At 34.6% G+C, this 535,237-nt stretch overlaps 64 protein-coding genes, 31 long non-coding RNA genes and 2 other non-coding genes across 118 annotated transcripts; 41 read left to right on the top strand and 56 right to left on the bottom strand.

Moving 5' to 3' along the window:
- Positions 1-8,635: 8,635 nt before the first annotated feature.
- On the bottom strand, positions 8,636-13,756 carry LOC124436147 (ribonuclease inhibitor-like; the record flags this gene model as incomplete). The annotated part of the gene is made up of 8 exons (XM_046986070.1): positions 13,235-13,756; positions 12,733-12,883; positions 12,115-12,558; positions 11,737-11,862; positions 10,810-10,817; positions 10,181-10,366; positions 9,244-9,256; positions 8,636-9,165 (listed from the first exon to the last, which is right to left on the bottom strand). Coding segments are annotated over exons 1-8 (1,959 nt in total), but the record flags the coding sequence as incomplete, so codon positions are not given.
- Positions 13,757-14,033: 277 nt separating this feature from the next.
- On the bottom strand, positions 14,034-15,160 carry LOC124436145 (NLR family CARD domain-containing protein 3-like). The gene is made up of 2 exons (XM_046986069.1): positions 14,148-15,160; positions 14,034-14,037 (listed from the first exon to the last, which is right to left on the bottom strand). The coding sequence occupies exons 1-2, from the start codon at positions 15,125-15,127 to the stop codon at positions 14,034-14,036; spliced, it is 984 nt and encodes a 327-aa protein (XP_046842025.1). The 5' UTR covers positions 15,128-15,160.
- Positions 15,161-15,831: 671 nt separating this feature from the next.
- LOC124436502 lies at positions 15,832-16,259 on the bottom strand. Of its 2 annotated transcripts, none has more exons than XR_006945376.1 (2): positions 16,040-16,259; positions 15,832-15,865 (listed from the first exon to the last, which is right to left on the bottom strand). It is a non-coding gene; the product is annotated as an uncharacterized LOC124436502 (long non-coding RNA). The 2 variants fall into 2 exon arrangements; XR_006945377.1 differs by having other exon boundaries at positions 16,214-16,258.
- A 12-nt stretch (positions 16,260-16,271) lies between these two features.
- On the bottom strand, positions 16,272-33,382 carry LOC124436144 (protein NLRC3-like; the record flags this gene model as incomplete). The annotated part of the gene is made up of 3 exons (XM_046986068.1): positions 32,215-33,382; positions 17,175-18,204; positions 16,272-17,063 (listed from the first exon to the last, which is right to left on the bottom strand). Coding segments are annotated over exons 1-3 (2,895 nt in total), but the record flags the coding sequence as incomplete, so codon positions are not given.
- Positions 33,383-33,680: 298 nt separating this feature from the next.
- LOC124436498 lies at positions 33,681-36,895 on the bottom strand. Its single transcript, XR_006945371.1, has 3 exons — positions 36,830-36,895; positions 34,459-34,526; positions 33,681-34,351 (listed from the first exon to the last, which is right to left on the bottom strand). It is a non-coding gene; the product is annotated as an uncharacterized LOC124436498 (long non-coding RNA).
- Positions 36,896-48,439: 11,544 nt separating this feature from the next.
- On the top strand, positions 48,440-49,690 carry LOC124436850. Its single transcript, XM_046986825.1, has 2 exons — positions 48,440-48,630; positions 49,091-49,690. Exons 1-2 carry the CDS (start codon positions 48,519-48,521, stop codon positions 49,501-49,503), a joined length of 525 nt encoding a protein of 174 aa, XP_046842781.1. The 5' UTR covers positions 48,440-48,518; the 3' UTR covers positions 49,504-49,690.
- On the bottom strand, positions 48,743-54,689 carry LOC124436849 (calcium-dependent protein kinase-like). The gene is made up of 4 exons (XM_046986824.1): positions 54,424-54,689; positions 52,238-52,280; positions 51,338-51,753; positions 48,743-49,973 (listed from the first exon to the last, which is right to left on the bottom strand). The coding sequence occupies exons 1-4, from the start codon at positions 54,522-54,524 to the stop codon at positions 49,646-49,648; spliced, it is 888 nt and encodes a 295-aa protein (XP_046842780.1). The 5' UTR covers positions 54,525-54,689; the 3' UTR covers positions 48,743-49,645.
- Positions 54,690-57,135: 2,446 nt separating this feature from the next.
- Positions 57,136-58,296, bottom strand: LOC124436784. 2 transcript variants are annotated; one of them, XR_006945485.1, is made up of 3 exons: positions 58,161-58,296; positions 57,513-57,662; positions 57,136-57,419 (listed from the first exon to the last, which is right to left on the bottom strand). It is a non-coding gene; the product is annotated as an uncharacterized LOC124436784 (long non-coding RNA). The 2 variants fall into 2 exon arrangements; XR_006945484.1 differs by having other exon boundaries at positions 58,152-58,175.
- Positions 58,297-58,358: 62 nt separating this feature from the next.
- On the top strand, positions 58,359-65,958 carry LOC124436671. The gene is made up of 13 exons (XM_046986640.1): positions 58,359-58,490; positions 58,571-58,674; positions 58,732-58,774; positions 59,415-59,578; positions 61,013-61,111; positions 62,180-62,250; positions 62,319-62,425; positions 62,756-62,826; positions 62,937-62,970; positions 63,221-63,275; positions 64,749-64,938; positions 65,719-65,784; positions 65,914-65,958. The coding sequence occupies exons 1-13, from the start codon at positions 58,448-58,450 to the stop codon at positions 65,947-65,949; spliced, it is 1,083 nt and encodes a 360-aa protein (XP_046842596.1). The 5' UTR covers positions 58,359-58,447; the 3' UTR covers positions 65,950-65,958.
- Positions 65,959-75,284: 9,326 nt separating this feature from the next.
- On the top strand, positions 75,285-84,819 carry LOC124436143 (Fanconi anemia group A protein-like). The gene is made up of 25 exons (XM_046986067.1): positions 75,285-75,454; positions 75,614-75,730; positions 76,178-76,273; positions 76,645-76,707; positions 77,076-77,164; positions 77,782-77,842; positions 78,005-78,048; positions 78,118-78,179; positions 78,633-78,743; positions 79,016-79,146; positions 79,219-79,298; positions 79,373-79,481; positions 79,555-79,659; positions 79,728-79,828; positions 80,030-80,124; positions 80,230-80,264; positions 80,897-80,963; positions 81,263-81,398; positions 81,504-81,629; positions 83,018-83,090; positions 83,201-83,296; positions 83,684-83,748; positions 83,915-84,029; positions 84,659-84,721; positions 84,781-84,819. Exons 1-25 carry the CDS (start codon positions 75,383-75,385, stop codon positions 84,817-84,819), a joined length of 2,151 nt encoding a protein of 716 aa, XP_046842023.1. The 5' UTR covers positions 75,285-75,382.
- A 699-nt stretch (positions 84,820-85,518) lies between these two features.
- Positions 85,519-88,319, top strand: LOC124437319. Its single transcript, XM_046987303.1, has 10 exons — positions 85,519-85,701; positions 85,789-85,830; positions 85,998-86,046; positions 86,157-86,225; positions 86,593-86,680; positions 86,775-86,865; positions 86,937-86,973; positions 87,090-87,182; positions 87,755-87,850; positions 88,179-88,319. The coding sequence occupies exons 1-10, from the start codon at positions 85,661-85,663 to the stop codon at positions 88,230-88,232; spliced, it is 660 nt and encodes a 219-aa protein (XP_046843259.1). The 5' UTR covers positions 85,519-85,660; the 3' UTR covers positions 88,233-88,319.
- Positions 88,320-89,272: 953 nt separating this feature from the next.
- On the top strand, positions 89,273-104,571 carry LOC124436466 (membrane-bound transcription factor site-1 protease-like). The gene is given in 28 exon segments (XM_046986394.1): positions 89,273-89,588; positions 89,665-89,816; positions 91,372-91,477; positions 91,570-91,676; positions 91,826-91,888; positions 93,559-93,718; positions 94,110-94,216; positions 94,508-94,624; positions 94,724-94,791; positions 95,251-95,353; positions 95,780-95,856; positions 96,098-96,172; positions 96,482-96,582; positions 96,941-97,101; positions 97,930-97,977; positions 98,969-99,013; positions 99,119-99,256; positions 99,871-99,945; positions 100,044-100,135; positions 100,541-100,620; positions 101,271-101,306; positions 101,382-101,453; positions 101,456-101,506; positions 101,509-101,664; positions 102,235-102,453; positions 102,984-103,112; positions 103,282-103,448; positions 104,231-104,571. Coding segments are annotated over 28 exon segments (3,114 nt in total). The 5' UTR covers positions 89,273-89,419; the 3' UTR covers positions 104,471-104,571.
- A 732-nt stretch (positions 104,572-105,303) lies between these two features.
- Positions 105,304-106,186, bottom strand: LOC124436465 (peptide deformylase, mitochondrial-like). Its single transcript, XM_046986393.1, is given in 2 exon segments — positions 105,304-105,610; positions 105,613-106,186. Coding segments are annotated over 2 exon segments (726 nt in total). The 5' UTR covers positions 106,154-106,186; the 3' UTR covers positions 105,304-105,425.
- On the top strand, positions 106,165-110,641 carry LOC124436464 (serine/threonine-protein kinase Aurora-2-like). The gene is given in 12 exon segments (XM_046986392.1): positions 106,165-106,638; positions 106,718-106,877; positions 106,971-107,032; positions 107,118-107,197; positions 107,274-107,412; positions 107,955-108,050; positions 108,595-108,647; positions 108,832-108,904; positions 109,392-109,432; positions 109,434-109,491; positions 109,666-109,722; positions 110,244-110,641. Coding segments are annotated over 12 exon segments (969 nt in total). The 5' UTR covers positions 106,165-106,602; the 3' UTR covers positions 110,358-110,641.
- A 397-nt stretch (positions 110,642-111,038) lies between these two features.
- On the top strand, positions 111,039-114,123 carry LOC124436142 (3-ketodihydrosphingosine reductase-like). Its single transcript, XM_046986066.1, is given in 12 exon segments — positions 111,039-111,050; positions 111,179-111,270; positions 111,532-111,619; positions 111,868-111,987; positions 112,271-112,351; positions 112,422-112,535; positions 112,602-112,679; positions 112,828-112,911; positions 113,072-113,155; positions 113,437-113,476; positions 113,479-113,537; positions 114,091-114,123. Coding segments are annotated over 12 exon segments (885 nt in total).
- Positions 114,124-114,734: 611 nt separating this feature from the next.
- On the bottom strand, positions 114,735-118,202 carry LOC124436777. Of its 2 annotated transcripts, XR_006945480.1 has the most exons (5): positions 118,188-118,202; positions 117,907-118,023; positions 116,389-116,529; positions 115,270-115,424; positions 114,735-114,931 (listed from the first exon to the last, which is right to left on the bottom strand). It is a non-coding gene; the product is annotated as an uncharacterized LOC124436777 (long non-coding RNA). The 2 variants fall into 2 exon arrangements; XR_006945479.1 differs by lacking the exon at positions 118,188-118,202 and having other exon boundaries at positions 117,907-118,031.
- A 3,968-nt stretch (positions 118,203-122,170) lies between these two features.
- Positions 122,171-123,752, bottom strand: LOC124436971. The gene is made up of 4 exons (XM_046986963.1): positions 123,518-123,752; positions 123,145-123,282; positions 122,499-122,655; positions 122,171-122,345 (listed from the first exon to the last, which is right to left on the bottom strand). Exons 1-4 carry the CDS (start codon positions 123,606-123,608, stop codon positions 122,249-122,251), a joined length of 483 nt encoding a protein of 160 aa, XP_046842919.1. The 5' UTR covers positions 123,609-123,752; the 3' UTR covers positions 122,171-122,248.
- Positions 123,753-128,283: 4,531 nt separating this feature from the next.
- Positions 128,284-129,876, bottom strand: LOC124437199. The gene is made up of 4 exons (XM_046987208.1): positions 129,645-129,876; positions 129,290-129,427; positions 128,609-128,765; positions 128,284-128,455 (listed from the first exon to the last, which is right to left on the bottom strand). The coding sequence occupies exons 1-4, from the start codon at positions 129,733-129,735 to the stop codon at positions 128,362-128,364; spliced, it is 480 nt and encodes a 159-aa protein (XP_046843164.1). The 5' UTR covers positions 129,736-129,876; the 3' UTR covers positions 128,284-128,361.
- Positions 129,877-132,580: 2,704 nt separating this feature from the next.
- LOC124437189 lies at positions 132,581-137,168 on the top strand. 2 transcript variants are annotated; one of them, XM_046987198.1, is made up of 12 exons: positions 132,581-132,766; positions 132,892-133,029; positions 133,121-133,271; positions 133,541-134,280; positions 134,515-134,827; positions 134,936-135,016; positions 135,137-135,241; positions 135,307-135,502; positions 135,610-135,711; positions 136,016-136,254; positions 136,564-136,742; positions 136,948-137,168. In XM_046987198.1, exons 5-12 carry the CDS (start codon positions 134,765-134,767, stop codon positions 136,967-136,969), a joined length of 987 nt encoding a protein of 328 aa, XP_046843154.1. In that variant the 5' UTR covers positions 132,581-132,766; positions 132,892-133,029; positions 133,121-133,271; positions 133,541-134,280; positions 134,515-134,764; the 3' UTR covers positions 136,970-137,168. The 2 variants fall into 2 exon arrangements, 1 of the variants encoding a protein (XP_046843154.1); XR_006945597.1 differs by lacking the exons at positions 132,581-132,766; positions 132,892-133,029; positions 133,121-133,271; ... (1 more) ...; positions 134,515-134,827; positions 134,936-135,016 and having other exon boundaries at positions 135,162-135,502; positions 136,948-137,041; positions 137,107-137,168.
- A 5,252-nt stretch (positions 137,169-142,420) lies between these two features.
- Positions 142,421-143,636, top strand: LOC124437203. Its single transcript, XM_046987213.1, has 4 exons — positions 142,421-142,615; positions 142,741-142,881; positions 142,972-143,128; positions 143,399-143,636. Exons 1-4 carry the CDS (start codon positions 142,534-142,536, stop codon positions 143,484-143,486), a joined length of 468 nt encoding a protein of 155 aa, XP_046843169.1. The 5' UTR covers positions 142,421-142,533; the 3' UTR covers positions 143,487-143,636.
- A 5,574-nt stretch (positions 143,637-149,210) lies between these two features.
- On the top strand, positions 149,211-150,009 carry LOC124437197. Its single transcript, XM_046987205.1, has 2 exons — positions 149,211-149,510; positions 149,606-150,009. Exons 1-2 carry the CDS (start codon positions 149,260-149,262, stop codon positions 149,880-149,882), a joined length of 528 nt encoding a protein of 175 aa, XP_046843161.1. The 5' UTR covers positions 149,211-149,259; the 3' UTR covers positions 149,883-150,009.
- A 3,065-nt stretch (positions 150,010-153,074) lies between these two features.
- On the top strand, positions 153,075-153,756 carry LOC124437215. Its single transcript, XR_006945603.1, has 3 exons — positions 153,075-153,254; positions 153,379-153,518; positions 153,609-153,756. It is a non-coding gene; the product is annotated as an uncharacterized LOC124437215 (long non-coding RNA).
- Positions 153,757-156,509: 2,753 nt separating this feature from the next.
- On the bottom strand, positions 156,510-174,045 carry LOC124437200. 2 transcript variants are annotated; one of them, XM_046987209.1, is made up of 4 exons: positions 157,621-157,796; positions 157,241-157,381; positions 156,994-157,150; positions 156,510-156,723 (listed from the first exon to the last, which is right to left on the bottom strand). In XM_046987209.1, exons 1-4 carry the CDS (start codon positions 157,709-157,711, stop codon positions 156,636-156,638), a joined length of 477 nt encoding a protein of 158 aa, XP_046843165.1. In that variant the 5' UTR covers positions 157,712-157,796; the 3' UTR covers positions 156,510-156,635. The 2 variants fall into 2 exon arrangements, 1 of the variants encoding a protein (XP_046843165.1); XR_006945598.1 differs by lacking the exons at positions 157,241-157,381; positions 157,621-157,796 and adding an exon at positions 174,019-174,045.
- LOC124437196 lies at positions 159,796-160,596 on the top strand. Its single transcript, XM_046987204.1, has 2 exons — positions 159,796-160,095; positions 160,191-160,596. The coding sequence occupies exons 1-2, from the start codon at positions 159,845-159,847 to the stop codon at positions 160,465-160,467; spliced, it is 528 nt and encodes a 175-aa protein (XP_046843160.1). The 5' UTR covers positions 159,796-159,844; the 3' UTR covers positions 160,468-160,596.
- Positions 163,256-164,612, top strand: LOC124437195. The gene is made up of 4 exons (XM_046987203.1): positions 163,256-163,472; positions 163,710-163,847; positions 163,940-164,090; positions 164,362-164,612. The coding sequence occupies exons 1-4, from the start codon at positions 163,382-163,384 to the stop codon at positions 164,525-164,527; spliced, it is 546 nt and encodes a 181-aa protein (XP_046843159.1). The 5' UTR covers positions 163,256-163,381; the 3' UTR covers positions 164,528-164,612.
- Positions 166,829-171,703, bottom strand: LOC124437209. The gene is made up of 4 exons (XM_046987219.1): positions 171,574-171,703; positions 168,332-168,472; positions 167,738-167,894; positions 166,829-166,986 (listed from the first exon to the last, which is right to left on the bottom strand). The coding sequence occupies exons 1-4, from the start codon at positions 171,593-171,595 to the stop codon at positions 166,914-166,916; spliced, it is 393 nt and encodes a 130-aa protein (XP_046843175.1). The 5' UTR covers positions 171,596-171,703; the 3' UTR covers positions 166,829-166,913.
- An 8,607-nt stretch (positions 174,046-182,652) lies between the features above and the next one.
- LOC124437228 lies at positions 182,653-183,252 on the top strand. Its single transcript, XR_006945622.1, has 2 exons — positions 182,653-182,899; positions 183,025-183,252. It is a non-coding gene; the product is annotated as an uncharacterized LOC124437228 (long non-coding RNA).
- A 2,755-nt stretch (positions 183,253-186,007) lies between these two features.
- Positions 186,008-187,148, bottom strand: LOC124437212. The gene is made up of 3 exons (XR_006945600.1): positions 187,050-187,148; positions 186,462-186,811; positions 186,008-186,221 (listed from the first exon to the last, which is right to left on the bottom strand). It is a non-coding gene; the product is annotated as an uncharacterized LOC124437212 (long non-coding RNA).
- A 3,622-nt stretch (positions 187,149-190,770) lies between these two features.
- LOC124437219 lies at positions 190,771-193,307 on the bottom strand. Its single transcript, XR_006945611.1, has 4 exons — positions 192,063-193,307; positions 191,687-191,824; positions 191,093-191,249; positions 190,771-190,939 (listed from the first exon to the last, which is right to left on the bottom strand). It is a non-coding gene; the product is annotated as an uncharacterized LOC124437219 (long non-coding RNA).
- A 701-nt stretch (positions 193,308-194,008) lies between these two features.
- LOC124436141 lies at positions 194,009-199,312 on the top strand. The gene is made up of 2 exons (XM_046986065.1): positions 194,009-194,025; positions 198,463-199,312. The coding sequence occupies exon 2, from the start codon at positions 198,515-198,517 to the stop codon at positions 199,310-199,312; it is 798 nt and encodes a 265-aa protein (XP_046842021.1). The 5' UTR covers positions 194,009-194,025; positions 198,463-198,514.
- Positions 194,582-195,612, bottom strand: LOC124437217. The gene is made up of 2 exons (XR_006945609.1): positions 195,169-195,612; positions 194,582-195,062 (listed from the first exon to the last, which is right to left on the bottom strand). It is a non-coding gene; the product is annotated as an uncharacterized LOC124437217 (long non-coding RNA).
- A 55-nt stretch (positions 199,313-199,367) lies between the features above and the next one.
- LOC124436140 (kelch-like protein 1) lies at positions 199,368-200,291 on the top strand. The gene has a single exon (XM_046986064.1). It carries the CDS (start codon positions 199,368-199,370, stop codon positions 200,289-200,291), a length of 924 nt encoding a protein of 307 aa, XP_046842020.1.
- A 969-nt stretch (positions 200,292-201,260) lies between these two features.
- On the top strand, positions 201,261-205,480 carry LOC124437216. 5 transcript variants are annotated; one of them, XR_006945606.1, is made up of 6 exons: positions 201,261-201,527; positions 203,087-203,225; positions 203,308-203,464; positions 204,024-204,102; positions 205,063-205,191; positions 205,364-205,480. It is a non-coding gene; the product is annotated as an uncharacterized LOC124437216 (long non-coding RNA). The 5 variants fall into 5 exon arrangements; XR_006945607.1 differs by lacking the exon at positions 205,364-205,480 and having other exon boundaries at positions 201,263-201,527; positions 205,063-205,329; XR_006945605.1 differs by lacking the exons at positions 205,063-205,191; positions 205,364-205,480 and adding an exon at positions 204,203-204,579 and having other exon boundaries at positions 201,263-201,527.
- LOC124437221 lies at positions 201,531-203,419 on the bottom strand. Its single transcript, XR_006945613.1, has 6 exons — positions 203,332-203,419; positions 203,019-203,259; positions 202,703-202,888; positions 202,418-202,524; positions 202,214-202,322; positions 201,531-202,132 (listed from the first exon to the last, which is right to left on the bottom strand). It is a non-coding gene; the product is annotated as an uncharacterized LOC124437221 (long non-coding RNA).
- Positions 205,481-206,241: 761 nt separating the features above from the next.
- LOC124437220 lies at positions 206,242-212,658 on the bottom strand. The gene is made up of 3 exons (XR_006945612.1): positions 212,648-212,658; positions 206,809-206,982; positions 206,242-206,702 (listed from the first exon to the last, which is right to left on the bottom strand). It is a non-coding gene; the product is annotated as an uncharacterized LOC124437220 (long non-coding RNA).
- An 828-nt stretch (positions 212,659-213,486) lies between these two features.
- On the bottom strand, positions 213,487-213,680 carry LOC124437225. Its single transcript, XR_006945619.1, has 2 exons — positions 213,651-213,680; positions 213,487-213,584 (listed from the first exon to the last, which is right to left on the bottom strand). It is a non-coding gene; the product is annotated as an uncharacterized LOC124437225 (long non-coding RNA).
- An 880-nt stretch (positions 213,681-214,560) lies between these two features.
- Positions 214,561-220,936, top strand: LOC124437190 (kelch-like protein 35). The gene is made up of 3 exons (XM_046987199.1): positions 214,561-214,631; positions 218,917-219,178; positions 219,541-220,936. Exon 3 carries the CDS (start codon positions 219,548-219,550, stop codon positions 220,670-220,672), a length of 1,125 nt encoding a protein of 374 aa, XP_046843155.1. The 5' UTR covers positions 214,561-214,631; positions 218,917-219,178; positions 219,541-219,547; the 3' UTR covers positions 220,673-220,936.
- LOC124437227 lies at positions 216,254-216,950 on the bottom strand. The gene is made up of 2 exons (XR_006945621.1): positions 216,803-216,950; positions 216,254-216,557 (listed from the first exon to the last, which is right to left on the bottom strand). It is a non-coding gene; the product is annotated as an uncharacterized LOC124437227 (long non-coding RNA).
- A 914-nt stretch (positions 220,937-221,850) lies between the features above and the next one.
- Positions 221,851-222,652, bottom strand: LOC124437226. Its single transcript, XR_006945620.1, has 2 exons — positions 222,533-222,652; positions 221,851-222,451 (listed from the first exon to the last, which is right to left on the bottom strand). It is a non-coding gene; the product is annotated as an uncharacterized LOC124437226 (long non-coding RNA).
- A 7,034-nt stretch (positions 222,653-229,686) lies between these two features.
- Positions 229,687-230,846, bottom strand: LOC124437192. The gene is made up of 2 exons (XM_046987201.1): positions 230,410-230,846; positions 229,687-230,333 (listed from the first exon to the last, which is right to left on the bottom strand). Exons 1-2 carry the CDS (start codon positions 230,472-230,474, stop codon positions 229,742-229,744), a joined length of 657 nt encoding a protein of 218 aa, XP_046843157.1. The 5' UTR covers positions 230,475-230,846; the 3' UTR covers positions 229,687-229,741.
- Positions 230,847-235,734: 4,888 nt separating this feature from the next.
- Positions 235,735-240,054, top strand: LOC124437188 (ring canal kelch homolog). The gene is made up of 3 exons (XM_046987197.1): positions 235,735-236,026; positions 237,945-238,310; positions 238,674-240,054. Exons 2-3 carry the CDS (start codon positions 237,997-237,999, stop codon positions 239,788-239,790), a joined length of 1,431 nt encoding a protein of 476 aa, XP_046843153.1. The 5' UTR covers positions 235,735-236,026; positions 237,945-237,996; the 3' UTR covers positions 239,791-240,054.
- Positions 240,055-255,596: 15,542 nt separating this feature from the next.
- LOC124437210 lies at positions 255,597-258,018 on the bottom strand. Its single transcript, XM_046987220.1, has 4 exons — positions 257,897-258,018; positions 256,704-256,841; positions 256,444-256,600; positions 255,597-255,799 (listed from the first exon to the last, which is right to left on the bottom strand). Exons 1-4 carry the CDS (start codon positions 257,901-257,903, stop codon positions 255,727-255,729), a joined length of 375 nt encoding a protein of 124 aa, XP_046843176.1. The 5' UTR covers positions 257,904-258,018; the 3' UTR covers positions 255,597-255,726.
- A 610-nt stretch (positions 258,019-258,628) lies between these two features.
- LOC124437198 lies at positions 258,629-260,142 on the bottom strand. The gene is made up of 4 exons (XM_046987207.1): positions 259,967-260,142; positions 259,592-259,780; positions 259,327-259,483; positions 258,629-258,841 (listed from the first exon to the last, which is right to left on the bottom strand). The coding sequence occupies exons 1-4, from the start codon at positions 260,049-260,051 to the stop codon at positions 258,748-258,750; spliced, it is 525 nt and encodes a 174-aa protein (XP_046843163.1). The 5' UTR covers positions 260,052-260,142; the 3' UTR covers positions 258,629-258,747.
- A 2,479-nt stretch (positions 260,143-262,621) lies between these two features.
- Positions 262,622-267,305, top strand: LOC124436139. The gene is made up of 3 exons (XM_046986062.1): positions 262,622-263,095; positions 263,502-263,781; positions 266,941-267,305. The coding sequence occupies exons 1-3, from the start codon at positions 262,649-262,651 to the stop codon at positions 267,303-267,305; spliced, it is 1,092 nt and encodes a 363-aa protein (XP_046842018.1). The 5' UTR covers positions 262,622-262,648.
- A 306-nt stretch (positions 267,306-267,611) lies between these two features.
- On the bottom strand, positions 267,612-271,119 carry LOC124437223. Of its 2 annotated transcripts, none has more exons than XR_006945616.1 (2): positions 270,838-271,119; positions 267,612-267,899 (listed from the first exon to the last, which is right to left on the bottom strand). It is a non-coding gene; the product is annotated as an uncharacterized LOC124437223 (long non-coding RNA). The 2 variants fall into 2 exon arrangements; XR_006945615.1 differs by lacking the exon at positions 270,838-271,119 and adding an exon at positions 268,420-268,639.
- On the top strand, positions 268,721-272,376 carry LOC124437207. Of its 2 annotated transcripts, none has more exons than XM_046987216.1 (4): positions 268,721-268,937; positions 271,480-271,617; positions 271,707-271,857; positions 272,132-272,376. In XM_046987216.1, the coding sequence occupies exons 1-4, from the start codon at positions 268,856-268,858 to the stop codon at positions 272,223-272,225; spliced, it is 465 nt and encodes a 154-aa protein (XP_046843172.1). In that variant the 5' UTR covers positions 268,721-268,855; the 3' UTR covers positions 272,226-272,376. The 2 variants fall into 2 exon arrangements, with proteins under 2 accessions (XP_046843172.1, XP_046843171.1); XM_046987215.1 differs by lacking the exon at positions 268,721-268,937 and adding an exon at positions 271,179-271,353.
- Positions 269,345-269,946, top strand: LOC124437218. The gene is made up of 2 exons (XR_006945610.1): positions 269,345-269,447; positions 269,717-269,946. It is a non-coding gene; the product is annotated as an uncharacterized LOC124437218 (long non-coding RNA).
- A 1,804-nt stretch (positions 272,377-274,180) lies between the features above and the next one.
- LOC124437213 lies at positions 274,181-274,788 on the top strand. The gene is made up of 2 exons (XR_006945601.1): positions 274,181-274,273; positions 274,544-274,788. It is a non-coding gene; the product is annotated as an uncharacterized LOC124437213 (long non-coding RNA).
- Positions 274,789-276,082: 1,294 nt separating this feature from the next.
- On the top strand, positions 276,083-277,186 carry LOC124437206. The gene is made up of 4 exons (XM_046987214.1): positions 276,083-276,179; positions 276,306-276,443; positions 276,534-276,684; positions 276,957-277,186. Exons 1-4 carry the CDS (start codon positions 276,098-276,100, stop codon positions 277,048-277,050), a joined length of 465 nt encoding a protein of 154 aa, XP_046843170.1. The 5' UTR covers positions 276,083-276,097; the 3' UTR covers positions 277,051-277,186.
- Positions 277,187-282,677: 5,491 nt separating this feature from the next.
- LOC124437191 (proteasome subunit beta type-4-like) lies at positions 282,678-320,589 on the top strand. Its single transcript, XM_046987200.1, is given in 10 exon segments — positions 282,678-282,801; positions 283,366-283,442; positions 283,508-283,637; positions 283,710-283,759; positions 283,762-283,792; positions 285,752-285,814; positions 317,859-317,940; positions 318,860-318,976; positions 319,242-319,333; positions 320,389-320,589. Coding segments are annotated over 10 exon segments (759 nt in total). The 5' UTR covers positions 282,678-282,697; the 3' UTR covers positions 320,402-320,589.
- On the top strand, positions 290,882-293,281 carry LOC124437202. The gene is made up of 4 exons (XM_046987212.1): positions 290,882-291,053; positions 291,290-291,427; positions 291,517-291,667; positions 292,578-293,281. Exons 1-4 carry the CDS (start codon positions 290,966-290,968, stop codon positions 292,669-292,671), a joined length of 471 nt encoding a protein of 156 aa, XP_046843168.1. The 5' UTR covers positions 290,882-290,965; the 3' UTR covers positions 292,672-293,281.
- LOC124437214 lies at positions 298,404-299,254 on the top strand. Its single transcript, XR_006945602.1, has 3 exons — positions 298,404-298,490; positions 298,581-298,735; positions 299,005-299,254. It is a non-coding gene; the product is annotated as an uncharacterized LOC124437214 (long non-coding RNA).
- On the top strand, positions 303,258-305,725 carry LOC124437211. The gene is made up of 4 exons (XR_006945599.1): positions 303,258-303,496; positions 303,732-303,869; positions 303,959-304,107; positions 305,020-305,725. It is a non-coding gene; the product is annotated as an uncharacterized LOC124437211 (long non-coding RNA).
- On the bottom strand, positions 305,588-307,119 carry LOC124437222. The gene is made up of 2 exons (XR_006945614.1): positions 306,448-307,119; positions 305,588-306,240 (listed from the first exon to the last, which is right to left on the bottom strand). It is a non-coding gene; the product is annotated as an uncharacterized LOC124437222 (long non-coding RNA).
- LOC124437201 lies at positions 310,172-311,703 on the top strand. 2 transcript variants are annotated; one of them, XM_046987211.1, is made up of 5 exons: positions 310,194-310,330; positions 310,659-310,675; positions 310,801-310,941; positions 311,032-311,188; positions 311,454-311,703. In XM_046987211.1, exons 1-5 carry the CDS (start codon positions 310,266-310,268, stop codon positions 311,539-311,541), a joined length of 468 nt encoding a protein of 155 aa, XP_046843167.1. In that variant the 5' UTR covers positions 310,194-310,265; the 3' UTR covers positions 311,542-311,703. The 2 variants fall into 2 exon arrangements, with proteins under 2 accessions (XP_046843166.1, XP_046843167.1); XM_046987210.1 differs by lacking the exon at positions 310,659-310,675 and having other exon boundaries at positions 310,172-310,353.
- On the bottom strand, positions 312,142-313,649 carry LOC124437224. 2 transcript variants are annotated; one of them, XR_006945618.1, is made up of 3 exons: positions 313,255-313,649; positions 312,864-313,047; positions 312,142-312,786 (listed from the first exon to the last, which is right to left on the bottom strand). It is a non-coding gene; the product is annotated as an uncharacterized LOC124437224 (long non-coding RNA). The 2 variants fall into 2 exon arrangements; XR_006945617.1 differs by having other exon boundaries at positions 312,142-312,759.
- On the bottom strand, positions 315,291-316,576 carry LOC124437229. Its single transcript, XR_006945623.1, has 2 exons — positions 316,499-316,576; positions 315,291-316,303 (listed from the first exon to the last, which is right to left on the bottom strand). It is a non-coding gene; the product is annotated as an uncharacterized LOC124437229 (long non-coding RNA).
- A 408-nt stretch (positions 320,590-320,997) lies between the features above and the next one.
- On the top strand, positions 320,998-326,883 carry LOC124437193. Its single transcript, XM_046987202.1, has 5 exons — positions 320,998-321,329; positions 322,580-322,636; positions 322,714-322,864; positions 324,311-324,465; positions 326,277-326,883. The coding sequence occupies exons 1-5, from the start codon at positions 321,138-321,140 to the stop codon at positions 326,361-326,363; spliced, it is 642 nt and encodes a 213-aa protein (XP_046843158.1). The 5' UTR covers positions 320,998-321,137; the 3' UTR covers positions 326,364-326,883.
- A 1,207-nt stretch (positions 326,884-328,090) lies between these two features.
- Positions 328,091-330,203, top strand: LOC124437208 (NADH dehydrogenase [ubiquinone] 1 beta subcomplex subunit 9-like). The gene is made up of 3 exons (XM_046987217.1): positions 328,091-328,337; positions 329,205-329,260; positions 329,971-330,203. The coding sequence occupies exons 1-3, from the start codon at positions 328,112-328,114 to the stop codon at positions 330,031-330,033; spliced, it is 345 nt and encodes a 114-aa protein (XP_046843173.1). The 5' UTR covers positions 328,091-328,111; the 3' UTR covers positions 330,034-330,203.
- A 20,402-nt stretch (positions 330,204-350,605) lies between these two features.
- On the bottom strand, positions 350,606-362,003 carry LOC124436840 (RAB11-binding protein RELCH homolog). The gene is made up of 31 exons (XM_046986815.1): positions 361,755-362,003; positions 361,093-361,188; positions 360,733-360,804; positions 360,492-360,544; positions 360,303-360,416; positions 359,804-359,944; positions 359,631-359,719; positions 359,204-359,524; positions 358,452-358,527; positions 358,017-358,112; positions 357,827-357,939; positions 357,277-357,367; positions 357,139-357,210; positions 356,714-356,854; positions 356,390-356,554; positions 356,015-356,159; positions 355,744-355,794; positions 355,427-355,586; positions 354,999-355,024; positions 354,718-354,815; positions 354,408-354,462; positions 354,210-354,295; positions 353,929-354,035; positions 353,737-353,836; positions 352,733-352,815; positions 352,561-352,624; positions 352,341-352,479; positions 352,047-352,163; positions 351,794-351,882; positions 351,654-351,715; positions 350,606-351,216 (listed from the first exon to the last, which is right to left on the bottom strand). The coding sequence occupies exons 1-31, from the start codon at positions 361,993-361,995 to the stop codon at positions 351,063-351,065; spliced, it is 3,417 nt and encodes a 1,138-aa protein (XP_046842771.1). The 5' UTR covers positions 361,996-362,003; the 3' UTR covers positions 350,606-351,062.
- Positions 362,004-362,085: 82 nt separating this feature from the next.
- On the top strand, positions 362,086-366,460 carry LOC124437030 (tRNA-specific adenosine deaminase 1-like). Its single transcript, XM_046987040.1, has 9 exons — positions 362,086-362,463; positions 362,568-362,639; positions 362,959-363,013; positions 363,081-363,211; positions 363,331-363,729; positions 363,808-364,077; positions 364,898-364,994; positions 365,073-365,144; positions 365,705-366,460. The coding sequence occupies exons 1-9, from the start codon at positions 362,280-362,282 to the stop codon at positions 365,832-365,834; spliced, it is 1,410 nt and encodes a 469-aa protein (XP_046842996.1). The 5' UTR covers positions 362,086-362,279; the 3' UTR covers positions 365,835-366,460.
- Positions 366,355-369,470, bottom strand: LOC124437031 (phosphatidylglycerol/phosphatidylinositol transfer protein-like). Its single transcript, XM_046987041.1, has 5 exons — positions 369,100-369,470; positions 367,849-367,950; positions 367,270-367,395; positions 367,005-367,057; positions 366,355-366,623 (listed from the first exon to the last, which is right to left on the bottom strand). The coding sequence occupies exons 1-5, from the start codon at positions 369,341-369,343 to the stop codon at positions 366,543-366,545; spliced, it is 606 nt and encodes a 201-aa protein (XP_046842997.1). The 5' UTR covers positions 369,344-369,470; the 3' UTR covers positions 366,355-366,542.
- A 398-nt stretch (positions 369,471-369,868) lies between these two features.
- Trnad-guc lies at positions 369,869-369,940 on the bottom strand. Its single transcript has one exon. It is a non-coding gene; the product is annotated as a tRNA-Asp (tRNA).
- Positions 369,941-370,236: 296 nt separating this feature from the next.
- Positions 370,237-370,308, top strand: Trnad-guc. Its single transcript has one exon. It is a non-coding gene; the product is annotated as a tRNA-Asp (tRNA).
- A 205-nt stretch (positions 370,309-370,513) lies between these two features.
- LOC124436628 (probable tubulin polyglutamylase TTLL9) lies at positions 370,514-377,310 on the bottom strand. Of its 2 annotated transcripts, XM_046986593.1 has the most exons (19): positions 377,194-377,310; positions 377,080-377,126; positions 376,765-376,857; positions 375,643-375,754; positions 374,672-374,757; positions 374,499-374,532; positions 374,355-374,420; positions 374,205-374,273; positions 374,097-374,126; positions 373,720-373,789; positions 373,389-373,429; positions 373,200-373,287; positions 372,959-373,017; positions 372,830-372,892; positions 372,656-372,750; positions 372,218-372,256; positions 371,628-371,741; positions 371,206-371,333; positions 370,514-370,744 (listed from the first exon to the last, which is right to left on the bottom strand). In XM_046986593.1, exons 1-19 carry the CDS (start codon positions 377,221-377,223, stop codon positions 370,662-370,664), a joined length of 1,347 nt encoding a protein of 448 aa, XP_046842549.1. In that variant the 5' UTR covers positions 377,224-377,310; the 3' UTR covers positions 370,514-370,661. The 2 variants fall into 2 exon arrangements, with proteins under 2 accessions (XP_046842549.1, XP_046842551.1); XM_046986595.1 differs by lacking the exon at positions 371,628-371,741.
- A 651-nt stretch (positions 377,311-377,961) lies between these two features.
- Positions 377,962-380,087, bottom strand: LOC124436631 (ras-related protein Rab-22A-like). Its single transcript, XM_046986599.1, has 7 exons — positions 379,799-380,087; positions 379,629-379,708; positions 379,362-379,443; positions 379,222-379,293; positions 378,771-378,881; positions 378,530-378,635; positions 377,962-378,455 (listed from the first exon to the last, which is right to left on the bottom strand). The coding sequence occupies exons 1-7, from the start codon at positions 379,865-379,867 to the stop codon at positions 378,361-378,363; spliced, it is 615 nt and encodes a 204-aa protein (XP_046842555.1). The 5' UTR covers positions 379,868-380,087; the 3' UTR covers positions 377,962-378,360.
- A 116-nt stretch (positions 380,088-380,203) lies between these two features.
- Positions 380,204-382,362, top strand: LOC124436629 (mitochondrial import inner membrane translocase subunit Tim21-like). 2 transcript variants are annotated; one of them, XM_046986597.1, is made up of 6 exons: positions 380,204-380,575; positions 380,693-380,755; positions 381,164-381,261; positions 381,505-381,578; positions 381,723-381,818; positions 381,916-382,362. In XM_046986597.1, exons 1-6 carry the CDS (start codon positions 380,230-380,232, stop codon positions 381,959-381,961), a joined length of 723 nt encoding a protein of 240 aa, XP_046842553.1. In that variant the 5' UTR covers positions 380,204-380,229; the 3' UTR covers positions 381,962-382,362. The 2 variants fall into 2 exon arrangements, with proteins under 2 accessions (XP_046842553.1, XP_046842552.1); XM_046986596.1 differs by having other exon boundaries at positions 381,723-381,822.
- Position 382,363: 1 nt separating this feature from the next.
- Positions 382,364-385,229, bottom strand: LOC124436630 (TNF receptor-associated factor 3-like). The gene is made up of 7 exons (XM_046986598.1): positions 384,907-385,229; positions 384,705-384,749; positions 384,533-384,591; positions 384,275-384,433; positions 383,715-384,066; positions 383,217-383,585; positions 382,364-382,764 (listed from the first exon to the last, which is right to left on the bottom strand). Exons 5-7 carry the CDS (start codon positions 383,781-383,783, stop codon positions 382,477-382,479), a joined length of 726 nt encoding a protein of 241 aa, XP_046842554.1. The 5' UTR covers positions 383,784-384,066; positions 384,275-384,433; positions 384,533-384,591; positions 384,705-384,749; positions 384,907-385,229; the 3' UTR covers positions 382,364-382,476.
- A 719-nt stretch (positions 385,230-385,948) lies between these two features.
- LOC124436569 (transmembrane protein 231-like) lies at positions 385,949-388,832 on the bottom strand. Its single transcript, XM_046986519.1, has 7 exons — positions 388,612-388,832; positions 387,962-388,128; positions 387,757-387,885; positions 387,125-387,268; positions 386,813-386,894; positions 386,620-386,725; positions 385,949-386,394 (listed from the first exon to the last, which is right to left on the bottom strand). The coding sequence occupies exons 1-7, from the start codon at positions 388,748-388,750 to the stop codon at positions 386,232-386,234; spliced, it is 930 nt and encodes a 309-aa protein (XP_046842475.1). The 5' UTR covers positions 388,751-388,832; the 3' UTR covers positions 385,949-386,231.
- A 48-nt stretch (positions 388,833-388,880) lies between these two features.
- Positions 388,881-392,003, top strand: LOC124436902 (NADH dehydrogenase [ubiquinone] flavoprotein 2, mitochondrial-like). Its single transcript, XM_046986873.1, has 9 exons — positions 388,881-388,992; positions 389,102-389,176; positions 389,294-389,356; positions 389,442-389,529; positions 389,706-389,805; positions 390,115-390,212; positions 390,997-391,106; positions 391,266-391,342; positions 391,703-392,003. The coding sequence occupies exons 1-9, from the start codon at positions 388,936-388,938 to the stop codon at positions 391,794-391,796; spliced, it is 762 nt and encodes a 253-aa protein (XP_046842829.1). The 5' UTR covers positions 388,881-388,935; the 3' UTR covers positions 391,797-392,003.
- On the bottom strand, positions 391,846-395,818 carry LOC124436901 (mismatch repair endonuclease PMS2-like). Its single transcript, XM_046986872.1, has 4 exons — positions 395,378-395,818; positions 394,956-395,307; positions 394,226-394,511; positions 391,846-393,710 (listed from the first exon to the last, which is right to left on the bottom strand). Exons 1-4 carry the CDS (start codon positions 395,701-395,703, stop codon positions 392,074-392,076), a joined length of 2,601 nt encoding a protein of 866 aa, XP_046842828.1. The 5' UTR covers positions 395,704-395,818; the 3' UTR covers positions 391,846-392,073.
- Positions 395,819-395,887: 69 nt separating this feature from the next.
- On the top strand, positions 395,888-399,573 carry LOC124436652 (N-terminal EF-hand calcium-binding protein 1-like). Its single transcript, XM_046986628.1, has 14 exons — positions 395,888-396,058; positions 396,184-396,208; positions 396,401-396,509; positions 396,729-396,754; positions 396,833-396,930; positions 397,187-397,243; positions 397,442-397,521; positions 397,611-397,705; positions 397,853-397,923; positions 398,004-398,054; positions 398,121-398,230; positions 398,473-398,550; positions 398,713-398,804; positions 399,162-399,573. Exons 1-14 carry the CDS (start codon positions 396,005-396,007, stop codon positions 399,203-399,205), a joined length of 990 nt encoding a protein of 329 aa, XP_046842584.1. The 5' UTR covers positions 395,888-396,004; the 3' UTR covers positions 399,206-399,573.
- Positions 399,574-399,760: 187 nt separating this feature from the next.
- LOC124436651 lies at positions 399,761-402,006 on the top strand. Its single transcript, XM_046986627.1, has 5 exons — positions 399,761-400,280; positions 400,361-400,662; positions 400,906-400,986; positions 401,233-401,340; positions 401,570-402,006. The coding sequence occupies exons 1-5, from the start codon at positions 399,849-399,851 to the stop codon at positions 401,727-401,729; spliced, it is 1,083 nt and encodes a 360-aa protein (XP_046842583.1). The 5' UTR covers positions 399,761-399,848; the 3' UTR covers positions 401,730-402,006.
- Positions 401,828-408,581, bottom strand: LOC124436650 (Bardet-Biedl syndrome 4 protein-like). The gene is made up of 16 exons (XM_046986626.1): positions 408,286-408,581; positions 408,055-408,134; positions 407,918-407,981; positions 407,473-407,584; positions 407,302-407,374; positions 405,483-405,501; positions 405,359-405,393; positions 404,964-405,091; positions 404,798-404,852; positions 404,644-404,712; positions 404,124-404,276; positions 403,735-403,826; positions 403,342-403,421; positions 403,191-403,260; positions 402,633-402,777; positions 401,828-402,216 (listed from the first exon to the last, which is right to left on the bottom strand). Exons 1-16 carry the CDS (start codon positions 408,488-408,490, stop codon positions 402,067-402,069), a joined length of 1,530 nt encoding a protein of 509 aa, XP_046842582.1. The 5' UTR covers positions 408,491-408,581; the 3' UTR covers positions 401,828-402,066.
- A 130-nt stretch (positions 408,582-408,711) lies between these two features.
- On the bottom strand, positions 408,712-413,554 carry LOC124436196 (poly [ADP-ribose] polymerase 2-like). Its single transcript, XM_046986147.1, has 17 exons — positions 413,439-413,554; positions 413,292-413,342; positions 412,891-412,987; positions 412,665-412,740; positions 412,423-412,519; positions 411,785-411,871; positions 411,603-411,687; positions 411,046-411,184; positions 410,888-410,951; positions 410,621-410,749; positions 410,319-410,440; positions 410,021-410,120; positions 409,668-409,766; positions 409,356-409,480; positions 409,136-409,218; positions 409,005-409,030; positions 408,712-408,909 (listed from the first exon to the last, which is right to left on the bottom strand). The coding sequence occupies exons 1-17, from the start codon at positions 413,487-413,489 to the stop codon at positions 408,865-408,867; spliced, it is 1,476 nt and encodes a 491-aa protein (XP_046842103.1). The 5' UTR covers positions 413,490-413,554; the 3' UTR covers positions 408,712-408,864.
- A 3,170-nt stretch (positions 413,555-416,724) lies between these two features.
- On the bottom strand, positions 416,725-417,198 carry LOC124436200. The gene is made up of 2 exons (XR_006945223.1): positions 417,164-417,198; positions 416,725-416,939 (listed from the first exon to the last, which is right to left on the bottom strand). It is a non-coding gene; the product is annotated as an uncharacterized LOC124436200 (long non-coding RNA).
- Positions 417,199-417,272: 74 nt separating this feature from the next.
- On the bottom strand, positions 417,273-418,489 carry LOC124436198. Its single transcript, XR_006945222.1, has 3 exons — positions 418,227-418,489; positions 417,377-417,907; positions 417,273-417,306 (listed from the first exon to the last, which is right to left on the bottom strand). It is a non-coding gene; the product is annotated as an uncharacterized LOC124436198 (long non-coding RNA).
- Positions 418,490-419,379: 890 nt separating this feature from the next.
- On the bottom strand, positions 419,380-427,263 carry LOC124436195 (poly [ADP-ribose] polymerase 2-like). Its single transcript, XM_046986146.1, has 21 exons — positions 427,188-427,263; positions 426,809-427,092; positions 425,943-426,233; positions 424,830-425,042; positions 424,560-424,738; positions 424,413-424,463; positions 423,997-424,093; positions 423,403-423,478; positions 423,145-423,241; positions 422,458-422,544; positions 422,276-422,360; positions 421,867-422,005; positions 421,713-421,776; positions 421,446-421,574; positions 421,137-421,258; positions 420,839-420,938; positions 420,483-420,581; positions 419,988-420,112; positions 419,744-419,826; positions 419,607-419,632; positions 419,380-419,512 (listed from the first exon to the last, which is right to left on the bottom strand). The coding sequence occupies exons 2-21, from the start codon at positions 426,837-426,839 to the stop codon at positions 419,468-419,470; spliced, it is 2,139 nt and encodes a 712-aa protein (XP_046842102.1). The 5' UTR covers positions 426,840-427,092; positions 427,188-427,263; the 3' UTR covers positions 419,380-419,467.
- LOC124436194 (serine/threonine-protein kinase PRP4 homolog) lies at positions 427,173-440,656 on the top strand. Of its 2 annotated transcripts, XM_046986144.1 has the most exons (13): positions 427,173-427,394; positions 430,042-431,538; positions 432,118-432,460; positions 432,922-433,006; positions 433,611-433,758; positions 433,922-434,059; positions 434,252-434,405; positions 434,822-434,936; positions 435,527-435,765; positions 436,515-436,726; positions 437,795-437,877; positions 438,295-438,487; positions 438,646-440,656. In XM_046986144.1, exons 1-11 carry the CDS (start codon positions 427,330-427,332, stop codon positions 437,847-437,849), a joined length of 3,051 nt encoding a protein of 1,016 aa, XP_046842100.1. In that variant the 5' UTR covers positions 427,173-427,329; the 3' UTR covers positions 437,850-437,877; positions 438,295-438,487; positions 438,646-440,656. The 2 variants fall into 2 exon arrangements, with proteins under 2 accessions (XP_046842100.1, XP_046842101.1); XM_046986145.1 differs by lacking the exons at positions 437,795-437,877; positions 438,295-438,487; positions 438,646-440,656 and having other exon boundaries at positions 436,515-437,621.
- LOC124436197 lies at positions 440,230-442,929 on the bottom strand. Of its 2 annotated transcripts, none has more exons than XR_006945221.1 (5): positions 442,518-442,929; positions 442,122-442,213; positions 440,997-441,157; positions 440,655-440,807; positions 440,230-440,513 (listed from the first exon to the last, which is right to left on the bottom strand). XR_006945221.1 is itself a non-coding variant. In XM_046986148.1 (5 exons), exons 2-5 carry the CDS (start codon positions 442,194-442,196, stop codon positions 440,442-440,444), a joined length of 492 nt encoding a protein of 163 aa, XP_046842104.1. In that variant the 5' UTR covers positions 442,197-442,213; positions 442,518-442,927; the 3' UTR covers positions 440,230-440,441. The 2 variants fall into 2 exon arrangements, 1 of the variants encoding a protein (XP_046842104.1); XM_046986148.1 differs by having other exon boundaries at positions 440,997-441,188; positions 442,518-442,927.
- Positions 442,930-443,990: 1,061 nt separating this feature from the next.
- On the bottom strand, positions 443,991-445,208 carry LOC124436787. The gene is made up of 2 exons (XR_006945487.1): positions 445,086-445,208; positions 443,991-444,318 (listed from the first exon to the last, which is right to left on the bottom strand). It is a non-coding gene; the product is annotated as an uncharacterized LOC124436787 (long non-coding RNA).
- Positions 445,209-446,605: 1,397 nt separating this feature from the next.
- On the bottom strand, positions 446,606-452,125 carry LOC124436642. 4 transcript variants are annotated; one of them, XM_046986614.1, is made up of 7 exons: positions 451,594-452,125; positions 450,748-450,836; positions 449,101-449,277; positions 448,950-448,997; positions 447,545-447,721; positions 447,268-447,438; positions 446,606-447,015 (listed from the first exon to the last, which is right to left on the bottom strand). In XM_046986614.1, exons 2-7 carry the CDS (start codon positions 450,790-450,792, stop codon positions 446,953-446,955), a joined length of 681 nt encoding a protein of 226 aa, XP_046842570.1. In that variant the 5' UTR covers positions 450,793-450,836; positions 451,594-452,125; the 3' UTR covers positions 446,606-446,952. The 4 variants fall into 4 exon arrangements, with proteins under 4 accessions (XP_046842570.1, XP_046842571.1, XP_046842572.1 ...); XM_046986615.1 differs by lacking the exon at positions 451,594-452,125 and adding an exon at positions 451,441-451,518; XM_046986616.1 differs by lacking the exons at positions 450,748-450,836; positions 451,594-452,125 and adding an exon at positions 450,368-450,536.
- Positions 452,126-452,540: 415 nt separating this feature from the next.
- LOC124436632 lies at positions 452,541-456,453 on the bottom strand. 2 transcript variants are annotated; one of them, XM_046986600.1, is made up of 7 exons: positions 456,238-456,447; positions 454,321-454,420; positions 453,932-454,108; positions 453,523-453,702; positions 453,381-453,428; positions 453,093-453,128; positions 452,541-453,001 (listed from the first exon to the last, which is right to left on the bottom strand). In XM_046986600.1, the coding sequence occupies exons 2-7, from the start codon at positions 454,372-454,374 to the stop codon at positions 452,981-452,983; spliced, it is 516 nt and encodes a 171-aa protein (XP_046842556.1). In that variant the 5' UTR covers positions 454,375-454,420; positions 456,238-456,447; the 3' UTR covers positions 452,541-452,980. The 2 variants fall into 2 exon arrangements, with proteins under 2 accessions (XP_046842556.1, XP_046842557.1); XM_046986601.1 differs by lacking the exon at positions 453,523-453,702 and having other exon boundaries at positions 456,238-456,453.
- Positions 456,454-457,271: 818 nt separating this feature from the next.
- LOC124436745 lies at positions 457,272-460,996 on the bottom strand. The gene is made up of 7 exons (XM_046986709.1): positions 460,896-460,996; positions 459,515-459,605; positions 459,181-459,357; positions 458,664-458,843; positions 458,517-458,564; positions 457,701-457,733; positions 457,272-457,604 (listed from the first exon to the last, which is right to left on the bottom strand). Exons 2-7 carry the CDS (start codon positions 459,560-459,562, stop codon positions 457,587-457,589), a joined length of 504 nt encoding a protein of 167 aa, XP_046842665.1. The 5' UTR covers positions 459,563-459,605; positions 460,896-460,996; the 3' UTR covers positions 457,272-457,586.
- A 617-nt stretch (positions 460,997-461,613) lies between these two features.
- On the bottom strand, positions 461,614-462,975 carry LOC124436773. The gene is made up of 2 exons (XR_006945477.1): positions 462,941-462,975; positions 461,614-462,018 (listed from the first exon to the last, which is right to left on the bottom strand). It is a non-coding gene; the product is annotated as an uncharacterized LOC124436773 (long non-coding RNA).
- An 86-nt stretch (positions 462,976-463,061) lies between these two features.
- Positions 463,062-464,049, bottom strand: LOC124436138. Its single transcript, XM_046986061.1, has 3 exons — positions 463,980-464,049; positions 463,404-463,589; positions 463,062-463,280 (listed from the first exon to the last, which is right to left on the bottom strand). Exons 1-3 carry the CDS (start codon positions 464,028-464,030, stop codon positions 463,062-463,064), a joined length of 456 nt encoding a protein of 151 aa, XP_046842017.1. The 5' UTR covers positions 464,031-464,049.
- A 5,982-nt stretch (positions 464,050-470,031) lies between these two features.
- On the bottom strand, positions 470,032-472,892 carry LOC124437254. The gene is made up of 6 exons (XM_046987247.1): positions 472,761-472,892; positions 472,079-472,149; positions 471,617-471,793; positions 470,986-471,165; positions 470,835-470,882; positions 470,032-470,459 (listed from the first exon to the last, which is right to left on the bottom strand). Exons 2-6 carry the CDS (start codon positions 472,127-472,129, stop codon positions 470,397-470,399), a joined length of 519 nt encoding a protein of 172 aa, XP_046843203.1. The 5' UTR covers positions 472,130-472,149; positions 472,761-472,892; the 3' UTR covers positions 470,032-470,396.
- A 3,535-nt stretch (positions 472,893-476,427) lies between these two features.
- On the bottom strand, positions 476,428-478,956 carry LOC124437296. Its single transcript, XM_046987285.1, has 5 exons — positions 478,835-478,956; positions 478,131-478,201; positions 477,465-477,665; positions 476,898-477,077; positions 476,428-476,803 (listed from the first exon to the last, which is right to left on the bottom strand). The coding sequence occupies exons 2-5, from the start codon at positions 478,179-478,181 to the stop codon at positions 476,708-476,710; spliced, it is 528 nt and encodes a 175-aa protein (XP_046843241.1). The 5' UTR covers positions 478,182-478,201; positions 478,835-478,956; the 3' UTR covers positions 476,428-476,707.
- Positions 478,957-479,721: 765 nt separating this feature from the next.
- LOC124437343 lies at positions 479,722-483,501 on the bottom strand. The gene is made up of 5 exons (XM_046987316.1): positions 483,248-483,501; positions 482,712-482,801; positions 481,103-481,309; positions 480,598-480,780; positions 479,722-480,146 (listed from the first exon to the last, which is right to left on the bottom strand). Exons 2-5 carry the CDS (start codon positions 482,778-482,780, stop codon positions 480,048-480,050), a joined length of 558 nt encoding a protein of 185 aa, XP_046843272.1. The 5' UTR covers positions 482,781-482,801; positions 483,248-483,501; the 3' UTR covers positions 479,722-480,047.
- Positions 483,502-490,088: 6,587 nt separating this feature from the next.
- On the bottom strand, positions 490,089-490,677 carry LOC124437590. Its single transcript, XR_006945771.1, has 2 exons — positions 490,530-490,677; positions 490,089-490,405 (listed from the first exon to the last, which is right to left on the bottom strand). It is a non-coding gene; the product is annotated as an uncharacterized LOC124437590 (long non-coding RNA).
- A 4,670-nt stretch (positions 490,678-495,347) lies between these two features.
- Positions 495,348-511,929, bottom strand: LOC124437587. Its single transcript, XR_006945768.1, has 3 exons — positions 511,654-511,929; positions 508,715-508,797; positions 495,348-495,364 (listed from the first exon to the last, which is right to left on the bottom strand). It is a non-coding gene; the product is annotated as an uncharacterized LOC124437587 (long non-coding RNA).
- On the top strand, positions 498,997-514,126 carry LOC124437588. The gene is made up of 3 exons (XR_006945769.1): positions 498,997-499,072; positions 504,546-504,550; positions 514,113-514,126. It is a non-coding gene; the product is annotated as an uncharacterized LOC124437588 (long non-coding RNA).
- Positions 500,014-501,901, bottom strand: LOC124437585. The gene is made up of 5 exons (XM_046987552.1): positions 501,817-501,901; positions 501,413-501,495; positions 501,074-501,274; positions 500,750-500,914; positions 500,014-500,129 (listed from the first exon to the last, which is right to left on the bottom strand). Exons 2-5 carry the CDS (start codon positions 501,479-501,481, stop codon positions 500,022-500,024), a joined length of 543 nt encoding a protein of 180 aa, XP_046843508.1. The 5' UTR covers positions 501,482-501,495; positions 501,817-501,901; the 3' UTR covers positions 500,014-500,021.
- On the bottom strand, positions 507,250-507,888 carry LOC124437586. The gene is made up of 2 exons (XR_006945767.1): positions 507,729-507,888; positions 507,250-507,606 (listed from the first exon to the last, which is right to left on the bottom strand). It is a non-coding gene; the product is annotated as an uncharacterized LOC124437586 (long non-coding RNA).
- A 2,868-nt stretch (positions 514,127-516,994) lies between the features above and the next one.
- LOC124436137 (NACHT, LRR and PYD domains-containing protein 12-like) lies at positions 516,995-525,778 on the bottom strand. Its single transcript, XM_046986060.1, has 6 exons — positions 525,757-525,778; positions 524,907-525,654; positions 519,305-519,413; positions 518,509-518,643; positions 517,330-517,819; positions 516,995-516,999 (listed from the first exon to the last, which is right to left on the bottom strand). Exons 1-6 carry the CDS (start codon positions 525,776-525,778, stop codon positions 516,995-516,997), a joined length of 1,509 nt encoding a protein of 502 aa, XP_046842016.1.
- Positions 525,779-531,284: 5,506 nt separating this feature from the next.
- LOC124436135 lies at positions 531,285-532,139 on the top strand. Its single transcript, XM_046986059.1, has 4 exons — positions 531,285-531,638; positions 531,745-531,850; positions 531,935-532,045; positions 532,102-532,139. Exons 1-4 carry the CDS (start codon positions 531,285-531,287, stop codon positions 532,137-532,139), a joined length of 609 nt encoding a protein of 202 aa, XP_046842015.1.
- Positions 532,140-532,785: 646 nt separating this feature from the next.
- LOC124436134 lies at positions 532,786-534,009 on the top strand. Its single transcript, XM_046986058.1, has 3 exons — positions 532,786-533,371; positions 533,545-533,949; positions 533,993-534,009. The coding sequence occupies exons 1-3, from the start codon at positions 532,858-532,860 to the stop codon at positions 534,007-534,009; spliced, it is 936 nt and encodes a 311-aa protein (XP_046842014.1). The 5' UTR covers positions 532,786-532,857.
- Positions 534,010-535,237: the final 1,228 nt, after the last annotated feature.

The following is a 535,237-nucleotide window of genomic DNA, read 5'->3' as shown; positions in this document are numbered from 1 at the left end:
ATGATACTGCAGTGTTGCATTCAACAAAAATGGAGAGCAGTTAACCCCAAACACTACTCTAGAAAATCAACATTCTTAAGGTCTCACTCTCTCATTGTTTATGTCATCAACCATAAAATCTAAAGCAATCCTCGTCCAAAGTATCAACTTCTATATTCAAAAATATCTTTTCAATATCTGCCACTAGAGCGACTCTTCAATATCTGCCACTAAAGTGACCTTATCAAATTTGAAAAAGCAATGGTGCTAATTTGGGTCGCACATGCAAGCAGTCATTGAGTGAGGAAGCCTTGCGTGACTCTTTACACGACGTATTATAAGCAACTCTAACCATAGTTGTTTTTGCTTCCCTGCGAATAACCGCAAGATGTGGTAAATAATGTATTTTGTCAGCTTTCTCTAGTTTTATCACTGGTTCTACAATACCCCTCCTCAATTGACCTTTGATTGTCTTATCATACTCTTCTAAAATTTCTGGTTCCCTTTTCAGCCGTAATAACTGACCCTTTAATCTTTTTAAGCTTATGCTGTAATTTGTATAGTCTAAGCTATGTCCTTCTTTCCAAGGCAATTTGACACTGTATCTGTTACCATTAAACACAATAGAATCCCTTAACAATTCATGAACTTCATCTTCCTCTGCTATTCCTAAAGTCTCAAAATCCTACAAATGATCGACATTCTTATCTAAATTTAAATTTTCTGAACGTTCATGTGCAATGAAGTTTACTTAAGTGTGCATGTTATCCAAATCATTTTTCGCTTTCATGTGGCCGGACAACACCCAACCTAATTTAGTAGACACAGAAACTGGTTCATCTACCTGTTCCTGAACAACATTGCCTTCCTGAAACCACCAAAGATAATCTGCTCCACTCCAAACTTCAATGTTTAAAACTTCCTTATCCATGCAAACATCTGAAAACCACAGACCATTAAATGTGAATACTCCATCTTTCTTAATTCTACATGTTCATTCCTAATTTGAAATATGCAGTCTACACTGTATGCCTTGATGCTTACACTCTCTCCTCCCGTAACTGACAACAACTCTAATTGAAATACCTCTCGCAACCTACCTTTAGCCTTCTCTTAACCAAACAACTTGATTTCTGTCCATTCCTTTTTACTAACCTGAATACCTTCTCCCTGTATAATCTTTCTATTCACAAATGACTTGTGAATTCCTGAATCAAACAACACTCTGACTCTAACATGTCTCTTATCTTCCTTAATAAAAGCCTGTGCTGTCTTTAATGCTATCTTACAATGAGATCCCAGAATAGAATGGTTGGTTTGAACGTCGCCTGTGAGAATCCCATTGGCTTCACAAATTGATCTATGGTGTGTCTTCCCACATGCATTAAATTTATCATTACTATTACAATTCTTACTGACATGTCCTTTCTTCAAACAAATAGAACATCTTCCGTACTTACGAATGAGTTGTTTTTTCTCAGTTACATTGGTTATTTTCTTACATTCCTCTGGATTGTGTTCCCCGAGACAATAAACGAATTTTCTATTTGGTTTACTGTTCGTTGACTCCTCTTTGCAACTCTCGTGCTTCGCGTGCAGTGATGATGCTGACTCTATATGTCTTTGTCGTGGCGTTTCTCGTTGTTTCTCCCCATTTTGTCTCTTGGTTTTCTCGCCGATCGATGTGCGACCTTCTCGAAGCTCTAACTCTTTAAGAATTGAGTTCAAAGCGTCTTTCATTGACCATTCCGTGAAATCCACGTATGCTGGAAGAAGGAGAGCAAGAAAGTCGTGATATGTTGTATCCGCGGAGAGTTCCATTGTTGCATACCGGTGAGATCGGACTACCTAATTTATAGCTCATTGCAAGACAATCAGAGCTAAGGTTCCTGCATGAAGATGTAGGTTTCCGCTGGGTAGATATTGCACGATGCTTCGGCATCTGTGAGAGAACTTTAAGAGGGTAGCTCACTGTCAACAGAATTTTTTCAAATTTGAGCAATGAGAAACTAGATTCAAATATTCGACATATTCTGCAGAACACCCCTAATGTTGGCTTAAGACGTTTACTCAACGTTGGTCCTCGACGTTGAGTTAACGTTCGACGAACGTAGTTACAACGTTGAGACAACGTGATTTTGCTTGCTGTGTCAATATTGAATAGTATTTAACGAGAATGCTATTTTACTAATAATTCACGTTTAAAGCAAAAGTTTGCCGAAATTTTTACAAAGCGTTATCATCTTCCGAGGAAGATAAGGTTTAAAGTTTTTGTAGTGCAAAACGATATATTTGTAAAAACATCTATATTTTCTATTGTTATCTAGCGGAAGTATCTTGCTGGAAGGCGTGTCTGCTTGAAATTTGCTTAAGAAAGGTGGGGACACAAACATCAAAGCTTCTGACACGAGTGGGCCTTCTGTTTAAGATATCTTTCTGTGGTTTCAGTTGCGCAACTAATCATAACCTCTCGCTTAGATTCAAGGTCTGCAGCAGGTTATTCAAACACTATGATGCTATAGCACGTACAACATAATATGAATATTTGGACAAGTATACGGTTGTTTCATTTTGCACAACACATTCATTTAAAATTGGTTGTACAGGTGATAAAATAATGTTTCTAAAGAAATCCAAATTCAATAGTCAGAATGTTACTTTGAATCTTTTTCTTAAATTTTTTTTGCATCGTAAACACGACCATAGTAAGCATTATTTTAAGGTTACTACAGAAGGTGAGCGATTTTTTATTTCATCGTCGTTTTTTCGTTGTTATTTGCATTCACTTGCAAAAAAATTCGTTAAACGTTATGCAATTTTATGTAAAAAAACTCTCCACCCATTTTCCACGCAAGTTACCTACGCAGTTAGTTAATAATTTGACTGACTACGTTTCGTGCAATGCAGTTGAATTTAGGAGTTATGTACGTACAGTTAAAAAAGTAAACTACGATAGTGCTAACCGTGATTAAATAACTGCTGTTAACACAGTCGGTTAACATCGAAAAATTTACATTGAAAGACCAAACATGCAGGCCAGCCAGCCTCATACCCAGGCGCTTCACATGGCATGCGTGGGCATCGCGCATTAGCGTGGCTGTAACAAACCGATTACGTGTGGAAGCTCCCATGTGATTTTCCCATATTTTTTCGCGTGTCATCCCGCGCAAGCATGCACGCCGTATTGCATTCAATTATTCCATTTATAAAATATGAAGTACCTCAAAGCAAAACAAGCCAAGAGCCTGGTTACGATGCTGCAGGCCAGCTACGCCACTGGAGTGGAGGTAATTGAATAAACATGGACTAAAATATTGTCAAGGCTCATTCCAAAAAGTACTTACATAGGTATGTAAGATGCAATTTCATTTTCATTCAGTATTGGGCTGAAGATAGATTTGTCATTCAAAGTCTTCCCTAATCAAAGAGTCAACTACAAAAAATAAACAAAAGCTCTTTAATAACTAATCATTTCATTCATACCAGTTCAATCATGACCCATAACACTTTAGATTTTGTGATGTAGTGAGTTTTAAAAACATACTTTTCGTCTTTAGTTTGAATGACGTCAACTTTTCAAGGAGATGTTCATACTGTCGAAAAATGCTGAAAATAGAAGATTTTTCTTGAGAAAGTGAGAACTGAGAAAAACAAACTATTGTTTTAAGGTTTCGGAGGTAGTGAGTTAGCAAATGAATGATCACGGGAATGTGTAAATGAACAAAGGAATGAGAAGAGAGGAAGAAAAAATTGTGTGAATGAACAAGGGATTCTGTTAAAGAATATGGGAGTTTGTTATTGAACAAGGAAATTGAGTATCATGAGTCAACACTGCATTATATTATGAACAAGGGCAGTATCTTTATAGAAAATTGTGTAGTAACTACATTTAGTCCATCGGTATAATTTATAATCTACAACGTTAACCAAGTGTATATCCCACTATGAAAAACAAACGAAATTCACCTGATTATGGAAGACTGCATGTCCGACATGCAACACAGTCTATTCATAATGGTTCGGAATTCGACAGAGTTTTTTCGTGGTACGATTAAAATTTGCCCGAGATCAAACTTTTGAATGATCAAGGAAATGTAAAAGTTAACAAAGGAATAAGAAGGGAGGAAGAGAAAAGTGTGTGAGTGAACAAGGGATTATGCTAAAGAAAGTTGGAGTTTATTATTGAACAAGGGAAAGAATAGAGGAAGAAATTGAAGGAGAGAGGGAGGATTCATAACTTCAAGAAAATGAATATCATGAGTCAACACTGCATTATAAATGACATGCGGAGATTTTAATAATGCTTTGAGTGCGTGAGTGAATGAGGGAGTGTATGAGTGAATGAGGGAGTGTATGAGTGAATGAGGAGTGATGGAATGGGGAGGAGTGGAATGGAGAGAGGAGTGGAATGAGGAGTGGAATGGAGTGGGAATGGAGAAGGAAGGGAGTGGATGAGACAAAGGAAAATGAGAAAGAAATGATGAAAACAGGGAGATATTTAATGGAGGGGGGTGGAATGAGATTGTGGAGGGGAATGGATGAAGTAATTTATCTAACTCTAACTCTGTCTCCATGCTAGACGATTGTTTTTCAACATCAACAATGCGTTCAGCAACATTGCTGTCAAATGATACGGCCATGATCTTCTTTTTATTGCATGATGAAAGCGAAACACAATAGTCAAAAATGCAATGGTCATTCATTTGTGTTAATTAAACACACGGAAAAAATTGTGAGTCACACTGAGGGAGTAAGACATAGTTAATATGAAATACTTTCTCACCTTTCTTGCTGGCTTAACCTCTAATGTGTTCGATAAGGATAAAAATAAATCTTAGGAAGGTTTGGATGTGTAGAAATGGCAGAAATTTTTGAAAAACATTTTTGAAAGCTTGTTATAAATATGGTAGTATACGTGTATACGACACATCAGGAATCAGAATGCCTGTGTTGTTTTTGGCAATATTGATACAGACTGTATAATCATCGATATGAATGGATACAAGCTTTTTCTTAAATGCTATAAAGACCTGCATTCTCATTAAAGAAAAAAAATTTCACCAACTTTAGTATTTTCTGGTCTTTATGTAATGTTGCTGTCGTCTGAAACTTTTACTTTACGCAGATATAAGGACGAAATGGACGAAATGTAACTAAAAGAACGGTAAAATAATTTTGTGACTATGTAGAGGTCACGTGGGTAGGCAACAGCCAGTTTGTAGACTAATAAACTCTCGGGATAGTTTCTTACATTGGCATCTCAAAGCAAGAAAAAATACGACCTAAGCACCAATACATCATAAGCACTGCTCTGACATAGACTGGACGTTGCATCTCATTGCAAAATATGACCTATTGCGTATATGAGGTTAGACTGGTAATTATATGATCACAATATAAAGTCAATTACCTGCATTTGCCGATAGTCTTTGCAAATGTTAACGTTAAATTCATTTACATTCTCACAAACATCAAGTTGCCTGAAAATCAGTGACAGTTAAATAGTGGTGCACTTGTTTTTCGAACTGACCAACCGTTTCTTGTCTTCTGGAGACATTCTGTATCTCTAAAATTCGGTCATTCCTGCGGAATGCATTGAATTCAACAATTGCAGAATCAAATTCTAATTACGCAACGTTTGGTTTTTACATTTTTCTCAAAGCATGGATTTCGAACAAATGATAGTTATAGCTAAGCTTCAAAATTACTATATTTTATTAAGGGCGACATGTTTTCAAAACAAGCTTATCATTCCGCAATCTTTGACCAATACGCAGACCAGTGCGTCCTTACAACGAACTGTTGACCTTATATGTGGGCATGATATCGGTTAGTGTTTGGACGAGACAAAGACACATGTTTATAAAGCCTAGGGGACGGCCAACTTTGTTGCTATACATATCCAATGATTATCAAACTAATGTTAATCGGTTCTGCGCAGCAGATTTTTATACGATACAAATTTATGTGAAATTATTTAAAATAAATAACTTTACAGACAAAGACTTTTGTAATACATCAAAGGTTTTGTCGATCGGAAAAAATTATAATTATATTTTTCAAACCATTTATGTGCAAAAAAAATTAGTATCTCAAATGCTATTATAAACCAACACGTTCTTTAAGGAGAAATAAACATAATTGAACTTTGCCTGATTTTACCACAAAATTTATAGTGATTTAAGCATGAAGTAAACAGATGAAGTCATGATTACAATGCTAAAGTACTCTTGTTGAAATACTGAAAAACTCGTTGAATGTGCCACATATATCTTGTAGTTCTTTGTCAAAATTGAGCACATGCTGATTTGGCGGAAATAAGAATTCCAGAAATATAGGTTAAACGCTGTAAATCTTGCGTGATGAGTCTGTCCATTCAGATTAATAAATATTCAATATGAGTGACAACAAGCAAACTGGCACGTGACCAAGTTGCAAAATATGTTTGTACATAGAGTGAGTCGTTTGAATTTTAAAAACTGTAGTGATAATTTTTGTGAAAGGTTGAAGTTTGGTCTGCAAACAGAAAAAAGAAAATCGAATGACTTTAGTAAAGACTTTGTTTTATGATAACTAAAACAATACAAATCTTGTTAATAAAATTGATATGCAGATGCTGTAGGGTCGCATAATAATTGTCTTTGTCTTCGTTTACAAAGAAAAAAACGTCCAAGCAATGAAATTTATGTGCCATTAAAATATGTTATATTTTATTAAATAATTCAATGGGGTTATTACTTTATTTTAATTTCTGAAGTTAATTGCAAGATATTTAAGAATAAAAACACTTCAGGAACACTTTTTGGGCACGCAAAATATCTCCACTGTTATAATCAATAAATTTAAGAAACAGTTTTACTCACCTATGCCGTATGACTCTTCCCCATAATACTTTTAGAAAAAAACAAGCTTCTTTAGTGACAAAGGCAGAAAAGTGTCAAGACGATTGAGTGGTTGATATGGCATGTGATCATAAGTAATGTGAAGAAAAGATGAAACCTGTACTCAATAATTATGAAATTTTATTCATAACTTTATTTATGAACATTATTAATTGTTTGTTAACTTCCCGTGGTTTGCAGCAACTATCGTAGTTTTGACAACTTATAGAAATTTACTATTTTTCAACACTACAAATACTTGAGATTTGCAATAAAATACATTGCTACATACACTTCAAAATGCTTTAATTCAGTTAATCATTTCTATAGTATATTGAAATGAGTTTTTTTATGATCAATGTTTACTGGCAAAAACGTAACACAAAGGTCAATGCATATAATGTTTTTACTACCTTTTCAAGGATTACTATGTTACCGATTGTCGCTTGCCAACCTTCAGGTAAAATAAAACCTGATGTCTCATTGGAATAACAAGCATGATTATTTAGTTTTGCCAAAAAACACGTTCTTTTAAACATCCTGCTAACCAGAAGATTTCCAAAGTGAACAGATTTTAGAATCAACATTGCAAAAATAAACTTGCATGCTAGCCACGTCTCTGAGGAAAACACGTTCGGTATGATATTGAGTTAATTATGATTGAAAACATCTATTTATTTAACATGTATCTATATGTCCTGGTGGACATTTGCTTCTGCAAAAAATCTTAAAAAGAAACTTCAGAAACATTATCAGTAGTTTTTAAATTTGTTTTCATACTTGTAGAGCAGGGGTCTCCAACCTAAGGCCCACGGGACAGATGCGGCTGGTTGGGCCTCTCAATCCGGACAGGAGAGGCACTTAAGAAAAAATAATAATATTATTAAACAAAATAAACTTTGTGCAGAAAGTTTACGTTATGTCGGAAGCCAACTAGCAAGAGTGGCTTACGTCAATTTTTGTCTCAACTTCCTACATACGTTCCAAGCACATTGCGAAATTTAAAAAGCTGAAGGATAACGTGGAAATTTTTCATATTCTTCGGCCCTCAACATGCTGGATGAAAGTTCATGTGGCCCTCTGGCTGTAAAGTTTGGAGACCCCTGTTGTAGAGCACTAATTCTGCAAAGACAGCATGCCGGCCAAAAGACAGCAAATTGATACAAACAAACAAAAACAAAGAACACATTTCCGTCGCTGTAACAATGTGTCAAATAATTTGATTAAAATGTTCTTTAGGTAGTACTATGATTCAGTATTAAAAGCATACTAGCAAAACAGCATAAATTGATAAGAAGAAAGGTGCTTTTTACACGCAAAAAAACAGGAAAATTAAATTAATTTTATCAAAACATGACTACTGGCTGTTTACACTATAAGGTCAAATATATATTCTTTAAGCATGTTTAATGTAATTAGCAAATTAATTTATATTATATAAGGTTAAAGTTAATACCAATGTCAGTAAGTTTACAATTCTCACTTTGCAAAGCTTCACTAAGAAATTTTGCACCTCCATCACCTATATTGTTATTATAATGAGACAATTCAGTAAGTTTACAATTCTCACTTTTCAAAGCTTCACTAAGATATTTTGCACCTTTATCACCTACTTTGTTATAAGAAAGATCTAATTCAGTAAGTTTACAATTCTCACTATTCAAAGCTTCACTAAAAGATTTTGCACCTACATCACCTATATTGTTATGAGAAAGATCCAATTCAGTAAGTTTACAATTCTCAATTTTCAAAGCTTCACTAAACGATTTTGCACCTCCATCACCTATATTGTTATTAGAAAGATCCAATTCAGTAAGTTTACAATTCTCAATTTTCAAAGATTCACTAAGAGATTTTGAACCTCCATCACCTATCTTGTTATGAGAAAGATCCAATTCAGTAAGTTTACAATTCTCACTATTGAAAGCTTCAGTAAGATATTTTGCACCTTCGTCACCTATATTGTTATATTTAAGAGACAATTCAGTAAGTTTACAATTCTCACTTTTCAAAGCTTCACTAAAAGATTTTGCACCTACATCACCTATATTGTTATGAGAAAGATCCAATTCAGTAAGTTTACAATTATCAATTTTCAAAGCTTCACTAAACGATTTTGCACCTCCATCACCTATATTGTTATTAGAAAGATCCAATTCAGTAAGTTTACAATTCTCAATTTTCAAAGATTCACTAAGAGATTTTGAACCTCCATCACCTATCTTGTTATGAGAAAGATCCAATTCAGTAAGTTTACAATTCTCACTATTGAAAGCTTCAGTAAGATATTTTGCACCTTCATCACCTATATTGTTATGAGAAAGATGAAATTCAATAAGCTTACAATTCTCACTTTTCAAAGCCTCACTAAGAGATTTTGCACCTCCATAACATATCTTGTTATTAACAAGAGACAATTCCGTAAGTTTACAATTCTCACTTTTCAAATCTTCACTAAGAGATTTTGCGCCTTCATCACCTATCTTGTTACTATCAAGAGACAATTCAGTAAGTTTACAATTCATATTTTTCAAAGCTTCACTAAGAGATTTTGCACCTTCATCACCTATATTGTTATGAGAAAGATCCAATTCAGTAAGCTTACAATTCTTACTTTTCAAAGCTTCACTAAGAGATTTTGCACCTCCATTACCTATGTTGTAATAAGAAAGATGAAATTCAGTAAGCTTACAGTTCTCACTTTTCAAAGCATCACAAAGAGATTTTGCACCTTCATCACCTATCTTGTTACTATCAAGAGACAATTCAGTAAGTTTACAATTCTTACTTTTCAAAGCTTCACTAAGAGATTTTGCACCTTTATCACCTATCTTGTTATGAAAAAGAGACAATTCAGTAAGTTTACAATTCTCACTTTTCAAAGCTTCACTAAGAGATTTTGCACCTTCATCACCTACATTGTTAAGAAAAAGAGACAATTTACTAAGTTTACAATTGTCACTTTTCAAAGCTTCACTAAGAGATTTTGCACCTTTATCACCTATCTTGTTACTATCAAGAGACAATTCAGTAAGTTTACAATTCTTACTTTTCAAAGCTTCACTAAGAGATTTTGCACCTTCATCACCTACATTGTTAAGAGAAAGAGACAATTTACTAAGTTTACAATTCTCACTTTTCAAAGCTTCAGTAAGAGATTTTGCACCTTCATCACCTATATTGTTATGAGAAAGATCAAATTCAGTAAGCTTACAATTCTTACTTTTCAAAGCTTCACTAAGAGATTTTGCACCTCCATTACCTATGTTAAAAAAAGAAAGATCCAATTCAGTAAGCTTACAGTTCTCACTTTTCAAAGCATCACAAAGAGATTTTGCACCTTCATCACCTATCTTGTTACTATCAAGAGACAATTCAGTAAGTTTACAATTCTTACTTTTCAAAGCTTCACTAAGAGATTTTGCACCTCCATCACCTATATTGTTATGAGAAAGTGACAATTCAGTAAGTTTACAATTCTCACTTTTCAAAGCTTCACTAAGATATTTTGCAGCTTTATCACCTATCTTGTTACTATCAAGAGACAATTCAGTAAGTTTACATATTTTTCTTTTCAAAAGTTCACCAAGAGATTTTGCACCTTCGTCTTCTATATTGTTACTATCAAGAGACAATTCAGTAAGTTTACAATTCTCACTTTTCAAAGCTTCACAAAGAGATTTTGCACCTTCGCCACCTATATTGTTATATTTAAGAGACAATTCAGTAAGTTTACAATTCTCACTTTTCAAAGCTTCACTAAGAGATTTTGCACCTCCATCACCCATCTTGTTGTCAGAAAGAGACAATTCGGTAAGTTTACAATTCTCACTTTTCAAAGCTTCACTAAGAGATTTTGCACCTCCATCACCTATCTTGTTATTATAAAGAGACAATTCAGTAAGTTTACAATTCTCCCTTTCCAAAGCTTCACTAAGAGATTTTGCACCTTCGTCCCTTATATTGTTACATTTAAGAGACAATTCAGTAAGTTTACAATTCTCACTTTTCAAAGCTTCACTAAGAGATTTTGCACCTCCATCACCTATCTTGTTGCTATCAAGAGACAATTCCGTAAGTTTACAACTCTCACTTTTCAAAGCTTCACTAAGAGATTTTGCACCTTCATCACCTATTTTATTACTATCAAGAGACAATTCAGTGAGTTTACAATTCTTACATTTGAAAGCTTCACTAAGAGATTTTGCACCTCCATCACCTATCTTGTTATGATAATAGGACAATTCCGTAAGTTTACAATTCTCACTTTTCAAAGCTTTACTAAGAGATTTTGCACCTTCGTCACCTATATTGTTATATTTAAGAGACAATTCAGTAAGTTTACAATTCTCACTATTTAAAGCTTCACAAAGTGATTTTGCACCTCCATCACCTATCTTGTTCCTATCAAGAAACAATTCAGTAAGTTTATAATTCTCACTTTTCAAAGCTTCACTAAGAGATTTTGCACCTCCATCACCTATCTTGTTACTAACAAGAGACAATTCCGTAAGTTTACAATTCTCACTTTTCAAAGCTTCACTAAGAGAGTTTGCACCTTCATCACCTATCTTGTTATGAGAAAGAGACAATTCAGTAAGTTTACAATTCTCACTTTTCAAAGCTTCACTAAGAGATTTTGCACCTCCATCACCTATCTTGTTATGAGAAAGAGACAATTCAGTAAGTTTACAATTCTCACTTTTTAAAGCTTCACTAAGAGATTTTGCACCTCCATCACCTATCTTGTTACTATCAAGAGACAATTTAGTAAGTTTATAATTCTCACTTTTCAAAGCTTCACTAAGAGATTTTGCACCTCCAACACCTATCTTGTTGTGAGAAAGAGACAATTCAGTAAGTTTACAATTCTCACTTTTCAAAGCTTCACTAAGTGATTTTGCACCTTCGTCACCTATCTTGTTAGAAGAAAGTTCCAATTCAGTAAGGATACAATTCTCACTTTTTAAAGCTTCACTAAGAGATTTTGCACCTTCGTCACCTATCTTGTTAGAAGAAAGATGCAATTCAGTAAGGATGCAATTCTCACTTTTCAAAGCTTCACTAAGGGATTTTGCACCTCCATCAACTATCTTGTTACTATCAAGAGACAATTCAGTAAGTTTACAATTCATATTTTTCAAAGCTTCACTAAGAGATTTTGCACCTCCATCACCTATCTTGTTATGAGAAAGAGACAATTCAGTAATTTTACAATTCTCACTTTTCAAAGCTTCACTAAGAGATTTTGCACCTCCATCACCTATCTTGTTACTATCAAGAGACAATTCCGTAAGTTTACAATTCTCACTTTTAAAAGCTTCACTAAGAGATTTTGCACCTTCATCACCTATCTTGTTACTATCAAGAGACAATTCAGTGAGTTTACAATTCTTACTTTTCAAAGCTTCATTAAGAGATTTTGCACCTTCATCACCTATCTTGTTATGAGAAAGAGACAATTCAGTAAGTTTACAAATCTCACTTTTCAAAGCTTCACTAAGTGATTTTGCACCTTCGTCACCTATCTTGTTAGAAGAAAGTTTCAATTCAGTAAGGATACAATTCTCACTTTTTAAAGCTTCACTAAGAGATTTTGCACCTTCGTCACCTATCTTGTTATGAGAAAGAGACAATTCAGTAAGTTTACAATTCTCACTTTTCAAAGCTTCACTAAGATATTTTGCACCTTCGTCACCTATATTGTTATATTTAAGAGACAATTCAGTAAGTTTACAATTTTCACTTTTCAAAGCTCCACTAAGATATTTTGCTCCTTTATCACCTATCTTGATACTATCAAGAGACAATTCAGTAAGTTTACAATTCTCACTTTTCAAAGCTTCACTAAGAGATTTTGCACCTTCGTCACCTATCTTATTAGAAGAAAGATCCAATTCAGTAAGGATACAATTCTCACTTTTCAAAGCTTCACTAAGGGATTTTGCACCTGCATCAACTATCTTGTTACTATCAAGAGACAATTCAGTAAGTTTACAAATCATATTTTTCAAAGCTTCACTAAGAGATTTTGCACCTTCGTCACCTATATTGTTATATTTAAGAGACAATTCAGTAAGTTTACAATTCTCACTTTTCAAGGCTTCACTAAGAGATTTTGCACCTCCATCACCTATCTTGTTATTAGAAAGAGACAATTCAGTAAGTTTACAATTCTCACTTTTCAAAGCTTCACTAAGATATTTTGCACCTTTATCACCTACTCTGTTATAAAAAAGATCCAATTCAGTAAGTTTACAATTCTCACTTTTCAAAGCTTCACTAAGAGATTTTGCACCTCCATCACCTATCTTGTTATGATAAAGAGAAAATTTAGTAAGTTTACAATTCTTAATTTTCAAAGCTTTACTAACAGATTTTGCACCTTCGTCACCTATTTTGTTATAATTAAGAGACAATTCACTAAGTTTACAATTCTCACTTTTCAAAGCTTCACTAAGATATTTTGCACCTTTATCACCTACTTTGTTATAAGAAAGATCCAATTTAGTAAGTTTACAATTCTCACTTTTCAAAGCTTCACTAAGAGATTTTGCACCTTCGTCACCTATCTTATTAGAAGAAAGATCCAATTCAGTAAGGATACAATTCTCACTTTTCAAAGCTTCACTAAGGGATTTTGCACCTGCATCAACTATCTTGTTACTATCAAGAGACAATTCAGTAAGTTTACAATTCTCACTTTTCAAAGCTTCACTAAGAGATTTTGCACCTTCGTCACCTATCTTATTAGAAGAAAGATCCAATTCAGTAAGGATACAATTCTCACTTTTCAAAGCTTCACTAAGGGATTTTGCACCTGCATCAACTATCTTGTTACTATCAAGAGACAATTCAGTAAGTTTACAATTCATATTTTTCAAAGCTTCACTAAGAGATTTTGCACCTTCGTCACCTATATTGTTATATTTAAGAGACAATTCAGTAAGTTTACAATTCTCACTTTTCAAGGCTTCACTAAGAGATTTTGCACCTCCATCACCTATCTTGTTATTAGAAAGAGACAATTCAGTAAGTTTACAATTCTCACTTTTCAAAGCTTCACTAAGATATTTTGCACCTTTATCACCTACTTTGTTATAAAAAAGATCCAATTCAGTAAGTTTACAATTCTCACTTTTCAAAGCTTCACTAAGAGATTTTACACCTTCATCACCTATTTTGTTACTATCAAGAGACAATTCAGTAAGTTTACATTTCTCACATTTCAAAGCTTCACTAAGAGATTTTGCACCCTCACCACCTATCTTGTTATGAGAAAGAGACAATTCAGTAAGCTTACAATTCTCACTTTTCAAAGCTTTACTAAGAGATTTTGCACCTCCATCCCCTATCTTGTTGCTATTAAGAGACAATTCCGTAATTTTACAACTCTCACTTTTCAAAGCTTCACTAAGAGATTTTGCACCTCCATCACCTATTTTGTTACTATCAAGAGACAATTCAGTAAGTTTACAATTCTCACTTTTTAAATCTTCACTAAGAGATTTTGCACCTCCATCACCTATGCTGTTCCCATCAAGAGACAATTCCGTAAGTTTACAACTCTCACTTTTCAAAGCTTCACTAAGAGATTTTGCACCTTCATCACCTATTTTGTTACTATCAAGAGACAGTTCAGTGAGTTTACAATTCTTACTTTTCAAAGCTTCACTAAGAGATTTTGCACCTCCATCACCTATCTTGTTATGATAAAGAGAAAATTTAGTAAGTTTACAATTCTTAATTTTCAAAGCTTTACTAAGAGATTTTGCACCTTCGTCACCTATTTTGTTATAATTAAGAGACAATTCACTAAGTTTACAATTCTCACTTTTCAAAGCTTCACTAAGATATTTTGCACCTTTATCACCTACTTTGTTATAAGAAAGATCCAATTTAGTAAGTTTACAATTCTCACTTTTCAAAGCTTCACTAAGAGATTTTGCACCTTCGTCACCTATCTTATTAGAAGAAAGATCCAATTCAGTAAGGATACAATTCTCACTTTTCAAAGCTTCACTAAGAGATTTTGCACCTGCATCAACTATCTTGTTACTATCAAGAGACAATTCAGTAAGTTTACAATTCTCACTTTTCAAAGCTTCACTAAGAGATTTTGCACCTTCGTCACCTATCTTATTAGAAGAAAGATCCAATTCAGTAAGGATACAATTCTCACTTTTCAAAGCTTCACTAAGAGATTTTGCACCTGCATCACCTATCTTGTTACTATCAAGAGACAATTCAGTAAGTTTACAATTCATATTTTTCAAAGCTTCACTAAGAGATTTTGCACCTTCGTCACCTATATTGTTATATTTAAGAGACAATTCAGTAAGTTTACAATTCTCACTTTTCAAGGCTTCACTAAGAGATTTTGCACCTCCATCACCTATCTTGTTATTAGAAAGAGACAATTCAGTAAGTTTACAATTCTCACTTTTCAAAGCTTCACTAAGATATTTTGCACCTTTATCACCTACTTTGTTATAAAAAAGATCCAATTCAGTAAGTTTACAATTCTCACTTTTCAAAGCTTCACTAAGAGATTTTACACCTTCATCACCTATTTTGTTACTATCAAGAGACAATTCAGTAAGTTTACATTTCTCACATTTCAAAGCTTCACTAAGAGATTTTGCACCCTCACCACCTATCTTGTTATGAGAAAGAGACAATTCAGTAAGCTTACAATTCTCACTTTTCAAAGCTTTACTAAGAGATTTTGCACCTCCATCCCCTATCTTGTTGCTATTAAGAGACAATTCCGTAATTTTACAACTCTCACTTTTCAAAGCTTCACTAAGAGATTTTGCACCTCCATCACCTATTTTGTTACTATCAAGAGACAATTCAGTAAGTTTACAATTCTCACTTTTTAAATCTTCACTAAGAGATTTTGCACCTCCATCACCTATGCTGTTCCCATCAAGAGACAATTCCAGTAAGTTTACAACTCTCACTTTTCAAAGCTTCACTAAGAGATTTTGCACCTTCATCACCTATTTTGTTACTATCAAGAGACAGTTCAGTGAGTTTAAAATTCTTACTTTTCAAAGCTTCACTAAGAGATTTTGCACCTCCATCACCTATCTTGTTATGATAAAGAGAAAATTTAGTAAGTTTACAATTCTTAATTTTCAAAGCTTTACTAAGAGATTTTGCACCTTCGTCACCTATTTTGTTATAATTAAGAGACAATTCACTAAGTTTACAATTCTCACTTTTCAAAGCTTCACTAAGATATTTTGCACCTTTATCACCTACTTTGTTATAAGAAAGATCCAATTTAGTAAGTTTACAATTCTCACTTTTCAAAGCTTCACGAAGAGATTTTGCACCTCCATCACCTATCTTGTTACTATCAAGAGACAATTCCGTAAGTTTACAATTCTCACTTTTCAAAGCTTCACTAAGAGATTTTGCACCTTCATCACCTATCTTGTTACTATCAAGAGATAATTCAGTAAGTTTACAATTCTCACTTTTCAAAGCTTCACTAAGAGATTTTGCACCTTTATCACCTATCTTGTTACTATCAAGAGACAATTCAGTAAGTTTACAGTTCTTACTTTTCAAAGCTTCACTAAGAGATTTTGCACCTCCATCACCAATCTTGTTTTGAGAAAGAGATAATTTAGTAAGTTTACAATTCTCACTTTTCAAAGCTTCAGTAAGATATTTTGCACCTTCATCACCTATCGTGTTATTAGAAAGATCTAATTCAGTAAGCTTACAATTCTTACTTTTCAAAGCTTCACTAAGATATTTTGCAACTCCATCACCTATGTTGGTTTGAGAAAGATCCAATTCAGTAAGTTTACAGTTCTCACTCTTCAAAGCTTTACTAAGAGATTTTGCACCTTCATCACCTATCTTGTTAATATAAAGAGACAATTCAGTGAGCTTACATTTCTCACATTTCAAAGCTTCACTAAGAGATTTTGCACCCTTACCACCTATCTTGTTATGAGAAAGAGACAATTCAGTAAGCTTACAATTCTCACTTTTCAAAGCTTTACTAAGAGATTTTGTACCTCCATCACCTATCTTGTTATAAGAAAGATCCAGTTCAGTAAGCTTACACTTCTCACTTTTAAAAGCTTTACTAAGAGATTTTGCACCTCCATCACCTATATTGTTGTCAGAAAGATCCAATTCTGTAAGTTTACAATTCCCACTTTTCAAAGCTTCACTAAGAGATTTTGCACCTTTATCACCTATCTTGTTATTTTCAAGAGACCATTTAGTAAGTTTACAATTCTCACTTTTCAAAGCTTCACTGAGATATTTTGCACCTCCATCACCTATATTGTTATGAGAAAGATCCAATTCAGTAAGTTTACAATTCTCACTTTTCAAAGCTTCACTAAGAGATTTTGCACCTCCATCACCTATCTTGTTACTATCAAGAGACAATTCAGTAAGTTTACAATTCTTACTTTTTAAAGCGTCACTAAGATAGTTTGCACCCTCATCATCTATTTTGTTACCATTGATAATTAATATAGTAAGTTTACAATTCTTACAATTTAAAGCTTCACTAAGAGATTTTGCACCTTCTTCACCTATATTGTTATAATCAAGAGACAATTTAGTAAGTTTACAAGTCTCACTTTTTAAAGCTTCACTAAGATACTTAGCACCTCCAGCTGCTATTTCGTTACGACTAAGAGACAATTCAGTAAGTTTACAATTCTCACTTGTCAAAGCTTCACTAAGAGATTTTGCACCTCCATCACCTATCTTGTTACTATCAAGAGACAATTCAGTAAGTTTACAATTCTCACTTGTCAAAGCTTCGCTAAAATATTTTGCACATTTATCTCCCATGTTGTTGCTATTAATAAACAAATTAGTAAGTTTAGAATTTTTACTTTTTAAAGCTTTACTAAGATATTTAGCACCTTCTTCACCTATATAGTTTTTTTTAATTTCCAATTCACTAAGTTTACAATTTTCACTTTTTAAAGCTTTACTAAGATGGTTTGATATATCATTAACAGAACAGGAGTTGATTTTTAAAGAAAATACATTGCATGCTGTTGCATTTGTCAAATATTTTGACAATCTAATGACGCTATGATTATCAGGAAATTGGCATGAAGAAAACGCGAGTTCTCTTAATTGTCGGCATTCAGAGAGAAATTCAAAGAAGGCGTTTGAATCAAGAGGCGTGAAAGAAACGTTATCAATGGATATTGTTTCTGAAAAATTATTTGACTCGCAAATTGATCTCATCTCATCGTCGTCTTGTAATTCGTATAAGCACTTCATTCCAAGAAAACCAAGTGCTTTATTACCCTCTGAGAAAAATAAATGTGAGATCCAACTTTCCAACCTGTAATTATAAAAATATCGTATTGTGAAACTTTTAAAAGTTTGGTTTAGTTTATTCAAAATGATAAAGCCCTTCAGAAAAGCATCTTAAAATAAGAAATTCTTGTAAAACAACTATGGTAACAATAGCTAGCTACAATCTTTTGGTAGCAAATTAAAATAAGTCAGACAATGCACACAACGTTTACCAAAGCCGAGTGCAAATTAATATTACATGAAAATAAAAACTCCTTGCTGCTTGTCAGAACAACAGATCAGTAGCGTTGGCAGCGTGATAGTTGACTGGAAGAGGTTAGATAGGCCAAAATTCATTTAGGCATGTTTTAATTAGTTAATTCGCCAAAAACTTTCATTAAAAAAACAAATTATATCTGTATGTCATATATGTAGTAAAATGGGCCTTACAGCGCCACGGAGCAAGTTTATAAGAAGCAAAATATTTGTAATTTTACTTTAACAGTAGAACCTGTATTAGCGGCACCGTATTAAGCTGTCACCCTGTGTTAAGCGGTTATATGGCAAACTTTCCTGGTGCAAATACTATTAAAGTGACCTTTATTAAACGGTCATCTCTATTAAACGGACGCGGTCACCTTTTCCAATGTGCCAAGCTTAATTTTTTGTTCTTTTGCACTTGTATTATACGGTCAGGTTAATTAGGTACACCCCATAATAAAATACATTATTAAATATTTTTGTTGGAGCGCATCACTTATATTGTATACATTTCTTTATATTGTATTTATCTTCCATAAAATGACTCAAAAGTTCCAACAATATTTTCTGTTTGTGCGGACAAATACACAAGCAATTTAATGCTTCTTACGTCCCTTCAGCCATTGACAAGAAAACCTATCTCCTCAAAAGGGACATGCGCACGGAATATATAAGTTATAAACACCTTCTCTGTTGACGCGATTGCCAATGATTAATATTTTTTAGCAATTTGAGCCGTGAAATTTTTGTGTATACTATTTTTAATTTCTAGTTAAAACCAAGAAAAAAAGTGCTTTATATAGTGTTGTTAATTGGCATGTTAAAGAACAATACCGATTGGTCAACTTTAGTTTGTTAAATGTTACACGTAGCCCGTTTGGTGACTTTCCTTAAGAACTATAATAAACGGTCAACTTGTAATAAGTGGTAAACCTGTATTAAACGGTCACACGAGAAATCTCCATTTGTGACTGCTTAAAACAGGTTCTACTGTATATAGATGTAAAAGAGATTATTTGTCATGTAAAATTATAGCTACTTTTTATCTGGATCGTTTTTGCAGAAATCTCTATACACACAAAACTTTTTACGACGTTTGCCTCTCTTTCAAAAGCCTTTTTGTGTTTAGAACTCATTTTCGAAATACCTTACTTGTATTAAAATTCGAGTCGTACTCATTTTCGCTCAGCTTTAAATTCGCGCGATTTAATTTCGCGCACTTTGTTGACAACTATTCGCGCAGCTTTAAATTCGCGCAAGTAGTTTTATGTGCTCGTTCTTTTTGGTTTGTTCAAAAGAACTATTAATAATTAACGCATTTATATTGAGCTTTCTTTATTAAGAAATACCTCAATATTCATCAAAAAAGCGATTGGGTGGCCTTAAAAATGGCTTCAAAATAAAGCGTGAGTTCACTATCCCAACAAGAACTAAAAAATTTAATAAATGATATTGCCTAACAATATACTTTATGAGTCAAACAAAAGTTTAGCTACAGTTCAAATGGATCCTCTGTTCATTGTGGTTCCTCCAATGCGGCGCTCACACCTGATCGTTGCCAACCTTTGACGACAATGTCCTTGTTCGATTGCATGTAATCATAGAACTGCACTATCCATTTTGCGTGAAGTGGTTTGAGCACGCTAATTCTCAAATCAACAGAAACTTTATCAGGTTGAATACCTTTCTCTATTTGGGCTTGGACTTGCTCTGAGTGCCATGTTTGCGCCTGGTTTCGAAGGAAAGCTTTGCAAGAGCGATTGACCGTTAAATCTAAGGGCTGCAGGTATGATGTCATATTATTGGGAACAGGTATCATCTTCCCATTATTGTCGGAAATGATCTTCTTTACGGCATCCGTCCAATGTGCTTTAAAAACATCGGCGATCAAAACCCATTGTTTGGTTGCGCGAAAACCAAGCTCTTCTCTAATTTGCTTAACATAGGGGATAAGAATGCGATTGACTAATTCAATTGCTTTCGTTTCATTTGACCAATGATTTTCCGTGTGGGTAACGTGGAATTCTTTTGGAAATCTGAATTTAGGGTGACACCGGTCAGTTTTCCACTGGATGATTAGCTGAATTGGCAGAAACTTTCCCGACGCAGTGACTGAGAATCTTCCAGTAATTTGGCGATAATCGGCGCTATCACTGATCGGCGCAAACTTCTCGTTAGTTTTGTCCATTGTATACTTGCTGATGAGGACAAACGGGAGAGGGGTCTGGTCAATGTTTATAATGAGATCGTCGGGAACGTCATAAGCGGGAACCACTTCCTTAATAGAACGATGAAACGTGAAGCGAATTTCTTTTAAGAAGCCAGGTAATACTGGTTGTTTTGCAGTTGTTGCTCTACGTGTACTGAAACCCAATCTTCTGAAAATTGACTGGCACCATGTATAGTGGAATTTTAGGGTTCCTCCGTTTTCTTTCAACAAAGACCGATCATTGGCCAGTACTATCCCCTTCGCTATGGAAATAGCAATGTTGTAATTGACAACACAATCGGCCGTTCTCATGCTCTTGATCATGGCGATAACTTTCTTATCGATGTTCTCGGGTAACAAAGTTTTTGCTCCACGATGTTTTCTTGGCAATTGTTCGAGTTCAGTGCGCTCTTTTCGTTCCTTATTGTACGATTTGACAAGTCCACGAACAGTTGACTCTGGTACAGAATACTTTCTTGCCGCCGGTCTTATTCCATGCACAATTCCCCATTTTGCAATTTCTGCTCGTTGAAAAGCATCATATGCTCCATATTTGCCCCTCCTTTTCTTTGGTTCTGGGCGTCAAGAAATAATTGCTGTTTTACTGCATTTTCTTCGGCAGCATTTAATTTGCTGTCAGACGACGCGACCGAAATATCGTCTTGGGAAACCTTTTTGAAATATTTTAACAGAGCCATGTGCGTTGATTTCCCGCACAATGTTTTCTGTTGGCAATACTTGAACGGTAGAATATGTGTTGCGGAAACGTTTGACGTATTCGGCAATTAGTTAATAATGAAGTAAAATCAGTCAGTAAAATAATAATAGAACATCATATCTAACACCTAAAGAAACGTGACTCATCATTGACTATTGTGTTGGAGAAATGGAAAGCATTTGCATCGTGTGCAATGATTTGACAAAATACACTTGTCTAAAATGCAAATCATTTGTTTGTAACCGAGGAATCAAGTGTTCAATCCCTGCATCTGAAAACTATTCTGGATGGAAAACTGGTTCGAGTGTTGCTTTATGTGAAGCGTGCGACGCGAAAGAAAATTACGTATCTGATTGCTTGCTTCAGGAAACCCACGATTCAGGAACGGATGATTCTAATTCAGTGAAACTGAGCCCCGAGGGGACATCGTTTTCTCTGGCTTGCGCATCACGAGGTTTTCATGAATACAGAAAAATCTGGGCTCCAAGAATCAACCAGCAGTTAATAATAAAACCAGAATCAGGAAACCTATTCGACCCATATGCTATTGGTCTGTTTACCAAAATCAGAGGCAAGATTGAACCATTGTCACTGGTCGGACATTTGCCTCGAGAGATTTCCCGATTTTACAAGTTTTTTTTTTGAATATGGGGGAAATATAGAAGCATGTGTGTGTGACATCAAATTTCGTCGATCCCCATTACTACAAGGAGGCTTGGAGATTCCTATTACCCTAACAGTCATGCAGAACAATGCAAGTTTTAGGATATACAGCAAAATGCAGGCATTCGTGACGGAATACTACGTAGAACCTGAGAATATCCTGACTGAAATTGTACAGGATGAAAATGAAGACATTTTTGATTTTTAATGTTACCAGGACAACTAAAAACATATGTCAATATGTATATGCGTTAATAAAACAACTGATTTGCATAACCAACAGTGAATGTCTCATATTACACTAGAAAGCTTTTCGCGCGGATTATATTTCGCGCAGTACTAAAATTCGCGCACTCAGCGCTGCGCGAATTCTAGTACTGCGCGAATTTTAATACAAGTAAGGTATGTGCCTTTAACCTACAGATTTGGCAAAAGTACCCCACCCCCTGTATATGAAATTATCGTTTTTGGGTTTGTGTTTGGGCCTCTTTCTTCTTAGAGAAATGATGACGAATATATGAGCAAAAACGTACTGTTAAAAGTCGTGAACAATAAGCTTAATCTCACATTCAAACTAAACTGAAAGAGCAATAACATGATAACATAATAGCAACCATATTGTTGATGTCATGGTATTGTTGATCCGGAAGTTTGTAAATTGCAATTACGATGTTGAATGTTCAGCATATTGGCAGCATGCCCAATATCTTTTCACAAAAGATAAATGCTACCATAATGCATAAGCCTAGTTTGCATAAAGTTGTAATTGTTGTAATAAAATGTGATATCTACCCATAAGTCCAAAGAAACTTCCCTGTTCTCAACGCCGATATTTCAAAAAAACATACATGCGTTAGCCTACCTTAGTGTGTTTAATGGCAATATTTAGTCGACGACTTTTCTTCATGCACAAAGACGGCCTATTATGCTTTGGTGCAAACGCGTATAATATCGATTGAAATAAAAAGGGAGAATGAGCTTTGGGTCCGGCTAATTTTTTAAGTGTGCGAAAATTTTGTTCAGTGAATTTTTTTCGAAAATTTTGTGCATGCTTCTACCTTGACTATCAACTCAAACTTAACAAAATAACATGAGCCCCAAGGCAGCCAATGGGCATAATGGTGAAAATTCTGAGCCTATAAGCAACTTTTTAAAAATTGCTCAATTTGTCTATTATTTAGATCATTATTTGTTTTAAAATACAATTATCCACCACTAACATAATGATTTTGTTGACTAAAAATTCTGATAATTTTTTCTTTTTTTAAAGCTTAAGTTTCGTAACTTCACATTGCCAGGGTTTTAGCAAAATGTGTTTCCTAGGCATGCTGCGTAGCCCCAAATTTAAGAAAAACAGCCAATTAAGTAAGTATCGTTCACCATTTCAATTAAAAATGCTACTAAACTGTTAGTTTTATGCACATACATGCCGGAAATTGAGCTTCCGAGACGTTGAAAATCAAAATTTTCCCTGTGAGTATGTTCCCAGAACCTACAAGATGGCTAAAGCTTCTGGCGTTTCTTGAATTACGTTCCAAAAGTCCTAGATCAGTCCCTGCTGCGTAGCAAGTAATTTCTATCTGTTGATTAGAATATTTAAATTTGTTGTCGATTGCTATCGCCGATTAGCGTTCCCATATCGATGGTTTTACGTCAGTGATTGCTTTTTCTGCGATTAACTTACAATTACAACTGTATGGGAACAACGCTTTACAAACAGAAAAACCGGTGTTTTTTTGTGAATATATATGAGATGCTCAATAACATGCTAGGTTTAAAGAAAGAGTTATTGACATACTCATTAATATACGAGGTTTGAGTAAAACGTTTGTGAATTAAAATTGTCCAGGTTAGTAGAGTTCTGAGAAGGACTGTTGGTGTTGGTGTTGCTGTAGACCGACGTTTCGACAACCTTAGTGGTAGTCATTTTCAGAGTCAAGTGAGGAGTAAACGTCAGGATAGCCGTTTTTGTTATCTTGTTCTTACGTCATCGTATTGTGTGTACAGAAATTGTGTTGCAGTGTGGTATTCAATTGTGTATTGTTAACGTGGATTAGTCTAAAGTTATGAGTTAGTTTTTTGTTTTTGTATTGTGAATGAGCCGTTTGTAAGGAGCCGGTAGTTATTATGATCTGTTCAGGGGTTTTTGTTTTAAGTTGGTCTACCAACTTTCTAATGTAGCCATTGCCTATAGTCAGTGCTGCAAGTAATACATTTAGATCACAACAATTACCGGCACCTTAGAAATGACTCATTCACAAAACAAACAAACAAGCAACTAACTCATTACTTCAGACTAATCCACAAAAACAGAACACAATTGAAACCCACACACCCACACATTTCCTGTGCACAAATTACGACGCTGTAAAAACCAGATAATAAATACGCCTAACCTGACGTTTACTCCTCAATTGACGACCGTAATATCAACACCAGCATTCCTTCTCATGACTCTACTGACCTGGACGATCTTTAGCCACAAACATGTAACGATACCACAGTAAGTTAATATACAGTAGAGCCACTCCATTGAATTTTTTCGTGCCGCGCATATCTTCTTACGCATGTGATTACCATAGTGACAGCTAGTAAATTGCTTTTTTGACCAATAGGAATGATGAAATGGCTAACGGCAGCAAGTAATCTAATTAAATATACAGCAGCTAATTGCACACGAAGTGCACCTACTGTATATCCCTATACAGTGACGACACTCCCGGGTTCAAAACATCTACTTTAGTTTGATTTAATCAGGGGCGGATCCAGACTATGTCAAGTACGTTGCATGAACAACTACGTCGTTGCCATTGAGTTCTATAAGACCTGGAGGGGAAACGTCAACAAAATTACTATAAATTATTAGCGCGCGGCTGCGTGGTCAAAAACATGGGGCGGATTTTGGTGGTCAAAATCAGCGGAGAGACGCAGGCTCATGAAATAAAATTTCTGTCGCCCACCCTGATTTGACCACCACGATTGGGTGTATAGAAAATATCAAAACTATTTTCCTAACATAAACACTTTTTAAAATTATATTTATCAAATAATTTGCAAGCTTCCGTGATTTGCGGATGATGAAATAGCGACAGAAAAGGAAACATTTCATGACTCCGGTAAGTAGCACAGTAGTAGTTTTACTATTTTGTTTTTAACACGATACTTGAAGAGTATTTCTACAACTAAATTTTAATTTAAAGTTATTTTTGTCCAGTCTTGTTTGTTCTTCACTTTATCACTCGTCAGACGTGTGGTAAAGCTGCCAATTTTTATCGAGTTTTGCAACCATCTTGTATCATGATCAAGCTAAACTCTCCTCATTTGAATCGAGTTTACCTCCCAAAAGTTGGGCAGAATTTGTTCTTATTTATTTTTTAAAGATGAAGGGAAAGTTTACAACAGAGTTGTGTTAAAATTGAATGCCATGCAAAGTTAATGAGAACTATTGTATATGCAAACAGTTGTAAAGTATTACTTCGCGTTTCTGTAAGTGAAGTATTTATTGTTATAAAAAACAGGTTACTACTTCAAAAGCAAGATAAAAGAAGTGTGTTGAACAATATACTAAGATTTGCTCCTACCTTGAAATTTTTGTTCAACAATAGCTTATGATTATATCATTAATATGCATGAAAAATTAAACATATTGTTGTCTTATCTCACCAAATCCATACTTCGTATGATTCCAGGTGATCCACAAATTCACATCGGATACATTGGTTACAATGAAGTTGAATGTAGTGGAAGCAAAAATAGTTGGCTTAGAAATTCTTTGTGTCTTATGAAGAATTAGTACAAATCAATAAAAGAATTCTCTAAACAAATTTAAATTGCTCATGGTCAAGCAACCTAGTCAGAGAAGCAAAGTCTGTCTTCAACATGTGACCTTTCCAATTATGTTTAGTTCTTTGTACAAAATACTATTTTTAAAACTTGATTTGTAAGTCTTTCATTAATATTTTTTTAGCAAGAGATAAAAGAAACAAATTCAAAGGCGTGATGGAAAATACAAAGCTTTATCAAGTTGTTTATCATTTAATTCCCAATTGTTAGTTTGTACATATAAATAATTAGTATTCGTAGCTGTAAGTTGTTCAAGCAAACAGATGAGTAGTAGTGCTTAAAAGGGTTAGCATTTTTGAAAAATTATATCTTGTTTTTGACATACATTACACAATTCCAAAAGACTGTAAGTAATACACAATAATATCTATAGAACTTGATAAATTTCTTCGCCTACACTGTCAATTAATTATTTTGCCTTCATGCAGCAATAGACAGAGTGTTTTTGTCAGAGAAACCAATGCACTTCAGTTTCCAAATTTGTAATTTCAATGGAAAATTAGTGTAGTTCTGTTCAGTAATAGACCCAAGATTATGCCAAGCAGTTTACAAAATACAAATTTCCAACCAACATATAATGGTGTTTTGAATTTTTTTCTTTTTTGTAGCTCTTCTAGTTCAACATACTTTCTATGAGTTTTCAGTAGATTTATCAGGTAATGACAATACACTTATGATACTTATCCATGGTAAATTTCAGTTGGCTTATGTCGTAGGACAGAAGCAAACATTTTCTTGCTTCCTTAGGAGCATTTTAACACAGATTTATCCATTTTTAGCAAGAAAAATAGTTGCACCAAACTGTTTACAAACAGTCAAACGCATGCACAGAAGCATGAAATAAAGTATAAGTTTGACGAGATTGACAGGTCTACTAATGAATGCCGTTTGATTTTCACTTTTAAAAGGTTAAAATGTCATAAAATAACTTAAATGTTACTGCCAAAATATGCGTTTCTCTACCGTCGATTTTCTTTATTGTGATGTGTGTACTGTAATGATAGTTTCTCCTTATGGGACACCCCGAAGCGGGCAACACCACGAAGCGGGCAGTCGTTAGTTGATAGTTCAATAAACAAGTTTACACGACAGCACTCGTGCTATTTGTATTACTTTACTACATGGTGTCAGAAAATAATTTATCATGGACCACTTAAAACCTCTAGAGCCTCTCATCTTAGATGAAAACACCGCAGAAAGATGGCGGAAATGGCGACAAAGATGGAACTTTTACTCGAAAGCAAGCGGTGCCACTTCAAAAGATCAAGACACGCAGTGTGCAATCTTTCTCCACATGATTGGCGAAGATGCCCTCGAGATTTACGATACATTCACATTCACCGAAGAAGAAGAAGGTAAAATCGACCCACATATCGAGAAATTCGAAGAACACTGCTCCCCTAAGAAAAATGTCACATACGAAAGGTACAAGCTCAACACATGCTCACAAAATGGCCGATCGCTCGACGTCTTCCTCGTGGACCTACGAAATAAAGCAAAAACCTGCGAGTTCGGAGAGCTGCAAAACAGTCTGATAAGGGATCGAATCGTATGTGGAATCGACAATAATTCCGTAAGAGAAAGACTCCTACGAGATAACACTCTAACCCTCGACAAAGCCATCAACACCGTCCGAGCAGCCGAGACAAGCCACGCACAAGTCAAAAACCTAGCAACACAACCACTCGAAGCAGCTGCCATCCAAACTACGAGAGCTAGCTACCAAAAGCGAAGCCCTCAACAAAAAGGAAAACCTTGTAGACGTTGTGGTACACATCACCTGATTAACCAATGTCCAGCTTACGGCGAAAAGTGGTCAAAGTGTCAAGGCAAAAACCACTACGCCAAAATGTGCTTCGCTAACACTTCCAAACATAAACTCCACGAAATCACTCAAGAAACCCCTCAAGAAACTCAAGACGGTGTTGAAAACTACGACGAAATTTTCCTCCGTGAAATAAACAAGCCTAACGGAAACGAACTACTCACTAGCATTAAAGTAAACAACAAAGTCATCAGCTTCAAAATCGACACTGGCGCTCAGTGCAATATAATGCCACTCAGCGTGTTCACCTCACTAAACGACAAACCAACTCTTCACCAGACAAACACCAAAATAAAGGCCTACGGAGGAACCCAAGTACCAATTCGTTGTAAATGCTACATGAACATCGAACACAACAACAAGAAAATATATAGCGAATTCTACGTCGTTGAAATCGACAACTCGAAGCCACTGATTGGTCTACAAACATGCCGTGACCTCGACCTCATTAGCATAAATGATGTCTGTGAAATTCACCAAACCGAACAAAACATTTTCGTAGAGTATCAAGATGTTTTCAAAGGTATTGGCCTCGTCAATGGTGAATACCACATCGAAATTAAAAGTGATGCTAAACCTACAATTCATCCACCAAGAAAAGTCCCACTGAGTTTAATGCCACGCTTGAAATCAACACTAGAAAATCTCACGGAGACAGGAATTATCGGCAAAGTTGACCGAGCTACAGACTGGGTAAACAGCCTGGTCATAGTAGAAAAAAGAAATGGAATGCTACGACTGTGCCTAGATCCCAAACATCTAAATCAAGCCATTAAAAGAGAGTACTACAACCCACCGTCAGCCGAAGAAATCTCAAATAAACTCAGTGGCACTGAGTTGTTCACTGTAATTGACATGACAAGCTGCTACTGGCACAAGAAACTTGACGAAGAATCTTCTTACCTTTGTACATTCAACACTCCATTTGGGAGATATAAATTTAACCGGATGCCATTTGGAATCTGTTCAGCATCTGACGTCGCGCAGAAAATGGTTGACGATAATTTTTCAGATATCCCTGGTGTACTTGCAGTCTATGATGACATCATCATCGCTGCTAAAGACAAAGAAGAACTTGACAAAGCACTCATCAAAGTCCTCGATCGTGCCAGAGATGGAAACATCAAGTTCAACAAAGAGAAAATTCAACTACGCGTCAAAGAAGTAAAATATCTGGGCAACATCATAAACGCCAAAGGGTTCCACCCAGATCCAGAAAAATCAATGCAATCCTAGAGATGCCCAAACCACAGAACAAGCAAGATCTACAACGTTTATTAGGTATGGTCAATTTCCTGTCACAATACATACCCAACATGTCTGAAATTACAGCCCCATTAAGATCATTGCTTAAGAAAGATATTGCATGGATCTGGCTCGCAGAACATGATGAAGCTGTTACCAAGATAAAGGAAGCACTAACCAGCAGACCTGTCCTTAAGTTCTTTGACAACGACCAGCCAATAACTCTGCATGTTGATGCATCACAAGGGGGCCCTGGAGCTTGTCTGATTCAAAACGAACACCCTGTCATCTATGCATCTAGATCTCTTAACGATGCAGAAACACAGTATGCACAAATCGAGAAAGAACTTCTCGCCATAGTATTTGCATGCGAACGCTTCAACCAATATGTTTATGGACGAGAGATCATAGTAGAAAGCGACCACAAACCACTGGAAGCAATAATGGCTAAGCCACTATGCCAAGCTCCACCCCGGATTCAACGCCTCTTAATAAGACTACAGAAGTATCAAGTAACAATGAAATATGTTCCTGGAAAATACATGTTCATAGCTGACACTCTCTCTAGAGCCTATCTCAAGACCGACGGTGAACAACTAGACCTCAATGATGACATCGAAGTCATGGTTCACAGTTTAGTCACCAATATCCCGGCGACATCAGAGAAAATAGCTGAACTCAAAGCTGCTACCAAAGAAGATGAAACCCTTCAAACTCTAAAAGAGACAATCAAGCAAGGTTGGCCAAAACACCGACAATCAGTACCAACATGCATCACACCCTACTGGAATGTAAGATATGAACTGAGTGAAGCCGAAGGACTCCTATTTAAAGACAACAGACTCATCATCCCATTATCCATGAGGAAAGATATGCTACAATTAATCCATGAAAGCCATCAAGGCATAGAAAAGTGCAAGAATAGAGCTAGATCAGTGATATACTGGCCAGGTATGAATAATGACATTATTACTGTTGTATCTAATTGTACCGTTTGTGCCACCTTTAGAAGCCAGAACCAAAAGGAACCCATGATACCACATGAGATACCTGAGCTCCCCTGGCAGAAAGTAGCATCTGATCTATGCGAATACCAAGGTAAAACCTACCTCGTGATTGTAGATTATTTCTCAAAGTACATCGAAGTCAGTCTGTTACCAAATAAAACTGCAAAAACTGTCATCACACACACAAAGTCAATTTTTGCACGTCATGGTATACCACAAGAGCTCATATCAGACAACATGCCATTCAACAGCAGAAAATTTAGAGGGTTTGCAGAAAACTGGGGATTCAAAGTCACCACATCTAGTCCCTCATACCCACAATCCAATGGGCTTAGTGAAAAAGCTGTGCAGACTGTCAAGAGGATCCTAAAAAAACCTCAGACCCATATATTGGTCTCCTCGAGTACAGGAACACCCCTGTCACCGGTATGTCATATACACCATCACAACTACTAATGAGTAGAGCAACCAGGTCCAAACTACCTGTATCAAAAGAATTGCTACAACCCAAGGTAACAACAGATGTTACAAAAGAATTGAAACGATGCCAACAGACACAAAAACACTATTATGACCAGAACTGTAGACCATTGTCACCACTCACGGAGAATGAAGGTATAAGGCTACGTCAGAACAACACTTGGGTCTCAGCCCAAGTACTATATCCCGCAACAACACCTCGCTCTTACATAGTTGCAACACCGAATGGCCAAAAGTATCGACGCAACAGACGACATCTCTTGAAGACTGAGGCAACAGCCGATTTCACCACAACAGCCTTACTGAGCACAGATGATGATAACCAGGCTGAAGCAGAAACCACTGTTGACGAACCTGGAGCATCTTCACCCACTCCTCCACTTAGAAGGTCCACAACAACCCGAACAATACCTACTAAATACAATGACTATGTAACGTTGATTACAAATATTAACACTTTATAGACTGTTAAAAAAATCTCTTATCTTCCTGGTATTCCATTGAGAGCCAAGTTATGTTTATAATTTTGTCCTATTGAAAGAAGGGGGATGTAATGATAGTTGCCCCTTATGGGACACCCTGAAGCGGGCAACACCCCGAAGCGGGCATTCGTTAGTTGATAGTTAAATAAACAAGTATACACGACAGCACTCGTGCTTTTTGTATTACTTTACTACATGTACTGTGTTTTTCACGCAATGCTGAAGCATTATTTTCAAATGGTATGCTGTCGGTATCGTAATTGTTTTTTTTTCTCACTTGTTTTCGTTCATATAAACAGTATTGGAAATCAGGAGGGAGTGAATATTGAAAAAAAATTTTAAAGTGACCAACAAAATCCGCCATTACCGCCATGTTTTTGACCACGGGGTCCAGGCCCCTTTCCCCCTCCAGGTCTTATAGAACTCAATGGTCGTTGCTTGCAAATTTTGAGTAAGTTGAAGGCACGGGTAAGCTTTAACTCAGCCCATTGAAGTAAATATATCTGGAATGCTAACTCCACTGAGTTCTATAATAACTGAAGCGGCTATCTCAAGAGCGGCTTTAAATATTGTATGACGCCAAACAAATGGAGGATTTTGTCCTATGCCGCTGAGATTTACCGAAATTGACAGCTTATTTGAAAATTCCGCAATTTTCCACTCCCAAATACACAAAATGTATATTTGTATTTCGGATTCGGCAAGCAATTTTTCGATGAAAATCAAGGTAAAAACCTTAAATTCAAAATTTGTGTTTTAAATTATAGCTTACAGCTGTTTGCTTGTTGCTGTTGCTCATTTTGAAACTATTTCAAAAATAGTCCTACACTTTTGAAACGTAGTGTTTGGAGAATCCACTAGATTTGTTTTCTCATTAGCAGATTTTTTCACTTAATGCTTGAACGTAAGGTTTATTTTATGGGCTTTATATGTATTTATCTTAGTGTGCATTATGCTGAAGTCTTTTATTTGCTGATTAAATAACTTCCCAGTGCATCCAAATACTCTAATGAAGTGCAACAACTCAGTGATCTACAGTGGTCTACATCCGCAAACATGTAAAAACCATGTTCTGAAGTATATAGCAAACGATCAAAAGAAATCGATCACCAAATTATTTCTTCGAAACTCTACGCGACACTTTAGTTTAAAACTTATCGAGGAGGCATTACTTTAATATTTGCTCATCTGGCTGGCAAAATTAATGTTAAGAATTTGGTGATGATAAATTAACTTAGAAAAATACATCTAGTCACATACAATATGAAGATACAATCAAACATTTTCAATGATACAAATGCTCATTGATCATAAATTTAATACCTCTCCAGAATAACGCTGATATCTTTTCCCTTCTCTTTCTTTTCATTTCCAACCAAACCAGCAGCAAATTCGATTACCAAATGCCATTTAGGATCTTCAACATGATCATCCAAAAACTTTCCAATGTTTTGCCAATCGTCAACAATATACCACGCTGCAAAAAACTCTTGAAGAGTCAAATGAAGAAAACAGTAAAGATGGCGTTTATCATCATAAATCTTATTGAAAATGCCACAGTTTTCCAGATTTTTAAAGTTACTGTTACTTTTTCTTTCAAAAATCAGGCGTCCGTCTTTAAGCCCTTCCATGGCAACATATTTTATTTCTTGTAGATCTTTATCAAGCTCAGATGGTAAAGGAATTCTCAAGTAATCCTTTTCTGTAGTCTTGCCCCTGAGAAGGGGATGGCTTTTCCATAGTAAAACTTTAATTGCTCTATCGTACAATTCAGTGATAGTCTTTGGACTATAGTTTTCATCATCTGCAAAACATTCCTTTAAGGTCATACAAACAATTTTAGTGTTAATAGGGATGTAACAAAAGCTGCGAAGTTCAAGAGAAATTTCAATCTTATTTAGAATACGGTCAGCAATATTTCTATCTTCATGACAAAACTTTTCCACGAATTCTTTTATCTCATCCTCAAAAAAGCCCAAGATTTCAACTGTCCTTGCGAATTCCATATCTCGAAATTTATGTTCAGCTGTGGGTCGTGATGTAATAAGAACAGTAACATCAGGCAATAGTTTACCTTCAACTAGCATACTTAAGTGTGTAATGACGTGCCTTTTATCATTAGGGGACCCTGAGTCGTCAGTTCGAAGATCTCCATTATCTAAAGGCAATTCATCAAGACCGTCGACGATAAGAACAGTTCTTTCAGGATTTAACATTATAAATTCGTAAATATCTGAAAACAGTTCAAATGAAAATCCAACGCAACTCTTTAACATTTTTTCAAAAGTAATGTACTTCTCTTTAATCGCACGACATTGCAATAAAATGACCAGCTTATCGCGCCAAAAGTCGTCTTCATTTGTCTTCCATTCATGAATAAGTTTTTTCGTCAACATAGTTTTACCAATTCCTGGCCTTCCGATGACTAAAATGGAGCTAGGATACGACTTGCTATTTGGAATTGACTTAAAAATGTCAGTTGCTCTTGTGAGTTTTTCGCACTTTCATTAGGTTTGAAATGACAATGAAGGATCTCGTGTCTTTCATGCGTTTCTGGGTAAGCTTTACTTAATTGTCTTTCTGCTTGCATTATGACGTTGACATAAATATCTTCAAGATTTTGGACAGACATTTGTGCATTGCCTACGTTATCGTGGATATTAAATAATTTGTTCAAGTGAAGTTTATTTTTATTTCTTTTATCCATTTTCGAAATTCTGCACGTTTTGGAGTATGTATACCGTGAAAACTCCTTATCTGATGTGAAAAAATTGTCATTACTGGCCTTATTTAATAGGTATATTAGCTGACATATCGTCATTATTATCGATAAAACATCAACAGCTACAACAAATTTAATCCACCATTCACTGTTACCATCGCGAATTTCACAATTAAGGAAAGTTTCGTTATATGGAGGAAGAATTATACTGTTGAACGAAGAGTTTTCGTTTGTTGTTGGACGCCACGAACAAGAATATGCAATGGGAAACATGGATGGAAACAGTACTGTAACAAATATAGACAACCCGATCACGCGTACAGTCAAATAAATGATGTAATAATAGAATGCCCAAGAACTAGATGCAACCTTTCTGACTTCACTGCTTCTTTCTGACAAGAACTTATCAAAGTTTTTAAGTCGATTGCTCACAGACTGTCCATAGATCATACCCCAAAAAAAGAGAAAAAAGAAATTGAAGGACACCACATATATATTATCCCAAGTTTCATTTTGGTATTGTCTCAAACAACTTGATTCAATGTTCTTTATAAGAGAAGTTTCTTGGAATTTTGAAATCATCTTGTCATTACAAGTAAAAGAAGTTTGACGATCGAATGTTTTTGAAATTCCAGGAGCGATGATTGTAAATGTCAAATAGATAGACAGCAGTATTTTTTCAAACAAGGGAAAACAATTCAGTGGTATGACTCTGAAAATAGCATCCATTTTCGTATCCTTTAAAAAGTAATGAAATAGACATGACCAATTTAGTTTAAACAATCCCCGTATAGACATAGACCACATTTGTAAGAGCATAAACTGCAGTATAAAATAATACAGACCATTATTTGTGGCTTCAGTTAGCTCCACACAGTTTGTCTTCCAGATTGTATATATGAACAATTTCAGCCTATATTGTAGTAAAAAGGTATAATTTGGTTGCAATATTTAGTAGCTATGAAAAAAAAAATCCAGTACATGCAATAACAAAAATAGTAATAATACTATAATAATGATAATTTTAAATTTTAGCAGGTCAATCTTGTAAGTTTAAAACGTACAGCTGTTTTCATTAGGATACCTGCATTCAAATTATTTCAGTAAAATAAAAAAATTACTAGAATTTATGCGATAGAGTTCCATAATAAAAAACATTTAAAATGTCCAAAAGGTTAAAAGATAAAAAATACGATAGTATACACTAAAAAATTACAAATTAGTTTAGATTATAATATAAATGATACTTAAAATATAATATACGCTCGTCCTTCAATCTTAGTAAAGGTATTTCTCTTTTATAGCTCTATGGAAGTTAAATACTTTAGCAGTTTCGCAATATAAATGTTCCGGAAGATATTGGGATTATTTTGAAGAATTTTCAAAATCAGTTCGATTAGGGTAACTAATGGGTTTTGTTTTCCATAGCACGATTTTTAACAAATTTTGTAAAATCTTGAAAAGCTTAAGCACATAACGTACATTGATTTAGTTATACGATATCCTAAAATACCTATCATTTCTTTCTAAAATACCTATTTTAGAATATTGTGAATTCAAGCAAATAATTAAAAAATAACGCGTTATAAAATAGGGCGTTATAAAAAATCTGTAGCTTGCAAACCAAACGTCACTGAATATGGAATATACAAAAGGTTACTCGTGTCGGACCCTTTGATGTTTTTGTCCTCGCGTATGTTAGGCCGCGCATTTCGGCAGCCATTATTCCAGTAAGATGTTTAGGACTTTTCACTTGTTCCAAACCACTGAAATGACACGACATCATTTCTTATATTGAAATTATTTCCATTTCATTGTGAAAAAATGACGTCATGTAATTACAGTGGTTGAAAACAAGTGAAAACCCGAAGTATCTTGCTAGAATGATGGCGGCCGTGAGGACCCAGTGCTCACTTGAGTGGCCCTTCTGTATAATTTTTATTCTGTGAAAACGTGTTTTACTGATGACGTCACAAGTTATTAACATGGCCACTTGAAAAGTTCACACATTAGGTCCGTATTCAGCAATAAAATTAACTAACTTCTAGCGAACTGAAAATATTTATTTATATATCAAATTAAATCTAGCATTGTGGATTTTTAGTTACAGAGAAAAAAAGAGGCGATCAAAAACTTTAAACAAGGCAGATGGTCAATCCGTTTGTACTCCTGATGATGACCTCGTGTACCTGTGGATTTACCTGAGAAACGTCACGATGATAAACACCATGTTCCTGAGAGTGAAAAGCTCACAACACAATTGTCTGAATGTTCATTTGAGTCCATGCCTTCATTGTTTATTAACATCATTTACCTTGATGTTGCCACCTCTTTCTGACTGGCTGATAATGAGGATGAAACAAGTACTGAATGCGTAATTACTGTGCATATGTGTAGATTATCACACAAATCTACACTTTGTGCAGATTTAATATACTGTTTATCTAGAAGAGGACCGATTTTAAGCAACTGAACTGCTAACATTTCTCAATAAATTCCCTGAAGAATTCTAACAAAGGGTCTTTTTTGACAGCTTCGCTACCCCAAGTGGAAGGAGCATGCTACAAATATCTACGCTATTCTTGAATGATTTTGAACAGACTCCCACTGCGTATAATTTTATAAATCTTAAAGTCACAAATTGAAAATAACATGAAATGCCGTAGAATTATTAAACTTTCATAACTTTTCAGTAACATTAGAAGTAGTGTACAGAATGCAAGAAGTTCTGATAAATTTGTCTTCAGAATCATGTGTTTAATTAGCTATAATTATTCATCATCCACAAAATGTATTAGTTTCAGCAATTAAAAGTGAACATACAACAAATATCTATGCTATTAAATTACTATGAAAAGAATCTTACTGTTAAATGATTTGATATCCTTCATAAAATAGTTGCAAACATCGTGATTTTAGATGTATTTATGAGCTTTCACCTATATTTATTACGCCACGTGTAAATTCAAAATGTGATTTAAATAAAGTCGTGGCAAAGCAACGTCACCATGAAAATGTGAAGATGTGAAACAAGAGTTTACGCTGACAACATGTATGGAAATATTTATCGAATTACGTGCAAGGTTCACACTCTTTGCTTCATTTATTGCTCATTTTAGTATCCCAATATTTGGTAAATATTTTTGTTTTATTTAGTAAATTTCATAAAAGCACAAGTACAAATCAAGAAAATAAGAAACAATTTCTCTCACTTACGTCCGATCCTTTTTGTCTGTACGTTAAGGAATAGGTGGGACTTGAAATTCTTTACCAAATACAGGCTTCTTTACATCTCACTATGTAACGGAAATGATAAAAGCAAAGAAAACAGGATCTTGTTATACTCTATCATCAGAAAATTCCACGCGTGTTGGCAACGCCAAGTCCAAAAACCAATAAAATACTTGCTATTACGGTTTCTCGCGCGTGCGTCACGAAATAATGAAATGCGTGATTATGTAACTACTGCGTCACACAATGATAGTATTGCATTTATGGTAATTTCAAAACTAATGTGGTCTATATTCTTGTGTAATTTCATTTGTACTGTGATATCAAACTATGCAAATAATTAGCGATTTATTAACTCTGCGTATAATAAATTTTAAGCAATGACGACAAAGTTAACAAAACACTATCATTAAAGTTGTGACAGGACTTTCAAAATTTTAACAATACATGTAAATATAAAAATTATTCATCATGTGAACATATCGTGATTCATTATAATTAAATCATAATATTATGTAAAATTACATATTGTATACTATCAAATCCTTTTGTAATTATTTACATAAGGTATTGTTATGAATATTGTCAGCTCCATATTAATCCTTATTAATGTCACATTATAGGAATATACAGTAGGGCCACTTCGCTGTGCAACTGGCTGCTGTATATTTAATTCGTTTACAGGCTGCCGTTTTTCATATCGTCGATGGTATTGGTCATACAATGCAATTTACTGGCTGCCAATATGGTAATCACATGCGTAATAAGATATACGTGGCACGTAAAAATAAATGGACTGGTCCTACTGTATGTTCTCTATAATATGACACTGTCGATGAATGTTCGTTCAAGCCACTTTCCCTCAAGAAATCTTTTTTTGTCACACGCTTTTTTAATCTGTAGGTTAAAGTGTATGGTTTAATGACGTTAAGGTTTTGTACTAGAGCCTTCTTTGTAAATTTCTTATCGGCAAACGTAAAGCAATAAAGTCAGCATGAACGTTTTTCTCTCAGCAGCCGTTCTAATTATCAAACATGTTGTATAGAAACTCATTGTGGTCAAAGTCAATGAAGCTTTGAGTATATCCATAGTCTATATAGACAGTAAACATTCAATTTATTTTATGAAGTATGCAGCTTAAAAAACTAATGTTTAAAGCTGAAAAAATTCTGAAAGTTTACCTCCTTACTTTCTTTATTTGTTGCAGTAGCGGATCTAGGGGTAGTCACAGCGAGCAGCAGCAAGCCAAAATAAAATAAAGCTGCTTAATTTTAAATTCTAAGAACGCAGATTATGTCATTTTTCAAAATTTTAAGTACAAAGAACTGTAATACTGGTTTCTATGAGTCATTATCATAGTAAATATTTTTCCAACAGTTAAAAATAATACGTGAAAACGTTTACTGCCCTTATCAACAGGCGAATTCCTAGAAGTGTACCTCCCCGCAAATACACTTTCAAAATAAATCAGTCAGGGACGCCTGAATTTACGAACAAAGAACTTCCAACGTTCAACGTTCTAGATACGCAACTGATCATAACCTCTCGCTTAATTTCAAGGTCTGCAGCAGGCTATTCAAACACTATGATGTCAAATCATAATATTATGTAAAATTACATATTGTATACTGTCAAATTCTTTTGTAATTATTTACAAAAGGTATTATTATGAATATTGTCAGCTCCATATTAACCGTTTATACTGTCACAATATAGGAATATACAGTAGGGCTATTTCGCTGTGCAACTGGCTGCTGTATATTTATTTAATTTACTGGCTACCGTTTGCAGTATCATCAATTCTATGGGTCACACAATGCAATTTACTGGCTGCCAATATGGTAATCACATGCGTAATAAGATATACGTGGCACGAAAAATTTAAAGAGCTGGCCCTACTGTATGTTCTCTATTCTGTGATACTGTCGATGAATGTTCGTTCACGCCACTGTTGTAGTAGCGGATCTTGGGGTAGTCACAGCGAGCAGCATCAAGCAAAATAAATTAAAGCTGCTTAATTTTAAATTTTAAGTACAAAGAACTGTAATACTGGTTTCTATGAGTCATTATCATAGTAAAGGTTTTTCCAACAGTTAAAAATAATACGTGAAAATGTTTAATGCCCTTATCAATAGGCAAATGCCCTTAAAGTGTGTAGCAAATTTATCCTTTGTGCGTTAGCACAAAGCAGTTAGGCTTCTGCCGTTTCGTTTTTGGGACTGTATAGTCTCCTACTGTACGCGCAGTCGACACACAATTCATAATTTTACTCAATATAACTATTCCAATATAACTATTTCACATCACAGATAACCTTAAACATTTCAAGCTTTTACATTCACAGACAGCGACAAAAGAGCCCTGACTTTTAACGTGTCACAACTAATAAAATATTAACATAAGTTCCTAGTATTAAAGAATAATTATCCATTACTTATTTACATAAGTTCCGACACACCCCTTTGAGCCTTTAGGGTCAAACAAAACTTTGTTCGCCAGCATGCATCCACAGCTGCCACCCTTCTAGGTCTCCTATGACTTTCTACACTACTACCCTTTTCTGAAACTTCTCTCTCTCACTTCTTTCTATTTCTGCACAACTGTCTTTACTTTACCCTTGCATCCATCTCCAGCGGGTACAGTTTCTAAAGAGGCCTGCCTATGTGCATTAGCCTTCCTTTGCTAACAGCTTTGACTTCCGCTCCTCTGATTATATTATCTTTTCCCTTGATCAATCTCTCGATTCTTTTCAAACTTTCCTCAGACACAAGAACTACATAACCCACTTTCGGACACAAACTACCCTTTACTTTGCTAACCTTATGACACGCCCTTAAACTTGTTTAGTATTCCTTCCCCAATCTGGACCAAAAATGCTTTCTCAATCTCGCTAAATATCTAAACCTACGCTTGACTCTCTAAATCTTCTATCCACTTCTTTTCACCTCTTCCTACGTTCTTTCTTGTCACTTTCCAGCTCATTATCCCATTCAGCTTTCTCAATACACAGCTCCTGAAACAATAACTTGGCACAAACTACAACTGGACTTATAATACCTAAGGGATTGAATAATCCTGCAAGTATACTTAGTATATTTCGTTTACTTAGAATGAGTGCCTTTGCTGTTTCAGCCAATTTCCAGAGGCGAAATACAAAGCGATCTGACTTACACATTCCCATCGCAATCCTAGTACTTTCTCATAACTTCCACTGATACCTTTTCCCCAACTGATGCTTTGGCATAAGTTTGCTCATGAACCACTTTCGAATTGCTAAATTCTGCCTTTCTTTCTTCTAAAATGCTTCTTTCCCTCTTTTCTGTTTCTTTCAAGACATTCTCATCACTACTTAGCCACTCCCAAAGCCTAAATCCTTCCGCAGCCAATCACTCACTTGTTGACTCATAAAACCTCATTACTTTCTTCTTGGACTTTTCACCTGACATTAGATCAGTGACATAAAAGCTATCTTTGAGTTTTTTTTAACAAACTCCTTGTCTATCTCTATTAATGAGTCTAAATGATACTGCAGTGTTGCATTCAACAAAAATGGAGAGCAGTTAACCCCAAACACTACTCTAGAAAATCAACATTCTTAAGGTCTCACTCTCTCATTGTTTATGTCATCAACCATAAAAATCTTAAGCAATCCTCGTCCAAAGTATCAACTTCTATATTCAAAAATATCTTTTCAATATCTGCCACTAAAGCGACTCTTCAATATCTGCCACTAAAGCGACTCTTCAATATCTGCCACTAAAGCGACCTTATCAAATTTGAAAAAGCAATGGTGCTAATTTGGGTCCCACATGCAAGCAGTCATTGAGTGAGGAAGCCTTGCGTGACTCTTTACACGACGTATTATAAGCAACTCTAACCATAGTTGTTTTTGCTTCCCTGCGAATAACCGCATGATGTGGTAAATAATGTATTTTGTCAGCTTTCTCTAGTTCTATCACTGGTTCTACAATATCCCTCCTCAATTGACCTTTGATTGTCTTATCATACTCTTCTAAAATTTCTGGTTCCCTTTTCAGCCGTGCTAACTAACCCTTTATTCTTCTCAAGCTTATGCTGTAATTTGTATAGTCTAAACTATGTCCTTCTTTCCAAGGCAATTTGACACTGTATCTGTTACCATTAAACACAATAGAATCCCTTAACAATTCATGAACTTCATTTTCCTCTGCTATTCCTAAAGTCTCAAAATCCTACAAATGATTGACATTCTTATCTAAACTTAAATTTTCTGAACGTTCATGTGCAATGAAGTTTACTTGAGTGTGCATGTTATCCAAATCATTTTTCGCTTTCATGGGGCCGGACAACACCCAATCTAACTTAGTAGACACAGCAACTGGTTCATCTACCTATCCCTCAACAGCATTGCCTTCCTGAAACCACCAAAGATAATCTGCTCCATTCCAAACTTCAATATTTAAAACTTCCTTATCCATGCAAACATCTGAAAACCACAGACCATTAAATGTGAATAGTCCATCTTTCTTAATTCTACATGTTCATTCCTAATTTGAAATATACAGTCTACACTGTATGCCTTGATGCTTACACTCTCTCCTCCCGTATTTCTAATTGAAATACCTCTCGCAACTTACCTTTAGCCTTCTCTTAACCAAACAACTTGATTTCTGTCCATTCCTTTTTACTAACCTGAATACCTGCTCCCTGTATAATCTTTCTATTCACACATGACTTGTGAATTCCTGAATCAAACAACACTCTGACCCTGACATGTCTCTTATCTTCCTAAATAAAAGCCTGTGCTGTCTTTAATGCTATCTTACAATGAGATCCCAGAATAGAATGGTTGGTTTGAACGTCGCCTGTGAGAATCCCATTGGCTTCACAAATTGATCTATGGTGTGTCTTCCCTCATGCATTAAATTTATCATTAATATTACAATTCTTACTGACATGTCCTTTCTTCAAACAAATACAACATCTTCCGTACTTACGAATGAGTTGTTTTTTCTCAGTACATTGGTTATTTTCTTACATTCCTCTGGATGTGTTCTCCGAGACAATAAACGAATTTTCTTTTTGGTTTACTGTTCGTTGACTCCTCTTTGCAACTATTGTGCTTCGCGTGCAGTGCTGATGCTGACTCTATATGTCTTTGTCGTGACGTTTCTCGTTGTTTCTCCCCATTTTCTCTCTTGGTTTTCTCGCCGATCGATGTGTGAGCTTCTCGAAGCTCTAACTCTTTAAGAATTGAGTTCAAAGCGTCTTTCATTGACCATTCCGTGAAGTCTACAAACGGTGGAAGAAGGAGAGCAAGAAAGTCGTGATATGTTGTATCCGCGGAGAGTTCCATTGTTGCATACCGGTGAGATCGGACGACCTAATTTACAGCTCATTGCAAGACAATCAGAGCTAAGGTTCCTGCATGAAGATGTAGGTTTCCGCTGGGTAGATATTGCACGATGCTTCGGCATCTGTGAGAGAACTTTAAGAGAGTAGCTCACTGTCAACAGAATTTTTTCAAATTTGAGCAATGAGAAACTAGATTCAAATATTCGACATATTCTGCAGAACACCCCAAATGTTGGTTTAAGTTTGGCAAGAGGAGCACTGAGAGCCAGAGGATTGAATGTTCAAAGGGAACGAATGAGAGAAGCCATGAATAGAGTTGATCCTTTGTCCAGGACTGTGCATCACAGTAACTTTATTACACGAAAAGTTTATAATGTTCGATCTCCTAATTCACTTTTGTATAGTTAGACTTTTTTATTTTTTAGCATAATATTATTTAAGGGTAAAACTGCTAAGTTAGATATTTTTTGTCTTATTGCTAAGCAATTAATATGTAACACTTTAAAAAATTGGGGTATAAGTAAAGGAATGACAGCTTGATTATCTCCATCTTGATTATATTATTTTTAATTATTTCTCTGCAATTTACTAAGGCACATCGATGGCAACCACAAGTTGATACAGCCATACAGATTGGTAATACATGGTGGTATTGATGGATATTCCAGAATGACTGTTTATGTTGGTGTTGCTGGAGATAACAAAGCAGACACAATTTTGAAACCTTTTCTTGAAGCAATTCACAAATATAATGTACCATCTCCAGTACGTAGTGACCTTGGTTTGGAAAATATTCAAGTTGCAAGGCTTATGCTAAATGTATATGAGTTGAATCGAGGAAGTATTATAACGGGTGCATCAGTGCATAATCAGCAAATAGAGCTGTTATGGAGAGATATCAATAGAGTAATTGTCAGTCGCTTTTTGAACATTTTTCTTTACTTGGAGCATGTGCAGTTACTTGATGTTGACAATGAAATAGACATAATGGCTCTTCATTTAACATACATTCCAATTATAATTGAAGTAATAGGGCAGTTTGTAGGGGAAAGGAACAATCATCCAATATTCACACAATCAAACTACAGCCCTCGGCAACTCTGGTTTTTAGGAATGGCTCATGATGTAGATTCTCCAAGTTGTGCTGTTCAAGACATATTATTGGGACAGAACGAATTATACTTTTTTGCTGTTGAGGAAGAAGTTCATGTAAATGAAGAAGAAGCTCAAAGAGTTGTTGTACCAACATGCCCTTATGAATTAAATGAGCAACAAAGTGAAATTGTTGATAACATTAGACATGCTGCCCAAATTTATTGCAATGGAATTGAAGCGTATTTCGCAATTCAAGAGCATTTAATGAATAATTTGCCGCAACAATATGTTTGTAACAAATTTATGTATTACCTCTTTGACTTATATTTCTGCAGTAGCTAATTTTTATCACGAAAGTAGAAAATGAATTTATAATCAATAAATGCAAGCTATCATTGCTTTTGAATATTATATTACCTTGTAGAGTGTATCATAACTGCTATTTGCTTCTATAGATACTAAAATGTAATTTTTTAATTTTAGTCTGCAACAGAACAATTAAAACTGGTCAACAAAACTAAAACAAAATTTACTTCAAAAGTTTGTCAGTAAAACTGTGAATGAAACTGTGAAAAATAACGAAGTTTCAAGTACAAAGTATATTCAGATGATAAAGCGTATTTTCAGTGTCACTCCATAATGTCCTTTTATAACTTGAGTAATATGTGATTTACCAAATAACAAATTAAATATATCACTTTGCAAATGAAAATGATTGCAATGTCAAACAACGGTCTAACCTTATCTGTATTTCCTAGACGTAATGTAATGAAAAGAGTACAGCATATTTGCTATAGTCGAGGGATGAGTTAATTTAGGTTTTAATCGAAAAAGATACCTTTGAACACTGGTAGTATATGAACTATAAAATACAAATTCATAATTTTGCATTGTACAATTATTCAACCACATGGTTTCAGAACACTGCGAATGTCAAAAGCTACTACAATATTAGCTTTTACAAAGTAAAAAAATAGTAAAGGGCAAAGCAAAAGTCAGCAAAACCAGCGTGTTTTGGTGAAAGGTATGGTTAAAAAATGAGGCTCTTATCATTTAGAAGAACCCAGAGTAAAAAAGTAAGCAAGGGAAGGCAAAAAGTTGGCAAAAATAACTTGGTTTGGTAGAAGCCATTGCAGTAAGAAGTTGATGTAAAAATATAAATCAGTTCAATTGTTTAGTCAAATAATCCGGACGCCATTAAATAAGAAAAATTGACTAAGGACATGCGCATCATTGCCCTGGTTTACCACATGCAATGTGTGACGTTGTGCCTACTTTATTCGTCTTCTTTCAACTTCTTCGCAAGCATTAATGTTTTGTAATGCGAAGTTTCGACATGAAAACTTCAAAAAGACAAAACCTTTGCCTTTATACTTCTTTCATCGCAATGTTTTGGTGGAAAACTTTGTGAAACATATAGCAAGTAGCATAACGTTAAACGCCTTTTTCGTAAAAGCACGGAAGAAAAAGTTTAAACACAAGTTTTAAAGACGCCTTAGTATCTGAAAAGTATGGCGCCAACAAGACTATTCGATATCGGCGCACATGTAAACGGGTCCAAGACCTACATGGTATTATTGTGTATCAGCAATTTCTCTTTATTAAGATGCATAAAACAAAACGATTAAATAGAAGTTCCAAAACTTTTTAGTGTCGGGAAGATTTAACACAAGCGAAATGCCCTTGCCTTCGGCGCACTTGACTGCAGGTTCAAAGTGCACTGCCTAAATTTTTCGTGAAAATTTGTGAAGAAAAAGTTAAAAAGAATTTTAATTATATGGTTTCTTCACATGTTATCTTTATCTCTCGTCTGAACATCTTTCGTTTACCTCTCTTCACATCTCTCCTTCATCCACCATATTCAACTATTGTTTAGACTTCTATCTAACTTGCACACTGACATTTGTAGATTTTGTTAGGTGATGCAACTTTCAAGGTAACAGGCTGGCTTCGAACCGGGATGTCAAGTGGAGAAGGCATGGACGGTAGCCACCATACTTTTGCTGCTGGTTGATGATGCATAACAAAAATTAGGACTTTTTACATATTTTTTGTCACGTAACAGTACAAAAGTTATGAGATACTTCATGTAAGAAACATAAACCATGTACACATAAGGTATAAGTCTATTGCAATATAAAAAAATCATGAGATTTTATTTTATTCTACTAACAACACGGTGGGCAAGTAAAATAGATCTTTTTATTTTACTTTCTCTTACCACGAATTTCTATATAAAAAAGTGTATTTATAGAAATCCATGCTAAGATATCTCACAATTGACCTTCGCATCTGATTGTCTGCTTACACCACAAACATCATTTACAAATGATCAACGAACTTTGTTGCCAGTTGTTCACTAAACGCACATTATTATTTGTAGCTACTCTCACGAAGCCGCCACTGTTCGTACTATTTCACCATTTCTAACTTTCAATAACCATCTTCAAGTTCATAATGATAAACAATCGTTTCCAACACGACTCAACGCAAATAAAAAGTGCCAAAACTTTAAGTCACCAACATCTTAATGCTTCAAACTCATAGAATGCATGGCTAAGCGATAAAGATAACACATGCTTTATTTGATATGGTGAATAAATTTCATTGAATGATTTGCATAATACCATAGAATAATGAGGAAACATAGCTCTTTTGTTTAAGAAAAACTATTGTTTTCCGAATTAAATTTATTAAACATCGCTTAAATTGTTCTAATGCTAACAATGAATATTATAAACAATCATGTCACGAATGCCTAAAGATATTATTCATCACAGGTTTTACGCCAATCATGATGCATTGATTGTACACCATTGTTCAATCTTCATTCTTTGTACTTGAACTAATTGCCTGATATCTCTCGAAAATAATGCTCATAGGTGGTATTACTAAACAAAAAACTATGTTCTCCCTTAAGTAGATATACTTAAATGCAAACGAAAATTATCATTATTCTATGGTATTACAAAAATCATTAAACAATAAAATTTATTCAGCCTGTATCGAATAAAGCAAGCATTATCTTTGTCGCTTGCTTCGTTACTCATTCCACGAGTTCGAAGATCGTTCATAGAAAATTCGAGCCAAGAATCAATATGGACGCTTTTAAATGGAAACTATTGACCATAAGGTTTTGCGTGTGATTGCCCAGATTCATCAATGACAGCAAATGCTTTATTCATCTTCTTTCGTCGTGTGAGAAACATGAATTGCTTCGAATGAAATGTTAACATAAGACAGCGCATCATGAAGTCCATGAAACTATAGTTTTATTATCACTACGATGCCTTTGAAGGCATTTTTCAAACATTTTTAAACTGAAAGCCGTAAGTGTAAAGAAGGTTAATAAATGCTTTTCCATTTCAAAGACTTAATTGATATGTTATCGTATGGTTTACATGTCTTTCCACTAAAAATATGGAAAATTATAGTTCTATTATCACTATGATGCCAGCGAAGGCATTTGCCAAACATTTTTAAAGCCATAAATAATGAAGGCTATTAAATGCTGTTCTATTTGAAAGTTTTAATTGATATATGTTATCGACAAGTTTTTATATGTCTTTCTATTACGGAAAAGGGGCAAATGTTCCAAAAAGTCTGTAGTATTCGTTGTTGAGCTCCTGGCTCAACGGGCTTTGTCTGACCTCCAATGCACGAGGTTCTTGGTTCGTCCCTGTGTCGTTGCTGGTATGGGTTGTAGCTTAAGGATTGAGTGCAAGGTGTGAGGTTAGGAGAGAGTTTAAGGGCGATCTGTTTGCCCTGAGGTTCTTGACTATTAAAATATGACTCCCTACTTTCGTGGGGAGTCATAGAGAATTTTGAGCAAAAGACTTAGTTTTTTTAGGCCAAAAAATTGTGTGGCTGCTTGATTTTTTTCTGAAATTATACGAAGTGTCGCATTCCATTCTCGAAAAACGTAACAAGAGAAATGCCATTTGCGCACAGTGTGCAGAACATTACATTCCTCAACTTATCCACCTTCGTCACCCTCACACTTTCGTCTCTCGTTCGTTGCAAGCCTAACGTTTAACACACCATGCCCATCATCAACTGACCCTCGAAGGATTCGAACCTCACACCTCAACCTGAGAAACCTGTATCACACCACTCGACCACGCTGATCGACGGAGACTTAACCAAAATTTATTGTATTTACTATAGTGCATTTTAATACAGCAAATAAAGGAATATGTATTCTGTTACTAAAAATTATAATACGATAAATGTATAAATTTTAAGGTAAACATAAAGGTAGACATAAAGGTAGACATAAAGGTAGACATAAAGCTGAGACACAAAGATACACATAAAGGTACACATAAAGGTACACATAAAGGTACACATAAAGGCAGATATAAAGATAGACACAAAGGTAGACATAAATGTAGACATAATTGTAAACATAAAGGAAACATAAAGGTAGACATAAAGGTAAACATGAAGGTAGACTGAAAGCTGGAAATAAAGGTACACATAAAGGCAGACATGAAGATAGACACAAAGGTAGACATAAAGCTAGACATAAAGATACACATAAATGTACACATAAAGGTACACATAAAGGCAGACATGAAGATAGACACAAAGGTAGACATAAAGCTAGACATAAAGATACACATAAATGTACACATAAAGGTACACATAAAGGTACACATAAAGGCAGACATAAAGATAGACACAAAGGTAGACATAAATGTAGACATAATTGTAAACATAAAGGAAACATAAAGGTAGACATAAAGGTAAACATGAAGGTAGACTGAAAGCTAGACATAAGGTACACATAAAGGCAGACATGAAGATAGACATAAAGGTGGACATAAAGGTAGACATAAATGTAGACATAAAGATATACATAAAGGAAGATATAAAAGAACAAAGTTTCCATGTGCGGCTGAAAGAACAATGCTTAATAACGTTTTCCAAACGTTTCATAGCGACCGTTTTAAAAACATGAAGTCATCCTATTCAGTTGCAAAATTCCAATTGATTTCAAATTATTAAGTAACCGTTTACGCTCTATATCAAAACCCTGATATTGGCTCCGAAGACCAGGTATCTGTTTCTGTCATTCAATATCTTAAACCTTTCGCAATGATTTGATATTTGAATATTGAAGCAAGAGAAGCAATATTTGTTGTTATATGCGTATGTGCAAAACACAATACATTAAAACGAATTGGCACAGTACTTTTTTGTTTGCAGCTTCTACAAAGCTGTTCCTTCACAGAGGAGAGAAATGGGGATTTTTCAAATATTAACTTCCCTTGTATTGGCAAGTCATGGTGTGAGCTCGTTGTTGCCTGAGGACCGCTGTCCCTATCCTTTGCCTGCTCAAGGAAATTTGACGGGTAAGATTTATCGACCTCTTCACAGAAGTCAATCAAAGCCAATCTTGTCGATAGCAGTTAGAACTTAGAAGGACTATTATCGTTCTCTGTTGTTCATTCATCACTACCTACATTCATACAGGTTATCTTAGTTTATATTTTAAGTGGTGTAAATTCTGTTATCGTTCTCTGTTTTTCATTCATCACTACCTAAACTGACACGTTATCTCAGTTAATATTTTAGGTATTATAAAGACTGTTCTCGTTCTGTTCTTCATTCATCTCTACCTACACTGACACACGTTATCTTAGCTTATATTGTAGGTGTGTATTATAAAGACTGTTTTTGTTCTCTGTTCTTCATTCATCGCTATCTAAACTGACAAACGTTGTTTTGGTCACATTTCAAATATTGTAAAAACTATTCTTGGTCTTTTTTTCTTTCAATCAAAACAAATCGACATCTTTCTATGTTTTTCAGCCGACTATAATGACTACTTTTATGGCTCATTATCACTCTGGCCAGGTCTAAAAAAGCGTGATATCGTGAAGACATTCCGACTAACACACAGCGTGCTTTTATTCCGAGGAAAAGTTTTCGAATGGGGCAGCGAAAAATACAAATGGCCGGAGATGGGACGGCCATCTTCATCTTGCAAATTGAAATGGAATTACGAAAAGAAAGGTCGGAGTCGATGCTCACTGGATGAGATAGAGGTTTGGAATTCGCAATATGAAGCGAAATACTCACGATATAGGCTCATCACCAACAACTGCCATCATTATGTAAATCGTCTAGCGGATAAACTGAAGACAAATTGTCTAAGCCCTTCCATCCAAGATGAAGAGGAAGCAATGGAACCTGACAAGTTCGAGCAAAATCTAGCAAAGTAAAACATCGAAATTTTATCTCATATGTCATTTTGGGAGTATATTGGCGACGATACATGACTTTATCCTACAATTGTAGTTCAACTAAACAGTAAACAAATATATAGTAAGATTTTCTATTATTGTATGTACCTTGTGAAAAAAATTACATAAAGTAATGGTCCGTATTCAAAATAGGACAGTCTTTAAATTCAGTCGTAAAATCATACATTAGTTCCACTTCTTGTGGGGCGTTTTTCGGTCCCCCTTGGTATCCAGTGTCCTGTAGGGTATGATGGGGATCAAGCGGGATCATGGTTTCTCCAGAATCGTTTCTGTACACAGTAAGTTTTTGGGTCGTCTCGCCCAACCTTTGGTTGATCAACTCCATCAATGAATACACAGTGGTATGAGCATGAACGAGTATTTGAAAATTCCCAGGATAATTTTTCACGTTCGCAAATGTTAGCAGTCTTAAACTGAGTTGGATGAACCTTGGGAGAAAATGAGTAGGAAATGTCAGCGGCTTTATTAGCGCCATTATATTTCGTGAGGGGGGTATTTATATACGAGCTGTCTGTTTTATTACTCAAGCTAAATTAAAAATAAACGCAATGAAACGCGTGCGCTGATTGGTTTAGAGCTGTGTTTGCATTAGCCTGTGCAAAACGCATCTGAGCTCAACCAATCAAATCAATCAGAACAATCAATCAGTCAAGAGAATTTGCAAATTGATCATGAATACACTTTAGAGGACGAATTAAAATGTTTACTTTAAATTTGTCTGTTTCGTATTATTATTGTTTTGTAAAAGAAATAAAAGATGTTTTTCGTGTTTACACTGGCTTATGCAAACCTCGGAGACGTTTATAAGAACTCTCGAGCATGTGTAACCCTCGACTTTCGGTCTCGGGCTTACACTGATCTGCTCTCAAGTTCTCCCAAAGTTCTCCCCGGTTTTCATAAGCCTGTGCAAACAGAGTAAACATCTTTTATTTCTTAAATGAAATTCCAAGCGTGGTGTGCAAAGTTAATGTATGTGGTGTTACTGAAAATAGCATGGTCATGTTTGTTTAACACTCAAGTTATATGGAATGTAGGCGAGACAACGAAAGCTTCATAAAAATATACATAGCACATTTTAATTTGTCCGGATAACCTTCTATGGAAAGGTTTTTAATCTTTAAAGTGTGGTCGCATAGCGGTTTTACATTGAATGAAAATTCTGTCGGAATTATTTTTTACCAGAATTTTGCTAAAACCCAGCGCATTTTAAAGAGAACAATAAACAATATCATTTACCAAAGTTTGTCATATACGTAAATCTTCATTATAAACAGAGCTGACGTTGCGGAGATAATTTTTAGTATCAAGAACGTCCCCCCCCGACTATAGCCATTTTAAAGAGAACAATAAACAATATCATTTACCAAAGTTTGTCATACACGTAAATCTTCATTATAAACTGAGCTCACGTTGCGGAGATAATTTTTAGTATCAAGAACGTCCCCGACTATAGCCATTTAGAAAAAAAGATCAATAAAATATAGACTTCGTCGTTTGACAAATCTCAAAATAGCTTTAAAAATACCATCGTTAACGGCAAAAATAATAAATTAAGAAATCTTTAAAGAACTATTTGAAACCAGAACACTAACCCAATACTTCTAAAAGAATTGCTTTAAAGCTGGAAGACACTATTCATTTCGGCATTTCTGAGGGGCAGTCTACCGAAATGCATCGTGTCTTCAGTAGCTTTGAAACAGTTCTTTTAAAAGTATTGGGTTATTGTTTTGGTTTTAACGATGGTATTTGCAATTTTCGAAACAATTTTTTTAACGATTATATGTCAGCCTACCTTGGATAGGCGACTTTGCGTGGTTCCCACAAACCCAGATTACAGCAAGGGCAGGATTCGAGTTTCTCGCGTGAAATAACCAAGTTCGGAAGATCATCGTTAGAAACGACCTCATGTTTACGATAATACTTCATACCGGAGGAAAACTCCAAGTAATCGATTAAACCATTACCGTCTTCATCCAATTTCTTTGCCAGAAGATATAGCTCAACTTTGTTACACGGTGCTTCCAGATCTCGCATACCGGCATAAAATTCCTCGTATGTTAGGCAGCCATCACCATTGAGATCGAACCGTCGGAACAAGTCGACGGCCCGAGCATAATTACGTAACATCCATTCGTCAACGCGATTGACAAATGAACGATGTAGTTCTTCTGTTGCTTCGAATGCCTCTGCCGATTTCTCAAGCTTTTCCTAAACAAGCAAAACGGTAATTGACGATTTTAGGAGGCTACTGAGAGGCCATTAACTTCAAAAGGCACGTGAAGCGTCAGCCATGAAGCCGAGGGTCCAGAAATACGTTTTCCCAGTGAAATTTAAAAAACTGCAATTTAATAACAACGTAATACACCTGCTATGAAATAAGCATTCTTACTTCCACCCAAAAATATATTTTAGCCAGTAAGAGGACCAGGGAGGCCAAATGCCCCTTCAGTATATAAGTTAAAATGTACGTTGTTCTTAATGTCATGTTCAGAGATTTTTTATGCAAGCTCTATATTGTGACAGATAAAAGCAACCCCCCTGGATACGTATAAACTGACAGCAATTCAGGAGTGAATGTCCTCTGTATCTTTAAATTATGTGCTTATACGCAATCTGGTTTGAGTAAAAATCAAATTTTCGTTCCCAGGACTCCGCTCTTGTTTCAATAATTGAACCGTAATTTTGTACATACTTTAGCAACCTCCTCTTTAGATTTCTTCGCACGTTTCTTTGTCCTTTATCAAACAAAAAATACATATGTCGTTAGTCGTTAAGTTGAACAGAAAATGTGGCATGCAAACAGACAGATGAGACGAAACTGAAGCTATATGAATAAAGTCGAAGCTATATATTTGCACAGAATCAAACCCAATAAATAAACTGAAAGGTAGTTTTATGAATGTCGACACCTATAAAATGATAACTTTATAAAAAGTCGATGCAGTTTAGAGAAACTGGAAGCATCGTCTCATAATCAAATTTTAGGACCCTTTATCGGTGACCCATGGACACTCTTTTTGAAATGTCGACATCCACCGTTTAAAGATACTGGGGGGCACCGTGCATAATTTTAGGACCCTTTCTCAGTGATCCATGGACACACTTTTTGAAATGTCGACATCCACCGTTTAAAGATACTGGGGGGGAGGGCACCATGGCATAATTTTAGGGCCCTTTCTCAGTGATCCATAGACACATTTTTTGAAATGTCGACATCCACCGTTTAAAGATACTGGGGGGCACCATGGCATAATTTCAGGGCCCTTACTCAGTGATCCATGGACACATTTTATAGTTTATCATTCTCATATCTTTACCTCCATTTTTTTATTCGGGGTCGCGGGCTCAATGGACAAACGTAATTTTTCGATACCATTGTAACAAGTATAGCAACTACGTAATCATATTTTCACATTGCAAGTAGTTACAATTGTAAGTTTGTATTAATTCAAGCAACTACGTAGATACCATTGTAAAATTGGCCCATCAATTATTATCTTTTGGTAGGGCCTAAAAGTTACCATTGAAAAATTCTCTAAAGTTCTAGCCACGAATTACCATTGCTAAATTGCCTAAAAAACTGTTATCTTTTGGTATAAACTACGAGTTACCATTGAAAAATTCCCCCTAAAAATCTAGCCACGAGTTATCATTGTTAAATTGCCTAAAAAATTGATTAATTTTGATAAAGGCTACAAATAACTTTGTGAAAAGTCTGTCCATAAATTAAAGTTGTGCGGTTAATCAAAAAAATTTGCTGCCATACTCTGTCAGAGAGCAATCGGTCCTAGTATCCAACCCCAGAGTCAATTTTGTGGCACCAGGTCGGTCCTTCATTCCCAAAGTTAAAAAACGTGATTTTGAGGGTGATTCTTTAATGTCCTCACATTCAATGGCAGGGTAAGAACTTCTTAAGGGGGGAGGGGGAGGTAGGTGCTTTTCACTGAAAATGCGCCATTAAAGTATATCACTCTAGAAAGAAGTGTCAAAGTCCTGAGCCAAGAACCGAAGGTGCAAGTCATGCTTGGGGGATCTGTGGGCAGGCTTCCATGCCATTTCATGGACTTTGGTGAGTGAAATAAAACTGTATGGTTTGAAATTCTTTTTTCAGACAAAAATCCAAAATTTGATACCTCTTATTCATTTCTGCACCCCACCCACCCACCCCCAAAAAAATAAAAAGCTGAGTAACCATGGCCACCTGCCACAGCATGCCACTGCTGATATTTGTTTATTTTTCGAATTGATTATAGAATACCAGTCCATTTTTGAAGGCAACCATACAAATTCAAGAATACCACATACATAGTAAAAATAATAGTAAAGTTAAAGCAAAGTATCATTTCGTTCTCAATTATAATTTATTAGGCATCATTTAGCATCATTAAGTGGTCAATATAAAAAACGATGTATAAAGAACAAGGCATATTTTAAAGCAGTGGATAGTGACTAGTGAGTGGACGGGGATCCTAAAATCTAGCCTATTTTCCTTCTAAAGAATGGTCATTACATATTAAATCTTTTCATTCATCAGGATAGAGCTCAATTCTACCGATTTGGGTTCCCAAAATCGACCGAAATGACTGTGAAGACTATGTCAGTCAGAAACAGCTTCAATTGCTACAAACAACATGACATTTCATAGATAGAACTCTGGTCCTTCATAATATTTCAAAAATGCAGTCACTTCATCGATAATTTGCACTCATTAGCGCGTTGAATTTGGATTTACCTTTCTGAGACACACGATATATTACATTAAATTCTTCTATAGACTACAAACTTTCTTACGAAGCGGTATTTCATATATAAAGGTAACAAACCAAATAAATCAGTATAAAGCTATATATATTTAACTGTATAGACTTTTGTACGTACTTTCCTTTCTTTTTCGTCGGCATTTCGCTCAGTAACTGTTTGTTATTTTCTTGGCACGGTCTCCATGGTTCACTATCGCCACGCTTATTTCGCATTTTCATTGTTTTTCATATTATTTCACGCGACATAAATTTCTCGACTGCCTCGCGAATTATGAAAAATGCCAGAAATTAAAGTCGCGTAAGCAAAAAATCCCGCGACGTTTTCATAATATTAAATTTTTATGGTAAACTTGTTTCTTTGTTCTAAAGGGTCGCCAACACAACGACCTCCTGATTTTGGAGCCGTTAGGCTTGGCATAAACGTTGCTCGCATCCAGAGATGCTACGTAGATGACATATTTTGTATTTTCAATAACGAGGATGGCGCTCTCCCTTTTTTTAATTATTTAAACATACAACACAAGAACATCGACTTTACCATAGAAAAAGAAAATGACAACAAGTTACCATTTCTAGACATGTACTCATTACTAAAGACACAGCCACGAACACATACACGACATCTACTTTTCATAAGAAAACCTACACTGGACTATTACTTAACTTTTTTAGCTTCACCTCGCAAGAGTACATAACAGGACTGATTAAAACTCTCATTGACCGCAAACGGAAAATCAACAACACATCGACTGGCTATTATCATGACTTGAACGCTCTCATAGACAATACCTTGCCCATATAACAAATAACAACCAGATAACAAATACGGCTAATCTGACGTTTACTCCTCATTTGACTCTGAAGATGACTACCTTAAACATGTTTTATACAATTTTTATTGGTTTATATCTTTCTGCTTTAACTCTCTCATTTACTGTTTCTCAAGTATCACGAGCAAACCATCCATGGACTTTATGGCAAACAAGGATTATCTGGTTCCCTTAACTAACATGCGACGCTCTAGTGCTAAACTATCTCGGGGTATCAGGAGGCATGGACCGAACACGGGATTTTTTGTTTTCAAAATTTGTCTTTTTTCTTTACAAGAATTCTTCTCAAAAATTCTTCGCAAATAACATTCCTTAGAGTACTCTCTCGCAATACAACATCTGCATACGCAAAATTTGCAGAGTACACTTTGAATCTTATTGCAAATCTCTTGTGATGATTGCTTCTTTTTCACTTTCGAAATCGGATTTCTCGTCCTAAAGGAACGGACACTGGTAATAATTTTTACATATCTTCAGCAATATCATGAGAGGTTCACACACCTATATATCACGTGAGCCAACGAGCTTCCAAAATGTATATGTGATTCATAGATATTTCTTTTGGAATCATTTGTGTTTTCATTGGTCATCGAGTCCTCATCAACTCTCTAGTGTACGCTAGGTGCTTTAACTACGTTGAATTTCATCAAGCTATCTTAAACCTGGCGTCGTTGTTTATCCTCTGTCATGATTCGATTTTGTTTCGCTGTTGGAGGTTTCATTTTCAAGTATTTCTTCTACCTCAATCCACAAATTATAATATCTGTCGCAAAAAATTAGAGGATTGTTTATGCACAAAATATGTAGATACAAAGTTACGGAGAAAAATAAAAACAACTCTAACATTGTAACGGATATTACGAGTGGCGTAACAAACTGTTGATGAGTTTGATATGCATTTGTCAAAACAAGCTTAAAAAGACAAAGAATAAAAAATATATGATTGAAAATTTCCTAAGGGCATACACACAAGGAGTAAATTCAGCTCTCGCTCCGTTACAAATTAATTGAGAATCAATCTGAGAATGCGTAATCAACTCCACCTTATCTCCAAATTTACGGTCATGGCAACGACCAAATGTATGTACTAGTACCGAATATAGACTAATTAGCTCGCTCAGTCACAAATTTTCAGATAAATCATTCGCGCATGCGCAGTATGCTCGAGCATGCACAGTCGACTGGACGAGCTGCCGAAGTTCATGGTCATGGCAACGACCAACTGCATCTATTGGCACCGATTTTAAAGTAAATAGCATGTTTAATACCAATTTTACAGAGAAATCATCTGCGCATGCGCTCGATCATGCGCAGTCCACTCGACCAATTGTTCGTAGTCATGGTAACGACTAACTATAAGTACTTGCACTACATTTGTGGCAATTAGCTCACTTAGTCGCAAAATATCAAAGAAATAATCTGAGCATGCGCACTAGAGACTTTGCTAATACCACAACTTTCGTAAGCCTTTGAATTTTTGTATATATATATAAAGCTAAAACTTCATATAGTAGATGTCAACTAGCAGTGGAAGCTGGGTGCGATATGTATGCAGTGGCTTAGGGGTCCAGACGTTTCGGGTCGCGACCGCACTCTCCCTGCGTACCCCGAGCAAAGCCTATCGCAGGTGATCTCGGGGTCTGATGGGCGGAAGCTTGCTATTGCATCTCCCAAGTAGGATAGCGTGGAGGGGCCGAAATCTCCTACCGAAACGTTAACATGCGGCGTTCTAGTGCCTCGGCTTAAGAAGGTATCGGGAAGCATGGACCGAAAACGGGGTTTTTTGCTTTTGAATTTAATCTTTTTTTTTGTATAAAAAGAAACTAGAACATTCAAGGATACTGCAAAAGTTAAAAAAAATTCCGCCTTAATGACTTATAATTTAAACCAACTGTAAATATGTTTATACGCTTTTTACATGTTAACTTTTACAATGTAACTTTCTCATAACTCTCTCGTGATGAACGCGAGCCTCCTTATACAATACAACTCTCATATCATGAACAAAAGTATCCATGAGCTTCATGGAAAAATGGATTATCTAATTTTTATAATAGATTTTACAAAGTTAGCATTTAATAAGCCAAGCCATTCGTGTCGTTTAAATTATACCCTTATGTCATAAATTCATTTTGAAAAATAACTTTCTTTTTACATTATTTTCACGGTTCAATCTAGAAAGTAACTTCACATTTCGAGTGATTTTACGATTAAACAGTTAACTTTTCGGATTCATATGACTTCTTTTGATCGCATAGAGACAGCCGTCCAATTTATTACGCACCTAAACGTACATAAAGCATTTCCAAATCACATACAAAATTTCCTTCACATGACCAAATTACCGTCTATTTAAACGACGGTAATAAAAAATTACCTTGACAAATGAAGCAAACCCTTCTTTTTCCAAACATTTTCAATACCCCAAATTCATACCGAACTGCACGACATGGGATTTGGAGAGATAAAAGGATGTCCAAGAGACTGCTTTGATGACCATTTATTACCGTTCTTCCGATACAGACATCTATACAAAGCACGTATATAACATTAAATAATTGTTTTGTCACTTTAATGCTTGTGGACAGTTGTACCAATGTTAAAACACAGGGCAGTTATACCAACGATTTATACTGAGTTACACCAATGATAGAGTATTGAACAATTACACTAATGTTAGAATACAGGGTAGTTTCACCAACTTTAGAATACATGACAGACTGGAAAGTTACATCATGTCAACCACAGAATACTGCGCAGTTATACCAGTGTTAGAATACAAGGAGTAATTTAAACGTTTCAGTATGGGATACATACTTGAACTATAAAGTAGGAATGTTTTTGTCCACTAAAATTCTTTGCCTCGTCTAGCAAGCGATTAAGTAATTAATAAATAAGACTGGACAAACATAACTTAAATTATAACTTAGTAGTAAAAACATTCACAAAATATATACCGTCACACTTCAAGTAAACAAAATACTGAACGCTTTAAATGATTTACAATATTACGTACATTGCTTACCGGTATCATGAAATGTTTCGTTTTCTTACAGTACTTCAGCATCCGTATTCCACACAAGTTTGCAGTATATTTTATAAATAAAATTTTTAAAAAGTGTTTGTGCAAGGAAGAGTATCATTTATACTTTATATATCATGTTTATCGTCTTTATAAATCCGGGTGGGAAAAAAATATTTTATTTCATGAGCCCGCGTCTATCCGCTGACTTTGACAAATTGCTTTTCATTGGAAAGTAAAAGTTTGCTAAAAAACGAGGTTTTTTTGACTGAAAAGTAAAAACAACAGAAATGGAAGAAGATGTCAATGAAATGTTCGAACAAATATTACGAGGCAGAGTATATTTTCTATTTTGGTGTAATGTCGTGATGCCTTGAGATGTTTTTGCCATATTCATGTATATGAATTTTTAGACTCATCAAAAGATGATGAAATTATCACTGATGTTGAAGATTTAGAGCAAGAAGTGTTGGATTTTATCATAGATAATGTCGATATCGGCAAAGTTTTGGAAGAGGTCAAAAATAAGCAATATATTGCATGATGATCATATTCTAATTTTAAAATTTTACAGACTTCACAAGATGCCCCTGAAATGGATTTCAACATAATGACAGGTGATCTGTTGATCAATGATAACATTTGACATCTTATTCCTTTCAGTCAAACATCTTCGTCAAACATGAACACAGGAGTGATCTGATGTTGAAACTTGAGTTCTTATATACTCTAGTCTAGTGTTTTCATCAGAAGTGATCTGATGTTAAAACTTTAGTCTTTATATACTCTAGTCTAGTGTCTTCATCAAAAGTGATCTGACGTTGAAACTTGAGTTCTTACATACTCCAGTCTAATGTCGTCATCTGGAGTGATCTGATGTTGAAACTTGAGTCCTTATATACTCCAGTCTAATGTCTTCATCTGGAGTGATCTGATGTTGAAACTTGAGTCCTTATATACTCCAGTCTAATGTCTTCATCTGGAGTGATCTGATGTTGAAACTTGAGTCCCTATATACTCCAGTCTAAGGTCTTCATCATGAGTGATCTGATGTTGAAACTTGAGTCCTTATATACTCTAGTCTAATGTTTTCATCTAATGTCCTTATATACTCCTGTCTAATGTCCTTTTCAGGAATGATCTTATGTTTAAACCTGAGTCTTTACATACTCCTGTCTAGTGTCTTCATCAGGAGTGATCTTATGTTAAAACATAAATCAAAATTAATTTTATTATTGTATGTTTTGTTTCCAACAGAAGAGTCATGTGTTGAGTATTTCGACGCCATTGCACAGCAAACCAAAATGCCCATAAGCATAGTTTCTTCCCAAACACTGGCCAGACAAGTCATGAATGTTGTAAATACTAAAATCAATGAAAGTGCTGGAGAGATTTCCCCATTACTACATCCAACTGTGAAGGTATGACCGAAATATACCCTGTTGAAATTTCTGAGTATGATTTTGTAAGTTTTTGCAAATTCTACCAAGATCCTGAAAGGCTCTTCTTGATCCTAGATAAGATAAATTTTACATGATTGTATGATGACAGGATCCTAGATAAGATAAATTTTACATGATTGTAGGATGACAGGATCCTAGATAAGATAAATTTTACAAGATTGTAGGATGACAGGATCCTAGATAAGATAAATTATACATGATTGTAGGATGACAGGATCCTAGATAAGATAAATTTTACATGATTGTAGGATGACAGGATCCTAGATAAGATAAATTTTACATGATTGTAGGATGACAGGATCCTAGATAAGATAAATTTTACATGATTGTAGGATGACAGGATCCTAGATAAGATAAATTTTACATGATTGTAGGATGACAGGATCCTAGATAAGATAAATTTTACATGATTGTAGGATGACAGGATCCTAGATAAGATAAATTTTACATGATTGTAAGATGACAGGATCCTAGATAAGATAAATTTTACATGATTGTAGGATGACAGGACCCTAGATAAGATAAATTTTACATGATTGTAGGATGACAGGATCCTAGATAAGATAAATTTTACATGATTGTAGGATGACAGGATCCTAGATAAGATAAATTTTACATGATTGTAGGATGACAGGATCCTAGATAAGATAAATTTTACATGATTGTAGGATGACAGGATCCTAGATAAGATAAATTTTACATGATTGTAGGATGACAGGATCCTAGATAAGATAAATTTTACATGATTGTAGGATGACAGGATCCTAGATAAGATAAATTTTACATGATTGTAGGATGACAGGATCCTAGATAAGATAAATTTTACATGATTGTAGGATGACAGGATCCTAGATAAGATAAATTTTACAAGATTGTAGGATGACAGGATCCTAGATAAGATAAATTTTACATGATTGTAGGATGACAGGATCCTAGATAAGATAAATTTTACATGATTATAGGATGACAGGATCCTAGATAAGATAAATTTTACATGATTGTAGGATGACAGGATCCTAGATAAGATAAATTTTACATGATTGTCGGATGACAGGATCCTAGATAAGATAAATTTTACATGATTGTAGGATGACAGGACCCTAGATAAGATAAATTTTACATGATTATAGGATGACAGGATCCTAGATAAGATAAATTTTATATGATTATAGGATGACAGGATCCTAGATAAGATAAATTTTACATGATTATAGGATGACAGGATCCTAGATAAGATAAATTTTACATGATTGTAGGATGACAGGATCAAAGATAACATTGATGCCGGGATCCAAATATGATCTTATACTGGATTTTTACTGAGATATCTTTATGTGACTATTCTTGATTTTCTTTCATACATTGCTTGAACACATATAAAACATTTTACAGGAAAGGGTAAAGACATTACTCAGCTTTATAAAGCAATTCAAGATGAAAAGACAAAACTACTTTGATAGCTTACATTTTATCCACAATTTATCAAGAAAGGTACGCAGCAATTCTTGTTGTATAACCATTGTCATATCCAATGTATGGTCATGTTCTGCATACAAAGGTGCAAATGTGTTTTGATAAGTGGTGTTGGACAGGATTTTTCAGTGTTTAATGTGAAATCGTATATTTTTGTTAAAAAGGGGGATATGTCAACCCCTCGGGCCCTTCAAGGATTTATGCCCATTTATGTATGTATTTCTGTGTTTGCTTTCAGGAAAAACAAGCACATTAAAATATGATTATATTTTAGATTAAATGGTTTTGAACCCCGAGAGTATTGTTTTAAACACGTTTGTACATGTAAATGGCCCTGGATAGTTTGGTCCTGAGAAGGACTGCTGGTGCTGTCATCAGTGACGTAGCTGGCTCGCAAGTTTGGTCGTGATATGTAAATTTTTCTGTGTTCACTTACTGTAAAAGCAATAGATTTCTAAAGAAATGAATAATGTTAATGATCTGAAATTTACATAGTACGACCAAATTTGCTGTCTGGCTACGCTTGTGGGCTGGCTACCAGTCGTTGAGGGGGATCACTGGAGGTTTTCCAAGTACAACTGGTGATGTTTTTTCAATGGATACATTACGCTGAGAGGGACTGTTTGTGTTGACTGGCGTTTGAACATTCTTACCAACGTAAAACCATCTTTTTTTCGACTACTTCTACTTTGCACTAACCTGTTATCTGGACGATAATCATTTACGTACAAACACGTTACATATAGTTGTATTTTCTTCATTGAAACGAAGCTCTGTTAACATTTATTCTATTGATTATCAAGATTTCATAGTAGCTTTTTGCCTTGTGAAAATATTTGAAACATTTGAAAACATCACCGTACCTTTACCCAGACTACAAGAACCTGGCCTCGGCACTACAGTTTGCCGGAATGCTCAAGCCACTTGTGGCATTTCAATAAAGAATAAAACATGTTCAAAACGTTGGTCTAAACTTTTTTTAGTAACTGAAAATGTTTCCTAATGATGACTACTAGCCTACTCGCATGTGTGCCTTCGTCTTTTTTGCTAGTTACTTGTTGTTTATATAAGAGTTCGTATTTCTAGGAAATTCCTTTGGAATTAATGTTCCTGCTGGATGAAACTTCTGTCGTAAACTTTCAGACGTGCTTCGCAAGGTGAAGTTGTTTTCACGACATTTCAGTAAAATGTAAATCTAAGTTTCTTATATGATAAAATTATACAGTTGGCTTGCAGACGAAGAATGGCTTGCCGATTTTCAAAGCAGCGTCGTCAGTCTCTGTTGTCATGGAGATAAAGAGGACGTGAATGTTCGTCGTAGGATCCTCGAAGGTCAGAAAGGATATTACAGGATTGATGTTGTGTAGTAAAGCAGAAAAATTGATAGCAATGTCCACTAGATAAAAGACTTTCAACGCTCAAGCGTAATACAGAAGTTATGTTGTTTTCACTAGAATAAAAACGTCATGCTTAAGCTTAATTTGATAATATTTTGATTTTAAGTTAAATTGGTAATAATTTACTTTTAAGAGATTTTCGACACATTCAAAACCACTATCCTGTGGTCGTAGTAATCCAGAATTTTCGCAGCCGTTACTTTAACTTTATTTAATGGTGACTACGTATATCTTCTTTAACAGCAAATATTCGTCTTTCTTTTAGTCGTTACGAGTAATTTGTTACGGTTAAGTTATCATGGCGAATCAAACGAGATCACGGAGCAAGTGAAAAAAGTAATAAAGAAATTTTTGTGAACCGCGTTCTCGGCAAAATTCAAACTATTATCTAGAATAAGAGATATTTCGCAATGTTTCTCTCATTTCAATTGATTTTTTTCATTTAGAGTTCTCGAAAAATCCTTTCTAACATAATAAGATGTAAGTACGAACTCGAAACATCTTACAAACTTTCCATCCAATGTTTTAATAAAATTTAAAAGATTTCAATGGTTGTACAACTTGAGATAACAAGTTAGTCCTTTTCATTGTCTTTTGTTTCTATTACGCTGGTCAAATGAAAAGTTCGACTTTTGAAAAAGACTTTGGTCGAAGTTTAATGTTATGTTTGATTTGGATTAGCTATTCTTGTAAAAATACCACGTTTGATTTTGGTTTTGACATTATATAGTGTTGGAAAAACAGATTGAAACTTTCAAAAATGATGAGAAAATTGAGCAATGGTGGTAAGGTTGTACAAATTTCTCGTTGTTGTTGGTAAAACTCAAATTTCATTCCTAACAAATGGTCATAGTCAGAACATTTTTGATTTGACATTCCAAATTTTTTTCTCACTTTTTCTTGTTCATACCTGTTGGAGTTTTACCTGTTCATACCGGTTGTAGTTTTACCTGTTCATACCTGTTGTAGTTTTACCTGTTCATACCTGTTGTAGTTTTACCTGTTCATACTTGTTGTAGTTTTACCTGCTCATACCTGTTGTAGTTTTACCTGTTCATACCGGTTGTAGTTTTACCTGTTCATACTTGTTGTAGTTTTACCTGTTCATACCTGTTGTAGTTTTACCTTTTCATACCTGTTGTAGTTTTACCTGTTCATACTTGTTGTAGTTTTACCTGTTCATACCTGTTGTAGTTTACCTGTTCATACGGTTGTAGTTTTACCTGTTCATACTTGTTGTAGTTTTAACCTGTTCATACCTGTTGTAGTTTTAATTGTTCATACCGGTTGTAGTTTTACCTGTTCATACTTGTTGTAGTTTTACCTGTTCATACCTGTTGTAATTTTACCTGTACATACCTGTTGTAGTTTTACCTGTTCATACCTGTTGTAGTTTTACCTGTTCATACCTGTTGTAGTTTTACCTGTACATACCTGTTGTAGTTTTACCTGTTCATACCTGTTGTAGTTTTACCTGTTCATACTTGTTGTAGTTTTACCTGTTCATACCTGTTGTAATTTTACCTGTTGATGCCTGTTGTAGTTTTACCTGTTCATACTTGTAGTTTTAACTGTTCATACCTGTTGTAGTTTTACCTGTTCATACTTGTAGTTTTACCTGTTCATACCTGTTGTAGTTTTACCTGTTCATACTTGTTGTAGTTTTACCTGTTCATACCTGTTGTAGTTTTACCTGTTGATGCCTGTTGTAGTTTTACCTGTTCATACTTGTAGTTTTACCTGTTCATACCTGTTGTAGTTTTACCTGTTCATACCTGTTGTAGTTTTACCTGTTGATGCCTGTTGTGTTTTTACCTGTTCATTTTGTAGTTTTACCTGTTCATACCTGTTGTAGTTTTACCTGTTCATACCTTTTGTAGTTTTACCTCTTCATACCTTTTGTAGTTTTACCTGTTCATACCTGTTGTAGTTTTACCTGTTCATACCTTTGTAGTTTTACCTGTTCATACCTGTTGTAGTTTTACCTGTTCATACCTGTTGTAGTTTTACCTGTTCATACCTGTTGTAGTTTTACCTGTTGATGCCTGTTGTAGTTTTACCTGTTCATACTTGTAGTTTTACCTGTTCATACCTGTTGTAGTTTTACCTCTTCATACTTGTTGTAGTTTTACCTGTTCTCGTATTATTTGTTCTTCTTTTATCATTTCATTTTTAACCTGTATCAGTTTTACCTGTTCTTTTATATACCCGATTACATGTTCTTGTACAACCTGTTTTTTGCTTCACATGTTTTGCAGGATTTGTTTCCTTGAATTGGTGCGTAAATGCAATGAGATTCCCAGGGAAACTCGACATGATTTTCTTCAAGAAGTCTTGACTGACTGGGTCATGGGATCCAACACTTCCACGTTGGAAAACGCTTTTATTTCACAACACAAATGGACTTTCGAACTTCTTCTTTCGTCGATAAAAACAAATTTTGCTCAGGTACATACCTTCCTTGCTTCGATATTTCATAAAGGAAATATGACTTTAAGTACCTTTTTAATACGCTTGAAAAAGTCACCATCCATCCGGGGTATTATAAACTGGCCACGTGACATTTTGCCTTAGCCGGAACAAATCCCATATTTGAGACAAAGAAGAATTAGAACTGGGCACTGGATTCGGACCGCTGGAGTTTTGATGTACTTTGCCGGCGCAGGATTTGAGGTCAAAACTCCGGCAATAACATTTTCGTAAACGACTGAGTAAATGTCCAAACTCAACAAACAATCAGCAAAAATACGAAGTTTTTGCTGATGAAAAAGTAAAAACTTCCACAGAAACAGAGTATTTTATGTACGACAGATAATATGACGCCTTATTGTATCGATCGACTACTATACAGTCCGAGATTGACAATTATTTTACAATACATGTCTTGCATCATCTATGATGTCATTTTACAATACATCTCTTACATCATCGATGATGTCTAAGCGTGGTTTTTCCCCTGACGTGGGCTATACGTATTCATCGAGAAACGGCTTGCTCTTCTTTCAAATTTCATAAATTTTTTGAGAATATAAACTTTTTCCGGAGACGAAGCTTGTTTCAACAGAAGCTGGAGCTTTATAGCAGAACCCGAAGTTTTTTTTTTACCCGGAGCCGAAGTAGAGTAGAATCGTTCTATAGAGCCTTGTTTGTTTGTATATATTACAAAGTACATGCAAGTCATTTTTTGATAGAACAGACGCACAAATTTACTCTTTGATTCATTTGCAGTTCGTGATGGCATTGCAAGATAATGAAATCATTCAAACGATTGATCATGCTGTAGAGGCGAGTAAGGTGATTGATAGCTACTTAATGATGTTTTGGTGTTGTGACGTACAGATAAAAAACCTATGGCCTTCGCGTATTTGATTCCACATAAATATATTTATTCAACATAATACGTATCTCTATCTTTGTTTATAGTCTGACTTTATAAACATGAACATTGTGTCATCTTGACTACAGTATAACATACACTTCTCTATGACTGACTACAGTATAACATTACTTCTGATGACTGATACAGTATAACTTCACTTTTATGACTGACTACAGTATAACATACACTTCTCTATGACTGACTACAGTATAACATACACTTCTCTATGACTGACTACAGTATAACATACACTTCTCTATGACTGACTACAGTATAACATACACTTCTCTATGACTGACTACAGTATAACATACACTTCTATGACTGACTACAGTATAACATACACTTCTCTATGACTGACTACAGTATAACATACACTTCTATGACTGACTACAGTATAACATACACTTCTCTATGACTGACTACAGTATAACATACACTTCTCTATGACTGACTACAGTATAACATACACTTCTCTATGACTGACTACAGTATAACATACACTTCTCTATGACTGACTACAGTATAACATACACTTCTCTATGACTGACTACAGTATAACATACACTTCTCTATGACTGACTACAGTATAACATACACTTCTCTATGACTGACTACAGTATAACATACACTTCTCTATGACTGACTACAGTATAACATACACTTCTCTATGACTGACTACAGTATAACATACACTTCTCTATGACTGACTACAGTATAACATACACTTCTCTATGACTGACTACAGTATAACATACACTTCTCTATGACTGACTACAGTATAACATACACTTCTCTATGACTGACTACAGTATAACATACACTTCTCTATGACTGACTACAGTATAACATACACTTCTCTATGACTGACTACAGTATAACATACACTTCTATGACTGACTACAGTATAACATACACTTCTCTATGACTGACTACAGTATAACATACATTCTCTATGACTGACTACAGTATAACATACACTTCTCTATGACTGACTACAGTATAACATACACTTCTCTATGACTGACTACAGTATAACATACACTTTCTATGACTGACTACAGTATAACATACACTTCTCTATGACTGACTACAGTATAACATACACTTCTCTATGACTGACTACAGTATAACATACACTTCTCTATGACTGACTACAGTATAACATACACTTCTCTATGACTGACTACAGTATAACATACACTTCTCTATGACTGACTACAGTATAACATACATTCTCTATGACTGACTACAGTATAACATACACTTCTCTATGACTGACTACAGTATAACATACACTTCTCTATGACTGACTACAGTATAACATACACTTCTCTATGACTGACTACAGTATAACATACACTTCTCTATGACTGACTACAGTATAACATACACTTCTCTATGACTGACTACAGTATAACATACACTTCTCTATGACTGACTACAGTATAACATACACTTCTCTATGACTGACTACAGTATAACATACACTTCTCTATGACTGACTACAGTATAACATACACTTCTCTATGACTGACTACAGTATAACATACACTTCTCTATGACTGACTACAGTATAACATACACTTCTCTATGACTGACTACAGTATAACATACACTTCTCTATGACTGACTACAGTATAACATACACTTCTCTATGACTGACTACAGTATAACATACACTTCTCTATGACTGACTACAGTATAACATACACTTCTATGACTGACTACAGTATAACATACACTTCTCTATGACTGACTACAGTATAACATACACTTCTCTATGACTGACTACAGTATAACATACACTTCTCTATGACTGACTACAGTATAACATACACTTCTCTATGACTGACTACAGTATAACATACACTTCTCTATGACTGACTACAGTATAACATACACTTTCTATGACTGACTACAGTATAACATACACTTCTCTATGACTGACTACAGTATAACATACACTTCTCTATGACTGACTACAGTATAACATACACTTCTCTATGACTGACTACAGTATAACATACACTTCTCTATGACTGACTACAGTATAACATACACTTCTCTATGACTGACTACAGTATAACATACACTTTCTATGACTGACTACAGTATAACATACACTTCTCTATGACTGACTACAGTATAACATACACTTCTATGACTGACTACAGTATAACATACACTTCTCTATGACTGACTACAGTATAACATACACTCTCTATGACTGACTACAGTATAACATACACTTTCTATGACTGACTACAGTATAACATACACTCTCTATGACTGACTACAGTATAACATACACTCTCTATGACTGACTACAGTATAACATACACTTCTCTATGACTGACTACAGTATAACATACACTTCTCTATGACTGACTACAGTATAACATACACTTCTCTATGACTGACTACAGTATAACATACACTTCTCTATGACTGACTACAGTATAACATACACTTTCTATGACTGACTACAGTATAACATACACTTCTCTATGACTGACTACAGTATAACATACACTTCTCTATGACTGACTACAGTATAACATACACTTCTCTATGACTGACTACAGTATAACATACACTTCTCTATGACTGACTACAGTATAACATACACTTCTCTATGACTGACTACAGTATAACATACACTTCTATGACTGACTACAGTATAACATACACTTCTCTATGACTGACTACAGTATAACATACACTCTCTATGACTGACTACAGTATAACATACACTTCTCTATGACTGACTACAGTATAACATACACTTTCTATGACTGACTACAGTATAACATACACTTCTCTATGACTGACTACAGTATAACATACACTTCTCTATGACTGACTACAGTATAACATACACTTCTCTATGACTGACTACAGTATAACATACACTTCTCTATGACTGACTACAGTATAACATACACTTTCTATGACTGACTACAGTATAACATACACTTCTCTATGACTGACTACAGTATAACATACACTTCTATGACTGACTACAGTATAACATACACTTCTCTATGACTGACTACAGTATAACATACACTTCTATGACTGACTACAGTATAACACATTTCTCTATGACTGACTACAGTATAACATACACTTCTCTATGACTGACTACAGTATAACATACACTTCTCTATGACTGACTACAGTATAACATACACTTCTCTATGACTGACTACAGTATAACATACACTTCTCTATGACTGACTACAGTATAACATACACTTCTCTATGACTGACTACAGTATAACATACACTTCTCTATGACTGACTACAGTATAACATACACTTCTCTATGACTGACTACAGTATAACATACACTTTCTATGACTGACTACAGTATAACATACATTCTCTATGACTGACTACAGTATAACATACACTTCTATGACTGACTACAGTATAACATACACTTCTCTATGACTGACTACAGTATAACATACACTTCCTATGACTGACTACAGTATAACATACACTTCTCTATGACTGACTACAGTATAACATACACTTCTCTATGACTGACTACAGTATAACATACACTTCTATGACTGACTACAGTATAACATACACTTCTCTATGACTGACTACAGTATAACATACACTTCTCTATGACTGACAACAGTATAACATACACTTCTCTATGACTGACTACAGTATAACATACACTTCTCTATGACTGACTACAGTATAACATACACTTCTCTATGACTGAATACAGTATAACATACACTTCTCTATGACTGACTACAGTATAACATACACTTCTTTATGACTGACTACAGTATAACATACACTTCCCTATGACTGACTACAGTATAACATACACTTCTCTATGACTGAATACAGTATAACATACACTTCTCTATGACTGACTACAGTATAACATACACTTTCTATGACTGACTACAGTATAACATACACTTCTCTATGACTGAATACAGTATAACATACACTTCTATGACTGACTACAGTATAACATACACTTCTTTATGACTGACTACAGTATAACATACACTTCTCTATGACTGACTACAGTATAACATACACTTCTCTATGACTGACTACAGTATAACATACACTTCTCTATGACTGACTACAGTATAACATACACTTCTCTATGACTGACTACAGTATAACATACACTTCTCTATGACTGACTACAGTATAACATACACTTCTCTATGACTGACTACAGTATAACATACACTTCTCTATGACTGACTACAGTATAACATACACTTCTCTATGACTGACTACAGTATAGCATACATTTCTCTATGACTGACTACAGTATAACATAAACTTCTCTATGACTGACTACAGTATAACATACACTTCTCTATGACTGACTACAGTATAACATACACTTCTCTATGACTGACTATAGTATAACATACACTTCTCTATGACTGACAACAGTATAGCACACATTTCTCTATGACTAACTACAGTATAACATACACTTCTCTATGACTGACTACAGTATAACATACACTTCTCTATGACTGACTACAGTATAACATACACTTTCTATGACTGACTACAGTATAACATACACTTCTCTATGACTGACTACAGTATAACATACACTTCTCTATGACTGACTACAGTATAACATACACTTCTCTATGACTGACTACAGTATAACATACTCTTGACTGATTCTCTATGATACATTAACATCTCTATGACAACACATAACATACACTTCTTCTATGTGACTACAGTATACATACACTTCTATGACTTGACTACAGTATAACATACTACTTTTCTGACTGACTAAAGTATAACATACACTCTTATGACTGAATACAGTATAACATACACTTCTCTATACTGAACAAAGATAACATACACTTCTCTATGACTGCTGGAGTATAACATACTTTCTCTGACTGAATATATAACATACATTTTCTAAACGACTACAGTAAACATAAACTCTATGACTACTACAGTATAACATACACTTTTCTATGACTGAGTAAAACTTACATAACATACCTTTGACTGACTGACAGATAATATACACTTCTTATGACTGAGTATACAGTACTTGACTATTATTTTACAATACTTTAACAATCTATGAACATACATACATCTCTTACTGACTACAGTATAACATACATTTCTCTATGACTGACTACAGTATAACATACACTTCTCTACTACAAATAACATACATTTTTATGAACTGACTACCATACTTCTCTATGACTGACTATAGTATAACATTTTTTCTATGACTGAAGTACAGTATAACTTCATATTCTGTTCTGATATAACATACATTTCTTTGATGAATGATGTATACATACATTCTTTGATGATTTAAGTTCTGATACATTACAGTATGAACATACAGTATAACATACAGACTACAGTGACTGAACTACAACATTTTTCTGACTGACTACAGTATAACATACTTCTCTATGACTAACATACACTATAACATACACTATCTCTATCTATGACTGACTACATAAACATACATGACTTGACTACAGTATTGACTTAATATAGCATACAATTCTTTATGACTGACTACAGTATAACTTAAACTTCTCTATGACTGACTACAGTATAACATACACTTTCTATGACTGACTACAGTATAACATACACTTCTCTATGACTGACTACTACAGTATAACATACACTTCTCTATGACTGACTACAGTATAACATACATTTCTCTATGACTGACTACAGTATAACATACACTTCTCTATGACTGACTACAGTATAACATACACTTCTCTATGACTGACTACAGTATAACATACACTTCTCTATGACTGACTACAGTATAACATACACTTCTCTATGACTGACTACAGTATAACATACACTTCTCTATGACTGACTACAGTATAACATACACTTCTCTATGACTGACTACAGTATAACATACACTTCTCTATGACTGAATACAGTATAACATACACTTCTCTATGACTGACTACAGTATAACATACATTCTCTATGACTGACTACAGTATAACATACACTTCTCTATGACTGACTACAGTATAACATACACTTCTCTATGACTGACTACAGTATAACATACACTCTCTATGACTGACTATAGTATAACATACACTTCTATGACTGACTACAGTATAACATACACTTCTCTATGACTGACTACAGGATAACATACACTTCTCTATGACTGACTATAGTATAACATACACTTCTCTATGACTGAATACAGTATAACATACACTTCTCTATGACTGACTACAGTATAACATACACTTCTCTATGACTGACTACAGTATAACATACACTTCTCTATGACTGACTACAGTATAACATACACTTCTATGACTGACTACAGTATAACATACACTTCTCTGTGACTTACTACAGTATAACATACACTTCTCTATGACTGACTACACTATAACATACACTTCTCTATGACTGACTACAGTATAACATACACTTCTCTATGACTGACTACAGTATAACATACACTTCTCTATGACTGACTACAGTATAACATACACTTCTCTATGACTGACTACAGTATAACATACATTTCTCTATGACTGACTACAGTATAACATACACTTCTCTATGACTGACTACAGTATAACATACACTTCTCTATGACTGACTACAGTATAACATACACTTCTCTATGACTGACTACAGTATAACATACACTTTCTCTATGACTGACTACAGTATACATACATTTCTATGACTGACTACAGTATAACATACACTTCTCTATGACTGACTACAGTATAACATACACTTCTCTATGACTGACTACAGGATAACATACACTCTCTATGACTGACTACAGTATAACATACACTTCTCTATGACTGACTACAGTATAACATACACTTCTCTATGACTGACTACAGTATAACATACACTTCTATGACTGACAACAGTATAACATACACTTCTCTATGACTGACTACAGTATAACATACACTTCTCTATGACTGACTACAGTATAACATACACTTCTCTATGACTGAATACAGTATAACATACACTTCTCTATGACTGACTACAGTATAACATACACTTCTCTATGACTGACTACAGTATAACATACACTTCTCTATGACTGACTATAGTATAACATACACTTCTCTATGACTGACTACAGTATAACATACACTTCTCTATGACTGACTACAGGATAACATACACTTCTCTATGACTGACTAAAGTATAACATACACTTCTCTATGACTGACTACAGTATAACATACACTTTCTATGACTGACTACAGTATAACATACACTTCTCTATGACTGACTACAGTATAACATACACTTCTCTATGACTGACTACAGTATAACATACACTTCTCTATGACTGAATACAGTATAACATACACTTCTCTATGACTGACTACAGTATAACATACACTTCTCTATGACTGACTACAGTATAACATACACTTCTCTATGACTGACTATAGTATAACATACACTTCTCTATGACTGACTACAGTATAACATACACTTCTCTATGACTGACTACAGTATAACATACACTTCTCTATGACTGACTACAGTATAACATACACTTCTCTATGACTGACTACAGTATAACATACACTTCTCTATGACTGACTACAGTATAACATACACTTTCTATGACTGACTACAGTATAACATACACTTCCTATGACTGACTACAGTATAACATACACTTCTCTATGACTGACTACAGTATAACATACACTTCTCTATGACTGACTACAGTATAACATACACTTCTCTATGACTGACTACAGTATAACATACACTTCTCTATGACTGACTACAGTATAACATACACTTCTATGACTGACTACAGTATAACATACACTTCTATGACTGACTACAGTATAACATACACTTCTCTATGACTGACTACAGTATAACATACACTTCTCTATGACTGACTACAGTATAACATACACTTCTATGACTGACTACAGTATAACATACACTTCTCTATGACTGACTACAGTATAACATACACTTCTCTATGACTGACTACAGTATAACATACACTTCTCTATGACTGACTACAGTATAACATACACTTCTCTATGACTGACTACAGTATAACATACACTTCTCTATGACTGACTACAGTATAACATACACTTCTCTATGACTGACTACAGTATAACATACACTTCTCTATGACTGACTACAGTATAACATACACTTCTCTATGACTGACTACAGTATAACATACACTTCTCTATGACTGACTACAGTATAACATACACTTCTCTATGACTGACTACAGTATAACATACACTTCTCTATGACTGACTACAGTATAACATACACTTCTCTATGACTGACTACAGTATAACATACATTTCTCTATGACTGACTACAGTATAACATACACTTCTCTATGACTGACTACAGTATAACATACACTTCTATGACTGACTACAGTATAACATACACTTCTCTATGACTGACTATAGTATAACATACACTTCTCTATGACTGACTACAGTATAACATACACTCTCTATGACTGACTACAGTATAACATACACTTCTCTATGACTGACTACAGTATAACATACACTTCTCTATGACTGACTACAGTATAACATACACTTCTCTATGACTGACTACAGTATAACATACACTTCTCTATGACTGACTACAGTATAACATACACTTCTCTATGACTGACTACAGTATAACATATACACCTCTATGACTGACTACAGTATAACATACATTTCTATGACTGACTACAGTATAACATACACTTCTATGACTGACTACAGTATAACATACACTTTCTATGACTGACTACAGTATAACATACACTTCTTTATGACTGACTACAGTATAACATACACTTCTCTATGACTGACTACAGTATAACATACACTTCTATGACTGACTACAGTATAACATACATTTCTTATGACTGACTACAGTATAACATACACTTCTATGACTGACTACAGTATAACATACATTCTCTATGACTGACTACAGTATAACATACACTTCTCTATGACTGACTACAGTATAACATACATTTCTTTATGACTGACTACAGTATAACATACACTTCTATGACTGACTACAGTATAACATACATTTCTTTATGACTGACTACAGTATAACATACACTTCTCTATGACTGACTACAGTATAACATACACTTCTCTATGACTGACTACAGTATAACATACACTTCTCTATGACTGACTACAGGATAACATACACTTCTCTATGACTGACTACAGTTCTCACACTACATACACTTCTCTTTGTAAACAAACATTTCTCTATCTGTATTTAAGCGTGGCATGTACCTTACGCGTCACAAAATACGTCACAAACTACGTATACCGTGAAGTTAGAAGCGTTCCTGAGCAATCTTCTTTGTTTGCAGACTTCCTACAACAATGCCTTAGGGAAAGTTTTGAAAACAATTCCACGCGACAATTTCATATGGTCATTCTTCTGAGAAGACAGCTCTCTCAAGAAGGTCACATTTCTCTACCTTACTCCTCTTGGTTCGAGGTACAGTTATGTTTAGACAACGCTTTTATCTTGACAAACAAAGAAATTCTTGATACATCTTAAGAGAATAGCACTCTTTTCTCGTTTGATCTTAAAGTTTATTGCATTTGCTTTAAACGATGTTAATAATGTCGAATAAGTTATACTTTGTTTGTGTAGCAAACGTTTGTAAGAAAAGGTCCATCTTTCTTGGAGATGAACACAAAGAAATCTATCCATTTCATTTTCAAAAGTCTGACAGAACTCGTGCCACATGATCAACCGGAGTTTTTAAAGGTGAATGACGTTTCAGTTGAACCCTGAGCAAGTATTGTAATTTTAATCATTCGTCCTATTCACATAATTTTTGCGACTAAACCTGTAAAAATAGTCATGAGCTATGACAGTACATGCAGACAAAAAACGGGATAAATTCTTTTTTACAAGAACTGGTAAAAATTTACCTAGGAAAGCCAGAAACCCTAGCGTTTTATGGTGTTTTTACGAACATTAATGTTTGAAAGTTAAGTTACGTTAATTACACTCATCAAGATTGTTCTTTGTGCATTTTTTCGTAAGCCTCAATTTGTTCTTATCTCGTTTTAAATTTTGGAAAAACTCAGCTTAAATGTTCACGTTAACTTGGTTTTTATAAAAGAAACTAAGTGTACTTAATAAAAACAAGTGGATGTAGTTCAAACCGAAAAAATCTAAATGCTTATTTTGTTAATCAAACAATCACAGATTCACGTCACCAAAAGCGCTCAGATTTCTTCAAAGTTCAGAGAGAATATTGATGACTATATTTCTTTGGCGAAAACGCGATTACGAGAGCTGAACGTAAGACATAACATGATTGAATTTACATGGTTTATCTTGTTCGTTTGTACTATAACAATTGATTATGTTTACTTATTTTATGTTTGGCATGTTTTAAACACATCATATGCATTCTTTAAAATGGAGCAATTCTTATTGTTTAAAATGCAGCAATTCTTTTTTTTTGTCGCAATTTAATCATCCGCATTTAACATTTAGCACGAAACTTTAAGTTGTAACATTGAAAGGATTGCTGTATATTCAATAGTTAAATAAAATTCGCTCTACTTTTATGTTGAGCAAGGATTTGTGAAAGAAAGAATTATATTTGTGTGTTACATATGTTTCACGTGTATTATAATAATTATTGTTTTCGTGTTTTGTTTACACAGATCCCCATGGAGGAAAATACAGGATTATTCTCTCAATGCTCAACAACAAATGAGGAAATGAAGGTTTACGATATCAATGTTATTTTAACTCTCCTAAATTCTTATATTGATACATTTACGTCAGATTCTAACATTACTTATATCATTACGTATATCGTTATTTTACGTCAAAGACCATGTATAAAAGTATTTTTCTGCCACACATATATATTATTTTGTTTGAAACACATGAAAATGTGATAGAAACAGCGATAAATTCCTGAAAAAAACCTAGCTTGTTGTAAAATATCTTTTTCGGTGATTAAAGACTACGGAAGAACGAACTGAACTGTTTTGTTGCTTGTATTTGTGTTGTTTGGAATGTGTTTAATTTGCAGTTATTATTAAATTGTCATTTTGTGAAAGATCCGCGTCTGTGTTTTATTTCCCAGGTAATGGAGCAAGCGATGGAAGACGTTGAAAGATGTCTTGCCATCTACGACGAATCAGGAAAAATACCGATAACAGTCATGGAAGCAAGGTCTGCGCTACACATTATAAAATGTAGATGTTCTTGGTGTGTTGCAGAAGTATGCATGACATTAAGGAAATGGTTTGGAGCACGCGAGTATCGTTGGATGTTTGTAGATGTACATCTTGATCTCAAGATTTGACTGTGAAGATGACTACAGCTAAGGTTGCCGAAACGTTAGTCAGAATCAACAACAACAGTCCTTCTCATGACTCTACTTACCTTGACGATCTACATCTACAAACAAATACCTTATTACAATATAAAGCAAATTCAGAAAAAGCAAGACATCTTGGGATTGCAAAATATGCATCCAAACAAGACGGAATTCTGTCTGAGTATGACTTTGAAATAAAGTCGAAAATTTTCAGTTCACTTCTCGTCTTGTTTTGATGCATATTTTGCAATCTCAAGATGTCTTGCTTTTTCGGAATTTGCTTCATACTATATTTCTTTAAATTGTTAGCTGGTCATGGTTTTTGGTGTGTACCTTATTTTTGTTGTCAAAGTTTTATAAAAACTATTATTTGAGCTTAAGTTCAAGGAAACGCATCTGGCTAATTTAGCATTTAATATTTCGTGAATCTTAATACTATGCGTATCTTACATGTCTTTTTGCTTTGCAGCATTTTTAGAAAGCCGTATTTTATTGGACGCTTTCTTCCCTCTCTGCTGACACCTAGGAAGGTAATCATTTGTGATTTGAAGTCTTTCAAAAAATGTGTTTTATTGCAATCACAACATGTACATTTGTAGACTAATCTTGCATATAAATACGAATTTAAAATACAATTGCAATGAAGAGTCCATACAGTCTTGAATAACAACATTATTTTCCTATATACCCAGCCAACTAATGACGTTCGAAGCCGCTTCATTGATGACTTGAACAGGTAAAGAATTAAACTAATAATGGTTGTTTACAAATGCCGTACATAACCAAGGTATTACGTCATGTTTAGAGCGGGAAAAATTCCCGCGCCCATGTTCAAATCTTACGAGAGAAAGTGCGAAAATTGGGAAGGTATAAATCGGGTATTTGTATTGTGGTGACACGAGAGTACATATATATATATATATATGGTAGCTGAAGGATACATATGTACAGTTTAATGAGAGTGAAGAAGAACTGTTTGTGTTGGTATTGACTGATGTTTTGAAATCCTTAAAGGCAGTCCATCTGATTACGAAGATGCGTTACACTAACGTTGTCAGTCAACACTATCACCAACAGTCCTTCTCAGGACTCTACCAACCTGGACGATCAACATCTACAAACATTTGTAACGATACTCCCGGGTGTAAACCATTTACTTTTTGTTCATCTGGGGCTAAGCATAGACAATTGGAGGTGGCAAGCCTTAGAAATTGGAGATAAGCATGAAATGTTTGAAGTGTGGTGAACGTTTCATTGTTATCATATCCAAAACTCTCTCGATAATGACTCATTAGATTATGACGTTGAATTACTCATTAGATTATGCAAAAGACGTTGAATTACTCGATAATGTACAAAAACTCTCAAAGTTCTTGACGAAGTTACCTAATATATTGATTGCTATGTTGAATACATCCGAAATCAATCAAGGTGAGATGAAGATTATTTTAGTTTCCACTAGACATTTCGTTCCACCTTCAAAGTATCATAGTTACTTTGCTCGTGTCAACTAACGTCTTTTGCACGTGAAACACACGTGGTCTGCAACTACTCTTTTGGCTGATAAAGCTTCTAACAATATAGTGTTAAGAACGATTTCATCAAGAGTGGCGATGTCCATTTAACCTTATATCGTTTTTTTTGCGATCACATTTCTTGCCTGCTTACCAATACAGTGATTTATCTACATATAATCTTTAAAGTTGATCTAAAATCCTGGTTATCTGGATTATCACGAAAACTGAAGGCATTCTTTGGCCATCAGGAGTTTACGAACATCGGAACTGTTGATGTTACTGTCGTCACATCCAAAATGGAAAAAGAACATTTTGAAGTACAATATCAGAAATGTATTTTGTCTGGCGCTATGTCTCTATATTTAGGAGTTCTTATTTCTCCGCCCCAGGTCTCCCACGCTGTCATGAATGTTTTTTGCCGCGCTTGTGCCGCTGTGCAGAGTTCTCGTTCGGAAAACGAAGATCAAAGGTATTTTAGTAGGATTTCCTTGAACCTTTTGGATCAACGAGTTGTACATCAATATTTGTTATTTTCTTCTTTAGTATAAAGTACAAATTTGACTGGGTGTTGAAATTCCTCTCCATTATCCTCACATTTCCGTCTCTAGTTCAATGTTTATTTGTTCATCTTTGGAGTTCAATTTGCGTCGAGGTGCTACCCATGAACGAAAGCATAACCGTACGCCATTTTGCCTTGACGAATCTTTTTCTTCTTCCCAATGTAGTCTCATTTGCTGAGTGCTGAGCATACTCATGGACTTGCCATTCTTGTTTGCCATCTTTCAACCATTAAAACTCCTTGCAAGATTCATTTTCAGGGAAATTTCAAGGTATTTATAGAACTCGTACTATTTGCTATTATTTCTCATAGTTCTGATGTTTATTTCATCATTCCTAGCTTGATGTTGCTCCTGAGCCCACGATTCATCAAACGCTTGTCGATCTTATTTACGCAGAACTTAGCGTGAAGTCGAAAACTTTGCTTCAGTTTTATTTAAGGTGCTCGCCCTTTTCATATTTTCACGTTTGCCTACATCCTTTGACACTCAAAAACCGCTGACATTTGCTTTAGATTCAGTTTTCAATATTTGCGCTTACATCCTTCGACACTCAAAAACCGCTGACATTTGCTTTAGATTCAGTTTTCAATATTTGCGCCTACATCCTTCGACACTCAAAAACCGCTGACATTTGCTTTAGATTCAGTTTTCAATATTTGCAATACGCATTGGTCCTGTTTGAAGATGTTACAACAGACACAGGGAAACTTCTCCCGGAAAATCATCGAACTTTTGGTGAGTAAAATCTCTCGTAATCCACACTGCTTAGTTTTATCGTTTTAGCTGCGTAATTTCTTGCTACTGTAGTCTTATAACTGTCGCATTTTTATTTTTAAATAGGCTGTGCTTATGTTCCCTTAGGAATGTGCAAAAAAGTATGTTAATTTATATTTGTAAAAGGCTTCTACTCTCTCAAGTTCACCTCATGGCACATTCATAATATCAATATTCCTGATGAGAAGAAAAATGGCGGCAACTCCGAGTATTTTCTCCGCTTGTTTCAAACGTAAAAGAGTGAAAACCTTTAAAAACTTCTCTTTTGAGGGTAGTTGTAACTTATCAATTTGTGTCTTGATGGTGGACCATACAGAGATTTTGATAAGACAAACAACCTTCAAAAAAGTTTGCAACAATTTCTTTCCGAAAGAGTTTGGTTGAAATCCACATGCCGCCATATTAATGATAAATGGTACAACTTTTATAACTACAGCATACGAATATAAAAATGTTAACTAAAATCAATGTTTAAAATATCCATGATAGTTTTCAAATTACTAGCTTGAAAAAGATAAAGAAAGGAAAAAAAGAAAAGGGAAAGTCAGGTGTAAAGACAACTTTCCCAATAACCTAGGTCAATATTTAAAGTGTGTTCGCGAGTTGAGGCAGATCGACTTCCTCGTATCGCAGCATGCCGCCATATTGTTTCTTATGTCAAAATTTCTCCAGTTTAGTACGTTGTACTATTCAAAAATGTGATATTTTGTTTCACCTTTTATTCAATTTCCAGATGGATTATTTATTCAACAAGTTGAAATTCAGAACAGGAGAATGCGAAGAGAACGACTTATTGAAATGTTGGTTGAGTTACATTGTTGATGATAGTATTTTTACCGCTGGCTTAAAGGATAGCAGAACAAGTTTGCTCGAAATCCATCAAAATGGCCACCATCGAGATTATAAGTGAAACTTATTTGTACTATTAGTATTATTTGTTATCTCTATGATGGTCACACCAAATAATCAAACCTTTTTATTTGTCTCCCAACACGATTAAATCAACAATCTGTTCAATTAGTGCTGTCTGTTTTAGCAAACCGAGTTCATGTCAACATTTACGGTAACTGAACAGTATTTCATTCATTTTCCCATGTAGCCGATGAAGCAAAGTTGTTTGAAGTTCTTATGAAAACCATTAAAGACAAAGGATTTTTGAATCAAAGTTACACGATGAAGCAATGGCTGATCTGGGAATTGCAGATAACAGAAGATACTCTTCACGATAATGAAAGGCATGTCACAACATCTCATGCAATTCCTGTTTTCCCACAGTGTTATTGAATGCGGTTAAATTGAATACGATGATTTCCTTTTTAGACTATTTTATCATTTGATAGGTTGCAGTATTATTACTGGATAATTTATGAGAAGTTCATAGTCGCTTTAGGAGACGAAAACACTTACATGGTGTATCGAAAGATTGCTCAAGAAATTATACTGAGCTTATTTCAATGTTGGACAAGGTCCGTGTTTGAAAGAAACTTGTTTTATCTCATTGCATGTAGGAACCATTCCGAAACCTTTATTTTACTCGTTTTTATCTTTTATATTATTTGCTTGTGTATAGCGAAAATTGAACGGGCTGGAATACTTAGTATCGTAAACAAAATAGTCGGTATCTTCATATATGATCAAGCATGATTGGTTCTAAGTATAATGATTGGTTCTAAGTATAATGATTGGTTCTAAGTATAATGATTGGTTCTAAGTATAATGATTGGTTCTAAGTATAATGATTGGTTCTAAGTATAATGATTGGTTCTAAGTACAATGATTGGTTCTAAGTACAATGATTGGTTCTAAGTACAATGATTGGTTCTAAGTACAATGATTGGTTCTAAGTATAATGATTGGTTCTAAGTATAATGATTGGTTCTAAGTATAATGATTGGTTCTAAGTACAATGATTGGTTCTAAGTATAATAATTGGTTCTAAGTATAATGATTGGTTCTAAGTATAATGATTGGTTCTAAGTACAATGATTGGTTCTAAGTATAATGATTGGTTCTAAGTACAATGATTGGTTCTAAGTATAATGATTGGTTCTAAGTACAACGATTGGTTCTAAGTATAATGATTGGTTCTAAGTACAATGATTGGTTCTAAGTATAATGATTGGTTCTAAGTATAATGATTGGTTCTTAGTACAATGATTGGTTCTAAGTATAATGATTGGTTCTAAGTATAATGATTGGTTCTAAGTATAATGATTGGTTCTAAGTATAATGATTGGTTCTAAGTACAATGATTGGTTCTAAGTATAATGATTGGTTCAAAGTACAATGATTGGTTCTAAGTATAATACGCTTTTTAAATATAAAAATCTTAAAAATAGAATAGTTAATATTCATCGCTACAGTCTGATGCAACCAATCAGTAATATTAAGCATAGGTAATTATTGAAACCAAAAGTTTTCCTAAAATATCTTGTGCCATTCTTAGCTATTGCAAAATACTTTACCTTTGAACATTCATACTCGGGAACTTTTACGACTTATTCTTCAGAAGCTTATTTTTGCTATCTTTTCCTCATCACGATAAGCCCAGGATACATCATATATTAATTATGTATATCATTTCCATGTTTGTAGAAGTAGATCGTCCAGGTTAGTAGAGTCATGAAAAAGACTGTTGGTGTTGATGTTGACTGACGTTTCGACAATCTTAGCGGTAGTGGGCTTTCGAAACGTCAGTCAACATCAACATCAACAGTCCTTCTCAGGACTCTACTAACCTGGACGATCTACATTTACAAACATGTAACGATACTCCCGGGTTCAAACCATTTACTTTATATCATTTCCAGTATTCCGTCATTTCTAAAATACTTTCCTTGCTTCTTTTATGAAGCTCTGACTCGGCGAACGACGAAAGAACCAACCGAAGTTTACCAACGGAAAAACATCTTCTTAAAATATTACAGGTTAGAAGCAGTGTTGAAAAACAAACATTTTGAGTGATCACAAACAAAAACAGTTTTAACAATAAACGTGGTCTTTATTCTCCATAACTTTGTCCATGTCGCCAATGTAGGACATTTTGAACATCTCTGGATCAAGTCATACTCAGTCAAATGTCGCTGAAACCCAATCGTGGTTTTTAGTTTTTATGGAAACAATTTTTGATGAGGTGAGTAGCGTGTACAGTGATGGATCTTAGAGGATAGTGTGGAGAGGTGCGCACCCCTCTACGTCGTTTGTGGAGGGGTGCAAATTTCCATACAAAATGCTAAGTTGAGCAATTTCATTGGTCGAAAAACTATGATCTATACGAGAACAACTGCTTGGAATTGACTTCACAGAAATACATATATACCTTTCACATAAAGCATGTATATGATTCGTTATCAGTTATCAGACAGCAATTTTCTTTTGTTAATTTGTTTCTTTGCTTTATAATTGTGTTATTTTAGTTATATATCTGCGAAATCGAAGTTCTGGCAGAATTTTCTATCATCAATAGCGTTGTTTATTTTGTTTTCTTCTCTTCAAATTGATCGACTTTTTTCTTATGCAGATTGAAACCGATGACGAATCATCGAAGGAACTGAGCCTGCGATCCAAAGTGATGGCGTTTGTCAGGTGACCAGTGAAAATATGCTATTTGATAGGACCGCGTGTAGAAGTTGGCAAAAAAATTTCATGTCCACATTCATCCAATGAAAACTTTTCGCAAATAGTTTTAGTCCTTCTTTGTCAATGTCAGTGGTTAGGTTGAATGATTCATATTTTCTTTAACTTTTGTCAGGATATCAACTCAACTTCCACCGTCGCTTCTACTTTCGTCTTTTGAAATAGGATCGGAGAATCCTTTACAGCGAGAAACCATTTTGTCGCTTTCGCAATTTCTCAACAAATACTTGGTATGTATTGTATCTTGTTGTCCTCCCCCTCTCCCCACGTCTTTCTCAATGACAAGTTTACCAGGAAAGATGAAGCTCTTAAAACTTCATCTTATTTGAGCGACCTGTGTTTCTTAATTCTTTATACATTACAAATGATACTACATGTTCGAGGCATTCATTTGCGTCAGATAGTTAACCTTTACATGTTTTTAAATGTAGATTGTCCAGGTTGGTATAGTCGTTGAAGTTTTGTAAGCATTGTTTTTGATGAGTCAAATGAGGTAGGAAACTAGTCATAGAATTTGTTTAGCCAGTTTTGTTGTTGCGATGGTGTAATTGTATATGTGTTACAGACGAACATCGATGTGTGATCATGGTAGTGTGTAGAAGTGAAATATTACACAACAACTAAACGTAAGACAGTCCAGTATCAACATTTAATCGAGATAACAGCTGACGTTTGAACCCATTTGACTCTGAAGATGACTACCGCTAAGGTTGTCGAAACGTCAGTCAACAACAACAAAACAGTCCTTCTCAAGACTATACCAACCTGGACGATCTACATTTACAAACATGTAGCAGCGTTAGCGGGTTCAACACCATTTATAGTTTATAAATTTGTTTAAGCAGTTTTTTATGAAGAAAAACCATTTCTTTTCGACAGACGTTCTTCCCTTCGATTTTACAGTGTATATCTTAAAAGTATGGTAACTCAGTTTTCGCTAAATTTTGGTTTTCGTGTTTTGAAGTTTGTGTCTTCTTTCAGTGTTTTCCTTTCAAAGTTAATGCGATGCGTTCAAGGTAGGAAAACGGCTAGTCATATTTTTCTTGAATTTGTTTGCAATGGCAAGCAGAATTTAACATAATTTTGTGTGTTGCGATGAATTTTTTTCGTGAATAATTACAAGCAGATCAACAGAGACAAAGTTCCGAACAGTTCCTCTGTAAGTTTTGGTCAAGTCAATGTTGGTTAATTTGGTTGTTTTCGTTATTTGATTCGAAATGAACTTTAAAAGTGAAAGACAGTCAACGTGAAAGATCAATGTCACAACATTTAATCGAGATAACAGCAATTAAGTAAATGGTTTGAACCCGGGAGTATCGTTACTCTGACAAATGACTCTGAAGATGACTACCGCTAAGGTTGTCGAAACGTCAGTGAACAACAACAAAAACAGTCCTTCTCAGGACTATACCAACCTGGACGATCTACATTTACAAACATGTAGCGAGATAACAGCGTTAGCAAAGTTCCATTTTTCAATGTAACTTTCAACTAATACATTCAGAGTGGGCAGTTGATTAGGTAATAGTTTAATAAATTTGTTTAAGTCAGTTTGGTATTAAAAATGAATGAAAGTTTCATACCATAGGCTTGAAAGAACGGTTCAATTCAGATTCCTTTGACAACATAAAATATTACAGACTAAGTTCACCGTCACCAGTGATGTATAAATGCTCATAATTTACTTCTTTGTCTTTCTCTTCCCTTGATATAGTTTTACTGGAATCAATTGAAACCGTTGTGTTGGTCATATCTTTCAAGAAGTTCAACTCTTCTACAGTTCAGTCGATGTCAAGATTTTTTGAGTACCGTCGACAACGCAACATCGTGGAAGAATATATTCAACGAAAGTTGCGACGAAATGGGACTAGCTTATGCCATCCTTCTGTTCCTTACAAAAAAGTACATTGTTCGTTATTTGATATAAAGTAAACAGCCATTTAAGGAGGTTTATTCTGATAGTCTTGTTTCATCTCTTCAATTTTGTAGACTGAAGAGTCATTCTTTTGATGTAGATGTTTTTACAAAGAGGCTAGTTTGTACATATATCTATGTTTTGATGAATTAACCACAGAGCAAACAACTTGCTAACGACTAAAACCAGTTACTTTATTAATCATGTATTGATGGGAAAACTTCGCCCAAAAATTACGACTCTAAATTATAAAATAAAAACTTTACAACTTTTCATTATTTAGCTTTAATTCAATATTAGAGAGTTTGTTGGCACATAAGTCTGGGAAGAAAGTATGTTTTTAACTTCAATCGGCAATTTCTATATTCTAAAATTTACGTTTTCTCGTCCTTTCTTTGTGCATTCGCTAAATATATTTATTTACAGGCAATTTTCTTTGCAGGTAATCGTCTATCTGTTTGATATGATGCTGGAGTATTTATCCAAGGAATTCCTCCACTTCACAAAAAAGGTGAAACTGTAAATTTCCACTTTTATTTCTACTAACTGAGAGCGTAAATGAATGATTGAAATCGTAGTTTGTCAAATATATGATGAAACATCAAACATGCTCCGATAAAAGAAGGCAGAAATTTAGCTGCCTAGTGGTCTATTTATCTTACATTAGTCAAAATGTCTGTTGAAAAGGATTAAACGTTAAGTTCGGCTATCTCTCATATGTTGTGTTACATGACGTTCTCAAATGTGCTCAGTTTTAGCGAGAAAATAACCATTACCTTGATGCATAACATAGATAAAGAAAGATATCGCCAAACCTTGATGACATTTATCCCTAAATGTTTTGAAAAGAATTCTCGCTTAATCTTCGTTTCAAATAGCCGCAACAGAACATGGTTGAAGAATTTTTTTACAAATTGACTTCTGTGATTCTCGTACGCTCCCCCGGTGTTTTGTGTATCTTTAACGGTTTGTAATCTGTCATTTTTAACTTCTTTATCGATGACGACTTTCATAAGGAAACCTCCGAATAAGATAAACTTTTATCTTTTAATCATTTCAGAGGAGCTTGACCCAAGCGCGGAGGTGCTTCGTCTGAGGACGTCGTTCTTTGGAAAAACCATAAAATGGTTGATGCCAGTTGTTTTCTTCAAGTTGGTGAAGTCGTTTTCATTTAGGTTGTCAATATTGACTGATGTGCTAATTAAGTTTTTTTTTCATTTAGGATCGTTACAAAGTTGGACAGCTGTAGTCTATATAAAGTACGTGGATTGTACACGCTAGTTTGTGGTGTAGCCGTCTCGAATGTTTGATCGTTCTATGTAAATATATCGGTTTTCATTCGCTGTAAAAACTGTGTCTTAACATCACGTGACAGGAATCGGCAACCAATGAATTTACACATACGATTTTACTGATGTACTTATCTTGCGTGGATCTCTACAAGAATTGGTCAGAACCGGAAACGGAGGTAGTTTTTACAATATGGTTTTCAACCTTGTGAATAGCGGGACCAATGATTTAGAGCCCAGTCCTCTAGATGTCTAACAACCGTGTCAAGGTAAGGCAAGGACGCCATCTTGAAAGGTAGCAAAACTCAAAATGAAAAATAATTTAGAACAAAGTTTAAAAAACCCATCTTATCAAACATTTTAAAAATGAAACCTAGACTATCAACTTTGCGATTCCAAATCAACTCAGCAAAAGTAGATATTAGTCGTAAATTTCAAGATGGCGGCTTGCTTCACTCATTACTATACAATTTTGGCGGAGTCAGATATCTAGTAGACTGGGTTCCAGGTCATTGGGCGGGACTCATTTGCCTCATACGTTGCTTCAACGACGCACGTAAAAAACGGTCGAGTTTTGGACACAGAATAGGGAACAAGGCTTTTGTGTCATATGCCACTAAAACAGTGAAGTAGGACTACTGTTTATTTCGTATACTGTTCTTTAGAATATTTTTTGTGATATTTAACTTAAATTTTACTGTTCTTGTGAAATAAAATAGGACAATAGCCGTTTTTTTCTTCTTTCACATAGGCACCTTTGACGTTGGAGACATTTATGACTTTCTCACGGTATACGAAAGATTTCCTTCTGTTCTCGGAATCAACTGTACTGCAGAAAGTTGACAAAGTACGACTATTAGTCGATATTCGCCCGCTTTGAGATCACGAAGGTTGAGCGGTGATATCATAGCGATTATTTTCATCTTTGAAAAATTTGCTGAAAACTGTTGACGACTCTTAAATGTCGATGATAAGCGCGTCTTATGTAGATAAACGAAAGATTAATGAAAGTACTGATATTTTTGATGTTTAAATCAAGTTCAAATGTTTCTGTACTTTCATTTACTGACAGGGCTGTTCAACCAACATTGGTTTCCTTCCTACCAACATTGGTTTTAAAAAGTATTGTTTACATAGTAAAGTTCTTCGACTAAATAATTTATTTCTTTTTCAAGGGCATCTTGATGCGATTACCAAATGATATCAAACGATATTTTCCAGAGTTATAAACAAAGAGTTCTTATGTCAAATAAGGTTTCTGAAAAGAGAAAATGAATCCTTTCAAGACTCAAAATAGAAAAAACTTTATTTCCTTATATGTGTCTTAATTTTGATTTTCAATCTCCTTTCTGTCGGTCTTCTTATTTGGCCTTTTCTAATTCTATCCTGTAATTTATTTGTCTTCTTTTTCTTCTTCTGTATCAAATGGAAAATTTCCTTTAAGACTCAAAACTCCCTTGGCTTCTTTTAAGCAAAACCTTATTTTCATTGGCTATGTGGCCTTCAGCCCCCTTGAGAAAACTGAAAAGTTTTGGCCAGTTGCAAGATGGAAGCCGAGACGAACCTTGTTTTTTTAGATAGTGAATTTGCCAGCGTTTTTTTAGGAAGTGGTTTGAAATTTGAATACAGTTTTATGTTAACAATTATCCCTACTTAATTGCGGCTTTTTTCCTAAAGAAAATCATTATTGCAATCAAAATTACTATTTTGTGGAGGATAGCCCCATTCTTGCTTCATGTAGACTAATTTACTTAATACTGCTTGCCTGTTGACGCTCTTATGTTTTCGTCAACTTTTAACTATTTCTGCTAAGTAAAAACAATGTTAAAGCATTCTGCAGTTAATTTTATGTTAAATTTTTTAACATTATCGATTGTGAAATTTTCTTTGTGAGACGTTCTAATTTTCCTATCAAAGTCATACACATTTATCCAATCAATAATTTTTGTATCTGAGTACAATATGATTGAACAATATCTTAATATATTGAAACATTTCTCAAATCTTTGTTCGATATTTTTGTCTTTGCTTTCCCAATTTTTTTTGTGTTTATAATATTACGAACAGAAATGCCTGGTGGTTTTTGCGTCAACAATAAAATGTCGTCCAATGAGATGTGCAAGAACTAATTTGAAGTCGGACAATGTGCAATTATTACAATGACCGATGATTTTATGTGAAATATTTCTTTTAAGTCTCATGTTTCCACGGAGACGACCTATTAACCAATGAAATCGAGGTGTTTGTGCCACATGCTAGATATCATCTTTCAAGATGGCGAACAGAATGACGTTCTATACTGCATGAAATACCGTCAGAATTTCAACATCAAGCTTCAAAAGATACTTCGAACCAAATGAAAATGTAGAGATATGGATGGAAAGAATTATTTGGTGTTTCCTCTCGTAATTTGGCTATGGTTTTTGTCTCAGATATTGCAAAATGGTGGCGTGAAAAACATAGATTGTTAGTGTTTGTTATTTTGGTTTGTGTTTTGACACGAGCCAGTCACGTACCACTTGGTTGCATCAAAAATAAAACCGAAGGATTATGGTTTGATTTTAAAACTTCTGTTGTGGAAAATGGTGTGTATGTTTGAATTTCTTTGCTTTGTATTTCAATCTTCAGCATGTCAACGTGTCTGGCGTTTCGTTGTAATAGAATACATTGTGCTGTTCGACGGATACTATACTGAACCAAAGCGAATTGTGTTTGTGAGCGAAGCTTTAAGTATCGTCCATGTACCTTCGTGGGAGTTGATTCCTCGTAACAATCCTGCCAGACAGTTTCCCAGTGACTTCTCGTTGATAAGGGTGAGTGTATATATTGTGAACTCCTACCCCTCTGCAACACTCTATACAACTACCCTGGAACACTCTGTATAGCCCCCCTCCACATCAGCAATTCTGTTTACAACCTCCATCCTCACTATCAACACTCTGTACTACCCCCCTTTCCAATAGCAATACTGGTGTACAATGTCCACCCAATGAGTACCCACTAACACTTCTCCGTACAAGCCCACTTCCCAAAAACAATGCCCTGTGCAACCCTTCCCCTTTTGGAGTCCTGTGTACAATTTTTATCACCTCGCCATCAATTCTGTGTGCCCCCATCCCCTCGAAAGGCTTGGCCAAAGGAATAGGTGCTGGTTAACCTCTTTACGTTTGGTCTTCTGTTGAACCGTCTTTTGTTTAAGTGATATTTTTTCATGAATCATTAAGAAAAAGTAGAGTAATTTACATTTCGTAGTATGTTAGCACTCCAACTTCATCACAGATGCATTTAGAAAAGCATAGCAATGGATAAAGTGATGTAAACATGGATAAATGATATACTCATTGGAGTGTAATAATAATAGATAATGTAGTATAATATAGTATAAACTAACAGTGGTTTAAATGGATGAATGACTTAACTGTGGGTACTGGAGGTACATAATGATGGATAATGTAGTATAATATAGTATAAACTAACTGTGGTTTAAATGGATGAATGATTTAACTGTGGGTACTTAACTGTGGGTACTGGGGGTATATAATGATGGATAATTTAGTATAATATAGTATAAACTAACAGTGGTTTAAATGGATGAATGGTTTAACTGTGGGTACTGGAGGTATATACTGATGGATAAGTATATATAGTATAAATAACAATGGTTTAAATGGATGAATGATTTAACTGTGGTACTGGAGGTATAATGATGGATAATGTAGTATAATATAGTATAAACTAACAGTGGTTTAAATGGATGAATGGTTTAACTGTGGGTACTGAAGGTATATAATGATGGATAATGTAGTATAATATAGTATAAACTAACAGTGGTTTAAATGGATGAATGGTTTAAACTGGGTATATAATGATGGATAATGTAGTATAATATAGTATAAACTAACAGTGTTTAAATGGATGAATGGTTTAACTGTGGTAAGGTATATAATGATGGATAATGTAGTATAATATAGTATAAACTAACAGTGGTTTAAATGGATGAATGGTTTAACTGTGGGTACTGGAGGTATATAATGATGGATAATGTAGTATAATATAGTATAAACTAACAGTGGTTTAAATGGATGAATGGTTTAACTGTGGGTACTGGAGGTATATAATGATGGATAATGTAGTATAATATAGTATAAACTAACAGTTGTTTAAATGGATGAATGGTTTAACTGTGGGTACTGGAGGTATATAATGATGGATAATGTAGTATAATATAGTATAAACTAACAGTGGTTTAAATGGATGAATGATTTAACTGCGGGTACTGGGGGTATATAATGATGGATAATTTAGTGTAGTAGTTAGAATTTGAGACATGTAACACTTGTTAAAATGTTATTTTTTTTATTTGTTTAGATAAGTCAGAGTGAAGAAGAAGGGCTCGAAGCTCTTCTATTACATCCCAAGATACGGAAAGTAACTCCTCAAAGAAAAGTTCAAAGATTTCTTCATTACGCTGAAGGTAAACTTTGCATTCCCTCTAAGAGAAGTTTTCTAAATTGTAATTTGTGTGATGATCAAGTTCCACTAAATTATGTTGATATTTCTTTGCAGAAGTTGATGATGACCAAGATGGTAATAGTTCTGGTGGTTGCCATGACAACTGCTGGACTGTTGATGACTGGAGTGCTCGAAAGGGGACTCGTTCTAGCCTTTCCATGGTTAGTAGAAGCTGTGGGTTTTATTGTGTTGCATTGGCAATCAAACAGTAAAAGGTTTCATTGTAATGTACCAGAGCATAGTAATTATATGTTTATTTTTAAACTTGGATTTTATCATTAAATCAATCAACGTTTTTCCACTTTTGAAGCTTCAAATGTCAAATATTGAGGATCCTGCAAAAAGAAGGCTACTGAGGGCCATACCACGTCAGGTTTATATTTTTCATACTTTCGTATATGCACTTTGATACCAGTCCAGAAAGATGCAATCTTACTAAGCAGGCGTTGTAATCTTTGTTATCTGGAGTGATTATATTATATTGAATTTACTATACTGGTGTACTCTTTGTTATCTGGAGTGATAGTATTATATTGAATTTACTATACTGGTGTACTCTTTGATATCTGGAGTGATAGAATTATATTGAATTTACTATACTGGTGTACTCTTTGTTATCTGGAGTGATAGTATTATATTGAATTTACTATACTGGTGTACTCTTTGATATCTGGAGTGATAGTATTATATTGAATTTACTATACTGGTGTACTCTTTGTTATCTGGAGTGATAGTATTATATTGAATTTACTATACTGGTGTACTCATTGATATCTGGAGTGATAAGATTATATTGAATTTACTATACTGGTGTACTCTTTGATATCTGGAGTGATAAGATTATATTGAATTTACTATACTGGTGTACTCTTTGATATCTGGAGTGATAAAATTATATTGAATTTACTATACTGGTGTACTCTTTGTTATCTGGAGTGATAGAATTATATTGAATTTACTATACTGGTGTACTCTTTGATATCTGGAGTGATAAGATTATATTGAATTTACTATACTGGTGTACTCATTGATATCTGGAGTGATAGAATTATATTGAATTTACTATACTGGTGTACTCTTTGATATCTGGAGTAATAGAATTATATTGAATTTACTATACTGGTGTACTCTTTGATACCTGGAGTGATAGAATTATATTGAATTTACTATACTGGTGTACTCTTTGATACCTGGAGTGATAGAAATATATTGAATTTACTATACTGGTGTACTCATTGATACCTGGAGTGATAGAATTATATTGAATTTACTATACTGGTGTACTCATTGATATCTGGAGTGATAAAATTATATTGAATTTACTATACTGGTGTACTCTTTGATATCTGGAGTGATCGAATTATATTGAATTTACTATACTGGTGTACTCTTTGATACCTGGAGTGATAGAATTATATTGAATTTACTATACTGGTGTACTCTTTGATATCTGGAGTGATAGAATTATATTGAATTTACTATACTGGTGTACTCTTTGATATCTGGAGTGATAGAATTATATTGAATTTACTATACTGGTGTACTCTTTGATATCTGGAGTGATAGAATTATATTGAATTTACTATACTGGTGTACTCATTGATATCTGGAGTGATAAAATTATATTGAATTTACTATACTGGTGTACTCTTTGATATCTGGAGTGATAGAATTTTATTATTTATTTACTATGTACTCTTGTGATACCTGATTGATAGAATTTATTGAATTTACTATACTGGTGACTCTTTGATACCTGGAGTGATAGAATTATATTGAATTTACTATACTGGTGTACTCTTTGATATCTGGAGTGATAGGATTATATTGAATTTACTATACTGGTGTACTCAATGATACCTGGAGTGATTAATAAACACCCCCCCCCCCATATCTTCCAGCCCTGGATATTACCATGCAGCAAACAGCTTTAACCCTCCATGTTGACGCCATGATTTTGTCGATGGCTCTTGATTGAATATTCTACAACAAAAACTCTTAAAAAGTAATTTTAATGTTTCCTTTTCTTGTTGATTCTTTAAGATCACACAGACGTTACAAGCAGATATATTGTGGAGCATGGGTTACACTGGACAAGGTGTGAAAGTGGCAGTGTTTGATACAGGATTACATCAACAACATCCACATTTCAAGAATATCAAAGATAGAACGAACTGGACAAATGAAAAATCAATGGATGATGGTAAATTGAACCATGCAATTAATTCTCTAATGAGTCAACCTACGTACCAGGAAATTTAAACTATCATTGCCATAACTGTTTCGTAAAATTTTTTTTATTTTGTTCTTTTGCTTATTCTACTGACTTTTTGGTTTCTCTATACCAGCTCTTCGCTTCGTCTTCTGACCCTTTGCTTACCCTATTAACCCTTTTCTTCCTTTTCTAGCCCTCTGCTTCCTCTTCCTACCCTCTACTTACTCTGTTGACCCTCCTCTTTTTCCACGGACGCTATCCTTTCACTGCTGACCCTCCTCTTTTTCCACTGACCCTACTCTTTCACTGCTGACCCTCTACCCTTTGCTAACTCTACAGACCGTTTGCTTTCTTTGCTGACCTTCTGCTTATTTTTAAGGTCTTGGACATGGTACGTTTGTAGCTGGTGTCATCGCTTCCAAAGAATGTTTAGGTTTCGCTCCTGATGCGGACCTCCATATTTACAGAGTTTTTACAAATAACCAGGTTTGTTTACAAATCAGTGTTTGTTTGCTGGGTTTATGTGTGTAGAAGCCGCTGTACAATCTGTTCGATCTTGTTTTGCACCTACGTATCGCCTGTACTATTTTGTTTACAGCAGTCGGCGAATGAATTTCCTTGTAATTTAAGAAACCAGCACTTGATAACCGTCTGAATATCATGAAAACTCGTCCGAGACTGTAACATAATTATAACTTACGGATGTTAGAGGATATTATGGGTTATATTAAGGATATTTAAGGATATCATGGGTGTATTTGTAATGTTTGATTTCAGATTTCCTATACATCTTGGTTTTTGGACGCGTTTAACTACGCGATATTAAAGAAAGTTGACGTTCTTAATTTAAGTATTGGTGGTCCAGACTTCATGGATCAACCTTTCGTTGACAAGGTCCGTATTGAGATATCGTTTTGAGGACTAGAAAGACTGTAAATCGTTTCGATGGTCTGAAACTACTCTTAATTATGTTAACTTTATCTACCGTGCTAGGTATGGGAACTGACGGCTAATGGTGTTATAATGGTGTCGGCCATTGGAAATGACGGTCCACTTTACGGGTATTTATGCATTTGCTTCTTGCTTTGATACGGATTTTTGAAAATTGTAATCTCCTCCCTCTGCAATACTCTGTACAACCCCTGAAACACTCTGTATAACCCCTTCCACATCAATGATCCTGTATATAACCTCCTTTCTCACTCTCAACATTTTGTACAACCCCCCTTTCCACTAGTAATGCTGTGCACACCCTCTTCCACTGTGAGTGCCCTCTAATACTTATCTGTACAATCCCCCTCCCCAAGAGCAATGCTGTGCGCAAACCCCTCCTCATTTGGAGTCCTGTGTACAATTTTCCCCATCATCAATTCCGTGCCCCCTCCCCCCCTCTACCCTAAGTGGAAACGACCGTCCACTTTACGGGTATTTATGTATAAGCTTTAGTACGGATTATTAAAACTTGTAATAACAATGGCAATATTTTTCTTACCGAATCGTGATATTCTCCACCTGTGTAGAACGTTGAACAACCCTGCGGATCAGATGGACGTTATTGGTGTCGGAGGAATCAACTTTGAAGATCAAATTGCGCGCTTTTCATCCCGTGGAATGACTACCTGGGTACGTATGATATTTGTCAGTTCAAATATCAATGATTCTAAGTCCAATTTAGCTTTACCAAGTTTGAGCTCGAGGCGTTCATACTTTCTGAATTCTATAAGCGTTTTATTGTCATATCGATCTATCAATATTGTTGGCAATCCATTTTCCAACTGGCACTTCATTGGCAACAATATTGATAGATCGATATGACAATAAAACTCTTAAAGAATTCAGAAAGTATCAATGATTCTGATTGGTTTCTCGAAATTTCTTTGAAACTATTTTTGTTGATAAGTATTCTACTTGATATAATTTAAAAAGCCAATTCCGTTGATTCTGATGTACGTAAATCTCCTGGAAGCCATGCTATTTTTTTCTTATACCCTCGTATGCTATTAGATGTATGTATTATGATTTTAAAGTCAAGCTTTCCTCCGTTGTCAGGAGCTACCCGGTGGTTATGGCCGTGTCAAACCTGATCTTGTTACCTATGGTTCTGGAGTGAGGAGTTCTAAATTGAGGTTTGTGATTCAACTGACTTGATCAATGGATGAGTTTTTATTGCTATTTCTTGCGGAAGAAGACTTTCAATTTATTTCCAGAATTAGATTAGGACTATAGTAAACGGATTAGAGGTTAGAGCTGTTGCGAAAAGTAAGGAAAGTACCGATTTTTTTGGCTGACCGCAGTGCTCTATTCGAGGTGATTTCGTATGCTAGTTCATTCTAGAAAAGCCTCTAATTTCTTCATTTGTATTTCCAGAGGTGGTTGTCGATCGCTATCCGGTACAAGCGTTGCATCTCCTGTTGTTGCTGGCGCTGTCACCTTACTACTGAGGTAGCTCAAAATTTCCGCTATGAAAATAGAAAGATTTTTAAAGCAACTCGCTTAGTTTTGAGTTCACGTAGATTCAGAGTTTGTAACGTTTCTAAAACTCTTCGAATTTTCGAACTTTTCTTGCAAATGTTGATAAAGCATTATGTATTACATAGCACAATAACTTCCGTATTTCTTTCATCAAAAACAGCGTCATAGAATTTGTAATATATTGCACAAGGTACCAAAGACTTAAAAAAAGTCTTGCAACATCGTGCATTTACGTAATCTAGAACAGTTCTTTAAATTTACATGTACGTATATTTATAGTTCAGTGCGTCATCGTGGTGACGTCATTAACCCAGCCAGCATGAAGCAGGCGTTATTGGCATCAGCCAGACGGATACCCTTGGCAAATATCTTTGAACAAGGTGAGATGAATCTTGTCGACGTAATTCATCTGAAAGAATGAATTCTCGTCTGAGCGGAATTTTTATCTTGAAATGTCGTTAGGCGCTCTGTATAAAGTGAAGAATTTGTCATCTCTATCGTTTTCTCATATGACCGGGGGGGCATAAACGAATTTTTTCAGCCAGTTCAGGATGCCTTGTCCTATACATGAGCCTTTCTACTATAATTCGATCTCATATGACGGGGGGGGGATAAACAAATTTTTCAGCCAGTTCAAGATGCCTTGTCCTATACATGAGCCTTTCTACTATAATTTGATCTCGTTTTGCCTAAATAAACTGCAAATATTTCAAGAGATTTGTAATCTTTTTATTGTAGGTCATGGTAAGCTCGATCTTATCAAGGCATATCAAGTATTATCCAGTTATAAACCTCAAGCCAGTCTGAGTCCGAGTTACGTGGATCTGACGGAATGTCCATATATGTGGCCATATTGTGAACAACCTCTCTACGCGTTTAGTGTTCCTGTCATTGTGAATGTAAGTTGATATGGAAACGTTATGTTAATGCGGAATCTTGGTAGTGGTTGTGTTTTAGTTTAGAGAAGTTGTTTGTTACTTTCGATCTTTGAATTAATCTATGTGGAACAATTATCGTAGTCAGTAGTGGTAATGTGTTAGTTTAGAGAAGTTGTTGGCTACTTTCGATATTTTAATTGATGTGGAACATTTATCTTAGTGGTAATGTTTTAGTTAAGACAATTTGTAGGTTATTTTAGATATTTGAATTAATCTATGTGGGACATTTATCTTAGTGGTAATGTTTTAGTTAAGAGAATTTATAGGTTATTGAGATATTAATGTTAATGGGACATTTATCTTAGTGGTAATGTTTTAGTTAAGAGAATTTGTATGTTATTTCAGATATTTGAATTAATCTATGTGGGACATTTATCTTAGTGGTAATGTTTTAGTTAAGAGAATTTGTAGGTTATTTCAGATATTTGAATTAATGTGGGACATTTATCTTAGTGGTAATGTTTTAGTTAAGAGAATTTGTAGGTTATTTTAGAGATTTGAATTAAACTATGTGGAACATTTATCTTAGTGGTAATGTTTTAGTTAAGAGAATTTGTTGGCTATTTCAGATATTTCAATGAGATAATATGGAATCTTTATCTTCGCTTCTCTCAAGTTTTACACCTTAGCTTTTGCCTGTTCTCAATGTTACAGGTCCCTGAATTTAAGTTAGTAAAGTCACTACTGATCGTAGATGAAAGAGTTAAATAATCTTGACGTTTGTTTTAGCGTAAATATGTATTTCTTAAACTGTTTCAATTTATCGTTTTCATTCATTTTTCATTCAAGGTTACTGTATTGAATGGTATGGCCGTTACTGGTGCCATTGTCGGCGAGGTAGCTTTATGAACTGCATGTTATAATTACTTTTACAACATTTGTTATTATTATCAAATATTTAATTATTCTAATTTATATTTATTACATATGCGAGCAATGTAACCTCCGCCGCTTCTTGCTTCCACCATAATGACTTTCAATGACAATTGCTAAACTTTAGGAAACAGGATCGACGGTTAACAATGAATCTCGCGGTAATGCTTTTCTCGCTTAGCTAGCCGTAAACGGCCAATTGCGTGGCATTCAAATAAATGTTTACATGTACGTATGACCAAGCCTGCTCCATGCACAACACCCTATTGTGGTAGGTCCAAGAATGAGAAATAACGAGAATCAAGTCAAAGAAAGACATTATCTCACATTTGTCATATCAGAAAACAATCCCTGAACTTTGCACTTTACGACCAGAAGTTCGATAACAGAAGTGAAACCATTGAACTAAAATACATGGAACGCTACCTGAAGGAGATAATTGATGCCAAATTTCACCCCAGACACGCGAGATTTTGCCCCAGACACGCGTGTTTAGTGTTCGAGATTCTCTCGCGGAGTTATAATTGATTGACTACATAGGCGTGTCTGGGGTAAAATCACGGCTTCAAAAATTATTACGGTTTTGTATTACAGGTAGCGTTCAATGTATTTTAGTTTAATGTGTAAACCCGAGCTCGCAAAGCATTACTGTGAAATTCATTACATTGTGGAAACACCGAAATTCTCCAGCTGTTAATAATGCTACAAAAACATCCCAAATCAACTCTCCTCATTCATACTCTCGTGCGCAACATCGATGTGCGATAGCAATAACGTAGCCAGCATGCAGATTGAATCATCTCCATAATTCATTTTTTATGAAATGAACTGTTTTACACACTGTGAACACAAAATATTTACATAGCAAGAGTGAAAAGTCACCTGTTGTGCTATTCATCGCTACTATGTGTTTCACGGGTATTTTAAATTAATGTATATATATATTTTTCTTCAGCCTGTTTGGCATCCATATTTACCTCAAAATGGAGATAGGATTGATGTAAGTGTAATAAAATACGACACAACCTGTAGAAGTCAATTCAATAACCGTGTACTTATTTGAATTTTATTTATCCATGTGTGGCAAGCTTCCGTTTTTTCTTAGATTTCCTTTGCGTATTCTCGAGTTTTGTGGCCTTGGTCGGGTTATCTTGCTTTGTTCATCCGGGTTAATCCAGCGTCGTCCACGTGGTCAGGTATTGCTGAAGGTCACGTGTCAATCAACATTTCCTCCCCACCTCAGGTGAGTTGAGTTGTCGAGTGAAAGAAAAATTCACTTCAACTCTTCGCTTTTATTGTAAAGAAGTGGGAGAGAACATATCTCTCCTTCCATGATGGTGATTGACGACTGAATCACTATTACCTGACCATTACCTTAATGACCATTACCTGAATGACCATTACCTTAATGACCATTACCTTAATGACCATTACCTTAATGACATTACCCATTACCTGTGACATTACCTTAATGACCATTACCTTAATGACCATTACCTTAATGACTATTACCTTAATGACCATTACCTTAATGACCATTACCTTAATGACCATTACCCATTTAATGACCATTACCTTAATGACCATTACCTTAATGACCATTACCATTACCTAATGACCATTACCTTAATGACCATTACATGAATAACATTACATGAATGTTACCATGTTAACCATGTTTCACCTTAGCCAGTTTCACCATCACCTGAATCAGCATCATTTAAATCACCATCATCTAAATCACATTAGCCAGAACCACCATTGCCAGTTTCACCATCACCTAAATCACTACTACCTAAATCACCATTTGCGTTATCTATTGTTTTGACAATTGATATTTTTTCTATTTAAAACTAGGGTGACGAAATGAATCGAAGTACCTCAACAATTAAGTTACCAGTAAGAGCCAGAATAATGCCAACACCAGAGAAGGTTGTTCTTGCATATTTGTTCTTGACACGAAGAGAAAAAGTATATTCTAAAACCTTGATCACTTTGTAACTTTGTAACACTCTCTTTCGTTTAGGAAGAGAATCCTGTGGGATCAGTATCACAATTTACGATATCCTCCTGGTTATTTTCCTCGAGACAATCTAAAAATGAAAAATAGTCCATTAGATTGGTAAGCAGTTGCATTTTCTTTGTGTGATACATATAATGAAAACCGGACAACATTTTAAAGAAATATTATAGAAAACTTAATGAAAAATCGATCATCTTATGAACTCAAAATTCGCGACATTGAAAATCTTGCCTCTTGTCAACATAACTCGCATCTTGAGTTTACAAGTCGATGCTTTTCGAGTTTGTTTTATAATATATATCGGGTGAAGCAAACTACAAGTATTATAGTATTGTAAACTGAAGATTTGAATCGTGTAAAACAAGGGAAAGATATTTTACAGTAAAGCTTATGTTCTTTCTTTTATAAATACCAACCCTCCTTATCTTTTATTTATATTTGCTGTCCGAGTCATTTGATTTCTAAGAAATCCCCTTTTCCTGTAATACTGTTTTATTTTTACAGGAATGGAGACCATATACACACAAATTTTCGAGATATGTTCAATTATATCACAAAGCAAGGACATTTCATCGAAGTACTTGGTGAGAGTTAAATATAAGGAACCACCTTTCTAGGAAGCATGCGGCATGACGTTCAAATCACTTCCGGTAGCATACAGGCAATCAAAAGGCGCTACCGTGTGCTCACATTTGAGGTTTTTGTTAATCGCGGACTTCATGAGAAGTTCTACAGACCTGGTTTTTCGTCATTACATCTGTAGCCTTAAAGTAAATGGTTTGAATCCGGGAGTATTGTTACATGTTGTAAATGTAGATCGTCCAGGTTAGTATAGTCCTGAGAAGAACTGTTTTTGTTGTTGTTGACAGACGTTTCGACAACCTTAGCGGTAGTCTTCTTCAGAGTCAAAAATTATGACCTTTTTGACTTTGAAGATGACTACCGCTAAAGTTGTCGAAACTCAGTCAACAACAACAAAACAGTCCTTCTCAGGTCTATACCAACCTGGACGATCTACATTTACAAACATGTAACATCTGTAGCCTTGTCGACACAGTACCATGAGATTTTTATGTCATTCAATAACGAATTTATGTTATTTTATTTATGTCAACATGTATGCGACAAAACTTCGATTTGATTATGGACGACTTATGGAAAACATGTTTTTTGCTACTGAAGGACATCTTCCGAATTCCCAAGTTCTAAATTTTGCATTTTCTCAACACTTTAGGGTTGCCTTTGACTTGTTTTAATGCATCACAGTATGGTAAGTCAACATGCAATGCAATAGCCCTTACCCCATAAAATTCACTGTGTTAGATACACCTGATTCTCGCCCCAGGGACTCTGATGATAGTCGATGCCGAGGAAGAGTATTTTCCCGAAGAAATCACGAAACTACGCGAAGATGTAGAAAACACGGATTATCCTTAATCGTCGTTGCCGATTGGTACAATGTAGAAGTTATGAAAAAGTGAAATTCTACGACGAAAATACTCGACAGTGGTGGATGCCAGATACGGGGGGAGCGAATGTGCCAGCTCTCAATGAACTGTTAGCCCCGTGGAATATGGCGTTTAGTGATGAAGTGTATGAAGGAGATTATACGCTTGCCGATAACTCGGGTAAGTTAGTCCAAGAGGCGAAGAGTTGGTTTGGTTTAAAATTTACATTAGGATCTCGGTTTGTAGATGAGACTTTTGTCTGTTCAACTAGAAGTTTGGTCTGTATTATAACTAGTAAACTTGCTCTGCACAACTAGAAATTGCTCTGCACAACTAGAACTTGCTCTACACAACTAGAATTTGCTCTGCACAACTAAAACTTTCTTTACACAACTAGAATTTGCTCTACACAACTAAAACTTGCTCTGAACAACTAGAAATTGCTCTACACAACTAGAACTTGCTCTACACAACTAGAACTTGCTCTACACAACTAGAATTTGCTCTGCACAACTAAAACTTGCTCTGCACAACTAGAATTTGCTCTGCACAACTAGAATTTGCTCTGCACAACTAGGACTTGGTCAGCTCAACTAGAACTTGCTCTGTAGAAAGAGACATCAGTCTATGCAAAGAGACCTTAGTACAACCAAACTTTGGTCTTAACAACAGACCTCGTCCGACACTCACGTATCTTTTAAGATCTCAACATGAAGATATATATGCGCTTTTGCTTCTCTTCTTTCCTAGTTTATTACGCATCTGGTACAAGCATTTTGAAATTTCCCTCCCATGGCATCGTAATAAAGACAAAGTTGAACGATCAAAGCTACGAAGTTACATCGGGCAAAAGTAGGACAGCTCTTAATGTTCCAGTATTGGGACTTTATCAAACCATGCCAGAAGACGGCGGACGGATTGTTCTGTATGGAGATTCCAATTGTCTTGATAGCGCGCTCTTACAGCGAGGTAAGTGCTTTTATGAAACAGGAGTAAGCTACAGTGAAGTGCTTTATAGTATTAGAGATTAATTTTCTTAGAAATGAGTTTCTGTTTTGGGAATGATAAGTTTTTCAATGATGGCATTTTAAACTACATTTATGTTAGATATCTTAATCATTGGATCAAAATCGAAACGTTTCTCGTTGCAACACAATGCATTTTATTTTTGAACATAACAGCTTGAGGCTCGACAGTCAGCGATGATGAGCTACATGCTTAGCTCCTCGTATTCAAAATTCAATACCATTGTTTATTTCTATATATATCTATTGTTTTTATATTCATTGAATATCAAAATCTTTACATAACACAAGCAAACCTGCGGGCTGGCTAAACCACTGTCTTATAATGATGTGCTTTTACCGTAAAAAGATTTGGTGATACGTATAAAATTTCTTTAACGATATACACTGTATGTAATACTTTACAAATAGATGATTCTGTTGTGAAGAAGACTTCTTCGACTTGATAAGGATTGCCCTCTTCTCTTTCATTAGATTGTTTTTGGTTGTTAAGCGACATGTTGAAGTTCACATCAAGTAATGAGCTATCTTCAACGTTTGCCGAATTTAAGGGAAATACGATTGAAGACGGCGAGCTGCAGGTTCAACCTCAAAGAATGGAAGGTAGGAAAAGCTATTTATATTCAATTGCACATCAATTACGCCACGGTTGCACCGCAGTTGGAAGACAGATGCATCAATTGGGGGATAACATGGATATTTGGGGGACATATGAGGTGTTATGTTTCATTTACCACCGAGAACATCTATGTCACTGTTCAATTTTTCTTAGGTAATAATTTAAATCGATACTCAAAAGTATTGGATTCACGGTTGGGACCAGCCAAGGCGAAAGATTTGCCTGTATGCCATAAATACACTTGGTCGGAAGCACAACCTTTAAATGTTTCATCTTCCGGCGATCTTTATAATCAACCTAAACTGTTATGGATTGGTCAGGTATGTTACTAAGATATGTCAGTAAAATATCAGTTGAGAGTTTGTTGTCTTTAACAGTTCGGTGTCTTTGTATTATCCCAAACCTTCGGTGAGTAAAAATAAGAGAAAAATGGTTATGTTTCAGCCAGTTCGACAAAAAAACTGAAATATAGAATCTTTATCAAAGATATGTCGATGTTTGATCCTGAATGATGGAACTTTTGACGCACTATAAGGGATAAACAGTAGAACTACTTCGCTTCTTTAAATATAATTAGACCGCTGGCTGCGGTTATTCTGCTCAGTGTTCCTATTGGTCAGAAAATACAACTGACCTGCTACCTACCAGGCAAGTGTACTGAGGCGTGAAATGATTTCGAGGCATTGAAGAAAGGCAAAACTTTAAGCGTATAAATTACAACTGTTTGTTAAGCGCCACAAGTCATTCCTGCTGAAATTCATAAATTAAGCCATATTGGTTATTGTAATTTTAAATTTTTGCGTAGTTATTGAATCAGAATATTGTGAAATTTCTCGGGAAGATTTATCTGATGACGAGTATTGAATCACTTCCATTTGCCAAAATCATTTAACGCTTTGCTGAATCCCGGCTACCGGGATCATGTAAACAGACCCTTAAATGCAATAGCGTGACTGTTTATTCCCTATATTGGGTGTCTGGGGCGTTGTTTCACTGTTTCGTAACTGCTACACGTCTATTTTGTTTCTTTATTACTTTAATTAAAGAAATGGGTTGTCATTAGTTCGCAAAACGAAATCATCTACTTTTCTCCCCTGTTTAGCCTGCATTGATAGACCTATCACGACAAAACAAAGTCAACTTTCCCGTTCCAAACGACTGGGACTCAAGTGACGATGAACCTTTGATGGATATATGGTACACTTTCCCTATCTACGTCCTTCTAATATCCTCCATTATCCTAGTGTACTTTGCTTTGCTGACGTGTCGATCACGTGGGAAGGTGATTAGACCAAGGAGAGCTTTCAAATTTCGCATTCCGACCACAAAATTATTTGTTTAATCAAACTTGCTGCATTTCCTCATATATTCATGGAAGATAGCTCAATATCTGTTGACTTGGTCCATTTCTTCACTTAAAGTACAAATCTTTGCCATGACAAGGAAAGTAATTCATCCATTAACCAATCAGGCTTTCATCATTATGCAGGTGACCAGATTCACCTTTATCCAATTACTTTCATCAATTGCCTTCATTTCACTTTTTCCATCCATATTTCACTCTATCCATCCATATTTCACTTTTTCCATCCATATTTCACTCTATCCATCCATATTTCACTTTTTCCATCCATATTTCACTCTATCCATCCATATTTCACTTTTTCCATCCATATTTCACTCTATCCATCCATATTTCACTCTATCCATCCATATTTCACTCTATCCATCCATATTTCACTTTTTCCATCCATATTTCACTCTATCCATCCATATTTCAATCTATCCATCCATATTTCACTCTATCCATCCATATTTCACACTTATCTATCCATATTTGGTATTTCACTCCATCCATCCATGTTTTACTCCACGATCCTCATCTATCTACATTTCCCTCATCTATCCATATTTCACTTCCTTTGGCTTGCCTAATTTACTATACTTGATATTTCCATTCACCTGCCAAAGACATTAACTTTAAGTAGAAAAAAAATTGAATGTTTTCAAAAAGTTCCAAATCAATGCAAGGTTTTTTAACGAAATCAATGAATAAATAGAAAGGTCTTTGTAGAATTATGAATACATTGTGTCGCAGATGAAAGTAACACAAATTATTTTAAACTCGCTGTTTGATCATGACCAGTCAAATTTTAGAACAACATGATACCATAGTCTACTTCAACAACAATTTAATGATTTTCTAACTTACTTGTAATTATTAAATAAGATCGACATACATTGATAAAAGTTCCTACTTCATTGATGAAATACAAAGTTATCTATCCAGGAGTCATCTAATCAATGTAATCTCTCCAGTTAACATTCATAAATGATTTGTAAGTCATTGAATCAATAAAAATGTTTCCACGTAGATGATCTACTTCATGTTGTGCAATTCGAGCGGCCCACCCAGAAGCTTGCCATGTTATGGGAGCTCCATTCTCATCCAACCCAGATACTTCAACCTCAAGGGCACGGGCACCAAACCTGAGAACCCCTCTAGGCTAAGACACCCTTCCCTAAATACAACCATTTTTGGGTTAGTTATTTTAATCTCTGGATTGATAAAAATCTTCAAAGGTACAACGTCCATTTGCTTCTGACGGAGGTCGTCTAAAGTGGCACCATTCTTTTCTAAAAGATTCATGTCTTCCTTAGTGAATTCCATAGCAAAGACTTGCAAACTCACACCAATTTGTGGCGCTGCGATCCCGACCGCTTTTTTCGCGCGCATTGTTCTTATCATCATTTGAAGCAGCTCTTTAAACTCTTCGGTGTGAATTGCCAACGGATCGACGGGCTGAGCTTTCTGTCGTAGGACAGGATCACCAACTTGGCGAACCTGTGGAATGTTATTGTTGTTGGAATTCCCTGCAATTAGGGATTTCAAACTGTCCATCCAACTAGACCGGCGCCTTGTGTGGTTAAGTAATACAGACGCAGTATATTTAGGAAGTTTTAGTAACATTTTCAAGCGCGTTGGTGATCTTATGAGAGTTGTGGAGATGTTGGATTGATGCATTACATACTATGGGGATTCTCGTTTTGTTGTTCATTACGTCATGTAGGAAGTAAACACGGACAGAACCGAAAGTCGCCGATTGTAAAGATTCCGAGAATGGGCTGTTGTTCATCAAAGACGAACTAAATACTTATTCTTAATTGTCTGCTATCACTTTCCTCACCAAGGACTTAGCGGACGTTTAACTTAATGATTATACACATATATATTATACTTTCCAGTGTCCAAAAAATTGGTAGACATGTATTCAGGTACTTTTTTACTGGATTTTAGCTAAATTCTCCTCAATCGTCTCAGCCAATGAGTGCATAGGGTTTATATAACGCCAAATTCAAATTATCAATCCATTGAATGTTATTGTAGCGATTCATACCTGTGTAAATTAGATATTTGTTGGTTTTCCTTGCTTTAATTCCGAAATACTTCATACCCGAAATTCGGATTGGAAAATGTCAGAGAAGAAGGTCGAGTCGTCCTTTGGGAAGGTATTTTCTTTTTATCAATAGATATACTCACCATGTATCTTTAAAAAGAAACATCGGTGAATATATTTCATTTCATTAGGATGTAGGGAACATACGAAAAGATGAACAAAAGCCGGTTGAAAAGACTGATAAAGATGGCAGCAATAGTTCACAACGAAGCGAGAAAGAAAACAGTCAGGCAGGCAAGGAAAAACGTTGGACCTTAAACGACTTTGACATAGGAAAACCTCTCGGCAAAGGTAGGCATACGACACACTCATACAGCGTTCACTCAAAGCCAAACCTTGTTTGAATTTTGGCAGAAAATTCTATAAAATATTTCCATATTTCAGGAAAGTTTGGTAACGTGTATTTAGCCCGAGAAAAAGTTTCGAAATACATTGTTGCTTTGAAGGTGAAGTATCTTTCTACAAATCCTTTGTGGCCACGCTCCACCGTATTTTTTCTGCCTTGACAGCATGCTTATTTTCCATATTTAGGTGCTTTTTAAAAGCCAACTTCAAAAATCGCATGTTGAGCATCAACTGCGAAGAGAGATTGAGATACAATCCCATTTAAGGCATGTACATAGACAAAACAACCACACACATTTAATCTTGTTCATCTTCATTGCTTATTCTTCATTTATCCTCTAGACATCCACATATCCTACGAATGTATGGATACTTTTACGACAGCAGTCGTGTTTATCTCATACTTGAATATGCCCCACGTGGCGAGTTGTACAAAGAACTGACCAAATGTGAACACTTTGATGAAAAGAGGGCAGCTAATGTGAGCTATTCCCTTATCTTTGATGTATATTACATTACATCACATCTTAGACTTTGTATGTTTATGCTTCTCTGAAGCAAAAAAGTGACCACGGAAGTGTTACCATATTTAGAAAGTGTGGTCGTGTTGCTTTGACAATAGTGACAGGTTTTTGAAAGTGACTAGTACTTTTGTCACAACAAGTCAAATTTTTCAGCAAAATTATCATTCATTTCTTTAGAAAATTAAATGGACTGATTGATTTTTCCATTGATTGAATACAAAAATATTTGCATTTTAGAAATAAAAAAACAAGCTGACTTTGCTGCTGAATTTAACGCAGCTCTGTTCATTCTCATCAATTGATAAATCGACTTCATAAAATGGTGTCCAACATTTAATCAAACGCATATTTCATTTAAGAAAGATGAGAAAGTCAACAGAACTATGTGAAATTACAAATATAAATGTCCTCAGTGGCCAAGCCTGCTCTTTAAGTCCACTGAGCTTATAACACAACTGTACTATATATTGAAACCCAATAACTATATTCTTTCTTTCAGTACATAGCACAATTAGCTGATGCTTTGATTTATTGTCATGCAAAAAAAGTCATTCACCGAGACATCAAACCAGAAAATCTTTTACTTGGAATGAAGGTACTACAGCCGGACATGGACAGTTTAGCCAGGTTTGCACAAGTGAAATGAGCACAAACATCAGCATAAATGAAAATATTCACTACAAGCATAAGCAAGGAAAAAAGGAACATTTCATTTGTTTTAATGCACAAAGCTGATTTTTATGATCATTTACCATGTGAACCAGGCTGGAATGATGGTTTTGTGATCATTTACCATGTGAACCAGGCATAAATGATGGTCATGGCTTACCAAATGATGGTCATGTGATCATTTACCATGTGAACCAGGCCTAAATGATGGTCATGTGATCATTTACCATGTGAACCAGGCCTAAATGATGGTCATGTAAAATGATTATTGTAACCATGTATAAAATACCATGCAATACTATACATGAAGGTGGTAGTGCAACCATCCAATACACACTCTAGTGTTTGACCATCAACAAAGGTCCATAACCATGTTACTGTTAATTAAATTTAACCTTGATTAATAAGTTAATAAGTCAGGCATTAAATTTTACCAGACATACTTTATGCTTTTTGTCGTGTTACCTTAGGGTGAATTGAAAATAGCAGATTTTGGTTGGTCCGTTCATGCGCCATCCTCAAGGTAGGACATAAAGGAGTGCATCTTTTAAAACCCGACCAGGCTGGTAGATTTACGAACACTAAATAGGAGCATCCACAAACAAGCCACCGTTTCTTCATTCGTCATGCTGTAGTGTATTCATATCTTTGCATTTGTTACTAGAAATTGTTGAACATAACTGCATATTGTGTTTGTCTCAATGTAGACGAACGACGTTATGCGGTACCCTAGATTATCTTCCACCAGAAATGATTGAAGGACACGAACACGACGAGAAAGTATGTATGCATTCATTGCCTTTCAGTGGTAGATTCAGCGAGGATTTTTCGGGCGTAGTGATCAGCTAAAATTCAGCGGTTACAAACCAATGATTTGTAAACCTACATTGTACTCATCAAAAATGGATAATAGTTGCCGTTTTGATCAACAAAATAAACACGTCATTGACGCCTTTAATCAAAGTAAATATCGTTTACAGTCAATAAACTTTATTGATTTAGTCAATAAAGGCATTTTCCGTTAAAAGTAGGTTTCATTTTCATAGTGTTGCTTCCACAAATGAAAGAGAGGAGAGACCCATGCTCTCCTCTCGTCCCCCTCCCTCCCAAACAGACAAATTGCAGTTTCTAAATTTTCTTTGATGTCGTAAAATCGTCTTACAAACTTCTCATAACTTTTTAAATCAAGCTCGTTTCTAAAAATCTCTCGACGCTCGTCCCCAGTCCACTTTACTACGCACATATCTTCAAGTCGTCATTTCTTTAGGTCGATCTTTGGAGCCTGGGTGTTTTGTGTTACGAGTTTTGGTGGTAAACCACCATTTGAGGCTGAAGGTCATGCCGAAACATATAAACGTATATCGAGGGTAAGTTGACCCTTCTTCTTCCTTACCCTCCCTCCCTTCGTCAATAAACAAATGTTTCTCCTCAAATTTGAACACAATGACGAATCCCAGTTTTCCATGAACGAAGGCATTGGCCATTATTTGCTCCAGTTATTTCAGTTTTGTCAACTTCGTCAACTTTCATTTGATGTTCAGGTTGATCTACGTTTTCCACAGTACGTTTCCCCGATGGCTCGTGATCTTGTTGGAAAGGTAACGCTAAGTTTTAGACTTCACCTTAAGACCAAGTACGGTCAACAAATACGTCGATGGATTTTCATGTTTTTGACAGTGGGTGACGTAATTTTTGAGGGGAGTGAATTAGTAAGGAAGCTTATATCAAATTAATCTTACGTACATTAATGGATTTTCATACTTTAATGGATTTTCATGTTTTACTTATGGGTGACGTAAGTTTTGAAGGGAGTGAATTAGTAAGGATACTACACAGCACGAATCGTATACCAAATCAAGCTTAGATGTAGGTTGTTGAGGTGTGTTCGAATGGAGCTGCCTTGAGAGAGTGTACTGAAAGAAGAGTTTACAACTAACATAATTCCTTAAATCCTCTAAGCATTGCAAAGCGCGACTTTGCCCGAAAGTTGACGGAGTGTTTACTACGTTAGGCTAGAATTTAAAGGTGAATATTTTTGGAAGGGAGATGAGCGAGCTAATTGTTGCACCTGAAAGTCATCAAGCATTAAGTTTTTTATTCAATATTTCATGTTTCACAGTTACTGCAGAAGAAACCGGGTGATCGTTTGGCTTTACGCGACGTGTTGAAACATCCATGGATAACGAAACATATTGATGCTGAGAAAATTACCAAGCAAAACAAAGGAACCTAAGGCAATCATTTTCTTCCCGAACTGGAAGGTAGTTGAAGAATTAATTCAAACGAGTGAAGCAACTATGTACGTATGAGATGAAACGATTTTCGCTGCATGTTTTTGTTCTTTTCTCTTCAAACACAGTTAGAACGTAATAATACAACATTACGAAGACGAAATGTCCAATAACTCTTCTAAAACAATTCATAAATAAATATCTGTGAGAAAGCCTAGGCCTTTCCTCGGAAAATGTAAATAGACTAATTGATACGTTCTTGTATAAAATGCTTTATTCAATGGTTTCACTCGCATTCATAACTGATTCTCATTCATTTACCTTGAGTATCACCGACTTTGTGCCAGATTGTCAGGGAGAGCCACACCCAGACATGAGCTTTAGCCCCCCCCAAATAAATTGTTTGCCTCTAGAAAACATTTACTTCCTCCCCACCCCACCCCAATTTTCCGCCAAACAAATCAATAGTACAGTTGAACTGAGTTTTTGGGTAATGTTTCAACTTTCTACACTACATAATACCTTCTATGGCTGGACTACCAAACCTTTCTATGTCAGCTTGCTCCCTAAACGTTTTAGCACCTTCCCTGAAAATTACATTTCTGAAGAATCTTTGTTTCTTGAGTACCTTCTTTGATCATGGACCTAACCATCGAATAATTTTGTATGGTAATTTCTTAATTATGCAAGCTAATGTATGTAATTAATTTGTTCTTACCACATATATTTCTCATGTGTACTTTTACTATACGACTGTATGACTTGAATTGTGTGCGTTTGTCATAAGGTTAGCCATTTTGTATTATGATTTTTGAGGCGTTAGTTTTATTGGCGTGTTCGCCTATCTTGCTACTATTTTTTTGTTGGTATCCTCCGAGCAAAAGAATCAGAAGTCTTTTCGGCTTACATATTGTTGTAAGTAAAAAATTGTGCGTTTAATTGTAACAGTGTTAGATAACAGAGACGGAATTTGTTGCAGAAAATTGTTTGAATTTAGTTACTTGTGGGAGAAAGGGACAGTGAATAGTATTGCTTTATGGAAGGGTGGAAGTAACTGTGTACATTTTATCAACTAATATCCTTCACTCCCTTCCCTATCTTTCTTCAATTTAGGATATTTTCTTGAAGTTTGTATATGTTGCAGTTTTTCAATCAATACAATGGGTGCATTTGTAGATCACCGGAGGATCAAGTGGGATTGGCAAAGAACTTGCATCAAGCAGTACGAAGAAAAGCTAATGTGACTATTATCGCAAGAAATCAGGTTTAGATGTGGTGATTATTCCCATGCCATGTCCACAATTTTTCATCAAATTATATCTTCAATTTTGATCATGTCTATGCCAATTGTTGCTGAAAACTTTAACCACTAAGGTTTGGTTTCTGACTGTAAAATTGATATGGTTTTGAAGATATTAGTCATACATAGGGCATACACCAGACAAAATGTTGCAGGTCCAAGGAAAATTGCTGTTGGAAACAGGTTTATGACATAGTTTGTTGTGTTTTTAGGCAAAATTAGAAAAAGCCAGAGTAGAAATTGAAGCATGCAGACAGCTTGAAGAACAAAGGATCCAAGTCTTTAGTGCAGATGTGACAAACTATGAGCAAGTAGACAATGTTTTAAAGCAGGTATTGAGTATGTGTATTTGAAGTATATAAGTTATTTTTTAGGTAGCTGAATATGCATGTTTTCTTTTGGATTCTACTGAAGTGATTCTTAGTGATTTATGCATATAATGTATTAGCTGCAAATCAAATACAAATATAGCATCTAGAGATGTTCTTGTCTAAGCACATCACAAAGCTACATAGGACTACATTCAAGGGTAAAACTAGAAAGTTGAAGATGTGACATAACAATCTTTAAAGTATGCTCTCCTGAAATTCATCTCAATCCAATTTTAAATTTAAGATTGGACCTATTGATATTCTTGTCAATTGTGCTGGCATGGCGAAATCTGAGTTATTTGAGAAAAATTTATCTACATTTAAGGTAAGATTGTATACATGTTTCAATGAGAGAAAGCTTGATGTTATGTAAGGTAATTTTTTATTGACATTAGAAACTCATGGACTTGAACTATTTTGGCTCTGTCAATGCAACTTTTTCTGTTATACCGAACATGAAACTCAGATGTTCTGGTCACATTGTTTTTGTCTCATCTATGGCCGGTCAGGTAATATGAAGCAACAGTCAAACCTCAGTATAATTAATGTTTAATTATTTCAATCTTGTACTTAAGCTGGGTGTGTTTGGCTTAGCCGGTTACTCTGCATCAAAATTTGCCCTTCGCGGTCTGGCTGAGTCTCTTCTAATGGAGGTGAGGTGCAGCAAGCTAACTCCAGTAATTTCTTCATGCAAGAAAAGAACATCATTAGCTCATCTGTATTGATTGTCAAGATACTTGATATGAATGAAGTATCTCTGACATCATGTGTTAAATTCATTCATATTTTGTGTCCCTTAAGGTCCGACCTTATGGTATTGGAGTATCAGTGGCGTGTCCACCAGACACTGACACTCCTGGGCTTGAAGAGGAGAATAAAGACAAGGTAATAGATGTCTGGAACCGATTTCGTATTTACATAACTGTTAGCTTACTGTATTGCTTAGTCATGCTAGCATAAGTCTTTCCACAACTCTTATATTCGCTTAATTGTTGTAACTACTATAAACATGGCTATATACATATGAAAAAGTCTGTCTTTTTAGCTGGAAGAAACTAGTTTAATTAGTGAAGCTGCCGGAGTGTTTTCGCCGTCCATTGTTGCTAAAGATATTCTCGATGGTGTTCAGGTAATATTGCATTTTCTCGTACTGTATCTTCCTATTTTACTGCAAACGTACATTTTGACGGTAATTGTGAGCAGCGGAAGTGAGTTTTTGTTCCTCCGACAGTAAAAACGCTGTAGTTTTAGTTTCCAGTTTCAAAGGTTTTGAATTCTTCTCTAGTCACGAAATGGCGCGAAAATGTTAACACTCTGTTTTGGTTGCTTTTTCAAAATACTCAAAACGAACTCTATCTGAGCAGTAAAACTCGTACTGAGATGATTTTAGGTACGTTACCTTATTTTTAGAAAGGGAAATTTCTCATTTCAAGCGGATTTGATGGTTTTGTCTTAACATATTGACATGTGGGGCAAGTCCGGCTTCCTCGCGAATTGAACTTTTCATTCAGGTAAGAGTTGAAAATTCTTTACTTCCTTTGAATTTCCATCTAAGTTGAGCATTTCTTGATGAAAGCCATTGACTGTAACAATCGCGCTCAAAAGTCTCCATTCAATCGTTTTGACAAGTTGAATTTTGAAGAGAAACGGGAATTTAATTTAAAAGCATGATGCAGTCATTTATAAAGTTTGGTATACTAAATATAAACAGGCTTGCAAAGTTTGCGAATTTCAAAAGTATCTTAGTATCTTGATCAGGGTGTCAACAAGACAGTTATCAGGCTATCCAACAGTCTTTCCTTTATAAAACTTTGAAGATATTGTTGGTTGAGGATATAATGGTTTGGAAAACTTTAAGTGTTTTGATGCAATCCTAACAAATGGTATAAATGCTGTTAGAGTGAACAAAAGCGCGTGACTTTGTTTTGCAACCTTGAGCTATTGACAAAGCTTCAAAATTCTTGTAATGTCAGTGCTGTCTGTTCGTGCTGTGTTTTTCGATGAAATTTTAAATCCTATGCAAGAATCGTCCATTATTTCACCGTGAAGTTTCATTCTTTTCAGGCATGCTTGATTGACTCATTCGTCTTGTTATGACCTACTATACCAGTACCCATCATCGGATCGCTAAGGAAGGCCTGGAAAACGAATGAGATTGGTTGAAGAAGCAAAGAAAGAGAAAGACCATTGATTTATGCTCGAAGAATAAAAGGAGCGAGTTTTAGGTATATATGCAATAGTGAGTTGCGATTTAAAGTCTTTTATGATATATATAGATTAGCAAGGGAGGTCTTTCATACTTCAGTCAAATAATTTCATTTTTCGTCCCAGTTCCCTACAATCAGTTTATGTTCTCGCTTGAACAATTGCTTTTGAATTGAATTGTTCATGCGCAGAAAGCAATGAACTCAGTCATTCTTTGGGCGAAGATCTTCAAAAAGAGATTTTCGAATAAGTGCTTACCGCACCTAGATTGATAATTGGGATGATATATGTATTCATATATAAATATATATAATACCTGTGTGCCATGATGCATTGAAAACAATTCAAAAAGAATGTAACGCGGCCAAACATTTCGGCTCGCGGTACAAAATGTGCCAAAGTATAAACTAAGCTTGATATGTATAGCCTAAGACTTGACCAGCGTTTTGTTTCATTAACTTTCTCTTTCATTTATGAGAGTCGATTTGGAAAGAAACCAGAAATTATCGTTCAAAATTTATTCTCTTAGCGACATGCTCAAATTTATTTTTAAGAATTTACCAACAGCTCTGACAAATTATGCAGAAAACAACTCAATTTGCTTCTCAAATACAGACTGTTCTACATAGATTTTGTTGCATTCCAGATTTTGTTGTGCATTAAATATTTGCCGCCGACTTTTTTCCAAATCGTCATTGACCTACAATAAAAAATGGTAAAATGTAACGAAATGCCTGAACGACTATATACGTTTATTAAACGTTGGGCAAAACTGTCGGAAACATTTTTCGTAATATGAAAGCTAATCTAATCTCTGCTAAATCCAATCCAATCCAAACCAATTTGTCAGTGATAGCATAGCTCTATGAGATTCAAGGTTATTAGGGATTAATTTAGTGTATTTACAGAACACCGAATTATTACTATTTTATCTTCCGATTACAAAAATGGCGGATGAAACGTCGATCCTTCTGTTCACCATTGTTTCAACGCGCCGTCCAGGCACGTCCTTCAAAATTATCAGGAATAAAATCATACCTTGTTTCTAGAAGCAAGGAGCCATCTTTCCCATACCCTTTGCGTTACTTGTTGACGTCACCAGATCGCCTTCTCCAAAACCGTCTCGTCTTCCCTTTCAGTCTTACCCATCTGATCTCTGAAGGCAGCCATTGCTTCAAAATACTTGCCTATAGCTGGATGACATGAAGTATTACATATAAATAATACAAAGTTTATAAAAGTAATATGATAGTAACATAAATATAGAAATGTAGATAAACGATAGTAATAATAGGAAATGAGATAAATAAATGGGAGCGTGTTACAAATTATAAATATTGTGTTAAATATTTAGTTTGCAACATGCTCCCCATTAATTTATCTCATTTCCTTATTACTGTTATAATTTATCCATATTTATATATTTATGTCACTGTGTCATATTACTTTTATATAAACTTTGAATTATTTATGCAATTACTCACTTATACTGAGGATGGCATCATGTGATGTCGAAACATGTCTATTTTCAAAAAAATTTGTGGTCTACATTAAATGCGTATTAGCGATAGGGCTTTTATGAAAATGAAAAGAAGAATTCTTTCAATATCTAAAATCGTGGCCAGAGATTTGCTAAGCGGAAAGGGAATTTTCAATATGAACATAATAGCCCAACATAAGACTTTTAAAAAGACTTTTTGAAAGAAAAAATTCTTTCAATATCAATGGCCTAGAACCCAATCTACTAGACATGTGACTCGGCCAAAATTTTATAGGTACAAGGGAGGCAAGTCGGTGACGAGTGAGGCAAACAAACTGACGATATTTACGACTAATATCTGCTTTTCCTGAGTTGATATACAGTTTGAAAGTTAATAGTCTACATTTGATTTTAAAATGTTTGATAGGATTAGTTTTTGAACTTTCTTTTAGCTTATTTTTCATTTTGAGTTTGCTTTTGCCACCTATCAAGAAGGCGCTCTTAACGCGGTACTTTGACAGCTCGGGATTGGGTTCTAAATCATTGTGTAATACAAACAAAGCAATAATCTGTAAAGTTCATTTCATATCAACGTTTGCGGTAATTAGACAGCTATTGGGTTCTAAATCATTGTGTAATACAAACATAGCAATAATCTGTAAAAGTTCATTTCTTACCATCCTTGCCTTTTAACGTTTCGCCGCCTGAAGGCATTTCAATGCAGTCATCCGTGTAGTAGCTCAACGCTTCCTCGCTCTTTCCCTGCGATAGTAGCTCGTAAAATTTTGCAGTAGTAGCTGTGATTTCATCCTTTATTCCTGTGTTGATTATATGTGCTATTACTCTTTTAGTGAAATGTACAATGAGTTTTCAAGGAAATATGCAAAGTTATCGGAACGACGGTTCTATGACAAATTTACATGAACGAAGAAAACGGCGAACACTTTGCTTTTCACAGAACTAAAACTCGGTGTTATAAATTGCTGGCAGATGGAGTCTGGCCTCACAAACTCATACGAAATCGGCATAACCCTATCGGCGCCTGTCATTACGAAACATGAAATTTTATGATAATGAAAGTACATATGTACAAATTTCATGTTTGTATGAAGTCATGTTTTCCCAGACTTTTGATAAAAAAATTTGAATCGAGAATTTCTTTTGCTGTTTAAATTTGCCCGTGTATGTCCGAAGAGGTTTAGCACGAGTAGCTCGTGACGTCATTTTGAGCATTGCCAAGAAGCCACACGGCCATTGATATTTACATTACACTTCAAACACATCAGTTCACGTGAACTATGGCTTGTATGGCTTCAAATTCCAAATTTGTTAAAATTCCATAAGGTAAATTGACATTCGTAGAAATATTAGTTTCTATCGTGCAGTTTTCGTGAAATTAAATGAATCGATTATTATTTGAAGTTGCGCATATCGAGTTACACCAATTAAAGTGGTGTAAACAGACTTTCCTTCGTCTGTACAGTATCAAAATAAAAATGTGATAATCGCTATGTATTTGTGTGGGCAATTTTGTATACGTAATCTTGATGAATTTCTTCATTAATGCATTTAGGGCTGTTGTGTAATGTAGATTGGATGACTGGGAAAGAAGTGTGTTTATTAGAACCATTTTAATGAACAGCTTTACATGCAGGATATTTTGGTGTCGTTTCCGGTTCCCTTACTTAAAGTACGGATACTAGTGAAAGCAAAAGAATGGCTTTACGAAAATAAAGCAAGCGAAATTAGACTTTCAATGCGTTTATGATTGAGTGTGGCTAGTGATGAGGTCAAACCAAATTTTAAGCCTTTTTTTATCTTTTTTACCGCTCATTTTCTTACAATCCAACAAGGGCAGGATCATTGAATCAAACACATTGAAATGTTTCTCCGTATTCATAAATAATATGTGAACCTAGTGCTTTTCATTTTATTACTGCACAAATTTGTTATCAATGAACGCTATGATTAAGTATGGATGATATTGTCCTATCCTCTAAATCATATCATCTTTTGCAGTTGCATGTTGGCTTGCGCTGTAGGCACTATGGTCTATGTTAGGTATTTCACGGCTTGCATACTAGGCACGTGCGTTCTAACATTTTCCCGATACTAAACCTAGTATGAAACCTAAACAAATCTAATCTAAGAAACGCTTTTTCGGTAATCATACAAAACAGTTACTTTTAACTAACCTCCCATCGTCCAACTTCTTTTGCAAAACCGATAAAAACACTAAAGAAGCAGGTCCAAGCTCGCAAACTAATGCAGCAACTGTGCCAAGTCCACAAGCTGGCTTTGAAAATATACTCCTTATGAAAATATACAAGTGATCATACTTCCGGCGTCCGTTTTCCTATCACGCTATTTACCAATAGCATTTGAGAAAGACGAATGAGCTCTGCGTTTCGTACACGCTTGTGTTTGGTGTGTGATAAAGGGCACAAACAGAAAAATGACAAAATATGAGACTAACCCGAAGGGGAACTCCTTTGAAGTTTATGGTCTCGCCGACAATTACTTGAAGTCAGTGTCGCCATGTTCTTAGGTAGTAAAGGAGAATTTTACTATAAACCATACGGCGAAAATTGGACTCTCGAGTTCAAAAATGCTTTTTTTCGAGTTTGACTGGACTATCTTAGCTATTTTATGTGCGATATTTTGGGAGTATACTCGGCTACTTGTAGTAGGTTTCAATAGTAAGTTCTTTTAGCAATTCGTCTAAACTGTTTCCTGGGCATATTATGTACTGTTTGTACATAACCGTATAGAATCAATAATGCTAAATACTTTATGAATGACGCGTGATTTAAAACACGTGTATTGTACAAATAACCAGTGTTTAAATCAAAGTGCTATGTTATTGAACGATACAAGCAATATTTCTTTGTCTTAAATAATGGAATGGGATGATAATAAACATAAGCAGTTTCAAGAGTGAAAACCTACACCAATTTGGTTTGTTCACTTCTTTGTACACTCGAACACCCTCAGGGCACGATATGGTGTACAGAAAAAAATACAATGTACTTGTCTGTGCTAAACTATCTAGCTATAGCACAAAAGAGATATCGTAAAAGTTATCTGCTCTGTGGGTAGTTTATAGTTTCGTGGTCAAGCTATATTGCCTTCAAGACAAGTAGACAAAGACTTTTTATACTTTTGAGATAACACGTTGGCAAGGTTTACTTCAATGTATGTCGATCATGTCGATCAATACTTATCCATATTTCACCATAAATCGAAAGCATAGCCAAATGGTTCGGCGATTTGCTATGTGTGAGGCTTTCTTTCCATTCAAAACCGTGCCACATGCGCTGTTGTGTGGGTTAGTTCGGGGAAACTAAGTCACGCGCTCAGAAAGCCGACGACCAAATATAATATATCCGGTGCTTAAGATCCCACGATTCTTGCCTCCTAACTGCATGAACTTCGCAAATTTCAACATTAAATCACCATTTTGAATCAAATCCATGCGTTTTAGATCAATGCTGTATCTTCATTTCTCACTCTCGGGCGCTTTGTGAAGAATAGCATTTTTCACTCAACCAATAAATCGAACAAATGTTTACTTCAGTCGAGTCGACAGACAATGTTCACATACACAGGATAGTATAGAACTATATCACATATTTTGGGCCGACAACAGACCGTGTAGTTTTGGTGTTAGAATATTTTTTGCTACGACTATAAAGGGTGGCCCAAAAAAACAGAACCCGCAAAAATTAGTTATGTATTTGATAAAATTATTTCGCACAGTAATGTAATTAGCATTCACACACATGTGGTTTGTACTGTTTTAATAAGAGCAAAACAAGTTAAAACTACTTGCATACACTGATTTTCATTTTAAATCTATAACGCAAAAGCCTTGTTAAGTCAACGCGACATTAACTGACTAATGACAACAATAAAAATGTAAACATCGTATAATTTCTATTATTTACAAACGTCGCTGTTGGCGTAATGGCGTACTCTGAATTCTTTGCTTGTGGCGCAAAGCAGCGCATGACAAACTAGCAATGCATCGTGGTATTATAAATACCGATTTCAGACCTGCCAATTCTCCCGGTTTCGCAGGGAGACTCCCGCTTTTGCTGCATTTTTCCCGACCTCCCGACAAAGATACTAAATCTCCCGGTTTTTTTAAAGCTTAGGCTTTTAGAAGTTTGTTGGCATTTTTATTCATCGCATGGAAAGAAATACTCGATGAATAGCATTTAAAACACAACGTATTGTAGCCGCGGTGCGCCGGGAACTGGGCATGACATTGATTCTCGTTTTTTCGTATAATTATGTAACACAAAATGGCTGCCAGTTAAAATTTTGTGCATAACACTTGAGGTAATCATTGCCATTTGCCTAATAAATCAATCTAAATATATGCCGTATACAAGAATAGAAATCTCCAGTATTTTTGCCAGATCTCCCGGTTTTCTGCATTAATCCCAAGGTTTTGTATTCCTTGGGGTTGGCAGGTCTGCGATTTTCTGTTCAATTTTTTAAACATCGTTTATATCAGGGACGAAATTTTCAAAATTGCTTACATGGATACTGTCCCAGCACCGCTGTATAGTGTACACGGCGACCGACATGGGCAAGTCAGCCCCAAATAAAATGGGCAATATTGATGTTGGCGTAATCAAGTAATTTCCTCGGCGCACATTCGGCGCAGCGTTGACATGGAATGCACCCTGGTATTTTCACTATTATTTGAACTTATTTTCAACATTAAACGAGACGAACTTGTATAAACAGTCTGAGGAAAACAAATTAGCGAAGCTTTGAAAAATGTTTTACATTGAAGTCTACATTCCATTAGTTCAAGTGATAATAAAAGAATTGTTGAAATCGGCTTTCGCATGATATCAAGAATTATTTAGACCTCGGTCAATGTTACCTCCACAGCGTAGCTTCGGCAGATAACGTTGACCTCGGTCTAAATAATTCTTGATAACCTGCTCAACCTCATCCAATAATTGTTTATTAGTTGCAAAAAATGGATGCAAGCGTCTAATTAAATTAACCAGGTGAAACAAATAAGCTGTATTTCAGACTCAATTATTCCAAGGTGACATCATATAAATGCATACATAATTAATTTTGTGGGTTTTGTGTAACCTATACTAAATTCGTGAACGGAAAGGCTTCGTAGGGTGCAAGTATTTCAAGGCTTTACCCGTGCTTGTCATTCATATGTTCAAATTCGTTGTCTTTTAATATTCTGTTAAATCCACACTTACATTATTCGTAATTGTATTAACTCGAAAGAAAAATACGTTTATTTTGTTTGCACTGTTGTACAGAGCGAGAGATAAACGTTTATTTTGTTTGCACTGTTGTACAGAGTAAACGTTTATTTTGTTTGCACTGTTGTACAGAGTAAACGTTTATTTTGTTTGCACTGTTGTACAGAGTAAACGTTTATTTTGTTTGCACTGTTGTACAGAGTAAACGTTTATTTTGTTTGCACTGTTGTACAGAGTAAACGTTTATTTTGTTTGCACTGTTGTACAGAGCGAGAGATAAACGTTTATTTCGTTTGCACTGTTGTACAGAGTAAACGTTTATTTTGTTTGCACTGTTGTACAGAGCGGGAGATAAACGTTTATTCGGTGTTTGCATCGGATACAGTGCTGGTGGGTGGCATGAGTTGTGAAAAGAATTCATGTTAATTACCTTGCCCTGTTGAGCATAGGCACTTTAATGTAACTTTCGCTTCAACGTGGCCTTTTGACGTCACATTAAAATTATTCATTCACCATTCACATAAGCCATAAAGTGCACGAAATACAATCGCAATGCATCAAGTTTCTTATATTATACGCACAAACGAGATGTAGGTAATTTTAGTGATAACCTGCGTAGTGTACACCTGACCTATATAATATCTGAGCTGTTTAGTTTTAACTTCTAAGGAATATTTATACTTTTATAAAATCAAATTCATTGAATCATGGTACACCCAGTCAAAAAACAGAGATCAGTTTTGCTCGACGTCTCTCTCTCTCTCAATGTGTAAAAATCTCCACCGAAATTTGACTATGTTAATTTTGCCTATTTTTTTGACTTAAACTGATTTCCCCTTCACTCAGCTACAAGACTCTTTGTCTCCCAAATATGTGCCATTAATTTCCGTTAATATTGCTGATGTTGAATACTTTAAAGCCAGATTTAGCATCACGGCGATTAGTATTCAAAATTAATTTTGGCTTTGATGTTGTTTGGAATTTTAGCACATTTCCCCTACGCTCAGCTTTTAGACTCTGTTTTCTAGTCAAGCTTATATTGGACATAAAATTAATAAATACGATCATTCAGCTTATTTCTAAAGGGTAAAGGACGGAGGGAAGGAAGAATCGCTATTTGACTAATGAGAAGCATTTATTCTGAACATTTTGTTAATAAGATATTTAAAAATGGAATTCAAATTGAATGTCAAAAACATTTACGGACACATTTTATTACAATGGCTCATTTTATTTCGACATTCTGGCTACATATTAAGATATACATGTTATATCTTCTCTACTCCAATCATGACGTCGACGGACAGAGGTTCTCTTGCACATTTGAAATAAGATTGTGAATCAAGTATTTGCCACTCTTGGTCTTTTTCCAAACGATGATTACTCTGCAAGAAATTTTATTTATTATAGTTATATTATATCAACACAGTGTTCGAAAGGAAGTGCTTAAATTGGGCTGTCTAAGGTTTGTTTGCTGTTTTAATAGGTGTTCCTTCATCATATTAATAACAGTTTAAGTTTCTTTGAAAGCTACTTACCGAGAATGAAAAAGGACTCTACAATCTTTTGCATGTGGTGTCAGAGTGTATCTAAGAGTCACGATGTTTCCTTTATCAAAAATTTCATCAATGTAAACGCTGTTCCTGCTAACAGTTCGTGGCCCCGATGTTGCGGCTTTGAAATACTTAAATAATGCTGAAATATAACATGAAGACATTAAATTCAGCTGTTACAACTTACATAACGTTTTGGAGTGTGCAGGCAAGTTTTGACTTGGGATTCATTGCTAACAGTCTACAATTAACCAGCCTGCTTTGCGCGCTCGATAAACGCCAAGCAGGGCTCTGTATTAGGAGAGTTGGGTGTACTAAATCTGGTTTTATGTTTTGTCTCATATTCTTTTTCACTATAGAAATCATTCTTAATTCATAACGTAAAAGTTGATCTTCCCGGACTTGCCATGATTACGTTAAACACACGCTGTCCCGTAGGTCGACTGTCAACAAATTTGAATGGCGATATTGTTATGCAAACCGTTCTCTTTGCTTCCATGGTGATCAAGTATAGGGTGGAAATAATCACTCGAAATAACTGAGCAACCCAAGAATTAAAACATTAAAGCCCTTTGTGAGTCCGTTTGTCATCTCATTGAGCCTGATTAGAAATAAAAAATGTCTCATTTACCCGCTTTGCCTACAATTGGCGCTGCACCTTGCCCAATCAATACACAGTCACTAGTATAGAATTTCAACACCTTTTTAGGCTCTCCAGCAAGGAGGTAAGCGTAATTTTGGTCAAGTATGCTTTTGAGTTTGTCCTTCACTATAAAAAAGAAGAGCACGATGAGTATTTTGTCTTTAAAAACACAAACGTTTAATTCCTTCATTATTCCAAAAAATAAGTCGTTGATTTACACCAAACCTAAAGACAACTTATTTAACTAAATTTAATTTCTCCGTATAAAAATCTGTTAAAATTGATCATGCTTCAAGTGAACAAAAATTTTGTACAATTTTATACTTTGTAACTTCTCGGTGGAAATGTTTCAGCACGATACCTGATGAAGATTTATCACTAAACCAAGTTGATGAATCAACAACCAAAGGATAAAATATCAACAAGAACGATGCCAGTAGCGGTGTATTCATCTCAAATTGTTCGTGTTAGTTTTCCCAACGTTTTCCTCACGAACTGATCAGTGCTAGACTTCTTGACGGTGTGTACCTTTTGGTAACATATCACTTCATTTATGTACTCAGACACCCATCAACATCTTCTTTCCTCCCATTGGCTAAACCAAAATGAAATTATGTATTCAATTTCATGTAGTTTGCGTGCAGTGTTTGTGTCGTTCTTTGTTCTCAAAGAGTCTTCTTTACTATACAATGAACAGGCGATTTCTTAAGAGGACTCTTGTAGATAAACTGAGGCTATATAGAAATTTTCACTTATCTTTTATTCTAAAAACATGCATTCAATAGTGTGAACACACATTTGTTAGATCTTTGAATCGTTTATTTAAGTCAATGGAGAATGATTAGAGCCAATTTGTATATATCCATTGTGAAAAACATACTTGTAACTATGCAAATGATTGTTATATTTCCTTTAATGATTCTCGATTGACGTAAGTAACTATTCAGCAGTTTTAACGGTTGTTGTATGTCTATTTTTAGAGCAATTCAATACTTATGTAACGAACGTGCAAAATTTGTAAATGAATGTGTGTTTCGTTTAAATGCGCGTCGCTTTGTGAAATTGAAGATATTTCAGCTCTTTTGATTGCGTCTACACTTAAATGGGGGAACGTTTTGTCTTAATGACCGGGGAAACGCGTAGTTTCCAGGCCTAAGACGGCAACCGGACGTGCGCGTGTAAAAAGTTCAATGTGATTTGTAAACACGATGCATGTAAATTAACTTAAAGGAACATTCCTTTGAAGTTGTTGGTGACGCCGACTTTTGCTGTAAGTGAACGCCCCCAAGTCCCATGTTTTTAGGTCGTAAAGTGAGTAAATGAACATGGTGGCGCTTACTTACGGCAATTGTGGGCGTGACAAAAAACTTCAAAGGAGTATCCCTTGACTAGGAGACAAAGAATCTTATAGCTAAATGTAGAGGAAATGAGTTAAAGCCCAAAAAAACATCAAACACAAAATTAACATCGAATAATAATTATTGTGGTGCTATAAATCTGTCTGCCAAGTTTTCAAGGAGCAGCACCCACAAACGGAATTTTTGTCTACTTGTAATAAATAACACATAATTAAAAGTACTTTTGTCCACAATTCGGTCAATGAAGTATTCGTGCTGTTAAGCGCTGTTTATAATATGGAAGCAAATTGCTTTGTCGCCTAGTTCATCGCCTAGATGCAAATCAGCAATCGTTAATAAAGCCATATTACTGCTACTACTATTAAAATGTACTTTACCATGAGTGATGCGGTCAATGAAATACTCTTGGCGTTAAAAGCGCCGATAATAACATTAAAGCACATTGCTTTTCTGTCCAAGTGGATTGTCTTTATGCAAATCAGCAGCCGTTAATAAAGTTATGCTACTGCTCAGGGGCGTAACTGTTGGGGGGTGTGGGGGGTGTAACACCCCCCCAATTGCTAAAAACAGTGTTTTTGCAGGGCATATTGCCGTCAAGTGGCAAGGCAGTGTTCGGGAAGTAGAAAAATTACCATACCATTGAAAACAACTAAATGATTACTAAGTGGAAATAACATCTCACAGACACAACGCAATGTGTCTGTGAGATGTGTAAGATGAAGTAATTATAAACACAGATACACATTCCGCTGGATACAATGATGAACCATTGCAAAATGGTGATAGCAGGGAGGTTACATTGTATATGCACTTTGTGTATACACACTTGTTTATATATGATTTATAAAAACACGTGGATACAGAAGAAAACAAACAAACTACAATGACAACAACTCATTAACCAGAACCAAAGCAATTTCGCTCCGTAAGAAAATGGTCAAATTTAAGTTTGTTTTTGCAGTTATGTTTACGAGGTTTATCATGAGAAAGACCAAGATCCTGACAGTACAGATGCAGAAGCCAGAGCTCAATATCCTTGATGGTCTTCAACTGATTGATGAAACTGTTAGATCACTGGAAAGAATTGAATCCGAATTGAATGATCAAATAAATGCGAGTGTTGAGTTTGCGAAGACTCTAGGCTCCAATCCCGAGGAAGAGTTTGCTAGAAAGAGTAACAAAAGATCAAGCAGACGTTTGGATGACAACCCTGAGACTTTGGCAATTATGTTACTAAAAAGTAACTATCGAAAATGCATGATTGGGGTCCTCGATTCCCTCATCAGAGAATATAGAGATAACATAAAAAGTTGTTTGCAAAAAATAAAACCCTTAGCTGTTATCCTTCAGCCTCCACTGACTAAACCAAATTTTGAACAAGTTGAAAAGGTCACCGAACTTTTTCTTCCATCAATTAGCGTAGATTGTATGTCACTGTATGCAGAACTTGAGATTTTTGTTAACTTTGTAAATGAGACAGAAGAAGAATGTAAAACAGTCCACGACGCCGGAGACACTGCTTTCAAAAATAAAGAAATTTTCCCTAACGTTTATAAATGCTACAAACTTCTGTTTACTGCTCCAGTAAGTGTGGCTGATATTGAAAGATCATTCAGCAAAATGAAAATTGTCAAGAACTACTTGCGCTCAACAATGAAAGGTGAAAGGCTGGAAGAACTCATTGTCTTCTCAACCGAGAAGGATTTAACAGATACAATTCATCTGGATGTAGTACTAAAATCTTGGGCAGCCAGAAAAAACCGTAAATTCAGAATAAATTTAAGTAAAAAGCAACACCTCAATAGTACGTTGAGATGATTCTCACTTAAGACTCTTGATATGAGAACAAATATACATTGCTTTACTGTTATGTCCGAAACGGTTAAGGTTTATATTTCAAAAACAGGTTTTGTAATAATTTACGTGTTAGAAACCTAGTCTTCAATAAGGTTTACTAATAAACCACACATGCAACAATAGAAATGATTATAATTTGCTAGCCATAATGATTGAAGGGGTTTTTGTGGGCAACGCCCTTTTGCAGGGCAAATTTCTCCACACCCCCATTACTTCAAGTCTAGTTACGCCCCTGCTACTGCTAGTACTAGGTATTCTTCGCAAATTGTCTTTCTGTTCGTCAAATGAAAGCTACAGATTAAGGCCTGTTTCAAACGTCGTATTTTGCATGTGTGGAATAAAATAGTTTGAATTAAGTGCATGCGAAATTTGACATATGAAACAATTAAATTTGACTCCTTTAACTTAGGTCGACCTTAACTTTAAATTCGACCGGACGGACGCCAAATCCAAATGTTGACCAGTACATTGGTCGCGTAAAAAGACTGGGTCTAGTAAAATGGAAGTCAGGAATAGTGTGCTGCCTCGCCGACGCTCGTCAGCATGTAGAACAAAAATATTTTGAAGTTCTTGTTTTATGTATACATTGATTTTCTTTTTAAATCTCTTACGAAAAGGCCTTGTAAAGTCAAAGCGACGCTAACTGATTAATAACAGCCATAAAAATTTAATCATCTTATAATTTCTATTAGTAGCAAAAAAATGATTCTAGAGTCTGACTAAATTATCCTGGCGGAACAAATAGCTGTATTTTAGACTCAATTATTTAAAGCAGTTATCATATAAATGCATACGTAATTATTTGTGAGATTCCGTTAATCTTGGGATACGATTGTGTTACGATAACCCAAGCTTAACCTATATTGAATTCTTGAACGGAAAGGCTTCGTAGGGTGCAAGCATTTCAAGGCTTTACCCGTGCTTGTCATTCATATGTTCAAATTCATTGTCTATTGATGTACTGTTAAATCCACATTAATATGATTAGTTATTGTAATAACTCGAAAGAAAAATACATTTATTCTGCTTCACATTATCTTCACCACAGCGCTGTGAACATTGTGCGAGATAAACGTTTATTGGGTGTTTGCTTCGGTTGCCGTGCTGGTGGGAAATGACATGAGTTGTGAAAAGTATGCATGTTATTTACATGCCCAGTTGAGCATAGGCACTATGATAAAACCCTCCAACATGGCCGTTTTGACGTCACATAAGCTACGAAATGCGCTACGTAATACAATCACAATGCATCAAGTTTCTTATGTTATTCGTACAACATGAGATATATAAGTAATGTTAGTGATCTAACCTGAGTAGTGTACACATGACCTGTATAATATCTTGAGCTGTTTAGTTTTAGATTTTAGTTAAATAAAATCTCATTGTTCATTGAATCATGCTACATCCAGCGAAAAAAAGAGATCGGCAATATGAAAGGTTTAACTCCAATGGGTAAAAATCTCCACCGGTATTTGACTATGTTAATTTAGACTTTGATTTTTTTTTGACTTAAGCTAATTTCCCCTTCGCTCAGCTACAAAACTCTTCCCTAATATGTGTAATTAATCTCCGTTAATGGTACTGATGCTGAATACTTTAAAGCCAGATTTCGCATCACGGCGATTAGTATTTAAAATTAATTTTGGCTTTGATGTTGTTTGGAATTTTAGCATATTTCCCCTACACTCAGCCACTGAATCAGCTATAAAACTCTTTATCTTCTGGTCAAGCTAATATTGGATAATAAAATTAATAAATAGGATCATTAAGCCATTTCTAAACGAGTAAGGATGGAGGGAGGGAACAATTGCTAATGGCTGATGAAAGGCATTTTTCTGAACAGCTTGTAATAATGTATATAAAAATGGAATTCAAATTGAAAGTCAACTGCAGTTACGGCCACACGACAGTCTTGTGGTTTTCATGGCTCATTTTATTTTCGAAATTCTGACATAATAGATATATACATGTAGTATCTTCTCTACTCCAATCATGACGTCGACGGACAGAGGTTCTCTCGCACATTTGAAATAAGATTGTGAATCAAGTATTTACCCTTGATCTTTTTCCAAACGATGATTGCTCTGCAAGAAATTTTATTTATTACGGTTATATTATGCCAACACAATGTTCGAAAGGAAGTGCTTAAATTGGGCTGTCCAAGGTGTGTTTGCCGTTTTAATAGGTGTTCCTTCATCATATCAATAACAGTTTACGTTTCTTTGAAAGCTAACTACCGAGAATGAAGAAGGACTCCACGATCTTTTGCATGTGGTGTCAGAGTGTATCTAAGAGTCACGATGTTTCCTTTATCAAAAATTTCATCAATGTAAACGCTGTTCCTGCTAACAGTTCGTGGCCCTGATGTTGCGGCTTTGAAATACTTTAATAATGCTGAAATATAACATGAAGACATAAAATTCAGCAGTTACAACTTATATAACGTTTTGGAGTGTGCAGGCAAGTTTTTGACTTCGTAGTCATTGCTAACAGTTACAATCAACCAACCTACGCGCTCGATAAATAACAAGCAGTGATGCCAAGCTGTTCATTTTGCTTTTAAAGTGAGTCGAATTAATTTGTGAATTTTAACTTGTTTCACCGCATATAGTATACCGAATCTGGTTTTTAGTTTTGTTTCATATTTTTTCTCAATAGAAATCATTCTTAAAAAGTTGATTTTCCTGAATTTGCAATGATTACAGTAAACGCACGCTGTCCCGTAGGTCGACTGTGAACTAATTTGAATGGTGACATTGTTATTCAAACCGTTCTCTTTGTTTCCATGGTGATCAAGTAAGGGTGGAAATAATCACTCGAAATAACTGAACAATCCAAGCAGTAAAACATCAAAGCCCTTTGTGAGTCCGTTTGTCATCTCATTGAACCTGATTAGAAATAAAAAATGTCTCATTTACTCGCTTTGCCTACAATTGGCGCTGCACCTTGCCCAATCAATACGCAGTCACTAGTGTAGAATTTCAACGCCTTTTGAGGCTCTCCAGCAAGGAGGAAAGCGTAATTTTTGTCAAGTATTCTTTTGAGTTTGCCCTTCACTATGCAAAAGAAGAGCACGATGAGTATTTTGTCTTTAAAAACACAAACGTTTAATTCCTTCATTATTCCAAAAAATAAGTCGTTGATTTACACCAAACCTAAAGACAACTTCTATTACTAAATTTAATTTCTCCATATAAAAATCTGTTTAAATTGATCATGCTTCAAGTGAACAAAAATTTTGTGCAATTTTGTACTTTGTAACTTCAACGATACCTGATGAAGATTTATCACTAAACCAAGTTGATGAATCAACAACTAAAGGATAAAATATCAACAAGAACGATGCCAGTAGCAGTGTATTCATTTCGAATTGTTCGTGTTAGTTTTCCTAACGTTTTTTTCACTTTCTAATCAGTGCTAGACTTCTTGATGGTGTGTACCTTTTGGTAACATATCACTTCATTCATGTACTCTTACAGCCACAACATCTTCTTTCCTCTCATTAGCTAAACCAAAATGAAATTATGTATTCAATTTCATGTAGTTTGCATGCAGTGTTTGTGTCGTTCTTTGTTCTCAAAGAGTCTTCTTTACTATACAATGAACAGGCGATTTCTTAAGAGGACTCTTGTAGATAAATTTTGACTTATCTTTTATTCTAAAAACATGCATTCAATAGTGTGAACACACATTTGTTAGATCTTTGAATCGTTTATTTAAGTCAATGGAGAATGATTAGAGCCATTTGTATTTATCCATTGTAAAAAACATACTTGTAACTATGCAAATGATTGTTATATTTCCTTTAATGATTCTCGATTGACGTAAGTAACTATTCAGCAGTTTTAACGGTTGTTGTATGTTTATTTTTAGAGCAATTCAATACTTATGTAACGAACATGCAAAATTTGTAAATGATTATGTGTTTCGTTTAAATGCGCGTCGCTTAGTCAAATTGAAGATATTTCAGTTCTTTTGATTGCGTCTACACTTAAATGGGAGAAAATTTTGCCTTAATGACCGGGGAAATGGGTAGTTTCCAGACCTAAGACGGGAACCGGACGCGCTCGTGTAATTCGCCTACGTGTAACAGCACTGATTGTTAATTTTGTGTTTGATGTTTTTTGGACAAATTCATTTCCACTATAACTATTTTTTAGCCTCAGTCATTTCTCCTATACTCATCTACAACCTTCTTTGTCTCTCCTTGTCAGTCCTTTGTTTGGATTTTATTTCCGTTTGTGGCTACTGCCACTTATAAACTTGGCAGACAGATTTAAAGTGCCTATATCACCTCTGGTTTTGAAAAAGCATAAAAAGTTACTTAATAAGTTTCAAAAGATTTCTGTCGTGTTAGGGGACTGGGCTCAGGAACGCATCTTGTCATTTACAATGAATTTTAATTCCGGTAACTAATTGGGAAAATTGCATTTTCTTGCAAAATGATCGCTATTTAGAGCTCAAAATCTCTTTCTAGCTTTAACAAGGGCTCGTACGTTTGTCCTGAATGTGAAATAGAAAATGAAACATTTGAAACGACATCAAAATGTTGTCAGGAAAATTAGGTTATTGTTTGCGCATACGCTCGTACGTCACGCACTCAAGTTGCAATTTTAGGACTACTTGTTGAATGCACTTTGGTATCTCATTACAGCAGCGATATTCTCTTGCATCAACCAAGAATTTGTTATTGCAATTCAAACATGTGCACCAGAAACCAGTAGTCTTGATGTTTAGTTATTGTTGTTTAGTTATTGCAGTAATGTTGATGTCGTTTCAAATGTTTAATCTTCCTTTTCATAATCAGGACAACCGCACGAACCCTAAAGCTAGAAACCGATTCTGAACTTGGCATAACGACTGATACGTAAAAAAATGCAATTTTCCCAACTAGTTACCGGGAATTGTAATTCTTTTTGTAGTAAATGACAAAGGACGCGTTCCTGAGTCCCAGTCCCCCCAAAACGATTGAGTTTTTTGAAACTAGCCGAAATTGCAATCTTTAAAGCTTGATTTTTCAAAAACTATTCAAGCAAATAAAATAAAGTTTTGAAACTTATTTACTAACTTTTTATGCTCTATTCATAAAAATTCTAAAGGTGATATAGGCACTTTATAGCACCACAATAATTATTCAATGTTAACTTTGTGTTTGATGTTTTTTAGGCTTGAACTCATTTCCCCTACATTTAGCTAAAAGATTCTTTATCTCCTAGTCAAGGGATACTCGGCGCTTAACGGCACGAATACTTCACTGACCGCATGATGGACAAACGTACTTTTAATTAATGTGTCATTACATGTAGACAAAAATTCCGTTTGTGGGTTCTGCCCCTTGAAAACTTGGCAGACAGATTTATAGCACCATAATAATTATTCGATGTTAATTTTGTGTTTGATGTTTTTTGGGCTTTAACTCATTTCCCCACATTTAGCTATAAGATTCTTTGTCTCCTAGTCAAGGGATACTCCTTTGAAGTTTTTTGTCAGGCACACAATTGCCGTAAGTAAGCGCCACCATGTTCATTTACTCACTTTACTCACAGTGCTGTTACACGTAGGCGAATTACACGAGCGCGTCCGGTTCCCGTCTTAGGTCTGGAAACTACCCATTTCCCCGGTCATTAAGGCAAAATTTTCTCCCATTTAAGTGTAGACGCAATCAAAAGAACTGAAATATCTTCAATTTGACTAAGCGACGCGCATTTAAACGAAACACACATTCATTTACAAATTTTGCACGTTCGTTACATAAGTATTGAATTGCTCTAAAAATAGACATACAACAACCGTTAAAACTGCTGAATAGTTACTTACGTCAATCGAGAATCATTAAAGGAAGTATAACAATCATTTGCATAGTACAAGTATGTTTTTCACAATGGATAAATACAAATGTGGTTTTTAAATTGACTCTAATCATTTTCCATTGACTTAAATAAACGATTCCAAAAGTTCTAAGAAATGTATGTTCACACTGTTGAATGCATGTTTTTAGAATAAAAGATAAGTCAAAATTTCTTCATAACCTCAGGTTATCTACAAGAGTCCTCTTAAGAAATCGCCTGTTCATTGTATAGTAAGGAAGACTCTTTGAAAACAAAGAAGAACGACAGAAACACTGCACGCAAACTACATGAAATTGAATACATAATTTCATTTTGGTTTAGCCAATGGGAGGAAAGAAGATGTTGATGGGTGTGAGAGTACATAAATGAAGTGATATGTTACCAGAAGGTTCACACCATCAAGAAGTCTAGCACTGATCAGTTCGCGAGGAAAACGTTGGGAAAACTAACACCAACAATTTGAGATGAATACACCGCTACTGGCATCGTTCTTGTTGATGTTTTATCCTTTGGTTGTTGATTCAGCAACATCGAAAGAAATTAAATGTAGTTATAGAAGTTGTCATTTGTGTTTCGCGTGTATCGATGACTTATCTTTTAGGAATAGTCATGGAATTAGTCGTTGGTGTTTTGAAAATGAAAATACTTATCGTACTCTTTGTTTTGTCTAGTGGAAAAAACACTCAAAGACATACTTGACAAAATTTACACACTCGCTCTAGAGGGAAAGAGCTATGAAGTGGGGCCATACTATACTGAAAACTGTATAATAATTAATCAAGGTGTACCACCATTAATTGGCAGAAGAGGTAAGCGAGGCATTTTTCATTTTAAAAAACTTGCCTGAACACTCGCAGATTTTGCAAAAGTTTCATTTTGTATTTTCACGAAATCGTTTAGAGGTGGTAGATCACTACCGAAGCGAGAATTCGACAACTGTTAAAAAGATGAACGTTTTTATGGACAAAATTTATGACAAGGGAGACCTTGTGGTTCTTCTATACCACGTGACGGCGCATGCAGCAGATTGCAGTCTCCTTTTCACTACCCGGTGAGAACTTTTAACAGCAAATCTTAATTTTCATTCTTATGATGAATGAACACATTTTAAAGTGAATTTTGACATAACATAAAAAAATTTGGCTGTCATCTATAACCGAGAGCAAAAGCTCACCTTTTGACCTTTTGCGTTCGTGAAATAGATATTTTGGAGATGATTAGATCTTTAAAATGCAAAAACACACAACGGGCAGCCAAATTTAAGCATTTCATTTCCAATTCGATGATGGCAAATAAACTAAATGAATAAATTTCTTGCAGATTAAACATGGTTTGGTTGAAGATCAAGGGCAAATACTTGATTCACAATCTTGTTTCAAATTATCGAGAGAGCCTCTGTCCGTCGACGTCATGATTGTTGAACTAAACATTGGAGGAAACAAGACACTACATTTATTTGTCATATTATGTAGCCTGATTTTCTAGATAAAATGAGCTTTGTAGACCATAACCGTTGTAGACTTTCATTTTAAAACATCTTTATTACAAAATTTTCTTGTCTCCGTTTAAATAAAGTTTTTCGTAGTCATTCAACTGTTATATAACAAACGCAGTTACAGTGATTGCTTATTTTAAGGTGCCTCCCTTTAGTCAAGTAGCAAATGGTGCCCCTCCCCTCTCCCCCTCCTTAACTCCACTAGAACTGGGTTTAATTTATATTTCTGAAAATCACGACTTGTGTTTCATTACATAAAGTATTTTTCAATTTACGTGTTTGGTTATAGAATAATCTATATTAATTTGTTTTACTATTTCGCTATTTCTGTTGTTTTTATCGCCAGAGAACTCCAACTAAATAAAGCCAAAGGCATTCCTACATCTTTGAGTAATGGCAGATCATACTATGGCACGACTATAGAAGTATGCTTAGACTTTCTCCTGGAATCGATCGTTTTATCTTTATGACCGGGGAATGCGTATTTCCAGACCTAAGAAGGGGACTGGAAGCGCGCGAGTAAAAAAATCAGATCGTGGCTAAAACACCACACGAGTACATACAAGTACGTAGGATTGACATACGACAACATACTGATCACAAGTATAAAAAATACAACCCAGTATCTTCCTTAAATTAACTTAATACGCTAATTGTGAAAATACCCTCAAATTGACTGTATAAGTCAATTTGAAACGTCCATTCAAACAATAGGCCTGGTGTCACGAGTGGCTCCTTTGCCAGTTACCGAAATGAAAAAACCAAAAAATTTAGCGCGCGCCATTTTGTTTTGTTATAGGGGCGAAGATATTTTACAGTACCCTGTATCAGTATTTTTATGAAATATTAAACACATCGGGGTTTCACCTCTTATTTATGCAAACACATGTCTCATAAACGCAGTAGGCCGAGTAAACCAACGATTGATGAGCAGCTGCTGTCTGCAATAAGCAATGTTAATGCTATTACAAATCAAGGTGTTCGAAGTAGAAGTAAAACTATTAAGAAGAAAAATGCCAGTAGAGATATAGTTCTTCAGAGAAACGAAGATGGCGAACGGATTATTCATAAGCCGAGGCAAAGCACTTCGAGCAATAGAAATACACAAAGAGGTGTGTGCTGGGGAAATAATACTTTTATCAAAGAAATAGCAGCATTTAAGATTTTTGTGTAACTTGTATGTTACATTTTTATGTTACTTGTTGTTATTACTATCATAGATGAGGAAATGCCTACAACATCGTCAGATTTACATGATGTTCCACAGGAAATGTTATGTGAGGACAGTGTTACTGAAAGAGGTTATTGATAGCACTTCTTACATCTCAACTTTACATAACAGAAGCAAAACTTTTTATAATTGTGTCATATTTTGGAAAAAAAAAAGTAGAAAAGGAAACAGCTTTATGTTTTCATTTTAGATCTTGAAGCTATTCTTGAAAGCTGTCAGTTGGTTATTGGAAAAGTGGATACTGGGCCATCTGCTTGGCAATAAAGAATGGAAAATCGAGAAGAAAATTGGGAAAGTATGAGGGAAAAAATATTCGATGTCACTGTGTCATCATTTGCTCCTCCTTTACCTGCTATGAAGTGTTGTAGATGCAATGAAAATGAAGCTGTACTGAGATGCAGACAATGTGGTGTGTTGAGATATATTTGTCGAGAATGCGATGATGATGTCCATGAGAATAATCCTCTCCATGATCGAGAGGTGTGGTTGGATGGTTATTTTCAATATATCAAGCCAACACAATCCATTTCATCTGATGGAATGATTTGCAGCATTGGTAAGTATAATGTACATACTATTGAATTTTATATAAATATTCATTTTTTTTTGTTGTGCTCGATGTGAGAGAAATGTTTTTCTGTGATGATGCTGTTATCTTTGTAGATCGATCATGCCCCATCCTTTACCCATCATCATGTCAGTTGTGTAATGAACCTATCATCAAAACTACCAACAGCTCTCTTGTGATTATGATCACTTGTGAAGGTGAAAGTGTCCTTATGCAATTTTTTACAGAGTCCAAATAACAATTTTTGTTATATGGATGTACATATAATGCATCTTATTAAAATCAAATTTGTTAGGGGCTCATTATGTTAGTCACATTTAGAAAAGTACATAGGCAGCAGGTTGGATTGTACTCTAATTTATAAACTTTAGATTGAAACTAAAAACTTCAAGTCATTGATGAAGTTGTTGGCTTCTTATGAAACCCCAGGATTTGATTTCTTTGAAGTGCATATTTTCAGCACTGTACTGGTTATTTTTGATTATATTTTGTCTTCAACAGGACGATTCGATCTTAATTGGTTCACTGTACATTTCTCATCTTGTCAATGGAAGTGGTCACCAATTTCTGTTGACAGTATAATTGAGAATGGCTGGTGGCCTGGTAGCCCTGAAAATTTTCATTACATATTTAGTCAAGATGTCTTTAATTTGTGGGATGCATTTAGAAAGAGGATGCCTGGGTCATCACAATCTGCTTTTGTAAGAAGTTTGGAAGATATTTCCAGCTCTAGAGGAAGGGTGATTATTGTTCATGCTATCTACATATCTTTGTGTATATTTTTTGTCTCGCAAACCAAAAGCTACAAGACATAAATCTTGGTTTCAAAATAATCCTTGATGATCATTTCTTTCTGTGAATTTTGGTAAATTCTGGAAAGTCAAGGAAAATTTGTTTAAAATTTGTAACAAGCACATGTCAATTTTTGTAGGCTTCATATAATGTGTATGTTTGAAGTATGAGAACTATATTATAGTACAGTGGGGTTTTGCATAATCAACAAATAGTGTATAATTGTGCTATGTTTTATGTGGAACTGGTTTCACTAGGAAAATGTTATCAATCCAGTCACATTCAGAAAATCGTTTGCTGAATGGAGCTATTGCCAACATGAAATTGACCTTCTTCATGAGCAGACATGGAAAAATTGCCCTCCTTCTAGTATTGATCAACATTCATGTCATGTTGATGGAAATCAAAAAGTGTACAGATTCAGCAAAGTACCAAGGTTTGTGATTTTGGATGGCGAATTCTCAAACTTGCAAAAATAGAATTACCCTTTGTAAACAATTCAGATATTTTTATGTTTTAATAAATTGAACCAATTTTAACAAATCCAAGAACAAGACCTACTGCTCATGTTTGATTCTTTACCTACATTGTTGGGTTTATGAGTGCTTGTGTTCTAAATTGATAACTTACTTTTACCACAGGGGTCCAGTCCAGTGTTATTAACGTGATGTATTGATTGCAAACAATAGTTTTGTGGACTCTCATTTAAAAAGTCTTGGTTCAAAGTCGATTCAGGTAATGTGTTATGAAATAGGATTGAAAGGTAGCAATCTATTATTAGGTTAAAGCATTTTTTATAGAATGAAGACAATTCTTGTGGCGACACCCATTGGAAAGCTGCAAAAATGGTCTCCAAATCAAAGAAAAACCAAAACAAGACTGGACTTGAAGTTGCTGGATGCAGGCACTCGATTGCTCAAGCTACTTTGAACATGTTCAGAGGAGAAATTTATGGCTATGCTCACTACTTGCATATGAATTTTTTACAACACCAATTTTAACAAATCCAAGAACAAGACCTACTGCTCATGTTTGATTCTTTACCTACATTGTTGGGTTTATGAGTGCTTGTGTTCTAAATTGATAACTTACTTTTACCACAGGGGTCCAGTCCAGTGTTATTAACGTGATGTATTGATTGCAAACAATAGTTTTGTGGACTCTCATTTAAAAAGTCTTGGTTCAAAGTCGATTCAGGTAATGTGTTATGAAATAGGATTGAAAGGTAGCAATCTATTATTAGGTTAAAGCATTTTTTATAGAATGAAGATAATTCTTGTGGCGACACCCATTGAAAGCTGCAAAATGGTCTCAAATCAAAGAAAACCAAGACGAGACTGGACTTGAAGTTGCTGGATGCAGGCACTCGATTGCTCAAGCTACTTTGAACATGTTCAGAGGAGAAATTTATGGCTATGCTCACTACTTGCATATGAATTTTTTACAACCACACAAAGTTAAATATATGTGGGAAGATATTATATGCAAATATTGGCCGTGGGCTCTACGTGTTACATCGGAAGAAAATTAAAATGCTTTAAGAAATATTGCACCAGCACTGTCTATAATGCATGGGAAATCACACTGTTGGTCATGTCAGGTACGTTACATACGTAGGTTATGATTGTTTACCCAATAACTCTTAAGTTAAATACCACATACGCCGACGATAAGGCTCTATTAAATGAGGGAACATTTTTCCTTAATGATCGAGGAAATGGGTAGTTTGCAGACGTAAGACGGGAACCGGACGCGCTCGTTCAATGTGATAGGTTAAGAAGATGCATGGGAAATGAAGATGTAAATTCGAAACATTCAATTCATTCATCGATCACGAATTGTAGGGCCAGTATATCAGTTTCATTCTTCGTGCTAAGGTGAAACGGCAGATTAAATAGCAAATGAATTTCATAGCTTTCGTTATATCGGAATCTTAAGTTCTTACATTTTGAAAAGAATGTTCCTGAAATTTGATATTGATCTGACATTGAAAGTGAACATTTGTACATTGTTGAAGATGAAACATACAGACAGTTGAAACAAAAATAACTATGCTACAGCTAGTATTAGGTATTCTTCGCAAATGTTCTTTCTGTTCGTTCGTCAAATGAAAGTTACAGATTAAGGCCTGTTTCAAACGTCGTATTTTGCATGTGTGGAATAAAATAGTTTGGATTAAGTGCATGCGGAATTTGACATATGAAACAATTAAATTTGACTCCTTTAACTGAGGTCGACCTCACTTTAAATTCGATCGGACGGACGCCATATGCAAATGTTGACCAGTACATTGGTCGCGTAAAAAGACTAAATCTAGTAAAATAAGTGTCAGGAATAGTGTGCTGCCTCGCCGACGCTCGGCAGCATGTAGAACAAAAATATTTAGAAGCTCTTGTTTAATGTATACATTGATTTTCTTTTTAAATCTCTTACGAAAAGGCCTTGTAAAGTCAAAGCGACGCTAACTGATTAATAACAGCCATAAAAATTTAATCATCTTATAATTTCTATTAGTAGCAAAAAATGATACTAGCGTCTAACTAAATTATCCTGGCGGAACAAATAGCTGTATTTTAGACTCAATTATTTAAAGCAGTTATCATATAAATGCATACGTAATTATTTGTGAGGTTCCGTTAATCTTGGGATACGATTGTGTTGCGATAACCCAAGCTTAACCTATATTGAATTCTTGAACGGAAAGGCTTCGTAGGGTGCAAGCATTTCAAGGCATTACCCGTGCTTGTCATTCATATGTTCAAATTCATTGTCTATTGATGTACTGTTAAATCCACATTAATATGATTAGTTATGGTAATAACTCGAAAGAAAAATACATTTATTCTGCTTCACATTATCTTCACCACAGCGCTGTGAACAGAGTGCGAGATAAACGTTTATTGGGCCCCCGCAGTAAATTAGCAATCGGTACACCCCCTCCCTCCTTCCTTTACTCTAATAGAAATACGCTGAAAGGATCGTATTTGTTATTATTTACTCTTTATTTACGTCTATAAGGTCACAGAATTTGTAACAAACCTGAAGGAACATTCCTTTGAAGTTGTTGGTGACGCCGACTTTTGATGTAAGTTAACGCCCCCATTTCAAAAGAGTGTCCCTTGACCAGGAGACAAAGAGTCTTATAGCTAAATGTAGGGGAAATGAGGTAAAGTCCAACAAACATCAACACAAAATTAACTTGAGTAATAATTAAGCACCTTACAGACGAACAAATTTTCTATTAAAAATACTCGTTAGCCCGTGTGTACGGGCAAAAAACGTTTTACGACAATATTTTATGAGGCAAATTTTCTTTGATTGCCTGTACGTATCAACATATCAGATGTGGTTAAATTGTCATAATATCTTTGTAGACCTTACAGACGAACAAAATTAGTCATGTGGCAAATTTTCTATGACAAATGCATTTGTTCAAAAGCTGACATGCTAGCTTTTGAACAAATGCATTTGTCAAAGGAAACTTTGCTAAAAAGTCCCATACAGACGGGCAAATGACATTTGCCACATAAAAATTTGTCAAAAAATATTTGCTCGTCTGTAAGCGGCTTTATTGTGGTCACAGAATATATAGATAGTGTTAAGATGTTGTATTTGTTTGTTGAGGTTAGGTTTACGTTTCTTGATATAAAGGGCTTCTTTGAGTTTAAGGGCGAAAGAAGTGTGAGCGGTATCTAAGATACGGAAACAGGATTGTGTAATTGTTTTTGCAGTGTGGTGACGAGAGTAAGTGTCTGAAAATGTGTGAGTTTTTGTCCGTGGTTGTGTGTTCTTTAATCCGTGTGGAAAGGTGGCGGGTGGTCTCCCCAATGTTGTATTTAAAATTTTTAACACTATCTTTGACCTGTAAATAGCAATTATTACTTTATCAGATATTATTCATTTTCTTTGTGATTTTTTTTTCTTTGATAAAACCTAACACAAACATTCTATAACACCTTATTCAACTGTAAATAATTATTCATAACTATTCGATATTTCCGCTTTATCACTGTAACATATTATCATGTAAACTTCGTATATTGACTCACTTCGCACTGAAGATGGCACAAAGTACGCCGAAACATGTTTGCTATAATGATATTTGTCGTCTATTTTAAATGTTTTAGTTTATCTTTACCACGATGTCCTAAGCAGTTACAAATATGTTATGACTTGTCATGTATTTAAAAGGTACTATGGAAATGATTTTAACTAGGCTCCATTGTTTTGGAGATTATTTTTGGTGTTTGAACGCTTCAAATAAACTACCACTAGGACATACAAAATAGCAAATATAAGTTCATGTACAGTTTATAATTGGGCTGATTACTCATACTTACGCGTAGACATGATTGAATTGGGCTTATGGAACAATAAAATAACTAGCCCTGTTTTCAGAGTATATATCACATACAAGCAATTAAGTATTTAGCATTATTGATTATACATTGTATACATACAAGTACTATATATTATGTCCACGGAATACTTTAGACGAATTGCTAAAACAACAAAGATAAACTAAAACCTACGAGTCGAAGCCGCCGAATAAGCGAGTAATAATAATATAATATAATAATAATAATACTCCCAAAAAATCGCAGACAAATTCTATTGTAAAATTAGATTTTAACGTCAAAAAAGTCGACGAAAAAAGCGTATATTTCCTTCTTTTAATATAATCGTAAAAGTGTAAAAGATTGTCCAGTTAAACTACATAAAAAGCATTTTTAAACTCGACAATCCAATTTTCGCCATATTGTTTATAGTAAAATTCTCTCACTTTACTACCCAAGAACATGGCAACGCGCACTTCCGGCAATTGTCGGCGTGATCAAAAACGTCAAAGGAGTGACCCTCCTGGTTAGTTACATATTCTGTGTTATGAGCTATAAAGTGCCTATATTCCCTAAAGGATTTTTATGACTTTGAATAAAGCATAAAAAGTTAGTAAATAAGTTTCAAAACATTTTTTATTTACTTGAATAGTTTTTGAAAAATTGAGCTTTAAAGATTGCAATTTCGGCTTGTTTCAAAAAATTTCCATCGTCTTGGGGGACTGGGACTCAGGAACGCGTCCTTTGTCATTTACTATAAAATGAATTACAATTCCCAGTAACTAGTTGGGAAAATTGCATTTTTTACGTATCAGTCGCTATGCCAAGTTTAGAATCGGTTTCTAGCTTTAACGAGGGTTCGTACGGTTGTCCTGATTATGAAAAGGAAGATGAAACATTTGAAACGACATCAACATTACTGCAATAATTAAACAATAATAACTAAACAATAACTAAACATCAAGACTACTGGTTTCTGGTGCACATGTTTGAATTGCAATAACAAATTCTTGGTTGATGCAAGAGAATATCGCTGCTGTAATGAGATACCAAAGTGTATTCACAAGTCCTAAATTTACAACTTGAGTGCCTGACAACGTACAAGCACCTTTAAAGGTAGAAAGAGATTTTGAGCTCTAAATAGCGATCATTTTGTAAGAAAATGCAATTTTCCCAATTAGTTACCGGAATTGAAATTTATTGTAAATGACAAGATGCGTTCCTGAGCCCAGTCCCCTAACACGACAGAAATCTTTACTATTTTCCATCTTAAAGCTTTAATTTTCAAAACTATTAAAAAATCAAAATATGTTTTGAAACTTATTAAGTAACTTTTTATGCTTTTTCAAAACCATCAAAATCCAGAGGTGATATAGGCACTTTAAAACTGTCTGCTAAGTTTACAAGTGGCAGTTGCTACAAACGGAAATAAATTTCAAATAAAAAACCGACAAGGAGACAAAGAAGGTTGTAGATGAATGTAGGGGAAATGACTGATGCTAAAATAATACTTATGAAATATGAAATGAATTTGTGCAAAAAACATCAAACACAAAATTAACAATCAGTGCTGCCACACGTAGGCGAATTGCTCTAAAGTTGGGAGAATTAATTATTTGTAGGTGAAAGGGGAAAGTTTTGGGGGAAAACTGTTAAATGTTGGGAGATTGTAGAGGAAACAAAATATTTTTAAAGTGATAGCTATACTCTACATGAATATTTAATACATAATTTAATGTTGGTTTAGCCAATGGAAGGAAAGAAGATGTTGATGGGTGTCTGAGTTCATAAATGAAGTGATATGTTACCAGAAGGTACACACCATCACGAGGTCTAGCATTGATCAGTTTGCGAGGAAAACGTTGGGAAAATTAACACGAACAATTTAAGATGAATACACCGCTACTGGCATCGTTCTTGTTGATATTTTATCCTTTGGTTTGTGATTCGGCAACATCGAAAGAAATTAAATGTAGTTATAGAAGTTGTCATTTGTGTTTCGCGTGTATCAATGACTTATCTTTTAGGAATAATCATGGAATTAGTCGTTGGTGTTTTGGAAATCAAAATACTTATCGTACTCTTTGTTTTGTCTAGTGGAAAAAACACTCAAAGGCATACTTGACAAAATTTACACACTTGGTATGGAGGTGGGAAAGGGTGAAGAAATTGTGAAATTCTATACAGAGAACTGTGTATTGATTAATCAAGGTGTTCCGGCAATAAATGGCAAAGCAGGTAAGTGAGGCATTTTTCATTGTAAAAACTTGCCTGCACACTTGCAGACGTTGCAAAAGTTTTATTTTGTATTTTCACGATATCGTTTAGAGTTGTTACATCTCTACAAAACCGTTTTTAATAGAACAACAATTATTAAAAAGGTTAACGTTTTTATGGACGACGTTTATGACATGGGAGACATTGTTACTCTTAGATACCACGCGACCAACCATATAGCAGATTGCAGTGCCCTTTACACTACTCGGTGAGAACTTTTAACAGCAAATCCAATTTTTCATTGTTATGATGAATGAACTCATTTTAAAGTGAATTTTGACATAACATAAAAAATTTGGCTGTCATCTTATAACCGAGAGCAAAAGCTCACCTTTTGACCTTTTGCGTTCGTGAAAGAGATATTTTTGGAGATGATTAGATCTTTACAATGCTAAAACACGCAATGGGCAGCCAAATTTAAGCATTTCATTTCTAAATCGATGATGGCAAATAAACTAAATGAATAAATTTCTTGCAGACTAATCATCGTTTGGAAAAAGATCAAGGGCAAATACTTGATTCACAATCAAGTTTCAAATGAGCGAGAGAACATGTGTCCTAAATGATTGTTAAACTCAGCATTGGAGGAAACAAGACACTACTTTTATTTGTCTTATTACTAAATTTCTAGATAAAATGAGCTTTGAAGACCATAACCGTTGTAGACTTTCATTTTGAAACATATTTATTACAAAATTTTCTTGTCTCCGTCTAAAGTTTTACGTAGTCATTCATCTGTTACTTACCAAACATAGTATCAGTGATAGCTTTTATTAAGGTGCGATCTTTTAGTCAAGTAGCAAATGGTACCTCTACCCTCTCCCCCTTCCTTAACTCCTAGAATTGGGTTTAATTTATATTTCTGTAAATCATCACTTGTCTTTCAGTACATAAAGCATTTTTCAATTTGCATGTTTGGTTAGAGAATATTCTTTATTAATTTGTTTCATTATTTTGCTATTTCTTTGTCGTTTTTCTCGCCAAAGAATTCTTTTTAGTTAAACCCAAAGGCATTCCTACATGTTTGAGTAATGGCAGATCATATACTATGGCAAATTTTATGGAAATATGCTTAGATACAAGACTCTCTCCTACATACAAACAAAGAAAATTTTATCGTGAAGAAAATTATACAGTTTTTGCATTTCGTGCAAGACTGGCTTTTCAGTGACAATTTGCACTTTTTGAAGTCACACAACGCTTTTTCGTTTGTAAATAATCTTAAGTAAAAATCCAAGTTGATCCAGTATAACCTTTCGATCGCTTGAAAAGATCAATTTGACATGAACATTTCTATATAAATTCATCAATATTTCCTTTGTGAATTTGTTCATTTTCACTTGCAAAAAGAAAATTTAAAGCAATTTGTGTAAATAAATGAAAGGAAGTAAGTCGTTTGAACGGAAGTAAGTCGTCACAACAACTGACGTTACTTTTTAATGCAATTCCTTTCATTTACATGTTTGTAGATGTAGATCGTCCAGGTTAGTATATCCTGAGGACTGTTTTGTTGTTGTCGACTGACGTTTCAACCCTTAGCGGTAGTCATCTTCAGAGTCTCTGGTTGAGACTACCGGTCTACCGCTAAGGTTGTCGAAACGTCAGTCGACAACAACAAAAACAGTCCTCAGGAGTATACTAACCTGGACGATCTACATCTACAAACATGTAAATGAAAGGAATTGCATTAAAACCAGTAACGTCAGTCCAACGTTGATTAAAGGGACTATGTTGATTTCTTCGGACCACATTCTGCTGTTTCTAAGCAATAAAGAAATCTGGCTGGCATAATAATATAAATGAACGCTTGGTTGACGCCAATGTTGTGAGCTGATTGAAGTGTGTTAGTCTGGTAGTTTCCCCAGATAAAATACTCTAATTATCAAACGAAAAACCTAAAAACATTGTTAATAGGCAGTGCTCTCTTCCAATGGAAAAATTACTTTTCTTCAAGCTACTGTTGTTATATTTTAGAAAAATTCGTTGTGCATTTTATTATCATCATAAGTAAATTAATGCTTTGCATGTGGTGGTTGTATGCACAATGTTACCTAAAAGCACTCAACTATAAGATGCGCTTATACGCATCTGATACGCATCAGACTACCAGTTGCGATAAAAAGTGTGCTGAGGTAAAACATTCCTAAAGTCACTAAAATCACTATTTCCGATGCAAATTTCGCTTTGCCAGAAAAATTTAAAGAAGACAATTTGAAATTCTGTATTAATGTGTTAATGCAAATTTATGTTTGTTAAAGGACTAAGGGTGCAGTCTTGTGTTTAATTCATTCATATGAAACAGCAATAACATTCGTATGCTTTTATTTAAAGAGTCAATGCTGTGTTCATTGCTTATCACAAACAACGTTAAAAATATTCACAGCAGGAAACATTTATAAGGTTATCAGAATAGTTCATCTATGACTTCTGATGAACCTGAAAACTTAAGGGATCTTAGATTGTTGTAAAAAAAACAATGTATGGTGCTTGTTCTAACAGAACTGTGTACATTTCATATTTAATGTATAAAACGCAGCTTCACAACACGCAAAGAACAGAGAAATAGAGAAATGACGAAACAAAGTTGCATAGATTATTCTCTAATTAAACATGCAAATGAATAATTCTTTGTGTCGAGAGTTGTAGAAGTATAACTATAAATGAACTGAAACGTACTGTCGTTTTATTTTTTAAGTGTTATAAAATATGATCTTGATGGTTTGCATTTAGTTATGGGAAGCAAATTTATGTAAAACGTAAAAGAAATATCAATCTTTAATGGCACTAATGATGGCATTTCTATACCGAAACATGTACACGTGGACTTAAAAAAATCAAAACAAATTTAGTTTATGTTGAATGAAACTTAATAAAAACGATCATTCAGCTTATTTTTACTAGAGAAGATGGGAAACACCAATTGCCAATTGACTGAGGGGCTGCAGTGTTCACTAATAATGTGTTTCTTATATATAAATAACTTATGAAGATATTCTATAGTAAAATTTAAATAGAGACAAGAACATTTTGTAATAAAGATGTTTCAAAATGGAATTCAAATTGAAAGTCTACAAAGCTCATTTTATCTAGAAATTTAGTAATAAGACAAATAAATGTAGTGTCTTGTTTCCTCCAATGCTGAGCTTAACAATCATTTAGGACAGAGGTTCTCTCGCTCATTTGAAACTTGATTGTGAATCAAGTATTTGCCCTTGATCTTTTTCCAAACGATGATTAGACTGCAAGAAATTTATTCATTTAGTTTATTTACCATTATCGAATTGGAAATGAAATGCTTAAATTTGGCTGCCCGTGGTGTGTTTTGCATTTTAAAGATCCTAATCATCTCCAAAATATCTCTTTCACGAACGCCAAAGGTCAAAAGGTGAGCTTTTGCTCTTTGTTATAAGATGACAGCCAAATTTTCTATGTTATGTCAAAATTCACTTTAAAAGTGTTCATTCATCATAACAATGAAAAATTAGATTTGCTGTTAAAAGTTCTCAGTAGTCGTAAAGACACTGCAATCTGCTAAATGGTTGGTCGCGTGGTATCTAAGAGTAACAATGTCTCCCATGTCATAAACGTCGTCCATATAAACGTTAATCTTTTAACAATTGTTGGTTTATTAAAACGGTTTTGTAGAGATGTAACAACTCTAAACGATATCGTGAAAATACAAAATAAAACTTTTGCAACATCTACGAGTGTACAGGCAAGTTTTCAAAATGAAAAATGCCTCACTTACCTGCTTTGCCATTTATTGCCGGAACACCTTGATTAATCAATACACAGTCTTCTGTATAGAATTTCACAATTTCTTCACCCTTTCCCACCTCGACATCGAGTTCGTAAATTTTGTCAAGTATGCCTTTGAGTGTTTTTTCCACTAGACAAAACAAAGGAGTAGATGAGTATTTTGATTGTAGAAACACAAATGATTATGGTCATTATTATTCTAAAAAGATAAGTCATTGATTCACACGAAACCTAAAGACAATTTCTATAACTAAATTTATTTTCTCCGTATAAAAATCTGTTAAAATTGATTCATGCTTAAAGTGAACAAAAATTTTGTGTAGTTTTATACTTTGTAACTTCTCCATGGAAATGTTTCAGCCCTATACCTGATGAAGGTTCGTCTTTCGACGAAGATGCTGAATCAACAGACAAAGGATAAAATATCAACAAGAACGATAACAGAAGCAGTGAATTCATCTTAAATTGCTCTTGTTAATTTTCCCAACGTTTTCTTCACTTACAAATCAGTGCTAGACTTCGCGATGGTTGAACCTTTTGGTAACATATCACTTCATTTATGTACTCTCACACCCATCAACCTCTTTCTTCCCATTGGCTAAGCAAAATTAATTTCTACATTCAATATTTATTTAGTTTGCCTGAGGTCTGTGACGTGTCACTCATTTTCAAAGAGTCGTATTTACGAGTCTTCTTTGAAGAGATGTTTGATCAAAAACGCGTATAGCGACATCATTAACAATGGACAGACGATTTCTAAAGACGTCTACCCTAGTTTGTTGAAAAAATTTTGGCTTTTCTCCTGAAATTTTGGCTTTTTCTCACTACACTGCAAAATATATTCTACTGCAAAAATAATGTCCAGCTTTATTTTATTCCTTGTTAGTCTTGAGTCAGTTCACATGACTACAAATAACAGTTCTGCGTTTCGTGCAAGGCTGGCTTTATGAGTGACAATTTTCATTCTTTCACACGACTCCTTCTCGTTTGTAAATAATCTCAAGTAAAAATGCAAGTTGATCCAGCAGAAACTTTGAATCGCTTGAAAACATCAGTTGGACCTTTTTCTTATGAGATGGTTTGTAGTGTACTTTCTACTTAAAGGAGAAATTGAGAACTGGGATGTGAAATTGACTTTTCAGACAAATACATCGATATTTCCTTTGTGAATTTGTTCATTTTAACTTGCAAAAAAAAAAGTTAAAGCAATTTGTGTAAATAAATAAAAGAACTTACTTTAAAACCACTAACGTCAATCCAAAGGTATTTGAAAGGACCGTATTCTGGTATTAATATATTTTGCTATGCCAGCCAGATTTTTTTAAAAGTCACGTCATTTTCAAAAGAAATTAGCCAGACATAACAGAAGATATGAATATATTTCTCTAAAATAAACATTGGATTGACGCCATTTCTTTGAGCTAATTAAATTTTTAGACAATGATGGTAAACATTTATTGTCAACAAAAAAACATTGATCTTGAACATTTACAAATTTTCTCATAACATGAAACTTATAGAACACAAGATTTTGTCACTATTTTGTCACGGATTTCGCTTTCGCAAAGATAATAGCTGCAGTTGGAAATTTCATCGTTTACAAATGGTCAACAAATAGCACTTTTCACTTGACGCACTGCCATTATGGTAATCACATGTGTAATAAGATATCCGTGACACAAAAATCATTCAATGTAGCGGCTCTTTGCTGTGGTCCTTGTTTTATGCCTACACTCCGTTGACTGCAGGCTAACAGCATTCAAGAGACGATGGGTGCGTTCTTTATAGATGAATGGATTTATTAGTAGACAAACACCACATGTGAAGACTAAAGCCATATTTTACTTATGATGATAATAAAATTGTCTTAAATTTTGTTGTCAAAATGTACTCATCTATAAAGATACGCTCCCTACATTATCTTTTGAATGCTAGACACAAAGTAGACACAAAATAAGGACCATAACAAACAGCCGTTCCATTGAAAATTTTTGTGTCACGGATCTCTTATTACACATGTGATTACCATCATGGCAGTTAGTCAAGTGAAAAGCGTCATTTTTCACAACTAAGATGGCTGAAATTGCTAATTGCTTCCATTTTCTTTACCAAAGCATAGTCCTAATAGTAAAGGAGATAGAAAAAATCTTATATTCTGAAAGTGTAAGACAAACTTATTAGACATAAACATTTGTTGAAAATAAGCTTTTGTTGAAAATTTGTATCGTACTCGAATATGGCTCCTACCAGACTACCACTTGTTAAAGATTTACAAAACGAATTTAAAGAAGACAGTTTTGAAGTTCTGTGTTAACGTGTTGATGTAAATTTGTGTTTATTAAAGTGGTTCTATGACGAAAACTTAACGTTAAAAAAGCATCGATTTTAGCATTCAATAGTTTAAACACGTATCAATTATTGCTTTCGTAAATGTAAGCAAAATAATAATATAACGAGGGAGTTATGAACATTCCTCGTTATATTATTACAATCAGCAAAGGTCTGTGACGTCATAGTCTTAACACGGCAAGAAGCGCACATGGGAAAGTATACAAAGTAATACATAAATAGAGCAAAAAAATGTCAAATTCATCGAGATCTAGCTCGCTTTCTGAGTCTTCGATCGAGACAAACGCATCGATTTCTTCATCGCAATTTATGACGGCAAATTCGGACGAATCTAATTCGGAAATTTTGCCATCTGCCGATAATATTGAACCGCTTGCTTCGCCCGATGAAATTGCTGAGTACGAAGCTGCAGTTGCAGAAGAACGGCGGGTTGAAGACATGCTGCAAGATCGTTTTGATGCCCGTGTTGATGTTACTTCATGGTAAGATGTCATTCTTAGTGTGTTACTTTGATCTGAATCGTCTGCCGTTAGCTATGATAACTTTATGGAAACATACAATTTGGCCAATATTAAAGGTGTGAATGTGGCCATTGTTCGTTGGATCTTGTTGTCAACCCCCAAGAGTGCCGATGCTGCATGGAAATAGAGCAATGCCGTGGTAAAATGTATCATAACGAAATCGATGAAAAGAAATGCATTTTGGATCACCCTGGCTTTAACGAAGTTTGCCTGAACGAATTTGTTCTTCAAATAGCAGCTTCGTTATGTTCAAAGCCAGCTAGGTTTAATTCTTCTTTGCTCATGCTGAATACAGACACTTTATTTTGTATTTCCTTTAAAACCTTAGTATAAATGTATATTATATAATGGAAGTTTGCCTGGATGTATTATTGCTTCTCAAATTGTGTAAATTTATCATCTGCAATATATGTAAGTGTATAAGAGTTGAAACTTGTGCTAACGTCGCTCTCTTGACGTAGTTGGTGTTTGTGATTTCTTCCAAATAGTAGGTACGGCACCAGGTTTGTGCCGTCTAATCATACCACCCAAATGGAATAAACGCTCAAAACAATCTTCCTAGGAGTGATGCGAACAAATTATAAATAGAATTTCGTGCGAAATCGGATTAAAATTTGCGCGCTTCGTCTGAACAAATTTAACCCAAATTCTTCTCAAAGATTCGTCGTTTGGGCTTTTATGTAATGAAATGCCTGTACTTCTATCAGACTTATTACTACAATCTTGAACGACACATCGTGTTGAAGGCATGTTAAAAAAATTGAGTTATACAACCTTTTAAATCTCTATTTCTATATAGTGTTATATTGTAAACAGCCGCGAGTTAAGACTATGACGTCACAAGCACTTTCCTACATGACAATTCAAATATGGCGCATTTTAATGGCGGCTCTTAAAGTTCAAGTTTTATCGCTACGTAACTCGAGCAGCATGAAATACATTGCGCCAAAATTTCGCCAGAAGACATTTCTTTACATACACTATTAATCTATGAAAAAAACGAGAGGGAAAATTTTCGTCATAGTACCACTTTAAAGTACTAAGGGTGCAGTGCTGTGTTACATCAAGTACTGTCATTCGTATGCTTTTTGTTTACAGAGTCAATGCTGTGTTCATCGCTTATCACAAACAGCGATAACAATATTCACAGCAGGAAACATTTATACGATTATCACAGTTTCTAAATCTACGACTTCTGATAAACCTGAAAACTTACAAGATCCTAGATTGCTGTAACAAACACTGTGTGTTTTAATTTACAATTTTGCCTCGTTTATTTTGCACTCACTTATTTGGTTTGCTTACGTTGTTTTTCCAGAGATCGGTTAAGTGATCTACCAGAACTGTGTACATTTAACATTTAATGTATAAAACGTAGCTTCACAACACGCAAAGAACAAAGAAATAGAAAATAGCGAAACAAACGGTAGTAAAGATTATACTCTCATTAAACATGCGAGTGAAAATGCTTTATGTGTCGAGAGTTGTAAAAGTATAAATGAATAAATACATAATGTAGTGTTATGTTAAATGAAATGAAATACTCTAATAATGAAACGAAAACTTAAAACATAATGTTAATAAGCAGTGCATTGCAAAATTACTTTTCTTCAGGCAACTGGTTTATATTTTAGACAAATCGTTGTGCATTATATTATCATCACAAGTAAAATAATGCTTTGCATGTGGTGGTTGTCTGCACAATGTTACCACTATTAAAATGCACTCATCTATAAAGATAAGCATTTTACATTGTCTCTTGAATGCTATTTGCATGCAGTCAACGAAGTGTAGACATAAATATGGACCATAGGAAAGAGCCACTAACAGAAAATTCTAGTGTCACAGATATCTTATTACACATGTATTACCATAATCGCAGTTAGTCAAGTAAAAGTGCCATTTTTGACATTTAGAACAATGAAATTGCTAACTGCAGTACATTATATTTACTAGAGCAAAATCCGTTTGAAGTATTTGTTAGATAGTAAAAATGAAGTTTTCTGAAAGTGAGAGGTTAACATATTGCATTATGATGGAATTTGTAAATGTTCAACATCTTGATTTTTGTTCTTCAAAGCATTTGACCAGATGCACTCATCTTCTCCTGCAGCCAGGTAACAGAACAAGGGTTCACACCATTAGCCAAAGCAACAGCATTTGCCACAGCAAAAAGACCACAATCTGATGATCCTTTTTGATGTTGTTGGAGAATCACTTTGACGTTTAAAGAACCATCCTGTTTTTGAAGGTTTTTGTAAACATTCTGGAGTTGCCTTTTTAATGATGAATTCAGGTTGGTACTCATAGATTCAAAGACTACTATTTCACCAGTTATGGATGTAGAAACCACCCAGTGGTTACCAATATTATGACATTGAATTGCTTGGGTGATATTTTCAGGAATATTTATGAGTTTCTTACTGTATGTGACTAGACTGTGTTCAGACCTCCCTCGGTACCAAGATCACCTATTAATTTCTGTGCTGCATCAATATGGTCATCTGAAAGCCATCCATTTAGATTTAAGCACGCTTTCTGAGCATATGACAACTTTATTCCTTGAATATCCCAACACTCAGAATTTTCAATTTTCTCATTGTTGTTCATTTTCATCTTTTGCAACTTGCTCTTCAATTACTTGTAATTTGTTTCTCATGCTTCTTCTTTTTCAAGCTTCTTCAAATACTTCAATCTTTTCACTTCTTAAATCAGCTGCTCTTCCCACTCGTTTACCTGGACACCTCTTGCATTTTCGTTTTGCAAAGCAGATTGTGACCTACACTTTGAAATTTGTTTCTTTGTTGGAGATAAGGACTTGTTTTTCAATGAAATTCCATTTTCCTCAGAACGATTTTTCTTGTGTATTGTATTACCTCTTGTAACATCTCCAGGGTTTTGTCCAAAACTTTCATCATCCAAAATGTAAAGCTCATCCTGAATTTGTTTGACTTTTGAACACACTTATTTCTAACATTTTGGATTGAGTTGCAATAATCTGTTGTGGTAAGAAAACAGTCAGAAGAATGAGCTTTTCATAATCAGGACATTAAAGTTTCCTGGCAGTGTCTTGTGTATGATATCAGTCTGAGTTGGGCTTATATTGGCTTTGGTTGAATTATATGGGGATCTAAAGTAAATAGGGATGATTGGAAAACTTCTCCAATTGATTCCCACCCAACATTTGGTTGTTGAACAACAGCACAGATGTGTTTACAATGCATCTTCCTACTCCTGTAATCAAGACATTGGCAGGAAGGCATTTGGTCGTTTGATCCCAAAAAAACTTGATATGTGGATGATGAGCTTGTGACAGTGAAATGTTTTGTCGTTTCCATCTTGATGTTTTACTTGGAATGTCAGATTCCATCCGTTGAATAATATGAGAAACAACATACTTTGGTCTATTGTGCAGGAACTTTGGGATTTGTTTGCTGTAGGACTTGTATGAATCGGATGATTTGATATTCTGTTCCTTATATCTATAAAGAGAAAATTTAAGTACACTTATACTTTTTGATTATCGTTAAAGCTCACTGATTGCAACCAACACACCATCACGAGGTCTAGCATTGATCAGTTTGCGAGGAAAACGTTGGGAAAATTAGCACGAACAATTTAAGATGAATACATCGCTACTGTTATCGTTCTTGTTGATATTTTATCCTTTGGTTTGTGATTCAGCAACATCGAAAGAAATTAAATGTAGTTATAGAAGTTGTCATTTGTGTTTCGCGTGTATCAATGACTTATCTTTTAGGAATAATAATGAATTAATCATTTGTGTTTCTAAAATCAAAATACTTATCTACTCCTTTGTTTTGTCTAGTGGAAAAACACTCAAAGGCATACTTGACAAAATTTACACACTTGGTATCGAGGTGGGAAAGGGTGAAGAAATTGTGAAATTCTATACAGAGAACTGTGTATTGATTAATTAAGGTGTTCCGGCAATAAATGGCAAAGCAGGTAAGTGAGGCATTTTTCATTTTAAAAACTTGCCTGCACACTTGCAGACGTTGCAAAAGTTTTATTTTGTATTTTCACGATATCGTTTAGAGTTGTTACATCTCTACAAAACCGTTTTTAATAGAACAACAATTATTAAAAAGGTTAACGTTTTTATGGACGACGTATATGACATGGGAGACATTGTTACTCTTAGATACCACGCGACCAACCATTTAGCAGATTGCAGTGTCCTTACACTACTGGTGAGAACTTTTAACAGCAAATCCAATTTTTCATTGTTATGATGAATGAACACATTTTAAAGTGAATTTTGACATAACATAAAAATTTGGCTGTCATCTTATAACCGAGAGCAAAAGCTCACCTTTTGACCTTTGCGTTCGTGAAAGAGATATTTTGGAGATGATTAGGATCTTTAAAATGCTAAAACACACAATGGGCAGCCAAATTTAAGCATTTCATTTCTAATTCGATGATGGCAAATAAACTAAATGAATAAATTTCTTGCAGACTAATCATCGTTTGGAAAAAGATCAAGGGCAAATACTTGATTCACAATCAAGTTTCAAATGAGCGAGAGAACATGTGTCCTAAATGATTGTTAAACTCAGCATTGGAGGAAACAAGACACTACATTTATTTGTCTTATTACTAAATTTCTAGATAAAATGAGCTTTGAAGACCATAACCGTTGTAGACTTTCATTTTGAAACATCTTTATTACAAAATGTTCTTGTCTCCGTTTGAAGTTTTACGTAGTCATTCATCTGTTACTTACCAAACGTAGTATCAGTGATAGCTTATTTTAAGGTGCGATCTTTTAGTCAAGTAGCAAATGGTGTTTCTCCCCTCCTTAACTCCACTAAAATTAGGTTAATTTATATTTCTGTAAATCATGACTTGTCTTTCAGTACATAAAGCATTTTTCAATTTGCATGTTTGGTTAGAGAATATTCTTTATTAATTTGTTTTATTATTTTGCCATTTCTTTGTCGTTTTTCTCGCCAAAGAATTCTTTTTAGTTAAACCCAAAGGCATTCCTACATGTTTGAGTAATGGCAGATCATACTATGGCAAAATTATAGAAATATGCTTAGATACAAGACTCTCCTACATACAAACAAAGAAAATTTTATCGTGAAGAAAATTATACAGTTTTGCATTTCGTGCAAGACTGGCTTTTCAGTGACAATTTGCACTTTTGAAGTCACACAACGCTTTTTCGTTTGTAAATAATCTTAAGTAAAAATCCAAGTTGATCCAGTATAACCTTTCGATCGCTTGAAAAGATCAATTTGACATGAACATTTCTATATAAATTCATCAATATTTCCTTTGTGAATTTGTTCATTTTCACTTGCAAAAGGAAAATTTAAAGCAATTTGTGTAAATAAATGAAAGGAAGTAAATCGTTTGAACGGAGTAAAGTTTAGATGGATCGTCTTAGATAGTCCTGATTGTTGTTGACTGACGTTTCGACAACCTTAGCGGTAGTCATCTTCAGAGTCTCTGGTTGAGACTACCGGTCTACCGCTAAGGTTGTCGAAACGTCAGTCGACAACAACAAAAACAGTACTTCTCAGGACTATACTAACCTGGACGATCTACATCTACAAACATGTAAATGAAAGGAATTGCATTAAAACCAGTAACGTCAGTCCAACGTTGATTAAAGGGACTATGTTGATTTCTTCGGACCATATTCTGCTGTTTCTAAGCAATAAAGAAATCTGGCTGGTATAATAATATAAATGAACGCTTGGTTGACGCCAATGTTGTGAGCTGATTGAAGTGTGTTAGTCTGGTAGTTTCCCCAGATAAAATACTCTAATTATCAAACGAAAAACCTAAAAACATTGTTAATAGGCAGTGCTCTCTTCCAATGGAAAAATTACTTTTCTTCAAGCTACTGTTGTTATATTTTAGAAAAATTCGTTGTGCATTTTATTATCATCATAAGTAAATTAATGCTTTGCATGTGGTGGTTGTATGCACAATGTTACCTCAAAAAGAAACTGCACTCAACTATAAGATGCGCTATTATACGCATCTGATACGCAGCAGACTACCAGTTGCGATAAAAAGTGTGCTGAGGTAAAACATTCCTAAAGTCACTAAAATCACTATTTCCGATGCAAATTTCGCTTTGCCAGAAAAATTTAAAGAAGACAATTTGAAATTCTGTATTAATGTGTTAATGCAAATTTATGTTTGTTAAAGGACTAAGGGTGCAGTCTTGTGTTTAATTCATTCATATGAAACAGCAATAACATTCGTATGCTTTTTATTTAAAGAGTCAATGCTGTGTTCATTGCTTATCACAAACAACGTTAAAAATATTCACAGCAGGAAACATTTATAAGGTTATCAGAATAGTTCATCTATGACTTCTGATGAACCTGAAAACTTAAGGGATCTTAGATTGTTGTAAAAAAAACAATGTATGGTGCTTGTTCTAACAGAACTGTGTACATTTCATATTTAATGTATAAAACGCAGCTTCACAACACGCAAAGAACAGAGAAATAGAGAAATGACGAAACAAAGTTGCATAGATTATTCTCTAATTAAACATGCAAATGAATAATTCTTTGTGTCGAGAGTTGTAGAAGTATAACTATAAATGAACTGAAACGTACTGTCGTTTTATTTTTTAAGTGTTATAAAATATGATCTTGATGGTTTGCATTTAGTTATGGGAAGCAAATTTATGTAAAACGTAAAAGAAATATCAATCTTTAATGGCACTAATGATGGCATTTCTATACCGAAACATGTACACGTGGACTTAAAAAAATCAAAACAAATTTAGTTTATGTTGAATGAAACTTAATAAAAACGATCATTCAGCTTATTTTTACTAGAGAAGATGGGAAACACCAATTGCCAATTGACTGAGGGGCTGCAGTGTTCACTAATAATGTGTTTCTTATATATAAATAACTTATGAAGATATTCTATAGTAAAATTTAAATAGAGACAAGAACATTTTGTAATAAAGATGTTTCAAAATGGAATTCAAATTGAAAGTCTACAAAGCTCATTTTATCTAGAAATTTAGTAATAAGACAAATAAATGTAGTGTCTTGTTTCCTCCAATGCTGAGCTTAACAATCATTTAGGACAGAGGTTCTCTCGCTCATTTGAAACTTGATTGTGAATCAAGTATTTGCCCTTGATCTTTTTCCAAACGATGATTAGACTGCAAGAAATTTATTCATTTAGTTTATTTACCATTATCGAATTGGAAATGAAATGCTTAAATTTGGCTGCCCGTGGTGTGTTTTTGCATTTTAAAGATCCTAATCATCTCCAAAAATATCTCTTTCACGAACGCCAAAGGTCAAAAGGTGAGCTTTTGCTCTTTGTTATAAGATGACAGCCAAATTTTCTATGTTATGTCAAAATTCACTTTAAAAGTGTTCATTCATCATAACAATGAAAAATTAGATTTGCTGTTAAAAGTTCTCACCGGGTAGTCGTAAAGACACTGCAATCTGCTAAATGGTTGGTCGCGTGGTATCTAAGAGTAACAATGTCTCCCATGTCATAAACGTCGTCCATATAAACGTTAATCTTTTTAACAATTGTTGGTTTATTAAAAACGGTTTTGTAGAGATGTAACAACTCTAAACGATATCGTGAAAATACAAAATAAAACTTTTGCAACATCTACGAGTGTACAGGCAAGTTTTCAAAATGAAAAATGCCTCACTTACCTGCTTTGCCATTTATTGCCGGAACACCTTGATTAATCAATACACAGTCTTCTGTATAGAATTTCACAATTTCTTCACCCTTTCCCACCTCGACATCGAGTTCGTAAATTTTGTCAAGTATGCCTTTGAGTGTTTTTTCCACTAGACAAAACAAAGGAGTAGATGAGTATTTTGATTGTAGAAACACAAATGATTATGGTCATTATTATTCTAAAAAGATAAGTCATTGATTCACACGAAACCTAAAGACAATTTCTATAACTAAATTTATTTTCTCCGTATAAAAAATCTGTTAAAATTGATTCATGCTTAAAGTGAACAAAAATTTTGTGTAGTTTTATACTTTGTAACTTCTCCATGGAAATGTTTCAGCCCTATACCTGATGAAGGTTCGTCTTTCGACGAAGATGCTGAATCAACAGACAAAGGATAAAATATCAACAAGAACGATAACAGAAGCAGTGAATTCATCTTAAATTGCTCTTGTTAATTTTCCCAACGTTTTCTTCACTTACAAATCAGTGCTAGACTTCGCGATGGTTGAACCTTTTGGTAACATATCACTTCATTTATGTACTCTCACACCCATCAACCTCTTTCTTCCCATTGGCTAAGCAAAATTAATTTCTACATTCAATATTTATTTAGTTTGCCTGAGGTCTGTGACGTGTCACTCATTTTCAAAGAGTCGTATTTACGAGTCTTCTTTGAAGAGATGTTTGATCAAAAACGCGTATAGCGACATCATTAACAATGGACAGACGATTTCTAAAGACGTCTACCCTAGTTTGTTGAAAAAAATTTTGGCTTTTCTCCTGAAATTTTGGCTTTTTCTCACTACACTGCAAAATATATTCTACTGCAAAAATAATGTCCAGCTTTATTTTATTCCTTGTTAGTCTTGAGTCAGTTCACATGACTACAAATAACAGTTCTGCGTTTCGTGCAAGGCTGGCTTTATGAGTGACAATTTTCATTCTTTGAACTCACACGACTCCTTCTCGTTTGTAAATAATCTCAAGTAAAAATGCAAGTTGATCCAGCAGAAACTTTGAATCGCTTGAAAACATCAGTTGGACCTTTTTCTTATGAGATGGTTTGTAGTGTACTTTCTACTTAAAGGAGAAATTGAGAACTGGGATGTGAAATTGACTTTTCAGACAAATACATCGATATTTCCTTTGTGAATTTGTTCATTTTAACTTGCAAAAAAAAAAGTTAAAGCAATTTGTGTAAATAAATAAAAGAACTTACTTTAAAACCACTAACGTCAATCCAAAGGTATTTGAAAGGACCGTATTCTGGTATTAATATATTTTGCTATGCCAGCCAGATTTTTAAAAGTCACGTCATTTTCAAAAGAAATTAGCCAGACATAACAGAAGATATGAATATATTTCTCTAAAATAAACATTGGATTGACGCCATTTCTTTGAGCTAATTAAATTTTTAGACAATGATGGTAAACATTTATTGTCAACAAAAAAACATTGATCTTGAACATTTACAAATTTTCTCATAACATGAAACTTATAGAACACAAGATTTTGTCACTATTTTGTCACGGATTTCGCTTTCGCAAAGATAATAGCTGCAGTTGGAAATTTCATCGTTTACAAATGGTCAACAAATAGCACTTTTCACTTGACGCACTGCCATTATGGTAATCACATGTGTAATAAGATATCCGTGACACAAAAATCATTCAATGTAGCGGCTCTTTGCTGTGGTCCTTGTTTTATGCCTACACTCCGTTGACTGCAGGCTAACAGCATTCAAGAGACGATGTGGGGTGCGTTCTTTATAGATGAATGGATTTATTAGTAGACAAACACCACATGTGAAGACTAAAGCCATATTTTACTTATGATGATAATAAAAATTGTCTTAAATTTTGTTGTCAAAATGTACTCATCTATAAAGATACGCTCCCTACATTATCTTTTGAATGCTAGACACAAAGTAGACACAAAATAAGGACCATAACAAACAGCCGTTCCATTGAAAATTTTTGTGTCACGGATCTCTTATTACACATGTGATTACCATCATGGCAGTTAGTCAAGTGAAAAGCGTCATTTTCACAACTAAGATGGCTGAAATTGCTAATTGCTTCCATTTTCTTTACCAAAGCATAGTCCTAATAGTAAAGGAGATAGAAAAATCTTATATTCTGAAAGTGTAAGACAAACTTATTAGACATAAACATTTGTTGAAAATAAGCTTTTGTTGAAAATTTGTATCGTACTCGAATATGGCTCCTACCAGACTACCACTTGTTAAAGATTTACAAAACGAATTTAAAGAAGACAGTTTTGAAGTTCTGTGTTAACGTGTTGATGTAAATTTGTGTTTATTAAAGTGGTTCTATGACGAAAACTTAACGTTAAAAAAGCATCGATTTTAGCATTCAATAGTTTAAACACGTATCAATTATTGCTTTCGTAAAATGTAAGCAAAAATAATAATATAACGAGGGAGTTATGAACATTCCTCGTTATATTATTATTTGCAATCAGCAAAGGTCTGTGACGTCATAGTCTTAACACGGCAAGAAGCGCACATGGGAAAGTATACAAAGTAATACATAAATAGAGCAAAAAAATGTCAAATTCATCGAGATCTAGCTCGCTTTCTGAGTCTTCGATCGAGACAAACGCATCGATTTCTTCATCGCAATTTATGACGGCAAATTCGGACGAATCTAATTCGGAAATTTTGCCATCTGCCGATAATATTGAACCGCTTGCTTCGCCCGATGAAATTGCTGAGTACGAAGCTGCAGTTGCAGAAGAACGGCGGGTTGAAGACATGCTGCAAGATCGTTTTGATGCCCGTGTTGATGTTACTTCATGGTAAGATGTCATTCTTAGTGTGTTACTTTGATCTGAATCGTCTGCCGTTAGCTATGATAACTTTATGGAAACATACAATTTGGCCAATATTAAAGGTGTGAATGTGGCCATTGTTCGTTGGATCTTGTTGTCAACCCCCAAGAGTGCCGATGCTGCATGGAAATAGAGCAATGCCGTGGTAAAATGTATCATAACGAAATCGATGAAAAGAAATGCATTTTGGATCACCCTGGCTTTAACGAAGTTTGCCTGAACGAATTTGTTCTTCAAATAGCAGCTTCGTTATGTTCAAAGCCAGCTAGGTTTAATTCTTCTTTGCTCATGCTGAATACAGACACTTTATTTTGTATTTCCTTTAAAACCTTAGTATAAATGTATATTATATAATGGAAGTTTGCCTGGATGTATTATTGCTTCTCACAAATTGTGTAAATTTATCATCTGCAATATATGTAAGTGTATAAGAGTTGAAACTTGTGCTAACGTCGCTCTCTTGACGTAGTTGGTGTTTGTGATTTCTTCCAAATAGTAGGTACGGCACCAGGTTTGTGCCGTCTAATCATACCACCCAAATGGAATAAACGCTCAAAACAATCTTCCTAGGAGTGATGCGAACAAATTATAAATAGAATTTCGTGCGAAATCGGATTAAAATTTGCGCGCTTCGTCTGAACAAATTTAACCCAAATTCTTCTCAAAGATTCGTCGTTTGGGCTTTTATGTAATGAAATGCCTGTACTTCTATCAGACTTATTACTACAATCTTGAACGACACATCGTGTTGAAGGCATGTTAAAAAAATTGAGTTATACAACCTTTTAAATCTCTATTTCTATATAGTGTTATATTGTAAACAGCCGCGAGTTAAGACTATGACGTCACAAGCACTTTCCTACATGACAATTCAAATATGGCGCATTTTAATGGCGGCTCTTAAAGTTCAAGTTTTATCGCTACGTAACTCGAGCAGCATGAAATACATTGCGCCAAAATTTCGCCAGAAGACATTTCTTTACATACACTATTAATCTATGAAAAAAACGAGAGGGAAAATTTTCGTCATAGTACCACTTTAAAGTACTAAGGGTGCAGTGCTGTGTTACATCAAGTACTGTCATTCGTATGCTTTTTGTTTACAGAGTCAATGCTGTGTTCATCGCTTATCACAAACAGCGATAACAATATTCACAGCAGGAAACATTTATACGATTATCACAGTTGCTAAATCTACGACTTCTGATAACCCTGAAAACTTAAGAGATCCTAGATTGTTGTGGCAAACACTGTGTGTTTTAATTTACAATTTTGCCTCGTTTATTTTGCACTCACTTATTTGGTTTGCTTACGTTGTTTTTCCAGAGATCGGTTAAGTGATCTACCAGAACTGTGTACATTTAACATTTAATGTATAAAACGTAGCTTCACAACACGCAAAGAACAAAGAAATAGAAAAATAGCGAAACAAACGGTAGTAAAGATTATACTCTCTCATTAAACATGCGAGTGAAAATGCTTTATGTGTCGAGAGTTGTAAAAGTATAAATGAATAAATACATAATGTAGTGTTATGTTAAATGAAATGAAATACTCTAATAATGAAACGAAAAACTTAAAAACATAATGTTAATAAGCAGTGCTCTCTTCCATTGCAAAAATTACTTTTCTTCAGGCAACTGGTTTATATTTTAGACAAATTCGTTGTGCATTATATTATCATCACAAGTAAAATAATGCTTTGCATGTGGTGGTTGTCTGCACAATGTTACCACTATTAAAATGCACTCATCTATAAAGATAAGCACTTTACATTGTCTCTTGAATGCTATTTGCATGCAGTCAACGAAGTGTAGACATAAAATATGGACCATAGGAAAGAGCCACTCAACAGAAAATTCTAGTGTCACAGATATCTTATTACACATGTTATTACCATAATCGCAGTTAGTCAAGTGAAAAGTGCCATTTTTTGACCATTTAGAACAATGAAATTGCTAACTGCAGTCATTATATTTACTAGAGCAAAATCCGTTTGTAGTATTCTTATATAGTGAAAAAATCTTGTTTTCTGAAAGTGAGAGGTTAACACATTGCATGTTATGAGGAAATTTGTAAATGTTCAAGATCAATGTTTTGTTAACAACAAATGTTTACTATCATTGTCTAAAAACTTTATTAGCTCAATGCAATGGCGTCAATCCAACGTTAATTTTACGGAATTGTTTTCATATATTCTGTTATGTCTGGCGAATTTCTTTTGAAAATGATGTGCTTTTCAAAAAAATCCTGCTGGCATAGCAGAAAATATTAATACCAGAATACGGTCCCTTCAAATACCGTTGGAGTGACGTCAGTTTCTTTCATCTATTTACACAAATTTCTTTTTGCAAGTTAAAATGAACAAATTTACAGAGGAATATCGATGTATTTGTCTGAAAAGTCCAATTTCACATACCAGTATTCCTCCTTTAAGTAGAAAGTACAATATAAACCATCTCAGAAGGAAAAGGTCCAACTGATGTTTTCAAGCGATCGAAAGTTTCTGCTGGATCAACTTGCATTTTTACTTGAGATTATTTACAAACAAGAAGGAGTCCTGTGACTTCAAAGAGTGCAAATTGTCACTCATAAAGCCAGCCTTGCACGAAATGAAAAAACTGTACTTTGTCTTCTGATAGAACTCACTAAGGGGTAAACGAAAGATTGTCATTATCTTGAAGTATAATATATTTTGCAGTGTCGTGAAATAGTGTCCCGAAAGACTGAAAAAGAAATATGTATTTGCAATTTTACTTTGGTTGTGTAAAATCTTTCCAGAAAAATCAAAATTGTTTGCTTCAATGATGAGATAGAAGATGAAAAAGAATTTGTGTGCTCACCTCCTATCTATGTAAATAAATAAGCAAAATCGTATCGGTACTAAATTAGATGTTTTTGAAAAAGGCCAAAATTTTGTTCAACAAACTTGGGTAGACTTGTCTTTAGAAATCGTCTGTCCATTGTTAATGATGTCGCTATACGCGTTTTTGATCAAACATCTCTTCAAAGAAGACTCGTAAACAAGACTCTTAGAAAATAAGTGACACGTCACAGACCTCATGCAAACCACATGAATATTTAATACATAATTTAATGTTGGTTTAGCCAATGGGAGGAAAGAAGATGTTGAAGGGTGTGAGAGAGTACATAAATAAAGTGATATGTCACCAAAAGGTACATACCATCACGAAGTCTAGCACTGATTTGTAAGTGAAGAAAACGTTGGGAAAATTAACACGAACAATTCGAAATGAATTCACCGCTACTGGCATCATTCTTGTTGATGTTTTATCCTTTGTTTATTGATTCAGCATCATTGTTGAAAGATGAATCTTCATCAGGTATAGGGCTGAAACATTTCCATGGAGAAGTTACAAAGTATAAAACTGCACGAAATTTTTGTTCACTTGAAGCAAGATCAATTTCAACAGATTTTTATACAGAGAAATTAAATTTAGTTATAGAAGTTGTCTTTAGGTTTGGTGTGAATCAACGACTTATCTTTTTAGAATAATAATGAAATTAATCATTTGTGTTTCTAAAATCAAAATACTCATCTACTCTTTTGTTTTGTGTAGTGGAAGAAACACTTAAAAGCATACTTGACCAAAATTACGAATTCGTTCTCGCGGGAAAGGGTGAAGACGCGCTGAAATTCTACACTGAAGACTGTGTATTAATTAATCAAGGTTTACCGGCAATAATTGGCAAAACTGGTAAGGGAGGCATTTTTCATTTTAGAAAACTTGCCGGCACACTCGCAGATGCTGCAAGATGTTTCATTTTGCATTTTCACATTATCGTTTAGATTTGTTAGAGCACTTCCAAGGCGAGGATTTGTCAATTATTAAAAAGATGAACGTTTTTATTGACAACGTTTATGACAAGGGAGACATTGTTACTCTTAGATACCACGTGACGTCGCATGGTGAAGATTGCAGTGTCCTTTCAACTGTCCGGTGAGAACTTTTAACAGCAAATCCAATTTTTCATTGTCATGATGAATGAACACATTTTAAAGTGAATTTTGACATAACATAAAAAATTCCCTGTCATCCTATAACCGAGAGCAAAAGCTCACCTTTGGACCTTTTGCGTTCGTGAAAGAGATATTTTTGTAGATGATTAGGATCTTTAAAATGCAAAAACACACCACGGGCAGCCAAATTTAAGCATTTCATTTCCAATTCGATGATGGCAAATAAACTAAATGAATAAAATTTCTTTCAGAGTAATCATCGTTTGGAAAAAAGATCGAAGGCACATACTTGATTCACAATCTTGTTTCAAATGTGCGAGAGAACCTCTGTCCGCCGACGTCATGATTGTTGAACTAAACATTGGAGAAAACAAGATCCTACAATTATTTGTCATATTTTGTAGCCTGATTTTCTAGATAAAATGAGCTTTGTAGACCATAACCGTTGTAGTCTTTCATTTTGAAACATCTTTATTACAAAATGTTCTTGTCTCCGTTTAAAGTTTTTCGTAGTCATTCAACTGTTATATAACAAACGCAGTTACAGTGATTGCTTATTTTAAGGTGCCTCCCTTTAGTCAAGTAGTAAATGGTGCCCCTCCCCTCTCTCCCTCCTTAACTCCACTAGAAATGGGTTTAATTTACATTTCCGAAAATCATGACTTGTGTTTCAGTACATAAAGTATTTTTCAATTTACGTGTTTGGTTATAGAATAATCTATATTAATTTGTTTTATTATTTCGCTATATCTTTGTCGTTTTTCTCGCCAAAGAATTCCTTTTGATTAAACCCAAAGGCCTTCCTACATCTTTGAGTAAGGGCAGATCATACTATGACAAGATTATAGAAAAATGCTTAGATACAAGACTTTCTCATACATACAAACAGAGAAAAGTATGTCACGAAGAAAACATACAGATTAAATCAGGAAGACCATCTTCATAATACTAGACAGGAAATATGAGAAAATATTTTTTTCACTGGCTGTTTCTAGCATCATCCCTCTTCTCAGTTCCATAACTTGAAGAATAAGACGTCACAAGTGATGAGAATAGTAAGGACTTTTGTATTTTCATCAACTGACAAACATTATTTGCAAAAAAAAATTTCATAGCTTTGTGTGTTGTGAAGCTACTTTGCATATATGAAGTAAAATGTACACAGTTCTTGTAGAGAACTCAACCATACCCTAAAATATCGCCCATGCAGCAACATTCGCTCTCATGCAGACAAAGATTAATGCACATATACCTATTTCGATATACTAATGCTTTCTTCAGTGAAGTAAAGATTGTCATTTACTTTCAAGAGTTACCTAAATTTATTAGCTTCCCATTTCTAAATGTAATCTACCAAGATTATATTTCATAACAAGTTAACCTAATTTCAATCGTGCTGCAACGAAATTATGTATTTTTTAATTTATACCGCACTTGACACATAAAGCATTTTTCACTTACATGTTTGATTAGAATAGTCTGTTTTATTATTTCTTTATTCTCTGTTCTTTGCGTTGACGCTACTTTGCATACATTAAGTAAAATGTACACAGTTCTGCTAGAGCACAAAACCATTCTCAAAAAATACTCCCATTCAGACAAAGATGTGTTGATTGCCTTCTATAAAAATCGTAGTACATAAATTTATTAAAGCAAACGATGCCATCTATACTATCTTAATGCCTGCTCTTCTGATGAAAATAAAAACTTCGAGAAAGATTTTCCTTCAGTCAATCAACGTTTAAAAGCTTATTCTAACAATTTGAATTTCGCCTTAATGATATCCATGTTGCATGCCAATCTTGATTCAAATTTTTGCTTTGTTTCACCTCAGCCATAATGCAGGTCCTATGCACTCGAATTTTATTATTTGGTAAATTCCAAATGACTTGCAAGAAGCTGCGAGTCAAGAATGTGTTTTCTGTCATTAAAATGGATTTAGAACTAAAAATGAAAATATCTATACTGGCTCTCGAAGTTTTAACTTTCTGCAGAAGTGGTAAATAAAATGTGTAAAGGTGTCATCGTTTATTTCGATGATTTTACACATTAAAAGGCAAAAGCAATGAATGTGTAGTTAACTGTTGGCAAAAAGTTCCTACACTGTAGTTTTCATTATAGAGAATGCATCTCTGAATTGAATTACTTAAATATTGTGCATTTACTGCATTGTAATGTATGCAAACAAACACTACAGGCAAACTTGTTTTGCTAATCAAGTTTGTCAAATCATAATTTTAATGAGAAAGGAAGCTTTGGGCGTATAAAATATTACATTGAATTGTTTTTATTTAATCAATTATCAGCTCTAATCATGACTATTAGTAGACTACACCTCTATTCTTTGATTGTAATATTCTTCGCATTCTCTTCTGGTTTGCTTAATTGAAATGGTTTGGCCTGTTATTGCCGTCTACGGCAGTGGGTATCATATAACACGATTAAAGTAAATGGTTTGAACCCATCATATAATACCATATAATACCATATACTATATAATGGTGTCATATAATACGATTACTGAGGAAGGTTAGAATAAACGAAGGAGATTGGCTAGGAAAAACCATGGAGATATTACATATACTTATTATTTAAAGAAGATAAGAAAAGAAAGTATCGGATGACTGTCATTTCTTGTTGAAATATGAAGGCGAAGTAAGTTTGTAAGAAAGATAATCATTTCAAAGATTAATTTCATGTTGAAATTTAACAGCAATATTTAGATATCGGCTCATTTTTTAATCACGTGGAGTGTGGCTTGCAATCGCTTTGACAAACATTTGTTTTACAATTACCAACTGTTCTATTTCAGTCTGTTGGAAACTCCATTATCAACAAAGTAGTCCCCGTCAATCTTTTTCCACACAAAGATCGCTCTGCAAGAAATTTATTAAGTTAAGATGATGAAAGAAGTGAATTTTTGTATGTTAAGTTACAACCATTTTTAAGCTCCCGTTAACTGTGCAACCGAAAGTTATTACTTCGTGCTGTCAAACTTGTCACTTTCGAAGGCGTAAGTTAAAGGAGTCAAAAAAACCTTTGTTTTAACTTGTCACTTTCGAAGGCGTAAGTTAAAGGAGTCAAAAAAACCTTTGTTTTAACTTGTCACTTTCGAAGGCGTAAGTTAAAGGAGTCAAAACCTTTGTTTTAACTTGTCACTTTCGAAGGCGTAAGTTAAAGGAGTCAAAAAAACCTTTGTTTTAACTTGTCACTTTCGAAGGCGTAAGTTAAAGGAGTCAAAAAAACCTTTGTTTTAACTTATCACTTTGAAGGCGTAAGTTAAAGGAGTCAAAACCTTTGTTTTAACTTGTCACTTTGAAGGCGTAAGTTAAAGGAGTCAAAACCTTTGTTTTAACTTGTCACTTTCGAAGGCGTAAGTTAAAGGAGTCAAAACCTTTGTTTTAACTTGTCACTTTCGAAGGCGTAAGTTAAAGGAGTCAAAAAAACCTTTGTTTTAACTTGTCACTTTTGAAGGCGTAAGTTAAAGGAGTCAAAAAAACCTTTGTTTTAACTTGTCACTTTCGAAGGCGTAAGTTAAAAGAGTCAAAAAAACCTTTGTTTTAAGACTTCGTCGTAAGTTAATAGCCGAATTATCTTTTCTATAAAAAAGAAAGATTAAAAGCTTACCGAGATGTTGGAAGCAAGGAGTCGTCTAGTCCATAACCTTCCACATTAAATCTCGTAACCGCCACGTCTCCCTGGTCATATAACTGCTCAACGCTAACGGATACACGTTTTACTTGTTGTAGGGAATCGGACTCTGCTTTTAAATGCTCAAGTAATCCTAAATAATAAGATTACAGGAGGATGTGATTGATCGTTTCATTGAAATGTGGCGCATCCAGGAAACTTTTTTAGTTTTATCATTGGGAAACTAGGGAAGATAGTCCTGCTATGAATTTGAGGGTAGTTAATTTCTATAGAAATCCAAAATGTATTTCGAAGTTAGCTAACACCAAGACAAACACCAACAGCATCATAGCAGGACCTGCACGAGCGCACATCTAATAAAAATATTAGAATGGTGTTCTACGTTCCGTGACTTGGGATCGAGTTTTTAGTGTGTAAACAAGATAGAAAAAGCCCAAAAATTTAGCTGGACTGATTGTTCTCTAGAAGTTTATGGAACGAATTTTACACGTATTTCACTAAAGATGAGAAGTGAAACCCTGTGAAATTTATAAGTAGATGTGATTACTAAAACAAAAATGCTCCGCAAACCTTTCTTTCCTTTCGCCTCCGCTTGACCTGGCGCACAATACACGCAGTCATCAGAGTAATATTTTAATGCCTCCTCGACATTTCCTTTCATGAGAAATGAAAGAACTGCTTTAATTTTTTCTTCTAACATGTCCTTTAAATCTTCAAGAAACATAAAATCCAGTTTTGAGTTTGAATTGAGAATAGTTGTCTTGTTAATTAGCGATTTCTTCAAATATGGACAAATATTATCTGTCAGGGAACAAATACCGTATGCCAGGTAATCACTATTACTATTTATTAAGTTGTGTTTGGTTCAAACCGTTTAATGATGAAAAAATATAAATTTGCGATTAGTTTTTATAAATATATTGCAATGATATTTAAGTGAGCTTCACAAAATTAAATTTCATCGTTGGTTCATATATTTTAAAATATTAATTGACGAAATGGCGACGCAAACGGCGAAGGGATTTCATGTCCAAATATCAAACACGTTCGGATATGTATTACATGAGGATGGCATTGTAAATGTTATACGAGACTGGGAAATGAAAACAATGTCCTCCTTCTCAATATGGAAAAACACCAAAAACTTTGGGAAAATAGGTAACTTTAATAGACCATTTATTTATCAATACTAATGGACATAATATAGTGAGGGACTTTTGACTTTAATATGGGTTACTTCATGGTTGGTGAGATAATAAAAATCGTACAAACGAACCAGACGTAAAGTAATCCTTTTACCATACGAGTACGGAGTTTTTGATTATAGTGAAACTTGTCGCTGAAATGATAGACACACTTTAAAACAATCACCTAATTTGCATAAAATTTGTGAGTAAGTGTCTTGAAATTCTTTTAAAAATATGCAACATAGTACTGTATATTATTCTAAATTATCTCATGATGAACTCCATCTTTTGTATGTTGCAGAACAATTTCTGCATTGGCATGTATATGTATATGTATATGTATAGGAAGTTTATAATTTATGATTTTCCGTATAAAACAGTGCTCGATGCCCGAGAGCAGAGCGTAAATATGTGTAGTGGTGTAGAGAAAAATCACAGAACTACAGATTCATCCCGACAAGCCTGTTTCGTGATTGCTCAAGAGTGAGCAATCACGAAACAGGCTTGTCGGGATGAATCTGTATATGTATATGTATATGTATATATAAAAGATAAACGTTTCTCCGGATTTTTAAATGACTTTTATTGAGCTTTCGACTCGTTGCTTCGAGCCTTCATCAGAATGATGATTTTTATCCTCATTCTGATGAAGGCTCGAAGCAACGAGTCGAAAGCTCAATAAAAATCATTTAAAAATCCGGAGAAACGTTTATCTTTTATGTATTCAATGCCTGGATTACAAATTTTCAAACGTATATGTATATGTATATGTATATGTATATGTGTAGTGGTGTTGAGAAAAATCACAAAACTACTAAGAGTGAGCAAAACTACTAAGATTCTCACTAAGAGTGAGCAATCACGAAACAGGCTTGTCGGGATGAATCTGTAGTTTTGTGATTTTTCTCAACATCACTACACATATTTACGCTCTGCTCTCGGGCATCGAGCACTGTTTTATCGGGAAAATCATCAAGTATAAACTTCCTATGTATATGTATATGTATATGTATATGTATATGTATATTAATTCACTTATATTATAGTTATATATTATGTAATATAAGCAAGCACAAGAAAAATCATAATATTGATTTAAAATTACTCACAAAAATAGATTGCTCAATATCTAATTAGATAGAGCTACGTATATGCACAAATTTAGGAAATTAGAACTTTTTAAAATATGTATACTAAAAATTTTTTATTCTGTGAAGTGTTTCATGCTGTTCGGCTGTAGTAGTTAATGATAATGAATGTATTTTTTGAATAAGTGTCTTTTGATTTACCAGATGATGAGGTTAAAAAGTGAAACACAGTTTAGCAAATATACTGCAATTACATTATTGTATTGATGTAAACAAATATAAATACCAAAATCAACTTAAAAATTACTTGAAAAAGTGCTCAATACTAGAATTGAGCTAATACTACTATTAATATAAAAATATTAAATTTCAAATGTTATGAAACAAGAAAAAATTCATAATAAAAATATAGGTCATTAATGTTAATGTGAAATCTGAGATAGTACATTTATTGTTTTACATATTGTATAACATATTTATGGTTTATTATTGGCATGGCATGCCTAAACCTTAACATCATAATTACTGTCTCATCATTATAATGACAATTGATAAAAGATTTTTGTATGGTGTAACATAAAGAGTTGTAAATCTATTTTGACAAATCTCTTTCTAAGTTTGCTTAAATATTGCTATGGATTAGTGTACATATGTGAATACATTATAGACTTTTCATTGCATATTCCAACATTTACCAGCCAATTAAAAAGGTACACCACTTATCTTTATTAATTATGGTGGTCTTCATTGCTCCCATGAAATATTGACAAATATACACTAACAAAAACAAATTTAACTTGATAAGTTAATGGTTACAACTATGCTTCCTTTTTGAACTCATCACCTGCATACAGCTCATAAAATTTATAAGTTTTGCGATGTTTACTTCGTCAGAGAGTCCAGTGATATTAAGTCACAGATAAAACAGCAAATAGTGTATTTGACTCTATTATAAGTTTATAACTTAAGGTGGGTGCATGAAAGTTTATACTGCAACATTTATCTGTAAATATTTTCATATTTTGATATTAAAAACTGTATTATAAAAATATAAAATTACTCGCCATCTCAAAACGACCTAGCACCAGTGCATGCATGGTTTCCTTTTAGCTTTTGGTTCTTTCCCATTAGCCGCCATCTTTAATTTATTCCCGATTGTGTAAAATATTATATTTCAAAGTAAAGGGCGGTTTGCTGGGTGGAAAATAGTGCTAACCTTGAGACTTACAATCAAGGTTTTATTCCCGATTGTGTAAAATATTATATTTCAAAGTAAAGGGCGGTTTGCTGGGTGGAAAATAGTGCTAACCTTGAGACTCCCTCGGTTTTCGTAAGTACGTTTAATCACTAACATGGTTTTACTTATAAGAATATTTTACATATAGCTGTAGTCGAACATAATCGTTTTTATTGTTTTTATCCATGCGAAAATCACGCAATTTGTCGTGGTGAATTTGCCTCCCACATCAGACTCGTGTCTCCGGCTGAAAATAGTCTAATCTTGGGTAATTTCGGCCTAAAATTTATGATATATTACCTTCCGTGCAGCCTGAAGCCATGACGCAAAACAATTTAAAGCGCTGAAATTAAAATAGCTCAAATTTTCAAAGAAAGCTTTCAAACAGTATCACCTTATGTAAATACCATAAATGCGACTATCGATTATTGAGTATTTGACACCACTCGATACCAGGCTCCTACCCAAAGTAATCGACACCATTGTGCTATCGAAATATTTTCGATTGCTCACTGCAAAAAAGAAAACACAAAATGAAAAATGAGTTAAAAGAAAGCTTAAAAACCTATCATATAAGTGCAGCGCTGACAGTTTAGGTTTGATTTTTAAATTGGTTATATCATATAACCAATTTAAAAATCAAACCTAAACTGTCAGCGCTGCAGCTCTATATAAACTAGGAAAATTAGATTTTAGTCGTAAATATCGGCCATCTTGCCACCTTTCAAGATGGCGGCTTACCTCACTCGTAACTATTTAATTTTGGCAGAGTCAGATATCTAGTAGATGGGGTTCTTTGTCATTGGTGAGTTTTCATTATGGATGAATGCATCAGCTGAAAGGATCGATTGTGCATTTAACGTATGCTGCCAGGCTCGGCACGCAAGCTGCGAAATTTATTTTGTAAATAACGTTTGCTAAAATAGTTGAGAGAATTCAAGCTTAAAGCATATAAACTGTCTTTATTCAACCAATTTTCAGCTCAAATTTTGACCAGTCGTAGCAGGCTATATACCTCTATTCTTTGATAGTGAATTTTGATTGGAAAAATTCTATTTCCAATGTTTTCAATTTCCATATCTTCAACTTCCCATCTTTTTCACCTTTCTCCTCTGCTTTTTGCTCTTCCAGATGTCAAGCACTACCAGTCTGTATTGACTCACAATTTCAATTTGCAGTCCTTTAAATTCTTTGTATCTCTTTGTTTCACTGAGATAGAATCCAAATGACTGTTTCTTCCAGCACTGCCATAAGTAAACAGATGCTCAATTCTTTTTTGATACCATGTAATACACAGTAGCAATTCTTTCCTTTTGGCGATTCTTGTATTTTCTCGCCTTCCTCATTCCTTCTTCCTTCATTCCTTTTCACCCACATTCCTTTCTCCCCTCATTCCTTCTTCCCTCATTCCTTTTTTCCCACATTCCTTTCTTCCCTCATTCCTTTCTTCCCTCATTAACTTTGCCGTGTGGGTTCCGGCATCTTAGAATAGACCCAACGTAACCTCTGCGTGTCGTAAAAGGCGACTAAAAGGGGTTGGTGTGTTTAGGAAGCGCATCCGACCTTGAAACTTATGCTACATATTATGCTTCATTTTACATATTATGATCCCAAGATTAAAACATTTCGTTAAATGTAATGATTTTTTTTCTTACAATACAATTTTTTTCGTATTTATGGCTCATATGTAACTAAAAATTCAGCAATGACTTTGATCAGTTATTTTAATCCCACAAAAAAAGAGTGTTTATTTTGGCATATTAACAATGACATTGTGTATCAAGAAGTTGCCGTTGATCTTCTTCCAAACCATCATCGTCCTGCAATTTATCATTTTAAATTTGGTTTAGTTGTGATTGCTAAATTCATGTTGCGTTTCTCAAATTTTAAGCAATGCTAACAATTTTAAGTCAAGTCACACTATTGTTTCTAGACCTTTTCAACAATGCATCATGGGTAATCATGATTACGTTGCAAACATTACATCATGGATAATCATTGTCAGATTGTTGACCTGATTAGAGCTAAATAGCAATAAAATTATTAAATGCTGAAATCAATTCTACTTAAGATTGAAGAAACTTATTCAGTTCTGCTTGAAAAATTGACTCACATCTTAATATTTATCTCCATATTTTTGGCTTCCCTGGAAATTTCGCCATACAACACCATACACTACCTCTTCAACATGCTATGTTTGCTCGTTTTGCGAACAAAGTGCTTACAAATTGATCGAATTGATGGATTTTGGGCTGGTTTAATCTAAAGAAATGTTTTGTTTATTTTGGCTTGAAAATTGGTGTAAACTTTTCGATTTTTGACGATAACTTCACGATTTTATTGGACGTTTACTCGATATTCGAAATAAGTACAGGCTGCCTCCTTTTTACAAAAATTGTTACTTCATTGATCGAATATAATGTATTTGTGCAAATATGCATTTATCAACACATGTGGCCCCCATTCTAAAATTCTTTTATCTTACCGAAACTGAACAAGAACAGAGTCATCTTGTGCAATCGCCTTTCCCGTATATCGCAGAGTCACAATGTTCCCTCCATCGAACACCTCTTTAATTTGAACATCCACTCTAATCACTAACTTTAGCAAAGCCAACTCTGTTTTGAAGTGCTCTAATAACTCTGTACCATAGCAAGATGAAAGATTGTAGTTTAGAAATTATTTCGGCAAACTTTTTGTTGTTATGAATGAAATCGACAGTGCAAAAGAAAATTCTTCGTTCACCTTTTTTGCCTTTTACCTCTGAAGCACCTTGGGGGATGAAAATGCAGTCATCTGTAAAGAAGTCCAGTACTTCCTCAACTTTTTGCTCAAGAAGGAGTGCGTAGACAGTATTAAGTTTTTCTTCGATTATTTTCTTCACTAAAAACACGCAAATTCCTGCTTTGAATGTGACTTGTTACTATGTTTATCAAACATTCCTGATAGCAGCAAGTATCATCTCGATGTCCTGGAACAAATTCCGGGCAACAGAACGAGGAAAATATGTAGACTGGAAAAGCGGCATACATAGTGCCTCGTGGAACAAAGTTGCGTTTGAATAAAAGCATTTCAAGTTTCATAACATAGATATTCATATAATCATGTCACACACGTAATCACAGAACAAATAATACAAGGATCAGTCAGGGGGGCAACGTGTTCTCACATCCGTCATTTTTCCTGACAGTCAATCGCTTGTTTCCCACGACTAAAATGATATAACTTCATTTCTGACTTCTGAGTAATGAATTTGAAAATATTTATACGTAAGAAATCATGACTTCAGGTAATTTTAACGGTTCGAAAAAATTAAAAATCCTTATCAACTGGCTGGAATAATTGCGGTTAATACGCTCAGCAAGATATGTACGAGGACAAAACACTAAGGTTCCGACTGGGGTGACCTTTCATATAACCTTTCTATGCACAATATACAAGGTGGTCGGCACCAGAGCCCTCTATAGTATAAGAGTTGGGACAAACGGTCTGGGGCGAGCGCGGAGCCGCCATTTTGGTTCCTACTTGCAAAGTGAAACTATAATAATACTATTGGAAATTGGGTTTATATGCAAAAGAAGAAAGCAATTTAAGCTTATTCCATGGTAGTATCAAATATATTAGGAATAATAGCAAGCTCTTTGCGTTTTTTTAACGATTTGCGGCAGACCTGATTTAATTTCATTGGTTTGAGCTTCGTTTGCGGTTTACTAGTTCGTGCTTCAAATTGATCGTGACCCATTGTAAGAAGTATTTTTCGTACGTGAACGTGTTTTCTCGGCTTATGTTCCGACTCTGTAACACGTTTTCAAGATCTTTAAGCTTGGTGGCAAGCGGCAATGTCATCCTGGCATCAGTGTTATCAAATACTTGGACAAGACTTTGTTCGAAACTTCGAATCATAGTCATCATGCATATTTTGTCCGGAGAGATTTGTGTTCAAGATTTGTAACAATTTAATGGTAGTGAGTGATTTATGCCCCTCCCCAATTTAATCCAAGCATGATATTTTTTATTCTGAAAGATCACAAAATTTTCTTGCTCAGCAGAAAATGACAGACTTTTTTACTTTTTAGTTATTGAAATATGCAATGATTTGACCAAGATGCATTTGACCTTAAACGTTTTATTCCTTTATATGAAGTTATTTCGCCTTTATCACTTTATAAAGTATTAAAGTTTATTTCTAATAAAGTTTGTTAGGGATTCTGCTGAAAATTTTGGTGAAGCATTTCTTTAAATTGAATATATTATTTCTATAATATGAAACATTTCTGTTGTTGAAGAACAGTCTGTTTGCTATAAATGCTACTGTTTGTAGTCGTTTATACAGCACATGAGTCTGATCCAATCTTTAATTTAGCAAAGAGTTAAATTTATTGGTTGAGGAATGACAAAACTTCTATATGTGTTTAATGATCAAACAGGGGTGTGTTGGAGGGAGCTCAGCCCCATTTGTTCAAATTCTATGCCTTGTATTGCCAGTGAAATATATATATCAAAAAGCTAGCAGCACCTAAATATATATCAGAAAGCCGGCAATATTTTAATATATATTAGAAAGGCAGCAACAGTTGTAATATACATTAAAAAGCCCAAATAGCTGAAATTATGGAGATATGCCTCTGTGATCTTATAAACCAAAACCTACAATTAAAATATCATCGACAAGTCTAGAAGAGAAGTAATGTTCTACTTTGAGCTACAGAAGTAGGGTACATTTGTACAATTCAATACCAAAAATATATTGTACTCAGCTGTTTCAGTGAATATCCTAATTATAATTACTTCATTTTTAAATGATGAACTAAAAATACAAAATACAACATGGAAAATCATAAGAGTTTCTGTGATTTGGTGTAGTTGTTTTAGTATGGAAGTGGCTGAGAATTGAGAGGTTTGTAGATTGACCAATTTCAGAACATAATGAGAAATCATCTTCGATTAAAAAAACAAGCTTTGGAGTAAGAAAACTATTGAAACTGCATCAGCACGAACTTTGCAATGTTATTTGGCCCAAAAATGTTTCTCTACTTGAGTCAGTTAATTGAACCTTATATCAAAAGCAGTTCAGCACAACAATCACCATACGCAATCAAATTTCGTAAGTTCGACGTAAAGGCATTTCTTTCATTTTTTTCGTAATCCTCGATTTATGCGATATGTAATGACATTTAGTAGCCTTCAACAATCAGTTATTACACACTTATCCATAAAAAAACGCAATATTATCTCAAAATACTGTATTACTAGCAGCAATTGCTATATAAACACAAGTTAAAATTTCAAAACTAGGAACCAAAATGGCGGAAATTGATCAGGTGATCAATATTGCCCAATCAACGTAAGCTAAACGGATAACAATAGATGTCCCAACTCTTATACTATAGAGGGCTCTGGTCGGCACTAGATCATGGTCAACTAACGTACGCGCCCACATATTATTCTTAATATGTCAGCGGTAAGTAACAATTGACGAATATTCATGTATATGTAATTACCATTGGTAATTACCTATAAGCTGTGACAAACCACTAAAATATAGAATAACCATTGAGAATAACAAGTTTCATATGCGTATTTAACCGATATACGGCTAAATGACGAGAAGAATTCTTTTTTCGATTTCAGGTTTGGACAGTTTTACTTTTTTACACATTTATTGTTTTGTATTCTTTGTATTTTACATATATTGTCATATGCTCAACGATTTTAAATCATCATAACGATACTCGATGAAGCAATGAACAATATACAATGAACGTAACAGTGGCGTATCCAGCCCGTTTTATTTAGCTCTGCTATACAATTATTTCTTTGTTCACTAACTGTAAAAACAACAGATTTCTAAAGAAATGTTTAATGATAATAATATCAAATTTACATACCACGACCAAATGATCTTCCGGGCTCGCTACACAACTGTGTAAAATTTATAAGGTAAATTTATTATTTCTACATTATCTAGACTGTATTAGTTATATGTCCCCAGTTAGTTGTAAGAATAAATACTATGTCCATGATTCACAAATAGAAAATGTTAATTATGTTTAATACTATTTACAGATATATACATACATGATTTGTCAAGGGGCTCCAATTTGAACAATTACAGTGTAGATGTTTGCAAGCAAAAGTGAAGCGATACATGATTATTATGTTAGATGCTTACAATTACTATATTCTCACAGAATATAATTTTTTGAATGGCAGGTTTGCATTGCATTCTCAATGTGGGGAAACATCTTGATTTTTTGTTCTTCAAAGCATTTGACCAGATGCACTCGCATCTTCTCCTGCAGCCAGGTAACAGAACAAGGGTTCACACCATTAGCCAAAGCAACAGCATTTGCCACAGCAAAAAGACCACAATCTGATGATCCTTTTTGATGTTGTTGGAGAATCACTTTGACGTTTAAAGAACCATCCTGTTTTTGAAGGTTTTTGTAAACATTCTGGAGTTGCCTTTTTAATGATGAATTCAGGTTGGTACTCATAGATTCAAAGACTACTATTTCACCAGTTATGGATGTAGAAACCACCCAGTGGTTACCAATATTATGACATTGAATTGCTTGGGTGATATTTTCAGGAATATTTATGAGTTTCTTACTGTATGTGACTGCTACGACTGTGTTCAGACCTCCCACTCCGGTACCAAGATCACCTATTAATTTCTGTGCTGCATCAATATGGTCATCTGAAAGCCATCCATTTAGATTTAGAAGCACGTCTTTCTGAGCATATGACAACTTTATTCCTTGAATATCTACCCAACACTCCTCAGAATTTTCAATTTTCTCATTGTTGTTCATTTTCATCTTTTTTGCAACTTGCTCTTCAATTACTTGTAATTTGCGTTTCTCATGCTTCTCTTCTTTTTCAAGCTTCTCTTCAAATACTTCAATCTTTTCACTTCTTAAATCAGCTGCTCTTCCCACTCGTTTACCTGGACACCTCTTGCATTTTCGTTTTGGCAAAGCAGATTGTGACCTACACTTTGAAATTTGTTTCTTTGTTGGAGATAAGGACTTGTTTTTCAATGAAATTCCATTTTCCTCAGAACGATTTTTTCTTGTGTATTGTATTACCTCTTGTAACATCTCCAGGGTTTTGTCCAAAACTTTCTCATCATCCAAAATGTAAAGCTCATCCTGAATTTGTTTGACTTTTTGAACACACTTATTTCTAACATTTTGGATTGAGTTGGAGCAATAATCTGTTGTGGTAAGAAAACAGTCAGAAGAATGAGCTTTTTCATAATCAGGACATTGCGCAAAGTTTCCTGGCAGTGTCTTGTGTATGATATCAGTCTGAGTTGGGCTTATATTGGCTTTTGGTTGAATTATATGGGGATCTAAAGTAAATAGGGGATGATTGGAAAACTTCACTCCAATTGATTCCCACCCAACATTTGGTTGTTGAACAACAGCACAGATGTGTTTACAATGCATCTTCCTACTCCTGTAATCAAGACATTGGCAGGAAGGCATTTGGTCGTTTGATCCCAAAAAAACTTGATATGTGGATGATGAGCTTGTGACAGTGAAATGTTTTGTCGTTTCCATCTTGATGTTTTTACTTGGAATGTCAGATTCCATCCGTTGAATAATATGAGAAACAACATACTTTGGTCTATTGTGCAGGAACTTTGGGATTTGTTTGCTGTAGGACTTGTATGAATCGGATGATTTGATATTCTGTTCCTTATATCTATAAAGAGAAAATTGTAAGTACACTTATACTTTTTTGATTATCGTTAAAGCTCACTGATTGCAACCAACACACCATCACGAGGTCTAGCATTGATCAGTTTGCGAGGAAAACGTTGGGAAAATTAGCACGAACAATTTAAGATGAATACATCGCTACTGTTATCGTTCTTGTTGATATTTTATCCTTTGGTTTGTGATTCAGCAACATCGAAAGAAATTAAATGTAGTTATAGAAGTTGTCATTTGTGTTTCGCGTGTATCAATGACTTATCTTTTAGGAATAATAATGACCATAATCATTTGTGTTTCTAAAATCAAAATACTCATCTACTCCTTTGTTTTGTCTAGTGGAAAAAACACTCAAAGGCATACTTGACAAAATTTACACACTTGGTATCGAGGTGGGAAAGGGTGAAGAAATTGTGAAATTCTATACAGAGAACTGTGTATTGATTAATTAAGGTGTTCCGGCAATAAATGGCAAAGCAGGTAAGTGAGGCATTTTTCATTTTAAAAACTTGCCTGCACACTTGCAGACGTTGCAAAAGTTTTATTTTGTATTTTCACGATATCGTTTAGAGTTGTTACATCTCTACAAAACCGTTTTTAATAGAACAACAATTATTAAAAAGGTTAACGTTTTTATGGACGACGTATATGACATGGGAGACATTGTTACTCTTAGATACCACGCGACCAACCATTTAGCAGATTGCAGTGTCCTTACGACTACCTGGTGAGAACTTTTAACAGCAAATCCAATTTTTCATTGTTATGATGAATGAGCACATTTTAAAGTGAATTTTGACATAACATAGAAAATTTGGCTGTCATCTTATAACCGAGAGCAAAAGTTCACCTTTTGACCTTTTGCGTTCGTGAAAGAGATATTTTTGGAGATGATTAGGATCTTTAAAATGCTAAAACACACAACGGGCAGCCAAATTTAAGCATTTCATTTCTAATTCGATGATGGCAAATAAACTAAATGAATAAATTTCTTGCAGACTAATCATCGTTTGGAAAAAGATCAAGGGCAAATACTTGATTCACAATCAAGTTTCAAATGAGCGAGAGAACATGTGTCCTAAATGATTGTTAAACTCAGCATTGGAGGAAACAAGACACTACATTTATTTGTCTTATTAATAAATTTCTAGATAAAATGAGCTTTGAAGACCATAACCGTTGTGGACTTTCAATTTAAATTCTATTTTGAAACATCTTTATTACAAAATGTTCTTGTCTCCGTTTGAATTTTTACGTAGTCATTCATCTGTTACTTAGCAAACGTAGTATCAGTGATAGCTTATTTTAAGGTGCGATCTTTTAGTCAAGTAGCAAATGGTGTTTCCCCACCCCCCCTCCTTAACTCCACTAAAACTAGGTTAATTTATATTTCTGTAAATCATGACTTGTCTTTCAGTACATAAAGCATTTTTCAATTTGCATGTTTGGTTAGAGAATATTCTTTATTAATTTGTTTTATTATTTTGCCATTTCTTTGTCGTTTTTCTCGCCAAGAATTCTTTTTAGTTAAACCCAAAGGCATTCCTACATGTTTGAGTAATGGCAGATCATACTATGGCAAAATTATAGAAATATGTTTAGATACAAGACTCTCTCCTACATACAAACAAAGAAAATTTTATCGTGAAGAAAATTATACAGTTTTTGCATTTCGTGCAAGACTGGCTTTTTCAGTGACAATTTGCACTCTTTGAAGTCACACAACGCTTTTTCGTTTGTAAATAATCTTAAGTAAAAATCCAAGTTGATCCAGTATAACCTTTCGATCGCTTGAAAAGATCAATTTGACATGAACATTTCTATATAAATTCATCAATATTTCCTTTGTGAATTTGTTCATTTTCACTTGCAAAAGGAAAATTTAAAGCAATTTGTGTAAATAAATGAAAGGAAGTAAATCGTTTGAACCCGGGAGTATCGTTACATGTTTGTAGATGTAGATCGTCCAGGTTAGTATAGTCCTGAGAAGGACTGTTTTTGTTGTTGTTGACTGACGTTTCGACAACCTTAGCGGTAGTCATCTTCAGAGTCTCTGGTTGAGACTACCGGTCTACCGCTAAGGTTGTCGAAACGTCAGTCGACAACAACAAAAGTTCTCAGGACTATACTAACCTGGACGATCTACATCTAAACATGTAAATGAAAGGAATTGCATTAAAACCAGTAACGTCAGTCCAACGTTGATTAAAGGGACTATGTTGATTTCTTCGGACCATATTCTGCTGTTTCTAAGCAATAAAGAAATCTGGCTGGTATAATAATATAAATGAACGCTTGGTTGACGCCAAAGTTGTGAGCTGATTGAAGTGTGTTAGTCTGGTAGTTTCCCCCAGATAAAATACTCTAATTATCAAACGAAAAACCTAAAAACATTGTTAATAAGCAGTGCTCTCTTCCAATGGAAAAATTACTTTTCTTCAAGCTACTGTTGTTATATTTTAGAAAAATTCGTTGTGCATTTTATTATCATCATAAGTAAAATAATGCTTTGCATGTGGTGGTTGTCTGCACAATGTTACCACTATAAGAAACTGCACTCAACTATAAGATGCGCTCTTATACGCATCTGATACGCAGCAGACTACCAGTTGCGATAAAAAGTGTGCTGAGGTAAATCATTCCTAAAATCACTATTTCCGATGCAAATTTCGCTTTGCCAGAAAATTTTAAAGAAGACAATTTGAAGTTCTGTGTTAATGTGTTAATGCAAATTTATGTTTGTTAAAGGACTAAGGGTGCAGTCTTGTGTTTAATTCATTCATATGAAACAGCAATAACATTCGTATGCTTTTTATTTAAAGGCCACATGCAAGCTAGAAAACAACTTTATTTTATTGTAATGCCTATAGCGTGAAAATAAGACTTACCAAATTTCAAAGTCGTCCGCAAAATATTTCAAAAGATATTTAGGATTATAATCGGTAAAAACAAGATATTCGATGACCATTGCTAAAACGCCGTGAGATTGTTTAAGTCTGGGAACTGGGAAAGAGTGACGTATTAGTTGACATAAACAAGCATCGTTCTTATATCGTTCTACGACTTGCATGCAGTGCTTGCACGGCTTTCGGTAGTTTGCTATTACTGTTTTTTATTTATCAAAGATTAATGATTCTTCTTCTGAAGAAGCCGATTATGATATTATCATCAATAACAATAAGGTACAACCTTACATGTTTGAGCCTTTGGCAAACGCGTAAGGTGGTCATAATGATGACAATTCTCCGTCATCGGAAAGCGAAGATAAATACATTCACAGAATTGGAAATGTTGAATGGTTAGTTGCATTTTATTGATGCTTCATTGTTTTTCCCAAAGTATAAACAATGTTTTTATCTTTTAGGTGTGAGTGTGGCTTTTGTGTGGTCATGAGTACAGGACGGGAAAGTATATGTTGCCAAGAGGTAAACAATACTGATCCTCTGTTACATGGCGATCATATTTGCATCACACAAGAGGAAGAGTTTGCCACAGTGTGTACAAACGAAGCTGTCGTAAAAACAGCTATGGTCGTGTACACACATGACATTGGAGCTATGCCTGAGAGTGAAGAAAACGAGTGAGAGTCTGATCCATTGTAGCTATTGCTCATCGTCGACGTGCTTTCTTGTATCAGACCATACAGCGCTATCCTCAAAAAGTTCAATTTCACATGACGTCGTCTGTGTGCTGTGATTTTTTGTTGAAATTAACTCAACCTCCGTACCTTAGCATAAAATTATCGTATTGCTGGATTTTTCACAAAAATCAAAACGGCCGAAATGGAAAGTCTATACCTCTACTTATCATATTTGGCACTTTTGTTTGAGTGGTTCTTGACCTTGCGTGTTTTTGCGGACGGATTGTTATGTCTGCTTGGCATTTCACATTGCGCTTCTAAGGTATAAAGAATTTTCTATGAGTTAAAATAACAAAGAAAAAATCAAATGACATTAGTCTGAATTAGTTACCACTGTATATGTTTGTGTTTCGCTGTCTACATATATTTTGACATCTTTTATCTTAGACTAACTTCCTTTGACTTAAAACGCACAAACATTTCGAGCCGATGTCGACACATTGTGGTCGTCGCCTTCAAGAAAGTCGTCATGTTCTGCAAGAACGTCGTCAATAATCTAAAATTATAAAATTGGACTCAATTTGGTAATGCTAATAGCTTAGTTGTTGATAAATGTAAACAAATATTACTAACTATAAGTATAATAATCACCTCTTGCCTTCGTCTCTTCTCAAATGCAGTTCTAACATTTGTTGGCTGCTTCCTTTTAGATGCTACACTTGTGGGTTCCACAGAGTATTCAAAAATCGTGGGTACAGCATCCTTCTTAAGGCGAAGCCGTCCTGCTGTCCATCCTACTGATTGCATCGCTTCAAAATTTTGCACGAAGCACGAACTCTCGAAATGTTGCGAGCACAATTTTGAGCTCTTTGTTGGCTTCCAATTTTTGCGTCGGATTTTTTCAATCCAAATATCTCGCATGCGCTTGTTTTCGGGAAACGAAAAAAAAGAAACCTTTTGCTGCGTTTGGTGGCTCTTAGAAGAACCGTTTTTACAATTAAATGCGGCACAATAAACCAAATTTTCAATGCTAAATTGTCGTGTTGTTAAGAAGTTACCAATATATTTTGAACGAAGCGCGCAATTGACCGCGTTTAGCGAATGTCAACTATTACGTCACAACGACCTTTTTCCAATCGGTAGCCGTCGTTAGCTCGTCGGGCATTTTCAATACGTTATCAGTAAAGCATCAACTTTAAACCTCCATATCTTCTAAAATATTTATCCTTTGAGTCTCAAACTTTGGTGAACTATTAGTTGGAGCTATACCTTTATGTAAAGTACAAAAATAACAATCCGAATTTTATGTTGCATGTGTCCTTTAAAGAGTCAAAGTTGTGTTCATCGCTTATCACAAACAACGTTAAAAATATTCACAGCATGAAACATTTATAAGGTTATCAGAATAGTTCATCTATGACTTCTGATGAACCTGAAAACTTAAGGGATCTTAGATTGTTGTAAAAAAATAATGTATGTTGCTTGTTCTAACAGAACTGTGCACATTCCACATTTAATGTATACAACGCAGCTTCACAACACGCAAAGAACAGAGAAATAGAGAAATGACGAAACAAAGTAGCATAGATTATTCTCTAATTAAACATGCAAATGAATAACTCTTTGTGTCGAGAGTTGTAGAAGTATAAATGAATAAATACATAATGAAAATAATAATTTTTTGTGTCGAGAGTTGTAGAAGTATAAATGAACTAAAACGTTATGTCGTGTTATTTTTTAAGTGTTAGGAAATATGATCTTGATGGTTTGCATTTAGTTATGGGAAGCAAATTTATGTAAAACGTAAAAGAAATGACAATGTTTACTGCACTAATGATGCCATTTCTATACCGAAACATGTACACGTGGACTTAAAAAAATCAAAAAAAATTTAGTTAATGTTGAATGAAACTTAATAAAAACGATCATTCAGCTTATTTTTACTAGAGAAAATGGGAAACACCAATTGCCAATTGACTGAGGGGCTGCAGTGTTCACTAATAATGTGTTTCTTATATATAAATAACTTATGGAGATATTCTATAGTAAAATTTAAATAGAGACAAGAACATTTTGTAATAAAGATAATTCAAAATGGAAATCAAATTAAAATTGCCAAAATGCACTCGCCACTCATCTATAAAGATACTCACCCTACATCATCTTTTGAATGCTAGACACAAAGAAGACACAAAATAAAAACCATAACAAAGAGCCGTTCGATTGAATATTTTTGTGTCACGGATATCTTATTATTACACATGTGATTACAATAATGGCAGTTAGTCAAGTGAAAAGTGCCATTTTTTGACAGTTAAGATGGCTGAAATTGCTAACTGCTGCCATTTTCTTTACCAAAGCATAATCCTAATAGTAAATGAGAAAGAAAAAATCTTATGTTCTGAAAGCGAAAGGGAAACTTATTAGACATAAATATTTTGTTGAAAATAATTGTTATCTATTTCTATCTTGAGTTTTTATGAATTCGTATCGTACTCGAATATGGTTCCTACGGTACCAGACTATCAGTTGTTAAAGATTTACAAAACGAATTTAAAGAGGACAATTCTGAAAATCTGTGTTAACGTGTTGACGCAAATTTGTGTTTATTAAAGCACTAAGAGTGCAGTGCTGTGTTTCATCAAGTACTGTCATTTGCATGCTTTTTGTTTACAGAGTCAATGTTGTCTTCATCGCTTATCACAAACAGCGATAAAAATATTCACAGCAGGGAGCATTCATACGATTATCAGAGTTGCTAAATCTACGACTTCTGATAACCGTATAAAGATTCTTGTAGCAAACACTGTGTCTTTTAATTTACAATTTTGCCTCGTTTCTTTTGCACTCACTTATTTGGTTTGCTTACGTTGTTTTTCCAGAGAATGGTTAAGTGATCTATCAGAACTGTGTACGTTTTACACATTTAATGTATACAACGTATGTTCACAACACGCAAAGAACAAAGAAATAGAGAAATAATGAAACAAACGGTAGTATAGATTGTTCTCTCAATAAACATGCAAGTAAAAAATGCTTTATGTATCGAGAGTTGTAGAAGTATAAATGAACTAAAACGTTATGTCGTGTTATTTTTTAAGTGTTATGAAATATGATCTTGATGGTTTGCATTTAGTTATGGGAAGCAAATTTATGTAAAACGTAAAAGAAATGACAATGTTTACTGCACTAATGATGCCATTTCTATACCGAAACATGTACTCGTGGACTTAAAAAAATCAAAACAAATTTAGTTAATGTTGAATGAAACTTAATAAAAACGATCATTCAGCTTATTTTTACTAGAGAAAATGGGAAACACCAATTGCCAATTGACTGAGGGGCTGCAGTGTTCACTAATAATGTGTTTCTTATATATAAATAACTTATGGAGATATTCTATAGTAAAGTTTAAATAGAGACAAGAACATTTTGTAATAAAGATGTTTCAAAATGGAATTCAAATTGAAAGTCTACAAAGCTCATTTTATCTAGAAATTTAGTAATAAGACAAATAAATGTAGTGTCTTGTTTCCTCCAATGCTGAGTTTAACAATCATTTAGGACACATGTTCTCTCGCTCATTTGAAACTTGATTGTGAATCAAGTATTTGCCCTTGATCTTTTTCCAAACGATGATTAGTCTGCAAGAAATTTATTCATTTAGTTTATTTGCCATCATCGAATTAGAAATGAAATGCTTAAATTTGGCTGCCCAATTAATGCTAAAATTTGGCTACCCGAACGCAAAGGGTCAAAAGGTCAGCTTTTGCTCTCGGTTATAAGATGACAGCCAAATTTTCTATGTTATGTCAAAATTCACTTTAAAATTTGCTCATTCATCATAACAATGAAAAATTGGATTTGCTGTTAAAAGTTCTCACCGGGTAGTGTAAAGGGCACTGCAATCTGCTATATGGTTGGTCGCGTGGTATCTAAGAGTAACAATGTCTCCCATGTCATAAACGTCGTCCATAAAAACGTTAACCTTTTTAATAATTGTTGTTCTATTAAAAACGGTTTTGTAGAGATGTAACAACTCTAAACGATATCGTGAAAATACAAAATAAAACTTTTGCAACGTCTGCAAGTGTGCATTTGCCATTTATTGCCGGAACACCTTGATTAATCAATACACAGTTCTCTGTATAGAATTTCACAATTTCTTCACCCTTTCCCACCTCCATACCAAGTGTGTAAATTTTGTCAAGTATGCCTTTGAGTGTTTTTTCCACTAGACAAAACAAAGGAGTAGATGAGTATTTTGATTTTAGAAACACAAATGATTATGGTCATTATTATTCTAAAAAGATAAGTCGTTGATTCACACGAAACCTAAAGACAACTTCTATAACTAAATTTATTTTCTGCGTATAAAAATCTGTTAAAATTGATTCATGCTTAAAGTGAACAAAAATTTTGTGTAGTTTTATACTTTGTAACTTCTCCATGGAAATGTTTCAGCCCCATACCTGATGAACGTTCATCTTTCGAAGAAGATGCTGAATCAACAGACAAAGGATAAAATATCAACAAGAACGATACCAGAAGCAGTGAATTCATCTTAAATTGTTCTTTGGTAACATATCACTTCATTTATGTACTCTCTCACACCCATCAACTTCTTTCTTCCCATTGGCTAAGCAAAATTAATTTCTACATTCAATATTTATTTAGTTTGCATGAGTCTGTGACGTGCACTCATTTTCAAAGAGTCTTGTTTACGAGTCTTCTTTGAAGAGATGTTTGATCAAAAACGCGTATAGCGACATCATTGACAATGGACAGACGATTTCTAAAGAGTAGCGAGAGACTTGCCGAGCGGAAATCGAATTCGTGTGATAAAAATTAATGCCCAACATAAAGTTCTGATTAGAGCCATAGAAATATACAAAAAAAAACAAATTGTAAAATTAAATTTATTGTAACGTTTCGTCTTTACTCAAGACATCTTCAGACAAATGGTGAATAGGATGTTAAGACAAGATATTATATTTACAAAAAGGTGTTAAATTACTACTAAAGGAAGCGGTGTCGAATGGATATATGATAAGGAAGTTAGGAAGTAAAATAAAGAGAAATTAAAAGAGGTTAAGTGGAATGGAGTTTCCTTGCACATTAAGTGAAGGCTTGTATTTATTGATTAGAAGGCTTTCATGAATGGAGAGTTCATAAGTATCGTTAGACAAGGAGATTATTTTAAAGTCGTCAAAGTTGGGGGTGTGTCCAGTTGCGTTAATGTGAGCAAGAATGCTTGATGATGCAGGATGGGAAACTTGGTTGCCTGTAAGGGGGGATATTCCCAAGTGCTCCGAAAATATGGTGTGTAGATGACGCGTGGTTTGACCCACATACGAGGCGCTGCAGCTTCGAGCCTTGAATAAATAGACTACACCAGATCTCAGAGGTTTGGGAATTTTGTCCTTAAAGGGGAAGAAAGAAGAGATACGTTGAGAAGGGCGGAAAACAAATTTAATGGATATATGTGGGAAGGCTGCAGCACAAAGGCTATTGATTTGTGTGCGAATTTGAAGGAGTGTATGCCGGTGAAAGGAAGACAGAAATAGATGGGCATTTTGGGAGCAGTCAAGACAGGTGGTTTAAGGGCAAAGGTGTTGTTAAGGAAGCGACGTGTGATTTGGTCAATTATACGTGAAGGAAAACCGTTTTTGGTGAGTGACGTTCTGGTAAATTGAGTTGTGTATGAAAATTTTCGTAGAGCAAAGATTGAAGATGCGGTGAAGTAAGCAGGAGACTAGTGAAAGTAAGGTGGGATGAAGCTGTGGAAGTTGGTGAAGAGGCCAGTGAAAGTAGATTTGCGGTAGACGGAAGTGGTGAATTTTCCATTAGTACGAGAGATATCAATGTCAAGAAATGAGAGCTTTCTGTTTTGTTCGACTTCAGCTGTGAATGTGATGTTAGGTGTTGTCGGTTCAGATAGTCAAGAAAGAGAGGGACGTGATCGGAGGAATGAAAAGTAAAAAACAGTCGTCAACGTAACGTCGGTAAAGTAGTGGTTTGAATGAAGAAGGACATTTATTAAGCAAGGATTTTTCGTGAAAGGACATGAATATATCAGCAAAGAGAGGGCCCAATGGACTGCCCATAGCCACACCATCAATTTGCTGGTACATTTTCCCGTTAAAGATAAAGTGACAGTTCTTAACAGCTAGAGAGAGCAGTTTTTCAAATTCTGTTGCAGTGAGTCCGTTGAAGTACTGGTGGTTGTTAAAAATGCTTTTGGATATTATGTGGATGGTTTCGTCAACAGGTATGTTAGTAAATAGGGATACGACATCAAAACTAGCAAGGACAACATTACTGGAGTTGATATCGCAATTTAGGATTTCTTCAACAAAGGAGAATGAGTCTTTGATGATGAGGTTGCTTATAGTGAAGGGTTTTAGGAGTGGGATGAAAAACTTGGCTAGTTTATACGAATAGTGATTAATGGAGGAAAGAATGGGTCTGAGAGGGATGTTACATTTATGTATTCCCAAGTTTCCCATCCTGCATCATCAAGCATTCTTGCTCACATTAACGCAACTGGACACACCCCCAACTTTGACGACTTTAAAATAATCTCCTTGTCTAACCATACTTATGAACTCTCCATTCATGAAAGCCTTCTAATCAATAAATACAAGCCTTCACTTAATGTGCAAGGAAACTCCATTCCACTTAACCTTTTTTAATTTCTCTTTATTTTACTTCCTAACTTCCTTATCATGTATCCATTCGACACCGCTTCCTTAGTAGTAATTTAACACCTTTTTGTAAATATTATATCTTGTCTTAACATCCTATTCATCATTTGTCTGAAGATGTCTTGAGTAAAGACGAAACGTTACAATAAATTTAATTTTACAATTTGTTTTTTTTTATCTATTTCTATGGCTCTAATCAGCGTAGCTTCGGCAGATAACGTTGACCACGGTCTAAATAATTCTTGATAACATGCTCAACCTCATCCAATAATTGATTTTTAGTGGCAAAAAATGGATGCAAGCGTCTAACTAAATTAACCAGGTGAAACAAATAAGCTGTATTTCAGACTCAATTATTCAAAGGTGACATCATATAAATGCATACATAATTAATTTTGTTGGTTTTGTGTGACCCCATACTAAATTCGTGAACGGAAAGGCTTCGTCGGGTGCAAGTATTTCAAGGCTTTACCCGTGTTTGTCATTCATATGTTCAAATTCGTTGTCTTTTTATATTCTGTGAAATCCACACTTACATTATTAGTAATTGTAATAACTCTAAAGAAAAATACGTTTATTTTGTTTGCACCGTTGAACAGAGCGGGAGATAAACGTTTAGTCGGTGTTTGCATCGGATACATTACTGGTGGGAACTGGCATGAGTTGTGAAAAGAATTCATGGTAATTACTTTGCCCTGTTGAGCATAGGCACTTTAATGTAACTTTCGCTTCGACGTGGCCTTTTGACGTCACATTAAAATTATTCGTCATTCACATAAGCCATGAAGTGTACGAAATACAATCGCGATGCATCAAGTTTCTTATATTATTCGCACAAACGAGATGTAGGTAATTTTAGTGATAACCTGCGCAGTGTACACCTAACCTGTATAATATCGTGAGCTGTTTAGTTTTAACTTCTAAGGAATATTTATACTTTTATAAAATCACATTCATTGAATCATGCTACATCCAGCTAAAAAACAGAGATCAGTTTTGTTCGACGCCCCTATCTCTCTCTCTCTCAATGTGTAAAAATCTCCACCAAAATTTGACTATGTTAATTTCGCCTATTTTTTTGACTTAAGCCGATTTCCCCTTCACTCAGCTACAAGACTCTTTGTCTCCCAAATATGTGCCATTAATTTCCGTTAATGGTGCTGATGCTGAATACTTTAAAGTCAGATTTAGCATCACGGCGATTTGTATTCAAAATGAATTTTGGCTTTGATGTTGTTTGGAATTTTAGCAGATTTCCCCTACGCTCAACTTTTACACTCATTGTTTTCTAGTCAAGCTTATATTGGACATAAAATTAAGAAATACGATCATTCAGCCTATTTCTAAAGGGGTAAAGGACGGAGGGAAGGAAGAATCGCTAATTGACTAATGAGAAACATTTTTTCTGAACATTTTGTCATTAAGATATTTAAAAATGGAATTCAAATTGAATGTCAAAAACAGTTACGGACACACAACAGTCTAGTTGTTTTTATGGCTCATTTTATTTGCGAAATTCTGACATAATAGATATATACATGTAGTATCTTCTCTACTCCAATCATGACGTCGAAGGACAGAGGTTCTCTAGCACATTTGAAATAAGATTGTGAATCAAGTATTTACCCTTGATCTTTTTCCAAACGATGATTTCTCTGCAAGAAATTTTATTTATTACGGTTATATTATGTCAACACAGTGTTCGAAAGGAAGTGCTTAAATTGGGCTGTCCAAGGTGTGTTTGCCGTTTTAATAGATGTTCGTTCATCATATCAACAACAGTTTAAGTTTCTGTGAAAGCTACTTACCGAGAATGAAGAAAGACTCCACCATCCTTTGCATGTGGTGTCAGAGTGTATCTAAGAGTCACGATGTTTTCTTTATCAAAAATTTCATCAATGTGAACGCCGTTCCAGCTAACAGTTTGTGGCCCTGATGTTGTTGCTTTGAAATACTTTCATAATGCTGAAATATAACATGAAGACATAAAATTCAGCTGTTACAACTTACATAACGTTTTCGAGTGTGCGGGCAAGTTTTCGACTTGGGATTCATTGCTAACAGTCTACAATCAACCAACCTGCGCGCTCGATAAATACCAAGCAGTGATGCCAACCTGTTCATTTTGCTTTTAAAGTGAGTCAAATTAATTTTTGAATTTTAACTTGTTTCACCGCATATGGTATACCGAATCTGGTTTTTAGTTTGTCTCATACTTTTTCACAGTAGAAATCATTCTTAAAAAAGTTGATTTTCCTGAATTTGAACAGTGATCAAGTATAGGGTGGAAATAATCACTCGAGATAACTGAACAACCCCCAAGCACTTACACATTAAAGCCCTTTGTGAGTCCGTTTGTCATCTCATTAAGCCTGATAAGAAATGAAAAATATCTCATTTACCCGCTTTGCCTACAACTGGCTCTGCACCTTGCCCAATCAATACACAGTCACGAGTGTAGAATTTCAACGCCTTTTGAGGCTGTCCAGCAAGGAGGAAAGCGTAATTTTGGTCAATTATTCTTTTGAGTGTTTCTTCCACTAGACAAAACAAAAGAGTAGATAAGTATTTTGATTTTAGAAACACAAATGATTATGGTCATTATTATTCTAAAAAGATAAGTCATTGATTCACACGAAACCTAAAGACAACTTCTATAGCTAAATTTAATTTCTCCGTATAAAAATCAGTTGAAATTGATTCATGCTTAAAGTGAACAAAAATTTTGTGCAGTTTTATACTTTGTAACTTCTCGATGGAAATGTTTCAGCCCCATACCTGATGAAGGTTCATCTTTGAATCAAGATGCTGAATCAACAGACAAAGGATAAAATATCAACAAGAACGATGCCAGTAGCGATGTATTCATCTCGAATTGTTCGTGTTAGTTTTCCTAACGTTTTCCTCGCGAACTGATGAGTGCTAGGCTTCTTGATGGTGTACCTTTTGGTAACATATACTTCATTTATGTACTCTCACACCCATCAACATCTTCTTTCCTCCCAATGGCTACTCCAAAATGAAATTATGTATTCAATATTCATGTGTTTCATATAACTCTCAATGGGTAAAAATCTCCACCGGTATTTGACTATGTTAATTTAGACTTTGATTCTTTTGTTGACTTAAGCTAATTTCCCCTTCGCTCAGCTACAAAACTCTTCCCAAATATGTGTAATTAATCTCCGTTAATTGTGCTGATGCTGAATACTTTAAAGCCAGATTAAATGAATGTGTGTTTCGTTTAAATGTGCGTCGCTTAGTGAAATTGAAGATATTTCAGCTCTTTTGATTGCGTCTAGACTTAAAGAGGGAACGTTTTGTCTCAATGACCGGGGAAATACGTAGTTTCCAGGCCTAAGAAGGGAACTGGACGCGCGCGTGTAAAAAGTTAAATGTGATTTGTTAACAAAAGGCATGGGAAATGAACAGAAGTAAATTGGAATTATGCAATTCTTTCATCATCGATCACGACTTGTAGTGCCTGTATATCAGTTTCATTCTTCGTGCAAAGGTGAAACGGAACATTTTATTTCATAGCTTTCATTTTATCGAAATCTTTAGTTTTTACATTTTGAAAAGAATGTCCCTGAAATTTGATATTGATCTGACATTGAAAATGAACATTTGTACATTGTTGAAGAGGAAACATATAGATAGTTGAAACAAAAATAACTTGGAGTAGTTCGCCTACATGTGGCAGCACTCATTGTTAATTTTGTGTTTGATGTTTTTTGGACAAATTCATTTCCCCTATAACTATTTTTTAGCCTCAGCATTTCCCCTACACTCATCTACAACCTTATCTGCACCGTTTAGTTGTTGATCTTACCATTTATGTTATTTTCAACGGAGAGAGGCTTGGTGACGAGTACCTCTGTTAAACGGACACCTCCATTAAGCGGACGCTAGTCCGTTCGCCGAGGGTGTCCGCTTAATACAAGTTTGACTGTATAATTTTCTTAAAAAAATAGAATTGCAGAAGTAAAAGTTAAGGTGTTGCTTCGCCATTACTCCAGACGTTCAGGGAGAATAAACATTCTAGAAACGCATTTTACCTCATCTTCAAACGATGGCTGTTGGTGATTGATGTTAGAGTGCAATTGTTTTATTTTAACTGTTTTTAGATAAGACAAGCCTTACGACGTCTCTGTCAGGTTATTGTTGGTCTATGTTCGGTGATACAAGCTGCACTACCGACGATTCTTTCCGATTGTCCAGCTCAGTTCTTTGAAAAAACACTCAATCTTATGAAGGTAAAGTACTTACTTTTCAAGAACAATGGTGGACTTCCTAGTGGTGGGGGGGGAGGGGGGTCCTTCAAATACAAGTTAAAAAACTTCAGGTCCGTCAATGTATATAGAACTTAACCAACTCATCACTGATTAAAAAATTTAAAACAAAGAATTTTGTCACATCTTATCATTATGTCATATAGAAAACATCAAATATATTCTACGAAAGTCTTTCGTTGCTACCAGAACATTAAAAAAAACTAACCCTGACCTCAATGTTCAAGTTTTTAAATTCAATACAATATTTAGTTTATAATACGCTCGGACGCTCCCCATCAATTTATTATATTTCCTTTTTATTGTTGTAATTTATGTATCATATTACTTTTATATAAACCCTGTATCACCTATTATTTCACTCATACTGAAGATGGCATCATGAGATGTTGAAACATGCCTATTCTCAAAAAACTTGTCGTTTATATTAAATGTGCATTTAAACAAAGGTTAGTGAAATCGTCTCGCATTTTTAATTCTTGTGTCGTCATACAAACCTTTCATCAATAAAGTAGATTCCCTGTTCACCATACCTAAAAACCAACATTATTAAGAAAAAATGTAGTTAACTAAGAAAATACTAACAGTTTTAGGTAAATTTTGACGGGAACTTGTCTTATAAGAAACTTGTGGTCTAGATTGAGCTTAATTACTTCCACACACTTGGTCAGCCTAAATTGTCGTTTCTTTTCCTTTTACACATTCATGATGTTATATGAGATTATCATTACTTTATTATAACCACATTTTGTAGACATTGAAAATCTTTTCATGCATTCAAGTATCAATGATTTACACAATTTACACTGTCTGATTTCATTTCCATAAAAGTTGAAGTATGTTTAGTATGCTCGCGTGACCAAAACAAATATATATTTTATGATGCAAATGTTGCATAAATATACTCATCAGACAACTCTACGAGATGCTTTAATAGGTCTGGTTGACTTTATAAAATGTTGATTAGAAATCGCTACTTTTATCGCTTTTATAACCTTCAAGTTCTTTTCAATGTGAGATTTTCATTTGTGGTGAATACATTGCACATAGTTGAAATTTTCATAACAATAACTCGACTTTAGCATCGACATTTGAAGTATGTTTACAATATACACATATAATTAAAAATTCTATGACAATCTTTAGTATAATTCAATTTGATCACGCTATATTTTCATTGAAAATACTAAGCCCGCTCAGAATTGGTTTCTGTTGAATGAAATGCAAATAAATGTTTTCACTATTCTATCTTCATTGTTAACTTTTTACACAAGAGAAATAACCTAATATACAGCTAAAACAACAAGAAATTATTTACCCCCCGGGGTTTGTTTGAATTTTAAATATTTCTTCAGAAATTCACATTGTTGTCAATATGTCGCAATTTCTATGTAATTGTATCATATGATATGTAAATAATGGCATTCCAGATTTGAGATATACTGAATACCCAGCCAAGGTCTCTCGACTAAACAAAGCTTCCATTCTAAAAGCACATTCGCTGAGTGGGTCTTCAAAATCATCTCATGACTATTCCAAGACCATATTTTCACTCCACTACCTGATTTGAAATATTTTAGCAAAAATCTTACCGTCGATAGACGAGTCTGCCTTTGATACGTAAGAGCACAATTTCTGATTCACACTCGATGAGCACGTATGAATGAGAAACCTCCCCCCTCACTTCCAACCTTCTTTGGAGTAATTTGTGTCAGGAACTTGTCTTAGATTGAGTGCAACTTAGTTCCTCCATGCATTCGATCTGCTGAATTCTCGTTTCTCTTCCTAAGGCTTTCTTATGCCGTTTTTCTATTGTCACCACTCACCAGAAGGACAAAAAGTAATAAAAATAGCAAGGCAAAAGATTGATGTCACAAATATATTGATGTTTATTTTAAATGCTAGTTTTATATCATAATTTGTACGCAAAAAGGTTCCTTTCAATAGAGACATTCTTGGTATGTTTGGTATGTTCTTCTCCCCTTCTACCTACGCACGCCTTCGCATTTTGCCAATATGCATACAAACGAATTAGTGAAGAAAATAACGTTAAATCCAAAGAATTCTTTGAAATTTGAATGATGTGCTATAGAAGTTTAAACATTTAAGATTCTGTCGTGGTCTTTTCTAGAATACTGCTTTAGTAAAAGTGACTTATTAATATCTCACATAGTGAACTAAATTGAACCTATTGCACATTCTTAGACGCAGCATGAACATTCAAATTTTTGGTGATAGTTTTAATTATGTTACCGTCAATGACTGAGAAAGCCATTTTAAGGTTTTTGTATATCGTAATATTCTAGTTTGGAAATCTTCGCACCGTATGATTTTGTTACTATAAAACAGATGACCATCTATCTTGTAAAAATTTACTCACTATTTTGTAAAAAAAAGGTTGTCAAAAATGAGTAATGGCAAGGTTATACTCAGTCCATTATGAAGTTCAATAAACCACAATCCCCAGCCTTATTTGCGCACTCTTTAGTCATAATAAAATTAGCTAACACATGGCCATAATTTTTCTACTTCAAGCATTTTGATCACAATTTTGTAATGTTGAAAAATACAAAACCGATTTCTTCAAGAAACACTGTCAAAACAAGTGCTCATTTTCTTTCTTTCTTTAGAAAAGCCGTTTATTACTTAGCCATATTAATTAGCTATGTCGAGCGTTTATATCCTTTTTAATTTACTTAGTCACGTGTTTTTCTTTCGTGACGCCCGCGCGTAAGACGTATAGAAGAGATTTTATTCGTTCTTGACTAGGCGTTTCATTATCATACGTGTGAATTTCTGCCAATTCGCTTAAAAACCGTTTTCCGCTGTCGTACTATTTCAATGATTCAATCTGTAATTGCAAAGAAGGGCGATTTTGGTTTTTTCACTTTCATTATTTCTGTTACAACAAGAAGATTGAAAGAGGTCTGTGTTTGGCGAGCAACTTCAGACACCAATAATCCATAAATACAAAGACAAACAGACATTTGAGGAAGGTGAATAAAATAGTTTCTTATGACTTAATTCTTATGTCGTCATATAAATTTTCAATCAATAATATTGATTGCCATTTTTCCTTTTGTGAAAACCAACATTATAAAGACAAACGCAATGTACGAAGTATATAGCAAAGCAAATTTGTGACACGAAATTGTCTTTGATTGAGCAATTTTTAATTACTTAACGCATTTGGTCAGGGCAAATTCTTGTTTCTCTTCCTTATTCGTTAATTATGACTTTTTTATCAACATTATTAGTTTAAAATGAATGTTTAAACCCAGAAGTATCGTTGCATGTTTGTAGATGTACATTGTTTAGGTCAGTACAGTCCTGAGAAAGACTGCTGGTGTTGATGTTGAATGATGTTTCGACAACATTAGCGGTAGTCATCTTCAGAACGAGTCAAGTAAGCAGTCTGGTTAGCGGTATTTGTAGTCTTGTTCATACGTCATCGTATTGTCTGTAAATGAAATGTGTGGGTGTCAATTGTGTATTGTCATCATGAAAGTAATGTTTGAGGTTGTGAATAAGTCGTTTTCGTAAAGTGCAGGTAATTGTTGTATCTGTTCAGTGGATTTTGTTCTAAGTTGGTATGTACCAAACTTCTAACGTAAGCCCTCCGTCTGTAGTCAGTGTTGTAAGTAATGCATTTTTAGTGTCCCAATGAATGTTTTGTCAGTTGGTGATGTTCTGCACTGTGATTAGTTTTGTCTTGTTTCTTTGTTCCTCGTTTGTGTTCAGTAAGTCTTATGTTTAAGTTCCTGTCAGTCACACCGATGTAGAAGACGTGGCAGTCGGAGGAGTTTATTTTGTAAACTGCACCTTAGCGCTCGTTTGATTGAAGATGGATGAACAACAGTCTACAACGCAGAATAAATTGCTTTTTAAAACATAGAAAATTTCCCAAACATTGCAAAGGTCATTCGACAAACTGAAGATTGTCAACGTTATCAATAAAACGTAAGCACTAAGGCACTAAATATCATTGAATGAATCTGTTTAAAAGTCAAAGTGAGTTTAGTCTTATAAATTAAAGCACGACGTACTGATCGACACAAACTATTGTAACAAATACAATATATAATATAGATGCAAAATTAAAAACTAAAGCAGAATCAGCCAGAAAATGGTTACGGTTTCCACGCAGAATTTTCCTCATTATGTTATTTATCCTAATTTGAATAAACTTCCTTCTTTCAAAAGCTCTCACTTGATGTATTTCCCTCGTTGTCGCTTTTTACTTTCGTCACTTGACAATGTAGACTTTGAGCCATATTTAATGTTAGCTAATAAATATCTTTACAAGTCGCTACACACATCAATTTTCATGTCTTCAAACACACACAAACGATACAGAATCGATGAAATAACGGGACTAAATAGTGGACTATAATATCGTCTACTCTTTGTAAAACTTTACTGCAGAGAGAGATCTAGGATAATTTGTAGAATGGTGCTCTAGTTTTTATAAGATCTCGTTCGGTCAGTTTAGTTTCACGCTTGTCAAAAATGCAGTACGCGCGTTCAGCGGTTTTCTCAAGAAAATAGTCATTTAATGTCATGTAAAGTGTTGTAAAGTAACTCTTGAATATTTGCCGGTAAACTATCATTAAATCAACAACATAGCAGGAGCATTAAGTTTTATTTGGATTTTGTTAGTATTTTAAAATTCCCTTCATTTTTCTCTCATTATCGATTTCTTCTTTTTCCCTCGTAATTTGCAAAATTTTCTTGCAAAGGTAAAATCTTGTCAGTTGAAAATGCTGTAAACATATTAATATATATTAATACGATTGGTTGAAATTTTAAAAGAAATAAAGCATTTTATTTGAATGGAGTATTCATACAAACACAGCTAATTTTGCTAATGTTTTTGGTTTTGACAGAGACGCAGTAGATTTATACACAAGCTTTACGAGTACAAATCATCAAAACGCCATGCCTCTTGATAGCTTAGTGGTCTCTATATTTCAATTTTTTGCGAACAAAGCCCGAGATGCTGCAGCAGACAGGCTAGAAAACGGTGACGTTGGTAATGAAGGATTTCGCGAACTTATCAAGCGAGATTTACACGACATCAAAACAAAGCTAGATAATCTTTCGAAAATAGACCTTTGCTCCAGTTTGAACTACTTGGAGGAAGGATTTCTTCTACTTTTTAATTGCATTGACGAAGTAGAAAATGATAGAGAATGTGAAGAAGCAAGTAATAATGATGAGTCTCAGGCAACTTGTACTGCCATCACCACCAGGTATGATGTTTCCCGTGCAATACAACATTCAAAGGATTTTAAAATGGCAAAAAAACGATTTGAAAAATCCCGTGAGAAAGCAACGGATGTTTTCAACAACAAAAATTTAAGCTTGGAGGACAAAATATTTGCCGTAATTGTTAAGATCATGGCACAAATTTTTGAATGTCCGGAGCATCAGGAGACTGTGATTGATTTATGTTTATCTTATATAAAAGGCTGCATGAATTGGACGGTGTTCGTAAATGTTCTCTGTTTCTATCGGTGGTGGCATGAGAGCGATGTTCAAAAATCCCAAAGAATGGAAAACATGAAGTCTGTCATTCTTCTCAACCATCATTTATATCAGTTCATTTTAAGGATCAACAACAATCATGATCATTTATCAACTTGGCCAAGTATTGAACTTGGAGACGGAAAAATTTTTAATCCAATACAGGACTGGCGCAAGGAATTCGATGTCGAGTCTTGGGATAAAAATTGATTGAATCTTCAAGAAATGGAAAAATGAAACCATGATGTTTGAACTTTTGGACAAGATGACTATAAATGAACATTTTGCTCCAATATTGACATCACCAGTTGAATTAGTTATGGATTTATTAAGAAGTGATATTTTGGTTGCTGGAGACTACACAAAACGTGTTGAAATATTTTCATGGAAGGAGGAGAAATGGTTTGAGATTGCATCAATGGAAGATTATCACAGGGATGCTTCATCATTTATTTATAATGATAATTTATTTGTCGTTGGAGGAGTGGGCAGCAAGTCAATGGAGACATTGAATATAAAACAGTTTCCTTTAACATGGAGAAAATTTCCTGCGGAGCTTCCTTATGAATGTTGGGGTCATCAAACTGTTGTTTATAAACAACAAATCTTTCACATTGGAGAATACATTGATGGTAAAGGAAGATCAGATTTGATCAGTGAAATAAACATCACTGGTACAACATCTCATGTTTTGAAAGAGTTGTGTCATATGCCTGAACCACGTTATGGCCATGGAGCTGTTGTTGTTGATGATAAAGTTCTTATTTTTGGAGGAGAGGAAATATATAGGAAAGCTTTGTCCAGTGTTTTGGAATTTGATCCAAGGACTCTTACATTTAAGGAAATGCCTCCATTACCTCATCCAATGTATGGAATGGCAACAGTTCAATGGAGAGATCAAGTTGTTCTTCTTGGAGGTTCTGATGGAAGAGAAACATTGAACAGTGTTATCATGTATGACTGCAAAACAGGAAAGATTACAGTCTTACCATCCATGTTGGAAAAGAGGTTTGGGTGTTGTGCAGTTATAACTGGTGATACAATTGTTGTCATGGGAGGTAATTATCTTTATTCAGTGGAGTGTTTCCAAATGGGAAGTAGTTCTTTATGGACATACCTTCCTTCAACGAATGAATCACGACGGGTAGCCATTGCTGAAGTTTTACCTTTTGGACAAAAGTATGTCTAAGACACGAAATTTCATTAAGTTTTGTAACGTTATAACTCATCAATGTTCGTTTGGACTACATTGGATGATAAATTTGTAAAATTTAAAATGTATAGTTCAAAAGTTCATATAATCATTAAATATTTTGATAAATTTCTGAAATAGGTGAAAGGCTTTTTTATCTTAATAAGTTTGAGTTTTTAGAGCATAGTTTATACCTTTTTTCTTGTCCTTGTTTCATTGCAGTTTATTGAACAATAAAATACAAGTTTTCCATGGTAAAAATTACTTTACTTAAAAAATTTTTCCTAGTGGTAAAATACTTTATTTCCCAGTTTACAATCCACCACATTTACAAAAATCTACTAATTATCTTACACATTTGAAATGTTGTGAAGAAAATCAGTTTGTAATTAACTTCTCATTCGTGAACACAATCACTTTCTGCATTACTGAAGTAATAATATTTAAGCCTGGTTCACACGAGTAAAATAAGCACAAACGTCGAGACTTTTGTTTTTTTTTGCTCTAGAGATTAATAAAGACAAACGCATTGGGATTTTCTTTAAATCTTTTTTTGTTCTTCTTTTGTTCTTCTCTTAGCTTATGCTTGAATTTTTTAATGAGATTTCAACACCATTTTAAAAGAAAGCAAAAGAAACAGTGGATTTTACCCTGTATCCTACCACGTTTGGTAATCTTCAATAAATGTAGGTCCATTTGAGAAATAGCAGTTGAGTAAGATTTCCAATCTTTTTCGTGGATAAAACTTTTAAGATCAAATTTTCATACCTTATGCACTGCTTGTGCATGTTTAACCATTACGTCCAGTGATGCATTTTTTATGCCATGCTTTCGGTCGGAAGATGAGTAGAAATTTCCAAATAAATAGTAAATATTCTATTTGGAGATGAGATAAATATTATATCACAAACAATTTGCAATATTATGTTTTATTCGTTCATTTTTACGCTTTTATTCGGTGGTTCGTAATCGTAATTCTGCAAAATCTCAAGATTTGTCTTGTAACCTAGCAACCGCCTTTTCTCGCACATTTCAATGCATACTCACGTGATTTCTCCACGTATTCCGCCTATCTTCAGAGGACGGAACCATTGAGTTCTATAATAACTGGAGCGGCTAGATCTCAAAAGATGATTCAAGTTTGTTTTTGCGTTTGAATTTCGTATCAGAGTAATCATGTAGACGTATTTACATGACTTGTGAAAATTTTTAGCCAGAAGAATCATCGCAAAGGTAAGAAATAAGAATAAGCCATTTTATTTCAGATATATTTGTAAAACTTGTAGTTTATGGTAACATTTCATCAACAGTTTCAAACTATTCATAGCATGTCTGAGATTCAATTAGTGGCAAGCACAATCGTGACGAATCAATTTAATTTTCCAGCTGATTTTATCTTGAATTAAAGTATTTTTCATTCACACATTACTATATTTTGAAGCACTCATTTTAATTGCACAATTTGCATTGATACCATAACAATGATTTTGTTGCATGTCAAATAATATTGATAATAATTTTATCTGCATCTATAATGTGTTGACAAGGTTATGGCAAAGTCAACATTAAGGCAATTTGAATGAAAAACTTGACCATATTGATCACAACTCAGCCAGTCTTCATTGTCATCCTCTCTGCATATTTTGCAAACAGCCACATTTCGCTTCCTAAGATATTCATAATGAATTCCATATAAAAATATTCAACCAAATGTTATTTATGCCTTATCGTGTGATATCATCATAGCAAGACCCAAGTAATGTTGAAAGGATTTGTTTTCTCTCAGTCTCCATGTTTGCTGGTTTTTGATCCAAGTCAAGGGCTAGACATCGAGCAAACTGATGCGAAATGAGGAGTTATTGAATAATCCTGTTTGTAAAAATAGCTCTTCAAGTAAAGTTAGGCTATTTTAAGCTTACCAAGCATATGTACACTCCACAGTTATACATATCTTCCTGTTTACAATGGAGTGGCTCAAAACATTGCCATGAGCTTGAGTTCCAACCTGTTTTTACATCTACCAAAGCACTAAAGCAGTGACAAACAATGACCACATGAATGATAATATTGATTGTTGAAAATGATTTTTGGGCAAATCTTTTAAGATCAAGTTTGATAATTACCTTAGTTTGTTTATATGATACATCATCTGTGTATTAGGTGTCTTTTTGTCTGCACTTCCTCCAAGTGAGTCAAAGTAGAGTCTTGTTTTTGTGAACTTATCTATAGTCTATATTACACAAAATTACTGTTGCATTTAGTTAAATATTTTCTCTTTGTTAATTAAGGAGTTATATGAGTTAATGTTTCTATAGATACTAATTTTTGCATGTAAATCTGTGGACTCATGTGGGCTAAGTATGTGTATAATGCATGTCTATATTTTATTATTTAGCTCAAATACTTACCAGTAGTGTCCAATGAATGCCATGAATGTTGATTGGAAAAATGATAATTTTGGTTTGGTGAAAAGATATATTAGCCTATGTGCATCTTGTGCTTGAGTTGTTTTTAATAATCTCTGAAATAAATGATTCTGCTGCAAGAACAGTAGTGTAGTTTTCAGTCAAACTCCACAAAAAAGCGTCAATTACCTAAAATCAAAAGAAAGCATAGTTTGAAGAGATTTCCTCTCCAGTTTTACATGTACATAACACTCATGGTTATAAACAATTACTTATAATGATAAATAAGAAGACTATATTAGACGCTTTTTTCTCTTACAGAGTCAGTCAGCCAACCAGGTTTGAATGTGGTGACTTCTTTTTCAATAATTTTTAATTCTTTTTCAGTTATGTCTTTTGGACTGACAAGTGACCAAAGATCTACTGTTGGTACATTCACAGGACCAAATTCCGGCACAGTACCCCCAAGACACTGTCTTTCTGTAAATGCATTTATTCGTTGTCTTGGAGTCAGAAACAATGAATTGTATGTCGACTGTTTGCAAGTATCAGTGTAGGTGCTATATTATTTAAAAACATAGTGCATCAAGATACATTCACTATTTCAGCTCGTTTTGCAATGAATCACTGACCTTTCTTGTTGTTCCAAGTTGTTGATTGGCGGTACTTCAGTTCTTTCTTGTGATGCCTGGATTTCTTCTGTTTCACTCTCATACAACAATTCTTGCTCAACTGGCTCTTCAAGTGCATTCTGGGACGTAAATTGTGAGTGAAAATTATAATTTGTAAAAAAGAGCTCGTCAGTCGAGGTTGCCAAAATGAAAATTATCTCACCTTGTTTGATGATACAGCGCACTTTTTACTTATTTCTGGGATCATTGTTGTGATATAGTTATAAGCATGCTTCTTTTTGCGACGGAGAGGCAATTTTTTATGAAATACTTGATGATACTCCACACTTGTTACTTTCAAACGCTTTTTTGTTGGACTATTTCTAATTGGCAAACCTTCACTGACTGGGCAATTTCCATTTAAGATTTCGTGCATTTTATTTGCGTAGTCAAGCGCTTCTTGCAAAGGTTTTAGCTCGTTGACGGTGAATGCCTGATTTCGAACAAGGCTCAACTTCTCCAGCAATAAATTTCGCGTTTGTGTAGTTTCCTTTAGTTCGCAAGATTTTTCTGTCTTAAGTTTCTTTTCCTTTGTTTCACGTCTTCTTTCATCCTCTTGCACTATTACGTCATAAGTATGCACGACAATCTCTGCATTGTTCTTGTTTTCATTATCAGTCTCCTCGCGTTTTCTCATTTTCATTTTCTTCTAGATTCAAGCCATTGTCCAATGTTATAAAAACGATGTTTCCATAGTGTTGTGGGAGGGCTGTGAAATGCCATTCTTCAAAGGTATTGAAAATTGCGTACATGTGTTTACAGGAAAATTGCGTTTTTCTCCATGAATCACAGCTACACTTTGAAACGCTGAGATTGATTTCATACCATTTAGTTTTGTCTGATGAGCTTTTAACGCAGAAATCACCGTTGCTATTGTCGATGCAATCAACATCATTATCGCGAAATTCGCGCGATGCGAATGAACTTTTCATACAGTGCTTGATAAAGTGGTTTGGACGATTATGCAAATAGTATGGAACATTCTCGTTGCATTTTCTGTATTGGCTGCTTTGTTTGAAGTTGATGTCTTTGTAGTGCTGATAAGAGTCTGGAAGAAATGACTCTACCATTGTTGTAACTACACCATATCTTGATTTTTCTCAACAATTACGAAGATATTTTTCATAATGCAAGTGCATTGAAGATGAAATACTCATATCAAACATGAAATTGTTTACCAATTATTATTAAACATAACTTGTCAATGTCAAATGTAGCTTGTCGTTGTCTAAAAAAGATGACATTACAGCAAAATCTTCGTTCAGCCACTTTATATTTACTGAATATTACTAAATATTACCAAAAATATTTCTCAGTTTCTTTATTATTAACTGAAGTCATTTCTAAATATATCTGCACCGTTTAGTTGTTGATTTTACCATTTATGTTATTTTCAACGGAGAGAGGACTGGTGACAAGTACCTCTGTTAAACGGACACCTCCATTAAGCGGACGCTAGTCCGTTCGCCGAGGGTATCCGCTTAATACAAGTTTGACTGTATAATTTTCTTAAAAAAATAGAATTGCAGAAGTAAACGTTAAGGTGTTGCTTCGCCATTACTCCAGACGTTCAGGGAGAATAAACATTTTAGAGAAACGCATTTACCTCTTCCTCAAACGATGGCTGTTGGTGATTGATGTTAGGAGTGCAATAATTGCAAAATACTTAATTATTTTTTAACTGTGTTTTAGATAAGACAAGCCTTACGACGTCTCTGTCAGGTTATTGTTGGCCTATTTTCGGTGATACAAGCTGCACTACCGACGATTCTTTCCGATTGTCCAGCTCAGTAATTTGAAAAAACACTCAATCTTATGAAGGTAAAGTACTTACTTTTCAAGCACAATGGCGGACTTCCTGGTGGTGGGGGTCCTTCAAATACAAGTTAAAAAACTTCAGGTCCGTCAATGTATATAGAACTTAACCAACTCATCACTGATTAAAAAATTTAAAACCAAGAATTTTGTCACATCTTATCATTATGTCATTTAGAAAACATCAAATATATTCTACGAAAGTCTTTCGTTGCTGCCAGAACATTAAAAAAAACTAACCCTGACCTCAATGTTCAAGTTTTTAAATTTAATACAATATTTAGTTTATAATACGCTCGGACGCTCCCCATCAATTTATTATATTTCCTTTTTATTGTTGTAATTTATGTATCATATTACTTTTACATAAACCTTGTATCACCTATTATTTCACTCATACTGAAGATGGCATCATGAGATGTTGAAACATGCCTATTCTCAAAAAACTTGTCGTTTATATTAAATGTGCATTTAAACAAAGGTTAGTGAAATCGTCTCGCATTTTTAATTCTTGTGTCGTCATACAAAGCTTTCATCAATAAAGTAGATTCCCTGTTCACCATACCAAAAAACCAACATTATTAAGAAAAAATGTAGTTAACTAAGAAAATACTAACAGTTTTAGGTAAATTTGACGGGAACTTGTCTTATAAGAAACTTGTGAATATAGATTGAGCTTAATTACTCCCACACACTTGGTCAGCCTAAATTGTCGTTTCTCTTCCTTTTACACATTCATGATGTTATATAAGCTTATCATTACTTTATTATAACCACATTTTGTAGACATTGAAAATCTTTTCATGCATTCAAGTATCAATGATTTACACAATTTACACTGTCTGATTCATATCCATAAAAGTTGAAGTATGTTTAGTATGCTCGCGTGACCAAAACAAATATATATTTTATTATGTAAATATTGCATAAATATACTCATCAGACAACTCTACGAGATGCTTTAATAGGTCTGGTTGACTTTATAAAATGTTGATTAGAAATCGCTACTTTTATCGCTTTTATAACCTTCAAGTTCCTTTTAATGTGAGATTATCATTTGTGGTGAATACATTGCACATAGTTGAAATTTTCATAACAATAACTCGACTTTAGCATCGACATTTGAAGTATGTTTACATTATACACATATAATTAAAAATTCTATGACAATCTTTAGTATAATTCAATTTGATCACGCTATATTTTCATTGAAAATACTAAGCCCGCTCAGAATTGGTTTCTGTTGAATGAAATGCAAATAAATGTTTTCACTGTTCTATCTTCATTGTTAACTTTTTACATAAGAGAATTAACCTAATATACAGCTAAAACAACAAGAAATTATTTACCCCCCGGGGTTTGTTTGAATTTTAAATATTTCTTCAGAAATTCACATTGTTGTCAATATGTCGCGATTTCTATGTAATTGTATCATATGATATGTAAATAATGGCATTCCAGATTCGAGATATACTGAATACCCAACCAAGGTCTCTCGACTAAACAAAGCTTCCATTCTAAAAGCACATTCGCTGAGTGGGTCTTCAAAATCATCTCATGACTATTCCAAGACCATATTTTCACTCCACTACTTGATTTGAAATATTTTAGCAAAAATCTTACCGTCGATAGACGAGTCTGCCGTTGATACGTAAGAGCACAATTTCTGATTCACACTTGATGAGCACGTATGAGTGAGAAGCCCTTCCCCCTCACTTCCAACCTTCTTTGGAGTAATTTGTGTCAGGAACTTGTCTTAGATTGAGTGCAACTTAGTTCCTCCATGCATTCTGCTTGCTGAATTCTCGTTTCTCTTTCTAAGGCGTTCTTATGCCGTTTTTCTATTGTCACCACTCACCAGAAGGACAAAAAGTAATAAAAATAGCAAGGCAAAAGATTGATGTCACAAATATATTGATGTTTATTTTAAATGCAAGTTTTATATCATAATTTGTACGCAAAAAGGTTCCTTTAAATAGAGACATTCTTGGTATGTTTGGTATGTTCTTCTCCCCTTCTACCCACGCACGCCTTCGCATTTTGCCAATATGCATACAAACGAATTAGTGAAGAAAATAACGTTAAATCCAAAGAATTCTTTAAAATTTGAATGATGTGCTATAGAAGTTTAAACATTTAAGATTCTGTCGTGGTCTTTTCTAGAATACTGCTTTAGTAAAAGTGACTTATTAATATCTCACATAGTGAATTAAATTGAACCTATTGCACATTTTTAGACGCAGCACGAACATTCAAATTTTTGGTGATAGTTTTAATTATGTTACCGTCAATGACTGAGAAAACCATTTTAAGGTTTTTGTATATCGTAATATTCTAGTTTGAAAATCTTCGCACCGCATGATTTTGTTACTATAAAACAGATGACCATCTATCTTGTAAAAATTTACTCACTATTTTGTAAAAAAAAGGTTGTCAAAAATGAGTACGGCAAGGTTAGTACTCCAGTCCATTATGAAGTTCAATAAACCACAATCCCCAGCCTCATTTGCGCACTCTTTTAGTCATAATAAAAATTAGCTAACACATGGCCATAATTTTTCTACTGCCAGGCAATTTTGATCACAATTTTGTAATGCTGAAAAATACAAAAACCGATTTCTTCAAGAAAACACTGTCCAAAACAAGTGCTCATTTCTTTTCTTTCTTTAGAAAGCCAGCTTATTACTTAGCCATAATTAGCTATGCACCGAGTTTATATCCTTTTAATTCTACTTAGTCACGTGTTTTCCTTTCGTGACGCCCGCGCGTGTAAGAAGTATAGATCTGATTGCACTAACGCATTTTGCGACGTCAGCGCCGGAAGTTATGTTCTGGGGTCAATGGCATTGTATTCTATTCAATGTATTCTCTATTCTATGATTATGGCAAGCCAATGATTTATTCTATAAGCAATACTGTGTGAAAGGTCCAATTGAGTAAAATGCCTCCAAAAAAACCAACTCATAAAGGTTTCCTGCCCGGTTACTACGCTAGTATAAGGTCAAAAGAATGTAGGGAGAGATATGAGGCAAAAATTTCATCGATACATTCTGTTGACCCATACAAGATACCAAAAAACGACTGGGAAGATTGTATGGAATTATGGCCGAATATTTCTTACATAAACGTGAGCATGTATTTATTGTTTTCGTAAGCTCATGCACACAGGACGAGCTTATGAACTACAAGTCTTTTAGTGTACCAGAACTTCGCGAATGGCTGGGTTCGAGAAGTTTTGTAAAAGAATTTGCGATAATCGGCTGATGATTGCGAAGGTATGTGTTCATTAATTATCTCTGCTTTTCATAAGCGATATCGCTTCTTTCTAATAGATAAATGTGAAACGCTAAATTCATTACATTTAAAAATTAGCAATGATTTGTTCAAACACCCTCCATATTTCTTATCAATCATTTGTTGCTATCTAGGTAAATCACCGCAAAAATGTCAGAGAAGCCACTGACTCCATGGGTTATCTGTGAGAAGGAAGGAAGATTTTATTTGGTCACTGTGATTGTATGGCTGGTTTAGGGAAAGCTGCCCCATGTAATCATCAGTGTCAGCTGAGTCAACACATAAAATATATATTGCATACATGTACTGAAACAGTAATGTTATAATGTCATTTTATTTCAGGTCCAAGCTCAATTGTTTTAGAAAAATGCAGCTATTGTGATTTTGTTGTGTGGAGGAGAAAATGCTCTACATAGAAAGAATTTTGCCCATGAGAAGTTTTGGAAAGAAAATGTATCTCTCGGTAGAGAAATTATTATCAAAGGATCCTTCCCAAGCTGCTTGGGAAATTTTACCGCACACATCAGGAAAAAAGAATACGACTCAATGTATAAAGTTACATACATTAGCAGATCCAGGGTAGGTCAGAATACATTATAGTAGCTAATTTTAAATTCAAAATATTTAACAGCAATGTTGCTGGTTAGAAATTTCAAAAAATATTTAAGAACCAGAACATCATCAATAATGTGTTATTGTAAAGTATTTTAAATCGAAATATATTTTATATCAACGTATTCTGACCTACGCTTTTTAGATCCACTAAATAATAAACATTCATCCGTCGGGACTACTGTTATTCAAAGCACAGCTGTTACTATTTTGTCAAGTGTGGTCTTTTCCTCCTTTGAAACAACAAAGCTCATTGGTTGAGTTGCAGAAAGGATTCCATATTTTTTCTATTGCCAATTACACGCTCCACATCGATTCTTACATTAGCAATCTCCTAGCTTGTTCCACCTCAATCCGCTTTAATTGCTTTTTCCCTTTTGTGCTGGTATCTTACACGGTAGCACAATATAATCCAACAGATTCTTGTATGTCAAACCTCTGTCAGATGTAGAATTACATCCTGGGGTAAGCTTTTCTAGAAGACCACACTCTTCTGTTATGTTTGTTACTGACACATACCACCCCATCCATCAGATATGAAGCTTAAAACTACCTTTGGGGAGTAATTCTATCAAATACTTACAGTGTTATGGTGTTTGTATGATGAGTATGTCTGTGCCCTGGCTAAAGGATTAGATGCATGGTCGATGAAAATCTCAAAACAATCAATTATCACAGCACCACAGTTTCTACCCCCCCTAAATTTAGGGGGGGGTCTTGGAATTTTCAAAAATGCCTTCTAGGGGTGGGTCGAAAAAATTTTGAATTTCTAGGGGTGGGTATGTCTATGTAGGGTGGTTCCTAGATTTTCCTATTAGAAAAATTAAAAATAGGATGAAATGCATCTATATGATAAAAAAAGGTTAATAACTTCAGTTCAACATCACCAATTTTTGCCTCCCCATGTTATTGCATCATCTATCTTCATATTACCCTATAAGGGACCAAAAATATCTCCCTAATTTGACACCATGTTATTGCATCAGCCATTGATTGCATCAGCCATTGATTGCATTAGCCATTGATTGCATCAGCTATTGATTGCATCAGCCATTAATTGCATCAGTGAATACATAGACTTTATCAGTGTTGTATATAGTATGCATAGAGAGACCATAAATAAGTCTAAAATCAGTTTCCCCCGTGAGAAAAACGTAATTTTTCGCCTCGTATGGGGTGGGTAAGGAAATTTTGGACCCAAATGTAGGTGGGTTACCAATTTGGGGTGAAGGTCTATGTAGGGGTGGGTTCCAACCTCTAGAAACTACATGAGCACATGCTGGGCAGTTCTTGCTAAAAATCCATGCATTGTTTGTAATAAGGCTTCATCAGGCCAATGGATATGGACAAAGCCTGCTATGTAGAATATCCATCATTTGAATAAAAATTCTGGAACAGTTGCCTCATGAATTCCACTAAACCTATAGGCTAAGTCTACTAGAAAGGTTGAGTCTCATCTCATTAATGTAAGAATGAGTCTCTGGAAAGGCTGTTTCTACACCTGGATGATTGTGACAAGAAGCCAGACATAAAGTTGTAAAGGCACAAAAGAAGCTTCCAGGTAGGTAAACCTGTATAGAAGAGTACCTTTTCATCATCATCTTTAAATGCATCCTCATTTATTTCCTTTTGCAATAATTTTTCTTTAAATCAGAATTTTCTTCCTAGAAAATCCACTCATCTTCAAGTAACCTCAGCTCATTGACAGTTTAATCAGTCTGTGTTGACATTTCATTTGCCTTTTGGTTCAGAGGTGTCCATTTTATCAACAACCTCATTGGGCTGCTCGCTTGACATTATATAAGGGTTAGCAGTTTCAGATCTTCTCTCGTCTTTCAATTGTCCCTTGGTAGCGAGACGATCGTTCTGTGTTTATCTTTTCACATTGTTGTGGCCAAGATTTTGACTTGGTGCCCAGTCTGGGTCATCTTCTTTGTAGGTCTGCTGGTTCGCCCAGGAATTAATTCATTCTACTATATGACATTTACAAGAAAGGATGATCGAAACTAAGGCAAAATCCCATTTGCTGACTGCTTCCGCATGGAATACAAAATGCCATACAAAAATATAATACAAAATATATGCAGATAATACAAAGATAATTATCAAAAATAACACATCACTTATTTAGCTAACCATTTAGCTGAACACTAGTATCTTGGTACTGATAAAGACAAGTGTTTTTAACCTGATATGAAGTGGTCGCTACACAACATCGAGCATTCGCAAACTTTTCTGGCGTAAGATCTTCCCGCGAATCTGTCGAAGCCATTCCTTTGCCTTTCAAGTTGTGTTGCTTCTTGTTCACATTCACATTAATTTTTTGACAGCAGGTAGGCGAAAACCGCTATTCTTTTCTCTATTAGATCGATTCGAGCATGTAAAACAGCGCAAAAGTGAACCATGATGACCGAAAGCCATTTCCTAATACTTATTTATAAATGGCGGCACCTTACTTGACCCCCAGAAGAAGCTGAACATCAGATGTGACGTCATGTGCAAAGGGTCAATTCTTTGTTTGCAATCACGTGATTTATTGCTTCAAAATGTTATTACGGCTTTCAAGTGAGGGGCTAAAGAACTAAGATGGCGGCCAATGCTACTATAACTAAGCCAACAGCAACAACGAAAAATTTACTATCCGAGTACTTTTTATCTCTTCAACCAAAGGCAAAGTCAAGATACCAAGAGAAGCTTTCCTTATGTGATGGACTGGATCCATATTCTCTAAAAAAGAGTGACTTTTTAACCGATCATTTTCCCTAACTTGCAGTTTCCTGACATTTCAAATTATTTGGTCGTTCAAACTTCATTTTATACGAAGAAACAAATGAAAGCATATAAAAGTCTTGAAGCTTACAACTTTTGTTTGTGGTTGGGTCCATGAAGTAAATCAAGACGTGTAATGGACAACAATTGCCTTGTTTTTGAGAGAGTAAGTAGATTTTGTTCCATTACAAGTAAACGATTGCTTGTTGTTGTTGATTTGAGTTAGTTCTTATTACTTTAATATATCTAGCATTTGTTTTAAGACAAATTTAGGACTCTATTCTTTTTACTAAGATCAACCATCACAAAGATCAACAGCAAGTCCTTTAAAAGTCTTGGGTCATTCTCAAAGATGACGGCGAAGTTCTTACAGCTCACTGTAATTGCATGGCTGGGTTATTGTTTGGAATAAGAGTGATATTTTCATTGAAAGAATTGTTCCAGACAAAGAATTGTGGGATACTATTGTGGTTAAGGCAGAATATTTTTTAGGAATTGCATACCACCAAGTCCTTGGGCAGCATTTTCAAAGCCTCTACTCACTTCCCACCTTCCAATTTTATATGATATATCTAAACTTAAAGATGGCATTATATTTATAACAAACATTGCTCTAGCCATCAAGTAGCAATAAATATATCAAAAGTTTTAGTTAAACAGATGAAGATGTTATTAATAAAATAGATGGAGATGTTTCTTACATGTTGCTCTCAAAGTTTTAAATTTTAGGGACTATTGTTTTACTCCACAGGGACTACAGATTGAGATAAATTAGTTAAAGCACAACATACGACTGCTATCTTATCAATTACTGATTGTACTTCGCCAGGTTTTTTGTACATGTACTCTACATGTTTTCGGGTCTCTTCCACTTCATATGGTGATAACTGTGTTTTCCCTTTTGTAAATGCTGGTGTTTTCAATGAAGCACAATAAAGCCCAACACTCTCCACAATGTTAAAACCTCTATCAGCAAGAACAACATCTCCAGGTAATAAATTGTCCAAAATACCACTAGCTTCAGTTAATTGTTTGTCACTCACTCTTCCTCCCCAAGCACTTGAGATGAAGGTCACAACCTCTTGGAGCAATCTCGATCAAAAATTTTACAGTATTATGATGTTTATAATTAGACCATGTTTGGGCACGAAGCTAATAAATTTGATGGTCGCCAATGAAAACTTCAAAGCAGTCTAGTACAACAGCAACTTTGCATCCAAAGGACTTTCTAAAATCCATAGGCATAGTTGCCCACACTGTTTCTCTGCTTGCCACCACAAGAAACTGGAGTCTTTGATGCATGATGGTAACAATTTTGTGAAAAATTCTTGATGCTGTGGAGCATGATACTCCAAACCTGTAAGCTAAATCCTGTAGTGGAAGATTTAATTTCAATCTCATCAGAAGCAAAAGTATTTGCTCGAACTTTCCCAAAGAAGATCTCTTCGTATGTGTTATAAAGGGTTCACAAAGGTTGAAAACTTGTAATAGTGCCAAGAAGTTTGGCAGCCCAGTGTAAAACTTGGTCTTGTCATTATCCTTTTCAAAGCTTTTTCTACTGATTAGTGCTTCAAGGGCTTTCTCTTTAAGTGTGCATAGTTCCTCATTGCATCTCTTTTATGTCTCTTCCATTGACTTTAAATAGTTGACTGTTAGGTCTGTTTGGCACTCTACATGTTGAACCTGTCTTTCAGTCTGGCATTCAGCATGGTTGATATTTGACTCTATTGAAGCAAAACTATGAATAAGTACAAAGTTTTTCGAAAAGCAAATATAAAAAATACTTTTACCTTGTTGTAAATATAAGTTATTTTCTCCTGCGTTCATGTTCTTGATGGACGTTAGACTCAGTCGAGCCAGCTTTTGTGAATCAAGGAGGGCAACGGCTGCTTCGGAATGGCGTCGTTTAAGGTCTCGCTTTTTGGTCCGATTGTTTCTTTTAATGGCACTTTCACGAATAGGTTTTAATTTCTGGTGACCCAATTTAAGTGTTGGAGCCCAATCAACGTCGTTCGTCGTAGACATTGCTTGACGACCTTGGAAACAAGAAAATTATGAATGTAAACAATTATATTCATAGAATCAATAGACATTTTGCAAGGCGCTTCAGTTCAAACTCTTTCCCAATTGCTTTTAATATTGAATTACAAAGTTCGTCTACGCACCTTTAACAAAATGTTCACCACATACGCGAGCATGGGGGCTTTCGATACCTTTCGAGGACAATGAAAGGTTTCTGAGCCACTTTTCACGACGTCTTTTTGTTAGTTTTTTTAATGTTTCCCATTTATGGAGAATTTCTTTCGGTATCCTATAATAACCTTTATCCTTTTCTCGATTAGCTCGATTAGAGCAAGTAAAAACTGAACAGCAATCCGGCATATTTGAATGAAGAACACATAAAGGGCAATCACGCTTATGATATAATCTATTTACCTGCCCTTCAGCTGGAAATATGAATACGTAATGACGGTGGAAATACAGGAAGTGACGTCTATTGCAAACAACCTATAGAAGAGATTTTATTCGTTCTTGGACTAGGCGTTGCTCATTATCATACGTGTGAATTTCGCTAATTCGCTTAAAACCGTTTTCCGCTGTCGTACTCATTTCAATGATTCAATCTGTAATTGCAAAGAAGGGCGATTTTGGTTTTTTTCACTTTTCATTATTTCTGTTACAACAAGAAGATTGAAAGAGGTCTGTGTTTGGCGAGCAACTTCAGACACCAATAATCCATAAATACAAAGACAAACAGATATTTGAGGAAGGTGAATAAAATAGTTTCTTATGACTTAATTCTTATGTCATCATATAAATTTTCAATCAATAATATTGATTCGCCATTTTTCCTTTTTGTGAAAAGCCAACATTATAAAGACAAACGCAATGTACGAAGTATATAGCAAAGCAAATTTGTGACACGAAATTGTCTTTGATTGAGCAATTTTTAATTACTTAACGCATTTGGTCGGGGCAAATTGTTGTTTCTCTTCCTTATTCGTTAATTATGACTTTTTTATCAACATTATTAGTTTAAAATGAATGTTTAAACCCAGAAGTATCGTTGCATGTTTGTAGATGTACATTGTTTAGGTCAGTACAGCCCTGAGAAAGACTGCTGGTGTTGATGTTGAATGACGTTTCGACAACATTAGCGGTAGTCATCTTCAGAATGAGTCAAGTAAGCAGTAAGGTTAGCGGTATTTGTTGTCTTGTTCATAAGTATCGTATTGTCTGTAAATGAAATGTGTGGGTATCAATTGTGTATTGTCATCATGAAAGTAATGTTTGAGGTTGTGAATAAGTCGTTTTCGTAAAGTGCAGGTAATTGTTGTGATCTGTTCTGTAGATTTGTTCTAAGTTGGTACACATACTTTCTAACGTAAGCCCTCCATTGTCTGTAGTCAGTGTTGTAAGTAATGCATTTTACCGAGTCCCAATGAATGCTGTGTTTTGTCAGTGGGTGATGTTCTGCACTGTGATTAGTTTTGTCTTGTTTCTTTGTTCCTCGTTTGTGTTCAGTAAGTCTTATGTTTAAGTTCCTGTCAGTCACACCTTTGTAGAAGACGTGGCAGTCGGAAGAGTATATTTTGTAAACTGCACCTTAGCGCTCGTTTGATTGAAGATTGATGAACAACAGTCTACAACGCAGAATAAATTGCTTTTTAAAACATAGAAAATTTCCCAAACATTGCAAAGGTTATTCGACAAACTGAAGATTGTCAACGTTATCAATAAAACGTAAGCACTAGCTGCACTAAATATCATTGAATGAATTCTGTTGAAAAGGTCAAAGTGAGTTTAGTCTTATAAATTAAAGCACGACGTACTGATCGACACAAACTATTGTAACAACAAATACAATATATAATATAGATGCAAAATTAATAAACTAAAGCAGAATCAGCCAGAAAAATGGTTACGGTTTCCACACAGAATTTCCCTCATTATGTTATTTATCGTAATTTGAATAAACTTCCCTTCTCTTTCAAAAGCTCTCACTTCGACGTATTTCCCTCGTTGTCGCTTTTTTACTTTCGTCACTTGACAATGTAGACTTCAAGCCATATTTAATGTTAGCTAATAAATATCTTTACAAGTCGCTACACCATGGCCTACTTAAATTACACGGCCTGATATCTTGCCACAGCAAGGTCAAAAATGCAAGGCCATTGAATTTTCCGGCGGTGCTCTTCGAAATTTTGATCTTCTTCCTTCAAAATTGTTCGTTGGCCTTACTTTATGGTATAATCTTGTAGCTAAAAGTCTAGCGATCATTTCAAGAGTTTATTGGCTGAAATTGGTCCTTTTTTCGCCGAGAAATCAAAGTTTATAAATTGGTGCGATCGGCGGTTGTTTTGTTTATCACGCGCTCGTCTTCGTTCGAAAATTTTAGCTCTTAAATCTATCGTGGATTATCTATATTTGGTATCTACGTGTTCCTGGTACTCTCCTCTACATTTCTACAAGATTTTTGGAGTCGAATTGTATACATTTTTTCTTTTATTTACGAAAATCTTCAAACCCATAATTATAGCGATGGTGCTTCCTATTTTCAACGGTGTTCTTCCTACTCCAACTATGCCTAAGAAAATTTCATCAAATCCAAACGATTTCATTGGTAAATCATACTATCCCTTACCTTTTCAAGCTTCCTCATTAATTGGAAATCTTGGTATTGGTTCTTCTCCATCCTGGCACATAAATATAAACAATAAATCGATCAAACTTAAAATAGAATGGTATGTTGAAAAGAACAATAACAGTTCTCATGAATTCCCCAAATCTCTACTTAACAGACTATCAGCCTACAACCTTGTACAACCTACCTGGTCCTCCTCCTTTGCTGAAGAGAAACTGTCTTTCAAGTTTGAATGGAAACTACTCTCTGATGCTACTAACCAACCTGAACAAGTTTAAACTCCATCTACTAACTTACCTTTCCATACTCCTGACTCTGGCTATACATCAACATCTAAATCGTATGTATATTCACCACCTGTGAGATGAAGTCTTTTTGTTAGTTGAGTCAGGAACATGTATTGTGTTGTGTTTAGGTTTGTCCTTGGATTTAGTTTGTGTAGATGGAGTATTTTTCCTGTTATGAGGAAAAGTACCTTAAAGTAAATGGTTTGAACCGGGAGTATCGTTATATGTTTGTAAATGATGATCGTCCAGGTTAGAGTCCTGAGAAGGACTGATTTTGTTGTTGACTGATAGCCGACACCTTAGTATTTTAGAGTCAAATGAGGAATAAATGTCAGGTTAGGAGCTAACCTGACGTTTACTCCTCATTTGACTCTGAAGATGACTACCGCTAAGGTTGTCGAAACGTCAGTCAACAACAACAAAAACAGTCCTTCTCAGGACTTTATTAACCTGAAAAGTACCTTGATGGTAAGGGGTGTATGGAGGAGTGAGAGGATTTAGAAAAGCAGCAGCATGATTGTGGAAGAGTTTGGTAGGAGTTGTAAGATTGGGTGGTGAATACATATGATTTAGATGTTGATGTATAGCCAAAGTCAGGAGTATGGAAAGGTAAGTTAGTAGATGAAGTTTTAACTTGTTCAGGTTGGTTAGTAGCATCAGAGAGTAGTTTCCATTCAAACTTGAAAGACAGTTTCTCTTCAGCAAAGGAGGATGACCAGGTAGGTTGTACAAGGTTGTAGGCTGATAGTCTGTTTAGTGGAGATTTGGGGAATTCATGAGAACTGTTATTGTTCTTTTCAACATACCATTCTATTTTAAGTTTGATCGATTTATTGTTTATATTTATGTGCCAGGATGGAGAAGAACCAATACCAAGATTTCCAATTAATGAGGAAGCTTGAAAAGGTAAGGGATAGTATGATTTACCAATGAAATCGTTTGGATTTGATGAAATTTTCTAAGGCATAGTTGGAGTAGGAAGGACACCGTTAAAAATAGGAAGCACCATCGCTATAATTATGGGTTTGAAGATTTTCGTAAATAAAAGAAAAAATGTATACAATTCGACTCCAAAAATCTTGTAGAAATGTAGAGGAGAGTACCAGGAACACGTAGATACCAAATATAGATAATCCACGATAGATTTAAGAGCTAAAATTTTCGAACGAAGACGAGCGCGTGATAAACAAAACAACCGCCGATCGCACCAATTTATAAACTTTGATTTCTCGGCGAAAAAAGGACCAATTTCAGCCAATAAACTCTTGAAATGATCGCTAGACTTTTAGCTACAAGATTATACCATAAAGTAAGGCCAACGAACAATTTTGAAGGAAGAAGATCAAAATTTCGAAGAGCACCGCCGGAAAATTCAATGGCCTTGCATTTTTGACCTTGCTGTGGCAAGATATCAGGCCGTGTAATTTAAGTAGGCCATGGCTACACACATCAATTTTCATGTCTTCAAACACACACAAACGATACAGAATCGATGAAATAACGGGACTAAATAGTGGACTATAAATATCGTCTACTCTTTGTAAAACTTTACTGCAGAGAGAGATCTAGGATAGTTTTGTAGGAATGGTGTTCTAGTTTTTATAAGATCTCGTTCGGTCAGTTTAGTTTCACGCTTGTCAAAAATGCAGTACGCGCGTTCAGCGGTTTTCTCAAGAAAATAGTCATTTAATGTCATGTAAAGTGTTGTAAAGTAACTCTTGAATATTTGCCGGTAAACTATCATTAAATCAACAACATAGCAGGAGCATTAAGTTTTATTTGGATTTTGTTTGTATTTTAAAATTCCCTTCATTTTTCTCTCATTATCGATTTCTTCTTTTTCCCTCGTAATTTGCAAAATTTTCTTGCGAAGGTAAAATCTTGTCAGTTGAAAATGCTGTAAACATATTAATATATATTAATACGATTGGTTGAAGTTTTAAAAGAAATAAAGCATTTTATTTGAATGGAGTATTCATACAAACACAGCTAATTTTGCTAATGTTTTTGGTTTTGACAGAGACGCAGTAGATTTATACACAAGCTTTACGAGTACAAATCATCAAAACGCCATGTCTCTTGATAGCTTAGTGGTCTCTATATTTCAATTTTTTACGAACAAAGCCCGAGATGCTGCAGCAGACAGGCTAGAAAACGGTGACGTTGGTAATGAAAGATTTCGCGAACTTATCAAGCGAGATTTACACGACATCAAAACAAAGCTAGATAATCTTTCCAAAATAGACCTTTGCTCCAGTTTGAACTACTTGGAGGAAGGATTTATTCTACTTTTTAATTGTATTGACGAAGTAGAAAATGATAGAGAATGTGAAGAAGCAAGTAATAATGATGAGTCTCAGGCAACTTGTACTGCCATCACCACCAGGTATGATCTTTCCACTGCAATACAACATTCAAAGGATTTTGAATCGGCAAAAAAACGATTTGAAGAATCCCGTAAGAAAGCAACGGATGTTTTCAACAACAAAAATTTAAGCTTGGAGGACAAAATATTTGCCGTAATTGTTAAGATCATGGCACAAATTTTTGAATGTCCGGAGAATCGAAAGAATCTCATTGATTTATGTTTATCTTATATAAAAAGGCTGCATGAATTGGACGGTGTTCGTAAAATGTTCTCTGTTTCTATTGGTGGTGGCATGAGAGCGTTGTTCAAAAATCCCAAAGAATGGAAAACATGAAGTCTGTCATTCTTCTCAACCATTATTTATATAAGTTTATTTTAAGGATCAACATGAATCATGATCATTTATCAACTTGGCCAAGTATTGAACTTGGAGACGGAAAAATTTTTAATCCAATACAGGACTGGCGCAAGGAATTCGCTGTCGAGTCTTGGGATAAAAATTCGATTGACTCTTTTCGAGAAATGAAAAAAATGAAAACTATGATGTTTGAACTTTTGGACAAGATGACTATAAATGAACATTTTGCTCCAATATTGACATCACCAAGTGAATTAGTTATGGATTTATTAAGAAGTGATATTTTGATTGCTGGAGGTGACTCAGATGACTCCTTAAAGAGTGTTGAAATATTTTCATGGAAGGAGGAGAAATGGTTTAAGATTGCATCAATGGAAAAAGGACACTGGTGGGCTTCATCATTTATTTATAATGATGATATATTTGTCGTTGGAGGATTGGGCGGCAAGTCAATGGAGACTTTGAATATAAAACAGTTTCCTTTAACATGGAGAAAATTTCCCACAAAGCTTCCTTATTACTGTCAGTATCATCAAACTGTTGTTTATAAACAACAAATCCTTTTCATTGGAGGAGACATTTTTGGTAAAGGACCATCAGATTTGATCAGTGAAATAAAGATTACAGGTACAACATCTTATGTTTTAAAAGAGTTGTGTCACATGCCTGAACCACGTTGTTACCATGTAGCTGTTGTTGTTGATGATAAAGTTCTTATTTTTGGAGGAGAGGGAAAAGATAGGAAAGATTTGTCCAGTGTTTTGGAGTTTGATCCAAGGACTCTTACATTCAAGGAAATGCCTCCATTACCTCATCCATTGACTCAAATGGCAACAGTTCAATGGAGAGATCAAGTTGTTCTTCTTGGAGGTTCTGGTGGAGAAAAGTTGAACAGTGTTATCATGTATGACAGCAAAACAGGTAAGATTACAGTCTTACCATCCATGTTGGAAAAGAGATCCTTTTGTTGTGCAGTTATAACAGGTGATACAATTGTTGTCATGGGAGGTATGAATGATAAATATGTAGATCTTAAATCAGTGGAGTGTTTCGAAATGGGAAGTAGTTCTTCATGGACATATCTTCCTTCAATGAATGAACCAAGACGTGCAGCCATTGCTGAAGTTTTACCTTTTGGACAAAAGTATGTCTAAGACACGAAATTTCATTAAGTTATGGAACGTTATAACTCATCAATGTTTGTTTGAACTACATTGGATGATAAATTTGTAAAATTTAAAATGTATAGTTCAAAAGTTCATATAATCATTGACTATTTTGATAAATTTCTGAAATAGGTGAAAGGCTTTTTTATCTAAATAAGTTTGAGTTTTTAGAGGATAGTTTATACCTTTTTTCTTGTCTTTGTTTCATTGCAGTTTATTGAACAATAAAATACAAGTTTTCCATGGTAAAAATTACTTTACTTAAAATATTTTTCCTAGTGGCAAAATACTTTATTTCCCAGTTTACCATCCACTACATTTACAAAAATCTACTAATTATCTTACACATTTGAAATGTTGTGAAGACAATCAGTTTGTAATTAACTTCTCATTCGTGAACACAATCACTTTCTGCAATACTGAAGTAATAATATTTAAGCCTGGTTCACACGAGTAAAATAAGCACAAACGTCGAGACTTTTGTTTTTTTTGCTCTAGAGAATAATAAAGACAAACGCATTGGGATTTTCTTTAAATCTTTTTTTGTTCTTCTCTTAGCTTATGCTTGAATTTTTTAATGAGATTTCACCACCATTTTAAAAGAAAGCAAAAGAAACAGTGGATTTTAACCTGTATCCTACCACGTTTGGTAATCTTCAATAAATGTAAGTCCATTTGAGAAATAGCAGTTGAGTAAAATTTCCAATATTTTTCGTGGATAAAACTTTTAAGATCAAATTTTCATACCTTATGCACTGCTTGTGCTTGTTCAACCATTACGTCTAGTGATGTATTTTTTATGCCATGCTTTCGGTCGGAAGATGAGTAGAAATTTCCAAATAATTTGCAATATTATGTTTTATTCGTTCATTTTTACGCTTTTATTCGGTGGTTCGTAATCGTAATAACGCAAAATCTCAAGATTTGTCTTGTAACCTAGCAACTGCCTTTTCTTGCACATTTCAATGCATACTCACGTGACTTCTCCACGTATTCCGCCTATCTTCAGAGGACGGAACCATTGAGTTCTATAAAAACTGGAGCGGCTATCTCTCAAAAGTTGATTCAAGTTTGTTTTTGCGTTTGAATTTCGTATCAGAGTAATCATGTAGACGTATTTACATGACTTGTGAAAATTTTTAGCCAGAAGAATCATCGCAAAGGTAAGAAATAAGAATAAGCCATTTTATTTCAGATATATTTGTAAAACTTGTAGTTTATGGTAACATTTCATCAACAGTTTCAAACTATTCATAGCATGTCTGAGATTCAATTAGTGGCAAGCACAATCGTGACGAATCAATTTAATTTTCCAGTTCATTTTATCTTGAATTAAAGTATTTATCATTCACACATTACTATATTTTGAAGCACTCATTTTAATTACACAATTTGCACTGATACCATAACAATGATTTTGTTGCATGTCAAATAATATTGATAAAATTTTATCTGCATCTATAATGTGTTGACAAGGTTATGGCAAAGTCAACATTAAGGCAACTTGAATGAAAAAATTGACCATATTGATCACAACTCAGCCAGTCTTCATTGTCATCCTCTCTGCATATTTTGCAAACAGCCACATTTTGCTTCCTAAGATATTCATAATGAATTCCATATAAAAATATTCAGCCAAATGTTATTTATGCCTTATTGTGTGATATCATCATAGCAAGACCCAAGTAATGTTGAAAGGATTCGTTTTCTCTCAGTCTCCATGTTTGCTGGTTTTTGATCCAAGCCAAGGGCTAGACATCGAGCAAACTGATGCGAAATGAGCAGTTATTGAATAATCCTGTTTGTAAAAATAGCTCTTCAAGTAAAGTTAGGCTATTTTAAGCTTACCAAGCATATGTACACTCCACAGTTATACATATCTTCCTGTTTACAATGGAGTGGCTCAAAACATTGCCATGAGCTTGAGTTCCAACCTGTTTTTACATCTACCAAAGCACTAAAGCAGTGACAAACAATGACCACATGAGTGATAATATTGATTGTTGAAAATGATTTTTGGGCAAATCTTTTAAGATCAAGTTTGATAATTACCTTAGTTTGTTTATATGATTCATCATCTGTGTATTTGGTGTCTTTTTGTCTGCACTTCCTCCAAGTGAGTCAAAGTAGAGTCTTGTTTTTGTGAACTTATCTATAGTCTATATTACACAAAATTACTGTTGCATTTATTTAAAAATTTTCTCTTTGTTAATTAAGGAGTTATATGAGTTAATGTTTCTATGGATACTAATTTTTGCATGTAAATCTGTGGACTCATGTGGGCTAAGTATGTGTATAATGCATGTCTATATTTTATTATTGCCTTCATTGATTAGCTCAAATACTTGCCAGTAGTGTCCAGTGAATGCCATGGATGTTGATTGGAAAAATGATAATTTTGGTTTGGTGAAAAGATATATTAGCCTATGTGCATCTTGTGCTTGAGTTGTTTTTAATAATCTCTGAAAAAATGATTCTGCTGCAAGAACAGTAGTGTAGTTTTCAGTCAAACTCCACAAAAAAGCTTCAATTATCTAAAATCAAAAGAAATCATAGTTTGAAGAGATTTCCTCTCCAGTTTTACGTGTACATAGCACTCATGGTTATAAACAATTACTTATAATGATAAATAAGAAGACTGTATTAGACGCTTTTTTCTCTTACAGAGTCAGTCAGCCAACCAGGTTTGAATGTGGTGACTTCTTTTTCAATAATTTTTAATTCTTTTTCAGTTATGTCTTTTGGACTGACAAGTGACCAAAGATCTACCGTTGATACATTCACAGGACCAAATTCCAGCACAGTATCCCCAAGACACTGTCTTTCTGTAAATGCATTTATTCGTTGTCTTGGAGTCAGAAACAATAAATTGTATATCGACTGTTTGCAAGTATCAGTGTAGGTGCTATATTATTTAAAAACATAGTGCATCAAGATACATTCACAATTTCAGCTCGTTTTGCAATGAATCACTGACCTTTCTTGATGTTGCAAGTTGTTGATTGGCGTTACTTCAGTTCTTTCTTGTGATGCCTGGATTTCCTCTGTTTCACTCTCATACAACAATTGTTGCTCAACTGGCTCTTCAAGTGCATTCTGGGACGTAAATTGTGAGTGAAAATTATAATTTGTAAAAAGGAGCTCGTCAGTCGAGGTTGCCAAAATGAAAATTATCTCACCTTGTTTGATGATACAGCGCTCTTTTTACTTATGTCTGGGATCATTGTTGTGATATAGTTATAAGCATGCTTCTTTTTGCGACGAAGAGGCAATTTTTTATGAAATACTTGATGATACTCCACACTTGCTACTTTCAAACGCTTTTTTGTTGGACTATTTCTAATTGGCAAACCTTCACTGACTGGGCAATTTTGATTTAAGATTTCGTGCATTTTATTTGCGTAGTCACGCGCTTCTTACAAAGGTTTTAGGTCGTTGACGGTGAATGCCTGATTTCGAACAAGGCTCAACTTCTCCAGCAATAAATTTCGCGTTTGTGCAGTTTCCTTTAGTTCGCAAATTTTTCTGTGTTAATTTTGTTTTCCTTTGTTTCACGTCTTCTTTCATCCTCTTGCACTATTACGTCATAAGTATGCTCGACAATCTCTGCATTGTTCTTGTCTCCTCGTGTTTTCTCTTTTTTTCATTTTCTTCTAGATTCAAGCCATTGTCCAATGTTATGAAAACACTGTTTCCATAGTGTTGTGGGAGGGCTGTGAAATTCCATTCTTCAAAGGTATTGAAAATTGTGTACATGTGTTTACCGGAAAATTGCGTTTTTCTCCATGAATCACAGCTACACTTTGAAACGCTGAGATTGATTTCCTACCATTTAGTTTTGTCTGATGAGCTTTTAACGCAGAAATCACCGTTGCTATTGTCGATGCAATCAACATCATTATCGCGAAATTCGCGCAATGCGAATGAACTTTTCATACAGTGCTTGATAAAGTGGTTTGGACGATTATGCAAATAGTATGGAACATTCTCGTTGCATTTTCTGTATTGGCTGCTTTGTTTGAAGTTGGTGTCTTTGTAGTGCTGATAAGAGTCTGGAAGAAATGACTCTACCATTGTTGTAACTACACCATGTATTGATTTTTCGATAGCTCTTCGAAGATAATTGTACTTAAAGTGCCTGTTCTGCGATTCGACGCCGTTAATGGTGTTCACTATGTTAACAACTTGTTGTTTTCTGAAAATTTGAGCCCACTGTTCTTTGCAAGTCATCCATGTGTTTCCAACGTAGCTTTTGATATGGGCTTTCTCATAAACTGAAGAGCTTCGAAGTGCTTCCAATGCATCGTCGAACAGATTTTGATATGTTGATCTTGCCACTTGCTGTAAAAGGTGGTGAAAGGTGGTAGCAGCTTCAACTTCAGTAAGTGAGTTTCCTGCTGCTGTTAAATTTGGATCATCAGCAAACAATCTAGGTTTTGTCTTTTGTAAGCATTGAGGTAGATCATTAATGTATAATAAAAACAGTAGTGGTCCTAGAATAGAACCTTGTGGTACACCACACTTGACCAACTGTTCAGATGAAATTGTTCCATTTATCTGACATAACTGAGTACGGTTGGTCAAGTAACATGTTAATAAAGACAAAGCGTCTTCTTTTATGCCATAGAGTTCAAGCTTGCTTAATAAAATTTTATGATCTACAGTATCAAAAACCTTTTATAAGTCAATAAATACCACTAGGTTGAATAATTTTTTGTCAATATTCATATACCAGCTATTGGTACAGTCCAGTAAGGCGGTAGCTGTTGATTGATGTTTTCGGAAGCCAAACTGACAGTCACTTAATGGGTGAAATTTATTCAAATATTCATAAAGTTGGTTGTATAAAATCCTTTCCATAATTTTGCTGATTGCTGGTAAAACAGAGATTGGTCTGTAGTTGGTAGGCAAATTCTTTTGCCCATTTTTAAATGAAGGAATTAGTCTTGCAATTTTCCATTCATTAGGGAAAGTGCATAATGTAATAGTCTGATTAAAGATATAGGTCATATATCTGCTTTGCGAAGATTAAAGAACTATACAAGAAGTACTATGGCTGCTGACAGGTTAAATGGTCTTGCTTTATTGTATATTCATAAGGACATTAATCTAGATATAGAAAAAATTATAGATCTTTTTGCAAAAGACAAAAGAAGAATTGAACTAGCTTTCTAGTTCGGAGTGAAAGTTCTTCATGCCTTTTTTAAACTCTTGACTGTAAAGATGACTGCCTCTAACCTCAGTCAATATAAACACAAACAATCGTTCTCAGGACTTTACTTACCTGGACGATCGAAATCTACAGACATTTTTTTGCTTTTTTTTTATTGACAACTTCATTTGATAAATTGACATAAAATCGTTTGCATAATAATCAGCATATAGGTATGACTAGACCATTATAAAATGAAATTCCATATTGATGAAGCGTAAAGAATTTTTTTAGGCTAAGTTTGTAATGAAACAGGCCGTCCATGTCGGAAACCCTCAAAGCATATTTTTCTGCGAGTTTCCTAGGCATGCTGATGAGCTCTGATATTGAGCGAAACGGTCAAAAATCGATAATTTATGAGCAAGAATGTTAGCTCATTCCAGTAATAAATATTTTAGAAGACCAACTTCAAAAACGCAGGAAATAGCGTTTTTCGCAATACAATTTTAAAATTTTCCCGGGCGGGACATGTTCCTGGACCCCCCCTAAAAAAGTCGCGCTAACGGTGGGACGTTGTGCCTAAGTTCATATACGAAGCTGGATCCGCCCCTGCTTTAGGATGTTTATATTACGAGTAATATCTGCTTTTCCGGAGTTGATATAGAGTTGAAGCGATGATGTAGTCTAGATTTCATTTTTAATTGTTTGTTAGGATTGGTTTGTTAAGACATCTTTCAAGATGGCGTCCTTGCCTCACGTCGACACGGTTGTTAGACATGCAGGGGTTGGGTTCTAAATTTTATTGGTACTGCCCAAGAAGGTGATCAGGCTTGGCAACACTGAATAAGGTTTGAACTAAATTAACTTTTTCTCACATTTCCTGCAGACATTCGGCAAAGAGCCTTTCCATAGCATGGGAAGTTTAACAAAGAATGTTCCGGTTCTAGTTGTCAGGGGCATCGCCAAGAGGTGAGCATGCGCATTTCTATTGCATTACGTCATTTTGAGGAAACCATATGAACATTGTGTGTCAAAGACAGGTTCTTGATGCCAGGCTGGCGTATCGGATGGATTGTAATTCACGACAGAAATGATTCCTTTGGTTTTAAGGTATGAATATATCGCTTGTAGTTATGGACTAAGCTCCATTAATACCAGCAAGAATTTTTATCTTTGCTTTGCTTTGGTTGTTTGAGGTCAAAGTTGAAAGAAAAGTTTTTTCGGTATCCCTTAAAATCAACGGTACAATCATTGTTTTTTGTTGTCATGTTAATCGCTCTAGTATTAAGGTAGTTATGACTCCAGATCAATAGCTAAGTCAGCCTGTTTTTACTACAACGCAAAAATTTTTGTGTTTATCTCCTGGAAAAAATTAGGAAAAAATAAATTTTCAAACGATATGAACTACAGTCAAACCTGTATTAAGCGGCCCTGTATTGAACGGACACTTTGTAAAGTCCAGAATTAAATCATGTATAATTCGTAGTAATGAAACCTCTATTGAGCGGACGCGGACAACACAAAAACCTGTGTTTAACGAACAATTTTTCAAATTATTTTATGTTATTTACAGACATAATATTAGTCACAAACATACTGTCTCAACAATTACGAAGATATTTTTCATAATGCAAGTGCATTGAAGATGAAATACTTATATCAAACATGAAATTGTTTACCAATTATTATTAAACATAACTTGTCAATGTCAAATGTAGTTTGTCGTTGTCGAAAAAAGATGACATTACAGCAAAATCTTCGTTCAGCCACTTACTACTTACTGAATATTACTAAATATTACCAAAAATATTTCTCAGTTCCTTTATTATTAACTGAAGTCATTTCTAAATATATCTGCACCGTTTAGTTGTTGATTTTACCATTTATGTTATTTTCAACGGAGAGAGGCTTGGTGACGAGTACCTCTGTTAAACGGACACCTCCATTAAGCGGACGCTAGTCCGTTCGCCGAGGGTGTCCGCTTAATACAAGTTTGACTGTATAATTTTCTTAAAAAAATAGAATTGCAGAAGTAAAAGTTAAGGTGTTGCTTCGCCATTACTCCAGACGTTCAGGGAGAATAAACATTCTAGAGAAACGCATTTACCTCATCTTCAAACGATGGCTGTTGGTGATTGATGTTAGGAGTGCAATAATTGCAAAATACTTAATTATTTTTTTAACTGTGTTTTAGATAAGACAAGCCTTACGACGTCTCTTTCAGGTTTTTGTTGGCCTATGTTCGGTGATACAAGCTGCACTACCGACGATTCTTTCCGATTGTCCAGCTCAGTAATTTGAAAAAACACTCAATCTTATGAAGGTAAAGTACTTACTTTTCAAGAACAATGGCGGACTTCCTGGTGTCCTTGAAATACAAGTTAAAAAACTTCAGGTCCGTCAATGTATATAGAACTTAACCAACTCATCACTGATTAAAAAATTTAAAACCAAGAATTTTGTCACATCTTATCATTATGTCATTTAGAAAACATCAAATATATTCTACGAAAGTCTTTCGTTGCTACCAGAACATTAAAAAAAACTAACCCTGACCTCAATGTTCAAGTTTTTAAATTCAATACAATATTTAGTTTATAATACGCTCGGACGCTCCCCATCAATTTATTATATTTCCTTTTTATTGTTGTAATTTATGTATCATATTACTTTTATATAAACCTTGTATCACCTATTATTTCACTCATACTGAAGATGGCATCATGAGATGTTGAAACATGCCTATTCTCAAAAAACTTGTCGTTTATATTAAATGTGCATTTAAACAAAGGTTAGTGAAATCGTCTCGCATTTTTAATTCTTGTGTCGTCATACAAACCTTTCATCAATAAAGTAGATTCCCCGTTCACCATACCAAAAAACCAACATTATTAAGAAAAAATGTAGTTAACTAAGAAAATACTAACAGTTTTAGGTAAATTTTCACGGGAACTTGTCTTATAAGAAACTTGTGAATCTAGATTGAGCTTAATTACTCCCACACACTTGGTCAGCCTAAATTGTCGTTTCATTTCCTTTTACACATTCATGATGTTATATAAGATTATCATTACTTTATTATAACCACATTTTGTAGACATTGAAAATATTTTCATGCATTCAAGTATCAATGATTTATACAATTTACACTGTCTGATTCATATCCATAAAAGTTGAAGTATGTTTAGTATGCTCGCGTGACCAAAACAAATATATATTTTATTATGTAAATATTGCATAAATATACTCATCACACAACTCTACGAGATGCTTTAATAGGTCTGGTTGACTTTATAAAATATGATTAGAAATCGCTACTTTTATCGCTTTTATAACCTTCAAGTTCTTTTCAATGTGAGATTTTCATTTGTGGTGAATACATTGCACATAGTTGAAATTTTCATAACAATAACTCGACTTTAGCATCGACATTTGAAGTATGTTTACGTTATACACATATAATTTAAAAATTAAACGAAACTTACCTTAAGTTGAAGTTTGATTTGAATTCTACAAGTCATCAGCGGGGAGTGGAAGAGTTGTACGAGCCCGATTTCAAAGCCAGCCGGAATCCATTGCAAGAGTGGAAGAGTTTGAGGTGGGTAAAATTCAATTTGGGAATGGGCGTACAACTCTTCCACTCCCCGCTGATGACTTGTAGAATTCAAATCAAACTTCAACTTAAGGTAAGTTTCGTTTAATTTTTAAATTCTACTACGTCATCAGCTATGGTCGTGTCAGAGTTGTACGAGATTTCACAGCAAGCAATGGAGTCAGGATGTAATGTGTCTATTAACAAAGTAGTTTGCCTGCAAAAAAGGTTAACCACAGAAAAAGAGATGGTGGCAAATTTTACATACATTGATTATATTTAAAATTTAAATTTTTCCACAAAAGATAACGATTTAGCTAATTTCGTTTTGCCGTAAAATGGTGGAACCTAGATTAAAAGTTTTCTTAATAGGTTTATTGTAAAATGTCTGAAAAGTGGTTGCATTCGACCAGCCAATCGATTCAACAATTTTCGTCATATCCCCTACTTGTGTTGCAGCAAATGAAGCGGATGCAGCTCGAGTGCTGTGACTGCCAAACTCTTTGGTGTCAATACCTGCAGCGTTTAATAATGTTTTACACCAACGTGAGATAGTATTCCGGGAGACCGCTTGATGCGGTTTTATAAAGCTTATTAAAAGTTTTTTACAATTAGAACTGCGCAATTCGTTAGTTCGTTCAATGTATTCCTTCAGGTGCCGTACAATGCAGAGTTCTGGTTCATGAGGGTAGGCTTCATATGTAATAGGAGCAATGTGATGACCAAGTCTAGTTGTTTTGATTTTTTCTCGGATTGAAAATACACATTTCGATTCAGATAGATCCATGTCGGTTAAATTTAGCAGGTGGATAGTTTGCCCTCGTTTTCCACTTAGTATTAGAAGAAGGAACGTTAATCGAATAGTAAGATCTTTTAATGTTAACTCATGTATAGGGGGTTGTTTCCTTAAGTAATTAAACACAATATTAACATCCCAAATAGAATTGTAGCGAGGGAATGTAGGTCTTAATTCAAATATACCCTTCATGAATCTTTTCACTAAAGGATGTTGCCCAAATGGAATAGTGTGATTGTTGGTCTGGCATATGGCAGATAATGCACTGCGTGCAGAATTTATAGCAGAGTAAGATAGCCCTGAATGAAAAAGGTTAGTTAAAAATTGAATGATTGTGGTAATAGAGGGATTAAAAAATTCACATTTTGTAGCAACACAAAATTGACTCCATTTAGTTATATAAGTTTGGTATTGGGTTTTTGTTCCCTTTCTCCAAGAGGCCATGATTATCTCTGCTGAACTTGGAGAGACACCTATTGACGTAAGTTGTTGCCTGACACAAGACATATTTTCAACTCTAGCTTTTTTACTAGTGGATGCACTTCTGTTGGTGCAGCTGGTAGTTTGAGCAGGTTTTGCGACGGTGGACAAACATGAGGAGGTTGTAAAAGTATTGGTTCGATTAGGGATACCAAGGTTGTGTTGGCCAATTTGGTATTACCAAAATGCCTGTGGCTTTTTCCTGTAGAATTTTTGAACAGTTTGTAAGATGCAGCTGAAAGGAGGGAAACAATAAAAGTTTAAGTTTTCCACGGGATGGAGAACGCATCAATATATGTTGCCTCAGGGTCTGGTCGATAAGAGCAGTATTGATTAAACTGTTTGTTTAGTCGTGAAGCGAATAAGTCAATTTCAGGCTGGAAATTAAACTTGCTCATGGCAATCTTGATACAAACGGGATTTAACCTCCATTCACCTTCACGGTACAATTTTCTTGACTCTTTATCCGCAATTACATTTTTTGACCCTGGTAAATGTGCGGCAGATATTTTGATTTTGTGCATTATGCAAAATTCCCAGATTTCCAATGCTGTAGTATTTAACATGACACTATGACTAGTGCCCATATTGTTTATGACAAACACTGCAGTACTATTGTCTACCATCATTTTAACATGTTTATTTCTTAGATTAGAAAGAAACGATTTTAGCGCAAATAGTACGGCTTTCATTTCTAGAATATTGATGTGATATTCAGTTTCATGTTTGCACCAGTTTCCTCCAGTGTACTCTTTCCCTAGGGCGGCCCCCCAACCAGTCAGAGATGCATATGAATAGAGGACGATGTCAACTGGTATAGATAGAATGTATTTAAAAGAGTCCTTTAAATTTTTTAGCCACCATTTCAATTCTGCTTTGGATTCATCGGAAATAATCATAAACGATTCAAAATTGCCTTTGTTTTGTGACAATGCTAAAGTTTTATCTTTCTCAAGCTTTCGATAGTAAAGCGGTCCAAATTCCACTGCTGGAAGGCTTGATACTATATGACCAATTACCTGAGCCACTTCTCTAATCCGAACTTTAGCGGGCGCTAGAATTGCTTTAATAAGGGAGAGCAATTTTTCTTTTTTACTATTGGTAAGTTGAATTGTCATGGTTCGTGAATTTATTAAAAAACCAAGAAAAGTTATTTCTTGTACTGGAATAAATGCAGATTTCAATGGGTGAATGACAAAACCGAGCTTCTCTAATAAAATTAAGGTTTGTATAATTGTGTCAAGGCACTTTTCATAGGAACAGCCTACCAGGAGTAAATCATCGATGTATATAATGACAATGTGACCTTTTACACGTAATGTGGCCAGAACTGGTTTAAGTAGCTTAGTAAATTTCCTCGGGCAAGAGGAGAGGCCATTAGGAAATGCTGTATATTGGTAAAATTTTCCTTTGTAAAGGAATTTTAAGAACTTTTGAGATTCTGGATGGACAGGTACGCTATAGTAGGCATCTTTTAAATCTAAAGAGGCCATCCAGCAATCTTTTGTGATAAGTTTAAGTACAGTGTGGATATTTTCCATCTTAAAATGAAAGTTTTCGACCGATTCATTTAGTTTCTTTAAATTTAAAATCAGGCGGACACCACCATCCTTTTTAGGAGTGGTAAAGATAGGTGATACAAATTCAGTAGAATCAAATTTACTAGGAATAATTACTCCTTTATCTCTCAATGCCTGAATAGCTTCATCGATTTCGCTTCTTCCTTGTTTAGGAAGAGAGTTAGGAGGAGACTGGTGCTGAACTGGTTTAAGACCTTTAAAAGAAATTTTTGCCCCTGAAACCATCTCAAGAATATCGGGGTCTGTAGTAAGCTTTGCCCATTCATTGTGGCATAGTTTAATTTGACCAGCCTGAAATGAATTAACTTTTCTGGTCAAATAAGGTTTAAGTACATGCTCAACAAATTCTGAAAATTGTGTTACCTGATTTTTTAATAACTCTAGTTCTTTGTGAATGTTTTCCGGTTCTGGAAGTTTTGGGGTTTTCTGGGAGGGAACTGTGCCCTCCCTTGTTGGTATAAAAAAGGCTTGCGTGCCTGTGATTGGGTTGATGAAAACCGTTTTGAAAAATTAATTTGTGCCCGTTGGCCTGGATTGGGTATAAGATTCATTACTGTCTTACTAGAGCTTCGAATATCTTGAGCACATTTTGCTAGGTCTTCCCCAAACAAAAGAGGGCCCACTTTGTGAGTCCTTGCACAGAGCGGTTTAAAATCAGGATGAAGTATGGGCCGAATTGCCTCTTTGCGCTTGTATGAAAGTTCTTTGCATACATGGCCAAATAAAGCAGTTACATCAAGCAGTGTTGGTATAAGAGCTCTATAATTTGGAATTGTCTTATTTTCCCGGCATTTTAAAAGGTTGTCAATGCTACTAGCAAGCCCTGATAAACCTTTGATGGTGGAATCTTGTAGATTCGCCATTTTGATATCCCCTTTTTTAGTAAATGGCTTCATTTTTTGCCATATTTCTTGATTTATTCTCGGCACATACATTTGCTCGCAATTTTTAGGCCGAGGGTACTTATTAAGAATTTCTTTTAATTTGGTAGCGTCAAAATCTTCGCTAAGCTTGGCGTTTATGATTTTTGCCAATTTTTCTGAAATGGGGGGCCCGGTTTGCTCCTTAGAAGACAGTGTTTGAGCAATTTCAGAAAGAAGATCATCGTTATCGACCGCGTTTTCAATTTCTGAATCAATTTCTGGTCCTCCGAATAAACTCAAAGTATCGTCTGATTGTTCATGCACAATCTCAGGGTTTTCCTCAGTACTTTCAGACTCAGGACTTTGCTGGTCAAATGAGCGGTCATTGCCGTCAGAATTGTGCCCAGACTTTGTGGTAATTTTTGCCCTCTTTGGGGCCGAGTGCTCATGCTGTTCGCCTTGTTCGGCTTCGTCTATGATCAATAATTCATTGTTTTCAATAGACGCACGTGATCGCTTTTTGGCGGCATAATGCTCGTCAAATATACCTTTCAGATATTTATTCGTTTCTCACATGTTAGCCTCCATAGCCAAAAACAATGAGTATAAACGTGAGTCACCGCTAATGGGAGCACTATCATGCCGTTGCGGCGCGCTGATTTCATAAAATTCAGACACGGCGTGCTCGTCATCGGTTAATGATTTGGATGACATACTTTAATTGTTTCTATATAAATGGAACAAAAGTTATGAACAATAACGTTAGGAAAACGATAAACTTATCTGTAATTAGCAATTGTATCCTTTTTAGAAGATCCTGTGAGAAATTGTATTATGGATGGAAGGATTATAATGAATAAATATCCTTCCTAAATTTTTCCGTAGCTTCGCTTGCGACAAGACGTACACAACTGGCTAACTTGCGCATGCGTATGCTCTCTCGTACAACTCTGACACGACCATAGCTGATGACGTAGTAGAATTAAAAATTCTATGACAATCTTTAGTATAATTCAATTTGATCACGCTATATTTTCATTGAAAATACTAAGCCCCCTCAGAATTGGTTTCTGTTGAATGAAATGCAAATAAATGTTTTCACTGTTCTATCTTCATTGTTAACTTTTTACATAAGAGAAATAACATAATATGCAGCTAAAACAACAAGAAATTATTTACCCCCCGGGGTTTGTTTGAATTTTAAATATTTCTTCAGAAATTCACATTGTTGTCAATATGTCGCAATTTCTATGTAATTGTATCATATGATATGTAAATAATGGCATTCCAGATTTGAGATATACTGAATACCCAGCCAAGGTTTCTCGACTAAACAAAGTTTCCATTCTAAAAGCATATTCGCTGAGTGGGTCTTCAAAATCATCTCATGACTATTCCAAGACCATATTTTCACTCCACTACTTGATTTGAAATATTTTAGCAAAAATCTTACCGTCGATAGACGAGTCTGCTGTTGATACGTAAGAGCACAATTTCTGATTCACACTCGATGAGCACGTATGAGTGAGAAGCCTCAGTCCCCCCTCACTTCCAACCTTCTTTGGAGTAATTTGTGTCAGGAACTTGTCTTAGATTGAGTGCAACTTAGTTCCTCCATGCATTCGATCTGCTGAATTCTCGTTTCTCTTCCTAAGGCTTTCTTATGCCGTTTTTCTATTGTCACCACTCACCAGAAGGACAAAAAGTAATAAAAATAGCAAGGCAAAAGATTGATGTCACAAATATATTGATGTTTATTTTAAATGCTAGTTTTATATCATAATTTGTACTCAAAAAGGTTCCTTTGGATAGAGACATTTTTGGTATGTTTGGTATGTTCTTCTCCCCTTCTCCCCACGCACGCCTTCACATTTTGGCAATATGCATACAAACGAATTAGTGAAGAAAATAACGTTAAATCCAAAGAATTCTTTGAAATTTGAATGATGTGCTATAGAAGTTTAAACATTTAAGATTCTGTCGTGGTCTTTTCTAGAATACTGCTTTAGTAAAATTGACTTATTAATATCTCACATAGTGAATTAAATTGAACCTATTGTACATTTTTAGACGCAGCACGAACATTCATATTTTTGGTGATAGTTTTAATTATTCTACCGTCAATGACTGAGAAAGCCATTTTAAGGTTTTTGTATATCCTAATATTCTAGTTTGGAAATCTTCGCACCGTATGATTTTGTTACTAAAAAACAGATGACCATCTATCTTGTAAAAATTTACTCACTATTTTGTAAAAAAAAGGTTGTCAAAAATGAGTACGGCAAGGTTAGTAGCTACTCCAGTCCATTATGAAGTTCAATAAACCACAATCCCCAGCCTTATTTGCGCACTCTTTTAGTCATAATAAAAATTAGCTAACACATTGCCATAATTTTTCTACTGCCAAGCAATTTTGATCACAATTTTGTAATGCTGAAAAATACAAAAACCGATTTCTTCAAGAAAACACTGTCCAAAACAAGTGCTCATTTTCTTTTCTTTAGAAAAAGCCAAGTTTATTACTTAGCCATATTAATTAGCTATGTCGAGAGTTTATATCCTTTAACTTACTTAGTCACGTGTTTCTTCCTTTCGTGACGCCCGCGCGTGTAAGAAGTATAGAAGAGATTTTATTCGTTCTTGGACTAGGCGTTGCTCATTATCATACGTGTGAATTTCGCTAATTCGCTTAAATCCGTTTTCCGCTGTCGTACTCATTTCAATGATTCAATCTGTAATTGCAAAGAAGGGCGATTTTGGTTTTTTTCACTTTTCATTATTTCTGTTACAACAAGAAGATTGAAAGAGGTCTGTGTTTGGCGAGCAACTTCAGACACCAATAATCCATAAATACAAAGACAAACAGACATTTGAGGAAGGTGAATAAAATAGTTTGTTATGACTTAATTCTTATGTCGTCATATAAATTTTCAATCAATAATATTGATTCGCCATTTTTCCTTTTTGTGAAAAACCAACATTATAAAGACAAACGCAATGTAAGAAGTATATAGCAAAGCAAATTTGTGACACGAAATTGTCTTTGATTGAGCAATTTTTAATTACTTAACGCATTTGGTCAGGGCAAATTGTTGTTTCTCTTCCTTATTCGTTCATTATGACTTTATTTTATCAACATTATTAGTTTAAAATGAATGTTTAAGCCCAGAAGTATCGTTGCATGTTTGTAGATGTACATTGTTTAGGTCAGTACAGTCCTGAGAAAGACTGCTGGTGTTGATGTTAAATGACGTTTCGACAACATTAGCGGTAGTCATCTTCAGAACGAGTCAAGTAAGGAGTCAGGTTAGCGGTATTTGTTGTCTTGTTCATACGTCATCGTATTGTCTGTAAGTGAAATGTGTGGGTGTCAATTGTGTATTGTCATCATGAAAGTAATGTTTGAGGTTGTGAATAAGTCGTTTTCGTAAAGTGCAGGTAATTGTTGTGATCTGTTCAGTGGATTTGTTCTAAGTTGGTATACCAACTTTCTAACGTAAGCCCTCCATTGTCTGTAGTCAGTGTTGTAAGTAATGCATTTTACCAAGTCCCAATGAATGCTGTGTTTTGTCAGTTGGTGATGTTCTGCACTGTGATTAGTTTTGTCTTGTTTCTTTGTTCCTCGTTTGTGTTCAGTAAGTCTTATGTTTAAGTTCCTGTCAGTCACACCTTTGTAGACGACGTGGCAGTCGGAGGTGTATATTTTGTAAACTGCACCTTAGCGCTCGTTTGATGGAAGATGGATGAACAACAGTTTACAACGCAGAATAAATTGCTTTTTAAAACATAGAAAATTTCCCAAACATTGCAAAGGTCATTCGACAAACTGAAGATTGTCAACGTTATCAATAAAACGTAAGCACTAGCTGCACTAAATATCATTGAATGAATTCTGTTGAAAAGGTCAAAGTGAGTTTAGTCTTATAAATTAAAGCACGACGTACTGATCGACACAAACTATTGTAACAACAAATACAATATATAATATAGATGCAAAATTAATAAACTAAAGCAGAATCAGCCAGAAAAATGGTTACGGTTTCCACACAGAATTTCCCTCATTATGTTATTTATCCTAATTTGAATAAACTTCCCTTCTCTTTCAAAAGCTCTCACTTCGACGTATTTCCCTCGTTGTCGCTTTTTTACTTTCGTCACTTGACAATGTAGACTTTGAGCCATATTTAATGTTAGCTAATAAATATCTTTACAAGTCGCTACACACATCAATTTTCATGTCTTCAAACACACACAAACGATACAGAATCGATGAAATAACGGGACTAAATAGTGGACTATAAATATCGTCTACTCTTTGTAAAACTTTACTGCAGAGAGAGATCTAGGATAATTTTGTAGGAATGGTGCTCTAGTTTTTATAAGATCTCGTTCGGTCAGTTTAGTTTCACGCTTGTCAAAAATGCAGTACGCGCGTTCAGCGGTTTTCTCAAGAAAATAGTCATTTAATGTCATGTAAAGTGTTGTAAAGTAACTCTTGAATATTTGCCGGTAAACTATCATTAAATCAACAACATAGCAGGAGCATTAAGTTTTATTTGGATTTTGTTGGTATTTTAAAATTCCCTTCATTTTTCTCTCATTATCGATTTCTTCTTTTTCCCTCCTAATTTGCAAAATTTTCTTGCGAAGGTAAAATCTTGTCAGTTGAAAATGCTGTAAACATATTAATATATATTAATACGATTGGTTGAAATTTGAAAAGAAATAAAGCATTTTATTTGAATGGAGTATTCATACAAACACAGCTAATTTTGCTAATATTTTTGCTTTTGACAGAGACGCAGTAGATTTATATACAAGCTCTACGAGTACAAATCATCAAAACGCCATGCCTCTTTATAGCTTAGTGGTCTCTATATTTCAATGTTTTGCGAACAAAGCCCGAGATGCTGCAGCAGACAGGCTAGAAAACGGTGACGTTGGTAATGAAGCATTTCGCAAACTTATCAAGCGAGATTTACACGACATCAAAACAAAGCTAGATAATCTTTTGAAAATAGACCTTCACTCCAGTTTGAACTACTTGGAGGAAGGATTTATTCAATTTTTTAATTGCATTGACGAAGTTAAAAGTGATAGAGAAGGTGAAGAAGCAAGTAATAATGATGAGTCTCAGGCAACTTGTACTGCCATCACCACCAGGTATGATCTTTCCCGTGCAATACAACATTCAAAGGATTTTGAATCCGCAAAGAATCGATTTATAAAATGTCGTGAAGAAGCAACAAGAGCTTTCAACAACAAAAATTTAAGCTTGGAGGACAGAATATTTGCCGTTATTGTTCAGATCATGGCACAAATTTTTGAATGTCCGAAGAATCGAAAGAATGTCATTGATTTATGTTTAACTTATATAGAAAGGCTGCATGAATTGGACGGTGTTCGTCAAATGTTCTCTGTTTTTATCGGTGGTGGCATGAGAGCGATGTTCAAGAAATCCCAAAGAATGGAAAACATGAAGTCTGTCATTCTTCTCAACCATTATTTATATAAGTTGATTTTAAGGATCAACATGAATCATGATCATTTATCAACTTGGCCAAGTATTGAACTTGGAGACGGAAAAATTTTTAATCCAATACAGGACAGGCGCAAGGAATTCGCTGTCGAGCCTTGGGATAAAAATTCGATTAACTCTTTTCGAGAGATGAAAAAAATGAAAACTATGATGTTTGAACTTTTGGACAAGATGACTATAAATGAACATTTTGCTCCAATATTCACCTCACCAAGTGAATTAGATATGGATTTATTAAGAAGTGATATTTTGGTTGCTGGAGGCGACATAAAGAGTGTTGAAATTTTTTCATGGAAGGAGAAGAAATGGCTTAAGATTGCATCAATGGAAAAAAAACACTGGTCGGCTTCATCATTTATTTATAATAATAATTTATTTGTTGTTGGAGGATATCTCTGCAAGTCAATGGAGACATTGAATATAAAAGAGTTTCCTTTAACATGGAAGACACTTCCCACAAAGCTTCCTTATGAATGTAAATTTCATCAAACTGTTTTTTATAAACAACAAATCCTTTTCATTGGAGGACTTATTGTTTGTAATAGATCAGATTTGATCAGTGAAATAAAGATAACTGGTACAACATCTTATGTTTTAAAAGAGCTGTGTCATATGCCTGAACCACGTTCGCACCATGGAGCTGTTGTTGTTGATGATAAAGTTTTTATTTTTGGAGGAGTGGGAAAAGGTTTCGAAGTTTTGTCCAGTGTTTTGGAACTTGATCCAAGGACATTTACATTTAAGGAAATGCCTCCATTACCTCATCCATTGGCTGATATGGCAACAGTTCAATGGAGAGATCAAGTTGTTCTTCTTGGAGGTTTTGATGGAAGAGAAAGATTGAACAGTGTTATTATGTATGACAGCAAAACAGGTAAGATTACAGTCTTACCATCCATGTTGGAAAAGAGATCCTGTTTTTGTGCAGTTATAACTGGTGATACAATTGTTGTCATGGGAGGTCTGACTGATAAAAGACAACTTAAATCAGTAGAGTGTTTCGAAATGGGAAGTAGTTCTTCATGGACATATCTTCCTTCAATGAATGAAACACGAAGTGGAGCTATTGCTGAAGTTTTACCTTTTGGACAAAAGTATGTCTAAGAGACGAAATTTTATTAAGTTATGTAACGTTATAACTCATCAATGTTCGTTTGAACTACATTGGATGATAAATTTGTAAAATTTAAAATGTATAGTTCAAAAGTTCATATAATCATTAACTATTTTGATAAATTTCTGAAATAGGTGAATGGCTTTTGTATCTTAATAAGTTTGAGTTTTTGGAGCATAGTTTATACCTTTTTTCTTGTCCTTGTTTCATTGCAGTTTATTGAACAATAAAATACAAGTTTTCCATGGTAAAAATTACTTTACTTAAATATTTTTCGTAGTTGCCAAAATACTTCCCAGTTTACCATCGACCACATTTACAAAAATCTACTAATTATCTTACACATTTGAAATGTTGTGAAGACAATCAGTTTGTAATTAACTTCTCATTCGCGAACACAATGACTTTCTGCATTACTGAAGTAATAATATTTAAGCCTGGTTCACACGAGTAAAATAAGCACAAACGTCGAGACTTTTGTTTTTTTTTGCTCTAGAGATTAATAAAGACAAACGCATTGGGATTTTCTTTAAATCTTTTTTTGTTCTTCTTTTGTTCTTCTCTTAGCTTATGCTTGAATTTTTTAATGAGATTTCACCGCCATTTTAAAAGAAAGCAAAAGAAACAGTAGATTTTAACCTGTATCCTACCACGTTTGGTAATCTTCAATAAATGTAGGTCCATTTGAGAAATAGCAGTTGAGTAAGATTTCCAATTTTTTTTGTGGATAAAACTTTTAAGATCAAATTTTCATAGCTTATGCACTGCTTGTGCTTGTTCAACCACTACGTCTAGTGATGTGTTTTTTATGCCATGTTTTCGGTCGGAAGATGAGTAGAAATTTCCAAATAAATAGTAAATATTCTATTTAGAGATGAGATAAATATTATTTCACAAATAATTTGCAATATTATGTTTTATTCGTTCATTTTAACGCTTTTATTCGGAGGTTCGTAATTGTAATAACGCAAAATCTCAAGATTTGTCTTGTAACCTAGCAACTGCCTTTTCTCGCACATTTCAATGCATACTCACGTGATTTCTTCACGTTTTCCGCCTGTCTTCAGAGGACGGAACCATTGAGTTTTATAATAACTGGAGCGGCTATCTCTCAAATGTTGATTCAAGTTTGTTTTTGCCTTTGAATTTCGTATCAGAGTAATCATGTAGACGTATTTACATGAATTTTGAAAATTTTTGGCCAGAAGAATCATCGCAAAGGTAAGAAATAAAAATAAGCCATTATATTTCAGATATATTTGTAAAACTTGTTGTTTATGGTAACATTTCATCAACAGTTTCAAACTATTCATAGCATGTCTGTGATTCAATTAGTGGCAAGCACAATCGTGACGAATCAATTTAATTTTCCAGCTCATTTTATCTTGAATTAAAGTATTTATCATTCACACATTACTATATTTTGAAGCACTCATTTTAATTGCACAATTTGCACTGATACCATAACAATGATTTTGTTGCATGTCAAATAATATTGATAATAATTTTATCTGCATCTAAAATGTGTTGACAAGGTTATGGCAAAGTCAACATTAAGGCAACTTGCATGAAAAAATTGACCACATTGATCACAACCCAGCCAGTCTTCATTGTCATCCTCTCTGCATATTTTGCAAACAGCCACATTTCGCTTCCTAAGATATTCATAATGAATTCCATATAAAAATATTCAACCAAATGTTATTTATGCCTTACCGTGTGATATCATCATAGCAAGACCCAAGTAATGTTGAAAGGATTCGTTTTCTCTCAGTCTCCATGTTTGCTGGTTTTTGATCCAAGCCAAGGGCTAGACATCGAGCAAACTGATGCGAAATGAGCAGTTATTGAATAATCATGTTTGTAAAAATAGCTATTCAAGTAAAGTTAGGCTATTTTAAGCTTACCAAGCATATGTACACTCCACAGTTATACATATCTTCCTGTTTACAATGGAGTGGCTCAAAACATTGCCATGAGCTTGAGTTCCAACCTGTTTTTACATCTACCAAAGCACTAAAGCAGTGACAAACAATGACCACATGAATGATAATATTGATTGTTGAAAATGATTTTTGGGCAAATCTTTTAAGATCAAGTTTGATAATTACCTTAGTTTGTTTATATGATTCATCATCTGTGTATTAGGTGTCTTTTTGTCTGCACTTCCTCCAAGTGAGTCAAAGTAGAGTCTTGTTTTTGTGAACTTATCTATAGTCTATATTACACAAAATTACTATTGCATTTAGTTAAAAATTTTCTCTTTGTTAATTAAGGAATTATATGAGTTAATGTTTCTATGGATACTAATTTTTGCATGTAAATCTGTGTACTCATGTGGGCTAAGTATGTGTATAATTCATGTCTATATTTTATTATTTAGCTCAAATACTTACCAGTAGTGTCCAATGAATGCCATGGATGTTGATTGGAAAAATAATAATTTTAGTTTGGTGAAAAGATATATTAGCCTATGTGCATCTTGTGCTTTAGTTGTTTTTAATAATCTCTGAAAAAATGATTCTGCTGCAAGAACAGTAGTGTAGTTTTCAGTCAAACTCCACAAAAAAGCGTCAATTATCTAAAATCAAAAGAAAGCATAGTTTGAAGAGATTTCCTCTCCAGTTTTACATGTACATAGCACTCATGGTTATAAACAATGACTTATAATGATAAATAAGAAGACTGTATTAGACGCTTTTCTCTCTTACAGAGTCAGCCAACCAGGTTTGAATGTGGTGACTTCTTTTTCAATAATTTTTAATTCTTTTTCAGTTATGTCTTTTGGACTGACAAGTGACTAAAGATCTACTGTTGATACATTCACAGGACCAAATTCCAGCACAGTATCCCCAAGACGCTGTCTTTCTGTAAATGCATTTATTCGTTGTCTTGGAGTCAGAAAGAATGAATTGTATGTCGACTGTTTGCAAGTATCAGTGTAGGTGCTGTATTATTTAAAAACATAGTGCATCAAGATACATTCACAATTTCAGCTCGTTTTGCAATGAATCACAGACCTTTCTTGTTGTTCCAAGTTGTTGATTGGCGGTACTTCAGTTCTTTCTTGTGATGCCTGGATTTCTTCTGTTTCACCCTCATAAAACAATTCTTGCTCAACTGGATCTTCAAGTGCATTCTGGGACGTAAATTGTGAGTAAAAATTATAATTTGTAAAAAAGAGCTCGTCAGTCGAGGTTGCCAAAATGAAAATTATCTCAACTTGTTTGATGATACAGCGCTCTTTTTACTTATGTCTGGGATCATTGTTGTGATATAGTTATAAGCATGCTTCTTTTTGCGACGAAAAGGCAATTTTTTATGAAATACTTGATGATACTCCACACTTGTTACTTTCAAACGCTTTTTTGTTGGACTATTTCTAATTGGCAAACCTTCACTGACTGGGCAGTTTCCATTTAAGATTTCGTGCATTTTATTTGCGTAGTCACGCGCTTCTTACAAAGGTTTTAGGTCGTTGACGGTGAATGCCTGATTTCGAACAAGGCTCAACTTCTCCAGCAATAAATTTCACGTTTGTGTAGTTTCCTTTAGTTCGCAAGATTTTTCTGTCTTAATTTTGTTTTCCTTTGTTTCACGTCTTCTTTCATCCTCTTGCACTATTACGTCATAGGTATGCTCGACAATCTCTGCATTGTTCTTGTTTTCATTATCAGTCTCCTCGTGTTTTCTCTTTTTTTCATATTCTTCTAGATTCAAGCCATTGTCCAATGTTATGAAAACGCTGTTTCCATAGTGTTGTGGGAGGGCTGTGAAATTCCATTCTTCAAAGGTATTGAAAATTGTGTACATGTGTTTACAGGAAAATTGCGTTTTTCTCCATGAATTACAGCTACACTTTGAAACGCTGAGATTGATTTCATACCATTTAGTTTTGTCTGATGAGCTTTTAACGCAGAAATCACCGTTGCTATTGTCGATGCAATCAACATCATTATCGCGAAACTCGCGCGATGCGAATGAACTTTTCATACAGTGCTTGATAAAGTGGTTTGGACGATTATGCAAATAGTATGGAACATTCTCGTTGCATTTTCTGTATTGGCTGCTTTGTTTGAAGTTGGTGTCTTTGTAGTGCTGATAAGAGTCTGGAAGAAATGACTCTACCATTGTTGTAACTACACCATATCTTGATTTTTCGATAGCTCTTCGAAGATAATTGTACTTAAAGTGCCTGTTTTGCGATTCGACGTCGTTGTTGGTGTTCATTATATTAACAGCTTGTCGTTTTCTAAAAGTTTTAGCCCACTGTTCTTTGCAAGTCATCCATGTGTTTTCAACCTAGCTTTTGATATGGGCTTTCTCATAAACAGATGAGCTTCGAAGTGCTTCCAATGCATCGTCGAACAGATTTTGATGTGTTGATCTTGCCACTTGCTGTAAAAGGTGGTGAAATTCTTTCTGTTCTGATGAGCTGAGACCGTTTTTGGCCAACCGTGGCCATCTTTGCCAAGCCTGAATACGATGAAAGTCACATATATAAACATGCGCGTCTGAAAATAGCTTTACTAAGGCGTTTTTTCTGCCGTTCAAAAGTCTACCATGAAGTAAGATGTGTTCCAGTTCTTGACTACATCTAAAGCTTCACAGATAGATTCACTGTCCTCGTTCTGACAAATGAATTCAGCCACAAATTTATACCCAACACTAGTATGAACGCAAATGAAAAATAATGGCAACGCGTATTTTGTGGTTTTGTACGTTACATCCATCAGAGCCAATTCGGATAACAATGATAACAGTAGTTAGACTTTATTTTAACCTTTTGAAACAAATAAGTCCAGTTAAAGAACACTTTTTCAAAAAGATTGATTCTCTTTGTAATACAAAGGGTGTATAAAATTCTTCAACATTTAGACATCACAAAATATTCCAATTTTCTGACAATGACTTTGGAATGAATTCAAAATCACAAGATTTTTACAACTTACACTATTCAGCAGTAAATTATCCCCTAGGAGGCTGAACACGATTTAAAGGAGTTTTGTGTTCGGGATTTGCATTGGACAGTAGCTGAAATTTGTGTAGTCTTCAAAGACTTTTTCGATATAGTCGACTAGTAAACAGTGTAAGCTCCCTTACTGTAACCAAACACCATTAATATTCGTTGCTCTGTGGCTACTTGAACCATTCGTAATGGAACTGATTGATAGTACTACGTAAAGTGGAATTTCGCTGCATTGTTCTAGCTTACATGACGTACAAATTTAGAATTTGTATTATGATTTGAGGAGTGTGGAAAGAATGGTATGATAATTGTCAGTGTTTGCTTCACGAATGAAAGGATTGCTGTTGTTTTGATACACACTCTGTGTGTTCCACTATTCCAGTCATATACAATCATCTATATTTGTTTTTGTAGGATGCAAAGAGGCACGAAATGCCGTTGCAAAATACAGTTCAACACCTGAATACATCGTGGATGCTGAGGTATATATTCCTGCTCCATAACTATGGGGACACTTGTTGATAATGATATACAAGAGTACTTGGGAGAAATTCATGTTAGCATGTTCGTTTTCCTAAAGCCATCGTCTTGAATTTTACTTCAAGCAGCTTTATTGATGTCTACTTTAACATGAAGGACTCCTTCTTAGGAAGGCAGAAAAATTTAACTTTTTATCCTCTCCTACCCCCTTTATGCCCCTCCAAGTTTTGGCATTCCATTGTATATTTCTTTAAAATATAACTCATTGACAACGGTTAACCAAAATGTGGCTGTTTTCTTGCGTTTCATCTCGTTATATCATTTGCATTGAGTAATATTCTTAAGCAACGATTTTTAATTTACACAGGGTTATAGCATTCTTGTTGAATACACTTCTCTCACCACCCCAGTCCCCCTCCTCTCAATAAGGAACAAAGCTCATTTAAGATTTAAGTGTTTCCGTCTAACCATTTAAATTACCGGGGGGTGAATGCAAGTAACGTATGCACCTACATAAAATGTGCTATGTCTTTCAAGCGGCAGGACACCTGAGAAAGCAACAGCCATAACCCGATTTTAACAAAATGAGAGATTCCGGGCTTTTTACACAAATAAACTAACAAACAAACAAACAACATTTGTATACCGGCCAGTATTAATCCCCGCCAGGGGGTTTGACCGGTCCATGAATTTTTCCCCGCCAAACGTCTCTATCTCTCGCCATATCTCTCGTTATACCCATCGCCTTCATATCACTGTTCACAGCATCCATCCATCTCTTTCTCGGTCTACCTCGTTTGCGGACTCCATCAACATTCATATGCAACGTTCTACGAATTTCAGCACTTTCTTCCCTCCTTTCCACATGCCCAAACCACCTCAAACGCTGGCGCCTTACCCAATTCTCGATACACTCAACACCAACTCTTTCTCTAATCTCTTCACTTCGAATCCTATCCATCAACGTTACACCACACATCATCCTAAGCATTCTCCTTTCCGTCGACGCCAATCTTCTCAGGTCCTCTGCTTTCGGCGCCCAACACTCTGCTCCATATCCCAAAACACTTCTAACACATGCCTTATACAATTCTCCCTTCTGCTTCAACGAAGTCGACTTTCCGCACAACATTCCCGACAACTCTCTAAAACTTCACCACGCTGCTTGAACTCTGTTCCTCACCGCTTGCTCGCACCCTCCACCATACACCTTAAACTCCGATACACCTTCCAAACTCACGTCACCCAGTTCAAACCGTTCAATCGTGACTCGCCCACCACTTCGACACGTCCCGCACTCAAAATCAGTTACTCTTGTCAATGCACCACGGACACCTGAACATCTTCCATGAACCCACTTACTGCATTTCCCACACATTATCGAATTCACTCCAACTCTTTTTCCACACACACCACATGGCCATTTATCACTGTCCTTCACCTCCACCTGCCTCGAGCATCTCATGCCCTTCGTCTTTGCCTCATTCACTTTCAGTCCCTTGACTTCTATTGCCGTTTTCCATTCTCGGTACCATTCCATGACTTTCTGCTTCGACTCCGCCACCAAGACACTGTCATCTGCATACAACAAACACCAGCATCCTTCTTTTCTTCTCACTTCCTCTGTCAGTACATCCATCACACAAGCAAACAGTAACGGCGACAAGACTGAACCTTGATGACCACCAACTTTTACCTCAAAAACACCAGATCTAACACCTTCCTCCGTAACCACCGCCTCTACACCTTCATAAGTCTCCATAACTGCCCGAACCATATTCTCTGTCACACCTTTCTTACGCAGCGCGTACTCGATCACCTTTCGAACTCTATCAAACGCCTTCTCCAAATCTACAAACACCATATACAATTCTCTGTCCTTCTCCAAAATTTCTCCTGCATCTGCCTCAACACAAAACACGCATCCGTCGTTCCTCTCCCCGGTATGAATCCATACTGCTCTTCCCCATCCGAACAACTTCCTCAACCTTCTTTCAAACACTCTCTACTATCTTCAACGCATGCTCCATCAGCTTAATAGTCCTGTAATTCCCACATACCGTCGCTGCTCCTTTTCCTTTGTACAGCGGGACCACTAGACTCTTTCTCCATGTACTCGGCATCTTTGAGCCCCTCAAAACCTCGTTCGCTACATTACACAACTCTCTCACGCATAGTTCATTGTCCAACATTTTGCAACCCACTTCACTCGGTCCCGTCGCCTTTCCTTTCTTCATCTTGCGCAGAGCCGCCGCCACCTCATCAACAGTCACTATTTCCCACGACCCCAAAACTTCATCCGCTTCAACTTCTCCATTCCACTCATTCTCTACATTACAGGTCACAGTACGCCCTCCACACTTCTAACCTGTCTTCCAATAACACCTTCAACTCCCCATCGTGGTTCTGCACGCCGGGAGCACCCAAAATATCGTTCCTCTCCTTCTTGCTCCTTCTAGCAGTTCTAAACAACGCTTTTCGTCCATTCTCCTGCATTTTTACGAGAAGCTCTTTCTGATGCCTTTCTATCGCTTTAGCCACCTCCTTTCGCGCCTTTTTCTTGAACCGGATGTAATCGATCCTATCTGCTTCAGTCCGCGACTTTCTCCACCTTTGCCAACTTCTTCGCGCCAATCACTTCGCTGACTCGTTGATCCCACCACCATGCCTGTTCTTCTACTGCACCGCCTTTACTTCACAACATACCTTCTCCGCTGCCTTTAAACACCTTCTCCAGCACGTCCATCGCTCCTCCACCGTCACAATTTCGTCACGGAAACACTGCTTCCTTCATTCGATCGTAACTTCCATAGCTTGCCTGCCTTTACCCTCAACCTTTCTCTTTCACCTTCCTGATTCTCCAGTCCATGACCAGCAGCTTGTGCTGGTCACACATTCTTCTCCTGCAATCACTTTTGCATCCTTCACGTTTTTCTCTTCTTCATTCACCAGTATATAATCCACCACCGTCCTACTGTCACCAGATTCATACGTCTTTCTTCCTTTATAAACCACGTATTCACTACCACCATCCCACAACTCGCTGCTCCAATATCGCCTCGCCTTCAGCATTCATATCACCAACTCCAAAACCTCCATGCGCACAGTATCCTTTTCTTACGCTTCCCACATGACCGTTCCAATCACCAAGCATCACACATTGCCCTCTAATGTCTGCTCACTGCATACACGCTGTCGTAGAACTTTTCCTTTTCCTCCGCACTTCGTCCAACCTGCGGAGCATACACCACAACGAAACTCACAACTTCGGCCTCATAACTACATCAACTCTCAGGACTCTGTCCGAAACTCTTCACTGCTACAACCGACTTCGCCCAATCCTCTTATCTCAAAGCCAACACTATTCGTGCCACTTCCGTTTCCCTTCCAAAACCACTTAAATCTCGCTCCATTATCTTCACCCTTTATGACTCTCGTACCTTCACCTTTAAACCTTACCTCCTGAAACCCACACACATCAACTTTCCTTCTCTTCAACATGTCCGCCACTTCTGCACTCTTTCCCTTCATTGTCCCAACGTTCACTGTGCCTACCCGAAGGGTGACACTTCCACCAACATTCGATCCGGAGATTCTTCGCACCCCCTGCCCACTGAAGGGCTGCCGGGAACTGGGGGCCATGTCTTCTTTTCCAAAGTTCATGAGTTTTGTTGGAGCAAAAGTTTTACGGTAGGATGCCCTTCCTTACACCAACCCCTTTTAGTCGTCTTTTACGACACGCAGAGGATACGTGTATCCTCACCACACGTGTCAACCACACGGCTTAATGTATTTGACTGAAGTTGAATGAAATTAAAAAGTTGTAAAGATCAAAAAAATCCATTGAGAGAGTTGAAAATTTTTTGAAGTCGTTTCATTATCTTCAATTTTTCTAGACAAGGAATATCTTCTAATAGTCATTCAAAATCCGTCTGTTTGAAGAAAGGATCTAAAACCGTTTACAAAAAAGATATTTTCTTGCACTTAGATTGCAATGTCTTCCACTCCATATAAGCGATTATGTTTTTCCTTTGTATAGATATATAAATATGTTTACAATAAAGTTATGTAGTGAATGGTTATAAAAAATGTGGTATCGTTATATGTTTGAAGATATTGCATAGGTTAGTACAATCCTGAGAAGGACTGTTGGTGTTTGTGTTGACTGACATTTTGATAACAGTGGCGGTAGCAATCTTAGGAGTTGAGAATGTCAAAAAATCTGTCAGCACTAACACCAACAGTCTTTCTCCAAGACTGCACTAACCTGAATAACCAATGTGTACAAACCAGTCTGCGAATTAATGGTGTGCAATGTGCAATTTGCACATCGTTTTAGCTAAAATGAAAACAATTGCACATCACTTTTTCAAACGATGTGCAAAAATCAGCGGTTTTAACGAAAAACACTGTCGTAAATCATATCAATTTGTTCACGTTTAAAAATATTAATTTAGCAATTAGCGCTATATAATAAATAACGTAATATCAATTTGATTATGCCTCTAAAGAAACGCTTTTGTCAAAAAAATTGCACTTCGTTTTTTCTGAACTAATTCGCACACTGGTACAAACACATAAAAGTTATATTCAAATATTTTTTATCGCTGATGAATGCACGTACTATTTTAAAATTGTGACATGCAAATAGATTTGTGAGGTTACTGTTTCTAAAATAACTTCAATTTGTTGCGGGCAACTTCATTACATTTTGAAAAGCATAGTACATTTCAGTCCTTAGAGAAAAAGTCTGTTGTTTGGAACTGTTTTTTTAAAAACTCTATCGTTTACCATTGACCCATGTCTAATGTTCTTTTCAAAAGCAACTGTGCGTAAAATGTGGAATTTGGAATGGCCACAGCCTTCTCATTACCACGATTTTCAATTAAAGTCGATCCCACCCTAAGAATCGTTTCGTCAGATTTCACCACACAACTAATGCTATCCGTTACCATTATACTTAAAGTGCTGTCTGAGAGTTGTTGACTACATCCAGATGGAAACGTATTCACTGCCAACAACAATCTTCCAGCATGCTGCAGTTTTTTCGACTTCATTTGTTTTTTCGACTGAAAGGGCATTGTGGACAATGACGATAAAAGTCTTTTTTCTGGAAAAAACCATGGCAAAACTGGCAGGGTAAATAGTTTGAAGGATTGTTGACATCATTTTGACCAGGCCTTCTCATGACTTTAAGCTCTCCTTCGCCCAACTCTTGCACTTTTAAATTGTGATTGAAGTTACCAATTCGACACAACTTTTCAAGGGCCAACTGCCTTTCTTTGCTGCTTTTTTCCAATTTGATAATAGTGTCTGTTTTTAAGAGAACACCTAGGTTCTAGCTCTTTTTCAGTTACGATAGCTTATATAATTGCAACGTCCATTGATTTCTTTTTATAAATAAAATATCATTGGTTCACCTTCGTCTTCATCTACGACTCTTTCATCATTTTTTTCAAAATCTAAAAGTAATAAAACAAAAACAAGCTTTGTTTGCGTCAATTCCAACACCTGCAAAATTTAAAGCATTCTTGAAACTTTTACTGTACCTTGAAGCGTAAGGTCACGTAAGTTTTTTCTTTTGAACTTATGCGCTCTTCCTTCATCGATCGCCATCAGAAGATTACCAACTACAGCCATTTCTAAGGTGCTTTCCTGTAATCGGTAAAACTCCTTGTGGACATCAATGTCATCTTGAAATCACCTCTGACGTCTCTTGTCTTATAACCTATAGTAGTATTTCCTCATGCTTGTTCTTGAACCCCAAGTCTCTTGTCGTATAACCCATAGTAGTATTTCCTCATGCTTGTTCTTGAAGCCCTAGTCTCTTGTCTTATAACCTATAGTAGTATTTCCTCATACTTGTTCTTGAACCCCAAGTCTCTTATCTTATAACCCATAGTAGTATTTCCTCATGCTTGTTCTTGAACCCCAAGTCTCTTGTCGTATAACCCATAGTAATGTTTCCTGAAGGCTGTAGCTTAGATCAGTGGTGGATCCAGGTAGGGTTGTTTTGTGGGGGGAGGGGGGGTGCTTGGCTGGGTGAACAGCTAAAGTACAGTGGTTAGAGACCAATTATTAATTAATGTACTCATTAATAAAAATGGATACTAGTTCCCATTTTGGTCAACAAAATAAATATTATTGACGCCTTTTGATAAAAATAAATAACATTGACAGTCAATAAACTTTAATGATATCATCAATAAATGCTTTTCCATTAAAGTGCTTATATTACGAATTTTAGCCCCCCTTTTTCATGAGCTTAATTGAAAATTTGGATTATTTGAAGAACTATGACATGTCGCTGGACTTAAACAGATAAATATAAGTTCCTTAATTTTGCCTCCAAAGTCGGGTACTATTTGCGAATTTTTTACGACGCCATATTGATACTTGTGACGTAGATAGTTGAACACGTCTGTTTCCGTCAATATAATATTATATTATAGAAGGTGATTTAGTTGTCGTTTTTCTTGTCTTAAAAACAAATAATGACAGTATTTTCAATAAAATATTAAAAAACCAGTTTTCCGGAAAGTATGGCCTCAAATCAGTGCTCAGATAATTCGAATTCGATGTCTGAATCACTCGTTGGTGTTTTGAAAATCAAAATTCTTATCGGACTCTTTGTTTTATCTAGTGGAAAAAACACTCAAAGCCATACTTGACAAAATTTACACACTCGGTATCGAGGGTGAAGAAATTGTGAAATTCTATACAGAGAACTGTGTATTGATTAATCAAGGTGCACCGGCAATAAATGGCAAAGGGAGGCATTTTTCATTTTAAAAAACTTGCCTGAACACTCGCAGATGTTGCAAAAATTTCATTTTTTATTTTCACGATATCGTTTAGAGTTGTTACATCTCTACCAAACCGTTTTTAATAATTCAACAATTATGAAAAAGGTTAACGCTTTTATGGACAACGTTTATGACAAGGGAGACATTGTTACTCTTAGATACCACGCGACCAACCATTTCGCAGATTGCAGTGTCCTTACGACTACCCGGTAAGAACTTTTAACAGCAAATCTAATTTTTCATTCTTACGATGAATGAACATATTTTAAAGTGAATTTTGACATAACATAGAATATTTGGCTGTCATCTTATAACCGAGAGCAAAAGTTCACCTTTTGACCTTTTGCGTTCGTGAAAGAAATATTTTTTGAAGATGATTAGGATCTTTAAAATGCAAAAACACACCACGGGCAGCCAAATTTTAGCATTTCATTTCCAATTCGATAATGGCAAATAAACTAAATGAATAAATTTTTTGCAGTCTAATCATCGTTTGGAAAAAGATCAAGGGCAAATACTTGATTCACAATCAAGTTTCAAATGAGCGAGAGAACCTCTGTACGCCATGATTGCTGAACTAAACATTGGAGGAAACAACACCCTACATTTATTTGTTTTATTACTTAAATTTCTAGAAGAAATGAGCTTTGAAGACCATAACCGTTGTGGACTTTGAATTTAAATTCTATCTTGAGACATCTCTATTACAAAATGTTCTTGTCTCCGTTTGAATTTTTTCGTAGTCATTCATCTGTTACTTGACATAGTATCAGTGATAGCTTATTTTAAGGTGCGATCTTTTAGTCAAGTAGCAAATGATGTTTCCCCACTCCTCAACTTCACTAGAACTAGGTTTAATTTAGAGAATATTCTTTGATAATTTGTTTCATTATTTCGCTATTTCATGGTCGTTTTTCTCGCCAAAGAGCTCTTTTTAATTAAGCACAAAGGCATTCCTACATCTTTGAGTAATGGCAGATCATACTATGGCAAAATTATAGAAATATGCTTAGATACAAGACCCTCCTACATACAAACGGAGAAAATTTTATCGTGAAGAAAAATATACAGTTTTTGCATTTCGTGCAAGACTGGCTTTTTCAGTGACAATTTGCACTCTTTGAAGACACACAACGCTTTTTCGTTTGTAAATAATCTTAAGTAAAAATCCAAGTTGATCCAGTATAACCTTTCGATCGCTTGAAAAGATCAGTTTGACATGAACATTTCTATATAAATTCATCAATATTTCCTTTGTGAATTTGTTCATTTTCACTTGCAAAAGGAAAATTTAAAGCAATTTGTGTAAATAAATGAAAGGAAGTAAATCGTTTGAACCCGGAAGTATCGTTACATGTTTGTAGATGTGGATCGTCCAGGTTGGTATAGTCCTGAGAAGGATTGTTTTTGTTGTTGTTGACTGACGTGTCGACAACCTTAGTGGTAGACCGGTGGTCTCAATCAGAGACTCTGAAGATGACTACTGCTACAACACAATAAGGAAAAGGTCCAACTGTTCTTTTCAAACGATCGAAAGTGTCTGCTTGATCAACTTAGATTTTTACTTAAGATTATTCATATAACGAGAAGGCGTCGTGTGACTTCAAAGAGTGAAAATTGTCACTCAAAAAGCCAGTCTTGCACGAAATGCGAAAACTGTACTTTGCCTTCTCAGTATGGGGTAAACTAAAGATTAAATGAATATACGATCTTCGCACTTTTGCTGGACAATTTAAGCAATTGTCTCATGAAACTGAAAAATTCAGGTGACTCAACGGGATCAAATCTTCATTTAATTTCAACACCGCACTGCATATAACATTCTTTCATAAAACTAAAGATTGTCATTATCTTAAAGTATAATATATTTTGCAGTGTCGTGAAATAATGTCCCGAAAGACTAAAAACGAAATATGTATTTGCAACTTCGGTTGTGTAAAATCTTTCTAGAAAAATCAAAATTGTTTTCTTCAATGATCAGATAGAAGACGAAAAAGAATTTGTGTGCTTACCTCACTTCAATGTAAATAAATCAGCAAAATCTTATTGGTACTCAACTAGGTGTTTCTTAAAAAGGCCAAAATTTTGTTCAACAAACTAGGGTAGATTCGTCTTTAGAAATCGTCTGTCCATTGTTAATGATGTCGCAACACGCGTTTTTGATCGAACATCTCTTCAAAGAAGATTCGTAAATAAGACTCTTTGAAAATAAGTGACACGTAACAGACCTCATGCAAACTACATGACTATTAAATACATAATTTAATGCTGGTTTAGCCAATGGGAGGAAAGATGTTGATGGGTGTGAGAGTTCATAAATGAAGTGATATGTTACCAAAAGCTTCACACCAACACGATTGATTTAAATTTTTTTCCTTTTTTTTCACCTCAGCCATAATGCAGTCCTATGAACTCGAATTTTTATAATTGGTAAATTCCAAACGACTTGCAAGAAGCTGCGAGTCAGGCATGTATTTTCTGTCATTCGAATGGATTACGAACTAAAAATGAAAACAGCTATACTGTCTCTCGAAGTTTTAACATTCTTTAGAAGTGGTAGATAAAATGTGTAAGGGTGCCATCGTTTATATCGATGATTTCACACATGAAAAGGCAAAAGCAATGAATTATAATTAACTGATGGGAAAAAGTTTCTACACTGCGGTTTTCATAATGGATGAATGCATCTCTGAATTGAATTACTAAAATATTGTGCATTCACTGCACTGTAATGTATGCAAAATAGCACGACAGGTAAACTTGTTGTGCAAATCAAGTTTGTCAAATCATAATTTTGATGAGAAAGGAAGCATTGGGCGTATAAAATAATACATTGAATTGTTTTTATTTAATCAATTTTCAGCTCGAATCACGACTATTAGTAGACTACACCTCTATTCTTTTATTGTAATATTCTTCGCATTCTCTTCTGGTTTGCTTAATGGTAATGGTTTGGCAAGTTATTGCCCTCTACGGCAGTGGGTATCATATAATACTATTGCCAAGGAAGATTAAGTATAACAGGCTATATACCTTTATGCTTTGACAGTAAATTTTGATAGGAAAAATTCTATTTCCAATGTTTCAATTCCATATCTTCAATCTTCCCATCTTTCTCACCTTCCTACTCTGCCTTTTGCTTTTCAAGATTTCAAGCACTACCAGTCTGTATTGACTCACAATTTCACTTTGCAGTTCTTTAAATTCTTTGTATCTCTTTGTTTCTCTGAGATAGTATCCAAATGACTGTTTTTTCCAGCACTGCCATAAGTAATCAGATGCTCAATTTATTTATGATACCATGTAATACACAGTAGCAATTCTTTCGTTTTGCCCATTCTTGTATTTTCTCGCCTTCCTCATTCCTTCTTCTCACATTCCTTTCTTCCCTCATTATCTTTGCCGTGTGGGTTCCGGCATCTTAGAATAGACCCAACGTAACCTCTGCGTGTCGTAAAAGGCGACTAAAAGGGGTTGATGTGGTTAGGAAGCGCATCCCACCTTGAAATCTATGTTTCCTTTACTCATTATGATCCCAAGATTAAAACCATTTCGTTAAATGTAATGATTTTTTTCTTACAATACAAGTTTTTCGTATTTATGGCTCATATTTAACTAAAAATTCAGCAATGACTTTGATCAGTTATCTTATTCTCACAAAAAGAGAGTGTTTACTTTGGCCTATTTACTATGACATTGTGTATGAAGAAGTTGCCGTCGATCTTCTTCCAAACCGTCATCGCCCTGCAATTTTTCATTTGAAATTTGGTTTAGTTGTGATTGCTACAGTCATGTTGCGTTTCTCAAATTACTAGAAACAACACTATTGTTTCTAGACCTTTTCAACAATGCATCATGGGTAATCATGAATACGTAGCAAACATTACATCATGGATAATCATTGTCAGATTGTTGACCTGATTAGAGCATAAATAGCAATAAAATTATTAAAAGTCGAAATCAACTCTACTTAAGATTGAAGAAACTTATTCAGTTCTGCTTGACAAATTGACTCACATCTTAATATTTATCTCCATATTTTTGGCTTCTCTGGCAATTTCATCATACAATACCATACACTATTTCTTCAACATGCTATGTTTGCTCGTTTTGTGAACAAAGTGCTTACAAAATGATGGAATTAATGGTTTTGGGCTGGCTTAATCTAAAGAAATGTTTCGTTTATTTTGGCTTGAAAATTGGTTTAAACTTTTCGATTTTTGACGGTAACTTAACGATTTTATTGGACGTTTAGTCGAAATTTGAAATAAGTACAGATTGCCTCCTTTTTACAAAAATTGTTACTTCATTGATCGAATATAATGTATTTGTGCAAATATGCATTTATCAACATATGTGGCCCTCATTCTAACATTCTTTTATCTTACCGATACTGAATAAGAACAGAGTCATCTTGTGCAATCGCCTTTCCCGTATATCGCAGAGTCACAATGTTCCCTCCGTCGAACACCTCTTTAATTTGAACATCCACTCTAGTCACTAACTTTAGCAAAGCCAACTGTGTTTTGTAGTGCTCTAATAACTCTGTATCATAGCAAGATGAAAGATTGTAGTTTTAAAATTACGTAGGCAAACTTTTTGTTGTTATGAATGAAATCGACAGTACAAACAAAAATTCTTCGTTCACCTTTTTTGCCTTTTACCTCTGAAGCACCTTGGGGGATGAGAATGCAGTCATCTGTATAGAAGTCCAGTGTTTCCTCAATTTTTTGCTCAACAAGGAGTGCGTAGACTGTATTAAGTTTTTCTTCGATTATTTTCTTCACTAAAAACATGCAAATTCCTGCTTAGAACGTGACTTGTTACTATATTTATTAAACATTCCTGATAGCAGCAAGTATCATCTTGATGTCCTGAAACAAATTCCGGAGAACAGAACGAGGAAAATATGAAAACTGGAAAAGCGGCATACATAGTGCCTCGTGGAACAAAGTTGCGTTTGAATAAAAGCATTTCAAATTTCACAACAAAGATATTCATATAATCATGTCGCACACGTTATCACAGAGCAAATAATACAAGGATCAGTCAGGGGGGCAACGTGTTCTCACATTCGTCATTTTTCCTGACAGTCAATCGCTTGTTTCCCATGACTAAAGTGGTATAACGTCATTTCTGAGTAATGAATTTGAAAATATTTATACGTAAGAAATCATGACTTCAGGTAATTTTAATGGTTCGAAAAAGTTAAAAATCCTTATCAACTGGCTGGAATAATTGCGGTTAATACGCACAGCAAGATATGTACGAGGACAAAACACAAAGGTTCCGACTGGGGTGACCTTTCATATAACCTTTCTATGCACAATATACAAGGCGCTTCAGTGTCTAAAAATCATTCAAATGTGTAATCAAATCGTAATTTGCCATCTGCGCCTCGCGTGATAAATCTGTTCAAAACATTTATCAAGCTCAAACTCTTAAAAGCTCCTCGCTATAGATATTGTAAAGAACGTATTTTAGACATCTTACCAAATGATTCAGCACACTGTTTAGTAAACGATGATTTATATTCAAATTCAAACACTTGATAATAATCTATTTCTAGCACTATACACTTTATATGTTGTCAAGTTTTACTTAATGGTATCATTTTTTATATGTTTTCACTTTCATGCACTTGCTTGAGGGTTTCTTCAACGCGGTTTCATCGCGTCTTCAGATGGTATAAACCATTTCCAATCAAACTGCACATGCTCCAAAACTGGGGATCAGATCGTAAGTCAGAGAATGTTTGGAGAGCAGCTCAAACACAATCACTATACATGAAATGCCACTTCTGTTTTCAGACTTTCAACAAGAAATTTATGCCCAACATACCTTCCATTCTTTGAGAACCCTTGCTCTTAGCTTTAGCCAGAATCAATCAAAACAATAGCATCAACCAAGCTTGCTAAATATATATAGTTCATGGCGAGCAGGAATTTCATTCAAAATACACACGGCACAATTGCATAATATCATAGTTCCGGTCCGCGTGTCTCTCATGATTTCACTTTAGCATTTGAGAAAGACCGTTGACAGGGCTGTGGTAGTCTCCTTAGGCCGTCTATTTGCTAATATCTTGATGTCCTCAAACAAGAAGTTGTGATTGACTTTACCACATAAGTTACCCTTCTGCTTGGATCACACACCTCTTTCTTAACAATCACAACCAACAAAAATTCTTACATTTCTTTTTATTCAAACTTGTCAAATACTTCAGCACGCTTCCTTTATTTCAAGTCAAAATATGTTGTTCGTACCACAATTTCTTATTGCTCTCTCAAGTTAATCAATTTTCATAGCTTCATTTCCTTTCAATATAAGCGCTCTTTATTTCCTAACATCACAAAATCTTCAAACATTGTTCTATCTATATAAAAACTCCATGCTCATGTAGGAAACTTTTCTACTGAAATGACTTCTTTAACATGCATGCGACAATCGTGCTAATCGTTTCCTCAACAGTATCGATGAATTCTTAAAAAATCAAACACTTCCATCTGCCTCCCTTCACTAACTTACTACTCAGTCATTCGTCTATGGATGAAATATACAATGAGACGAAAATGTTTTGCAATAGAGATTTTTATTGAAAAAATTGTAGCTTTAACTATGTCTTTATACTGACCAACTTCATTCTTGCTGTTGAGAAATCGTACAGAAACTAACATATAATTTTACGTTCTTCACGGCGGCGAAATCGGACATGGATTCTCAAAATTCGCCATTCCCACGTGAGCGAGGTAGTCACCGTTGATCTTCTTGAACACCAACATTTCCCTATAAGAAAGTTTGAAATATTTGATTAAAGAAAAAAGGCTTTTCTATTTAACTAACAGTTAAACATGAAAAGGGGCTTCTGGAGGATTTACATGCGTATTTATTTACATTATTTATAAAGACCACGATACAAATTTTTTGTTTTTATTTTTCACATGCTGTAATATTTTGTTATGAATATACAAAAAAACTCGACGAATAATCCTAAGCTGCCATTACAATGGTGACGTATAGACCAATCAAATTACTTTTCAGTGTACAATTTTCTCGTACTCTCATTGGTCAAAATCCTGCAGATAATTAATTATTCACATCTCTGCGCAGACAAATTTCGTATTCATAATTGAAAAAAGACAAATAAATAGTATATGTCTGTAAAGGTTAATTCACCACAAAAAGTCAAAAGTTATCCTTTTATGTTGAATTTTATGCCTTGAGTTCTCTTCACCTACGCTTCCTTTTATGTATGAGCATAGCATGCTTACCGGAATGTCACTAACACTTCGTTGTTCTTTCCGTAAGAATGTCCTCGATATCTTAATATTGCTACATTTCCCCTTTTTATCATCTGTTCAACTTTAAAGTCTATGTTGGTGGTGATATTTCCTAACGGTCCTCCCCTAATGAAGTGATTAAATATTCCTAAAGGAAAAAACGAATGCAGAATTAAAGACTCCAGTCTACCAGACGTGCGTGCGAGGTTCAGTTTTTATGCATGTAATCAACTTTCAAACAAACAGTCTTTTTTACCTTTCCTGCCTATTGCCTCCGGTGCACTTTGCGGCAGAAACACGCTATCCTTCGCATATACGCTGTTGACAGCTTGCTGAACCTTTCCTTCCAAGAACAACTTGAAAAATAATTCAACTTTTTTGCTCAGATAACCCGTCAATCTTTTATGAAAAAATTTTGGCTTGAAATAGAAGCGCTTTAAATTCCCTGAACAAAAGAGCAAACGATTTTGGTTCATCTGTGAAAGATGTAAATTCCTTTAACTATTTCGTCCAATAAATTCATGACTCAAATCATAGGTTCTTGCTTTAGACAAACGTCGATGTCTTTTCTTAGTAAATAATAGTAAAACATTCTAGACTAAACTGTTTGTGATAATGTTCAGCACTTTACCTTTTGAATATTCACGACCAGCAACCGAATCGACGATGGAAGTACAAAATATCAGCATGACTGATGCCAGTAGTGGTAAATTCATCTTGAATGTTTTGTGATAGATTTTCAAACGACTGCTTGAGAGATAGTAAGCCTCGTTTTAGTATGGACCTTGGCATACGACAGACGAATATGGTTATAAATTATAACGTATGGTCAAGTTAGATTTAGATAATGCCACTTATTACCCATGTCTCAAGAATTTTACATTCTCATTGGTTAAAAGCAAAATAAGAAGTATGCATGATCAATATATAACATCAGAGGAAATAAACTAGTAGATTACCATATAAAAACTTTTTTGTGACAAATATATCTAATTACGGGGTGTTAGACTTATAAAAAGCAACGATGCATTCATGAATCCCTCCCATCAACGTCATCTCCTCTCCAAGTTTCTAAAGTCTGTAAGTTCACAAACCTTAAACTCTAACTTAGACGATCAAATTGCCTTACAATTTTTTTCAATGCAATGTAATTTGGAGAATCCCTGAACAAAATGTTCATGTTCCAAAATTTGTTCTTAAAATGTAATCTTTACACTTCGCATTGGGGGGAACGATGGGTCGGTTTGCGGAATGAAAGAGTGCAAAGTACTTCATTATAAGTCTTTTATGACGTACAATGTTGATTGATTCGTGAGGATCTTTCTTTCTATCTATTAAAGGTTTTGCAGGGTTAATCATTTAAGAAATAAAAGATGTTTACTGCATGTGTTTGCACAAGCTTATGCAAACCGAGGAGACCTTTGGGAGAACTCGAGAGCAGACAGTGCAAGCCCAAAACCGAAGATCGAGGGTTGCACATGCTCGAGAGTGATCAACACGAAAAACATCTCTTATTTCTTTTATAAAATAACAATAATGCAAAAAAGACAGACATTTTAATTTTTCCTCTAAGTAATGTTCATGATCGATTTGCAAATTCTCTTGACTGATTGATTGTTTTGATTGATTTGATTGGTTGAGCTCAGATGTGTTTTGCACAGGCTAATACAAACACAGCTCTAGACCAATCAGCGCACGCCTTTCATTGTGTTTATTTTATAATTAAATATATCTCTTTACCGTTATTATCTAGTCATTATTTACTTTGATGACTGCATGTATTAGTTTTTGTCACAAACAATAAGCATATCGTCAACAACCGCACGCAAACCCAAACATTTTGTGCTGTAACATGGGGGAAATCAAATTTGATACACATAAGAGAAGGCAGTACTGTGCACTTATAACTTATCACTATAAACAAAAAACGTTTGTCCAAATTATCAATTTTCCAAAAGAAACTTGATAATATATCAATCATAATTTGAATATATGCAAAACAAATGCAAATTTGCTATATTTCACATCTTGAACAAATTTTATTCTTCAAATCTCTAAAATTACATCTTTCGTTCGAAGCCATCTTAGATTATACAATCTTCAGAGGGTAAGCGTTATGGTTATAGCGTGAAAAACGTCTTCAGAGGGTAAGCGCTCAGGTTAAAGGGTGAATTCTGATCCCTTTGATTTGATAATATCTAAAATATTTTTATTTGTCTATTTAAATGCATTACGTAAAAATCTACATAAAAGAGGTTTGCCAAAATTTTCGTTCCCCCTGGCGCGATCAACTCATTGCATGCACACTAGAAGAGAGAAGATGATCAAATTGTGATTGTCTTTGGAGAAGTGCTTGGTTTAGGATCTTGCGTTTAAAAACTGTTCTGTTGTTATAGCAATACTGGAATGATGATTAGGAAATGAAGTTTTCGGCAAAACTTTTGAAATTGACTTCGATCATTGTTTTCATTCAAATGTAATTTGCTCATATTAAAAGCTCTACAAAAAGAATCTCTTTATGTAGATATATATTACATATATATTAGGTATATATTATTGATAAGAAGAAGAAAATACACAAAAACTACAATTTCATCCCGACAAGCCTGTTTCGTGATTTCTCACTCTTCAGAGGTTGTCGGAATGAAATTGTAATTTTTGTGTATTTCCTTCTTCTTATCTATATTTATGCTCTGCTCTAACGCATCGAGCACTGTAATTACGGAAATTCAAATAAACAAAACTTCCTTAGTTATATATTAGATATATATTACTTGCATGTTATGAAGAAACGTCACCAAGGAACAATTGATGAACGGTTTTGCTTCATTTAAAACAACTCTTTAGGAACAAGCATAAAGCTCAGCAAAAGCCCATTATTAAAATGAAATATTATTTTTTCACTTTCTCTTTCAAATACTTTCGTTTGTATTTTGGTAAAATTATAATAGTATTTGTATTGTTCTTTTTCTCGATTGATGTTGCACATTTTAGTTTAGTAGTCGATTTTTTCATTTCATCTCAACGACATATTGACAAATCATTAGCTTTGTGGATGAAAGACCAAAAACAGACGCACATGCTTAAACCATGTTAGTTATCCAGCCTGAAAAGTGGTTTATGCTGTGCATATATTTAGATGTTCACAGTTCACTCACTGCAAAAACAATAGATCTCTAAAAAAATAAATAATGATATGTGTTCAAGAAGAAAACGAAATTTCAAACTGCGATATGATTAATTGGAAGTCTGTTTTAAGATCAAGCATAACAATGTGCATGTATAGACACAACAATTTTTGAATCATTCTGCCATGAGTTCTTCCAAACATAATACGGAGAAAATTTGGCAAGAGATTTCCAAAAAAAGCGAGAAAGAACAGCGACATATATTGGAATGGCAAATACAAGCAAGAGAAGCAATATATGAATTCTCCGATATAAAACCTGGGGATCACTTGATAAAAAAATTTCAGATGTTCGGGGAAATCTGGTATTACCATCATTTTTTGTGCATTGACTCAAATGAGGGAAATCCGATAATTATCCACTACACAAATACAGGCAAGAATGCAACAAAGCAGTTGTTTAAAACCGGATCCTTTTCATCTGGTTCAACACTCGGTCAAGTCGGTATTGTACAAGAAATGACTTTACCCCACAAAGATTTCCTTTCAAAAGAAGAGCTGTTGCAAGAGAAAGGTCGTGAAGTCGAAAGAGTCGTTTGGCCAGAAGAATTGAAACGATTTTCAGTGGAAGAGGTGAGAGACATCTTTTGGAGAAGCTGTGTAGACGATGACTTACATGACATTTTTAAGGGTAATACCCGTTCACATCATAGAGAAATTTACCAAACAAAATGTCTATAAGACGTCGTGTAAATGGCGTAAAAATGACATGTCTCATATTTGAGCAAATGACATCATTTTCATGACGCTCTAGATCATTTATATATCCATATGGTGTATGATACCATGGAATACATCCTGTTTTACTGGCGTAGGGTGGGAAGCATTGTAATTATCTCCTAATATTCTTTAATAATCGCCTTTCTCGGCAAAAATGCTTGCTCGTTTACAATACTATCATAATGAAAACACTTCGTTGTCTTTAAACAAATCTTCTCTATGTACTGTCAAATAATAAGAAACAATTTTTTGTTGATAGGTGGCAAAGCGAGCAAGAAAAAGAAAAGACGAAAAATTCTACGATGTGGCGAAAAACAACTGTGAAAGTTTTGTGATGTGGTGTTTATGTGATTTAAACATCAGTCTTCAAGCAACCAGCCTAGTTTCATTTTTTATTGATTACTGTAAAAGCATGGTACGAGCTGGCTACCAAACTGTGCAGCAAATCCCCAAAATAGCTATTGAAGTTGTTGAAAAGGTTTTAGGTCTTTCTACATTTGGAAACAACATTGAATTTGTTGGAAAAGGTGGACTTTCAGGTTTGTATCAATTTCAACGTTACGTCAAATGAGACTTTAGACTGAAGTATGCAACAACTCATGTTTCAAAACAGTGACCTCTGATGAAAACACAAAGTTAGAGTATATAAGGACTCAAATTTTAGACTGGAGTATATATTAATCGAGTTTCAACATTAGTTCACTCCAGGAAAGTTAATACTCTAGAATCATAGATATAGTAGCATTGAGTTCTATAAGACCTGGAGGGGAAACGTCAGCAAAATTACTATAAATTAATAGCGCGCGGCCGCGTGGTCAAAAACATGGCGGATTTTGGTGGTCAAAGTCAGCGGAAAGACGCGGGCTCATGAAATAAAAATTTTTTTGCCCACCCTGATTTGACCACCACGATTGGGAGTATAGAAAATATCAAAACTATTTTCCTAACATAAACACTTTTTAAAATTATATTTATTAAACAATCTGCAAGCTTCCGTGGTTTGCGGATGCTGAAATATCGACAGAAAAGGAACATTTCATGACTCCGGTAAGTAGCACAGTAGTAGTTTAACTATTTTGTTTTTAACACGATACTTGAAAAGTGTTTCTACTACTAGGTTTTAATTTAAAGTTATTTTGGTCCATTCTTGTTTGTTCTTCAGTTTATCGCTCGCCAGACGAGGCGAAGCTGCCAATTTTTATCGAGTTTTACATCCATCTTGTATCATGATCAAGCTAAAATCTCCTGATTTGAATTGAGTTTACCTCCCAAAAATGGAGCAGAATTTGTTCATATTGTTTTTTGAAAATATTTAGGAAAAGTTTACAGCAAAGTTGTGTTGAAATTGAATGCAATGCAATGCAAAATTAATGTGAACTATTGTATATGCCATATAATAACAATAACCATTAAACTGCCTGCCTGCTCAATTTGACTGACTGTATAGTGTAGACAATTATAATGGGATCGTAAAGTTGGATTTATGCAAACAGTTTTAAAGTACTACTTAGCGTTTCTATAAGTGAAGTATTTATTGTTATAGTAAACAGGTTAGTACTTCAAAACCAAGATAAAAGAAGTGTGTTGAACAATGTGCTAAGATTTGTTTCTACCTTGAAATTTTTGTTCAATAGTAGCTTGTGATTATATCATTAATATTCATGAAAAATTAAACATATTATTGTCTCATCTCACCAAATCCATACTTGGTATGATTCCAGGTGATCCACAAATTCACATCGAATGCATTGGTTGCAATGAAGTTGAATGAAGAAGAAGCAAAAATAGATGGCAAAGAACTTCTTTGTGTCTTATGAAGAATTAGTAGAAATCAATAAAAAGAATTCTTTAAACAAATTGTAAACAAATTTAAATTGCTCATGGTCAAGCAACCTAGTCAAAGAAGCAAAGTCTGTCTTCAACATGTGACCTTTCCAATTATGTTTAGTTTCTTTGTACAAAATACTATTTTCGAGAAACTTGATTTGTAAGTCTTTCATTAATATTTTTTTTTACCAAGACATAAAAGGAACAAATTCAAAGGCTTGATGTAAAATACAAAGATTTATGAAGTTATTATCACTTAATTCCCAATTGTTAGTTTGTACATATAAATAATTAGTATTGGTAGCTGTAAGTTGTTCAAGCAATACAGAATAGTAGTGCATAAAAGGGGTTAGCATTTTTGAAAAATTATACCTTGCTCTTGACATACACTACACAATTCCAAAAGACTGTAAGTATTGCACAATAATATCTATAGAACTTGCTAAATTTCTTCACCTACACTGTCAATTAACTATTTTGCCTTCATGCAGCAATAGACAGAGTGTTTTTGTCAGAGAAACCAATGCACTTTCCTAGTTTCCAAACTAGTTTCCAAGTTTGTTATTTCAATGGAAAATTAATGTAGTTTTGTTCAGTAATAGATCCAAGGTTCTGCCAAGCAGTTTACAAAATACTAATTTCCAACCAACAGTATCATCATGGTGTTTTGAATTTTTTTCTTTTTGTAGCTCTTCTAGCTCAACATGCTTTCTTTATGAGTTTTCAGTAGATTTATCAGGTAATGACAATACACTCATGATACTTATCCATGGTAAATTTTCAGTTGACTTATGTCGTAGGACATTTTCTCGCTTCCTTAGGAGCATTTTAACACAGATTTATCCATTTGAGCAAGGAAAATAGTTGCACCAAACTGTTTAAAGACAGTCAAACACACAGAAGCATGAAATAATGTACAAGTTTGACGAGATTGACAGGTCTACTAAAGAATGCCGTTTGATTTTCACGGTTAAAATGTCATAAAATAACTTAAATGTTGCAGTCAAAATATGTGTTTTTCTACCGTCGATTTTCTTTATTTTGATGTGTGTGTGTAATGTGTTTTTCACGCAATTCTGAAGCATTATTTTCACATGATATGCTGTCGGTATCGTAATTGTTTTTTTCTCATTTGTCATCGTTCGTATAAGAAATCAGGAGGGAGTGAATATTGAAAAAAATTTTTAAAGTGGAAGTTTTGACCACCAAAATCCGCCATTATCGCCATGTTTTTGACCACGGGGTCCAGGCCCCTTTTCCCCTCCAGGTCTTATATAACTCAATGTATAGTAGGTCTAGATTGCTGACGAGCCGCCATATTGCGTGACATCCATAATAAATCCAAGATGGCGTGGGAACCGGGCAAAAACATGAAGTTACTATAGGGCAATTGACGTTTTTAGCAATTTACTTCTTCGTTGATTTTAGTGGACAAACAAAACGCCACGGGACAACCAAACGACCAATTTACACAACACTTCGCAAGCGATATTTTTTGCCCGTATTTTAATAATAATAGTCAAATGTGACTTCAAAACGTTATTCATAACGCTTTGTTTCCAATAGAACTTGATTGGAGGAGTTTGAAAACACTGAAACGAAGTAAACTGCAAAAAACAACAATTGCATAATAGTAGCCCCAAGTTTTTTGCCCGGTTTCCGCGCCATCTTGGATTTATCAAGAATGTCACGCTGCCGTCTTAATAAGTCTTATATTACGTCACACTCGTCAGCAATCTAGTTCTATTATATCCATGTCTAGAATGTATGTAGAGAGAGGAACAGATGAACAATATTCACTTTATATTTGCATGAAAGCTATAATCAAGTCGACCATTTCAACGAACAACAAATTTTGTTCACACAAACAGGTCTTGGATCCATCTTTGGTATTGGAATAACAGCACTGGTAGAAGCAATAATGCTATGTATAAGAATAAAAGAGTCAAAGAAGAAATGGGACGAAGGACTTTTGATCACAAAGAGAGAAGAGTTTATCAAAGAAATTGTGGATGCATCAATAGGTTTTTCTTGTCGTGTGGGAGGAAGTATTGGAGGAATGTTCATTGGTCAGTTTTTCATACCAATTCCAATTCTTGGTGCTGTTGTAGGCATGCTTGTTGGTACATTTGCTGGCGATTTCTTTGCAAAACAAATATCAAAAAGAAGTTCGGAATGTGTTGCTTCTTTTCTCGAAAAACTCATTAAAGAAATGGAAAACATAAAACAGGACTAACACATTACTTTTTTATAAAATAAAGCAAATTCTATGCACTTACTGATTCAGAAAATACTCGGTTGCTTGTTAAACTACTATATCTCGCACTATACTATCTATTACAGTTTTCTCAATTATTAGCCTGTTTAACCTCATGTACCTTGATCTTTTATAGTTTAGTCTAGGTCGACTTATTAATGTTCCACCAGCATTGTAATTAACCTAACTTTATGATTTCACTAATGTATTAACATACATGCGACAATCATGTTAGCAGTTTCCTCGAATGTATCCATGAATTCCTATAAAAAATCAAACACTCCATTTGCCTCCTTTTATTGCCTTTATTACTACTCAGTCATTCGTCTATACATGAAATATACAACGAGAAGAGAATATTTTGCAATAAAACGTTTTATTGAAAAATTGTAGCACGAACTATATGTCTTTATATACTGACCAACTTTATTCTTGCTGTTGACAATTCATGCATAAACTCACATATAATTTTACGTTATTCACGGCGGCGAAATTGGACATGGATTTTCTAAATTCACCATTCCCACGTGAGCGAGGTAGTCACCGTTGATTTTTTTGAACACCAACATTTCTCTACAGGAAAGATAGAAAAAAGGCTTTTCCCTTTGACGAACAATTAAACATAAATGTAAGTGCTTTTGGAGGATTATATGCGAATTTGTTTATATTGTTATTTATATGTGACCTTGATGAAAAACTCGACGAATAATTTTATAAAGCCATTACAATGGTGACGTTGGAGTTAGACCAATCAAATTACTTTTCAATGTACTATTTTTCTCGTACTCTCATTGGTCAAAATCCTGCTGATAATAATTATTGGTTGAGCATGATATCAAGAATTATTCAGAACAAGGTCGATGTTATCTACCGAAGCGTAGCCTAGGCGGATATTATTGACAAAGTCTGACATCATGCGGAAAACGAATTCATTAATTGTTTTATTGTTCACTGAAGTATGATCAAAACATATTCACATCTCTGCGCAGACAAATTTTGTATTCATAGTTGAATACGACAGATAAATTTTACATGTTTACAAAGGCTAATTTACCACAAAAGGTCAAGTTTTTTATAATGTTCAGCAATTTACCTTGTATGTTTACGTCCAGCAGCCGAATCGACGATGGAAGTACAAAATATCAGCATGACTGATGCCAGTAGTGGCAAATACATCTTGAAAAAGGCCGAAATTTTGTTCAACAAACTAGGGTAGACTTGTCTTTAGAAATCGTCTGTCCATTGTTAATGATGTCGCTATACGCGTTTTTGATCAAACATCTCTTCAAAGAAGTCTCGTAAACAAGACTCTTTGAAAATGAGTGCACGTCACAGACCTCATATAAACTGCAATGAATATTGAATGTAGATTTTAATTTTGCTTAGCCAATGGGAGGACAGAAGATGTTGATGGGTGTCTGAGTACATAAATGAAGTGATATGTTACCGGAAGGTACACACCATCACGAGGTCTAGCATTGATCAGTTTGCGAGGAAAACGTTTGGAAAACTAACACCAACAATTTGAGATGAATACACCGCTACTGGCATCGTTCTTGTTGATGTTTTATCCTTTGGTTTGTGATTCAGCAACATCGAAAGAAATTAAATGTAGTTATAGAAGTTGTCATTTGTGTTTCGCGTGTATCAATGACTTATCTTTTAGGAATAATCATGTAATTAGTCGTTGGTGTTTTGAAAATCAAAATACTTATCGTACTCTTTGTTTTGTCTAGTGGAAAAAACACTTAAAGGCATACTTGACAAAATTTACACACTTGGTATCGAGGGGGGAAAGGGTAAAGAAATTGTAAAATTCTATACAGAGAACTGTGTATTGATTAATCAAGGTGTTCCGGCAATAAATGGCAAAGCAGGTAAGTGAGGCATTTTTCATTTTAAAAACTTGCCTGCACACTCGCAGATGTTGCAAAAGTTTTATTTTGTATTTTCACGATATCGTTTAGAGTTGTTACATCTCTACCAAACCGTTTTTAATAAAACAACAATTATTAAAAGGTTAACGTTTTATGGACGACGTTTATGACATGGGAGACATTGTTACTGTTAGATACCACGGACCAACCATTTAGCAGATTGCAGTGTCCTTTACACTATCCGGTGAGAACTTTTAACAGCAAATCCAATTTTTCATTGTTATGATGAATGAGCACATTTTAAAGTGAATTTTGACATAACATAAAAATTTGGCTGTCATCTTATAACCGAGAGCAAAAGTTGACCTTTTGACCTTTTGCGTTCGTGAAAGAGATATTTTTGGAGATGATTAGATCTTTAAAATGCTAAAACACACAATGGGCAGCCAAATTTAAGCATTTCATTTCTAAATCGATGATGGCAAATAAACTAAATGAATAAATTTCTTGCAGACTAATCATCGTTTGGAAAAAGATCAAGGGCAAATACTTGATTCACAATCAAGTTTCAAATGAGCGAGAGAACCTCTGTCCTAAATGATTGTTAAACTCAGCATTGGAGGAAAATAGACACTACTTTTATTTGTCTTATTACTAAATTTCTAGATAAAATGAGCTTTGAAGACCATAACCGTTGTAGACTTTTAATTTAAATTCTATTTTGAAACATCTTTATTCCAAAATGTTCTTGTCTTCGTTTGAATTTTTACGTAGTCATTCATCTGTTACTTAGCAAACATAGTATCAGTGATAGCTTATTTTAAGGTGCGATCTTTTAGTCAAGTAGCAAATGGTGTTTCCCCCCTCCTTAACTCCACTAGAACTAGGTTTGATTTATATTTCTGTAAATCGTGACTTGTCTTTCAGTACATAAAGCATTTTTCAATTTGTATGTTTGGCAAGAGAATTTTTCTCGAAATCCTGCTGATAATAAGCAATTATTGGATGAGGTTGAGCATGATATCAAGAATTATTCAGACCAAGGTCAATGTTATCTACCGATGCGATGCAGAGGCGGATATTATTGACGTTGGTTTGAATAACTCTTGACATCATGCGTAAAACGAATTCATTAATTGTTTTATTATTCACTGAAGTATGATCGAAACATATCAATATAAAACATTTTTCAAACCTTCGCTAAGTTGTTTTTTGTCAGACAATTTATTCAAATTCGTTTCGTTTAATTATGTTGCAAATATGTTCAAAGCCAGCTTGGCCGCTTTTTTAGTGTTTTCCGCATCCTTTTCGTCTAAAAGATTTCACAATGTTTTTAGAAACTGTGGCAAACATCGCTGATGTTTGATTTGTTTTCAAAACATGCTTTTAATGGCGTCCATAATTTTAGAAATATTATCTGTAGATATGACGTCATAATTGCAGATATCGAGAATTATCTGCAGGTAGTTGACCAATCACAGCTTGCTTACATAGTGAATAATAATGATTCTTCACGTCTCTGCGCAGACAAATTTCGTATTCATAGTTGAATACGACAGAGGAATGTTACATGTTTACAAAGGCTAATTTATTACAAAAGGTCAAAGTTTTTTTTATAATGTTCAGCACTTTACCTTGTATGTTTACGTGCAGCAGCCGAATCGACGATGGAAGTACAAAATATCAGCATGACTGATGCCAGTAGTGGTAAATACATCTTGAAAAAGGTCGAAATTTTGTTCAACAAACTAGGGTAAACTTGTCTTTAGAAATCGTCTGTCCATTGTTAATGATGTCGCTATACGCGTTTTTGATCAAACATCTCTTCAAAGAAGTCTCGTAAACAAGACTCTTTGAAAATGAGTGCACGTCACAGACCTCATGCAAACTACATAAATATTGAATGTAGAAATTAATTTTGCCTAGCCAATGGGAGGAAAGAAGATGTTGATGGGTGTGAGAGTACATAAATGAAGTGATATGTTACCAAAAGTTCACACCATCACGAAGTCTAGCACTGATCAGTTCGCGAGGAAAACGTTGGGAAAATTAACACGAACAATTCGAAATGAATACACCGCTACTGGCATCGTTCTTGTTGATGTTTTATCCTTTGGTTGTTGATACAGCAACATCGAAAGAAATTAAATGTAGTTATAGAAGTTGTCATTTGTGTTTCGCGTGTATCAATGACTTATCTTTTTAGAATAATAATGACATTAATCATTTGTGTTTCTAAAATCAAAATACTTATCGCACTCTTTTGTTTTGTTTAGTGGAAGAAACACTTAAAAGCATACTTGACCAAAATTACGCACTCGTTCTCGCGGGAAAGGGTAAAGACGTGTTGAAATTCTATACAGATGACTGTGTATTAATTAATCAAGGTTTACCGGCAATAATTGGCAAAAGTGGTAAGGGAGGCATTTTTCATTTTTAAAACTTGCCTGCACATTCCAGATGTTGCAAGAGTTTCATTTTGTATTTTCACATTATCGTTTAGATTTGTTAAAGCACTTCCAAGGCGAGAATTTGTCAGCTATTAAAAAGATGAACGTTTTTATCGACAACGTTTATGACAAGGGAGACATTGTGACTCTTAGATACCACTTGACGTCGCATGGAAAAGATTGCAGTGTCCTTGCAACTGTCCGGTGAGAACTTTTAACAGCAAATCTAATTTTTCATTGTTATGATGAATGAACACTTTTAAAGTGAATTTTGACATAACATAGAAAAATTTGGCTGTCATCTTATAACCGAGAGCAAAAGCCGACCTTTTGACCTTTTGCGTACGTGATAGAGATATTTTTGGAGATGATTAGAATCTTTAAAATGCAAAAAACACACAACGGGCAGCCAAATTTAAGCATTTCGTTTCCTATTCGGTGATGGCAAATGAACTAAATGAATAAAATTTCTTTGCAGAGCAATCATCGTTTGGAAAAAGATCAAGGGCAAATACTTGATTCACAATCTTGTTTCAAATGTGCGAGAGAACCTCTGTCCGTCGACGTCATGATTGTTGAACTAAACATTGGAGAAGACAAGACCCTACATTTATTTGTCATATTATGTAGCCTGATTTTCTAGATAAAATGAGCTTTGTAGACCATAACCGTTGTAGACTTTCATTTTAAAACATCTTTATTACAAAATTTTCTTGTCTCCGTCTAAAGTTTTTCGTAGTCATTCAACTGTTATTTAACAAACGCAGTTACAGTGATTGCTTATTTTAAGGTGCCTCCTTTAGTCAAGTAGCAAATGGTGCCCTCCCTCTCCCCTCCTTAACTCCACTAGAACTGGGTTTAATTTATATTTCTGTAAATCGTGACTTGTGTTTCAGTACATAAAGCATTTTTCAATTTGCATGTTTGGCTAGAGAATTTTTCTCGAAATCCTGCTGATAATAAGCAATTATTGGATGAGGTTGAGCATGATATCAAGAATTATTCAGACCAAGGTCAATGTTATCTACCGATGCGAAGCAGAGGCGGATATTATTGACGTTGGTTTGAATAACTCTTGACATCATGCGTAAAACGAATTCATTAATTGTTTTATTATTCACTGAAGTATTATCAAAACATATCAATATAAAACATTTTTCAAACCTTCGCTAAGTTGTTTTTGTCAGACAATTTATTCAAATTCGTTTCGTTTAATTATGTTGTAAATATGTTCAAAGCCAGCTTCGCCGCTTTTTTAGTGTCTTCCGCACCCTTTTCGTCTAAAAGATTTCACAATGTTTTTAGAAACTGTGACAAACATCGCTGATGGTTGATTTGTTTTCAAAACATGCTTTTAATGGCGTCCATAATTTTAGAAATATTATCTGTAGATATGACGTCATAATTGCAGATATCGAGAATTATCTGCAGGTAGTTGACCAATCACAGCTTGCTTACATAGTGAATAATAATGATTCTTCACGTCTCTGCGCAGACAAATTTCGTATTCATAGTTGAATACGACAGAGGAATGTTACATGTTTACAAAGGCTAATTTATTACAAAAGGTCAAAGTTTTTTTTATAATGTTCAGCACTTTACCTTGTATGTTTACGTGCAGCAGCCGAATCGACGATGGAAGTACAAAATATCAGCATGACTGATGCCAGTAGTGGTAAATACATCTTGAAAAAGGCCAAAATTTTGTTCAACAAACTAGGGTAAACTTGTCTTTAGAAATCGTCTGTCCATTGTTAATGATGTCGCTATACGCGTTTTTGATCAAACATCTCTTCAAAGAAGTCTCGTAAAAAGACTCTTTGAAAATGAGTGCACGTCACAGACCTCATGCAAACTACATCAATATTGAATGTAGATTATAATTTTGCCTAGCCAATGGGAGGAAAGAAGATGTTGATGGGTGTGAGAGTACATAAATGAAGTGATATGTTACCAGAAGGTACACACCATCACGAGGTCTAGCACTGATCAGTTCGCGAGGAAAACGTTGGGAAAATTAACACGAACAATTCGAAATGAATACACCGCTACTGGCATCGTTCTTGTTGATGTTTTATCCTTTGGTTGTTGATACAGCAACATCGAAAGAAATTAAATGTAGTTATAGAAGTTGTCATTTGTGTTTCGCGTGTATCAATGACTTATCTTTTTAGAATAATAATGACATTAATCATTTGTGTTTCTAAAATCAAAATACTTATCGCACTCTTTTCTTTTGTTTAGTGGAAGAAACACTTAAAAGCATACTTGACCAAAATTACGCACTCGTTCTCGCGGGAAAGGGTAAAGACGTGTTGAAATTCTATACAGATGACTGTGTATTAATTAATCAAGGTTTACCGGCAATAATTGGCAAAACTGGTAAGGGAGGCATTTTTCATTTTAAAACTTGCCTGCACACTCGCAGATGTTGCAAGAGTTTCATTTTGTATTTTCACATTATCGTTTAGATTTGTTAAAGCACTTCCAAGGCGAGAATTTGTCAGCTATTAAAAGATGAACGTTTTATCGACAACGTTTATGACAAGGGAGACATTGTGACTCTTAGATACCACTTGACGTCGCATGGAAAAGATTGCAGTGTCCTTGCAACTGTCCGGTGAGAACTTTTAACAGCAAATCTAATTTTTCATTGTATGATGAATGAGCACATTTTAAAGTGAATTTTGACATAACATAGAAAATTTGGCTGTCATCTTATAACCGAGAGCAAAAGCCGACCTTTTGACCTTTTGCGTACGTGATAGAGATATTTTGGAGATGATTAGAATCTTTAAAATGCAAAACACACCACGGGCAGCCAAATTTAAGCATTTCGTTTCCTATTCGGTGATGGCAAATGAACTAAATGAATAAAATTTCTTTGCAGAGCAATCATCGTTTGGAAAAAGATCAAGGGCAAATACTTGATTCACAATCTTGTTTCAAATGTGCGAGAGAACCTCTGTCCGCCGACGTCATGATTGTTGAACTAAACATTGGAGAAGACAAGACACTACATTTATTTGTCATATTATGTAGCCTGATTTTCTAGATAAAATGAGCTTTGGAGACCATAACCGTTGTAGACTTTCATTTTGAAACATCTTTATTACAAAATTTTCTTGTCTCCGTCTAAAGTTTTTCGTAGTCATTCAACTGTTATTTAACAAACGCAGTTACAGTGATTGCTTATTTTAAGGTGCCTCCCTTTAGTCAAGTAGCAAATGGTGCCCCTCCCCTCTCCCCCTTCTTAACTCCACTAGAACTGGGTTTAATTTATATTTCTGTAAATCGTGACTTGTGTTTCAGTACATAAAGCATTTTTCAATTTGCATGTTTGGCTAGAGAATTTTTTTCGAAATCCTGCTGATAATAAGCAATTATTGGATGAGGTTGAGCATGATATCAAGAATTATTCAGACCAAGGTCAATGTTATCTACCGATGCGAAGCAGAGGCGGATATTATTGACGTTGGTTTGAATAACTCTTGACATCATGCGTAAAACGAATTCATTAATTGTTTTATTATTCACTGAAGTATTATCAAAACATATCAATATAAAACATTTTTCAAACCTTCGCTAAGTTGTTTTGTCAGACAATTTATTCAAATTCGTTTCGTTTAATTATGTTGTAAATATGTTCAAAGCCAGCTTCGCCGCTTTTTAGTGTCTTCCGCACCCTTTTCGTCTAAAAGATTTCACAATGTTTTTAGAAACTGTGACAAACATCGCTGATGGTTGATTTGTTTTCAAAACATGCTTTTAATGGCGTCCATAATTTTAGAAATATTATCTGTAGATATGACGTCATAATTGCAGATATCGAGAATTATCTGCAGGTAGTTGACCAATCACAGCTTGCTTACATAGTGAATAATAATGATTCTTCACGTCTCTGCGCAGACAAATTTCGTATTCATAGTTGAATACGACAGAGGAATGTTACATGTTTACAAAGGCTAATTTATTACAAAAGGTCAAAGTTTTTTATAATGTTCAGCACTTTACCTTGTATGTTTACGTGCAGCAGCCGAATCGACGATGGAAGTACAAAATATCAGCATGACTGATGCCAGTAGTGGTAAATACATCTTGAAAAGGCCAAAATTTTGTTCAACAAACTAGGGTAAACTTGTCTTTAGAAATCGTCTGTCCATTGTTAATGATGTCGCTATACGCGTTTTGATCAAACATCTCTTCAAAGAAGTCTCGTAAACAAGACTCTTTGAAAATGAGTGCACGTCACAGACCTCATGCAAACTACATAAATATTGAATGTAGAAATTAATTTTGCCTAGCCAATGGGAGGAAAGAAGATGTTGATGGGTGAGAGTACATAAATGAAGTGATATGTTACCAAAAGTTCACACCATCACGAAGTCTAGCACTGATCAGTTCGCGAGGAAAACGTTGGGAAAATTAACACGAACAATTCGAAATGAATACAGCGCTACTGGCATCGTTCTTGTTGATGTTTTATCCTTTGGTTGTTGATACAGCAACATCGAAAGAAATTAAATGTAGTTATAGAAGTTGTCATTTGTGTTTCGCGTGTATCAATGACTTATCTTTTTAGAATAATAATGACATTAATCATTTGTGTTTCTAAAATCAAAATACTTATCGCACTCCTTTGTTTTGTTTAGTGGAAGAAACACTTAAAAGCATACTTGACCAAAATTACGCACTCGTTCTCGCGGGAAAGGGTAAAGACGTGTTGAAATTCTACACTGATGACTGTGTATTAATTAATCAAGGTTTACCGGCAATAATTGGCAAAACTGGTAAGGGAGGCATTTTTCATTTTTAAAACTTGCCTGCACACTCGCAGATGTTGCAAGAGTTTCATTTTGTATTTTCACATTATCGTTTAGATTTGTTAAAGCACTTCCAAGGCGAGAATTTGTCAGCTATTAAAAAGATGAACGTTTTTATCGACAACGTTTATGACAAGGGAGACATTGTGACTCTTAGATACCACTTGACGTCGCATGGAAAAGATTGCAGTGTCCTTGCAACTGTCCGGTGAGAAGTTATAACAGCAAATCTAATTTTTCATTCGTATGATGAATGAACACTTTTAAAGTGAATTTTGACATAACATAGAAAATTTGGCTGTCATCTTATAACCGAGAGCAAAAGCCGACCTTTTGACCTTTTGCGTACGTGATAGAGATATTTTTGGAGATGATTAGAATCTTTAAAATGCAAAAACACACCACGGGCAGCCAAATTTAAGCATTTCGTTTCCTATTCGGTGATGGCAAATGAACTAAATGAATAAAATTTCTTTGCAGAGCAATCATCGTTTGGAAAAAGATCAAGGGCAAATACTTGATTCACAATCTTGTTTCAAATGTGCGAGAGAACCTCTGTCCGCCGACGTCATGATTGTTGAACTAAACATTGGAGAAACAAGACCTACATTTATTTGTCATATTATGTAGCCTGATTTTCTAGATAAAATGAGTTTGGAGACCATAACCGTTGTAGACTTTCATTTTGAAACATGTTTATTACAAAATTTTCTTGTCTCCGTCTAAAGTTTTTCGTAGTCATTCAACTGTTATTTAGGAAACGCAGTTACAGTGATTGCTTATTTTAAGGTGCGATGCTTTAGTCAAGTAGCAAATGGTGCCCCTCCCCTATCCCCCCCCTTCTTAACTCCACTAGAAATGGGTTTAATTTATATTTCTGTAAATCGTGACTTGTGTTTCAGTACATAAAGCATTTTTCAATTTGCATGTTTGGCTAGAGAATTTTTTCGAAATCCTGCTGATAATAAGCAATTATTGATGAGGTTGAGCATGATATCAAGAATTATTCAGACCAAGGTCAATGTTATCTACCGATGCGAAGCAGAGGCGGATATTATTGACGTTGGTTTGAATAACTCTTGACATCATGCGTAAAACGAATTCATTAATTGTTTTATTATTCACTGAAGTATTATCAAAACATATCAATATAAAACATTTTTTAAACCTTCGCTAAGTTGTTTTTGTCAGACAATTTATTCAAATTCGTTTCGTTTAATTGTGTTGTAAATGTGTTCAAAGCCAGCTTCGCCGCTTTTTTAGTGTCTTCCGCACCCTTTTCGTCTAAAAGATTTCACAATGTTTTTAGAAACTGTGACAAACATCGCTGATGGTTGATTTGTTTTCAAAACAGGCTTTTAATGGCGTCCATAATTTTAGAAATATTATCTGTAGATATGACGTCATAATTGCAGATATCAAGAATTATCTGCAGGTAGTTGACCAATCACAGCTTGCTTACATATTGAATAATAATGATTATTCACATCTCTACGCAGACAAATTTCGTATTCATAGTTCAATACGACAGATGAATGTTACATGTCAACAAAGGCTAAATTACCACAAAAAGTAAAGTTTTTTTTATAATCACTTTTTGACTTAGGTTCGCTTTAATTTTGCTTCTTTTTATATATGAGCTATAACAAACTTACCGGAATGTTAATAACATTTCGTTGTTCTTTCCATAAGTATGTCTTCGGTATCTTCATACTGCTACATTTCCCCTTTTTATCATCTGTTCAACTTTAAAGTCTATGTTGGTGGTGATATTTGCCAATGGTATTCCTTCAATCAAGTGATTAAATATTCCTGAAACATAAGACGAAAGCATTATTTTAAGTCTCCAGTCTACCAGACGTGCGTGCGAGGTTCAGTTTTTATGCATGTAATCAACTTTCGAACAAACAGTCTTTTTTACCTTTCCTTTTTTACCTTTCCTTTGATAATGTTCAGCACTTTACCTTTTGAATATTCACGACCTGCAACCGAATCGATGATGGAAGAACAAAATATCAGCATGACTGATGCCAGTAGTGGTAAATACATCTTGAATGTTTTGTGATAGATTTTCAAACGACTGCTTGAGAGATAGTAAACCTCGTTTTAGTATGGACCTTGGCATACGACAGACGAGTATGGCTATAAATTATAACGTATGGTCAAGTTAGATTTACATAATGCCACTTATTAGCCATGTCTCAAGTAGTTTACACTCGGTAAATTATAAAACATGGAATCTGGAATTTGGAATCTTGTAATCTTGGAGCCTTGGAATTCTGGAATCTTGAAATCTTGGAATCTTTGAATCTTTTGATTTTTGTAATATAACTTGATAGTTCATAAGTTTATATACGCCGAGTTATTGTTGGACTAGCACCAGTATTATAATTACCCTAACATTATAATTTTGGTAATGTAATGTAATTTCATCGTTTAAATTGCCTGGCTGATTGCCTGATTAAGTATTTCATAAGCATATGGAATTAATATAATTTTATTAAATTTCTTGTTGTTGAGCATGGGAATATCGTAACATGTTTTGCAAACGTACATCGCCAGGTTAGTGTAGTCCTTAAGAAGACTGTTGATTGAAGTTCCAATACTCCCAGTCATCTTTCGAGAAAAGGTCGCTCGATCACTTGTAACTAAATTTGATCAATTAGAACAAAATGATCAAATGAAGCTGTTTTCAGTGAATAATTACCTAAATAATGTTCTGGTTTGTTGAATTAGAACAAAAATGATAATTGACAAGCGGTTTTTCTTGTGAAAACTTGCCCATACGAATAACCTTTTTCATTGCGTCAAACAAATAGTTGTGATGACGGCAAACTCGTCGCGCTTTAGATTTATCCTTTCTACGATATAGTTGATTTTAAATTTGTTATTCATTGTACTTTGAACTAATTATCAGTCAAATGATGCTGTAACTGCAAATTTTTCGAGCAGGCACAACCCTCGACCTTCGGTTTCGGGCTTGCACTGATCATTTCTCAAGTTCTCCCAAATGCCTCCTCGTTTTCGTAAGCCTGTGCAAACACAGTAAACATCTTTTATTTCTTAAATCTAGCTTCTTTGACATTCCGAAGAAAAGATTGTTGCTACAACTCTCAAGAATAAGACAAATTTCGATGTAAGATTAAACTGTTATAACGTAACCCAAGATGTTTTTCAGTCAATGCATCGACTTTCAAAACGAAAAATCTTCATTTACTTTACATGCTTTTGGCCTCTTTTTTTGCCTTTCAAAGTTAACACATAGTCATTAGTGTACATATTTGCCACTTTCTGAGTCTCACTATAGCCATGAAGAATGACCAAGCTTTGTCCATAAAGAATACTCTTCACTGTTTAGACTAGGAAAGCTTCCTCATGAAATGTAGTTTCTTTGGTGTCTTTAAAGTTCCCAGCAGCACAAAACATTGATTTTGGTTTTCTAAATATCCAAGCATTCTCCCAAAATAATTTGACATTTACTCAATATTGATGACCACCAACCTTCTTTTGCTATGTTCTCAGATTGTCGTGTTTCGTTCCTTTTTATGGTTACGTCATGAAAAGGAGTTTCATTATGGGTAATATTCTGCTCTCTCCTGTTTGAATTTTGCAATGCAATGCATGCCAAAGTCGGATAAATGATTGAAGAAAAAGCCTTGAATTGTCAATTCGCCAATTTTTTTAAACAGAATCGAAAAATCAATTTTGAATTTAAAAAGTTTGCGCTGATCATGTGGATCATGCGCAAACAGAATATTTTTTCGGCTGTCGCCGTAAACTTTTGGGTTTGCTAATCGGGTGAAATTGCGAGAACTTTTCAAAATGGCGTCTTCAGAGAAAGCCATTGAGCTCTATAAAACCTGGAGGGGCAAAGGGGCCTGGACCCCGTGATCAAAAACATGGCGGTAATGGCGGATTTTGGTGGTCAAAATTTCCACTTTAAAAATTTTTTTCAATATTCACTTCCTCCTGATTTCTAACACTGTTTGTATGAACGAAAACAAGTGAGCAAAAAAACAATTACGATACCGACAGCATATCATGTGAAAATAATGCTTCAGCATTGCGTGAAAAACACAGTACAGACACACATCAAAATAAAGAAGATCGACGGTAGAGAAACGCATATTTTGGATGTAACATTTAAGTTATTTTATGACATTTTAGCCTTTTAAAAGTGAAAATCAAACGGCATTCTTTACTAGTCCTGTCAATCTCGTCAAACTTATACATTATTTCATGCTTTTGTGTGTTTGACTGTTTGTAAACAGTTTGGTGCAACTATTTTTCTTGCTCAAATGGATAAATCTGTGTAAAAATGCTCCTAAGGAAGCAATAAAATGTTTGCTTCAGTCCTACGACATAAGTCAACTGAAAATTTACCATGGATAAGTATCATAAGTGTATTGTCATTACCTGATAAATCTACTGAAAACTCATAAAGAAAGCATGTTGAACTAGTAGAGCTACAAAAAAGAAAAAAATTCAAAACACCATGATACTTTTGCCATGTAATTTGTATTTTGTAAACAGCTTGGCAGAATCTTGGATCTATTACTGAACAGAACTACATTAATTTTCCATTGAAATTACAAACTTGGAAACTAAAGTGCACTGGTTTCTCTGACAAAAACACTGTCTATTGCTGCATGAAGGCAAAATAGTTATTTGACAGTGTAGGTGAAGAAATTTATCAAGTTCTATAGATATTATTGTGCATTACTTACAGTTTTGGAATTGTGTAATATATGTCATGAACAAGATATAATTTTTCAAAATGCTAACCCCTTCGAGCACTACTACTCTTCTGTTTTGCTTAAACAACTTACAGCTACCAATACTAATTATTTATATGTACAAACTAACATTTGGGAATTAAATGATAAACAACTTGTTAAATCTTTGTATTTTACATCAAGCCTTTGAATTAGTTCCTTTTATCTCTTGGTAAAAAAATATTAATGAAAGACTTACAAATCAAGTTTCTCGAAAATAGTATTTTGTACAAAGAAACTAAATAATTGGAAAGGTTGCATGTTGAAGACAGACTTTGTTTCTTTGACTAGGTTCCTTGACCATGAGCAATTTAAATTTGTTTACAATTTGTTTAAAGAATTCTTTTTATTGATTTCTACTAATTCTTCATAAGACAGAAAGAATTTCTTTGCCATCTATTTTTGCTTCTTCTACATTCAACTTCATTGTAACTAGTGCATCCGATGTGAATTTGTGGATTACCTGGAATCATACCAAGTATGGATTTAATGAGTTGAGACAATATGTTTAATTTTTCATGCATATTAATGATATAATCATAAGCTACTGTTGAACAAAAATTTCAAGGTAGAAACAAATCTTAGCACATTGTTCAACACACTACTTTCATCTTGGTTTTGAAGTATTAACCTGTTTACTATAACAATAAATACTTCATTTACAGAAACGCTAAGTAGTACTTTAAAATTGTTTGCATAAATCCAACTTTCCAATCTCATTATAATTGTCTACACCATACAGTCAGTCAAATTGAGCAGGCAAACAATTTAATAGTTATTTTTATTATACAACATATACCATAGTTCTCATTAATTTTGCATGGCACTGCATTCACTTTCAACACAACTCTGTTGTAAACTTTCCCTTCATCTTTTCAAAAAAAAACATGAACAAATTATGCCCCATTTTTGGGAGGTAAACTCAATTCAAATCAGGAGAGTTTAGCTTGATGCCTTGATCATGATACAAGATGGATGCAAAACTCGATAAAAATTGACAGCTTCGCCACGTCTGGCGAGCGATTAAGTGAAGAACAAACAAGACTGGACCAAAATAACTTTAAATTAAAACTTAGTAGTAGAAACACTCTTCAAGTATCGTGTTAAAAACAAAATGGTAAAACTAATACTGTGCTACTTACCGGAGTCAAGAAATGTTCCCTTTTCTGTCGCTATTTCAACATCCGCAAACCACAAAAGTTGGCAGCTTAATAAATAAAGTTTTAAAAAAGTGTTTATGTTAGGAAAATAAATAGTTTTGATATTTTCTATACTCGCAATCGTGGTGGTCAAATCAGGGTGGGCGACAAAAATTTTATTTCATGAGCCCGCGTCTCTCCGCTGACTTTGACCACCAAAATCCGCCATGTTTTTGACCACGCGGCCGCGCGCTAATAATTTATACTAATTTTGTTGACGTTTCCCCTCCAGTTATTATAGAACTCAATGGAGAAAGCATGCTTTTGGCAAAATGGACCGATTCCAGGTCAGTTCTACGATTTCCCTCGACAGCATTCCTTGGAAATTCACGAGCCTACAAAACGAAGCATGTAAGTGATCGTCAATAACGCAATTCTTCATATTTTAATCCGTGATAGCTTTTTTATTTAACTAATGTTTTTTGATACTATTACTGTCTATTGTCTACTGATGAATTTATTAAGATATTTTGTTGTGAAATTTTAATGTTTGTTTTCTAAAAAAATTATAATTTCAAAATATAATTTTACACTGACGCATAATGCCTTGTTTTTACCTTCTATAAAGTAATAAAATTCTTGTTTCTTTCGTAAGTACGTTCAGTTTCTATTGTGACTAGCTTGTGACGTCACGACTGAACCAAATTACACGATCATGGCAAAAAAGGGGGGAAATTTTTTTGCAATTTTGTTTTACCCAAATGTGAAGATCCTTAAAACTCAAGAGTGAAGTATTTAATATGTGGCTCGGACATTCTGTGATCTGAGGTTGACTTTTTAATTACCTTTCCTTCAATTTCACCTGGACCAGACATTTTTCATTTTCTCTCATTTTATGGACCGACATTTTATATGTATTTTACAAATGATGTAGAGTGCCCCCTTACTTAAACGAAAGCCATTTTTCTTCATTAGGTATCCAGTTACTCAGGGAACATCAGTTCTTGGGATTTGCTTCAATGGAGGAGTTGCTTTAGCAGCAGACACCTTAGGTGAGCTGTCTTCCAGTGTAATTGAATTGCTAAGAATGAAGCTTATTTGCATTTCTTCATTTTAGGTTCCTATGGCTCATTGGCACGCTTCAGACAACTCTCACGTCTTATGAAGGTGAACAAGAACACTGTAATTGGTGGCTCGGGGGACATTGCTGACTTTCAGTACATCCAAGAGACAGTGAAACAAAAAGTGCCAGTATAATTGAAGATGATTCTTTTTACAGGCAGCAATTTAGTTTAAAATAAATTTTAATTTGTTTTTAGTATTGATGATGCATGCTACGACGATGGTCATGGCTTAACGCCAGCAGCAATTTTTCATGGTTGACAAAACTTTTGTATTACAGGTTTGGTGCAGCATTTTCAATGAACAATTACTACATTTCTTTTAAAAATATTTGTGTAAAAAGCATCTCCATTGACAATGTCTCTATAGACAACATCTCTATAGACAACATCTCTATAGACAACATCTCTATAGACAACATCTCTATAGATAACATCTCTATGGATAACATTTCTATAGACAACATCTCTATAGACAACATCTCCGTTGACAACATCTCTATAGATAACATCTCTATAGACAACATCTCTATAGACAACATCTCTAGACAACATCTCTATTGACAACATCTCTATAGACAACATCTCTATAGACAACATCTCTATAGACAACATCTCTATAGACAACATCTCTATAGAAAACATCTCTATAGACAACATCTCTATAGACAACATCTCTAGACAACATCTCTACATCTCTATAGACAACATCTCTATAGACAACATCTCTATAGACAACATCTCTATAGACAACATCTCTATAGACAACATCTCTATAGACAACATCTCCGTTGACAACATCTCTATAGATAACATCTCTATAGACAACATCTCTATAGATAACGCCTCTATAGATAACATCTCTATAGATAACATCTCTATAGACAACATCTCTATAGACAACATCTTTATAGACAACATCTCTATAGACAACATCTCTATAGACAACATCTCTGTTGACAACATCTCTATAGACAACATCTCTATAGACAACATCTCTACATCTCTATAGACAACATCTCTATAGACAACATCTTTATAGACAACGTCTCTATAGACAACATCTTTATAGACAACATCTCTATAAACAACATCTCCGTTGACAACATCTCTATACATAACATCTCTATAGACAACATCTCTATAGATAACATCTCTATAGATAACATCTCTATAGACAACATCTCTATAGACAACATCTCTATAGACAACATCTCTATAGACAACATCTCTATAGACAACATCTCTATAGACAACATCTCTGTTGACAACATCTCTATAGACAACATCTCTATAGACAACATCTTTATAGACAACATCTCTATAGACAACATCTCTATAGACAACATCTCTGTTGACAACATCTCTATAGACAACATCTCTATAGACAACATCTCTATAGACAACATCTCTATAGACAACATCTCTATAGACAACATCTTTATAGACAACATCTCTATAGACAACATCTTTATAGACAACATCTCTATAGACAACATCTCTGTAGACAACATCTCTGTTGACAACATCTCTATAGACAACATCTCTGTTGTCAACATCTCTATTGACAACGTCTCTGTTGACAATGTCTCTGTTGACAACATCTCTGTTGACAACATCTCTATAGACAACATCTTCTATAAACAACATCTCTATAGACAACATCTCTGTTGACAACATCTCTATTGACAACATCTCTATAGACAACATCTCTATTGACAACATCTCTGTTGACAACATCTCTATAGACAACATCTCTATAGACAACATCTCTATAGACAACATCTCTATAGACAACATCTTTATAGACAACATCTCTATAGACAACATCTTTATAGACAACATCTGTGTAGACAACATCTCTGTAGACAACATCTCTGTTGACAACATCTCTATAGACAACATCTCTGTTGTCAACATCTCTATTGACAACGTCTCTGTTGACAATGTCTCTGTTGACAATGTCTCTGTTGACAACATCTCTGTTGACAACATCTCTATAGACAACACTTCTATAGACAACATCTCTATAGACAACGTCTCTGTTGACAACATCTCTATTGACAACATCTCTATAGACAACATCTCTATTGACAACGTCTCTGTTGACAACATCTCTATAGACAACATCTCTATAGACAACATCTCCAACGACAACATTGCTAGCAATAACTTGTTTGATCATTTCCATTGACATTGATAACATATCTGTTAACAACATCTCTGCAACAATTTTTCAGACGCACCAAAATAAATCCACTTTGGAATCAGTTAGTTGTGGCTGGTTATCACAATGGGAAAAGGTGAGTCAATAAAAAATCCATAGGAAAAGTTAAATGTGAATGTTTTACGTACGTACATATTTGCTTAAATGAAATAAACATGGCATTGTTTTATTTGTTATGACTACCTACAGTGGTACTTTTTACTTGACCAAATATTACATAGCCCAGGTATGTATGTTGTATTTTAGCAACAGTTAATGTTTACTTGTTATGACTACGTACAGTGGTACTTTTTACTTGACCAAATAATTCTTTCATTGCCTGTGCTCTTGAAAGTCATAGCAGCTAAAAATGGTCATCACTGCTTGGACATAGCATTTATGATATGTACACTGTAGTAATTTTTGCAAATTTATGTATGTTATTGAAAGTTTGTATTGGACATTTAATAAGATACAAAAGATTTAAATGTAAATTGATCTTTTTGGGTTGCCATTTTTATCCATTGATATGGTGAAACCAAGTAATAAGTGCCTTTTAGTAACCAAGAATTACCTATGGCTCTGAGTAATTTTATGATAAGTGTCTTGTAGTAACCAAGAATTACCTATGGCTCTGAATGATTTTATGATAAGTGACTTGTAGTATCCAAGAATTACCTATGGCTCTGAGTAATTTTGTGATAAGTGACTTGTAGTAACCAAGAATTACCTATGGCTCTGAATGATTTTATGATAAGTGCCTTTTAGTAACCAAGAATTACCTATGGCTTTGAATTATTTTATGATAAGTGTCTTGTAGTAACCAAGAATTACCTATGGCTCTGAATAATTTTATGATAAGTGTCTTTGTAGTAACCAAGAATTACCTATGGCTCTGAATAATTTTATGATAAGTGTCTTGTAGTAACCAAGAATTACCTATGGCTCTGAATAATTTTATGATAAGTGTCTTGTAGTAAGCAAGAATTACCTATGGCTCTTAATGATTTTATGATAAGTGTCTTGTAGTAACCAAGAATTACCTATGGCTCTTAATGATTTTATGATAAGTGTCTTGTAGTAACCAAGAATTACCTATGGCTCTTAATGATTTTATGATAAGTGCCTTGTAGTAACCAAGAATTACCTATGGCTCTAAATGATTTTATGATAAGTGTCTTGTAGTAACCAAGAATTACCTATGGCTCTAAATGATTTTATTATAAGTGTCTTGTAGTAACCAAGAATTACCTATGGCTCTGAATAATTTTATGATAAGTGTCTTGTAGTAACCAAGAATTACCTATGGCTCTAAATGATTTTATGATAAGTGTCTTGTAGTAACCAAGAATTACCTATGTCTCTGAATGATTTTATGATAAGTTTCTTGTAGTAACCAAGAATTACCTATGGCTCTGAATGATTTTATGATAAGTGACTTGTAGTAACCAAGAATTACCTATGGCTCTATACAAAGAAATGTTTGCCCCCTGGCGATCCTAGAATGCATTACAAAAACCGCGCAAATTTAAGGGAGACTGGCAACCGGAAAATACCTCATTCGAAGCATTTAATTCATTCATCGATCACGACTTGTAGGGCCAGTACATCAGTTTCATTCTTCGTGCCAAGGTGAAACGGCAGATTAAATAGCAAATGAATTTCATAGCTTTCATTATATCGGAATCTTAAGTTTTTACATTTTGAAAACAATGTTCCTGAAATTTGATAGTGATCTAACATCGAAATTGAACATTTGTACATTGTTGAAGATGAAACATACAGACAGTTGAAACAAAAATGACTTAAGCAGAAGATGAAGACGACACCATTCTAAAGTTTGAGAAATCTGGTTGATGGTTTGTCAATGCTAAAGTTATCCAACCGCCATCAAAGCAATTATTAAAAGCAAATTTTGAATGCTGACCATCATGACGCTGTCCGCGCTCAAATTGAGATAACTTTATTACAAATAATTTTTGTTTTCCTTTTTGAACTTTACTTGTTATTCGTGACAAGTATCGACAAAAGTTCTTTCATTTGTCATTCGTGACAGATGAGTCAAATATCAAACGCGTTTGATATTTGACTCATCTGTCTGAACAGTGGATACTGCTTTAATTTTAGACTTTCTTTCATCAGTTATTAACAAACACATTATCAGTGGATACTGGGCCCAAGCCGTAAATTAGCAATCGTTACACCCCCCCCCTTCCTTTACTCTACTAGAAATACGCTGAAAGGATCGTATTTGTTATTATTTACTTTTTATTTACGTCTATAAGGTCACAGAATTTGTAACAAACCTGAAGGAACATTCCTTTGAAGTTGTTGGTGAAGCAGACTTTTACTGAAAGTGAACGCCCCCAAGTCCAAGGTTTTGGGTCGTAAAGTGAGTAAATGAACATGGTGGCGCTTACTTACGGCAATTGTGGGCGTGACAAAAAACTTCAAAGGAGTATCCCTTGATTAGGAGACAAAGAATCTTATAGCTAAATGTAGGGGAAATGAGTTAAAGCCCAAAAAACATCAAACACAAAATTAACATCGAATAATAATTATTGTGGTGCTATTAATCTGTCTTCCAAGTTTTCAAGGAGCAGCACCCACAAACGGAATTTTTGTCTATGTGCAATAACACATTAATTAAAAGTACGTTTGTCCATCATGCGGTCAGTGAAATATTCATGCTGTTAAGAGCCGTTTACAATATGGAAGCAAACTGCTTTCTCACCTAGTTCATCGCCTAGATGCAAATCAGAAATCGTTAATAAAGCCATATTACTGCTACTACTATTAAAATGTACTTTACCATGAGTGATGCAGTCAATGAAATATTCTTACTGTTCAAAGCGCCGATAATAACATTAAAGCACATTGCTTTTCTGTCCAAGTGGATTGTCTTTATGCAAATCAGCAGCCGTTAATAAAGTTATGCTACTGCCAGTATTAGCTTTCTGTTCGTTCATTCCTCATATCTGACTTTGAAATAAAGTCAAAAATTTACAGTTTACTTCTCGTCTTGTTTTGATTCATACTTTGCAATCTCAAGATGTCTTGCTTCTTCGGAATTTGTTTTATATTATACTTCTATTTAAACAATATGACGAAAATAAGATGGTCGGGTTCAAAAATGCTTTTTATGGAGTTTAAGTGGACTATCTTGGCCGTTTTTATGTGTATATTAAAGAGAAGTAATACACGATTACTTTGTGGACTCTTTTGACTTAAAAATCTAATTTTACAACACAATTCAACTGCGATTTATTTGGGAGTATTTTCGTTGGTTGTGTCGTAGGTTTTAGTTTATATAATTTTGTGAGAGCACAATGGTTATAGGACATTTAAAATAGACGATAAATATCATTATAGCAAACATGTTTCGGCGTACTTTATGCCATCTTCAGTGCGAAGTGAGTCAATATAAGAAGTTTACATGATAATATGTTATAGTGATAAAGCGGAAATATCGAATAGTTATGAATAATTATTTACAGTTGAATAAGGTGTTATAAAATGTTTGTGTTAGGTTTTATCAAAGGAAAAAAAAAATTACAAAGAAAATGAATAATATCTGATAAAGTAGAAATTGTTATTTACAGGTCAAAGATAGTGTTGAGATGTCGTATTTGTTTGTCGAGGTTAAGTTTACGTTTCTTGATATAAAGGGCTTCTTTGAGTTTAAGGGCGAAAGAAATGTGAGCGTTATCTAAGATACGGAAACAGGATTGTGTGTAATTGTTGTTGCAGTGTGGTGACGAGAGTAAGTGTCTGAATATGTGTGAGTTTTGTCCGTGGTTGTGTGTTCTTTAATCCGTGTGGAAAGGTGGCGGGTGGTCTCCCCAATGTAACTGGAATTACATCCAGCACAAGAAAATTCATAAACGACGTTGGATTTAAAATTTTTAACATTATCTTTGACCTGTAAATAGCAATTACTACTTTATCAGATATTATTCATTTTCATTGTGATTTTTTTTTCTTTGATAAAACCTATCACAAATATTTTATAACACCTTATTCAACTGTAAATAATTATTCATAACTATTCGACAGTTCCGCTTTATCACTATAACATATTATCATGTAAACTTCCTATATTTACTCACTTCGCACTGAAGATGGCATAAAGTACGCCGAAACATGTCCTGATTATGAAATGAAAGATGAAACATTTGAAACGACATCAACATTACTGCAATAACTAAACAACAATAACTAAACATCAAGACTACTGGTTTCTGGTGCACATGTTTGAATTGCAATAACAAATTCTTAGTTGATACAAGAGAATATCGCTGCTGTAATGAGATTCCCAAGTGCATTCAACAAGTCCTAAAATTGCGACTTGAGTGCTTGACGTACGAGCATATGCGCAAACAATAACCTAATTTTACTGACAACATTTTGATGTCGTTACAAATGTTTCATTTTCTATTTCACATTCAGGACAAACGTACGAACCCTTGTTAAAGCTAGAAAGAGATTTTGAGCTCTAAATAGCGACCATTTTATAAGAAAATACAATTTTCCCAATTAGTTATCGGAATTGAAATTCATTGTAAATGACAAGATGCGTTCCTGAGCCCAGTCCCCTAACACGACAAAAATATTTACTATTTTCCATCTTAAAGCTTTAATTTTCAACAACTATTACAAAAATCAAAACATGTTTTGAAACTTATTAAGTAACTTTTATGCTTTTCAAAACCATCAAAATACAGAGGTGATATAGGCACTTTAAAACTGTCTGCTAAGTTTACAAGTGGCAGTTGCTACAAACGGAAATAAATTTCAAATAAAAAGCTGGCAAGGAGACAAAGAAGGTAGTAGATGAATGTAGGGGAAATGACTGAGGCTAAAAATATACTTATGAAAATATGAAATGAATTGTTGAAAAAACATCAAACACAAAATTAACAATCAGTGCTGCCACACGTAGGCGAATTGCTCTAAAGTTGGGAGAATTAATTATTTGTAGGGGGACGGGGAAACTTTTTGGGAAAACTGTTAAATGTTGGGAGATTGTAGAAGAAACAAAATATTTTTAAAGTGATAGCTATACTCTACATGAATATTTAATACATAATTTAATGTTGGTTTAGCCAATGGGAGGAAAGAAGATGTTGATGGGTGTGAGAGTACACAAATGAAGTGATATGTTACCAGAAGGTACACACCATCACGAGGTCTAGCACTGATCAGTTCGCGAGGAAAACGTTGGGAAAATTAACACGAACAATTCGAAATGAATACACCGCTACTGGCATCGTTCTTGTTGATGTTTTATCCTTTGGTTGTTGATTCAGCAACATCGAAGAATGAATCTTCATCAGGTATAGTGCTGAAACATTCCATCGAGAAGTTACAAAATATAAAACTGCACGAAATTTTTGTTCACTTGAAGCATGAATCAATTTTCACAGATTTTTATACGAAGAAAATAAATTTAGTTATAGAAGTTGTCTTTAGGTTTAGTGTGAATCAATGACTTTTCTTTTTAGAATAATAATGACATTAATCATTTGTGTTTCTAAAATCAAAATACTTATCGCACTCTTGTTTTGTTTAGTGGAAGAAACACTTAAAAGCATACTTGACCAAAATTACGCACTCGTTCTCGCGGGAAAGGGTAAAGACGTGCTGAAATTCTACACTGATGACTGTGTATTAATTAATCAAGGTTTACCGGCAATAATTGGCAAAACTGGTAAGGGAGGCATTTTTCATTTTAAAACTTGCCTGCACACTCGCAGATGTTGCAAGAGTTTCATTTTGTATTATCACATTATCGTTTAGATTTGTTAAAGCACTTCCAAGGCGAGAATTTGTCAGCTATTAAAAAGATGAACGTTTTTATCGACAAAGTTTATGACAAGGGAGACATTGTGACTCTTAGATACCACTTGACGTCGCATGGAAAAGATTGCAGTGTCCTTGCAACTGTCCGGTGAGAACTTTTAACAGCAAATCTAATTTTTTATTGTTATGATGAATGAACACTTTTAAAGTGAATTTTTATATAACATAGAAAATTTGGCTGTCATCTTATAAGCGCGGGCCACACTATCGTCGAAATGCAACGAATTTCGTGACGAGTCGCTCGTCAACGACCCGTCGTGACGAGTACTTGTGCCACATTGTAACGATTTTCCGTACAAGCATGGACGATTATCAGCGCAAAAAGAAACTTCTATTATTGAAGAGAAAAATTCTACTGCTTCTAATTTCTGCAAAACGACGTACATACAAAAGAAGGTTCTGGGTACATCCCATAAATAAAAGGCGAGAAAGAGAAGGGCTTGTATGACACGTTGTTGCAAGAGCTTCGTCAAGCTCTATTGGTCGCAACTTTCAGTTCCCGAGCGACATCCTTCCAATTATTTTCCTTTATATTGCGTGTATCTTTATAGTCAGGATGAAATTTGTCCCACAAACATCGCTCTCTCTCACTAGCTCAATTAATATTTCTTGCCAATCCGCCATTTTGCCACAGCACAGTGAAAGTAAACATTAGTCATGTGATTTTTCTTGTCCAATCAGAGTAGATATGCAACAATTACTCGTCACTCGTTGACGATTTCGGTGTGCATGCTCAACGGCGACGAATTCGTCCATATCGTCATATTTTCTCGTTGACGAGCGACTCGTCACGAAATTCGTTGCATTTCGACGATAGTGTGGCGCGCTATAACCGAGAGCAAAGCCGACCTTTTGACCATTTGCGTTCGTGAAAGAGATATTTTTGGAGATGATTAGAATCTTTAAAATGCAAAAACACACCACGGGCAGCCAAATTTAAGCATTTCGTTTCCTATTCGGTGATGGCAAATGAACTAAATGAATAAAATTTCTTGCAGAGTAATCATCGTTTGGAAAAAGATCAAGGGTAAATACTTGATTCACAATCTTGTTTCAAATGTGCGAGAGAACCTCTGTCCGCCGACGTCATGATTGTTGAACTAAACATTGGAGAAAACAAGACCCTACATTTATTTGTCATATTATGTAGCCTGATATTTTAGATAAAATGAGCGTTGGTTTGAATAATTCTTGACATCATGCGGAAAACGAATTCATTAATTGTTTTATTATTCACTGAAGTATTATCAAAACATATCAATATAAAACATTTTTCAAACCTTCGCTAAGTTGTTTTTGTCAGACAATTTATTCAAATTCGTTTCCTTTAATTATGTTGTAAATATGTTCAAAGCCAGCTTGGCCGCTTTTTTAGTGTTTTCCGCATCTTTTTCGTCTAAAAGATTTCACAATGTTTTTAGAAACTGTGGCAAACATCGCTGATGTTTGATTTGTTTTCAAAACATGCTTTTAAATGCGTCCATAATTTTAGAAATATTATCTGTAGATATGACGCCATAATTGCAGATATCGAGAATTATCTGCAGGTAGTTGACCAATCACAGCTTGCTTACATATTGAATAATAATGATTATTCACATCTCTACGCAGACAAATTTCGTATTCATAGTTCAATACGACAGATGAATGTTACATGTCAACAAAGGCTAATTTACCACAAAAAGTAAAGTTTTTTTATAATAACTTTTTGACTTAGGTTCGCTTTAATTTTGCTTCTTTTTACATATGAGCTATAACAAGCTTACCGGATTGTAAATAACACTTCGTTGTTCTTTCCATAAGTATGTCCTCGATATCTTAATATTGCTATATTTCCCCTTTTTATCATCTGTTCAACTTTAAAGTCTATGTTGGTGGTGATATTTGCCAATGGTATTCCTTCAATCAAGTGATTTTATATTCCTGAAACATGCGAAAGCAATATTTTAAGTCTCCAGTCTACCAGACGTGCGTGCGAGGTTCAGTTTTTATGCATGTAATCAACTTTCGAACAAACAGTCTTTTTTATCTTTCCTGCCTATTGCTTCCGGTGCACTTTGTGGTAGAAACACGCTATCCTTCGCATACACGCTGTTGACAGCTTTCTGAACCTTTCCGCCAATAACAACTTGAAAAATGATTCAACTTTTTTGCTCAGATAATCCGTCAATTTCTTATGAAAAAAGACAGGCTTGAAACGGAAGGGCTTTAAATTCCCTGAACAAAAGAGCAAACGACTTTGGTTCATTTGTGAAAGATGTAAATTCCTATAACAATTTCTTCCAATTTACCGTTCAAATCATAAGTTCTTGCTTAAGACAAACGTCAATATCTTTTATGCGACTTCTTAGTATACAATGGTATGTATGATATGTTAGCTAACATTCTGGACTAAACTGTTTGTGATAATGTTCAGCACTTTACCTTTTGAATGTTTACGTCCAGCAGCCGAATCGACGATGGAAGTACTAAATATCAGCATGACTGATGCCAGTAGTGGTAAATTCATCTTGAATGTTTTGTGATAGATTTTCAAACGACTGCTTGAGAGATAGTAAACCTCGTTTTAGTATGGACCTTGGCATACGACAGACGAATATGGTTATAAATTATAACGTATGGTCAAGTTAGATTTACATAATGCCACTTATTACCCGTGTCTCAAGTAGTTTACACTCGGTAAATTGTAAAACATGGAATCTGGAATTTGGAATCTTGTAATCTTGGAACCTTGGAATTCTGGAATCTTGAAATGTTGGAATCTTGGAATCTTTTGATTTTTTGTAATATAACTTGATCGTTCATAAGTTTATATACGCCGAGTTATTGATGGACTAGCACCAGTATTATAACTACCCTAACATTATAATTTTAGTAATGTAATATAATTTCATCGTTTAAATTGTCTGGGCTGATTGCCTGATTATGTATTTCATAAGCATATGGAAATAATATAATTTTGGTAAATTTCTTGTTGTTGAGCATGGGAATATCGTAACATGTTTTGTAAATGTACATCGTCCAGGTTAGTGTAGTCCTTAAAAGGGCTGTTGACTGAAGTTACAATACTCCCAGTCATCTTTCAAAAACAGGTCGCTCGATCACTTGTAACTAAATTTGATCAATTAGAACAAAAAATGATCAATTGAAAAGCTGTTTTCAGTAAATAATTACATAAATAATGTTCAACTGATCTGGTTACTAACGAGATATTCATTGGATTAGTCATTAGTTTTCAATAATAAATAATGCGGGATTTTTATCATGAAGTAAATGCGATAATAAAGTAAGAATAATTAATGAATTTTTAACTAATATGAACAGGTAATTTTTGAATTTCAAACATCAGTCGCGTGACGGATTTGACTTACTCTAGATCCGCCCCTGCTGACACGTACAAGCACTTGTTAAAGGTAGAAAGAGATTTTGAGCTCTAAATAGCAATCAATTTGTAAGAAAATGCAATTTTCCCAATTAGTTACCGGAATTGAAATTTATTGTAAATGACAAGATGCGTTCCTGAGCCCAGTCCCCTAACACGACAGAAATCTTTGCTATTTTCCATCATAAAGCTTTAATTTTCAAAAACTATTACAAAAATCAAAACATGTTTTGAAGCTTATTAAGTAACTTTTTATGCTTTTTCAAAACCATCAAAATACAGAGGTGATATAGGCACTTTAAACTGTCTACTAAGTTTACAAGTGGCAGTTGCTACAAACGGAAACAAAATTCAACTGATCTGGTTACCAACGAGATATTCATTAGATTAGTCATTACTTTTCAATCAATAAATAAAGCTGGATTTTTATCACGAAGTAAATGCGATAATAAAGTAATGAATGCGATAATTAATGAATTTCTAACTAATATGAATAGGTAAGTTTTGAATTTCAAACATCAGTCGCGTGACGGATTTGACATACTCTAGATCCGCCCCTGCTGACACGTACAAGCACTTGTTAGAGTGTTTATATTACGAATTTTAGCCCCCCTTTTTTATTAGCTAAATTGAAAGACCTTGTTTCAGTGATTTTAAATCTGCAATTATAATTGAATTGGTTGGTGAAAGTGATTTTACGGACGTTCAAAGTCACGATTTTCAGCATTTTTTTTTGCGAACTTTTTGATCGGTATGCTCATGACTTGTGACGTAGAAAGTTGAACACATACCTCAACATGGCGTATTCTACTAGTAATCTTAATAAGAAACGCGGAGGAAAACGCTGTGTTGCTGGCGGACCTAATCAAATTAGTTGCGCCAAGGACTCAAAAACCGAAGGAATGTCGATGCATTTGTTTCCTAAAAAAGAAACAGAGCCGCAAAGACATAGAAAATGGGTAAATTTTGTGCGTAAACATAGACCGGGTTTTGAGGCTTCCTCTTCCTCGTGTCTGTGTTCTGCGCATTTTGAAGATTCTTGTTTTGACCTTAATTTGAGCGTGCAAGTCAAGCTCAAAAGAAGGTTGAAGAAAGATGCTATCCCAACCATTGACGTGGCTGGGATTCCTGAACCATTACAGGACGAAATAACCGATCGAAAGCGAAGACAAGTAAGTTACACTTGTTTATGTTAATTTTTCCTTTGTCATATGTAAATTCGATATAAGTTTTGTTGATTATTCGACAAACTCTCCATAAGCCATCGCTGAAGGAAACATGTTCTCTCAATGAGGAAGTACCATCTACTAGTGATGGAGCTGAGCATGTTGAAGTATGCACTGGGGAAGCAAACGATTCGCCATTTGAACGGCTTGCTATTTTCCATTTTTACATTTATGCTATGATTTAATTCCATATATTTTTCTTTTGTCTTTTTCCCAGACTGACATTGAAGAAAAGATTTTCTTTCATTTAATTCTTTCAGCTTAACCTCTCAGTAGTTGCACCAATTTGTTTTATTGTTTACTCTTGTTTCAAACCATTAAACTGCATGTCAACTTATATAGTGCATTAATGTATCTCCTATTTGGTTTTCATCTAGGCATATTTCCTGACCATTCCAAACTCAGCAAAGAAGGTTCCTGAGCCCAGTCCCCTAACACGACAGAAATCTTTACTATTTTCCATCATAAAGCTTTAATTTTCAAAAACTATTACAAAATCAAAATATGTTTTGAAACTTATTAAGTAACTTTTTATGCTTTTTCAAAACCATCAAAATACAGAGGTGATATAGGCACTTTAAAACTGTCTACTAAGTTTACAAGTGGCAGTTGCTACAAACGGAAATAAAATTCAACTGATCTGGTTACTAACGAGATATTCATTGGATTAGTCATTAGTTTTCAATAAATAAATAAAGCTGGATTTTATCACGAAGTAAATGCGATAATAAAGTAAGAATAATTAATGAATTTTAACTAATATGAATAGGTAAGTTTTGAATTTCAAACATCAGTCGAGTGACGGATTTGACATACTCTAGATCCGCCCTGCTGACACGTACAAGCACTTGTTAATGGTAGAAAGAGATTTTGAGCTCTAAATAGCAATCAATTTGTAAGAAAATGCAATTTTCCCAATTAGTTACCGGAATTGAAATTTATTGTAAATGACAAGATGCGTTCCTGAGCCCAGTCCCCTAACACGACAGAAATCTTTACTATTTTCCATCATAAAGCTTTAATTTTCAAAAACTATTACAAAAATCAAAATATGTTTTGAAACTTATTAAGTAACTTTTATGCTTTTTCAAAACCATCAAAATACAGAAGTGATATAGGCACTTTAAAACTGTCTGCTAAGTTTACAAGTGGCAGTTGTCACAAACGGAAATAGATTACAATTAAAAAGCCGACAAGGAGACAAAGAAGATTGTAGATGAATGTAGGAGAAATGACTGAGGCTAAAAAAATACTTATGAAATATGAAATGAATTTGTGCAAAAAACATTAAACACAAAATTAACAATCAGTGCTTCCACACGTAGGCGAATTGCTCTAAAGTTGGGAGAATTAATTATTTGTAGGTGGAAGGGGAAACTTTTTGGGAAAAACTGTTAAATGTTGGGAGATTGTAGAAGAAACAAAATATTTTTAAAGTGATAGCTATACTCTACATGAATATTTAATACATAATTTATTGTTGGTTTAGCCAATGGGAGGAAAGAAGATGTTGATGGCTGTCTGAGTACATAAGTGAAGTGACATGTTACCAGAAGGTACACACCATCACGAGGTCTAGCACTGATCAGTTCGCGAGGAAAACGTTGGGAAAATTAACACGAAAAATTCGAAATGAACACACCGCTACTGGCATCGTTCTTGTTGATGTTTTATCCTTTGGTTGTTGATTCAGCAACATCGAAGAATGAATCTTCATCAGGTATAGGGCTGAAACATTTCCATGGAGAAGTTACAAAGTATAAAACTCCACAAAATTTTTGTTCACTTTGAGCATGAATCAGTTTTCACAGATTTTTATACGGAGATAATAAATTTAGTTATAGAAGTTGTCTTTAGGTTTGGTGTGAATCAATGACTTGTCTTTTAAGAATAATAATGAAATGAGTCATTTGTGTTTCTAAAATCAAAATGTTTGGAAAACTAACACGAACAATTTGAGATGAATACACCGCTACTGGCAACGTTCTTGCTAATATTTTATCCTTTGATTTGTGATTCAGCAACATCGAAAGAAATTAAATGTAGTTATAGAAGTTGTCATTTATGTTTCGCGTGTATCAATGACTTATCTTTTTAGAATAATCATGGACTTAATCGTTGGTGTTTTGAAAATCAAAATACTTATCGTACTCTTTGTTTTGTCTAGTGGAAAAACACTCAAAGGCATACTTGACAAAATTTACACTCGGTCTCGAGGGGAAAGGGTAAAGAAATTGTGAAATTCTATACAGAGAACTGTGTATTGATTAATCAAGGTGTTCCGGCAATAAATGGCAAAGCAGGTAACTGAGGCATTTTTCATTTTAAAAACTTGCCTGCACACTCGCAGATGTTGCAAAAGTTTTATTTTGTATTTTCACGATATCGTTTAGAGTTGTTACATCTCTACCAAACCGTTTTTAATAAAACAACAATTGTTAAAAGGTTAACGTTTTATGGACGACGTTTATGACGAGGGAGACATTGTTACTCTTAGATACCACGCGACCAACCATTTAGCAGATTGCAGTGTCTTTACGACTACCCGGTGAGAACTTTTAACAGCAAATCTAATTTTTCATTCTTATGATGAATGAACACATTTTAAAGTGAATTTTGACATAACATAAAAAATTTGGCTGTCATCTTATAACCGAGAGCAAAAGCTCACCTTTGGACCTTTTGCGTTCGTGAAAGAGATATTTTGGAGATGATTAGATCTTCAAAATGCTAAAACACACAACGGGCAGCCAAATTTAAGCATTTCATTTCTAAATCGATGATGGCAAATAAACTAAATGAATAAATTTCTTGCAGACTAATCATCGTTTGGAAAAAGATCAAGGGCAAATACTTGATTCACAATCAAGTTTCAAATGAGCGAGAGAACCTCTGTCCTAAATGATTGTTAAACTCAGCATTGGAGGAAACAAGACACTACTTTTATTTGTCTTATTAATAAATTTCTAGATAAAATGAGCTTTGAAGACCATAACCGTTGTAGACTTTCAATTTGAATTCTATTTTGAAACATCTTGATTACAAAATGTTCTTGTCTCCGTTTGAATTTTACGTAGTCATTCATCTGTTACTTAGCAAACGTAGTATCAGTGATAGCTTATTTTAAGGTGCGATCTTTTAGTCAAGTAGCAAATGGTGTTTCCCCCTCCTTAACTCCACTAGAACTAGGTTTAATTTATACTTCTGTAAATCGTGACTTGTCTTTCAGTACATTTTTCAATTTGCATGTTTGGCTAGAAAATTTTCTCGACGTCCTGCTGATAATAAGCAATTATTGGATGAGGTTGAGCATGATATCAAAATTATTCAGACCAAGGTCAATGTTATCTGCCGATGCGAAGCTGAGGCGGATAATGACCTTGGCCTGAATAATTCTTGAAATATGCTGAAAACGAATTCATTAATTGTTTTATTATTCACTGAAGTATTATCAAAACATATCAATATAAAACATTTTTCAAACCTTCGCTAAGTTGTTTTGTCAGACAATTTATTCAAATTCGTTTCGTTTAATTATGTTGTAAATATGTTCAAAGCCAGCTTCGCCGCTTTTTAGTGTTTTCCGCATCTTTTCGTCTAAAAGATTTCACAATGTTTTAGAAACTGTGGCAAACATCGCTGATGTTTGATTTGTTTTCAAAACATGCTTTTAATGGCGTCAATAATTGTAGAAACTAATATTTGTAGATATGACGTCATAATTACAGATATCGAGAATTATTTGCTGGTAGTTGACCAATCACAGCTTGCTTACATATTGAATAATAATAATTATTCACATCTCTGCGCAGACAAATTTCGTATTCATAGTTCAATACGACAGATGAATGTTACATATCAACAAAGGCTAAATTATACGGAAAGTAAAGTTTTTTATAAACAATGTTCCTGAAATTTTAGTGTAACATCGAAATTGAACATTTGTACATTGTTGAAGATGAAACATACAGACAGTTGAAATAAAATAACTTAAGCAGAAGATAATAACGACACCATTCTAATGTTTGAGAAATCTGTTGATGGTTTGTCAATGCTAAAGTTATCCAACCGCCATCAAAGCAATTATTAAAAGCAAATTTTGAATGCTGATCATTTGCTCAATTGAGATAACTTTAATACAAATAATTTTGTTTTCCTTTAAATTTTAGTATACCTTTCTTTCATCAGTTATTAACAAACACATTATCATGGTACTCAAGCCGTAAATTAGCAATCGTTACACCTTTCCTGCCTTTACTCTACTAGAAATACGCTGAAAGGATCGTATTTGTTATTATTTACTTTTATTTACGTCTATAAGGTGACAGAATTTGTAACAAACCTGAAAATGATTCAACTTTTTGTTGATAATGCCGAATTTGCTGTAAGTGAACGCCCCAGGCTTGAAACGGAAAAACTTCAAAGGAGTATCCCTTGATTAGGAGACAAAGAATCTTATAGCTAAATGTAGGGAAATGAGTTAAAGCCCAAAACATCAAACACAAAATTAACATCGAATAATAATTATTGTGGTGCTATTAATCTGTCTTCCAAGTTGTCAAGGAGCAGCACCCACAAACGGAATTTTTGTCTATGTGCAATAACACATTAATTAAAAGTACGTTTGTCCATCATGCATGCGGTCAGTGAAATATTCGTGCTGTTAAGCGCCGTTTACAATATGGAAGCAAACTGCTTTCTCACCTAGTTCATCGCCTAGATGCAAATCAGCAATCGTTAATAAAGCCATATTACTGCTACTACTATTAAAATGTACTTTACCATGAGTGATGCAGTCAATGAAATATTCTTACCGTTGAAAGCGCCGATAATAACATTAAAGCACATTGCTTTTCTGTCCGAGTGGATTGTCTTTATGCAAATTAGCAGCCGTTAATAAAGTTATGCTACTGCCAGTATTAGCTTTCTGTTCGTTCATTCCTCATGTCTGACTTTGAAATAAAGTCGAAAATTTACAGTTTACTTCTCGTCTTGTTTTGATTCATACTTTGCAATCTCAAGATTTATTGCTTCTTCGGAATTTGTTTTATATTATACTTCTATTTAAACAATATGACGAAAATAAGATGGTCGGGTTCAAAAATGCTTTTTATGGAGTTTAAGTGGACTATCTTGGCCGTTTTTATGTGTATATTAAAGAGAAGTAATACACGATTACTTTGTGGACTCTTTTGACTTAAAAATCTAATTTTACAACACAATTCAACTGCGATTTATTTGGGAGTATTTTCGTTGGTTGTGTCGTAGGTTTTAGTTTATATAATTTTGCGAGAGCACAATGGTTATAGGACATTTAAAATAGACGATAAATATCATTATAGCAAACATGTTTCGGCGTACTTTATGCCATCTTCAGTGCGAAGTGAGTCAATATAAGAAGTTTACATGATAATATGTTATAGTGATAAAGCGGAAATATCGAATAGTTATGAATAATTATTTACAGTTGAATAAGGTGTTATAAAATGTTTGTGTTAGGTTTTATCAAAGGAAAAAAAAAATTACAAAGAAAATGAATAATATCTGATAAAGTAGAAATTGTTATTTACAGGTCAAAGATAGTGTTGAGATGTCGTATTTGTTTGTCGAGGTTAAGTTTACGTTTCTTGATATAAAGGGCTTCTTTGAGTTTAAGGGCGAAAGAAATGTGAGCGTTATCTAAGATACGGAAACAGGATTGTGTGTAATTGTTGTTGCAGTGTGGTGACGAGAGTAAGTGTCTGAATATGTGTGAGTTTTTGTCCGTGGTTGTGTGTTCTTTAATCCGTGTGGAAAGGTGGCGGGTGGTCTCCCCAATGTAACTGGAATTACATCCAGCACAAGAAAATTCATAAACGACGTTGGATTTAAAATTTTTAACATTATCTTTGACCTGTAAATAGCAATTACTACTTTATCAGATATTATTCATTTTCATTGTGATTTTTTTTTCTTTGATAAAACCTATCACAAATATTTTATAACACCTTATTCAACTGTAAATAATTATTCATAACTATTCGACACTTCTGCTTTATCACTATAACATATTATCATGTAAACTTCCTATATTTACTCACTTCGCACTGAAGATGGCATAAAGTACGCCGAAACATGTCCTGATTATGAAATGAAAGATGAAACATTTGAAACGACATCAACATTACTGCAATAACTAAACAACAATAACTAAACATCAAGACTACTGGTTTCTGGTGCACATGTTTGAATTGCAATAACAAATTCTTAGTTGATACAAGAGAATATCGCTGCTGTAATGAGATTCCCAAGTGCATTCAACAAGTCCTAAAATTGCGACTTGAGTGCTTGACGTACGAGCATATGCGCAAACAATAACCTAATTTTACTGACAACATTTTGATGTCGTTACAAATGTTTCATTTTCTATTTCACATTCAGGACAAACGTACGAACCCTTGTTAAAGCTAGAAAGAGATTTTGAGCTCTAAATAGCGACCATTTTATAAGAAAATACAATTTTCCCAATTAGTTATCGGAATTGAAATTCATTGTAAATGACAAGATGCGTTCCTGAGCCCAGTCCCCTAACACGACAAAAATATTTACTATTTTCCATCTTAAAGCTTTAATTTTCAACAACTATTACAAAAATCAAAACATGTTTTGAAACTTATTAAGTAACTTTTTATGCTTTTTCAAAACCATCAAAATACAGAGGTGATATAGGCACTTTAAAACTGTCTGCTAAGTTTACAAGTGGCAGTTGCTACAAACGGAAATAAATTTCAAATAAAAAGCTGGCAAGGAGACAAAGAAGGTAGTAGATGAATGTAGGGGAAATGACTGAGGCTAAAAATATACTTATGAAAATATGAAATGAATTGTTGAAAAAACATCAAACACAAAATTAACAATCAGTGCTGCCACACGTAGGCGAATTGCTCTAAAGTTGGGAGAATTAATTATTTGTAGGGGGACGGGGAAACTTTTTGGGAAAACTGTTAAATGTTGGGAGATTGTAGAAGAAACAAAATATTTTTAAAGTGATAGCTATACTCTACATGAATATTTAATACATAATTTAATGTTGGTTTAGCCAATGGGAGGAAAGAAGATGTTGATGGGTGTGAGAGTACACAAATGAAGTGATATGTTACCAGAAGGTACACACCATCACGAGGTCTAGCACTGATCAGTTCGCGAGGAAAACGTTGGGAAAATTAACACGAACAATTCGAAATGAATACACCGCTACTGGCATCGTTCTTGTTGATGTTTTATCCTTTGGTTGTTGATTCAGCAACATCGAAGAATGAATCTTCATCAGGTATAGTGCTGAAACATTCCATCGAGAAGTTACAAAATATAAAACTGCACGAAATTTTTGTTCACTTGAAGCATGAATCAATTTTCACAGATTTTATACGAAGAAAATAAATTTAGTTATAGAAGTTGTCTTTAGGTTTAGTGTGAATCAATGACTTTTCTTTTTAGAATAATAATGACATTAATCATTTGTGTTTCTAAAATCAAAATACTTATCGCACTCTTGTTTTGTTTAGTGGAAGAAACACTTAAAAGCATACTTGACCAAAATTACGCACTCGTTCTCGCGGGAAAGGGTAAAGACGTGCTGAAATTCTACACTGATGACTGTGTATTAATTAATCAAGGTTTACCGGCAATAATTGGCAAAACTGGTAAGGGAGGCATTTTTCATTTTAAAACTTGCCTGCACACTCGCAGATGTTGCAAGAGTTTCATTTTGTATTATCACATTATCGTTTAGATTTGTTAAAGCACTTCCAAGGCGAGAATTTGTCAGCTATTAAAAGATGAACGTTTTATCGACAAAGTTTATGACAAGGGAGACATTGTGACTCTTAGATACCACTTGACGTCGCATGGAAAAGATTGCAGTGTCCTTGCAACTGTCCGGTGAGAACTTTTAACAGCAAATCTAATTTTTATTGTTATGATGAATGAACACTTTTAAAGTGAATTTTATATAACATAGAAAATTTGGCTGTCATCTTATAAGCGCGGCCACACTATCGTCGAAATGCAACGAATTTCGTGACGAGTCGCTCGTCAACGACCCGTCGTGACGAGTACTTGTGCCACATTGTAACGATTTTCCGTACAAGCATGGACGATTATCAGCGCAAAAAGAAACTTCTATTATTGAAGAGAAAAATTCTACTGCTTCTAATTTCTGCAAAACGACGTACATACAAAAGAAGGTTCTGGGTACATCCCATAAATAAAAGGCGAGAAAGAGAAGGGCTTGTATGACACGTTGTTGCAAGAGCTTCGTCAAGCTCTATTGGTCGCAACTTTCAGTTCCCGAGCGACATCCTTCCAATTATTTTCCTTTATATTGCGTGTATCTTTATAGTCAGGATGAAATTTGTCCACACAAACATCGCCTCTCTCTCACTAGCTCAATTAATATTTCTTGCAAATCCGCCATTTTGCCACAGCACAGTGAAAGTAAACATTAGTCATGTGATTTTTCTTGTCCAATCAGAGTAGATATGCAACAATTACTCGTCACTCGTTGACGATTTCGGTGTGCATGCTCAACGGCGACGAATTCGTCCATATCGTCATATTTTCTCGTTGACGAGCGACTCGTCACGAAATTCGTTGCATTTCGACGATAGTGTGGCCCGCGCTATAACCGAGAGCAAAAGCCGACCTTTTGACCATTTGCGTTCGTGAAAGAGATATTTTTGGAGATGATTAGAATCTTTAAAATGCAAAAACACACCACGGGCAGCCAAATTTAAGCATTTCGTTTCCTATTCGGTGATGGCAATTGAACTAAATGAATAAAATTTCTTGCAGAGTAATCATCGTTTGGAAAAAGATCAAGGGTAAATACTTGATTCACAATCTTGTTTCAAATGTGCGAGAGAACCTCTGTCCGCCGACGTCATGATTGTTGAACTAAACATTGGAGAAAACAAGATCCTACATTTATTTGTCATATTATGTAGCCTGATATTTTAGATAAAATGAGCGTTGGTTTGAATAATTCTTGACATCATGCGGAAAACGAATTCATTAATTGTTTTATTATTCACTGAAGTATTATCAAAACATATCTATATAAAACATTTTTCAAACCTTCGCTAAGTTGTTTTTGTCAGACAATTTATTCAAATTCGTTTCGTTTAATTATGTTGTAAATATGTTCAAAGACAGCTTCGCCGCTTTTTTAGTGTTTTCCGCACCCTTTTCGTCTAAAAGCTTTCACTTCCTTTTTAGAAACTGTGGCAAACATCGCTGTTGTTTAATTTGCTTTCAAAACATGCTTTTAATGGCGTCCATAATTTTAGAAATATTATTTGTAGATATGACGCCATAATTGCAGATATCGAGAATTATCTGCAGGTAGTTGACCAATCACAGCTTGCTTACATATTGAATAATAATGATTATTCACATCTCTACGCAGACAAATTTCGTATTCATAGTTCAATACGACAGATGAATGTTACATGTCAACAAAGGCTAATTTACCACAAAAAGTAAAGTTTTTTTATAATCACTTTTTGACTTAGGTTCGCTTTAATTTTGCTTCTTTTTACATATGAGCTATAACAAGCTTACCGGATTGTAAATAACACTTCGTTGTTCTTTCCATAAGTATGTCCTCGATATCTTAATATTGCTATATTTCCCCTTTTTATCATCTGTTCAACTTTAAAGTCTATGTTGGTGGTGATATTTGCCAATGGTATTCCTTCAATCAAGTGATTTTATATTCCTGAAACATGCGAAAGCAATATTTTTAAGTCTCCAGTCTACCAGACGTGCGTGCGAGGTTCAGTTTTTATGCATGTAATCAACTTTCGAACAAACAGTCTTTTTTATCTTTCCTGCCTATTGCTTCCGGTGCACTTTGTTGTAGAAACACGCTATCCTTCGCATACACGCTGTTGACAGCTTTCTGAACCTTTCCCGCCAATAACAACTTGAAAAATGATTCAACTTTTTTGCTCAGATAATCCGTCAATTTCTTATGAAAAAAGACAGGCTTGAAACGGAAGGGCTTTAAATTCCCTGAACAAAAGAGCAAACGACTTTGGTTCATTTGTGAAAGATGTAAATTCCTATAACAATTTCTTCCAATTTACCGTTCAAATCATAAGTTCTTGCTTAAGACAAACGTCAATATCTTTTATGCGACTTCTTAGTATACAATGGTATGTATGATATGTTAGCTAACATTCTGGACTAAACTGTTTGTGATAATGTTCAGCACTTTACCTTTTGAATGTTTACGTCCAGCAGCCGAATCGACGATGGAAGTACTAAATATCAGCATGACTGATGCCAGTAGTGGTAAATTCATCTTGAATGTTTTGTGATAGATTTTCAAACGACTGCTTGAGAGATAGTAAACCTCGTTTTAGTATGGACCTTGGCATACGACAGACGAATATGGTTATAAATTATAACGTATGGTCAAGTTAGATTTACATAATGCCACTTATTACCCATGTGTCAAGTAGTTTACACTCGGTAAATTGTAAAACATGGAATCTGGAATTTGGAATCTTGTAATCTTGGAACCTTGGAATTCTGGAATCTTGAAATGTTGGAATCTTGGAATCTTTTGATTTTTTGTAATATAACTTGATCGTTCATAAGTTTATATACGCCGAGTTATTGTTCGACTAGCACCAGTATTATAACTACCCTAACATTATAATTTTGGTAATGTAATGTAATTTCATAATTAAATTGTTTCGGCTGATTGCCTGATTATGTATTTCATAAGCATATGGAAATAATATATTTTTGGTAAATTTCTTGTTGTTGAGCATGGGAATATCGTAACATGTTTTGTAAATGTACATCGTCCAGGTTAGTGTAGTCCTTAAAAGGGCTGTTGACTGAAGTTACAATACTCCCAGTCATCTTTCGAAAACAGGTCGCTCGATCACTTGTAACTAAATTTGATCAATTAGAACAAAAAATGATCAATTGAAAAGCTGTTTTCAGTAAATAATTACCTAAATAATGTTCAACTGATCTGGTTACCAACGAGATATTCATTGGATTAGTCATTAGTTTTCAATAAATAAATAAAGCTGGATTTTTATCGCGAAGTAAATGCGATAATAAAGTAAGAATAATTAATGAATTTTTAACTAATATGAATAGATAAGTTTTGAATTTCAAACATCAGTCGCGTGACGGATTTGACTTACTCTAGATCCGCCCCTGCTGACACGTACAAGCACTTGTTAAAGGTAGAAAGAGATTTTGAGCGCTAAATAGCAATCAATTTGTAAGAAAATGCAATTTTCCCAGTTAGTTACCGGAATTGAAATTTATTGTAAATGACAAGATGCGTTCCTGAGCCCAGTCCCCTAACACGACAGAAATCTTTACTATTTTCCATCATAAAGCTTTAATTTTCAAAAACTATTACAAAAATCAAAACATGTTTTAAAGCTTATTAAGTAACTTTTTATGCTTTTTCAAAACCATCAAAATACAGAGGTGATATAGGCACTTTAAACTGTCTACTAAGTTTACAAGTGGCAGTTGCTACAAACGGAAACAAAATTCAACTGATCTGGTTACCAACGAGATATTCATTAGATTAGTCATTACTTTTCAATCAATAAATAAAGCTGGATTTTTATCACGAAGTAAATGCGATAATAAAGTAAGAATAATTAATGAATTTTTAACTAATATAAAAGGTAAGTTTTGAATTTCAAACATCAGTCGCCTGACGGATTTGACATACTCTAGATCCGCCCCTGCTGACACGTACAAGCACTTGTTAGAGTGTTTATATTACGAATTTTAGCCCCCCTTTTTTATTAGCTAAATTGAAAGACCTTGTTTCAGTGATTTTAAATCTGCAATTATAATTGAATTGGATTGGTGAAAGTGATTTTACGGACGTTCAAAGTCACGATTTTCAGCATTTTTTTTGAGAACTTTTTGATCGGTATGCTCATGACTTGTGACGTAGAAAGTTGAACACATACCTCAACATGGCGTATTCTACTAGTAATCTTAATAAGAAACGCGGAGGAAAACGCTGTGTTGCTGGCGGGGACCTAATCAAATTAGTTGCGCCAACGACTCAAAAACCGAAGGAATGTCGATGCATCTGTTTCCTAAAAAAGAAACAGAGCCGCAAAGACATAGAAAATGGGTAAATTTTGTGCGTAAACATAGACCGGGTTTTGAGGCTTCCTCTTCCTCGTGTCTGTGTTCTGCGCATTTTGAAGATTCTTGTTTTGACCTTAATTTGAGCGTGCAAGTCAAGCTCAAAAGAAGGTTGAAGAAAGATGCTATCCCAGCCATTGACGTGGCTGGGATTCCTGAACCATTACAGGACGAAATAACCGATCGAAAGCGAAGACAAGTAAGTTACACTTGTTTATGTTAATTTTTCCTTTGTCATATGTAAATTCGATATAAGTTTTGTTGATTATTCGACATACTCTCCATAAGCCATCGCTGAAGGAAACATGTTCTCTCAATGAGGAAGTACCATCTACTAATGATGAAGCTGAGCATGTTTAAGTATGCACTGGGGAAGCAAACGATTCGCCATTTGAACGGCTTGCTATTTTCCATTTTTACATTTATGCTATGATTTAATTCCATATATTTTTTCTTTTGTCTTTTTTCCCAGACTGACATTGAAGAAAAGATTTTCTTTCATTTAATTCTTTCAGCTTAACCTCTCAGTAGTTGCACCAATTTGTTTTTATTGTTTACTCTTGTTTCAAACCATTAAACTGCATGTCAACTTATATAGTGCATTAATGTATCTCCTATTTGGTTTTCATCTAGGCATATTTCCTGACCATTCCAAACTCAGCAAAGAAGGTTCCTGAGCCCAGTCCCCTAACACGACAGAAATCTTTACTATTTTCCATCATAAAGCTTTAATTTTCAAAAACTATTACAAAAATCAAAATATGTTTTGAAACTTATTAAGTAACTTTTTATGCTTTTTCAAAACCATCAAAATACAGAGGTGATATAGGCACTTTAAAACTGTCTACTAAGTTTACAAGTGGCAGTTGCTACAAACGGAAATAAAATTCAACTGATCTGGTTACTAACGAGATATTCATTAGATTAGTCATTAGTTTTCAATAAATAAATAAAGCTGGATTTTTATCACGAAGTAAATGCGATAATAAAGTAAGAATAATTAATGAATTTTTAACTAATATGAATAGGTAAGTTTTGAATTTCAAACATCAGTCGAGTGACGGATTTGACATACTCTAGATCCGCCCCTGCTGACACGTACAAGCACTTGTTAATGGTAGAAAGAGATTTTGAGCTCTAAATAGCAATCAATTTGTAAGAAAATGCAATTTTCCCAATTAGTTACCGGAATTGAAATTTATTGTAAATGACAAGATGCGTTCCTGAGCCCAGTCCCCTAACACGACAGAAATCTTTACTATTTTCCATCATAAAGCTTTAATTTTCAAAAACTATTACAAAAATCAAAATATGTTTTGAAACTTATTAAGTAACTTTTTATGCTTTTTCAAAACCATCAAAATACAGAGGTGATATAGGCACTTTAAAACTGTCTGCTAAGTTTACAAGTGGCAGTTGTCACAAACGGAAATAGATTACAATTAAAAAGCCGACAAGGAGACAAAGAAGGTTGTAGATGAATGTAGGAGAAATGACTGAGGCTAAAAAAATACTTATGAAATATGAAATGAATTTGTGCAAAAACATTAAACACAAAATTAACAATCAGTGCTTCCACACGTAGGCGAATTGCTCTAAAGTTGGGAGAATTAATTATTTGTAGGTGGAAGGGGAAACTTTTTCGGAAAAACTGTTAAATGTTGGGAGATTGTAGAAGAAACAAAATATTTTTAAAGTGATAGCTATACTCTACATGAATATTTAATACATAATTTATTGTTGGCTTAGCCAATGGGAGGAAAGAAGATGTTGATGGGTGTCTGAGTACATAAATAAAGTGACATGTTACCAGAAGGTACACACCATCACGAGGTCTAGCACTGATCAGTTCGCGAGGAAAACGTTGGGAAAATTAACACGAAAAATTCGAAATGAACACACCGCTACTGGCATCGTTCTTGTTGATGTTTTATCCTTTGGTTGTTGATTCAGCAACATCGAAGAATGAATCTTCATCAGGTATAGGGCTGAAACATTTCCATGGAGAAGTTACAAAGTATAAAACTCCACAAAATTTTTGTTCACTTTAAGCATGAATCAGTTTTCACAGATTTTTATACGGAGAAAATAAATTTAGTTATAGAAGTTGTCTTTAGGTTTGGTGTGAATCAATGACTTGTCTTTTAAGAATAATAATGAAATGAGTCATTTGTGTTTCTAAAATCAAAATGTTTGGAAAACTAACACGAACAATTTGAGATGAATACACCGCTACTGGCAACGTTCTTGTTAATATTTTATCCTTTGATTTGTGATTCAGCAACATCGAAAGAAATTAAATGTAGTTATAGAAGTTGTCATTTGTATTTCGCGTGTATCAATGACTTATCTTTTTAGAATAATCATGGAATTAGTCGTTGGTGTTTTGAAAATCAAAATACTTATAGTACTCTTTGTTTTGTCTAGTGGAAAAAACACTCAAAGGTATACTTGACAAAATTTACACACTCGGTCTCGAGGGGGGAAAGGGTAAAGAAATTGTGAAATTCTATACAGAGAACTGTGTATTGATTAATCAAGGTGTTCCGGCAATAAATGGCAAAGCAGGTAAGTGAGGCATTTTTCATTTTAAAAACTTGCCTGCACACTCGCAGATGTTGCAAAAGTTTTATTTTGTATTTTCACGATATCGTTTAGAGTTGTTACATCTCTACCAAACCGTTTTTAATAAAACAACAATTGTTAAAAAGGTTAACGTTTTTATGGACGACGTTTATGACATGGGAGACATTGTTACTCTTAGATACCACGCGACCAACCATTTAGCAGATTGCAGTGTCTTTACGACTACCCGGTGAGAACTTTTAACAGCAAATCTAATTTTTCATTCTTATGATGAACACATTTTAAAGTGAATTTTGACATAACATAAAAAATTTGGCTGTTATCTTATAACCGAGAGCAAAAGCTGACATTTGACCTTTTGCGTTCGTGAAAGAGATATTTTTGGAGATGATTAGATCTTTAAAATGCTAAAACACACAATGGGCAGCCAAATTTAAGCATTTCATTTCTAAATCGATGATGGCAAATAAACTAAATGAATAAATTTCTTGCAGACTAATCATCGTTTGGAAAAAGATCAAGGGCAAATACTTGATTCACAATCAAGTTTCAAATGAGCGAGAGAACCTCTGTCCTAAATGATTGTTAAACTCAGCATTGGAGGAAACAAGACACTACTTTTATTTGTCTTATTAATAAATTTCTAGATAAAATGAGCTTTGAAGACCATAACCGTTGTAGACTTTCAATTTGAATTCTATTTTGAAACATCTTGATTACAAAATGTTCTTGTCTCCGTTTGAATTTTTACGTAGTCATTCATCTGTTACTTAGCAAACGTAGTATCAGTGATAGCTTATTTTAAGGTGCGATCTTTTAGTCAAGTAGCAAATGGTGTTTCCCCCCTCCTTAACTCCACTAGAACTAGGTTTGATTTATATTTCTGTAAATCGTGACTTGTGTTTCAGTACATAAAGCATTTTTCAATTTGCATGTTTGGCTAGAAAATTTTTCTCGAAGTCCTGCTGATAATAAGCAATTATTGGATGAGGTTGAGCATGATATCAAGAATTATTCAGACCAAGGTCAATGTTATCTACCGATGCGAAGCTGAGGCGGATAATACTGACCTTGGCCTGAATAATTCTTGAAATTATGCGGAAAGCGAATTCATTAATTGTTTTATTATTCACTGAAGTATTATCAAAACATATCAATATAAAACATTTTTCAAACCTTTGCTAAGTTGTTTTTGTCAGACAATTTATTCAAATTCGTTTCGTTTAATTATGTTGTAAATATGTTCAAAGCCAGCTTCGCCGCTTTTTTAGTGTTTTCCGCACCCTTTTCGTCTAAAAGATTTCACAATGTTTTTAGAAACTGTGGCAAACATCGCTGATGGTTGATTTGTTTTCAAAACATGCTTTTAATGGCGTGCATAATTTTAGAAATATTATTTGTAGATATGACGTCATAATTGCAGATATCGAGAATTATCTGCAGGTAGTTGACCAATCACAGCCGAGATTGCTTACATATTGAATAATAATAATTATTCACATCTCTGCGCAGACAAATTTCGTATTCATAGTTCAATACGACAGATGAATGTTACATATCAACAAAGGCTAAATTACCACAAAAAGTAAAGTTTTTTTTATAATAACTTTTTGACTTAGGTTCGCTTTAATTTTGCTTCTTTTAATATATGAGCTATAACAAACTTACCGGAATGTTAATAACACTTCGTTGTTCTTTCCATAAGTATGTCCTCGGTATCTTCATATTGCTACATTCCCCTTTTTATCATCTGTTCAACTTTAAAGTCTATGTTGGTGGTGATATTTGCCAATGGTATTCCTTCAATCAAGTGATTATTTTTTAAGTCTCCAGTCTACCATATGTGCGTGCGAGGTTTAGCTTTAATGCATGTAATCAACTTCCAAACAAACAGTCTTTTTTACCTTTCCTGCCTATTGCCTCCGGTGCGCTGGTAGAAACACGCTATCCTTCGCATATACGCTGTTGACAGCTTTCTGAACCTTTCCCGCCAATAACAACTTGAAAAATGATTCAACTTTTTTGCTCAGATAATCCGTCAATTTCTTATGAAAAAGCCAGGCTTGAAACGGAAGGGCTTCAAATTCCCTGAACAAAAGAGCAAACGACTTTGGTTCATTTGTGAAAGATGTAAATTCCTATAACAATTTCTTCCAATTTACCGTTCAAATCATAAGTTCTTGCTTAAGACAAACGTCAATATCTTTTATGCGACTTCTTAGTATACAATGGTATGTATGATATGTGAGCTAACATTCTGGACTAAACTGTTTGTGATAATGTTCAGCTCTTTACCTTTTGAATGTTTACGTCCGGCAGCCGAATCGACGATGGAAGTATAAAATATCAGCATGACTGATGCAAGTAGTGGTAAATACATCTTGAATGTTTTGTGATAGATTTTCAAACGACTGCTTGAGAGATATTAAACCTCGTTTTAGTATGGACCTTGGCATACGACAGACGAGTATGGTTATAAATTATAACGTATGGTCAAGTTAGATTTACATAATGCCACTTATTACCCATGTCTCAAGTAGTTTACACTCGGTAAATTATAAAACATGGAATCTGGAATTTGGAATCTTGTAATCTTGGAACCTTGGAATTCTGGAATCTTGAAATGTTGGAATCTTGGAATCTTTTGATTTTTTGTAATATAACTTGATCGTTCATAAGTTTATATACGCCGAGTTATTGATGGACTAGCACCAGTATTATAACTACCCTAACATTATAATTTTAGTAATGTAATATAATTTCATCGTTTAAATTGTCTGGGCTGATTGCCTGATTATGTATTTCATAAGCATATGGAAATAATATAATTTTGGTAAATTTCTTGTTGTTGAGCATGGGAATATCGTAACATGTTTTGTAAATGTAGCTACATCGTCCAGGTTAGTGTAGTCCTTAAGAAGACTGTTGACTGAAGTTTCAATACTCCCAGTCATCTTTCGAGAAAAGGTCGCTCGATCACTTGTAACTAAATTTGATCAATTATAACAAAAATGATCAAATGAGAAGCTGTTTTCAGTAAATAATTACCTAAATAATGTTCTAGTTTGTTGAATTAGAACAAAAATGATTATTGACAAGCTGTTCTTCTTGTAAAAACTTGCCCAAACGAATAACCTTTTTCATTGCGTGAAACAAACAGTTGTGATGACGGCAAACTCGTCGCGCTTTAGATTCATCCTTTCTACGATATAGTTGATTTTAAATTTTTTATTCATTGTACTTTGAACTAATTATCAGGCAAACGATGCTGCAACTGCAAATTTTTCGAGCAGGCACAACCCTCGACCTTCGGTCTCGGGCTTACACTGATTATTTCTCGAGTTCTCCCAAATATCTCCTCGTTTTCGTAAGCTTGTGTAAACACAGTAAACATTTTTTATTTCTTAAATCTAGCTTCTTTGACATTCCGAAGAAAAGATTGTTGCTACAACTCTCAACAATAAGACAAATTTCGATGTAAGATTAAACTGTTATAACGTAGCCCCAAATGTTTTTCAGTCAATGCATCGACTTTGAAAACGAAAAATCTTCATTTACTTTACATGCTTTTGGCCTCTTTTTTGCCTTTCAAAGTTAACACACAGTCATTAGTGTATATATTTGCCACTTTCTGAGTCTCACTATAGCCATGAAGAATGACCAAGCTTTGTCCATAAAGAATACTCTTCACTGTTTAGACTAGGAAAGCTTCGTCATGAAATGTGGTTTCTTTGGTATCTTTAAAGTTCCCAGCAGCACAAAACATTGATTTTGGTTTTCTAAATATCCAAGCATCCTCCCAAAATAATTTGACATTTACTCAATGTTGATGACCACCAACCTTCTTTTGCTATGTTCTCAGATTGTCGTGTTTCGTTCCTTTTTATGGTTACGTCATGAAAAGGAGTTTCATTATGGGTAATATTCTGCTCTCTCCTGTTTGAATTTTGCAACGCAATGCGTGCCAAAGTCGGATAAATGGTTGAAGAAAAAGCCTTGAATTGTCAATTCGCCAATTTTTTTCATCAGAATAAAAAAATCAATTTTGAATTTAAAAAGTTTGCGCTGATCATGTGGATCATGCGCAAACACTATATTTTTTCCGTTGTCGCCGTAAACTTTTGGTTTTGCTAATCGGGTGAAATTGCGTGAACTTTTCAAAATGGCGTCTTCAGAGAAAGCATGCTTTTGGCAAAATGGACCGATTCCAGGTCAATTCTATGATTTCCCTCGACAGCATTCCTTGGAAACACACGAGTCTACAAAACGAAGCATGTATGTGACCGTCAATCACGCAATTCTTCATATTTTAATCCGTGATAGCTATTTTATTTAACTAATGTTTTCTGATAATATTACTGTCTATTGTCTACTGATAAATTTATTAAGATATTTCGTTGTGAAATTTTAATGTTTATTTTCTAAACAAATTTTACTTTCAAGTGATATCAATTATAATTTTACACTGACGCATAATGCCTTGTTTTTACCTTCTATAAAGTAATAAAATTCTTGTTTCTTGCGTACGTACGTTCAGTTTCTATTGTGGCTAGCTTGTGACGTCACGACTGAACCAAATTACACGAGCATGGCAAAAATGAGAGAAATTTTTTTGCAATTTTGTTTTACCCAAATGTAAAGATCCTTAAAACTCAAGAGTGAAATATATAATATGGGGCTCAGACATTCTGTGATCTGAGGCTGACTTTTTAATTACCTTTCCTTCAATTTCACCTGGACCAGACATTTTTCATTTTCTCTCAGTTTATGGACCGACATTTTATATATATTTTACAAATGATGTAGAGTGCCGCCTTACTTAAACGAAAGCCATTTTTCTTCATTAGGTATCCAGTTACTCAGGGAACATCAGTTCTTGGGATTTGCTTCAATGGAGGAGTTGCTTTAGCAGCAGACACCTTAGGTGAGCTGTCTTCCAGTGTAATTGAATTGCTAAGAATGAAGCTTATTTGCATTTCTTCATTTTAGGCTCCTATGGCTCATTGGCACGCTTCAGACAACTCTCACGTCTTATGAAGGTGAACAAGAACACTGTAATTGGTGGCTCGGGTGACATTGCTGACTTTCAGTACATCCAAGAAACAGTGAAACAAAAAGTGTCAGTATAATTGAAGATGATTCGTTTTACAGGCAGCAATTTAGTTTAAAATAAATTTTAATTTGTTTTTAGTATTGATGATGCATGCTATGACGATGGTCATGGCTTAACGCCAGCAGCAATTTTTTCATGGTTGACAAGACTTTTGTATTACAGGTTTGGTGCAGCATTTTCAATGAAGATTAATTACTACATCTCTTTTAAAAATATATGTGTTAAAAACATCTCTATAGACAGCATCTCTATAGACAACATCTCTATAGACAACATTTCTATAGACAACATCTCTATAGACAACATCTCTATAGACAACATCTCTATAGACAACATCTCTATAGACAACATTTCTATAGACAACATCTCTATAGACAACATCTATATAGACAACATCTCTATAGACAACATCTCTATAGACAACACCTCTGTTGACAACATCTCTGTTGACAACATCTCTATAGACAACATTTCTATAGACAACATCTCTATAGAAAACATCTCTATAGACAACATCTCTATAGACAACATCTCTATAGACAACATCTCTATAGATAACATATCTATAGATAACATCTCTATAGAAAACATCTCTATAGATAACATCTCTATAGATAACATCTCTATAGATAACATCTCTATAGATAACATCTCTATAGAAACATCTCTATAGACAACATCTCTATAGACAACATCTCTATAGAAAACATCTCTATAGACAACATCTCTATAGACAACATCTCTATAGAAACATCTCTATAGACAACATCTCTATAGACAACATCTCTATAGATAACATCTCTATAGATAACATCTCTATAGATAACATCTCTATAGATAACATCTCTATAGATAACATCTCTATAGATAACGTCTCTATAGAAAACATCTTTATAGACAACATCATCTTTATAGACAACATCTCTATAGACAACATCTCTATAGACAACATCTCTATAGACAACATCTCTATAGACAACATCTCTATAGATAACATCTCTATAGATAACATCTCTATAGATAACATCTCTATAGACAACATCTCTATAGACAACATCTCTATAGACAACATCTCTATAGACAACATCTCTATAGACAACATCTCTATAGACAACATCTCTATAGACAACATCTCTGTAGACAACATCTCTATTGACAACATCTCTATAGACAACATCTCTATAGACAACATCTCTATAGAAAACATCTCTATAGACAACATCTCTATAGACAACATCTCTATAGACAACATCTCTATAGACAACATCTCTGTTGACAACATCTCTATTGACAACATCTCTATAGACAACATCTCTATAGACAACACCTCTATAGACAACATCTCTATAGACAACACCTCTATAGACAACATCTCTATAGACAACACCTCTATAGACAACATCTCTATTGAATACATCTCCAACGACAACATTGCTAGCAACAACTTCCGTATTGACAGCAACTCTTTAGATAACATTTCTGTTGACAACATTTTGATAGACTGTCATACGTTTCTACTAGCAATATCTCTAGTGACTAGTGGTACAACCAATCAACATGTTGGATCATTTCCATTGACATCGGTAACATATCTGTTAACAACATCTCTGCAACAATTTTTCAGACGCACCAAAATCCACTTTGGAATCAGTTAGTTGTGGCGGTTATCACAACGGAAAAGGTGAGTCAAGAAACTCCATGGGAAAAGTTTAATGGGAATGTTTTACGATGTATATTTGCTTAAATGAAATAAATATGGCATTGTTGTGTTCTATTTTATCTTTAGTTTGCTTGGTTACATTGATCGTCTTGGTGTTGCATTTGAAGGTCCAAGTATTGCTACTGGTTATGGTGCTTACATAGCCCAGGTATGTATGTTGTATCTTAGCAAAAGTTAATGGTGACTTTTTATGACTACGTACAGTGGTACTTTTACTTGACCAAATAATTCTTTCATTGCCTGTGCTCTTGAAAGTCAAAGCAGCTAAAAAAGGTTATCACTGCTTGAACATAGCATTTATGATATGTACACTGTATAATTTTTTGCAAATTTATGTATGTTATCGAAAGTTTGTATTGGACATTTAATAAGATAGAAAAGATTTAAATGTAAATTGATCTTTTTGGGTTGCCATTTTTTATCCATTGATATGGTGAAACCAAGTAATAAGTGCCTTGTAGTAACCTAGAATTACCTATGGCTGTGAATGATTTTATGATAAATGTCTTGTAGTAACCAAGAATTACCTATGGCTCTGAATGATTTTATGATAAGTGACTTGTAGTAACCAAGAATTACCTATGGCTCTGAATAATTTTATAATAAGTGCCTTGTAGTAACCTAGAATTACCTATGGCTGTGAATGATTTTATGATAAGTGTCTTGTAGTAACCAAGAATTACCTATGGCTCTGAATGATTTTATGATAAGTGACTTGTAGTAACCAAGAATTACCTATGGCTCTGAATAATTTTATAATAAGTGCCTTGTAGTAACCTAGAATTACCTATGGCTGTGAATGATTTTATGATAAGTGTCTTGTAGTAACCAAGAATTACCTATGGCTCTGAATGATTTTATGATAAGTGACTTGTAGTAACCAAGAATTACCTATGGCTCTGAATAATTTTATAATAAGTGCCTTGTAGTAACCAAGAATTACGTACCCTCAGCTATGAATAATTTTATGATAAGTGCCTTATATTAAACAGGAATCTGCCATGCCTTTAAATGATGTTATGATGTACATAGTGTGCACAGTTGTAATGTATTTTATATGTTTTAAGCCAATGCTACGTGATGCTATCGAAAAAAATCCAAATATGACTGCAGAAGATGCTAAAAACTTGTTGACCAGATGTTTACAAGTTCTATATTATAGAGATGCCAGATCTCTTGACAAGGTATTCTTTCCATTTATATATTTAATGGGATGAATTTGTTTTTAGAAAATAGAGAAGCTTCTTCCATGATTCTGTGTAGTCCTTCGACTGGCTTTTTTATTCAGCTACCTATAACTTATATGACTAATGGCAATGCCGTAGGATCTTAGCTGCAGGGTTTCATGAATTGTAAAATATTTTTATTTTAATCCTTCACTGACTTATGTATGCAACATATGAATTGGACAATAATCAATCAAGTGATTGTTTTATTTCATTGTTTCAGTATGAACTGGCCATTGTTAAAGATGGAGAAGAACCAATCATATCAGATGTTAAGACACTAGAAACAAACTGGGAGATAGCTCATTATGTGAAGTATGTTTGTAGAAATGAGATAATCTAATGAAAACTTACATTTCTATAAACAATATCTTTATACATAACATCTCTTTGGACAATGAACATCTCATAGACAATAGAGATTCCTGATAACATCTCTTCAGATATAATCACTTTAGAAAACATTTGTTTTTGCCAACAATTCTATTGACAATCTCTAAATAGACAACATCTCTATTGCCATTTAAGAGGTCTAGACAACATCTCTATTGGCACATTTCTATTGACAAAATCTCTATTAATGACATAACTACTAACATAATCTCTATTACTTCTCTATAGACAACATCTCAAAAAACAACATCTCTATAGACAACATCTCTATAGACAACATCTCTATAGACAACATCTCTATAGACAACATCTCTATTGACAACATCTCTATAGACAACATCTGTATAGACAACATCTCTATAGATAACATCTCAAAAAACAACATCTCTATAGACAACATCTCTATAGACAACATCTCTATAGACAACATCTCTATAGACAACATCTCAAAACAACATCTCTATAGACAACATCTCTATAGACAACATCTCTATAGACAACATCTCTATAGACAACATCTCTATAGACAACATCTCTATTGACAACATCTCTATAGACAACATCTCTATAGACAACAACATCTCTATAGACAACATCTCTATAGACAACATCTCTATAGACAACATCTCTATAGACAACATCTCAAAACAACATCTCTATAGACAACATCTCTATAGACAACATCTCTATAGACAACATCTCTATAGACAACATCTCTATAGACAACATCTCTATAGACAACATCTGTATAGACAACATCTCTATAGATAACATCTCTATAGACAACATCTCTATAGACAACATCTCTATTGACAACATCTCCATTGACAACATCTCTATTGACAATCATACTACATACTTATGCAGATAAAATTAGAAAGTTTTATAACGGATGAGTCCTAACTTGACAATGACTCGTCAATTGCTAATTGGCAAAAGTTATGCGACTGTGTGATAATTTTATCGTTCAATTTTAGGGGCTATGAATGAATTCAGCAAATTTTGGAACAAGGACGTTTTTTTGCTACAATTTTCTCATTAACAAAGTCTGTTTCTAACCCTATTACCGTACATATAAATACTTCGAAAGGCCGAGAATTGTTTCTTCAGAATCTTTCAAAATTTAACTATGGTCATTTTCTAGCAATTATTAAAAACAAAGAGTCTTGTGTGCGGTATTCTTGCTTGGTTTTATTGCGTGGGTTGTTATTCACAAACGTTCTTTGTCAGAAACAAGGAGTAGGGAAATTTTTTAAACGTTTTGTTGATATTGGCTGATATTTGCTTATATTGGCTGATATTTCCCTCGAAAACTTTATGCGGTAAATGACATTATCTTCTCGTTTGCAGCTGTTTTTGTTGATGTATGGAAATGCAAAAATCAGAAAAATTTTCATTTCATTTAATGGAAATTGATTTTGAAAGTCACAAGTGCGCGGAGCGTTCAAAGCATGCCAAGTCATAGTTAGGGGGCTCTTTACAATTCAAATTGCGCATTTTTTGCATTTCAAATTTTTGTCATTCATTCGAAATGTGTTGAATTCGTGAGTGAAAATTATTCAAACAATGAAATACTTATGTAAATGTTGTTTACGATGACGCATATTATCCGCATAACATCCATCGATAGTCTAGCTTTCGTGCTTTCTAATCTCCTATGTTGACTAGTTTCTTCGGTGTATCTTGTGTGTTTGTGTGTGTGAACATTTGATTTTGATCTTTTGACATGAAGGCATCTCGTGTTCAAAGATGCTCGCTCGGCTTTTTCGCCATTTTTTGTATTCTGCTCGGCGCTGGTATCATTTCTTGTGGCCTTATATTCCAGTATCATGAAGATTACGACAGTGACATTGTAAATGGAATGGGTGAAGCGGGAGGCTATGAGTATTACTACACACAATATTGGCTTGGAATACCGGTAGACCAATTTAAAATGTTTTACTTCTAGCTATTCTATATATTTTTCCTTGATTGATGTAAATGTACTCTAGTACGTTAGTTCTTTGTTGTCCCTGCAATCGTACTTAAGTTCTCTTGGTTGATATTTCCCGTTGAGATTTTTTCTTTTCCGCTGCTCTGCTTTATCGCACGAGCGTATTTTAGCTTAGTTTTGTTCTAGTACAAAGACTGTTGTCACCCTATGTTCATTTATCATTACCTAGGTACATTGACACTCGTAATCTTTGTTGATATTTTTAATACTTTAATGTAGAGACTTTATTCGTTCACCGTTTTTGTCTCCTTTATTTATCATTACTTACAGTCTTAACAAACATTTTTCTAGCTTACATCTAAACGTAGTGTGTCATTCCCTTTTTATGTTGTTTATTCATCACTACCTACACTGACACACGTCGTCTTAGTTTATATTTTAGACAGTGTAAAGACTGTTCTTGTTCTCTGTTCTTCATTCATCACAACCTACACTGACACACGTTATCTTAGTTTATAGTTTGGATAGTGTAAAGACTGTTCTCATTCTCTGTTGTTCATTCATCACTACCTACACTGGCACACGATATCTTAGTTTATATTTTAGACAGTGTAAAGAATGTTCTCGTTCTCTGTTCTTCATTCATCACCACCTACACTGACACACGATATCTTAGTTTATATTTTAGACAGTGTAAAGAATGTTCTCGTTCTCTGTTCTTCATTCATCACTACCTACACTGACACACGTCGTCTTAGTTTATATTTTAGACAGTGTAAAGACTGTTCTTGTTCTCTGTTCTTCATTCATCACAACCTACACTGACACACGATATCTTAGTTTATAGTTTGGATAGTGTAAAGACTGTTCTCATTCTCTGTTGTTCATTCATCACTACCTACACTGGCACACGATATCTTAGTTTATATTTTAGATAGTGTAAAGAATGTTCTCATTCTCTGTTCTTCATTCATCATTATGTACACTGACACTCGATATCGTAGTTAAATTTTAAGTAGTGTAAATACTTTCCTCGTTCTCTGTTCATTTATCACTACATACCCTGACACACGTTATCTTAGTTTATATTTTTTACAGTGTAAAGACTGTTTTCATTCTGTTGTTCATTTATCACAACATACACGTTAACTTAGTCTACATTTTTAATCAAAACTGTTATTGATTATAAATAATAACCTGCAATGCTCATGTTTCTGTTCAATTTACATTTACAGATGCTAATCCTGGGTGTGGTTATTTTCTTATTTTTTTGCTTGGAAGTAAAATGCATGGTAAGTTTTCATAAGCGCATTCTTAAAAAGTTAAAAATGAGCGAAAATTGCATATTTTTTGTCCTTTACACTTTTAGCTTTACTTCTATATGATATTTGCATCTCTGACCCTCGCTCTGGCAATAACCAGTGTTGTACTCGAAGGTCCAAAATGGCGAAAATGGTTAAGCCTTCAGCAACTAGTCGATGATAAAAACGGCGACGACATTAATGGTGTATGCCAAACAGGTTAGAAATTTGTCTTAGAGGTTGTCTGGGGGATGTGGAAGGGTAGACAGAGTAATTGTATACATATAAAAAGAAAGATATTTCGAAAATGGACATTGTGAAAATCAGCAACGATGACAAATACACAAAAGTACTCGAGAATGTATGTGTTGAGTGTGACTCACCAACATGGCTGCTTGTGTAGTTCTGTTGAAGATGGTTTGGATTTGAATTAAATTATAGATTTTTCAGTAACATTTTGTTCGTTTGTTTGTATCATCTATTAGCGTAATTTCGGAATGTCTTCGTTTTCGATTATGTTGGACTTCTCAGCGTGGTATATTTGTGCTTGTATCTAGAATAATGCGATTTTAAATCTGTGTTTCTGTATTATGTCATATTTTTGAAGCAGTATTATAACACTAAAACGTTAGGCTATATGTCACAACGGTGATTTTATTTAAAAGGGGGGAGCGGTTATTAATCCACCATGCGTGAATTCAATCTTCATACTTGTTTTACTACTAAGGGGAGCGGTTATTAATCCACCATGCGTGAATTCAATCTTCATACTTGTTTTACTACTAAGGGGAGCGGTTATTAATCCACCATGCGTGAATTCAATCTTCATACTTGTTTTACTACTAAGGGGAGAGCGGTTATTAATCCACCATGCGTGAATTCAATCTTCATACTTGTTTTACTACTAAGGGGAGAGCGGTTATTAATCCACCATGCGTGAATTCAATCTTCATACTTGTTTTACTACTAAGGAGCGGTTATTAATCCACCATGCGTGAATTCAATCTTCATACTTGTTTTACTACTAGGGGAGAGCGGTTATTAATACACCATGCGTGAATTCAATCTTCATACTTGTTTTACTACTAAAAGCTTATTAATCCACCATGTGAATTCAATCTTCATACTTGTTTTACTACTAAGGAGAGCGGTTATTAATCCACCATGCGTGAATTCAATCTTCATACTTGTTTTACTACTAAGGGAGAGAGCGGTTATTAATCCACCATGCGTGAATTCAATCTTCAAACTTGTTTTACTACTAAGGGAGAGCGGTTATTAATCCACCATGCGTGAATTCAATCTTCATACTTGTTTTACTACTAAGGGGGCGGTTATTAATCCACCATGTGTGAATTCAATCTTCATACTTGTTTTACTACTAAGGAGAGTGGTTATTAATCCACCATGCGTGAATTCAATCTTCATACTTGTTTTACTACTAAGGGGAGAGCGGTTATTAATCCACCATGCGTGAATTCAATCTTCATACTTGTTTTACTACTAAGGAGAGCGGTTATTAATCCACCATGGTGAATTCAATCTTCATACTTGTTTTACTACCTGAAGTAAAATACGTCATACTAAATTATCAATTATTCATTGTTCATTTTTACTTCCACGTTATCGGAAAACATACATAAAACTTGAAACTATTGCTTATAGGTTCAAGCAAGTCTAACTCAACTCGTTTATCGTGCAAGGAGATCCTACACGCCACCGCTATGCAAAGTATCGTAGTTGGTTTTTCTATCTTGTCGATCATTGCGAGTCAGTTTATCGCCTTTATATCAATACACATCTTGGCGCAAAGTTCTCAGGTATGGCACATTAAATTTATAGAGCTTAGAATAGAGCTTACGTAGAATAGAGCTACGTAGAATAGAGCTTACGTAGAACAGAGAGCTACGCAGAACAGAGCTTACGCAGAATAGAGCCACGCAGAATAGAGCCACGCAGAACAGAGCCACGTAGAATAGAGCCACGCAGAATAGAGCCACGCAGAACAGAGCTTACGCAGAACAGAGCCACGCAGAATGAGCTTACGCAGAACAGAGCCACGCAGAAGAGCCACGCAGAATAGAGCCACGCAGAACAGAGCCACGCAGAACAGAGCCACGCAGAACAGAGCCACGCAGAACAGAGCCACGCAGAACAGAGCCACGCAGAACAGAGCTAAGAACAGAGCCACGCAGAACAGAGCCACGCAGAACAGAGCCACGCAGAACAGAGCCACGCAGAACAGAGCCACGCAGAAGAGACCTTACGCAGAACAGAGCCACGCAGAATCAGAGCCACGCAGAACAGAGCCACGCAGAACAGAGCCACGCAGAACAGAGCCACGCAGAACAGAGCACGCAGAACAGAGCCACGCAGAACAGAGCTTACGCAGAACAGAGCACGCAGAACAGAGCCACGCAGAACAGAGCCACGCAGAACAGAGCCACGCAGAACAGAGCCACGCAGAACAGAGCTTACGCAGAATAGAGCCACGAACAGACAGAAGCTTCACGCAGAACAGAGCCACGCAGAACAGAGCCACGCAGAACAGAGCACGCAGAACAGAGCCACGCAGAACAGAGCCACGCAGAACAGAGCACGCAGAACAGAGCCACGCAGAAAGAGCCACGCAGAACAGAGCCACGCAGAATAGAGCCACGCAGAACAGAGCCACGCAGAAGAGCCACGTAGAACAGAGCTTACGCAGAACAGAGCCACGCAGAATAGAGCTTACGTAGAATAGAGCTTACGTAGAATAGAGCTTACGTAGACTAGAGCTTACGTAGAGTAGAGCCTACGTAGAATAGAGCTTACGTAGAATAGAGCTTACGTAAAATGGAGCTTACGTAGAACAGAGCTTACGTAGAATAAAGCTTACGTAGAATAGAGCTTACGTAGAAACATCTAGAAACTACTTTTATTATTTGTTACAATGTGTTAATGATTGTATTGCAGTTTACTATAGTATTATTGAATGTAATATTTCATACTTTTTTCGTTACTTTTCCCTAACTATGTTCACAGTGTATAGCGCTTGTTAAAAGATCCTACGTACGTCGAAAACGTTAATTTTTGTGGGTCACACGTGAGTCACGTGACGTGACGTAGCACATTTGCTTTAGTTTCTCTGGGAATGACCGTGAAAAACACAAAATTATTTGTTTTCAGATAAAGTTTTACCCTAACACACAAAAATAGATGTATACTTTATTAAAGTAAAATGGTTTGAACCCGGGAGTATCGTTACATGTTTGTAAATGTAGATCGTCCAGGTTGGTATAGTCCTGAGAAGGACTGTTTTTGTTGTTGTTGACTGACGTTTCGACAACCTTAGCGGTAGTCATCTTCAGAGTCAAAACTTAGACTACCGCTAAGGTTGTCGAAACGTCAGTCAACAACAACAAAACAGTCCTTCTCAGGACTATACCAACCTGGACAATCTACATTTACAAACATACTTTATTAAAGGTCGTGTTATTGTCGACAGTTAGTAAATGCGTAAAATGTGTAAAAAATGTGTTAGCAAGTGCCTAAAAAGTTTAGGTTGTGAAAACCTTTCGTACAAGTTTGATTCCTGTAAACTTACTATCTTATCATGCCTTTGATGAAATTCACGCTTTCAATTTTTCAGCAAAGTTACAACATTGACAAGAGAGGCCTTGAAAATAATGGATACAATAGTCAAGTATCGCAATTCAACGTAGTGACGTCAATGTAACGTCATAGTGACGTCATGACGCAGGTATTGTGAACCCAGGGAGACGTATTTTGTATATCAATATGGAGGATTGTCTATAAAAGTTTTTTTACTCTTATTTACTCGATAAAAACTATATATTTGCAACCACGAATGTAGGGAAAGTCAAACTAAATACAACAGCTCAATATTGGTGATATTTATGGTTGAAAATACTTAAAAAAGCATTTCTATTCGAATATTTTATTCTTTACGAAAGTCACAGTCTGTAGTATTGCTGTAAAAGTAATTTTACTTTAACATTGAGCTGCTGTAATTTACCTTTTGACGAACGCTGGATTCATCACTTTTAAGACCAGTATCATTCATCGACACGCTACAGAAAGACACATATCATGTTTATAAAAAAAACATTTATATTTATGCTATGCTATTATTTATATGTATATTCATGTCGATCTTTATAAAAAATATATTACTGTCTGTTTTAGCATGTGTAAATTGATTAAATTTTCCCAAATATTAAACATCACAACAGATATGTCATGCCTCAATGTCATGTGTTTACAACGAGAGCGAATTTTCACGTTCATCGTGGCCTTGTCAGGCTAATCTCACTCATCCAACCTTCTTTTACAGTTACATAACTAGTTCCATGCAAAATATCTTTTAAACCAAATGGTTTGAACCCGGGAGTATCGTTGCATGAAGAGTATCGTTACTTTGACTCTGAAGATGACTACCGCTAAGTTTGTCAAAACGTCAGTCAACAACAACAAAAACAGTCCTTCTCAGGACTATACCAACCTGGACGATCTACATTTAAAAACATCTTTTTTGTTAACTGTATCATGGTAACCTGACTCTTTCAATTCTCCTTCACAGAATTACTTTTATTATGATAACTATAAGTCTAACCTCAATTTTTCAATCCTTTTTCATAACTATTTATAAAATAACTGTATCATGTTAACCTCATTCCACGAATCTTCTTTCACGTCATCCAACAAAATAGAAATGACGTGATATCAAAAAGATGCGTAAGTTGTGGTTAAGTTCCAACATTGTTGTTTGTTTTGATGTTTACACGTCATTTTCCAGATCTGTAGCAACTGGACAATGAAAAATAACAAAGAGGACTTTAAAGATTTGACGTTGCGTAAGTGTAGTTAAGTAATATGAGTAAGAGTCGTTCTTGTTATATTAAGTGCTACTAAATGACTCAATGATCCATCATCGTTTTTTCTTCGTTGACATCAAACTATTAAACGAATTGTAAACATTCAAATTTTCTCTTCAACATCATCTTGGACCACGGTCAGGTCAGGTGCAACAAACACAATTGTCGTCTACGCGTTGTGTTTTAGGTTTAGACCAACCGGAGTTCTTAGTGTTGCTGGAAGAGCTCTTTTCATGAAAAACGTCTTGAACTATAAAGATGTGGTAAGTACCACTGGCTCAGGTAGGTTTGGTAAAAGCTTTCCTGCTTTTGTACGCGTTTCATGTTTCTTTATACCAGCCTACCGTAGGTAGTAACTGGGATGCATGGATTAGAGCATTTTCATGCTCAGACAACGCATCCATTATATCGACAAATCTTCATGTATCATGTGATTAAATAACCATTAAAATAACACCAGGCTTCTGGAGGGTATCTGTCTAATCTATCATTGCCACTTATTGCCTCCAGTATGACGTCGATGGATAGGAAGATTTTTAGGATTACTTTATGTAAAGCTGAATATAAAGCCCATAACTCTGAATTCAAGATGGCGAGTTTGACTCATGCTCAAAGGGTGACTCGACTTTACAGACGTTCAATGAAACATCTTTTATCGTGGTGTGTTGAGCGAGAGATTTGGAGGAAAGAAGCTTTGAAACTGAGAGCTGAATTTGATCACTACAAATACGAAACAGATCGCAACAAGATCACCACATTGCTTGAAGAAGGCGAAGAAAGATATCGCCGACAATCTCATCCGGATCCTTACATTAGTAAGTACTCTTTGATGTATTCACGTAAAGTTTTATCCAAAAATTGTCTTGCCGTAAATTTGCTGCTTTTGTTGTGTATAGTTCTTATAATGACTCTTGCCTAAAATAACTTCAAAGTACAGAGATAGACTTAAAATTATTAATTGTGAACCAGTTATTGTGAACCCGTGCTGGCCCTACACCTATCCTCCTCGCCGAGACATTTAACACTAATCAAATGCTGCATAATTCCCTCCATTTCAAAACAATTGTTATAACTCTGAATGTGGAAAAATTCCTGGTCAAATTTCCTGCATTCTAAAAGGAACTGTGAACTGTTTTTCTTGTCGAATTGCTGCGAATCCTGGCATAAGGCCCTTCCATGTCCCAGCTGGGGTGGTGGGTTGTGGGTTTCACTGAGGGAGTATTAGTAATGGTCTGAATGGGTGATTTTGACAGCTTTTCACTAATAACTTATTTGTGAAGATTGGTACCATATATGGAAACTAATTTCCACCAACAGAGATTTTGTTTCCAAGTAAAGTTTTTTGGTGGGCGAAGGCAAAGATTGTGGAAAGTCCCCATTTGATAAAATTTTAATCATTTTACAATACATGTTTATAGATGTAGAATGTCCAGGTTAGTAGAGTCTTGAGTTGGACAGTCAACACCAACACCAACTGTTCTTCTCAGGAGTCTACTAACCTGGACAATCTACATCTACAAACATGTAACAATATTCCCAGGTTCAAACCAAACAATGTCATGATGTCATTATTATAAATGTAACAATGTCATTACATTAAAAGAATGATATAGTTGAGAAGTTTGAGTAAGATGTAATTTTTAATTTTTACAAGTCACTGAGAGAAGAATATTTCATTTTAGATCCTAATGCACCGGATGGTGGAAAGTGGGAGAGAAATATGCCTCCTCCACTGCATGTAAGTTCATAGTTTTGTTCACCATGTCGAGTCAATTTTCAACTGGTAACTATTGTCTCTAGTTAGTAACTACAACCATGGTTATTTCAGGCTGATAACCCCAACCATGGTTATTTCAGGCGGATAACCACAACCATGGTTATTTCAGGCTGATAACCCCAACCATGGTTATTTCAGGCTGATAACCACAACCATGGTTATTTCAGGCTGATAACCCCAACCATGGTTATTTCAGGCTGATAACCCCAACCATGGTTATTTCAGGCTGATAACCCCAACCATGGTTATTTCAGGCTGATAACCACAACCATGGTTATTTCAGGCTGATAACCCAACCATGGTTATTTCAGGCTGATAACCACAACCATGGTTATCTCAGGAAGATAACCACAACCATGGTTATCTCAGGAAGATAACCACAACCATGGTTGTCTCAGGCTGATAACCACGACCATGGTCTTCTCAGGCTGATAACCACAACCATGGTTATCTCAGGCTGATAACCACGACCATGGTTGTCTCAGGCTGATAACAACAACCATGGTTATTTCAGGAAGATAACCACAACCTTGATTATGTATTACATCAACGTAACCAATTGAAATCTTCCCACCATGTAGAAATGTCAATTTTTTTAAATTTTGGTTAGTTTCTAGGATTTTTTGCATATTATGTTCATCATGTTCATTATGTTCTTGATGTCTTTTTAGAGTTTGATCATGACACCTAATGAAGAGGAGTGGTTTGAAGCTGTCAAGAAATGGGCAAATTAATCCCAAGCCAAAATGTTGTTTTTGTTGTATTAGAACTTGTGGTATAATTCTTAAAAAAAGATTTTTTATGAATGAGTTTGTCGACTAGTTCAGTTTCAGTGAAAAGTTTGATGACTTGTATATATGTACTGCACAATATACCCTCAATAAACCAAAACAGAGAAATATTATTTGATAGTAAGTTTGGGGTAAAACTAAATTTTGCACAACCAATTGTACCCTTTGCGGAATCTTATTCTAATAAAGAATTTCACAAGGAGCTTTTCATGGAGAAAATTTCTTGGCCGTGACCAATGTCCGAGTACCATATTGATATTACTGTTGTAATTGCGTCATATTTTGTATCTTAGCCACAGAATATGGAATATACAGAAGAGTCATTCATGTCGGAACCTTCGATGTTTTTGTCCTCGCGCATGTCGTCAGCTACATGAATATAATACCTATCTTTGTTACAAGCACAAATAGGTTTTCTGCTCTTGGGAATTTGACCTGGGGCAGGTTGCGCGAATCCTGGATAGCGTTATCCATTGGATAGCAAGTTTTTTGAACTTCTATAAAACATTTTGAAAACCAAAAAATACAAGATCCGAACTGAACAATCACTGAAATAAAATACAGTTTCGAAGATTACGAAATTTCTTTGTCATAAGAAAAATATAAACACCTTTTTCTAACCAATGGATAACGTTATCTAGCCAACCGGCCCCTGATTTCTAACGATAAAATATGTCTAGAATATATCCATTGTAGGGGCTTAATAACTTTGTTTTAGCAGAACAAGTTCATTTCATAGCTAATTTATGCCACAATGGCCGTCATTTACTAGTAATGTATAGTTGACAAAAAAATAACAAGATTTTAATCAGGAGAGTCCCTAGAACGTTAACTGTATTTGTGTGTTAGGAAGGATGTTATCCAATATTCATATATTCATTTGTGCCGGAGTGATTTAGAGTGATTTCTTTAAAAAGTCCATAAAATGACCTTGGTCGGTCATGACTTTAACTACAAACATCGCGACAAGAATTGCCCCCTTCCTTTTTGCTTTCCTTCTTCAATGCTAGACCATGAGTCGGTCTAAAGCTTATTAGTTCAAATATATTAACTTTATTCACGGTTCAACACACTATGATTGGATATTCTTCCGAAAGGAATAACCAATGGTATTCGAGAATTTGATCATGTGTCAAACCGAGGGAAGAACTAAATTTGGAGAAGGACGCAAGTTGCCTTCAACGCTTCGTGCTCAAATTACAAGAATTTCCAAGACTTTTGATGCTTTAAAAGTCTTATTAGCCGTGAAACGTAGCAGAGGACAATTTGTACATGTTTGGTAAGTAAATGCATAACACTAAAGCTGTTTACTCGTTTGCGAGCATGTAAAAACAAAGTCGGGATATTTGTCGTTTCTCGCGTTTTTCGTTTTACAGAATTTGTCATATTTCGTGAAATGTTTTTAATTAGGCCAATGTTTAGTATCGAAGGCGGCAAAATAGGTCCTTTTGAGAACGTCAATGTGTATTTTCTACCACTTAACCAAGTGTATACGTTTGGACGTCACAGAGTTCATATATTTAGCGAAAATCTTGTTGTTGCATCAAATGTTCGCCATGTCGGCAAATGCTACGAGTTTTGTCCAACATTCAACCTCTTATTTCTAAACGTGGAATGTAGTTTCTTTGTCGCAATAAATGCTATTGAAAGAGCTTGGATGTTTTAGAAAGAATATGAATATCCTCTTCGCGTTTTATGACCAAGGTTCAAATGGAAGCCATTATAAGGTTATGTTAATGGCGGCGAATAAAGTGTTAAAATTTAATGAGCAAATTTCTGTATAAGTTTTAGTATTCTTTCTCATTAAAATTTGTTGCCAATCCATACTGCATACCAGCACTGTGTGATTAATTTTTTATTTTCTTGACCAGTCAATCATTCAGTAGCTAAGTGTCAAAGTTGTCGTAGCTTTAATAGCGTTTGTGTAAGGAGAAAAAGGGTGGGAAAATCACCATTTGAAAAAGTGTTGTTATTGAGAGTGGTGTTTATTGAGAAACTGAAGGATTCCCCTGAAAATTAGCTGTCAAGTTCATATAATCTTGACTCATTATAAGTTAATATCAGTGAATGCGTATTTTGTTAATTAAAAACTGAGGGACGTTTTTTGTCTGCAATAAGAAGATAACGCTAAAATAATTTCATTTTCCCAACAAAAGTATGGCAAGAAAAGTTATAGTCTTTCTTCCCTATCGTCCAATATCAGTTTGATTTAAACGGTTCCGAGTTTAATAGCATGCTGACTCTAATAGCATGAAATTAAGTTGACATTCTTTGAGTTTCATATTGAAAGGTGGTTAATGCCATTGATAAGTCAGGCTAATTGAAGATTATTGATTGCGCATGCACCCCCCTTAAATATATCCACAAGGTTCATTTTCGATCAGTTCAACAGTAAAAAGTAGCTATTAAACGATAATTGAAAATTGTGTGGTTAACTAAATCAATAAAAACTTTCCCCATGTTTTGAACTGAATCACGTGTTTTTTTCTCTGCAGTCACGTTTATTGCACATGTACTCAGATAAGCTTAGCAAAGTGTAATTGTAGCATAAAAAATAATTAGAGAGCTTTAGTAAAACTACGACAACGAGTATGAAGTTTGGCCATGTAAGAAAATAGCACGAGAAAGTTCGTTGTCGTTGTGACTTTGTGAAAATTTTGATTGAGCGGTCTTTTTTACTGTGAAATACACTGAATTTTGCTGAGCAGCTGCAGCTCTATTTGTCAATAATAATATCAACGAATCTGTAATACTGATTTTGCGAGAATATATATATAGGACTTTTAGCTTGAAAAATCTTCACTATTTTACATTTTATGACGATTTATCTTATTTTATTTTTTGTTTACGCGTCACTTTGCGAACAAGAATAGAAGTTTTGCAGGTCATATTTGTAAACAGTAAACAGATTTTTTGATTTTTGTGCAATGTTTGTCACGCACATGATTTGGTCTTGAAGTGACTTCCACATATGTTTGGTCTTGAAGTTCGTATATTTTGACAAGGTAGGCAACTCTCAACACAAAATTACTGCCGTTAACTCAAGCACTTCCACAAAACTGCGAGTATCTCATAAGTAACTAGAAAAACACGAAAAACAAATACATCTCATTAATAGCGAATAATTTTACAATATTTTTGCAATTTTTTTAACATTCAAATGTTTTCTATGCATATGAAAAATGCGAATGTTTTTAGGGTTTGTGGCAAAACCTGTCTTTTGGTCACACTTACTTATCTAAATATTCGTCATATTTTTGAATGCTCAAACGCATCGCGAGTTGGCTGAATTTATGGGAAAACAATAGAAAAAATTGTAGCCAATCTGAAGTCATGCAAAAACAGTTGTAGCCAATCTGCGATGCGCTTGAGCATTCAAAAATCTGACGAATGTTTAGATAACTGACCAAACGATAGGTTTTGCAAAATATTTGCCACAAACCTTAAAAACATTCGGATTTTTTATATGCATAGAAATACATTTGAATGTTAAAAAAGCTTCAAAAACATTGTAAAATTATTTGTTATTAATGAGCTGTATTTGTTTTTGTGTTATGTCATTTAATTATAAGATATTTAAGCTTTTGTGAAAGTGTTTGTGTAGACAATCGGTAATTTTGTGTTAAGAGTTGCCAACCTTGTCAAAATATCGATGACCTTTAAGACCAAACATATGTGGAAGTCACGCGAAATCATGTGCGTGACAAACATTGCAAACGTTTAAACGTTTCTATGGTAACTGTCCATCTTATATTATTGATATTCTACCAACAAATGCCAGTCGCCACAATAGAAATACTCGTTATAAAGACTTAACTATTTGTTTACCCAAAACGAAGAGACAAAATGATGGTGGGCGATCTTTTGCTGCTACTGCAAGTCGCTTTTGGAACAGTCTACCTCTTACTATGCGTAAACTTTCATCAGCTACACTTTTTAAAAAGAAACTTTATGATAAAGCTAATTCAGATATGCTCATAGAATAATTTATTATTTAGTTTTTTAGTATTTTTAGTCTTGTGTAATTCTGGTTTTCAAATTGTAATTTATCTCGTAGTTTGTTAGTTTGAGGGCCACAAGTTTTTCACACTTGTTGTGTCACGTGTTACCCTCTTTTTAATAAAGTTTAATCAATCAATCAATCAACCCTTAAAATCACACATACGTGTAACTCACGCGAGATGCAATGCACATAAATTAAAAAATCTATTTACTATTTACATGAATCGATTGAATAGAAGACTCAAACAGATTTCTGGGCTGCCTATGTGGGCTTGTGGCAAATGTTTTTCAAAGCATATGCTTGGTTTTGACATTCGTCATAACTTTAAATGCTCGCACGCATCGCAGATTGAACAATGTTTAGATAAGTGACCAAAGCATAGGTTTTAAAAAATATTTGCCACAAACCCTAAAAACACTAGCATTTTTCATATGCATAGAAATACATTTGAATGTTAAATAACTGCAAATTCATTTTTCGTGTTTTTGTCATTTATTTATGAGATATTTACGGTTTTGTGAAAGTGTTAGAGTAAACAGTCGGTAAATTTGTATTGAGAACTTGAGAGTTGCCAACCTGATCAGATCAAAATATAAAAAACATACGTGAAGTCACGTGAGATCCCGTTTGCTCCCCCGTGGAAGTCACGTGAGACCCCGCTTGCTCCCCCGTGGAAGTTACGTGAGATCCCGCTTGCTCCCCCGTGGAAGTTACATGAGATCCCGCTTTCTCCCCCGTGGAAGTCACGTGAGATTGCTCATAAATCAAAAAATGTATTTACTTTTTACATAAATCGATATCGTAAAAAACCTAAACAGGTTTCTGGCTACCCATGTTTTAAATGAACAACTGCGCTCAAAAACGTTTCGTAGTAAACCTGGATAGTACTACTGTACTCTAATTTTCTTACACATTGAAAAATTATACCTACTTTCTTTACTTATTGTAGTCGCGACTACGATTAAATAACATCTTACTCAGATGGATGACGGCTATGTATTTTCTCTCTAAATTGACGCACTTCACTGTACCAGTAGAATTCGTAGTCTCTGCTTAACACCTAATTTCTGTTACCGACATTATAGTTTCATTTTCCCAAGAACATTAATGCGGGAAGAATTAGTGCCCATTGCCTATTTCCCGATCGACCGGTATTTTGTTGTAAACGGTTTGAATTGAAATTAATTGCATGCTTATTCAAAGACACATAGAAACTCAATGAAAAATCTCATGAAGTTGAAATCTTTGACTTTCATGTTGTAAGCGGTGCTAGTGCCCATTGATAATTCAGGCTAAGGGGCCAGCGGAGATTGAGAGGTGTACGTGCGCACCCCTCCCCACATACTTGTATTTTTGAGGTCCCTTTTTGATCAGCTCAATAGAAGAAAGTAATAAACAATAATTGGAAAATTGAAGGTTGAATTCAATAAATAAGTGAAGTCTGTCCTCATGTTTTTGAGCTTAATCAAGTGCTAGTTTCTCTGTAGACGCATGCGCATGTAAAGATGGACTTAACCAAGTGAATTTGTAGCGTACAAAACATTAGTTTCTGTTAAACTGGAAATAAAATACAAGTCTTTCCTTTCTCAAATGTGCACAGTAAATGTTTGAAGAGTTTTCTTATAATCTTTTTTTACCTTAAAAAAAGTGTTGTCATTGAAAATAGTATTTCTAAACAAAGAAATCCCCTGACAGTCATTAAGCTCATATATGATTTTAATTCATTTTAATTCAAACTCAATGTTTGCGTATTTTGCTAAGTGGCGAAGAGCTTAGTGGTTTTTATGTTTACAAGAAAAAAAAAGTTACAGACAATAATTTAACTTTCCCAACACCAGTAGTGCCCATTCCCTTCTTCCTGGCAAATTGCTACTCTGAGAAAACTGAAGCATACATCTTTTGATTTTCATGATAAAAGAGAAGCGAATGCATTCATAACTCAAGTCTATATCCGGAAGTGGGAGAAGTACTGGTGTGCGTGTGATTTTCCCTATAATTATATGCATGTGATTAGTTTTTAATCAATTCAACAAAAAAATTAAGAAACAACAATTGAAATCGTGTCGTTAAATTATAAAAATAAAAACGGTCCACATGTTATTGAAGTTAATTACGTGTTTGTGTCTGTATAGTGTCAAGCCAAGCTCATGTGCCTAGTTAAGACTGGCTTTACATAGTGTATTTGTGGCCTACGAAACATTTATTTCTGTTAAAATGCCCTTACAATTGCCTCCGTTCAAATCACAAGTGCGCATGTCTTATAGTATCTTATAATTTCTATATTTTATAGATCCGAAAAATGGGTTCATTGTCTTGATCATCATCTACTACGTGAATAATAATCGTGATTTCAATTGTCATTTTTCACAACACTGACAAGAAGAGCCTTCAACTTAAAGTTTCGTCAAGGCTAATTCGTTGTATAAATCCGAAATTTAAAGGTAAACTTAACGTTACTAAGTTCATACCGAGAAATAACAGACAGAGGTCTTTTTGCATGCATTGAGGCTGAAAAGGAAACTAAAATGTTTATTGTAAGGAGACATGAGACATCAGTAGTTTTGCTACTTGTATGTAGAGAAAACAGCATAGTTTCTCGAACAATTTTGAAAACATAGACATGTGAGTTTTTCAAAGTATTCAAACTGTACTCGTCCTTCTGACTCTTGTGATTTTTATGGTTACATAAAAACTCACTCGTGCTTGTTTTTTTTTGAATTTGCACAGGAAACCATCCTGTTACTTATACATATCACATTTGAAAATAGTTCTCAATCATATTGATTTTTAATTTCTGCGTACGTACATTTTAGCTGGCGAGTTATGAAGATTGGCAAATCATATTACTCAATTCTGCAAGATATGTTTTTGGAACACCGTTGCTTCCAAAGCACTGAACTGTCCACCCTTGACTTAAAAAATTACAATGATCTCAACCACTATGGACGAATAAAAAGTACGCATGGTACAATACCTACTTAAAGAAATAATAAAGGTTTTGACTTCCATCGTAGTGGATCACAATAGAATTTTGCAAACATTTTGCACGTTGTCATTCTTGTGGGATTCAACATTGCGGATTGGTCAATGGGTCATTCAAATATGGTGGATTTGTCTTTCTGGATGACTACAACAATAACTGAAAAACACAACGAGTGCATTGTGGGATTTTAACTCGTCGAAGGAACGAAAACAACAAATTGAGACTTAAAATAAGATTTTTTGTGTACTTGATAGTTCGTTTCTTTTTGAAAGGATTCTTTATGGTTCAACACTGTGTAATTCCATGATGGTAAATCTGTATGGATGAACGTAACAACTGTGGATTTCAGGACATGGTTCTTTAAAGATAAAATCTACCAAAATACCGATTCTTAGACATCCACTCAATGGAAAAGGAAGTCAACGTCAGGTTAGCGTAGTCCTGGCGATCACATGAGTGCATGAGATAAGTATTTATTTTGCGGCCTGTCCCCTCTATCAGTAAATGAAATGCCCGCCTCCCTGAAATGATGGGAGAAGCATTTACTGATGGCAGTGAGGACACTCTAAATAATGTTCAGTGAATGAGACGTATTTCTCATTCTCTTTATCATTATTGGAAATAAAAATTTTATTATTGGCATGACGGTTATCATTAATCGGTCTTTAAGTTTGTATAATAATATTAGAGGAAGATGGCCAGGAATTTAAATAGCATGGTTTTAAATAGATTTTGCATTTTTTATTTTGTGTTTGGTTTATCGCAATAACTGATTCGGTTATTATTGGTACTGTTTTTCATAAATACGCTTATGATGCAAATGAGTGTAAAGACAATGCGGCTTATTAAGCATAAAACATGAATGCAAGAAACAAAAATATATTTAAGTAAAAACAATGCAAGAAAGTAAACATGAAGTAGCGTATGCAAAAAGTGGAAACATTCTCAATTGCCCAGTGTGTGGGGCATTAGAATACACTCACTGTATCCTCTGCATGTCGTAAAAGCGACTAAAAGGGGTTGCGACAGGAATGAAATTCTGCGCAAAATAAAGGCAAAATGAAGGCAAAAAAAATGCACAAAACCTGTTAAGAAAAACGGATGAGGAAGGCAATGTGCTAATAAATGTTGTTGTGAGCGCCTGGAAACTAAAGGTGATTTTCAACAGAGTATATGGAACAAAAATGAAAAGTCAAGGCGTAGAGAAATGTACCAGAGAAGAAAAGCAAAAGGAGTTAACTGCCAACGAAGATTACCCAACCAAAACTTCGGTAAGTACGCTAAATTCTGTGACTATCACACGTAAATGCTGACAGCTGGATATGTTGAGCCAATGACAGATATATACTTCATAATTGCAGGAAACAAGATGTAATGAAAGAAATGCAAATAAATAATAATAATAATATTATCGTTGAAAAAAGATGAATTAGTTAGTGCAAAAAGAAGTAAATGTTTAAAGAATGAAAGATAAAATAAAATGTTTAAGCCTGAAAATCAAAGGAATTATTATCATTATGATAACACCTTATACACAACGTAGTGGAAACAAAAGAGTGAATTGTACAAAAGCTAAACGAGAGAAAAGAAGCGGTACGAAGAATGGAAAACGCCGGCTTGAAAGGACTTGGGTTTAATTCTGAGTGATTATGGAAGAAAAAGACAAAGAAAAAATGAGACGCAGATGATCATGGTGGTCAAAATGCACGAAAGAATCTGGAATAATTTAAAAACTGAAACAATGAGTTAAAGTAAAATAAAAATCGTATAAATTCGTATTAAACGGCACTGTGGTTATGAAAAAGAGAAAGTCTAAAAGAAGAAGGATAAGGTTGAAGAACCTGCTATTCACAATGAAAGATGAAGGTTTTCTTGCCAATAATGTTGTTAATGTAAATAGATATTGAAAATAAAGTTATCCAACAGTCAAGATATTGCTGTATATAGACACTTGTTTCGGTGTAAGTAAATATTCGTAGATTTTTTAAATAAAAAAGTTAAAACAGCTGTCTAGATTATATAAAAATTTTTACGAAATTTATCTATTTTCCGTCAACTAAAGATTGAAAAAAAGGATTGGTCAGCATGAAAGAATATGAGGAATGACGAAATTTGGTCATGGTTTAATAGAAATTAAAGAAACTTACTGGAAGACCTTAAAACGTGTCAAGAAAAGCTCCATAATTTGTTTTCCAAGAAGAATTTGTAAATAGGTATTGAAAAAATAAAACGATTCTGTCTACATCTTTTATGTATTTAGAGAACTTATTCTGTGTAAGTAGATAGTCACGTTTGTTTAAATACAAATATCAAAACTTTCGTGTAAAGTGTTTATAGTTTTAACAAAATAATATTCTTTACCACTACTAAAATACCTCCAGATTTATTATTAACCAGGCACAAACTTCAACAGTACAACCGACATGGTTTTCCAATGATGAACAACGATGGAAAAGTTTTACTTTAAGGAATCTCAAGAGGAAACATAAAGAAATAGAGGTAGTATTATGAAATTTACTTGTTCATTTTTTTCCATATTACCAGTGCATTTATATCTTTTTCTATAAAATATTAACATTCTTATGGATTGTCTCTTCTAGACTTTTTACCATGGTGGTTAATACCTCTGTCAACATGTAACTTGTCGACCAAAAACTTTTTAAAGGTATATTTTTAGTAAAGGTTTTAAAAATCATTTAGAGCATTTATGACATTCATAATCTTACGTTATAAAATGTTTTGTTACAGATTTGCCCAAATGAATTATATGTGAATATATTGTAGTTGCATACCAAATGTGACAGATTATCTATTCAAGAATAGAGGTTGGTACTAAAAAATGATCAAAATTGAGACTTAAAATAAGATTTTTTGTGTACTTGATAGTTCGTTTCTTTTCGAAAGGATTCTTTATGGTTCAACACAGTGGAATTCCATGATGGTAAATCTGTATGGATGAACGTAACAACTGTGGATTTCAGGACATGGTTCTTTAAAGATAAAATCTACCAAAATACCGATTCTTAGACATCCACTCAACAGAAAAGGAAGTCAACGTCAGGTTAGCGTAGTCCTGGCGGATCACATGAGTGCATGGTATAAGTATTTATTTTGCGGCTTGTCCCCTCTATCAGTAAATGAAATGCCCGCCTCCCTGAAATGATGGGAGAAGCATTTACTGATGGCAGTGAGGACACTCTAAATAATGTTCAGCGGATGAGACGTATTTCTCATTCTTTTTATCATTATTGGAAGTAAAAGTTATATTATTGGCATGACGGTTTTCATTAATCGGTCTTTAAGTTAGTATAATAATATTAGAGGAAGATGGCCAGGAATTTAAATAGCATGGTTTTAAATAGATTTTGCATTTTTTATTTTGTGTTTGGTTTATCGCAATAACTGATTCGGTTATTATTGGTACTGTTTTTCATAAATACGCTTATGATGCAAATGAGTGTAACGACAATGCGGTTTATTAAGCATAAAAGATGAATGCAACAAACAAAAATATATTTAAGTAAAAACAATGCGAGAAAGTAAACATGAAGAAGCGTTATGCAAAATGTGGAAACATTCTCAATTGCCCAGTGTGTGGGGCATTAGAATACACTCACTGTATCCTCTGCATGTCGTAAAAGGCGACTAAAAGGGGTTGCGACAGGAATGACATTCTGCGCAAAATAAAGGCATACTTGTAAAATGCACGAAACCTGTTAAGAAAAACGGATGAGCAAGGCAATGTGCTAACAACGGTTGATGTGAGCGCCTCGAAACTAAAGGTGATTTCGAAAAGAGTATATGGAACAAAAATGAAAAGTCAAGACGTAGAGAAATGTACCAGAAAAGAAAAGCAAAAGGAGTAAATTGACAACGAAGATTACCCAAGCAAAACTTCGGTAAGTACGCTAAATTCTGTGAACATCACACGTAAATGCTGATAGCTGGATATGTTGAGCCGATGACAGATATATACTTCATAATTGCAGGAAAGAAGATGTAATGAAAGAAATGCAAATAAATAATAATAATAATATTATCGTTGAAAAAAGATGAATTAGTTAGTGCAAAAAGAAGTAAATGTTTAAAGAATGAAAGATAAAATAAAATGTTTAAGCCTGAAAATCAAAGGAATTATTATCATTATGATAACACCTTATACACAACGTAGTGGAAACAAAAGAGTGAATTGTACAAAAGCTAAACGAGAGAAAAGAAGCGATACGAAGAATGGAAAACGCCGGCTTGAAAGGACTTGGGTTTAATACTGAGTGATTATGGAAGAAAAAGACAAAGAAAAAATGAGAGGCAGATGATCATGGTGGTCAAAATGCACGAAAGAATCTGGAATAATTTAAAAACTGAAACAATGAGTTAAAGTAAAATAAAAATCGTATAAAATCGTATTAAACGGCACTGTGGTTATGAAAAAGAGAAAGTCTAAAAGAAGAAGGATAAGGTTGAAGAACCTGCTATTCACAATGAAAGATGAAGGTTTTCTTCCCAATGATGTTGTTAATGTAAATAGATATTGAAAATAAAGTTATCCAACAGTCAAGATATTGCTGTATATAGACACTTGTTTCGGTGTAAGTCAATATTCGTAGATTTTGTAAATAAAAAAGTTAAAACAGCTGTCTAGATTATATAAAAAGTTTTACGAAATTTATCTATTTTCCGTCAACTAAAGATTGAAAAAAAGGATTGGTCAGCATGAAAGAATATGAGGAATGACGAAATTTGGTCATGGTTTAATAGAAATTAAAGAAACTTACTGGAAGACCTTAAAACGTGTCAAGAAAAGCTCCATAATTTGTTTTCCAAGAAGAATTTGTAAATAGGTATTGAAAAAATAAAACGATTCTGTCTACATCTTTTATGTATTTAGAGAACTTATTCTGTGTAAGTAGATAGTCACGTTTGTTTAAATACAAATATCAAAACTTTCGTGTAAAGTGTTTATAGTTTTAACAAAATAATATTCTTTACCACTACTAAAATACCTCCAGATTTATTATTAACCAGGCACAAACTTCAACAGTACAACCGACATGGTTTTCCAATGATGAACAACGATGGAAAAGTTTTTACTTTAAGGAATCTCAAGAGGAAACATAAAGAAATAGAGGTAGTATTATGAAATTTACTTGTTCATTTTTTTCCATATTACCAGTGCATTTATATCTTTTTCTATAAAATATTAACATTCTTATGGATTGTCTCTTCTAGACTTTTTACCATGGTGGTTAATACCTCTGTCAACATGTAACTTGTCGACCAAAAACTTTTTAAAGGTATATTTTTAGTAAAGGTTTTAAAAATCATTTAGAGCATTTATGACATTCATAATCTTACGTTATAAAATGTTTTGTTACAGATTTGCCCAAATGAATTATATGTGAATATATTGTAGTTGCATACCAAATGGGACAGATTATCTATTCAGGAATAGAGGTTGGTACTAAAAAATGATCAAAATTGAGACTTAAAATAAGATTTTTTGTGTACTTGATAGTTCGTTTCTTTTCGAAAGGATTCTTTATGGTTCAACACTGTGTAATTCCATGATGGTAAATCTGTATGGATGAACGTAACAACTGTGGATTTCAGGACATGGTTCTTTAAAGATAAAATCTACCAAAATACCGATTCTTAGACATCCACTCAACAGAAAAAGAAGTCAACGTCAGGTTAGCGTAGTCCTGGCGGATCACATGAGTGCATGGTATAAGTATTTATTTTGCAGCTTGTCCCCTCTATCAGTAAATGAAATGCCCGCCTCCCTGAAATGATGGGAGAAGCATTTACTGATGGCAGTGAGGACACTCTAAATAATGTTCAGTGAATGAGACGTATTTCTCATTCTCTTTATCATTATTGGAAAAAGTGTTGTTATTGAGAGTGGTGTTTATTGAGAAACTGAAGGATTCCCCTGAAAATTAGCTGTCAAGTTCATATAATCTTGACTCATTATAAGTTAATATCAGTGAATGCGTATTTTGTTAATTAAAAACTGAGGGACGTTTTTTGTCTGCAATAAGAAGATAACGCTAAAATAATTTCATTTTCCCAACAAAAGTATGGCAAGAAAAGTTATAGTCTTTCTTCCCTATCGTCCAATATCAGTTTGATTTAAACGGTTCCGAGTTTAATAGCATGCTGACTCTAATAGCATGAAATTAAGTTGACATTCTTTGAGTTTCATATTGAAAGGGGTGGTTAATGCCATTGATAAGTCAGGCTAATTGAAGATTATTGATTGCGCATGCACCCCCCTTAAATATATCCACAAGGTTCATTTTCGATCAGTTCAACAGTAAAAAGTAGCTATTAAACGATAATTGAAAATTGTGTGGTTAACTAAATCAATAAAAACTTTCCCCATGTTTTGAACTGAATCACGTGTTTTTTTCTCTGCAGTCACGTTTATTGCACATGTACTCAGATAAGCTTAGCAAAGTGTAATTGTAGCATAAAAAATAATTAGAGAGCTTTAGTAAAACTACGACAACGAGTATGAAGTTTGGCCATGTAAGAAAATAGCACGAGAAAGTTCGTTGTCGTTGTGACTTTGTGAAAATTTTGATTGAGCGGTCTTTTTTACTGTGAAATACACTGAATTTTGCTGAGCAGCTGCAGCTCTATTTGTCAATAATAATATCAACGAATCTGTAATACTGATTTTGCGAGAATATATATATAGGACTCTTTAGCTTGAAAAATCTTCACTATTTTACATTTTATGACGATTTATCTTATTTTATTTTTTGTTTACGCGTCACTTTGCGAACAAGAATAGAAGTTTTGCAGGTCATATTTGTAAACAGTAAACAGATTTTTTGATTTTTGTGCAATGTTTGTCACGCACATGATTTGGTCTTGAAGTGACTTCCACATATGTTTGGTCTTGAAGTTCGTATATTTTGACAAGGTAGGCAACTCTCAACACAAAATTACTGCCGTTAACTCAAGCACTTCCACAAAACTGCGAGTATCTCATAAGTAACTAGAAAACACGAAAACAAATACATCTCATTAATAGCGAATAATTTTACAATATTTTTGCAATTTTTTTAACATTCAAATCTAGACTTTTTACCATGGTGGTTAATACCTCTGTCAACATGTAACTTGTCGACCAAAAACTTTTTAAAGGTATATTTTTAGTAAAGGTTTTAAAAATCATTTAGAGCATTTATGACATTCATAATCTTACGTTATAAAATGTTTTGTTACAGATTTGCCCAAATGAATTATATGTGAATATATTGTAGTTGCATACCAAATGGGACAGATTATCTATTCAGGAATAGAGGTTGGTACTAAAAAATGATCAAAATTGAGACTTAAAATAAGATTTTTTGTGTACTTGATAGTTCGTTTCTTTTCGAAAGGATTCTTTATGGTTCAACACTGTGTAATTCCATGATGGTAAATCTGTATGGATGAACGTAACAACTGTGGATTTCAGGACATGGTTCTTTAAAGATAAAATCTACCAAAATACCGATTCTTAGACATCCACTCAACAGAAAAGAAGTCAACGTCAGGTTAGCGTAGTCCTGGCGGATCACATGAGTGCATGGTATAAGTATTTATTTTGCAGCTTGTCCCCTCTATCAGTAAATGAAATGCCCGCCTCCCTGAAATGATGGGAGAAGCATTTACTGATGGCAGTGAGGACACTCTAAATAATGTTCAGTGAATGAGACGTATTTCTCATTCTCTTTATCATTATTGGAAAAGTGTTGTTATTGAGAGTGGTGTTTATTGAGAAACTGAAGGATTCCCTGAAAATTAGCTGTCAAGTTCATATAATCTTGACTCATTATAAGTTAATATCAGTGAATGCGTATTTTGTTAATTAAAAACTGAGGGACGTTTTTTGTCTGCAATAAGAAGATAACGCTAAAATAATTTCATTTTCCCAACAAAAGTATGGCAAGAAAAGTTATAGTCTTTCTTCCCTATCGTCCAATATCAGTTTGATTTAAACGGTTCCGAGTTTAATAGCATGCTGACTCTAATAGCATGAAATTAAGTTGACATTCTTTGAGTTTCATATTGAAAGGGGTGGTTAATGCCATTGATAAGTCAGGCTAATTGAAGATTATTGATTGCGCATGCACCCCCCTTAAATATATCCACAAGGTTCATTTTCGATCAGTTCAACAGTAAAAAGTAGCTATTAAACGATAATTGAAAATTGTGTGGTTAACTAAATCAATAAAAACTTTCCCCATGTTTTGAACTGAATCACGTGTTTTTTTCTCTGCAGTCACGTTTATTGCACATGTACTCAGATAAGCTTAGCAAAGTGTAATTGTAGCATAAAAAATAATTAGAGAGCTTTAGTAAAACTACGACAACGAGTATGAAGTTTGGCCATGTAAGAAAATAGCACGAGAAAGTTCGTTGTCGTTGTGACTTTGTGAAAATTTTGATTGAGCGGTCTTTTTTACTGTGAAATACACTGAATTTTGCTGAGCAGCTGCAGCTCTATTTGTCAATAATAATATCAACGAATCTGTAATACTGATTTTGCGAGAATATATATATAGGACTCTTTAGCTTGAAAAATCTTCACTATTTTACATTTTATGACGATTTATCTTATTTTATTTTTTGTTTACGCGTCACTTTGCGAACAAGAATAGAAGTTTTGCAGGTCATATTTGTAAACAGTAAACAGATTTTTTGATTTTTGTGCAATGTTTGTCACGCACATGATTTGGTCTTGAAGTGACTTCCACATATGTTTGGTCTTGAAGTTCGTATATTTTGACAAGGTAGGCAACTCTCAACACAAAATTACTGCCGTTAACTCAAGCACTTCCACAAAACTGCGAGTATCTCATAAGTAACTAGAAAAACACGAAAAACAAATACATCTCATTAATAGCGAATAATTTTACAATATTTTTGCAATTTTTTTAACATTCAAATCTAGACTTTTTACCATGGTGGTTAATACCTCTGTCAACATGTAACTTGTCGACCAAAAACTTTTTAAAGGTATATTTTTAGTAAAGGTTTTAAAAATCATTTAGAGCATTTATGACATTCATAATCTTACGTTATAAAATGTTTTGTTACAGATTTGCCCAAATGAATTATATGTGAATATATTGTAGTTGCATACCAAATGGGACAGATTATCTATTCAGGAATAGAGGTTGGTACTAAAAAATGATCAAAATTGAGACTTAAAATAAGATTTTTTGTGTACTTGATAGTTCGTTTCTTTTCGAAAGGATTCTTTATGGTTCAACACTGTGTAATTCCATGATGGTAAATCTGTATGGATGAACGTAACAACTGTGGATTTCAGGACATGGTTCTTTAAAGATAAAATCTACCAAAATACCGATTCTTAGACATCCACTCAACAGAAAAGAAGTCAACGTCAGGTTAGCGTAGTCCTGGCGGATCACATGAGTGCATGGTATAAGTATTTATTTTGCAGCTTGTCCCCTCTATCAGTAAATGAAATGCCCGCCTCCCTGAAATGATGGGAGAAGCATTTACTGATGGCAGTGAGGACACTCTAAATAATGTTCAGTGAATGAGACGTATTTCTCATTCTCTTTATCATTATTGGAAATAAAAATTTTATTATTGGCATGACGGCTTTCATTAATCGGTCTTTAAGTTAGTATAATAATATTAGAGGAAGATCGCCAGGAATTTAAATAGCATGGTTTTAAATAGATTTTGCATTTGTTATTTTGTGTTTGGTTTATCGCAATAACTGATTCGGTTATTATTGGTACTGTTTTTCATAAATACGCTTATGATGCAAATGAGTGTAACGACAATGCGGTTTATTAAGCATAAAAGATGAATGCAATAAACAAAAAAATATTTAAGTAAAAACAATGCGAGAAAGTAAACATGAAGAAGCGTATGCAAAAGGTGGAAACATCTCAATTGCCCAGTGTGTGGAGCATTAGAATACACTCACTGTATCCTCTGCATGTCGTAAAAGGCGACTAAAAGGGGTTGCGACAGGAAAGAAATTCTGCGCAAAATAAAGGCATACTTGTAAAATGCACAAAACCTGTTAAGAAAAACGGATGAGCAAGGCAATGTGCTAACAACGGTTGTTGTGAGCGCCTCGAAACTAAATGTGATTTTGAAAAGAGTATATGGAACAAAAGTGAAAAGTCAAGACGTAGAGAAATGTACCAGAGAAGAAAAGCAAAACAAGTAAAACTGACAACGAAGATTACCCAAGAAAAACTTCGGTAAGTGCGCTAAATTCTGTGACTACCACACGTAAATGCTGATAGCTGGATATGTTGAGCAGATGACGAATTGATATTTTATAATTGCAAGAAACAAGATGTAATAAAAGAAATGCAAAATACTACTAATAATAATAGCGTTGAAGAAAGATGATTTAGTTAGTGCACAAGGAAATGAATGTTTGAAGAATGAAAGATAAAATAAAATATTTAAGCCTGAAAATCAAAGGAATTGTGATAATTATTATAACACCTTATACACCATGTAGTGGAAAAAAAAAGAGTGAATCGTACAAAATCTAAACGAGAGAAAAGAAGCGATACGAAGAATGAATAACGCCGGCTTCAAAGGACTTGGGTTTAATAATGTGTGATTATGGCAGAAAAAGACAAAGAAAAAATGAGACGAAATAATTTAAAACTGAAACAATGAGGAAGAATCGTATAAAACGCAAGAGAAAAGTCTAAAAGAAGAAGATAACGTGGAAGGACCTGCTATTCACAATGAAAGATGAAGGTTTTGTTGCCAATTATGTTGTTAATGTAAATAGATATTGAAAATAAAGTTATCCAACAGTCAAGATATTGCTGTATATAGACACTTGTTTCGGTGTAAGTAAATATTCGTAGATTTTTTAAATAAAAAAGATAAAACAGCTGTCTAGATTATATAAAAAATTTTACGAAAGTTATGTTATTTCCGTGATCTAAAGTTTGAAAAAAAGAGTTGGTCAGCATGAAAGAATATGAGGAATGATGAAATTTGGTCATGGTTTAATAGAAATTAAAGAAACTTATTGGAACACCTCGAAACGTATCAAGAAGAGTTCCATAAAATTGCTTTCCATTAAGAATTTGTGAATAGGTATTGAAAAAATAAAACGATTCTGTCTACATCTTTTATGTATTTAGAGAACTTATTCTGTGTAAGTAGATAGTCACGTTTGTTTCAATACAAATATCAAAACTTTCGTGTGAAATGCTTATAAATTTAACAAATTAATATTCTTTTTCACTACTAAAATACCTCCAGATTTATTATTAACTAGGCACAAACTTCAACGGTACAACCGACATGGTTTTCCAATGATGATCAACAATTGAAAAGTTTTTACATTAAGGAATCTCAAGAGGAAACATCAAGAAATAGAGGTAGTATTATGAAATTTACTTGTTCTTTTTTTTCCATATTACCATTGCATTTTATCTTTTTCTATGAAATATTAACATTTTTACAGAATGTCTCTTCTAGACTTTTTACCATGGTGGTTAATACCTCTGTCAATTATCAATTCAGGAACTAAGGTTGGTTATTAAGCAAAAAAGATGAATGCAGTAAACAAAAATATATTTAAGTAAAAGCAATGCGAGAAAGTAAACATGAAGAAGCGTATGCAAAAAGTGGAAACATTCTCAATTGCCCAGTGTGTGGGGCATTAGAATACACTCACTGTATCCTCTGCATGTCGTAAAAGGCGACTAAAAGGGGTTGCGACAGGAAAGAAATTCTGCCCAAAATAAGGCCATACTTGTAAAATGCACGAAACCTGTTAAGAAAAACGGATCAGCAAGGCAATGTGCTAACAACGGTTGTTGTGAGCGCCTCGAAACTAAAGGTGATTTTGAAAAGAGTATATGGAACAAAAATGAAAAGTCAAGACGTAGAGAAATGTACCAGAGAAGAAAAGCAAAACAAGTAAAACTGACAATAAAGATTACCCAAGCAAAACTTCGGTAAGTACACTAAATTCTGTGACTACCACATGTAAATGCTGATAGCTGGATATGTTGAGCAGATGACGGATTGATATTTTATAATTGCAGGAAACAAGATGTAATAAAAGAAATTCGAAATAATAATAATAATGATAGCGTTGAAAAAAGATGATTTAGTTAGAGCACAGGGAAGTGAATGTTTGAAGAATGAAAGATAAAATAAAATGCTTTTAAGCCTAAAAATCAAAGAATTATGATCATTATTATAACACCTTATACACAACGTAGTGGAAACAAGAGTGAATCCTACAAAATCTAAACGAGACAAAAAAAGCGATACAAAGAATGGAAAACGCCGGCATCAAAGGACTTGGATTTAACAATGAGTGATTATGGCAGAAAAAGACAAAGAAAAAATGAGACGCAGATGATAATGGTGGTCAAAATGCACGAAAGAATCTGGAATAATTTAAAACTGAAACAATGAGGTAAAGTAAAATAAAAATCGTATAAATTTTATGTTTTACGTTTATTGATGTGTGTTATGGAAGTTGTTTGAATGACATGTAATAATGAGAAAGGCCAAAAATAGACAAAAAAATTGTTAGCTGTACTGTCAAACGTACCGTAAAAGACAAGACAAAAAAAGGGTAAAGGTTGCCGTTTTATGGACATCTAAGGATGAGATAAGGCTCTTATGTTTGGAAAAATAAATTGTAATCATAATTTGCACAATATAGAAGAAAAAAGACCATATAAGAGTTGGATAATTGTATACAGAGCAAATGTAAAGATTATTGAAATAATAGAAAAGGAAGCAATGGAAGGAGTTTATTATAACGATCAAAAGGCACTGTGGTTATGAAAAGAGGAAAATCTAAAAGAAGAAGAATAAGGTTAAAGATGAAGGTTTTCTTGCCAATGATGTTGTTTAATGTAAATAGATATTGAAAATAAAGTTATCCAACAGTCAAGACATTGCTGTATATAGACACTTGTTTCGGTGTAAGTAAATATTCGTAGATTTTTTAAATAAAAAAGTTAAAACTGCTGTCTAGATTATTCAAAATTTTACGAAAGTTATGTATTTTCCCTTGACTAAAGATTGAAAAGAGTTCGTCAGCATGGAAGAATATCAAGCATGATGAAAGAAGGTCGTGGTTTAATAGAAAAGAAGGAATTTTAATGATACATCTTAAATCTCTTCAAGAAGAGCTCCATCAAATTGTCTTCCATGATAAAAATGTAAATAAATATTGAAAAAATGAAAGGTTTTGTTTATATGTTTTTTTATAATTAGACAACTATTTCGGAGAAAGTAGATAGCTATCGTTTGTTCAAATAAAACAGTTAAAAATTTATGTGTGAAATGTATGAGGTTTCACTAAAATAATATTTGTTCTCAAAAATAACTATGATAATTAGAATCCTGTTAAAGAACTTGTAAATGAAGAAAGTTGTATTTAAAATTTTCCAAATGTCCAATGCATATAAGGCAACTCATGAAGCGGCAATAGCATGAATTAAAAAAACCGACTTACGATAGAGAACAATATCAAGCAAGTATTTTTGAATTATGACGATGTTCCTTTCGTCATTTTTTAATATATTTTAATCTTTTAATAAAAACCTACAAAGCATAGGCTGCCGAATTTAAATTGTTTTGCCATAGCAATACTTTTTTTATTTTAATTGCCAATTTCTTTTAAAACTACGAACAAGAAATTACAAAATATGAGCTATAATCTTGAGTATGATGAACTATGAACTATAATTCTTATGTAGTTGGAGAGCGGTTCTACGTGTTGGAATTTTAACTTCCAGCACGTTTGCTTGTTTGATTCTTCTAATTATTTGAGCAACAAATTGAAGTATATCCTGTTTAATATTTATGTCCATTCATCTATACATTCATGTACACATTCATTTATATAATTTAATCTATTAATGTTTAAATTTTTTTGTGGGCAGACCAGACCATTTCATCTCGAAATGAAATAGTAAAATGCTTTGTCATTTTATATCAATTCAATTTCTCGGAATCATTTTTACTTTTCTTGCGAAACAATTCAGACATTCTTGGTTTGGTTGACGCGTCCTTCAATTTGTGGAACTTATTTAGAATAGCACGTTTTACATCTTCAGCTGCCTGCACTTTAGACGACGCTTGAGTGGATCTAAAAATAGTAGGAAATTATAAACAAATGCACAAGAAATTATATTATGCCGCACAACTAAAGTTAAAGAAAAAAATGGACTTAAAAGGCAAAAGAATTGGCTGCATGGTTGTCAGGTGAAATTTTTTGTTGAAACACTTTCATATGTATATTAAAATCGAACAGCTTAGAAGTTGGATAGTTGCCAAGTGCAAATATTTATTGAAACAATGTCTTATGTATGTATCTTAAACTCGCTCATCTGCTCAACTACTTTTTTCTACGTTTAAAGCTGCTATACAAGAAAAATAAGAACTATTAAGAATAAAATGCTCGTTATAGAACTTTTTGTTTGCATATAGAGAATAGAGAAAAGGAAACACAACCTCATTTTTAATTGAACATTTCGCTTTCCTTTCATTGAAGGATTCAAGGAGAAAGATAAATTTCCATCTTACCCTGTTGTCTTTTGGTTTACCAACTTATCTTCACAGTCCTTCATTAGTAAACTTGCAGTCTCCTGAAAATCGATTACATCATTGATCACATTGAGCCCGCGGAATGCAAAGTTTGAGTGATGGAAACTCTTTAACAATACCTCATACTCCGGAGCAAGTGTTGCCAGGTCTTGTTTCAAATACATCAATCCAGGAAGGGTGTTATTACGAAGGATGTCTTCAGGAATAACTAAGACAAAGTCATGGAAAAGAAATAACAATTGTACAGCACATAATAGATAGAGAAACCAGTGAAGTGATTTCTACATTTAACTGTTGTTTTGAGTATGCGTAAGGCTTTATGCGAAATGTCAGAAAGTTTTATCAAGAAGATGTGTTTAATATAAAGGATACAGCAACAGGTCAATGATGCGTATGCCTCCAGTAGAACAATAGAGATCTCTGTTTTCTTTGACTGGTCACCAGTCTTCGCGTTTCTCAACACAAGCTCCGTCAGTTTGGGGTGAAGAACTGGAGCAAACATTGCAGCAAATAAATGGTTTTAAAATACATCGGTTTGATTTTGCTACAACATGTCAGTGTATATGAAATCCTGATCGTTGTCTTAAATTAGCTAACCAACTAATCTAAGCTATCAACAGTCAAATTTATAACGTCAATGTGGCATCGTCCTTAACAGTCACTTACAGTGGTCACGAAAACGAGGTTCAGAATGCGGTCCAATTTTCCCAAATGTTCGTATCAGGGCGACCTGTAACTCATGTTGATCATAGTAGGTGGGATCGCTAAGAAAGGACTGAAATTGAATGTGGATCTTTTCCAATGTCTGTAAAAAATAATTTTTTAAAAAATTGACAAAAGGTCGTTCATCACAAAAACACACAAAATGTCGGAATTCAAAGACCACCTCATCGTCGCTGATGTGTTCCACGATCGCCCCAAATGCTGGAACAGTCGAGATTCGAACGAATCTAAAGAAGAAATCATTAAATAATGGATTGTATCCATTCAACTTATCCTATCTTACTCTATCTTACTTTATCCTACTTTACTCATAATTGTACTTTCATGACACTCACTTGTCGTTATCAGTTGATATGGTCACTAAAGTAGGAAGCACACGCTTCATAATGGATGTTCTATCGAGATTTTTTACCATGGCCTAAAATTGTCATAAAAAAAATTTATGATGTAAAGATAATAGATGAGCAAAAACTAGAGCTTTTTGATTGAGGATTTCTCATGTCATGTAAGCAGACGATCGATGATCATTGTATTGCAATAAAGATTTAGCCTAAAATGTCAGTAGATGAGCAGTAACCCTGACTTTAGACACAAGGTTTCTCATGTAACGTCAGTAGATGAGCAATATTCACGACTTTGGAACAAAAGTTTATCAAGTAATGTCAGTAAAAGAGCAATAATCATGGTTTTGGAAGAATGTTAATAAATATGACCGCATTGGAACATACTCAAGCATCAAGACGTTACATCAACATATTCACAACTTTCTTGACAACGTGGATGTCTTCATTAACAACACACAGTAAGTTATTCAAATTGATGCTAGTATTTGAGGGGGCCTGACATCATTCAGTAAATTATTCAACATGATGAAGAAGTATTTGAGGGGCCTGACATCATTCAGTAAATTATTCAACATGATGAAGAGAAGTATTTGAGGGGGCCTGACATGATTCAGTAAATTATTCAACATGATGAAGAAGTATTCGAGGTGGCCTGACATCATTACGTAAATTATTGAACATGATGAAGAATTATTTGAGGGGGCCTGACATCATTCAGTAAATTATTCAACATGATGAAGAAGTATTCGAGGTGGCCTGACATCATTATGTAAATTATTCAACATGATGAAGTATTTGAGGGGGCCTGACATCATTCAGTAAATTATTCAACATGATGAAGAAGTATTCGAGGTGGCCTGACATCATTATGTAAATTATTCAACATGATGAAGAAGTATTCTAGGTGGCCTGACATACGTAAATTACCACCAAAATGGAAGAGGCTAACGAATAAAAAAATAGAGCACACACTATCTTCTTCATCTAATATTTACCTGTAATATATTTGGTACAACGCATCTAACGCAGCCTTCATCGTGATTGAGTAATTCCCATGAAGTTTTTAACAGGACATCACGCCAAACGTCACTGGAACTGTAAGAAGAACAAAAAAGACAAGAATTCTAGCAACATAAGGGAGAAAAACCACTCGACATCATGCTCTCAATCTTAACGGTACTATATACCTCAACTTTTCACAAACCATATACAGGGAATGAGTGCTGATTTTTTGAGATGCAAACGACGTTAAAGTATCTTTGATGAAAACTTGCACATTTTCTTGATCTTCAACCTGTTGCAAGAAGAAATGGTCAAGCAAAGGTAACTTAATTATTTTTAAAAACTATCTTTGAATTTTACCGTTAGTTTGCACTTAGCGAACACAATTTTTTTTAATACAGTTGAAATTCAAGTGGAAACTCTTGTTGAAAGGCAGGTGAAGAAAAATAGAAAGTTATTTACGTACCGACGAAAATGCAGTCAGTATTCCAAGGATGTAGACAGGAATAATGGCGCTTGAAATTATTTGTTGTTTTTCATCCTGGCTAAGAGCTGAATATCACAGAAAAAAGGCAGTTAGCACTTAAAGGAAGAAAGCATTTCCGACCTAAAAACGATAGAATGAACAAATCCAACGCCGACGTAAAGTCAATCCCCCATTCACCTCCTGCATCTTCATGGAAAATTACTTTCATCTCGCTTTCAAAGTAGGTCTTCAACTAAAATTAATGAAATTAAGCTGGTAAACGAAGAAACAACGGAGACCAGTCAACGAATTTTCTACAGGTTTTTCCTCATTTTTCATAAAACAAGACAAAACTTTCTTTGAAAAAAGTTCAACTTTCCTAAACTACAAAAACTGCACATGGCATCGATGACTATGAAGCCTCCTACTACTCTACTAAAAAATTCACGAAATCTATATCTTCTCTTCGTCCTTGTATAACAAGATATCACACCAAAGCACATATTACCCTAGTTATTGTGTACACGTGACCAAACACGCGACATATATTGCGAAACAGCTCTGCTAGACAGTCAACCCAAACGACTTGAGAGAAATGGATTTGACCTAAGAAAATCAAACATGGTTGAATAATGGTTTGTCCAATAACGATACATATGATTGTAATCGCAATTATTGTCTTATTATTAATAATTCGAATGGAATATTATTGCCATAACGATTTTGCATTGCAACAAGTAATAAAACAACACCATTCAGAGATAAGGACACAAACGTCGTTTGACTGACCTAGCACACCATATATTCTTGAAATCCTAGAAACAAACAATAAAAGTTAGACATTTTCTTTGAAGGTAATGAGCTGTTGCGCATTCCAATAAACATTTATGTAAAAAATTACAATTAGTCTATGTGGTAAGATCAATACAAATTAATAAAGAATGCTTTTTACTAATACACTCTACGGTAATTCAACAAAACACAAACTAATTTCAAAAATTGGAATCAAAAGCATTAAATGAAGTCAATCATAATCTAAGGTCCAACTCTGTCATGCACTTTATTCAGAACTCTTTCCACTTCCAGGTTGAGAAGCAATTAATCAACTTTTGTAATTTTGGCGGCAGAAACATGAAGTGAATTCAAATTATATATATACTACTCTGTCTGCTTGATGAACGACAACACTAAATGGTCTGGAATGAGAATTACATTACAATTTATTACTAATCCATTCCAGCGTTTCCCAGAATGTCTGCCTGTTTTGCTTTTTAAGCCATCGATCAAAGAATTCCAGGTACTTTGCAAGGCGGGGAGTGCCTCCAAACAACACCGCTATATCAGTCAGCGGGCTCACTGCAATTGGGAGACGACCATCTGCAAGTTAAAACAATGCATTAGATAAAGAAAGCAAATATGACGTAACAGATGGAAATCGCCCTATGTTGTATTTTGTAAAACAAGCGAGCATTTCAACATAATAAGATATACGTATGTTTTCGCAACAGAGTCAATGTGTCAAAAAACAGCTTACCGGGTAAAGTGAATTCATTTTCAAGAGCGTCACATTCTGTTTGAAATGGAGCTAAATTAAAAAAGATAAAGGACATAAGTACCACTGTTAATTATAGAAGCTTTCTTCGAAGTATATAGGGCTCCAAACGGAATTCTTCTACCATTAGTGGGTTAATCTCTTGTATTGTAGAGCTGTACCTTAGTTAACATAGTAACAAGATAGTCATTGCCTTCAGAGATGCAAAAATAAAAATACAACACCAACAGTTTCAATTTTATGTATGTCTCACCTCTGCTAAGTACATCTATCATCAAAGCAGGTACACATTGCGTGAGAGCAAGAATGTAAAGACGAAACCTTGAAGAGATAACATTTATTGTAGACTCGAGTTCAGTCTCCTCGTCATTTCGAGACTCTTCGATGTGTAAGAAATCCTGAAATATTTTCATAAATAATGGTCAGGAATCATGGAGTTACCACTACAGATGCAACACTAAGCAAAGACAGTGACACGCTATGTCGTTTATTGTTTGGACTATGTAAAGAAAATATTATTAAAATAATCCCCATACCAAAACTAGCGAAAGAGCTGCTTAGCAAACTACCTTGGGTCCAAAGAACCAGGCAGAAATATGATTCAGTAAATGATATCAAAGATAATTACCGATAGCGTTAACTCCAATTGTTGTAAAATCAACTCGACAAGCTGTGATTGCAGTTTATCCAGTTCAAGGGCCCACACAGCAACCGCTGGCAATAATACGTTCAATGTGGACTCACTTACTTCACTTGCGTTGTCACATAACGCTTGCAAAAGTAACTCCTCAGCCTTGGGAGAAAAAGTTTGCATTAGACCCAATCTTATGATGTTCCAATTTACCCTAAGTCATAACGCACAATCTTTATCCCACCATGTTTTATCAAAACACCAAACTATATTCAAATCAACCACCTTCCCACTCCGCACATAAAACACAAACCATCAAACCTCTTTGTACTTTGAAGGCGAGTCTACAATAGTGTACACAAGTGCCAGAGTTTTAACAACGGTGGCTCGAACGTTGTCGTTTCGGTCTTCGGCAAACATTTGCTTCAACATGGACAGGAGAAGTGAACTAACGATCTCATTCTAGGAAAATAAGACTGATTGTGAAAAACAAACAAAAACGAGTGAACATCCATTTATAGAAAATGCTCAAAGCGTTAAAGGCAAAAGAAAAGGTTCACAATGTTAGCAACGTTTTCCACAACTCGGCAAACGATATAAAATCAGCGTAAATGAGTTGAGACGAACTGTGTTCATCATAAGACAGAAAATTACGTAAATGTAAATGAAATGAAAAAATGTTTTTTAGCCAATCAAAGCACTGTATTTCACCGAAAATGACGTAATAAATAAGATGTAAAACGTACAGGTAAATATTGAGACAAAGTTCCACAAGCTTCGGCAACAAGATTCCTTCGTTCTGGATACTTATGATTAATCTGCAATAAAAGCAATAAAAAGTCGACAACTTTAACTTTCAATTATTCACCAGATGTTCATCTCACCTGCTCCCACAGCTGAGGTAAGAGCTCGGCTTCAGTGCGCATGTGCCCAACAACACGAGAAAAGGATGAGCATCCGGCAATGATCATGCACCTAAAGTTTTAAAATGGTTCGTGAGACTTGACAATAATGTACATTGCGTGAGAATTCATTGGAAACATGGCCACCGAAAATCATTTTTAAGGCGTTCTAAGCAACAGTTACAGAAGTAAACTTGTTTTCAAACAACTAAACTACTCCAAATATTGGGAATTCATTCGAAAAAGGGCACCCAAAAAATCATTTTAAAGGCGTTCTAAGCAACAGTTACCAAAGCAAAGTTGTTTCCAAACTACTACAATACTCCAATCATTGGGAAACTATTGGCAGAAGGACACTAAAAATCATTTTTAAGGCCTGCAAAGCAAGCAGTTACAGAAGTGAACTTGTTCTCCATCTACTAAACTATTCTTCTTGTGAAAACTCGTGGACGTTCAAGGCTTATTTTGAGTTGGAGACTTGAAGATATTGAACTTTTTCTAAATTGTCAGGACATTTGCATAGCTTACTAACCGATGTTCAACATCAGGTCTCTTGATTAGATTGAACAGCGAATGAAGTAATTTGTCTCTTTCTTTTTCATCCGGGTGGTGTATGGCAGTACAGACGATCAGCGGTATTAACTCCTGCAACACGCACATTACGGTTTTGGTCACTATTACTTGATTATTTGATTACGGTTTTGGTTTATAGTAAAACTAACCTCACGTTTGTTCAGTAGAACATTTGGTATAATATGAGGTAAGCACCTTGATAAAACTTGGACCAAACTTTCCTCAGTGCTTGTCAACCGCATCACCTATATTTGATTATGATAGACGTACAGTAGAGAGTTAACTGTGACGAACTGCCATCCCAAACGTGAATGGACGATGTTAAATACGTAAGACATTGTTGAAAACATAAGAGCATTCATTTTTTTATATTATTGTTTGCAGGGACATGACTGTCGTGAATATTAACACAGGCAAGCATAAGCCTCACCAAAGCAATGACATGCGAAGATATGGCATACTATTATCGGGACTTGAAGACATACTAACACTCTCCCTCTCCCCTTCATTCTGTAAACTTGGTGAAACATGAAAATGCCCGACAACCGTTTCGCAACATAATATTGTTGTTGTACAATAAATACCTCAAGTCCCAGTCTGGTGTCCTGGTTTGTCCCCACTACATTCAACAAAGCTTTCTTGAACGACGGACAAAGATTTCTATCGAGAAAGGTTATGAAATAATCAACAAAATATCCATAATTTTTTCGCTAGATAGGAATATTCATAACGACAATAACATGGAGTTTTATAAAAGGTTGGCGATCTTATATGGAAGTGAGAAGTGGTGTTTGAGAGATAAATGAAACGGCGATTCGGAGCAGAAATTGATGTAGAAAAAAGAAGAGCGAGGATCAGATGAGAATAATGGGATTTTAGGGGGAAATGATTTAAAGGCAAAAGCGAACGGAACTAGATGACGGTGACGTATATCTGTTTAAGAAATAAAACGGCACAATCTAAGGAATGGATTGAAGTTTAAGGAGAACGATGAGAGTAGAAAGTAAAGGAAAAGAAAAGCAAGAGCTAAGGTTTAGAGTAAGAGGATGATAAGAATCAAGTAAGATAGAAAGTTGGAGTTATAGAGGTTGCATATTAAATGAGTTAAGGAAAGGATTCAAGTTCACGGAGAAAAGAAATACGTAAAGAAATACTCGTTTACTTTGAAAGTACGATCAAAGTAAACGAGTAAAAAGCAAGCGGAGAAAAATAGCAAGAAACTTGGTTTGTAGTAAAAAAAGAATGACATGAATATAATCGAGCAAGATGGAAAGCAAGAAGTATAGAAAATTGATGTTAGAGAAATTGCCACCAAAATGATGTAAAATTTTCGTACATATTATCGTCGCTTTTCTCATCAAGAATCGCATTCTTGAAATTCGAGTCAAGATGAACCTTCCGCTCTTTCGTCTCATCTTCCATTTTAGTATTTTGATCTTCATGAAAGGAACCATTTTCAAGCGTGTTGGACTTTATGCTACTTTCGCTATGAGCATCAAAGTCATTAGAATTTGCTACAGATTCAACTTCAGCTGTTGGTGAATTTTTCTCTGTAACGTTTGCTCGTACAGCTTTTTTGCTTTGTTCAAGTTCTTCAGAAAGCGCAGAAATTTGTGATAACAACAGAGAATTTTTCTCTTCAAAGTTTCCAGACTTTCTGTAAGAAATATAAAGAAGTCGATGACACAAAAATCATGATTAGAAAAATCATCACGAGCATAATAAGCCATTCATACAACAACAAATAAGAAATAAAAACCTACGCTTCCATTTCTTCTTTGTAAAGCAAAAATTGCTCTTTTTCTTTCCGTAATTCTTCAAGTTCATCATTCAAAGTTTTGCACATTTCTTCCTGAAGCATAGTAACACATAATCATTTAAATAAAAAAATTTTTCCAAGCAAAGCTCATTTATCTCTTGGAAGATATTTTCATACCAATCTTAAATTTTCTTCTTCCACTTTCTTTAACGAATTTACGGCAGAAGGCATCACATGCTTGTCAAAATCCCGATAAAGACGAAGTAAGTTTGGTGGTTGGGCAATGTTAAGGCCAACGTCATCCCAATCGTCAAAGTCCTTCAAAAAAGATGACAACAGCACCGTCATTTAAATAAGTCAGTTATATAATTCCATTTGTCTGGACATAAGTTATAAATGTACTCTAAAAAAGGTTGTGAGTTGGAGGGTTATTTGACGTTTACTAAGCTTTCATTGGCGTTATTGCTGTTATTCTCGATGATACTAAGATACGTTAGATACCAGAACTGTATAAATATTCTCATTGTCAACAGTTGGGCTTGGAGACAATGGACAAGAATTCGAAATAAAAATTATATTATTACCATTTCTGATTACATCACAACAACGTGATGTTATTTTCAACGAAGAAAATAAGATGTCTCTATGCTAAAGTGTTAACTAAATAATGCAGCACCTGATCTTCGTTTTCATCGGAAAAGGTAACAGATGTCAATCGATAACCACTTTGCAACAGATATTCATTAACCAAGAAATTTATGGCGCGTTTTTCGTGAGGTTTTATTGCGTCCTACATAACCAACAGATGATGTAGTTGAAGAACTAAAGATTGCTATCAATAATTCAAAGTTTATGGTTCACTTACCTCGTTAATCGAGCTGGTTTCGCTACAATCTTTTGCTTTTACTCCTTCTTGTTCTAAATGTTGTAAATAAAAATAAAGCAACCCATATTGAATGGAATGCATGCACAACACAAAACACATTGTCTAGGAAAAATGTTTATTTTGATTTTGTCAATCATTTGGTCTGTTGGGAATCAATTTGTTGATGAACATTTATGCATACAACAGCACTGAAAGTATGAAATGTTATACATCGCAATACCTGTTGCAACAGTCAGGCTTCCTCTCAGAGATTTGATGGTGTTGTGGGCTTTACGTAATTCAAATTGCAAAACTGAAATACAGGATTTTATGTCATTAGAAACTAAACCTGATGAAGCATTTCTTTTGTGACCTCAGAAAGATTATTTACAATTAGGCAATATATGTATGCATTTAGTGTTTGATGAAACATGACCTACATTTCCATGTCACAGAACCAATGAATGTGTTTCAAATGTATAATTTTAATTGTTAATAAGTTCTCAACACTCCAAGATAAACAGAGATTGTTAAGTGAAAAGGTGTCTGAGCAGCTTTAATTATTAGCAGAAGAGACTTCAATGAAATACAACAAGATTACCTGCAATCCTCTCGTCACCTCTCTCAGCAAGACCATCATCAGAGTAGCGAGTAAAATCATCAATGCTATCCAATGTCAGATTGCTAGACGTTCGAGCTGTACCAATTGTGGATCAAAACATGATGTAAAAAAAAGATGTCAATTAAACATGTATAAAGTAAATGGTTTGAACCCGGGAGTATCGTTATATGTTTGTAAATGATGATCGTCCAGGTTAATAAAGTCCTGAGAAGGACTGTTTTTGTTGTTGTTGACTGACGTTTCGACAACCTTAGCGGTAGTCATCTTCAGAGTCAAAAAAAAAAATAAAAAAAATAGATTTTCTTAAGGCGTATGTTGCAAAGGTCCATTGCTTTCTGTTTGTCTAGGTTGAGATGCTTTCAGGTAATCCAATCAAAGTTGACACTATGAATAGTAAATTGTTGTCACAAATGACCTCCTTTACTACTTCAGTCATTTTGACAAAAAAATTTACAAATATAGAACAGAATGTCATGTCTTAGCCCACATGAAAAGAGTGTCAATGCCACGTAGTAATCATAGAAGTATTGGACTGGACTGTCAAGTTACAAGAGTCAATATGTAGATCAAAATATTCTTTTTAAAAGTAATGTAAACATATTGTCATTGGTGGCGATACACTGTACTAATGTCAATCTTACCAAGGTTAAACCCGATAGGGGAAGGTGGACGAACGCTCTCAAATTGAAAGTTTCCTGGATTCGAAAAGAAGTCTCGTAGTAACGGTAATTCGCGACCATTTTCTAACAGTTCAGTGTGTAGTTCCAAAGCTGTGAGCAGGAGACGACTTTTGATAAGATGATTCGCAACCTCAATCCAGTTTACATCCAATAAATGTCGATAACCAGCTGCTTCTTCGCTGAGAACTTGTTCTTCCGCCATGATTGAAGGTCATGACTAACAAACATTATATGACCTCCCTGATTTTGTTAAAATTATCTTAATAATCAGGGGGGTATGTAGGGTATGAATGATTCTTGTAGTTGCAATTTCTGCTGCTAAAAGTCGCATTTTGTCAAAGTCACTGAGAGAATGAACCAAACACCGGCTGACCGGAATTTATTTCTTATTAATACAATATGAAAAACGTTTGCAATAAAAAACAAAGTATTTATAACTTGACCCTGAGTACCATAATGATTTCGGTGGATGTAAATTTGCAATAAATGGCGTCCGGATTGCAGACCAAGGACAACATATCAGTGAAGCCAGTGCAGGCTTCATCTTCTTTCGAAGATCGAGTTTGTAGTCTTGTTTACGAAAAATATCGATGTTTAGGAATCAAAGGAAAGCCTGTTGTTGGGCGAGAATGGACAATGCTTGCTGCAGTCGTTGCCTTCTTTGAAAATGGCAAGTATTTAATCAAATTAAATCAATGGAAGACGGTTGACTGTGAGCAGTCGCAACTCGCAACGGCTCATTTCTCTTTATAATATAATTGGTTTTGTTGTTAGATGACACGTTGAAGCTAGTATCTCTCGGTACGGGCTCAAAGTGTTTGGGTGAGAATCAACTCAGTTCAAAAGGTTAGTTTTTTTTTGTTTATACCACTTTGGTACATTCATGAAGGGATACTCTCAAGCAACTGTAGGGTGCTATGTCATGTGGTTAGTGCACTCCAGCTTGAAGGGCAGCCACTTACTGATAAGCATATGTTATCCATATCCTCATGTTGTTATGCTGTTTAAAATATAGTTATGGTTTGTTGCACGTGACTGTACTATGTAGCAAAATAAGATGTAATCTGTAGTTTAATATTCTTCTAAGAGGAGTGCTCCAGTTAGTGATGAGTTTTTTGTGACAATATAAAATTGTAATTTTGTCTTCATTCTTTGTTTCAACAAGGAAATCTTGTCCACGACAGCCATGCAGAAGTTATTGCTCGTCGAGGCTTTTTAAGGTATTGCCTAATGCCTACAAATCCAATAATAACTCAAGAATAGTAATGAAATTATAGCTTATCTTAGGTACCTTTATGATGAACTGAAAAATATCTACACATCAAAAGAAAGTATTTTCATTCGTGACAAAGATGATCCTATGAAATGTTCACTAAAGCATTATGTCAGTTTTCACTTGTTTTCTTCACATACACCATGTAAGTACGTAGCTGTCACTGTAGGAAATTTTCTTTTATGGTTGGTTTACTTTCTCCGCCTCACCATAGCCTTCCACTTCAAGTTCTTTCACATTTTTTTCATGCTGAATGGCTTTAAGGTGGTGATGCATCCATCTTTCCTAAAAGTGAGGATGCCACGTTCATTATACCTCACAAGAAACGAAAAAATACAACGATATTCTATGAAAAACTCGTGTCCAAGTTATGTCACCTGGACAAAGTGGAGGAATGTAAATCACAGGTTTCTGTTGAGCAAGCGGATGAAAGTTCTCTCAGAGAAGATTTTCGCAGTACTTTTGTTAAAAATCAAGAGACTCAAAAGGCTCGCCCTGATATTTATCGAACAGGAGCAAAATGTGTTCCTGGTGATCCACAGGATTCCCGCTTGGCTGGTACTGAGTACCATAATGTTGGTCAGTTACGTACAAAACCCGGTCGTGGGGACAAAACCCTATCGATGTCTTGTAGTGACAAGATCATGAAATGGTCAGTATTAGGTACGAACTATTGCTTACGTAGCCACGCAACGTTGACGGAAAAACGATAGCGACTGATCATATAAAATAAATCCACAGGTTGTCAGGGAGCGTTGCTTTCATATTTTCTCGATAAACCAGTTTACTTCTCGTCAATCGTGCTCGGTAAGTGTCCTTACGATGACGTTGCTATGCAACGAGCACTCCACAAAAGGGCGTTGCTCGTTCACTCGCTCCCTCGGGGGTATAGAGTGCTGGAAGCCAAATTATACCAAGGTCAGGTTGAATTTGAACACAGCAAAAGACGATTGGAGGAGATTATGCTTGAAAATGAAGGTCATGTTGGAAAACTAACACCATCCTCATCAGGTATGTTGATTAATGGAGGTGTATGTTGCTAGTGTATTTCACAATGAGGACTTTACGAGCACGGACGTGACTCCTTTCTTCTCGCTTCGCCCATTATTTTGATGAACTTTTGAGAAACTGAAGTTTTGGATTTTCTTCGCGGAGGGCGGTGTTTTTAGGCTAAGAAAGGTGCGCAGTAGGGGCGCCAATTTTCTTACAAAATATTATTGTTCCAAATGATCATAAGCAATTGTGATTCGTGTTTAATGGGGTGCACTTCCAACAAATATCTCCCAATTATTGTGTAGTAGTATCAGAATAAGTATCAAAGTCTGACATGGCACGGTAATTATGGTGTAGAAGTATCAGAATAAGTATCAAAGTCTGACATGGCACGGTAATTATGGTGTAGAAGTATCAGAATAAGTATCAAAGTCTGACATGGCACGGTAATTATGGTGTAGAAGTATCAGAATAAGTATCAAAGTCTGACATGGCACGGTAATTATGGTGTAGAAGTATCAGAATAAGTATCAAAGTCTGACATGGCACGGTAATTATGGTGTAGAAATATCAGAATAAGTATCAATATCTGACATGGCACGGTAATTATGGTGTAGAAATATCAGAATAAGTATCAATATCTGACATGGCACGGTAATTATGGTGTAGAAGTATCAGAATAAGTATCAAAGTCTGCCATGGCACGGTAACTCGCTTTCAGATAACATTGATCATCTCATCCTTGCCTTTGTGAATCAACTACTAGATCAATTTCTATTATCAATTTCTTATACTCGCGATGAAAATGTGTAATTTTATGTTTCATCGATGTTTTTAGCCATTATTATGGTTTGCAATCCACGTATTTACGAAATAGCGGTAAACGGGTTGAAACAAGGAGTGACCAAAGCAAACAGAAATTCACCAAACTCTAGGTGATGAAGATTTTTGCTTTATGCTCTTACGTATTTTTTTCTCACGAATTAAGATTCGTGTATTATTTTTTTCGTTAGATTGAGCATCTGTAAAGCAGAAATATTTAATGAATTCAAAAAGGTTCTCGAGCTTCGAGAAGTCAATTCAAGGTACAGTTGATTATGCTCTCGCTATTTTTAGTGCAAAGTTGCCTGGGAAATGGAATGATATCATTGTAAAAACTTTAATAGCTTTGATTCCATTATTCGTTTCAACATTAAATGAGACGTGGAAAGCAAATAATACTTTTGGTTTCCATGAAGCCCATGGACGGTTTACCGCCGAACCAGTATACTTGGATATTTCAGTATTTTTTGAGAAGTTCACGTGTAGACAAAAGAAAAAATTTGATGGCAAAAATCTCGTTTGGACCATGCACTCCGATACCTTAGACAGTTGAACAGTAGAGCATCGCATGATAACGTTTCAATCGGAATTTTCGGCTCTTGCCACGTTTTCCAGCTGGTTATGCCAATAGCAAAGCTCGGCCAATTAGATCATCGGGGGGTACGCAGGGATAGTGCCGTTTCGACCTACGTCTTGACCCCTAAGACACCGCAACTTAATGATACACAGCTTCCGCTACCTTTTCATAACTGTGATAGTTGTTACACTAACAAAGGATTTTGCTTGGAGAGTTTTGAATTAAGTATTTTACTTTTGTCTATAGTATTGCCGCTGACAAGACCTGCAGGCAGTACAAGGACGAGGCCACTGCTTATCAGGAAGCAAAGCGAAAATTTCTTTCAATTTTTGATACGTGGATGAAGAAACCACCAGAATTAAGTAACTTTATTTAATTACCGATCGAAATGACTATGATCTTCATCTCGTGGGAAAAAGTTTTCGAACTGAAAGCACAATCATCCACACAAGCCTTTGATATTTGTGAGGTAGGATTTTTGAGATTCTCTCCCGGAGTCTTCCTCGCGGAAGCACAATTTCTCTCAATTACTGGTCTTGCGTCTGGAAGCAAAATTTTTCTTTGTCAAAAGTTCCGCTGTTTAATTTCAAAGTCGAAAAGTCTTGTTGCAGTTCACAATAATGTTGAAAACATTTGTTTTAAGAGGAAAATAAAACAAAGAAGAAAAGTCCAAACTATTTCGACCATACTTTAAAATTATCTCGGTTATAGCTCTCCCATTATTTTTATGGCCGAGAAGTAAGTTTTGTCGCCATTTTCCATAGAATATTCATAGTTTCTAAGGAAGAAGGAGGAGGATTTCTTAGCTATATATAATTTTTTTGCAAATGTTCCATTGAAGATTCATCTATTCACACCACTGTGAAGAATTTGCATCCAAAATCAAGTAAAACGTATTGATTTTTGGTGTAATTTAATTTAAAATAATAATAGCAATAATAATAAAAGTAATAATTAAGTTACATAAATAGTCACGTTAAACGAAGATAGTGAAGTTTTGTACTTGTCTGTGATATCAATGTGCAAAACACATGCAAGGGTCGAAACCATGAATTGTCTTTTCAAACATTGTTCGTTCATTCATTTAAATTTGAAATTCAGCTTCCGCAATCCCCAGACACTTGTTATCCTGGTTTCTCACATTAGCAACAGCAATGAATTTACCCTTAGAAAGAACATGTGAAAAATATTTACGATCACGTGATTAGCTGAGGGACGAAATTCACATCGAATTTTGCTTAAATCTTTTAGAACTAAATGATGACTTTAGATTGTTTATTTATAGTATGGGTATGTAGACAATTATTAATGTAATGTCTTGGTGCTTTCGTTAATTTATGAGAAAACATACTCCAACTAACATCATCTTGTATTCTCAAAGTTTCTTAGCTTGATGATGTCTTTGAAATAGAGTCGAAATATTTATTGCCTACGTATATCAAAACTTGAATCTTGTGTTTATAAAAAATTGTGTTATTCGGAATTTGTTTTTTCTTACATTTCTTTTAATTGTCGCCTTGAAATGATTTTTAGTTATGTAGTTTACCTTTGGTATGTGACTTGGAAACTTCTTTTTCTCATGAATTGATAGTTTATAACCTATGGAAAGTCACGAGGAGACGCCTGCTTAGCAACACAATAGTTTTCATTTAAGAAATAGAAGATGTTTGAGAACTCAAGGGCATTCATACGATTGATTTGATTGGTTGAACTCAGATCGGTCTGCACAGGCTAATGCAAACACAGCTGTAGACCAATCAGCGCACGATTTCTATTGTTTTTATTCATAATTTTTTTAACATTTTCATTACCTTTTTTCATGGGGCATTGTACACCTTTAACGTGAACATCGCGACAAACATCAAATGTTGCGTTGTACAAAACACGTCCGTGGTATGAAGCGTAAATGTTTACTTTACCTTGAGTAAAATCATCGCCTTGAAGTGGAAAAATTGATTTCAGTTGTAAATAACATTATGATATACTGCAATAATAGTGTAAAGACAGTTATTTTTCTCTGTTGCTCATTCATCACAATCTACACTAACGCACATCCTATTTCTTCTATATTTTATATAGTGTAAAGACAATTATTTTTCTCTGTTGTTCATTCATCACTACCTACACTGACGTACGTTATATAGTGTTAAGACTTATTTTCTGTTGTTCATTCATTACTTTGCGGAAACACGTAATCGTTGTTCATATTTTAGGTAGTCAATAGACTATTCTTTTTTCTATTGTTCATTCAATACCACATTAACTGGCTTGTTCCTTTCCAGAATTGTATAAACTGAGATTGTCCACGTCATTGCATGTAAAAACTGTTATAGTTGTCTATCGTCACTGGGCACTGTTTTGTTAAAAGCTATTTTAAAATGCTTAGATACCTAGTGTCATGTTTGCGACAATTGTTGCAAATATACTTTTCGTTTTCTTCTCATAACTCAGAATTACCTTACCAACTTTTACGCGATTGTCGCTGGTTGAATCTAATATAAAAGAATACGCCAAAAAATTACTACTGTCACGGCGTTTTGGATAGGGTGGATTTCAGGGGGGATGTTGGTAATGGTAAGTGTGATCTTGAAATGCACTGTTGGTGTTGGTTATGATGATTGTGGATAAAGTAGTTTTTAGAAGGAAATGTTGGTGATGTTCGTAGTGGTTAGTGTCGTTTTGAATTGAGCTGTTGGTAAAAATCATGGTGGTTAAAGCAGTTCTTTAGGAACGACTTTTGGTGATGTTAGTACTCAGTAGTGGATAAAATTACCTTGAAAAAGACTGTAATAAAGGTTTTGTATACAATGCTTGATAATTCCCAATAGTTATTGAGATTGTTGCTTTTTCAATACATAATGAACTCGACCCAAACCCTTAACTCTCGGCTAGCCATTGACAATTCTAATAATTTGTTGATAACAACGAAACTGTCGTCCAAATGATCGTCATAAAGTAAATGGTTTGAACCCGGGAGTATCGTTACATGTTTGAAAATGTAGATCGTCCAGGTTAGGATTTTTTTTGACGTTTTAGCGGTAGTCATCTTAAGACTAAAAAAATTTATTTTGACTCAGAAGATGACTACCGCTAAGGTTGTCGAAACGTCAGTCAACAACAACAAAAACAGTCCTTCTCTGGACTATACCAACGATCTACATTTGGAAACATGCAGCGATACTCCCGGGTTCAAATCATTTACTTTAACAACAAAACTATTGCTTACAACGTTCGGATCTATTGTCTTATGCGGGAGCCGCGCTTATTAAATATTTTTATTATTACCCGAAGAAAATAACGAGACCACAAAACTCTTTTCAGTATATTCTATTGGGAGCGGCGCCTAAGCGAGCATTTAAGGTAATGATGATCGTAGTTATTAACATTTTGACCTGATGATGTTGCAATAACCTGGGTAAATTATAGGAGTCAAGACTCAAGGTCGAATTATTAAAATGTCAACAATATTTATTAATGAAGGAGAAATTTTTCCTTCGTGTCAAGAAAATATCTCTTCACAGCTACTCTGCTAAAAAGTTAACAGTGTTCCTATGTAACATGACCTATAATGACTTGGAATAAAATCACAAATTAAAGTTCATCTAAATTTTATGCTGCTGTATGCAAACTATTATACAAACCACAAACGTCATAGACATCGCCAATTGATTTAAATTTGTTTCGTCGTACCCAACCTTCCCAGTCGAAATTCGAGCGAGCGCTTCGACCAGAAAATGTATTGTGAACAGATCGAATTGATGTAAAATCGACGCGTAGATATTCTTTAATAAACATCAGTAGGCAAAATGTAGCCAGGATTGCAAACATACAGATACGTTGCTTAAAACCAATGCTAGTTAACCGACTTCTCATGAGTGCAAACATGTTTGTGATAGAGTGAGCTTTGAGAAACGTTGTTGGGACTGTACGAGACGCAGATGATGCTTGTAATTTTGGATAGCAGAAAAAAATTTGTTATCTTGAGGACACATTAGCTCGCATTTCCTTTAGAGATACGAGAGAAGGTTATTTTTCATTGAAGGTCATGTCACACATCATCACAATGACATGCGACACTTGCTTATACTGCGCATGTTTAGTATCACGAGTTTTATTGCAAGTACGAAACTGCAAACTTTCCTTTCTTTAATATTTACCTAATAAATTCAATAGTCTTGAAGATTTGGGTTGTTAACATATTTTGTGGCAATTCTCAATAATGGTATCAGTTTATTACATCATTAGACATTTACTCTTTACTTGATCTCCTGCGAACAGGCTGATTATTAAACGTGTTTACAGCTTGTGATATATATGATACAAAATTTTTATTTTTTTCATGCTGATCATGAGGGTTCATTACAAAAAAAATGCGTATTAAATTTATTTCAGGAAGAAGAAAAGAATATCCTCCCCGGCGGGGAATCGAACCCCGGTCTCCCGCGTGACAGGCGGGGATACTCACCACTATACTACCGAGGATTGACACTTGACGGGAGAAAATTGTTGTTTATATTTTTTAGTGTTTACCAAAGTGTTCTTTGATTTCATAGTACCAGTAATCAGTGATAGAAATGCACACTTACGATTGTATTATGACGAAAGAGGCCTATCAAAATACAAGATTTTTGTACTAATATACCTATATACTTAAGACACAAGACGTCGTGAATAGTTTATGAATATTGTTTAGTAAAATTCTTTTTCGTTCATGTTGTTGCTGGTAATAAGATCACAGCGTATTTTATAAAATTAAAATAACGTTTATCGGCCACTTATCCTCGGTAGTATAGTGGTGAGTATCCCCGCCTGTCACGCGGGAGACCGGGGTTCGATTCCCCGCCGGGGAGAATTAGTATTTCCTTTTGTTCTAAACCAATTTTATTTTAATAGAAGTAAATCGTAGGGCTTTTTTCGTATTTATTGTTAGGTCAGGTAAATATTATGATTTCTGAAGACTGCGTAATGCGGCACAACGGCACAGACAACAGGAGGACTGTAGCGACCTGTTCGCAGGTTATCGTATAAGAAATAAAAACTCTTACGGTCTTATCCTTTACCTTGTAAACATCAAGTATTTTTTATGTCATTTGTGTCGAACAAAATTGGAATAAAAAAAATGAACAATTATACACAAACGATGTATGCATAATGCATTGGTACATTAATCGTCTTCAGTGCCCACAATCGGGTGGGAAAAGTATCAAAATATTGGTGAATCCTTGACATCATTGGGTTTTTCTTTGTACAATTTTGCAAGTTGCTTTTCTCGGTCATTAAGACAACCTAGAAGACAAATTCAAGGTTTGATATTTCAATGTAAAATGACACGGTGTAATTTCAATGTAAAATGACACGGTGTAATTTCAATGTAAAATGACACGGTGTAATTTCAATGTAAAATGACACGGTGTAATTTAAATGTAAAATGACACGGTGTAATTCAAGATTCGTTTTCGTCAAAATAAATGCAGAATGTCAAAACAGGCACTTGAACTGAATAGATAAATGGAACTGAAAGGACTTCCTTTGTGTCAAAATCTTTATACGAGCCCGAAGCCAATTTTAAAATCTCAGGCATGCGTGTTTACTAAATTTAAATGAACTTTCGTTTAGCCGTGCCTTAAAGTCTGGAAGAAGTTGAATAATTGAATAGTTAGCTTCAAATAATTGTGGGAGATAGCTTTCCAAGTTACCTTCAATAAACTTTATAAAAATGTATGTTGGTAATAATGCAGCGGCCTTACCTAAAAAACTATTCGTAGGATGTGTGGAAGATGAGTGGCAGGCCGTGTCCGGTAGATTATCTGCCATTATGGGCCCATTATGCCAAACTAAATCAAAATTACCAACACGCTTTTCTTTACCAGTTAATCTAATTGAAAAGACGAAGACGATGATGTTAATAAGCAAGTAATAAATCATGTTGGAGGTTTTAAAGCAAAAAAGCACTTTCGGACAGCAAATTAAAAGCAAACATGAAAAAACCCAAGAAAGGCATAGCATGGTCAAAATCTTAGTTAGAATTAATCTTTTCAAAATTCCGATACATTGTTATAGAATTAAAGGTATTCTAAATTGAAAATTATCCACTATAAAATATTTTGCCTAACCCTGGATCTGTTACTGTACGCCAACCAAATACTCATTGACTCAGTCATTATTTTACCTATTTTCAATGTCAACTATGCTGAGGACATCCAATAACAGACCGACTTTGAGCTCATAATCCGCTGGACTACTTGCCGTAAGCGACGGTGACGCATTGATCTCGAGCAACCAGCTGATGAAATATATGAGATGAAGTGAATATAACATGTTTAGACAAGTACATTGTCTACGTTTGTGTTGTCCTAAATAGGAATGTTGGTGACTTGGTGCTTACTACAGTTTGGACATCCTTAGCATCAATAATAGTGAGACTCAAACCATTTACTTCATTTACTTTAGTTAGACTCAAGTCACTCACAATGTCGAAGCGTCAGTTTACACCAACACAACTGAACTAACTTGGACGATCAACGTCTACTAACATTTAAACTCAAATTAATTTTTTTTCTGACAATCACAGAACATGCCAAATCACACTTTCCATCTTTTCAAATCATCATGTTGAAAGCGAAATAAATTAAATTCACTTCATGTAAGCGCACGAGGGAAATAGCGAGTTTTGTTTTCCAAAAGTCTCATGTTTCCCAAGATGAACGAGACAAATCAATTTATACACAGTACAACAAATATATTTGTATATCAACTTACGGTTTCAAATTCTCATCAACCAGAATATCATATCCGTAACTATGCAGAAAAAGTTGTCAAAGATAATTCTCTGTTTATTTGACGACTAACATTCCGTTATTGAAGTTAGTTTTTGAATCAACACATCATAATATCACAAAATGAATCTTTGCACGTTTAGCAAAAGGAGGAGGCTTTGTCACCAACTATAAATTCTTACTTTATTCCAAAGCCATCATCAGAGAGATTATACATAATATAAATCCTATCAGAGAGATTATACATAATATAAATCCTATCAGAGAGATTATACATAATATAAATCCTATCAGAGAGATTATACATAATATAAATCCTGATTAGGATTTATATTATATAAATTATTACTGTTCTTGTTCAAATCGGTGAATGTTTCATTTTATATAAGAAGTTAAACCACATCATGCAATCAAAGGATACAGTTCAAAACAATGCTTGTCATTGATCATTATCTTCTGCACAGCTTGCAAACTTGTGATGATTATTTCATCAATAAGACGAAACAGTTTTTCCACCTTAGTAAAAACAGGCACGCCAAAAAATAAAGGAAAAATTGGCAGCCAAATCATAAATTACAACTTTCACATCTCGTACTTTTTCGATTCCGTGTTTTGCCGTAAGATACTTCCTCAGTCGTAATGGAGACCATTTGCATCCCTATGGATACAATGACATTGTTAAAATCCGTGACAGGAGTAACAAAAAATGGTTTAAGGGGAGCACCTTCTCTGGATCGTAATCAGGGGCGGTTTTCTGTATGGCCACATTTGTAAGATGAATGTCTGTGATTATACATTTCAAGGATATTTCTCCTGTCTTTGTGATAAAGTTGTGATACAGGGGATAATCACCCTAAACCATATACTATTTTAACATCAAACTTCCACAACATAAGAAAAACGTCTTTAACAGATAATGAAGCCATTTAGGAGAAAGACAACTTGTGGAGGATAAAAAAGGATACAAGTGTCATCAATGGATTCAAGGGAGAATCTCGTGTTAGAAAAGCGCGCAAAACCATCACGATACAACCACACACTTAACGGCACATACTAAAAAACATATCTATGCATTCTTCAAAGAAACAACAGCTCAACGAAAATCGTGGATGAAAACAAAAGCCATAAACAAATTTAGTTCATTTACTACTTACATTTGTCACAAGAACATAAACACGAATGTCGAATTTCCGTCCTGTATGAGAAATTTATTTTATTAACCAGAAAATGAAGATTCGCATCGCAATATTTCTTAGGTTTTAAATAGGATTGCAGGACAAAGAACCGAGGGAGTCTTTTATCGAGAAGGACAGGTAATACCAGCGTATTCATCGTTAACAAACAAGGTTTTAAAAATCCGCGTCGCAGATCACCACCAGTAAGTTTGCAAAAAAGCGTAAAATACGACAAAGAAGTAGGACAGCAAGAAAAGAAATAAAAAGTCAGGTGGCCAAACACCATTTGCGGTTTGTTAATTTATATTACCTCCAATGAGATACGGATTTTCCACGTATCTCTGAACTATATACGTTTCTGGAGCTTCTTTTCCATCATTCTAAAAAAATGTTTCACACTTGTGTGCAATTTCAGAGACGTCAATAAAAAATTCAAATGAATGTACCAAACGAAGTAAGAAGAAAATAAAGTTTACAGTGTTGATCGAATGATGTCGAAGTTAGGGATACTGAAGAGTGAGTTCCCCCAATCAGAGTATGTTTGTTGAGAGAAATGATGTCTTTGATCAATTTTGTTTTGCAAATTTGTTTCCATAATGGACAATTTAATCATAGGTTGGACATTAAAAGGGAGAACAGTCATAGATGAACTGTAAAAAACTACGGAGTAGACAGTTTAATAAAAACCTTTTCATCCGTAACCTTGAAGTAATCTTCCTAAAAAGGAAGAGGAGAAAATTGATAACAACAAAAGCTTGACGCAAAAATCTTTTCGTATCTATTCTTGTTCGTTACCTTTCGCCATTCGATGATGTCTCTCAGTTTTTTGAAAAGAAATATCCCTTTGCCTTGAGATTTCGCCACCTAGTATAAGTCCAAAACGGTATTAAGTTACATCAATTAAGAAAATTACTTTTGAACTTTTTGTCTTCTCGTGAATCTCACCGGTTTCATTATCCAAATGCTACCAGGATTTTTCTTGAACTCTTCAACAAAGATGTGATATTCAGCCTAGAAGAGAATGAATCTTCAGCGTAGTTCTTCTGAAGACAAGCTTATAGCATGTAGTTACGTATGCTTTCGACTTACCGGTAACTGATAAGTTGTTGGGTAAAAATCACATCTGTTTTTCAGTAAATCAAGGAAAAGATCATGTCTTGGTAGTGATATCCCAGAACAACTCAGAAAAAGTTAGTTAGAGCTTAAATTTCTGATGGATAGATCATTAAAAAGCAATAAGTGTAAAAACATAATTTGGATACTTCGTCGCGGCTTCTTTTCCCCTTTCTCTTTCGATTTTTTTTCGTAGTCTCTTGAGATTTTTAACCATGAGATTTTTTCTCGTCAACTATAAACGACATACAAGCATTTATTATCCATGATTGCTGGAAACTCCTCTTAATTTTCCAGTTGCTCGTTCAATAGCATTCTGGGGACTGTTACCGACTGTACATCTTTCAAAACATTTATTGAACACATTCACTACGTCTTGCTAGAAAATCCTCCGACATCGTATTATTTACACCTATTTACACTGAGTATTTTGTGCCGCTGGAAATAAGTCTTTTCGTGCAAAGATGACATCAGACCTTTATATAGGAACTGCGTATGTGGGTCTTCAGGAAATTATGAGTACATACTACATCCAAAGGAATCTACACTAAAAATTTCTTTTTTGTTAAACAATAACTATATGATAGACTTCTGTACTGTACACGTACCAGCAGACGCATCTTATGTGAGTAGGATTATGTGCGCGTGCGTAGAAATCCTAGAAACTTCATGCCTTGATGACGAGCCCCCCCCCCGATATTTTGTAAAGTATTCGCCACTGCCAGTATGTTAGTTCCGCGTCGTGCAATTTATCATATTTAAACTATATTTGCTGGAAGGCTAAGTAGCCACGCCATGACTTGTCAGAGGGACAGCGGAAGAACGATAACTGGGAGGGGGGGGGCTAATATTCATGTATGCATGATATGCCGTATTAAGCTCCATGGAAATACATTGTTTTCTATGCATTATAACATGCGTATATGAATATGACCCCCCCCCCCTTCAACAAATCATCCTTTTGCAGGCCCTGTTATGCTGCCCATATAAAAGACACTCGTGAGTTTCCAATCATGTTATTGCCAGAATAAATCAACTATAAACCAATGCAACGTGTGCTTTCCATATCTTACAAATCAAACAAAAGAATTGGCAACAATGTCAGGAAATTGTGACATACCTCATAATGATTCCTGAAATGACACAACTTTACATGTTCTTGCAAGTAGGAATGATCAAAATTCTCTCTCATCCATCCAACATCACACCAAAAGATGTCCCAATCATTTTCACTAACATGGAGAGAGAGGAAGGGTAAAATTAACTGTTGTCAGGAAGACAAGCATAGAGGTTTTGGAATTGAAAAATTAAGACAGAGGGAAACTCACAGATAATTTAGAAGCAAGAACGCAACAGGTAAACCCAAAAAATTTAGAAGCAAAAAGGCAGGGGGGTAATCACAGAGAATTTAGGAGCAAGAAGGCGGAGTGGCAACCCATGATTAGTGTTAGCAAGAAATCAGAGGGACAACCCCCCCCTTACTATTTAATTAACAATGTCCCTTACTAAATGTATTGATGATACATTTATGTTATGTGAATAACTAATCACTTTATACTTGTTTCATATCTATTTGTTTTTTGTTGAAGTAGTGAAGCCAGCCCATTTTTTAATCTTCAATACAAATATTTTTGGGTTCAATCATTGGAAGAACAATGAATCAGTTTAATTTTCTAAAGATATGAATAATAACTTTTTGTTAAAAATTTTGCATTGTAGGAGTAAAAGATATAGCTGGCTTTGCCATTGATTTGTATGATACCCCTTCCCACTTTTTTGTACTTCAATGTCCCTCAACAACCTACTTCAATGGTTATTGGTCTATGTATTGTACTTAAATGAACCTCAACAACCTACTTCAATGGTCATTGGTCTATGTATTGTACTTCAATGTCCCTCAACAACCTACTTCAACGGTCATTGCTCTATGTAGATTGAAGAGATTAAACTTCAATAGAGATGTTGTATTTTTGTATTATTTGTCTTTATTTTCAGCATTACTAGTACTTATGTTGAATTGTTGTGAAAGTCACACACACTAAAATTATACATTATTTCAGTCAAGTCTGGGAACAAATGACTAACTCTAGTTCAGATGCTAAGCACATGCTTGTTTCTAGCATTAACTACCAATCTATGAGCCTCTGTTGTTTTTCTGTGCTTTACTCTTCTGTTACCCATACAGTATCAACTCAATTTACACTACAGTCAGGTACACTCTGAGTAAAATACAAAGACATACCCTTCTTTTACTTCTTCCCAACCTTTGCTACGAAGGACATCGATGATGGTGTTTTGAAGAGAGCATTTGAAACGTATTGTTCTACTGTTGTCGCTATGAGTTAAATAAGTTGAATGAGAGTAAAATCTGATTTGAATAGGGAAGGGGGTGAGATGATAGAAATGGAAAAATCGTTTAAGAGGGGATAGTGTTTGCTTTACTGTTAGTATTCATAATTATGTAATTATTTTTTGTAGATGATAGAAAATTGCATCGCTTTTCCACGAGTCAAACTACATAATTCTAAACTATGTTTCATCTGTTAAAAAATCTTACAATGGTTTTCTTTGCGCTTGTTTCCAACTACTTTGACGGTCGCGGGCCTAGTAGAATTCAAAACATATTTGAAAAAACTTTCTCTTTCCATCCCAACGGTAAACATTACTATACCTTTGGTTGAAATGCTTCCCTTTTTGCCATTCAAATCATTTCGTTGGATTTCAACATATTTTGTCCTAATATATTTTGTACTATTATTTTTAAAATGTTTTATAAACGTTGCCAAGGAAACTTCACAACTTAAAGTTTCAAGGTCAGAGACTCAGAGTTTGTATAGTATTCTTGTGTGTTCATTATATGTAATAATATATGTTTTATCGCTTATGCCCATATCAAATTAAGTGAATGGCAATTGTGGATTTTTGTAATACGAAATATCAATATACTCCAATTTTGACGATATTTATACGCATTTTTTCTATATAAAGGAACTATAATAAAGCCATTTCCGGTAAAAAACCGTTCTCGACAGTAATAGTTCATATTTTCTGTTAATACTGTATTCTTGTAACGTTGAAATAATAATTATGTTATTTATATTAATTATAATATCACTTTATGACAGAAATATATTAATTTTAGATTAATATTATGGTAATGCCAATGCTATTTTAAAATATTGTAACAATAATATCGCAGTCATCTTCAGAGCCAAAGTCATTTGATTCTGAAGATGACTACCGCTAAGGTTGTCGAAACGTCAGTCAACAACAACAAAATCAGTCCTTCTCAGGATTATACCAACCTGGACGATCTACATTTACAAACATGTAACGATACTCCTGGGTTCAAACCATTTACTTTAATAATATCGCAACCACTGATTGCCACATTTGATGAGGTCTGAAATGCTCCGAACGTTGAATACCTCCAGAAACATTAAGCACTAAAACACATTTTTATTACAATTGGTATTGACATACATCTTAAAGCAATTCAGCTGGAATAATATACATACAACAAGAAGTTCTTTGTTTCAATGGAGAAATTGAAATTATTAACCACTTCTAAAAAACATTTACTTCCCTGTTTAATTGTTTGATCATGCTAATGAGCTGAAAATTTCATATCGTGCAACAAATTTTAATTATTAAATTAGTACAAAATTATACTTGAATGCACTTCAGTTAATATAATTATTACAATAAGAATATAAAATGTCTGAATGGGTGTAGAAAAGTAATATTATTTCTCCTCAGATATTCTAGCACACTACACAGTGCAATTCATCTTGAAAAAGATAATTGGATATGATTTGCTGGCAAGTCAAGATGTCTGTCAACAACACCGCTTTGGTGTATCGTGGTTTTCTGGTGTTATTTTTGGAATTGTAGAGCCATGCCGTTCATATATAGGCTGTGGTAATCGCCTACCTACAAGAAAACAACATATTTCACATGCAAACTGTGAGACAGCCAATTCTATTTTCAGTTGAATGTTTCTTTACTTATTTCAATAAAAAGTTCCTGGACATTTCTCGAAGACAAAGCACTAGTTTCTGTAAAAATTGCCTCGACACTTTCTGCATACTCTCTAGCACTTTGCATCGAAATCTGCAAAAAAAATGGGATAAACTCGAATGTTTGGGAATCCCACAATCTATGAGCAAATTTAGCAAAAAGCTTATTTTAACTTTTTAATTGGTCTCCAGAGCTGAAATAAACTCAATATTCTCTCAAAAATTTCACCTCTCGTTGATCATCCAAATCACATTTATTTCCAGCGATTGCTATAACACATTCATTTGGTCCATAGCGTCTAATTTCTTTGATCCAATCTTTAAGCGCATAGAAACTACTCTGATTAAAAACGGATGGAAAAAAATTAGTATCATGCAAAATGTATATAACTTACATTGCTTTATGTAGACACAAGTACAACATGGTCAACAGTAAAGGCTTTAAAGTAAATGGGAGTATTGTTACATGTTGGTAGATATAGATCTTCCATGTTAGTAGGGTCCTGAGAAGGACTGTTGGTGTTGATGTTGACTGAGGTTTCGACAACCTAAATAGTTTTAGGTACCTTGACCTGTCAAAATGTCAGTCAACATGAATGCCAACTGTTGTTCTTAGAACCAAACAAACTTGCACATTCTACTTCTACAAGCAGGTAGAGAATGCTTTGCCAACGATATACCTGATTAGTAATATCATAGACCACAATGGCTGCACTTGCATCACGATAATAAAGAGGGGCAAGACTGCGGTACTATAAATAGAAAATAAATAAACTTACATATATCTTCAACAAAAGACAAGTCAGCTCACAATCCTTACCCGTTCCTGGCCTGCAGTGTCCCATATTTGAAACTTGTATGCTTGCTCGTCAACAACAAACATTTTTGACATGAATGATGCTCTGGAGTGAGAGAGTAAAGTTGATTTGTGACATTAAGTGGTCACATTTAAATGTGACATTAATTTTCACACTTAAAGGTTAAATTGTCACATTGAGATTGACTCATTGACGAGTGAAGTTAAGTACGGTTCCATGAAGATATGACAAATATAATACAACAACATTGCCTAACGCTTTTAACTAACCCTATAGTCGGCTTGGATCGATCGTCAAAGCGATCCGAAACAAAACGAAGCACTAGACACGACTTTCCCACACCAGTATCCTAACATGAAAAAGAAAGCACAAATAAAATCCCTATTACGTAAAGTTACGTGCAAAAACTGCACCCCAACAGCAATTTTTCAACACTTACCCCTAAAAGACACACTTTAATTTCTCGCATCGTATCCCCCACATGATTTGACGGTGATCTATTCGACATCTTTCCGTTTGACTCCGATAGGAGTTTCGATGAAATAGTTTTGAACTTAGATATGTGAACGATTATGATACAATTATTATAATAGCCATTATTAAATTATTTATGCTCTGTAAACTTTCCCGCCGCTTGTTTATTTCGCTTCTACTTTAATTTTTCGAACAATTTTCAACCGATTTTACCGAATATGTAAAAGACTTCCTCTTCCTCTATTGTTGTTGTCAAATTGTTACGCACTCCAGACGTCACTGCACTGCAACCATCCAGCTTATTTTAAAGCTCAGTGGAAGAAATAAAAGAGCGTTTCCGAAAAACAGTCACGACGTTTCGGCGACAAAATTAACGGTTTTGCCAATCGGTTACATATGGCGGACCGAATCAAAAATATGTACTTTCTGATTCAGAAAACTTCACATATTACAAAAGTACTCCATCCTTTATGCGCCTTGCCTAGACATAAACTTATTCCAGTTAATTGTAGCTTGTGGTCGTTGGCAAATCAAGCTTGTGGAACAAATGCTTGCAAAGTATTTAACGAAATCGAACGGACAAAAGGTTTCCCACTTTTACAGAAGAGGAGTTTATCATTGCGGCAATTTCACGGACGTGCCTCAAATGTAAAATATCAAAAGGCTAAGAAACCAGAAACTTTACAAGAGCTTGTTGAGGCGACTGATGGAACGCAGACAGCCGTAACAGTTGGTCAAAAAGGTATATTATTATATTTGAGTTTCAATTCATTTGAAGAACTGTCATTTTTCATTCTAATGCTTAACCCTGAAAAGGTCATTCAATCTTTTGCCAACTCGCATTCATTTTTCACTTCAGTTGTTCAAGCTGGAAAGGATGTCAGTTATTTTGCCATTCTTTTGGCTGGATTTGCTGTTACAGGTTATTACATCCCATGTACCTTTATATGTATCTCAACGTACTCTATGTACCTCAACATACCTCTATTTACCTTTACATACCTCTATGTACCTCATCATACCTCTATGTGCCTCAACATACCTCTATGTACCTTAACATACCTCTATGTACCTCAACATACCTCTATGTACCTCAACATACCTCTATGTACCTCAACATACCTCTATGTACCTTAACATACCTCTATGTAACTCATCATACCTCCATGTACCTTTACATACCTCTATGTACCTCAACATACCTCTATGTACCTCAACATACCTCTATGTACCTCAACATACCTCTATGTACCTCAACATACCTCTATGCACCTTAACATTTTTCTATGTGTACCTCATTATTCTTTATTGTCATCTTTTCATCATTCAGGTGCATTGTTATGGTATGTGATCAGTGAACTGTTCCTCAGTAGCAGTCCCAATAAAATTTATGCCGATGCTTTAAAGAAAGTGAAAATGAATGAAGAGGTAAGAGTCTTTTTCTGTATCTTAATGTTCATTAACTCACTACTGTTTTTATTGAAGAATCTTGACTAAACTCTTTTGAAGTCGAATATATCTCTAATTTTAGGCATATTTCTGTACTTTAATTTTGAGATGGACAACAAGCCATCTTTGGGTGTAAACATTTGTATTAGCAAGGGTCTGGCATCTAAACTTACCCAGAAGTTCACCTGTAAGTTATTTTTACCTTTATCTCTCATCTATCAGATCATTGATGCACTTGGGGAGCCAATCAAAGGATACGGAGAAGAAACTGGAAGAGGTCGTAGACGTCATATAAGGTGGAGAAATAAGTTATCAATCAATGTCTTGTTGCTTGTGGATTTTTCAAGATTAAAGCATGTGATATTGATATTAGTTTTTGTGTTAAAAACTCCAAAACGTTTTTATCTTTAAATGTTATAAATATCCTGAATATATTTCAGTTATCAAGAATATATTGTGGGAGAAGATAGTTACATGAGAGTGAGATTTTATGTTTCTGGTTGTTATCGCAAGGGAACGGTTCACGTTGATATGAAGCAAGTACGCTTGTGTAGATAAAATATTATCGATTGTTGAGTTGATGGTTTAAGTTTCCTAAGAAGTGTTTGTTTATTTGACGTGTTGTTTTTCTAGATGTCTTCAAGGCGTTATGAATATCGCTACATATTTGTCGAACTAGATGGCTTTCCCTCGCGGACGATTGTTATTTTGGACAACAGGCTGGAAACTGGTTGAAGTTTAGCAGAAATAGAGCAGTAACTTTACTATAAATGTATTGATTTACACGATGAATTATCTACTCGAAGGTTTATGGTGAACGGGAAAATTGAGCTGGCTTTGTCTGGCGTTCTTTTTTAATTATTTTAGAGAAACGTTGACACACTGATCGTCAAATGACATAACTTCTGTCGTTAAACAAAATGAATCACTGGAGATGAATTGCAATTGTGATTTTAGGTGTCTTATTTATTCTTCGTAGGCAGTGTCATCGTATAAATTTATTGCTGCAAAAACCAGTAATTTTGCTTGCTTGCTTAGTAACTACACCTGATTATACCACGAAAGACTGAATATCAATAACTATCGTGGTCAATTATTTTTATTCTATTCTCTAAGCTAAATTTACAACTTTTTTCAAGCAAAAGCTTCGGAATTTTCTCATAATAATTTCACAGTTTTTCACTCAACATGCTCCTACACATCCACAATTGTTTGTAATTTTGAGGTGATGACAACAGCGCACCGTATGAATATTGTGTCATTCTTGCAGTAATTGTTGTTTCCAGCAACACTTTGCAACACAAACTTTCGTGCACCTTTTCCCATTTGTCTTTCGTATGTTGGTCTGGCTATTGATTTGGCATCAAAACTTGCCGTGATGTTCCGTCGCTGCTTCGGGTCCTCACGCTGGTCAAGCAGAGTGAAGATAAATCGAGGGCTGACGGGCCAAATTAAGCTGTCATCATAATCACCAACAATTATCTTAAAAAGTACACAACTCTGTTTACCATGCAGCTTGTAGTATGTAAAACCAATCAAAGCCTATTCTAGTATTCTGGTGACTTCTATGTAGCTTTGTACCTGACCCAGTATTACCTCTAATGGAACGATGATCCAAACTAATTTTATTTTAACTGAATAAGTTCGTCATATCTCAGCTGTTTTCTCCTAGACTTCTGCTAATAATGTTTTTTAAGGCTTCTATTAATGTTCTTTCAACTAGATGTCAGTGACGTAGCCAGGATTTTCTGTCAAAGGGAGCCAATTAAAAGGAATGGGAGGCCATGACAGTCGTTTAAACAAAGTAATGTGAATGAGATCTAATATTTTCTGGGAGGGGCAAGAATTTCACCGGGGAGACCTAGTCCCAGCCCCCCGTTTGCTACGCCACTGCTAGATCTACATGTAGCAACAAAGTAGTTAGAGTTTCCTACCTGTAATCCAATTGAAATATACCGTCCTTTAGCCCTTCCTGAGCCGTTGATCCACAAACAAGTGCACAATTTGTAACCGTTTTCATGTGAGTAGAACGGATCGCTTATTAAAAGTTCCTCAGCGCCTTCTCTTGCATTTTCCATTGCCTTGCTAAACTGTGAAATCTTCCAAGTCAATTCCCCGTCGTTCTTGCTTCTAGATTGGCAAAGTTCACTCGGGTAAGGGTTAATATGGAGACGTCGATATGATTTACGTTTAATCTTTTGTCGAATACTGGAACATTGAATATAAAGATGTTCTTCGTTCTCTATCAATACTTTCTCCTTTGTACTTGAATACGAATACGCCTTTATTTTATCTTCCTTTTCCTGAAGCGACAATCAAATTATTTTATCTTCAACAATGGCCAAAAATAGGCATGTGGTGCTATTAAGTAATCAATTAACCAGCCGAGTCTGCGCCGACACGACTGCGAGTCTGCACCGACACGACAGTACCTTCATTTCCAAGTCTTTATTTTGGTAATCGGAAGCACTTTCTGGACAATTGTGGGATGTACTCTGCATGAGTTAACAAACCAACAGTAATACAAGTAGAAAACAGCATAGATGGCATTGAAAATGAATCATGTCATGCTGAAAAAAAACTTAGCTATAAAGACGTTCGCTATAGAAAGAAATTATCAAATCATTGTTAGTATGTTTCCTACAATTCTATGCTGTCGACATTTGTTTTCCAGTCATTGTCGGTTTCCCTTGGTTTTGTTCCTAATTCGATGATATCTTGTCGTTGCGTCTTTGTTCCTTATTTTTGTGGCGTTGAGTTGCCGTTGTACTTTTTGAGTACCTACTTTTAAGGCATCAAAAGTGAGTTTCTGAATTAATTTTGGTCACGTTCGTCCGTTTTTCACATGTAGCTATTTTCACATGTAACGAGTACAGTCAGCCGGACGTGTCGAGGGAATATATATCTGTATGAACTCAAAAGTAATTTTTTTACGATAATTTTTCATTACCTAAAGCACGAAAAAGATGAAGCAAGTTGCTTCTCTGAATACCTGGTGTTGAAAGACAGGAAGATAGGTTTTACAGCTTTGAAAGTACTCTTCTCGACGGAAGCAGTCTATAAAAGAAATTTCTTCATCTTTTTTCTTTAACTCTCCACCATTGTTGTTAGGAAAATCAACAACAAGACATTGATAGTCTTTTTCGGAATGCTAAGGTGTTAAAGAATATGAAACTTGTGTTTGAATCAATGATATAACTCCAGACTTTGCGCAAATCATTGCCGTATGCAGTCCATTTTTGCAATTTACCTTAACATCTGATAAAGTTTCCGACCAACTACAATCCATGTTGTTCTGCTTACGTAAAACTTTCAATGATAAAATTTGTCGAATGCAATTGTCAGAACAGAAATTTACAATTCGGAGTAAATGCACTGAGTGTCAGTGAGTGACCGAGAGAAAATGCGAGTGTTACTATTACCTGGTGTGATACGTTTATGTCAGTAATTGAGAGAGAATCTATAACCTACAGCAAAAAAGCGAAAAGAAAGTATCTTTGTTATAAGGGTGTTCGTTGCAATCAATATTGATAACTGTTTTACATGTTCAATTATATAAATGTCTTTTATAAAGTGTTGGTTTTATAGCAAATACAAAATTTTTAAGGCTTTGTGGCTTGTCACCTTGAAGACTTATCCACCGCCTCCGCACATCAAGCGTCGTAACACGGTATTCTTTAGCTAAAGATGAAAGTTTTGTCCATATGAGAAGACTTTTGGTCACACCATTAAACAACTTAATAAAGTTTTATTATTTTACATAAATTTTTCTTCTTTTCAAAATTTTCTCGTGTTTCAATAAAACTTTAAAAACTTTTCAAACTTGTAACGTAAAACAGAGATAAAATTAAACGAGGACGTCCTTGTCCTGAGAAGAAAACACCTTTGTTAGCAATACGACCACGCCCAACTCAATTTCATATTTTCCACCTGCTGTCAGTAACGATTACACGCAAATGAACAAAATACTAAAGCGAATACCTGTTCATAAAACATTCAGAGAGAGAACTAAATGAAAAGATCCAGATAGTTGCCACATCTTTTGTTGAAATAAAAAAACTTTTTTTCTCTTTATTTTTGGGAGGTGATTGAAAGCGTTTTGAGGCGCATTTTTCGTAAAAACATTTGATGCATAGAAAAGCTTCACTTCTTTTTCCTGTGATGATATCGTCTTCCTTTAAAATCTGTTTTAAACGTTGCATTTTACATGCGCGGAATACATTAAGGAGAAAAGAAAAAGAGGTAAAATTTCTCATCTTTTGTCATAAATGCATTCGACTCCATGTAAAGTACACTATACTAGCAAAAAATCAAAGTTTGTTTTATTATAAATACATTTTGAGTTTTATATTAAAAATGTAGAAATAAGTTTTTTGCCTTTGCCCAGAGAGCTTCCCATTGCATTAGAAAGTACCGGTTACATTAAGGGCACTACCTTGTCTTGGAATTCCCTCCCTCCTTGCTCCGGATAAGACATTTTTCTTGGAAAATTCTCTCTCGGCTTGGAAGTGATAGGAAAGTATCCATGATCTTGGAAGATAGCTCTTGTCTTCGAAGCTGGTTCTTATTTAAACTAGTACCCTTCACTGCACCGAAAAGTTGAATGGCGAATGTTGCATCATCCATCAACCACTCAAAGAGTAAAGAAATTGTCTACGAGCGCATGTTCAGTTGCTTAGTCTTCCTTTCATACTTATACACAGCACATGCTTACTAAGTACTATCAATACCACAATTATGTATTCAAGCTATATACAAATAAATTATCATCCTAAAAAGAAGTTAACTTGTTGCTTTTGGTCACGTGATCACACGACGACACCATCAAAGCTCGCTGGTTTAGATAGGACGTCATGTAATACCAGTAAACATGAAAAAGGCTTTCTGATAAAAAAGCTGATTTTGAAATGACAACATTTCCACGATTTAAAATTGTCGTTTTCACCTTCTCAGTCTTCGTGTTCAGTTTTTATTTTTTGTGGAACAGTCGTCACAACTTGGTTCTCAAATACAAATCTTTTAAATCGCGAGAAAAATGACGTGAGAACAACAAGAATGGCGAGATACTGGATCCAAGCATATTTAATGAGTTGCCAAAAACCGGGTCGATAGCTTTGTGACATGTTAAGAAGAGTTAATTTTGATTGCATCAAAAGGTCGTATTTATCAGATCTCAATTACTACTTCACACATTTCATTTCAAACTTAGTTATAGAAAAACGGTAATTTTCATTAACACCAAGATACGAAAGAAACAAGAATTGCTTTTTGAAATTTCATTATAGTTTAGAGCTGGTTTGTATAGTTTACAGTTTAAGCTGTCTTTAACAAGGATACAATATTCTTTCCTCTGGATAGTAGATCGTCGCTTTCAAAACAAATGGCGCTTCGATATTTCGACCAGTTCTCCATAAAGGATAGACGCTTTCATACTCTGTTGTCACTGAAATTAAAACATAATTAATGCCAAAAAACTCGCGTTTACTACAAACAAAACATACACGAAAAGCTGTCGAAAACGAATAATTACCATTTCTTATGAAGTACTGTCGAAATATATTCGTGAAATCATACGCCTCCGCAAAAGTACTTGTGCTGTCAATAACCGTTGTCTATAAGAGAATTGAATAAGTCAGTAAGGTAGCCGTCCTCTTCATATAGTTATACTGTGCAACTCTTTCTGTGTTTAAAAACAAGAATTCATGTTAATGATCTTAGAATTTAGATATTATGACTAAAACTTGTGGACTGGCTTTGCCATTAGAAAAAGGCATCAAAAATCATGGATAAACTACCAGAAACATAACTTCTGTTAAAGATGTTCCTCATTATCCCCACTTACATTATAAGTTGTACTCCGGCCACTGTGACGTAGTAGAGATTTTTGCTTCAATCGTAATTCACCGATCGTCACAAACTCGGCCCCAGGCGCCCCAGATGAGTGATGAATGTAAGCCATACTTTCCATGACGAGAGTTGAAAACCTCTACGTTTTAAAGTTTCAACAATCAGAAAAAATAGACCCGCTTTGCGTACACAGAAGATGACATCTTTGCGAGTTATGGTATCTCAAAACTCTCTGTTAGAACTAGCGCTATTTTTTCTGCAGTTTGATCTTGGAAATAATCACAAAGATGGTCACACAGAAAATTTTTCCTAAACTCCATTATTGTGTAATATTATAAAATCCATGGTGGGTTTTTGAAAATTCATAGTGGGTTTTCGTAAATGAACATTCTTTATCCATGATTGCACATAATTTCACTTTTTCATTATTGTTATTCAGTATGGAAAGCACGTAAATTCCATGATAAATACAATGTTGGATTTTATAAAAATTTTCCTGTGTCAAGCACTTTCTAATTTTGAGTTGATTTTGTCTTTCGCATTTTGAGCAAAAAATTATTAATCAACAAGTACCTGAATCTCAATCCCTGTATATTCCTAAATTTACTTATACTATATCAAAGATACCTGTAATTTGTATTCAAATACGAGCAGTAACTGCACTCCATAAGCACTTTCTTTGTCAGTCAATGGCATCTCCAGTGTAAAATTTAAGACATCATTCTTGCCATCTCTGTTTTTGTCTTCCTCAAAAGACTAAAAACATCAATAAATAAACAGATGGAAACTTTCAGCAATAAACTTGCACATGTTGCAATTATTAACATCTTACCTTAACAACTGGAATGCGTAGTTTATCATTGACAAGGTTGTTGAACTTTTGATACGTGCTGTAGGCAACATATGAACGTGATGTTAACCCTTGCAGCAAAACAATGAATTCATGCTTGAAATGGACCTCTGGTTGTTCTTTGTAAGATGATTCCTTCAACCAAAATCCTGCAATTTTTTACGATTTTATGGAACTAAGTTTTGTTAAATCTAGTGAATCTGGCATTTTGTCAAGAGAGACCTGTTTATCGAAATCAAGTCCTTGTATATTCAAGTCTAGTGTCTTCATCAGAAGTGATCTGATGTTGAAACTTGAGTCCTTATATACTCCAGTCTTATGTTTTCATCAGGAGTGATCTGATGTTGAAACTTGAGTCCTTATATACTCCAGTCTAGAGTCTTCATCAGTAGTGACCTGATGGTGAAACTTGAGTTCTTATATACTCAAGTCTAGTGTCTTCATCAGGAGTGATCTGATGTTGAAACTTGAGTCCTTATATACTCCAGTCTAATGTCTTTATTACGAGTCATCTGAATTGATTAATATAACAAATGATATTGTATGAATTAAAAAAATTTGATGTCAATACAAAAATGCTATGATAGTGCAAATCAAACCAAGAAAATAAAATTAATAGTTAGTTTAGTTACCCTTTGAAGCGAAGGCAATCAACAAAGGGAAAAATGCAGTAAAAAGTAACAGAATCAACTGAAATACGCTTGCTTTGCTGCATATATGGGCTTTGTATCTTTGAATGACAGGATGCGAATGGATAACGTACATCACCATGGTCAAACAGAGTTAAAAGACTTCGTTGAGAAGTGAAAAATAAGCTTTGTTTGACTACAAAACATTGTTTTGCTTTGAAATATTTAGCAGCTCGCGCTGAAATAATATATTGTATTACGCAAAGTAACCAGCGATACCGCTGACTTTAGTTGAATCTGCTATTTTTAGTTAAAGTATATAAGAAAATGTTTTTGCGAAGTTTGGCTTTAAAAACATCTTTTTCGAAGCTTTGTGCAGGGTTGGTGAGTATTGAGACACTCACGAGTGTCTATCTTATTTTTGTTATTGCGAATTTATGTGAGAACTGTAATAAGAAGTTTGTTAAACTCCAATTTCTTTTGTACATTTTAGGTTGAAGTCCAACGTCAAAATGGCGTAAGATGGTTACATAAAACGCCATCCATTAGAGGTGGTCAACTATTTGTGGTGAGATTAAGAAATCGATGTGGTTTCACTAAAGACCTGTCTCGACCATTTTTAGCTAATTTTTAGTCTTGCTTGATTAACTTGTAAATAAGTAATCTTTACGTATTTCTTTCACAGCACAGAGACACCCCAGAGAATAACCAAAATACACCTTTTGAATTTACAAAAGAAAATTTAAAGGTTCAGTAAAACACCCAAAATTTTTTTTGTGTCATCTGGACAAAGACTACTATACTTAATTTTGACATTTTTGTGATCTTCATAGAGAGCTGAAGCCATAGTAGGTAATTATCCAAGTGCCCACAAGTCTGCAGCTGTCATACCATTGCTTGACCTGGCTCAAAGACAGATAGGTATAAGTTGATAAATTATTGAAAACACTTATTTAATAATACAAAAAAAAGGCATATATCATCTGCTAACATATCACGCTCTAATCATTTAGATATACGTTTGTATATATCTCTGTTTTGGTTTGTAATATATTGGGTCTTTTTAATTTTTCTGTTTTACTGTGTTATATTTCTAGGCTGGGTGCCATTGTCTGTGATGAATTATGTTGCTGATTATTTGGAGATGCCTCGAATGAGAGTTTATGAAGTAGCAACATTCTATACGATGTACCACAGGTTAAAAACTTTATGAAGATCTTGAGTAGCAATTTTGCAATGTCATAATCAACTGTTGTTTTTGCAACAATAACAACTTGCTCTAAAGGATATCAATATTTGTGCCCTTGTGTGTCACACATAAAGGAATGTGGGTTATCATATAGTTTAATCAAGCAATATCTTTACTTGTGAGAATGTACGTATGTCAATTTCTTAATAATCCTCTTGCACTGTGTCCATTCTGCTTGGTCAATGTGATTGTGACTTTACTGAGTACAGCTATGTACCTTGACCTACATTAATGGATATTTTTGTTACCTTTCCCAGGAAACCTGTTGGTAAACATGTGATTCAGGTGTGTACAACCACACCATGTATGCTGTGTGGTGCTGAAGACCATTTGGAGTACATCAAAAAGACTTTAGGTTAGTTCTTTTAGAACATATGTCAAAAATTTATGACATTCAAAAAATCATCATTCATGTCGTACATACCTAACATAATATATTAAACCATGTCCAAACAACAATTTGAAAAAATACAGTAAAAAACAAATTTCGAAGAAACAAGACATCCTGAGATTACAAAATATTAATCAGAACAAGATGAAAAGTGAACTGATGACTTTGAAATAAAGTAGAAAATTCACAGTTCACCGTCTTGTTCTGATTCATATTTTGTAATCTCAAGATGTCTTGTTTCTTTGGAATTTGTTTTTTACAATATTTTTTTAAATTGTTGGCTGGACATTTTAATACATTATGTTAGGTGTGTATGACATGAATGATGGTTTGTTTTTTGCTATATAATGTATTAAATGTCATAGTAACTATTTTTTGCCTACATAAGAGATTTTAGACACAAAACAAACAAACAAACAAACAACATTTGTATACCGGCCAGTATTAATCCCCGCCAGGGGGGTTGACCGGTCCATGAACTTTTCTATGCCAAATGTCTCTATCTCTCGCCATAAGAGATTTTAGAAAAAACAGAAAAAAAACAACATTGTCTTAACAACATTTATTGAGTCGTTTTTTGATTGGTTGACTACAGCAATGAATACAGAACACACATAAATGTACAGAAATTTTAGTTTGGCAATAAAGTTATTAAAGTGATGCAATGTTATTATGTAAAACTTAGTCTTACCTTGAATGACCAAGTTAAGCAATTCACAGCAACATTGGTATGATTCATTATTTAAAGATATTGATGTTGGTGAGACAACAAAAGACGGAATGTTCACCTTACTTGAAGTAGAGTGCTTAGGAGCATGCGTTAATGCACCCATGTTGCAAATTGGTGACAATTACTATGTAAGTTCAGTTTAGTTCTTTTTACACTGTGGACTGAGGTTGATTATTTTGTACATAAGTTCAGATTGGATGTGTTTTTTGGAACGAAATATATCTATTCTGTTTTCCTCTCCTCTATCGTTCATGTTTTGATCATTGAGTTCACTTTCTCTCTGAAAGGAGGACCTTACGCTGAAGGATACAGAAGAAATTCTCAATGATTTGAAAAGCGGAAAGACGCCCAAAGCTGGACCACGGTAATGTTGTAGCTAAATTCCTTTAAAGTATAACTTTTTCTAAATTTTTTCCAAAATCATTACGAAGTTTGCCAATATTTTTAATCACTACGATGTCAGAAAACATAACCGCATTAAAAACCATGACCAGCCGACAATTTAAAGATATATAGTATAAAACAAATTCCGAAGAAGCAAGACATCTTGAGATTGCAAAATATGCGTCAAAACAAGACGAGAAGTGAACTGTAAATTTTGAAAGTCGAAAATTTACAGTTCACTTCTCGTCTTGTTTTGATGTATATTTTGCAATCTCAAGATGTCTCTTGCTTCTTCGGAATTTGTTTTTTACTGTATATCCACATTATATCGTGCTTTCAGAAATGGCCGTTTCGCTTCGGAACCCAGAACGGGTTTGACGTCCTTGACCGAGAAACCAAAGGGGCCTGGGTTCGGTGTACGATCTGATTTATGATCGATGTTGTTTCGATGAAAGTGAGGTCGAATGAAAGTGAGTGAATTTCTGAAACAGTGAAAAAATTTTATCCACATAAAATTAACAGTTTCTAGTTATGCAATGTATGTATTTATATTAATGTTTATTCGCATGGAGATTTTTGAACTTCGATAACTATTTCGAACGCTTCGATTGTTTATTGTATCATGATCATTGTTCCTACAATTTCTTGTTCTATCCTCGTCAATCCCCATTTCACCTACCAAATGTGCCTTTACTCTGTCACTTCTATCCTTTATTTTCCGACCATGTTCAAATCGATCAAATGTCTGATCGTTGGTCGTCCATGAGGGCAGTTCCAAGGTTGATCCATTTCACCCATATGATCCACAATCCTCCTCATTTGTCTCTCATTTAAAGCTCGACCAATCATGACAGACATACGACAAGAACGACTGGCAATCATTTTTTTCACGTTTGAAGGTCGGCAATTCCTGTTAGGGGAATCACTTAACATAAAGATCAATTCGTCAATATCCGATTTACCAAAACTCCAATTCCTACTGACTGGTGTGGCCGCAAGCTTCACTCTTTGTGAAACTGGTGCTGTTTCGTCGACCTCGAAGTCAAAGCCGTTCATTTTAAAGACTTGAAGATTTTCCAACAAAACGCTTTCGTTCACTGCCGTGAGATCCAGCGATTGCGGTGCGATAAGTCGCTGCGATTTCAAAACTGTATTTTTTTGTAGATCTTCAAAATTATATTTCTCGTCCGCGGCATGTTGATCGATGATAAACAAATCGCGGTCGAGTTTCGATATAATAAAACCCTGATTAAATTGTCCGATTATTTTCATCTTTCCAAACATATCTTTGGAAATATTCTTTCTTAGTTCGTCCTCGGCGGTCTGATTGCTTGCGGGCGAAATGTTTGCACGAAAAGAACGCGAGATACTATGATTTTCCTCTTTAGTTGCTTCACAAAATTTTTCATCATTACTAAGCTCACGTATTTTCTCCATGTCAAAATTCACTACTAAACTATTTCGTTCGTTTACGTCGTCAGTTTTCTCGCCATAATCTCCGTCTGTTCGAATTCTCTTGGCCGATAAAAGATTCGTACAACCTTCTTTCTCTTCGTTAAATCGCTCTCGTTTCAACCCGTGTTTTTCCTCATTGCAACGATCATTTTCTTTTAAAAGTTCAAACATGTTCTCTTGTATCTCTTCGTTTTTCTCTTTTTGAATGGTCTCTGTGTCAGAAATACCCTCTCCATCAATGATGCATTTTCTAGCCGTATTAAGAATATTACTATCTTTATATTCAATAGTGATCATAGTCGGTTCTTCGTTTCCACACGACTTGCTCTCATTCTTGTTTCTTTGGCAAAAAATTTTGTGGTTTTCGTCCATCTCTGTCAATTTCAAATCATACTCTTGGTGAAATACAGGCGCCTTTCCTACGTCGTTTTTACTTGTCGTCACAGATTCTTCAGATGAACTGATTTCGCTTTGTTTGACCATGTTATCTAAGCCATCAGTTCTTAAGTCACTTTCCGCGTTTTTGACCTCTGATTCTTCAATATTCCATGGGAACGCAGAATTTCCTTCTTCATCGTCATCAACCGTCTTACTTATTCCAGAAATATTTGTCGTATACTTCAATATACAATTTTTATTGTTATTTTCAACTGGTGTTCCTGCCGTTTTCAGTCTTTCTTTGATCGATTTAACGAGGCTCTTGTTCGTTTCCTCTCTTCTTAATCTTGAACTTGATAATTTAATTTCTTTCAATGGTTTCTGATTGGTTTCGTAGGAATTGGACCCAGTGTCGTACATTGCTTTCAAGGAAGACTTTATGATGGCATACAGAAGTTTTTCTTGTTGAAAAAAAACTTGTCGTTTATCCGGTGTTAGATTCACGTCAACAAGTTCTAGTCAAAAATAAAATGGATATTTGTTGAAAAAGGAAGATTAAAAATTTTTCATTCAGCTGTGAAATTAATAAAACCGTTATTAGTTTGTGTAGTCAAATTCAAAATAGTTTATCCTACGACTAGTTTCAAAATGTTTCCTTGAAAAAGAGAAATTCACGCTTGTGCATGATGACGAATTTTGTCGCCAGCCAATCCAAGTTTATTCTTGTGTCATGTGATACATCACATACGCTGTTCAGTATTACTCTATCTGATTACAAGGTATAACCTGATGGCTACTTTATGTTAGGAGGTAGTGCCTCATCTCAGGGGATGGGTAGTCTAGAGCATTGAAAAACAACACAAGTATCTCTAATTACCACAAGTCAAGAACAGAAGACTTGCAGTTCTATTAAAAAATACCATTGCAGATCAGCAACTGCACAACATTCAACAATGAGATCATGTTAATAGCCATGCAGTGAGGTTCTGTTACTGGAAAATCTATGCTTTTTTCTTTGCGCAATACACACCTTTATTTAATACAATATTTAGAACCACAAATGGATACTGATTTCTATTAAATATATGATAAACTTCGTTGACCAATCGTGTCAGCTTAGGTAGGTCACATGGTCTCTTGTTAATGAATATATATTGTCGATCACTTGAACTTCGTCCCTCACCATGTTCTGAACAAGATACAAACCCTGTCAAAACTAACATATTGTTTTCATCTTGTGAAAGTATATTCAAACCAATTTCTTCACAGTCTTCAGATGCTGGTGGGATTTGCTCGAAAGCCATGATAGATTGTAACTAAATTATGATATGTAATGAATATTTAGCATTCAGCAAAACCAATGGTTACTGAGAAATGTCATTATAATTTATCATTTTCAGTAGCAATTAGCCAGTTATTCCTGCTATGAGAATTTTTAATAATTAATTCCTTAGAAATTGGAAGTTAATTAAAATCACTGAACTCAAAACGATTTTCATTGAGCGAGCTTAGTCAGTTCAGCTCTAGGGTGCAGCATAGTCAATATTATTGAGAGGGTCTTGCCATAAATTTTTGCTGACAAACAAAGTGTGGCATGGTTGCGGTTTGGGTTCGTTAAAATTAGCAGTAGAAAAACAATTTTTGTTTACAGAACCATGATGGGGGCATGTACCACCCCCAGGACCTCCTCAAATGCCACACTCCTGGTTTGGCTTTACTGTGATCATCTTTCTAATTCCATAACAGTTACAAAAACTCACTTGTTTAGGCCCAAACACATCACCAATATTCTCTTTTATAGAGTTGTTACCATGCGTTGCCAGAACCAGTGATTTCTTCCCTTTATCATTGATAATATAGCAACTAATTCTAACACCTGTCAAAACAACACAATATCCTTGCAAAATTTGTATCATTTTGCCATATTCTCTTTTGATGTTCCTTAAAAACTCCTTGTGTCGAACAGGTAGAGTGGAGAAAAGATTTTGAACTGTGACAGTGGTTCCCTGTGTTCTTGCAGTAGCATGTTGCTTTATTATCTGTCCATCATGGTTGTACTCTAATTTTGTGGCAATACTTTGAGATGAGTGACATGTGGTGATGGTAAGATTACTAGAAAATATAGCAAAATTACCATTTATAATTACTTTTGTCTGTACTGAAATTGTCTATGGAAGTTTACCTTAATGCACACAAAGAGCTAAGTGCTTCGCCACGAAAACCAAAGGTTTCCACACCGGGCAGGTCGTCAAATGTGGTCAATTTAGATGTGTGGTGCTTTAAAGCCAAACCAGCAAAGTTTTGTGGTAATACACCTGCACCATTATCAATAACTTCAAGAGAATCTGCACCCCAATTCTTAATGCGTACTTCAATGTTTGTTGCACCAGCATCCAAACTGTTCTCGACCAGTTCTTTTACTGCTGTTGCCAAAGTTACGACCACTTGACCAGAGCAAATTTTAAGAACAGATTGTTTGTCTATGGGTTTTACTGCATTGCTGCTCATTTTGACTGTTTAACCATTTACCATTCTGTGTTTTGTAATACTGCTTTAAAACATCACTCACCCATTTTGAGTAATAACCAAAATACTGTAAATCACGTGTGCTCACTGTTCAACTTACCCGCCACACTTCATTGATTTCCCGCCGAGATTTTAACACATTTCATTCTATGAGTCAGGGGGGTAAGTAAAATGTTAATATTAAGACAATAATTTACATATTGTTTAAACGTTAAACCCCCTTTCTTTTTAATTAATTAACGTAACGAATTGCAACTTTTGTTACAACCAAATTCTCACAGTCATGGAAAATCAAAATAACACACAAAGTAAAGATGGTTTATCCATATTTAGAGATGTAAGTGACCGTCTTTCGGACTGTCCTGTTTGTATATAGTATGAGATTGAGAGTTTTGAGACTGTCCCGCCAGGTCCGTCTTGATATTTGCTTTCTTCCTCACGCTAAATTACATTAAATTACAGGTTTTTCGAAGAGCTGACAAAGACGGTACGGGTTTTTTATTTTTTTTAATACGAAAATTTGTATTCTCTCTTTCTGAATGATAGTTGTTCAAGTACTGTTATGTGTTATCGATATTAATTTTTCATGCCGTCAAATGCTAATTTATGTAGTTGTGGCCATTTTAAACAACAAATCGCGAAAGATGTGCACTGATTTAGTGAATTTCCGAATTTATAGACGATGGTGCAATATCGTTAGCTGAGTTCAAGAGATTTTTCAATGATGGCATTTTGTCAGAGGAAGAATTGCTAAAGCTGTTCAATGTCATAGACACTCACCACACATCGTATGTACATTTTGTAGTTGATAATCTTTAGATATGGTGTGCTAAATTTTAGTCTGCTTTGTCATCGTACACTCTTAATCAGCTGTTAGCAAAGTATTGAGTGGTTTGTGGAATATTCTATCTCAGTCAGTTAAAGAAAGGTTGGGGACCTCCCACCTTAATAGTTTTTAAAATATATCCTGAGTCCACTAATAGTCCTATTCATTTTTTATGTTTCAGCTTTATAGACACACAGGAACTCTGTGGTACGTATGTTTAACTCTAAAAACAATTTAAGAATAGTAGCATTCAACTATGATTATATGGTTGCACTCTTCATGTAGATTATTTTCAAGAGCATTTGGGTCCATTTTCATCCATATTTAGTGGTCTTGAGTGCATGAATTCTGCCGTGAAAAATGTTCTCACTGAAACAGCAAAGGTAAACTGAATAACATAAGCTCTACTGGCTAATATTTGTAAGTTAACATACATGTTTTACATCTTGAATGACCTTAGTTTGTCCACCTTTCCCTGATGTTTTGTTAACCCAACAGTTGGGGGGGGGAGGGGTACCTCACCACCCATGCCCACCATAGAAGCCAATGCAGTAATTCATGCATTTCTATTTTTTGCTTATACTGGTCAGCCATATGTATGTGTCTTCATTTCCTGACTTATTTATGTCTTTGGTTTAGAATTATCCAACAGCGAACTTCTTCACAAGTTTCACCATAAGATTTTTAATGCGTGAGGTATGTTCAAAAATAACCGAACATGAAACATGATGAATATTGTAGCATTTATAGCAACTGTTCATTTGTAACTAAGAATTCTTATGAACAAGATGTACGGTTAATATTTTGTTTAAAACATGAGCGAAAACTTGTGATCTCATTGTAATTTTATGCTTCATCATTGTCAAGTGTTGCAATTATATTACTTTTATGTAGCTGCTCAACCAGCTCGGCTCATTGGAATATCACGTGGACACAGCTCTTGACAAAATAGATTCAGATGAAAAAAGCAAAAGGTCGAGCTTAGGTTTTTAAACTTATCAAAAATTTCTGACGATCATTCAGAAAACTGCAATGTATTAGATTTAGATTTCTTTTTATTTAGAACTGGCACACCATACACAGAACAGAAAACAAACGAAGGAACGAAAAAAAGTCGAAAGAAATCTCAGAGACAACAGCCACAGATGACAAACGACGGTAGGCAAGCTAGTACTCAGGTATTTTTTGCGTCTCCTTGTCAGGGAATCGTCAGGGATCGTATGAAGAACTTACTGAACTAAGGTTTTTGTAGTATGGAAAGGCTTTTGGCTATGAATGGTGTCGTTTTTCTTTTTTTTTACGTAGGGCATTCCCTCTCCAAACTTGCATCGCAAGTTGATCGACTTGCTCACCTGGTTAACCAATTGGAATCCAAAGTAAACAAAGCTTACAGTTTTTTGTGCCGTTTCATACAAACATACGTAAAAACTCATCCATCTAAATCTATATATTGTAGGTGAAATTGGAAATTGTCGAAGAAGAGGTTGATCCGAATAAGGACAGAACGGTCAGTGATTTTGTCGAAAAACTTATTTTTGATCTTGCATACTATAGGTGGAATGTTTTTGTTTAGTCCATTATCGTTCGTCGTAAGTTTGTTGTGAATACAGAATGTCACGAAGAGTTCAAGAAATCATTAAAAGTCTTCATTAACTCGACTGGCTGTGCCGTAGGCTGTCTTGAGTACGTTTATATACAAATAATTGAACGTCAAACTTTTTCCTTACTGTGTAAATCTACAATGATACTGAACGCAAATTTCTGCCATACTGTGTAAATCTACAATGATACTGAACCCTAAGCTTTTGCCATACTGTGCAAATCTACAATGATCCTGAAGATCAAACCTCTACATTATGGTGTGAATCTATTTTCAAAGCATCACTTTTCGCGGCTTTATTGTAAGATTTGTGGGTTTTTTTCAGACTCTCAGTACGTTTGTTCACAAACTCTGACGTATTTATACTTTATGAAATATGGAGCAGCAAAGACAGTTTAAAGAGGTTTGTTGACATTGAGAAATCGTGAGTTTAAACAAGGGACAAATAAAAAATTGATATAAAATTTTCCGCTACATGGAATGAAGCGAAATTCGCTCAATCTTGCTTATGTTCAAAGCGAAATCTTCCGAAAATTTCAGGAACAATGTCTTATATCATTCATAGTTGGTATGTATCACCAGAATCCAAGGCATTTCTTCGCTCCAATATTGATCATTTGCAAAGACCCGAAGAATGTATCCAAATGCCAATTCCAGGTTCGTCATCCGCCTTTTACTTGGTATTTAACTATTAATAACTTATGTAAACCTTGTGAAAGTTAACAATTCACAGAGGCATAACCAGGAGGGTGCACGTAATTTTTTTTCCATGACAGTTCAAAATTGACAGCTATATTTTTACCTTTTTTCCCTGACTCCCCCTCCTTTTCATAAATCCTACCTATGCCCCTGGAACTAGTTTGGCCTATGGACATCCTGAGCAGTGATTATGCTCAAAGTCATCATTGAAAAGTCGTCGAGATTTTATTAACCTGGATGATAAACTTTTCACAATCTTTAAAGGATAGTTCCATGTTTACATCACTTGCTTTTACAACTCACGTACTTTTCTAGCTGCGTGGTTAGAACAAGATGGTGCTAGCGAAGATATCATCTAACCTGAGGGTAAAGCATTGTGTTGTAGAAGATGTGCCTCATGAAAGAACATCAAAATTTGTGGCCTGAGGGTAAAGTATTGTGTTGTAGTAGAAGATGTGCTTCATAAAAGCACATCAAAGAGTTGTGTGGTAAAGTTTAGCCGTAATTCATATTGAATAGTTTAAGAACATAGCGTTGGTTTTAGAACTAAAAACGCTGAATCAGTTGGCTGTCGTAGTTTGTCTTTTTTTTCTAAGGATAGTGAGTTATTTTTGGACCGTTTAATGGCGTTTTTGTTTGTAATTGTCATCCAAAGATGGATGCATGTAGATGTAATTCTCATTGTATAAATGATGCCCACGTGATGAAACACGTGGTGTACACATGATTTCTATGATACTTGATTGATATCCGTTTAATTTTCAAACCTACAAAGAAATTCTCGAAATAGCTGCATTGCTTCAAATTTGATGTGAAAACCTTCGTTGCGTCTAGCATTATATAATTGAAAGAAATTCTGTTCCCTGCTACAGACTGTGTATAATATCTCCGAGGTTACTGCGCAGTCGCAATTAACAAATTAACTTGACTAAATTAACATTGTTGCGTTAATTTGGTGACATCATCCAATACGCACGTCACAGAAAATGATGTCGTCCAATCATGTTAAATGGTAGTTCTATGCTAAGAACGACATACTCAAGTGAATTTTCCCATTCAACGACTACTAACGGGCGCCCAACGCGCTTCTATGATTTCGTAAGTTTTCAAGAGAAGTCAATTGACAAACTCCTTCCTCGCTGCTTTCCACATTTTGCGTTGCACATTTCACCACATCGTATTCTCGATTACGAAAGATCTGCTTTGGGTTTTCCTCCGACTGGTGCAGAATACAGTGACTCAGAGCAGCGGAAAGACCCGACTGGTGTCGAAGACGCGAAATTTGAAGAAGAAGAAGAAGGTCACGGTGATCATCCAGATACGCAGGAAGATCAGGAAACAGACGAGGGAACACTGTCTATTCCCCAGATAAAGAAAAGAAATTCATTCGCCAAAGATTTAGTTTTGCCTGAAAAAATCGAGGGATCAAAAAATGTACGTATCTAAGTTTATTTTTCGTAAAGTTTGTGTTAATCATTCTTACTTTCAGTAACACTTGCATTTCTTGTTCTCAGTTGAATAAAAGAAAGATGAGCAAATCATCACAAAATTTTGTGGATGAAGTGACCAAAAATATATACAAAAGTACTGCCCACAGAGCGGCTGAGGAATATGCATTGACTATACCTAAACGGCCTGCTGTTCTTCCCAAAATCATTGGTAACAATGAAGACAGAGAATTGTATCATTCAATCTATCCTAGGATTGGAAACTGGAAAACGGAAGTCGTGCCAAAAGCTTGGGAACGAGGTCAGGAGCGACCTTTATACGAAGCTCCGAGGAGAAAGCAGTCTTTCGCCACGAGATTAAGATCAAGGTAAGCTATTTAATGAACTCTTTGTTGCAGAGGTCAGTTTTGAGAAGACCATGAACCAATTTCTCAGGGTAATTTTTTGGTAAATATTTTCGCCAGAACTCATTCAAATTTGTAGAGATTGTTCAGTTGCTTAGAACATGACTCATCATCTACGAAATTGGTGGGAGAGTGCTTTCGTTTACGCATAAAATATCCATACATTTCACCTAAATCTGTCAGTTTTATATTTTAATATTTTTGTAGCAAAGGTAAGACAATGCTCATCGATAAGCGTGAACAACCGGCAAATGAAACGACTTTGAAGAAAGATACGGAACAAGTACAGTACGTAGCATGTTTATGTTTGTTTAGCCCAAAATAGAAATTCTTTTTTATTAATGCTTAAATATGGACAGTGGCTTCACCAGCTTGAGAAATCGCTTCAATTGATTTGAAAAAAAACTAAATATAGAAAAACATGAATATATGAAAATATTATCTCCCCTCATTTATCACGCTTGCGAGGCCACTGAATATGGAGTTCATCATTAAAAGAGACTCTTTCAACCATGAATGCATTTATGTTTCCAGTACACGTCCCTTCCCTGGTTATGGTGGCTTTGTACCTAAACTTCCGGTCATTCCCAGTCCACAGCAAGATCTTCCTTTGATGCAGTCCACTTATAGTGCCACATATGGGTGAGTTGTTGTTAAAATACTGTCGCTTTACTACTTAGGAGAATTTAACTACAGTCATAAAACACAGTATTTGGTTAAAAGGGACAATTAGGAACATTGAGGACAGCTTTTGTCGTAATTATGTTTATCAGGGACAATTAGGAGCATCGAGGACAGCTTTTGTCGGAATTCTCTTTATCAGAGCCCAATTAATCGTAAGCAATAATTTAGTCTTCCTTCGCCTGTTTAGAAACGGTTACAAAGAGTTGTTAAGGATTCAAGAATATGCCCACAAAGGTCCCCTATCTAAAGTCGTGAGCCCTACCTTCCCCTATAATCCATTTAACAAGGCCAAAGAGAAGTTTCACCCGACAAGCGCTTTGTTCGCTATCCAATTAGAAGGTATATGATGTAGGATTGTGCCGCTGACCATTTTATTAAATTGGTGATCAAATTTAATTGTTATTGGTGTGAGTTTCGTTCAAATGAAACTAGCTACATGTCAAAATTGTAGTGATGATGAAGCATGTAATTTTTAATGCAGAAATGAAAAAACTGAAAGTAAAATAACATTTATAGTAAACACATGCTAACTAAGGTGATGTTTCATTGGCGGGAACAAAAAAAACTGAAAGTAAAATAACATTTTATGTAAACATATGCTAACTAAGGTGATGTTTCATTGGCATCCAACACAAACGAACAAAACTTTCTTTACTCCATCGTCAACTGTTGTTTTACTGTTCGTCAAACGAAGGAACTATTACTACTGTTTTCTGATATCGGATACTCCCCCCCGGAACCTTCACAGAGTGACGTATTAGATGGCGATTGTTTGTAAACGAATTGCTCTCCAACTTGAAGGAGTGGCGCGAGTTTAGCTGCCGTTTCGAATATCTAGAAATAAATTAGATTAGTGGGATTGACTTGTACATCTCGGGATGGCAGTCAAGATGCTGAGGTTATTGAGGTTCCATACAGAGGCGTAACTAGAGGGTGTATTATCATATATTCAGTTGTGCCCTACTGATTTCTTTTTAAAATTCAAATCACTTTCAAAAGAAATCAGTAGGGCACAACGGAATATATAAATATGCCACTCCCCCCCCCCCTATTTAACGTTCTAGTTATGCCTCTGGTTACATGGCGGGATGAAGATGGCGTTATCTATTTAAAGAAACAATCAAATATGAAATATTCATGCTATAAATTATGTCTTGTAAAATTCAACAGTCAAATCTTTAAACTTAGTGTCATTCACCACAGGAAATTTCAGGAATTTGAATTTGAAAACATTGCTGTCCACATTGTACCTTTGTATCAATACGGTTCCCTTTTCCTTCTCGTTTCATGGCGTCCAGTCTCCTCTCGTAGCTCGCAAACTGTTTCGCCGCATTTCGTCTCTCTTTTATTTTATACAACAACACACAGTAGTTAAGGCAAATGGCGGGATCTTCTCTGGCAAAAATAAAAATTGAACTTGGATGTTGTTCATCTGAGAATACTACTCATAAACGTATTTTTGATTTTTGAACTATCAATTGGTGAAACTTATGAAATAGAACAAAGGATGTATGAATAGGACAAATGAACCGTTTTCCAACTTAAACTGAAGTAGGTAATATTTTCGTGTTCTAGCATTATACGAAAATCATCCCTAATCAAATGTCTAAAGAAATTTATCTTAGAACACAGAATTATTACCCTGAAATAACAAGAATGATTAGAATAACTTATAACGATTAATAATCAGTGCTAAGTTAATAAAACAAGTAAAGATATAAATATAATGACGATGATAAAAAAAAAGATAAGCTACGTAGTTAATGATAATGATGATGATATTTAGAAATAGTTATAAGAATATATACTTGTCAAAAAGTATGGCTTGCTCGTACGCTTTTTTTGCGTTCTCTGAATCATCCAAGTGCGTCAAAGCCACTACAATCAAAATACGTTAATGCTCCAGTCAAAAAACAAAACCGCAAAAGTAAAAAGCATTTCAATGCGCATGCGTATTACCTGCTAGTAACATAAACAGTTCACCGTTTCTCGGTTGGAGAGACAACGCTCCGCTTATAAAATGAAAGGCTGAAGCAAATCTTAAAAAAAGGGAGAGAAAGATATTAAAGATATCAGCGAGAAAAAGCTCTCCCTAAAGTCTAATTTCCACTTGGTGGAATTCCCCGTGCGCAAAGTCAAATTTGCGAAATGATTGGTTGTCGAAAAATAATGTCGACATCTACAAATCACACCCGTTATCAGGTATTACGCGTTGAATTTCCCGCCTCGTGGAAAATAGCCTTAAAAGCAGGCGATTGACGATAACTGCTTGTGAATTATGTCTAAAAGCGATATACACGTTGCTTTCGAGGTATTTGTGCTTTTCTTTGAAAAAGAGTTGTGAAAACATACTGATGTATGGTGATATGAATCAAGCCAAGATTGTAGAAGATTTTCCATTCAAATGGAGCCAAGTAAGCGGCTCTTTTTAAGCAACTGATTGCCTATAAATTAAAAAAAAATGGTGGATGAATAAAAAATAATGATTCTTCAGCAAATGAAGAGGTGGCCATTCGGGGAAGGTGTGAACATTCGGGGAAGGTGTGGACATTCGGGGAAGGTAGAGAGGATGTACGCTTAACTAGAGGGGAATCAGGGGATGAATGGATAATATCTTGGAGGACAAACAACAACAAGAGCTTTTTGAAAGATAGGAGTAAAACTTAGGTTAGAGGCCTAATGAAAAAAGTGACTTCAACTCCCCCCTCAACCCGTCAAGATTAGAGGTGAAAGAACCTTACAGCAATGTGTTTTTTCTTTCCAAAGAAGCACATCCCAATATTGTTCCACAGTTGTGCAGACTCGGGTGTAGCAGCGGCTGCTACCCGATACTTGGTGATAGCAACATCGTAATCACCGTGTGTCTGAATGATTGAGCCAGCTGCGAGAATTGCCTGTAATATGATGAGCAAATTTTCATGATTTGCTCGAAAAGTATTTGAGTGAGTGGCTGTAAAGCGGTGTGAAAAGACCACCTTAGAAAAAGTATGTAAGTGGATATCTGGTATTAAAGGGACTCCTTAGAAAAAGTAGGGTTGTAAGTGGATACCTGTTGTTAAAGGGATTCCTTAGAAAAAGTAGGGTTGTATGTGGATACCTGTTGTTAAAGGGATTCCTTAGAAAAAGTATGGTTGTATGTGGATACCTGCTGTTAAAGGGATTCCTTAGAAAAAGTAGGGTTGTATGTGGATACCTGTTGTTAAAGGGATTCCTTAGAGAAAGTAGGGTTGTATGTGGATACTTAAGTGTTGAAGTAGATACCTTAGAGAAAGTAGGATCATAGGTCAACGCATTACCAAGGTGTTCAAATGCTTTTTGCGTTTGTCCAACCTGAGATAAAAAGATGAGAAACATTTCAATGATTTCAAAGCACGTCTATCCGAAGGATTTATAGATTTTATTGCTATGCACAAACCTCGAGATACAGCAGTCCAAGTGTCGTCATTAAGTCAGGTTTTTCAGGTGAATGACTTTGTTGTAAAAAAGAAATTAGGAATTTTCAGAAAGAAAGCTGTATATTTCTATGAAAGTACAGCTAAATGAACGACAATCTCCTTTTATCATAAGAATCTTGAACTTACTCCACTGCTTGTTTATAAACTTCAATGGCAGAGTTCACGTCGTTTAACAAGAGATGAACTTTCGCTAATTGTACGTAAGATGTGTCATGGCGGCTAATTTGAAGGGCTCCCTTTAGCGAAGTCATGGCCTAAAATGAAACACACTGAATTTCAAACAAGTTTTAGCCGGAAAAAAGTATAGCCTGTTTGTTGAATTATGAAAACAGCAGCAATAACGACTGCTATGTTTTCTTCCTTTTATCTATCCCATCGACTACATTCCATCTTCACTCTCACAGGATAAGGTTGAATGAGATTTTAGTGGTGGTATACGATTGACGGTTTGCAGATAAATTCACAATTAAAATATGGAACGTTTTTACGCTTTACTTCAATCATGCATCAACAAATCTTACATTTTCATAATCTTTAAGATACATGTAACAGACACCTGAGAAAAAGAATAAACTTGTACAGATGTTACAAACATATGTGATTGTAGCGTTCTTATATTACATCGCGCACTGTAACCTGTCATACCTTGATTATGGAAAATTTCCTAGAAAAGAAGGAGAGGAAAATTTTGATCGAAAGCTCGTTCATACAATCGAACGGATAAAGATTGTTATTGAAAGTTGAAATTATTCATAAAACTATACATGGCGATTGCGTAAAAAAAAAAGAAAGATGACATAAAAGCTATCCAACAAAACACGATGCTGTCCAACAAAACACGATGCTATCCAACAAAACACGATACTATCCAACAAAACACCATGCTATCCAACAAAACACCATGCTATCCAACAAAACACCATGCTATCCAACAAAACACGATGCTGTCCAACAAAACACGATGCTATCCAACAAAACACGATGCTATCCAACAAAACACGATGCTATCCAACAAAACACGATGCTATCCAACAAAACACCATGCTGTCCAACAAAACACGATGCTATCCAACAAAACACCATGATATCGTGCAAAACACCGTGCTATCCAACAAAACACCATGATATCCAGTAAGACACCATGCTATCCAACAAAACACGATGCTATCCAACAAAACACGATGCTACAGTACCGCTCGCGTATTTGTTAACATAATTTTGCGTATGATACGCGTATCATACGCGTATCGTTCTCGTATCATACGCGTATCTTTCTCGTATCATACGCGTATCGTTCTCGTATCATACGCGTATCGTTCTCGTATCATACGCGTATCGTTCTCGTATCATACGCGTATCATTCTCGTATCATACGCGTATCCTTCTCGTATCATACGCGTATCGTTTCATTTTATACGCATGTCTTTCTCGTGTCATACCCGTATTACTTTCTTAATATTCTCGTATATGGTTTCAACACGTGCGTATCTACGTCTGCAATCTCTGATAGTGTCCGTATTGAATGAATAGTGGTTTCATGCGACAAAACATTTTTTTGCCGTACGATACGCGTATCGCGTATATCGTATTTTACTCCTTTGAGCGCTGAAACTAAATCTCTAAAATTTACAGAGCACCGCGCTCAAACGATTTATTATGATATGGCTTTTTGCCAATTGCCTATAAAGTCTATCAAGTGACAGTTGGCTATTCTGTATTTCTCGAGTAGACGAGGAACTTTGTTGTGAATGTGAATTTACAACGTAGTTGGATTCGATTGTTGATGTTGCAAGATGCACATCCATATAAGCATGTTATTAATAAACGTGTATTCTATTCGTATGAATCGAATCGTATTTTAATAAAAGGCACGTTTCGTCGTGATATAATAAACGCCTTAAATAAAACATTAAAGTCGATAAGAAAATATTACACAGATTTCTGAAAGTACATAAAACATTAGCTTTAAATGTTGACCAAAATTTATCCTGAAAAAATAGTGAAATAACATAGAATTCCATACCAGGTATATTACGTAAGCAATATAAAAAAAAAACCAACGAAATCGTTAACAATTTGAAAGCAAAATTGCTGCTCATTACGATGAACAAAGTTCTATCAAGTATCACAGCGTTTCATCCTCGTATCATACGTACGCTTATCCTTCACGCATTATACGCTCATCATACCCGTATCCCTTTCGTATCATACGCGTATCGTTCTCGTATCATACGCGTATGTTTTTCGTATGATACGCATATGATACGCGTAGCGTATGTTAACAAATACGCGAGCGGTACTGTATCCAACAAAACACGATGCTATCCAACAAAACTCCATGCTATCCAGCAAAACACCATGCTATCCAACAAAACACCATGCTATCCAGCAAAATTTCACGCTATCCAACAAATACCAATTTATAGTGCATCGAATCAACAGCAAATGCAATCTCCTTTCTTACCCAGTCTTCGGCATTTAATTTTGAAGCTTCAAGGTATACTTCCAATGCTGCTTTATGTCGTGCTAGCAAAAACCTACATTGCAGTGATGAAAAAATGTTGGTAAGCTCTGTCAAAACAAGGCCTGTGTTTCATGTTGATAAATGTTGTCAATATTCCACAGTTCTACTTACAATGATCGTGCAACTTGTTTCAAGTTGTCTATGTTGTGAGGATTAATCTGTACTGTTCTTTGAAACAGCTCCAACGATTCTTCAATTTTTCCTTCTTCCCGCAGAAGAAGAGCTAGAATTTTGTGGATTATAGATATGTTTAGAGGTAATCTGAGATAAGTATTAAACGAGGATTATGGTGAAAGTGAATCACAACATTTCATTGAACAGAAGTGGAGGGCAGACTACAAGGATTAGATAGGATAAAGGATTAGATAGGATAAAGGATTATGGTGAAACTGAGTCACAACTTTTCCTTGAACAGAAGTTGAGGGCCGACTACAAAGAGGATTAGATAGGATAAAGGATTAGGCAGGATAAAGGATTAGATAGGATAATGGATTAGATAAAAATATAGATCAGATAAAGGGCGAGAAAGGTTTATATAATTTTTATATTAACAAACCTTGTATATACAATGCATATTCACACATTCCTTGACTTTCCTTTAGTTGTTCATCAATAAAAAACTAAAACAGCGATATTTACTTGTATAGTCAATATTTCACGATGCATTTCACAATAATTTTACTTTTCACTTACTTTACATTTCTCGATATCTTTGCGTACATAGTGTAAATGTATTAACCAGTTCCGTCTTTCATAAATAGGGAGTTCTGGAGCTGAGAAAACAAATGAATTTCACCCAGCAATTCAATAGACTATACACTGCACACACAACTAACAGACTAACAGTAGCACAAGCTTGTTTCCAAATTACTAGTTTTAAGTTTTGGCTACAACAAAACTCTTTATATTCGATACATTACACACCTTTTACAGCTCTTCTCTTTGGTTTGGCTGGTGGTTTTAGAGTTCCAGTGCTTTTATTAGGCAAATCAGCGTAGAGCTCTTCATTTCGTCCGGCTGAGCTTCCAACATGAGTGCTTATACTGTCGTCACTTGACGATGCGTTTGCGGAATAATCGGCTTGTCTATCACCCTCTAAAGCATATCCAATCGAAGTCGGCTTTTGCATTGTGTTTAAACGGTTTCAATGGAAAAGAAACTGCCTTTTGCACACTTTTAATCATTCGGTAGAATTTTGGCGTCCATGTTGTTATCAGTGATTGTTGTTATGGGGGCAATAACGCGTGGGTGACACGCGCGGTTCGCCCACGCGTAAAGAGCACATGAGAGGGGAACACGCGTGAGGATTTCTGAGACACTGTGATATTCAGATTCATAGGAACAAGCAAATTGATATAAAAACAAATCACTTTATTTTTTTATATATGAACGAAAAAGAAGATTTCTAAATTTTAGTTTAACAGCTTTGATAATGAACACTCAAAAACAGTCCTTCTCAGGACTTTATTAACCTGGACGATCATCATTTACAAACATATAACTTTATTTATAGTTGAATTTACACTTGACAAGGTACTTCATCTTGATCTAGAGTGGTGGAAAAAATACGAATAAAATGTGTTAAATAAGATGTACATCACAGCAGTAATGATAAAAACGATAAAAGTTTAAAATTGAAGTACCTGGTTCGTATTGTAAACAATATACTCTAGAAAAAAAAAAAAATAAACAATCACGATTTTCTCCAAACAAATCCTTACTAAATATAGGTACAACGCGTTCTTCAGTTGTAGAACCAAATGGATCGACTTACCGTTATAGTTTAATGTGTAGCCATTTGGATTTTTTATACCAGTCTCCGTCTCTTTACCCAAAGGAACGACTGTTCCGGTAGCTCTAAAGAGTATCAATATTTGTTCTATTATGCTGTTTATCACCTACACTTAATAATTGTGCCGGGAATAATGTATGTTGAAATTGAATAATTCACCAATTAGAACCTTGCTTGAAGAAAACATTACTATAGTACTTACAACTCCAGGTCTTCTTTTGGATCAGGGGCAATGTTCCCGCATCCTTTAACACTATGAAAGCCTTCAGGCAGTTTCTCCGCGTCATAGTCGGCACTTAACAAATCATTGGTCTTCCCAAGAGAAACCTGAAAATGCGGGAAGTTAAAAAATGTAAGGACTGATCACATGACTAAAACTTTGCAGCACGTGTAACATGTGTAAGATTGATCACATGACTAAAACTTTGCAGCACGTGTAACATGTGTAAGACTGATCACATGACTAAAACTTTGCAGCACGTGTAACATGTGTGTATGGTCGGTGTGAACGCACCTCGCTCAGGAGCAAAATTCCCGTATTTTGTCTACGGTTCGTGAAACAATAGTTTGCACTTTTTGAACACATGTCAGCGAAGTAAACGCCTTTGCCAAACTATACAAATCAGCATAAAATATGTCATAAAATTGTGAAGATTTACAATTTGGAGGGAGGGGGAGGCATATTTATGTATGGATTCTATAATCCGTAGAAAACAATAGTTTTCAAATAAACGGCATATCATATATTATATGAATTCAGTACTCCCTTCCCAAATATCCATCTTCCTACCTCCATGAAAAATATATAAGATTCAAGAACGATTTAATTAAGGTTAGATTTCGAAGAAACGATAGTGAATAGCTTACCATGTATCCAGTGACCGGTGCTTCCGGTGGCGCTATACGTAAACCCTGTTTTAATATGCCTACCCAGTTTGTCAAACGCGAACCATGCCAGAGAAGTTTTCTTGAAGAAATTTCAAAAGAGATTATATTTTTAAAGTAAGCTGACTGTTAACTGGAAGATAAGATGAAATTTCAAGGAAAGACCAATCTAAAGCAGTTTTTCTTTTTAATTATACACCGAAACACGTCAATCTTGCTAACAATTGTTACGAGGATTGCTAGTATTTATGTATGTTGTACGTAGTGACTATTCATTTACCTGTTTCCGTGGTCAATGAAGTTTGAATGAGTAGGATGATGAATCTCAAAAACATCTTCAATAGTGAGAGAATAATGACAGTGAGTCTTTGCATGCGTGTTTTGTACAAACTTCTCTATCATCTAAAGAAAAACGTAGTGTAGATGTCTTGAAATTTGTCAACAATTAATCATACAAGTAAAATCACAGATTCAATTTTAAAAGAAACATGAAATATTTTAGCATTGAAAATTATTTCTATAAAAACAGTCTCGCAAGTTGTGAAAAAAACATGGAAGTTTTTCGACAATCTTCCACCCGACCTGAAAGTCTGTGTTGGTTTTATCCAGAGGAGAGAGTTGACAATTAAGAGCTTTGTAATGACTATCGATTGGATTTTCATCAAGCTCTTCTTTAAGAACCGTCATCGCAATCTCAATGTTGCCCAAAGTCTAAAATACCAACATAAATAGTGAATTTGGACGAGTTGCTCGCAAAGTAAAATATATTATTATGCAATTTTTCAATATTTCACAATTCCAATACGCAGAACTGAGCGTTTACAATAAAGATCTAAAGAAATTATTTACTTCTAGAAGTTGGACTTTTAACTTCACTTCTTCTTTTGTCTTTATCATTGGCGGTTGTCTCATTCTGAACAACAACAATTAAAACAGACATACTTATTGTATTCAAACAAGAAAAAAAGCAACAAAAAGCATGTCTTCAACTGCAGTAAAAAACTCACCCAAAGCAATGCGGAATTTTTGTATAGAATTCATTGCAGGCCTCGACGAGCGTTGATCCTAAGTCACCTTTTGAAATGCATTCATCTATCAACTTGAGAGAGGAATAACCGGCTTTTATTTGTTCTTTCGTTAACTTTCCTGTGCGTCGAAATAAGAGAAATATGGAGGTAAACAATTAGAATTTTACTCTCAAAGAATCGCTCCTTCAACTTTTTGCACATCCGTATTGAAAACAAGCAGTTTTGCAAAACCCGGAAAACAGAAACTGTTAATTATAATATTTCGTTGTAAATGAACAAATTAAGATCAAAGCTGTAAATCAATTATAAAAAATCCTATGCATACTGAAAGTTTAAGAAAATTTATTTATTTAGAACGAAGTCATTGCTTGATATATTTTGAAATGTGTGTTGTATCAAATTATGACTTTATTCGTAATAACTTCCACCAAACAATCATATCGACTTACAAAAAAAATGATTTCTCAAATTACATAAACAGACTAAAGTCTTGACTTAGAATACACAACTTTTAACAACGAAAAACTAAACTGTACCAAGTGGTGCTATATTAGTGTCATATTTCATCTCTTTAACAGTTTCTTCCATAGTTTTTACGTTACATATCAATTCAATCAATGTCTGAAAACAAATAACAAACGAGGAGATAAGGAAAAAACGTGATTCAATGAAACGGCAAGTGACTTTGGTCAAATTGTTTTTAACTCAATTCTCATACCTGTAATTGTGTGTCCAACTTGCTTTCAATCTTTTCAACTTTTGGTTTTTGTTCACACAATATTGGCGCGTCTGTTTCATCCTTGTCCTTACATTGCAAATATTTCATCAAATTAAATGCATTGAATCATGGGAAGACTTGCAACATTGCAAGATCAAATTAAATGCATTGAATCATGGGAAGATTTGCAACATTGCAAGATCAAATTAAATGCATTGAATCATGGGAAGATTTGCAACATTGCAAGATCAAATTAAATGCATTGAATCATTGGAAGACTTGCAACATTGCAAGATCAAATTAAATGCATTGAATCATGGGAAGATTTGCAACATTGCAAGATCAAATTAAATGCATTGAATCATTGGAAGACTTGCAACATTGCAAGATCAAATTAAATGCATTGAATCATGGGAAGATTTGCAACATTGCAAGATCAAATTAAATGCATCGAATCATGAAAAGATTTGCAACATTGCAACTCAATACTTGAACTTTCTAGGTGATGATTTCAAGCATTTATAGTTTATTTTTGCTTGAATTGCCGTGTCTCCGTGTGGTAATTGTAAAGGTTGTTTTATAATGCATATAATTAAGTCTTTTTGAGGTTTTTTTAGATTATCAAACCGAAATCATACCTCAGCATTGTAGTCAACGATTATCAAGTTGTATTTTCCAGGAAATTTCTCGAAAGATTCCTTATCTTCCCACTTATTTTTCGTCTTTTCATAAAATCTGATAAATGTGCGATACAAATCATAGAGTAAATGGTTTGAAACATGTAACAAACATGTAACAAATCATAGAATTCTACAATTCCTATTTACAACAAATGAATTTGATGAAAAAATTTCCCCAAGAAAAGCGTACAGGTGCTTACTTCCTTTCGAAAGCCTTCTTAGCCTCCTCGAGGTTTCCATCAAAACTTGTCAAGCTGTTTTGTCCTGAATAACCGACTACAAAAGGTTCATAAAAAAAGATTAATAAAACTATAAAGAATTAACGAACTTATGTCAAACCCAAACGAGCCGCAAATTTTCAAGAAACATTTACAACAACATATTCAGAATGCAGATGCTGCTAGCTATAATTACATAGCTATGTACCTCTTCCCCATTTAAACCATACATGATATCTGTCACTCGATATATCTTTAAGTAATTGCATCTGATAATATTTGTTTTTGTTATTCTCGACGTTGGTCTAAGGAAAAGTAAAATAAAAATCAGAAAAAAACTTACCAGTAAGGACTTCAGCAAGCAAATAACATTACAACTGAGGTTCAGCCATAACCTACGTACACAACACGCATGTCTGGGGGCTAAAAATTAGTTTTAGTGGAACGTAGCAATCCAGTTTCTTAATCAGTAGATCAGTTAACGGTTGATCGTAAACCTAACCTTTAAGTCACTGCTTTTATTTTTTTAATTTTAAGACTTTGAAGAGTAAAAATAAATATTTCAGTTGCATTGTCGTTGATTTGTATTTCGGTATCCTCGTACATTACCTGGTTCAACATGGCATCCCAGATCAAATCGCCTTCGCAAAACACCTCCACCTGAAATAAAAGAGTTGAAAAACTAGTGAAGACTTTCTTTCTTTGCCGGTTACAGCAGACTAAGTTACGTAAAGATGCCGAATAATCAAAACTCGCCTTGTCTTTGATAGAGCATGCGTCGTCGACAAGTGTGTTGAAATTTACCATTCTTTAGGCTTTATTTAACTTTAAAACACAACTTAAAATGCTACAAACAATAATATGGCGGATAAACATATGAATGAGTACCGCTGGTCATAAAGTACCGCAGATAGTGGCACAAGGAGCACCCGCTTCGTCTTTACTTTACTTTACGCTCCGTACTTTACCGGCTATTAGCCACGTCTCACAAGACGAATTGGGTGCAAGGAGACCAATACCACAGAATAGATACATACAGAAGGGCCACTCATTGAGTTCTATAAGACCTGGAGGGGAAACGTCAACTAAATTACTGTAAATTATCAGCGCGCGGCCGCGTGGTCAAAAACATGGCGGATTTTGGTTGTCAAAGTCAGCGGAAAGGCGCGGGCTCATAAAATGAAATTTTTTTCGCCCACCCGGATTTGACAACCACAATTGCGATTATATAAAATATCAATGCCAAGCACAAAAACTTTAGAAATTTTGTCTTAAAAACATGCTGCAAACTTGTTTGGTATACGGATGCTGAAGTAATGCCAGAAAAGGAAACATTTTATGACACCGGTAAGCAACGTAAGATTGTTTACTATTTAAAGTGTTCAGTGTTTTGTTTTAAGTCAATACTTGAAGTGTGATGGCATATATTTTGTGAATGTTTTTACTCCTAAGTTATAATTTAAGTTATGTTTATCCAGTCTTATTTGTTCTTTACTTAATCGATTGCTGGACGAGGCAAAGCAACCAGTTCTTATCGAGATATGCATATCTTAAAACTCCTTGTTTCAACTGAGTTGAAATGGAGGATTTTTTCATGATATTTTTCTGAAAATATGAAGCAAATATTAAGGACAGAGCTGTATTGAAATCAAATGCAGTGCAGGATTAATTAATGAGCTCTTTGGTACATGTCGTACAATAAAAAATACCTTTATTAAACAGCAAGCCTGGACAATTTGACAGATTTGGACAAGCATGATGATGGTGTGTAAAGGTTTGCTTTATGCTAAAAGTTTTATAAATGCCAACTGGTGTTTCTGTAAATGAATTGTTTGTTACACAGTGTAGTAAACAGGTTAGTACATCAAAATCAAGATAAAAACTACTTTGTTCAATGTGCCAAATTTTGCTCCTACCTTGAAATATTTGCTCAAGAAAAGCTTATCATGACATGCATGAAACGTTAAATACAGTACTGCATCATCTGACAAAATCCATATTTTTCAATTCCAGGTGATTAAAATTCACATAAGATGCATTGGTTGCAATGAAGTTGAATGTGGAAGAAGCAAAATTGATGGCAAAGAACTTTTATGTCTTTGAAGAATTACGATATCATTTAAAAGAATAAGAGTAGCAATGTAGTAAAAGAAGCCACATGCCTTCAACATGAGACTTTTTCAATTATGTATAGTTACTTTGTACAAAATACTATTTTAGATAAACTTGATTTTTAAGTCATTCACTGATATTTTTACCAAAAGACAAAACAAAATTCAAAGGCATAATGTAAAATTCAAAATTTGTCAAGTTGTTTGAACCTAGAAAAATTAGTATAGGTAACTGTAATTTGTAAGGACACAAAAGAAAAGTAGTGCAAGAAGGTTAGCATTTTTGAGAATTAATAAGTTCTTGACATACATTACACAAGGCCATAATATTATAAATAATGTCTGTATAATTGTTATTATGCTAAATATCTTCACCTACATTATAATTATTTAAACAAGTTTGCCTTCATGCAGCAATAAGAAAAGTGTTATTTCAGAGAAACCAATGCACTTTGATTTAAGAAATAGTATTTTCAATGGGAAATTAATGTAGTTCTGTTCAGTAGTAGATCCATGGTTGTCAATAACAATCCAGTTTCTAATATCTTGGCTCAAAACAGAACCAGCAACATGATTAGAGAATTTCTGAATTTCGTTCTTTTGCTCTCCTAGTTCAAGATATTTTCCTCATAAGTTCTCAGTAGATTTATCAGAACATCATAATACTTTATAAGACACCCAGAATCAATCCTACCAAAAAAAACTCAAAAAAATTACATACCTACTAATAATATATTTCCAGTCGACTTAAGTCGTAGGGTAAGCTAACTTTTCCAACTCCTTTTGGACATTTTACTAAGATTTACCCATCTATTCAAGAAAGACAGTTGCACCAAGCTGTTCACAAACAGTCAAAACACAAGTAATGCGCATGGGATTATGCATTAAAGCTTAACACACATTGACAGTGTAAAGATTGCCGTTTGATATTTATTTCTAATATAGCTAAAGCATTACTTGAAAAAATATACGTTATGTTACAGTAGATTTACCTCATTTAAATGTGTGTGTCTATTTCACAAAAACCAGAAGCATTATTTCAATATTTTATGCTTACGGTATCGTGGTTGTTTTCGCTGGTTGTCATTACTATGAGCAGTGTTAGAGTTCCGGTTTCGGGAGGGAGCGAATGTTAAAAATTTTTCTCAAAGTGGAAGTTTTGACAACCAAAATCCGCCATTACCGCCATGTTTTTGACCACGGGGTCCAGGCCCCTTTGCCCCTCCAGGTCTTATAGAGCTCAATGGGGCCACTTCGCGAAAAATACGGTCCTAAATTTTAATGCGCATGCGCCACTTCCGCCATGTTGGCAGCAAGATAAACTTGCTACACTAAATAAGGGTAGCAGTGTACAACTCAAAAATCTTGGCGTTATTACTTGAAAAGTTGAAATATTTATCCTGAGACGACCAAATCAAAGCTGTGCTGAAATGGGAACATACAATCAACATATTTTTATGCTTTTTCATGTACAACCAATGTGTACAATTCTATCGAGACCTGTATGAGAAATGCTGTGCCGTGGCCGTGTAGTCAAGGTTATTCGTATTTATTTATTTGTAAAGAACGGAAGCGGAGAAGCGCTTAACGAACGTCTTTAAATCAGAAACAAGAAGGAACTATGTGAAATTTATCAACGGACAGGCTACACTAAAAAAGATATTTCGTATGACATTGGATTTGGTGCTTTAGAATTCAGACAAATTTAGTCATATCCCGAACACTCGATAAATGTTCATTGAGAAATTGCAAACTTGTTCAATTGTATTTAATGCCAATGCCATATTGTATTGGGAAAATTCTTATATTGTATGATTGTAGCTAACTTCCAGATGCTCTTAACTATATGTTTCTTATATTTGTCATGTTTTAGATAATTTAAAGTATTGATTCCGTTGTAAGGAAATAAAATTGTCCTCTTGCTTCTATTGATATATATATATTGTTATTTTCGTTACATCGCTGTCGCTGCATTAATTTTCAGATTAATTTTCAAGTTAAATATGCTGCACAAATATTCAGCCACACCCTTGCTGCATCGATTTGCACATATTCATCAATTGGAGCACTACCACCATCAGCCATGGGTACAGCTGAGTTGCTTTTCAAATTTGATTCGCTTTTCGATTGCCTCAATAGTTCCACACTGAAATCAGCAAAAGAACAAAGAAGTGCAATAAGCAACAGCAATACTCACATTGCTTTTCTCAAAGAAGCAATGTCCTTTATCCAGGGAATCAAAGTGGTAAAAGATGGTAAAAACATCACAGGCAGAATCAAATCACTGAAGGGATGGCTTATATCTATAAAGGCCATTATCTGTCTCTGGACCTATCTTCATGCCTCACATAATTTTGCATTCTTGCTTACCAGAAGATTAAACACAGATGCTCTAGAGAATTTTTGGAACAATACCAGCAAGGAGGTAATTCTGACAATCCCACGCCAATACAATTTATCAGAGCTTTCAAAGGTTTTTAGTTCACTTTTGACCTCTTCCAAAGGAAACTGTTCTAAAGATATGGACACTCTGCTAACACAATTTTCAAAAAAAAAGCCCAAACCACTTAGTATGCCACTTACCCATGCAAAAGCTCCAAGTAACTCACTGTTGATTGGTGAAAATGACTACCGAGAACAAAATATTGGCAACAATTTATTGCTCAAAAATGCTGCTGCCTATGTTTCAGGATATTTGCTAAGCAAAGCTTTCAAAATCCACAGCTGTCTCCAATGTAAGAACGTTTTGACTTCAAATAACATAAACAATGATGGTAATTTGCTTTGCTATTTCAAGGCATATAAAGAACTCAACTTTGGTGAACTGACTGCTCCTTCATCGTGCTATTTAAATTACATTATGCAACTTGAAGACACCTTCGTGGATTGCTTCTCAGTCACAACCAATTGCAATTACAATTACAATTACAATTACAATTACAATTACAATTACAATTACAATTTCTTTGGTTAACATATCAAAGATAAACAGTTCTTCACCTTCTTTGAGTGTTGTTGTTTTCATTTCGTGCTTAACTGCCGCATCAAGATGCCTATGGCTATTTGCAGAAAATGTTTTCGAAATGGAGGAGTTTGTTTTCCATTGCCAAACATCTAGAAACAACGAGATATAGCAAAGTTGTGACCATGGTTTATTTTGCTACATGAGAGGATAAAGAGCATGTTTCCAAAATGGTCTGTGTGGGAATATAAGAGGATAAAGAGCATGTTTCCAAGATGGGCTGTGTGGGAATATAAGAGGATAAAGAGCATGGTTTCCACAAGGTCTTCATTGACTTAAGACAAGATAAAGAGCATGGTTTCCACCAGTGTAAAATGCAAAATACCTTAATTTACGACACTGCAGTACAATAAGAACATGGGTCAGCTATCTGTTTTCATTTAGATTATCATAGCAAATGGGACTACATACATTTATCATCAACGTTGACATCTTCTGGTTTACACCTTACAGCAACTTCCCAACCCGTCTTTTTATTACGCTGGACCATTCTTTCAAAGATAACTGATTGTTCTGAACGTGGCATCTTGATGTCCATGGTTTTTTCACCACAAGAAAAAGCTTGTGAAATATTTTTTTTCTGTGTTAGATCATATGGTTTCCACTTGCCTTTGCCGTAACCATATTCCCATTCTCTTTTGATGAATATATATCATTAATGTCTTTATCTTTCTTTATTTTCTTGCCTGTGTTGGAATTTCGGTCTAAAAAGTAATTCTACAAATGAGTTGGGAATACAATAATGACTACATATGTAATGCCATGCATTTCAAAAAATATTGCTTTTTCCAGAATATAAAGTGAATATATGAATTTTTCTCCCCCCACCCCAAGCCAAATTACGTATCAAGCTGGCTTTGTGTCTGAGGTGGGCTATGTAGCCACAAAGACTCAAAAGTTGGTCGCATATAGACGATCCAAGTTTAATTTGATGGCCAAATTATTGGAGGGCTATAATTCAGCCTACCCATCACCCACTGGCTCTGTGATGTTTTGGGGGAGACACTTGACTTGTTTTTTTTATGTCAGTTCCTTCAGCAGAGAAATCTGCTCACACACAAATAATTGCATGTGCCCAGGAGCACTTGTGAACTTATTAGGTACTCTCATGGACGTAAGTGGTAAATATATATGTAATATTTTATAATGCAACAGACAAAAGGACCAATGGTATAAAAATTTGGTGATTTTGAAAACACAGACAGCGTCGTTGTTAAGCATAGTGTGCTCTGATTGGTACAATTCATAAATGATACAACTATCATTAATTCATTATTACACACCATCATCTTTGGGCTTTTGTTTTGTCGACATGACTTTTGAATTTATCTTACAATTTTGTAGTGCTGTTCAATTTCAATTATTATGTTCCATGTATCTTTCGATTTTACTAAAATTTCAACATAAAGTAAACATTTCTTTCGTTTTCACCACAGCCAACGTTCAATGTACCCACAATTCCTACTATGTCCTTGGGGATTCATTCGGAATCTTCCCGCGAATTTTATTTCATAGAATTTTATTTCACACTGTGATATTCAGATTCATAGAAACAAGCAAATTCATATAAAAACACATCACTTTATTTTTTTATATATGAACGACAAAAACGATTTCTAAATTTTAGTTCAACACCTTTGATAATGAATACTTTATTTATAGTTGAATTTACACTTGACAAGATACTTCATCTTAATCTAGAGAGGTGGAAAAATGCGAATAAAATGTGTTAAATAAGATGTACACCACAGCAGTTATGATAAATACGATAAAAGTTTAAAATTGAAGTACCTGGTTCGTATTGTAAACAATATACTCTACAAAAAAAAAATAAAATAAATAAACAATCACGATTTTCTCCAAACAAATCCTTACTAAATATAGGTACAACGCGTTCTTCAGTTGTAGAACCAAATGGATCGACTTACCGTTATAGTTTAATGTGTAGCCATTTGGATTTTTTATACCAGTCTCCGTCTCTTTACCCAAAGGAACGACTGTTCCGGTAGCTCTAAAAAGCATTATTATTTATGCATAGTATTTGAAGATATTTTGTTCTATTATGCTGTTTATCACCTATACTTAATAATTGTGCCGGGAATAATGTATGTTGAAATTGAATAATTCACCAATTAGAACATTGCTTGAAGAAAACATTACTATAGTACTTACAACTCCAGGTCTTCTTTTGGATCAGGGGCAATGTTCCCGCATCCTTTAACACTATGAAAGCCTTCAGGCAGTTTCTCCGCGTCATAGTCGGCACTTAACAAGTCATTGGTCTTCCCAAGAGAAACCTGAAAATGCCGGAAGTTAAAAAATGTAGGACTGATCACATGACTAAAACTTTGCAGCACGTGTAACATGTGTAGGACTGATCACATGACTAAAACTTTGCAGCACGTGTAACATGTGTAGGGCTGATCACATGACTAAAACCTTGCAGCACGTGTAAAATGTGTAGGACTGATCACATGACTAAAACTTTGCGGCACGTGTAAAATATGTAGGACTGATCACATGACTAAAACTGTGCAGCACGTGTAAAATATGTAGGACTGATCACATGACTAAAACTTTGCAGCACGTGTAACATGTGTAAGATTGATCACATGACTAAAACTTTGCAGCACGTGTAACATGTGTGTATGGTTGGTGTGAACGCACCTCGCTCAAGAGCAAAATTCCCGTATTTTGTCTACGGTTCGTGAAACAATAGTTTGCACTTTTTGAACACATGTCAGCGAAGTAAACGCCTTTGCCAAACTATACAAATCAGCATAAAATATGTCATAAAATTGTGAAGATTTATAATTTGGGGTGGAGGAGGCATATTTATGTATGGTTCTATAATCCGTAGAAAACATTAGTTTTCAAATAAACGGCATATCATACATTATACGAATATAGCACTCCCTTCCCAAATATCGATCTTCCTACCTCCATGAAAAATATATGGAGATAAGATTCAAGAAGGATTTAATTAAGGTTAGCTTTCGAAGAAACGATGCTGAAAAGCTTACCATGTATCCAGTGACCGGTGCTTCCGGTGGCGCTATACGTAAACCCTGTTTTAATATGCCTACCCAGTTTGTCAAACGCGAACCATGCCAGAGAAGTTTTCTTGAAGAAATTTCAAAAGAGATTTTATTTTTAAAGTGATGTGACTGTTAACTGGAAGATAAGATGAAATTTCACGGAAAGACCAATCTAAAGCAGTTTTTCTTTTTAATTATACACCGAAACATGTCAATCTTGCTAACAATTGTTACGAGGATTGCTAGTATTTATGTATGTTGTACGTAGTGACTATTCATTTACCTGTTTCCGTGGTCAATGAAGTTTGAATGAGTAGGATGATGAATCTCAAAGACATCTTCAATAGTGAGAGAATAATGACAGTGAGTCTTTGCATGCGTGTTTTGTGCATACTTCTCTATCATCTGGAGAAAAACATAGTGTAGATGTTTTGAAATTTGTCAACAATTAATCATACAACTAAAATCACAGATTCAATTTTGAAAGAAACATGAAATATTTTAGCATCGAAAATTATTTCTATATAAACAGTCTCGCAAGTTGTGAAGAAAACATGGAAGTTTTTCGACAATGTTTTATCTTCCACCCGACCTGAAAGTCTGTGTTGGTTTTATCCAGAGGAAAGAGTTGACAATTAAGAGCTTTGTAATGACTATCGATTGGATTTTCATCAAGCTCTTCTTTAAGAACCGTCATCGCAATCTCAATGTCGCCCAAAGTCTAAAATACCAACATATATAGTGAATTTGGACTAGTTGCTCGCAAAGCAAAATATATTATTTTGCAATTTTTCAATATTTCACAATTCTAATAAGCAGAACTGAGAGTTTACAATAAAGATCTAAAGAAATTATTTACTTCTAGAAGTTGGACTTTTAACTTCACTTCTTCTTTTGTCTTTATCATTGGCGGTTGTCTCATTCTGAACAACAACAATTAAAACAGACATACTTATATTCAAACAAGAAAAAAAGCAACGAAAACCATGTCTTCAACTGCAGTAAAAACTCACCCAAAGCAATGTGGAATTCTAGTATAAAATTCACTGCAGGCTTCGACGAGCGTTGATCCAAAGTCACATTTTGAAATGCATTCATCTATCAACTTGAGGGAGGAATAACCGGCTTTTATTTGTTCTTTCGTTAATTTTCCTGTGCGTCGAAATAAGAGAAACATGAAGATAAAAAATTAGAATTTCACTCTCAAAGAATCGCTTCTTCAACTTTTTGCACATCCGTTTGAAACGCGTTTGATATTTGACTCATCTGTCACGAATGACAAATGTTGTTCAAAACATCCGCACACACTAGGAAGTTCTGTCGATCGCACTTGTCACGAATAACAAGTACGCGCGGCAAGTTCACCAGTGTGCGGCGGGCTTTAGAATACACAACTTTTAACAACGAAAAATTAAACTGTACCAAGTGGTGCTTTATTAGTGTCATATTTCATCTCTTTAACAGTTTCTTCCATAGTTTTTACGTTACATATCAATTCAATCAATGTCTGAAAACGAATAACAAACGAGGTGATGAGGAAAAAACGTGATTTAATAAAACGGCAAGTGACTTTGGTCAAATTGTTTTTAACTCCATTCTCATACCTGTACTCTCGTGTCCAACTTGCTTTCAATCTTTTCAACTTTTGGTTTTTGTTCACACGATATTGGCGCGTCTGTTTCATCCTTGTCCTTACATTGCAAATATTTCATCAAATTAAATGCATTGAATCATGAAAAGATTTGCAACATTGCAAGATCAAATTACATGCATTGAATCATGGGAAGATTTGCAACATTGCAAGATCAAATTAAATGCATTGAATCATGGGAAGATTTGCAAAACATTGCAAGATCAAATTAAATGCATTGAATCATGGGAAGATTTGCAACATTGCAAGATCAAATTAAATGCATCGAATCATGGGAAGATTTGCAGCATTGCAAGATCAAATTAAATGCATTGAATCATGGGAAGATTTGCAACATTGCAAGATCAAATTAAATGCATTGAATCATGGGAAGATTTGCAACATTGCAAGATCAAATTAAATGCATTGAATCATGGGAAGATTTGCGACATTGCAAGATAAAATTAAATGCATTGAATCATGGGAAGATTTGCAACATTGCAACTCAATACTTGAACTTTCTGGGTGATGATTTCAAGCATTTATAGTTTATTTTTGCTTGAGTTGCCGTGTCTCCGTTTGGTAATTGTAAAGGTAGTTTTATAAAGCATATAATTAAGTCTTTTTGAGGTATTTTTAGATTATCAAACCGAAATCATACCTCAGCATTGTAGTCAACGATTATCAAGTCATATTTTCCAGGAAATTTCTCGAAAGATTCCTTATCTTCCCACTTATTTTTCGTCTTTTCGTGAAATCTGATAAATGTGCGATAAAAATCATAGAGTAAATGGTTTGAAACATGTAACAAATGTTACATGTAACAAACATGTAACAAATCATAGAATTCTACAATTCCTATTTACAACAAGTGAATTTGATGAAAACATTTCCCCAAGAAAAGCGTACAGGTGCTTACTTCTTTTCGAAAGCCTTTTTCGCCTCCTCGAGGTTTCCATCAAAACTTGTCAAGCTGTTTTGTCCTGAATAACCGACTAAAAAAGGTTCATGAAAAAAGATTTATAAAACTATCAAGAATTAACGAACTTATGTCAAACCCAAATGAGCCGCAAATTTTCAAGAAACATTTACAACAACATGTTCAGAATGCAGATGCTACTAGCTATAATTATATAAAATGAATAGTCGTTTTGCTCCCATGTTTCATAAAAAGATATAAAACCGTTGCCTTCAAAATGTTGAACGAATTTTACTTGTCACTACACTTAAGATTATGTTTGTCACTTTCAAATACTGGAGAAAGAAATTTTTGCGAGTTATTTCGATTCACTCGCAAACAGCGAGTTATTTTATTCACTCGCAAACAACGAGTCACTTATTCACTCGCAAACTTCTCGCACTCGAGAGTGACTTGCAAATGCATCGCGAGTCACTCGCTCAATCGCAACTCGCCACTCTCGAGTGACTCGCAAGTCTCTCGTCATTTGATACTCGCGAGTCAAGTCATGTTACTCGAGGTTGGTACTGTAGCTATAATTACATAGGTATGTACCTCTTCCCCATTTAAACCATACATGATATCTGTCACTTGATATATCTTTGAGTAATTGCATTAGATAATATTTGTTGTTGTTATTCTTGACGTTGGTCTGAGGAAAAGTAAAATAAAAATCAGAAAAAAACTTGTATTTTCCAGTACATACCAATAAGGACTTCAGCAAGCAAATAACATTACAACTGAGGTTCAGCCATAACATATGTGCACAACACGCATGTCTGGGGGCTAAAAATTAGTTTTAGTGGTACATAGCAATCCAGTTTCTTATTCAGTAGATCAGTTAACAGTTGATCCTAAACCTAACCTTTAACTCACTGCTTTTATTTTTTAACTTCAAGACTTTGAAGAGTAAAAATAAATATTTCAGTTGCATTGTCGTTGATTTGTATTTCGGTATCCTCGTAAAGTACCTGATTCAACATGGCATCCCAGATCAAATCGCCTTCGCAAAACACCTCCACCTGAAATAAAAGAGTTGAAAAACTAGTGAAGACATTCTTTCTTTGCCGTTTACAGTAGACAAAGTTACGTAAATATGCTGAATAATCAAAACTCGCCTTGTCTTTGATAGAGCATGCGTCGTCGACAGGTGTTCGTCCTTTAAACATGACAAATTTTATAGATTCTTTATTGTCTTCTACGGTCGTCGCGTTTGATGTAACTTTTGACTTTGACTTTTTCTTTTTTGTTTCTTCCTTAGAAACAGGAGTAGTTGTGTCAGTTTTATCCTCTTTTTCTGTTGAAAATAAAGTGTTTATAAGAAAGATAACTTTTACATAGATTATGGACTAATAGATTATGGACTAACAGTTCAATCAATAACAAACCAGCAACATCCTCCGCAACATGTCTTAATTGACCTTTTTTCTTCTTCTTGCCAATCACAATTTCTTTGGTTAACATATCAATGATAAACAGTTCTTCACCTTCTTTGAGTGTCGTTATTTTCATTTCGTGCTTAACTGCCGCATCAAGATGCCTATGGCTATTTGCAGAAAGTGTTTTCCAAATGGAGGAGTTTGTTTTCCATTGCCAAATATCTAGAAAAAAGGCGATATAGCAAAGTTGGTGACCATGGTTTATCTTGCAACATGAGAGGATAAAGAGCATGTTTCCAAGATGGTCTGTGTGGGAATATAAGAGGATAAAGAGCATGTTTCCAAGATGGTCTGTGTGGGAATATAAGAGGATAAAGAGCATGCTTCCAAGACGGTCTGTGTGGGAATATAAGAGGATGAAGAGCATGCTTCCAAGATGGTCTGTGTGGGAATATAAGAGGATGAAGAGCATGCTTCCAAGACGGTCTGTGTGGGAATATAAGAGGATGAAGAGCATGCTTCAAGACGGTCTGTGTGGGAATATAAGAGGATAAAGAGCATGCTTCCAAGACGGTCTGTGTGGGAATATAAGAGGATAAAAGCATGCTTCCAAGGCGGTCTGTGTGGGAATATAAGAGGATAAAGAGCATGTTTCAGGACGGTCTGTGTGGGAATATAAGAGGATAAAGAGCATGTTTCCAAGGTCTGTGTGGGAATATAAGAGGATAAAGAGCATGCTTCAAGAAGGTCTGTGTGGGAATATAAGAGGATGAAGAGCATGTTTCAACGGTCTGTGTGGGAATATAAGAGGATGAAGAGCATGCTTCCAAGACGGTCTGTGTGGGAATATAAGAGGATAAAGAGCATGCTTCCAAGACGGTCTGTGTGGGAATATAAGAGGATAAAGAGCATGCTTCCAAGACGGTCTGTGTGGGAATATAAGAGGATAAAGAGCATGTTTCCAAGACGGTCTGTGTGGGAATATAAGAGGATAAAGAGCATGTTTTCCACAAGTGTAAAATGCAAAATACCTTAATTTACGAGACTGCAGTACAATAGGAACATGGGTCAGCTATCTGTTTTCATTTAGATTATCTTAGCATATCAAATGGCACTACATACATTTATCTTCAACATTGACATCTTCTGGTTTACACCTTACAGCAACTTCCCAACCCGTCTTTTTATTACGCTGGACCATTCTTTCAAAGATAATCGATTGTTCTGAACGTGGCATCTTGATGTCCAAGGTTTTTTCACCAGAAGAAAAAGCTTGTGAAATATTTTTGTTCTGTGTTGGATCATATGGTTTCCACTTGCCTTTGCCGTAACCATATTCCCATTCTCTTTTGATGAATATATCATTTATGTCTTTATCTTTCTTTATTTTCTTGCCTGTGTTGGAATTTGGGTCTAAAAAGTAATTCTATCAATGAGTTGGGAATACAATAATGAGTACATATTTACTGCAATGCATTACGAAAAATATTGCTTTTTACAGAATATAAAGTGAATATATGAAATTTGCTCCCCCCATCCCTAGCCAAATTACGTATCAAGCTGCCTTTGTGTCTGAGGTGGGCCATGGAGCCACAAAGACTCAAAAGTTGGTCACATATAGATGAAAGTTTAATTTTATGGCCAAATTATTGGAGGGCTATAATCCAGCCTCTCCATCACCCACTGGCTCTGTGATGTTTCGGGGGAGACACTTGACTTGTTTTTTTATGTCAGTTCCTTCAGCAGAGAAATCTGCTCACACACAAATAATTGCATGGGCCCAGGAGCACTCGTGAACTTATTAGGTACTCTCATGGACTAAAGTGGTAAATATAAATGTAATATTTTATAATGCAACAGACAAAAGGACCAATGATATAAAAATTTGGTGATTTTGAAAACACAGACAGTGTCGCTGTTAAGCATAGTGTGCTCTGATTGGTACAATTCATAAATGATACAACTATCATTAATTCATTATTACACACCATCATCTTTGGGCTTTCGTTTTGTCGACATGATTTTTGAATTTATCTTTCAATTTTGTAGTGCTGTTCAATTTGAATTATTATGTTCAATGTATCTTTCGATTTTACTGAAATTTCAACAAAAAGTAAACATTTCTTTCGTTTTCACCACAGCCAACGCATCAATGTACCCACAATTCCCACTATGTCCTTGGGAATTCATTCGGAATCTTCCCGCGAAATTTGTTTCAATGAAAAGGACGTAGGTGACCCAAAATATACTATTGTTGTCAATCGCCAAACAACTAAAGAAGATATGTTTATCGTGTCCATTTAATGCTTCCAAAGATTATTCCCAAAAAATTTCTCATATTTTTAAAAATTATTAATTAAAAAATACCTTTTAGATTGAAAAAATTGGAACAAATGAACAAACATATCTCTACAGGAAATTAATATATTTATATTTGCATATACTTGGGTCACCTGTAGAATACTTAGTCACGTGGTCTTTGATATTGTGAAGACAACTAAAACGTAAGATGGTCGTTCAAGATAAAAAGTTCGGTCAGAGAAAAATCGCAGAAAATGAGGATTTTAAGTTTGGGTAAGTAGCTTTACCTGGCTAAAATGATAAATAATATAAATATAGTAATAAAGCTAACGCTTAACATGCTTTTGAAAGGGTTTAGGCTCTCGTAGTTGATAAAAACAGCAACAATAAATATTTGTGTTTTCCGACATATTTTACAGTATACGTCGTTTTAAAAAGCCTCGAAATGTCTTTCATTTGTGGACTCATTAATTTTTATCATTGATTTTTCGTATGTATTTAATCTAATTTAATCGTGACTTCGACAATTGTCCTTTAAATGCCACAAAATTTCATAAGTCGACGGGAGCAATTAAATTTCACCGCTTTAGTTCGTAGCGCGAACGGCCCACAACCCCCCGAAAAGCGTAAGAAGCAATTTTATTATAATTTATCATCTTGTAGCATACATGCTACAATTTAAAATTTTACATAATGCCCATACGTTGCTATTTCATCAAAAAGTTACAGAGTATATTTTTAAATGTAAACTTCCTGTTGAGTGTTTGAATTATGGTACACAAAGTTATATCAAGTAAGGGTATTTTCCTCTCACAAGCATGGCATACATACTGTAATTCTGCTGTTATTCTGGGCTCCAAGTGTACATAATTAAAACCTTACAAAGTTTAGGATATTTGTTGTGTGATGGGGTAACTTTATCAGATATATGCTATTGTAGTTTTTTGCTATTCTTCTCATACGTAGATACAAAGCAAATTTGTTATGTGTGACCCACAAAAAGGGAAATTTACTTCATTTTCTTAAACTCCACACTCTGTAAGCTTTGATATGACAAAATTATGAAAAATAAATAATATCCCGCATTCTTTAATTTCAATTCAAACCGAAATGCTTATAGTATGTGAAAGGTTTCCATACAGGCTCTGTTTTAGGGTATTGCCTTCAAGTAAGGTGAAACAATCAATTCTCTTTTGCTTATTTGTAATAAAACTCCTTGTTTGACATCATCTTTGCCATTTTCAATATCAAAAAATGTGCAGCCATTGAAAGCAATGATTTTCTGTTAAGGAAATGTATGTATTGTGAAGATAAATGGCCAATATAATTTTTTAAATTTCAGCGATTCAATATAAATAAGTTAACTGTTAAGAGTTATGTTAACCACTTATTTTTACACCAGACATGTTCAATATAATATTGAATAGGTTACAATGTAAGCTTGAATAAATAGAATGTTAAGAAAAAAGAATTATTTAAGTTTTGTTTTGAAATATGAAAACATTTCATGAAAAAGAAAGTCTCTATGGTTGCTTATAAACAAAGTTAAGTGCTGTGTACCGGAGCTCCAACTATTTTTTGCCTGCAAGAGCCGGAGTTTGTTCATCTGTGGCAAAACTTCAGCAGCAGTTGTTTTTGCTGCAAAATACTCTCAAACTTCGGTAAATGTATCGGATCAAAAGATTTTTGTAATAACAAACAAAAAAACTCTTCTAAAGAAAATGAAACATTTTATGCATGACACTAGATTTGTGTTCTCACTTGCAAATTTTTCATGAAAATTCTGAGTGCCGGAATTTCATTTCACATATAAAAATTTACTAATAATATGCCTTAATCTGTTTAACAATGACCATCAAAATTAGCCAGCCACAACCAGATATTCAATTTATAACATACCAGGAGCCGGAGTACAGAACTGACTAGAGTGCAGAGGCGGAGCTGAAAAAGCAGAGATTGCACAACAATAAGTGCTGAAATTAATAAAAAAATTGATTGAACCTTGTGGCTGATGACAAAATTTTTTCTTGTCTTTGAATGTTGTCATAATTTCAAATATTTTTTGTTTACTTTGCTATCTTCAAATGGTAAATGTTTTTAGACACTGAACCAAACATATTTTTGGTCCTATATGAAATCAAGTAGTCCCCTCTAGGTTTGGAGGTCCTGGGCAAAATTTTCCTACTCCCTTTCACGGATATTAAGCTTTACAAATAATAAGCCACGAAGAAAGTTATTGGCGGAACTCTGCCCTACCCCCCACCTTTTCTAGAGTTTTTTGATATCTTTCTATGTCTTCACTGAAAATTTTTTCATCCGTTTCTCTAAATAGGGTGTCTCAAAAGCAAAATGGAACCCACATAAATTATGTATTCGCTAAAGTTATTATGCACAATAATGTACGTAATACGAAGCATTCACCATTGTTCACAGAACTAGTCAGCTCTGTACCTCTTGGATTTATTAGGGTTTAAACAAGTTAAACAAGTTTCAACTGAACAGTACTGTATACACTGATTAAAGTAAATGGTCTGAACCAGGGAGTATCGTTACATGTTTGTAGATGTAGATCGTCCAGGTTAGTAGAGTCCTGAGAAGGACTGTTGGTATTGATGTAGACTGACGTTTCAACAACCTTAGCGGTCTTCATCCACAAACATGTACTGACTGCCAGTATGGTAATCACATGCGAAATAAGATATGCATAGCATGAAAAAATTCAATAGAGTGGCTCTACTGTATGTTCTCTATACTGTGGCCAGGCGGAACAAATAGCTACTGCCGATTAATTATCATTTTAATTTATACATAATTATTTGTGCGCATTCCGTTTTTTTGGAACATGGTGTATATGAAATGCTTCACTATTGTTTAAATGAGTTAAAATTTAATTTTATATTTTTATGAATTTCATCTAAAGTGAAAACGTAGAGATGGACGAACAATTCTCGAGATCCAACCTCGAAAAGAAACACAAGAGCAAAAAAAAGCACAAAAGCAAACACAAAAAGAAATCAAGCAAGGATGACATCGAAAGCGAGGAGGATGGTAAGAAGAGATCTGATGAAAAGAAATCAAAAAGCGGCAAACATTCGAAGGAACGTTCAAAAAAGAAATCTTCTCAAAATGATGTCCTTGATGCGGCCCTTGAAGATTTGGAGGAGCGAAGAAGATTTTTGGAATCACAACTCGCTGCCGAAGATAAAGATGACGGTGAAGTTAAAGTAAAAAACTGTAAGACGAAATTGGATTCTCCAAGAGAACCTACTCTGGAGAATTCTCAAAGCAAGAGAAAGCATGAAGACGATTCTATTTTATCATCGATAAACGAGGAGTTTTTAGGCAAAACAATCGAAGTTAAAAAGTCTAAAAAAACATCGGAGCTATTTGTGGAGAAGAAGAGTGAAAGACGCGAGTGTTCTAAAGAAAACGACGCAGAGGATGTGAAAAAATCCCACAAAAAATCCACCAAGGATAAACACCACAGTTCAAGAAAAAGATATTCTTCTCCTATAACTGAAAAACCATCTAAAAAAGCCAAGGATTCCAGTCGATCCTCGGATAAAAAATACTTAGAAACTCCGGAATCTTTAACAAAAACAAATTTAAGTAAAGATAGACATTCCATCAAGACAATCAACGACAAAATGTCAACGTCTAAACAGATTAACTATATATCGTCTGATGATGAAAAACATTCTACTAGAAGAAGGTCAAGCAAAAGCCCCAAGAGTAGAAATGTGTCTTCTACTGATCAGAAGAAGTCGTCGAAAACACAAGATGAAGAAGAAAAATCATCTCGAAATGAAAGCATTGCTCATTCACGTAAAACGTCTAAATTAATGAACTCTGAACATGAGTCAAACGGTATTGAAAATATAGAAATTATAGACGTGTTTTCCGGAAGTGATGACTCGCCAGAAAAGGATAAAAAATCTGTCCCGCAAAAACCTTTATCAGAAAATGTTTCGTTTGGTTCCCTCTCTCTAAGTAAAGATAATGACGTTTCTAAGGAAAAAAATTACCGCAGCGATGAAATTGAGAATGGAAAAAATAAATCGTCTTCAAAACAAAAAGACGGCTATAGAGGTCGTAGTCGTTCCCCGCGAGAAAAATCCAAAGATATCCATCGCTCGCGGGATCGATCACGTGAGAGAAGATCACATGAAATATCGCGAGAGCAAAGATCGCGTAAAAGGTCGCGTGATAGGTCACATGACAGGCGATCTCGTGAAAGGAGATCACATGATGAAAGGTCGCATAGCAGGAGATCACATAACAGGAGGTCTCGTGATCGGAGTTCACGTGACAGGAGTGCACGTGACAGGAGACGTGGTAGAAGCAGGTCGCCTCGTCGTTCGAAAAGTAACAAATCAAAAAATGAGAAGACAAATGATTCAGAGAAAGAGAATTCAGAGTAAGTGCAATGTTTAAATAAATTAATATTGAAGAGAAAATCACTTGATTATCATTCGTCTACGATGTTCAAGCATTTTTTTACAAGAGTGTCAACAATGATGAACCCTTAAGTTAGTGGTGGTATATGAAAATAAATTACTACAGCTCTTTGCCGGATGTATTGAAATTTTAAAAAACCTTTAAAATAATTGGTGTGATAAGATCTTTTGGAAATTCATAAAACAATAACCAATTGTTGACTCGTATTTACATGGTTATGAATATGATGTTGAACTATTATAATTTATTTTGATTTATGTAGACTCACTTGACATTTGAGTGATAAGATCTTTTGGAAATGCATAAACAATAACCAATTGTTGACTCGTATTTACATTCACTAGAATGAAAGTCTACGATACTTGTCCTTTCTCTGTTTTGATTGTACATCCTAATACCACATGATTGTAATTTATAAACTATGACAAAGTATTGTATTGTTAGATCTGATTGTTTATCCTTTCATTTAATGTCTTCAATGTTAACTGAGATTAAAACCTCGCACGTAAAAAATCTCTTCATTAATATTTTTTATAAGCGAGGACATGGTCAACTTTGAGATGAAGGAAGATGACGAAAACGAGGATGAAATTATCGAGAAACGACGCCAGCAACGCCTTGTAATCCTACAAAAATACAAATCACAGGAGCCGTGTGATTCACCGGCCGTGTCAGCGGTCAGTTCACCGTCAGGCAGCGAGTTGAACACCAGAATACCATCCTCCAAGAGTATTCCCAAGACGTTAGTGTCAAACGATGATAACAATGACAAGAACCAAAACATTTCAAAGAGCGAGAACATTTTCGATGTCGATAAACCCAACTCAAAACACGAGGAGAAAGTTTATGAACTATCAGACATGTTTGCTGATGATTATAAGGTTAGAATTTCTTCATGAAAATCTCTATGTTTTACGTAGTCTTTATGAAGGTAGGCGTTTAATGATATCAAATTTCTCACTAAGTAACCTTAATTTGGTTGCATTACTCCTACTCTAAATTTCTTCAACCATAACTTGAACTCGAAATGAACTGAATAAACAACACAAAGATTCACAGTGATGTTGTATATGACAACATAAACGTATTTTGTTTATAAGTGCTGCTTATGTTGTGTAAACAGCATTTTACACGCGTTTATAAGTGCTGCTTATGTTGTGTAAACAGCATTTTACACGCTTTTATAAATGCTGCTTACGTTGTGTAAACAGCATTTTACACGCTTTTATAAGTGCTGCTTACGTTGTGTAAACAGCATTTTCAATGGTTAAATAACATAAGGTATTGGTGTTTTGTCCTATTTTTGTACACCATTGTGTAATGCTATACCTCTCTGACCTAGGCTCCAGAGGTGTCCCAACTAACTGTAAAAGAAAACGAAGATCCAAGTTTAATGGATAACTGGGATGACGCTGAAGGATATTATCGTAAGTATCATCCGCAATCCAATCATCTTCCTCATTAAACTTGTATGTACGTATAGATACTACGACGACTAAGAAGCTTGGGACCTTCATAACCTTACGTGTACTATGCATACCCTAGACCAGGGGTCTCCAAACTACGGCCCGCTGGCCAGATGTGGCCCGTTAGGCCTCTCAATCCGGCCCGCAGAGACACTTGAGAAAAAAAAATACTATTAAACAAAATATACTTTGTGCAGAAAGTTCACGTTATGACGCAAGCCAACTAGCAAGAGTTTTATTAAAATATTCGTTCTTTGACCAGAGGTATACGGTTCGTCGGCCCTCAACATGCTGAATGAAAGTTCATGTGGCCCTCTGGCTGTAAACTTTGGAGACCCCTGCCCTAGACCAACAATTTGTGCTTATTGTTTGGAGTAGCCCAGTAACGATCTTTATTATTCTTCTAATTTGAACGCATTCTAAACGCGTACGGTGTAACTCTTGACCTTCGGTCACGGGTTTGCACTGATCTGCTCTCCAGTCCTCCCAAAGGTCTCCTCGGCTTGCATAAGCCTGTGCAAACACTGGAAACATCTTTTATTTCTTAAATGTTTCATAATAACAGGAGTGCGTATTGGAGAGTTACTGGACAAACGGTACGAGATCTACGGTTATACTGGTCAAGGTGTCTTCAGTAACGTCGTCAGAGGGCGTGATCAAGCACGTGGAAAGCAAGATGTTGCAATTAAGATAATTAGAAATAATGAAATGATGTAAGTATAGCAAATGGCGACTGCGCAGTCTTTAAATGAGGTGTATAGGAGTGACTTGATATAAGACTTCGAACCTGTTGATTTTTGACACGAGTTAAGTTGAAGCTGCATTTATTCAACGGAAGGTTGATTCGAAAAGTAATTTGAATTCTTTTTGCTCAAGGCACAAGAGTGGTTTAAAAGAATTAGAGATTTTAAAGAAACTCAATGATGCCGATCCTGACGATAAATATCACTGCATCCGTTTGTTTCGCCATTTCTTCCACAAGAAGCATCTTTGTCTTGTTTTTGAACCGATGAGGTATGACGATTTTTTTTTCCTCTTTTCTTGAAAAGCCAGTCTCCTGAAAAACCTGACAATGCTCTTGTTAGGCAGATCCCTTCCTACCCCTCATCAGTCTGATCTATGCGAGTCGTGGTATAAAGATGGAGTTTCTTTTATGTTATTTTGCTTTTTTCATGATTGCTTTAAATTGTGTGTGTTTCACTTTAGTTTGAATTTACGCGAGGTGTTGAAAAAGTACGGACAAAACGTTGGGTTACACATCAAGGCTGTTCGTTCTTACGCACAACAATTGTTCCTCTCGTTGAAACTTATGAAGAAATCAAGCATCCTTCACGCTGATATTAAACCAGATAATGTTCTGGTAAGATTTCCTTATCTAAATATTTGTACGTAGGTATTTAAAGTTGTGTAAAAAATTGTGCTTTCAATGTTGGTTTTTGAAAGACTTTCTTACCGAGGTGAGAATAATATTATTGGCTGAGTACGTATCTTCCTATATGCTTAAGCTTTATTGACTGGTTCGAAATACAAAGAGGTGTACAATACGGTGAATACGCTGTAGAAATGATAAGTCTAATTAGTAAGTACGTAGTTAGTGTTTATGACTTTTGTCAGATTCATTCAATCAAGAAACTCATTCATTTTACGTAGACGTCTGTTGACATCTTTACAAATGAAATATTTGTTAACAAAGTGATCTAAACAAACTCAGTATTGCAGTCATCCCGATTTGTTTTAATCTTTACGTTCGTAATATTTTTTGCTGTTTCAATGTAGGTTAGCTCCAACAAGCTCGTGATCAAATTATGTGACTTTGGCTCTGCATCGCACGTGTCTGATAATGAAATCACTCCGTACCTTGTCAGTCGATTTTACAGAGCTCCTGAAATCAGTAAGTTTTAGTAATTCCTTTTACCAGTATACATAGACTTGGAAATTGTCCTGCCATTGTCACATGATCACCAAAAAGCGATTCCTTTCTTCTTTATAATATTATTAAAGTTCTGGGGATGGGTGCACGAAGCCTGGATAGTGTTATCCATTGGATAGCAATTTTTTTAAACTTTTATGAAACCTTTAAAAAGCAAAAAATATAAGATTCGAATGTAGCAATCACCGAAATAAAATACTGTTTCGAAGATTACGAAATTTTTTCGTAAGAAAAATACTTTTTTTACGAGTTTGAAAATTTTTGCTATCCAATGGATAACGCTATCTAGGCTTTGTGCAACTGGCCTCTGTACGGCTAGGCAACTTTGCAGTATTGTTGTGTGTGGAATGATTATTGTGAGAAGAACTACGTGCATCAGACTACATTAACTTTTAGGTGTTGAGTGTCCGACATTTTCGGTTCATTCATTCAGATTTAGTATTTCTACTCAATTGCTTTTCAAACCATTCACAAACTATGTTCATATAGGTGGATACAGAATCAATTTTTTACTTTGCAAGACATTAATCGATAATTTTCTTTCAATTTAGTCATGGGTAATAGCTACGACTATGGTATCGATTTGTGGTCTGTAGCCTGTACTATCCTCGAACTCTATACGGGAAAGATAACTTTTCCTGGTAAAACCAATAATGAGATGTTGAAACTCATGATGGAGGGAAAAGGAAAATTACCCAACAAAATGATCAGGAAAGCAATGTTTAAAAGTCAACATTTTGACGAAAATTGTAATTTCTTGTATACTGAAGTTGATAAAGTAACACAAAGGGTAAGTTATCCTTTCTTATCCTTTCATTGATGTTGTTTATCCGTTGATGCCCCTTTAATAATGTGGGATATGTCATCGTCTGATATCCCTTTTCTAATGGGGTGTAGATTATCCTATGTTATCTCTTTTCTTATGTGATTAGGTTATTTTATGTTGTTCTTTTCTAATGTTATTAGATTATCCTATGCTATCTCTTTTCTAATGTGATTAGATTATCCTATGTTATCTCTTTTCTAATGTGATTAGATTATCCTATGTTATCTCTTTTCTAATGTCATTATATTATCCTATTGTGGAGTAGGTTATCCTTTGATTTTATTTTAGAATGTATGTACCTAGGTCACTCTATCCTTCGTTATCCCTACATGTTGAGTATTGCACATTACCCTATATTACAAAATACCCTCGCAAACATTTAGCACATTGGCTACACTGAGTGCATTATCCTTCGTTATCCCTACATGTTGAATATTGCACATTGCCGTATATCACAAGATACCTTCACAAACATTTAGCACATTGGCTACACTGAGTGCATTATCCTTCGTTATCCCTAAATGTTGAGTATTGCACATTGCCGTATATCACAAGATACCTTCGCAAACATTTAGCACATTGGCTTCTCTGAGTGCACTCATATATACCTGTTTTGTTGTGTGTGTGGGGATACGATGGATGAAACCTTTGGTTTGCATGCGATGAGTTTTGAACAACGTGATTTTCTTGTCCGATTCATTTCATTTCTGTAGGAAAAAGTGACAGTGATGTCTACGATTAACGTTACAAACGAAATCACGGAGTCTCTACTCGACACTCACAAAGTTGAAGATAATCTGAAACGAAAAGTCACACAGTTCAAAGATCTTATCGACAAACTCCTCATCTTGGATCCATCCAAACGGCTCGCCATCAATCAAGCTCTCACACATCCGTTTATCACAGAGAATGGCGATGTGAACGCGTAAGATTATTAAAGACTTTAAGGCTTTCATATGCATTTATTGATATTTTAAATAATGTTTTGTTTTCGTTCGTCCAATCGTCGCTGCTTGAACAGGATTAACGATGAATTTCGAAGCATGACGCGTAATGAAGCTATTATGAATGGCTTTCTCATTGATCAGGCTTATAAATTCGTGAAGGAGATACTAACTGTCTATGGAAGTTATGGAGAAGGTTGCACTTTAGTTAGCTTTCATTCGCTGTGAAGAAAATCACTTATATTTTCATTTCAGGCGGCCTTAAGCTGTCTTCGTAGTTAAGAAAATGCTTTGTCACACGAAGCATAATTTGATTATTGTTTTGAAAAGAGCATTATGTTTTTCGTTCAATTGATCGTCATTTGTTCGTAACATCAGTTAGTGGACAAGACCTTTCATTTGACGACTGTCGTAGAATTTATGGTGGACACTTGAGGGTAGAAAGATGGTGTAAGGGTAAGAGGGGATTTCTGTCCAGCTTACTTGATGCTTATAGTCTATAGAAATACACCCTTAGAATGTCATCACATCATGCTTTTTCATGAAACATTTTCATTTTTTCTTAACCTACCTATCCTCTACATTTTCCCTCTATCCTCAGTGTCCGCTACTTGTAAAGGTAGGTCGGACCATTGAACTTAAGATAACTGGAATGCTACTTCCCGCCAAAATTTGACGCCAGCAATTCAACGAATTCCATCTTTCCACGAACGGCCTAAAGAATGTGTATATGTTATTGTAACTTGACCACAAGACACGTGTGTCTTTAGGTAAAATTGTCTTCATTCAAGTACAGAGGTAGCACTCCTGTTGTCTATATAGTTCAGCTGGTGGGACATATGCATTTCAATAAACTGTATATTGTTTGGCGTTCAATAATGTTGTCCGTGGAATTATTCATATTAATGGAGATGTGCAAAAGTTTTATTTTTTTCTCGTGAACCGTAATGTTCAACTAACACTAAAGCCAGCAGCTGCTATACGACGGTTCGCTGACTCGTTGTGTATTTTTTCAATATAAATTTTCTTACTCTCAACGAATATTACAGGTCTCATCCATCGCGGAAGATGTGTCAACAGAAACGACGCATGCGCAGTGTTTAGATCATGCTCTCGATCACGTGACCTGATCGTAAGTAACGTCAAAAGACAAGCGAGATCTGAAAAATATAGTCTGTCTTGTCTGTTAGCTATATGACAAAGTTTACTGAATCATTGCTAGATTTTTCCTGCTAACCCCTCTTATTCCCTCTCTCTATTTAGCCCACTCCAATCACCTCAAGTACCTCAATGCTTACCCGAGTTCCCTCCTTGTAAGCGTTATTTAGTGTTCAAATATGCAGAGCTCTGTCCTTTTTACACCTCGATACTTGAATATTTGTACCTCGATGTCTCTGCCATCCAAGTCCATTCTGATCCCTATTCATTCCCCTCCTCTTCAAACAGGATACTTTCTGTTATCACCTATCGCCTTTAGAATGCTTAGCTGCAAGCATCGCGCATTTACACTACCACCGCGTTAACTAAACTGGTTAACATTTTATTTCAGTTTGCAATGAACACGAAAGCATACGAAAATATTCTCCAGAGAACCGTCCTTGAGACTACAGCATTCCCATGGTGCATTTGTTTCGCTAGCCGTAAATGCTTAAGATTGAAGAGATTGTGATGAATGATTGTGTAAAGATGATGTTTTGGAAATACATCGTAGACGAACTTGTCAAATTGAAGTTCATCTTAAGGTTTTTATTTGATGCTTTGAGATTTTAATCTACCGAAATATTTTCTTGGTGATTTTATAACTTATTGCGAGATATGAGACGCAAAAATATTTAAGCTTCGCTGACAGTTTTATGTCCACTATGTAAGATTTTACCATTTCCTTTTTTTTGTATTTCAGCTACGTGTTGTGGACTTCAGCTTGAGTCTCAATACATCGCCAACATTTTCGTAAGTATTTTGTATTGAGGTAAGGGCGAAAGCTCAGCTATGTGTTTTGCACTTCAGCTCGAGTCTCAATACATCGCCAACATTTTCGTAAGTATTTAGTATTGAGGGCGAAAGCTCAGCTGTGTTTTGCACTTCAGCTCGAGTCTCAATACATCGCCAACATTTTCGTAAGTATTTTGTATTGAGGTAAGGGCGAAAGCTCAGCTATGTGTTTTGCACTTCAGCTCGAGTCTCAATACTTCGCCAACATTTTCGTAAGTATTTAGTATTGAGGTAAGGGCGAAAGCTCAGCTATGTGTTTTGCACTTCAGCTCGAGACTCAATACTTCGCCAACATTTCCGTAAGTATTTTGTATTGAGGTAAGGGCGAAAGCTCAGCTATGTGTTTTGGACTTCAGCTTGAGTCTCAATACATCGCCAACATTTTCTTAAGTATTTAGTATTGAGGTAAGAGCGAAAGCGGGTTTTGCATGATTTGTTTCAATTGCAAAATCGAAATGTTTAAGTAAAAAATTTTCATTTGGAAAAGTAGTTAAATTCAGTAGTTTTGAAAGTCGATTTGATTACATAACATGCTCTTTAGCTTTAATTTATGATCAAACTTGCATCACAAGTACTATTGGGAGATTTCACAGCATGTACGTGTGAAGTATGGCTGAGTTGGATGTGCCAGATAGCCGGTGGGGGATTATTAATTACGGGATTTTAAGTCCAGTGTCTATTCCACCCAGGAAGTTCAATCTCTTGATGACGTCAGCGTTCCTTGCGCTCCTTTTCCTTCGCATTTCCCGCTTGTTTTTTTAACTCATAGTATCAACAATGAAGAATGAATTTAAAGTTCAAACTTCGTGGTTTCTGAGCGTCGTGCATTTGAACAGTAGATCGTACGGTGTTTAACAGCATAAATGGTCTAAATTAAGAAGATTTAACTATTCCTGAATGGCAAAAACTAATTATCTCTAGGTACAACGGGCCTCTCCCGGACCAGTAGGCCTCAGTGTACGTAGCCTACTGGATAACCTTCCACCACCACCCCCCCCCCCACCCCCACTGCAGATATCACTTTACTAGATACCAAATTGAACCAAATAACTGCTGACCGAATCATATCGGATGCCGCCGTGATTTTCAATCAATATTTCCGTATGCTAGTAATACATAGCATTATTTATAATTAGTTCAGTTTAACATCAAGGAAATGAGTAGAAGGGGCTGTGAGTTGAAGGGATTGCGTGTTGAAGAGGTTGTAGATGGGAGGGGTTGTGGGTATGAATATTTGTATGTAGGAGGGGTTGTAGATGGGAAGGGTTGTGGGTATGAATATTTGTAAGTAGGAGGGTTCCATGTAGGAGGGGTTGTGGGTATGAATAGTGGTATGTAGGAGGGGTTGTGGGTATGAATAGTTGTATGTAGGAGGGGTTGTAGATGGGAGGGGTTGTGGGTATGAATAGTTGTATGTAGGAGGGGTTGTAGATGGGAGGGGTTGTGGGTATGAGTGGTTGTGCTTAGAAGGTAAAAGCTTAAGTAAACGATCTTTTTTCTTTCCATTTAATTTACCCATTTAATAACCATTTTAGAGATGACATAAATACTCTTGTATTTTTGACATTATTATGACTTGATATTTTAATTTCTTCGATAAAATAGATTTCTTGGAAATTTAACTTTCATGTTTTTACATATGTTTCATTTAATACAAACTACTACCAAACCAGTCGATAGGAATGTCAAGATGGTAATTTTGGTTTATACATATCGCATTTTATAATGAATTATGGCATCCACGATGAACGCTGCAGCTGCGATAAATCCAAAAATCTATATCAAAAAGATTTTAAATGCATTCAATTTGTCCATTCATCTCCGCTGGGCAAAGCTCTGTTTGCGCGCAGATATTTATGTCCATTTAATGTGAAATGTACGACATTGTAGATCATTAAAAAAATTATGATGATTTACCATTCCGGTGAGAAGATGCTTGCATTGAACTTTATTGTTCAATGTCTCCAATATAGCGCAGAAATTGTTACCGTTGTATGATGTATGCGCTTCGAGTAACATGGTGGATCCCACTACCACTAGGATTCCAAGAAACGCAAATACACCTGCCCCCTAAAAATAAGCATTTTAAATCTAAGCTGTGTCCTCCTTTTTTCAAAGCTCCTTTGAATATAATGCACTGTGCATTTCTGTCTTCATATTTCTTGTCTCCTGTGCATATCATTTGTGGAGCACTTGTCATGTATTGAGACAAAATATTGTTAGACTTGACCCTAATTGGTTGTACGTTACATTGCTTACTGTTTTTGTCCAAGCTATGTTCACAATTTTATGAATCCCCGTGAGGAAAATCATAAAGAATACAACGGTTACTGCAATGGCTATTGCTGTAGCTGCAATAAAGAATTCGACCCTGTTTTTCTTCTCGTAATCTTTTTCTGGTCCGTTCTTCAAGAAGAGTCCTACCACGCCAAGCGCAACAAAGAGAAGTGCCTTAAAACAAAATCATGTGAACTTCCAAACTCGGCGTATAAAACGTTGAAAATTTCTCTTTCTTTGTATTGAACTATTCGAAATTGATATACCGTCTGACAATTATACAAAGTAAAAATGCAACAAACTCCGAAGACAATGTCCATCTTTAACTCAATATTTAAAATGAAAGAGAGGAAACGATAGACGAGTGCTATCTCTACTTAATTATAAATTCATCATTAGACTGACTTGCAAGCTAACAGCAGAGAGTAAGAACCTACAGAAGAGTCACTCATGTCGGAACCTTTGATGTTTTTGTCCTCGCGCATGGTGGCCGCCATTATTCCAGCCAGATGATTAGGGGTTTTGACTTTTTCCAAACCTTTAAATGATCCGAAGTCATTTCTTAAGTCAAAATATTCTTGAATTCATTATCAAGTATTGACGTGATGTAATTTTAATGGTTGGAAACAAGTGAGAAATTCTTATCATCTGGCTGGAATAATGGCCGACATGAGGACACGTTGTACACCTGAGTGACCCTTCTGTATAATCATTATTCTGTGCTAACAGTTGCTCAATTTATATTGAAGTATAGTGACATCATCAGGATGTTGCTATGGTTACTATTGCAGTGAAGTTATCAGTAAATAAACTTATAGTATAACTTGTAATATAAAATAACCACAATTCGACGTGTGCTCTGATTGGTCCATAACTGAGTTTGCATTTGCCCGTGCAAACAGTTAACATCTTTTACGTCTTAAATATATATCGATTCACTCTATAAGTTTTTCACTTATACTGATATTGAATTTGTAATGAATTCGAAATATCTTTAGTTTATTTTCTCCTCTTTCATTTCAAATATTGAGTTAAAGGTGAATATATTATTATATACGTGAACTATAATCATATGGCAAACGATAAATTATTAACATTGTGTCTTACCATCTCGAGTATTTTAAACAGACCACCTAACGATGTTACGTATTGCATTCCTTTTCCAATTTCAGCCATTTTCATCCAGCTGTTTACTCTGTCTACACATGTATACACATTTCGATATTTTATATGCTGAAATTAACCAGTCCCACCGTAAAGCTCTTCTTTCAAAAGAAATATGATACCAAAAAAATACAACAGAAATTATACGGTGGCTTGAGCAAACTATACAAAAAGAGTTAAAGAGCCAGCCACTAGATCAGATTCTGAGCATTATTAAAAATTCTTTATATTTGCGTTATTGCACGGCTCATGAAATATAATGTGTGCCATGCACATAGAATAATTTGTTTAGTTATTACATTTCTACAAATTATTCCTGCATACGCAATTTCAACTCACCTTAGAGAAAATGATCTTCTCACTTAATTAGCGTTAAAATTGATTGGAGAAACTCTGAAGGCATACGACTACAAGCTCTTATCTTTTTGAAGCGGTTTCTCGTCGTCCTTTGCTCTTTAACGCATAACACTGATAAATATCAGTGTATGAAGCACGGCATTAATATAATACCAAATTTTATGGTCATCGTACGCTTTTATAGTACGATTGCTCAGACAATATACAACCTGTTACAGTCAAGGCTATCCAAGAGCTTGCCCTCCTGATCGATCTACTTTGGATGGAAAATACTAATACTACAATTTAAACTACATACTAAAGCCGTTTTTTGACGACGTGTTAGAGTATAAATTTGTTTATCAATATGAGTATGCTCTGCTATTAAACCTTTAGGATTATGCTCTGTATTGAACGTTTTGGTTCAAAGATTGGGTGAAGGACGCGTTGTACCACGGGATTGTTTGCAATAGCAACCGTTTTTCTGCCCTTTTGAACTGTGTATTTATATTATGGCGCTAGAATTTGAACAACGCGGATGTTTTGTGATGTTAAATGCAGCTTGTCCTAAACTGACTAAAACAGTTTAAACAACATGGATGTTTATTCTGGTGTGTACTTGAAATGCAGCTTGTCCTAAACTGTCTAAATTTTGAGATTATTTAATTCCGATAATCCACCATCGTTCATTAAAAAAAGTAAGCGTCAATTTCCCATTTTTTATACATAAAGATGAAAGTTAGTTGTTGACATTGCATCTTACGCCTTACTAAATTTTAATGTTGGCTTTCAATTATGGTCGTGGAATTTTCAATACAAACTGTCCACTAACGTTTGCTTCACATCTTAAGCGTCATTGAAATGTCATCTTAAGCAAAGAAAAATTAATTAACTTAACATTGTTATGGAAATTTCCTAATTACGCTAAATTTGGCTTGGTTTAGTGAGACTGTGTCGTGGGCGTTACGTCCCCTAAACATTGTAAGTTCTGCTTTGCTTTCATCTTGTTATCGTAATGAGCTCTTCTCAACCGAACTCTCGTTGTGCGAGGTTCGTACAAAAAAAAACAAAGGTCCGATATTTCTTAATAAAGACCGAGCAAGCGAGGTTATTAAAATGTTTATTATATGGCATTATTTGACCAAAAACGAAGCTTGCTTTCTTTCTCGTCCTTTCTGTTTTTTACCGATTGACTTTCGGTTTCGTCAGTAAAAAATAAATCGTTTCAAATTGTATCGTCTTCATAGTTAAACTGTTTTCCAAGTGTTTTTCCTTAGAATCACATTCGTAAATGGTTTTTTGTTGTTTTTTTTTCTTTCCGTTTTGCTGTTTGCATTACGAAGTTTGTTTACCTTTGACTGTAAAGTTACGCGTTTTAGACCGTGGTCGATTACGGGAAATTAAGGGACCGGCAGAAATGTTTCTGAGCCAATTAAAGCGCGCCATTTTGCCGGAAGTGACGCTTGCCATTTAATATATCTCATAATGCTTCCTTGCCATTTATTTAGCTGTTGACACATTAACAAAAATGGTTTGAGTATTTTAATATGAACGTGTTGAGTTTTACAGTAATCTTTTCTAGCATTTATGTACCATACGTTATGAGTTTACAAATGAGAGTTAAGAAAGAGTCAAATCACCTACGATAAATGCTGAATGGTCGAGTTTCTGTCGTCGACGGGTTTTTCCCCTACACTGTGACTGTCGTCGACGTTGCAGTTGTTGTATATGATCGTTCATTTGTTATCAAGAAATGTAAAACTGCGTCTAAGATGAATATCACCATTGTAATAAAACCACATACCTAAAAAAATAAAGTGCTCATTTTGGTCAATTTGTTTTTCTTTAGAATGAATATATTTTTCATGCCCGCTGACCGGTAGATCCTTCAGCCAAAACATTGCTATTTATAAAGTTTTGAAAATTTGTTTTTCTTGCAATACGCTATAAATATTGCTCATTTTATGCTTCATAGTTTCGCTTGATGATGTAGCTATACCAGGGTTGGGCAACTTCTCCAGTTGGCGGGTTAGATTTAGGAAAATGAAGTTATTGGTGGGCCGGATTATTACATGAATAATATTCAATATCTTAATCACAAATATAGACGGATACAGTCGGCGGGCCAGTCAAAATCCCTTCAGGGGCCGGACCCGGCCCGTGGGCCGTATGTTGCCCACCCCTGAGCTATACCATAAATCAAAAATGGCCTTATCATTCGACTTTTCACAAAATTTGAAATGAAAAGACATGTATAGGGTATGTACACCCTAAGGCAAGGGATTCATGAACCAATTGTTATTTAAATCCTCGCCTTTCATACACAACCTGTCGACATTTTTTTTGAAAATTGTCATACAACTTCTTTTAATAAAATCAAGACTAGAAATGTACCAATAAAAGTCCTAAGTAATAAATTGCCACACTGAGCATTATTTAAAAGTACGAAATGATTGACAGCAGAAGAGAGTACACCAAATTTTATAAAATTTCAAAGTTGGGTTGAAATTTTTTTTATAAGTCATCGCAATAAGACCCATTCTGATGTCGAAATTTTTACAGTAAACTTACCGTTCCCACGATTAGATGTGCGCATTTTTGTTTTTGATCTATCTCGTCTAAAAGCTCGCACACTTTACGGTCGTTGTAATAATTCAATGTGTCGGCCATTAAAGAGGATGAGATAAGCAAAAGAACGGCCCAGAGAAGGAATATAATACCATGCTAAATAATGATATTTAAAGATATATGTCTGCACAATACGCATGCGTTGTTTATGTACTCTGCTACTCACTACGCATGCTTTGTTTGTGCCTTATGTCTTACTCATAACGCATGCGTTGTTTGTGTCATATGTCTTACTTACTACGCATGCGTTTACGTTACAGTATTCGTACTCGCTACGCATGCCCTTGCCGTATTAAATTCTTACTGCTATTGGCCAATTAAAACCGTTCATCCTCTCATGGAGACCGCTGACAAACAGGAGCCAGAATGCCATAACTAGGATCCAGGCCAAAATGATAACAGCAAGAAAGAATTTTATGATATTTTTCTTAGGAGGTTCTCCGCCCATTTTGTCTAAGAAATATCCCACAGTTCCTAGTGCGGCCATAAGCACTATCTAAAAACACGTGAAAATTAGATGGACGTCAAAGTACTCAGTTACTTCATAAGCTGCTGAAAATGATGACGTTTTAAGACACAATTCTATTTTTTTTTTGATAAAATAACATCACGTTGTTGTGATGTACTCGAATATAGTAACAAGATAATCATTGTCTCCAATGTTCTACTAACTAAACTACAAGATCAACTGTGAACTATGCTGATATATCATAGAAAAATTTTAGTTTCAATTATGATGATTTAAAAAACACACGTCAAGTAATACGCTTACAAACTCAACTATCTTCAATACTCCAGGAAGTGACTTGAAATATTCACATCCTTTCCTGAGGGAGCCCATTGTAAATGTCGTCTATAATGTGATAAAGCAAATATCGTCATTACGATGAAATAAAAGTTCTTTTTCACTGATTGCTCTGTATACTGGAGTCAGTTGCACAAAGCCCATTTTGCGCAGTCCACTGGATAATATTTCGAAGTTTTCAATAAAATGTTCATTTGAAATATTTTTAGTTATGCGACAAAAACATGAAAACCAACCAATCGTTATCGCTGTTCTGGCTTCGTACAACTGACCTCCCATTGTGCTACTGATCTTTACAAAATTGTATAGAATAATTTTCAATCGAATTCTTAGTAAATGTAAATGGTGTGTAACCGACTATCACTAAGCATTTTATTCTGTGATGTCTTTGTTACAAAAGTTCTCATTCATTAAAAGAATCCTTTTTTAACTAACCTTGCTTCCTTAAGGCATTTCATTTTTGTAAACTTAAAACATGCATCTTAAACAATATGATTTTATAAAACCTACCATTTTTCCAACTAAAGTTTCACGATCGCACGAAGGATTATGTTTCTTCGCTATAATTGTACTGTGAGTCTAAATTACATGCTATTCGCACGATCGTTTTAAACGTGAAAGCTTGTCTAATATATGTTTAACAATAGGACAACAAAGATATTCCAATATATTTTTAATGACAGGATATAGTCAAGTATTTAGCTACTTACATAATGAACGTTAGCTTTTATGTATGCTTTGGTTCGAGAAGTTTTTATGTTCAGAAACAATGTTTAATTTTTCATTCAAAGTTCCTGAAACGTATGTTGACCAGTAGGGTTGGAACATTGAGTGGGTGGTGGGAGGGTTGCATTTGCGTGATTTTCAATCTAAAATTTGCGCGTGAGAAAATCTAGCTGTGTGCGCAATCTTTAGGCGTTAAGATCCTGTATCCTTGAGCTGAAATTTGGAATTAAAAACCGCAATGGATTCCTTTACATAGGGCATCTACCGTTGATTGTGCTCTCAAAGTCCATTTACAACAACGGCCTCCGTAAGTACAGTGACAGCAGCAACAAAGCAGAAAATCTACAAAGAGTAAAGAAGGCAATTTTGTATCAATAGAAGAACTACACACAATCAAAGAAATTGAATTTTTCTTCGTTTGAATTAAGATTTGGTAACGTAGGCCTGTTTCAGACGTAGCATTTTACATGAGCCGAATGCATTAAAGACAGAAGAAAATGAGATAAAATTCCTCATTATCTTTTGTTTTAAACGCATTCGACTCATGGAAAACGCGACGTTTGAAACAGGCCTACGAATGAAGACAAAACTTACGTAAGCCCACTGAAGGTAATTACAACTGGCATGATTGTTAAGCCAATGGCAAAGTGACGGGTGTCCTTTTGAAGTATCTTTCTTGTCGTTTTCGTTGTCGTAAAGAGTGGCAACTAAGACAACACCAGCTGTGATAAACAACGTGGCGAGAATAATTTTGGACCAGAAAATCTAAAAGTCGCATGTAGATATTTGCAATATTTAAATTTTCCTGAAAATTTTTGTGCAAATTCTTTTGCTTCGAGTAAAAAAATGACAGAGATTTTTGGTTACTTACCGCCTTACGCAAGATTCTAACAACATTTAACCACATCATGTCCATTAAGTGATACAGAAAGGTGAAGACAACAACCATTGCACATCCCAAAAATCCTTTTTTTCTCCATTTGTTAATTTTAACTTCGGTCTTTTTCGCAAACCGGTCTAATTTAACGACCGCGATAAATAAAAAACCCTAAATGATAAAAATCACTAATTAGTTTACGTTTTGAATATTCACCCGTCTAAAAGGATGAATCGATAAATTAATCAAACTTTAGCAGGGAAAATATGAATGGATGACCAACCATATTTCTATTAGCGCTCCACCCCCTCTCTTAACACCTAAAGCGTGGCAAGAGATTCATCCTATTCACTGTATATTTCCCATTCAATGTTGCTTAAAAAATCAACGAAAAGTAAGCTTTTTAAAATACAATAATTGTGATGATAATTATAATTTTGACTAGTTTATTTCTGATATCCTGATATACTTTCTCTTAAATGGTTGAGTAATTCCAGGATATTATGCGTCTCATTAATGGTCCAACTTTCACGCAGGTATTAGCCTGTCTTTAAAGAAAGCTCAATAATTTCACACAAATGAAAGTTTTTTTTGAAATATTTGCACTATGACCCAATCAAAATGCGGTATCTGACTTGAACATAAACAGAGCAAGCACTACGTATCTGCTCAATCAACTTTCCACGATCGTTATTGAACTTTAAAAAAATAGCATTTTTCATTTAGTTAAAATTTCTCTTTAATTTGACCTTGGGTTTTGATTCATGTCGAAAGCACAAAAATTTAAGCTTAAAATGTAAAGGTGGCTAAAATAGTCTCTGGATGTAAAGCAATACCAAGCGTTCTGGTCTCAACCTTCAGTCCCGCATTTCAGCTTCCTGTCGTTATGATCAGGGATTGGGTGTGTATGGAAGTACTGGGATTAGTAATAGTTTTGTCATGCATGTGTTGAAATTTTGACGGGAGGTACATTTAGGGTGAAATATTCAGTCTTATCACAACGAAATTCATGGCAATGCAATCCTACAGGCGGCAATATCTCTTAACAATTATGTTTTATTTTACGTCTCATTCGTGACACTCATGCACGTGACATTCATGCACGTGACATTCATGCACGTGACACACATGCACGTGACATTCATGCACGTGACACTCGTGCACGTGTGAAATGATCAAGCAAATTTTGATTGGTTCAAGGACTTCGTGTCAGTCACGCTTGAGCAATGAGACGAAAATTCGAACGCAAAACGGTTAAAAGAATGCATCGTCGAAATGCATCATAAGTTTTTGGTTTGTTTTTCAGGACGTTACCATCAAACACCATTATCTTTCAGTCATTCAGTCGTATCTTGTGATATACAAATATACTGTTGAAAATAGATGAAAGTTCACTTACAATGCAAAGCTTGACAATCAAAACAAGAGAAGCGAGGAAGAAAAACAACTAAAATAGAGAAAAATAAGTGTTTACATTTTGGTGAACCTTAGATGAACTTCGCGAGAAATTACGTTGCTCTTTATTTTGTATGTGAAGACATGCTACTTACAGAAGCGCAAATAAGATATTTACAACTGGCATATTTATCCTTCAGAAGCCAGTCGCAAAATGTGGTGTTTGCCTGTAGAGTATTCTTCATGTCACTATTGTAGCTAGCATGGGTGACAGCTAAGTAAACACCAGCTGCGAACAGCATCGCGAACAACAAAATCCTGCACATATACATCTAAAATCATATAAGTATAATCATATGACGTCACATATAAAATGAGTCCAATTAACATTGCAAATGCTTTTGGTTTATATATTCATATCACAGCATCTTTATTATATTTATACAAATTTCGCTTGCCTGCTGCTCAAAACTTTCAAATGTTGTTTTGAATATATCATTTGCACGTTTTTGCCAAATTATAAGTTCTTTTGAAATAACTCACCCATCCCCACCCCCCTTCAAGGATTGACATACGTACGGCAAGTAAGCAAATGATTGTAAAACTACTTGATTTTCATAACAATCTGGTATGATTTATGTACAATACTTTGGACCTTTACTGGTCTTATGTGTACTTTTTCAAATGTTCAGAAGTGCAACAGCACGCTTGCTCATTTACTCACAAATGAATTTTGCTTTAGAAAACATCGCATTTCTAATGACGAAGTGAATTGCAATGATGAAAAAGATTAACTTTGATAATTGAATTTTGTCTTGATAACTTTTATCTTATTTAAACTTTTCGTTGTTCAATAAATTCTTTTGGATTGCAGTATTCACATTAAATTTTAAAAAAGAAATTAAAGTATTTAAAAATAATAAGTGAATGGCGGATCTATAGCGAGTTTGGACCTTTACTGGCCTTATGTGTAAATGAGCACATGCTTTAAAAAATGTTTTTGATCTTCACAAGCTAAAAAGGGGAATTCCCTAAATCAATGATGCACGAGAAATGTTCATTAAGGGGCCGATAACATGGAGCAATTTCAGCCCAGGCTGAGTTTCAGTCTAAACACCAGGCTGAAATTAACCAATAATCACACAAAATTTCAGCCCGGCCAACCGGGCTGAAACTCAGCTCGAGTAGAAATTTTTCCATGTAATCGGCCCCTTAATATTATTTGGGAATTACACATGGTTTTTAATAGTAAAACTATATGTGGTTTAACACAACTGAAATTACCGTATAATAGCGTTCTAAAGGTCTCCATTACAAAGTTTACCAAATTATTTGCAGCGAGTGCGGGTTGCATTAAGTTCCCTTAAAATGCATAACCAAAATTACAATTTTAAAGAAAGCCAAGCATAAAATCTTAAACACCTTCAAACCTGTTTAAAGCATCTAATGTTCTTCTTCGGCAGTTCATCTTTCGAACATGCATATGTGCAGCGCGTATTATAATTCCAATGATATGTTTCAAAGCAACATTTGAGCCTCTTTAGCCACGAGCAAGCGGAATTTGTATAAATGCAACAAAGAGGCTGTAACTATTATGAATTATTTAACCAAAAGCGTTGGCAATCTGCAATTCTAATTCGAGCCATTTTATCTGTGACGTTTCCCGTGATGCCTTCACCGGTTTCAGAGCCTCCATACCTATTTAACTATGGACCTATTTTTAAGTGTATATGTTTACGCAAACACTTAATCTATTCTATAATTATAAGCAAAATATATTGGCCAAATGCAGATTCACTTACACATGCTATTGTCCACGATAATAAGGAACACGGTTTTTTCGCCATGCTTTAATTTTGATCCAGATATGTAATGTTGCCGTTGGTCTAAACTAAAATATGTAAGGCGGTTTATGGAAAGCAAATGCTGGCATTAAAAAGAGACGTCTCTTTTGGTAGGATTTTTTTTGCCATTATGGAATAATGTAGGAAAAACTTTTGAGGCATGATGTGAAATCTCAAACTCATTCAGTTGTTCATTTTAAACTGATGGCCAATGCTTTGCCTCACTGTTTGAAAGCGTAGTTCTAAAAAGCTTCAAAACGACGACGTCGAAAAAATAACGAAGGTAAAACAACCGGATGTTGACGACAGACTGAGTATACACGTCATCTTAGACGTTGCTTCCTGAAATTTAAATCTGTTTCGTGTATGAAACGCAAGCAATTGTATTTTAATCAACAAAATATTCGTTGAAATGCGAAGCGATACGGGAAAATGATGAAGCAATTTAAATTATTCTTTATTGCCGCCCGCTCAAATGCTCTATTAATATGCAAAACTTGCTGAATTACCTCGAATAAAAAGCTTTGTTACTATTCAAAGTGAAATTAAATAACAAATTTGACGGCGCAATTTTGCTGATTGTATATGTTTTGAAATTTGAATTTACTAAAATGAGCCGAGGTTAAAATGCAATCTCATTCATAAACCTACAAATTATTGTAGTTTAGACGCTATGACTTCTTCTTGAGAAATATCAGTGCTTGAGAATACAAAGCGCTAACCGAACTGAAAGAATAAATTGTAGTATTTTTACTGTCATCCATTCAAATATACTTCAACACAACATAATTTAAACAGATTTACCTAGATGTACAAACTTGACGGAGTTGGGTCACGCGATGATCAACATCCTTTGATTTATTGTTAAGACTCCTTAGAAATTTACACTTGTCGATTAAGCTGAAGGCAGAATCAATGAACCAAGGCTTCCAATTCAAAATTCAAAATACTTTCGTAGCAATGTTATTGGTTATGAACATCCGATTAATGTAATCTCACCCGTTGAGTTACTCTGAATGTACAACCGATTCATGTTGAGCGTTGAACGGAAATGTTTGTAACGTTCGTTTTGAACGTTTAAAAGTGACGTTTCCATTCAAATAAAGAAACGTTGCTATAATCATTATCTGTCAAACGGAACGATGTAGCTTTTGATAAAAATGCGGAACATTATTTAATATCAATTGTTTCTAATGTACTTACGTGTATGGTAGGTGAGGTGCAGACGGGGGGTGCGATCAGTTGGTATTTGACAAACTTGGAGATCAGATTCGTAAGTGATCCTAATCGTCGAGAGCCTGACCACCCCCGACTACACCTTATCACACCGGATTAAGCTCGGTGGAAAAGAATAATGAAAGAAATTTTGTTCTGTACTACACCGCAACGTGTAGATAATGATGACGTAATGCTGTGTCCGTGCGTGTAGCATGCGATAGTGATGCTCGTTCCAAGTCTGCGCGCGCCGTTCCTATGATATAAACCTTAGTTATTGCGTAACCTCATTAAATACAATGCTTTTAAACTCGTCGAATATAGAGTTTTACAAATTTGTCGTCAATTTATGGAATGGTATTTTCTTAGCAGAGTAATAATTGTGGACAACTTCAGTCTCCATTAAAGACATTTGATTTACAGCGAGTGGAATTTATCTTTACGATCTAAAAACGTTGGCAACGTATTTTTATGTGCATGGGAACGTGACATCACTCAACACTCAACTGAATAAACTGTAGTTCGAAAGGCAAATATATACAAGAATAAGCTTCTATATTTGTTGTCGCAGTGAGTTAGCAAGGCAGCAGATCTAAAGATAGCAGGCAAAATTTATAAATTTAGCTTATGAAATACATTTCTGGTAAAAGTATGGACACAAAATGCAATGCACTCTTCGTATAAAACGGACGTGACTACTATCCGATTACATAAGTCTTCATTCAATTGCTGGTATATAAAATGCTATAAGAACTAATTCTTAACTTTACATACGACATGCTATTGTATGATGATTTTCTACCACTCAAATGGTCTGTTTCAGGGCGGTAATGTCCCATTTTGGTTTTTGTTGTGACTTAACAATTTTACAACTATTAATCGTGAGCATCAAGGAATGTACAAATTTAACTTTTTTGTCTATTATTGTTATTTAACTGTTAATTGGTAGAAAGGCTTGCGCTTTTCACTTGAACTTTCAGTTTTCTTCCTCGTACAACTGAAAGAAATAGTGAAGACTTATTGTGAACTGTAAAGTTTACTGACAGTTAACCATGCAATGGAATTAACTAATAACAAAAATAACATACCATACATGGGACACATACGAATGCAATGTATCGAGTCTGCAAAAAAACATCAAATTTTAATAATGATACTGTGTGTTGACTGTTTTTTATGGCATGCAACAAACTAAACCATCATCAATAATGCACGAAGGATTAGGAATTAAGCTTTTCTTCTGCAAAAAGACCAGATGCTAAGACTTATAAAAGAACATATTGTCAAATAAACAAAAAAAATCAAGTTTGTTGAGTCGTATTTTGGGACTTTTCATTGCTATCATGTGACTTATAAATCTACTTTTGGTCACTTACTAAGCAAAACTCGACAATTAAAACAACAGCAGCAAGGAAAGAAAACACCTAAAAAAGAGTTTAGACATAGGTGATCTTTAAATAAATCTTCAGGAGAAATTGGGTTTCTTTCATTTTGTATCTATAAAGATATGTCACTTACGGAAGCAACAATAAGATAAGTACAACTGACATAATTATCTGTCTTTTGGAGCCAGTCACAAAATGAAGTGTTTGCTTTTGGTGTATTCATCTTGTCATTATTGTAGCTAGAATACGTGACTGCTAAAACAACACCAGCTGCGAACAGCAAAATGGCCAAAAAAACCGTGCTGAAATAAACCTAGAAATCGTGTAAAGTATTTGTTGGTTTTATTAGTTTATAATTTAGAAGGATTTGTTATTGTCAACCACATTGAAGAAGCTTACATAAATAGATGTCAGTGAGCAGGTCACTACAGATACTGAAAGTTATGTACACGCAAGCTTGCAAATTTTAAACTAAGTATTGTTGTTTTGTTTTGTGGAGAACCTTTGTCTCATAAGTAGCCGAACTCTAACTGATTACTTACCGTCGCTTTTAAATTTTTGAATACATTTATCATGATCATGACAACCAAACAAATCATTGTGGTGATAGTGGCAACCAATCCATATTCCAAATATCCTCTTTTTCCCCACCTGCAAATTTCGTCGTCTGCCTTGTCCAAGAATATGCTAAGTGTAGTGATAGCAACCACTAAAAAAACCTAGGGTGATGTTTTGTTATGATGAATCACTTTATATTTTATTTTCACTGGATTGGAAGATTTTTAAAAGCATAGTTTTTCTTTTCAACCCTTTAATTTAAGTAAAAGAATAACTTGGCCTTTTTTACGACTTTCATTTTGAAAGGGTGCATGGCTAAAGTTTATTGCATAATTATATTCAAAATATCTTGGAGAAACGCAGACCCACTTACCAATGCTATTGCCCATGATGCAATAGAACGCTTGTTTCTCTCAAAGTCAGTCATATGTTTTAATTTTGATCAAAAAGGATAATGCTTCAGTTGCTCTAAACTAAAATATGTAGAGTGATTTATAAAAATAAAAGACAGACATTAATACGTCCGAAGAAAGGGACATATTTAATTTGCTTAAACATTCTGTCTGTACATTTTGGCAATGTGCGTTGATTATATATTTGCGTTCTTTTGTCTGAAAAAAACACGTTCTTTTAATGCCTTTGAGCAAAATTTCTGCACTCATCTCTTTCACTGTCATTCAGCGTTTGCTACATTAGAATGCACGGGCGCTGATTGGTTGAATTTTATAAATCGTGTTTCGAAATAAAATTCTATATAAACACGGGAATTTCGGTCTCGCGGGTTGCGTGGTTTGTGTAGGAATTTTTTAAAGTAAAAATATAAACGATATGTAGATAGAATCGATAAATTGATGTTTTCAATATTGTTTTATCGGCTATATTTTACATCGGCTATGTTTTACAAAGGAAATACAAAACATATTTAATTGTTTCTATTGAGTTATAGAAGCATGCACTTGTACGAGTTTTGGAGAAACTCGAAATTATTGTGAACACTCTCACTTCGTGCTCAAGCTTGCCACGCAATTTCTGGCCTACATTGTAAAAAACTTCAGGATGTAATTTGATTGGCTGTGTATGAAGACGTAAAAGTTGAGCTCGCCGTGATGCATAGAACGTGATCAGATAATATGGATATCCTGTAAAGTTTTAGAAAGTATTTGCATCAAATTTTACTTCTTTATTGAAGAGTTATCTTTACTGTTTGTCCTAAAAGCATTGGAGCAAATCCTTCGCATTTTCAAAAACGAGTTTCACTTTAATTTAAAAGTTCTTTGTTTAGTGTAGTTTTCATAAAGAAGGCCGTAGCCAGCGGGAAGTGGTCTGCTTAAGTGTAATTACTAAATTGGCCAACTGATCTGCCCTCAAGTTCTTCCTAACGTTTCCTCGGTTTGAATAAGCTTGTGCGAACACATTAAACATTTTTTATTTTTAAACCAATCACGTCTATCAATATATACTATAGGCATTTAATTAGTTGAAAATTACACCCGCAGTGAAGTGGATAATGTTATTGATCGCGTGGGAAATACCAAGAATTGCATAAAGCATTTTTTCGTAATAATTTGAAACGTATATAAAGAGCTTTTTATAGTAGAAAATGAAATTAAATCACATTGACGACGCAATTAGTTTTAATAATTGTAGCTAAGGTAGATATTCACCTCATCTATAAGCCTAAGATTTATGGTAGTTGAAATGACTCCTCTTTTAAGAAATATTCGATGAAAATGCAAAGTGACTCCAGAACTGAATCGAACAATTTAAAATATTTTTGTTGTCATTAGTTCAAATATACTTCAACACAACATGTGTTAAACAGACTCGCATAAGATAAACGAACAGACTCATATAAGATAAACAAACAGACTCACATAAAGATAAATAAACTTCTTGATTGATTTAGTGTTGAGTAACAATCAAAGTAATCCTTTGAAGCAAAGATCCCACATGGCTCCTTAGAAAATGTCAGTGACGGATTAAGCTTAATTAGGCAGAATAAATAGGGCCTTCAATCAAAAATTTCAAATACTTTTGCTACGATGTTTTTTCACGGTTATGAATATCCGATTATTTTCATTTTACAAATCGAATTAATTTTACTGCATTTTGAAACGTAAATGTATCCGATATAAGCTGCTATATTTTATTTTGAGTTACGCCACTTAAAAAAATTATTGAAATTCTTGTTTGCTTGCTTGACTAAAAGAAGCGTTTGTCGTGTCAGAAAAAATAGTGTCCGTTAAAGTTTTTTGAAATAACTCATTAAATACTATTTAAATAAACTTACCGAAATGCGTATTGAGAATTCCCTGTAAATGATAAATTACCACTGCATTACATCTTTCGTTGACTATAATTTGGGAGCATTTGAAAGTTAGGCGTGGGTAGATTCGGCTTGCATAATGCATCCAGTTGGAGTTGAAGTCAGTGGTCAACAAGCATTAGTGAAAACCGACTCATAGCTGTGAACCAGGTAACAGTAACGTCAGAATCTGTTTAATCAGCCAAGAGGTTTGTACATCTAGGTAAATCTGTTTAACTTATGCTGTGTTGAAGTATATTTGTACGGATAGCAACAAAATATTTTAAATTGTTTATTCCGTTCGGTTACCGAATATGATTTTCAAGGAATATTTCTCGATGAGAAGTCATAGCGTTTAAAATTCGATGATTTGTAGTTATATAAATAAGATTAAATTCCACCCTTTTGTGTCTTTATAGTAATAATCAACATTATCCCTTGATTCTTTGTAAGATCACAACCTTGACAGTGGTCGATTATGCTTAGGGCAGAATCACTGAAGCAAGGCTTGCAGATCAAAATTCAAAATACTTTCGTAATAATTAATATAATCTCATCCATCAATGACCAAGTTGCTTTTAATCACAGTATAAAAACAATCAATAGTCTCAGTTCCACTTTGTAACTTGGTGATGTATATCTAATTAGATTTTTAATGTACAGCCGATTCTGGTTGAGCTTTGAACGGAAATATTTGTTACGTTTGTTCGAAATATTTGTCAAGTGACGTTTCCATTCACATAAAGGATCGTGACTAAAACACCACACGAGTACGTACGAGTACATACGAGTGACATGTTCTCGTGTGGTGTTTTAGTCGCGATCCACATAAAGAAGCATTGCTGTAATCATTATCTGTCAAACGGAACGACGTACTTTTTGATAAAAATGCGGGGAGGTACATAACTAAATATTTTACTTTTAAACTCATCGAATAAAGAGTTTTACAGATTTTCCAGCAATACACAGACTGATTTTACGTATTTTCTTAGCAGAGTAATAACAGTAGACAACTTCAGTTTGTACTGGAAATGTTCTCTGTATTTATAAATATCCGACGTTACATCATGAACATTTTAATGCTTTTTGAGTGCGCTTCAGAAAGAAAGCAGGTGTAATGAGTGTATTTTCTGCTATACCTTCTTGGAAGTGAAGGCTTCACATTTTAATTAATTATTTTTTGTTGGAATGATTATAAGAAGTAACACAACGTAATACAATTATTTATTATGAATACATTCGAGTGTACAAATGTAGTGCAATTGTCTATGTAATAATTTTATTTAAGTGTGAATTAGAAGACATTTCCATGTGTTTTCTCTAAACATTGAGTTTTATTCCTCTTCACAACACTAAAAGAAATAATATAAAATTGATGGTTATATTGATAATGAAAATTGGAAAATTTTAGAGTTAAATATTGGAAGTAAAATATCGAAATAACATACAACGCAACTGCAATCGACTCTTACATTCCCAGCCTGCAAAAAAAACAAACTTTTGATGAAGATACTGCGTGTTAACGATTTTTATGTCGTACAACAAACAAAACTCTCAGATTCTCATTAAAAATGCCTTAACTCCTTATAGGAACTAAAGAAGTGTCATATGTAAAGTATACGTGCATCAAATGTTTGTCAATGTATGCTTTTCAATCAGTTTATTCCAGTCAAAATTATAATAAAACTTAATACATACTTTTAAAAGTATATCTGCGCCTAATTAAATTATGGAAGTTCAAAACTCCATGAAACTACTCTTAACGAATAAACAAAACATATTACATGAAAGAAGAACATTTATTGGAATAATTTCGTCTATAAATGACAAAACCATATGAATTATTTAGCACAAACTTGTAAACACAGCTTAGCTACGAATCTGTTCTGACAATCTTACTATGCAAGTTGATGGTTACAACAACTTATCAACAAGTTTTTCAAACAAACAGCTTGCTGTCAACCATTTTGCAACAATTAACATGTTATAGGTCTGCGAATAAGTTCAGACTTTTTCAGTCAAAATGTCTTGACAAAAATATCCGTTTTACATGTGTAGGTCACATATAAAAAGTAAACTCTAAAGCTTTTGTGATATTTACTGATCAACTTAAAACAATCTAAGCGAATTTTCACTCAATGCATGTACCTCAATACACAATCGACAACTCCCCATCTAAAACCTATAGCTTTTAGCAGTATAATGTGATTTGAAAATCTACTGTAAAAGTGCTTGTAGGGTGGAAGTAATGCAAGGTCACTTACACAGGAAGCTTCGAAAAGCAAAGCAAGAGCAGCCAAGAATGAAACCGCCTATAGTAAAGAAAAATGTTTCTATATTTATAAGATAACTTCACATAAACTTATAACTAAGTAATTTTGATTTTTTTTATCTGAGGACTTGCTACTTACAGAGGCGCCGATAAGATAAGTACAACTGGCAAAATTATGCGTTTTTTGGAGCCAGTCACAAAAGGTGGTGTTTGCTTGTGGAGTATTCATCTTGTCACTATTGTAGCTAGCATGTGTGACAGCTAAGACAACACCAGCTGCAATCAGCGTCATGACCAGAACAATCTTGCTCATAACAATCTTAAAGTCAAATACAGTATTTGTTGGTTTTGCTCATATTTGTCGGCTTATTAATTTAGTCATGATAACTTGATAATATAAATTGGTTTTATTAACGATGGGTATAGAATGAGTTCATTAGAGATTGTCTGTTGTTTAAAATACAAGACATATATTGACATTTTCATATGAGCCCTAAAGAATGCAAACGTATATAAAACATCAAGCCATACATTGGAATTTTGTAAACAAAGTAATTATACTTGTTTTAAAATTATAGAGTAATGTTATTTTTGTTTTGTGGAGAATTTTAGTCGCATAACAAACGAGAGAGCTGACTATGATGTTGATTACTTACCACTACAGAAGAATTTTTAAATAAATTTAAGAATATCATGGCTATTACAGCAGTCAGAGCGGTAATAGTGGCGTTCATTCCAAATTCCAAATTTCCTCTTTTTCCAAAAATGCATATTCCGTCATCCGTCTTGTCCAAAAATATACCAAGTGTAATGAGGACAATCATTAAAAATACCTAGAGCCGGTAACGCAATGTTAATTTACATTTCACTTTCTTATCATCTCTCAATTGTTAAAAAAAATTACTTTGACTTGCCAGAAAGAAAATGTGATTAAAATCTATTGCATATAATTGTTAGCAAGATATCTTGGCTAAATGCAGACACACTTACTAATGCTATTATCAAAGATACAATGGAGCAGACGTTTCTCTCAGCCATTTGTTAATTTTGCTCCTGATAGATAATGCTGCAGTTGGTGAAACTAAAATAAGTAAGATAATTGATAGAAAGCAAAAATGATAGCAAAGGCAAGCTTCAAAACGTTTTCTTCATATGGATATATATTAAAAAGCCTTAATTTGTAAGATCTTCAATATTGAGAAACATAAGAGACATTGTGAAGAGATGAGAAATCTCTTTTTTGCTTCCTCTCATGTTTATTTTTAAAAAATGGCCATGTAAGTCTGTTCACTTTCCTTTCATGAAGCTGATTTCTAAAAGCTTTAAATTTGTGATGTTGCACGGTGTTTATAATGACAGACCAAAACATTACATGCAATGTCTTGAGACAAACTATAGGAGTGAAGCTTGCATGTTTAGCAACAACAAGAGAATCACCAATTATGTCTTCTTCAATCTCAATAGCCTTTATTTCAATGTTGGATCTCATAAGTTCAGCAAGCCCACTTTTTCTGGTGAAGTATTAGTTGTACTTTCATTTATACACAAATCACAATGAGGTTTTTATCATCTTCGAAACATTTGGCATGCTACCTGCCTATTTACACAGAAAATTTCTTTACTTTTTACGTAGTGGCTAGCTTCTCGTGCAGAGCTGAAATCCGCAAAAATGTGACAAATATATATTGATAATTATGATTAATAATTATATTAATAATGGCGATTAGTTATGTCAAAATGAGAATTTTTTATAAATATTTTTATGAACAATTTGTCCATGGATAAAAGATTTCCGTATTGTAGCTACATCAACTTAAATTATGAGAAATATCTTTTGGTCGCCTTTTTGTGATTACAGCAATCAAACCTACGTATTTGTGAAATGTAAAATTTGTAACTTTCATTTGGGATTTGAATTAAAAGACAATTGGCTTAATAACTGTATATTCTTCAATAGCTAGTTTGAAATGCATTTTGTCTGCCCGTGAAGACTTTCTCAAGCTGCCATGAAAGCGATAATGCAATAAACCGTGTCGATAGATAATACCAAGAAATAGTACAAAAGCATTTTTCCCCGTAATTTTGTCTTATTAAAAGAATTCTTAATGCTAAATAAAAGCGAAACAAATTAACAAATTCTACGACGCAATAAGTTTTTATATGATAGCGTATCTTTTCAATTTAGCTTCTAAAATCACCCGAGGGTTATTTTTACATCCTATTTGAAACGCAATGGTGCCCTATTTAAAAAATTTTTGACAATGCGAAACAATACTAGAAATGAAGAAATCTTTCTTCTGGTTTGTGTATCATCCGTTCAAGTGCTTCTATCAATATAAGTTATCTAGACTTACTAAGAAAACGGACTTACCTTAAATAGGAAACTTTCTGAAAATATGATAAAAAGTACAGAAAAGTTAAAACTTTCACCTCTGTTTCTTGGTAAGATCACATCTAACTACTTAGAGATTGTTATTGACGTACTTAACATAAATGGAAACAAAGTATGACACAAATTTGAAATTCAAATTACCTTCGTAACAATGTTATTGAATATGAATCTCCAAACAATATAACGTACAAGATAAACTGCTTTTAAATGTATTTTGAAATTTAAATACATCAAGAATAAGCTGATGTAAGATTTTTTTGCCAGTTTTTATAAAATACCTTAACCATTACAGCATAAATGAACGCTTTTCTCAGACAAAACCAAACCATCTCAGGGCATATTTTTTAAACAACTATTATAAAGATTATGGTAAAATTTTAGAACAACGCTTGCGCAGTAAAACTTAAATTCGTCATTGAAATCGTCATGAGCTTGACCTCAAACTATTGCCCAACCTTCGCCGTGACGTAACTTCTGCATAAATATGCTACAGCCAAATCTGTATTGAGCGGACATCCTGTGTTAAGCGGACATCCTGTGTTAATCGGACGATTCGTGAAGTCCAAAATTTAATGCCATATAGCTAATTCGTAGTTATGAAACTTCTATCATGCGAACACCTTCATTAAACGGAAACTAGTCTGTTTTAAGAGGGTGTACGCTTAATGCTGGTTTAACTGTAACTACACAACGGAAATTTCCATGTAACTGCAATGTGTTTATCTCACAGTAATGAATGGATAATATGACAACAGTGCAATTATAGTAAATTAAATACATCCTTGGTCAATAAAAAATATTTTAAATTATAATAATTCATACTTCACTACTGGGAATGACGTTGATGACGTAAGAACATGAAAATCTATTTTAGAAGTTTAATTTGTAGCAACTCTCGTAAATTCTTTAGTGAAATATTGTGCAGTTTAATTTTAATGTTTGTGATGATATATGGTAAGAGCAAAAGCAAGTTCTCCATCATTGAGTATATATGTATGTATCTTTGCATTTATCACATGCCAATGGTAAAGTTGAATGAATATATTCAATTCGCTTAAATAACACTGTATTCTGAGTGTGCATTGCATCTTTTAATCCACATCTAAAATTTGACAAAAAAGAACTAAATAAAAAGGAGAAAAGAGAAAGTAAAAATTTCAACAACTATTGGGAACTATTAAGCATCGTACACTATAACTTTATTGAGTTACATTGTTCCAATTGGCTGAGCGGTCTGCATGTGATGTTGCATGTCATCGTATACTATAACTTTTTTGAGTTACATTGTTCCGATTGGCTGGGCGGTCTGCATGTGATGTTGCATGTCATCGTATACTATAACTTTTTTGAGTTACATTGTTCTGATTGGCTGGGCGGTCTGCATGTGATGTTGCATGTCATCGTACACTATAACTTTATTGAGTTACATTGTTCCGATTGGCTGGGCGGTCTGCATGTGATGTTGCATGTCATCGTACACTATAACTTTATTGAGTTACATTGTTCCGATTGGCTGGGCGGTCTGCATGTGATGTTGCATGTCATCGTACACTATAACTTTATTGAGTTACATTGTTCCGATTGGCTGGGCGGTCTGCATGTGATGTTGCATGTCATCGTACACTATAACTTTATTGAGTTACATTGTTCCGATTGGCTGGGCGGTCTGCATGGATGTTGCATGTCATCGTACACTATAACTTTATTGAGTTACATTGTTCCGATTGGCTGGGCGGTCTGCATGTGATGTTGCATGTCATCGTATACTATAACTTTTTTGAGTTACATTGTTCTGATTGGCTGGGAGGTCTGCATGTGATGTTGCATGTCATCGTATACTATAACTTTTTTGAGTTACATTGTTCTGATTGGCTGGGAGATCTGCATGTGATGTTGCATGTCAAAAGGTGCCAACTATATACATGCATCCTCTTTACCCCATCAAGTACCTCTACTTTGTTAAGTGCACTATGTAACTTACAAATATAGTGTAAAACGTAGATATAGGAAGAAAAATCACTTACAAGGCCTGCCTCAATGATCAAGAAGGAAAAAGCAAAAATGCAAAATACCTAAAGAAAGTAAGAGTTTTTATATGTAAGAAAACTTTGGACAAACATTTAAAGAAAGTCAGTTTCTTTTTTTTTATAAATGTCTATTTACAAACGACGACATGCTACTTACAGAACTCCACACAAGATAATCACAATTGCCGTGATTGCTTGACTTTTTAAGCCATTGGCAAAATGTCATGAGTCCTTCGACCGTATTCTTCTTATTATTGTCATAGTTTGTATGTGCTTTGGCTAAGACACATCCAGCTGTCAACACCAATAAGGCTACTATAACTCTGCCCCACAACACCTTAAAATCAGACATTGTTAATATGTAGAATAAGGACTTCATCATGATGTTAATTAGGAATACCTAAGCAGTGTACGCTACTAGAGCTAACGTCAAGGGCCTGGAAAGGAGTTTGCTTGTTACCTTCACACTTTCATCATTTAAAATTTTCCGTAGATAAAACACTATAATGAAAACGAGACTGATTAAAGAGACTGTAATGACGCTCAATCCATACGTCAAGGCGCCTATGTCGTTCCATTTTTCGATTACATCATTTGTCATTATCATAAAAGTACCAAGTGTGCAGACGGCAGCCAGCAAGCAAATCTGAAAAAGTACATAACGTTATTTACTCTTATTTATGAAATACATAATGTAGTTCTTATGTCTCGTTTATCTTCTAGGATAAAAGCGTAGGATATTTTGTATTTGGCGAGTCTTTAAAAAAAATAGCCTGACACACCTAGATGTTTGAGTATAGGTCAGTAGAAACGCCTTAAACTGACTTTCATTTTTCAAAATATTTGATTTTATAAAATACCGATGCTGATAAAGTTTCATTAGTTTATTTTTAACAAGAATTCAAATTTTTTGTAACTTAATTTCATGTGACCATTATGCTCAATACAATCATGTAGATTAAATTTTATAAACGAATAATGTGACCAATGTGTCAGTCATTACACGTAGGTAAAATATTTAGGAAAACAGACTTACAGATGCTGTAAACCACGAGCCTAAAGAATACGCTCCTATATTATTGGCCATCTAAAACTTTTTTTGTTGAACTGCAACGGTAAAAAGAAAAAGACCAACAACATGACGAGCATTGATGATATAAAATGTAATTCGCTTTATCTTTAAAGTGTCCAGGATCGTTTGTAAAAAAAACACCAGTGACATGTAAATGACAATGTTGAGAAACTATTATTAAAGTCAAAGAATATTTACCTGATAAATCATAAACAATTTGCTACATGAGAAAACTACCCATTTTCCCCTTTTGAATAATTTGATTGTCTGAGAAGTCTTTTAAACTGAGCCAATTGTTATGATATATTTGAAGTATCAAAATAATTTCGTATTTTAAGAATTTAAGTAATGAACAAAGCAGGCGATGCAAAAGGTGTTATTGGTATACTATCTAAGAATCAGAGAACCGTAGTATGTGAAACGCAATGACGTCTATTTCAAGAAATATTGAAATATCAGCCCCATAAACCTAAAGGGATTTTTATCCATAGTTATCGTGAGGAACATTTTGTACGCGTGTAGAAATATTCTGTTTCATACACTACATTTATTTTCGAATTATCTGCTTCGTTTTAACCTTAAAAATCAGACACGTTGTTGTTTTTGCTTAATACAATAAAAAATTCATGAATAACAATAAAATTTTAGAACAAAGCTGAAAAATTCATTATGATATGCTTCTCAGAAATATGTAAAATCGAAAGAAGTCAAAAATATGAAAATCTTAGTGTGTGTACGTTGCAGTGAATATTTCAACTCCAGGAAATATTTCAACATTTGTCTTGAGCTATCGAAGTTAATCTTTATCGTTTTAAAAAACAAATTGTAGTCTAGTTAATTAGTTCTTTGTTTTGTGTAAATTTAGCTCTCAATATTTCATACACCATAGTCTGCATAAACATAATCGCTTTATATTTACAAAATTTTCATCATATTTTTTAACGTTGCTACATTATTTCTCAAAGCGAGAGGAGGACTAAAAAACCAAGCGTGCATTTTGGTGCTATGATTGAATTGACGATAAGGATAAACTTGCACAAGTAACTAAACCAAAGCAAATACGAAAGATTATTTCACCATTAATTTATCAGTTTGTGGACAAACTATTCGACTTTCGTTGAGTAACTTACTTTTGTATGTTGAAAGCGACTTTTGACTGCGACTTGGTTCCTTAATCTTTGAGACAAGTTCGTCAACAACTTCGTGGAAAACAGTCACTTTTTGTTTGAAATATGATGAAAATGTGGATTGTTTAAGAAATGTTTCATGAATTATTAATAAAAGCTTTGATACATCAACCAATCATAATGATGAAATGAGTTCATAACAACGATTTACGCTCTGTTACGTATGTTAAGCTGGTTTTCATGTAGCTGTAGTATATCTAAACCATTAAAGCGAAACTAAACCTTTTTGATTATTGCAACGACGACAAAACGCAGGAAAAAGGTCGTAACCACTACTGCCACTCGCTTTCCTCAGACAAGTGGTCAACAGTTGCCACGACGTAACTTTAGCATAGACATATTGTTTACGGAAATTTCCATTGAATATGGTGTTGTTTTTAATGTTGTCGACGTTATATTAAAGGATGCTGAATACTTTATATTAGATGTTCTTTGTGTTTCTTTGTGTTCCTGATGTATTTGGACACACGCAATCAAAATAATTAGGTATCCACTTTTAGCAGTGTTTGTATTTTTGGCGGGAAGTAGCTACCTTTCAAATGTTGAACTGTAGACTCGGTTGCCAAAGAAAATCTACTTTGAATGTTTTGTTCTGATTGGCTCTCATAATTGCTTCTTTCTTTGACCAACCAATCTAGAACACTTTTATAAAAAAAATTGCCCTGGTATTTAAATTTTTTTGACCTGGCATTTCGTATTTTTGACCTATCCATTATCCATTATGACCGTACGGTGTCCGGTATGTAGAATAGCACCGTGGTATCCCTGCCTGTCCCTATCCATTATCCTTTACCGTACGGTGTCCGGTATGTAGAATAGCACCGTGGTATCCCGTTGAAAGTTGAGTCATTTTAATAACTTAATCAGTTTGCACAAAAAATGTTTAGATTTAAGTGTAGGTAATACTATAGTCCGGTTTTATTGGAAATCTTACTCCTTACTGAATTGTTTCGAACATTCTTGTTTATCTGTTCAAAATGTCGAATCTCATAAGGAAATTTGATTGAAATGTTAAATGTCTAGAAATATCTCACTTGTCCCTGCATGCGTCTGGTCCCAACTAGTGGCTTTCAACTGTAAAAATTTGTTTTTTAACTCAAGCTCAAGAACATATATTATTAATACAGGTTGCATTGGTTAATGTTTTTGGGACTGGAAACATGCGTTTTCATGCACGGTGTTCTGCTATCGTTAAAGGGCTTAAAAATTTTACTACTTAAATTATAGTTTCATTTAACAGAACTTTAAAAAGGACAATGTATTTTCTAAAACAATTTGTGCATATCTCTTTTCATTCTCGTAATATTGAAGTTTTCGTAATGTCCGATCAACCCAACTTTCGACGTCATTTTTCAAAACGAGTCCCCGGAAAGTTTTCAACATCTTTTATATTTAAGTCAACTTTTGGTTGAAATGATCATGCAATTGTTTATACCATTAACTCTTCAAAATTAAGGGAACTCTGCTCCGTTGAGGTAACAAATCGGCAAACATACCTGCTATTTCAAATTCTCATTATGAAAAATGACGTAGAAAGTTGGGTAGATCGGACATTACAAAAACTTCAATATTTCGAGAATGAAAAGAGATATGCACAAACTGTTTTAGAAAGTATACTGTCATTTTCAAATTTCTGTTAAATGAAATATAATTTAAGTAGTAAAATTTTTAAGTCATACGCCCTTTAAATGACACCATGTAGGTGAGGTGACAACTTGCATCTAGATGTCCGTTTTCCTGTACAAAAATGCGCTTTCATGGAAGAAATCCTCAAAACATGTTTAACACTTTTAGTTAAGTGCATGCATGCATACCTAGGACAATCAATAGCAATGTTTCATGGGATCTCTCATGTTATAAAAAACAAAACAGGAAAAACAAGTTAAATATGATACTATCTGCTATATTATCTAGTCTACAATTAAAGACTTCTTAATAGAGTTATACAATTAGTAATACAACTAGTTACAACCATTAATTATGAGCAGCATCGAGTGTAGAAATGTAATGTCTCTATTGTTTATGTAACAATGTTATTTAAGTGTAAATTTGTGGAAAAGCTTGCATGTATCACTTGATCTCTCGGTCTCCTTCCATCCACAAGTTAAAGAAATTATTTAGCGAAGACTGATAATGATAAAATCTGCTAACTGTTAGCCAGTAGAAGACACAAAAAACAAAAATAACATACCATACATGGGACACAGACGAGTGCAACGTACCGAGACTGCAAAAAAAGATGACCTTTTAATGAAGATATTAACTGTGTGTTGACTATTTTTATGTTATGCAACAAACTAAACCATCATTAATAATAGCCTAAGTTAGAAATTAAGTTTTTCTTCAGTCTAAAAAGGCAAGATGCTAAGACTTACAATGGAATATATTCGTATTAAATGACGTTACATTCTTATCGCGTGAATTAAATCTAGTTTCACTTACTACGCAGAACTCGACAATTAAAATAACAGCAGCAAGGAAAGAAAACACCTAAAAAACGAGTTTAGACAAAGGCGATCTTTAGATAAATCTTCAGGAGAAATTAGGTTGCTCTTCATTTTGTATCTATAAAGATATGCTACTTACGGAAGCGACAATAAGATAAGTACAACTGGCATAATTATTTGTCTTTTGGAGCAAGTCACACAATGACGTGTTTGCTTTTGGATTATTCATCTTGTCATTATTGTAGCTAGAATGGGTGACAGCTAAAACAAAACCAGCTGCTAACAGCAAAATGGCCAAAACAACCGTGCTGAGATAAACCTAAAAATCATGTACAATGTTCGTTGGTTTTATTTGTGCAAGGTAGTAAGGATATGTTACTGTTTAACGACACTGAATAAGTTTATACAATAGATGTCAGTGACCACTGACCAGGTCACTACAGATATATAAATTATGCACACGCATGTATTGTTGTTTTGTTTTGTGGAGAACCTTAGTCTCATAAGTAGCCGAACTCTCACTGATTTCTTACCATCACTTTTAGACTTTTGAATACAAATATCATGATCATGATAGCCAAACAAATCATTGTGGTGATAGTGGCAACCAATCCATATTCCAAATATCCTCTTTTTCCCCACCTGCAAATTTCGTCGTCTGCCTTGTCCAAGAATATGCTAAGTGTAGTGATAGCAACCACTAAAAACCTAGGGTGATGTTATGTTGAATCACTTTATATTTTATTTTCACTGGATTGGAAGATTTTTAAAAGGATAGTTTTTCTTTTCAACCTTCAAATTTAAGTAAAAGAATAACTTGGCCTTTTTTATGCCTTCATTTTGAAAGGGTGCATGGCATACGTTTATTGCATAATTATATTTAAAATATCTTGGTTAAATGCAGACCCACTCACCAATGCTATTGTCCACGAAACAATGGAGCGCTTGCTTATCTCAAAGTCGCTCATTATGTTTTAATTTTTCTCCCGAAGGATAATGCTGCCGTTGTTCTAAACTATAGCATGTAAAGGGATTTATAAAAAAAGCGAAGACAGATATTAATATGTCCTGATAAATGGACATACTTAACTAGCTAATAAACATTCTGTCTGTACTTTTTGACAATGTATATTGATCTTCTTTTGTCTCAAGAAAAATAATCATTCTAGATTACGACCTTTGTATTTTCATGTAAAATTTTTTGATGCCTTTAGGCAAATGTCCTTCAATTATCCTTTCATTATCACTCAGCATTTGCTAACATCGTAATGCACGCCTGCTGATTAATTGAACGATAAAAAATCGTGTTTCTATAATTCTCAAGCACTTTGTGCTTGTGTCGTGCTTGCCACACAATTTCGCATTTGCAAAATCGAGTTTCACTTTGATTTAAAAGTTCTTAGCTTAATGTGAGTTTTATAAACCATCGTTGTCATTTTGGTTTTCGTATTTGCACAAAATATATGTTTTCGCAATGTAGACAAAATATTCGTATAGATGTTAATGTAAATATCTTATTCTTGCGAGGAACAGGAGAACTTTGGTGAGCTGAAAGAATGTAGTATACTTGCTGTTGTAATAAGCAGAAAGATGAAACACGAACTCGAATAACTAGATCAGAGGAAACATGTCACATTACCTTACCTTTAAGACAATTTTTCAAATAACTTACAGTAGAGTAACATTTATTTTACTGAGTAAAAAGTGCCAGGTCCTTGATGTTTTTATCCCTGAAGAATACACGTCAACAACTGGTCAACCAAAATGTCGAATTTGTTGGTTGAAGCCTGATGATTTATGCCTTGCTAAAAAAGCATATTGTGTAATTCTTGGCTAATTTGATGGATCGACCAATCATATACAGTAAAACCGGAAGTAAGAGTGTTCTGTGAAGTATTACCAGACTGAACCAGACTAGGTATTTATCGTCACGTGATAATATCAAGTTGCGATGTCAGAAATTTGAAGTGTTGTTGCCAAATTTTTGTTATATATATATTACGCCTTTATTTAATGTAATGTCGAATTAGAAACCTTGCATATGTTGACTTTCTTGGTTCAAATTGTCTTGTGTAGAGATTAAAAATGTTGAACTCCATTCGGGATTTAAGTCAGACGGTAAATGTCTCGCTTTAAAATGTCAAGCTTTTTCACTTGTCCCTGGCTTTGTCTTAAACCAGTGGATTTTAACTGTCACTAAATAATTATTTCGTTAATAATTAAAGAAATTGATAATAATACCACACTAATGGTTACTTTTTTGCATGTAAATATTAATTGCAACGTAGCTTAGTGGTAAAAATCCACAAATCATCCTAGAACATGACAAAATAACTATATGAATCAGTTAACATCTCTAAACTAATAAAAAACCCACGAAAATCATCATAATGTATGATATTTAGTTCTCTTTCTATGAAATGAGTTTATAACATAGATTTACTCTGTTACACTTTTGTTACATTATGTTAAACTGATTTTCATGTAGTAGTATATCTAAGCTATTACAGCGAAACTGAACGTTTTTGATTATTACGACGGCGCAAACGCAATAAAAATATCCTTATTTCAATCCTCTCGCGCTTTCCTCAGACTAATGGTTTAACAGTTACCATTACGTAACTTTAGCATAATTATATTATTTACAGAAATTTCCATTAAATATGGTGTTGTATTTAATGTTGAGGACGTTATTTTAAAGGGTGCTGAATACGTTATATTAAAGCTTCAGTGTGTTCCTGATGCATTTAGAGCATTCTGTCCGAGCTTTGGTTGTTCGACTGATTCTCCCTTCTTCTTTTCATCATCATCTAAAAGTTAACAATAAAGAACAAAAGTTGATAAAGAATAAGAGTATATAACGAAGTGTAGAAGCTTATAATACGTAATGGAGGTTAAATATAAAAAGCAGAAGAAGATAATGATGAATTGAAGTTAGTAATAACGAACGAAAGTCGATTTCATCTCATCCGAATGTCGTTAACCAATAAGGATGTTGTATACATTGCATGCTGGACGATTCTCAATAGTTACTGACGTCGTCAATCTTTGAGTATGCAATGAACTCGGTCCACACCGTAACCCCTCGGCCTTAAATCGAATACCTCTATATCCTGTATATTTCTTGCGTATAATATGCAAATATGACCTAATAGTTAATAAATACAGGATGAAAAGTCACTTACAATGAATGCCTCGATAATCAAAGTAAAAGAAGCGACGAAGCAGAAAGCCTATAGAAAATAAAAAGAAATGTTTTTATATGTAAGGGAACTCGAGACGAATTTTTAAGGAAATAAGGTGCATTATTTAATAATGAACAAATACTATACTCACGGAACTGCTAACAAGATAATCACAATTGACATGATTTTTTGATTCCTTTAGCCACTGGCAAAAAGTCATCCGACCTATGGTCGTATCTTTCTCATCTTTTCCATAATTGGTACGTGTGTTAGCTATGACACATCCAGCCGTAAAGATCAATAAGCCGAGAATAACTTTGCTCCACAAAACCTTAATATGTGTTTGCAAGAAACTGTTAATATCTAAAATATTGAATTCAAGATAACATCAATTTGGTTAACCTTTATTCCTTACGCACGGAACGCAACAAATGCAAGCGTCAAATACCTGGGAACGAGTTTTCGTTAAATTTACGATTGTATTTGCCCGTAGATGAGCTACGTTACAAACATAAGTGTCAAAGACCTGGGAACGAGTTCTAGTTTATTACAGGCTGGTATTTGCCCGCAGATGAACTACGTTACAAACATAAGTGTCAAAGACCTGGGAACGAGTTCTAGTTTATTACATGCTTGTATTTGCTCGTAGTTGGACTACGTTACAAACATAAGTGTCAAAGACCTGGGGAATGAGTTCTAGTTTATTACAAGCTTGTATTTGCTCGCAGTTGGACTACGTTACAAGAGCAAATGTCAAAGGCCTGGAAACGAGTTTTTGTTACCTGGCGGTATGCATTTATACGTAGATGGAACACGATCATTGGGACAAAGCTTATTATTGAAATAATAGTGACGCTCAACCCGTAGGTCAATGCTCCAATGTTATTCCATTTGTGAATTTCATCTTCTGTAGTATTTATGAATACACCAAGTGTGATAATGGCAACGAGTAAGGAAACCTGAAAACGTAGATTATTATTGCACTTACTTACAAACTTACATCGATTATATTTTGTCTTATTTATCCTCTGCGACGCGACAAGTGGCGTAGCCAGCGTACTCGCTATGATTGACATCATGTTTTAAAATATGTCCTATCAAATTTCTGAAATATGTTCACTGAGCAAGTCTTGATTAGTCTACCAGCAATTCACCCCCCCCCTGTGCTTGCATTTTCTTTCTGACACCCCTAATTATCCGTAAAAGCAAAATGCGTCGTTAAAGGAAATTTAGATTACACTTACTGATTCCAGAATCCATAAACCCACAGAGAACTTTCCGACAGCAATCTCCATTCTAAAATTTTGTGGAATTCCTGTGACATAAGGAGATAAAAACTTATCAAGTTAAAAATTACAATAAAGAATTTGTTTTGTTAAAAATTACAATAAAGCATTTTTAAAAATATCAACAGTGTAGGGTCATGTCTTGAATCTTTTTTCTTCCAAGCGGTAAATTATCGTCGTTGATTCGTGAGTTGAAAAAATTTGTTATGATAACTTGCCATCAATATTTGCTATACGCGGGAATAATATTTGCACAATAAAATAGCTAATTGGCTGAGAAGTCTTTCAAATTAAGCATACTGTGAAGGCGATTACGCTAAGAAATAGCACAAAAGCATTTTTTCGTTATAATGTTCAAAGCATTGAAAGAATTTCTTAAAATCGAAACCAAATATCAAATTTGACGACGCATTTTTGATGACAATGTATGTTTTGAATTCTCTAAAATGAACTGAGTGAAAATTTTGAATCATCTTTAAACCGAGAAATCGTCGTATTTGAAATGAAACGTCGTTCATCAAAGAAATATTCGTTGAAATGCAAGAATATATGAGAAATAATAAAACATTTTAACACAGATTGTTTATTGCCACCCACTCAAATGGCTTATTAGTTTGCTAAACTTGTTGAATAAACTTACCTGGATTAACAAGCTTAAACTTGAACTACGATGAACAATATCGTTTGATTCTTGATGAGATTACACGCAACTCATTAGAAGGTGGATTCAGCTTAAGTTAAAATAAACTCAGAGAGCAATTTAAAATTCAAAATACCTTCGTAACAATGTTATTGGTTATGAATTTCCAAACAATATGTAATCTTACCAATCCAACCGCTCTGAAAATATTTTGAAATGTAAATATACCCAAGAATAATTAGCTGCTATAATTTATTTCTATTTACACCACTGGAAATTGTGGACATACTCGTAGCTTGTATGATGAAATAATGGTTTGTCGAGACATAAAAATAATTGTGTTTGTTGAAGAATTCTTTACAAATGCATTAATTATCTTATCATTCAAACGAACTTGGTAAATTTACCGAATAAAGTGATGTGCTCTAATTTAACTTTAACTAATATCTTTACTTTATTTATTCTAAAAGTATAAAGTTACACTGTAATATACAAATACATAAGTGCAAAAACAATGACAATATGATAACAAACCATTAGGTGAAAGTACGAACATGATATTAAAAAACTAATCAAGGAGCTTACAATAATTCTTATAAATAATTAACTGTAACTTACAAATTAGGATAAACAGATTTTCAAACTTGTAAATCACATTAAAGAAATAGACTTAACTGTCAACGCATGACGAACTTCTCGATCTGGGCTAAATTATGATAATATATTACAATATAATATTATAGGAAATCTTCTGCCTCAACCTTCCCTGTCTTCCTGTTTTGTGCGTCCCTGGGTAGGAAGCAGGATCCACATCTATCCCTTCTTTGCATCCACATCAATCCCTTCTTTGCATCCACATCTATCCCTTCTTTGCATCCATATCTATAATTTAAGAATAAAGAATGGAAGTTAATGATAAAGAATAAAAGTATGTGGTGAAAAATGAAATTTTATAATTAAGAATGGAAGTTTTCCATCGGGTCGCCCACGAACTATTCCAATAAGATATTCAAAGATAAATATGATATTGGATGATTGGATAATTTATCAATTTTCATTTTAAATTTCAAATGCCTTTAAAATAATGCCATTGGTTATGAAATTCTAATTAATGAAAATCTTAATAAACTACGCATGGGTTTGTGATAATTTATTTTTGCCAAACGCTGTATGCGTCACTGATGCTGTGCACAACATAACATACTAGCGAGGAGTTTATTTGTATACCATGATGTACGTATGTAGCCCTGTGTGTACCCATCCAATTCCTATATATTCTGTAGCTTTCTTGTGTTTAATGTAAATTGAAAATATACAGTCGATGATACATATATTGTAAAAAAGTACTTACGAATAGTACTTCCAAAGTAAAAACGAAAGAGGCAACGCAGCATAATACCTGTAGAAACTGAAAAGAAACCTTTTATATCTAAGAGAACTTCAAACAAACTTTTGAGTAAAATGATTTTCATTTTAAGCTACACTATCTTTAAACTATTTAATAATGAACAAGTTCTGTACTTACTGAAGTGCAAACAACATAATCACAATCGATTTGATGATCCGACTTTTTAAGCCATTAGCAAAAAGTTATCCGTCCTTTGATCTTATCCTTTTCGTTCTTATCATAGTTAGTTTGTGTGTAAGATATGATGATCGTGTATGTTTTAAATTTACAAAAGTGATCCGAAGGTACATTTTCACACAATCTTCTAACATGGGGGAAACGTCGTATTTGAGACACAGTGACATTTATGAAAGAAATATTCGTTGAAAAGCAAGAAATATAGAAACATTATAAAATATTTCTTATAGTCACCTATTCAAATGTTTCATTAATTTGCAACACTTGTTAAATAAACTTACTGAGATTAACAAGCTTCTTAAACATGTAAATATTGAGAGGGTAAGGATTATCCTTTGATTCTTGATGAGATTACATTCACAACTCCTTTGACATTGTTAGAGGCATATCAATTTAAAATTCAAAATACCTTCGTAACAATGTTATTGGTAGCAATTTTCCAAACAATTTAATCGTACGAATTCTTACTAATCCAACTGCTTTGAAGATATTTTGAAATGTAAATATATCAAAGACAAGCTGATGTAAGATATTTTTATTTACGCTCGTGACAATTGTTGATATTCTTGTTGCTTGTATAATGAAATAATGGTTTGTCGAGGAAGAAAAATAGTTGCGTCTGTTGAAGTAATAATCAATGCATTAAATGTCTTTTCATTTAAGCGAGCTTGGTATTCACTGAGTAAAGTAGCCAATGTGCATAATGAACATTTGCAGCCTTTTACCTTTGGTGTGGGGCCTGGGCTGCTCTCGAATTTTCCCAAAAGTCTTCTTGGTTTGCATAAGCCTTTGTAAATAAAGTAAATATCTTTTGTTTTTTAAATATATATGGATAAAGTTACAATAATTGTGATAACTTACTATACTTCCATGGAAATGACATTTCCGTGTAAATCAACAGTCTCATCGGACGAATTTGTCGATTCAGAATAATTTGTAGAGGTAGTATCATGGTTTCGAGTCCGAAGGGCGAACACAATTTGAAGTCTTTGAAAAACTCGCGGGTCCATGTTTTCCAAATTGCACAAGAAACTATGCTACTATTTTTTAATAATATACATGAAAAAAATTCTCAATTCTGCTGATTTTCAACTCTAGCGTACGTACATAGAGCTGGCAAGTAATTAACATCAATCAACTAGTATTTTTTAATGTCAGTATTTTATCACAAAACCATAGCTTCCACACACGCAGTCGAAACAAGGTATCTATTTTTAGCAGTGTTTGTATTTTGGGCCGTAAATGTCTTGCAAATGCTAAACTGTGGACTCAGTCGCCAAAGAAAATGTACTTAAATGTACTTACGCCATCCATTGCTTTTGTTTACGTTAGCTTTCCCGCCTTTAAAATGTTTTGTTTTGATTCGCTCTCATGATTATTTCTTTGTTTAACTAACCAATCAAGAGCACTTTTAACTACAATAGCAGCGTGCTATTCCTGTCTGTCCCTATCCATTATCCTTTACCGTACGGTGTCCGGTATGTAGAATAGCACCGTGGTATCCCTGCCTGTCGTAAAAGGCGACTAAAAGGGTTAGCGTCATGAAAAATATCCGTCCGTAAAAAATGCCGCACCAAATATAAACATTTGTAACAAATAAACTTTACGGAACATGTAAAAAACAAATTCTTTTTCACGAGTCTCAAAGCTGGAAAAATTTTAAGGAAAGAATATTTGAAATTTTCTACAACGGAAAAATATTCTATCCTTCTGTCAAATATTCTATTAACTCATTCGAACAATTTGATTGGCTGAGAAGTCATTCGAATAGTTTGATTGGCTAAGAAGTCATTCGAACAGTTTTATTGGCTTAGAAGTCATTCAAACTGAGCCCACTCTAATGCTGTTGGATTGGACGTGCTCTAAAGGAATGCTCCATTTGATCACGTAAGGTCCAATAAATTGCCATCTCATTTCCATAAGGAAATAAAACGGAGTTGTTGTCTAAGAATGCATGGAATTGAAGGCTAATTTAATGAATAACGATTATGTTCTGAAATATAAATGGCGAAACTAAAATTTGCAGATTTAACTGAAAACAAACGTGTAAGTACATGTAGTAAAGTAGTTATTTAACAAAGATTACCTTTCTTCTTCACTTTTTAATTTCAAATCTTCATGCTTAGCTACTAACGGTTAAAGCTGTTGAACTACATTCGTGTTTAAATTCAGGCTGTAAATATCTCTTGCTTTTTTCAATCAACAAAATGACCTTGATTTTGACAATTGCTTTTATTTGCTAACTAACTAAGACAATTAGTAATCATATTGTAATCTTATTGAGACACAGTCTACATATATTGATACATAAATTAATGTTAGCCAACCAATCAAGTGCATTAGATTTCAGTCACATGACATCTCATATGGCGCCACCACGAAGTTTACATATGGATGAAAGATCAGTTTCATGGATGGCCTCCACAATCAAAACGAAAGAAGCAAAAAAGCAGGCTGTCTGTAGAATAGAAAGAGCTCGTGCTTTAACATTTTGAAAAACGATAAAATATTTTTCATTTTTGATAAATCAAAGGCCAATGCAAACTACTTACTGAAGCTACAACAAGATAATCACAACTGACGCGATGATAAGAATTTTTAAGCAGACGGCAAAACGTCACGTGTCCTTTTGACGTGTTTATGTCGTGGTTATCATAGTTGGTATGTGTGTTAGCTAGGACACAGGTAACCGTTAACAGCAAAAATCCCAGGATAATTTTACTCCAGAAAACCTTAAAAAAATAACATAGTTTCTAAAGTTAACATTTTATCCATAAAATTCTCATCAAAACTAAATGAAGGTTGCTAATTGCTAGCTACATTGAGGTTGTTAATTGCTAGAAGTAGTTCAATTGAGGTTCTTAATTACTAGAAGTAGCTAAATTGAGAAGTAGGTAAATTGTTAATTGCTACATGTAGCGTTGCAGCATGTTTTGGTCGTGCAAAGTAAATCTTCAAACATCATTATGAATTTTTTTAGCAATCCATTGTTTTCACAGTGAGTTAACACAAAAAATTAGCAAAGTTAAGCCTGGTTGTGCCATTAATTGCTTTTATGATGCATTGCATATGTTATTTAGCTATAATGCCAACTTGATAAAAAAAGGAACAGAATTCACCATTTTTCCATGTGTTTTGTTTTGGCTACCACTTTTTTTCATTGATAAATGAAAAGTGACGATGGCGGATAGGCAAACAAGTGATGCGATAATCACACTCAGTCCATACGTCAAAGCATGTATATTATCTGATTGGTGGGGTACATCATCTGTCTTGTTTATGAACACACCAAGTGTACTGACACCACACAACAAAAAAGCCTAAAAATTTACACCAATATTAATGTCGTTGGTTGACTTTTTACTCCAGTGTTGAAGTAGTAGTTGAAAAAAGACCGTTTCGTTGTCATATTTATGTCAGGAGCGTATTTGTTTTAGGCAATGATTTCAACTTTTCTAATTTTGAATGGTATTTACTACGCAGTATATTTGTCACAAGAAGGCATACACGTAAAGCACAGAGGATCTTACTAATTTATTTGGGCCTGAACTATAGATCTTTGTAAGCATCTAAGTGCTATAGGGAAATCAGTTTCTTCATACTTAGTAACATGTGCATAGCGTGAGATATGTTTGTAATGTACATGTATTTGTGTGATATGATATGAATCCACCCGGTAAACGTCGGGTAAATGCCTGAGCGCAGGCGTTGTGAATTTTAAACAATTTCATTGCACTTATATGTGCGAAATAATAAATGACGAAGACAATCTCCAGCACACTTACAAATTCTAATATCCATGAAACTATGGCGAACTTTCCTATTTCATTGACCATTTTTAAGATTTGTCAAATTCCTATGCAAAAAAGAAATAAACAGACAATTTGGTAAAAGTTGGTATTGTAACCTAATTTATTTCGTCCTTAAAGAGTTCTGGCTCATGCTCTTATGTAATAAAGTTAAAAGGCATTTTGTGAAACTCCGAATTGTAAATATCTTTTTCAGTTCTCATGATGGAAGAGATTTGTTCTATATTGTTTAGAGAATATGCTTCGTAGGAAAAAATATTCCATTTATAAAATAAGGCAATTTAATTGGCTGAGAAATCTTTCAAACTGAGCCCGCTGTGAAATCGAACGATGCAATGGACCCCATGAGGAAAATGCTAACAAATTGCACAAAAGCATTTTTATCGTGATTTGAAAACCTTCAGAAAGAATTAAAAGAATTTCTTATAGCTAAAAGCAACAGTAATGAACAAATTTGACAGATTTGATTGATGAATGTTTTAAATTGACCGAAATGACCTCAGGGAAGGTTTCGACAGAAAATGTGCTCTAAGCGAAATCACATTTGAAACGCAATGCCGTCTTATTTAGTAAATATACGTTAAAAATGCAAGGCGATACGAGATTTGAAGAAACATCAATTATTTTCATCGTCATCTACTCCAAGATACTTAAATGCAACAAGAGTTAAACAGACTTACCTCAATCAACAAACTTCTCAGCTAATTTAACATTGAGCAATAATCAAAATAATCTTTTCGACTCTTGGTAAGATCACACCTAACTCCTTAGAAATTGTCAGTGGCGTGATAACCGTGAGTCAAAATAAACTCAAGCAGCAATTTAAAATTCAAAATACCTTCGTAACAATGTTATTGGTTATGGATTTATAAACAATGTATATCTTACCAATCCAGCTGCTCTGAAAATATATTGATATGTAAATATGTCCAGGATAAGCTTCAATCAAATATTTTAACCTGCGACGCTGGAAATTGTTGACATTTTGATTGCATGCTTGATAAACTATGAAGGCATTATTAAAACAAATTTTTACTAATGCAATTGAGGTCAAAGAGCATTCGCAAACCAGTTTTCGATTTAGAAAAGATAAAGCCTCATAATTCCTCCTCGCCGGCCGTCCGCTTCAAATAGACCCTACAGAAAGAAGTCCTTACTGATTTTAAATGTAATTTAGCATTTGTCGGTCAGTAATTCACTGTGATTAATGCCATAAAGTCGAGTTGAGTCGAACTTTGTATTTCTGATACGCGTGATTAACCCGGAAAGTAAATAAAACTATACGAACTTGTGTGGGTAGCATTATAGTTTACGATAGGATTTGGGCTATGTTGTATTAGCCGTATATTATTCTAGATCAATTTATAATTGAAACGCAGACTACACAGTGTATGGTGTCAAAAGCTGACTGTTCTTTAACCACAGACCATGTAGGATATGAATGATGAATGAGGAAACAAATATAAGACTCTTTATCTGCTTTTACGACATAAGAAATAAGATGAACAACTAAAATTATTTTTCTGTCTTTGAGTCTAGACAAACTTTGACAAAAATTTACACGTAATTTCATATAAATTAATGACTTTATTCACTCTCCCACTTCATTTGACGTAAGTCGTCGTAAGTATTCGTAAGTGCCCGTAACTATATTCTTAAAGCAATTGTGCAAATAATATTTGCTCGCAGCTTTCAGTATTGAGCTCGATCGTTTTCAATCAATACATAATATAGTTGAAAACTATTTGTTTTGCTGATGTCACTATTTCCAAGACGTCACTATTTAAAGTGACGTCATTATTTTTATGACATCACTATCCCACGTGAACACCTTTCAACAATGCAAGACTACGTATATAAAACTGTTAGAGAGAATGAGGACAGTGGTTTGGTTTAAGTAGCTACAGCTGGAGGCGGAGTTTTATCTCGTATCAACTTGAAATTGAAAAATCCATCGACTGCAAATATGACGGCAGCAACAAAACACGTCACCTGTTAAAAGAAAACATACATTGATTAAAGCATGAGCAAATTACTTGTAACTAAAGGAAAGTTAACAGAAAATTAACAACGCTTGACTGGTGTCAACAATTTTTTATTTGTTTGTACAGATTGCCACTAAATAATGCAACAACAAAAAAACACAAACACAGAAACATACATAAAACGGTTACTATAGACAAGCTAAACTACAATCCAGTAGGTCACATAGCATATAGGCGTCAGCCAGAAGACAACACACACACATAAAATGCTTGCTAGCGCTACTTACAGAAGCACCAGCCAGAAGACAACACACATTCATAAAATGCTTGCTAGTGCTACTTACAGAAGCACCAGCCAGAAGACAACACACATACATAAAATGCTTGCTAGTGTTACTTAAAGAAGCACTAGCCAGAAGACAACACACATACATAAAATGCTTGCTAGTGCTACTTACAGAAGCACCAGCCAGAAGACCACATCCTACATCATGTTTTGTAGATTTAAGAACGTCGCAAAATGTCCACGTTTTTGATGTTCCAAGTCGTTTCTCGTCATTGTCGTATCGACGGGCTGCATCAGCTATGACACAACCGGCTATGAACAGTATAATGCCCCATAGCACCAAGTTGATAAACACCTAAAAAAGATATGATTGATGCTACATAAAATTTTTTATTCAGGAAGGGGAGGGTGAGTATATTTACAAAAAACAATCGCCTTGCATTGTTTGTGGGAGGTAGCAATTTCGTACCTATCTAAGAAGATAGCAAAGCATTTATCAAATAAAGAGCAAGTTTGAGTCCCCCCCCTGAATGGTTTCTCATTATGAAAGTGGACAATTTTCTCTGTTTTCTGTACTAAAAGTTTCGATCAAGATGATATTCTGGGCTGATTTCTTTGATTTCATTTGCACGTATGAGTTTTTTGTCTTTTGAATCTAAACAATTCCTTTTTCTTACCGTCAATGGCCAATTGATGATGGTGACTTTTTCATGCAATCCACTAACAAAAACAGCGACCATCACCATGACGACAATCCAAGAGACGACAATTGCAAACATTCCGAAATCCAAACGACCTTTATTTCCCCAGAATTCAAAAGTTGACTTTCTGTTTACTTCGTCCATAAACTTCCCCAGTGTGATAAGGCCCGTCAACAAAACAGCCTAAAGATATTTATGATGTTCGACTTAAGTGGATGGGGATCTGAAACTTTGCTGGAATATTTTAGAAGTATATTATGTCGTTGCATGTGCATAATCTTTTGACCTAATATGAAGTACAAGGTATTTTAGCATTCCCCCCTCCCTCCGTCATATAAACGTGTAAATCAAAGTACAAACTCAAAAAAGGTAGAAATATGAGAGAAAGGGAGAACTGTATGTTTTTTAGAGAAAACTGAAAACAAATTTGCAACTCGAAAGAAGAACGATCGCCCAGCATTAGAGGGTAATGTCTTTTATTCAGATCCTTCGGGTGAGAGACTCAAACAACCTATGTTTGAAAAAGTCCGTACGCGGGAAATTTGAATGAACTCTAACTGCCGCCTGCTGCGTATAATTATTCAGTAATGCATAATTATATGAAGTAACAGTCAAATGCACATTACTGGCTCGTTTATACATACATTATCCAATCAAATAACAAACTAAGGATGAAAAACGGTGTATGAAAATTGCGAACCAACTTCTTATCGTTAAAACAAATTAAATATAAAACAGATGTTTTCTGTACTAAATAAAACTTGAATCTTGACTTTACAATTATACAAAAAAGCACAATACGCTGACATGCATAACCTATTCGTGCATTTTACAAAATTTACTCAAATCCCTTCATTCCACATCCCTGAAAAGATGACAGCTCTGCACTAAATTAGAGACGCGAATGAGAGAGATGAATATCCTATTTCGTGTGATTAAACCATAGTACGTTGGCTCTTTCAATTGTCTCAACATTGTGTCCTCTCAAGCCACAGTCTTGAATACAACACTTGTTACTGACATAGAAGATCTTAGTCAACAAAATGACGATTTTGAAGTATGTTTTCTATTAAATTACTTATTAACGTACTGCGAATTTGCTGTGAATGATAGTCTGGTAATATACTCTGCGCGTATATTTGGATTTTCAAATAAGGCGATGGGAGTCAGTGATGAACAAACATCAAAGAACTGCTGCTAGTGATATATTTACGTGATAGAGAATTGAAAAATTCAGCAAAGACAATCAACAAAATGTATATATAAAAGGTCGAGCTTGTGTAACTTCCTTAATGGCCACTATTCATCAGGTTTTCCCGTCGTCAGCAAAACCTTGCTCATTCTAGAGCGACATTACGATACATATGAAGAAATATTATAAATTCCTCACTGCGGCAAAATATTTACTGGAATAGTGAAGACGTGATAATTGTGTTATTAGTCTTACTCGTATGATAACAAAATTTCTATTCTTAAGACAACAATGGTCATGCTGCATTGCGAGTTTTAGTAATTTTTGTCATGGACTCATGGTATCGACATGCAAGGCGACACATGCCTTATACTGCTATCAAATAACACTTACAAATGCTGCAATCTTCAAGAAAAAAGGAACAGTTTTGATGTATGAAAATCCTCTTGGTATCGTCCCCATGTTTGGTCAGGCTTTATATTGCTGTAAAGGAACAATATCAGAGGCATTAAACAGCAATAACAAAATTGAGACAAAGCCTTCTTGATGCTTTTACATTGATAGACAATAAATATTTTATATGAATGCTGCATAAACATTCAATTCTTATGCAAAACATGTGAACTTTCAAGGATCACGTTTCAAAAAGCAAATGATATTTTAGGGAAACAAATGTCAACATGTCAAATGCAAATTAACATCACAGAAGAAATCATCTGTTATACACAATAATCATCCAAATTCACGTTAAATTTGTAACGTTAAATGAATTATTTCTTTCCTTGAGCAGGAAATTACTGAACGACTGAGAAGATATTTGTTAAATAGTATAGAACATCATTCGTTGTTAGTCAGCCATAGGAGGTGAAGCAAATATTTCTGTGCAATCGCAAGCCAAAATAATGAATTTCTTAGCAATAATGACTCACCTCGACTGATTTCCAAAGATCGTAAACCTCTTACTATCGTTGAACTATACAGACAGTAAATTTTAAGAACAGTGTTTTCTCGGCAATTGCCATTACTTTAATGACACTCCCACGTGACAGAATTTGTATCATCTACGTCAACAACAAAAAGGGCATTTTATACTTCAACAAAAATAGGGTATATGCCACATGGGCTTATTTGAGCGTCGAAATGACTGAAACGTATCCCTAGGCTAAGGCTTTGGCAAAAGAATTTGAATAACGAAAGAGCAGCTTTCAAGTTCAGCAATGCCTATAGGTCGCTTAAAAAGGTCAATATGTGTTAATTTTACATTATATTTGTTTACGATGGAATGCGTCGATCAAAGATCAATTTACCATTCAATTATTTTGCCACTATCTGATGATGCATAGATAAAGACGGGAACAAAGAAAGCGTGTTAAAATCTTATGTTTTTCCAACAACACCCATTTTATCTGCCCGAGAAGAGTGCGTTTGATAAAAGTTTAGAATCTACGATATAATAAGAACTATAACCATTATTGCTGCCGTACGGAACGACTTCAAAAATTCCTTCTTCTTACAGAGAATCTTAAAACAACAACTCTTACATTTTTACCATCAAGTATTTAAGTGCTGTACATGGTTTTAGAGTATTTTCTTCACTTTGTATTTTATATGTACATAAAGTTCTAACGCATGCAATTAAACCTTCGCCCAGTAAACAAATATAACAATGTCAATAATTTACTACAACTAAAACAGTAACTATTTAACATAAATATATCCTCATCCCTGCTACTTGACGTCAATTGCCCACGCATTCTTCCTAAATATCATCAGACGAAGCCTATAACATGCATGCATCTTTGGCCAGAGATTTGCCAGGCGGAAAGCGAATTTTCAATATGAACATAATAATTAAAGTCTTATGTTGGGCTATTATTTTCATATTGAAAAAGCATGCATCTTTTTTTCGCTTTCTTTAGTGTTTCCCTTTAGGTGTGATCGTATTACCCGACTTTGCACAAGGTAATATCACCAGTCTTTTGTTCATTGGCAGGTATTTCTTTGTTAATGCAATAAGAACTGTTTTCACTATTTCATGACCATAAATTTTATCTTAAAATTTAAATTTAAAAATATGCGATGCGCTGAATGTAAACTCGAACTTCCGGCTTCCTTTGAGGTGTCAAGTTGCAAATCAAAAACAGGAAGATTCGATAAAAATGAGGATGTTTTTACAACGACGGGAAGTAAAACAAAAATGTTGCTTAAAGGACATTGGCAACGAAAATTTTAATGGCATATTTTTGAACCTTTGTGATGTCTAACAACTAAAATAGCAAAAATTTTAAAAATATTTTATTGCTGAGATATTTGCAGCAAAAGTTTTATAAATTTCGCCATCTTGGATAAAATTTTGATAAAATTATCTCGAGCGGTAGTGACGTCATTGGCTGGTGAGCAATCAAAACAACAATACAATATACTTTGTGATTGACTGCGTTACAACACATTTAAAGCGTATTTTACGTTTTTGCTGTAATGGATGACATACACGAAAATCAACCGAGTGAGGTTCTGCCCTATCAATATGAACCTTAAGTGAAGGCCGAAACAAGCGAAGAAAGCGGTTCCAAACAGGAGAGTGAGCAGAGCGACTTGTCCTCGTCGGAGGATGAAATAGATGCTGAATTTGAGAGAGCAAATGCTTGGCGCCTTCAAACTCTTAGTTGGTGTAAGTGTGGACATTGTACTTTGTCGAAAAAGGCAATCGAGTGTCTTTGTTGCCACGAAAAAGCGCTTGAATACGATGTGTATGAGTCTTCGCTAGGCCAAACAGAAACTCAAGGAGAGTATTGCTTGACAACACACCAAGAATTTAGGGACAATATGCTGTCAGAAAGTGTGTTAAAGATAGACATGTGTCGGTATCTTGAAGAAAACTGGCCCCTGTCTGATGAGCAGCTGGCGAGAATACACAAGCTGTATCGATTAGTCGCATATCAAAGATGTTCTAGGGGGATTTTTCAAATTTTAGGGAATACACATCGAAGACCATTTCCTGCTTGTGTTTATGCTAGCATACCAAAACGCTTCGCGTCACCAGACGGACTTTATACACATTTTAAATACGCATGTTATCACGAAAGACCGTAAATTTAGTCTTAGACAGACGCTCTTAGATGTTCTTGGTTATGATCTGCAATTGCGATGCCATATCATTGTCGAAGGATTGTCACGAACTGCGCAAAAGCAAAATGCATGAGTGATTCACCCAAAACTTGTATTCATTCATAAGTTATAAAGTTAATCGAAAAATGTACTTGTACATTGTGCACGCAAACACGCACGTAAAACATTACGGGTAAACGAAACTTTACAGTCAAGAACAAAACATAGCGGCTTAGAGCTTATCACCTATATAAAACTACATAATCTTTCAAAGACTCTTATGTATACAAATAAATTAAACTTAAACTCTTTGTCGGTCACAGGTTTGTAATATGGGAAAGTGAAATATTTCTATTGCACGAAATGTGCAGTGTATAAAACACGCTTATTGTTGTCTGGGCTTACACTTGGTATGTCGCGAAAGCCTAGTTGTAAGATCTGCTAAAATAAACGTTTCTACGTCTTATAACGACTAAATATTGGAAAAGTATATAAGCGTGATAAACTACACAACTTTTGTTAATCTTAACAACCGCCGACTGTTGTTTTTGTTTTAAAATTCCAGTGAACAAATGTGCTATATTTTATCATAATACTATTATTTTATCATAATACTATTATTTTATATTGTGTCATTCAGTGGATACCAGCCAATGACGTCAGTAATATATTCCGGCATAATTTAGCATAAGGCTTTTTTTCAAAATGGCGGATAAGGATTCAAATTTTGTCGACAGCAAAATTTAAAAGAGACACGGTAACACAAAATTAAGTATTCTATAGCTATCTATGATAAACTTATGGAAAAAAAATTTCATTGCCATTGTCCTTTAAAAATAAGGACTGAAACACACTAGACAGTCGCTTCAGTCGCGCGTCCAAAGCGAATTGATGCGCACCACAGATCTAATAATACACGTGTATTATTAGATCTGTGATGCGCACGCGTCAGTCGCTTGAAAGCCAGAAACACACATGCAGCGACCATCACGACTTTTACCGTGGCGTCTATTGAACATGGCGGTGATTTTAGTTTGTTACAGACACAGATATCACTTAGACTTTTTATTTTAGCCTTTATTATAGCTACTAATAGATGAATATTTACTCAGTACAAACTACTATGTGGAGAAAAGAAAACAAGCCAGTTAAAACACGCCAATATGATCATAGTCCATTACGCGTATATCGTGGACAATCTTATTCTGTGCATTTAAGTTGTGCATTAGGGTTCCAGTTTGTAGCTTCTATTGTACCTATTTGATAAATCATATAAAAACTGAAAGATTCCAGTGTGAATTCACTATATATTGCCTTCGTTTTCCAAGGTATAATCTATAAATTTCGTATGATGCTTATGACAGGAAATATGATATGCATTTAGGAAGTTGAAATGTATCTATTGGCCAATCAGTGTAAAGCGACTAAAGCGACCAATGTCAAAAGTTCAACATGTTGAACTTTCAAAGCGACTAGATGACGCGACTACGCTACTAGCTTAGTAACCACGCAAAGTGGTAGTTTTAGACGCGCAACTAAAGCGACTGCCTTGTGTGTTTCAGCCTTAGTTAGGTTATCGCATTGGGTTTCAAGAACAGGTCATTCCTTATGAAGACAACAAACTGAATTGTTGAAAAGATCAAACTGAAAACACTCCAGATGAAGACACTAGACTAGAATATATAAGGACAAAAGCTTCAACATAAAGCAACTACTGATGAAGACTAGAGTGTATACCAACTGATGTTTCTAAATCAGATCATTCCTGAATAAATACTCTAGACTAGAGTATACTTCAATATCAGATCACTTCTGATGAAGATACTTGTGAGCATGCTTAGAAATTCAACAAGTCAGTATTACTCACTGATATGTATATTACACTGGATAACGCATCCATGTATAAAATATAGTAAGATAATTGAAGCCGGAAGTTGGCTCATATGATTATGACCTTCATGAGGGGTATCGGTCCCACTTTACTATGCTTTTGTATTACATAATCACAGTTTTCGCGTTTTTATTTGTTCTACAAACTTTTTATTCGTACAAAATTTTTGTGAAAGGGACAGAACAACCGGCAAAATATTAATCCTAAAAAGTTTGTCTTCTTGGCTTTATAATGGCAGAAAATTGAGATGGTACAAGGTCGACCTGCATTGTTTTGAAACAAACTGGAGATTATATGATGCTGCTGCTTCTTAAAAAATGTACAAATATTACAGAATCCTACTACTGCTACCATATCTACATCTGCAATGACGTTTATGGAAGATTGCTACAAATTTACTTATTTAACAACACTTTGTTATTCACATCGCTAATATCATAATGATTTCAAATAACGTCTTTATTATGTCAGTTAAGAAACAAAACAAATCGACCTAGAAAATAATCAGAAAGACATTTTATGAACAATTGTAAGTTGAAAACGGTATCATCAAACTGTACGAGATGTACATCATCAAAATATGCGAATTAAAGTACCTCTGTTGTCATTAAGCGAAGCAAAGTTTTCAACCAGTTCCTATGTGAACAACTTCAATAGCGATGAATGTGTTGAAGATATGAATACCTCTGTTCTTACTTTGTTGCATATTTGTAATTTAAGTATTCATCTTCTAAAAATGCCTCGCACGCCTGAAATTGTCCTCGTCACCTTCAACTTTCAAATTTCCATACAACTTGCCATCTTATTTTTCAGTCGTTACAAAGCCAAAAAAAAACAGAGCTTCATGGTTAAAACTCTCTATCGGTTTTCCTCTACATGTCATAAAAATTTTGCCTCAATCAGAAGTTTGTAAAAGGAATAAAAACGCGAAAACTGTGATTTTGTAACACTAAAGTATAGTAAAGTGGGACCGATACCCCCCATGAAGCCAGTAGCAAATGATCGATCTTCCGGCTTCAATTTTCGCAAGAGATGCGTTATCCAGTCTAATATACATATCAGTGGTATTACTCTACGAATATGATTAGCATAAACAAATATATGATGGATATAACTGGGCAAGAAAGAACCGTGAAACTGTGGACTTGATAGAAAATCTAAATGTCATAAAGAACACTGCTGCCTTCTTCGTGAACATCATACGAACCCAAAATGAAAGGTGTTTTATCGACTTGGTTTCATACTTCGGTGTTTCAAAATTATTTCGCAATTACCAATAGCTCAACTCACTGACTAATTAGAGTAATTTTACAATCTGCTCGACTTTTCTGGTAATCCATTCTATAAGTATTGTAAATGTCCACCATTGCATGGTAAAATTTTCAAACTTGAAAAAAGGTGTTTGTATTTTCCTTACGAGAAAGAAGTTTTTAATTGTAGAACCAATATTGTAGTCCATTGAATGTCCAGTTGAAGTTGTATATTTTTCCCTTTCAAAAGTTTTTGAAGCGTTAAAAATATTCTTATCTAGTAGATAGCGCTACTTGGCCTTCATGTAAACAACCCCAGCTCACCATATGAAGGCGGAGTATCATACAAAAACAAGCAGTTCTCCATCCTTTGATTCTGCTCTTTTGCTATGCGAGTTTTATATAAAATCAGTCATGGTATTTTGATGAAAATGGAATGCACACAATTAAAGACGTTGCATCGGGGGATATAAGAGGATTGGTAGTTGTGAAACTGCTCTATCCATCGAGTAGAAGATAAAGTACTCGGTAGCCGTAGGTATATGAAACTATCCTTAAAGTTTTTGATCAACAATAATTGTTAGTTTGATACTTTGATCTGCTCAGTTCTTTCATGATTGCTCATTATACAAATATAGAAAAGTTGAAATTCAAATCATCGAACAAGATCATAAAACATAAATTACGTCATAAGTAAGAACTGCGGTCACGTGCTTGTTATTAAAACGACAGATGTTACTTCCCCCCTTCCCTTCCCAGCGCATGCCTAGTGATAAATTTTGTTGAGCACTGAGTAGTCTGTGTTGCACAGCCAAAATATTTTCCGAGCTTTAATCAGATGTGAGTTGCAGTTTCTTCTGCCTTCCGCTGCATTATTAGTTGGTCACAATTAAATTTTAAAATTTTCATTGAACATTATGAAATAGCAACAACAAAACACGTGTGTTGATTGGTCTGTAGCTGCGATTTAACTTACCCTGTGTGGACCGTTGCAATGAGAAAAGAAGATATTTATGTGAAAAGACAGATGTTGATAATAGCAGGGCAGAAAAAATGAGGATGTGTTGGTGACAAAAGGAACAGGAAATGTAAAAAGATGAAGTTAAAGAAAGGTCATAGTAAAAAGTAGAAACGTGCTTTGGCAATTCCAAATGGACAATAGCCATAAAAAGAGAAGAAGTTTGTAGAGGGAAATAAAAACGTAACCACCGTTTTGGTTGTATTTTGTTGAAGATTGGAGATCAAAAACTTTATAACTCAACCAATTTGGGAATGTTGATCAAGTAAGGCGCCACGAAGTTGAACCTACGGGAGGCGGCTACAACATATATTTCCTAAATTTAACGCGTCTTACTTTGCCACAAGTTAGACTATGATATATAAATGATAATAAAAACTTTATCTTCGAGAAAAAGTGGAGACTCAAGCCTCCAAGCCCTCTTTCCTTTTGCACGGTGCCTGAGGATACCTGAGGTGGTTGCACCCCAAATTTTAACTGTTAACAGTTCAAACTATTCAAACATAGTTTTCAAATTTTATTTTAAGAAAAAGCATGCTGAAACTACCGTTACATAAAATAGAAAACTATTAAAATTCTTAACTCCACTGTATATTCAGTGTGCATCTATGATTATATAAACCAATCTTTGTTTCGACAAAATTATGACAAAAATACAGTTGTAAAATAGTGAAACCACTGCTTACAAAAGTACAGTTTCAACTGGTTATTTAGCAGATGTCACTGGTGCCTCAGTCGTAGTGGGTGTTTGATGTCTGAGCAACACGTAGTAATCGTGAGCATCTGATGCACAAAATATGAATGCAAGGAAACAGAAAACCTAGAAAAGAAAACATAAAGTACAAAACTGAAAAGTAAAAGTCCTTTTGAGGCAGGTTTATTCTTGATATAAGTATGGTAGAATGTAACTAAAAGAGCATTTGACCATCATGTGACTGACTAACCATTGCACCAATAAAAAAAATGCATGTTACACAAGTTTTGTCACTTCCATGAGAAAATGAAACTCCTGATGAATTTTTGTCTTCTTGTAAATAGCTATGATAAGTTTTAGCCATGAGACAACCGGCTATTAACAGCATTGAGCTCAACACCAAAAAGCTGACAAACATCTAAAATAAAACATTCAGCGAATTTTATACGTATGCATGTATAGCTATATTGTTAATAATAAGGGTTTCTCTGGATTTTTATAAATGATTTATAAAGCTTTCGACCTGGTGCTTCGAGCCTTTGAATCAATTGATTTCAAAAAAATAGGAAGAATGATCTGAAATTTACCTATCAGAACCACATTTGCGGTTTTTTGATTGATAACTGACAAAAAATTTTATTATCTATGTAAAATTGAACGTTGTACAGTTCTAAAATCGAATATTGTTTTAACTAAAACAAAGTCGATTCGTTAATTTTGTATACTAACCACTAACAGCCAGTTAATAGAGGGGAAGTTCTCGTGCAATCCAGCAGCAAAGAAAATGGCCATTACAATGATGAAAATTGAAGAGGCGACTAGGGCAAACATTGCAAAATCCATTTTTCCTTTTTCTCCCCAAAAGTAGAAAGCAACACGAAGATCAAAAAAAACTTTACTCAATGAAGCTATGCCAAGCACCAAATCACCCTATGGATAAATGTAATGGTGTATCTAATATATATGGTACATTAAAAATCACAACAACCTTAGTATAATCAAGGCAGTAATCTCAATAAACGTTTGTCATAATTTAATTAAAATAATTTACTCACAAATAAGATTAACGTTCGTATAAAATGTCTTGATTTCATATACGAAAGGCCTTTCGGTATCGTTGCCATTCTTGATATTTTTGCTAGTATGAAAAGATGAGAAGATTAGCATCAAAATTAGTGGAAAAATTATTCAGTAAAATTTGTTGAATCCAATTTCGTTTAGTAATATTCACACTTGTGTTTTTCAAACAGTATTGCTTGTTATTCCAGTTGCTATGTAAAAGATCAGTGTGTTAATTAAAAAGTGTCTTCTTAGTTGGAAGTATAGTCACCCAATCAGCAAATTTTCAATAGCAATGACGTCAAAAATAGTGATTGTCTTTAGTGTTTACAGGAGATTGGGTAACCATGTTGTAGAGACTATCTTTTCTGATCGGCTTACAGATCGGCTTACAGGTCATTCTCTGGTCTGTTTAATGTCAAAGACATTAAAAGCTTAGTGATGAGTGCTAACTACGGGTTAATACAATTCTGTTTTGATTTCTATAAGACAGTGTAACTGTGTTATATAAATCCAAACTTCGGTTCAAATCCTCCGAATAGCATTTTCGAAATCAATTTAATTACATTAACATTTAATGCATGTTTTTGTAGTTGAAGAATCAGCATTCAAAGGATCAATGCCTTTACTGGCGTCTTAGAAACATCCTTAGCTGCTGCACTTTCGGTTAGAGATTCATCGTTTGATTGTGTAGGATGTAGTTCACTTTATGTTATTATAAAACTGCAAGAAATTTATATTTTCCTAATGTTGCTTTTCACATTTTATGATTCCAAGAAAGTAACGACTTTTGAGTAGTATTTTATGAATCGAAAAAGTAAAAGCCTTTGAGAATATTAGTTCCAAGAAAATATTGATAAAATTTGCTGCGACACGCAACAAATATGTTTGAATTTCTATTCATGCGCAACATGTAAAACGTACCAAGATTTGAATAGTTTCGTTCACATCTACCTTCTAACGGTAAGCGAAGATCTTGAGGAATTGAAATACACAAAATGCAGTTTAAAGGACGCTCCGCGACTAAAACGTGCGGTGAGGATCGTATTACAAAGTTTTGAGGTAAGCTTACCTAACTATATCTAAAACACGTTGAAATCACGTTGTCTCAATGTCATCAGAACCTTGAGAGAATTTTTGTATGAAAACTGAGGAAATGTATTTTGTGGACTATTTTTATGTCTTTTGGTGCTATCAAGTTTAAACTTCTTTTTCCAAACATCAACCTAAGATGTCGATCTTGTGATGATGTCGATAAAGTGTGAAGGCAAAATATATCATAAACAAGCGACGACTGCAATAAATGTGCGCTTTGCATGCGCACTTATTAGTGCATTTATTCGTGCTAGATTTCTCTTCATGATAGAAGGCTACACAAGCCGAACAAATCAACGAATGTTCATATGAATGAGTGACTTAAAAATTCTTATTTATTTTAGCTAAAGTATTAGTTTATGTATCAGAGTAGCATGAACGATGTTTCAATCAATGTCATTTTCAATAAAATATTTGCTATGAAGAATTGCCATGCGTTCATCAACCTGAGTTAAATTTAACATCAGACAGAGCAACGCAGATTTTTGAATTCCTAAGAAAATTTTCTCATTCTGCGGAAGCCTCTTCTTTGAAGCATTAGTTCTGTAACAATTTAAACGTTAACCACAATTCGAGATGAAAGATATGTACAACAGATGATTATAGTAATGAACATCATTTTGGTAAATGACTATCGTTGTAGAACTTAGCGTGCATGCATATGACATTTATAGCTCCAAATGATTATGTATTGACTTACTTTAAATACACTGGTGCCCAAATATCTTGATAACTTTTGCAGCAGGTTTTCACCTTAAACTGGAAGTTGAAATTGAGCTTCGAATTTAGAACCTTTCACGCTTCTCATCTGCACAGAAATGAAAAAACCAATGAAGGGATGGATTGATATTGTACCAAGTATCGATATTTCCAGTTATTCCGATACGAAGAAAAAATATTTGCCTTTTTGACACGAATGAGCCAGCAGTATTTTGTCAGTGGTAACGTGCAAACTGTCCAAGACATTTCATAAAGGTGCGGTAAATTTTAAAATAAATGAAATATTTTCTGCTTGATTTTCTGTGAGATAAGAAAGATCCATGAGTACTACTTTATATGGAAAGATAAAAAAGGGTAATTTTCTGCAAAAAGGCAAATGACAATGAAAAAGCCCAAGGCAATGTTAATTTGGAAAGCTTAAGCATTTCTACATCATTTCAAATCTTTCACCTTTAAAAGTATTTTGTGTATTACAGTGAATAAATCTTTAGGAGTTGAATTTATTTCGCCATTAATTTTCTCTTGAGAGTTTCTCTCAGTTTTCTCTTGGTTTCTTGTTTTTTTCTCGGTATTTTATAATGGCGGGGCAGAAAAATGAGGATGTTCTGGAGGTCGTAATGACACAAGTAACAGGATGGGATAGAAAAGAGCGTTATAGAAAAATTATATTGAAGTATAAAAACTTGCTTTGACAATCCGGAATTTGCTAAGAACATTCATTATTCCAGTTGCTATGTAAAAGACCAAAGACCAGTGTAATATTAAAAAAGTGTCTGCTTAGTTGGAAGTAGGGTCACACAATCAGTAAAGTTTCAATAGCAAGGAAATCAAAACAATAATTCTTTACAGGAGATAGAAAAACCATGTTGTAGAGACTATTTTTTTTGAACGTCTGAACTTACAGGTCATTCTCTGGTCTGTTTAATGTCAAAGACATTAAAAGCTTAGTGATGAGTGCTAACTACGGTTAATACAATTCTGTTTTGATTTCTATAAGACAGTGTAACTGTGTTGTAGAAATCCAAACTTCGGTCTAAATTCTCCGAAAAGCGTTTTCGAAATCAATTTAATTATATTCACATTTAATGTTTTTTTGTTAAAGAGTTAGCATCAAAGGAACGATGCCTTCATTGGCGCCTCAGAAACTTCTTTAGCCGCTGCCCTTTCGGTTTGAGCTGGAGGTTTGAACTGGAGGTGCTCTAAACAACAGGAAGTTGGAGAAAGCATCAACTGCAAAAAGAATGGTTGCAATGAAACAGAAAACCTAGAAAACAGAGTTAAGTGATGTAAAATTGACAAAGCACAAACTTTCATGAGTGGGCTTATACTTGATATAAGGTTCGCAGAACGTGACTAAGAAACCATTTCAACATGTTACTGACAAACCGTAGCAAAAATAAGATGACCACATGTTGCACCAGGGTTTCCTCTGTCCAGGATATCACAAATTGAACCGAACGCAATATTCTTATCGTACTTGCGAACAGTATCAGCTATGAGACAACCAGCTATGAACAGCATTACAGACCATATCCAACAGCTGATAAATACCTAAAATTAGATATTAACGAGTATTTTGTATTATGGAAATCATAATTTAAAAAATAGGAGATGTTTGCTGTGTTTGGGCAGGCTTATGCAAACTCCGGAGACCTTTGGGAGAACACGTGAGCAGATCAATGCAAACTTGAGACCGACATCGACGATTGCACTTGCTAGAAAGCTCTCACAACTCACAAGCCTCTTCGTTTTCCACAAACTAAAGACTTTTTGCAATGAAAAGCTCCATCGCTCATATCATAAGCTATCTTAAGGCTGATTTCCATTCAGTGTAATTGTCGCGCCATCGACTTTTGCGATCACTTTTTTGAATTGTGTGCAGCAACTGTTCCGGTCGAGAGCTTGCAATTGAGAAGAAAGTGATCGGAAAAAGTCGATCGCGCGCGACAATTTACACTGAATGGAATTCAGCCATTAAGTGCAGTATGAACAAAAGCGAAATCCGTCCAATTTGTTTACTTACCGTCAAAGGCCAGTTAATGATGCTAATTTTTCATGTAGTCCACTAATAAAGAGAACGGCCATTACAATGACAACAATCCATGATACGACAACGGCAAACATTCCAAAACCTAATCGACTTCTTTCTGAAGTAATGTCTATTTTGTTGAAAAATCTTCCCAGGGTGCCAATTGCAACCAACAGTATAACCTAAAGATAAATGGGGCGCTGTAAAATGTATGCATCTAATGTACATACTCTCTGGAAGATTGTATAGTTGTAAAATGTTGTTCATCGAAGAATCCTTCACTATTGAAATAAAATAATTAAGTTACAAATTCTGCTATCTTCAAGAAAAAAGGAACCGTTTTGATGTATTCAAAGCCTTTCGGTATCATCCCCATGTCTGGCTATAATGCTGGTATGAAAAACTGAAAAGTAAATTAAATTAACGTAAAAGTGTTAAAAAAAGTGACACATTAATATTATTTCCTTTTCAAATTACATAATTTAGTTCAGCAATATTCATGCTTGTGTATTTGAATGTTATTTCACATAATATGACAGCGAAGCAAAGCATCATGGCGTACAATATTTTACGCTTTCATTCATTTCAGATATAATTTCATCCACAAAAAGTAACACTTAATAAATAAAGTACAGCTACTTTAAAGATGAGCAAGTGTCGCGAAGATTTGACAACTTAGAGTTGAAAGCTGTAATTTGTTTTTTATATTGACTCATGCTGCGGATGAACTGTTCAAAAACGGATCTTATTGCATAATTTTAAGAAAGCTTATGTATTAGTGATATCATAAAAATCAAGAAAAAGGAACCAGCCCAGATTGTAAAATAGATTGGTTAAGACCCAGTGAAGATTGTTCAAAAAATGGTAGTATAAAAACAAATTTACACATCCAAATATTTTGTTGAGTTAATATAATATTAACAATATTCCATTTTTAATTTTCTATTTTCTTCTCTACACTCCTTGTTCTTTGCATTATGAATAACAATCGCACCGCTGGACTGTGTTATATAAATCCAAACTTCCGTTTAAATCCTCCGAAAAGCATTTTTGAAATCAATTTAATTATATTCACATTTAATGTTCTTTTTTGTTAAAGAGTTAGCATCAAAGGATCGATGTCTTCATTGGCGCCTCAGAAACGTCTTTAGCTGCTGTCCTTTCGGTTAGAGATTCATTGTTGGATTGTGTAGCATGTAGTTCACTTTATGTTATTAAACACTCTGCAACTGCAAGGAATTTATATTTTCATAATATTGCTTTACACATTTTATGATTCCCAGAAAGTGAACAACATTGAGAATGTTTGTTCTAAGAAAATATAAATTCAAATTTGCTACAACGCACAACAAATATGTTTGAATTTCTATCCATGCGCAGCATGTAAAACGTACCAAGAATAGTTTCATTCACATCTACCTTCTAACGGTGTGAAAAGATCTTGAGGAATTGAAAATTGAAATACACAAACTGCCATATGAAGGACTCGCGCCGCGACTAAAACGTGCGGTGAGGATCGTATTACAAAGTTTTGAGGGAAGCTTACCTAACTATAGCTAAAGCACGTTGAAATCACGTCGTTTCAATTCAGTCGAACCTTGAGAGAATTTTTGTATGAAAGCTGAGGAAATGTATTTTTGTGGACTATTTTTCTGTCTTTTAGTGCTATCACGTTTAAACTTCTTTGTCCAAACATCCACTTAAGATATTGATCTTGTTTTAAAGTGTGAAGGCAAAATATATTATAAACAAGCGACGACTGCAATAAATGTGGGCTTTGAATTCGCACTTATTTATTTGTGCTAGAATTCTCTTCATGATAGCAAACAACACCAGCCGCATAAATGAATAAATGTTCAATGACTCAACGAATGAACGAGAAACTCAGAAATTTTATCTTTCTTAGTTGTAGTAATTGGTTGATTTAAAAGAGTTACTTGAACGATGTTTCAATCATTGCCATTTTTATTATTTGTTATAAAAATTTGTTATAAAAATTTGCCATGCGTTCATCTGAGTTAAATTTAACATCAGACAGAGCAACGCAAGTTTTTGAATTCCTAAGAAAATTTTCTCATTCTGCGGAAGCCTCTTCCTTAAAACACTAGTTCTGTAACAATTTAAACGTAAACCACAATTCGAGATGAAAGATATGTACAACAGACGATTATAGTACTGAACATCATCTTGGTAAATGACTATTGTTGTAGATATTAGTGTGCATGCATATGTCATTTATAGAACCAAATGATTAAATATTGATTTACTTTAAATACACGGGGGCACAAATATCTTGATAACTTTTGCAGCAGGTTTTCACCCCAAACTGAGAGTGGAAATTGACCTTCAAATTTAGAACCTTGTATGCTTCTAATCTGCACAGAAATGACAAAATCAATGAAGGGATCCGATAGGTTGATACATGTACCAAGTATCGATATTTCCAGATATTCTTGATACCAAGAAAAATTATTTGTCCTTTTTGACAAATGAGCCAGCAGTATTAAGTCAGTGGTAACGTTCAAGCTTTCAAAAAAATTATGTGTTGTGGCTGGTCCTTAAATATATGATATACAATAAATTTAAAAACAAATGAAATATTTTCTGCTTGACTTTCTGTAAGAGGAGAAGATCCGTGAATACTACTTTAAATGGAAATGTAAAAAGAGAGGGGCGATTTTTAACAAAGTGTCAAATGACAATGAAAAAGCTCAGAGCAATGTTTGAAAAGTTTAAAAAGAAAAAGTTTAAATCTTTCACATTTCAAAGGTATTTTGCATATTATAGCAAATAAATCTTGTAGGAGTTGAATCTATTTCCCCTTTAATTTTCTTTTGAGAGTTTCTCTCAGTTTTCTCTTGGGTTTCTTGTTTTTTCTTGGTATTTCAGGCCATTCACAATGGCAAATTGCTCTTTTTAAATTCATTTTTTGTTGTCTTTAATAAAATATCTCCTAAAACTGTAACAAACTTTCTGTTCAACATCAACCTTAACATGCTAGCTTGAAACATTAAGAAACTGAAAGGCTGCATTTATACACAAGGAACGCTGAAAGACTCTAGTCAAAAATATTTTACATCCTACATTTAAAATGGTCGTTTCATTGTCAGTCTCTGTTGTTGAGGATTTTAATTATTCTTGAAAGTGCTCGACTCTAGGTATAAGCTTTAATTTTAAAAAACAATAGTGCGGAGAAGCAAAAATTATCAAAAAAGACATTGCAATAATCTTATGCTTCACTAACAAATCCATGAATTGTAGACTTCTTGGGAAATAGAAACAATGCATGTTTGTAGCTACGGCTAAGGTTGTCGAAACGACAGTTAACATCAACACCAACAGTCCTTCGCAGGCTCCACTAAGTTGGATAATCTACATCTACAAACATGTAACGATACTGTGAACTTCTCGAGCTACAGAAATGATGAAAGTATATATGTCATTTATCAACAGGAAACTTGCCATCTTAAATCTTTTTGTGTTAGAGATTTCCTAGCTATCGCACAACGTATTCGTAATTTTGAAGAACAAAAGCTCTTTAATTAAATGAATTTGGGAATGATAATATCTTCATGTTTATGTAACAAGCTTGAATTTCACGCATTCAAAAGACAAACTGGCCATAAAATCAAATGAAAGAGAAGATTATGAAAATGCTAAATGACACCGTATAGTCAGTGCATATTTATGACAACATTAAGAAACTTTATTTACATGAAATTATGATAAAAATGTGAACAAATAGTATAACTGCGTACGCAAAGTAGAATTTAAGAAACAAATGTTGCTGGTGTCGTATTCGTTGCAAATGTTGCTGGTATCGTACCGCAAAAAATTGTGCTGATGTCGTACTGTTAGCAAATGTTGGTGGTGTAGTAGCCGTAACAATTGTTACTGGAGTTGCAACTGTAGATGTTGTGGGTTTTAATAATTGAAAGTTGAACAGAACATTCAATGCCAAGGTTATGGTTGCAATAAAACAATAAGCCTAGAAATATAAAGATAAGTAGCTATATATACCTCGTCAACTTAAGCTGATTTCTTTGAGGGGCGTATGAATTAGGGGCGAAACTAGAACGTTTTTTTGGGGGGGGAGGGTATATATTCATATATTCTGCTCTGCCCTGCTAATTTCTTTTGTTTGCGATGTTAATTTCAAAAGAAGTCAGCAGGGCAGAGATGAATATATGAATGTATACCCCCCCAAAAGAAAAAGTTGTAATATAGTTTTTCTATCGTCTTTAGCTGTTGTATAAGAATATACAGGGAAATTGCAGATTTCTCTGAACTTTTTTTTACTACCGATGACGTCATCAAACACGACATTCGCAGAACTCGTTTTAAATGTAAAATATGGGCTGGCCCTATTTCAAAATTTTGTGTTACTAGGCATGGTAAGAATGTGAGAAAGTTTCATACTTGTATCATCAAAGTGAAGGGTTAGGTGTTTTCTTTTGTCGTTAACAGCTGGATTATTTACAGCAACTATAAATTTGCACATTAAAGTTATTTACAAAACGCTACATATAAAAAAAATTATACTTAGAATATAACATAGTGTATAAGGTTATAAGTCAATTACGTAATCACAATTGATTTCAATAGAAATTAATAAAGTAGAACGTGTATTGTAAAAATATTAACCTTCCGAACCAATTATCAATCTTCGGCCACCCTTTTTACTTTTTACCAAATAATACTGTACATTTTCAGTTTACCTATGATAATAGGGACCTTAGTTAAATAATCAGTTAAAAATCAGTTTTTTTGCTTCATTTATTTAACAGAAGTACAGTTATAAGTAAAATCGGTGACAAAAATTGCCACAGTTTCAACTGATTATATAATTAATGTCACTGGCGTCGTCGTACAAGTTCTGCTTTTGAATAAATGATAGTTTAAGTTTGCATCGACCGCAAAAATAATGGTTGCAATGAAACAGCAAACCTAAGAAATAGAGAGAAGTAGGCTAAATATTTGAAACACTGAAAAACTTTTCTTTGGCAGATGAATACTTTATATAAGTGGGTTGCAAAATGTGATTAAGTAGTCATTTAACTCATTGATATGTATATTACATGGATCGCGCATCACTAAATAAATTTGAAGCCGGAAGGCGGCCATATTGAACAGTCCCACTTCACGAGGTTGACATTCAAATTATATTAATTTCTGCCGTGAAAAATTGCGAATTCTCTTAAGGTGAATTGACAAAACTGCTACATATTAGCTTTAACAAGATTAAGTGTATGAAGCAGTTGTACCATTAAGAAAAGATTTTTTCCCAAAATTTTCGTGACACCATTTGAGAGATACTATCGCAAAAGAATGCTTCTAGCTTCACGTTGAAAGATATTTTAAGGTGTATAAGTCCAATGCGCTCCAAAATTCATTGCTATCGTGATTTTTTACTATAGATTATTATTGTGAGTGGGGCTGTTCAATATGGCGGCGCATCTAATTTTAGCTGTCTACTTCCGGCTTCAAATTTTTGCACTAAAACGATATCGGAAATGCACGATCTATGTAATATACATATCAATGATTTAACTACGTGAATGACTAACCGTAGTACTAACAAGATGAAAGCATGTTACACCGACTTTATCAGTGTCCAGGGAATTACATAGTGTATTAGAGATCTTCTTGCTATAATATTTTCGAAGAGTGTTGGACATAACACCACAGGCTATTAACAGCATTACACCCCATAGCACCATGTTGATGAACACCTAGAAATAGATATTTCAAAGAATTTCAGGTTTCTCTACGAGAAAATGAAATATAATATTGAGTACGATACTTTTCATCGACAAAAATAATGTGCAATATTATCTTGATGACAATCATTGTTTCAACAAAAAAAAATTTCCTTGATATTTTATACCTACCGTCAATGGCCAGTTAATCACAGTAACTCTTTCATGCAACCCAGTTACAAAAACAACAACCATCACCATGACAACAATCAATGAGACGACAATTGCAAACATTCCAAAATATAAGCTACCTTTTCCTCCCCAAGGGTTAATGGCAGAACCTACGTTGTCTAAAAATGCTCCCAATGTACTTATTGCAATCAATAGTACACCCTACAAATGAATGAAATATTTCGATATATATGCATAAAGCATGGAACTGAAAAATAAAACACGTGTTTAGTATACAATTTGGCCGAATGCAGTAATTGCAAGGGTCGGCCATAATTTTAAATAAAGTAAACCACTTACAAATTCTGCTATCTTCAAGAAAAAGGGAATCGTTTTGATGTATTTAGTTCCCTTCGGTATCGCCCCCATGTTTGGCTATAATGCTGATATGCAAAGAAAAGTAAGTTGACGTCATGACTGGTTGAAAAATGACATGTCAAAATTATTAATTAAAACCAAATTTAGGTCAGTTATATCACGCTTGTGTTCTTAAAATTGGAATTTTTGTTTTTCCAGTTGTTGTGTAAAAGAGCCTGTATTTTAGAAAATACGTTGTAATATCAGACATTCAATCCATAATTTATTAATTATAAAAAAAACACATTTGAGTATGTTAAATCGATAAGAAACATAAAAATAAAAATAACAGTGAAGAAGAAGGAAAGAACACAATGAAATTTTCGGCAATCGTATGAAACACTTACCGCAAAAAGTTTCGCAAATATTTGTGAACGATATGCAAAGATAGCGTTGAGTTGTCTTTAAAAATTAAACACGCAAGCTGTTGTTTAGAAGACTCGCACCTCTTTACAATAATTAGTACAAGTCTCGTTATATATAATGTTATGAAAGTTATGCGTTATTGATCAATCACCACCTTGCAAGGAAAATGAAGTCACATGTCACTGGAAAAGCACAAAATCAGTCAGTTCAGCGTTCTTATTGGTCAAAAATTACAATTTACTGGCTGGCGTGGTTGCCACTATATGATAAATAAATGTGTTATAAGAGAAGCCCATCAACAAAAAATCACTACAGTGGCCCTCCGGCCCTACTGTTTGTTATCTATACTGTGTTTCTGCTGTGCAAATTTTATGTCCTTTTTTAGTCAATTCCATATTTTAAATAAACACAAAATACCTTCAATGTATTAGTAAAAAATTGCCTCGTTTGTCACTGCTAATTAAATCCAATATTATCTTAACATATCAATCTATACTTTAACAATTGACTGTAACTCATAGAAACACTCTTATTTCGATAATAAAAGGTAAAGTATGCATCTGAAATAATGACCTTGGACCACTTCCAGTAAACATGTGAAGAAGCAGGTAGCGAAGGATATAGTTATATCTTGAATCAACACCTGTCCGCATGGACTGCATGCTGTCTGATATTTTTAAATTAACATCTGTATGAAAATTTTGTTTAGGAGATAGAAACGAAAATTAAAATCAGATGTTTTCTGGAAAAATGTACACGTAGGCATAAAATATTATTTCAGCTCGTGGGTTTGGTGATATAAATTTATTAATAGTGTGATTACACAATTTATATCACAGGCAAAGGAATAATTATATATTTATTATTATATACAACTCAAGGCTTCGACAGTGCTTTATCCATTGCAAGGAATGTTTTGACGACAAACTTACGATTTAAATACTAAAGCTAATACAATAATCACTACGTTTCTTCAAAGATAATAAAAATTTAATCATTGTGAAGCCAAGACAACCAATAATACGCTATGTCACTATTCAGACCATAGCGCTGCTATCTGCAACTTGTCTCTTTAAGACTAAAGTCTGATTCTCATTAAGTCGCTTGAGTCATCCGAGTCGTTCCAAGTAGTTCCTAGTTCTTTTGTTGTTTTTCGGAACGACTGGGACGACTCAAGCTATGGAATTCTCATATATTCGTACATGCGCTGCCGAGAGACTGTATAATTGATTTCTGCGCAAAAAAGCGAAAATGACAGCTGCTGTTTATGAAAGACAATATCTTTTGGCTGGTTATTTGCTTCTTCAAATCATTTTTTGCCATAAAAAGGTCGCTTGTAATTCTCAACGGTCGTTTCGGTCGTCCGGATAGAGCAAAGTTCTATCCAAGCGACCCTGGTCGTTTTAGTCGTTTGAGTCATTTAAGGTCATCCCGGTCGCCTTTGCAATTTTCTCACATAGTCACACGAGTCGTCTATGAAATTTTGGCACGACTAAAACGACTCAGACGACTTTATGAGAACCAGTCTTAAACAAACAATCTAATTTACGCATGCTGTTTTAGTAAGAAAGAGCAGTTTATCAGCATGGGTGAAGATATCTGTAAAACATTTAAAATAAATCCGTCATTTTTTTTATAACCACGTTAAATTGTGGCCTTAAAATGATTGAATTAAGGGGCTTAATAGCAATTCTCAAAGACTCAGGTCTTTGTAATTGCTGGTCTGGAGGAGGGAAGGATGATTATCTTTCGTGGGATTTTATTTTTCTCTTTCACTAACAACTGGTTTCAATTATTTACGAGTTTCAATTAAATTTGCTCTTGGAATAGTTTATTCGTAAATCCACCTGCTATAATAAAGAGTAGCGTATTTCGAATAAAGCTAGAAATTGCAGGAAATGTATTGCTTCTGTAACATATGCAGAAAAAAGAACTTTAATGTTAGGTGTTGGACTGTCTATAAACAAGATGGGCATAATGATGTCGCAAAGAGGCAATTAAAATGGTGCTTTTTTAGTCCATCATTCCTATAAACCTTATCAACTTAAAATAAATAATTTCCTATGTACTTTCAGACGATAAGCAAGGATCCCAAACACGAAGTACACAATATCCAACGCTGTTCTGCGTTAGCATTGTATGACCCCCATAAGCAATCAGTCCAGATCCATGTAACGAATCACCATAAGACAAGCTTTCGACTGATTTATCTCTTTTTAACTTTGACACCCCCTTATTTCGTCAAGAAACCCACTTGTCAGTCAAACATGATTCCAGATCAGTTAAAACTCAATTGAACTTGTAACCTGCGAGATTTATACTGGCTTATTGCCCCTTTATCTATCTTATTATTGTTTCTAGAAAAACAACCTGGCAATGAGTTAAAACATTTGATATATTCTTCTGACAAAGCCAGTCAGGTGTCTGATACAATTTCCCTCGACCTTGAGACTAAACCAAAGGTAATAATAGAAACCCTTTCTAACCAATTTTTGAATAGATAAATGAGAAAACACACTTCAAATTTCATGAATCTTCGGACACTTTTACACGGACTTTTACCGCAGCTGACACGGAGTTTTCTCGGCCGTAGCCGGCGAAAACTCCGGTCGGAGTCGGTGTTTTCTCGGCTGAAAAGCCGGAAATAAAAGAACCACTAACCATCACTAACGGTGACCACTAATCACACTCATAACAATCCTCCACTAAGCCATGGTACGCACTACACATACGAGCTTCTGGCAACTCACCTTCAGGGGCGAAACTAGAATGTTAAGTGGAGGAACGTGAATATTCATGATCGTGACTAACACCACACGAGTATACGAATACATACAGATACGAGTACATACGAGTGACATACGACTACATACTGTTCACAAGTATATATATATATATATACTAACCCTAACCCTAACCCTAACCCTAACCCTATAGTCGTATGTCACTCGTATGTACTCGTATGTCAGTCGTATGTACTTTTATGTACTCGTATGTACTCGTGTGGTGTTTTAGTCACGATCGAATATTCATATATTCAGCTTTGCTTGACTGATTTGGTTTGTCTGCGATTAGAGTAGCTGAATGTAGGAATATTCTTCCCACCCCTCCACATAACGTTTTAGTTTCGCCTTGGTCTCCTTAGCATATCTTTTTCCATTTAAGTTCAATTGCTTTTACAGCATTTGATAAAAACGAAGTTCATTAACGCGCTACAAAATTCAAATACGTAAAGACAAAGTGCATTAGCGTTTGTTTAACATCAATATGGCAAATCATTAATTCCAATGAGATCACTTCATTATTCATTGTTTAAAGCGAAAGTCAACAGCGTGAGTCAAATGTCAAAAGCATTTAGTGAGCATTCATTAAGTTTTGGAAAGTACAATAGCATAATAATAAATAACATTAAAACTCTATAAAATGTCAATAACAATATATGTTTGCAATGGCATGATTATAACCATCAATATAGCAGAACTATTTATCCGTACGGTGTCTGCCATTTGAAGAAAGACTAGAGCAAGTTTTTCAAATGTAGGAACTAAAATTTGTCCGTCTTCACTGTGTTTGCGTCATTTTCAAATCTGGTTGAAATACGCGCACAATAGAAACGACCACTTTCACACTTTCACATTCATACACTTAAAAAAGATAAAAAGAAAGAATCTTTAGGGTTAATCATGCAATTGCAAACATATAAGGTTATTGACATTTTATAGAGTCTTATGTTATTTTGTTATCATGCTATTGTACTTTCCAAAACTTTTATGAATAAACGCTTCATTCTTTTAACTATCCCTTCGCGTTATTGATCTTTACTATTTGGAATGCCTAATGAAGTAATCTTATTTAAACTGATCATTTGCCATATTGATTTTACAAAAATGCTATTGAACTTTTTCTATACGTCTTTGAATTGCGGTATGCGTTAATGATTGTCGTTCTTATTTAAATGACATGCAAATGCTTAAACTGACGTATTTAAAATATATCTCTGTTGACTTGAGTGAAATTGATTCTATAGCGGAGAGTCAATCTTCTGTTGTAGCTACAGACTGAAATTCAGACCTTCAAACTTGCTTGTAATGTAAGAGATGAATTTTTTTTTTATAGACACTAGAGCCGTACATTTTAGGCAATAATTAAGACAAGAAGTGAAGATGTTTTTAGCAAATAGAGGTCAAACTTCAACATTACCGTTCTAACTATTTGTACTACATTGTATTTTTTTTATGATCTTCCAAAACTTACTTGGTGTGTATTGCTTCTTTTTGAAGTTATTCTCATTTAAATCTAGATTCGTCTGCCCAATCAACAAAAAAAAGGAAATGTGCCAGTTATTAAAACAGGAAGAGAAACTGACCGACACGAGTTGCAAGGCTCATGAGCTCCGAAGCAGGTGATGTGTGTTTTATTGATGTTTTATGCGATATACACGAATGTCAATGTTGACACTCAGGTAACATATCTTTTTCTTACAAATAGCGAATTTTTTGTCATTGAAACGCTATAAAACATTAAAATTAACCCAAACCATGTACGCTACTGTTGAAAGCAACAGGATAAAATTTCATTCAGTATGTTTCAAAAAACTTAGGAAATGTATTTACAACACATGCGCTCAATGTTTACTGTAGTAGAAATGTAAACAGGGAATGTTTACAGTAGTAAAAATTTTACCTTATTTGGATATACCATACCCATGTATTTGCATACCGCGCGACGTTGGAATAAAAAGAGCAATTAACCAATACAAAAATTAACACATTAAAGTTTATATCGTTTGAACGTAATGTATGATTTAAATTATTGGATTTTGTTTAACGAATATTCCGCCAGTCCGTGAAGTGTAATGATATTTTTCGTTTCTATGCAAAAGAAAAATGCACATCAAACTAAGGTAGCTGGAAGCCCCAAGAGATCCATTTCCAGAAAGAAACAAATTTTGAGATAACGGTTGGAACAAATTGGCAGTGAACACACAAAATTTTACTGAATTTGATCAAATTCCTGTTAAATTTCCATCCACAAAATGTGACACTAACCAAGAATAGTTTAACTACTACTTATAAAGATAAGCCATGATAAAGTAAAGTTGAAAACTAAAGGTGGAAGCACACGATCTTTAGTTTCACCGTTTGATACACTCATACCGAAAATAAACTGTACGAAAGCAGATCTCACAGCATAGTTATAATTGAAGATAGCTTGGTGTGTATTTCTGAAACATTTCACGAGAAAATTCATCAAAGTTCGCTTGTTCGTGATTTTCTTTGATGTTAGCTTGCATTAAAGTTCGTAATGCCAGTTTTTGTTTGGTGGACTTTCCAAAGACCATAAAGTATGCAGCTTTTTGTGCCCTATTTACGATAGAATCTTAGTGTCGAGGCGCAAACGTTCAAAGTTCAAACTACCCAAAAATAATGTTCACGTTTTATTTGAGTAAAAAAGCATGCTAAAACTACTGTTACATAAAGTAAAACAAATGAAAATGAAAATGACACCTCATATATAACCAGTGCGTATCTATGATAATACACGAGCTTTAATTGTCAAAGAAAATATGGCAGAAGTTCAATCCGCTGTCAAAAAGAACCGTTCAAGTATTCAAGTAAACCGCTGGTGAAAAGTACAGTTTGACCACCCTATGTGGAAGTCGTTCCAGGTGTAGAGGCCTTAGCCGAAGATTTGTCACTTTGACCTCTAAGTATACGGAAGTTTAAGAAAGCATCAACTGCCAAAAGAATGCTTGCAATGAAACAGCAAACCTAGAAAATAGAGTTAAGTGATGTAAAATTGACAAAGCACAAACTTTCATGAATGGGATTGTACTTCATATAAGGTACACAGAACGTGACTAAGAAACCATTTCAACATGTTACTGACTAACCGTAGCACCAATAAGATGACCACATGTTGCACCAGGGTTTCCTCTGTCCAGGATATCACAAGGTGAAATAGAAGTGAACGCAATATTCTTATTAAACTTGCGAACAGTATCAGCTATGAGACAACCAGCTATGAACAGCATTACAGACCATATCAAACAGTTGATAAATACCTAAAATTAGACATTAACGAGTATTTTGTATTATAGAAATCATAATTTAAAAAATAGAAGATGTTTTCTGTGTTTTTCCAGGCTTATGCAAACTCCGGAGACCTTTGCGATAACTCGTGAGCAGATCAATGCAAGCTTAAGACCGAGATTCGACGGTTGCACCTGCTAGAAAGCTCTCACAACGAACAAGTCTCTCCATTTTCCGCAAACTAAAGACTTTCTGCAGTGAAAAGCTCCGTCGCTTATACCGCCAGCTATCTTAAGGCTGATTTCCATTCATTGCAAATTGTCGCGCGATCGACTTTTTGCGATCACTTTCTTTTGAATTGTGTTCAGCAGTGTGAAACTGTTCCGGTCGAGAGCTTACACTTGAAAAGAAAGTGATCGGAAAAAGTCGATCGCGCTACAATTTGCACTGAATGGAATTCAGGCATTAAGTGCAGTATGAACACAAGCGAAATCCGTTCAATTTGTTTACTTACCGTCAAAGGCCAGTTAATGATGCTAATTTTTTCATGTAGTCCACTAACAAAGAGAACGGCCATTATATTGACAACAATCCATGACACGACAACTGCAAACATTCCAAAATCTAATCGACTTCTTTCTGAAGCAGGGTCTATTTTGTCCAAAAATCTTCCCAGGGTACCAATCGCAACCAACAGTATCACCTAAAGATAAATGTGGCGCTGTGAAATGTATGCATTTAATGTATAACATACAGAATACAATATGTACATACTCTGGAAGATTGTATAGTTGAAAATGCTGTTCATCGAAGAGTCCTTCACTATTGAAATAAATAATGAACTTACAAATTCTGCTATCTTCAAGAAAAAAGGAACCGTTTTGATGTACTCAGTGCCTTTCGGTATCGTCCCCATGTCTGGCTATAATGCTGGTATAAAAATTGAAAAGTAAATCAAATTAACGTAAAAGTGTTAAAAAAAGTGAAACGTCATTATTATTTTCTTGTCAAATTAAATAATTTAGTTCAGCACACATTATATGCCAGCGAAGCAAAGCAACATGGCGTACAATATTTTACGCTTTCATTCATTTCAGATATAATTTCATCCACAAAAAGTAACACTTAACAAGCAAAGTACAGCTACTTTAAAGATGAGCAAGTATCGCGAGGACTTGACAACTTAGAGTTGAAAGCTGTAATTTGTCCTTTATATCGACTCATGCTGCGGATGAACGGTTCAAAAACGGATCTTATTAGAGTAAATACCAAAGTAATTGTATTTTAAGAGCGAAATATTAGGATATTTTTTACTGATAATCATATCGTATTGACTATTGACTTTTAAATCTTTATTATACATTTTTTTCGACAACGAATGGTGACATGTTTGTAGATGTAGATCGTCCAGGTTAGTTAGAGTCCTGAGAAAAACTGTTTTTGTTGTTTTTGACTGACGTTTCGACAACCTTAGCGGTAGTCATCTTCAGAGTCAAATTTTTTTGAAGATGAAAAGTTTTTTCAGTCTGAAGATGACTACATTAAGGTTGTCGAAACGTCAGTCAACAACAACCAAAACAGTCCTTCTCAGGACTCTACTAACCTGGACGAACTACATCTACAAAAATTTAACGATACTCCCTTGTTCAAATCATTCATTTTAATGAATGTTAAATTATTCATATAAAAATACAATCTCTATTTTAAAAGCATTTTTGTTGAATTTCTTTGAGCTCAATTTGGCTGTCTATAGCCACAATCTCTGACTTATTTGACATGAAGAATAGCAATTTTCTGACAAGGACTTGTTTGTTTTTTATAATTTGTCGGCAAAGTTTCAAGTTACTTTTTCTGTATGATTTTATGACAAGGTAGCTAATTTATTGCCTGTACTCACATAGCAAAATGTGAGCAAAAACTTTGAACGTTAAATGTTATCTTATTGCACGGGAAAATGACACAAATAGATTTAAAGATCACTAAATTAAAATCATAAAATGTTCTCAAATCAAGTAGGTCTGGTGATGTTAGTGATAATTTAACCTTTCACTTTATACCACAATCGGAAGTAAAATAATAATCATGCGCAGTTAGAATTGTATAACTCATGTGTTTCAGAATTCTTGAATTGCAACCAGCCTCCAGGAAATTTTCAAACCATAACGTAATACGTAAGCCAGCTTTTATCTCAGCATAGTAGCCAACAAAAAAATTGGGGGGGGGGGCAATAGTGCTGCCGTATTACCACAGAATAAAAATCATACAGAAGGGCCACTCACGCGTACGCCGTGTCCTTACGTCCGCCATCATTCCAGCAAGATGCTTAAGATTTTTCACTTGTTTCCAACGACATCAATTACATGACGTTATTTTTACCCAATGAAATCGAAAATATTTCAATATAAGAAATGACGTCGTATCATTTTAGCGGTTAGGAACAAGTGAAAATCTTGCTGGAATAATGGCTGCCGATATGCGCGGCACAACATGCGCGAGATCAAAAACATCAAAGGCTCCGACACAAGTGACCCTTCGGTATATTTCATATTCTGTGGTATTACGTTAAACCACGCTGTCTCGACGTAAGTCGAACGTCTAGAGACTTTGTATGAATTTTTATTCAAAGGAACGATGTCTTCGTGGGCAGAGACTTAACTAGAACGTTAATTTGGGGGGGTGTATATTTATATATTCAGTTGTGTCCTACTGATTTCTTTTGAATTTCAAATCACTTTCTATAGAAATCACTAGAGAACGACGGAATATATCAATATGCACCCACCCCACACCCCCCAAATTAACGTTCTAGTTACGCCTCTGTTCGTGGGCGACTCAAAAAATTTCCTGAGAATGTTTGTTCTAAAAAAATAAAAATTCAAATTTGCTACAACGCACAAGAAATATGTTTGAATTTCTATCCATGCGTAGCATGTAAAACGTACCAAGAATAGTTTCATTCACATCTACCTTCTAACGGTGTGAAAAGATCTTGAGGAATTGAAAATTGAAATACACAAACTGCAATATGAAGGACTCGCACTGCGAATAAAACGTGCGGTGAGAATCGTATTATAAAGTTTTGAGGGAAGCTTACCTAACTATAGCTAAAACCGGTGAATTGCGTTGTCTCAACGTCAGTAGAACCTTGAGAGAATTTTGTTTAAAAGTTGAGGAAATGTTTGTTTGTGGACTATTTTATGTATTTTAGTGCTATCACGTTTAAACTTCTTTCTCCAAACATCAACCTAAGATGTCGACCTTGTTTTAAAGTGTGAAGGCAAAATATATTTTAAAGAAGCTACACCTGCAATAAATGTGGGCTTTTCATGCAAACCTATTTGATTTCTCTTCATGATAGAAGGCTACACCAGCCGCATAAATGAATAAAAGTTCAATGACACAACGAATGAACGAGAAACTCAGAAATTTTATTTTTTTTAGTTGTAATAATTGGTCGATATAAAAGAGTTGCTTGAACGATGTTTTAATCATTGCCACTTTTTAAAATTTGTTTTAAAAATTTGCCATGCGTTCATCAATCTGAGTTAAATTTAACATCAGACAGAGCAACGCAAGTTTTTGAATTCCTAAGAAACTTTTCTCATTCTGTGGAAGCTTGTTCCTTAAAGTATTAGTTTGGTAACAATACACAACAATTTGTGGTGAAAGATAAGTACAACAGATGATTATAGTAATGAACATCATCTTGGTAAATGACTATTGTTATACAAACTAGCGTGCATGCATATGACATTTATAGCACAAAATGATTAAATATTGACTTACTTTAAATACACTGGTGCCCAAATATCTCGATAAATTTTACAGCAGGTTTTCACCTTAAACTGACAGCTGAAATTGAGCTTCGATTTTAGAATCTTGCACGCTTCTGATCTGTACATAAATGATAAAATCAATGAAGGGATACGATGGGTTGATATTGTACCAAGTATCGATATTTCCAGATATTTCTGATACCAAGAAAGAATATTAGCCCTTTTAGTTGGCTTTCAGTCGACATCGGTCAAACCAATCACAGAATAACAAAAATTTAAACGAATAAACTACACAACAGCAAGTGGACAACATTATAGAACCGGCCAGCCCGCTAATCGGTCGAGATTATTCTAGATCATCCACTGATCTGGCTATAGACCAATGGAATGTCTTAAATAAATGTTCTTGAACTCCGTTATGGGTCGAACCAGTCGAGCCATCCCGCTTATCAGTCAGCCAGCTATTATAATTCTAGATATGTTTTTATCTACTGATCTGTTTACTAAAGTGGTATTTGTATAAGTTTTCATACATGAAACAGAATTTTGACGATGACATCCAAATGATTACAGAACGAAAATTGATGATAAAAAGAAATTGTAATCATTAAATTTGATAAATAATTTTTAAACTATAAACATATGTCGAGTGACTGATTTGACATACCCTAGATTCGCCCCTGAGTAATAAGATATTTTACAAGAGAAACATCTGAATAATTTAATGTCCATACAAGTAGTAATTCTCGTTGTTATGGAACTCGTAAATGCATGACGTAATTTATCTAACTCCAGACATGCCAAATTTCACGATTTTATTGTGAGACTCACGATTTTGATGTAAATCTCACGGTCTTACGATTTTCTCGTATATCTCACGATAAATAAAATGGAAATCCTTAAAAGGTCTATAAATTTTTGTAGACATAATTATTAGTGTAGTGCCTTTGTGTCAAATCTTCAGATAGTACGATCGGATCGTCTCCCCTGATCGCATTGACGAGCCATGCGGCGGCATAATGCATGAAGCTTGGTCATTGCGGGCAGAGTTTAGGGAGTTGGGCGCAGCCTGCAAGCAGCTACGCTGACGCGTGACGCATTTTCGGCGCGTGGCATGGTAATTTAACAAACCAATATGGCGTCCACATCAAAACGATGTGCAGACGAAGTCGAGGACGAATCTGACGATTCAGGCGATGATAGATCTCAAGTTAGTCCAGGAAGTTGGCATGTCTGTAACTCTGTCTCCATGTTATACGATATTTTTTCTACATCTACAATGCCTTCGGCAGCATTGCTGTCAAATGATACGGCCATGATCTTCTTTTTATTGCCTGATGAGATGATCACATCCATCACATTTCAAAGAAGAACGTGTACGGGAATCGAGAATTTCTTCAAGAGGGAGGTGGTGACAAAGCATAATTAAGGAGAGACATGACATCACAAACACAATTAACGAATCAGAATGCCTTTGTTTGGTGAGTTTAGTTGTTGGTTGACTTACAGTGAATCGACAAAGAAATAGTTTAAGAAAAACGGAAAGTATGTACTTAACCACGAAAAGGTTTAGCAATATTGCATGATGGGGTCACAAGCGAACGACCAGAAGAGACAAAACATGATACTTTCTCCTTGCCTATGAAATGTTCCATGTACTAAATGTACCAATTCGGTGGTTAAACTACAAACAGCAGTCGTAAATAAAATTGATTTGATATTGTCAGATGATATGAGCTGAACAACCAAATACGTACTGTGATTGAATCATAGTATTGAAAAATATTGAAAGTTTTTAATTTTGAGGCTAGAGTGGACTTTGGCCAGTTCACTGAGTTTTTCAGACATCAGTAGCCATTTTTGCAGTGGCCATGATGACTGTGGACATGAATGATATTAAATGCAGTAGAAACGCAACAAACGACAATTCAGCAACAATTTCGATTTTACTTTACAAAGTTTTAAAATAAACGATGGTTGGAATGCAAAATTAAGTGGTTGGGAATTGTTGCTATATGATTAAAGACTTGGGTTAAAAAACTTTAATATTTCCAAATTTACCGTCTCTCTGTAAATATGTAGCCATTTTGGTGGCTTTGTATTTCTTGCCCTTTATTTGTAGGGCTAGATAAAACCCGATTACAAGCTTCATGGGGACTAAAGACCCCCATTCAAGTCCCCCATCCCTTTCCTACGCCTATGAATGCAATAATAACCAGTTTATATGATTTTAACTCAAACAAATGTACTCAATGAGTTATAAATAAAATATAATAGAGTTCTTACATGACGTCTTTATAACGCAAAATTTATGTACGCCATTATTAGCAAATCCTTTGCCTTGTAATTTATCAATCTGAAAAAATATATTTATGTCTATATTATTTGCACTTTGTCTGATTTTTCCACAAACTTTAGACTGATTTAAGCATGAAGTAAACAGATGAAATCATGATTACGATGATAAAGTACTCTGGTTGAAATACTGAAGAACTATTTAAATGTGCTACATTATAATCTTGTAGCTCTTTGTCAAGATTGAGCATATTTTGTTTTGGTGGAAATAAGAATTCCAGAAATATAGGTTAAACGCTGTAAATCTCGGGTGATGAGTCTGTCCAATCAGACTAATAAATATTTAACGCGAGTGACAATAAGCAAACTGGCACGTGACCAAGTAGGCGAAATTTGTTTGTACATAAAGTGGAACGTTTGAATTTTAAAAAATGCACTGATAGTTTTTGTGAAAGGTCAAAGTTTGGTCTGAAAACAGAACAAATTGTATGATTTTAGTAACGACTTCGTTTTATGATAACTAAAACAATACAAATCTTCCTTATATAATTGTATGCAGATGCTGTATGGTCGCACAAAAATTGCCTTTGTCTTTGTTTACAAGCGTCCTAGCAATAAAATTTATGTGCGATTAAAAATGTGTTATATTTTATTACGTTATTCAATGGTGTTATTACTTTATTTCAATTTCTGAAGTTTATTGCAAGATATTTCAGAATAAAAAACACTTCAGGAACACTTTTTGCGCACGCAAAATATCTCAACTGTTATAATCGAAAATTTAAGAAACAATTTTACTAACCTATGCCGTATGTCTCTGCCTCATAATAGCTTTAAAAAAAACAAGCTTCTTCAATGACAAGGCGTCAAAGGCTGAAAAGTCTCAAGAAGTTCGAGTAGTTGATATCAATCATTTATTACTTAAATTTTGTGATCCAATTGTTTCATTAATTTGAAAAAAATTGATTGTGGCGTCCAACCACAATTTTAAAGAGATGTGTAGTCTTGGTAGTTGTTTTAATTCAATTAGATTTTTAAGAGGAAATACAAAAAAGATGAAAATATAATTAAATGTAGAGAGTAGTGTAGTAGCTAAATTTTTAAACTTGACAGTTTTCGTGAGCATGTGTAAGTGTGTATAAGACACTTGCGAGTTGATATGGCATGTGATCATAAGTAATGTGAAGAAAACATGAGACCTGTACTCAATAATTATAAAATATTATTTACAACTTTATTTATGACCATCATTAATTGTTTGTTAACTTCCGCGGTTTGCAGCAACTATCGTAGTTTTAAAAACTCATAGAAATTTACTATTTGTCAACACTACAAATACTTGAGGTTTGCAATGAAATACAATGCTACATACACTTCATAATGCTTTAGTTAAGTTAATCATTTGTATAGTATATTGAAATGAGTTTTTTATGATAATGTTTAATGGCAAAAACGTAACACAAAGGTCAATGCATATAATGTTTTTACTGCCTTTTCAGGGATTATCATGTTACCGATTGTCGCTTGCCAATCTTCAGGAAAAATAAAACCTGATATCACATTGACATAACCAGCATGATTATTTAGTTTTGCCAAAAAACAAGTTTATTTAAACATCCTGCTAACCAGAGAGATTTCCAAAGTGAACAGATTTTAGAATCAACATTGCAAAAATAAACTTGCATGCTAGCCACGTCTCTGAGGCAAACACGTTCGGTATGTTATTGAGTTAATTATGATTGAAAACATCTATTTATTTAACATGTATTTATATATCCTGGTAGACATTTACATCTGCAAAAAATCTTTAAAAGAAACATCAGAAACATTAGCAGGAGTTTTTAAACTTGTTTCCATACTTGTAGAGCACTAATTCTATAAGGAAAGCATGCTGGCCAAAAGATTAGAAATTGATACAAATAAACAAAAACAAAGAACAAATTTCCATCGCAGTTACAATGTATTAAATAATTTGATTTAAATGGTCTTTAGGTAGAACTATGATTCAGTATTGAAAGCATGCTAGCAAAAGACCATAAATTGATATGAAGAAAGGTGCTTTTTACACGCGAAAAATCACGACAATTCAGTTAATTTTATCAAAACATCAGTACTGGCTGTTTACACTCTAAGGTCAAATATATATTATTAAAGCATGTTTAAAGTAATTAGCGAATTAATTTATATAATAAACGGTTCAATTTTATATCTAATGTAAGTGTGCTTAAATTTCTCACTTTTCAAAGCTTCACTATGAGATTTTGCACCTCCATCACCTAACTTGTTATAAAAAAGAAACAATTCAGTAAGTTTACAATTCTCACTTTTCAAAGCTTCACTAAGAGATTTTGCACCTTCATCACCAATATTGTTAGAAGAAAGACCCAATACAGTAAGTTTACATTTCTCACTTTTCAAAGCTTCACTAAGAGATTTTGCACCTCCATCACCTATACTGTTATGAGAAAGATCCAATTCAGTAAGCTTACAATTCTCACTTTTCAAAGCTTAACTAAAAGATTTTGCACCTTCATCACCTATACTGTTATGAGAAGGATCCAATTCAGTAAGCTTACAATTCTCACTTTTCAAAGCTTTACTAAGAGATTTTGCACCTCAATCACCTATCTTGCTATAAGAAAGACTTAATTCAGTAAGTTTACAATTCTCACTTTCAAAGCTTCACTAAGAGATTTTGCACCTTCATCACCTATATTGTTATTTTAAGATCCAATTCAGTAAGTTTACAATTCTCACTTTTCAAAGCTTCACTAAGAGATTTTGCACCTCCATCACCTATATTGTTATGATAAAGAGACAATTTGGTAAGCTTACAATTCTTACTTTTTAAAGCTTCACTAAGAGATTTTGCACCTCATCACCTATCTTGTTATAAGAAAGATTTAATTCAGTAAGCTTACAATTCTCACTTTTCAAAGCTTCACTAAGAGATTTTGCACCTTCATCACCTATCTTGTTAGAATGAAGATCCAATTCAGTAAGTTTACAATTCTCACTTTTCAAAGCTTCACTAAGAGATTTTGCACCTTCATCACCTATACTGTTATGAGAAAGATCCAATTCAGTAAGTTTACAATTCTCACTTTTCAAAGCTTCACTAAGAGATTTTGCACCTTCATCACCTATTGTTATGATAAAGAGACAATTTAGTAAGTTTACAATTCTCACTTTTAAAGCTTCACTAAGAGATTTTGCACCTCCATCACCTATTTTGTTACGACTAAGAGACAATTCAGTAAGTTTACAATTCTCACTTTTCAAAGCTTTCAGCTAAAATATTTTGCACATTTATCTCCCCATGTTGTTGCTCTTAATAATCAAATTAGTAAGTTTACAATTTTACTTTTAAAGCTTCACTAAGATATTTTAGCACCTTCATCACCTATATTGTTATCAGAAAGAGACAATTTACTAAGTTTACAACTATCACTTTTCAAAGCTTCACTAAGAGATTTTGCACCTCCATCACCTATCTTGTTATAAGAAAGACCCAATTCAGTAAGTTTACAATTCTCACTTTTCAAAGCTTCACTAAGAGATTTTGCACCTCCATCACCTATACTGTTATGAGAAAGATCCAATTCAGTAAGCTTACAATTCTCACTTTTCAAAGCTTCACTAAGAGATTTTGCACCTTCATCACCTATATTGTTAAAAGAAAGATCCAATTCAGTAAGCTTACAATTCTCACTTTTCAAAGCTTCACTAAGAGATTTTGCACCTTCATCACCTATATTGTTTTGAGAAAGATCCAATTCAGCAAGCTTACAATTCTCACTTTTCAAAGCTTCACTAAGAGATTTTGCACCTCCATCACGTATCTTGTTACAAAAAAGATCCAATTCAGTAAGTTTACAATTCTCACACTTTCAAAGCTTCACTAAGAGATTTTGCACCTTCATCACCTATACTGCTATCAGAAAGATCCAATTCAGTAAGTTTACAATTCTCACTTTTCAAAGCTTCACTAAGAGATTTTGCACCTTCATCACCTATATTGTTATCAGAAAGATCCAATTCAGTAAGTTTACAATTCTCACTTTTCAAAGCTTCACTAAGAGATTTTGCACCTTCATCACCTATATTGTTATCAGAAAGATCCAATTCAGTAAGTTTACAATTCTCACTTTTCAAAGCTTCACTAAGATACTTTGCACCTTCAGCTGCTATTTAGTATGACTAACATCCAGTTTAATAATTTTACAATTCTTACTTTTTAAAGCTTCGCTGAAACATTTAGCCTCTTTCGCAGTTAGAAAGCTTATATGAATAAAGAGTTCAGCGTATTTACAATTCTCGCTTTTTAAAGCTTTGCTAAGTGACTCTGTATTTTCATAGCTTAGTGGGTGAAAGTGAACATCAAGTTCAGTAAGTTTACAATTTTGACATTTTAAAGCTTCAGTAAAAGATTTAGCACTTTGTTTACTTATATTGTTGCCACAAATCATCAATTTAGTAAGTTTACAGTTCTCATTTCGTAGCTTGAATAAGCAAATTAGCACCTTGATCTTAAGTTTATTAAAACGAATATCCAATTCATTTAGTTTACAATTTCCACTTTTAAAGCTTCACTAAGATACTTTGCACCTTCAGCTGCTATATTTTCTTCAAGAGACAATTCAGCAAGTTTACAATTCTCAGTTTTCAAAGCTTCACTAAAATATTTTGCACCCTTATCATCTATCTTGTTACCATTGATAATTAATTTAGTAAGTTTACAATTCTCACAATTTAAAGCTTCACTAAGAGATTTTGCACCTTCTTCACCTATATTGTTATAATCAAGAGACAATTTAGTAAGTTTACAAGTCTCACTTTTTAAAGCTTCACTAAGATACTTTTAGCACCTCCAGCTGCTAGTTCGTTACGACTAAGAGACAATTCAGTAAGTTTACAATTCTCACTTGTCAGAGCTTCACTAAAATATTTTGCACATTTATCACCCATGTTGTTGCCATTGATAATTAATTTAGTAAGTTTAGAATTCTCACTTTTAAAGCTTTACTAAGATATTTAGCACCTTCTTCACCTATATTGTTTTTTCTAATTTCCAATTCACTAAGTTTACAATTTTCACTTTTTAAAGCTTCACTAAGATGTTTTGATATATTTTTAACAGAACAGGAGATGATTTTCAAAGAAAATACATTGCATGCTGTTGCATTTGTTAAATATTTTGACAATCTAATGACGCTATGATTATCAGGAAATTGGCATGAAAAAAACGCGAGTTTTCTTAATTGTCGGCATTCAGAGAGAAATTCAAAGAAGGCGTTTGAATCAAGAGGCGTGAAAGAAACGTTATTAATGGATATTGTTTCAGAGAAATTATTTGACTCGCAAACTGATCTCATCTCATCGTCGTCTTGTAATTCGTAAAAGCACTTCATTCCAAGAAAACCAAGTGCTTGATTACCCTCAGAGAAAAATAAATGTGACATCCAACTTTCTAACCTGTAATTATAAAAATATCGTATTGTGAAACTTTTAAGAGTTTGGTTTAATTTGTTTAAAAAAATAAAGCCCTTCAGAAAAGCATCTTGACATGAGAAGTTTTTGTAAAACAACTATGGTAACAAAAGCTAGCTATAATATTTTAGTCGCAAATTAAAATAAATCAAATAATGCACACAACGTTTACCAAAGCCAAGTGCAAATTAATAATACATGAAAGTAAAAACTCCTTGCTGCTTCTCAGAGCAACCAGTTCAGTTGAGTTGGCAGCGTGATAGTTGACTGGAAGAGGTTAGAGAGGTCAAAATTTATTTAGGCATGTTTTAATTAGTTAATTCGCCAAAAACTCATTAAAAACAAATTATATCTGTATGTCATGTATGTACTAAAATGGGCCTCACAGCGCCACGGAGCAAGTTTATAAGAAGCAAAATATTTGTAATTTTACTTTAACAGTAGAACCTGTATTAAGCGGCACCGTATTAAGCTGTCACCCTGTGTTAAGCGGTTATATGGCAAAGTTTCCTGGTGCAAATACTATTAAAGTGACCTTTATTAAACGGTCATCTCTATTAAACGGACGCGGTCACCTTTTCCAATGTGCTAAGCTTAATTTTTTGTTATTTTGCACTTGTATTAAACGGTCAGGTTAAGTAGGTACACCCCATAATAAAATATATAATTAAATATTTTTGTTGGAACATATCACTTATATTGTATACATGTCTTTATGTTGTATTTATCTTCCATAAAATGACTCAAAAGATCCAACAATATTTTCTGTTTGCGGACAAATACACCAGCAATTTAATGTTTCTTACGTCCCTTCAGCCATTGACAAGAAAACCTATCTCCAAAAAGGATATAGGCACGGAATATATAAGTTATAAACATCTTCTCTGTTGACACGCTTGCCAATGATTATTTTTCAGCAGTTTGAGCCGTGACATTTTTATGTATACTATTTTTAATTTCTAGTTAAAACTAAGAAAAAGTGCTTTTATAGTGTTGTTAATTGGCATGTTAACGAACAATACCGATTGGTCAACTTTAGTTTGTTAAATGTTACACGTGACTTTCCTAAAGAACTATAATAAACGGTCAACTTGCAATAAGTGGTCAACCTGTATTAAACGGTCACACGAGAAATCCTCCATTTGTGACTGCTTAAAACAGGTTCTACTGTATATAGATGTAAAGAGATTATTTGTCATGTAAAATTATAGCTACTTTTATCTGGATCGTTTTGCAGGAATCTCTATACACACAAAACTTTTACGACGTTTGTCTCTCTTTCAAAAGCCTTTTTGTTTAAAACTCATTTTCGAAATATGTGTAATTGCATATAGTTGTAATTGTTGTAATTAAATGTGATATTTACCCATAAGTACAAAGTTCATTCCCTGTTCTCAACGCCGATATTTAAAAAAAATACGTACATGCGTTAGCCTACCTTAGTGTTCTTAATGGCAATATTTAGTCGACGACTTTTCTTCATGCACAAAGAAGGCCTATTATGCTTTGGTGCAAACGCGTAAAAATCGATTGAAATAAAAAGGAGAATGAGCTTTGGGTCCGGCTAAATTTTTAAGTGTGCGAAAATTTTGTTCAGTGAATTTTGTTCGAAAATTTTGTACATGCTTCTACCTTGAATATCAACTCAAACTTAACAAAATAACATGAGCCCCAAGGCAGCCAATGGGCATAATGGTGAAAATTTGAGCCTACTTCAACTTTTAGAAATTGCTCAATTTGTCTATTATTTAGATCATTATTTGTTTTAAAATACAATTATCCACTACTAACATCATGATTTTGTTGACTAAAAATTCTGATAATTTTTCCTTTTAAAGCTTAAGTTTCTTAACTCCATATTGCCAGGCTTTTAGCAATATGTTTTTCTAGGCATGCTGCGTAGCCCCAAATTTAAGAAAAACAGCCAATTAAGTAAGTATCGTTCACCATTTTAATTAAAAATGCTATTAAACTGTAAGTTTTATGCACATACAACGCTTAAAATATGATTACCACTTGATAAAATGCCGGAAATTGCACTTCCGAGACGTTGAAAACAAAATTTTCCAGGTGAGTATGTCCCCAGACCTTCCAAGGTGGCTAAAGATTTTGGCGTTTCTTGAATTACGTTCCAGAAGTCCTAGTTCAGTCCCTGCTGGGTAGCAAGTAATTTCTATGTGTTGATTAGAATAATTAAATTTGTTGTCGATTGCTATCGCCGATTAGCGTTCCCATAACAATGGTTTCACTTCAGTGATTGCTTTTTCTGTGATTAACTTACAATTACAACTGTATGGGAACAATGCTTTACAAAGAAAAATCGGTTTTTTTCGAACATATTTGACATGTTAGGGTTTAAAGAAAATGTTATTGACATACTCATTAATATTTTCAAAGATGAAGGAAAAGTTTAGAACAGAGTTGTGTTAAAATTGAATGCAGGGCCATGCAAAGTTAGTGAGAACTACGGTATATGCTGTATAATATAAAGAAATTATTAAACTACTTGCCTGCTCAATTTGACTGACTGTATAGTGTAGACAATTATAATGGGTTTGGAAAGTTGGATTTATGCAAACAGTTGTAAAGTACTACTTCGCGTTTTTTGTAAGTGAAGTATTTATTGTTATAGTAAACAGGTTACTACTTCAAAACCAAGATAAAAGAAGTGTGTTGAACAATGTGCTAAGATTTGCTCCTACCTTGAAATTTTTGTTCAACAATTGCTTATGATTATATCATTAATATGCATGAAAAATTAAACATATTGTTGTCTCATCTCACCAAATCCATACTTGGTATGATTCCAGGTAATCCACAAATTCACATCGGATACATTGGTTACAATGAAGTTGAATGTAGAGGAAGCAAAAATAGATGGCAAAGAAATCCTTTTCGCCTTATGAAGAATTAGTACAAATCAATAAAAGAATTCTTTAAGCAAATTGTAAACAAATTTAAATTGCTCATGATCAAGCAACCTAGTCAGAGAAGCAAAGTCTGTCTTCAACATGTGACCTTTCCAATTATGTTTAGTTCTTTGTACAAAATACTATTTTTGAGAAACTTGATTTGTAAGTCTTTCACTAATGTTTTTTATCAAGAAATAAAAGAAACAAATTCAAAGGCGTGATGGAAAATACAAAGATTTATCAAGTTGTTTATCATTTAATTCCCAATTGTTAGTTTGTACATATAAATAATTAGTATTGGTAGCTGTAAGTTGCTCAAGCAAACAGAAGAGTAGTAGTGCTTGAAGGGGTTAGCATTTTTGAAAAATTATATCTTGTTTTTGACATACATTACACAATTCCAAAAAACTGTAAGTAATACACAATAATATCTATAGAACTTGATAAATTTCTTCGCCTACACTGTCAATTAATTATTCTTGCCTTCATGCAGTAATACAGTGTGTTTTGTCAGAGAAACCAATGCACTTTAGTTTCCAAATTTGTAATTTCAATGGAAAATTAATGTAGTTCTGTTCAGTAATAGACCCAAGGTTCTGCCAAGCTGTTTACAAAATACAAATTTCCAACCAACATAGCATGGTGTTTTGAATTTTTTCCTTTTTTGTAGCTCTTCTAGTTCAACATACTTTCTTTATGAGTTTTCAGTAGATTTATCAGGTAATGACAATACACTTATGATACTTATCCATGGTAAATTTTCAGTTGACTTATGTCGTAGAACTGAAGCAAACATTTTCTCGCTTCCTTAGGAGCATTTTAACACAGATTTATCCATTTGAGCAAGAAAAATAGTTGCACCAAACTGTTTACAAACAGTCAAACACACAGAAGCATAAAATAATGTATAAGTTTGACGAGATTGACAGGTCTACTAATGAATGACGTTTGATTTTCACTTTTAAAATGTCATAAAATAACTTAAATGTTACAGCCAAAATATGCGTTTCTCTACCGTCGATTTTCTTTATTTTGATGTGTGTGTGTACTGTGTTTTTCACGCAATGCTGAAGCATTATTTTCACATGGTATGCTGTCGGTATCGTAATTGTTTTTTTTCTCACTTGTTTTCGTTCATATAAACAGTATTAGAAATCAGGAGGGAGTGAATATTGAAAAAAATTTTTAAAGTGGAAGTTTTGACCAACAAAATCCGCCATTACCGCCATGTTTTTCACCACGGGGTCCAGGCCCCTTTTCCCCTCCAGGTCTTATAGAATACAATGGTCGTCGCCTGCAAATTTTGAGTAAGTTAAAGGCACGGGTAAGCTTTAACTCAGCCCATTGAAGTAAATATATCTGGAATGCTAACTCCATTGGGTTCTATAATAACTGAAGCGGCTATCTCAAGAGCGGCTTTGAATATTGTATGACGCCAACAAAATGGAGGATTTTGACCTTTGCCGCTGAGATTTACCGAAATTGACAGCTTTTTTGAAAGTTTCGCAATTTTCCACTCCTAAATACACAAAATGTATATTTGTATTTCGGATTCGGCAAGCAATTTTTTGATGAAAATCAAGATAAAAACCTTAAATTCATAATTTGTGTTTTAAGTTATAGCTTACAGCTTTTGCTTGTTGCTGTTGTTCGTTTTAAAACGATTTCGAAAATAGTCCTACACTTTTGGAACGTAGTGTTTGGAGAATCCACTAGATTTGTTTTCTCATTAGCAGATTTTTCACTTAATGCTTGAACATAAGGTTTATTTTATGGGCTTTATATGTATGTATCTTAGTGTGCATTATGCTGAAGTCTTTTATTTGCTGTTTAAATAACTTCCCAGTGCATCCAAATACTCTAATGAAAAGCAACAACTCAGTGATCTACAGTGGTCTACATCCGCAAACATGTAAAAACCATTTTCTGAAGTATACAGCAAACGATCAAAAGAAATCGATCACCAAATTATTTCTTCCAAACTCTACGCGACACTTTAGTTTAAAACTTATCGAGGAGGCGTTACTTTAATATTTGCTCATCTGGCTGGCAAAATTAATGTTAAGAATTTGGTGATGATGAATTAACTTAGAAAAATACATCTAGTCACATACAATATGAAGATACAATCAAACATTTTCAATGATACAAATGCTCATTGATCATAAATTTAATACCTCTCTAGAATAACGCTGATATCTTTTCCTTCTCTTTCTTTTCATTTCCAACCAAACCAGCAGCAAATTCGATTACCAAATGCCATTTAGGATCTTGAACATGATCATCCAAAAACTTTCCAATGTTTTGCCAATCGTCAACAATATACCACGCTGCAAAAAACTCTTGAAGAGTCAAATGAAGAAAACAGTAAAGATGGCGTTCATCATCATAAATCTTATTGAAAATGCCACAGTTTTCCAGATTTTAAAGTTACTGTTACTTTTTCTTTCAAAAATCAGGCGTCCGTCTTTAAGCCCTTCCATGGCAACATATTTTATTTCTTGTAGATCTTTATCAAGCTCGGATGGTAAAGGAATTCTCAAGTAATCCTTTTCTGTAGTCTTGCCCTGAGAAGGGATGGCTTTGCCATAGTAAAACTTTAATTGCTCTATCGTACAATTCAGTCATAGTCTTTGGACTGTAGTTTTCATCATCTGCAAAACATTCCTTTAAGGTCATACAAACAATTTTAGTGTTAATAGGGATATAACAAAAGCTGCGAAGTTCAAGAGAAATTTCAATCTTATTTAGAATACGGTCAGCAATATTTCTATCTTCATGACAAAACTTTTCCACGAATTCTTTTATCTCATTCTCAAAAAAGCCCATGATTTCAACTGTCCTCGCGAATTCCATATCTCTAAATTTACGTTCAGCTGTGGGTCGTGATGTAATAAGAACAGTAACATCAGGCAATAGTTTACCTTCAACTAGCATACTTAAGTGTGTAATGACGTGCCTTTTTTCATTTGGGGACCCTGAGTCGTCAGTTTGAATATCTTCATTATCTAAAGATAATTCATCAAGACCGTCGACCATAAGAACAGTTCTTTCAGGATTTAACATTATGAATTCGTAAATATCTGAAAACTGTTCAAATGAAAATCCAACGCAACTTCTTAACATTTTTTTAAAAGTAATGTACTTCTCTTTAATCGCACGACATTGCAATAAAATGACCAGCTTATTGCGCCAAAAGTCGTCTTCATTTGTCTTCCATTCATGAATAAGTTTTTTCGTCAACATAGTTTTACCAATTCCTGGCCTTCCGATGACTAAAATGGAGCTAGGATACGACTTGCTATTTGAAGTGGCTTAAAATGTCAGTTGCTCTTGTTAGTTTTTCGCACTTTCATTAGGTTTGAAATGACAATGAAGGATCTCGTGCCTTTCATGCGTTTCTGGGTAAGCTTTACTTAATTGTCTTTCAGCTTGCATTATGACGTTCACATAAATATTTTCAAGATTTTGCACAGACAGTTGTGCCTTGCCTACGTTATCGTGAATATTTAATAATTTGTTCAAGTGAGGTTTATTTTTTATTTCTTTTATCCAATTTCGAAACTCTGCACGTTTTGAAAAGAGGTATACCGTGAAAAACTCCTTATCTGATGTGAAAAAATTGTCACTACTGGCCTCATTTAATAGGTATATTAGTTGACATATCGTCATTATTATCGATAAAACATCAACAGCTACAACAAATTTAATCCACCATTCACTGTTACCATCGCGAATTTTACAATTAACGAATGTCTCGTTATATCGAGGAAGAATTATATTGTTTAACAAAGATTTTTTGTTTGTTGTCGGACGCCACGAACAAGAATAGTCAATGGGAAACATGGATGGAAACAGTACTGTAACAAATATAGACAAACCGATCACGCGTACAGTCAAATAAATGATGTAATAATTAAATGCCCAAGAACTAGTTGCAACCTTTCTGACTTCACTGCTTCTTTCTGACAAGAACTTATCAAAGTTTTAAGTCGATTGGCCACAGACTGTCCACAGATCATACCCAAAAAAGAGAAAAAGAAATTAAAGGACACCACATATATATTATCCCAAGTTTCATTTTGGTATTGTCTCAAACATCTTGATTCAATATTCTTTATAAGAGAAGTTTCTTGGAATTTTGAAATCATCTTGCCATTACAAGTAAAAGAAGTTTGACGATCAAATGTTTTCGAAATTCCAGGAGCGATGATTGTAAATGTGAAATAGATAGAAAAGTAGTATTTTTCAAACCAGGGAAAACAATTCAGTGGTATGGCTCTGAAAATAGCATCCATTTTCGTATCCTTTAAAAAATGGATGAAATAGACATGACTAATTTAGTTTCAACAATCCCCGTATAGACATAGACCACATTTGTAAGAGCATAAACTGCAGTATAAAATAATACACACCATTATTTGTGGCTTCAGTTAGCTCCACACAGTTTGGCTTCCAGATTGTATATATGAACAATTTCAGCCTATATTGTAGCAAAATGTATAATTTGGTTGCAATATTTAGTAGCTATGAAAAAAATCCAGTACATGCAATAGCAAAAATAGTAATAATACTATAATAATAATAATTTTAAATTTTAGCAGGTCAATCTTGTAAGTTTAAAAAGTATAGCTGTTTTTATTAGGACAACTGCATTCAAATTATTACAGTAAAATAAAAAAATTTCTAGAATTTATGCGATAGAGTTCCATAATAAAAAACATTTAGGATGTCCAAAAGGTTAAAAGATAAAAAATACGATAGTATACACTAAAAAAATACAAATTAGTTTAGATTATAATATAAATCATACTTAAAAATAATTTACGCTTGTCCTTGAATCTTAGTAAAGGTATGTAAAGGTATTTCTCTTCTATAGCTGTATGAAAGTTAATTACTTTAGCAGTTTCGCAATATAAATGTTCCGGAAGATATTAGGATTATTTTGAAGAATTTTAAAATCAGTTGATAAGGGTAACTAATGGGTATTGTTTTCCATAGCACCACTTTTAATAAATTTTGTAAAAGCTTAAAAAAATCTTGAAAAGCTTAAGTCACATAACGTACATTGATTTAGTTATACGATATCCTAAAATACCTATGATCTGTTTCTAAAATACCTATTTTAGAATATTGTGAACTCAAGCAAATAATTAAAGAAAAACGAAGACAAATGTGGCGTCAGTTATAAATGATCTGTAGTTTGCAAACAAAACGTCACAGAATATCAAACATACAAAAGGTCACTCGTGTCGGACCTTTGATGTTTTTGTCGTCGCGTATGTTGTGCCGCACATATCGGCAGCCATTATTCCAAAAAGATGTTTAGGACTTTTCACTTGTTCCAAACCACTTAAATGACACGACGTCATTTCTTATATTGAAATTATTTCCACTTCATTGTGAAAAATGACGTCATGTAATTACAGTGGTTGAAGACAAGTGAAAACACAAAGTATCTTCCTAGAATGATGTCGGCCGTAAGGACGTAGTGCTCACTGGCATGGCCTTCTATAGAATTTTTATTCTGTGAAAACGTGTTTCACTGATGACGTCATAACTTATTAACATGGCCACTTGAAAAGTTGGCACATTAGGTCCGTATTCAGCAATAAAATTAACTAACTTTTAGCGAACTGAAAAAATATATTTATACATCAAACTAAATCTAGCATTGTGGATTTTTAGTTACAGAAAAAAAAGAGGCGATCAAACACTTTGAACAAGGCAGATGGTCAATCCGTTTGTACTCCTGATGATGACCTCGTGTACCTGTGGATTTACCCGAGAAACGTCACGATGCTGTACACCATGTTCATGAGAGTGAAAAGCTCACAACTCAATTGTCTGAATGTTCATATGAGTCCATGCCTTCATTGTTTATTAACATCATTTACCTTGATGTTGCCACCTCTTTCTGACTGGCTGATAATGAGGAGGAAACAAGTACTGAATGCGTAATTACTGTGCATATGTGTAGATTATCACACAAATCTACCCTTTGTGCAGATTCAACATTCTCTTTATCTACAAGAGAACCGATTTTAAGCAACTGAACTGCTAACTTTTCTCAAATAATTCCCTGAAGAATTGTACAAAGAGAGGGAAAGACAGGACACTAATGCGACTGCAGACAATTTATTACCTGCTGGTGGCGAAAGTATAACAGGCACATCGGCAAAAAAAACTACTTAGATCTACACTGAAGAAACAAGCCATTGCACCAAAATCAAAACATGTACTTCCGCCTACATGTATCATTTGTAAAAAAGAAAAGTCTTTTGTGACTGAAGTGGTAAGTGACACATTTTTATTGTATTTTTCTTTTTATCGAAAGCTTTTACATCCTACATTAAAAGCTCGCTTATATATTTTTTCCGCATTGAAAAGAAATTTTTTTACGTGAGAAACAATCTTTGTCTTCTTGATAATTAATAATTTCACCAAAAAATGTTCACTTATGACTAATAGGGCACTCGAAAGCGAAAGCTAGATCGACTGGTTATGGCAGAGACAAAAGATGGGGGTAAATTAAGAGAAGCAGCTAGGAGAAATTCAGATGAAAGTATACTTGTAAATATTGCTGATAAAGATTGTGTAGCTTTAGAGGTTAGGTATCATAGACGGTGTTACGAACGATACACTAGCTTTTTAAGACGCAGCAATGTAATACACAGTAAAAAGAAAAGGGCCATTTTAGCCCCATGAGGTCGTTTTGGCTTTTGAAATTGCTAGCCGTATTGGCTAACAATAAGGGCTAAAACAGACAATAGAGCCGTTTTGGCTCCATGACGGTTGTTTTTGCTCTACAATTGGTGCCAAAATAGAAATATACGGGCCAATTTGGCCCCATGAGGTCGTTTTGGATTTTGAAATTGCTAGCCATATTGGCTAACAATGAGAGCTAAAACAGACAAGAGGGGCCGTTTTGGCTAAATTGTGTGCACCATGTGCATTCATTAAAATTTGCAGCATATAATGATATGCTGGTTTAATTTTTTTCTTTAGAGTGATAGCTTACCTGTAACACCAATTCAGGTTGGTGCACTTCTGTTTCTGATCATTTTAACTAGTAATAACACATTTTGTCATGGTTACATATAATAATACATATAGTCATGATCCGCAATGGTTCTGTATTGGGGGTGGAGGGTCCTCTAGTTTAGATTAGGCTTTGATAACTTGTTGCTATACATATTATGTCAAACATTTGTTGAAATCTTATTACCTCTTTATTAATATTACGAGATTTCTATTGTTGGTTTTATTTGTATTTTTTTTGTAGTGATAATAGTAACAGCATCACCATAAGTCCTGCTCCTTCACACCCCTCTCCTAAGCTCATTCCTACTTAAACTTGCTGTGAACATTCACTAATAGTTCATTTGTAATTTTTAGTGTCCAAATGCTCTTACTGAAACTACCAGTACCCCAAAAGTATGCAAGTTTATCTTCATTTGTTCAATGAATGGAAATTGAAGTACTTCGAAAAATCTAATTTGCAATTGAGTAATATTTTATTTGTTTCAGGATTGGTTACGGAACTACAAAATTCCAAATCGTGTAAGTACAGTACACTAACAGCAGCTGTCTAGAGCTGAATTTCACAAAGGGCCATTTTAGTCTCCCAAAATGGGGCCAAAATATTGACCCCAGAACGGCCCCATAATTTAGAGCCAATTTTGGCCCTTTAAAGAGGGGGCTAATTTTGGGGGCTAAAATGGCCCTTTTCTTTTTACTGTGTAGATGAAGTTTATGATTCTGAAAACTATGACAGATACGCATGCAAATACGAAAAGTCCTTTGATGTTTTTTTGTGAAAGATTTGTAAAGAAAAGACTGCTGATGAACGAAGAAATTTTTTTTATGAAGAGAATGAAAGCTGAGTTTGTAAAGACAGTTTCAGAAATTGAAGGCACAGATGCGTCAAATTATAGAAATTTTCGATTAAAAGAGAGATTGCGAAAGAAATTCCCTCAAATTGTTTTCTTTTCACCAAAAGAACGGAACAAAAGTGAAATTGTATACGTTGAAGGTCTTTGTCAAGGAACTGTGGCAGAAAATGATTTAAATGAAGACACAGAAACTTCGCAAAGTGAGATGGACACAGAAGATGAATTTTTCAACAATGACGTTCCAAAAGGCAGCTGCAATAAAACGACGACCCTTAATGAAGTATTTAACGTAGCGCTAACATTACGGGGCAATCTACGTGCTAGTACAAAATCAATATGGTACGAAAACTGGCCGTCCCTTGCTTCTGACATAAATAATGAGAGTGTTAGGAAAATTGTTTCGCCAACTCTGTTTAATTTCCTCGCATGGATGCTTGGTTTTTCAGACGACCCGGACTTGTCGGAATATGTTGAAGTAGGGGAGAAGAACGCTATTAAACTTTATTCATTATGTCAAGATCTGATCAACGTTAGCAGTAAAGGAAAAATGCAAACGCCTAAATCCTTAGCCTTGGCAACAGCTGTTAGACAAATTTCTGGCTGTTCAAGCCTGATCAGCCTTTTGAACGGTCTTGGACACTGTGTCTCTTTGTCATCCGCAATGGCGTATGATTCTGCCCTTGCCCAAACAACTATTGATACATCTAATATTGTTCCCAAAGAGTTTGTAGAGAAAGAGTATGTTAACCTGATTTACGACAACATTGATTTTAGCGAGGACATAAAAAAACAAACCCATGTCACAAACGGAATTATAACGCAGAAATTGTCTGGACAGCAACACATAACAATGCAAAATTCCAGCATCGTCAAAAAGTCACAGCGAACTGTTAAGATGCCGAATACCAACATAGCAGAATATAGTATTGGGCCAAAAGACTCCAATATTTTTTGATATCAATGAAGTCGCCCGTTCAATGCTTATTGATAGGAACCATGAGTTAAATTAAGCAGCTCACAAGCTTGATTTAGCATATGTTTTAACGAAAATGGTTCATGTCACTGATGAAACAGCACTGCCTGGATGGACCGGCTTTAACACCATGCTTATTGAAGAAATACCTGAGGTATCGAGAGTGGGTTACCTGCCAGTTATAAACGCGCCACCAACTGAATATTCTACAATTAATGAAATTCTTAAAAGAAGCAAGAATATCGCAGAGAAGCTTGACTTACAATATGCTGTCTTAGTCTTTGATGAAGCAGTTTACTCTAAAGTCCAGCACATACGATGGAAAGAACCCGTTTACTATGATAAACTGGTCGTACGTCTTGGAGAATTTCATACTGTCATGTCTTTTCTATCTGCAGTGTCAAAGCTCTTTGAAGATGGAGGACTTAAGGTGCGAATTCATATCTTAATTTTCACATATAAAACTTGTACAAGAAATAAGTGGCAATTAGATAAATACGTTTCTAAAAGTAATGATTCCGCAAAACGTTCTTTAGGATCTGTTAATTGAGTCGGGTGTTGTGAGCGAAGGATCCGTAAAGAGTGTCCTTTCTGGAAAGAATTACAATAGATCGATGTCATGCCATAAAATTTTGTACGAAGGTTTGAAGCATACCTGGATGATTTAGAAGAAAAAAGATGGAAGAATAATGGCATTCCTATGTGAAATGTCAAATTCGTTTCCAGATAAAGGTTTCCGCGATTGTATTGAAAGTGAACTGTTTGAGGAAATATGCGAAGAGTACGAAAACTTCATACAAAATGCATCCTCAAAATCAAGAACGTTTGCTTTCTGGAGTATGTACATCAAAATGATAGGTAAATAACAATAAACCCTCTCATTTATTTTCTAGGTTGTAACAAGGTCAAATCTACAGGACATACACTTTGAATTTATCAATTTTAGATATACTTCCTACTTTTTAGATATTTTGTTGATGTTTATCAGAGCTACAAGGGAGATAAACTGGAAACTACATTTGACAACCTTTAGAGCAATGTTGCCATGGTTTTTCGCCTGTGATCGGATAAACTATGCAAGATATGGGTCTGCATATTGGCTTGAGATGGTTGCTTTGGATCAGACACATCCAGGTTTGATTTGGTCATTGTGTCATTTAATTAAAGTCTTGCTTATTACGACAAACAATTGTGATATATCTTTATTATATAGGAATCTTGTCTGAAATATCATGTAACTTTGCTGTACAACGTCAAAACAACTATGGTTTTTCTGCTGTGGCGTGTGATCAAACAATTGAGCAAACTGTAAACCGCGATTCGAAGACGAAGGGTGGTTTGACTGGAATTTCTATGAATCCTGGAGCGGTGCAAAGATGGATGCTATCACAATCGCAGAGAGCAGCAATAACAAGAAAGTGTAATTACATGGCGGGGTTGGAATATAAGTCAAGGTGAATTTGATTCGCATATTCTGCTATGAAGCTTAGGGTTAGGATGGGTTGTTTCGTGTAAATAAATTTATAATTCCCTTCAAATGTTGGAGACATCCTCTTTTCATGCATTTCAGAAAGCGTAAAGACCTTGATTATTCCAAGTGCAAACGCTATGAGCAATGTGTTCAAGACGTACTAACTTCTATATTCCAAATGGCACATCCTTTTGATGTTGATCAAGAACATTTGATAAATTTGGCAAGTGGAGTAGAGTTAGAAACCACTGTGGCAGATCGACTTCTATCTGCAGAGCAACTGGGTGAGCGGCAGTTCTCAGAATTTTCTAAAAACAACTTGTTTTCCGACAATCCGGATATTTTCACAAAATTGGAGCGCAACAGCATTGAAACGTTCTCTGGAAGGAGGAAACAAGTACAGAGTGGCCAAAAAGGGAAGGAAAAAAGCATCAAAATGAACCGGAATTTTTTTGCCAAGCTTTTAGTCATAGCAAAAAATCGTGAGGTCAATTTGAAGGAGGTATTATCATACAGTCTCGGATCGTTTCCTCTTTCACTTGCAACACCAAATGGAGGACTCGTAAAAACTGCAAAGTCTAAACTGCTTGAAATTTTGGAGAGAGAAGCAGACAATCCAGAAGTCGATATTCGCAGCTTTCACAACAATGCTCTTATAGTAGATGCAATGGCTGTCTTGCAAGTTATGAAAGGTAAATGTTAAAGACACGTTGCATGCACAGACCTTCTTTTATATATGCAAACACGACATATTCTCTTGAATTTAATAACGTAGACTTGTCTTTCTGTGTCGTAACTTGACATAAAGTGTTCTGTTAATTCTTTGCGCAATTCAGAGGCCTCTCATTTTAATTGCTTATTTAAGGAAAGTGGAAGACCTTCGGTGAATTATCTGACTCGATATTTCAATTTCTTCTGAAAGTCGCATTTCAATGTAATGCTACAAGATTGGACTTCGTCACAGATCGATATCCAAAATTGAGTATCAAGAACGCTGAAAGAAAGAGACGGGCCGAGAAAGGAGTTCAACGAATTCGAATTTTTGGTAAAGATCAGCCCGTTCCAAAGCAGTGGAAAAAATTCTTAAGTTGTGGAGAAAACAAGGAGTCCCTTATGATTTTTTTGTGTGAACATTGGAAAGAGTATAAATCATCTCAACTGACGCAAGTTGAAAATTTATATATTACTACAAAAGAAAAATGCTATGTACTTTCTTGTTCAGCTTTTGACGAGGACCCGGTTTTATGTTGTGAATGCAGTGTGCTAGAAAGCAATCATGAGGAAGCCGACACCCGTATGCTTTACACGCCAAGCATGCAATGGGCACTAACGTTAATGTTATTATTAGGAGTCCAGATACAGATGTCTTCATTCTTTGTGTAGCAATGCAAAAAAACCTGGGTTCAAAGGATTTGTTTTTTATGACTGGTACTGGAAACAAATCTCGCACAGTACATATAAATGCAGTTACTGTCGCCATGAACGAAGAATTTTGTCGCTGCTTGCCAGGCTTTCACGCGTTTTCAGGTTAGCATTTCAATGTAGGTATTTTGATGGGGGTGGTCAGAGAAATGGCTCCTTCTAATCATTGCATCATTTTCTTATTTTTGCGTATATTTTCACTGATATTATACTTCTACCAAGTTCTAAAATATGAGGGTAACTAATACTAAAGTATTGACGTTTGCTTTACATTTAGGAAGTGACTGCACGAGCTCGTTTTACGGAAAAGGGAAGGTCAAAGCATGGAAAACGCTAATTGCTCATCCTTGCTTTGTTGAGACATTTCTCTCCTTGGTTATAACTTTCCTCCTGCCAACGTCCTTGTACGCGATCTGAACAAGTTCACTTGTCTACTGTATGGCGACAATACATCAAAGAATGCCGATGAATGCCGATACACAATGTTTAAAGGTGGAAAATGTTCGGATGAAGTATTGCCACCAACATGTGACAGCCTTCTTAGACACATTGAAAGAGTAAATTACCAGGCGGGTGTGTGGTGTCAGTCTCTTTTACCCCAAATGACTCTTCCTTCACCAATTGGTAACGGTTGGCAGTTTTCAAACGGAGACATTGATATCGTATGGATGACGCGTCCTCCAGCTCCAGACTCTTCTTGATTTCGTAGACTGTCATTGTAAGACTGGGTGTTCAAGCATGCGATGTTCATGTAGAAAAGCTAACCTAGTCTGCACAGACTTATGTTCATGTGTTAACTGCGAAAATACATCAGGCGAATGCGACGAAGACAATTCAATAGATGATTCAGACAGCGAAAGTACTGATGGGGATTTAGACGACATTGACCAATTTGAAATGTGGAATATTATACTTATCAAATAGTCTTTAATGCGATGTATGAAATTTTATATTTTTAACTGAAATTTGTGATATTTCCCACAAAAAACATTGATAAAAGTTACCAACTATGCATAAGTTGTTGACGTCCGAGCAAAAATAAGCCTGATAGGAAACTGGAACTAGTAATATCACAGTAAATTAAATGAAGTATTTAGGGAAACAAAGGCGGCGATCAAGTTTCAAAGCAGCAAAAA

The sequence above is a fragment of the Xenia sp. Carnegie-2017 genome, unplaced genomic scaffold (assembly GCF_021976095.1).
Source record: "Xenia sp. Carnegie-2017 unplaced genomic scaffold, XeniaSp_v1 HiC_scaffold_16, whole genome shotgun sequence".
Lineage (NCBI taxonomy): Eukaryota > Metazoa > Cnidaria > Anthozoa > Malacalcyonacea > Xeniidae > Xenia > Xenia sp. Carnegie-2017.
This window is presented reverse-complemented; position numbering and strand designations above follow the sequence as displayed.

Coding starts and splice junctions, on each gene's coding strand:
- LOC124436145 (XM_046986069.1), bottom strand. CDS start 15,127: ATGAATTGTAAACTTACTGAATTGTCTCTTGATAGTAACAAGATAGGT.
- LOC124436850 (XM_046986825.1), top strand. CDS start 48,519: ATGGGGATTTTTCAAATATTAACTTCCCTTGTATTGGCAAGTCATGGT. Junction 48,631..49,090: donor TGCTCAAGGAAATTTGACGG/GTAAGATTTATC, acceptor TATGTTTTTCAG/CCGACTATAATGACTACTTT.
- LOC124436849 (XM_046986824.1), bottom strand. CDS start 54,524: ATGAAAATGCGAAATAAGCGTGGCGATAGTGAACCATGGAGACCGTGC. Junction 52,281..54,423: donor CCGACGAAAAAGAAAGGAAA/GTACGTACAAAA, acceptor TGTTTGATAAAG/GACAAAGAAACGTGCGAAGA. Junction 51,754..52,237: donor CTAAAGAGGAGGTTGCTAAA/GTATGTACAAAA, acceptor TTGCTTGTTTAG/GAAAAGCTTGAGAAATCGGC.
- LOC124436671 (XM_046986640.1), top strand. CDS start 58,448: ATGGAAGAAGATGTCAATGAAATGTTCGAACAAATATTACGAG. Junction 58,675..58,731: donor TCGGCAAAGTTTTGGAAGAG/GTCAAAAATAAG, acceptor AAAATTTTACAG/ACTTCACAAGATGCCCCTGA. Junction 58,775..59,414: donor GGATTTCAACATAATGACAG/GTGATCTGTTGA, acceptor TGTTTCCAACAG/AAGAGTCATGTGTTGAGTAT.
- LOC124436143 (XM_046986067.1), top strand. CDS start 75,383: ATGGTCATTCTTCTGAGAAGACAGCTCTCTCAAGAAGGTCACATTTCT. Junction 79,299..79,372: donor TCGGAAAACGAAGATCAAAG/GTATTTTAGTAG, acceptor TTTCTTCTTTAG/TATAAAGTACAAATTTGACT. Junction 84,030..84,658: donor AATTTCTCAACAAATACTTG/GTATGTATTGTA, acceptor TTTTATGAAGAA/AAACCATTTCTTTTCGACAG.
- LOC124437319 (XM_046987303.1), top strand. CDS start 85,661: ATGGGACTAGCTTATGCCATCCTTCTGTTCCTTACAAAAAA. Junction 86,226..86,592: donor TCCTCCACTTCACAAAAAAG/GTGAAACTGTAA, acceptor CGTTTCAAATAG/CCGCAACAGAACATGGTTGA. Junction 87,183..87,754: donor GGTCAGAACCGGAAACGGAG/GTAGTTTTTACA, acceptor TCTTTCACATAG/GCACCTTTGACGTTGGAGAC.
- LOC124436971 (XM_046986963.1), bottom strand. CDS start 123,608: ATGAATACACCGCTACTGGCATCGTTCTTGTTGATATTTTATCCTTTG. Junction 122,656..123,144: donor GCCAATTGTAGGCAAAGCGG/GTAAATGAGACA, acceptor GTTATATTTCAG/CATTATTTAAGTATTTCAAA. Junction 122,346..122,498: donor AGAGTCCTTTTTCATTCTCG/GTAAGTAGCTTT, acceptor AATTTCTTGCAG/AGTAATCATCGTTTGGAAAA.
- LOC124437199 (XM_046987208.1), bottom strand. CDS start 129,735: ATGAATACACTGCTACTGGCATCGTTCTTGTTGATATTTTATCCTTTA. Junction 129,428..129,644: donor TAGTGATAAATCTTCATCAG/GTATCGTTGAAG, acceptor TCTTTTGCATAG/TGAAGGGCAAACTCAAAAGA. Junction 128,456..128,608: donor GGAGTCCTTCTTCATTCTCG/GTAGTTAGCTTT, acceptor AATTTCTTGCAG/AGCAATCATCGTTTGGAAAA.
- LOC124437189 (XM_046987198.1), top strand. CDS start 134,765: ATGGCGAACGGATTATTCATAAGCCGAGGCAAAGCACTTCGAGCAATA. Junction 134,828..134,935: donor CAATAGAAATACACAAAGAG/GTGTGTGCTGGG, acceptor TTACTATCATAG/ATGAGGAAATGCCTACAACA. Junction 135,503..135,609: donor TGGAATGATTTGCAGCATTG/GTAAGTATAATG, acceptor TTATCTTTGTAG/ATCGATCATGCCCCATCCTT.
- LOC124437203 (XM_046987213.1), top strand. CDS start 142,534: ATGAATACACCGCTACTGGCATCGTTCTTGTTGATATTTTATCCTTTG. Junction 142,616..142,740: donor AACATCGAAAGAAATTAAAT/GTAGTTATAGAA, acceptor TGTTTTGTCTAG/TGGAAAAAACACTCAAAGGC. Junction 143,129..143,398: donor AGTGCCCTTTACACTACTCG/GTGAGAACTTTT, acceptor AATTTCTTGCAG/ACTAATCATCGTTTGGAAAA.
- LOC124437197 (XM_046987205.1), top strand. CDS start 149,260: ATGTCAAATTCATCGAGATCTAGCTCGCTTTCTGAGTCTTCGATCGAG. Junction 149,511..149,605: donor CGTGTTGATGTTACTTCATG/GTAAGATGTCAT, acceptor CCAATATTAAAG/GTGTGAATGTGGCCATTGTT.
- LOC124437200 (XM_046987209.1), bottom strand. CDS start 157,711: ATGAATTCACTGCTTCTGTTATCGTTCTTGTTGATATTTTATCCTTTG. Junction 157,382..157,620: donor GAAAGACGAACCTTCATCAG/GTATAGGGCTGA, acceptor TGTTTTGTCTAG/TGGAAAAAACACTCAAAGGC. Junction 156,724..156,993: donor AGTGTCTTTACGACTACCCG/GTGAGAACTTTT, acceptor AATTTCTTGCAG/TCTAATCATCGTTTGGAAAA.
- LOC124437196 (XM_046987204.1), top strand. CDS start 159,845: ATGTCAAATTCATCGAGATCTAGCTCGCTTTCTGAGTCTTCGATCGAG. Junction 160,096..160,190: donor CGTGTTGATGTTACTTCATG/GTAAGATGTCAT, acceptor CCAATATTAAAG/GTGTGAATGTGGCCATTGTT.
- LOC124437195 (XM_046987203.1), top strand. CDS start 163,382: ATGAATTCACCGCTACTGGCATCATTCTTGTTGATGTTTTATCCTTTG. Junction 163,473..163,709: donor GAAAGATGAATCTTCATCAG/GTATAGGGCTGA, acceptor TGTTTTGTGTAG/TGGAAGAAACACTTAAAAGC. Junction 163,848..163,939: donor GGCAATAATTGGCAAAACTG/GTAAGGGAGGCA, acceptor ATTATCGTTTAG/ATTTGTTAGAGCACTTCCAA.
- LOC124437209 (XM_046987219.1), bottom strand. CDS start 171,595: ATGGCTTCAGGCTGCACGGAAG. Junction 168,473..171,573: donor GGCTTCAGGCTGCACGGAAG/GTAATATATCAT, acceptor TGTTTCTTGAAG/ATTTAAAGGACATGTTAGAA. Junction 166,987..167,737: donor TCCTTGCTTCCAACATCTCG/GTAAGCTTTTAA, acceptor AATTTCTTGCAG/AGCGATCTTTGTGTGGAAAA.
- LOC124436141 (XM_046986065.1), top strand. CDS start 198,515: ATGCCTCTTGATAGCTTAGTGGTCTCTATATTTCAATTTTTTGCGAAC.
- LOC124436140 (XM_046986064.1), top strand. CDS start 199,368: ATGACTATAAATGAACATTTTGCTCCAATATTGACATCACCAGTTGAA.
- LOC124437190 (XM_046987199.1), top strand. CDS start 219,548: ATGAATCATGATCATTTATCAACTTGGCCAAGTATTGAACTTGGAGAC.
- LOC124437192 (XM_046987201.1), bottom strand. CDS start 230,474: ATGCCAGACCAACAATCACACTATTCCATTTGGGCAACATCCTTTAGT. Junction 230,334..230,409: donor AGTGAAAAGATTCATGAAGG/GTATATTTGAAT, acceptor TAATTACTTAAG/GAAACAACCCCCTATACATG.
- LOC124437188 (XM_046987197.1), top strand. CDS start 237,997: ATGCCTCTTTATAGCTTAGTGGTCTCTATATTTCAATGTTTTGCGAAC. Junction 238,311..238,673: donor TGTACTGCCATCACCACCAG/GTATGATCTTTC, acceptor GTTGATTTTAAG/GATCAACATGAATCATGATC.
- LOC124437210 (XM_046987220.1), bottom strand. Junction 256,601..256,703: donor AGAGGTAAAAGGCAAAAAAG/GTGAACGAAGAA, acceptor GCTATGATACAG/AGTTATTAGAGCACTACAAA. Junction 255,800..256,443: donor TCTGTTCTTATTCAGTATCG/GTAAGATAAAAG, acceptor GAAAAATTGCAG/GGCGATGACGGTTTGGAAGA.
- LOC124437198 (XM_046987207.1), bottom strand. CDS start 260,051: ATGAATTTACCACTACTGGCATCAGTCATGCTGATATTTTGTACTTCC. Junction 259,781..259,966: donor TGGTCGTGAATATTCAAAAG/GTAAAGTGCTGA, acceptor TCTTTTGTTCAG/GGAATTTAAAGCGCTTCTAT. Junction 259,484..259,591: donor GGAGGCAATAGGCAGGAAAG/GTAAAAAAGACT, acceptor TTTTTCCTTTAG/GAATATTTAATCACTTCATT.
- LOC124436139 (XM_046986062.1), top strand. CDS start 262,649: ATGAGTTCTTCCAAACATAATACGGAGAAAATTTGGCAAGAGATTTCC. Junction 263,096..263,501: donor AACGATTTTCAGTGGAAGAG/GTGAGAGACATC, acceptor TTTTGTTGATAG/GTGGCAAAGCGAGCAAGAAA. Junction 263,782..266,940: donor TGGAAAAGGTGGACTTTCAG/GTTTGTATCAAT, acceptor TCACACAAACAG/GTCTTGGATCCATCTTTGGT.
- LOC124437207 (XM_046987216.1), top strand. CDS start 268,856: ATGAATACACCGCTACTGGCATCGTTCTTGTTGATGTTTTATCCTTTG. Junction 268,938..271,479: donor AACATCGAAAGAAATTAAAT/GTAGTTATAGAA, acceptor TGTTTTGTTTAG/TGGAAGAAACACTTAAAAGC. Junction 271,858..272,131: donor AGTGTCCTTGCAACTGTCCG/GTGAGAACTTTT, acceptor ATTTCTTTGCAG/AGCAATCATCGTTTGGAAAA.
- LOC124437206 (XM_046987214.1), top strand. CDS start 276,098: ATGAATACAGCGCTACTGGCATCGTTCTTGTTGATGTTTTATCCTTTG. Junction 276,180..276,305: donor AACATCGAAAGAAATTAAAT/GTAGTTATAGAA, acceptor TGTTTTGTTTAG/TGGAAGAAACACTTAAAAGC. Junction 276,685..276,956: donor AGTGTCCTTGCAACTGTCCG/GTGAGAAGTTAT, acceptor ATTTCTTTGCAG/AGCAATCATCGTTTGGAAAA.
- LOC124437202 (XM_046987212.1), top strand. CDS start 290,966: ATGAATACACCGCTACTGGCATCGTTCTTGTTGATGTTTTATCCTTTG. Junction 291,054..291,289: donor GAAGAATGAATCTTCATCAG/GTATAGTGCTGA, acceptor TGTTTTGTTTAG/TGGAAGAAACACTTAAAAGC. Junction 291,428..291,516: donor GGCAATAATTGGCAAAACTG/GTAAGGGAGGCA, acceptor ATTATCGTTTAG/ATTTGTTAAAGCACTTCCAA.
- LOC124437201 (XM_046987210.1), top strand. CDS start 310,266: ATGAACACACCGCTACTGGCATCGTTCTTGTTGATGTTTTATCCTTTG. Junction 310,354..310,800: donor GAAGAATGAATCTTCATCAG/GTATAGGGCTGA, acceptor TGTTTTGTCTAG/TGGAAAAAACACTCAAAGGT. Junction 311,189..311,453: donor AGTGTCTTTACGACTACCCG/GTGAGAACTTTT, acceptor AATTTCTTGCAG/ACTAATCATCGTTTGGAAAA.
- LOC124437193 (XM_046987202.1), top strand. CDS start 321,138: ATGAAGGCATCTCGTGTTCAAAGATGCTCGCTCGGCTTTTTCGCCATT. Junction 322,865..324,310: donor TAATGGTGTATGCCAAACAG/GTTAGAAATTTG, acceptor TATTGCTTATAG/GTTCAAGCAAGTCTAACTCA. Junction 324,466..326,276: donor TCTTGGCGCAAAGTTCTCAG/GTATGGCACATT, acceptor TCAATTTTTCAG/CAAAGTTACAACATTGACAA.
- LOC124437208 (XM_046987217.1), top strand. CDS start 328,112: ATGGCGAGTTTGACTCATGCTCAAAGGGTGACTCGACTTTACAGACGT. Junction 328,338..329,204: donor TCATCCGGATCCTTACATTA/GTAAGTACTCTT, acceptor ATTTCATTTTAG/ATCCTAATGCACCGGATGGT. Junction 329,261..329,970: donor ATATGCCTCCTCCACTGCAT/GTAAGTTCATAG, acceptor ATGTCTTTTTAG/AGTTTGATCATGACACCTAA.
- LOC124436840 (XM_046986815.1), bottom strand. CDS start 361,995: ATGGCGGAAGAACAAGTTCTCAGCGAAGAAGCAGCTGGTTATCGACAT. Junction 352,816..353,736: donor TTGTACCAAATATATTACAG/GTAAATATTAGA, acceptor TGACAATTTTAG/GCCATGGTAAAAAATCTCGA. Junction 352,625..352,732: donor ATATCAACTGATAACGACAA/GTGAGTGTCATG, acceptor TTTCTTCTTTAG/ATTCGTTCGAATCTCGACTG.
- LOC124437030 (XM_046987040.1), top strand. CDS start 362,280: ATGGCGTCCGGATTGCAGACCAAGGACAACATATCAGTGAAGCCAGTG. Junction 364,995..365,072: donor AGAAATTCACCAAACTCTAG/GTGATGAAGATT, acceptor TTTTTTCGTTAG/ATTGAGCATCTGTAAAGCAG. Junction 365,145..365,704: donor CTTCGAGAAGTCAATTCAAG/GTACAGTTGATT, acceptor TTTTGTCTATAG/TATTGCCGCTGACAAGACCT.
- LOC124437031 (XM_046987041.1), bottom strand. CDS start 369,343: ATGTTTGCACTCATGAGAAGTCGGTTAACTAGCATTGGTTTTAAGCAA. Junction 367,951..369,099: donor CGATGTCTATGACGTTTGTG/GTTTGTATAATA, acceptor CTTTTATATTAG/ATTCAACCAGCGACAATCGC. Junction 367,396..367,848: donor TGTCGCAAACATGACACTAG/GTATCTAAGCAT, acceptor TTCCACTTCAAG/GCGATGATTTTACTCAAGGT.
- LOC124436628 (XM_046986593.1), bottom strand. CDS start 377,223: ATGGCAAAAAGGGAAGCATTTCAACCAAAG. Junction 374,127..374,204: donor ACATCATCGAATGGCGAAAG/GTAACGAACAAG, acceptor CTTCCTTTTTAG/GAAGATTACTTCAAGGTTAC. Junction 372,893..372,958: donor CTGATTACGATCCAGAGAAG/GTGCTCCCCTTA, acceptor TTGTATCCATAG/GGATGCAAATGGTCTCCATT.
- LOC124436631 (XM_046986599.1), bottom strand. CDS start 379,867: ATGTCGAATAGATCACCGTCAAATCATGTGGGGGATACGATGCGAGAA. Junction 379,709..379,798: donor TTAAAGTGTGTCTTTTAGGG/GTAAGTGTTGAA, acceptor TTTTCATGTTAG/GATACTGGTGTGGGAAAGTC. Junction 379,444..379,628: donor CGATCCAAGCCGACTATAGG/GTTAGTTAAAAG, acceptor CTCTCACTCCAG/AGCATCATTCATGTCAAAAA.
- LOC124436629 (XM_046986596.1), top strand. CDS start 380,230: ATGGCGGACCGAATCAAAAATATGTACTTTCTGATTCAGAAAACTTCA. Junction 380,576..380,692: donor CGTAACAGTTGGTCAAAAAG/GTATATTATTAT, acceptor TTTTCACTTCAG/TTGTTCAAGCTGGAAAGGAT. Junction 380,756..381,163: donor GGCTGGATTTGCTGTTACAG/GTTATTACATCC, acceptor TTCATCATTCAG/GTGCATTGTTATGGTATGTG.
- LOC124436630 (XM_046986598.1), bottom strand. CDS start 383,783: ATGCAGAGTACATCCCACAATTGTCCAGAAAGTGCTTCCGATTACCAA. Junction 383,586..383,714: donor ATAAAGACTTGGAAATGAAG/GTACTGTCGTGT, acceptor TTGTCGCTTCAG/GAAAAGGAAGATAAAATAAA. Junction 382,765..383,216: donor ATATTTCAATTGGATTACAG/GTAGGAAACTCT, acceptor GTACTTTTTAAG/ATAATTGTTGGTGATTATGA.
- LOC124436569 (XM_046986519.1), bottom strand. CDS start 388,750: ATGGTGATGTACGTTATCCATTCGCATCCTGTCATTCAAAGATACAAA. Junction 387,886..387,961: donor TACGCATTCCAGTTGTTAAG/GTAAGATGTTAA, acceptor TGATGTTTTTAG/TCTTTTGAGGAAGACAAAAA. Junction 386,726..386,812: donor ACAGTACTTCATAAGAAATG/GTAATTATTCGT, acceptor TTTTAATTTCAG/TGACAACAGAGTATGAAAGC.
- LOC124436902 (XM_046986873.1), top strand. CDS start 388,936: ATGTTTTTGCGAAGTTTGGCTTTAAAAACATCTTTTTCGAAGCTTTGT. Junction 389,357..389,441: donor TTACAAAAGAAAATTTAAAG/GTTCAGTAAAAC, acceptor TGATCTTCATAG/AGAGCTGAAGCCATAGTAGG. Junction 391,107..391,265: donor AAATTGGTGACAATTACTAT/GTAAGTTCAGTT, acceptor TCTCTCTGAAAG/GAGGACCTTACGCTGAAGGA.
- LOC124436901 (XM_046986872.1), bottom strand. CDS start 395,703: ATGAGCAGCAATGCAGTAAAACCCATAGACAAACAATCTGTTCTTAAA. Junction 395,308..395,377: donor AGCTCTTTGTGTGCATTAAG/GTAAACTTCCAT, acceptor TATATTTTCTAG/TAATCTTACCATCACCACAT. Junction 393,711..394,225: donor AAATATTGTATTAAATAAAG/GTGTGTATTGCG, acceptor ATTTTTGACTAG/AACTTGTTGACGTGAATCTA.
- LOC124436652 (XM_046986628.1), top strand. CDS start 396,005: ATGGAAAATCAAAATAACACACAAAGTAAAGATGGTTTATCCATATTT. Junction 397,522..397,610: donor TCAGATGAAAAAAGCAAAAG/GTCGAGCTTAGG, acceptor CTTTTTATTTAG/AACTGGCACACCATACACAG. Junction 398,055..398,120: donor ATCCGAATAAGGACAGAACG/GTCAGTGATTTT, acceptor GTTTTTGTTTAG/TCCATTATCGTTCGTCGTAA.
- LOC124436651 (XM_046986627.1), top strand. CDS start 399,849: ATGTTAAATGGTAGTTCTATGCTAAGAACGACATACTCAAGTGAATTT. Junction 400,281..400,360: donor AAATCGAGGGATCAAAAAAT/GTACGTATCTAA, acceptor TCTTGTTCTCAG/TTGAATAAAAGAAAGATGAG. Junction 400,663..400,905: donor GCCACGAGATTAAGATCAAG/GTAAGCTATTTA, acceptor ATATTTTTGTAG/CAAAGGTAAGACAATGCTCA.
- LOC124436650 (XM_046986626.1), bottom strand. CDS start 408,490: ATGCAAAAGCCGACTTCGATTGGATATGCTTTAGAGGGTGATAGACAA. Junction 403,827..404,123: donor GAAAGAAAAAACACATTGCT/GTAAGGTTCTTT, acceptor TTTAATTTATAG/GCAATCAGTTGCTTAAAAAG. Junction 402,217..402,632: donor GGAACCGTATTGATACAAAG/GTACAATGTGGA, acceptor ATTTATTTCTAG/ATATTCGAAACGGCAGCTAA.
- LOC124436196 (XM_046986147.1), bottom strand. CDS start 413,489: ATGGTAAATTTCAACACACTTGTCGACGACGCATGCTCTATCAAAGAC. Junction 411,688..411,784: donor AGTTGGACACACAATTACAG/GTATGAGAATTG, acceptor ATTTGTTTTCAG/ACATTGATTGAATTGATATG. Junction 410,750..410,887: donor TAAAAGTCCAACTTCTAGAA/GTAAATAATTTC, acceptor TTGGTATTTTAG/ACTTTGGGCAACATTGAGAT.
- LOC124436195 (XM_046986146.1), bottom strand. CDS start 426,839: ATGTCGACAAAACGAAAGCCCAAAGATGATG. Junction 425,043..425,942: donor TGTCAATGTTGAAGATAAAT/GTATGTAGTGCC, acceptor CCTTTTTTCTAG/ATATTTGGCAATGGAAAACA. Junction 419,513..419,606: donor TTGTTTACAATACGAACCAG/GTACTTCAATTT, acceptor CCACCTCTCTAG/ATTAAGATGAAGTATCTTGT.
- LOC124436194 (XM_046986144.1), top strand. CDS start 427,330: ATGGTCGTTCAAGATAAAAAGTTCGGTCAGAGAAAAATCGCAGAAAAT. Junction 431,539..432,117: donor TCAGAGAAAGAGAATTCAGA/GTAAGTGCAATG, acceptor ATTTTTTATAAG/CGAGGACATGGTCAACTTTG. Junction 434,060..434,251: donor CTTGTTTTTGAACCGATGAG/GTATGACGATTT, acceptor GTTTCACTTTAG/TTTGAATTTACGCGAGGTGT.
- LOC124436197 (XM_046986148.1), bottom strand. CDS start 442,196: ATGAAAATGGCTGAAATTGGAAAAGGAATGCAATACGTAACATCGTTA. Junction 441,189..442,121: donor TGTTTAAAATACTCGAGATG/GTAAGACACAAT, acceptor TTTTGTTTTAAG/GCACTTCTCTTTGTTGCGCT. Junction 440,514..440,654: donor AGCATCTTCTCACCGGAATG/GTAAATCATCAT, acceptor TTTTTGATATAG/ATTTTTGGATTTATCGCAGC.
- LOC124436642 (XM_046986614.1), bottom strand. CDS start 450,792: ATGGCGAAAAAACCGTGTTCCTTATTATCGTGGACAATAGCATGT. Junction 449,278..450,747: donor TATCGTGGACAATAGCATGT/GTAAGTGAATCT, acceptor ATATGATTTTAG/ATGTATATGTGCAGGATTTT. Junction 447,016..447,267: donor ATTACCTTCAGTGGGCTTAC/GTAAGTTTTGTC, acceptor TACTCTTTGTAG/ATTTTCTGCTTTGTTGCTGC.
- LOC124436632 (XM_046986600.1), bottom strand. CDS start 454,374: ATGACTGACTTTGAGAGAAACAAGCGTTCTATTGCATCATGGGCAATA. Junction 454,109..454,320: donor CATCATGGGCAATAGCATTG/GTAAGTGGGTCT, acceptor ACATCACCCTAG/GTTTTTTTAGTGGTTGCTAT. Junction 453,129..453,380: donor TAATTGTCGAGTTTTGCTTA/GTAAGTGACCAA, acceptor GTTTTTTTGCAG/ACTCGATACATTGCATTCGT.
- LOC124436745 (XM_046986709.1), bottom strand. CDS start 459,562: ATGGCTGAGAGAAACGTCTGCTCCATTGTATCTTTGATAATAGCATTA. Junction 458,565..458,663: donor CTTATCTTATCGGCGCCTCT/GTAAGTAGCAAG, acceptor TCTTTACTATAG/GCGGTTTCATTCTTGGCTGC. Junction 457,734..458,516: donor TGCTTTTCGAAGCTTCCTGT/GTAAGTGACCTT, acceptor TTTTTTTTGCAG/GCTGGGAATGTAAGAGTCGA.
- LOC124436138 (XM_046986061.1), bottom strand. CDS start 464,030: ATGGCCAATAATATAGGAGCGTATTCTTTAGGCTCGTGGTTTACAGCA. Junction 463,590..463,979: donor GCTCGTGGTTTACAGCATCT/GTAAGTCTGTTT, acceptor GTACTTTTTCAG/ATTTGCTTGCTGGCTGCCGT. Junction 463,281..463,403: donor TAAATGATGAAAGTGTGAAG/GTAACAAGCAAA, acceptor TCTGATTTTAAG/GTGTTGTGGGGCAGAGTTAT.
- LOC124437254 (XM_046987247.1), bottom strand. CDS start 472,129: ATGGAGATTGCTGTCGGAAAGTTCTCTGTGGGTTTATGGATTCTGGAA. Junction 471,166..471,616: donor GTATAAATGCATACCGCCAG/GTAACAAAAACT, acceptor ACACATATTAAG/GTTTTGTGGAGCAAAGTTAT. Junction 470,883..470,985: donor ATTATCTTGTTAGCAGTTCC/GTGAGTATAGTA, acceptor TATTTTCTATAG/GCTTTCTGCTTCGTCGCTTC.
- LOC124437296 (XM_046987285.1), bottom strand. CDS start 478,181: ATGGTCAATGAAATAGGAAAGTTCGCCATAGTTTCATGGATATTAGAA. Junction 477,666..478,130: donor TTTCATGGATATTAGAATTT/GTAAGTGTGCTG, acceptor GTAAATTTTTAG/GCTTTTTTGTTGTGTGGTGT. Junction 476,804..476,897: donor ATTATCTTGTTGTAGCTTCA/GTAAGTAGTTTG, acceptor TCTATTCTACAG/ACAGCCTGCTTTTTTGCTTC.
- LOC124437343 (XM_046987316.1), bottom strand. CDS start 482,780: ATGGGGACGATACCAAGAGGATTTTCATACATCAAAACTGTTCCTTTT. Junction 481,310..482,711: donor TCTTGAAGATTGCAGCATTT/GTAAGTGTTATT, acceptor AAATATCTTTAG/GCTGTTTTGTTGACGGGCCT. Junction 480,147..480,597: donor GTCTTCTGGCTGGTGCTTCT/GTAAGTAGCACT, acceptor TTCTTTTAACAG/GTGACGTGTTTTGTTGCTGC.
- LOC124437585 (XM_046987552.1), bottom strand. CDS start 501,481: ATGGGGGCGATACCGAAGGGAACTAAATACATCAAAACGATTCCCTTT. Junction 500,915..501,073: donor TGATTAACTGGCCATTGACG/GTAGGTATAAAA, acceptor ATCTATTTCTAG/GTGTTCATCAACATGGTGCT. Junction 500,130..500,749: donor TTCATCTTGTTAGTACTACG/GTTAGTCATTCA, acceptor TCTATTTCTTAG/GTTTGCTGTTTCATTGCAAC.
- LOC124436137 (XM_046986060.1), bottom strand. CDS start 525,778: ATGCAAGCTGAAAGACAATTAA. Junction 525,655..525,756: donor GCAAGCTGAAAGACAATTAA/GTAAAGCTTACC, acceptor TGACATTTTAAG/CCACTTCAAATAGCAAGTCG. Junction 517,820..518,508: donor AAGCTTTAAAAGTGGAAATT/GTAAACTAAATG, acceptor TGAAAGTGTGAG/AATTGTAAACTTACTGAATT.
- LOC124436135 (XM_046986059.1), top strand. CDS start 531,285: ATGGTTCATGTCACTGATGAAACAGCACTGCCTGGATGGACCGGCTTT. Junction 531,639..531,744: donor TTGAAGATGGAGGACTTAAG/GTGCGAATTCAT, acceptor AACGTTCTTTAG/GATCTGTTAATTGAGTCGGG. Junction 531,851..531,934: donor CCATAAAATTTTGTACGAAG/GTTTGAAGCATA, acceptor ATTCGTTTCCAG/ATAAAGGTTTCCGCGATTGT.
- LOC124436134 (XM_046986058.1), top strand. CDS start 532,858: ATGGCACATCCTTTTGATGTTGATCAAGAACATTTGATAAATTTGGCA. Junction 533,372..533,544: donor TGTCTTGCAAGTTATGAAAG/GTAAATGTTAAA, acceptor TGCTTATTTAAG/GAAAGTGGAAGACCTTCGGT.